General features: G+C 37.5%; 12 protein-coding genes and 1 long non-coding RNA gene across 31 annotated transcripts; 8 read left to right on the top strand and 5 right to left on the bottom strand.

The window, feature by feature from the left end:
- The first annotated feature begins 28459 nt into the window (after positions 1 to 28459).
- LOC129729394 (dorsal root ganglia homeobox protein-like) lies at positions 28460 to 31482 on the top strand. Of its 2 annotated transcripts, none has more exons than XM_055687956.1 (3): positions 28460 to 28838; positions 30885 to 30985; positions 31051 to 31213. In XM_055687956.1, the coding sequence occupies exons 1-3, from the start codon at positions 28632 to 28634 to the stop codon at positions 31076 to 31078; spliced, it is 336 nt and encodes a 111-aa protein (XP_055543931.1). In that variant the 5' UTR covers positions 28460 to 28631; the 3' UTR covers positions 31079 to 31213. The 2 variants fall into 2 exon arrangements, with proteins under 2 accessions (XP_055543931.1, XP_055543922.1); XM_055687947.1 differs by having other exon boundaries at positions 28462 to 28838; positions 30885 to 30996; positions 31051 to 31482.
- A 21356-nt stretch (positions 31483 to 52838) lies between these two features.
- On the top strand, positions 52839 to 55910 carry LOC129718007 (serine/threonine-protein kinase fused). 2 transcript variants are annotated; one of them, XM_055668380.1, is made up of 5 exons: positions 52839 to 52959; positions 53018 to 53151; positions 53428 to 55502; positions 55556 to 55685; positions 55746 to 55910. In XM_055668380.1, exons 2-5 carry the CDS (start codon positions 53041 to 53043, stop codon positions 55809 to 55811), a joined length of 2382 nt encoding a protein of 793 aa, XP_055524355.1. In that variant the 5' UTR covers positions 52839 to 52959; positions 53018 to 53040; the 3' UTR covers positions 55812 to 55910. The 2 variants fall into 2 exon arrangements, with proteins under 2 accessions (XP_055524355.1, XP_055524354.1); XM_055668379.1 differs by having other exon boundaries at positions 52948 to 53151.
- A 43451-nt stretch (positions 55911 to 99361) lies between these two features.
- On the top strand, positions 99362 to 121540 carry LOC129733914 (cytochrome P450 306a1). The gene is made up of 6 exons (XM_055695527.1): positions 99362 to 99564; positions 114498 to 114807; positions 119916 to 120061; positions 120191 to 120396; positions 120466 to 120946; positions 121015 to 121540. Exons 2-6 carry the CDS (start codon positions 114498 to 114500, stop codon positions 121375 to 121377), a joined length of 1506 nt encoding a protein of 501 aa, XP_055551502.1. The 5' UTR covers positions 99362 to 99564; the 3' UTR covers positions 121378 to 121540.
- LOC129733913 (cytochrome P450 18a1) lies at positions 121019 to 128082 on the bottom strand. Of its 2 annotated transcripts, XM_055695526.1 has the most exons (6): positions 127884 to 128082; positions 127448 to 127715; positions 125125 to 125246; positions 124556 to 124985; positions 124201 to 124465; positions 121020 to 123337 (listed from the first exon to the last, which is right to left on the bottom strand). In XM_055695526.1, exons 2-6 carry the CDS (start codon positions 127605 to 127607, stop codon positions 122938 to 122940), a joined length of 1377 nt encoding a protein of 458 aa, XP_055551501.1. In that variant the 5' UTR covers positions 127608 to 127715; positions 127884 to 128082; the 3' UTR covers positions 121020 to 122937. The 2 variants fall into 2 exon arrangements, with proteins under 2 accessions (XP_055551500.1, XP_055551501.1); XM_055695525.1 differs by having other exon boundaries at positions 121019 to 123337; positions 127448 to 128082.
- A 39986-nt stretch (positions 128083 to 168068) lies between these two features.
- LOC129722241 (transmembrane protein 132E) lies at positions 168069 to 190417 on the bottom strand. The gene is made up of 14 exons (XM_055675543.1): positions 189175 to 190417; positions 178711 to 179575; positions 178481 to 178654; positions 178197 to 178422; positions 177993 to 178136; positions 177578 to 177780; positions 177205 to 177517; positions 176896 to 177143; positions 176640 to 176832; positions 175053 to 175611; positions 174338 to 174518; positions 174166 to 174277; positions 173268 to 174101; positions 168069 to 173201 (listed from the first exon to the last, which is right to left on the bottom strand). The coding sequence occupies exons 1-14, from the start codon at positions 189206 to 189208 to the stop codon at positions 173187 to 173189; spliced, it is 4101 nt and encodes a 1366-aa protein (XP_055531518.1). The 5' UTR covers positions 189209 to 190417; the 3' UTR covers positions 168069 to 173186.
- Positions 190418 to 191191: 774 nt separating this feature from the next.
- On the bottom strand, positions 191192 to 194035 carry LOC129722890 (zinc finger protein 271-like). Of its 2 annotated transcripts, XM_055676730.1 has the most exons (4): positions 193958 to 194035; positions 193834 to 193904; positions 191871 to 193771; positions 191192 to 191815 (listed from the first exon to the last, which is right to left on the bottom strand). In XM_055676730.1, exons 2-4 carry the CDS (start codon positions 193842 to 193844, stop codon positions 191295 to 191297), a joined length of 2433 nt encoding a protein of 810 aa, XP_055532705.1. In that variant the 5' UTR covers positions 193845 to 193904; positions 193958 to 194035; the 3' UTR covers positions 191192 to 191294. The 2 variants fall into 2 exon arrangements, with proteins under 2 accessions (XP_055532705.1, XP_055532697.1); XM_055676722.1 differs by having other exon boundaries at positions 193834 to 194026.
- Positions 194036 to 196679: 2644 nt separating this feature from the next.
- LOC129727384 (spindle assembly abnormal protein 6 homolog) lies at positions 196680 to 198445 on the top strand. 2 transcript variants are annotated; one of them, XM_055685204.1, is made up of 4 exons: positions 196680 to 196951; positions 197324 to 197622; positions 197683 to 198233; positions 198289 to 198445. In XM_055685204.1, exons 1-4 carry the CDS (start codon positions 196799 to 196801, stop codon positions 198399 to 198401), a joined length of 1116 nt encoding a protein of 371 aa, XP_055541179.1. In that variant the 5' UTR covers positions 196680 to 196798; the 3' UTR covers positions 198402 to 198445. The 2 variants fall into 2 exon arrangements, with proteins under 2 accessions (XP_055541179.1, XP_055541170.1); XM_055685195.1 differs by having other exon boundaries at positions 197006 to 197622.
- Positions 198382 to 199077, bottom strand: LOC129727394 (coiled-coil domain-containing protein 12). The gene is made up of 2 exons (XM_055685218.1): positions 198860 to 199077; positions 198382 to 198799 (listed from the first exon to the last, which is right to left on the bottom strand). The coding sequence occupies exons 1-2, from the start codon at positions 198982 to 198984 to the stop codon at positions 198457 to 198459; spliced, it is 468 nt and encodes a 155-aa protein (XP_055541193.1). The 5' UTR covers positions 198985 to 199077; the 3' UTR covers positions 198382 to 198456.
- Positions 199078 to 205722: 6645 nt separating this feature from the next.
- On the bottom strand, positions 205723 to 208169 carry LOC129727040 (zinc finger protein ZFP2-like). 2 transcript variants are annotated; one of them, XM_055684431.1, is made up of 4 exons: positions 208023 to 208169; positions 206756 to 207964; positions 206135 to 206489; positions 205723 to 206078 (listed from the first exon to the last, which is right to left on the bottom strand). In XM_055684431.1, the coding sequence occupies exons 1-4, from the start codon at positions 208031 to 208033 to the stop codon at positions 205851 to 205853; spliced, it is 1803 nt and encodes a 600-aa protein (XP_055540406.1). In that variant the 5' UTR covers positions 208034 to 208169; the 3' UTR covers positions 205723 to 205850. The 2 variants fall into 2 exon arrangements, with proteins under 2 accessions (XP_055540406.1, XP_055540415.1); XM_055684440.1 differs by lacking the exon at positions 205723 to 206078 and having other exon boundaries at positions 206283 to 206489; positions 207030 to 207964.
- A 1238-nt stretch (positions 208170 to 209407) lies between these two features.
- LOC129723402 (zinc finger protein 271-like) lies at positions 209408 to 212861 on the top strand. The gene is made up of 4 exons (XM_055677603.1): positions 209408 to 209626; positions 209691 to 211810; positions 211870 to 212112; positions 212166 to 212861. Exons 1-4 carry the CDS (start codon positions 209616 to 209618, stop codon positions 212426 to 212428), a joined length of 2637 nt encoding a protein of 878 aa, XP_055533578.1. The 5' UTR covers positions 209408 to 209615; the 3' UTR covers positions 212429 to 212861.
- Positions 212862 to 236387: 23526 nt separating this feature from the next.
- On the top strand, positions 236388 to 281229 carry LOC129718119 (homeobox protein abdominal-B). Of its 3 annotated transcripts, none has more exons than XM_055668546.1 (9): positions 236388 to 237358; positions 252035 to 252076; positions 269135 to 269190; positions 270372 to 270423; positions 274173 to 274535; positions 274775 to 274965; positions 275632 to 275785; positions 278666 to 278880; positions 278943 to 281229. In XM_055668546.1, exons 1-9 carry the CDS (start codon positions 237343 to 237345, stop codon positions 279129 to 279131), a joined length of 1278 nt encoding a protein of 425 aa, XP_055524521.1. In that variant the 5' UTR covers positions 236388 to 237342; the 3' UTR covers positions 279132 to 281229. The 3 variants fall into 3 exon arrangements, with proteins under 3 accessions (XP_055524521.1, XP_055524523.1, XP_055524522.1); XM_055668547.1 differs by having other exon boundaries at positions 236390 to 237358; positions 274793 to 274965; XM_055668548.1 differs by lacking the exon at positions 252035 to 252076.
- A 10240-nt stretch (positions 281230 to 291469) lies between these two features.
- On the top strand, positions 291470 to 446960 carry LOC129733950 (uncharacterized). The gene is made up of 4 exons (XR_008729745.1): positions 291470 to 292620; positions 339901 to 339956; positions 393497 to 393565; positions 445800 to 446960. It is a non-coding gene; the product is annotated as an uncharacterized LOC129733950 (long non-coding RNA).
- Positions 446961 to 447091: 131 nt separating this feature from the next.
- On the top strand, positions 447092 to 482093 carry LOC129733884 (homeobox protein abdominal-A homolog). 11 transcript variants are annotated; one of them, XM_055695553.1, is made up of 10 exons: positions 447092 to 447961; positions 448532 to 448990; positions 450572 to 450740; positions 450856 to 451088; positions 454521 to 454556; positions 459079 to 459126; positions 478774 to 478997; positions 479065 to 479355; positions 479970 to 479989; positions 480225 to 482093. In XM_055695553.1, the coding sequence occupies exons 3-10, from the start codon at positions 450652 to 450654 to the stop codon at positions 480262 to 480264; spliced, it is 981 nt and encodes a 326-aa protein (XP_055551528.1). In that variant the 5' UTR covers positions 447092 to 447961; positions 448532 to 448990; positions 450572 to 450651; the 3' UTR covers positions 480265 to 482093. The 11 variants fall into 11 exon arrangements, with proteins under 11 accessions (XP_055551528.1, XP_055551520.1, XP_055551513.1 ...); XM_055695545.1 differs by lacking the exons at positions 447092 to 447961; positions 448532 to 448990 and adding an exon at positions 449032 to 450278 and having other exon boundaries at positions 450868 to 451088; XM_055695538.1 differs by lacking the exons at positions 447092 to 447961; positions 448532 to 448990 and adding an exon at positions 449032 to 450278.
- The last annotated feature ends 94623 nt before the right edge of the window (positions 482094 to 576716 follow it).

Here is a 576716-nt window from a genome sequence, read left to right as displayed (position 1 = left end):
CTCCTATTTGCGAAGGCTCTGGCAACACCGTGTTGTATCATTTTCCGCCTACTGGGGATTCGAGTTTTGATCGAGAAGTAGGTACATGTTGTTTTATCGTAATTCTGTTTTTCCTTTAACAAACATAAATAAACGTTAATTAGGAGACATGACGACAACAAGTTGTGCACATTAGTGATGGGAAAATTATCTATATTTATCGTTAAAATCAATCAACGCAGGCGACAGCTCAGGTGGCACAAAACATGCGAATTATTTCTTGCACTTGCAAAATATCACATAGTAGTTATCCAAAATAGCCAATTATTGTTTCCAATTCTCTACTGGCCGAATAGACTTCGGTAAAATTCACAAGTAAATAGACATTATCGTTGCTTTTGCGACCTCGCGCCCCCCTGCAGGAATTATCGATAATTCATCGATAGTATCGAAAAGACATAGGAAACTATCGATGTTATCGTTAACGATTTTGCTCGATATTTCCCATCACTAGTGCACATAGCGGAGCTCAATACGGCGCGATTGCGTCTTCCGTGTAGATTAGTGGTAGGTGATAGCTGCTAGAAGACACATTGCATGGTTTCAAGAAGGTAGGCTAACAATTTTCGTCAGAAAGGTGTTGTTACACCGCGTATGCATTCGGGACGTTTGTCAGTCTTATATCATTTTGGACCTTTTCAGGCAGTAGAGACGTTCTTAATCTTCACCACGCTACGCCAGAGCAAAGTATTATTAGGTCCCTACAACTTCTCCTTAGACAGTTTTTCAATATAAGCCAAAGTTCAAATGAAGCTTATGCTAAAATACTACGTTCTTTTGGAAAAAATAATCTGCAGTCTAAACAATAAGTTTTGTTGTAAATTCTCAAATTGACATTTAGTAGAGCAACACGCTTTGAGCGAAGCCAATTGAATAAATTTCGAATTAACGCCCTGCTACAACTTAGTGAAGCACAGAAACACTTTCTGAACGAAGCATTAAAAACTGATTTTTCAAATTTTATTCTTGGCTACTACCGGGCGAATGTTTTTACGGGTTTTTTATTGTTAAAATACTTTGACCAACCTGTCTACGAAGTTTAGTTTAAACTGTTTAATTGTCTAATAGTTCATCAATTTGAATTTTTGTATTGCAAAGTAGAGATCGTTAATTTTTATCATCATATAATTTAATTGCAAGGTGTATTAATTCTCAAGGGTATTTTCATGATATTGGTGTCCAACAGATTACACAGTGCAACAAAATTTTTTTTTTTTGCCTTGGTTTCTATATAATTTATTGTGTATTTTGATGCAAAACCAAATATCCCCGTGCTTGAACATAGTTAAACTTAAGGGGCAACAACAGTGCCATTTTGAATTTTTGAGAAATCGAAAATTTTTGAGGTTTTTTAGACGCCATTTTGTTTTGAAACCAAATATCAAAATTCCATGAGTTTGTCTACATATAAGCATCTTCTTACCCATCTTTTAAAAAAACAGATCTTAAATCGGACAAAAGCTTAGCTCAAAACGGTAATTCTACGAAACCGGTTTTGGCATGGTTTTAGTATATTTCACAGAGCAAAATAATATCGAGTATGTATGAGCATTAATGGTAATGCGCAAATATCTAAAAGTAGTATTCAAATTATACCTCATATTGAGTAAAAAAGTCTCCGAAATCGATTGGCAGGTGTCCAATCTACGTAAAATGTCAGCAACATGTCGATTTTGCCCAATTCCCCTGCAATATGGAATTAGGTTTATCTCGATGTTGAATTAACCTATTTAAAATTTTTTTTCAATGTAATTTCAAAAGTGTAAGCGATACTCAAGAATACAATAACAATTCGGCATCACATGATCCTTCCCCTCTTGCGGGGAGGGGGTTGTATTTTTGGCCAGGACCGGTCAAAACATGAAAATCTCACTTCAGCTATGAGACGGAATTATCGCGTCTTCGATAAAGTCAAATCGAAAAAATCGTCCAAATCGTCGAAAAAACATCGAAAATTTCCGATTTCTAAAAAATTCAAAATGGCGCCATTATTGCCACTTAAGTTGAAATATGTTCAAACTCGGGGAAATTTGTTTTCGCATCAAACTTCATCAAAAAATCATACAAAGAAGCCAAGGCAAAAAATTGTTGCACTGTGTTATCTTCGTTTTCGCAACAGTGGATTGGGAAATTACCTACGCCTCCATCAATATGCGGTAAAATTGTAATGTTATGACAGGAACTATTGAACTTTTAAAAATGTAGAGACATGTTTTGTACTCAGATTTCGACCAATTAGAACTGAAGAAAGGGTATTTTCGAAACCGAGGTAATATCTAGAGGCCGGAAATCGACTTGAGATGTCAAGATGACATTCTCCGGTTTCTGGAAAACGTTCCAAAATGGTCCAATACTACCCAATTATATTTCTTAAACCAGAACAGTGCCGAGACTGCAAATCAAATCTAGACGCCATTGTGAAATCCAAGATGGCGACATCCGGTTTCAGAAAATTATCGAACACCGAATATTATGGTTTGTCATGAAACCAAAATTATAGCCAGAGACCGAAACGGCTACAGACACCATTTTGAAATTCGTAGAGTCGATTTCCAGTTTACAAAAAACAGCCGGAAATAACAGAATACCACCCAACAGGTGAAGGTAGTTAGCGGGGGCCTAGTGTGGTTGGTAACGACTCCGCCAACCACGCTCGACGCCTGGGTTCGAATCCCACCGCCGACATAGGTGTCGATGGTTGTGGGGTGGCGTGATCCACTCACAACCAACCCAACTGGTCTAGATTAAATCCTAGCCGACACCGGGAGATTTTCTGAGGCGAAAAATCTTTGGGATCACGCCTTCCATCGCATGAGGAAGTAAAGCCGTTGGCGCCGGTCCGTTAATAAACGGGTCGTGAGTTAGGGACCTGGGTGTGGAGTCGCCTCCCTGGGCGTCGGTAATTGGCCACAACAGTGGCGGAAATAGACCGACGGAAAATAAGCGAGAATAAAAAAAAAAAAAGGTGAAGGTAGTTATTAAAATGAGTGGATACCTTTTTTATTTGTAAAACAAAAACACCTCTTGAATTATTTTGAATCGAAAAAATCGATTTCTATTTATTTACATTTATTTACACCTTAATCCTTTTCACGTGCTGCTCGAATAAAGATTAAGACAATGCCTCTATTACAAATGAAAGCACATAATGGTTTCTACCACATAATAATTTTGGTTTTCAACAAAAACTTTTTTTCAAAGAGCACATTGAGAGTATACAAGCCAAGTGCATCAAATATACGAGATGTTTATATCCTTTCATTAACAGGAATTCTAAATTTTGTTTAAAGAACAAACTTTTGATTTACAAACAAATTTTTAGACCAGCAATGCTTTATGCTGTACCGATCTGGTCAAGTTGCTGTTCAACAAGGAAGAAAAAGCTCCAAAGGTTTCAGAATAAAATTCTGAAAATGATTTTGAAGCGTCCTCCTTGGTTTGGTACACTCGAATTACATAGACTTACTGGTGTTGGACCATTAGAAGCTATGTCAAATAAACTTATTAACAATTTTCGACAAAAATCGTTGCAATCCTCAATTGCTACGATAAGCTCTCTTTATAGCCAATAGGTTTGCAATTAAGTTAGTTGTAAGTTTACTTCCCCTTTTTTGAGTAGGTTTAAATCCCTACGAACGATAAGTCCTAATTGCGAAAGCAAACAAATCCTAACAATTAAAATAACAAATTTTTAACGGTGTTGAGAAGTCACCATTTGTGATTGGACACACATACTCATTACTTACTTATATTTATCATAAATACTTAAGCTACTAACAAATCCCCCTCTTTGAAAAATCCCCTCATTGAAAAATTGGTTTTCAATGTTCTCTTTATGTGCATGTAAAGAAACGTAAAATTACACGCGTTTTTTACTGCATTATAATGTTATTATATGTTTGAAATTATAGCACATTTGAGATATATAAATTGTCGTCATAGGCTAAGAAGCGCAGCAACGCGGGCTTCTGCTAGTTAGAAAATAATAATGGGTTCTAAAACGTGCAAGTCTACTCAGCTTTGCGGCGAAAAGTTTATTCATTCCAATTTTACTAAAACGGCAGACCGTGAAGAGAGCAAAAAAGAGCTGGCTGAGAAGAATGAATTTCTGACTTTATAATGTTAAAACATTGTTTATGTACACATATATATATTTCTATAAATACGAAACATATTTCATCATCACTCCTCGTGTTTGATTGGATAACATTTTCTCATTTTCATTCCTGCAGGCAGCCTTTACTCGAAGACGAAGGAATAATGGAATGACTACAGAAAAAAGTAACAATACTAACTGTATTGAAATGACGAGGCGTTCCGCTCTTTCCTTCGCACTGACATCATGGTGGATTTCAAACAGGGTTTATAATCGTAACATAATCTCAACAGTCTCGTTGGATACAGCGGTAGCAACAGCAGCCAATGGGAAATCACGACAGTCAGCGGAAATTCAACATAGCTAACGAACAAGCGCGTTCTACCCCAAAGAGAGATAAGGTTGAGCCGAGCAGATTTATGACTGGCTGTGCATATTCCATTCTTTTATTTCATTTGTTCAACAGCCGTTTTGCTCCCCTTTGTCGTTGCATGAAGTAATTTTAATTATTTTGCGAAACAATAACAAACCCATGCGAGAATTATGATTATGCTTCAATTCTCCGACTACTGCGTTTCTAATGTATAGAATGTGGTAATTGCAGTGAAGATAAAGTAATTTTCTCAGTAGAGGTGCAAAAATATTCAATTTTTCTTATAGACCTAACTAATAGCGCTAACTCTTAGTTCTTAGTTATAGTTCTAATCTTGGTTTATGCTGTGTATTCTATGCTTATGCTTATATATATATATATATATATATATATATATATATATATATATATATATATATATATATATATATATATATATATATATATATATATATATATATATATATATATATATATATATATATATATATATATATTTATATATATATATATATATATATATATATATATATATATATATATATATATATATATATATATATATATATATATATATATATATATATATATACAGCTTCTAGTGCTTCCATACCTTACTGCTGCAATTTGCACGCTAGCCATAAGCGTAAAATACACACCATGCCTTTCAATGGAAATTGAATTCTTTTTGTTTTTGTGCCGGTATAGCAGGATCTCATTCAACTTTTCCTGACTACATCAGTCCTAGCTCTCTCTTCTCATCATAGAACAAAACCCCGATTTTGAGTTCTCATTTTCTTTTTTTCATTTCCACACATCTGCTTGCAGTATCGGGTTGCGAAAAAAGATGATTAAAATTAAAAACCCCAAGAGTTCTCTTTATAATTAAATGCACAAAGCTGTGAAATTTTTTCGGTCACCTCCCACGAGCAGAAACCAAACAATTAGAATAGCATTGTGCAACGAATAGGAAGCGATAGTTGGTTTGTTATTAACCTCAGAGCAGTTGTTTGTCTCTGACTCAGAAGTATAACACATTAAATTTTCACAACATAAACGTTATTCAATTCAATGCTTTTTCTAATTAAAAACCAGTGTCATAATTTGTGCAGACTCAACAAAACTGCAACCAACATGAAACACCAGCTGCTCCGAAAAATCGCATTATAAATTAAAAAGCGCACAAGGCAAACCAAACTCAATCAAAAGAAACTGCTGAATGATACTGCCGGTGGGGAGGAACTGAGTGGGCGTAATTTTATTGTATTCGGATTCACGCTGAGAATGTTTTGACTAGAAACTCCTTGTTCCACAAGTGTTATGAATAGGAACGAGGGATCCTGGATGATGAGAGTAAATACCCTCAAAACCCTATTTATTATTTGGGACGTTTGATGACAAAATGATTGATTACTTTTTCTTAATTCGTCTGAAACAGATCACGGATTCGTAAAGAATTATAATATGCAAATGTCATGTCGTGATTCAACTGAATAATGAAACATATGAAGTTGTAATTAGCTAGTCAGGCTCTTGATTTTCTGCCTAATTTAAACATATAGAAATGCAGCTGTCTGTCTGTCTGATTCATATAGGCTTGGAAACTACTGAGCCGATCGGCGTGAAATTTTGTATATAGGGGTTTTAAGAGCCGAGAAAGGTGACTTAGATAGTTCGAGACCCCTCCCTCTTCTGGAAGGGAGGGGTCTCATACAAATGAAACACAAATTCATGCACATCTCGAAGGCTAACCATACAAATGGAACCAAATTTGGCATGTGGATGTATTTAGGAGTGACAAATAAGTCCATATTGGTTCGACACCCCTCCCTTTTCTATTAGGAAGGGGTACCATACAAATGAAACTCAAATTTCGCACAGCTCGAGAACCAATTAACCAAATAGAACCAAATTTGGCATGTAAATGTTTTTAGGGGTAACAAATCTGTCCATAATGACGCCCCTCCCTCTTATGTGAGGGAGAGGTTCCAAACAAATGAAACACAAATTTCTGCACATCTCGAGAACTAACCAAAAAAATGGAACCAAAATCGGCAGGAGAATATTTTAGGGATAACAAACATGTCCATAATGTTTCAACACCCTTCTTTCCAATGGAAGGGAGGGGTTCCACACAAATTTCTGCACATCTCGATAAATAATCAAGTTAATGAAACTAAATTTGATATGTAGAGGTTTTTGAGAGCAAGAAAAATTTTCGACTCCAGACGCCATTGTTAAATTTAAGATGGAATCTTCCGGTTTCTATCCGGAAAATGTCCTCAAATACTATTTTGAAATCCAAGATGGCGATTTCCGGTTTCTGGAAAACATCCGAATATAATCAAATACAAAACTCACTTTCAATATTTCATGGCCTATCCTTTGTTTTGTAAAACCATATTTATTCTTCGTGGTATGTTTACCACTAAGTTTTCACGAGTAGAAGCTGGGCTAGCATTTCACGCTGCATTTGCGACGTTCCATTGGTCTGTTCCATTCTTTAGATGATGCTTTGCAACGTTGGACTCAATAATCTTCCATAGATTTTTGATACGGTTTAAGTTAGGAGACTATGCTGGCCAATCCATCAATTTTATATTTTCCTCTGAAAATCATTTTCAAGTTTTCAATGCTGTATTTTTGAAATCGTTACCCTCAAACGAAGAGGCATGTTTTCTTTGGCATACGGGAGCATCACTGCCTATAATCGCATATCAGTCCCATTTGGAAAATCATCAAGTTGAGAAAACAGCGCTTAAAGATATATTTCTTGTTTTGGATATTCCACTTGTTTGGGGTGGGTTATTCTAATTTTTTCGTCATGATGTAATGAAATAGACCTCAATCATAACTTCTTCATTGAAGAATTGCCTTTGTCGTGAAAATTGCAATGAAAAATAAGGAAGAGACTCATATGCGATTATTTAGGCCATAGAGTAGCAAAATCGCATACTAGTCTCACTTTCAACCAGTCGGTGTACTACTCCATATTTTTCTCAAGTATTTTGAATATGGGCAGACGTTTATGGCCGCAGACAGCGCTAAATATTCTGCATGGAGAATGGCGGAAACATCGACTCATAACTTACCCCGACTTTAAGGTCGTTGTTGAAAAAGCAAAATATAAGGTTGAAGTCTTGGATATGCTACTCAATAATATCCTTTCTTATGTCTTAAGTGTTTCGCAATACTTGCTGAATAGAATTATTTCGCATTAACCCGTGCATTTAGCATATTGAAAAAGTGGTATTGAGAAAGGGAAGTTTCCAATTTCATTACAACAGTGACTTGACAGAAGACGATGGCGATGAAAAGAGGTACAAGCTGTTTTTAGCTAAGCAACTAATACTTTTGAGTCCTGACAATTTAAACTTGAATAATTATTTGAAGTAAGTAGATCATCCACAGGAAATTAACCTCTTGCAGAAGGCAGCATTGCTCAAGGCTATTATCCCTCTGATTGACGAAACCAATAACCTTTCGGGAACGAACTTTCAGAAAAGTTGCAGTTTCAGTGGCTACTTAAAATTATCTTTCGTGTGGAATTTATTTGAAATTACCTTGCAATTATTAATTATGTGATGATTTTTTAACAGTAAAAAACTTGAAAAACAACACCAAGTATTTATTATATGGATTGTAAAAACAATATGGCCATACTCAAGAAAAACATTTGGTGGGACTGATATGCGATTATTTTCAAGATGGGACGATTTGACCTCACTTTTTTTTCTGACTTTTTTCAAATAAAACATACTTTTTTGTTTCCTTAATCGATAGTAGAGCAAGAAATAGGCGGAATCTGATAAAAAACAAAGCCTTGGTGCTACATTCCGATTCGGAACTTGACCTTCTGTTTATTCTACACAGACTTCGCAGCAAACTGTTTAGTGTACAGGACAATTGCGGGGCTAGCGCTACGATTATACTGACACTAACAGTCTCTCCCGAGTCAAGACTCGAACCTACGACGACTGGCTTGTTAGGCCATCATCGTACCTTGAGACCAACTGAGAGAACTTGCGGAATCTGATATTTGACTTAAAAACGACGAAAATCCATATGGGACTGGTATGCGATTATAAGCAGATCACGCTACGTAAAATATCTACATAGTCGTTAGTATTCATAGTTTATGTTATAAAATGAATGGGTTCCACACCAGCAGCAGAAAACTGCACCACACCATTTTGTGGTCACTTCCAAATTTTACTACTTTCATGGTTAATTGTGCGTTGCAAGCAGTATTTACCGGTCTTCTCACCAGCTGGTGACCGTTTGGACCAAGAAGGTTAAATTTCGACTCATCCGACCAAAACAAAACACGATATGCCATTTAGTTGCACCCTAGTCTAAGAACTTTTTAGAAAATTCAGTTCTTGCCAAAATGTGTCGCTTTTGAAGTAGAATAAAGTTTCCTGTTCACCTAGGTGGTCGATTTTGCTTCCGTATACCAAAGAAAACATGCCACTTTGCTGGATCTTCAAGCAGTATAACGATCCTAAACATACAGTATTGGAAACACGAAGATGATTTTCAAACGAAAATAAAAAAATATTAGTGTGGCCAGCGCAGTCTCCCAATTTAAATCCTTTAGAAATTTTATGGAAGATTGTGAAATTGTGTGTGAACACTGACTCACGCAAAAACTTTCGGAATCACCGAAACGGAAAAATTCTTCTTTGAAAGAGAGTGTCTGCACATCATGATGACGTAACACAACACCATATAACAACTTAAATCAGTGCGCAAATATGGGAAATTAACCAAAACTGCAAGTGTATTTATTATTTTCTCCATGACTGTATTCCCGAAATCGTGATGATGACCTGAACACACGAATCGACCTCAGACAACATTTTGAATTGAAGGATGGCGGCTTTCGGTGTCTGGAACACAGCCCAAAATGACCAAATACCACCCAATATAGATGTATCTTTAACCAGAATAACACTCAGAGGCAAGAAATCGTCTCCAAATACCATTTTGAAATCCCAGATGGCGACTTCCGGTCACTGGAAAACATCCGAATATGATCAAATATCACCCAATATGGGTATTTCCGAAATCGTGATGATGCACTGAAACCACAAATCGACCTCAGACAGCTTCTTGAATTGTAGGATAGCGACTTCCGGTTCTTGGAAAACAACCCAAAATGACCAAATACCACCCAATATAGGTGTTTCTTTAGCCAGAATGACTCTCAGAGGCCAGAAATTGTCTTCAAATACCATTTTGAAATTCAAGATGGCGACTTCCGGTTTCTGGGAAATAGCGGAAAATGACCATATACCATCCAATATGAGTGTTTTTTTCTTAACCAGAATGACGCTCATAGGCCAGAAATTGTCTCCAAATGCCATTTTGAAATCCAAGATGGCAACTTCCGGTTTCTGGAAAACATCCGAATATGACCAAATACCACCCAATATGAGTATCTCCGGAGCCAGAATGTTGCAAGAAGCTAAAAATGGACCTCAGATACCATTATGAATTGCAGGATGGCAACTTCTGGTTGCTGGAAAACAGCCAAAAATGGCCGATTTCCGTTCGATTGAGTATCTCCGAATCTAGAATGATACACAGCAGTTAAAATCGACCACAGACCCCATTTTGGATACTAGGTTGGCGACTTCCGGTTCCTGGGAAACTGCCGAAAATGATCGAATAACACTCAATATGGGTGTTTCTTCAACCAGATTGACGCTCAGAGGCCAGAAATTATCTTAAATACCATTTTGAAATCCAAGATGGCGACTTCCGGTTTGTGAAAAACAGTTTAAAATAACCAAATACCATCCAATATGAGTATCTCTAGAACCAGAATGATGCAATGAGCTAACAATTGACCTCAGGCACCATTTTGAATTGCTAAATGGCAACTTCTAGGAAACAGTCGAAAATGTCCGAATAATACTCAATATGGATATTTCCATAATCGAGATGATGCATAGAAACCAAACATTGACCATGGACACCATTTTGAATTTAAAGACGACCACTTTTAGTTTCTGAAAAACACTTAAAATAACTAAATACCTTTCAATATGGGTATTTCCGGTGTCAAATTGATGCCAGAAATCTGCTGAAAATGACCGAATACCACCAAATATAAATATATTCAGAATAAAGACGATGTTCAGAAGCCAAAAGTCGAAGATGTTGTCCTTTCGATAAAACCAATCATTTCAAACGATTTGTTATTTGACTTTGATCATATCCTATGGCCGATTCGTCGTGCATCTGCAGACTTTAAACAAATCGCAAGAAATCAATGAATTTGGAACGTTCAAATAGTACGATACCACATTTAAATCATGTTGAGGCCACATATATCGATCAAAGCAGGTATAGTTTTAAATAGTCTTTGAATTTCTTTTCTTTCCATAACTTTTGAGCCACATATCAAATTGTTATGAAGTTTGTTATTTGTATGTTTTAAAGATGACTCGGTTGTATGACACTAGTAATGTTTAAATATGTCATGTAATCTTTGAGATAACAGACTTTCGTTGTTTTATTAATAATTTAATACATAACGGTTGCTTAAGCTCGATTATAATCACATGAAATGGGAACGTATAGGGCAGCAAAACTTTGAAACCACGTGTTCAATCATAATTCATCAGTTAACTTGATAGGCAGCGTTCAAAACTTTTTGACAAATCTAAATAAACATTCATTGGCGCGCTAACCATATTCTAGCGGTAGAGAAAATGCTTCGCCAACCTGAGCGTCTGTTCACCAATATGTTGCGGCTCAAAACAGCGTCTGTTCTCCATGTTAGAAGCGGCTGATCGACGTCCTGGTGTCAACGTGGGACTCTAAACAGTGCTGAAACGATGGTTCTCCGGCGACACAGGGGGTTGGCGCAGGCCTCACAAGCCAGCCGTAAAAATTTAAAATCATCAGTACAGGAAGCACGGACTAACGATTGCAAACTCGGATCATGGAAATGCAAGTCCCTTAATTTTTTGGGAAGTACCCGCATTCTTTCCGACTTATTGAGGGTCCACAAGTTCGACATTGTAGCGCTGCAGGAAAAATGCTGGAAGGGAGTGTCGGTACATACGTACAAAGGTGGGTATACCATCTATCAGAGCTGCGGCAACACACACGAGCTGGGCAGAGCTTTTATTGTGATGGGTGAAACGCAGAAGCGCGTGATTGGGTGATGCCCAATCGACAACAGAATGTGCAAGTTGAGGATTAGAGGCCGTTTCTTCAACGTGAGCATAATCAACGTGCACAGCCCTCACCTAGGAAGTAACGACGACGATAAGAACGCCTTGTACGCGCAGCTGGAGCGTGAATAAGATAGCTACCCAAAACATGACATCAAAATCGTTATCGGAGATTTTAACGCTCAGGTAGCCCAGAAGGAGAAATTTAGACCGGTTATTGGAAAGTTCAGCGCTCACCGGCTAACGAACGAAAACGGCCTTCGACTAATTGATTTCGCCGCCTCCAAGAACATGGCCATACGTAGTACCTACTTTCAGCATACCCTCCCATATCGGTACACCTGGAGATCACCACAACAGACCGAATCGCAAATCGATCACGTTTTGATTGATGGAAGGCACTTCTCGGATATTATCGACGTCCGAACCTACCGAGGCGCAAACGTCGATTCTGACCACTATCTTCTGATGGTCAAAAGACTTTTGATTGTCAACAACATCCGTTACCGTCACCCGCCACGGCATGACCTGGAACGACTAAAATTCCCCGAAGTCGTTACTTATTACGTGCAAAGCCTTGAGGCAGCAGTGCCGGAAGAGGGTGAACTCATCGAAGCCCTAGAGGACTGCTGGAGTAATGTAAAACCAGCCATTAACAGCGCAGCGGAAGGTGCCATAGGGTTCGTCGAGAGGAATCGCCGTAACGGCTGGTGCGACGAGAAGTGTCAGGCGATTCTAGATGAGAAGCGCGGGCATTGATGCTACAGCAAGGGACCCGTCGAAACGTGATGCGATATAAACTGAAGCAAAGACAGCAGACCCGTTTGTTCCGGGACAAAAAGCGCCGACTTGAAGAGATGGAGTGTGAGGAAATGGAGCAGCTGTATCGTTCCCAAGAAACACGTTCTACAAGAAACTGAACGTTCTACAAGAAAAAACTCAAACTATCGAGAGGAAGCAGATACAAGTTGGATTCAAATCTGGAAAAGTGTTACTCAGTTCAACTTTGCACGAGTTCATGCCATCACTGATTACAATGAATACCTGAATGGCGCAGAGGCAGAGGACCTAGACGGCAGGAGGAACGACTTCGTCAGCACAGCGGATGAGGAAGACATTCCAACCCCTACGATAGGTGAAGTTAAAGATGCCATCAAGCACTGCCGTGAGATGACAAAGTGACGTAAAAGCCATTTTTTCGAATATGAGTTTTTCATGCCAAGTTGTTATTATTCGAAGACCTATCTTTTTGTACCTTCTTTTTCGTTGTTACTCATTCATACGTTGTATAAAATAAAAAAAAAGTGTGCTCCCAGATGCTCTCCCAGATCGTCTTTCACTGTCTCTCGCCGCTAGCAGGGAGGTTTGTTGGAAGTTATCAAGCCGGTTTTGTGGCTGGGCGATCGACAACGGACCAAATCTTCACGCTGCGGCAGATCCTCAATAAGAGTCGCGAATACCAAGTCCCCACGCACCACCTATTCATCGATTTCAAGGCCGCCTACGATACCATCGACCGTGTAGAGCTATGGAAAATCATGGACGAAAATGGTTTCCCTGCGAAACTAACAAGACTGATCAATGCCACGATGGATGGTGTACAGTGCTGTGTGAAGATTTCGGGTGCCCGTTTGAAACACGCAAGGGACTTCGACAAGGCGACGGTCTTTCCTGCCTCCTGTTCAACATTGCTTGAAGGTGTGATGAAACGTGCGGCCTTTAACATGCGGGGCACGATCTTCAATGAATTCAGCCAGTTCATCTGCTTCGCTGACGACGTGGACCTTGTCGGAAGGACGTCCCAGGTGGTTGCTGAACAGTACACCAAACTGAAACGTGAAGCAGAAAAGGTTGGATTGAAAGTGAATACGTCAAAGACTAAGTATCTGTTAGCAGGAGGAACCGAGCGGGATAGGGCTCGCATAGGCAGTAGCGTAATAATTGACGGAGACGAATTCAAGGTGGTTGACGAATTTGTATACCTCGGATTTTTGGTAACGTCAGAATACAACTGCAGTAGAGAAATCCGCAGACGTATTGTAGCTGGAAGTCGTGCCTACAACGGACTCCACAAGACGTTGAGGTCTGGTAAATTCCGCCCCCGTACCAAGTGCACCATGTACAAAACGCTCGTAAGACCAGTCCTCTACGGGCACGGCACATGGACAATGCTCGAGGAGGACTTGCAAGCACTGGCCGTTTTCGAACGACGTGTGCTTAGGACTATCTTCGGCGGAGTATGTGAGGATGGCGTATGGAGGTGAAGAATGAATCCCGAGCTGGCGCAACTCTACGGCGAACCCAGTATCCAGAAAATCGCGAAAGCTGGAAGGGTACAATGCACGGGACAATGTAAGAATGCCGGACAACAATCCCGCAAAAATGATGTTCGTATCGAATCCGGCCGGTACAAGACGTAGAGGTGCACAACCAGCTAGGTGGTTAGACCAAGTGGAGCAAGATCTTGGAAGTGTGGGACTGTCAAGAAACTGGAGACAAGCTGCTATGGACCGAGAACGTTGGCGTAACATCGTGACGCAGGTGAAACCCTGAGGGATGTTTCGCCAGGAAACACAAACACAGACAAACATTTCAAAAGGTCCTATCTGCTTTCATCGTTTTTCCGGAGCGTCTTTTCATTTTGGTAATGGTTCAGCTTTAGTACCTATCCCAAGCGTGGTTTTCGTTCAGAAGGCTAGAGTGATCCCTCCGCTATCAACTTGTGTAAATAACCTGTCATAACAGGTGTTTAATGAGTTGTGGTGGTTGAATGAAAGTGATCGATTAAAAAATCGATCAAAGCAGATAGCAAAATGGCATATTACAAAGGAGTGGCAGATATGTTCTCGATATGCGATCAGAAGTGACGTGTTAGTAGTTGTGACGTAACAACAATAGTTTACGTTTGGCGTTCAGTGCGGATTTTCGACAAATTGTTCTTTTTTCGAATTTCTAACATTCTACGGTTACGAAAAAACGCGAATGCAATCGTGTGGAGTTAAATCATGTGGTATAACGGTTTATCAAACCTAATAGTTAGGCGTAAGCATACATGCTTCTCTCAAAAATCCCGATGTTGAGAAACGCTGGTGTTTGTTCTGTCGGGTACCAGATCTTCCCGCAATGTTTTATGTTTGTTCACAACATTTCAACGCGGAGGATTTCGAGCAGGTTCCAGGCCGATTCCTGGTGCATTTTAGCATTGGAAGGTAACTTTTCAATTTACCATTCGTAGCTATCCAAAAGTAATTGTTTACGTTTAACCCGTTCCAACAATTTTCACACTTCCTTTGGTGAATCCATCATCACGCACGGAACAGAGTTTTTAAGGCAACACGAGACAGATTCATCAGCTGAAAAATACGCTTCTTCGGCCGGACATTAAAATACATGGTCCGGACTCGCGGAATAACTCACCCTAAGTGATGAAGAGGACGACACGTGGACCTACAAGCCAGCGACCTTTTGAGAAATCAGATGAAGTATAGTACGCCGTGAATTATATCGCTCGGTCTATTTTGAAAAGTAACTCCCAAATGGGCATTTATATCTATAAAATTAAAAGCCCTTCGGAAGATGATTGCCATAAAAAAATCATTTTGAAGATCTCTCTAACGGTGGACTAGTTCGACCTTTTTCAGACTGAATGGGGACTGCTAATCAGATGTTTTAAACCATATGCATAAAACTGCTACCGATTCTTCAGTAATTCAAACAGGGTACAAACAGGGGTTTGAACAGCACACAAATTTCAAGTCACGTACAATTAGGAAGCAGAAAGCCAAGTTTCCTCACGTTCCGGATGATGTGCCAAAATCAAATCGAAGAACTGAAAGTAAAATATAAGTATGACTTAACAAGAAAACGAAAAAATAAGCCTAACGGTCAGATTTTCGATCAAAGCAAGCAAAAAAAGCAGTGGCGAGAAAAAATAGAAAAAAAAAAATCTCGAACATTTTAGAAATTAAAAATTATTTTAAAATAAAGCCTTGAAAACTAAATGAAACCTAACTTTTATCGTTTTTTGTTTTATTCCTAGATTTGAGAATTCCCAAAATTTTGAAACGGTATTTATCTTCTACCTCTGATTTGCTCAGATCTCTTTTATTAGAGTACATCTATTGATTGTGTCACACACAAAACCTGGTAGGAGGTTTAGAACATTGCAATATATGGGAAGGCCAAAATGAGAAAATCGGGAATAAGTGATCAAAATATTCTATGGAAACTGTACCATATTTAAACTCTCCCCAAAATAGAAACGTAATCCATGACAATACCTGGGAGACACATGCTGTTCCTGATATTATCATAGTACAACAATATAATGCATTTCATATGACTTCCAACAAAATCCATACATTTTCCTATGCCAAACTGTGTTCAATTGGTTGTTGTGACGTCACGATCTCAGTACGCGAGAAATGTTGAATGGAAGATCAGGCATTGGGAACCTCAGAACACCCGTCCAAGGTAACTTCGTTACCGGAACCTGTCTCGCGAAGATCTTTTAGACCACGCTAACGGTAAGCAGCATTCAGAACCGTGATTGCACGGTAGTTGCAACAATCCAACTTGTCGCCCTTTTTGTAGATGGGGCATACTGTACCCTCTTTCCACTCCTCCGGTACTAACTCCTCCTACACAATCTAGGCAATAACTCAGTGCAGCGCCTTAGCCAGTGACTCGCCACCGTGTTCCAACAGCTCGCTCAGGAATTGGTCAGCTCAAGCTGCTTTGTTGTTTTTCACCCTGCCGATCTTCTTTTTAACCTCCTGGAGGTCAGGCTGGAATTATGTCGTCATCTGCGCGTACACCGAGATCTACTACCACTTCGTCGTCGTCCTCTGCTACATCGTTGTTAGGATACTCGTCGTAGTACTGATTTCACCCTTCAATCGCCTCACACTTGTTTGTGAGAAGGTTGCCGTCCAGGTCCCTGCACATGTGGCATACAGCCTTTGCGAGAACTGTTCAGCTTCTCGTAAAACTTTCGTGTGTCATTTGCACGGTGTAGTTTCTCCAATGCCTCGCGATTTCGATCTTCCTGCTGGCGCTTCTTGGTCCGTAAGACCGAGTTTACCTGTTCCGTGCGCGTCGGTAGCGCTCCACGTTCGCTCACGTTTGGTGTTGCAGGGTTCTCGCTCGTGCTGCATTCTTCTCTACCACTAAATGTTGCACATGTCTGCACTCGTCGTCAAACCAGTCGTTTCACCTGCTCGAGGCCATTGAACCAAGAGCCGCAACAGCAGTACTACCTTTGGCTGATCAAATGTACCTCCAGTCATCTTCAAGAGTAGCTGCACCAAGCTGCATATTGCCTCCCGTCCTACCTGAGTGTTTATTAGGATGGGACAAAAAATAAATATCAGCTCCAATGCACTTTTCGTTTTCCTTATGGGTCCTGTAACAACTGTGTAACTTTTCAAATCGATCGGTGGAGCGCCTGATTTGCGCCCGATTTTTAAAGTTTCCATACGATTTTATATAGGAAAATCCACTTTTTCAAAACTTATCCTCTAGAAATTTCCAGTTGGCTCCTAAAAATATACCAATACATGATATTTGTAGGAAATTTTTCTGAGAATAATTCTTCTTAAGACTGTAAGGCGCTACAAAATTTGTAGAAAAAGTTAGTCACCTTAAACTGATCGAATGTCTGACGAACGGCTCAACATTGAATTTTTCCAGAAACACTGCTGCAGCATGCTGCTGTTGCAAACTCAACAACGTGATGAGAAACAGTTTCGCGTAGAATTAAGCTTGAAAGCGTGATTTTTTGCTCATAGTATCTTCGGAGAAAATACAGCTCAAGCTGCTTTGTTGTTTTTCACCCTGCCGATCTTCTTTTTAACCTCCTGGAGGTCAGGCTGGAATTATGTCGTCATCTGCGCGTACACCGAGATCTACTACCACTTCGTCGTCGTCCTCTGCTACATCGTTGTTAGGATACTCGTCGTAGTACTGATTTCACCCTTCAATCGCCTCACACTTGTTTGTGAGAAGGTTGCCGTCCAGGTCCCTGCACATGTGGCAAACAGCCTTTGCGAGAACTGTTCAGCTTCTCGTAAAACTTTCGTGTGTCATTTGCACGGTGTAGTTTCTCCAATGCCTCGCGATTCGATCTTCCTGCTGGCGCTTCTTGGTCCGTAAGACCGAGTTTACCTGTTCCGTGCGCGTCGGTAGCGCTCCACGTTCGCTCACGTTTGGTGTTGCAGGGTTCTCGCTCGTGCTGCATTCTTCTCTACCACTAAATGTTGCACATGTTTGCACTCGTCGTCAAACCAGTCGTTTCACCTGCTCGAGGCCATTGAACCAAGAGCCGCAACAGCAGTACTACCTTTGGCTGATCAAATGTACCTCCAGTCATCTTCAAGAGTAGCTGCACCAAGCTGCATATTGCCTCCCGTCCTACCTGAGTGTTTATTGGGATGGGACAAAAAATAAATATCAGCTCCAATGCACTTTTCGTTTTCCTTATGGGTCCTGTAACAACTGTGTAACTTTTCAAATCGATCGGTGGAGCGCCTGATTTGCGCCCGATTTTTAAAGTTTCCATACGATTTTATATAGGAAAATCCACTTTTTCAAAACTTATCCTCTAGAAATTTCCAGTTGGCTCCTAAAAATATACCAATACATGATATTTGTAGGAAATTTTTCTGAGAATAATTCTTCTTAAGACTGTAAGGCGCTACAAAATTTGTAGAAAAAGTTAGTCACCTTAAACTGATCGAATGTCTGACGAACGGCTCAACATTGAATTTTTCCAGAAACACTGCTGCAGCATGCTGCTGTTGCAAACTCAACAACGTGATGAGAAACAGTTTCGCGTAGAATTAAGCTTGAAAGCGTGATTTTTTGCTCATAGTATCTTCGGAGAAAATACTTAGAATATCAATCCCTAAATTTTGAAAGTATTCGTTGTGTGATTTATACCCCTAAAAGTGAGAAATCAGCTTTCTAAACACACCTAAGTAGTGAAAAACATGTTCGTGTAGGATTAAGCTTGGAGGTATGATATTTTGCTCTCGTTATCTTCATCATCGGAGAGCTTGCTTAAAATATTAACTATCAAGTTTTAATGTAGATTGATTACTCCCCCTAAAAGAGGGAAATAAGTGAGACAACTTGCCAATTTAATAGATAATACCCAGGTGTCTTTCAGAAAGGAGTTTGGTAGATACATAGCTACAATTTGCGCAGATACATGGCCAGCAGGTCACTACGAACCAATGAGGTATACACAGGTGAGGAAAAAGAAGACATTCGTCTGTTCTAGTAGCGAAAAAAGGTAAACAGAAGCAGGTGTTTGGATTGTGATGTAGATCTAGGTCAACAAGCAAATGCCATTTGGAACCAGGTATGTCCAAACCCACCACACCACTGCGTGTGTGTTTTAAGCGGTGCCACGGAGGGTATTTTCATTGCCCTTCAGTGCTTATACAAAACGGAAACCCACAGGAAACCACAGCTTCGGCTAACACAGGCCCGAGTGTTCCCGACTTCGGGAGCCCACTTTCTGACACGTGTTTTTTCAAACGCTTCATTTTTACAAAAGTAAATATGAAAAAAATATTGCAGGTGGTTGTATGCGATGACTACCGTCAAGCTATCCATTATTATATCATTGTCGATCTCGTCATGGCGACCAATGCTTGTGTGTTCCCCGAAACTGCAAGCCCTCGATTGCTTCATGTGCCGAAGTTAAAAAAGTTAAAAAACGAATGGCGCTCCGGTGTTTTGTCTTTAGCTAGCGACGGAGGGTAAGGCTACAGTCATACTGAGGCGTCAAACGAAGCGAAGCGTTGAGCGTTTGAGAAGCGGAATAAACAGAAGCGTTGGGTGAAGCTTCCTATGACATACTGGAGCGAGCGTCGCAAATGCGTTGTGTTGTCATATTCCTAGATCCCAGTAGCGGTTTTGTTTGAAGGAAATATAATTCGTCCAATGAAGATTTTTTTGCTTCTTCAAGCACGGAAAATTACGTTTTAGTGTACATAGAGATTTTTTCATGAAATGAAATAATATTACTGAAGTGAGTTGCGCTACAGACGTAGTAAAAAATATAAGAAATTATTCTGAATTTTAAACCCGTTGACCCCGAGCAACGTTCAACTAGTTTATAATATCTGTTAGGATTTCAATAACCCATGTGAGCACAGCTAGTTACTCAGCGGCTTGCATTTTCGCGACCAAAGAAGTTCAGCATGCTAAATTTCTGGCCATTCAAATCAAAACTCAACAATATCAATCAATAAGATTTAAGACCAAAATGAAGCAAATATTAAGTACCTGGCGATATCAGGTTTAGTCTGAACATGGATTTACTGCACAACCCTCTTCTAAACATTTTAACATTTTCTAAACGAAAATGTATTTTATTTGCTTTTTTCAATTACCAAACCAAAACAAAGCAAATATAAAGCATCTGGCGATAAAAGATTTAGTCTGAATATGGTATTACCGCGTACATATACGCGCGTCAAAACACTACTCGTTCTGTTTCGCCGCCTCTATCGACGCGTCTTTGCCGCTCCAGTATGACCGGTTTGAGCGTTTCATATAGACGTTCGAAGAAGTAGCTCGGACGCTTTTGCGACGCTTCTTGCTTCGCTTCATTTGACGCCTCAGTATGTCAGTAGCCTAATACGAATAGCCCTGCGTGGTGTGTTTGTTAGCAGAATTATCAGTAAAAAAAATAAGTTTGAGCCAAAGATGTTTATATTTTCAACAGACAGCGGTTTGCAATCAACACGGGGAGCTAAAGAAAAACTTCGAAAACCTACCCTTTTTCAGTTGTTTCGGATCTTTCAGCGGCCCACCTTGATACCCGCTCAACCAACATCCCGTCAAAAGATCAATACTCTCTTTTTCTCTTTTTCAATAGACTTCATTTACGGTGGTTCGTAGTGACCTGCTGGCCATGTATCTGCACAAATTGTAGCTATGTATCTACCAAACTCCTTTCTGAAAGATACCTGGGTATGATCTATTAAATTGGCACCAAAACCCAAATTGTCATCCGACGTGGGTGTATAGAAAGCTTATTTCCCTCTTTTAGGGGAAGTAATCAATCTACATTAAAACTTGATAGTTAATCTTTTAAGCAAGCTCTCCGATAATGAAGATAACGTGAGCAAATTATCATACCTCCAAGCTTAAACCTACACGAAAATGTTTTTCACTACGTAGGGGTGTTTAGAAAGCTGATTTCTTTCTTTTAGGGGTATAAATCACACAACGAATACTTTCAAAATATATGGATTGATATTCTAAGCATTTTCTCCGAAGATACTATGAGCAAAAAATCACGCTTTCAAGCTTAATTCTACGCGAAACTGTTTCTCATCACGTTGTTGAGTTTGCAACAGCAGCATGCTGCACGAGTGTTGCTGGAAAAATTCAATGTTGAGCCGTTCGTCAGACATTCGATCAGTTTAAGGTGAATAACTTTTTCTACAAATTTCGTAGCGCCTGACAGCCTTCAGAAGAATTATCATCAGAAAAATTTCCTACAAATATCATATATTGGTATATTTTTAGGAGCCAACTGGAAATTTCTAGAGGATAAGTTTTGAAAAAGTGGATTTTCCCATATAAAATCGTATGGAAACTTTAAAAATCGGGCGCAAATCAGGGGTTCCACCGATCGATCTGAAAAGTTACACAATTGTTACAGGACCCATAAGGAACACGAAAAGTGCATGGGAGCGAAAAAATTACACCAACGCTTTTTTCCCATACAACTGTGTCCCAGTCTAGTGTTTATATTACCGATGACGATCTTGACGTCCCGTTGCGGACAGCATTCATACACCTATTCATCTGCGCATAGAACGCTCCTTTTTCGTCGTCGGGTCTTCCTTATGTGGGCAGTGAACGTTGATGATGCTGTAATTGGAGAACGGGCCGTTAATTCTCAACTCACATATCCTCGCACTGATCGGCTGTCAGTGATCCCGCGTTGGCGCATCCTACCCCTAAAGCCAGTCTCCAGCTCTGGAAAAAAGAAGCCTTCTCGATGGCCACTTTTCCATACCTTCTGTCTCAACCAGCAAAGTTCCTGCAGTGCTACGATTTTGAAGATGCGTGGATTGAGTTTATCATATATTATCTTGTCGCTGTTGCGAAAGCATAACAATCTGCAGTTACATGTACCTAGTTTTCGATCGTAGTCTTTATTTCGACGCCGAGGTCTGTGCCGATTGTTCCGATCCGTATTCATTTTTTCGATATTTGTAACGTTTGGTGTTTTGAGGGTGGCTTGTTGGACCTTCCACAACCGCCTGTCTCGCCGGAGGACCATCGAGTCAGTTCTATTTAGAGTCCCAAGCTGACACCAGGACGTTGATCAACCGCTCCTAACATGGAAATCAGACCTTGTTTTGAGCCGCACCATCTTGGTGAAGAGACGCTCGGTTAGCAAAGCATTTTCTCTACCACCGAGATATGGTTAACGCGTCAATGATCCGGTCGCTCGTTCTCATTGAGCTATTGTCAAATGACAACATTTCCCAGGCAACGCCAACCAGTTGTGTTCATGTTTCAGCTGGCAGTCTATTGTATCATATGACTTGTGGAGGCGTGAAATACGAACTTGTGAGGGCACCGGGATGAGCTAGATAATGATGACTCTAAACACTGATAAATGACTCTAAACACTGGCTTCGATGTTTTCCACGTACATTTTAACGCTTCCTACTTCCGTGTACGTTGCAGAACTCGCTGCCATTCAGTACTCTCTTGGGATCATTGAAACCATGCCCATAGACCACAACTTCATCTTCATAGGCAGTCTCAGTGCCATTGAGGATCTGCCATCGATGGAGTCGGTAAGGCATTCCCCGTATTCCCTGGGGAAAATACAGGGGTTTTTAGTGCTCTAACAGATAAAAATTATCAGGTTACGTTAGCATGGGTACCTTCTCATTGTTTCATTCCGGGCAATGGAAAGGCTGAATGTTTAGTTAAGGTGGGCATAATTGATGGCGAAATTTATGATAGACCAATTGCTTATGACGAATTTCATAATATTTTGCGACAGAGAACACTCAATAGTTGTCAATTATCATGGAGCTCAGATGAACTGGGATAGTGGCTTTTTCTTAAAGTATCGATGGCAGGACTACTATAATTATTAGTATTATTATTAAAATCCTCGATTTGATCTTGAATCGAACCCGATATCTCAACTGTGTAGGAGAGCTAGCCGATTGACATCGCTAACCACAGAGCTACGAGGACCACAGCTCGTAGATTAGGCAAGCTTGGATTACCAACAGAAATTCTAGAGTTTGTTTCAAGAATAAACTCTTAATTTACAAACAAATATTTAGACCATCAATGTTATATGCAATGTTATCTGGACAAGTTGTTGTACAACCAGAAAGAAGATGTATCAAAGGATTCAGAATAAACTTCTGAAAATGATATTGAAGCGTCCTCGCTGGTTTAGTACGAATGAACTACACAAGCTTACTAATGTGGAAACATTAGAGAATTTGTCAAACAAAATTATCAATGAGTTCCGAAAAAATAGTTAAAACCTTCAATTACAACGTTTAGCTCACCTTATGGTCAGTAAGATAGATGTAATATTAGATTGAGGTTCAATTAAATATTCTTTTTTTTTCTTGACATGCAAGTTTACAATTTTCCTACAATTATATTCACTTAACTGCGGAAGCAATTACAATCTTTTAATGAAATAAAATTTAAAATATATGTAATAGTGTTGATATGTCGCCGTTTGTGGCACACACAAAATAAATTCTGAATATTAGTACATAAATAAATTAATCATAAAACACCCCCCTTCCCTATTAAAAAAAGGCAAGCTTGGATTGTTTCAAAGTGTGTAGTGTTTTTTTAGTGTAATTTGAAAAATAAATTATTAGTGTTATTTGGAAAATGAAGAGGTATTATAATATAATTTATTTATTAAAACGTTGATTCATTTAGAAAATACTAAAATTGCAGATGTAGAGAAAACATGAAATTGTAAAGCAGCTTGCGTTGATAAATTTGTTGATATTAAGTTAATAGCCGAAATTGTTCTTATAATCGAGTGCCACGATATTTTAGACGCACAGGTAGTTTGAACTAAGGAAAAAAACCCTGTAGGAAAAAGTTGGCAGCAAAGTCCGCAGGAAAACGCGTTACAGGAACGGTAGGAGTGAAACGCAGAGACGGCGTTACTCAATAAACCGGATAGCACAGATTGGGAGGAAGTCGAAGTTGCTGCAGGAAACGGAGCCCCGTAGGAGAATCCAGAAGTGATAAAGAAGGTTAGATAGATTAAGAAAGTGGGAGAACGTGAACGTGAAATAACGGATTGTATACGTAGTACAACGCGGTCTTTTCATCGACAATTCCGAGCATTTCCTTGAATCCGTGGAAAATCTAGATAAGTGTGCCGACCCTGCGGATTTTGGTGTAGGGAGTCCATACAGCGCTCACTGCTGTGGCTGGTCGATACTTACACTTTGACGTCAGTGAAACATTTTTTCAATCGTAGACCTACGTCTTCGACCCAATTTCGGAAGAAAAGTTTATTGGTTATTTCATATAGTTATGTTATCAATTGAAAAAAAAACATAAATTCTACGAATGCTCCCAGGTCTATAACAAGCCGCTATTTGTGACTTTTGTTTTGATGTCCTATTTTACAATCTAATAACAAAGATTCCAGAACACGCAACTGGAATCCACAATTCTCTCAATGATGTGCTTCAATTATATACGAATCAAATCGAATGAACCGTTGTTGAAGTTTCACTTTTAATTTTTGTGTATCATACTCTGAACAAACTATAATTTTGGCTCTATTTTTGTGGATCGTTCCACCAATCGTCACCATCTCATCAATCAATCAGGATAAAGGATTATTTGACAATAGATTATCTAATTATGATACTAGTCCTTCCGCTTCGGCTAGAGAAACCAAATAAACTTATTTTAATGAATCTTACATAGGAGTTATTTTGAACTTAAATGATCTCTGTGGGTGAGTTATGAAAAAAGTCTGTGCTAAATCATTTCATCGATTTTTCTCCCAGTTTTCAAGGAAATAGGAAAAAAATGGCCAGCGACCATATGTTTTCGGGACAAATGCAGTAATGACAATTTTTCAAATAAACGTTCTTCGAACAAAGTAATATCAAAAGCTGATTCAATGTTTCATTTTCAAGGGAATTCATATGTGTAGGATTTTTCTCCAAAGAGCAATGGTTATTGCAAAAATAATGTTTTTTTTATAAAACTATATTAAAATACAGATTTGCTCTAAGCCCCTAAACGTTTGATACAGCTTGAACAAATTTCAACTTTAGTTCTATTAATTTTATTTTTTTTTCAGTTTTAAACATTTTCATTTTTGGCAAATATTTACAAAATGTTACCAGAAACAGACTTTTTGTAACATATCTAATAAGGTTGCACAAGTTTTTTTTTTTTCAAATCTATCCATACTCAACCCGATCATTTAAAAAATATCAGGATTATAACAAATATTGTTATTTTGTTACGAAGTTTTTTATCAACTTGTGCTCTGAACTAGTGCTGGGACTTTTAACCGGATATATTCGTGATCCGGGTCTCCGAAGCTCGGATCACGGATGTGTAAACGAATACTATTCGGATGACCGGATATCCGGATACGGATAATCGAATAGTCGGATATCCGGATATACTATCCGGATATCCGGATTTTTTTTCTGTCTCTCAGGCCCGTTAAAATGAAATGTAACGCGAAAAATGACTTTTTCCACAATCCCTCATCCCCTCGTAAGTATTTATTTACATAACTCTCATTAAACTATGTTCGAATACAATATCCGGATATCCGGATATCCGACTATCCGAAAATCCGGATATCCTGTCGGATAATATCCGGATATCCGGTTGATCTGGATTTTGGATATTTATCGGATATCCGAGGTTGGATATCCGGATATTTTAATCCGGATAGTCCCAGCACTACTCTGAACTTGGGCTCGTTATTAGTTAAAATATCAAAATTTCTATCAAAATTATTTACTAATTATTACAAATAATAGCAAGTTTTGTAAGATTTCTGGCAGAAAAAGATCAGAATTAGTTAGAATGTACAATATTTTGTCAATTGAATAACAAATTTTGTTATAAATATGCTTTAAAAACACACTTTTGAATATTCAAGTGTACGATAACAGAATTTGATATAAATGTGGAGTCTTCATGTATTCTTTATTTCCAATTTTAAAAATATTATGAGAAGATATAAAAAACTGATAATTTTATCTAATTTGAATTTAATGATTCTAAAACTTGAAATTCATTTATTATCTGAAAATACTGCAATTATATTATTCATATCTGGAAATTCTGTAATTCAATTATTAAGTAGTCAAGCTGGAAAATATATCACGTTACAAGGTACCTGGCAGAAATTGAGCCCAGGTTCTGATCCGACTCTTTTATTATCTGGCGTAGAAACAGCCAAAAATGTTGTTGTATAATGTTTTGGAGTAAGTTCAAAAGTGAAGTGAAGTAAGTTCAGATCGTTATTTCTGTTCAAGTAATCAGTTCCATTATTAATAGTTATGGTACAACACTTATAATCGACGTATTTGAGTGTTAGTGATACTCTTATCGCAAAAAGTTAGTGAAGTGAAATTCAGGGTGTTTGGAAAAAATTATGTTTTTCTAGATCGCGCTCGAAATATTTTCTAGAAGTTTTAATTTCAATATAAAACATAGTGATTTTATTCTTATTTTTACTCGTGAGATATCTGCTATTGGTGGTTTGACATAGTTCTGGAGTATTGATATCCTTCATATAGGTGAAAAATTTGTTAGTTCAATAGAACACAAAAAACAATCGTTGAAATTGTACATTTGATCAATTTCATCCAGAAGATCAATGTACGGCCTCACTAAAAGTTAAACTACTAGTTCTATTATATTGGATAATTGTTCTTTATTAAATGTGTCGGTCGACTCACTCTTTTTTAATCTGTTTTAAAAAGAAAAAACAAAAGATAAAGCTACGAAAGCTACTGGTCCTGCAAACCGAAAAAAAAAACAAAAAGAGTAATAAAAAGAGTTTGAGTGCATTATTTTGGTATTTTGAATCGTAGCACATACTGGACTATATTTTACGATTGTTTATGTATGATTTTCGTTCTTTATTTTATAAATTGTTGCCACCAACTTCTTTCCCTTTCTGTTACTCTATTTTTTTTCTTCCACCTTCTCTTCATCTTTCTTTTTCTCTTAACTTGATTTTTTATATTCTCTTTCCTTTACCTTACTCCCCCCTCTGTCTTTCTTTTTCTTTGATTGTTGTGTCCTCCTTTTGTAAAGCTTTGGCATCATCATTTCAACTTATTTTCTTTAATCCGCTTGAATCTTAAAATTGTAGTACATTCAAAGTCGGACTGAATGTTAATGGGAATAACTATCCTCCTAAATAAATCGATCCTCTGCATCATTTTTTTGTGAACAGTAATGGTGAATAAAATAATAAATCTTTGCACACATTATGTGGGTGGTGCATTCTGAAACGCAAACACAATCCACCGCGTTTTGCATTGTTAAAAACAGTTTTGTTACTTTTCTATTCTGACATCGTTGCAAGAAAATTCATTAATCAAAATATCCTAATTTGCATCCTGTTTTGTATCTGTCTGGATAAGAAACATCAGCACTAATGCTCCTTGTTTTTGCTTCGTTCTTATGGTCGTATATTGCTATATCGTATTATGATTGGCCTCAATTTGCCCCGCCTTTTTAATAACGACGGAAGGACGAAAACATGATAATAAACAGGCACGTTGACTGTGAAATGTTTGTTGCATACGGTTTTGCCACCCTTCATGGGTACCCAGCAGCCGCACGTCAGCCTAACAAAGCATGATTCATTTTTCCTTTTCATTCTACCACAAGAACACAAGTCGACTGATATCCGGGTAGAAATGAAAAAGAGGAAAAGGATTAGCAACAATAACAATAGGAGCGCAAGCGCTAAATATAATTATGTTATAGAGATTACTATGCAAAAGTGGGTGGAAATATAATTCAATTAACTATGCAATCTGTACACTTCTCCTGCTCGTGTATTGATGTAAATAATGATGTACATTTTCAGAGAAAAAAATGGCGTTGAAAAGCTGTGCCGCTTAACCTTATATATATATATATATATATATATATATATATATATATATATATATATATATATATCATTTTTGGATTATCAAAGTGTCGATATTACAGGCCATCATTTGAAGAACATTTGGTGCTGAACTGGTTTTGCTCTCAATCAGTTCAATTCATTTTATAATCTAGTTGCCACTAAAAGTTCTTTATACAATTATTTTCATGTAAATATTTAAAAAATCGAAAATGCATTGAACTACAAAATTGTGATATTTATACAGGCAACGTGTAAATTCAGACTGCTTGTCAAGCAATGAAAAAACAAATGGAAATGTGCCCCTGCATCCTGGGATATATCGTTCTCTTCCTCTCTTGATGTTTTTAGTGAAGCTGGAAGCTATACATATACACTTGTATAGTTATAGATATACATATATATATATATATATATATATATATATATATATATATATATATATATATATATATATATATATATATATATATATATATATATATATATATATATATATATATATATATATATATATATATCTATGAATATAAATATATACTGCAGGGGATTGCAATGTTGATTTGCATCAATTTTAAGGGATGTTTATGATAAAAATCTTCAGTTCCATTGTGGGCTTCGAGCGAGTCGGTTGTGAAAATCAGAAGATTACTCTTATCAATTTTGTACGCGGGTATGATTTAGACCGAGTGCAACAAAGAACTATTACTGTTAGCCAAAAAAAAAATTGGCATTGATTGTAGTTATTACGTGATAATGGCTGGTCCATTTTTATCCCCGCTACCTGGTGATTTATTAACAGAATATATGTTTGGACGACGCCGTCAGCGACGCAATAGGACTACATTCACACCTCAGCAGCTACAGGAGCTGGAAGCCCTGTTTCAGAAAACTCACTATCCCGATGTATTTCTTCGAGAAGAAGTTGCCCTAAGAATCAGTCTTAGTGAGGCGCGAGTTCAGGTGAAAATATATTTTAAATACTGCTTCGAAAAATGTTAACTATGAGATAAACAATCCGACCGGTGGAGATGTTATCTATATTCAATTATGATAAATTCAACTTTATTTACAAGCTTCAAACAGGTGTTCAATTATTGGGTTCAACGTTAACATGGTTAGTGTTGTTTCGATCATTATGATATCTTAGTATTCCTGAGATCGCTCATAATTCTTGTGCTCCAAATCTAAGTTATAAGTTTAACATAGTTCATCGATTGCTAGTTAATGATTCGAAACTCCAATCGCTTGTTATATCAAACTGGATACCAATTATATCAAACTGGATACCAAATTTCTAAACGACTATCTTTCATTGCAAGCCCTGTCGTCATCTATATGTATTTTTAATATTTTAAACCTAGTTAGTATTTTTTATATAACATGGAAATGTTTTACTGGTTTTCAGTGACTTATTAATCGAAATAGCAGCTCACAAGTCAAAAGTTCTATTTTGTAGAGAGACATAATGTTGAGCATGTCTGTAAAATACTTCAACAGATTTGTTCAAATACCGTAAAATTGGTGTATTTGTTAATATGCAATATGGTTGTATATACAACCTTTTAACAACAGTTATCAGAGCTTGGGAAAAAGCAAGTTCTTACTACTTAAAATTGCATTGTCGAATTCGTTTGATAAACGCGAGATTGCGGTTTTAGGTAAATCAGCGCTTTCATCCTGCTTTATTTACTACGAGAAAATCATAAAAATAATAGTGTTATTGGTAAAATGTAAATAATGAAGGTTTAATTTTTTGTGAATTAAACATGGAGGAAAACGGTAAAAACTACAAATTAAAAATATTATATAACTATATATGTATGAGATTACAATGATAGTCACTGTAGTGGGTCTAGGTAGCAAAAAGAAAAACAAGTACAAAAGAAATATCCTATTTGGCCTCGACATAAAATGCAAATCCGACAATCCAGTCGCAAGATGTTCTGATCTCAGTTGTGATGTGAGTCACTGTTTATTGAAATAATACCCGTACTTTGTCCGTTATACTAACACTTAGCATGGACGACGGTCTTTAGTTCAAATCTTAGTGGAATCAGTGCCGTTCGATTGCAAAAGACTTATGCGAGGGCTTATTTTCAGGCTTTATAATACTGTGACTAACTATTGACAAAACAAATCTCTCTTATGATGAAACGGGCCAGAAGGATACATGGTTAAAACTTCTTCAGGTAATTATAATTGGGTATACTTGGCAGAAAGAACGAGGCTGGTATAGTCGAGCAGTTAGCTTATTAGGAAGAGTAAAAACACACACAGATAAATAATTAGCATATCACCTACTCTCAATAGTGAAATTGCTGATACTAGAAGTGTGGCATACATCAGGCACCTTCCTAGTAACAATATTGGTTTTATCGAAGTTTTATAGCGCTTAATACAGCCAAAGCGCGTTACATTTTCGTCGATGAAATGATGATGAAATCTTCAAAAGACATTTGAATCTGAAAATCATTTTCAAATAGGGAAAAAAATTAAATATCAGCTAGTTTTCTTCTTGGCAGTCACAAATGGTTGTTTGTTTAGCTCGCGATATAAGCTAATCGAAATAATCTTACAACTAACCTGATTGCTAAATAATAACTACATAAAAAGAGTTTCCCGTAGTAATTGAGGATTGCAACGATTTTTATGGAAACCTTGTTATAGTTTAAGAATTCTGCAACACCACTTATGTGTTTGATGCACCTTGCTTGTGTATTTTAAATGTGCTCTTCAAAAATAAATTTTTTCTCATCGCAATTTAGTTCTAAGTGCTTAACCTTGTTAGACTAATCTAAAATAATCCAACTTATCTTAATAACGTGATTTTTGTTGGATTTGTTAGCGTTATGAGAAAAATGATCAATTCAGTTTTAGTTTTAAGTTTTCAGTGTGTAATCCAGCTTCGGGGTTTCTAACAATAAAAAGTAGTTTTTTTCGTTACCCATCAAAGAGTGAAGACTAAAATTGCAATAATGAGTATTTTTATTATAATTTTTATTCCAGGTATGGTTTCAAAATCGTCGCGCGAAATGGAGAAAGCAAGCCAGATTGCAACTATTGCAGGACGCATGGCGAATGCGCTGTTTAGGCATAAGCTCTACGCAGTTAGTAACTGGTATGATTTTTTAGTAACAACAGCGCCCAATTATTCCAACTATTCTTTTTATAGATCCCCAAAATTCCTCTGCTTCAAATAACAATAATGCAACTAGTAAAAAAAACGACGAAAATGAATCCACTTCTAAGGAATCTGAATTTACGTTAATGCATCCAGCATTCCAAGGGCCCAGTAATTACACAAATGACAATTCTGTTGAAGATGTAAAAAGAGCTACTTCAGCTCACTCGTTATTTCAAGCAAACCGAAACCATTCGAATAGTGCTAATATTAACAACCGTGCTTTGTATCATCCGATACATGTTTCCTCTCGTATGTCGTCAAATTCAGAGGATTCAAATGGCAGTGATTTGACTGACGGATCAGAAGAAATTGACTTGACTACAAACAGCGGATGCATTGATTACTCAAACAACAGTTCTATGAAAAATTGAATTGAATCAAGTGATTTTGTAAATAATAAATACAAATGAGTTGAAACAATGTTTCTTTTTCATGAATTGGCAAGCCAATATGTAAAAAAATATACGTAGTATACGGCATTCGTCGCTGCAATTCGATTATTTTAAATTTTTATGTTTTGCTTATGGACATTGAAATATCTTATTCTATTCCAGAGTTGCCAGATGTATTGTAAAAAATTAAAAAAAGAGTGACCAAGTGGCTTGTTCCTTTTTTTTGCTACGACATCTATCCCTTAAGGCCCGAATACACACACGGCGTAATGACGCCTTCTCCATACAGATTAGAAGGCATAATTGCGCCTTCCGTTGGAACGCCTTTCAACCAGAACCTTCTAGCTGTGCCTTCTTGTGAAGAAGGCAGTCGTTCGCCGCCTTCGGCTGCGTACTTGACTGCCTTCCGTGTAGACGCATTGTGCCTTCCATACGGTCTTGTGTCGTCTTCTTTTGGCGGAGGCGCTGGCAACGCCGTGTTGTATCATTTTCCGCCTGCTGGTAATTCTAAAAGTGTGTTGCCTTATTTTTTCTTCCAACAAACTTAAACAAACATGAATTGGGTGGCATGACGACAAGAAGGTTAGCACACGGCGGGGTTCGAGACGGTATGATTGCGCCTTTCGTGTAGACGAGTGGAAGTTGGTAGATGCTAGAAGGCACATTAGAAGGTTTCGAAAAGGTACTGACAATTTTCGTCAGGAAGGCGTTGTCACACCGTGTGTGTATTCGGGCCTTTACATATCTTACCCGAAATCCAGAGTAATCAAAAGAATTTATTTTTGAATGTTTATTTTTGCCTTGACTATAAGTGCTTCAAAGGGTTGAATGACGTATATCGCTCGACTCAGTTCGGCGATCTTGTTGTGTGTGTGTGTGTGTGTGTGTGTGTGTGTGAAGCGGTCTATCAATCACACTCGATTTTCTCAGAGATCGCTTGAACGATTTTCATGAAATTCGATGCAAATGAGAAGTGAAAATCACGAAATTTAATTATCTCAGAAAATACACAACCGATTTGAACAAAATTGGAACCAAATGAACGAGCTGTCTAGAAAGTACTTACCTCAGGACTTTTATAATGGTTGAACATGAACATTTGTCTAGAAAGTTCTTAACTTAGGACTTTTATGATAATTGAACATGTGGTTCAGTTATGAGAAGAAACGTGTTCTGGAGACTATTGAATCTAACTCATGTTTCTCAGGGATGGCTAGACCGATTTTCACAAAACCAGTGTCATATGGAAGGTCTAGTTACTCCATAAAACCCTTTTTTTTTGCAATCGTGCTATTACTTTGCCTGTTTTGTTTAAAAGTGTGGAAACAAGTAACATATTCCGAAGACTACTTAAACTCACTCACTTATTTCAGAGATGGCTGAGCCGATTCTTAAACTTACAACTTACAAGTAAAAAAATTCATAACTATTTGATATGTGGTTCAAACTTATGGAAAAAAAAGAAACTGAAAGACAGTTTAAAACTGGCTGCTTTGACTTAAATTCGATGTTGTACTATTTGAACGTTCTCGGCGTTGCTCGGGATTAAAGTGTTTGAAATTATACCCCGGGCGTAAGTCATAGAAGCCAAATATTCAAGCACGCGAAGCCGAAGTAACAAGATTTTTCAGACAATAAAAATCTTAGACATTAAGTCACTATTTGCTTCAATGTTTATCATTTCGTGCACTCAAGTAAGTTGTCTGTTTGAGTACACATCGTATCGATTTTGAAGACTCGATTAGCAAGTTTCCCGAAGCAAAATGCAGACGACAAAGCCTCGACTTACCCCTTTCCCAAAGTCCTGGTCATAAAGGCCAGAAATTCAACCATGCGAAGCTAAGGTAACAAGGTTTTTAGACACTAATAACCTCAGACGTTAAGTCATTATTTGCTTTATTGTTTATTATTTCGTACACTCAAGTAAGTGGTATGTTTGAGTACTCTTCGCATCGATTTTAAAGACTTGATTAGCAACTTTCCCAAAGCAAAATGCAGACGACAAAGCTTCATGTAGTCTCAAAATTTACTACTTTAACGTATATTGTCATGAACACTGTCAAGAACAGTTTCCAGTAAAGCCGGTAACTTTAACAACTTTTTAAAGTATCACTTGAATATACGATTCTTCAGTGGATTTTCCCGGGTGTCGCATTTTCAAATAAAATGGATATACTAGAATGCATGCACAAGCACAAATTCATCTGTAACCAGTGACTGGTTTTTCGTTTGTGGGTAATTTCGATAATGATGGAAAAATAAAGGCAAATATAAAAAAGGTTTTATTTTTTGACGTCGGACTAACGTCTATATCGAAGTTAGGCACCTGAATTTGAAAATCTAGTAATTCAACCGGGGAAAACCAGGGAAAAGTGGTCAGGTTTTGAGCGCTTATATCTCAGTCATTTCTTCTCAGAATTTCGAGGTTTTGGCATCAACCGATCAGAAATTCTTTTACGGTTGAATTTATGTAACAAAAATAACCTATTGTTCGAGATACACTATTGAAAAATTGATAAATCACATCGATTGTCTAAATCATACCGAGCAACCAATCACCACCTCTCTTCACAAGCACAGTCGACACTAACGGATACAACCGATCTGACTTTGTAAACAGTCTCACAGCTTTCAACCAATAACGAGCTCGCTTTCGGTAGCTGCAACAGGTGTTTCAACACCGTTTTAAAATGCTTCTTTTATCATTACCACTGAACAGATTCTAAACACCAATGGCTTGATTGATAGGGGAAATATTGCGCAAGATTGTCATATAATAATTTAAATATGTTTTCGATACTAAACTAGTTAAAAGTCGTGCACATTCAACCAATCACAAGCTCGCTTCTTGTTTGCTCGCGGATGGATTTTTGTTTTGGGCTATATAATAGCCTGTGTCGTCTCATAGCAGTCATCAGTTAACAAGTGAAAGGCCACCAGGCCGGTCTTGTATAATTAGCAGCGGTGGCTGATTCCAGCGGCCAAACTGAGCTGCAGCAGAACCAGAGCGGTGGTATCAGGCAGCAGCGGCGGAGGTAGTGGGAAGCTGCATTTCTTCATTCAGTTCGGTTCTCCTTCGATCTGAGTTGGACCCCACCAGCGGTAATCGTTGAGTGAAAACAGCCAGAAACTGCACGAGCCAGCACCGCCACTAGGAAAGCTACCGCCATTTAGTGTGTGTGCAGTGTGCACATATAGCGTATGTGCATCTGTATTGCTATGACATTTGCGATGTTGCGTGTGTATGGCTAGCTATTGCGTGTGTAAGACACTAGCATGTGTAGCATATTATGGCTATTGCGTGTATATCTTCAGCGTATGTACGGATAGTTATAGCTTGTGTGTGGATAGCTGCTGCGTGTGTAATGATTAGTTATAGCGTATGTATGGATAGTAATAGCACATGGTTGGATAGCTTATGCGTGTGTATAGATAGTTGTATCGGATGTATGGAAAGGAATAGCGTGTGTATGGATAGCTATAGCTACAGCGTGTGTATGAATAGTTTTAACGCGTGTTTAGATAGTTATAGCATGTGTGTGAATAACTATAGCGGGTGTTTATCGAAGATTATTATTGTCATTGAAAATATTAAAACGTCTTAACGAACACAGTTGTGAATTTGATTTTACAGCAGCGATTTTAACTTCTTCAGCCAGTCTTTATTCATCGAGGAAAAATTACTACCTATGAATGATCAACACTTATTTACTAGAAATTTGATTTAGATCAAAACGGGTTCTTTTGAGTATCATAAATTAATGGTAAAAAGAGTTGCAAGTTTTCTCAATGAGCATTCATTAAGTTTTCGTTTTTGTTTCTCGGTGCGCGGTTTTTATTTTGTTTCTCGCACACAGAGAAAGAAACAAACTTGTCGCTATCGTGAAAAATAACAAAACAATTAGAAATGCTCTAAATCACAACTGAAGAAGTTAAGATATTTTCCTGTCACTCGCCCAAACCTTGATAACAACTACCGAAAAACGTGTGATTGAGCTCTTGCTATATTGAGTTATTGAACTAAACGTTTTTTTTTTTTTTCAAATACATGAAGTTATATGCTGGGCTGGAACTAACCTAGCATGAGTTTTATCGATTAAATGTCAAACAATTTTCAAATTTAAAATTTCCAATTTCAGATAGTTTCGTAAAGTTTGCTTTTTGCTTAGATAGGAAAATTTTATCAATTCGCTCAATTAAATGATTGTCTTGGTAGTGCAGCAAACAAAGGGTTGTTTCGAATATGTATGAAATGACAGCGATTAAATAAAAGATATCCATTCTTTTAGTATATATTATTATTTATAACGTTTTAACGTCTCAGCATTCAGAAATACACTGTTAGATAAAATTGCAGCAAATACTAGAGTTGCAATTCTCTCTATTATTTGTTTTAATGGAATATAAGAATACCGTAGTCCAACGTCATGCGGTCGTGTCTTGAATACCACCCTCCTACTTTTTTCGAGAGAATGAAACTTTTGAACACTACTTCTGAACGGAATTTGAAAATTTGATTTCATTGCCACCCTAAGGATAAAAAATGAATCCAATAGGTTCCGATATCAAGTTCACTTTGTTTCATAAGAGCGTGGTTGCACTCATTACTGCAACTGTTTCGTAGTGTAATGTTCGTTCATAATAACATATACTCTTTTGTCCGGTTATTATAATGAAAATGAAAACATTTTCTGTGTCGTCCTTGAGATCAGATAAATTGCATGAGCTCCAGTCGCTTAGTTGCTTACGATAATTGTTTTTTTTTAGAAAAAATTCACCATATCCCTAGAGGTTTGCAATTGTACATTGCTATACATCTTGATTCGTTTTCAGTCGGTTATTACGGGCTCATTTCTTAGGTGTTGATACGCTTGGTATCCGAAATGTGGGATACCAATAATGTAGAGAAAAAGCTCTCCATTCGTTCCAATGGTGGTGGTTGCGAACCCAAGTGCTTTATCCAAAAATGTATGGGGAGTTGCGTAGACGCAAAGTTATAGTGTCCGTTTTGTCAAGCGAATGTTCGTGGGTTCAAATCTAAATAGAATCAAGCTATTCGATGTCAAAAAGGACTTTAAGCATGGGTTTATTTTCAGGCTCCCCACCAGTTACTCTTCATTTAAGCTGAAATCTACAATACCTTTGCTTGACTTCCTCTTTACAAAAATAAGTCCGTCTCATTAATAAAACTGGCCAGAAGGACGCACGACGAAACTTCTCCAGGGAATTATAATTGGTGATTGGAAGAGTTTGAAATTGAGGAGGAAGTTTGAAAATGAAAATAGTCAAAACATTAACCATTTTTAGTTACAAGATTCTTGAGAAACTTAACGAACACTGCAAATAAAAAATAGTTCACAAAGACGTACACATAAAAAAATTTATTGTGTTTCAATTATGATGAAAAAATATCTTTTCTTTCAGGATCTTCCTTTAAAAAAAAAGTTCTTTTCTTTAACTTATATAATAAAAAATATATTTTTCGATTTGAATAATACTGATATCAGATGAACGGTACTTAAAGGTTAACTGATGAATTTCATAATTATTGAACACGTGGTCCAAAACTTGTGAAAAGTAAGTCATATTTGAAATAGAATAAAAATCCTCAAAAATGATACGTTATCGAAAGTATAATCGAGTCCAACCTGAATATAGTGACGTCACAGACAAACAGACGTGCCTATTCGAACAAAAATCCTGAAAAATCTTCGTTCTTATTCGAAACGTTACACTCATGCGCCACCATGTGAGCTTATTGCCTACTTACTTGTTTTCGTAAAACGGTGTTTGTCTTTGCTAATGGGTGTGCACGCTTACTCAAATCAACACAAGCGGCATTACTGATGGTTTTTGTCTTTGATAATGGAAAGGCATGCTTGCTTATAGTGACGCTAGCGGCGTTATTGCCCACTAAGCAAAATTTCAAAATTATCGTTATTTCTCGGGTCGATGAAATCTTCATCGAGTGGCACCTCACGCTATGTATTCTCATATGCAATGCGCACGACGAAATTTATATAACAAAACTCCCACTGTTTGTTGAAGTTGCTATGGTACGTTATGACGTTGTTATATTTTCTATTTCGTTGCTGCATTCGAAAACTACCTGACCTTCAGAAAACGTCAAAATGAGTTGCGTGCACTAGAGACTGTATTATAAAGAGATACTCAAAGAGTAAAGCAGTAAATATGGCAACCCTTTGCTGATATTCTATTCTAAACTATTCTGGCAACCACATTTGTTTTCGCATGACTTTTCATACGCACTAGAAAGTGTGATGAAACTTCGAAACTTTGTAAGGATATATTGCTGAGTTTCAATGCTTGTTCATACAGTTATATAATTTTCAACGCATTGATAGGATCTTTGTGCAGTGATACGGAAAATTAGAACACGTGGAAATTTAAGGTTAAAGAATAAGAGAACTTTTTTATACGTGTTGGCTCTACAGCGTTTGCGAATAGAAAGAAAGAAAGGTTAGAAAAATCGCACCACCATGCGATCGCTTTTGACAGTTCGATTACTGTGGGGATTCGGTTCCATAGATCGAAACTACAAACATCTGTTGCAGGGTATTGACAATCCTAACACCCCCGCTCAATATCCGGAACGAATCAGTCCCAGGTTGGCTCGATGTTTCTGGAACAAACCTACTTGCAGGCCCTTGGTCATTACGTCTGCGACTTGCTCGCCGGTTGGGATGTATCGCACAGCTTTACGCCCCCGCTGAATCTCTTCACGGACGAATCGATGCCTAACATCAACGTGCTTTAAGCGGCCAGTGTCCCGCTCTTCCTCGACCACCTTGATCGTAGATTGGTTGTCTTCGTAGTAAACCACTGGGCTCTCCGGCTCCTTCGACAGTTCCTTGAGCAGACGAACCAGCCAGATGCCGTTACACACAGCGGTGCTCAAGGCCACGAGCTCAGCTTCCGTAGAAGAGAGCGAAATTGTAGACTGCTTCCTAGTCAACCAGCTTACGGTACCGCCACACACTCGGAAGACTTATCCACTAAGCGAACGCCTGTCCACCGGATCGTTCGCCCAATCTGCATCGGCGAATGCTCCCATAGTCGGTGTTGAATCCTTCACTGAGAACATCAGAGCTAAGTCCAACGTCCCTTTAATATACCGCAGCACCCTTTTGGCGTGCATCCAGTGCACTTCCGTAGGACAGCTTTGAAATTGACTCAGGTAGCTGACCGCAGCACACAGATCCGGTCGTGACGTCAGCGTCACGTACATGAGACACCCGATCAACTCTCGGTACGGTTTCTCAGTACGTTCGGCTTCCACTCCCTTCGTCAGGCGCAGGCGACACTCAATCGGTGTTGATGCTGGATTGCACTCGAGCATGTTGAAACGACGAAGTAAATTTTTGAGAAATCGTCTCTGGCTAATTCGAGTAATCCTCGCCTCCACGTCCCGGTCAATCTTCATGCCGAGAAACGTTCGCACCTCTCCAATGTTCATCATTTCAAATTCACTCGCCAGGCACTGCTTCACTGCTTCAATTGTCCTCAGCTGACGACCAACCACAAGTAGGTCGTCCACGTACAGCACAAGGATAACTTGGTTACTTCCGGATCCCTTTACGTAGACATTGATCGCTCAAACTTCTGGTGCACCCTAGTCGTTCCACGAATGCATGGAACCTCGCATTCCAAGCCCTTGATGCCTGCTTAAGCCCATACAGTGAACGTTTGAGGAGGCATACCAGATCCTTGCCTTGCTCGAAACCCTCCGGCTGTGTCATAAAAATCTCCTCGTCCAACTGCCCGTTAAGGAAGGCAGTCTTCACGTCCATTTGGTGCACTGCCATCCTCTGCTCGTTTGCTACAGCGAGAACAGTACGCACGGTGTCTAGACGCGCCACTGGTGAATAGGTTTCACCGTAGTCGAATCCGGCTTTCTGGCTGAAGCCACGAGCCTAGCCTTGTAGCGCTCCTTCCCATCGGCTTCGTTTTGCTTCACTTTGAATAGCCATTTGCACGTGATTGATACTCGTCCTTCAGGAAGTTTTACTAACACCCACGTTTGATTCCGCTCAAGAACTTGGTAGGTTTTCCACGAAACTCGTTGCATTCATGGCGAAACCATTCATATCGTACTCCGTATGCCAACCCGGAGGCTTACGGTTTCGTCTCGATTTACGATCTATCGTTGTTTCCGGCATCTTCTGTTTCTTCTGCGCCTTCTTCTTGGATTGTTTTATCAGCGCAGCTGCCGAAGGTTTCATCCGCATCTTCGTGAATCGAACCTGCACCTTGCTCGTCCGATTCATCGCCCGGTCCTTCCGGTACTTTACCGTATTCGTCGGAGGTATCTTCAGCATGGCTATCATTGTCGGAATCGCTTTCGGATTCGTCTCGAACTGCACGAACCGGGCTTTTGACTCTTTTCCGAACTTAATTTTCTTTCACTCTCGACGAAGACTACATCTCGAGCTACAACGATCTCCTTGCGCTTAGGGTCCCATACTCGATAACCGCAGTGGGAGTAGCCCACAAAAGTTCCTCTCCAGGATTTCGCGTCTAGCTTCTTTCTTTTCTCCTTGGGGATGTGAACGAAGACGTCTGCTCCAAACGCCCTCAGGCTCCGGACATTTGGTTTCCGTCCTTCCCAAACCTCGTACGGAGTTTTTCGCTGATCGATCGCACTGGCAGGACTGAGATTGGCCAAGTATGCCGCCGTTTGGATAGCAGGACCCCATAACATTTTGCCGACGCCGCTGTCTTCGAGCATGGACCGAACCTTCTCCACAAGTGTCCGATTCATTCGCTCGCTCACGCCATTTTGCTCGGGTGTATAGGGACTGGTCCATTCAATTTGGATTCCCTGCTGCTTGCAAAATTTCTTAAACTCGTGACTGACGTATTCCCCACCGTTGTCGCAGCGAAACCGTGAAATACGCGTACCGCTTCGCTTCGTATTCTTTGAACTTATTTAACACTTCGTCTTTCGAGTACATTAGCTATACCACCGTGAAACGACTCCAGTCGTCGACGAATGTCACAAAATACTTTTCGCCTTCTATGCTCACCGGCGACACTGGGCCACACACGTTCGAATTAATGAGTTCAAGCACTCGTTTCGACTGTCGTCCCTCGCGCGCGGAAAAGAGCTTACGCGATTGCTTGCCTACGAGACACGGTTCACAAACGAACTCGCCACCGGATGGCTTCAATTTACCACTCAGTCCTTCGACCATTTGGTTTGCTATCAACACTTTTAAGTTTTTCGCACTGAGATGCCCGTACCGACGATGCCAGAGTTAAAGTTCCTTGGGCACCCGACCGCACGAATATAACACTGATTTGGATGGTTTTTCCCGATGAAAATCCATCTCGTAGAGTTTCCCGCGGCGTACTCCAACTGCGATCACTTCCGAATTTCGTTTAATATTCACTACACCGTCAGCGAACACAACTTTCAGTCCAGCCATTTCCATTTTACGAACGGACAATAAGTTCACTCGCGCTTCCGGGATGTATAACACGTCTTTAAAAGTAATTCGAATCGGTTTACCACTCGCTATGGCAAACGCATGGATCTCTCCGTACTGTTTGGCGACGATGGATTGCCCTTCCTTCGCCACCGAGATGCGCATCGGTTCCTTCATCGGCAATAGCTTCTCGAACAGCTTCCGATCGTTGGTCAGATGCTCCGATGAACCAGAGTCAATGAACCAGCTCGTTTTCGGTTGTCCATCATGCTCATCGCTGAGAAAGCAAACACCTTTGTCGGCTTATCCCAGATGTGCACTGGTTTTTGCAGATTCTTTCTTCTTCTTTTCTTCTGGACAATCGGCAATCTTGTGCCCTTCCCGTTGGCATCCGAAACACTTCCACTTGAAATACTTCTTCTTATTCTTCTGCTGCTTCACACCGCCAGATTCGCTGAATGCAGCCGCTTCCACTTTGGAGCTACTCGACCTGCTTCTACCTTCACCGCCACGCTTGACTTCCTCGTCAAGCAATCTGCACTTGCAGAACTCCAACGACAGTTTGTCCTCCGGCATTGTTTCCAATGCGGTAACAACGGTGGCGTAGCCTTGCCCCAGCGTTAGTAGCAAATAGCATACGATGTCGATTTCTTCCAGCTTCGCTCCGGTCGACTTATAGTCCCGGATGATTCGTTCGAAAGTTAAGAAGTGATCTTGTAACCTTTCGCCCTCGTGCCGAAGTGTGAGAAGTTTCTTCTGCAGATGAAGACGACTGGCGATACTTTTTCGCTGGAACACACCCTCCAGAGCCATCCAAATGGCCCTCGGGGACTGCTAATCCTGAATATACTCCAACATATTGTCGCCAATCCGAGAAATCAGCAGCGACTTGCAACGCCTATCCTTTTTTATTCGCTTCTCAGCCAACTTATTTTTCGCCTCCCTCACAGCGGCTGGATCATCGTCTTTCATCAGTAATTGCGGATCTTCCACCGCTTCCTGCTCGATGCAGCACTGAAGTTCGTGTTCCTCCAGTAGCACCGAAATCCGGTACTTCCACTGCGGATAATTCGATCCATCGAACTGAGGCACGCGGACATTTTCCACTTCTCTGTCCATATTTTATTTATCACTTTTTCCCGCACTCGCACTAACTGGGCTCAAAACCTGATAGGATCTTTGTGCAGTGATACGGAAAATTAGAACACGTGGAAATTTAAGGTTAAAGAATAAGAGAACTTTTTTATACGTGTTGGCTCTACAGCGTTTGCGAATAGAAAGAAAGAAAGGTTAGAAAAATCGCACCACCATGCGATCGTTTTTTGACAGTTCGATTACTTTGGGGATTCGGTTCCATAGATCGAAACTACAAACATCTGGTGCAGGGTATTGACAATCCTAACACGCATCACTCATAATATGAGAATGACGAACACATTTTTCGTTGAAATCTAAGGAGCGACATCTGGCTTCTTACTATTCTTCCTCATCCACCTCGATGATCCCTGTTGTATTTTTCGTAAGTGATGCCATTCACTCGGAAAATACATGGATATTTTAATGCTTTTTATCACCATTATGCACAATTCCTCCTGTAGGCGATAGTTTTACCGTCTGAGGGTTACCGGAGAATCTGCATCTTTAATATACTTAAAATCGACCGTGTCATCCATCAATGATTATGATTCATTCAATGACCCATCTGAATTTTACTCTCCGCACAAGCAATATGCCTCAACAGGTATGTTCCAAACTTAATCCAGAACGGATTCAAAAGTAGAAATAAGCTTACACTACACTATTTACTCCCGACATTGAGCAGCAGTATGCTGTTCTTATGCTTCACGCAAAACCGTAATGACTCCTTGCGCACTTTTGGATCTTTTGGTAATTGATATTAGTGATGATCCAAGTCGGATCTCTTACTACGGCCCTATTTGTACGCTTTGTACTTTTTTTAATGTTCAGTTAACATTATTTTAGATTGTAACAGGTGACATCATTAAAAAACATAAATCAAAACAACGAACAATGTTGCCCAGCAACACTGCCAGCAAGCCTGATGATAAATTTTAACGCACTCGGGGTTTTCAATTTCAGCCAATCAGCGAGTGGTTCCCAAAGTGGATGCAAATCTATACCCAGTTGTCTCTCCTTAGGTTGAAACCATAATTGCCGTGATTCACAGAATTTATACTGATTGCAACACACATTCTGTACGAAAAGTAACACGCATGAGTTTTAGTGATGGGAAATATCGCCCGAAACAGAATCGATAACAATCGATAATTCCGAGGATTTTATCGATATTATCGATAAGTATCGATAATTTGTCAGCTAACGTTTGCGATAAAATAAATTTTTTTTCAGATGGTGAGAAAAAAACTATTTCAGATGGTGATGAAAAAAAACTATGACAGATAATTGAGTTGGATAAATTTCCCATGGAAGGTTATCATGTTAGCTTCCTCGCAAAAAAAAATATTACGTCCTTGCGTGCAGCCTTTCGGCAGTTAACCGGAACATTCGCCATGGCGGACGAAAACATGCGTGTAGCCATGTTTTTAAGCTCTTTCTTCGTTTTTTTTATTAATTCTCCCTCCGTTTTCGCGACCAAGTTGTTGGAATAGATCTTGCGCTTCAAGTTTGCCCGGAAATTCTCGATGGGAAGCAGGTGGGGGACATTGGGCGGATTCGCCGACTTCGGTACCACATCGATATTCAGCCGCTCCATCTCCTCCAACGATCGCTTCGAGTAGTTGGTCGACGTCAAATCTGGCCAGAACACCGTGTCTTCGCGCTTATGGTATTTCTTGATGAACGACGCAACTTCTGTCAGGCACTTCGTACTATAAATTTCCCCGTTCACGGCCAGCCCGGAGCGAAAGAAGAGCAACTTTGACATCCCTTTCTCGCTGATTGTCAGCCACAGCCGCACCTTCTTGGGGAACTTGGTCTGTGAAATAAACTTTACCTCGATGCTCACTTCCTTCGTGGGGGAGGTAAAATACAAAGAGCCCTGCTAGTCATTGCCATCCAGGGTAAGATAGGTCTAGTCGTCCAATACCACTGCCACGTCGCGATTCGCCGGGAAAATCGACTTGACCATCTTATTCAACCGCTGTCGCTGCGTCATTGCCTGCAGCTCCGAGACCAGTGGACGGGACTGCCGCTTTCTGCATGTATGTCCATGTTCTCCTGATACTTTTTCACTGTTTTAGAGCATGCACCAACCTCTCGGCCAAGTGCACGCAGCGATTTAGCCACTTTTCCCTCGGTCTTCCTCTTAAGCATACTTTGAAGCTTCTTGTCGCTCAGGGTCGTTGGCCATTCGGAAACGGGCTTTCTTTCGATGCTCTGATCGTAGTCCAATAGAGTCAAGATGTTGTAGATGCCAGAACCGGCATACCCGGCGTCCACAAAGTGCCGCACGATGTCCGTTTTTGACGCGGCGGGGTACAGTTCTTTGAACGCGCACACTTCTGAAAGGAGTAGCTTCACTTTTTCCGCCCTCACAGTTAGAGTTTGACTGATAGAGCTGTCAAATTTTTTTTTGCTAACTCATGGGTTACAATGATTGATGATGCATGAGTAGTTTCGTCAGTGCGATTAAAAGGTAAACCCATGAAAAATCGGCGATTTTTATCCATTTTTTTATTCCACTTTTTTTTTTTTTTTTTGGTGACGTCAATCTGACAGTAAATGTATGGGCTAACTGTCGAATTGCCGCAAACGCAGCCGCAACGTATCCATTGTGTTAAGGCCTTAAATGACAAATCTTACGACACTGCGAATTAAAATTCAAACAACCGAACGAGTTGAACAGTTTGTTTTGGAAAGTCTTCGGGTTTTACGCCGGGAGTGTTTTCTACGGAGTAGTTTCAATTAGTGCTGGGACTTTTAACCGGATATATTCGTGATCCGGTTATCCGAAGCTCGCATCACGGATGTGTGAACGAATACTATTCGGATGTCCGGATATCCGGAGATCCGGATACGGGTAATCGAATAGTCGGATATCCGGATATACTATCCGGATATCCGGATTTTTTTTAGCTCTTAGGCCCGTTCGAATGAAATGTCACGCAAAAAATGGCTTTTTCCACAATCTCCCATCCCCTCGTAAGTATTTATTTACATAATTCTCATTAAACTATGTTCGGATACAATATCCGGATATCCGGTTATTCGACTATCTGAAAATCCGGATATCCTGTCGGATAATATCCGGATATCCGATTGATCCGGATTTTGGATATTTGTCCGATATCCGAGGTCGGATATCCGGTTATTTTAATCCGAATAGTCCCAGCACTAGTTTCAATCCGAAGTTCATATTGAAGGTTGTATAATAAGGGAAATAATTGAAGCAGGCAAAATTCTGTCAATTTTAAAATGGCCAAAACTTCACGAAAAATGAATCAATTCTGACAAAACAGGTTTCATTTTACTGGAAAACTGTCCTAGTTTCCTTAAATAACTTGAGAACTGGACGTGACCAAGGGTCACTGGAAATGTTTCGGATTTCCGGAGTGTGTGCCAAAGTGTACATTTTTGCAACGCGTAGAACTTTTTCTGACATTCTGTTTCACTTAGGATTATATGTTGTCAATAAATCAAAATTTATTTCGGGTTCAATGGTAGCCAAAGATTGAAAATTCGCCAAGGAATCAACGAGGTATGAATTTATTAAGTATGGGTATTGACTTTGGTGGTTTTTTTTCCCTGTTGGGTACTAATTTTCTTTGAGCTTGCAGCACTCTAGCAGAATTCAATCGAACATTGTGGGTGTATAGGTCTTATTAAACCAAGCGACTTTGCAAACTTGCGTTTGAAAATTTCACATTTTCATTTTCACGCGGATTTTCTCTAAAAGGTTATTTATGCAGATTTTCAAATTAACGTGGTTTTCTACGCGAATTTTTGAATTAAAGCGGTTTTTCAAGCGGATTTCTGAATTAACATGGTTTTTCACGAGGCATGTATCCCCCGCGCAAGAAAACCTAACTGTATTTGAACCTTTTTCTTATGAATCAATATATCTTACACGCTCGTTCAATTTTACTCTAAATTGGTTAGAAAGTACTCACTTTCGTATTTTGATTCAAAATGTCAAAAAATGAGTAATATTGATTAACGAAACTGAGTAACTTTCACCCAGTTTTCGTATTTTTTTGTTTTGCTCACTTTTGGGTAACCGTTCATTTTATATCAGTTCGCTGTAAACAAAAGCTAGGCATTTAACAGTTCCCTGTTTGTTTCGCTTATTCGTACATGGATTTAGTTTTGAAAGTACTGCAACGAATAGTTTACAATAAAATAATAATCCGCTCTTTGAAATATGAGCCACAAGTCAAATAAGTGTGTGCTGCAGTAGTGAGGGAACGAAACGCGAAGAATGAGTTCATAAAAACATCGGGCACGTCCGCTTGTTCAAATAACTTCTGTTTTTGTTACATTGATTTTGTAACATATTGATCAAGCTATTTGAGTGGTCAGATCCATATTCTTAAATCATGGATGAGACGGTAATGCTTATTCTTTTTGTAATACCAGTTGGTTCCTATATAGCTGGAAGTATACTGTTAATCGTGATGCTGTTGGAGGAAAAACTAAAAATGTGTATATGTTTGGTGCTAGGTTGTTGGTGGGAACGGCCCTTACAGTAATACCAGAAGGAATTCGTTCCTTGTACGATGCAAGCTCGGATGGAAGCAATCTTGAAGTTAAATACGTGGGCACCTCTCTAACACCGGACAATAAACACAGCGCTGATTTATCCACATTTGGGCTCTCCCTAGTACTGGGCTTTGTCTCCATGATACTTGTACCGAGTTGTAGCTTTTTTACGCGAAGCAATCCGAAAGATGGGAATGATATAAAATAATAATAATTAGGTAACTTGATGGGAAATAAATCTACAACATATTAACAATTTTTCTTATGTTGTTTTCAAATTTTAATTTCCGAATTTCCTATTGTTTTATTTTGCGTAGGGAAGTCAAATTAACGAAACTGAGTAACAGTTACTCAATTTGGCTAATTCATGCTTTTTTTTAAGAGTAAATAGTACTCAGTTTTTGACATTTATCCATGCTACTCAAAAATGAGTAACTATATGGTTACTCTGTTTAGGGTAGATTCACTTTTAACGAAATTGAGTCAAAATTTACCCAATTTAGAGTAAAAACGGCCAAGCGTGTAGTAAAAATTATCTGAACTTTCCTTCAAAAATATAAAAAAATGAGTTTAATATCCTACTCTGAAATAAATATAATTTTAAAAACAAAAAATTATTTTAGAAATTATCGGTGATCTCTGATTTTTCCAAATGAAGTATTTTAGATAGACAATTTAGTTGCCTAAAACGTTCTATGCGTTGCAAAAATGTACACTTTGACACACACTCTTGAAATCCGAAACATTTTAGGTGTAGGTTGGTCACACCAAATACCCAAGTAATACTAATATAATACTGTTTTCCAGTGAAACCCGTTATCAAAATTGATTCATTTTTCGTAAAGTTCTGGCCATTTAAAATTCGAGAGAATTTAATTTATCTCAATTATTTTGTCTACCCCCTGTATAAATCAGGATACTTTTCTGGCGCAGCAATTTCGTTGATTTGGATTTTTTTGGAACTAAAAATTGTTTGTTGGGTAACAGATACTTTAAACTTAAACAGTTCCAAGTTAAACTAAACAATTACCAGAGAATTACCAATAGACTGCCGCTATGCATGTCTATCATATTATGAGAGTTGGCAAGCCAAAGAAAATGCATTTTATTACAATTTCGTATCATTGCTTTTTATGAGATGGTGCAAAAAGTTTGGATATTTTTTTGAAGTTCTCCAGTACTAAGCTGTCGAATTCATCTGTTCTTAGGAAACTAAAAACTATAAATACCTTTTTAGTTACCATTATTTCTCAGAAACTCAGTGACACCCGGGGCGAACCTTTACACCACCCCCAACAATGCTAAATCTTGTCGAATAGCAGCAACCAACAAATACCTAGCGGCAAAAGTAACTCCTGGGGTAGGGTAGGTGAGGTCTTCTTCTTTTGGGTCTCCTCCAGTAACCAGCCGCACTAACTTGTGCTCACCCTTATAATATCGATAATTATCGTTAACGTCGAAAAGTTAGCGATAATATCGATGTCCAGCATTTATCGATATTATCGATAAGTTTCCCATCACTGATGAGTTTGTTTACTTTGCACACTTGGAGCCTCGATTTGACGGTTCACTTGGAGTTTTCAATCTCACTCTTTGCGTATCTGTTTTTAACACCGTCTGTAGCGTGCTCCATCCACCATTACGGCTCGTGGAGAGCTGGATAGTATCTAGCTTTCCATGAACGATAATGTTAGACGGTGGACGCAGTCCAATTTGGCCTTTTCGGAAGGTTAGGAAATAAGGCAATCCACGAGACAGTTGCGATAAGCGGATTTTAGTTTGCTTATCACTTTTGACAGCTACTAGCATGTTTGAACGATCGCAACTTGGATACAATACGGGTAGGAGAAGCCTAAAAAACAAACATTGTCCGATCGGTTGCTCTAGTATCGCGAGCAGCAGAGCTTCCCACAATAAAATATCTTTTTGATTTTTTTTGCCCTCAACAAACGTACAAGCCGAGAAACGTTATCCGTAAATTGTCTTATTATCAATCCAGTAACGACGTATAGCAACTTTCACATTCAGTTTTGTTTCTTTAGATCCGCGCATGCGCCTACGAAGTTTAAACTACAAAACGCCTACTGTTTGATAAATTTAGTATGCTACGTTACGACGTTGTTACATTTTTCACTTGGAAAGCTGGATAAGGCCTGGTTTACAAAGAAGCAAAGAATCATGTGCCCTACAAAAGGTTAATGTTGTTTATGAAAACTGTTAACTCACCAACGGCAGAAGTAGAAATGGACCATTTCAAATGGTGTTAGAGCGAACAAAAATAATAACAATGATAGCCATCCAATAAGAAACTTCGGTTCTATCTATTCGAAAATAATTTTCGAATATACGTTACGTTGGGTGCTGTCAATCCTCAGCCAGGCTGCCAGTTAAGGTGAAACTTCGTCAAACAGAAACAGTCATTGATTTTCTTTTCTTTGTCCTCTTTTTTAATCTCTTGATTTCAAGGCTCTAATACACTCAGAGATGCCAGATGTTTTTGAAAAATGTCTGCAACTGCTCGAAAAACCGGAAAAATTGTGCTCGAAATCTGAAAAATATCTTTCCGTGATCCGAAAAAAATTCGATCGCGCAGGCAAGTCTGTAAAAATCTGCACACATTTAAAAAAAATCTGCTCAAATATAAGAAGACTCTGACAAAAATCTGCAGAAACCGTGAAAAAAATGCAAATATCTGCAAATCAATAAAAGTCCGCACACGGACTCCAAAAATCTGCGTTTTGCAGACAAATCTGCACACTTGGTATCCCTGAATACACTCTTTGACCAAGCGTCAAATATTTCTGGAGTACTTTGTGATAAGGTCGTATGTCTAAACGTAAACACAACGAGTGAGTGATGATTTGTACTTGTGAAGTAAAAGGGATATAACGACATACATAAGACATACGTAACACTCAGGAAGAAATATTCCAAAAAAGTTGGTACAAAATGAACTACTCGAATGGTACCACACTCTGAATAAAATCACTGTTTGAGTTGGTTTTGAAGGCAGTGTACCTGCGCAGCCCTGCCTTTGTCTCGTTCCTTCTCGAAAAATGCTGCATTGATTTTGTAAATAACTTTATGACAGTTCCATGTGGGATTTTCTTTGGGGCTTGATGAAACCGAGAAAAAGAAAAATTCATTTTGTTCATTATTTATCGAGCAGTTTAACAGGACGAGGTACGGAGTACTATGGAGCAACGTTAACCAGAAAAAAACGCCAGTGTTACGTATGTCTTATGTATATGGGAGAACTGTTATTCGAGGCATTTCGAGCAGTTTTTTATTCTTCATTAGAAAAGCGAAGGACAACGATAAACATATGTTAAAAATCACGTTGTGCTCAGAAAATTACGCTCTTTCAGCTGATATCTAATAATCAGACAACCGTGTAAAACTTTAGGACCCAATTGGGTCCCATAGTTTTATACGTTTTTCTGATTCTTATGCATCAGCTAAAAGAGTGTAATTTCTTGAGCAAAACGTGATTTTCAAAGAATGTTTGTCGTTGTCCTTTGTTTTTTAAATGAAGAAGACTGCTTGAAATGTTTTAATTGACAGTCCACCCATATACCGTCATAGAGTTCTCCATTTGATTTTGAATTGGTGTGATGCACTAGTGTTAGTTTTTTTTTGTTAGCTGTAAGAATTTTTTGTTAGCTGAAAGAATCTCGAACAAAAAATGAATAAACAGAGGAGAATTCTACGCACACTATCTTAAATTGCAATGGTGTTAATCTGCCGGTACCCGCATAACTGTCCCATACTGATTTTGGTCATTTTTGAGTTATCATCGGGAATCGACTTAATTGTTATCATATTTTCTGGAAAAAAATTAAAATTGATGCTTTTGTATGGAAAAACATGGAAAAAATACCAAGTTGTTTTTGTCCCATATTGAAAGTACCCGCATTACAGTCCCACTGCATAGTGGTTCAAACTGCAAACATATAATTTGGCTCCAGAATAGTGTATATCCGATTATTTTAGGCATATAGAAGTATGTCATTTAATTAACTAGACTAATGTTGTTTTTCTGTAGTACAATCTACGTTGCCAATGATACTGCCGGTTGCTGGTGGAATTTATATGTGATGGGACAAAATATGCGAGTACTTTTGAAATTAACCCGCATATTTTGTCCCATTTTGTCTTTTTTTCAAGTTATATAACGTAAGACCAATTCCATCCATGTTTTTTTGTTCTCAACGATGAACTTGTGCTGCCATGAAACTGTAATGGTCATTGGTTCTGGATGTAATTGCTGGAAATTCGAAAATTCACGGATAATATTAAATCGCCGTTTTCTCAACATGTTGTTTTTCATTATGGGACAGTTATACGGGTACCGGCAGTAATGTTCGTGAGATTTTGCTTGGAGAACTCTATAGGTCAACTGTAATTTAAAATTTATTTAAAAATCGAGGGACAACGATAAACATTCTTTAATAATATAATATTATTGCTCAAGAAACGCATCTTTTTCGAAAGATATATAAAAACTGGTATAGCTCTAGGACCCAATTGAAATGATCAGCTATAGGTAAAAACTAAACTACATCGCCTAAAGGTAAACAAATTTATCAATATCTGTTAAACTCAAATGTATGACATCGTCTTGCGATGGTCTATCAAAATTTTTGATAGTAACATCATCTTTTCGCCGCAAAAACAAGCACACAACGGGTACGAAAGTCGTCTCGTAGCTTGTTCGCACTTATTCGAAATCCTGCAGGGAACTTTCGAGACTCAAGCACTTTGTGTATCGAAAAAGGTAAACAACATCCGTCTCTGTATTTGCTTGCCTCACCAGGGGGCTCTTGTGGCTGTCAAACTCCATACATTTTCCATCTACCACTCATTGATTCTGGTACCAGCGTTTCTGGTACCCACGTTTTGGTTGGTTTGCCCTAAAACAAGTTAAATAGAGTAAACGTCCCATTTTGTCGGTAGGCTTATTCTCGAGTGAATGTCGTTTTAGATGAAAAAATAACAAGAACTCAACATTTGTTTTTAGTACAATGTGCACTTTCAATGAATAAGGTAAGTTTCGTAAGCATTTGAAATGAAATATTAATGCCGTGATGAATTTGTGGTTGGTAGGCAAAATGTTTACGTTTATAGGCCCCTGTGCCTCACAAAAATTCATCTAATATTTTTCGAGTATCAAATGAAAATATATCGATAACCTACACAGAAAAATAAAACTACCCAAATATGTGCATTTTTGACGCAAATCAGCCCTTTTGTACGGGAAGGTACTTTTAAGTAAAAGTGATTTACCTTCTTTTGAGTACCTGCACGTAAGTCATCATTTAGGTAAAATCACAGATAACAGACATCCAAGCTAGAACAAAAAACTCCAGAAATCGTGTGTAAGATTTCAAACTTTTACTCGTTTGGAATGCTAACGACATCTTTCTGTAACTTGCGACTCTAACCAGTTTAGTAATGGCAGCGCTGGATTACAGTCAAAGCTGCCAGACGCATGAACATTATCACAGGTTATAGAATCGCTGTTTTTGCAATGAAATAACACTGTTTTTGTAAGGCGGGTGTTTTTTTTTTTTCAAATCAACATTAAAACAAACATATTTATCGTAAATATAAGCTGGGAAGGAATAAAATTGTCGATTGTGTACAAATTACGATAGCTCGAAATTTCTGCATTAAAAACCGCAACCCTTTTTATTGCGATAATATCGATAAAATCTGTAAAACTATCGATTTTATTAAATCGTTGACTACTAAGTGTTTTTAGCGCCACCATACTGCGTATTGCGACATGCTAAAAAACCGTTGAGTCTTTTTACACATGAAGCGAAACTAGCTTGGATGTCTGTTATCTGTGGTAAAATTGAATACACTCCTTATACTTGCGCAGACACTTTATCAAAGCGTGTGCAGATTTTTGCAGACCTTGTCTGCGAGAGTGAAATTTTTTCGAAAAACGTATAGATTTTTTAGATTTCAAGCAAATGTTTCCTGGTTTTCGAGAAGTTCCAGACATTTTTCAAAAAGATCTGGCATCTCTGGTGTCGATGCCAAATGCTCGATATATCGAAAGGAAAGTATCGATAATATATCGCACATTCCTTATTGACATTAATATCAGGGATACCAGATATGCAGATTTGATTGCAAACGCAGATTTTGAGAGTCCGTTTGCAGATTTTTATTGATTCGTAGATATTTGCAGATTTTTGTCAGAATTTCCTTATTTTTGCAGACTTTTGCCTGCCCGAGCGAAATATGTTCGAATCACGGATGAATATTTTTTCAGATTTCAAACAAATTTTCTTTTCTTTGGGCAGTTGCAAATATTTTTCAAAAACATCTGGCATCTCCGATTAGTATTCAACTGTTATTTGTTTGTATGGAAATGTTATCGGTCGGTATTTTTTTGATTTAATTCAATTTGTTATTTTACAGTTATTCATTGCACTGATAACAAGATGTACAAGTATGCTATCAAGAACCTCGTAGGAGAAGGATCTTTTGGAAAAGTTTACAAAGCTATCAATAAGGACACTGAAACTACAGTAGCTTTAAAAATCATAAGCAAGGTAAACAAAATAGTTTCACATTTTTATTATATCGTTATTAATTTACTCTATGGAAAATGATAATTAGTATGTGATGCTAGCCTGATAAGTCGTCAAATATTCAAATTCCGACTTCCGGAACGCATTTGCTCTGTACTTTACTATTTGTCCGCGGTTTTTTCTGTGTATTTTACATAGAAGGTCCGGTTCGGATAGTGAAATGTATAGCACCAAGGCTTGCTTTCAATGTCTGTCTTTTGTTTTCACACTTTACTTATATTCAACATTTATTTTTAGCGCGGACGATCTGCACGAGAATTGAAAGGTCTTCGCGGAGAATGCGAAATCCAACGGAATCTACAGCATCCTAACATAATTCGTATGTTAGATTCATTCGAAACAGAAAATGAAATAGTTGCAGTTACTGAATTTGCTGGTACTGATCTTCACAGTTTACTTCGACACGGTTCATTAGGCGAACCGGAAACGCAAAGAATTACTCATGATCTAGTGTCTGCTTTATATTACCTTCATTCACATCGGATTCTGCACAGAGACTTGAAACCACAAAACATTCTTCTAGACAACACTAAAAAAGCTAAATTGTGTGATTTTGGGTTTGCTCGTAACATGACTATGGGAACTCACGTCTTAACTTCAATCAAAGGAACTCCTCTCTACATGGCACCAGAGCTACTAGAAGCAAAACCTTATGATCACCACGCAGATCTATGGTCACTTGGTTGCATAATATATGAAATGCTAGCAGGCGAGCCACCCTTTAGCTCATCATCCATGATTCATTTAGTTCGTTTAATTCGAAACCAGTATATAAAGTGGCCAAGCTTTCTCACCGTAAATTGCATTTCTTTTGTACAAGGTTTATTAGAGACAGATCCAGCCAATCGAATGCCATGGGTGAACATAATTACTCATCCATTTGTCAAAGGCCATATTATCATCCTGAAAGAAGATATTCCTGAGTCCCCATTCACGAATCCGCTCACGATTTCACAAACTGATGAGAAAAGGAAGCAAACGAATCGGATTATTTTTGGGGAAACGTACGGCTGTTCCCCTTCTCGCAATCAACGTCATTCCAAAGCTTTCACACATTCCACTGAGGAAGATCTAGCGTCTTCTAAAGACAGTTTGAACGTGATCTTACAAAGTGATATGGAATATATCGAAACAGATGTTGAGGACTCTGCGGTAAGGTCTCTGGAACCTGTATCAACTGTAGAAGAAAGTAAAATTAAAATTAATAAGAAGGAACCGAAAAGATTAAATGAAGAATGCTGTTTAGTAGAATATCATCACTCTCTTGGTGATAATGTGGAGTTCTTGCAAGGAAATGCTAACTTGGTTCTAAATAATTACAATGATAATTTTCCGGTGCTAGATAAGTCTGCTCAAAAGCCTTTTTCCCCAAATGAATTAGCAAATCGATTGAAAAGTATAAACTTAGAAACCCAATCAATGTGGTTCAAATCGCATGAGCTAGAACGTAGAAAACTTAGTCAAAATATTGACAATTTTTCTATTCGTTTAGAATTGGAACGGAAAACGCAAGGTGTCCATGAAAAATCAATTCCAGAGCTACCTGAGAGTGAGGGAAAAGCAGAAAAGATTACTCCAACGCTGTTGCCTGGTTGGGACTCTTGTGATGAATCGCAAAATCCTCCAATAGAAAATGAAGAATGGTTGGTATTTCTTCAAAAATCTATGCAAGAAATTTTAGACGGAGAACTCGATTCTTTGAAACAGCAAAATTTCGTCAGTATAATTGTAGCTCCCCTAAGAAATTGTCGTGCAAGCGCGAAGGTTATTGAAAATGTGGCACACCTTTTAGGTTTACCATTGGCAATAGACGCTCCACCGGCAATAATTCATGGTATAGTGCGAGTGTATGCGGAGCTTAAATTAGTTCCCAATCTGGTATATGCATCAAAACTGCTTTGTACTACAAATTTAAGCTCTTCGAACAGTGAAAGTCAGCTATCTTCAACTCCTGTAAACCAAAAAACTCGGTCGGAAGATTCCATATGGCAATTTACTCTACCAGACAACGAAAAAGTAAAAACATTAACAGCTCTTTACGAATTGATATGTTACCTTATTCATTCAGGAGAAATATTTTTAAATCAGTTTTGTGATGCTATTGAGATTTTAGGCGTGAAAAAACTGTTTGTGAGTTTCATTAATGCAGCTAGAGTTAATGAGATCTACGTGCGACTGAGTTGCTCGATATTAGCTGTACTGAACTGTGCTTTGCGAGAGTTACCGGAAAATGCGGAGATCATTGAGCACATCGTTTTCCACGAGAACGTCTCACTTCTGCATTTACTAAATCATCGCGATTCAGTTCTGAGGTGAGTTAATTTCAATGGTTATAAACATGAGATATTAAGTATACGTTTAACAGGCACAGAACGTGTATGTTACTAAGAATTTTAGCGAGATTCAGTTGTTTAGCGTTACAGAAACATTGGACTAAAGATATAAAAGAATCTCTGGAAATACTCTTGGAGGATCAAAATCAACAAGTGAAAACAGTAATATGTTATGCTTTATGAAGTTGTTCGTTAAATCTAAATATCTATTTACACTTTTAGGAAGCCAAATGTGCCCTCGATGAGTTTAGATATCTTTCTTTTATTGCCGACGAGACTGCCTATTGAATGTTTCTCATAGTTATTAAAAGTATTTTTTTCTGAGTTGTACGCTGATTTTTTTGTAATCTTAAACGAATGAGTAAAAGTTTGATATATTTATGCAAATTGTTGTTCCTATTTTTTCTTACAAGTGACCTGTTCGTAAACCTTGCAACAAACTTTTCGGAACCATTTACCAATTAGACCAGCATCGTACATCGAGTCCATCCTACAATCTAATCAACAACGAGCAGTTACTGTCGGATATGCTGATAGAAAGGTTTGTTATTTTGGAAGGCAGGGTAGATGATCTTTTAAAGATTTTCTTGTGCATTTGACTTCTTACAGGTAGGTTGTTGTGTGGAAAAAATATTCATTTCAGGAGGGAACTATTATACTTTGCTCAATAGATGGCATAAAGTAGTGTACAATACTATTTACGTATGAATGAGAATTACAGCTCTGTAGTCAACCTATTCACGGACTTTACCTTGAACGTTCAACATAGTCATTTAACAACTTTTGTATGCAGAAAACGTCTACGGTGGTAAGGTATGGCGCAAAAACATGCATCTTCTACACTAGACAGCGGAAGATAGTTTTTCTCTCATTTGTTGCTACTACTTACGTGTATTTGCGATTACGGAAAAGAAAACATTCGATTTCCTGCCCCTTGCATACTATCTGAACTTACACGGAGCCAGTCAGTCCGGTTTTCCATATTACGCCGGAGGTTGCCGTGAAATAATACTAATGGTGGTGGTGTTATGGGTGATTACTAGATACAAGTATTAGATTAGTTCGTCTTAAGGGGCTTAAGCATAGTATTCCTTCAAAATATAACAAATTGCCAAAATTGTGTAAATTCTATCTATTAATTTCTAATGAAAATACAGCGCTCAAGTTTGTTGTCATTCCTGTGATTATTTTCTATTTCCTCGACTTAAATTGTGGCACAATTTGTTTCACAAGTCTTTGCGCGCAACAAAACTTTACATACACATATACACATATGCGTACCATCATAAAATTCACAGCGACAAGATTCAGTACGCTAAACTGCATCCATCCTTGCATTGCATTGCTTGCATAATTAAGATGATGTTGATTCAACGGATTTATATTTATATATATATATATATATATATATATATATATATATATATATATATATATATATATATATATATATATATATATATATATATATATATATATATATATATATATATATATATATATATATATATATATATATATATATATATATATATATATATATATATATATATACCCGGCAAACTTTGTCTCGCCCATTTTTATGTTTAATTTAATAATTTAAAACATTCCAAATTCATTGCTTCCTTGCGATTTGTTTATATATAGGTTATGATCAAAGTCAAAAGGCAAATCGTTTGAAATGATTGGTTTTATCGGAATGACGACATCCTCGACTTTTGGCTTCTGTACATCACCTCTATTCTGAAAATATTCACATTGGGTGGTTTTCGGCTCCCAGCTGGTCTCGCATCCATCTGCATCCATCCTTGCATTGCATTGCTTGCATAATTAAGATGATGTTGATTCAACGGATTTATATTATATATATATATATATATATATATATATATATATATATATATATATATATATATATATATATATATATATATATATATATATATATATATATATATATATATATATATATATATATATATATATATATATATATATATATATATATATATATACCCGGCAAACTTTGTCTCGCCCATTTTTATGTTTAATTTAATAATTTAAAACATTCCAAATTCATTGCTTCCTTGCGATTTGTTTATATATAGGTTATGATCAAAGTCAAAAGGCAAATCGTTTGAAATGATTGGTTTTATCGGAATGACGACATCCTCGACTTTTGGCTTCTGTACATCACCTCTATTCTGAAAATATTCACATTGGGTGGTTTTCGGCTCCCAGCTGGTCTCGAGGTACGATGCTGACCTAACAAGCCAGTCGTCGTATGTTCGAGTCTCGGCTCGGGAGAGACTGTTAGTGTCAGTAGGATCGTAGCGCTAGCCCCGCAATTGTCCTGTACACTCAACAGTTGGCTGCGAAGTCTGTCTGTAAATAAACAGAAGGTCGAGTTCCGTCGCCGAATGTAGTACCAAGGCTTTGCTTTACTTTGGTATTCGGTCATTTTCAGTTGTTTTTCTGGCATCAATCTGATTCCTGAAAAAATACTCATATTGGGTGGTATTCAGTAATTTTGTTGTTTTTCAGAAACTGAAAGTGGTCATCTTTGAATTCAAAATAGTGTCCAGGGTCAATTCTTGGCTTCTATGCATCGTCTCGATTACGGAAATATCCATATTGAGTAATATTCGGTCTTTATTCGCGTTTTTCCGAAACCGGAAGTCTCCATCTTGGATATCAAAATGGCATTTGGAGACAATTTCTGGCCCCTGAGCGTCATTCTGATTATAAAAACACCCATATACCCATAGTGTTATTTGGTCATTTTCGACCTGCCTCTCCTTCCAGAGTACGGAGGAGTATCAAACCACCATAGAAATTTATGTTTGATTTGTATAAGAGCCATCCCATCCAGAAGTGGGAGAGGTGTCGCTAAATTAGGTTCCATTTACACAATTAGTTCTGGAGTTGTAAAAAAAATAAGTTAAATTTGTAGGAAACCCCACCCTTCCAGAAGAAGGAGAGGTGTCAAACTATTATGGACATATTTATTACCCCAAAAAATATTCACCTGCTAAATTTGGTTCTATTTGCTTGGTTAATTCTCGAAATGAGCAGATATTTGTGTTAAATTTGTATGGAGCCCCTTCCTCCCAAAAGAGGGAAGGGTGTCGAACCATTATGAACATATTTGTTACATCTAAAAACATTCACATACAAAATTTGGTTGTATTTGCTTGATTGGTTCTCGAGCTGTGCGAAATTTGTGTTTCATTTGTTAGGAACCCCTCCCTCCAGATAAGGGAGGGGTGTCGAACTATCTTAGTCACCTATCTCGGCCCCTAAAACCCCTATATACAGAATTTCACGCCGATCGGTTCAGTAGTTTCCAAGCCTATGTGAATCAGACAGACAGACAGAGCTGCATTTCTATATGTTTAGATAGTTCAAGCGATTACCGTGACGGTAGCCACCAGTCGAGCGTACTTCTAATCGTACTTAATTTTACACAAATGTTTTAGGTTTAAAATTAGTTTATTTGACACGGCACGATACATTTTCTGTTTTACTGAGCCAAGTACAATTCGTATTAATTCTACGTTAGCAGGGAAAAGAGGGAGACCTTTTATTTATTCTCGTGGCCGACTACGAGCTAGTGGGGATTTAAGGTGAGGGGAGGGAAATACAATTCTTGCTTAAAACTAATTAAGATATACGCTCTATTTGTGTTTCGACTGGTGTTCTTATTTGTTTTTTAAACATAGATTTAGGCTCTTCGTGTTCGTGTCTCCAGCGTCGTATACGGGTATTCTGACAAATAGACAAAAGAATATTAAATTTTAATGTCAGTCTTTTTCAAATAACAGTACAGTTGTGTCATGTACTGGAGATCACCGCTACCCAGAATGTCTCTAACGGGTACTCTAGAAAATCTATAACGAGCGTCTTGGCAGAGTGATTGAGATCAATCAAAGAAATAGTTATCGGTTTCCGTTATACTCTACTAAATTTTTTGGAAATAAATTTATGGAAATTAGACGTAGCTGAAAGTTTAGAAATTTATAAACAACACTCATGCACGCTTCTCAATAAAGACGCAGGTAATCACCCCTCATGGCTATTCAATCTGCTTCCCAAAAACCCCAGACAAGGTACGGTAAACAATCGACCGCATAATTCCATACCTAACTCCAATTAAGGGTGCTAAATTTTCATTTTTATCTACTACAAATAAAAAAAAAACCAGTCCTTATAAGCACTGAGGAAGACTGTACGTCACAGTCGAAATATATATTTGCGGACTGAATTTCAATATTTATTTCCAAAAAATTTAGTGGAGTATAACGGAAACCGATAACTATTTCTTTGATTGATCTAACGGGTACGTTCGGTTGTTCTCCTCGGGCCCGGAGGAAACTTATAAGCTCGGACCTAACATCACAGAATTCGACACACGACCAAACAACATGCTCGATGTCATGGTAGCCATCGCCACAAACGAAACGAAAGAGATGCGTGTTTAACGTGTAGTGATTGGACATAAGTCTGGACATCACGCGAATGAAGTCCCGACCTACATCCAACCCCTTGAACCATGCTTTCGTCGATACCTTAGGAAAAATGGAATGTAGCCACCGTCCCAGTTCATCTGAGTTCCATGATGATTGCCAACTGTTGAGTGTTCTCTGACGCAAAATGCTATAAAATTCATCATAAGCAATTGGTCTTTCATAAATATCGCCATCAATAGCACCCACCTTAGCAAAAGAGTCAGCCTTTTCATTACCCGGAATCGAGCAATGAGAAGGGACCCACGCTAAGGTAACCCGGTAATTTTTATCTGTTAAAGCACTTAAAAACCGCCGTATTTTCCCCAGGAAATACGGGGTGTGCTTCACAGGCTTCATCGATCGCAGAGCCTCAATGGCACTGAGACTATCTGTGAAGATGAAGTAGTGGTCTGTGGGTAGGGTTTCGATGATTCCAAGAGAGTACTGAATAGCAGCAAGTTCTGCGACGTACACGGAAGCAGGAGCATCGAGTTTGTAGGAGGCGGTAAAATTTTCGTGGAAAACACCGAAGCCAGTGGACTCATCTAGATTAGATCCGTCAGTGTAAAACCTTTTATCATAACTAACATGTTTAAACTTATTGGAAAAAATCTTAGGGATCTCTTGGGGTCGCAATTGATCCGGGATACCAGAAATGTCTTGTTTCATGGTGGTGTCGAAGAATATAGCATTATTAGAAGTATTTAAACGTGCGACATTGGAGGAATCGTATGAAGAAGGATTAATATCTTGAGCCATATAGTCAAAATATAAAGTCATAAATCTGGATTGAGATTGAAGGTCGACCAACCTCTCGAAATTTTCAATTACTAATGGGTTCATAACTGTGCATCGAATTAGCAACCGGTAAGAGAGATTCCAAAAACGATGTTTCAACGGAAGAATACCCGCTAACACTTCAAGACTCATCGTATGGGTCGACTGCATGCAACCCAAGGCAATACGCAAACAACGATATTGTATTCTTTCTAGTTTCAAAATATGCGTGTTCGCAGCGGAGCGAAAGCAGAAACAACCGTACTCAAGAACTGACAGTATTGTTGTTTGGTATAACCTCAGAAGGTCTCCTGGGTGGGCTCCCCACCAGGTTCCGGTAATCGTACGAAGAAAATTAATCCTCTGTTGGCATTTTCGTGTCAGATACCTAATATGACAAGCCCAGGTGCATTTAGAGTCGAACCAGACCCCGAGATATTTAGCGACTAAAACCTGAGAGATCGTTTTACCCGTTAGTACGAGCTGCAGCTGAGCTGGGTTATGCTTCCTGGAAAAAAACGACCAACTCAGTTTTCTCCGGAGAGAATTCGATACCCAGCTTAAGAGCCCATTCAGACAAATTGTCTAAGGTATCTTGCAATGGTCCTTGCAGATCGCTAGCCTCGCTACCAGTAATGGATACAACGCTATCGTCTGCAAGTTGCCTTAGCGTGCATGAATTTGCAAGACATTCATCGATGTCATTGACGTAAAAGTTATATAAGAGAGGACTTAAACATGAGCTCTGGGGAAGGCCCATGTAACTAATTCGGGAAGTTGTCGAATCGCCATGTGAGAAATACATATGCTTTTCTGACAACAAGTTGAGCAAAAAGTTATTCAAATTTGGTGAAAGTCCCTGCGAATGAAGTTTCGCGCTTAAAACTTCTACAGAGACAGAGTCAAAAGCCCCCTTAATATCCAAGAACGCAGAAGCCATTTGCTCTTTCCGAGCAAATGCGACTTGAATTTCAGTAGAAAGCAACGCTAGGCAATCGTTCGTCCCTTTGCCCCGGCGAAAGCCAAATTGAGTATCTGAAAGTAAACCGTTTGTTTCGACCCATTTGTCTAACCGTAAGAGGATCATTTTCTCCATTAATTTCCGGAGGCAAGAGAGCATCGCAATCGGCCTATATGAATTGTGATCAGAGGCAGGTTTCCCGGGTTTCCCAATAGCAATGACTTTTACCTCCCTCCAGTCATGCGGAACAACATTTAGCTCAAGAAACTTGTTGAACAAATTCAACAAGCGTCTTTTTGCAGAGTCGGGTAGATTCTTCAACAGGTTGAATTTTATTCTATCTAACCCTGGAGCCTTATTGTTGCACGACAGGAGAGCCATTGAAAATTCCAACATCGAAAATGGAGGCTCTTTCGTAGTTACTATAAACGCGTCGCGAAAGGTTTTCTGTTCCGGTACAGAGTCCGGACAGACCTTTTTGGCAAAATCGAGTATCCAGCGATCTGAATACTCCTCACTCTCATTCGAAACGTCACGGTTCCGCATGCGCCTGGCGGTATCCCAAAGAGTGCTCATCGCTGTTTCCCTCGACAACGCGTTTACGAACCGCCGCCAGTACCCGCGTTTTTTCGCCTTTACTAAGCTCTTCATCTGCCTGCCCAGTGCCTCGTACTTTCGAAGCAGGTTGACAGTGCCGTACTCCCGGTAGTCCTAATACGCCGCGGACCTTCGCACGTACAGCTCAGAGCACTCTTTGTCCCACCATTTGTTGGGAGGGTTGCTGTCTAATCGTTATCCCGGGTATCGGTTTCGTCTGAGCTTGAGTCGCGGCGTCGATTATCAAGCCAGCTAAGAACGCGTATTCTTCCTCCGGAGGAAGTTCCTCGTGAGTCTCGATAGATTCCGCTGTAATAGACTCATAACGCTTCCAATCAATATTACGTGTAAGGTCGTAGGAAATATTGATTGGGTTCGGGGGAGTTGAACCATTAGTAATTGATATAACGATTGGAAGATGATCACTACCGTGGGGATCGTTGATTACTTTCCACTGGCAATCTAACGCTAGTGATGTCGAGCAGAGGGATAGGTCAAGCAAGCTTTCACGTGCTGGAGGATTAGGTACACGTGTCGCTTCCCCAGTATTCAAAAGTGTCATATTGAAGTCGTCGATCAAGTTACAAATTAAAGAAGATCGGTTGTCGTCGTACAGCGACCCCCATAGCGAACAGTGAGAGTTAAAATCTCCCAAAATCGTAAAAGGTGCGGAAAGCAATTCTGCTATATCAAGGAGTTGCTTCTGTTCAATCCGCGCGGATGGGGGAATATATAACGAAACAAGGCAAAGGTCTTTTCCATTCAAATTCGTTTGAATGGCAACAACTTCAATATTCGAGATCGAGGGGAGGTCGATTCTGAAAAAAGAATAGCACTTTTTGATCCCTAAAAGTACCCCTCCACCGTGTGAGTCTCGATCTCGACGAATAATGTTAAAATCGTGGAAATTGAGTTGATCCTTCGAATTGAGAAAGGTTTCACAGAGCGCGAATGCGTCACAATTGTATGTATTCATCAAATGAGAAAATAAATCGAATTTGGGGATGGTACTTCTGCAATTCCACTGTAATACAGTGAAAAAATTCCTAACCTCTTTCGCCGTATTAGTCATCGAAAGATATAATAGCTGAAATGAGGGGCCAAGTTGCTGCTAGTTGCTTCAAAAAGGTTTTCACTGTAGGAAGAAGGGCAAGAAGAATATTTTGTAGGGGATCTGGTATGTTGAATGTTTTAAATATCCAGTCCACAATATCAGAAAATTTTATGAACCCTGTTTCTTTTTTATCTTCTGATCGAGAAATGGGTGCACGAGGGGTTTTTGGTGCCCCAGGAAGCGGTGGGTACTCCTGGTTTGATTTGAAATTAAAACCGGGGGGTACTTGCTTCGGTTTTTCTTCACCGCTTCCTTTTTGTGTTGTCTTATTGGTCATTCCGCTAGGGGTTATTACACAAATGTTTTAAATTGCTGTCATATTACTGTTGTTCATTGCGCCTTCTGTGATTTATTCGTCGTATGGAAATTCTATATTCTTCAATTTTACCATTTTCCTTCGAATTTTCCTAGTTTTCTCGCCGTAACAATTTGATCAAATGCACGACGAATCAGCCATAGAATATGATCAAAGTCAAAAGGCAAATCGTTCGAAATGATTGGTTTTTTCGAAAGGATAACATCCTCGACCGCCCATAACTTAAAAACGGAGCGTTTGATTTGAGCTGGCTTTGTTTTGTTGTGTTCGTCTTTGCCCAAGGCTAATTGTTACGGCGAGAAAACAAAAAAAAACAAAGGAAAATTATAGAATTCACAAAAAAAAAAGAATTTCCATACAAACTTACAGAAATGGGATCGCAGAAGGCTCAATGAACAACAATAATATGACAGCAATTAAAAACAGGTGACTGTCGACAGTTATTTTATAATCATCCTTTAAAAGCTATCACCGAAATAGAAATACGCTCGACTGGTGGCTACTGTCACGGTGATCGGTTGAACAATCTTAACATATAAAAATGGGCGGGAAATTTTGTATATAGGGGTTTTAGGGGCCGAGAGAGGTGACTAAGATACTTCGAGACCCCTCCCTCTTCTGGAAGAAAGGGGTTTCATACAAATTAGACACAAATTTCTGCACATTCCAAGAACTTAGCAAGTAAATGGAATTAAATTTGGCAGGTAAATATTTTTAGGGATAACAAATATGTCCATAATAGTTTGACACCCTTCCCTCTTCTGGAAGGGTGGGGTTTCCTACAAATTTCTATGTTGGTTTGATAACTCCTCCGTATTCTGGGAGGGGAAGTAGGTCTCCCATACAAGCTTAACAGATATTTCAACCAGGTTTTCCGGGAAACAGCCCACAATGATTGGGTCGATGCACAGGAGCCAAAGCTCAACTCCAGACGCCATTTTTAAATTTAAGATGGAAACTTCCGGTTTCTAATATGGGTATTTCCGAAATCGTAATGGTGCACTGAAGCCACAAGTCGACCTCAGACAACATTTTAAATTCTAAGATGGCGACTTCCGGTGTCTGGAAAACAGCCGAAAATGACGAAATACCACCCAATATGGGTGTTTCTTTACCCAGAATGACGCTCAAAGGCCAGAAATTTATTTGAATGCTATTTTGAAATCCAAGATGACTCCACTATGAGTATCTCCAGAATCAGAAGCTAAAAATTTACCACAAACTCCATTATGAATTGTAAGATGGCGACTTTTGGTTTCTGGAAAACAGCCGAAAATGACCAAATAACACCCAATATGGGTGTATTTTTAAACTAGAATGACGCTCAGGGGCCAGAAACTGTCTCTAAATGCCATTCTGACATCCAATATGGCGACTTCCGGTTTCGGAAGAACCGCCGAAAAAGACCGAATATTACTTAATATGAATATTTCCGTAATCGAGATGATGCATAGAAGCCAAGCATTGACCCTGGACACTATTTAGAATTCAAAGATAACCACTTTCAGTTTCTGGAAAACAACAAAATTACTGAACACCTCCCAATATTGGTATTTCCGGAATCGGATTGATGCCAGAAAAAACAGCTGAAAATGACCGAATACCACCCAATACGAATATTTTCAGATTAGAGGTGATGTACAGAAACCAAAAGTCGAGGATGTTGTCATTTCGAAAAAACCAATAATTTCGAACGATTTGCCTTTTGACTTTGATCATATTCTATGGCTGATTCGTCGTGCATTTGCAGACTATAAACAAATCGCAAGGAATCACATTCACAATATACATTCGCCTGTTTTTCACGTCACAACCCGTCATTATATCATATCGAAAATATGGGAATAAACCACGCTCAACAGCTGATATAACTTAAGCAAAAAAAAATCCTTCTACGCGCTGTTTTCTCAGCTTAATGAAAATGAAGATGGGACTGATACGCGATTATAGGCAGTCGATACCTCATTGATTTGTGCCAATGTCAGCTGTCAGCTAAAAGAATATGGAAAGTGATGGTGTAGAGAAAATAGAGACTTGTCATTTCTCTTATATATAGTTTTCTCTATGGCAGTGTTATACTATCTCGTTTACATATACGTTGGAATGTAGGGGTGTGACGTTTAAAGAATATCCTGTATCCAATATTCTAAAGCAAGAAGGTGTCAATTATTACCTACTAGTTTTTATATGAGATTTGTCGCACCAAAGACTATATTCTTGAATTCAAATCATTTAGTGTCGCTTTGAAGCGAGAAAAATTCTCGACTACTTTGTGATAAGGTCGTATGTCTGAACGTTAACAAAACTAGTGAGAGATGATTTGTGCTTGGGACGCACTAGAAATATAACTCTCACTCGTTTTGTTTACGTTTAGACATACGACCTTATCATAAAGTAGTCGAGAATTCTAAAGAATTAGATCATACGACAAGAGACCATAAGACACGAGTTGATTAGGAACATGCTAGATACGCGCGTGACCTCTAGAATAGTGGTATGATAAGGAATGTGAAAAACGGTCTCACGCGTAAAGTGTGTACTTTAAGAGTTTTGTTTGGTTAGGACGTTAGGATAAGCCACTCCCATAAGAAGCATTAAAAGTTTACTTACTGTTTTTAACGTTAACATTTGTAATATCTTGAACCCCGTTAGAGCTAAAATGAAAATAAATAAGTTCTAATTTTATTGGAAAGTCTGGCATCTAAGGAGATACTTATAGATAAAAGATTTTGTGAGTAGTTATAAATCGCGTATGTAACGTATAGTCTTAAGATGACTTATTGTAAATTTATTGAATAAAGGAAAGTTTTTCCAGTGTAAGTAGCGTGTTCTTATTAATTTCCTCGCGGCACCAATTTCTAAGTACGACAAAGATCGGATAATTGACTTTGACAAATTTAATATTAACTTCTTGTTCAAAGAAGTTTCATCATTTGAAAAGGCTGCGTTTTCTGAGCAAAACGTGATTTTTAAAAAACCTAATCGTTGTCCTTCGGTTTTCAAATCACGAATTGGGTTGCTTAGCTGTTTACGGATTTCAGATTGTTATATATCAGCTAAAATAGTATAATTTTCGTGATTTTTAAAAATATTATATCATTGTCTTTCGGTTTTTAAATGAAGAATAAAAATTGCTTGAATGACAGTTAGTATATAGGCGAACTGTTATTGAAGCGATTTCGAGCAGTTTTAATCTTGATTTAAAAACCGAAGAATGAAGATATAAAATTTTTTGAAAGTCACGTTTTGCTTAGCAAATGCAACTTTTTCTGATGATAAAAAAAACTGGTATAGCTAAACCCAGGTAAAACTGCTGGAAATCACTTGAAAGACAGTTCGCCCATATACCAATTCATGCGATTTAGAGCGATTTTCATCCTTCATTTAAAAATCGAATGGCAACGATATAAATTTTTCATAAATCACGTTTAGTTCAGAAAAAATTACTCTTTTGGCTGATATATAAATAATTTTCATTAAAATTAGAATATAAATAAACAACCCAATTGTCTTCACTTTCACTTTTTGTCATGTCTTGTTGTGTCAGAGTTGTCAGTGGTACCTGTAATAAAGTTGGTATCGCGACTCGGATTCGGATTTGACGTTTATTGCATGGCTCTATTGAGATGTTACCCAGGAATAAAGAAACCATATTGCGCATTCTGACGCAAGTAATTAAGAGATGCTAGATATTTAGTTGTTTACGAACTAAGCCCATGCGGTATTGTGCTGAAAATGATAAATTTCACGATGCGCCGCATAGGTTCTGTCAGGTTAATACTGGGTCAAAATCAACCAAATAAATGGGATTTTGACTGCAGTTAGGTTTGAACTAGGTGGACACTGGAAATATAGAATTTCGCTTTTATTGATTTTTGTTCATGTTTGTATTTTTTTTCTTGGAACGTGGAACACTTTCTAAAGCTACGCGAATTACAATCTAGGAACTCTTTATCTCATTCAAGTTAGTTCAAACGCTGGCCATTAAATAATTTTCCAAGAATTTAAAAAAAAAACAAATCGCAGGTTATACAAAATTTCAAAGTGATTTCTACAATTTTTGTTATAATTTCGCACAACAAATGTGTGAATTGTACAATGAACACTTTGACATTGATCAAAATAAAAACTCGTGATGTTTCGATAAGCCAAAGCCTTTCTCACTGTTTGGCGCAGAATGTTCGGTTCATATTAAGTCAATATTTCCAATAATCTAGCTTCAACAATAGCAGTCTTCTAAAATATTTTATTTATACCAGTAACAAATCATCATAACGATACTAACACCAGTTGATACTTTATAAGTGTAGTGCTTTTGCCATTTCCGACCAAGCCCGCACAATTTTGTAGGTACAAAGTTACAAACCCTGGATTGAAGTAATTCCTAAATTAATACACTTGTTTGCTCCGGGTTGTAATTATTCGTAGCAGCTGCGATGTTGACACTAGCGTTATGAGCGATAAAACAATAAATTTGACGTTCAAAAAAAAAAAAGAGAGAGAGAGAGAGAGAGAGAAGATTTTGTTTTAGTCACCTTCTACCTACACAATTATATGAACTCGGTCGGAAAGGATTAAAGCCGTCTAATACATTGATCATAGCCTAGATCGTCAATTGCGTTATTGCCAACACACAATCATTGTCCAGGTTTCAACCTAAATTAAAAGTTGCGTTAATTTCGCATAATATTGATGTGCTTTTGCACCCTCCAACTTTCGCATGTAGTTTTTTTTTTGTTTGCAAATCACTTACTGAATAATGTTCGTGCTCGCCTGTGCATTGGAATATAGTCTCTGTATTTAATTAGTCTGGGGAAGTGAATTCCGGGAATCAGTATGAGCTGTCAAAACGAGAACTAGACGATTGCATGCTGATTGTTTTTTTGTTGAAGTATTGTGTTTGCACAGATATAAAATAAATACTAAGTAGGGCTATTGTTTTTAAAAGGATGATTGAAAATATATTGTGTTAACATTGAATTAATATACATGAGTAAAACAAAGAGGAATATTTGCAAAATATCAATATTGTTCCTTAGTATTGTGTTTGCACAGATATAAAATAAATACTAAGTAGGGCTATTGTTTTTAAAAGGATGATTGAAAATATATTTTGTTAACATTGAATTAATATACATGAGTAAAACAAAGAGGAATATTTGCAAAATATCAATATTGTTCCTTAACAAAACCGAAATAAATTATATATTGACATGGTATACTGACTTGGGTCTTTGTTTTACATATTGGAGTACATTCTGTTAAATTAGTAATGCAACTGGCAAATGTTCCATCAGATTTCAAACGATAATAACAGCCGAAACACATGATGGACTTAAACTAATTGATGTCGTTCTCCCATAATAATAACACTGATCAACACAGGTGTGGCGCTAAAGCTCAAACTATAAAACAATGAAAAATGATCGGCTTCTTGCCATTTCGGTGAATTTTGGTACTCCCAGCCACCAATTTTTTTCAGATACTTAAATGAATTTTCTCGTGAACATAACGTTGAGGCGACGAACCCGGTAAGCGACGACACTCCTACGTAAGTTAACACTTTTTTACACTGGCTAGAGGCACCAAATTTCACAGGAATGGTTAAAAGAGTTATAATCTTTCTAAAGCAGCTATTTCGAGCTCTAAGGTAACAGTTTTTCGCTTTTGTCGACCAGCGTAATCATTCTACCTTCGAAAAAACTATGTGCTCTGATTTGGAATTATGTAAAAATAATAAAAATTGGCCATATGACATGAATTTCTGGATATGTTGTAATCGATCAGCACTACGTGTTTGATGTTATCTATCGAAAATCAGATATCGTAATAAAATATAACTAGCTTTCATATTCACATGAGCTGCAAACAAAACTCAGTACTCTGTCCAATTCCAATTTCTGGCATTGTACCAATAACAAACAGGAGAAGCTAAAGATGATTCTATACTACCCGATCAACCACTCTTTATGCATCTTTATGAAACGATAACAACTGAAATCAATCGATATAGGTTCAAAATACCAACAGTAGCGTGTGACTAAAAACCGAAATGTCTTATTAGGTAAAGTTAGTAGAATTTCAATCTCATCGAATTATAAATTTATTTAGCTGTTTACTATAATTTACTGGTAAAATTTGAGCTTGTCAGCTCTCTGAAAATATTTGGATAAATGACTTTATTTTCAAAACCTCGCTCGAGACAAGAAAGACTAGATGACTCCGAAAGGTAGATTGAAATAGGTTTTTATGTTTTCTTATGTACATTTGCTTCCAGTGTCGCCTATTTTCTTACCTGTTATTATCACGCCCGTGTTGCTCTTGATAGTTTTCTTTTTTTCTTTTCTCTTTGATCGTGCTTTTTCATGCTCGTGAGGGCAAAGCTGTCACCTAGTGTTCTACATTTTATGCTGAATATAGGTCATTGGAGGGGGCGAACCTTATAGTTCAATGACCGCTCGTGTAAGAGAGATCCGACAGTCGCGTCATCATAGCCGCTGATCGTCGAAGATTGCGTGTGTCATACGTATGCGCATGGATCACCACCGATCGGACACAGCCGGTTGCCAGACATGTGTTTGTGTGTGGTATCCGCCAGTAGCATTTGGATGGCTATGATGTCTGGACGTTGTTATACAGTTATTTATCTGCAACAAATCGCGACGTGAAGGAGAAGTTGTTCTTAGAGCCTTAATGGGCCCCTTAACTTTGTGTTCCAATAACATTAACGTTATCGGTGTAGTATACTTCCTTAATTTATCAGGATGTTTCAAATCAATATTAAAATAACATATTAAATTACTATCTTCCTCAGTTTTATTAATCTTAATTTTCTATCTTCTTATTTTTTCTAACAGTATTCAGTAGTAGCAGATTTTTCAAATACACACACATATCTCTGCTCAGCAATTCATTGGGCCTGAACCATTTCTATGTAACTCCACATCTGCCATCTAAGGCGAACTAAGTACATGCCCAAGATACAATGTTGGTTTTATCAAAGTTTTATAGTGAATTATACAGCCAAAAAGCGCTATAAAACTTTCATAAAACCACTATTGTTACTTGGGTGGTAAAAGCTAAAAATATCATCTCATTGGCAACATGCGCAGGGTTGCAGGCAAGCTCAACAGTTTATCTACTCCAACCTTGCGGTTACCGAGAGGCTAATTAGTTTAATTCGTAGTGAACTACGCATCATCACGGGACTCCTCACTGGACACTGTCCTGCTCTGTATCATTTAAAGAAAATTGGCAAAGTCACAACCGACAATTGCTACTTTTGCACCGCTGAATCTGAGTACTCAGAGCATCTGCTTTGCTTTTGCTGGACTCTTGTTTCATCGAGGTTGAGTTTCTTCGGAAGTTACCTCTCAACTCCATACCAGGTATGAAGTACGAATCCCAAAACGGCCCCAATTCCATACAACATGGTTTCATCAACCATGTAGTAACGAATTGGGGCATAGGTTTGCAACCAACAAGCTCAACTCCATGAATGAGTTCAAGCATCTTGTAATCTATGTGAAGCAATCGAGGCCAGCCACAACAGACAAATATTTCTGTCGCAGTGGCACTTTTGCCCAATGCCCTTCAGGCATACAAGACTTATAATAATAATGATAATATTAATAATAATATTATATATAATAGTAAAAATAAAAATTATAATAATTATTAATAAAAAAACAATAATAATAACACAAATGATTATCATATAACAATAGCTTTTATAATAACGTACAAACTACTCATTATGATTTGACCTTTTCGTATTTATTCTGCGTGCTTCTCTACATTATAGGGAATGACAATGAAAATAATAAGACTTTCAATCGATATAAAGATGGCTATCAGCATTTACATTGGCGTGTTTTTTCTTTGAAAAAAAGTAAGAATAAAATGTTTTTATGACGAGAAATATATCAGCAAACTTTTTGTTACGTAATTACTGCTATTTTTTTAATTTAAGTGATGGAATCTAGCTTTTTGGCTTTGCTTTTTGTTGCACGGAAATAGATCAATATTACGCAACACAACTGGTTAAATATAAATTAGAAAGATTTAGCTGCGAATTCAACGTCATACATTATTTAATCTTTGTTTCATAATACCGCTTGACCTAATATAAATCGGAAAGTTGAATGTTACGGTGACCGCCATGTTATTAACATCACATTCGAAAATCCATCATACACAAGATGACCAATCAGATCATTGGCCTCTTATGAAAGTTATGTTTTTACCCTTACTGGAGTAGCAAAAACTCGAAATAGTCCCAGACCACCAGATATAATAGTTGATGACACGTCTGTCTGGTCTGGCTTTACGTTCAGCATTGATAGCCATACGTATGTGTGCCACTTGATACACTCAAACTGGCTTCCAAATCTACCGGACCTTTATTTGAATATTGACCAGCTGACTGGAGAAAGTCTGGACAAAATTCGTGAGTTCATTAACCGAACGTTACCTAAAGCAAAAGTCTGCGCCAAGATTCGCCTTGCGTCTTTCAGCTGTGTTTATCCCTTCTTTTTCTTGCTGACTGGCGTTTTTTATTTGGCAGTAAACCTGGTCTGCTTTGGAGTTTGTTTTATTATGCTTTGTTCAGTCTTCCATTTTGCGTCAACGTTTTACTCTCGAAATTCGTCGGTAAAATGTCTCAGTATGTCTGAGTACACAATTTTATGTTTTATATGTACACTGGAGCTCGTTCAGCCGAAAATGATTGAAGAGAAATATAAGAGCCTGAAATTTGAAATAGTTTTGCATGCTCTTTAGGTAACATAGTTTAGTGGAGAGTCTGTACGATTTCTGATAGGGTGAAACGAAGGAGTAACAATGTCTCCTATGAGCTCCTTACCGAGTGGAACACCCGACTTGTCTTCTACATTATTATTTTTTAAATAATTTTAAATATCTCTACAGTTTCATTGGTAATATCTGTACAGTTTTAATCTAATTAGTATCTCTGCTGTGTAATATTGATTATTTATATTGAAAGAAATCCGCGATCGATGATAATTTTTTGAAGTCGTTTCATTTGTAAATTGAAAAAAAAAATGTAAAATGTTAAACTGTAAGCAAACGTTGAAATGTTTTGCTACTTTTTTGTTGAATACTTGAATACTGTAATTCGCAACGTCATAGCAACTTCATGGTTTGTCTACGTGTGGACAGATTATATACTTTAATATCTACAAATTACATACTTTTATAATGTGCAAGCTCGAACCAAATAACGACAGCATGCTTCGGTATTCAAGTAAATTGAACATTGTTTATTAGATTTTTCTTGTACAGATTTTAAATCCAGATGCAAACCGCCACGGAGCTTGAAGGATGAAAAATTGTTCAATAACTGTAGAAATTTTGCGTCGGAAGTCATCACTGAATTCTATGAATTCACTCTTCACTGTCAGAACCAAGTAGCAATCACTTATTTAACGTATCGAACGGGAATATGAACGAATTTATTTAGTGACATCAACGGTGCATCAATATACAAACCCTCGTACATCATTTCGTTACATACACGGCCGCTCATAGAAAATTGTTAACCTTGATGTACGATGCTAGTTGAGCCGTTGCGGAACAGAGCGGTCTAAGGACCATTTTTTTCGAAAATGAGTTTTTTGCTTAAACAGTATCTACTCAAGAAGCTGAAGTTGGGAAATTAAGAAAATTTCGAAAAATCGAACGAAGCTGATTTATACCGCGTTAAAATTTTGTCCGAAACAGAATGGCCATTCCAGTGTATATATATATATATATATATATATATATATATATATATATATATATATATATATATATATATATATATATATATATATATATATATATATATATATATATATATATATATATATATATATATAAATATATATATATATATATATATATATATATATATATATATATATATATATATATATATATATATATATATATATATATATATATATATATATATATATAAATATATATATATATATATATATATATATATATATATATATATATATATATATATATATATATATATATATATATATATATATAAAGTCATAGTGTATTGCAAAGAAACTGTTAATTTTGTGTATTCCCATATTAAACCACCTCATAACCTTTATATTAGAACATTTTGTTTGAAATAATCCGTTGAACAGAATTTTATTCAGAGATTTGGCGAAAATTGCTTCTTCCTGAAAAATGTGCTATACATTGACCACTCTTTTCCGCCACAGCTATAAGAGACCGTTATACTAACTTTGTTCTTTAAAAAATTTTTATAAACATTTAAAAAAGAATGAACCTTCGGAAAATAAATTTTCAGATTTGCCGATATTATGGATTAACAAGCTGCAACTAGCGGCTCTAGTCGATTTCAGCAACACGCCCGAGTATTTTGTGTTGCCAAAATCGAACCGTGTTATAAACAAAGGGTTTTTTCACATATTTTTTACTTTTGAAGTGCCCTATGACGGCCTAAAGACTAGATACGACCAACGAAGAACTAATAACTACTGAAGACCTAGACACTTGGTATGACCACTTATAGACTGGTTCGTAAATCCCGAGTAATTAGAGGTGCTCCACGCATGGTTTGGACCTAATCATTGCTTTGGCCCTGACCATTTTATTACCGGAACATGTTTCGGACATATAATTGGAAACGATTATCATCGGCAACATAAATGTCTATAATATTTTTTTTTTGTGCCTGTTGTTCTTAAATGGGTAAATTGAAACACGAGAAAAATAAAAAATATGATAAAAAACTGAGCGTATTTGGCACACGTGCCAATGGGTCAAAATCGAACGGCATTTGTATATTTTTGAAATCTTGCAGTATCAAAATTGTGATGATACTTTTGACTTAATGTTGTTTAGAGTAACGGTCACTTTTCATTAACGTGATTCAGGTACTATGATCGACTTACACATTGAATAGATTCGAGTTAAATCTACATGCTTAAAATAACCATTTTACTAATAACAACAATCATACTCAGCTTGGTTGGAGTAAACTAGCACTGAAGGTTATTAATTATTAATTGCTTTTTCGTTAATGTGTTACCTACATACGTGCATCTTTACTACTTCACACGAACCATCCAACCCACATTTTGTTCGCAGACACATTTTACATAACTGTCAAAGAAAATTGACTATCTCTAGTCGTGCCCACTCGCAACCTTCATACGGTTCATACGGCCCAAAATTCACCCACCAGAATACAAGTTTTTATGTGCGTATAGGTTTCCCGTGGCGCAGTTGTAAAGGGGATAAACATTCACATACGCAACAGTTTCATTTCGCTGGCAAGAAAACGCAGACGGTACGAGCCCCCGTTAAGTTACGGCTGCTGCCGCTAGTGCTACATTAGCAGCCATACGTTTTCTATGTCTAATCTGTTTCGTCATTACGCATATTTTGCATTTCATCATAATAGATATCTGTTAATCTATTCCACAAAAAATTAGCGATTTATTAATATTGAAATGAAGTTATTAACTGCTTACTTACTGCTTACTTATCTTTACTTATTGAAGAAGTCTTCCCATCAGTCGGAGGTAGTTTTAAGGAACAATTTCTCCAGAGTTATTTAAAAAAAAATTCAATGTTCTTTTTATCAAATTTTAACAAAAGAACATGATATTATACTGAAAATCCTTTCGAATATACAAAAATTTTTGTTAGGCATGTGAAAAGAAAGGCCGAAATCGCCGTCGTAATTTGAATTGGGCTGTTTAGCTATACTAGTTTTTTTTATATTATCTGAAAAAGATGAAAATTCATCTCTTTCAGATAATAGAAAAAAAAACTAGTATAGCTAAACAGCCCAATTCAAATTACGACGGCGAAAACGTCCAAATTTTTTTTATCGCTGCTTGAAATTGCTACAATGACTGCTCGCCCATGTACCGACTGACATTCAAGCGATTTTGGGCGATTTTTATTCTTCATTTAAAAATCGAAGGACAATGAAATAAACTTTTTAAAAATCACTTTTTGCTCAGGAAATTACGTTCTTTTAACTAACATTAAAAAAAAAAGCTTGTGGTTGAATTGAGAAAATCTCTGCTTGAAAGAAAGAAATACACTCAAGATATATTCCAGCTTTGATTTATCTTAATGGTTTTGAATCTAATCATTGACAAATACATAATTTTTATTTTCTTAGACATTTTGATGCATCATCTGTTATGTTATGAAATAATTTCGCTAAACTGGTATGAAATAATTTCGCTTTATACAGGTCGGACACGAATCTTCGGAGTAACCGGATTTAAAATACTGCTACACTGGATGACAAAAGCGAAAAAAATACCCTGAAGCCCAAGCTTATTCGTAGTAATTCATATTCCTAAACCCGAATGCCGTATGTATGCCGAAGCATAAAAAAAAACAACGCTTTGCACAGTGTTTTATTTTGCCGTTTTCGTGCGATTAATTAAATAGCGTTTCAAATGTTGATTATAGACATCCCTTACTAACACACAGAGAATCCATCCCCAGGATACCTATAACTCGGTGACGGAATCGTGAAAGGAATCGCAAACACGATCCGGAGGATTCCCACACCCACTCACGATTCTAATTTCAAGAATTCTAGAGCCATATACTGGGCATTCCTGAGGATTCTTTTTCAGGAATCCTTTTAAGGACGCTCAGGTATCCAATGTAAGGAATCCTAAAGAATCTATGCGAATCGTATGTGTTCGTCCGGGATAATGTATGTTCAGAGAAGTTTCAAGGTATTCAAAAATGCATTTTTCGATGTAGGAAGATGAGTGATCAATCCACCTGATAGTGAGATAGCAAATTTACTTTTTTATCGAATTGAGATGTATGCATGGTGTCTTCGGCAACATTTTATTTAATCTCAAGACAAGAAACTTTGCCGAAAACATCATGTTTGTATCTCTTACATTTTACGAGCAACATAAAGTTTTCTATGAAGAGGCACTGAAATCACATTTATCGTTATAACTTTTTTCTCAGATTTTTCCGAATTTTCAAACCATTTACAAAGTTATCAGCCAACTGAAAATGCATGTTTATGCTGAACATTGTTATTTATTATCTCCCAAAATAAAAAAGTTATTTGACATAATTCGATATTTTTGTGGATACTTTCACCTCAACCATCTCCAAATTACGCAATTTTACGCAAATGGCAGTTCCAATAACTATCTTAAGACTTTCAATTAAAGGTACAAACTTTTGTATGTAAGAGTATGTAAGCAGCCTTTCGCCTGTTTGTCAAAGATATTCGATGCCAATTCTTGTATACAAAAATATGAAAATAAAAAAGTTGTGAGTAAGGTAACATTAAACGATCTTGAGCTAAAATGCATACATGCTTTGGTAAGGTTAGACTCTGTTCGAGTTTTTTCTGGAATTTAGTCTAAGGGAAGGGTCAAGTAGGGAGATAGGTTTGAGCCTAAAAATAAACCCATGCGTAAAAGTCCCTTTCGACACTGAGCGGGCTGATTCTACTAAGATTAGAACTCATGACCATTAGCTTATCAAGTCGGACTTTGCAACCTTGAGGCTAGAGATCCCCTGAAAAAAAAAAGTTACTTGATAGCACAAACTCAGAACCTAGTTTGTTCTGTTCTATTTGGGCCCGAAAAAATTTTAAATTTATGGGAAGTCGATTGGTTTTGTCTTCGCTTGTCTGCTCAGATGACTTTAAAAACCGGTTTTTGTATGCCCAAAAACGTTGCCGAAAACAGTAAAGAGCTAGTCCCTGAAAATGTTATAGCTGTACATGTCGAATTGAATTCTGCAAATAATTTTCTCTGCCAACACTATTAGTGTACCTGCGTCAGTCAAACTCTACTTATGCCTGGAATATTAACCTACATTTGTTTGTTTGATCCAGCTGAGTGTATATTCTTCATACAACAGGTTCCTTCTGATGGAAACCCTTCTGACGCCGGTACACTGGCAGTGTTGGTAGAAACAATGATTTTCAGCATTACTTCGACATACTGAACTTTGAACAGCTATATATTTTTTAAGGACATCCTAGCTTTTTATTGTCTTTGGTTAAGTTGTTAAGTTGTTAAGCATCTAAAATTCTATACTTTAACGTAATATAGAGCATTAATTAAGTTTTACCGTGCTCTCTTGAAAAGGAAATACAAAAATCTAGGTTTTTCCATACAAACATGCATACAAATTTAAAATGCGATGCGCCAAGCGGAGCAAAACCAATGCACACTGGGAAAAAATGAACCCAAATTCCCACTAATTGGAAGTCGCTGGGCTGACAACCTGGAATATAGCATTTCTTATGTAAAATTGGTCAAAAAATCGATATTTTCATTCTGTGCAGGGCACGGGAAAGAGGCTATATTTCGAAAAACACGCGACGATAGGGTGAAAAGGGGCAAAATAGACCATTTTCCGTGCCCTGCCCAAAATGAAACCATCACCAATCGCTTTGTTGGCCAATTTTACATAAGAAATGCTATGTTTCAGATTGTTAGCCCAGCGATTATTTAATGGAAATGTGGGTTCCGGTTTTTCCAATACATAATCGCCGCTTGACTGGTAACCTCAAATATAGCATTTCTTATGTAAAATTGGTCAACAAATCGATTGGTGATGGTTTCATTTAGGCTTAGAATTGTAAAAAAGTTCGAAACATATCACTTCCAATCGGATATCGTATATAAAAACGTATATCAATGAATCGCATACCATTATTCCTCTGTACGTATATCGCCTCAAAAATAGTACGCAAATGTTGTTTTTGCTCGTCAAAAGCTATGAGAAAAAAGCAGTTCGCAACCATATTATTTTCTTCTATATGTTAGACTTGAAAAATATTCAATGTACTCTGCTGCATTGTGTATGTGTTCAAGAAAGAAATTAGTTGGTGAACTTATTATAATTATTACTGGGATGCTTAGTTTGAGAGCTCGACCAACTTAGATAACCTAAGTCGCAAATTGGTACTTTATCTTTGTTAAATGATTTTCCAAAGCTTTTGTGAAGATTTTTTTCAAAATTTATAGAAATTCTCATATAGTTTATTTTCGGCATTATTTATTTCCATATATTGGTTTTCAAGAAATATTCCATGTGTTCTGTTGCATTGGGCAAGTGTTTACAAATATTACGTTTTGTTTCTGGTCTCTTCTAGAAATTCTTTAGTAAAACGATTAGTGTGTTGTGCTATGGATTATGGAATTTCTGTAAAACCATAATACCATAAATAGTTCTAGTCGAGTCAAGCATGTGAATGATAAGAAATAGTAACAAGTAGCTGGTTGAGAGAAACGTGTTTCTTATTTTTTATCATTGTTTCTTGGGTAATAAGATGCGCATTTGGTGAATTTTCGAGAGTTGTTCAGAATAAATATTAGAGTGGCCATATATTTTATGGCCGATTTTGAAGCTATCGATCCTAATGAGCGCCGGGCTGAAAAAGTTTCCTTTTGACCTCCACAATAAGCCACGAAAATTTGAAGTTGATCGGAGTTCATTCAATAGACCTATAAAGCGCCTATATTTTAGAAATCGATTCACATGAAAAATTGTACCGTTTTTTTATTTTTTGAACATATATCTATCGGTAAACGTATTTAAATACACTTATATTTTTATAAAACAATAATGTTATTATCCTAATTCAAGTTCAAAATGATCTATAACTTTTAGTGTTTGTTAAAAAGTGCGGATTTCAAATGACATGGATATTTTTTGGCATAAATCAAAAACATGCAATATAACCTGGAGTTCTCCACCAATATATGTAAAAACACAATAATGAAATTCCATGAATTTAACACCGAGCTCTGTAGCGTCGTTTACATCGAGTATTTGTAGAACATAGTAATGTTATAATTCTGATTATAGTTTAAAATGATTTGCAATATTTTGGTGTTCGTTAATAAATGCCGATTTTGAATGAAATGGATGTTTTTTTCGGGTTCGCCACAGAAGGCAGAATCACGAAAGGCAGAAGCACGAAAGGCAGAATCATGAAAGGCAGAACTCTATGACCGTACACACAAGGCAGAATATTTCAAAAGGCAGAATTTCGAAGGGCACGAAAGGCAGAATCACTGATAGCAGAACCTGACTCACTATAGCCAAGTGCGTGATGGAAAATTGGTGCGAATCCTGGTCACGGTATCAAAGCTGCTACTCTACATTTATTATTTGATATTATTTGGTAACCAGACATAATAACTGGTCACACAGCAATGACCAGTTTTGATGGGAGGTGCAGTTCAAGCCTTATTATCAGATCCGAAACGCGCAAACTGGTTTGGCTCAGGTCCTAAAGACTCTCATGGCATCGCGGAGAGTAATCTTTCGATGTTAGGTATAACTTACACTAGACTCAGCGGCTTGATGGTTATAATTAACTTAAAACAATTCATGCGGCGAAGACGCATAATCGAGGGCAAGGAACCGAGGCGGCACAAAGCCGCCGTGGTTTCCGCGGTCCGAGCCGGCCGCCGACCCGCCGTCGGAAGCGGCGGCATCTCGTATACAAACAACTGATCTATTGGTTTTCTAGGATTATTCAAACAGGTTTTCTTTCCCTTAGTTAAGTCCGAACGAGCGGTAGCGGGTAAATACAGCATACACTTGGACAATAGAGTCGGCCAAAGGCCGCGAGTGTGTGTTGTTTAAAAGAAAATAGACCATTTTTTGATTCTGCCATACGTGCTCTTTGTGATTCTGCCATTCGTTATTCTGCCTTATGAAATATTCTGCCTTTCGTAATTCTGCTTTTCGTGATTCTGCTTTTCGTGATTCTGCCTTTCGATTTTCTGCCTTTCGTAGGAGACCCTTTTTTTCGGTATGACTTAACAACTAGCAATATATATTGAAGTCCGTCTTCATTATCTGTTAAACCACGATTCAAATTTCTAATAAATTAACACCACGCTCTGCAGCGTCGTTTGCAATTAGTAAATTTCCGACTTCAAGAATTTCGGCATATGCGAAAGAACCACGTAGAAAATTCATATTTTGATTGGAGCATTGAATAGCATTCATGCATTCGAAATACACCTAAATTTGAAGTTTGACTATGAAAATTAAAATACCTCAAGCAAGAATATTTATAGGAAAACGAGCAAAAATATTAACAGCCAAAGTTTTTGACATGAATGCTGGTGTGTAAAAAAGAGTTGCTTTACAACCAAGAAATGTGAATGACAACTCCAAGCACTCTTTATAATCGCCACGAACTTGATTGCGTTTGAGCCGATTTGGACAAAATTGCTTGATTTGAGCGCTATCTTCATCGGAAATTTTCGAGCCAATTATTGGATCACTTGCTGACCCGGCAAACTTCATCCCGCCCATTTTGTGTTTTAATTAAATAATTTGAGACATTCCAAATTCATTGATTCTTTGCGATGTGTTTATAGTCTGCAAATGCACGACGAATCGACCATAGGATATGATCAAAGTCAAAAGACAAATCGTTTGAAATGATTGGTTTTATCGGAATGACGACATCCTCGACTTTTGGCTTCTGTACATCACCTTTATTCTGAGTATATTCGTATTGGGTGGTATTCGGTCATTTTCAGCTGTTTTTCTGGCATCAATCCGACACCGGAAATACTCATATTGGGTAGTATTCGATTATTTCGGTTGTTTTCCAGAAACTGCAAGTGGCCATCTTCAAACTCCAGGTGTCCAGGGTCAATGTTTGGTTCCGTGCATCATCTCGATTACTGAAATATCCATATTGAGTATTGTTCGGTCATTTCCGGCTGGTTCCCAGAAGATGCCATCTTACAATTCAAAATGGTGCCTGAGGTCAATTTTCAGCTCATTGCATCATTCTGGTTTCAGAGATACTCATATTGGATGGTATTTGGTTGGATTTCGAAATGGCATTTGGAGAAAATTTCTGGCCCCTGAGTGTCATTCTGGTTGATGAAACACCCATATTTGGTGTTATTTCGTAATTTCCGGCTGTTTCCCATGAACCCATCTTAGAATTCAAAACGGTGTCAGTGGTCGATTTCAGCTACTGTGTATCATTCTGGTTCCTGAGATACTCAGATTGGATGGAAATCGGCCATTTTTGGCTGTTTTCTAGAAAGTGGAAATTGCCATCCTACAATTCATAATGATATCTGAGGTAAATTTTAAGATCCTTGCATTATTTCAGTTCCGGAGATACTCATGTTGGGTGGTATTTGGACATTTTAGGCTGTTTTCCAAAAACCAAAAGTCGTCAACTTGGACTTCAAAATGTAATGTGAAATCAATTTTAATCCTCTGCGCGTCATTCTGGTTCCGGAAATATTTATATTGAGTGGTATTTGGTCATTTTCGGCTGTTTGCCAGACACCGGAAGTTACCATCATACAATTCAAAATATTGTATGAGGTCGATTTGTGGCTCCAGTGCATCATTACGATTCCGAAAATACTCATATTGGGTGGTATTTGGTCAATTTCCGCTGTTTTTCTGAAACCGGAAGTCACCATCTTGGATTTCAAAATGGCATTTGGAGAAAATTTCTGGCCTCTGGGCGTCATCCTGGTTCCAGATACACCAATAGTAGAAACAGGGAGTTTCCATGTGAAATTTAAAAATGGCGTCTTGGCGTCGAGTTTTGGCTCCTGTACATCGACCCGATCATTTTGGGCTGTTTCCCGGAAATCCTGGTTAAAATCTGTTTAATTTGTATGGCCGTATCAAACCACCATAGAAATTCGTGTATGGTTGTATAAGATCCTTTGCATCCAGAAGTAACAGGGGTGTGAACCACCATGAAAATATTTTTTTGCTCTGAAAAACCTCAACATGCTAAATTTGGTTCCATTTACTTGATTAGTTCTTGAGTTGTAAAGAAATTTGATGTTCATTTGTATGAACCTCTTCAGAAAAGGGAGGGGTATCGAACCACTCTGAACTTTTCTTACTCTCAAAAACCTCAACATATAAAATTTGGCTCCATTTACTTGATTATTTCTCGAGATGTGCAAAAATTTGTATTTCACGTGTAGAAATTTCCACCCTTCCATGAGAGGGAGTGGTGTCAAACTATTATGGACATATTTTTTACCCCTAAAAACATTCATTTGCCAAATTTAGTTCCATTTACTTGATTAGTTTGTGAGATTTGCCCTTATATACAACATTTCACGCAGATCGGTTTAGTAGTTTCCAAGTCTATGTAGATCAGGCAGACAGAGCTGCATTTTTATATGTTTAGAAGATTAAGGCTGTAAATGAGATGATTGTCTGTGAATGAATTGATTTAGCCTGTTTTTGCCATATTTCTTTTCAGAAACATTTTTGCATACAAGTTTATAAATATGATGACGACAAGTATGATTGGATTGGTTGGTTTCCGACCGAGCAAATCACTTAAGAAACAGCACTACTATTTTGCCCAAATTATTCCAATCCACTAGTGTGTTGTGAACTCCTTCGGCGATATTTTTTCGCGCACCAAAGAACTTTGCTGTACCATCGTATTGTAGCTCATTGTTATTTACCTTTTTACAGGAAAACTACTGAATTCTCAGTGAAATAATTATCTGCGGTTGGATTCCGCTGAAAAACCGCCTCTTAACTGTGCCGAATCATTCAGTTTATATTACCGAAGGGTCGTTGGACTAGTTTGCCGCCTCTCGGTTAGATTTGCCGAGAGCGCGGTCAATTGCGTGCCGGGATTCTCGGCATAAAATATCATCTGTCAAATGCTGGTTTCCCGAGATTCTCGGCAAAATAGATTCAGCCGGGATGGTTGCCGGACAGTCAGCTGTCCATATCTCAGCACAAATATTTCCGAGATTCGGCGGATTTTTTGAAGTGTGCAAATAATAAATTGTGCCGGTCCACTTTACGGATCATTCATATATTGCGTAACACATTCACGAGAGGAGGGAATTCAGCAAAGCATTCCACCACCCAAGGCCACCTTGCCAAATTGCGTCACCTAGGGGTGGAAGGTACGCAGAAATTGGCAAAATTTAGCGTTACGTAATATGTTAATGTCCCTATTGAAATGCCTTAACAATTAAAAAGTATTTCGACACAAAATATGCAATTATCTTAAGATACAAAGCGAAGAACAAACAAAAACAGCAAATATTATGAGAATTTATTTTATCAAGCGGTTTGTGGCTCCACTTAATGAACTCGGATCAGCTTTAAATGTTCATGGCTAATGTTACAGAGATCTCTCCAATAAATATATTTGACGTAAAATGACTATACTATAATTTAGCTTGCATTTCAAATACGTTCTGGGACAATAGTTTGAAATGTACTGCGAATTTGATTTTTTCAGCATTTTGAGATAATTGGTAACACGTACATACTGTATCATACATATTGTGCAGGCAAACTGGCACTGGTTTAATCGCTGCAACAACGGACGGGTTTATTCCTGCGAGCAACCACCTCCCTCGGATTGTTCAACCCCGCCAAAAGGCGGAGTGTTTGTTGAGAGCGAAGAGAACGAAACATTAAATCCGGTCATTGAACTTTTTGTTGACATAAATTTTAGTGCGAAAATGACTATCAATGATGTTACTGATATCATCATTGTAGCTCTTAAGTAATGATAATCAGGGTTTAACTCGTTTTTTTTCACACATCGCTAGTATTTATGCAATTAAAAGTGTTTCTCGAATTTGTGAATCGTTTAAATAATACTATCGAAATGAAGACTTGCCTCATAAGCTCCTCGATCTCTTGAAAATAATTTTTTTTCAACTCCCACAGGAAGTTATTTTGTGCAGTTTTTCATATTATGCATTATTGTTATAAAAATATCTTAAAGCTATGCAATTTAACTTAACTGTATAGTCTCTCATCATGGTAAGTAGAGTTTGATCACGTTTAAAGTTCCCTCAGCTAAGTTATTACAGTTTTCTTTTAACGATAATTTAAAAAACGTGTCGCATTTAGACGAACATTGAATGAATATTGAACTCGAAATTGATCCCAGAATGTCAACATGTATCTTCAATCCTGTGAGCATATGCTAATGACAATAGTGCTGAATATTACAAAGAAGCTGGTTTACAATTCCTATACAGCTGTTGCCATTACCATTCGTGCAGAGCCGGTTGGAATTGCAATTGCTAAATGAGAACGCATGCTCACAATGCCACATACGAGGTGATAAGTTTGTAATATACACCTTTATCCTCTTGGTTGCACTCATTGATTACTACTAATACTGACATTCATCGAAGGCTGGTTTGTCGGCCGGTTTGTGGCTTCGACTTGCCATATTGGCATAGAGTGGGGTCCTCAGCAGCAGATCGTATACGGCTTTATAAGTATGTAGTGAAAAATTGTAACCGGAGAGTTCATTGACTTGCATGGAATTCAATTTATTTAAATGTCAGCACAGTCAGTTTATTTTGATATTATATAATATAATGTCTATGATAAAAATGTTTATTCTCTCTCTTTTTTCTCTGTATTTTTACTGTCTTTATCAATATACAACATATGGTTCAATTCATTGTTTTCTTAGTACCGGAAGAAAAGGCTTTGTGCGTTTCAAGAATTTATTCTTTTTTTATTTTAATAATAAATTTATTATTCACGGATTTGTTTACTCACCTTTAAAATGGTATAATTAAAATAGCTAAATTTAACTAACTTTGCCATTTTAATGATTGTTCTCTTTCCAGAAGCAACGTTTTGCTACTCAAATTTATTCAAATGTACTCAAATATATATACATACACACATACATACAGTTATACCTCAATATACGGCAACTTTTTTTTCGATACGTTATATCGAAACACGAAAAAAGTTCTTCATTGATGCATGGTTACTCAAAGTTGGACGGAAACTTATTTTTTATCGCCTAGCAGTGTATACTTCTCTATGCCTCTTTGAAGCAATTTGTAACTATTTTCGTGGACAAACATAATCAATCACAAAACATATATGTTATCCCATTTTACGGTAATGATTGGTTCCAAAACTTACTAAAATCATTTTTTCGGAACATATTATACCCCAAGAACAATTGATGTACTTCAATTTCAAGACATTTAAAAAAGTTACGTTATATCGAGGTTACCTTATGTCGAGGTATGACTGTATATAAATACATTCAATGGTAACTCTGAAATTGTAGTTCTCACCATTTTTCATCGGGGCATAACTTTGAGAAAGGCTGCGATGTCATCGTGCCCGCGGGCTCATAACAGACAGGTTTGTTGGGATTGCAAAGGAACTCTAAGTGGAGGCCTATAACCTTCTTTCTGTTTCGCACTCCCAAGCTGTACCTTTGCTTACTAGGTCACTGGTGCCAACAAGTCGTGATCTCCTCTCCAGGGTCTTTCAACTGGGACGTAAGCCTCATTCTCGTTTTAGAGACCGTCTCTGATGATGTTCCGTAAGAGTGGAATTATAGGATACATAACATTTTTGTTTGTGAGTTACCATTACACCATGAAGTAGAGAAAGCCGATAGAAGAAAACATAAAATATGTGTACACTGTTTTTGATCGTAAATGTTTACAACTTATATGGTATGCTAGGTGAGAGTAGGTGACCCAGAAAAGAATCAGTTGATATTAGTTGGCAATAGTTTTTGTATTCTTCAACCGCCCAGAATTTAATTATTCATTATTTTAAAAGGACATGAAGAAGGTAGTTTTTTTTTCTAAAATAAAGACTAATCAACGGTTATTTATTGAACTCTTTGAACGTCTCTTATGAAATACATTACTAATTATATTCTTCACAATATAATTATTTTACTTGAATATGTCGTCTGGATAAATATTCGATTCGAAAGTTGCATAAAGTAGTCACATCGACACTTTTTCGAAATCGTGTGTTTAGGAAGAATGGATGATACATTCTTCTTTAGACAGACTTTTAGTGGATAGCAGAATACGTAGATAATAAATAAAATCTTCTACTTCACGGAAAGGAGGTGTTCTGTTGATTGACCTTTGCTTATTTTCCGTTGTTCTCATTCCGCCCCTATTGTGCCAATTGCTGACGCCTGTGTAGATGACTCCCTATGGAATATTTGAAGATACGGGAATAGTTTGAATCTCAGGTTTAAATGGTTTAATTTTGTTAACAGTGATGACATAGAACTCCAAAACATTGTGTAAAAAAAAATGTTCGGTAGATTTTGTTATTATTTTTATGAGATTTTGTCATTATTTTCATGAGTTTTTAAGCTAAAAATGCCTTCCTGCGCCATTAAACAATGCTAATGGAAACCCGTGGAGTAACACCTAGGGGATCGTAATGACCAACACCAAAGACGTATTAATTGGCGCCTGCAGAGGGATCACCAGCGATGATAGAGCGTATCATCGAGGGACTTTTTCCACGCCATAGGCCGCATTCCTGGTCTTCGGCTGTCTACACTCAAAATATTTTTCACGTTATTGTTACGTGAAATTTCCTATACTTAATCATTTTCTGTCATTTTGCATGATTTATGTGACTATGTTTTATCACGTAGCATCTACGTCAACTTGGCAACGTCAAACAGAATGAAGTATCGCGAGAACTCTTCGTGCGAAAATACACAGAAATCGGCATCGAGATTTCACACAGATTCAGTTCAAAGTGCGAGGAAATTCCTGAACATAAACAGTTGCTGCTAACAGTGATTATCACCAGCGAATGTCGCAATATCATTTTGCCATTTTGTATGTCGCTTAATTCATTTACGAATTGGTGATTTTGCATGCCCGCGCGACTTATCAAGCAACATATTTGGATAATTTCTGAAAACTGTTCCTAGTCTCTCAAGAATTTGGGAAAGCACAGTTATACGTTGTATAAAACGTAGAACCTATCAGACAATCAAATGCTTTTCACTTCACCGGTAGTTAAATTCTACGTGAAACTCACATGAAATGCATATGTCTACTGAATAAGATCACAGGATAAATCATCTCACCAGTTCATGATGAACTCAAATGACAATCACGTAAAATCTACATGAAAATGACAGTGGAAAATATTCACATAACTTTTCCGGTAATTAAAACCTGAAAAATATTTTGAGTGTAGTATCACGTCCAACGGTTTCAGTATCTTAGATACAGACCAGGGATTGTCGGCTAACCTGCCGGACATTCAATTCATGAGCAACAGCAGAATCTGGTGACTCGTCCCGAATAGGTGGAAGCGACAGAAAGTGGTCCTATTGCTGAAGGCCGAGAAACCGCCGGGATCCATCCATCGGCATACAGACCCATCTGGACACTGTTAGTATTCTCAGCAGACTGGTGAAGTACATAGAGGATGTAAACGGTCTGGAAAGAAATCAGTTCAGTTTCCGGAAAGGTAGGTCCACGCTGGATTCTCTCCGCCACGAAGAAGGCGAAGGAGGTATTGTCTAGCTAAAAAGCAGAGGCATTTGCTATTGCGCGATCATCACGCTTGATGTGAAGAATGCATTCAATAGTGCCAGCTGGGATTCCATAGCGTGCTTGCTTAGACGCATCCATCCGGCGCCGTTGTGCAAGATTTTGGAAAATTACTTCTGAAATCCAGTACTTGTTAACAACACGGAGGAGGTTCAAAAGTGTGTCCCAATCACCGCAGTAGTACCGCAAGATTCCATCCTGAGCTCGACTCTTAGGAATGACTTGTACGACGGAGTGTTAATGCTCAAGTTCCCTGTAGGAGTTGTGATCTCGGCTTTGCGGACGACATAACGCTGGAGGTCTACGGCGAGTCGAGCGAAGACGTCGGATTGACTGCCGTGCACTGCAAACGCAAGGTCGAGGACTGGATGTACTTCAGGAAACTTAGCGTACCATAAGACGTAGGTCACGGTTTGTAATAACCGTAGCCTTGGAGGTCATGGTTGACGATGAGCTTACGTTGAAGAGTCACATCATATCGAATGATGTTTCAAATAGCTCAACGGTGTACGATAACAAGCGGAAACATCTTGCTAGTGTGGTTTCGTCTATACTTATGGTGTGCCAGTGTGGTCCAAAGCGCTAGGTACTAGCAGTTATCGTTGTAAATTGGAAAGTACATAAAGGCCCATGTTTCTGAGGGTAGCCTGTACGTATCGTATAATATCAAACGATGTAATCTGCGTCCTGTCTGGGATGATGGTTGTCAGCATTGCCATGAAAGAGGATGTAGAGTGCTGCGTACCTTCAGTTGGTCTCGAGGTACGATGCTGGCCTAACAAGCCAGCAGACAGAATGCAAACAGAAAGTTCCGAACTGGCATGCAGCACCAAGGGTTTGCTTTTTAGAAGGCAGCGATCAACGTGACACAGTGATCAAACAACGTGAATGGTCCATTTCCGTGGAGGGTAGATGGACGCACCGACTTGTTCCGGAGATATCCAAATGGGTCCGGAGGCGCCATGGAGAAGTAAACTTCCACCTGACACAGACTCTGTCACGCCATGGTTACTTCAGGCAATATCTTCACAGGTTTGGGCACGCGGGGTCCCCCATGTGTCACGGCTCACGAGTGCGTGGATGTAAAGGAGACTGCTAAGCATGTCTTCTTCGTATGCACTTGTTTTGTGCGTGCGAGGAGCGACATAATAGTGAGCGGGTCAGACATTACTCCGGATAACTTAGTTCGGAAGATGTGCGGAAACCCGGACATCTGTAGTGCGGTTTGTGCAGCCGCTTCTCAGATAGTCCTGGAGCTGCAACGGCGGGTCAGCCCCCAACACGCCAGCAATAGCTAACTGCCAGTTTCAAGGTATAAGAGTAAAGAGGGTGCATGGAGCACAAAAAGCCACTTCCAGGCGTAATACTTAACTATCGTTCCCGAAAGATAAGGGCTGGAGACTGGAGTTGTTCTAGTGGTGTCTGTAAAGACCTTGCAAAACAGGGTTATGGCTTTTTTGAAATATTCACGTATTTGTTGAATATAGTAACAACATAGCGATTAGATGTTAGTGATATCTCTTTATTTTCATTATCCAGAAATGATTTTTCTTTCAACTAGTAATGATTGGTTTAATTTGAAAGCTTCCCGATCAGAAAGAAAAAACAAAAATGTAACAGAAGCTGTTAGTTTGTTACGGGAAAAACCTTACAGGCTGTGTTTTCAATTTGATCCCGTTAGGTGTTGAAATAACAGAAATTATAACAGAAATGATTCTACTAGTATCAAACACATATCAAAATTTGTTACTTATGTATCAGCTTTCTAACAAAATAAGATACTATATAGAACAATATATTAACAAACATTGGAAGAAACAACAGGTTTTAATAAAAACGAAAAATTACTTAGACTTGCTTCAGAACTACTTCATTTCAGGTTTTGTAATTATAACTCATTCAGATTCAATTTTGCTATCAAAATTATGTGGAAAAATACAAAATTGTATCGAAATATGTTATTTGTATCTCGCGCTGATAGAATTTTGTAATTTTTTAGTTATGCTCTTCTGATCGGGGTAGCCTTTGCTAAGAGTTGTCTCTATTCCACTCGGTCTGCAGTCTCAGTTGCAGTCTGCGTAGGGTCCGTAAGTCGTCTTTCTCATGACCTTGACCGCTATGTAACTACCCGTCTCGTCCCTGATTGGTTTCAAGAACCATCTTTACCGGGCTGTCGTCCAACATTCTCACGACATGCCCATGTGGAAGATAGGCTCCCCAATAGGCTGTCCCAAAAAAAAATCGATGTTGAGAAAGTCAAGGTGCTCAGCCCTAAATTGAAAGATAATGTTGTACTATTTTTTGAATGGATAAAAAATAGTATAAAACTTCTTTATAGTAAATTAAATTCAGTCACTTTAGAGTGCTACTCCCTTCATTTAAAACTGGCCAAAGAGTTTCCCTTTGGGTTCCCAGAATTCCTAACCGAAGTAAAAGTCGCAGAACAGTGTGAGGGGGAAAGAAAACGAAAATTGGGTGCAAAAAAGATTAACCAGTTGTTTTTACGAAATAAGAGTAGTAAAATGACAACTAAGATAAAATATATAGAAAATTTTGTGGTCAATCGATCTTCGTGTGAATTCTCACAACAGCAACAAAATCTTTTGAACAAAGGCCTCAACTTTGCTGTTTCTTCTAAACCAAATGTTGAACAGGCAATCATTGATATTGAATGTGGGATGGGCAGTTGCAATTTTTCCACCGCACAAATTAGTGAAGTGCGCACATCCTTCTTGGATAATTTAAAAAAATGTCCACGTCTTGTAAATAATAGCACAGACTTACAGACAATCAAAGAATTATGTTATAAACCTGTCTTTTATTTAAAAGCTGATAAGGGGAATAAAATTGTTATTTTGAACAAAAATGATTACGATCAACAAATGTTGGAGAAAATTAATAATGGTCCATACAGGCAACAGAGAGTCAACCCCCTTACCGACATGGTGAAAAACTTTGAAAAAACTATCAAAGAATGCCAACCTATTTTTGGTGACGCTTTGAAAAATCTTCGTGTTTCGAACCCTTCTCTTCCTAGAATTAAGGGTCTCCCTAAAGTACATAAACCTGGTAATGAAATGAGAGAAATCGTTTCTGCGGTGGGGGCACCAACAGAAAAATTGGCAAAATGGTTAGTCAAAGAATTTCAATCAATGCCGAAAAAAATTCCTAGTCGATCTGTTAAGAGCACAGGAGTTTTTGTTGAAAATTTAAAATCATCGGGGGGCATCAACACTGGCGAGATAATGGTTTCTTTTGATGTCACAGCACTTTTTCCGAGTGTTCCAGTGAAAGAAGCTATAAATCTTTTGGAAGATTGGCTTCTTTCCCAACAATGTGACAACCCTTGGAAAACTAAAGTACGCAGTTACTTGAAGTTAACTCGACTTTGCATGGAAGACAATTATTTTTCATTTCGTGGGAAATTTTACAAACAAACAAAAGGAGCACCGATGGGGAATCCTCTTTCACCTTTCTTATGTGAGCTTTTTATGGCACATTTGGAAAATAAACTAAATGAAAAAGACAACTTACCAGATCGTTGGTGGAGGTATGTTGATGATATTTCTTTTATTTTACAACAGGGGGACTTGGAAAGTTTTTTGGGAATTTTGAATGGTCTTCATAAAAATATCCAGTTCACTTTGGAAATTGAACAAAACAACAGGCTTCCATTTTTAGATGTAGTCGTTGTTAAAAACTCCAACCACTTTGAATTCGAAATCTTTAGGAAACCCACACATACTAAGCGGGTAATACCTAACACTTCTAACCACTCCTCCCAGCATAAAATGGCTTCTTTCCACCATATGATCCACCGTATGGAATCTTTGCCTCTCAGTAACGAAGGTAAGAAAAACGAAATGGAATATATTTTTGATATTGGTGAGCAGAATGGATATAACAGAAGAACCATACAAGCCATTTATGACAAAAAGAAACGAATCCAACATAGGAAATCTCACACAACACTCACTCCGCTAACAGAAGATCGGAAAAGAGTAGTGGTTGAATATGACCTCAGTTTCACTCGTCAACTTCGTAAAAAATTTAGAAAACTTGGTATCGATATTATCTACAGTAGTAGAAATAATCAAATGAAAACAAAGTTGGGGTCTACTAAAGACACTATTGACAAATTACATAGGGCGGGTGTTTATAAAGTTGCATGTCCACATTGTGATAAAGTTTACATTGGCCAAACAAAAAGAAATTTAGACATTCGGTTTAAGGAACATACTTCAGAACTTGTAAAGGCTAAGAAAGACTCGGAAAAAGGAATAACTCACCATTTCAGATCCGAAATAGCCGAACATATATTTCATGAAGATCACGCTATGACTACCGACAACATTAGTCTAGTTCGATCAGTAACATCCCCTTGGAAATTAGATGTCGCAGAAAGTTTAGAAATTTTCAAACGAAACCCAGCTACCCTCCTTAACAGAGATCAGGGTAATCATTTCTCTTGGCTTTTTAAATTTCTACCGAAAACTCCCCGACAAGGCATGGATCACCAGGCCATTTCTCTACCTAACCCAAGTTGTTTACGTTTTCTGAGTTAAAATTTGCCCCAGTCGTTTACCTAATTAGGTATAAAATTCTTGGGGTTTCGCTATTTTCTCCACAGTCCAAATAAGCACTGACGAAGGCACTATGTCAGTGCCGAAATACGTATTTGCAAGTGAAAAGTGAAAAGTGATTGAATTAAATAGTGAAAGTGAATAAAAAGTGAAAAGTATAGTGAAGATAATGTTATTTATAGCATTTTTGTAGAAAATTTCGACTTTTTAAAAGGTCGTTTTCAGGTTGCCCGGACGTGATTTATGAAAAAATCACTTTTTCAAGCTACAAAACCACTCTTTTGCACTTTTTTCAAATCTGTTCGATTCCGAAATTTTTCCATATATTTTTTTATTTTTGTGGGGTTGTTTTTGAATATTTTGCATGGTTTGGTTCAGCATCGCATTCAATTATTTGACTCACAGAGCCCACTGAACGTCACAAAAAAGTGAATTTTCTTATAATTTTCAGATAAAACCCTTCAAAACACATATAAAAAATTGTTTTGATCAAGAACTGGAATTTTTACTGCAAAGCGGAATTCAAGATGAAAATTTACATGAAAAAATATCCTTGATATCTTATCGGGGAGCTGAGATATCGAAGTTTTTACACTGAACGTCACAAAAAAGTGAATTTTCCTTATAATTTTCAGATAAAATTCTTCAAAACACATACAAAAAAATTGTTTTGATCAAGAACTGAAATTTTTACTGCAAAGCGGAATTCAAGACGAAAATTTACATGAAAAAATATCCTTGATATCTTATCGGGGAAATGAGATATCGGCGTTTTTACATGTGATGGAAAACTATGCATTTTGTCAAAAATGCCACTAAAGCTCAATATCTCCATTGCACAGTGTTTTATTTTGCCGTTTGTGCGTATAATTTCCTTAATAGTGATTCAAATGTTGATTATAGCCATGAGGTATGTTCTGAGAAGTTTCAGGGTATTCAAAAATTCATCTTTAAATGTAGAAAGAAAGGTGATCAATCCACCAATAAGTGAGAATTTCCATACAACGAAGAAATGAGATCGCAGAAAGCGCAATGAACAACAGTAATATGACAGCAATTCAAAACAGGTGAATCTCGACAGTTATTTTATAATCATCCTTTAAGAGCTACCACCGAAAATCAAATACAAATAGAAATACGCCCGACCGGTGGCTACCGTCACGGTAATCGGTTGAGCTATCTAAACATATAAAAATGCAGCTCTGTCTGTCTGTCCGGTCGGCGTGAAATTTTGTTTGTAGGGGTTTCAGGGGCCGAGAAAGGTGACTAAAATAGTTGGACCAATTTTTGCACATCTCGAAAATTGACCAAGCAAATGGAACCAAATTAGGCATATGGATGTCTTAAGGGGTAACAACTATTTCCATATTGGTTCGATCCCCTCCTCCTTCTGGAAGGGAGGGGATCTATACAAATGAAACACAAATTTCTGCACAACTCGGGAACTAACCAAGTAAATGGCGGTAACAAATATGTCCATAATAGTTTGACACCCCTTCTTCTTCTGAAAGGGTGAGGTTTCCTACAAATGAAACTCAAATTTTTTTACAACTCCAGAACTAATCAAGTAAATGAAATTAAATTTAGCATGTGGAGGTTTTTGGGGGTATACAATATTCTAATGATGGTTCAATACCCCTCCCACTTCTGGATAGGAGAGATCTTACACCAATCAAACATAAATTTCTATGGTAGTTCGATACTCCTCCGTACTCTGGAAGGAAAGGCAGGTCTCCCATACAAGCTAAACAGAGATTTCAACTAGGTTTCCCGGAAAACAGCCCGCAATAATCGGGTCGATGCACAGGAGCCAAAATTCGACTCCAGACGTCATTTTTAAATTTTGGATGAAAACATCCGGTTTCTAATATGGGTATTTCCGGAATCGTAATGGTGCACTGAAGCCGCATGTCGACCTCGGACAACATTTTGAATTGTAAGATGGCAACTTCCGGTTTCTGGAAAACGGCCGAAAATGATCGATTTCCATCCAAAATGAGTACCTCCGGAACCAGAATGATGCACAGAAGCTAGAAATCGATCACAGACACCATTTTGAATTCTAAGTTGGCGACTTCCGGTGTCTGGAAAACAGCCGAAACTGACCAAATACCACCCAATATGGGCGTTTCTATAACCAGAATGGCGCTCAGAGGCCAGCAATTGTCTCCAGATGCCATTTTGATATCCTATATGGCGGCTTCCGGTTTCGGATAAACAGCCAAAAAAGACCGAATATTACTTAATATTGATATTTCCGTAATCGAGATGATGCATTGAAGTCAAGCATTGGCTCTGGACACTATTTAGAATTCAAAGACCACTTTCAGTTTCTGGGAAATAACAAAATTACTAAACACCAGCCAATATGGGTATTTCCGGAATCAGATTGATGCCAGAAAAACAGCTGAAACCGATCGAATACCACTCAATATGGATATTTTTAGAATAGAGGTTATATACAGATTTAAAAGTCGAGGATGTTGTCATTCCGATAAAACCAATCATTTCAAACGATTTGCCTTTTGACTTTGATCATATCCTATGGCTGATTCGTCGTGCATTTGCGTCATGACTATAAACAAATCGCAAGGGATCAAAGAATTTGGAATGCTTAAAATTATTAAATTGAACACAAAAATGGGCGAGACGAAGTTTGTCGGGTCAGCTAGTAACTTTATATGAATGATGTTATATATGAATATGAAATTCCTTGACGCAGTTGATCTATTTGCATTATGCATATTATGCATTCGAAGAATTACCAAACAGCATCCAATATGTGAATAGCAATCACTGCAAAAAGCAAAGGTATAAAAGTTCTCCAAAGGGCCGAATATCATATATCACTAGACTCAGTTCGATAAGCTGAGCTGAGTATTTTTTGTATGTGTGTATGCAACGCTCTACCAATCCCATTCGATTTTCATAAAATTAGTTGCAAATGAACGGCCTAGTGGACTAATAAAACCCTATTGAATGTTATTGCAATCGGACTGTAACTTTGTCTGTAATGCATCAAAATGTGAAAATCACGAAACTACAGATCTGGAGTTTACCAGACTTGAATACGGAATTTAAAATGATTCAACATGTGTTTCGAAAGTTACGAAAAGAAAGTGTTCTGAAAACTATTTAATCTTGCTCATTGTTCTCAGAGATGGCAAGACCAATTTTCACTAAATCAGCGTCAAATGGAAGGTCAAGTTTGAGGCCCTATTGATTTTTTTTTGCTATCGGATCATAACACAGGTAAACAAAGGTGCATTCCAAAAGCTCAAATCGGAAAAAATGTATGAAGTTTGAGGCCCTATAGATTTTTTTTGCAATCGGATCATAACACAGGTAAACAAAGGTGCATTCCAAAAGCTCAAATCGGAAAAAATGTATGATTATAGCTATTCAACTATTCCTGTGAATTTTGGTGTCCCTAGCCACTAACTTTTTTCCGAGACTTGAATGAGTTTTCTCGTCAACATAACATTGATGAATCCGATGAGTAATTACTATGCGAACTCTCATGTAAGTAGACCCGTTTTAGTAATGGCTAGGGGCAACAAAAGTCACAGGAATGGTTGAAAAGCTACAATCTTACATTTTATCCTGCTACAGCTTTTGGAATGCGTTTTTTTTTTTTTTTTTTTTCATTTTGTCGACCATGGTATTTTTTCTGTTATGTTTAACTATGTAAAATCAAGCTATGAAAAGAAACATATTCCGAAGACTACACAAACTCACCAACTTTTCTCAGAGATGGCTGGACTGATTTCCGCGGAATTAGTGTCAAATGAAAGGTTTAATTGCCCTTTTAAGACCCTATTGAATTTTATTGCAATCGGACTGTAACTCTGTCTGCTATCTTCTTGTTATCTTAGGAACTACGCAACTGATTTGATCAAAATTGGTATCAAATGACAGCACTTCGAAACTCTTAACTTATAAATTTTATGATGATGAAACATGTGGTTCCAAATTACGAAAAAAGTAGACTACTTAAAAGCATTCACTTTTTTCTCAGAGATGGCTAGACCGTTATTTACGTCAAATGAAAGGTCTAGTTTCCCGATTGCTAATAAATGTTATCGCAATCGGATTTGTGTAGAGTTCGAAATAAAGCCAGAAGTTGATTCTAAGCATCATCCTGTTTCTTGATGAACCCACATTTGGCAAAATTGATCTGTTTAGCTGGCTGTTATAGGGCTGTTTTCAAAATGCCAGAAGCATATAAGGTTGATTTCTGACCTCTGGGTATCATCCGGTTTCCGGAAAACGAGCAGAAATTAATAAATTATTAAATTAAATGTAATTAGATATTCTGTTCTAATAATTGAGCTGTTTGAGAAAATCTGTTTCAACAATTAATAGTTTTGTTCTAAAAATTGTAGTGCTTGTAAAAATTAGTTTTAATAAATAATAGTGTTTGAAAGAGAAAGGCAAAGTCTCAAAGCTGGGTGGATTAATTTGTCTTTTTTGAGTTGACATTCAAAAATATGTTTCAAAACATAACATAAAAAAGCATCTGAAGTTTCTGCACATAAAAAATGAATGAAAAATTCAATTCTTTACTTTTGAAATTTAAAATTAAGAGTTCACTAAAAATAACAACATTTAACACAAACATTTTCAGTTTCCTGCAACTCATTGGTTAGATAGCCTTCCTATACAACCGAAGGGTTCTAAGCTACATTGCTTTAAATATAGTGTATACTGAAATACTTACACCCTGTTACATAATTACTCTTGAATCCAAAAAATCTCAACTCATGGAAAACACTCAGTTCGCTAAGCCATAGACATGTGTAAAGTTTCATATTTGAATATTTGAATTTCGCATCCTATTATGTAATTGTAGCTGTAAACCATCATTATGTTATGCTTCATATAGCATAAGCCTTGTTTTATGTTGTTATTGTAGAGTATTAGATTTGACTCTGGTCAAATTTTGTTTAATTTAATTTTACTGCTCTTGCAACAAATTTTGAGCATTAAACATACAAGGGTTATTACTCGCCCAGTTTATTGCCTTTAAAATGGCAAGAAATGGACAGGAACACGATTTCGCAAAGAGTTCAATGGCCGGCTAGGAACGTTGGTTGCAACCAAAGAGAAGACGATGCCCTTTTTACAACAGACCAGACTCCTGAGATCAGAGGAAAAAGGTCAATGGATTGAGGCACGTCTGATGAGGACAACCTCTTGTTGGATAAATCTACCTACAAGACTACGTTCGAAATAAAAACGATGCATCAATTATATCCAGTTTATAATACGCACTGTTGAGCAGAAAAGGAGATATCATGACTCGTTCTTATGCGCTTTGATAAAGGCATTATTCTTGGTAATATCAAGAAATATATTAAATGTAGCTTTGACTGACTGTTCTCGATTTTGTAGCTGTGAGATGTGAACTAGTATTGGAATTGCTTAGAATGGAACAAAATTAAGCGCAATGGAGAAAAACAATGCAATTATTTTAGTTTTAAAATAAGTATTGTCAATTACAAATTTGATTTTTTTTGTGTTGTATCTAGTGAAATGTACACTGATGTTTGGTTCAATCACACTCGTTAAGCCGTTTTCCTTATTTCGATTTTATTATTGCAGAAGTTCAGCCGCATCTGGTTTGACAACAGAATGAATCTTTCCTTTCTCAGATCAAGTGTACGTATTTTTAAAGCTGGAGAGTATATCTAACATTTTTAGTTGCGTGGTACCAATTTACTGGAGTCTTATTTTATAAATTATGCAACAAATCTAGTTTTCACATTTCCAGTTTATAGTAAAAGAATTTGATTTAAAAAAATGATCAATTACCAACAATGATTTGCTAGTTAAGTTCGGAGATATTTTTACCCAACGTAATTGAATGAGATGACCATACGAATGGGTTGTTTGAAATAAGGCGTGAAAACCTTTGGGCCTGTACGTAACGTTCAAGAACAAAACCGTAACTCATCTTCAGAATTGACATTTTCGACACATGCAAGTAGTTTCTTAAGCAAATGTCGCTGGAACAGCATATATAGGAAGAGGGTCACAGCTCCGGGATCCCCTACACGTTACAATCGATTGTCACATGCAATGGTTGTATATACAGTATCAAATCGCTTCATACCACGTCAGTGAACTCCACTAATGTGCCAAAATATGTACTTTGTCGTACCAACAATACCAATCAAGTTGACGAAAACGAAATGATCTTGAAAAAGGATAAACTATTACATTCCATCCATGCACACAAAGCTAGCCAACACCTTGGATTCACGTTCTGCGAAGAGATTTGAATCAAAAGATTTCTATAACCAAAACGCTTCGCCGCCGCCTATTTGTGTACAGAGCTGAATGTCGGGACTGAAAGCGACTCTTCATACTAAAAGCCACTTTCAGTCAATATTTTGAGTGGCCGAAGAGAATAATTTTATTCTGCTTTTATAAAAGAATAACTAATAAAGTAAATTCTATCAAGCAGTATAACACGAACACATCGCGCTTTAAACTTATTTTCACGAAGTACCCAAAGATGTGTTGATGTGAGCACCAGATTCTAATAAGAATTCAATAGGAAATAAGCAAGAACACTATCAACATGTTTCGAAGATCGAAATGCTACAGAACTGTCAGGCATCGTTTTATTCCGTTCTTTCAATAAAATCAATTTGGTTCTATGATCTGAAAGTATAATAGCTTGATGATTCAAATACGTTAGAAGTGTTTTCAATATATTCTTCCAGTCGATGGTCATTCACGGACTTGTGCACTTTTAAAGTCTGTAGTGTTATCAGTTTATGACAAGGTAAGCGTTTTCTAGTATATCAGAGGTACACGAGTTGTTTGTAATGCTGTTGTTAGTGCTGTTTGCTATTTTCAATTTAATATACTTTTATAGTAATTGTTCTATAGCTCGTAGCATTAATTGGATAAACGAAGATTTTGTGTATTTTATCTCTTTGAAAGTGCCAGTGAGTCTTATGCTTTAAAATAGAGAACTTTCTCAACAATCTTTTCAATTGTTCTAAACACATTTTATGGGTAACTATAGTTATTCAGAACACGATTTTATTCGTCTCGCCATTCTGTGACATAATCATGAAGAGTGAGTCAAAAATGTATATTAATGCATGAAAATGCTATGTAGGAAGAAAGACGCGTTCCTGCGAATGATCTTGATTGGCCTTTTTTAGTTTAGCTTAGTCCATCAGGTTTTCAGCTAGGATATCACAAAAAATATTCGATCATTTCTTATTTGCATGAAACTTTGCACGCGCATTCGACTTATCACACTGAGTAATGTCTATCCGGTTGAAATCATTTTTATCGACTAGCGGCAATAGATTTTCCCCATACCGTACATTATACCTAACGTCGGTAGAATTGCGCTGTAGGAAAAAGAATAAAAGAAACACGAAACTGTTTCCGACTGATGACGATTCAAGCATTTATAATGCATACAAAAATATAAGCAAATGTAAAACGAAGTTCTTTAAAGTTATCCACGCCATCAAAATATATGTAATGGAAAAATGAGCCTTAGACTCAAGATTAACAGCGAAACCTGCCTCTGCTCAGTCTCACAATTCCCGGTTTTCTAAATCTGGATTTTATTGACATATACACGTTACCTTGCGAATTCGTCTCATTTTTACAACCTTCTGATTGAAGGGCTCGCCGATAAGTTACGCATATTCAATTTCAACAGGGCTAGTCTAAAAATGGTTATGTATGCTACATAAAGTGCGCGTAGGATTGGTATTATGCTTTTAGCGATAATTAACAACATTGTACATTGTAATGAGTGAAAATGTCAAAATACTCAAACTCATAACTTCATAACTTCATAACTTTTTTGTTTTGCATTTTAGCTTCATCAAGTTCCGACAGATTTTAATACGTATTGTCATATATTTTTCCAAGAGCCACAACTTTATTACCTACGACTTTGCTGAAGACACCATTTTAATCAAACAAACCATTTTCTGATATAGAAAATTTTATTCATTTTTGGATAGGCCTTTTTAAAAAAGCAGTTCTGGGTCTACATGAAGAACTGATATCATGAAATGACCTCTTTATCAAAAAGTAATAACTGTGCAAAGCCTTACCAACATCAGATATGACCGATGCTGACATCGATTTGTGAAGTAGCGTGGACTGTTTTCTTATCGTCATGTTGTCGAATGGTAAATTAGGTAATATCACAAAATCCAATAAGCCCGTAGTTGTTTCTAGAGAGCCACAAATTACTTGAGATAAAATACCCCATAGCCTTATTTCTTGTGAAGTGTACGTCTTACTGGACACGCTCTGATATATTGTATTTAGTGTCTGAAGAACCATTTTAAAGACCTTATTGGGTCGTAAAGCTATTCCAGTTTCTATACATCCTATGTCCGAACTATCATCCAACAGGTTTAGGGAGATTTCTTTTTTCATTATTTAAAAATCGAAGGATACCGATAAACATTTAAAAAAAATACGTTTTGCTCAGAAAATTGCACTCTTTTAGATGAAATACAAAAATTAGAAAACCGTGTAAAACTTTACAACCCATTCGGTTTTCGGCGAAGGCACTCTAAACCATACTTTTTACGTAACTCCGATAATTCTTAACGTCATTATGAATAATATCTTCGTTTTATTGGCTGCCATTATTTTTGAATGCAAATAGTAATTTTACTATTGGTCTCTCAATATATATTATCAATATAGTACATTTCGTAAATCAAGTTCAAAATACCTTGTATTACACATTTTTCATGATTTTTATCGCTCTCATACTTTTGATAGTAAAAAATAAAGGTATAAAAAAATACACCAAATCCATTAAATACTTGACAGTATTTGATGGATTTATTTATTACTCTAAATAACGAATTTTTGGTAGACAACACATAAACTCTACCAAACACAAACGTAACATTCAAACACATATAAACATACATTAACACATGCAAATAACAGGAAATAATTATGTTTCATATACACGCGAATTTTTTTATCGCGGTATAATCGAAACTGTACTGTACTCATATTGAGGCTGGACTTAATTATATATAAATTTTATATAGATTTGATTATAAATTTCACATTTTGATGCATTACATACGAAGTTACAGTAAAATTCTATACGGTGTTATGAGGCAGCTAGACCTTTCATTGACACTAATTTTGTGGAAATCGGTTCAGCCATTTCTGAGAAAAGTGAGTGAGTTCGAGTAGTTTTCAGAATATGTTTTTCTTTCCAAAGCTGGATTTCACATTTTTGAACATAACAGGCGAAGTAGAATTCTGATTGCAAAACAAATCAATTGGGTCTTATTTTATGAATTTATGGGATTTTATGAAAATCGGTTCAGCCATCTCTGAGCAAAATGAGTAAGATTAAATACTCTTCAGAACACGTTTCTGTCCATAACTTCAGAACCACGTTAAGGTTTTTTAAGGTGGCCCGTTCTTAAAGTCAATTTTGTTCAACTCGCTTGTGTAGTTTCTGAGATAATGAACTTTCGTGATTTTCACATTCCGTTAAATAACATACAAACTTAAAATCCGATTACAATAAAATTTATTGGGGTTTTATGGGGCCACTAGGCCTTTCTAGGAAAAAGGCAAAAACTCAAATGCGAACTTTTACTTAGCATATGGGGCAAAAGTACGCAGTTTTAGGGGCAACAGTTCGCACTGTATGAACAATGTATTTATCACTACCCTCAATGATGTTAGCCATTTCTTTTCTAATTTTGCACCGTTTTATTAGTTGCATTACAGCAGTGCCCCGAAACAATTTTGTTATTCCTGGAAATCCGGTTTTCTGAGGATATGTTCCGAAACTGAGGGGTTTTTTTGATTTTTTCTTTGAACAGAATATTACAATTATTGGTTAAATTGAACTTAGAGTTCAAAAAATTATTTCGACAGGCTGATTCTATGGTTTTGGGTGTTTTGGTGATATGCCCCGAAATAGGGATGGGAAACCTATCGGTAATTATCGATGGTATCGATATTTGCCGGCTATCGATATAATTCTTGAGCCTTCAACGTTATCTATAGTCTAGTTATTGATTTTTCCCTCGCATTCATACTCATACTCAACAATGATGCCAGAACCGAAAAATAAAATTGAACTTGCCATTGTTGAAAGCGACTTCGATGCTTGTTCGCTTACACGAAATCCTCTTTGAAATTGTTAGAAAATTGAGAGAAAATCATTCTCGCTCACTCTAACTCGCACGGACAACGACGAGATTTCGCATAAGTGCGAACTATGTGTGCGTATAAAGTTGTAAATATTGCTCCTGTCCACAACGGAGGCAACATTTTGTTGTTTTTCATTATCTGCCTCCAGCTGTCAAGCTATCGATAATTATCGATAGTATCAGGAAATTATCGATAATTATCGATGGTCTTTTTAGTCAATATTTTCCATCCCTACCCCGAAAACGGACCTTCCGGAATAGATTCTACTGGGACTTCTGGCAGCCATAGAAACAATTAAATTAATCAAGGTCAAATATCATCTAATATGATGCCCCAAGAAGATGATGCCCAGAGACCCAGAAACGACCCTAGACGCAATTTTAGATTTCAAAATGTTGGTTTCCGGTTTCCGAAGAACAATCATAATTAGTCGAATACCACCAAATATGAATATTTCCGGAGTCGGATTGATGCTGAGATCAACAATCAACTCCAGACGCTATTTTCAAATGCAAAATGGTGACTTCCGGTTTGCGGTAAAAATTGGCCAAATACCACCCCATATGAGTACTTACCAGCTGGTCTCGAGGTGCGATGCTGGCCTTACAAGCCAGCCGTTGTATGTTCGAGTCCCGGCTCGGAAGAGACTGTTAGTGTCAGTAAGATCGTAGCACTAGCCTCGCAATTGTCCTGTACACTTAACAGTCAGCTGCGAAGTCTGTGTATAGTAAACAGAAGGTCGAGTTCCGATACGGAATGTAAGCACCAAGGCTTTGCTTTTACCACCCCATATGAATAAATACTTTCGAAATCGGGAAGATGCCCAGGAACTTGAAAACGATACCAGACGCCATTTTGAATTCGAAGATGGTGACTTCCGGTTTCCGGTAAACATCCAAAATTGACCAAATATCACCTCATTTGAGTACTTTCGAAATCGGAATGATGCCAAGAGACCTGAAAATGACTCCAGACAAACCAGAAGTTACCATTTTGAATTTTCATATGGCGTTTGAAGTCGATCTCCGGTCTCAGGGCACCATTTTCATTACAGCAATACGTATATTGGGAGGTACTCGACCATTTTAGGTTGTTTTATAAAAACTGGAAGTCGCCGTCTTTCAACTGGCATCTGGGGCCATTTTATAGTCTGGGCATCATCCCGATTTCGGAAATACTGCCTAATATTTGGCCATTTTTTTGCTTTCCAGACACCGACAGGCGCCTTTTGGAATTCAAAATGGTGTCTGGAGTCGTTTTCTAGTCTCTGGGCATCATCTCGATTACGGAAATACACATATTGAGGAGTATTCGAACATTCTAGGTTGTTTTCTAGAAACCGGAAAACGCAATCTTGGAAATCAAAATGGAGTCCAGGCCGTTTTGCGATCTCTGAGCATCATCTCAAATGCAAATATACCTGTATTTGATGATATTTGACCTTGCTTTTTCATTGTTTCTATGACCACTGGAAGCCCCGGGGAAATCTGTTCCGCAAGGAACATTTTGAAAGTATATTACCAAAATCATTACCTTTTTTTTTTATTCTAATTATTATTAATAAAATAAAGGCCCAATCGCAGAGAGCATAACGGGGCCGGAATTTCTGTTGGAGTAGGGAAAAGCCTGCTTGAGTAGAATCAATAAATATTTCTGCTCAAACAGGCATAAAAACCCTCTCATCTTTTCATATATAACAATACAATTACAAATAAATAACAAATCACAGCACTTAAAACTAGAAAATCTTCAAAAATATGATTCTTGCAGCTTTAAGAGTCCAAAATAATGAATTCAGGAGCATTCACATTCTAGTTGAGCCCGTTGAGCACATAAAATCTGAAAAGAAAACAAAAATGTACTAAATAGGAACATCAATGAATTTAAGAAAGGAATATAGAAGACGCATATAAGGGAAATCTAAATTTGCTAAGACATCACGAACAGGGACATTAGGTTGCTTATTCCGAGCTTTAAGAGAATTTTCTAAATTCGATCTAGCTTCACGATATAACGGACATGACCAAACAACATGTTCAATATCGTGGTAACCCTCGCCACAGGTGCAAAGGTGATCCTCTGTGAGTCCTATACGACGAAGGTGAGCATTGAACCAGTAATGATTGGACATAAGCTGAGACATCACACAAATGAAATCACGACCTACGTCCAATTTCTGGAACCAAGGTCTTAAAGAAACTTTAGGAATAATGGAATGACACCATCTTCCTAGTTCCCCATTGTCCCAAGAATTTTGCCAGTTCATAAGCGACCCTCGACGTATAGAACCAAAAAATTCATTAAATTGAATAGGTTTTCATATATGTCACCATGTACCGTGCCGAACTTAGCTAATGAATCTGCCATCTCATTGCCCTCAATTAAAGAGTGAGAAGGGATCCATACTAATGTAACTTGTGATGCAATTTCGGATAAAGTACTCAAATGGTCGCGTATTCTATTGAAAAAATACGAAGAATTCTTTAAACTTTTTATCGATCGGAGAGCTTCAACAGCACTGAGGCTGTCCGTGAAGATGAAGTAATTGTCCATAGGTAAATTTTCAACAATACTCAATATGTATTGAATAGCAGCCAGTTCTGCGACGTAAACAGAAGCAGGGCTTTCGAGTTTGAAAGCGACGGATAAATTATTGTCATAAACACCGAAACCGGTAGATCCATTAAGAAAAGATCCATCAGTATAAAATGAATTATTACAGTTTATATTTTGATATTTTTCACGAAATAGATGTGGAATCTGTTGTATACGTAGTTGATCTGGGATACTACGAATTTCATTCAACATGGATGTATCAAAAAATAAGTTAGAATCAAAAGTATCTAATGAGTAAATATTATTTGAAGAATGTGATGCAGGGTTAAAATTTTGAGACTTGTAATTGAAATATACAGTCATGAAACGAGTTTGAAATTGAAGTTCCACAAGTCTTTCAAAGTTATTTATTATCATTGGGTTTAAAATTTCACTTTTCACAAGAATGCGATAAGCGATAATTAAGAAACGTTCTTTCAAGGGGAGAACGCCCGCTAATACTTCTAAACTCATTGTATGAGTTGAGTGCATACAACCTAAAGCAATGCGCAAACAGCGATACTGTATTCGTTCCAGTTTTATTATATGAATTTTTGCGACAGAACAAAAACAAAAACATCCGTATTCCAGTGCTGATAGAATTGTAGTTTGATAAAGTTTAATAAGGTCCCCTGGGTGCGCTCCCCACCATGAACCAGTTATTGTGCGCAAAAAGTTAACTCTTTGTTGACATTTTTGAATCAAATATCGAATATGACTTTTCCAAGTGCATTTTGAGTCAAACCAAACACCAAGATATTTGTGAACTAAAACTTGAGCTATGGGTTCTCCCACTAACATAAGTTGGAGCTGAGCTGGTTCATGTTTTCTAGAAAAAACCACGAATTCAGTTTTTTCAACTGAAAATTCTATACCTAATTGTATCGCCCAATTGGTTAAGTTGTTCAAGGTATCTTGTAAAGGTCTTTGTAAATCGGATGCCCTGGGACCTGTGGCAGAAATCACACTATCATCAGCAAATTGTCTAATACTACATGAATTTGCCAAACAGGCATCAATATCATTAACATAAAAATTGTAAAGTAGTGGACTTAAACATGAACCCTGTGGAAGACCCATGTAACTTAATCTAAACGCTGACAAACTACCATGAGAAAAGTGCATATGTTTTTCTGATAATAGATTGTATAAAAAATTATTGAATTTGGGAGGAAGTCCTTTTTGATGAAGTTTATCAGAAAGGACATTTATAGAAACAGAATCAAAGGCTCCTTCAATGTCTAGGAATACAGAAGCCATTTGTTCTTTTTGAGCAAATGCAAGCTGGATTTCTGTTGAAAGTAATGCAAGGCAGTCATTTGTTCCTTTAGTTCTACGAAAGCCAAACTGGGTATGTGATAATAAATTATTAATTTCGACCCAATGGTGTAAACGATATAAAATCATTTTTTCAAATAATTTACGAATACAGGAAAGCATCGCAATCGGACGATATGAATCATGATTAGAAGCAGGTTTTCCAGGTTTTGGATAGCAATTACCTTTACTTGTCTCCAGTCATGTGCAATGATGTTTAATTAAAAAAAAATGTTGTATAAATCTAACAACAGTTTTTTAGCATTGTCAGGTAAATTTTTCAGTAAGTGAAATTTAATTTTATCTAGACCAGGAGCATTATTATTGCAAGTAAGAACGGCAGTAGATAGTTCGGTAATTGAAAATGGTAGTTCCATTACTGATTGTTCAGAAAAAACATCACGAGTAATTTTTTGAGCAGAAACAGTGTCTGGACAAACTTTTTTTGCGAAATTTAATATCCATTGATTTGAATATTCTTCATTTTTATTAGCCACAACTCGATTTCTCATTCTTCTAGCAGTGTTCCAAAGAGTACTCATGGATGTTTCTCTAGAAAGCTCATTAACAAAAGGTCGCCAATAACTACGTTTTTTGGCTTTGATCAAGTTGTTGAACATGGATTCTAGCTTTGTATATCGTACAAAGTCTTTTCCTTTTTTCCGAAAAACCTTATACACCCTAGATTTTTTAATGTAAATTTTTGAGCACTCTTTGTCCCACCAAGGAGTAGGAGGTCGTCTTTTAGTTGAAACGCCAAGATATTGTTTCTTTTGGGCTAGTATTGCGGAATTCAAAATTAAACCCGCAAATAAATCATATTTTTCAAGTAGCGGAAGGTGTTGTACTGCCTCTAGAGCTTCTGTAATTTTTGTTTTATAAATTTCCCAATTAATATTTAATGTAAGGTCATACGGAATGTCAACTGATGGAGTAATTTTTGGCCCTTTGTTAATTGAAATTAAAATTGGTAAATGATCACTACCATGAGGATCGCAAACAACCTTCCAGGTGCAATCTAATCGCAATGACGTTGAACATAATGATAAATCTAATGCGCTTGGACGAGTCGGTGGTTTCGGAACACGTGTCATGTCTCCACTGTTTAAAACAGTCATATTGAAATTGTCACAAAGATTATATAGCAAGGTGGAGCGATTATCGTTGTAAGATGAACCCCAAGCTACACCATGTGAGTTAAAATCTCCCAATATTAAACGCGGTGAGGGTAGAAGTTCAAAAATGTCAGAGAGCATTCGTTGTCTGATTAGTGCTTTAGGAGGGATATATACAGAAGCAATGCAGAGATCTTTGTCATGTATTTTAATTTGACAAGCTACAGACTCGATGCCTTGAATTGAAGGTAAGTTAATTTTATAAAAAGAATAACATTTTTTTATCCCTAAAAGTACACCTCCATAAGGAGCATCTCGGTCTAATCGTATGATATTGTGATTATTGAAATTGAGATTGATATCTGAAGTGAGCCATGTTTCACAAATAGAAAACACATCACATTTCAAATTATTAATCATAGCTTTAAACGAATCTAGTTTTGGTATGATACTCCTGCAATTCCATTGTAAAACATGTATAAAATCATTAGTTTCGGACGATAAGTTAGTCATCGAAGGATATTAATGTTGAAATGAGGGGCCATTGAAAGGTAAGCTGCTTTAAAAATGTTTTGAAAACAGGGAGTAGTGAAAGAATAATTTTTTAAGAGGGTCCGGTATGTTTAATGATTCAAGGATCCAATTTATTACACTAGATATTTCAGAATTCCTGATTTTGTTTGATTAACTGAAGGTGTGAATGAGTTATTACAGTTTTTGGGTGATAGTGGTGGGAATTCTTGTGTTGAATTTAGGTTTAAAATTATAGGAGGAGTTTGATTCAAATTTTCAACATCATGATTGGATTTGGGAATATTAACTTTTTTATTAAGTGTTATTTTAGGACCTTTGTTGGGAAGTTTCGGAGGAGAAAGATTTTTTCTTTTTCTAGACCCACCAGGATTAGAAAAAGAAGGACCAGCAAGAGGAATGTCACAGTCTGTCTCATCAGAGGACAATAAATCATAAATATTTGAAGAAATGAGAGTACTTGCTTCGGATTTTTTGAGGAGATAAGAATAATTACGTTTAGAGTGGTCTTTAAGAGACCGTTTCATTTTATTTTTATGATGAATGTACAATGAACATTTCGTTAGTTCATGTTGATTTTCACCACAATAATAACAATTATTATTCTCTTGATTGCAAGATTCATCAAGATGATTCCCCTCACATTTGCCGCATCGGCTTTTATTGCAACAGTAGGCAGAAGTATGGCCTAGCTGTTTGCAATTGATGCAGTTCATGACTCGTGGAATATATAGGCGAATAGGCACGAGGATATTGTGAATGGAGATGTGAGATGGTAAAGCAGATCCGGCAAAAGTGACACGGAATGAATCTGAAGGGGAATATATTTTCTTTTCTTCTACAAAGGATACGGATCTCAATTGTTGACAATCGAGAATTTTAACCGATGAAATTAAAGAGTTTTTGAAATACCCAAGTCCGTCTTTTAAAAGACATTCACTGGATAAGTTGGAATCGGTTACAACACCGTCAATTTCTACATCTCGTGCGGGAACACAAACATGATATTCCCTGGTAAGAAATTCTGATGTAGCAATTTTATTAGCTTGAATAAGGTCTGTAGCCACAACTCTCAACTTGTTGGGCCTGACCTTAGAAGTTTCAGTGATGGACTTGAAATGAGACTCTAAGTCCTTGTATATCTGAATAATGTTTAAGGGCTTTGATTTAGGCCCTATTTTAGGTCGGAAATAAATAATGAATGAACCAGTCGATCCGTCTGGATAAAGTTTAACGCGCGGGGGAATTGAGGCAACAGAGGATAGAGGGTCAGGAGGTTTTGGAGTGGCGGGAACAGGATCGTTCAAATTTTTCTCATCCACTTCCATTGTGTGTAATACACACTATGGCAGGGCAACAAAATATGGAAATAGATTATAAATAAATGAATGAGGTCTTATACTTAGCTGTTTTAAAGTTACAGAATTCTTGATTTCTATATAGCTTGATGAACTTGAGTTGTTCCTAATCTCTTGTAATCATCAAACCCCTGGAGAACTTTGAACAGGGGATCACTTGAAATATTCAAACTCCTCAAAAACTCTGGTCACGGTATCCTGCAGAACTGCAAATCCTGTTATTTCCGATATTGAATAATACTTTAGATCTGAAATTATAAGAAAATTTAATGACGGTAGCAGCTGTAAATAAATGCGACACTTCCCAAGCGAAGGTTGCTGAGCTTATATGAAAATCATTACCTTCGTATTTTTTTAACTGAAAAATAAATTTACGCAATTTAACTGTAAGCATAAGTTTCTTTAGGGGTATATTTAGTTTTGCAGATCGGCTCATTTTTTTCTGAGTTTGTGTGGTGATGTTTAAAATATATGAATGACTCTCAAGTGGTTTTTAGGTATTTTTTTTTTATAAAAATGAGGAAAAAGTATCGATTCGATTATATACAACATGCTTCAATAATCTGTGTTCTGTCGATTTGTGTCCTAAAGTGGTCCCCGTGGCTCTGTGATTAGCGATGTCGGTCGGCTATCTCTTCCACACGGTTGTGAAATCGGGTTCGATTCCCGATCGAGTCGAGGATCTTTTCGTATTGAAATTTTCTTGACTCAGCACTGGGGCACGGTGTATCGTTGTACTTATCCTACACAAATGTGCCAAAAAACAAAATCGATAACGAATTCCCTCAACCAATCAGTTGATCGAGACCGCTTTTAGCCCCAAGGCTAAGCGTGCGATATTGTTGTGTTGTCGATTTGTGTCCAAATTTCTGATAGTGTTATATGGCATGTTGTCAACTCCAATATCGCAGAACTTTTTTGAATTTTACTATAATGAACGTTTTTTTCCCAACTCAGAAATGTTTGTCATTGTAGTAATATGACATTAAACCAATAAATTACACTAAAGCATTTTTTACGCGGGGGATACGTAACGCGTAACGTAATCTGCGTAAAAAAACGAGTAAATTATAAAATCCGTGTAAAAACCGCAAAAACCCGGAATCTGCCGAAAAACCTAAATTTTTCCACCTAGCGGTCAGACCTAGCCTTTCTCATTCAAACATATTATTTGTAAAAATAGATTCACATGAACGCTTCAATCCAATAAAAGAATATTCACACCTTGAGTTCTAATATATTTATGTTGTAATTGAAGTATAAAATATGAAATTTGACGTAATGTTTTTTTTGTTAGGGAATTAGAATTACGTTGTCTATTGATGTGAACTTTTGTAATAAGACGTAATGTTAGTGCTTAAGAAATAGCAAAATAAAAGAAATGTCTCCTAATTTCGGAAAATTTAATCACCAGTAAAACCAGGAACGTTTAAATAGTACGATACCATATTTGAATAATGTCGAGGCTACATATGTTGATCAAAGCAGATAGTTTTGAATAGTCTCGGAATTTCTTTTCTTTCCATAACTAACTATATTTCCATAACGGACTATATTTAAGTGAATATTAAGCAGTTGACAGCGTTTCTCACGAAACCATGTTTTTTCAGCTGGTGGTAAATTTTTCTCAGCACTGAACCGATTGGGCTGAAATTTTTTTAGTGTGTATAAATGGATTATCTAACTTGTTACATAGCCGCTTTACGATATCTATATTTTTAAACGATTTATGAATTTTTAAATAGTGATTTTTTATGAAATTTTTTTTTACCAAAATATAGCGGCCATTTGGCAATTTTCTGAGTTTTCTAAATCAGCTATGTTACAAGTTAGATAATCCATTTTTACATCCTAAAAATACATTTCATCCATATCGGTTCAGTAGATGCTGAAAGTACGTACCACCAGTTGAAAAACACGATTTCAAGAGAAACGCTGCCAACAGCGTAATACTCACTATATTTGCATCCACGACATGCAAAGTACATCTTCAAATATTCCTTAATCATTAGCTGAAATACCCGAACATATCAAAGCAAAGCAAAACCTTGGTGCTACATTCCGATTCGGAATGTGACCTTCTATTTGTTATACACAGACTTTGAAGGCAACTGTTTAGTGTACATGACAATTGCGGGGCTAGCGAAACGATCCTATGACACTAACAGTCCCTTCCGAACCGAGACTCGAACCTACGACGACTGGCTAGTTAGGCCAGCATCGTACCTCGAGACCATTTGGAGAATTGAACACATCACTTTACTCTAAACATCCGAAAAAAAAATACGAAAATTCTATATTTTTCGGCTTTCCAGAGTAGTGCCCCTTTTAACGAATTTCATCCATAGGTAAAACCTTTTCATATATACAAATTTTACTATCTGGAATATTATAAAACATTCTCTTTCAGTGGAAAAGACAGGGATTTTTTAGAGCAATCGGGAATGTGTTGCCGTTTGAAAATAATTTTGAACTTTACAGTAAAATTTTCCCAACTTGTATATACGGTAATCCATAGTTATTCTTGTCACAAAAACCTGGGTTTTTTGCCTACTGCTACAAACACGAGCTTGTTAGGGATCACCTCGACCAGTGCACAGTGGTCCAATAAGGTAAAAAGTGGAACTTAATTCCATAGTATGAATGACCCGCATAATAGCGAATTGTCAAAAAGTATGAAAAGTTTACTATACTAAAAACAAAAAAAAACTTTTTTGTGTTAAGAGATAGTAGAATAGTTTATTCAGCAAAATTGTAGAAGATTCAAAAATATGAAACTTTGTTTAACAAATGAAAATCATATCTTCTTTCGGTACAAAGTTATAAAGTATATTACATGGAACTTACTTAAAAGTTAGTTTTTTGTACTTAACTTTTGTGAGTTGCATTTTATACGAAAGTATTGTTCGGAGGAATTGTTAGGGCAAACAAAACACACATTTTTGCCAAAGGACATATATCTCCAGGACTTTTCCTTACAATATTATATCATATTCTAGCTTATTTTTTCGATAACTTCAAGAACGTATAGGTTAAAAAGGGGCAAGTGAAATCATGATGTCAATACTTTTCCTTTAAGTTAAGCTGAAGTACTATAAACTCCTTTAGGTTCCGTTTGTCCCAATCCACCCATATTAGAGTAGGGAGAGCATATGTTACAGTAGGTTTTCACATATCAAAAATACTAACTTTTTTGTGTTAAGAGATAGAGGAATGGTTTATTCGGCAGAGTTTTAGAACGTGCAAAAATATGAAACTTTTCTGATCAAACAAAATTCCTATCTTCATTAGGTACAGAGTTACAGAGTATTTTCTGTAAAAGTTACTTAAAAGTTAATTTTTTGCACTTAACTTTTGTTAGCTACATTTTACAAGAGAACGTTGTTCTAAAGAAGCATTTGGGCATACAAAACACACGTTTTTGTTGAAGATCACACATCTCCAGGACTTTTCTTTACAAAGTTATAGCACATTTTAGCATATTTTCATTTTCCGAAGACTTTATTAAGCTAGGATGAAAGTGAAAGGCGCTATGGAATTAAGTTCCACTTTTTGGCTTATTGGACCACTGTACAGTGGTTTTATAGAACTTTTGTCCGTACTTCGTAAGAACCTCATTGTACAACATGAGAGCACATCTTTTGAACACTAAATTCTGCTTCAGTTTTTTGTTTGGTTGCTAACCGACCCAAAAAGATAATATTTTTCACAGACGAATCCTTTGGAAGGTGCCTTAGGTGGCATTGAATTTTTTGGCGATGTGCCTAAAATATACGATTAGATTGTCAAAAAAATGCTTCATTTTTTTTCACTGCGAAATCTCTTGGTGTGAGCATATTAATTGGTTCAGGAGTCAGGGCATGAAGAAGAGGTGGAGGAACAAAAAACAAATTAAATCGAGCAATCAAAAGCTGTTTCAAAGAAAACCCGATTCTAAATTTTAAAACAAACAGTCTTGCGAAGATACTTCAACGAATATCGCAAAGAAAACTTAGCATCACATAACATCACAAATGATTATATCGAATAAAAAACCAGCGTAGAGACTCAAAACCAAATTGAAATAGTTAAATCAACTCTTTTGCAATACTTAATAGTATTGCAAAAGAGTTGATTTAATCGAATAAAAAACTTACGTATCTCCCTGTTGTTACCAAATTGCTTTGAAGAAGTTATGAAACTGTATAAAATCTGAAAATTCGTTCTCGCGAAAACACAGAGGTTACGCTATTCTACACAGGAAGCTAGCGGATTCGACTATACGATAATAAGGTTGTTGGACCAACTTCGTTCATCGAGGCTAACTGGGAGGCCATAAAAAACCAATGTCGCGATTTTCAACAATAATTTTTAGCTATAGCCAAGTTTGACCAATTTCTTTTTTTCTTTTTCATGATTAGGTATTTTGAAAGGGCATCAAATGTATTGTAGTCGAGCCCTCCTGATGAAATGAGATTTTTTTAATTTAAATAAAAACAACATCAGTGCATTTTGTTTTAAAAGGAAAAAAAGTACTTTTAAACGCTCGAAAACAATCATAACTTTAATGTACCCCATCCTACCCCAATGCTAAAGCAATTTTCATTGTTACAATAACGTATGTTTGTATTTTACAGATGTATTTACTATTTATAAGCATATTAGCTGTCGGTTACTTCATCTGGGAACTGATTGATAGACAAGGAAAGCCTCCTGGTCCTCTCGGCTGGCCAGTAGTTGGCTATCTTCCGTTTATTGACTCAAAAAAACCTTATGTGACTCTGACACAGTTAGCCAATAAGTATGGCCCAATCTACAGCCTTCGAATGGGTAAAGTGTATACCGTTGTAATCACCGATCCTAGTCTTCTTCGCGATATTCTGAAACGGGACGAATTCACTGGAAGAGCCCCCCTTTATATAACTCATGGCATTATGGGGGGCTATGGTAAGTTTAATGAACATTAGTTTGATTCCAAAATCGTATACTGTAATCCCGATCAGAAGAGCATAACTCAGAAATTACAAAATTCTATCAACAGGAGATCCAAATAACATATTTTGATACGATTTTGTATTGTCCCATTTGCTTTTGATATCAAAATTGAATCTGAATGAGTTATATTAACAAATCCTGAAATGAAGTTGTTCTGTTGATTCTTACACTGGTTGTTATTATACTGTTCTATATGCTATCTCATTTTGTTTGATCAGATTTACAGCTAATCCATTTGTAATAAAGTTTGACATGGGTTGATACTAGTAGAATCATTTTTATTATAGTTTCTGCTATTTTAACCCCAAAGGTTTGGAAACACAACCTGATGGAACAAACTACAGCTTCTGTTACATTTTTGTTTTGGTTTTCTGATCGGGCTACTATAATATTTTATCCTATTATATTTAAATTAAATAAATAAATAAACATGCATATTCGAATCAAGCAGGATTAATGTTTGCTATACATCAAATGCCATTTTTATTTGCGCTTTTAATTTTGCTGCCATTGTAACATCGTACACAATTGATTTTACTTCAACAGCATGAGATCCCTTATGTAAGGTACCCCGAGCCAAGTCGAAACGGGTTTTTGAAAGTACAACTCTGGAAGTTACTTGAAAAATCCTAAAAACATCGATGTTAAATCTATTGGTTCTAAACGATAACTAAACTTTCTGATTATCGAAAAAAACCAGCGGTATTACTGGCGGTTTTTGGGTTCGTTAAAGAGTGTTAACGTTTGCTTGTAGCATTACAGCCTACTGAACAAAATGTCAAAATAACCGTTATTTTACTGGACGAAGAAATCGTCATCGAGTGCCACCTTTCTTTGTTTGTACTGAAGCTGTAGCCAAAAATTCATGTCAAAAGGAACCTGCCCTTGCCAAAACGGTACATGTGAGAAAACTGTCTATTTTACTTATTGCCACAACAATTTCGGCGGGTGTTCGAGTGTTTGTTGCCCCCATGCCTATTTTGAATATTTATGTAATTCTAACGTAGACTCTGATCATGATGAATTCTAGATGACAATAACCAATTCCGATGTAAAACTAGTCGATTCGAATCGTTGTTTCAACTTGCCCCGTAGGCGGAAATGTAAATGGCAAACTGAAATGCTAAAAATTCTTGCCGAAATAGAGATTTACTGTGTATTTTTTCAAAATAATTAATCTTAATAAACACAAAATTTTCAATTGACAACATTTTTTTTTAAAAATCATGGAAGAATACTTTCCCTAACAAATTTTGTCATCTACACGCAAAATTTTTCCTTATTACTTCGAAAGCAATAACACAAAATTGCTCTTTAGGTGACAAATCTGTTACTTTAAAAGCAATGAAGTTTTTCTCCAGCCAAGTAACAACACATACTGTCATATATTTCGCACATGTTTCGGGAGTACGACTATCTAATAATGGTCGTTTCAACCACATGCCAAATTTTCACTGTCGAAAAATGCTCCCTTTACATCTCCAGTTAAGAAACAACACATACCGTCGTATATGTTGCACATGTTACTAGTTTCTTATCTCCAATTCATCCGGTTTGCGTGTGTTAGTTTGTTCGTTGTACGCATACGGTTTGCGTGTGTTAGTTTGTTCGTTGTACGCATACGGAGTAGGGAAAAATAAGACAAGAGCTGCCAAGCAGCATTTTTTTCCCGTCATACAGTATGCAAACGTTGATGATTTCAACAACTTCATATGCGTCTAGCAATCACATCACGATCTGTAAACTGCGTTAGAGAAAAAACCAACAATTGCTTTCTTGCAAGCTATCTAAAACTCATCGCTCATCGGAACTCATTTGGACCTGTTTGATGATACATAACTCGTGCCCATCTCGCAACTCGCAACTCCGAAAACTCTGGTCCCACGTTAATACATATTTCCATTCCAAGTACACACTGGGGAACGAAACAGTGGTGTTTCTAATTAGACATTTGAGGTTGACGGGTGAGATTCTGCTTATTTGTGAATGAAGGGGACATAAATGAACCTGATCGTTGCCTCAATACAAATGCAGCGAGTGGAGTCTTGATACACATGCATTGTGGATCTTGGTTGTATATCCTTCTGCAGAAACACATACAAGCGTGCTGCCGTCATATATTTTGTTATTTTTCGGTTATTAACTTTTGTGTCTAGTGCGAGGTCATAAACACAAGAAGTAACAAATTGTTGCTCAAAAGTAACAAAATCTTCCCCGTTTGTGTTGGTTGTAGTTGCGCTTTAGATATATCGCAGCACGGATGCATATTGTAATGTATACTTCTTTTTGAAAAACGGTTGGCCACTTGCCCAAAGGAATAGTGGCCTTTATTCCTGGTCCGTATATCCCTAAACCGGTCTGGGATCCGGTTTTTGAGCCATCCGTGTAGAAACGGATGGTTCCCGATTGAAAACTCGGCCTTCCATTGTTCCACGTTGAGCGATCTGTGTCAATCAATTCGTATGGAACGTCCATAATGGGCTTCGCTTCCATCCAGCCAGAGACTGTTGTTACTAAAGGTGTTAGCTTAAACGCCTTCAGAAAGCCTAGGTGACTCGTTCGAGAGAATCGTTGTATTTCTTCGCTGCCCTAGTGCGTGAAGCTCTGCCTTCGTTGATACGCACCGACTCTCGAAAATAATCAGCAGTTTTCTGAGCGCCCCAAAACTGATCGTTTGCCCAAAACCGAAGTCTACCGAAACATCACGATTTTGTGTGTATTATACATATTCTGATTTCGATCTCTGTCAATGTATTCATTTAGCAACTGCCATGGGCGTAGCCAGAATTTCGAATAGGGGCACTAACTAAACTGTGGAGATCGAAGTAAAGCACAAACGCGGACGGGCGCAATTTTTCTACTGCGTCACAATTTTCTCGCTAAATATTTTTAATTTATTGTTTTTGGTTGAAACAGTGTTATATAAAGTTGGTTTTCACCGAAAACCGCCAACGTTGCCTTCCGTATTTGAAGAAACAGCCGATATTAGTCAACACGCAGGTCGCAGTATTAGTCAAAGTGCATGAAGATCAAGCGGATTGAAATGCCTCTTAAAACTTAGGAAGTAATCGAAACCGCCATTAGAAGAAGTTTTCGCTACAGGAGCCAACGAATGTCCTAAGAATTTTTCTCTTTAATTTATCCAAGCTGAGTGATACTCGACAGATGAGTATGATCGATTAAGGACATAAAATAAGGATTGACTGAATAGGATCTGGATCGAATTGTAGATGGTGAGAGCGTTCTTTTTCTAGCTTAGTATTTTTCTATAATTATGTTTAATATTAGGGCAGTACGGCAGGTGGATTTCTGCAGATCTGTATCGCGTTGTTGGTAGAACTTATTAAAAGTAAAAAACGCCCCCCCCCTGCCCCCCCCTGGCTACGCCTATGGCAACTGTTGCGTTATCCTTTTGACACATTTGTTGTGGAAAGCCAGAGCATTTAATGTGCGTTTTGAGAAGACACATTAGTTGATTAAAGCTTTAACTTTTGCGTGTAGTATCAAGCCTTATGTTTAATTTTGACATTTGCTCTTCAGTTATGGAAATGGCGTCGAAGCAAAAGAAGTAACGTATAAAAATTTTGCTCGCACATCACGAATATCCGAACTACTCGCACACCAAGTTGGCAAAATTGTTGAACGTGGCCAAATCAACCGCCTAGGAGTGCCTGTAAGAACGCCAGTTGCCTTTCCTCAAGCAACATAGTTGTTCCGTTCTGTTTTGGCCGGATTCAGCATCTTGCCATTACGAAAAAAGCTATGAAGTGGTATGCTGCGAACATTATCCAGGTGGTGCCATGAACCCTCCCAATGCACCAGAGCTCCGCCCTTTAGAAAAATACTGGGTTATCGTTGAGCGGAACCTCAATAAGACGCAAAAGACAGTTGTCAACGAGATGCAGTTTAAGATTAGCAAGCGTTCTGCGGCGAACAAAGTGAACAGCAAGGCTGTACAACATTTGATGCGAGAAGTCAAGAATCGCTCAAAAGGAAGTTTAAGTTAATAATTTTCCTTTATTCTGTACGCATTGAATATGGCAAAGTGGCATGATTTGATTTTTCAATAAAAAATGATTTACACACATTTTTGTTTGACCAGTTTTTGGCCGTAACACTCTTTACAATAGTCATAGTAAAACAGCGTTTGACATGAAAGTTTAATCGCGAAATTGCTAACTTTCAATTTCTCAATTTTTATGATAAAAATCTATATCCTTTTCAACTGATTGAACTTTATATGGGTTGTTTACCAGAATTCAAAATCTGATAGGTTTCCTGCCGGCGCGGGTGTGCAACAAGGTTCAACCTTGGGTCCAGCCCTGTACAGCGTATTTGCTTCCGAACTTTCTGACTTACCTCTATGATGACAAAAATTGCCGTGAACGGAAAAAGCCTTCATGTCAAATGCAATTAAAGAAAAGTGGAGATATTTCCACTATAAACTTGCTAATGTGAATATTTTCTCTCATATGGTGCTAAACCTCAAATAAACTTTCCTACCAATAAGCCTAGATCTTTTTCCCTCAAACCAAACGATAATCACGTTATCAAAATGAATGGATTTATTATAAGTTGGCATGACTTAATATGAGTAATTTACAATGAAACACTTATTTCCAAAGAGCATACGGAAAGAATACAAGCAAAATATATGGAATATATAAGACATCAATATCCTCTCATTAAAAAAAACTCGTTGCATTAAAAAATAAACTTCTGTTTGAAAATAAATTTATGATTTACAAACAAATTTACATAGTAGCAACACTTTATGCAATACTCGTCAGGTCATGTAGTCAAAATAGAAACGTTAAATATTTACACTCTGCATAAATCTATGAAACCACATTTGATAGGCTAAGCTTCTTGATGACCATTTTAAGCCATCGAGAAATTAAATTCGGAAAAAACATAGTTTGCGATTCTACGTTTCATGTTCTCAACTTCGACAAGCATAACTTTTGAAAATTTGAACTCATTTGGAATTTTGTTTTGAATTACAACACTAGAACTGACCAAATAACTTTGAAATTGATCAAGACACAATTTTCTTCCAGGAATCATCTGCGCAGAAGGGGATTTGTGGCGCGACCAGCGGCGTCTGTCTATTGAATGGCTACGTAAGATGGGCATGACGAAATTCGGTTCGTCGCGTTCGATGCTCGAGGCTCGCATCATGTCTGGTGTGAATGAACTCTTAGAGGTATTTTCAGTCTTTCCCTCCTTCTAATTGTTGCTACCCTACATTATTTGTCGAATTCCTATCGTCTACTTCCAAGAACTATTTCCTCTGAAAATTAACTTTTGCTTTTGATGTGACCTTCGCTGGCAGGATTTGAGAAAAGAATCGAATACACGGGATGCCTTTGATCCTGCACCACTTATTCACCACATTCTAGGAAATCTTATGAATGACCTCGTGTTCGGGCTGACGTATGAACGCGATGATGATATATGGCAATATCTACAAATTCTGCAGGAAGAAGGCGTCAAATATATTGGTGTCTCGATGGCGGTTAACTTTCTTCCATTTTTAAGGTATGTTGTTACTTTTGCATTAACTATTGTATCGAAGGCTGATGATTTTTTTGTGATTATTTGTCGCAGGCATTTACCCTCTAGCAAAAAAATAATAGATTTTTTGGTAAAAGGTAAAAAAAGGACTCATGAAATTTACGATTCAATTATTAACAATCGGCGCAAAATACTTCAGCTCAGTGCAAAAAACAAGGTCAACGAACTACCTAACGAATGTATATTATCAAATTTCGTTAAAGAAACCATTCGCAGGGAAACAGCTAAATGTCCAGAAGTTGTTTTTTGTAGCGATTCTCAGTTGAGGCATCTTTTGGCTGATCTTTTTGGAGCAGGAGTTGACACGACATTTACTACCCTCCGTTGGTTGTTACTTTACGTAGGGCTTCACAAAGACGTTCAGCGGAAATTACGTGAAGAGCTCTACAACCAGCTTCTTGCTGCTCCTACTTTGGACGACGTTGATTCGTTGCCATATCTTAAAGCATGCGTAGCAGAGATTCAGCGCCTGCGGACAGTTGTGCCATTAGGGATTCCTCATGGAGCAAATTCGGTATGTTCCGTAGAATATAAAATATCAAAAACTTCAATATTGTATTTTTTTTTTATTGTTTACAACAGAATACTACCATTGCTGGCTACAAAATACCCAAAAACACAATGATTATACCACTTTTGTGGGCCATCCACATGAATCCAGGGCTTTGGTCTGATCCGGAACATTTCAACCCAGAGCATTTTCTTAATGACTCTGGTCACTACAGTGCTCCTAATTATTTTATGCCTTTTCAAACTGGAAAACGAATGTGTTTGGGTGACGAACTAGCTCGAATGATTCTGTATCTTTACACAGCACACATTTTCTGGTGCTTTGAGTTAGAAGTATTATATAACGATCCACCTGACTTAACGGGCATATGTGGTATTACACTAGCGCCTTCGGAATATAAAATAATCTTCAAGCACGACCCCCTCAGGAAATAAAAAAAATCTGCGTTGTTTATTTAAATACCCGGATTGTTCCATTTATTGGTGTTGATGAATAACTGAGATTCAAAACAGAATACTTTTCATTTAATAGCTGTTCGATATAAATAATTTAATTAGAATACAGATTTCAACTGCAAAATATATTTATACATAAGAACTTTCTTTCGTCATGTTTTATACCATATATTGTCTCATTTCGCGTTTAATCCAATTCTATATTTCATTTGCAGTTTTTGGCACAGGTAATTCGTAACCTAAAATTCGAGCGCGTTTATTCATAAAATTTTGATTTTAGTTGTAAAATTTACTGTAAAATATATGCTGCTCTTAAGCTCAGAAATAAAATGGTGGTTTAACATTCTGTATTAGTTTAATGAGTTTAATTTTGTATTTTTTAAATAATCACAATTATTATTGAAGAAACATTTTTTTTAAATTAACAAAACTCTCTCTGAAGTCCGAATAGATTTGAAATTATTTATTGTCAAAAATAAAAGTGTAGTCGAAATTGTTCTTCCTAATTTTGTCTACCTGAAACTGAAAGGTAAGTAACACTGTGCAGTATATGGGTTTAAACAAACTAGTTGATAGCTCTGATTATTTTAATTAAACGTATGTTGTGCTCAGGGGTCGATAAACACTTTACTGGAAATAACTTCTACTTATTTTAATCTCTCAAAAACAGTGCATTCGAAACAAGTGCGTTCGTTATTTAATCATAAAAACATAATGTTACATTTCACGATGTTAATTCATAACAGTAAACATGTCTGTTTGGAGACAGAAATTTATAAAATTTAATAAAATTCACGTAAATGTAACTTTCCATTCGTTTTCTTTCATACTTTGAACTTCGTATTGGCTTATTACAGTTTTTATGAATAAAATTACGTTGAATGAAAATAACTGGAACCAATTTTGTATCTCTATTTTATTGAACACATAGTATTTTGGGAGGCATCATTTAATTCACTATACTGTTATTACTAAACTATAAAAAATTTAATGAAAAGTCGAATTATACCATAATTACAAAGACCCTTTGCAAAGGAATTTGTCCATCTATGATTATTTTTATGTAAAATTAAAGTGAATTATGAATATTTACATTGTGCTATAAATGTATCATTAAATTTGTGTGACAAAGTTTTGCTTTGTTGCTATGAATTTGTACCGGGTTTACTACGTCTTACTTCTGTATTAAATATTAAGTAAATACATAAATAATTAACTTGCTGATGAAATGCGGATGAAATGCAGTTTTTTTGCTACACATATTTAAAACAAACTCAACATTGTAGAAAAAGCATTTAACAACATTACTCTTCAAACATTAGCATGACTAGTTAGTGTACTTTTGATTTAGACACAGGCACAAAATTTCTATTCATCGTTTCATTACAAAAAAGCCCTCATGTAGTGAGGTTATGCGCATTTCTCATAATGGTAGTTTAGTTATTAGTTAATCAAAGTAGTAAGTGTTTCCATTCTGTCATTTGCGTTAAACGGAGGAACATACCGTGCTCTAAAAAACATTGAAAAGTCGTTCATTGCTCAAAAACATCCAATATTCCGTACTCTATCGAGATCGATGTTGAGTGGTCGGGGAATTAGGTTTACTCTAAATGCTTGTGGACTAATAGTGACACCGATAATACCCTTCAGACTAGGCATCGGTTCATCCTCTGGCAATTCAATAGTAAATGTATGCATTATTGACGCAAAGAACAAAAACAGTTCCATTCTTGCAAGGACATCACCCAAGCATCGGCGACGTCCAACACCGAATGGAATGAAATATTCTGGCTTATGCACTTTACCTTCGGCATCTAGGAAACGATTTGGATTGAATTTTTCAGGATTATCCCAAAGTGTTGGGTCCATATGAACGCTGTTGATCAACGGTACTACGTAGGAGCCAGCAGGAATTGTATATCCATTAATAACCACATCACTGCCAAAAAGAAAAGAAAAGAAAATTAGAACAAATATAGCGTACTAAGTATATTATTGAATGAAAAAACGTGCTTTTCAAACTAAAAAGAATGTTTCCCAACTATCCTTACTAAAAAAACAATGCTGCTATCATCTTTCGTAACACGAACTCATTCCGTTACACATTATATTTATTATATTTTCAAATATAGAGCAATATTTTATTGCGCTCACGTGTTACAAAATTGCAAACCAGGAAGCACATGGATAAACTCTGAGTCAGAACGCAAAGTAAAAACTTTCACTATCTATAACCAGTTCCACTAGCAGCTGTGTTGAGAAAACAGAAGAATAAGCTAACAGCCAGCATCGCCAACTCCCATGGATATTCTTTTCCCTATCTTTTGCATCTTTCTCTCGATAATTTCCCTGCTCGTCAGTGTAGTGATGACGCGCACTGTTAACACAGAAAAACGTTGGATATTTTGTAGTTGTTTTACAAGAATTCCCGTTTTATCATCTCTCCGACTGTGAAGAGTTGTGAGACGATAGTATGAAATACGGTCATTCAGAATCGGACCATGGAAAGTACACTGCCATGAAGACCAAGCATTAGCAGACCAGCAAAGAGTAGTTTCATTCATCACATCGGATAAATGGTGGGTTACCTCGCTGTCTCGTAAAAGTGTGTGGATCGTTCTTAACAAGTTCTCTTGTGGTAGCTCAGAGTGCTGTTTCATTCGTGGCGGGGAAGATCGCTCAATATAATGCAGGAGAGCGTGATTTCTATTTTTTTACACCACACGGATTATGAATGATCAACAACGGAAACTGTGACAACGAGTAACACTTAATCACAAATGCATAGAACACTAGTCTTACCTTTTGGGGGAATGTGTGGTAGCTAATGGAACGATGCTAGAAATGCGCATCACTTCTAGTATGGTAGTCTCCGTTATGGGTAGATATGGAACATCTTCGATTTTCGGCAAACGATTGCGACCTACTACCTGGTCTAGTTCATCCTGAACTCGTTTCATGGCGTCCGGGTGGCGCAGCATAAACACGTTTAGCCATAGAAGAGTTGTCTTGATCGTTTCCATACCTGCTGAGAAAAGATCCGCGATAACCTGCATCATTTGGATTTCTAGTGAGGAAAACAAAATCAAAAGAAGAAAAATAATGAAGGAACTGCAATGAAAGTAGGTTATTTATCATAACAACGTTGAACACTAACCGTGATCTCTGCCTTCGAATAGTTCCATATCGCGTCCCTCTTCTTTTGCTTTTTGGATTTCATCTAAATATGCATCTACTATATCACGAATATTGCCATTGTCAAAGGTTTGTTTATGTTCATCTATCACTTCTCGATAAAAATCAAACATTTCTTGGCGGTTCTTGGCTATCTTATTCTTGGCATTTATGTTACCAGGGAGATATTGAATCTGAGGAATATAATCTATTGTATGTATTTCGCCAAACAATCGCATTCCTTCCTCAATAAGCCAGTTGAAACGTTTAAATTTTGGATCTTCTAGTGAAAACCGTACCGACATGATAATGTTGCAGATTACGTTACTCACGGAAACTGATAAATATTTACTCAGATCAGTCGATTGATTACCTACTTCATTCAATGCTGCTAGCAACTCGGCAACTTCGGTCTGCATTGACATGAAAAAAGATATAAACAATGCTATTAAAACACCACGGTGCAGATAGGATCAGTCTATGATTTGTCTAGAAAATTTAATTTTACGCCAAAAGTACTGAAATAATGGTATCCAATGATCCTGTACCTACCATGATTCTATTTTCCATTAGATGTTTTTTATTTCCCAACACTGTCATGCCAAAATGACGCAGCTTTTCGTGGAGAAATCTACGTTGGTCTTTCCAAAGTTGACCTTCGCTGTTGATAATGCCTGTGGAATGTGAAATATAGTTACAGCTTCGAGTTTATTTCTATCGCTATTTTTCATTAACAGTTCCACTACCTCCTATGAATATTCGCGGTAGTAACTTTTATTTTTATTCAATTCTGATTTAATTATCATGACAGATCAAAATGCTGGTGGGAAGAATTCAATCGAAAAAATAATCCAAAAAACTTATCATTTAGGTTTTAAAATTATCTCGAATAAGCCGTTCGGTTTCTTGCCGAAGTGAATCATTTCTACCATGCTAGGTTGCAATTGTTGCTTGGATGCCAATTGAAAGAAACTTCAAGGCCGAATAGAAATCGATCGTTGGCAAAGTGCAATGACATCCAGCACAGCGTGAATGCAATAACAGTTGAGGACGCTGTCAGAATCTTCTTCACGTTGTCGTAGAGACAAGCTTATCATCATATAAGTCTCTATTCGCTAAACAATCTACATGCAGATTACTCATTTACAGTTTCATATTTATACCTTCAATGAAAAATAATAAATAATCATCTCCAACTTAATACCTGATTAATTCTTGTGCTTTTCAATAACAATTAGAGCTTAATTTGAAGCAATGCAAAACATCAATAGTCTCAATGGGTTTTTTGTCTATCATTTTGTGATAGCGTTGCAACTATGCAATGGACATACCGGTCATGCTAAATTTCTCGATACTGCAAGTGTGAAACAAATGAGTTTTGTTTAAAATTTTCTATTTTTGGTTCAGCATCGAAATCATGCATGACGGTACTATGATAATACCACTCGAAGATTGTTCTACAACATAATTGTCAACGAACACAACTTTACTTAAATTCCAATTGTAATTTCAAAATATAAAATACATGATTTACTGTAGTTGTACTTGATCACGTTCTGCCGTTATAGTGGATTGAGAACAAAGGAATAAAAAATATTGCTGAGAAAAGAAAAAAAGATACCGTAAGGATTAAATTACGATTTGCTAGTACGATTTGAACTGCTATTGTACACATACATGACAACGGAATAGAATTTTTTTTTAAAGCAGCGGTTCCCAACCTGGGGTACGCGTACCCCTGGGAGTACTCGAAAGCCTTCAGGGGGTACGCGAAAGGAAAATCAGTAATGGTGGACAAAGCAATTTTTCTCTATAATACTTCATTTGTTGATCAATCTAGCACCTAAAACATGACTGTAGCAATCAAACAAGCTACAGTTTGATTTGGAACCTTAACTAGACTACCACAATATGATTACCATTACTCTCTCCCACTCGGCAAGAACATTCCAAGCCAGGGGGTACAATCGATATGAAAAATATCGCCAAGGGGTACGCGGACAAAAGAAGGTTGAGAACCGCTGCTTTAAAGGAACTTCCAGTTGATGGAAGTGGCTCAACGTTAAGGACTACACATTTGACAAGTCTGACACAATTGCGTTCTCGGAATGTATACTTATATTGCTTATTACTTATTCTTAACACTTCACAATATTTCTAATTAAACGGAGCATAACCCAAAAGGCTCGTATTACGACTTACTTCAATAAATTATGAAGTGTCACGCGATCGTTTCGGGAGCAGCCGCATTGGATGATTTTAAGAATAATGTTTATATACTATAATTGATTGTAATACTGTATATATAAAATACTGTGGTACTGCAGCGATTGCGATGTAGAAATCATATTATGTGTGTTATTTGAGAGGTTTAGACTGTACTGTTAGAAATCTTCTTGGGCAAGATATCTGAGTCTGATGCTAGTTTGAGTTGTAATAGCAAATGATTATGTAACATTGCACGAAACCCCCAGCAGAAAATTTTGTGGTTTTCATGTTTAGAAACAATGAATTTTCATAATCAAAATTACCATAAAAATACATTATAGCCCTCAGACGAAATTTACGCTCGTGACTACCGCGAAAACGCGCGATTCAGCGATATGGTAATTGGTAATTCAAAAGCTGTGACATAATTGTAAAAAACTTGGCAGAAACCGTAATGATGAATCATCATACTGCAATATAAAATGCGACTTAATTCGCGATTTGGTCATAAGAGATTATGAGCTAATTGAGTAGCCTAATCAAAACAATAATCAAATATTTATGCAGAAACTGGCAAATAAGAGGTTTTATAGAAAAAATAACAAATCAGCTATACAATATGTACTTTATCGATCAGTTTCAAAAATAGTTAACAAAGTGTACTTACCAAAACCACCAAGTGTTTTTAACAGAGGAGAATGTGGTCGACCTGTAAAGTCCTCCGTCTTAAAAGCTTCACGGATAATCTTATAATCACTGATCACCACTGTCAATTGTGCACCTAATTTGGCACTGAATAACGATCCATACTTGCGCGCTAATTTCATATACTGCGTGTGTTTTTCATGACCAATAAACGTAAGATACCCGAAGATCGGTACTCCCCAAGGTCCTGGAGGAAGTTTCTTAATCTGACAAAAAAGCCGGAACAACCACTGTAAGAACACAACACAACTCAGCGTGCAACAGAACACAATGAGAGTACTCCTTGCTCTAGATGCATCCAGAAATTCCTGACGCACTACACTTAATAAATATGTGTCAACGAACATTTTGTTTTAATAGTTGCAGTTATCACAAGAAAGCTTTATATTATGACGAACTTGTTTATTTCATTGACCATTTAATCGCCAGCTTTAACGAAGTTTATCAGTGAGATCGTGACAGACTGCGCACGAGTGTGATTAAGTTGAACAACCATCAGAACACGCAGCACTAGAAACACAAGTTTAGAAAAAAAAAATTAAAAAACGCGTGCCAGTCGTACGAACGTTACGGAACAATTGAAACAGGCGGTGTCGGCGATAAAAAGCACAACTATAGTGAAGTTATATGTCCTTGCTACTTTTATAGGCCCGGCACCTAGAGAAATGCAAAAGTCTTGAGATGTTAAGGTGGGGATGAATGAGAGTAAGCATGAGAAAGAGAAAAAAACAGTATTGACACGACTCTGAGAGTGAGTGAATGCAAAGGGGAAGGTCAAAACATGGTAATTCGTTACCAATACTGTCGAAGGAAGATCGAAGCATTGAAATTAGCCGACAGTGCATGCGCTCTATAACATTAGCATACACGAGCCTGCGAAAGAAGCACGTGGAGTGGCGTCATAGTAAATTATGAGAATGAGTAAATTGCATGCCAACACAGAGCGTGAGAGACGCTCTCTTTTGTTTCAAAGAGAAGAGATGTAGTTAGCAACTTGAAGTTCGTATATTGGCTTCATCGTGTAAATTCAACCGGTATTTATGATAATAAGCTCATTCATTGTCTTACACGCATCCGATAAACTCCTACTATGAACGGATCAAATACGAAGAAGAATCAAATTTTCATTTCTGTGATTCATGTCACTCAACAGGGTTGTAGTAATTGGTTATAAGATATATAAAATGTAAATATACGAAATAAAAACTTTCAATGATCCAAGAAAGTAATCATTTTGAAGGTATGTTCCTTGATGTTGGGCTTTCTACGACATATCGCGAGTTAGCATATAGCACGTGTGTTGCACGCCTATCTTACGATTTTTAATCAAATAGGATATATGTTATTGTTGTGTTCGGTTAATCACTCGTAGTATGTTCGAACCATGTCCTAAGACAGACTATACCAGATACGCATCAATGGACTAGTTTGGGATACCAAAAGTCGTTATAGGCATGGGCGCCCAGTTTAGAGGGGAGGGGGCGTTTCAAAGATCTTTCTGAGGGGCAACGTATCATTTTACACCGCCTTGCCCCTCTCAATATTCTATATTGGTAGCATCCCAATTTGCGTTGCCATAAATTTTTGTATATCCAATCTAAGGAGTTTCACAAACATAATTTTACATATCTATAAGTTCTATAGAATTTGAAAAATTAAATATTTTTAAAATTATCTTATATCTAACAACCATCACCAGTGAAGAAAAAGAAACATCAACCAAGAATAGTTGAATACACCCGAATGAGTGCGCGTTTATAATGACAGTGACCTCGAATTCCGGTGTACTTGAATTGCATAATTGATTTCTTTTTTCCTCCTTCTCTACTTCTCCTCACGAGTAAGTAGGTGCCCAACTTTTGCGCACTTAGCAGATGCTGAGGTGCTAGCTTGTGCTTGCATCAAAGAAAAGTGTACTTGGTCACAGCCGACGGAAAGGACGTGAAGCATACGCATAGGTTGATGAATTATGCTATCGCAAAATAATATCAAAAAGGTTTGAATATTTTATACTCCGACAGAAAAGATTAAAACAATATGGGATTGCACTGTATGTTGGTATGAAATAGTGATCATCTTTACAGATCATTTTTCGTCATTATAATATATACTGATAAATTGAAAAAAAAAACACTGAACAGCTTTTTTGGCTCTAGCTTTGGTCAATGCTGGCTTTCTTCTTTGTTTGTTGATATTGACCAACTTTTTCCAGACACGCGTTCATTTTTTATTCGTCTCCTGTGCTTCGTTTGCGAGTTTAATATAGCGTATGCGGCTGGTGGCCTAGAGGTAGAACAGCGGTACAATCATCTTTTCTTCCGATCGTCTGAGTTAGTGCTCATAGTCTGACCTTATGATTGTGTCTACCGTAAAGTGGGGCATTTTACATTTGAAAAAAAAATTGAAAAAGGGAAAAAGTACGATATACAGTAAAAATCTTTTTACACGATTCTACGTACCGTGCAAAAAAAACGTGTAAAAAAACGCGTTATTCGGAAAAACGTCGTAAAAAACCGCGTTATTTGGAAAAACGTCGTAAAAAAACCGTGTAAAAAAGAAACTATGTAAAAAACAGCCTACTATAGTCTGTTATCGTTACTGTTGCTTACTATAACGATTTTACGCAAAGACGAAAAATCGTTTCACTTATTTTATTATTTCGTTTATCTTGGTACGCTTGTGACATGTGACAACGATATAAGCCGTGAAGTGAAACGACGAGTTGCAGCTGCGAACAGGGCCTTCTACGGACTACGTAACCAGCTAGGGTCCCGTAGTTTGCTAACTCGCACAAAACTAGCGCTGTATACGACGCTGATACTCCGGTGGACGGACAGGAAGCATGGATGTTGAAGGAGGCTGATCGACGAGTGCTCGGAGTTTTTGAGCGTAAAGTTCTGCCATCGATACTTAGCGGTAAATTGGAAGATGGAGTGTGGCTCAGAAGCATGAATCACGCTTTGTACCAGGTATGCAAAGATGCTGATATAGTGAAGGTAATACACCGGGTCAGGCTTCAGTGGGCTGGACATGTAGCCAGAATGCCTGACGAGAGAGCCGCCAAAACTATCTTCAGTAGAGAACCAGGAAGAGGCCGTAGACTCCGTGGTAGGCCTCGCACGTGGTGGATGTGCGAAGTGAAAGAAGATGCACGATCTGCTGGTGTACGAAGAGACTGGAGACCGGCTGCCCAAGACAGAAGAAGCTGGACATCTCTTATTCGTTCGGCCCTAGACCGGTGAACGGTCCGTTAGCCAAAAAAGTAAATAAGTACTAATTAATAGTGGACTGCAAATCATGTGTCCACTGAATAGTATGCAAAATATGTGTCCAATAAATAGACAGCGAAATATTGGTACCTAAGCTTTGCTTTCTAGTTTAGTGAAAACGAAAACAACAACAAAATGCGGCCATTCCGAACAAATTGCAAAAAACCGAATGAATTTTGAAACTGGCGCTTCGCTACATAATAAGTGAACTAGCTGCAAATTATTGAACTAGTTGCATGTTATTGTCTGTTTTCTTGTGATACACTGAATTCTAAAATCCAACTATTGTGTGCATTACAATGGAATATATAATCAAATTGTCGTGCATGACGTGTTGATTACTTCTCTGTGTTTCAATAAACAAGTATTTTTCCTCTGTTTGCATTTTTTTTACAAGATTGTTTATAGTTCGCAGCATGTAACGTATGAAATTCAGAATACATTTAAACTTTTACTTAATTGTCTTTTTTTGACGAAATTGCTATATAGTTTAGAATTATTTAGAATAAGTATTTTATTCTTGGTAATATAAGAAAAAATATAATAATATAGTCAAAACAAATAGAGTTTGAGGAATATAGAAAACTAAATTTTATATATATATATATATATATATATATATATATATATATATATATATATATATATATATATATATATATATATATATATATATATATATATATATATATATATATATATATATATATATATATATATATATATATATATATATATATATATATATATATTTCACACATCGACAGCTTATCTCAGTAGTTTGCCATCCTCCAATTTCATTTTATTCATTTTTCAGTTCGAGCATAGCACTGTACACAACAAGAACCACAACAGCAACCGGATCGTATAAGCGAATTCCATAGGCTAGAAACTATGTCAATGCCAATGCAAAGCTCCGGTTGAATGCCACAAACGATGCGAAGATCACTGGAATGACTCGACATGAATTAACTTTTGAACAAATAAAATGTTGAAACATGTTTTACTGGTGTTTTTTAGTATTGACTTTGTTAGCTTTTTTTTTTGTTAACATAAATGTAGTAATCTAGGACAAAAACATTAACAGCTTACAATCTCCAAAATCGCCACCCTGGATTTGTTGTGGCAGAAGATTCCAACGACGCAGCGTGCGAGGTGGAAGGAACGAGTCTACTGACCCACTTTCTGAGACCAAGTTTTCATAACAATTTCTTCAAGCAATTTCTGTCTTTCTCTTTCCCACAATTACCTTTTCTCCAAGCTGCCATCAAGCAACCGGCGAAGCAGCAGCCGTAATGCAGGATGTGATGCTGGCAAAGCCTAAAAGCGGGAAGAGCTGACGGAAAACGTGACCGGCTTTAAGGCCAGTAAAAGATATTGAAAAAAGCTTTAGTAATAGTGTTATGTATAACTCCGGTGAACACTTTTTTCTCATCCAGAGCTGTTCACTTTGTAATTTCCGTGCATTTTTGTGAATCCTGGCGAGGGAGATTTTGTATATTGTTTAACGTATCATTTCAAAATGAATGTTGATATTATAATATTAGTTTATTTATATCTTAATAAAATTTTTATTAAACCTAAATTTGCATGACCGCTCTATTATACATAACCAATAATTGAGGTAGAGGTACAGAGTCGAGATCCATCATAGATGAATTTTGCCAAAGGTTATTGGTGATCAATCGCAGGCGATGATTCGGAGTTAATATCAATATTACCTACGAATTTTCGTATGTAAAAATGTTCCCGATATCAAAAATTAATTATTATAATACAGTTTAAATACACTCAAATATATTTATTCAATAGCATACTTTGTACAGTCACACGAAGACGAGTTGGAGGTGTATACTCAATTTTCGCAACTCTACTCACCAACACCCTAAACGTTGGTCACTCCGATTACAGTTCAATGAACCCATCAGAAGCGTAGTCGTTGTTCCACATAATCCTGCTGGTTATACAAGAAAGCCTGTAATCGTATTGCTAAATGGAATTAATCAAGCCTGTTTTTTCCTCACATGTGACGTGTTTCATTTTCCCACGGATTACTCCTGAAACCGCAAAGCTTATCGCCATTCAGATCACCTATGGACTGCTTTCATCGACTTTTCGAGGTTATACGAGGCGTTTGTCCCAGTTGTTGCTTTTCTTGTTGTTGCCTTGCATAGTAACGATCATCAAAAAAAATTTCCGCAAAAGAAAGTTTGTCCCAAAAATCGTGGCCGCGGAAAAAAATCACATTTGCGTTCTTCAGTAGATCTTTTTCATACGACGACCAAATCTGGGACGATAGAAAGGCAGTACAGAAGAAATTATTTCACCTTTCTTCCGTCACTCTTTATGGGCCAAAATCATCGGCTTTCTCAGCCAATAGTATTTTTGCGGGTGTCAACGTGGAAAGTCCACACTAAACACAGTTAACATAAAACGTTAGAGTAAGATTTGAATTACTATGTGTTATTATCACTTCTATATAATTGTGTGAAAGTCGATAAAAAATGGTTATTTTCGTTGAAACATGTAAAGTTTGTTCACTTTCACTACACGTTATACTATACCTGGTAATAGATTTCAGTATTATTTATGATTGTCAATTATTTATCTTAAAATCGAACATCTTGAGTGTTACTATATTCATATTTTATGATCTTGGGTAAGGCAACAAAAATTTGAAATGACTATTAAAAATAATGGCAAGGACCGATAAATATGAACGCTTAGACACTGTGGCTCGCCAGTAATAATCATTGCTGACAGAGATTTAATGTAAACAATGAAATGAGGCAATCGGAATGATTTTACAAAGGAATCTGCCTGGCTACCTACCTACAGCAGTCAGCACTTTGAGGTCATTATCACTGTTATCTACACGTCTCGTGTTTTTGTTTACTCTAACAAGTGGCAACAGCTTCTCTTTCACCTCATAACACATACGGGCACTTAGAAAGACTTGCTTTCTACTGTAATTAGAAACGTTCGAGCATTTGAACTTGATTGGCAAATTCTTTGAAAGCACTAACAGCAAAAATGCATAGTCTTGTGTAGAACCCAATGACATAGCCACAATCGAAGACATAACCAAGAATTGAAAAGTAGAACTATTGGACTACTTTACAAACCATCAATATGTTGAACAATCAAAGATTAAAAATGAGCTTCTTCACTTTTGAAAAGCTCCGAATGAATCGTTGAATAACACTGATCGACGAAATGAAAAAAAAGTGCATTTCAAAAGCTCAAACTGGAAAAAATAAATGAAATTTATGTTGCAAATCATTTTTTCTGCCAGCACTGCCAGTGTACCGGCGTCAGTCAGATTTCCATCAGAAGTAACCTCTGAAACACGTTGTAGATTCTTTCTAAGCCTAGAATATTGACCTAAATTTGTTTGCTTGATCCAGCTGAGTGTACAAACTCGTAACGACAGGTTACTTCTGATGGGAATCCTACTTACGCCGGTACATTGGTAATGTTGGCAGAAAACAAGATTTTCTGCATTTAAATCGACATACTCAACTTTGAACAGCTATAGCTCTTCTTAGGGACATTCTAGCTCTTCAGTGTCCTCCGCAAAGTTGTTAGGCATCTCAAATACTATACTTTAACATAATGTAGTGCATTATTAGAGCATTATTGAGCTCTCTAGGAAGGTAAATGCAAAAAAGTAGGTTTTCCCATATAAATTTCCATACAAATTTGAAATGCAATGCGCCAAGCGGAGACAAAACCAATCGACTTCAGGTAACTTTAGGGTTGTTTGGACGAGATCTTCCCAATTTGCCTTGAAGATGAACAAGGTCATTGCTCTGTGAAAACATAAGCATTTCCGTAAGAGAAGAAGGTCTTCGTGTCATATGCAGTCGAGCAGTGACTTTAAAGGAAATGAACTCAAATCAAAACAAACCACGATACTTGTAAACTTTGCTTATCTGTTTAAATTACCAACTTATGCAAATACTTTATACTGTTTTGTTTATAAACAGCAAGGTTATTGCTGCCACTTGTCTACATACAAACGTAGATATAGACACATGAACAGGACACATGAACTATGGGTTTGGGCTGAACCAAATCATGGTTGAGTATTCCAGAATGGAACTGAAACATTGAGTAAATGACAACGAGGTTCTTGATTTTTTATATAGGGAGTGGGAAAGGTTACCATTGAATTTACTTTGTAAACAATCGACATATAATAACACAGTGCAACTTTTTTTGCGATTTCGGCCATTCTGAGCTCGATTTGGGATCATTTTCTTTTTTGGCCTTTTCTTACCTTTAGAAGGCGGTTTCGGCCATTCTGAGCTCAATTTAGGATTAATCTCTTTTTTGGCCTTTTCTGGCCTTTAGAAGGCGATTTCGGCCATTCTGAGCTTAATTTGGGATCATTTCCTTTTTTGGCCATTTCTGGCCTTCAGAAGGTGATTTCAGCCATTCTGAGCTAAATATGGAATCATTTTCTTTTTTGGCCTTTTCTGGCCTTTAGAAGGCGATTTCGGCTATTCTGAGCTCAATTTGGGATCATTTTCTTTTTTGGCCTTTTCTGACCTTTCGAAGGCGATTTCGGCCATTCTGGGTTTAATTTGGAATCATTTTCTTTTTTGGCCTTTTCTGGCCTTTAGAAGGCGATTTCGGCCATTCTGAGCTTAATTTGGGATCATTTTCTTTTTTGGCCTTTTCTGGCCTTTAGAAGGCGATTTCGGCCATTCTGAGCTTAATTTGGGATCATTTTCTTTTTTGGCCTTTTCTGGCCTTTAGAAGGCGATTTTGGCCATTCTGAGCTTAATTTGGGATCATTTTCTTTTTTGGCCTTTTCTGGCCTTTAGAAGGCGATTTCGGCCATTCTGAGCTTAATTTGGGACCATTTTCTTTTTTGGTCTTTTCTGGTCTTTAGAAGGCGATTTCGGCCATTCTGAGCTTAATTGGGGATTATATTCATTTTTGGCCTTTTCTGGCCTTTAGAGGGCGATTTCGGCCATTCTGAGCTTAATTTGGGATCATTTTCTTTTTTGGCCTTTTCTGGCCTTTTCTGGCCTTTTGAAGGCGATTTCGGCCATTCTGGGCTTAATTTGGGATCATTTTCTTTTTTGGCCTTTAGAAGGCGATTTCGGCCATTCTGAGCTTAATTTGGGATCATTTTCTTTTTTGGCCTTTTCTGGTCTTTAGAAGGCGATTTCGGCCATTCTGAGCTTAATTTGGGATCATACTCTTTTTTGGCCTTTTCTGGCCTTTAGGAGGCGATTTCGGCCATTCTGAGCTCATTTTGGGATCATTTTCTTTTTTGGCCTTTTCTGGCCTTTAGAAGGCGATTTCGGCCATTCTGAGCTTAATTTGGGATCATTTTCTTCCTTGGCCTTTTCTGGCCTTTAGAAGGCGATTTCGGCCATTTTGAGCATAATTTGGGATCATATTCTTTCTTGGCCTTTTCTGGCCTTTAGAAGGCGATTTCGGCCATTTTGAGCTAAATTTGGGATCATTTTCTTTTTTGGCCTTCTCTGGCCTTTAGAAGGCGATTTCGGCCATTCTGAGCTTAATTTGGGATCATTTTCTTCTTTGGCCTTAAGAAGGCGATTTCGGCCATTCTGAGCTTAATATGGGATCATTTTCTTTCTTGGCCTTTTCTGGCCTTTAGAAGGCGATTTCGGCCATTCTGAGCTTTAGAAGGCGATTTCGGCCATTCTGAGCTTAATTTGGGATCATTTTCTTTTTTGGCCTTTTCTGGCCTTTTGAAGGCGATTTCGGCCTTTCTGAGCTTAATATGGGATCATTTTCTTTCTTGGCCTTTTCTGGCCTTTAGAAGGCGATTTCGGCCATTCTGAGCTTTATTTGGGATTATTTTCTTTTTTGGCCTTTAGAAGGCGATTCCGGCCATTCTGAGCTTAATTTGGGATCATATTCTTTTTTGGCCTTTAGAAGGCGATTCCGGCCATTCTGAGCTTAATTTTGGATCATTTTCTTTTTTGGCCTTTAGAAGGCGATTTCGGCCATTCTGAGCTTAATTTGGGATCATTTCTTTTTTGGCCTTTTCTGGCCTTTAGAAGGCGATTTCGGCCATTCTGAGCTTAATTTGGGATCATATTCTTTTTTGGCCTTTTCTGGCCTTTAGAAGGCGATTTCGGCCATTCTGAGCTCAATTTGGGATCATTTTCTTTTTTGGCCTTTTCTGGCCTTTAGAAGGCGATTTCGGCCATTCTGAGCTTAATTTGGGATCATTTTCTTTTTTGGCCTTTTCTGGCCTTTAGAAGGCGATTTCGGCCATTCTGAGCTTTATTTGGGATAATTTTTTTTTTTGGCCTTTTCTGGCCTTTAGAAGGCGATTTCGGCCATTCTGAGCTCAATTTGGGATCATTTTCTTTTTTGGCCTTTTCTGGCCTTTAGAAGGCGATTCCGGCCATTTTGAGCTAAATTTGGGATCATTTTCTTTCTTGGCCTTTTCTGGCCTTTAGAAGGCGATTTCGGCCATTCTGAGCTTAATTTGGGATTATTTTCTTTTTTGGCCTTTAGAAGGCGATTCCGGCCATTCTGAGCTTAATTTGGGATCATATTCTTTTTTGGCCTTTAGAAGGCGATTCCGGCCATTCTGAGCTTAATTTTGGATCATTTTCTTTTTTGGCCTTTAGAAGGCGATTTCGGCCATTCTGAGCTTAATTTGGGATCATTTCTTTTTTGGCCTTTTCTGGCCTTTAGAAGGCGATTTCGGCCATTCTGAGCTTAATTTGGGATCATATTCTTTTTTGGCCTTTTCTGGCCTTTAGAAGGCGATTTCGGCCATTCTGAGCTTAATTTGGGATCATTTTCTTTTTTGGCCTTTTCTGGCCTTTAGAAGGCGATTTCGGCCATTCTGAGCTTAATTTGGGATAATTTCCTTTTTTGGCCTTTTCTGGCCTTTAGAAGGCGATTTCGGCCATTCTGAGCTTAATTTGGGATCATTTTCTTTTTCGGCCTTTTCTGGCCTTTAGAAGGCGATTTCGGCCATTCTGAGCTTAATTTGGGATCATTTTCTTCCTTGGCCTTTTCTGGCCTTTAGAAGGCGATTTCGGCCATTTTGAGCATAATTTGGGATCATATTCCTTATTGGCCTTTTCTGGCCTTTAGAAAGCGATTTCGGCCATTCTGAGCTCATTTAGGGATCATTTTCTTTTTTGGCCTTCTCTGGCCTTTAGAAGGCGATTTCGGCCATTCTGAGCTTAATTTGGGATCATTTTCTTCTTTGGCCTTAAGAAGGCGATTTCGGCCATTCTGAGCTTACTATGGGATCATTTTCTTTCTTGGCCTTTTCTGGCCTTTAGAAGGCGATTTCGGCCATTCTGAGCTTTAGAAGGCGATTTCGGCCATTCTGAGCTTAATTTGGGATCATTTTCTTTTTTGGCCTTTTCTGGCCTTTTGAAGGCGATTTCGGCCTTTCTGAGCTTAATTTGGGATCATATTCTTTCTTGGCCTTTAGAAGGCGATTTCGGCCATTCTGAGCTTAATTTGGGATTATTTTCTTTTTTGGCCTTTAGAAGGCGATTCCGGCCATTCTGAGCTTAATTTGGGATCATATTCTTTTTTGGCCTTTAGAAGGCGATTCCGGCCATTCTGAGCTTAATTTTGGATCATTTTCTTTTTTGGCCTTTAGAAGGCGATTTCGGCCATTCTGAGCTTAATTTGGGATCATTTCTTTTTTGGCCTTTTATGGCCTTTAGAAGGCGATTTCGGCCATTCTGAGCTTAATTTGGGATCATATTCTTTTTTGGCCTTTTCTGGCCTTTTGAAGGCGATTTCGGCCATTCTGAGCTTTATTTGGGATAATTTTCTTTTTTGGCCCTTTCTGGCCTTTAGAAGGCGATTTCGGCCATTCTGAGCTCAATTCGGGATCATTTTCTTTTTTGGCCTTTTCTGGCCTTTAGAAGGCGATTTCGGCCATTTTGAGCTAAATTTGGGATCATTTTCTTTCTTGGCCTTTTCTGGCCTTTAGAAGGCGATTTCGGCCATTCTGAGCTTAATTTGGGATCATTTTCTTTTTTGGTCTTTTCTGGTCTTTAGAAGGCGATTTCGGCCATTCTGAGCTTAATTGGGGATTATATTCTTTTTTGGCCTTTTCTGGCCTTTAGAGGGCGATTTCGGCCATTCTGAGCTTAATTTGGGATCATTTTCTTTTTTGGCCTTTTCTGGCCTTTTGAAGGCGATTTCGGCCATTCTGGGCTTAATTTGGGATCATTTTCTTTTTTGGCCTTTAGAAGGCGATTTCGGCCATTCTGAGCTTAATTTGGGATCATTTTCTTTTTTGGCCTTTTCTGGTCTTTAGAAGGCGATTTCGGCCATTCTGAGCTTAATTTGGGATCATACTCTTTTTTGGCCTTTTCTGGCCTTTAGGAGGCGATTTCGGCCATTCTGAGCTCATTTTGGGATCATTTTCTTTTTTGGCCTTTTCTGGCCTTTAGAAGGCGATTTCGGCCATTCTGAGCTTAATTTGGGATCATTTTCTTCCTTGGCCTTTTCTGGCCTTTAGAAGGCGATTTCGGCCATTTTGAGCATAATTTAGGATCATATTCTTTCTTGGCCTTTTCTGGCCTTTAGAAGGCGATTTCGGCCATTTTGAGCTAAATTTGGGATCATTTTCTTTTTTGGCCTTCTCTGGCCTTTAGAAGGCGATTTCGGCCATTCTGAGCTTAATTTGGGATCATTTTCTTTTTTGGTCTTTTCTGGTCTTTAGAAGGCGATTTCGGCCATTCTGAGCTTAATTGGGGATTATATTCTTTTTTGGCCTTTATCTGGCCTTTAGAAGGCGATTTCGGCCATTCTGAGCTCAATTTGAGATCATTTTCTTTTTTGGCCTTTTCTGGCCTTTAGAAGGCGATTTCGGCCATTCTGAGCTTAATTTGGGATCATTTTCTTTCTTGGCCTTTTCTGGCCTTTAGAAGGCGATTTCGGCCATTTTGAGCTAAATTTGGGATCATTTTCTTTCTTGGCCTTTTCTGGCCTTTAGAAGGCGATTTCGGCCATTCTGAGCTTAATTTGGGATCATTTTCTTTTTTGGTCTTTTCTGGTCTTTAGAAGGCGATTTCGGCCATTCTGAGCTTAATTGGGGATTATATTCTTTTTTGGCCTTTATCTGGCCTTTAGAAGGCGATTTCGGCCATTCTGAGCTCAATTTGGGATCATTTTCTTTTTTGGCCTTTTCTGGCCTTTAGAAGGCGATTTCGGCCATTCTGAGCTTAATTTGGGATCATTTTCTTTCTTGGCCTTTTCTGGCCTTTAGAAGGCGATTTCGGCCATTTTGAGCTAAATTTGGGATCATTTTCTTTCTTGGCCTTTTCTGGCCTTTAGAAGGCGATTTCGGCCATTCTGAGCTTAATTTGGGATCATTTTCTTCCTTGGCCTTTTCTGGCCTTTAGAAGGCGATTTCGGCCATTTTGAGCATAATTTAGGATCATATTCTTTCTTGGCCTTTTCTGGCCTTTAGAAGGCGATTTCGGCCATTTTGAGCTAAATTTGGGATCATTTTCTTTCTTGGCCTTTTCTGGCCTTTAGAAGGCGATTTCGGCCATTCTGAGCTTAATTTGGGATCATTTTCTTTTTTGGCCTTTTCTGGTCTTTAGAAGGCGATTTCGGCCATTCTGAGCTTAATTTGGGATCATATTCTTTTTTGGCCTTTATCTGGCCTTTAGAAGGCGATTTCGGCCATTCTGAGCTCAATTTGGGATAATTTTCTTTTTTGGCCTTTTCTGGCCTTTAGAAGGCGATTTCGGCCATTCTGAGCTTAATTTGGGATCATTTTCTTTCTTGGCCTTTTCTGACCTTTAGAAGGCGATTTCGGCCATTTTGAGCTAAATTTGGGATCATTTTCTTTCTTGGCCTTTTCTGGCCTTTAGAAGGCGATTTCGGCCATTCTGAGCTTAATTTGGGATCATTTTCTTTTTTGGTCTTTTCTGGTCTTTAGAAGGCGATTTCGGCCATTCTGAGCTTAATTGGGGATTATATTCTTATTTGGCCTTCTCTGGCCTTTAGAAGGCAATTTCGGCCATTCTGAGCTTAATTTGGGATCATTTTCTTTTTTGGCCTTTTCTGGCCTTTTGAAGGCGATTTCGGCCATTCTGGGCTTAATTTGGGATCATTTTCTTTTTTGGCCTTTAGAAGGCGATTTCGGCCATTCTGAGCTTAATTTGGGATCATTTTCTTTTTTGGCCTTTTCTGGTCTTTAGAAGGCGATTTCGGCCATTCTGAGCTTAATTTGGGATCATACTCTTTTTTGGCCTTTTCTGGCCTTTAGGAGGCGATTTCGGCCATTCTGAGCTCATTTTGGGATCATTTTCTTTTTTGGCCTTTTCTGGCCTTTAGAAGGCGATTTCGGCCATTCTGAGCTTAATTTGGGATCATTTTCTTCCTTGGCCTTTTCTGGCCTTTAGAAGGCGATTTCGGCCATTTTGAGCATAATTTAGGATCATATTCTTTCTTGGCCTTTTCTGGCCTTTAGAAGGCGATTTCGGCCATTTTGAGCTAAATTTGGGATCATTTTCTTTTTTGGCCTTCTCTGGCCTTTAGAAGGCGATTTCGGCCATTCTGAGCTTAATTTGGGATCATTTTCTTTTTTGGTCTTTTCTGGTCTTTAGAAGGCGATTTCGGCCATTCTGAGCTTAATTGGGGATTATATTCTTTTTTGGCCTTTTCTGGCCTTTAGAAGGCGATTTCGGCCATTTTGAGCTAAATTTGGGATCATTTTCTTTCTTGGCCTTTTCTGGCCTTTAGAAGGCGATTTCGGCCATTCTGAGCTTAATTTGGGATCATTTTCTTTTTTGGCCTTTTCTGGTCTTTAGAAGGCGATTTCGGCCATTCTGAGCTTAATTTGGGATCATATTCTTTTTTGGCCTTTATCTGGCCTTTAGAAGGCGATTTCGGCCATTCTGAGCTCAATTTGGGATCATTTTCTTTTTTGGCCTTTTCTGGCCTTTAGAAGGCGATTTCGGCCATTCTGAGCTTAATTTGGGATCATTTTCTTTCTTGGCCTTTTCTGGCCTTTAGAAGGCGATTTCGGCCATTTTGAGCTAAATTTGGGATCATTTTCTTTCTTGGCCTTTTCTGGCCTTTAGAAGGCGATTTCGGCCATTCTGAGCTTAATTTGGGATCATTTTCTTTTTTGGTCTTTTCTGGTCTTTAGAAGACGATTTCGGCCATTCTGAGCTTAATTGGGGATTATATTCTTTTTTGGCCTTCTCTGGCCTTTAGAAGGCGATTTCGGCCATTTTGAGCTAAATTTGGGATCATTTTCTTTTTTGGCCTTCTCTGGCCTTTAGAAGGCGATTTCGGCCATTCTGAGCTTAATTTGGGATCATTTTCTTTTTTGGTCTTTTCTGGTCTTTAGAAGGCGATTTCGGCCATTCTGAGCTTAATTGGGGATTATATTCTTTTTTGGCCTTTTCTGGCCTTTAGAAGGCGATTTCGGCCATTTTGAGCTAAATTTGGGATCATTTTCTTTCTTGGCCTTTTCTGGCCTTTAGAAGGCGATTTCGGCCATTCTAAGCTTAATTTGGGATCATTTTCTTTTTTGGTCTTTTCTGGTCTTTAGAAGGCGATTTCGGCCATTCTGAGCTTAATTGGGGATTATATTCTTTTTTGGCCTTCTCTGGCCTTTAGAAGGCGATTTCGGCCATTCTGAGCTTAATTTGGGATCATTTTCTTTTTTGGCCTTTTCTGGCCTTTTGAAGGCGATTTCGGCCATTCTGGGCTTAATTTGGGATCATTTTCTTTTTTGGCCTTTAGAAGGCGATTTCGGCCATTCTGAGCTTAATTTGGGATCATTTTCTTTTTTGGCCTTTTCTGGTCTTTAGAAGGCGATTTCGGCCATTCTGAGCTTAATTTGGGATCATATTCTATTTTGGCCTTTATCTGGCCTTTAGAAGGCGATTTCGGCCATTCTGAGCTCAATTTGGGATCATTTTCTTTTTTGGCCTTTTCTGGCCTTTAGAAGGCGATTTCGGCCATTCTGAGCTTAATTTGGGATCATTTTCTTTCTTGGCCTTTTCTGGCCTTTAGAAGGCGATTTCGGCCATTTTGAGCTAAATTTGGGATCATTTTCTTTCTTGGCCTTTTCTGGCCTTTAGAAGGCGATTTCGGCCATTCTGAGCTTAATTTGGGATTATTTTCTTTTTTGGCCTTTAGAAGGCGATTCCGGCCATTCTGAGCTTAATTTGTGATCATATTCTTTTTTGGCCTTTAGAAGGCGATTCCGGCCATTCTGAGTTTAATTTTGGATCATTTTCTTTTTTGGCCTTTAGAAGGCGATTTCGGCCATTCTGAGCTTAATTTGGGATCATTTCTTTTTTGGCCTTTTCTGGCCTTTAGAAGGCGATTTCGGCCATTCTGAGCTTAATTTGGGATCATAATCTTTTTTGGCCTTTTCTGGCCTTTAGAAGGCGATTTCGGCCATTCTGAGCTCAATTTGGGATCATTTTCTTTCTTGGCCTTTTCTGGCCTTTAGAAGGCGATTTCGGCCATTCTGAGCTTAATTTGGGATCATTTTCTTTCTTGGCCTTTTCTGGCCTTTAGAAGGCGATTTCGGCCATTTTGAGCTTAATTTGGGATCATATTCTTTATTGGCCTTTTCTGGCCTTTAGAAAGCGATTTCGGCCATTCTGAGCTTAATTTGGGATCATTTTCTTCTTTGGCCTTAAGAAGGCGATTTCGGCCATTCTGAGCTTAATATGGGATCATTTTCTTTCTTGGCCTTTTCTGGCCTTTAGAAGGCGATTTCGGCCATTCTGAGCTTTAGAAGGCGATTTCGGCCATTCTGAGCTTAATTTGGGATCATTTTCTTTTTTGGCCTTTTCTGGCCTTTTGAAAGCGATTTCGGCCTTTCTGAGCTTAATATGGGATCATTTTCTTTCTTGGCCTTTTCTGGCCTTTAGAAGGCGATTTCGGCCATTCTGAGCTTAATTTGGGATTATTTTCTTTTTTGGCCTTTAGAAGGCGATTCCGGCCATTCTGAGCTTAATTTGGGATCATATTCTTTTTTGGCCTTTAGAAGGCGATTCCGGCCATTCTGAGCTTAATTTTGGATCATTTTCTTTTTTGGCCTTTAGAAGGCGATTTCGGCCATTCTGAGCTTAATTTGGGATCATTTCTTTTTTGGCCTTTTCTGGCCTTTAGAAGGCGATTTCGGCCATTCTGAGCTTAATTTGGGATCATATTCTTTTTTGGCCTTTTCTGGCCTTTAGAAGGCGATTTCGGCCATTCTGAGCTCAATTTGGGATCATTTTCTTTTTTGGCCTTTTCTGGCCTTTAGAAGGCGATTTCGGCCATTCTGAGCTTAATTTGGGATCATTTTCTTTTTTGGCCTTTTCTGGCCTTTAGAAGGCGATTTCGGCCATTCTGAGCTTTATTTGGGATAATTTTTTTTTTTGGCCTTTTCTGGCCTTTAGAAGGCGATTTCGGCCATTCTGAGCTCAATTTGGGATCATTTTCTTTTTTGGCCTTTTCTGGCCTTTAGAAGGCGATTCCGGCCATTTTGAGCTAAATTTGGGATCATTTTCTTTCTTGGCCTTTTCTGGCCTTTAGAAGGCGATTCCGGCCATTCTGAGCTTAATTTTGGATCATTTTCTTTTTTGGCCTTTAGAAGGCGATTTCGGCCATTCTGAGCTTAATTTGGGATCATTTCTTTTTTGGCCTTTTCTGGCCTTTAGAAGGCGATTTCGGCCATTCTGAGCTTAATTTGGGATCATATTCTTTTTTGGCCTTTTCTGGCCTTTAGAAGGCGATTTCGGCCATTCTGAGCTTAATTTGGGATCATTTTCTTTTTTGGCCTTTTCTGGCCTTTAGAAGGCGATTTCGGCCATTCTGAGCTTAATTTGGGATAATTTCCTTTTTTGGCCTTTTCTGGCCTTTAGAAGGCGATTTCGGCCATTCTGAGCTTAATTTGGGATCATTTTCTTTTTTGGCCTTTTCTGGCCTTTAGAAGGCGATTTCGGCCATTCTGAGCTTAATTTGGGATCATTTTCTTCCTTGGCCTTTTCTGGCCTTTAGAAGGCGATTTCGGCCATTTTGAGCATAATTTGGGATCATATTCCTTATTGGCCTTTTCTGGCCTTAAGAAAGCGATTTCGGCCATTCTGAGCTCATTTAGGGATCATTTTCTTTTTTGGCCTTCTCTGGCCTTTAGAAGGCGATTTCGGCCATTCTGAGCTTAATTTGGGATCATTTTCTTCTTTGGCCTTAAGAAGGCGATTTCGGCCATTCTGAGCTTACTATGGGATCATTTTCTTTCTTGGCCTTTTCTGGCCTTTAGAAGGCGATTTCGGCCATTCTGAGCTTTAGAAGGCGATTTCGGCCATTCTGAGCTTAATTTGGGATCATTTTCTTTTTTGGCCTTTTCTGGCCTTTTGAAGGCGATTTCGGCCTTTCTGAGCTTAATTTGGAATCATTTTCTTTCTTGGCCTTTAGAAGGCGATTTCGGCCATTCTGAGCTTAATTTGGGATTATTTTCTTTTTTGGCCTTTAGAAGGCGATTCCGGCCATTCTGAGCTTAATTTGGGATCATATTCTTTTTTGGCCTTTAGAAGGCGATTCCGGCCATTCTGAGCTTAATTTTGGATCATTTTCTTTTTTGGCCTTTAGAAGGCGATTTCGGCCATTCTGAGCTTAATTTGGGATCATTTCTTTTTTGGCCTTTTCTGGCCTTTAGAAGGCGATTTCGGCCATTCTGAGCTTAATTTGGGATCATATTCTTTTTTGGCCTTTTCTGGCCTTTAGAAGGCGATTTCGGCCATTCTGAGCTTAATTTGGGATCATTTCTTTTTTGGCCTTTTCTGGCCTTTAGAAGGCGATTTCGGCCATTCTGAGCTTAATTTGGGATCATATTCTTTTTTGGCCTTTTCTGGCCTTTAGAAGGCGATTTCGGCCATTCTGAGCTCAATTTGGGATCATTTTCTTTTTTGGCCTTTTCTGGCCTTTAGAAGGCGATTTCGGCCATTCTGAGCTTAATTTGGGATCATTTTCTTTTTTGGCCTTTTCTGGCCTTTAGAAGGCGATTTCGGCCATTCTGAGCTTTATTTGGGATAATTTTTTTTTTTGGCCTTTTCTGGCCTTTAGAAGGCGATTTCGGCCATTCTGAGCTCAATTTGGGATCATTTTCTTTTTTGGCCTTTTCTGGCCTTTAGAAGGCGATTCCGGCCATTTTGAGCTAAATTTGGGATCATTTTCTTTCTTGGCCTTTTCTGGCCTTTAGAAGGCGATTTCGGCCATTCTGAGCTTAATTTGGGATTATTTTCTTTTTTGGCCTTTAGAAGGCGATTCCGGCCATTCTGAGCTTAATTTGGGATCATATTCTTTTTTGGCCTTTAGAAGGCGATTCCGGCCATTCTGAGCTTAATTTTGGATCATTTTCTTTTTTGGCCTTTAGAAGGCGATTTCGGCCATTCTGAGCTTAATTTGGGATCATTTCTTTTTTGGCCTTTTCTGGCCTTTAGAAGGCGATTTCGGCCATTCTGAGCTTAATTTGGGATCATATTCTTTTTTGGCCTTTTCTGGCCTTTAGAAGGCGATTTCGGCCATTCTGAGCTTAATTTGGGATAATTTTCTTTTTTGGCCTTTTCTGGCCTTTAGAAGGCGATTTCGGCCATTCTGAGCTTAATTTGGGATAATTTCCTTTTTTGGCCTTTTCTGGCCTTTAGAAGGCGATTTCGGCCATTCTGAGCTTAATTTGGGATCATTTTCTTTTTTGGCCTTTTCTGGCCTTTAGAAGGCGATTTCGGCCATTCTGAGCTTAATTTGGGATCATTTTCTTCCTTGGCCTTTTCTGGCCTTTAGAAGGCGATTTCGGCCATTTTGAGCATAATTTGGGATCATATTCCTTATTGGCCTTTTCTGGCCTTTAGAAAGCGATTTCGGCCATTCTGAGCTCATTTAGGGATCATTTTCTTTTTTGGCCTTCTCTGGCCTTTAGAAGGCGATTTCGGCCATTCTGAGCTTAATTTGGGATCATTTTCTTTTTTGGCCTTTAGAAGGCGATTTCGGCCATTCTGAGCTTAATTTGGGATCATTTCTTTTTTGGCCTTTTCTGGCCTTTAGAAGGCGATTTCGGCCATTCTGAGCTTAATTTGGGATCATATTCTTTTTTGGCCTTTTCTGGCCTTTAGAAGGCGATTTCGGCCATTCTGAGCTTAATTTGGGATCATTTTCTTTTTTGGCCTTTTCTGGCCTTTAGAAGGCGATTTCGGCCATTCTGAGCTTAATTTGGGATAATTTCCTTTTTTGGCCTTTTCTGGCCTTTAGAAGGCGATTTCGGCCATTCTGAGCTTAATTTGGGATCATTTTCTTTTTTGGCCTTTTCTGGCCTTTAGAAGGCGATTTCGGCCATTCTGAGCTTAATTTGGGATCATTTTCTTCCTTGGCCTTTTCTGGCCTTTAGAAGGCGATTTCGGCCATTTTGAGCATAATTTGGGATCATATTCCTTATTGGCCTTTTCTGGCCTTAAGAAAGCGATTTCGGCCATTCTGAGCTCATTTAGGGATCATTTTCTTTTTTGGCCTTCTCTGGCCTTTAGAAGGCGATTTCGGCCATTCTGAGCTTAATTTGGGATCATTTTCTTCTTTGGCCTTAAGAAGGCGATTTTGGCCTTTTCTGGCCTTTAGAAGGCGATTTCGGCCATTCTGAGCTCAATTTGGGATCATTTTCTTTTTTGGCCTTTTCTGGCCTTTAGAAGGCGATTCCGGCCATTTTGAGCTAAATTTGGGATCATTTTCTTTCTTGGCCTTTTCTGGCCTTTAGAAGGCGATTTCGGCCATTCTGAGCTTAATTTGGGATCATATTCTTTTTTGACCTTTTCTGGCCTACAGAAGGCGATTTCGGCCATTCTGAGCTCATTTAGGGATCATTTTCTTATTTGGCCTTTTCTGGCCTAATTTGGGATCATTTTCTTATTAGGCCTTTTCTGGTTTTTAGAAGGTGATTTCGGCCATTCTGAGCTCGATTTGGGATCATTTTCTTTTTTGGCCTTTTCTGGCCTTTAGAAGGCGATTTCGGCCATTCTGAGCTTAATTTGGGATCATTTTCTTTTTTGGCCTTTTCTGGCCTTTAGAAGGCGATTTCGGCCATTCTGAGCTCATTTTGGGATCATTTTCTTATTTGGCCTTTTCTGGCCTAATTTGGGATCATTTTCTTATTAGGCCTTTTCTGGTTTTTAGAAGGTGATTTCGGCCATTCTGAGCTCGATTTGGGATCATTTTCTTTTTTGGCCTTTTCTGGCCTTTAGAAGGCGATTTCGGCCATTCTGAGCTTAATTTGGGATCATTTTCTTTTTTGTACTTTTCTGGCCTTTAGAAGGCGATTTCGGCCATTCTGAGCTTAACTTGGGGTCATTTTCTTTTTTGGCCTTTTGTGGCCTTTAGAAGGCGATTTCAGCCCTTCTGAGCTCATTTTGGGATCTTTTGCTTTTTTGGCCTTTTCTGGCCTTCAGAAGGCGATTTCGGCCATTCTGAGCTTAATTTGGATCATTTTCTTTTTTGGCCTTTTCTGGCCTAATTTGGGATCATTTTCTTATTAGGCCTTTTCTGGTTTTTAGAAGGTGATTTCGGCCATTCTGAGCTCGATTTGGGATCATTTTCTTTTTTGGCCTTTTCTGGCCTTTAGTAAGCGATTCCGGCCATTCTAAGCTCATTTTGGGTTCATTTTCTTTTTTGGCCTTTTCTGGCCTTTTTTGTACTTTTCTGGCCTTTAGAAGGCGATATCGGCCATTCTGAGCTTAATTTGGGATCATTTTCTTTTTTGGCCTTTTCTGGCCTTTAGAAGGCGATTTCGGCCATTCTGAGCTCATTTTGGGATCATTTTCTTATTTGGCCTTTTCTGGCCTAATTTGGGATCATTTTCTTATTAGGCCTTTTCTGGTTTTTAGAAGGTGATTTCGGCCATTCTGAGCTCGATTTGGGATCATTTTCTTTTTTGGCCTTTTCTGGCCTTTAGAAGGCGATTTCGGCCATTCTGAGCTTAATTTGGGATCATTTTCTTTTTTGTACTTTTCTGGCCTTTAGAAGGCGATTTCGGCCATTCTGAGCTTAACTTGGGGTCATTTTCTTTTTTGGCCTTTTGTGGCCTTTAGAAGGCGATTTCAGCCCTTCTGAGCTCATTTTGGGATCTTTTGCTTTTTTGACCTTTTCTGGCCTTCAGAAGGCGATTTCGGCCATTCTGAGCTTAATTTGGATCATTTTCTTTTTTGGCCTTTTCTGGCCTAATTTGGGATCATTTTCTTATTAGGCCTTTTCTGGTTTTTAGAAGGTGATTTCGGCCATTCTGAGCTCGATTTGGGATCATTTTCTTTTTTGGCCTTTTCTGGCCTTTAGTAAGCGATTCCGGCCATTCTAAGCTCATTTTGGGTTCATTTTCTTTTTTGGCCTTTTCTGGCCTTTTTTGTACTTTTCTGGCCTTTAGAAGGCGATATCGGCCATTCTGAGCTTAATTTGGGATCATTTTCTTTTTTGGCCTTTTCTGGCCTTTAGAAGGCGATTTCGGCCATTCTGAGCTTAATTTGGGATCATTTTCTTTTTTGGTCTTTTCTGGTCTTTAGAAGGCGATTTCGGCCATTCTGAGCTTAATTGGGGATTATATTCTTTTTTGGCCTTTTCTGGCCTTTAGAGGGCGATTTCGGCCATTCTGAGCTTAATTTGGGATCATTTTCTTTTTTGGCCTTTTCTGGCCTTTTGAAGGCGATTTCGGCCATTCTGGGCTTAATTTGGGATCATTTTCTTTTTTGGCCTTTAGAAGGCGATTTCGGCCATTCTGAGCTTAATTTGGGATCATTTTCTTTTTTGGCCTTTTCTGGTCTTTAGAAGGCGATTTCGGCCATTCTGAGCTTAATTTGGGATCATACTCTTTTTTGGCCTTTTCTGGCCTTTAGGAGGCGATTTCGGCCATTCTGAGCTCATTTTGGGATCATTTTCTTTTTTGGCCTTTTCTGGCCTTTAGAAGGCGATTTCGGCCATTCTGAGCTTAATTTGGGATCATTTTCTTCCTTGGCCTTTTCTGGCCTTTAGAAGGCGATTTCGGCCATTTTGAGCATAATTTAGGATCATATTCTTTCTTGGCCTTTTCTGGCCTTTAGAAGGCGATTTCGGCCATTTTGAGCTAAATTTGGGATCATTTTCTTTTTTGGCCTTCTCTGGCCTTTAGAAGGCGATTTCGGCCATTCTGAGCTTAATTTGGGATCATTTTCTTTTTTGGTCTTTTCTGGTCTTTAGAAGGCGATTTCGGCCATTCTGAGCTTAATTGGGGATTATATTCTTTTTTGGCCTTTATCTGGCCTTTAGAAGGCGATTTCGGCCATTCTGAGCTCAATTTGAGATCATTTTCTTTTTTGGCCTTTTCTGGCCTTTAGAAGGCGATTTCGGCCATTCTGAGCTTAATTTGGGATCATTTTCTTTCTTGGCCTTTTCTGGCCTTTAGAAGGCGATTTCGGCCATTTTGAGCTAAATTTGGGATCATTTTCTTTCTTGGCCTTTTCTGGCCTTTAGAAGGCGATTTCGGCCATTCTGAGCTTAATTTGGGATCATTTTCTTTTTTGGTCTTTTCTGGTCTTTAGAAGGCGATTTCGGCCATTCTGAGCTTAATTGGGGATTATATTCTTTTTTGGCCTTTATCTGGCCTTTAGAAGGCGATTTCGGCCATTCTGAGCTCAATTTGGGATCATTTTCTTTTTTGGCCTTTTCTGGCCTTTAGAAGGCGATTTCGGCCATTCTGAGCTTAATTTGGGATCATTTTCTTTCTTGGCCTTTTCTGGCCTTTAGAAGGCGATTTCGGCCATTTTGAGCTAAATTTGGGATCATTTTCTTTCTTGGCCTTTTCTGGCCTTTAGAAGGCGATTTCGGCCATTCTGAGCTTAATTTGGGATCATTTTCTTCCTTGGCCTTTTCTGGCCTTTAGAAGGCGATTTCGGCCATTTTGAGCATAATTTAGGATCATATTCTTTCTTGGCCTTTTCTGGCCTTTAGAAGGCGATTTCGGCCATTTTGAGCTAAATTTGGGATCATTTTCTTTCTTGGCCTTTTCTGGCCTTTAGAAGGCGATTTCGGCCATTCTGAGCTTAATTTGGGATCATTTTCTTTTTTGGCCTTTTCTGGTCTTTAGAAGGCGATTTCGGCCATTCTGAGCTTAATTTGGGATCATATTCTTTTTTGGCCTTTATCTGGCCTTTAGAAGGCGATTTCGGCCATTCTGAGCTCAATTTGGGATAATTTTCTTTTTTGGCCTTTTCTGGCCTTTAGAAGGCGATTTCGGCCATTCTGAGCTTAATTTGGGATCATTTTCTTTCTTGGCCTTTTCTGACCTTTAGAAGGCGATTTCGGCCATTTTGAGCTAAATTTGGGATCATTTTCTTTCTTGGCCTTTTCTGGCCTTTAGAAGGCGATTTCGGCCATTCTGAGCTTAATTTGGGATCATTTTCTTTTTTGGTCTTTTCTGGTCTTTAGAAGGCGATTTCGGCCATTCTGAGCTTAATTGGGGATTATATTCTTTTTTGGCCTTCTCTGGCCTTTAGAAGGCGATTTCGGCCATTCTGAGCTTAATTTGGGATCATTTTCTTTTTTGGCCTTTTCTGGCCTTTTGAAGGCGATTTCGGCCATTCTGGGCTTAATTTGGGATCATTTTCTTTTTTGGCCTTTAGAAGGCGATTTCGGCCATTCTGAGCTTAATTTGGGATCATTTTCTTTTTTGGCCTTTTCTGGTCTTTAGAAGGCGATTTCGGCCATTCTGAGCTTAATTTGGGATCATACTCTTTTTTGGCCTTTTCTGGCCTTTAGGAGGCGATTTCGGCCATTCTGAGCTCATTTTGGGATCATTTTCTTTTTTGGCCTTTTCTGGCCTTTAGAAGGCGATTTCGGCCATTCTGAGCTTAATTTGGGATCATTTTCTTCCTTGGCCTTTTCTGGCCTTTAGAAGGCGATTTCGGCCATTTTGAGCATAATTTAGGATCATATTCTTTCTTGGCCTTTTCTGGCCTTTAGAAGGCGATTTCGGCCATTTTGAGCTAAATTTGGGATCATTTTCTTTTTTGGCCTTCTCTGGCCTTTAGAAGGCGATTTCGGCCATTCTGAGCTTAATTTGGGATCATTTTCTTTTTTGGTCTTTTCTGGTCTTTAGAAGGCGATTTCGGCCATTCTGAGCTTAATTGGGGATTATATTCTTTTTTGGCCTTTTCTGGCCTTTAGAAGGCGATTTCGGCCATTTTGAGCTAAATTTGGGATCATTTTCTTTCTTGGCCTTTTCTGGCCTTTAGAAGGCGATTTCGGCCATTCTGAGCTTAATTTGGGATCATTTTCTTTTTTGGCCTTTTCTGGTCTTTAGAAGGCGATTTCGGCCATTCTGAGCTTAATTTGGGATCATATTCTTTTTTGGCCTTTATCTGGCCTTTAGAAGGCGATTTCGGCCATTCTGAGCTCAATTTGGGATCATTTTCTTTTTTGGCCTTTTCTGGCCTTTAGAAGGCGATTTCGGCCATTCTGAGCTTAATTTGGGATCATTTTCTTTCTTGGCCTTTTCTGGCCTTTAGAAGGCGATTTCGGCCATTTTGAGCTAAATTTGGGATCATTTTCTTTCTTGGCCTTTTCTGGCCTTTAGAAGGCGATTTCGGCCATTCTGAGCTTAATTTGGGATCATTTTCTTTTTTGGTCTTTTCTGGTCTTTAGAAGACGATTTCGGCCATTCTGAGCTTAATTGGGGATTATATTCTTTTTTGGCCTTCTCTGGCCTTTAGAAGGCGATTTCGGCCATTTTGAGCTAAATTTGGGATCATTTTCTTTTTTGGCCTTCTCTGGCCTTTAGAAGGCGATTTCGGCCATTCTGAGCTTAATTTGGGATCATTTTCTTTTTTGGTCTTTTCTGGTCTTTAGAAGGCGATTTCGGCCATTCTGAGCTTAATTGGGGATTATATTCTTTTTTGGCCTTTTCTGGCCTTTAGAAGGCGATTTCGGCCATTTTGAGCTAAATTTGGGATCATTTTCTTTCTTGGCCTTTTCTGGCCTTTAGAAGGCGATTTCGGCCATTCTGAGCTTAATTTGGGATCATTTTCTTTTTTGGTCTTTTCTGGTCTTTAGAAGGCGATTTCGGCCATTCTGAGCTTAATTGGGGATTATATTCTTTTTTGGCCTTCTCTGGCCTTTAGAAGGCGATTTCGGCCATTCTGAGCTTAATTTGGGATCATTTTCTTTTTTGGCCTTTTCTGGCCTTTTGAAGGCGATTTCGGCCATTCTGGGCTTAATTTGGGATCATTTTCTTTTTTGGCCTTTAGAAGGCGATTTCGGCCATTCTGAGCTTAATTTGGGATCATTTTCTTTTTTGGCCTTTTCTGGTCTTTAGAAGGCGATTTCGGCCATTCTGAGCTTAATTTGGGATCATATTCTATTTTGGCCTTTATCTGGCCTTTAGAAGGCGATTTCGGCCATTCTGAGCTCAATTTGGGATCATTTTCTTTTTTGGCCTTTTCTGGCCTTTAGAAGGCGATTTCGGCCATTCTGAGCTTAATTTGGGATCATTTTCTTTCTTGGCCTTTTCTGGCCTTTAGAAGGCGATTTCGGCCATTTTGAGCTAAATTTGGGATCATTTTCTTTCTTGGCCTTTTCTGGCCTTTAGAAGGCGATTTCGGCCATTCTGAGCTTAATTTGGGATTATTTTCTTTTTTGGCCTTTAGAAGGCGATTCCGGCCATTCTGAGCTTAATTTGTGATCATATTCTTTTTTGGCCTTTAGAAGGCGATTCCGGCCATTCTGAGTTTAATTTTGGATCATTTTCTTTTTTGGCCTTTAGAAGGCGATTTCGGCCATTCTGAGCTTAATTTGGGATCATTTCTTTTTTGGCCTTTTCTGGCCTTTAGAAGGCGATTTCGGCCATTCTGAGCTTAATTTGGGATCATAATCTTTTTTGGCCTTTTCTGGCCTTTAGAAGGCGATTTCGGCCATTCTGAGCTCAATTTGGGATCATTTTCTTTCTTGGCCTTTTCTGGCCTTTAGAAGGCGATTTCGGCCATTCTGAGCTTAATTTGGGATCATTTTCTTTCTTGGCCTTTTCTGGCCTTTAGAAGGCGATTTCGGCCATTTTGAGCTTAATTTGGGATCATATTCTTTATTGGCCTTTTCTGGCCTTTAGAAAGCGATTTCGGCCATTCTGAGCTTAATTTGGGATCATTTTCTTCTTTGGCCTTAAGAAGGCGATTTCGGCCATTCTGAGCTTAATATGGGATCATTTTCTTTCTTGGCCTTTTCTGGCCTTTAGAAGGCGATTTCGGCCATTCTGAGCTTTAGAAGGCGATTTCGGCCATTCTGAGCTTAATTTGGGATCATTTTCTTTTTTGGCCTTTTCTGGCCTTTTGAAAGCGATTTCGGCCTTTCTGAGCTTAATATGGGATCATTTTCTTTCTTGGCCTTTTCTGGCCTTTAGAAGGCGATTTCGGCCATTCTGAGCTTAATTTGGGATTATTTTCTTTTTTGGCCTTTAGAAGGCGATTCCGGCCATTCTGAGCTTAATTTGGGATCATATTCTTTTTTGGCCTTTAGAAGGCGATTCCGGCCATTCTGAGCTTAATTTTGGATCATTTTCTTTTTTGGCCTTTAGAAGGCGATTTCGGCCATTCTGAGCTTAATTTGGGATCATTTCTTTTTTGGCCTTTTCTGGCCTTTAGAAGGCGATTTCGGCCATTCTGAGCTTAATTTGGGATCATATTCTTTTTTGGCCTTTTCTGGCCTTTAGAAGGCGATTTCGGCCATTCTGAGCTCAATTTGGGATCATTTTCTTTTTTGGCCTTTTCTGGCCTTTAGAAGGCGATTTCGGCCATTCTGAGCTTAATTTGGGATCATTTTCTTTTTTGGCCTTTTCTGGCCTTTAGAAGGCGATTTCGGCCATTCTGAGCTTTATTTGGGATAATTTTTTTTTTTGGCCTTTTCTGGCCTTTAGAAGGCGATTTCGGCCATTCTGAGCTCAATTTGGGATCATTTTCTTTTTTGGCCTTTTCTGGCCTTTAGAAGGCGATTCCGGCCATTTTGAGCTAAATTTGGGATCATTTTCTTTCTTGGCCTTTTCTGGCCTTTAGAAGGCGATTCCGGCCATTCTGAGCTTAATTTTGGATCATTTTCTTTTTTGGCCTTTAGAAGGCGATTTCGGCCATTCTGAGCTTAATTTGGGATCATTTCTTTTTTGGCCTTTTCTGGCCTTTAGAAGGCGATTTCGGCCATTCTGAGCTTAATTTGGGATCATATTCTTTTTTGGCCTTTTCTGGCCTTTAGAAGGCGATTTCGGCCATTCTGAGCTTAATTTGGGATCATTTTCTTTTTTGGCCTTTTCTGGCCTTTAGAAGGCGATTTCGGCCATTCTGAGCTTAATTTGGGATAATTTCCTTTTTTGGCCTTTTCTGGCCTTTAGAAGGCGATTTCGGCCATTCTGAGCTTAATTTGGGATCATTTTCTTTTTTGGCCTTTTCTGGCCTTTAGAAGGCGATTTCGGCCATTCTGAGCTTAATTTGGGATCATTTTCTTCCTTGGCCTTTTCTGGCCTTTAGAAGGCGATTTCGGCCATTTTGAGCATAATTTGGGATCATATTCCTTATTGGCCTTTTCTGGCCTTAAGAAAGCGATTTCGGCCATTCTGAGCTCATTTAGGGATCATTTTCTTTTTTGGCCTTCTCTGGCCTTTAGAAGGCGATTTCGGCCATTCTGAGCTTAATTTGGGATCATTTTCTTCTTTGGCCTTAAGAAGGCGATTTCGGCCATTCTGAGCTTACTATGGGATCATTTTCTTTCTTGGCCTTTTCTGGCCTTTAGAAGGCGATTTCGGCCATTCTGAGCTTTAGAAGGCGATTTCGGCCATTCTGAGCTTAATTTGGGATCATTTTCTTTTTTGGCCTTTTCTGGCCTTTTGAAGGCGATTTCGGCCTTTCTGAGCTTAATTTGGAATCATTTTCTTTCTTGGCCTTTAGAAGGCGATTTCGGCCATTCTGAGCTTAATTTGGGATTATTTTCTTTTTTGGCCTTTAGAAGGCGATTCCGGCCATTCTGAGCTTAATTTGGGATCATATTCTTTTTTGGCCTTTAGAAGGCGATTCCGGCCATTCTGAGCTTAATTTTGGATCATTTTCTTTTTTGGCCTTTAGAAGGCGATTTCGGCCATTCTGAGCTTAATTTGGGATCATTTCTTTTTTGGCCTTTTCTGGCCTTTAGAAGGCGATTTCGGCCATTCTGAGCTTAATTTGGGATCATATTCTTTTTTGGCCTTTTCTGGCCTTTAGAAGGCGATTTCGGCCATTCTGAGCTTAATTTGGGATCATTTCTTTTTTGGCCTTTTCTGGCCTTTAGAAGGCGATTTCGGCCATTCTGAGCTTAATTTGGGATCATATTCTTTTTTGGCCTTTTCTGGCCTTTAGAAGGCGATTTCGGCCATTCTGAGCTCAATTTGGGATCATTTTCTTTTTTGGCCTTTTCTGGCCTTTAGAAGGCGATTTCGGCCATTCTGAGCTTAATTTGGGATCATTTTCTTTTTTGGCCTTTTCTGGCCTTTAGAAGGCGATTTCGGCCATTCTGAGCTTTATTTGGGATAATTTTTTTTTTTGGCCTTTTCTGGCCTTTAGAAGGCGATTTCGGCCATTCTGAGCTCAATTTGGGATCATTTTCTTTTTTGGCCTTTTCTGGCCTTTAGAAGGCGATTCCGGCCATTTTGAGCTAAATTTGGGATCATTTTCTTTCTTGGCCTTTTCTGGCCTTTAGAAGGCGATTTCGGCCATTCTGAGCTTAATTTGGGATTATTTTCTTTTTTGGCCTTTAGAAGGCGATTCCGGCCATTCTGAGCTTAATTTGGGATCATATTCTTTTTTGGCCTTTAGAAGGCGATTCCGGCCATTCTGAGCTTAATTTTGGATCATTTTCTTTTTTGGCCTTTAGAAGGCGATTTCGGCCATTCTGAGCTTAATTTGGGATCATTTCTTTTTTGGCCTTTTCTGGCCTTTAGAAGGCGATTTCGGCCATTCTGAGCTTAATTTGGGATCATATTCTTTTTTGGCCTTTTCTGGCCTTTAGAAGGCGATTTCGGCCATTCTGAGCTTAATTTGGGATAATTTTCTTTTTTGGCCTTTTCTGGCCTTTAGAAGGCGATTTCGGCCATTCTGAGCTTAATTTGGGATAATTTCCTTTTTTGGCCTTTTCTGGCCTTTAGAAGGCGATTTCGGCCATTCTGAGCTTAATTTGGGATCATTTTCTTTTTTGGCCTTTTCTGGCCTTTAGAAGGCGATTTCGGCCATTCTGAGCTTAATTTGGGATCATTTTCTTCCTTGGCCTTTTCTGGCCTTTAGAAGGCGATTTCGGCCATTTTGAGCATAATTTGGGATCATATTCCTTATTGGCCTTTTCTGGCCTTTAGAAAGCGATTTCGGCCATTCTGAGCTCATTTAGGGATCATTTTCTTTTTTGGCCTTCTCTGGCCTTTAGAAGGCGATTTCGGCCATTCTGAGCTTAATTTGGGATCATTTTCTTTTTTGGCCTTTAGAAGGCGATTTCGGCCATTCTGAGCTTAATTTGGGATCATTTCTTTTTTGGCCTTTTCTGGCCTTTAGAAGGCGATTTCGGCCATTCTGAGCTTAATTTGGGATCATATTCTTTTTTGGCCTTTTCTGGCCTTTAGAAGGCGATTTCGGCCATTCTGAGCTTAATTTGGGATCATTTTCTTTTTTGGCCTTTTCTGGCCTTTAGAAGGCGATTTCGGCCATTCTGAGCTTAATTTGGGATAATTTCCTTTTTTGGCCTTTTCTGGCCTTTAGAAGGCGATTTCGGCCATTCTGAGCTTAATTTGGGATCATTTTCTTTTTTGGCCTTTTCTGGCCTTTAGAAGGCGATTTCGGCCATTCTGAGCTTAATTTGGGATCATTTTCTTCCTTGGCCTTTTCTGGCCTTTAGAAGGCGATTTCGGCCATTTTGAGCATAATTTGGGATCATATTCCTTATTGGCCTTTTCTGGCCTTAAGAAAGCGATTTCGGCCATTCTGAGCTCATTTAGGGATCATTTTCTTTTTTGGCCTTCTCTGGCCTTTAGAAGGCGATTTCGGCCATTCTGAGCTTAATTTGGGATCATTTTCTTCTTTGGCCTTAAGAAGGCGATTTTGGCCTTTTCTGGCCTTTAGAAGGCGATTTCGGCCATTCTGAGCTCAATTTGGGATCATTTTCTTTTTTGGCCTTTTCTGGCCTTTAGAAGGCGATTCCGGCCATTTTGAGCTAAATTTGGGATCATTTTCTTTCTTGGCCTTTTCTGGCCTTTAGAAGGCGATTTCGGCCATTCTGAGCTTAATTTGGGATCATATTCTTTTTTGACCTTTTCTGGCCTACAGAAGGCGATTTCGGCCATTCTGAGCTCATTTAGGGATCATTTTCTTATTTGGCCTTTTCTGGCCTAATTTGGGATCATTTTCTTATTAGGCCTTTTCTGGTTTTTAGAAGGTGATTTCGGCCATTCTGAGCTCGATTTGGGATCATTTTCTTTTTTGGCCTTTTCTGGCCTTTAGAAGGCGATTTCGGCCATTCTGAGCTTAATTTGGGATCATTTTCTTTTTTGGCCTTTTCTGGCCTTTAGAAGGCGATTTCGGCCATTCTGAGCTCATTTTGGGATCATTTTCTTATTTGGCCTTTTCTGGCCTAATTTGGGATCATTTTCTTATTAGGCCTTTTCTGGTTTTTAGAAGGTGATTTCGGCCATTCTGAGCTCGATTTGGGATCATTTTCTTTTTTGGCCTTTTCTGGCCTTTAGAAGGCGATTTCGGCCATTCTGAGCTTAATTTGGGATCATTTTCTTTTTTGTACTTTTCTGGCCTTTAGAAGGCGATTTCGGCCATTCTGAGCTTAACTTGGGGTCATTTTCTTTTTTGGCCTTTTGTGGCCTTTAGAAGGCGATTTCAGCCCTTCTGAGCTCATTTTGGGATCTTTTGCTTTTTTGGCCTTTTCTGGCCTTCAGAAGGCGATTTCGGCCATTCTGAGCTTAATTTGGATCATTTTCTTTTTTGGCCTTTTCTGGCCTAATTTGGGATCATTTTCTTATTAGGCCTTTTCTGGTTTTTAGAAGGTGATTTCGGCCATTCTGAGCTCGATTTGGGATCATTTTCTTTTTTGGCCTTTTCTGGCCTTTAGTAAGCGATTCCGGCCATTCTAAGCTCATTTTGGGTTCATTTTCTTTTTTGGCCTTTTCTGGCCTTTTTTGTACTTTTCTGGCCTTTAGAAGGCGATATCGGCCATTCTGAGCTTAATTTGGGATCATTTTCTTTTTTGGCCTTTTCTGGCCTTTAGAAGGCGATTTCGGCCATTCTGCGCTTAATTTGGGATCATATTCTTTTTTGGCCTTTTCTGGCCTACAGATGGCGATTTCGGCCATTCTGAGCTCATTTAGGAATCATTTTCTTATTTGGCCTTTTCTGACCTAATTTGGGATCACTTTCTTATTAGGCCTTTTCTGGTTTTTAGAAGGTGATTTCGGCCATTCTGAGCTCGATTTGGGATCATTTTCTTTTTTGGCCTTTTCTGGCCTTCAGAAGGCGATTTCGGCCATTCTGAGCTTAATTTGGGATCATTTTCTTTTTTGGCCTTTAGAAGGCGATTTCGGCCATTCTGAGCTCATTTTGGGATCATTTTTTTTTGTACTTTTCTGGCCTTTAGAAGGCGATTTCGGCCATTCTGAGCTTAACTTGGGGTCATTTTCTTTTTTGGCCTTTTGTGGCCTTTAGAAGGCGATTTCAGCCCTTCTGAGCTCATTTTGGGATCTTTTGCTTTTTTGGCCTTTTCTGGCCTTCAGAAGGCGATTTCGGCCATTCTGAGCTTTATTTGGATCATTTTCTTTTTTGGCCTTTTCTGGCCTAATTTGGGATCATTTTCTTATTAGGCCTTTTCTGGTTTTTAGAAGGTGATTTCGGCCATTCTGAGCTCGATTTGGGATCATTTTCTTTTTTGGCCTTTTCTGGCCTTTAGAAAGCGATTCCGGCCATTCTAAGCTCATTTTGGGTTCATATTCTTTTTTGGCCTTTTCTGGCCTTTAGAAGGCGATTTCGGCCATTCTGAGCTTGATTTGGGATCATTTTCTTTTTTGGCCTTTTCTGGCCTTTAGAAGGCGATTTCGGCCATTCTGAGCTTCATTTGGGATCATTTTCTTTTTTGGCCTTTTCTGGCCTCTGAGTTTATTTCGGCTATTCTGAGCTTAGTGACGTTGATTGAAAAGTCTCTGAGTTTTCAGAAGACGGCCCTATGTGCTTATGTTGATATCGAATGGGCCTTCGATAACACGCCCTTTGCATCAATTAATACGGCTCTCTCCAATAAGGGAATCGACCACACTTCAAGGAGCTGGATACACGCAATGCTCATTGGATACATCGTCCTCATCGTCAGAGGTAAAGACGACGAAACTCTGTCGAGCCGAATGCAAGCGGCTCTGAATGCCACCACGTTATGGTGTCTACAGGAGGGTCTAAACATAAACCCCTTCAAAACAGTCCTAATTCCATTCAGTAGACGAAGGAAGATCGCCATCACTCCTCCAACACTGAATGGAGTCAGACTGGGCTTCAGCAATGAAGTCAAATACCTCGGAATTATTCTGGATAAGAAACTGAACTGGTCTGCACAACTGGATCATGCCGCTAAGAAAGCGGACTTGGCGATCTGGGCCTGCAGAACTCTTCGGTAAGACCTGGGGACTGAAACCAGGCTTGGCACTCTGGTCTTACAAAACCATGGCCCGACCAAGAATCACCTATGCTGCCCTAGTGTGGTGGTCTAAGGTGAACGAAGTGACTGCGCAAGCCAAACTCGAAAAAGTTCAAAGACTTGCATGTCTTTCGGTTACCAGCGCTATGCGAACAACTCCAACTGCAGCCATGGAAGTAATGCTCTGCCTACTGCCTCTACATCTTCATGTGAAAAAGGAAGCCGAGTTTGGCGCTCTAAGGTTTAGGTTTAGGTTTTTTTTAGGTTTAAATTAGTTTATTTGACACGGCACGATACATTTTCTGTTTTACTGAGCCAAGCACAATTCGTATTATTTCTACGTTAGCAGGGAAAAGAGGGAGGCCTTTTCTTTATTCTCGCGGCCGACTACGAGCTAGTGGGGATTTAAGGTGAGAGGAGGGGAGATACAATTTTGACTTAAAACTATTTTGGAACTTTGTTTTTCAACTGGTAGAGCAATTGTATTCTTGTTTGTTGTGGGTTCAAAATATTTGTGTAAGCATAGATGCGGGCTCTTCGTTTCCGTGTCTTCAGCATAGCATATTTGTATCCTTAATCTGACGAATAGACAAAGAAAATTTTAAATTTTAATGTCAGCGTTTTTCAGAAAGCAGTATAGCTGTGTCATGTACTGGAGATCACCGCTTCCCAGAATGTCTCTAACGGGTACGTTCGGTTGTTTTCCTCGGGCCCGAAGGGAATCTATAAGCTCGGACCTAACACCACAGTATTCGGTACACGACCAAACAACATGCTCGATGTCATGGTAGCCATCGCCACAAACGCAGTGATTACTGTCTACAAGCCCTATACGAAAGAGATGCGTGTTTAACGTGTAGTGATTGGACATAAGTCTGGACATCACGCGAATGAAGTCCCGACCTACATCCAACCCCTTGAACCATGCTTTCGTCGATACCTTAGGAAAAATGGAATGTAGCCACCGTCCCAGTTCATCTGAGTTCCATGATGATTGCCAACTGTTGAGTGTTCTCTGACGCAAAATGCTATAAAATTCATCATAAGCAATTGGTCTTTCATAAATATCGCCATCAATAGCACCCACCTTAGCAAAAGAGTCAGCCTTTTCATTACCCGGAATCGAGCAATGAGAAGGGACCCACGCTAGGGTAACCCGGTAATTTTTATCTGTTAAAGCACTTAAAAACCGCCGTATTTTCCCCAGGAAATACGGGGTGTGCTTCACAGGCTTCATCGATCGCAGAGCCTCAATGGCACTGAGACTATCTGTGAAGATGAAGTAGTGGTCTGTGGGTAGGGTTTCGATGATTCCAAGAGAGTACTGAATAGCAGCAAGTTCTGCGACGTACACGGAAGCAGGAGCATCGAGTTTGTAGGAGGCGGTAAAATTTTCGTGGAAAACACCGAAGCCAGTGGACTCATCTAGATTAGATCCGTCAGTGTAAAACCTTTTATCATAACTAACATGTTTAAACTTATTCGAAAAAATCTTAGGGATCTCTTGGGGTCGCAATTGATCCGGGATACCAGAAATGTCTTGTTTCATGGTGGTGTCGAAGAATATAGCATTATTAGAAGTATCTAAAAGTGCGACATTGGAGGAATCGTATGAAGAAGGATTAATATCTTGAGCCATATAGTCAAAATATAAAGTCATAAATCTGGATTGAGATTGAAGGTCGACCAACCTCTCGAAATTTTCAATTACTAATGGGTTCATAACTGTGCATCGAATTAGCAACCGGTAAGAGAGATTCCAAAAACGATGTTTCAACGGAAGAATACCCGCTAACACTTCAAGACTCATCGTATGGGTCGACTGCATGCAACCCAAGGCAATACGTAAACAACGATATTGTATTCTCTCTAATTTTATAATGTGCGTGTTCGCGGCGGAGCGAAAGCAGAAACAGCCGTACTCAAGAACTGACAATATCGTTGTTTGGTAAAGCCTTAGAAGGTCTCCTGGGTGGGCTCCCCACCAGGTTCCGGTAATCGTACGAAGAAAATTAATCCTCTGTTGGCATTTTCGTGTCAGATACCTAATATGACAAGCCCAGGTGCATTTAGAGTCGAACCAGACCCCGAGATATTTATCGACTAAAACCTGAGAGATCGTTTTACCCGTTAGTAGGAGCTGCAGCTGAGCTGGGTTATGCTTCCTAGAAAAAACGACCAACTCAGTTTTCTCCGGAGAGAATTCGATACCCAGCTTAAGAGCCCATTCAGACAAATTGTCTAAGGTATCTTGCAATGGTCCTTGCAGATCGCTAGCCTCGCTACCAGTAATGGATACAACGCTATCGTCTGCAAGTTGCCTTAGCGTGCATGAATTTGCAAGACATTCATCGATGTCATTGACGTAAAAATTATATAAGAGAGGACTTAAACATGAGCCCTGGGGAAGGCCCATGTAACTAATTCGGGAAGTTGTCGAATCGCCATGTGAGAAATACATATGCTTTTCTGACAACAAATTGAGCAAAAAGTTATTCAGATTTAGTGAAAGTCCCTGCGAATGAAGTTTCGCGCTTAAAACTTCTACAGAGATAGAGTCAAAAGCCCCCTTAATATCCAAGAACGCAGAAGCCATTTGCTCTTTTCGAGCAAATGCGAATTGAATTTCAGTAGAAAGCAACGCTAGGCAATCGTTCGTCCCTTTGCCCCGGCGAAAGCCAAATTGAGTATCTGAAAGTAAACCGTTTGTTTCGACCCATTTGTCTAACCGTAAGAGGATCATTTTCTCCATTAATTTCCAGAGGCAAGAGAGCATCGCAATCGGTCTATATGAATTGTGATCAGAGGCTGGTTTCCCGGGTTTCCGAATAGCAATGACGTTTACCTTCTTCCAGTCATGCGGAACAATATTTAGCTCAAGAAACTTGTTGAACAAGTCCAACAAGCGTCTTTTTGCAGAGTCGGGTAGATTCTTCAACAGGTTGAATTTTATTCTATCCAACCCTGGAGCCTTATTGTTGCACGATAGGAGAGCCATTGAAAATTCCAACATCGAAAATGGAGGCTCTTCCGTAGTTACTATAAACGCGTCGCGAAAGGTTTTCTGTTCCGGTACAGAATCCGGACAGACCTTTTTGGCAAAATCGAGTATCCAGCGATCTGAATACTCCTCACTCTCATTCGAAACGTCACGGTTCCGCATGCGCCTGGCGGTATCCCAAAGAGTGCTCATCGCTGTTTCCCTCGACAACGCGTTTACGAACCGCCGCCAGTACCCGCGTTTTTTCGCCTTTACTAAGCTCTTCATCTGCCTGCCCAGTGCCTCGTACTTTCGTAGTAGGTTGACAGTGCCGTACTCCCGGTAGTCCTTATACGCCGCGGACCTTCGCGCGTACAGCTCAGAGCACTCTTTGTCCCACCATTTGTTGGGAGGGCGTTGTCTAATCGTTACCCCGGGTATCGGTTTCGTCTGAGCTTGCGTCGCGGCGTCGATTATCAAGCCAGCTAAGAACGCGTATTCTTCCTCCGGAGGAAGTTCCTCGTGAGTCTCGATAGATTCCGCTGTAATAGACTCATAACGCTTCCAATCAATATTACGTGTAAGGTCGTAGGAAATATTGATTGGGTTCGGGGGAGTTGAGCCATTAGCGATTGATATAACGATTGGAAGATGATCACTACCGTGGGGATCGTTGATTACTTTCCACTGGCAATCTAACGCAAGTGATGTCGAGCAGAGGGATAGGTCAAGCAAGCTTTCACGTGCTGGAGGATTAGGTACACGTGTCGCTTCCCCAGTATTCAAAAGTGTCATATTGAAGTCGTCGATCAAGTTACAAATTAAAGAAGATCGGTTGTCGTCGTACAGCGACCCCCATAGCGAACAGTGAGAGTTAAAATCTCCCAAAATCAAAAAAGGTGCGGGAAGCAATTCTGCTATATCAAGGAGTTGCTTCTGTTCAATCCGCGCGGATGGGGGAATATATAACGAAACAAGGCAAAGGTCTTTTCCATTCATATTCGTTTGAATGGCAACAACTTCAATATTCGAGATCGAGGGGAGGTCGATTCTGAAAAAAGAATAGCACTTTTTGATCCCTAAAAGTACCCCTCCACCGTGTGAGTCTCGATCTCGACGAATGATGTTAAAATCGTGGAAATTAAGTTGGTCATTTGAATTGAGAAAAGTTTCACAAAGCGCGAACACAATTGTATGTGTTTATCAAATGTGAAAATAAATCAAATTTGGGGATGATACTTCTGCAGTTCCACTGTAACACAGTGACAAAATTCCTAACCTCTTTCAACGTATTAGTCATCGAAAGATACGATAGCTGAAATGAGGGGCCAAGTTGCTGTGAGTTGCTTCAAAAAGGTTTTCACTGTTGGGAGAAGGGCAAGAAGAATGTTTTGAAGGGGATCTGGTATGTTGAATGTTTTAAATATCCAGTCCACAAAATCAGAGAATTTTATGAACCCTGTTTCTTTTATGTCTTCTGATCGAGAAATGGGTGCACGAGGGGTTTTTGGTGCCCCAGGAAGCGGTGGGTACTCCTGGTTTGATTTGAAATTAAAACCGGGGGGTACTTGCTTCGGTTTTTCTTCACCGCTTCCTTTTTGTGTTGTCTTATTGGTCATTCCGCTAGGGGTTATCTTACGACCTTCACGAGAAAGATTAGGAGAGTTGAGCATTCTCCTCTTCCTAGATCCCTCTGGCAAGGCATAGGAGCACCCTTCGACGGGATCGTCAGATGTACCCTCATCGGTTGGCAAAAAGGAAAAGATGTTTCCTGTCGAGGGTGGCTCAGCCCTCTTAAGCATTTCTGCAAAAGAGCGCTTTGATCGTTCCTTAAGGGAACGCTTAATTTTTTCCTCGCGCTGTTTGTACGCGGGACATGCCGGAAGGTCATGCCGAGTTCCCTCGCAATAAAGACACTTTTCAGTATCCCCACTGCAAGCGTTCTCAGCATGATTGCCTCCGCACTTGCTACAGCGTGCCTTGTTGCAGCAGTAGGTGGCTGTGTGACCTAACTGCTTACAGTTTTGGCAATGCATGACCCGCGGTACGAACAGGCGTACAGGTAGACGAACCCTGTCCAAGCGGACGTAGTTCGGCAGCGCGGATCCGGCGAATGTTACTCGGAAGGAATCCGAAGGGAGGCATTTCTTCTTCCCTTCTTCGATGGATACTGAATGCAATTGCTTGCAATCCAGTATCTTTACACTTTGCATCAAGGGGTTTTTAAAACAGCCAACTCCATGACGCAAAATGTCATCGACAGTGAGATTCCCCTCGGTAACCACACCGTCGATTTCTACATCCTTGGCAGGGATGTACACGCGATACTCTCTCGTGAAGAGCTCGTAGCCAGCAATTTCGTTTGCTTGCTTCAAGCTACTCACGACAACTCGCAGTTTGTTCGGCCTCACCTTCGTAATCTCGGTTACGGCCGAAAAATGTTTTGCCAGGTCTTTGCCAATTTGAATAATATTCAATGGCTTCTTTATGGGCCGGAAAAAAACAACGTAGGGACCGCCAGCGGCATCTGGGTAAGCTTTTACCCGTACTTCCGGTACTCTTGGTACAGGACTTAGCAAAGGGGAGGGCACAGGGGAAGGTAGGGGTGTGCTGATGGGAGAAATTTCAATTTCTTCCCCGTTTGTTTCCACCTCCAGGAAAAGTTGCACCTGCATGTCGTCCATTTTGCGGGAGCGTTACGCTCTACCGCACACAAACGATAAATATTCGAATATGGGGGGGGGGGGTTCAAGTAGTTGGTGTTAAATTTTAAAAACAATTTTTCAATCTACAATGGATCAAATAAAAAAAAGACAGTAATACTAATTCTAATAACAATAGTAATAATAATATTAATAATAATTATTATAGTAATAATATTAATAATAACAATAATAATATCAATAATAATATTAATAATAATATTATAACATAGTAATAATATTGATAATAATAGTAAAAATTCTAAAGGTAATACGTCACCGAACGTCTAAGTCACGACCTCACGGCTGATAGTAGAATTAATCGAGCGTCTCCGCAGAACAAACAATGATGCTCCAGCTTCGTGTTGAGACGCAGTGGCCGTGTCCTACACGCGACCTTGTAGATGCCACTTGTAGTTGACTTCCACTCGCTCGATCGTATGATGGTCCGTGCTGCTAGCGGGGTAACAGCGGTGCGGGAGAATTATTCTTGCTGATATATCAGCTGCGTATCGAATCACTGGCGGGGTAGCCTGCCCCTACCAGTGTGCAGATGTTTCTGCCGATATATAACAGGCTATTGTTATCGCGCAGCACAAGAACCAATCGACAAAAAAACACCCGCACGATAACTCGTGTATTGTTATTTTGCGAACTCAAACGGAGATAAACAATTTGCGTCTAATCGAGACGAAAGCAAAACAACGAATGGCGCTCTAAGGTTGCAAAGGAGGAAAACTATACTCGAAGGGGACCAAATCGGCCAACTTCGCATACTTAGGGAGTTCAAACTAACTCCGCTATTAACTACAGTCTCCGACAGGATGGACGTTAGGACCAACATGGATATTCCGTATAGGGTGACGGAAACAAACCGCTCTATGTGGAACAATGGAGGGCCTAATCTTCCACCTGGCATCGTCAGTTTTTATACGGATGGGTCGAAAATGGGATCCCTAACGGGATCCGGTATATACGGACCCGGTATCAGGAGAACATTTTCCCTAGGCAAATGGCAGAGGTATATGCCATATATATCTGCGCAAAAATATGTCTGAAACGCAACTACAGATATGCGAAAATCAGTTTATTATCGGACAGTCAAGCAGTACTACTAGCTCTTAAGTCCGTCAAATGCGCTTCCAAACTTGTTTGGGAATGCATTGAAACTCTACGGGAACTCTCCCGGCAGAACTCAGTTTTTCTGTTTTGGGTGCCCGGACATTGCGGAGTCGAGGGTAATGAACACGCTGACTACCTAGCAAGACAGGGATCAGCTCAGCGGTTTATTGGCCCCGAGCCGTTTCTGGGTACGTTTAATTTCGCTATCAAAAGCGAACTACTAACTTGGGAATGGCTTGAAATAGCATCCCGAAGGCAACAGGTACAGGGTTGTAGACAAGCTAGAAAGTTAATCTATCCGAACCCCGGAACCGCCAGAAAGTTACTTAGTCTAAATCGTTTTGAACTACGGATAATCACGGGACTCCTTACCGGACACTGTCCCGCTTTTTATCATTTAAAGAAAATCGATTTAGTGTTGAACGACACCTGCCGATTCTGCAAATCTGAACCAGAGAGTTCAGAGCATTTGCTTTGCTCTTGCGGAGCTCTTGCTTCCTATAGGTACAACTTTTTAGGAAGCTACCTTTTAACTCCATACCAAGTATGGAGCTCTAATCTCAAGCAGGTCATTAGTTTCATCAACTATGTTGTATCTAATTGGGGTACAGGTTTACAACAAAACATTTCTACTCCATCAATGAGTACGAGCAATCCAAAACCTGTGCACAGCAATCGGGGACAGCCACAAAAGACAATCAGGAAGATTGTCGCAGTGGCATTTCAGTAGCCAGTGCCCTTCAGGCATACAGGAATAAAAGGTAAAATTGTGAAATGATAACAAGTTATGACTGGTAATATTTCTTTCTTTTTGTTTGCACGCCAACATCAATATAAGCACTTGTTTATTTATACAGATACAAATAATTTTTCGTCTGTTAGTTTACATTTTAAACTACTTAAATAAAATATTCAAATAATATCTTTTTTTTTTGTATGATTTTGCAGCTTATTTGAATTAAAGAAATCTCGATTTCCATTTACGCCCAATGAACAGAGACCAAATTGTGCTGAACTGTGTATAATTTATTGTTTTTATTACTGCTATAAAACTGTTGGGACTGCTTTTGTATTGTGTCGAATGGTTTTCTAACAATTCGTAGCATAATACCTTCTGCTAAATTTCTTGTTCAACTGATCGGTGGTAACTGTGTCTACTTATTTTTCATGAAAAAAACGTTTTTATTTTTTTACTGCATAACTGTAAGAATATAACTCAAATGACTAACACTTATTGTAAATAACTGAGCAGAAAGATTTATAAGTATGTAAGATACCATGCCACTTTTGAAAAGAACAAAAAGTCAAAAATAAATAAGATGTGTATAATCTAAATAACTATAATTAGTCAACAAAAGGTGCAATGTCAATGTGTTTTCATTTAAGATTTTGTAGCATAGTTTCTATATGAAATCGCTTCAAATCGTTCAACAATATTATCAATTGTGTTCAGATCAATTAGCGGTGTTGGCATTTATTCAAATCTCCTTATCCAATTAGGATGTCGCATATTAGTATCACACACAACGTCAAACATGCCATTTTACAATATCACGTTGATGCAAATATTGCTTTATAAACGTTTAACAGGTGGTCTGATGACCTAATCAGAATTATTTTTTTCAATCAATCTTTCAACGATCAGACATCTTAGGATGTACGCAAATCTTCATATAAAACATAAAAAAACGTTCTTTACATACGTAGTTTCTCGAAAAAAAAACGAGAACAAATCAAAAAATGACACACTCGAGCACAGGGAAGACTTTAAGAAATCTGCATGTGATTGAAAAATTTGGACAAAATAAATTGGCCTCACAGCCCCATTTTGAATTGCTTTGTCGCCCTAGTTTCATATTTAACTAAACTCACTTGCCGCGGAAAGATGTCAGTTTTTTCTCGAAAAACCACTTTCAAATTTTTATTATTCATCAACTACAAGCACAAAGGGCACAAATTGTATTGAATATGAAAGGTCGATCTGTTTTGAAGTTTTTAGTTATCAATTTCGAATTTTGTTGTAAAATTGCAATAAAAGCTTAGATATTTAAAATAACACTAATGATAATGTTGAAATGATTGCAGTAATTACCATTTTAGCATATTTTTTCATTTTGCTCTTTCCAAACGAAGGAAAACAGTTGAATAATGAATGAAGCTTCACTTGTCTGGCTGAATTCACTGTTGACATATTAAATCAAATTAGAAAAAAACTTGACAATAGAACATTTTCTCAAGTAACCGACTGCAAAATAAATAGTATTGATAGGGAAACAAGAAGGTTCTATGAACATAACAGAGGTAACTCTAAAATGTTACAATATGGTTGTTGAGTAAGTTGGAGAGAATCACACTATTTGGTTTCACTGGGTATAGTTGTAGCTTTCTAGTGTTACTATATATGCACGCGCATTTATAGAGGTTACGATTTTTGCGCTCAGTGAGCAAAAACAGCAATATATGCTTATGATAAAGTTATTAGATTGAATTCACGTCTTGATTTTAAGCAGGTTTTGCATTCAGCGATTGAATATATTGTTGTTTAGGTCTGTTTAATTTAACCGTTTTGTTCAGCGAATAGCCCCGCACGGTAAAGAAAGTAACATAATAGCGAAGAGTAACAATAATTTGACATTATAGAGAAGGTTAAATATATGTAATAAAACGTATTATTCTTAGTAGGATTATGAATGCACTTTCAGGCATACAAAGTGGGTCAACCAAAAATTTAGATTCAAATACAAAATATGAAAATACAGACTAAAAATACATTTCCTTGCCATACTGGGCGTTATATTCAATAGAATTGTGAGAGATTAATGTTCTCTTTTCGGCTTGTTTTGTTGTCCTACGACTTTCTAGCTACCAATTAGTATATATGTTTTCCCTGAACTATTCTAAACACGCTTGTTTTTCGGGATCACACATGCATGTGCTATGTTTTTTTGTTTTTCATTACTTTTATAATGCTCTCATTGTGACCGATTTGATGAATGTATAAATAGTTCTAGAAATCATACTTTTGTCGCGTTATATCAGATACAAAATATTTGTATTTTTTCTTATTTTTTAAATTTATCTATATTCGGGTGTTATTTACTTCTTCCATCTGTTGTGTTATTCGTTAGTTTGGTACTTGCGAAATTCGTGTATAATCAAGCTCTTTCATAAACAATATACATTAAGCTGGTCGTGTGTTTTGTTATTGTTATTGCAACAGTGTAATCCCGTGTTTGTATATCCAGAGGCATGCTCAAAAATGTATATCATTGAACATCATTTGCAAAAAAAAAAGTTTTGTTATATTTTTCATTGAAAAACCAGAATGCTAAATGATAATCTGAAATGCGGACATACCAACTCGAACCTTTAAAACTTAGTAAACACCATTCATAGTCGGAAACTCTTATTAAGAAAAAAGGGCATAGAAGCTTTCGAATTTTGTTGAGAATATTAATTTACAATAGTGTGTTTATTTGTTTTTGGTATTGTAAGCAAGTACCTACGTCAATCATTGCATTTAATTGCCTGGATGTCTATACACAACTATTGTAAAAAAACGAACTTATTTTCACAATACTGCCGTTCTGCAGATATTCTTTCTGACTTTTTGAAAGGTTTCTTCAGATTTGGAACACCAAATTGTAGAACGTTTTTATGAACATCTATCTCAATTTAATAATCCTTGGAAATTTGAAATGACTAGAAAATCTAAGCGGAAAAATTTATTTTATGAAATATTTCAAATTCGACATGTGTATAAAGTAAAACGTTTGAAACCATACAACTATGAATTCTTCGAGAAAACCCACACTATTTGGAAATAGTCCATTTTTTGTGTATGCTCTGCATTCAAATTACCATTCAATTGTTACATTTATCAAGCTTGTTTAACATCATAGATTTGAAATAATAATACAAAAATGTCAATTAAAAAGCGAGGAAAAAGCAATGGCACTGACGGAAGATTCATCAAGACATATTTTGTAGAAAAAAATGAGAAGAAAAAATACAGCTATTATTAAAAGTTTATATTATTGATACGTATTGTCTCTTAACGACTTGAGGGGATATAACTTATCTGAAATCGAACTGGATGTAACAGGGAATGTTTAGCGTTTTGGCGATGATAATAACATAATCAATACTTGAAGAGAGCAGTGTTCAATGCATGAATCCGCAACGTCATCAATTAATAGGTACGTGTGTTATTTTTATATTTTTCTCAAATACATAGTTTCACAACTAGTGAACCGTTATTTGCCTGATGCCATACTTTTCTTTTGAGAAATAAATCATGCCTACTGCTGCATGTTAAGCCTAATATATCCTTAGCAAGCTAATTTTTGGTATCATTTTCCATGTAGACAGATTTGAGTTAGTTGTAATCTAACTTCAGTATGGCAGAATTTTACTAAAATGCGCTTTTGAAATCGTCTTAGAATACAGTCAATTTTACGAATACAGCGTCTCGAAATGTACACGTTTCATGCCTTGTGCTAAAATACTATTTACAAAATAAACCATGTTTTACTGATCTGATGTGATATGGATCATTTTTATTTATGTTTGCGATTCGTTTCATACTCAAGTAAGGGTGAAGCAATCTAATAAAAATGGCAATAGATTGATTTAATTTTCTCGGTTTTATATGCCTTGGTTTTAGTTTAAAGCTTCATTCTTTTCGATTTCAATAATATCAATGATAATAATAATAATTAATCATAATATTTACGATGACAATAATAATAATAGTAATAGTAATAATAATATTATTGTAATATTACTAGTCAATAAGGTATAAGCATTCCTTTCATACATTTTATCAACTTATCCTATGTAACCACTTACAATAATATATACTTTTTCTCAATAATATCATATATTTGCTTTATCTTCTTAACTTTATTTAAACAAATGACTAGATTGGTGATTTGATTTACTGATTTGTTTATAAATAAACTATAATACAGTATGATTTGTATTTAGTCCGACAACGAATCGCTCTAAGGACGCTAATAAGTGTTTCATACGATTGCTGATATTCTTATATAAATCGAACATCGAGATTTGAAACATTTCAAGCATGTATCAAATGCGCGGTTCGTAAAGATCGATGCGTGTATGTATGTAACGTGTGTTTTACTTTGAGTGTTATTTTATTTTCTTGTCCGCCAAAGTTTTGTTTTTTCTTAATTTTGAGCAGGCAAATTTGGAAACTGGACGCAAAAAGCATTGTGTTGTCTTTGTATTATTCGCGATACGATCAAGCCAGAGAAATGTGTTTAATATATCTGTATTTGATCATCGTGGTAAACTTGCTTACAGTTATGACGTCACGTAACACAATCATACGAGTATATTTTGCTTTCGCTTGAAGCCTTTTTAGATTATGATAATTGTGGTGTGGGTGCTGTACACATTGGTTTACTGTGGAAGTACTATTATTTTATTGTTTATTTTTCCTGTTTATCTAAATCAGATGTTCATGATATTGTTTGAATTTCAATTTTTGCGATCACTGCAAAGACGCTGTGGTAGTTCTAAACATTTTTCAACGATTTTTGTCACTCAGTATTTATTAGAAAAATGAGATCAATCAATTATATAAAAGTTGCTACTCAAAAAAAAAACTGAAAATATTTTTACACACACATGAAAACTTTCTCAAAAATGGAACAGGTTGATTAACATTGACTTTTGTATGCACTGTTGGTTAATACTTTTTAAAAATTAATGAATATCAGCAAAGTATAAACTTAAGTTGCGCAAGCCGTGTTCGATTTAAGCATAAGATTCACTCAAATGTTCGAAAAAATGTTCAAAGTTAGGATCGTTGATGCCTGGTACACACATTGGGCTGCTGACAGGCGAAACGGCCACATTTCGGTACTGCTGTTGAAATGTGGACAATATCTCGCGAATCTTTGCAATGATCTCCTGCACTCAGGCGTTTGATTCCTGAAAGAATTAAAACAAATCACAATTATTACTGTGCATCTCAGCAAAGTTTACTTCAGTGCATACCTTCAAATTGTCAAAATAATGCATAATTTGTTCATAGTCCATATCTAAGTCATCGAGTCCAAGACTTTCTCCAGGTCCCAACTCACTCTCAGGTGTATTTGCGAACATTGGATTTCCTACTACTGTTGGTTTGTTGTGCTTCAACGGATGTGGAGGCTTTGGTATTATGGACTGATTCTGCTGATGATGCAGTTGATTTTCTGGTTCCTCATTAGGAGGTGTTACAAAGCCTCCGTTACCATCCGAACTGGACTCTAGCGTTTTTATTTCACTGGAACTGTTCTCTTTTTGAGAGCATCTCATGTCACTCGACGCAGGAAGAGCACTAATTTCGGCTGTTGTTTGCACCATAACTGGTGCATCTTCCCTAATACTATTAGCCTCTACTAGGTTATTATTACAAAGAGAGGCGACTTTATTTTTGTTACTTGATGCATTATTAATAGTATCAAATTTGAAAACAGATTTTTGTGAGCATTGCTGTACCAAGCGCTCTGCCATATGAAGTTCTTCTGAATTTCTACCATTGGAAGGGCATACCATAGAAAAATGCTGTGACTGTGGTAAAACAGAAAATCCCATGTTTTCGAATGAATGTGGTGATTTTGTTGATTGTCGGACAACAGGGTGGACTGAGTACTGAGGGATATTATTGTTGAACAGTGCAGCATTAATTTGTTGCTGGGTGAAGGAGAGATTCCGTTGTGATGGAGCACCATGCAGTTGAATCTCAAATGCTGGATTGGTTGTAGAGATACTGCTTCCACCGTTACGGTTATGTCGGGTATGAACACGTTGCCTCGAATTTCTGATTTGTATGACCGGTTGTTGGAGCTAAAATAAAGTTGTAACTAATGCAATTCATATAATTTCTCTGGATCAATAAAAATCATAATACCCTGTTGGCAATCACTCCCATGCTTCTGTGAGGAGGAACTGGTGGACGGTATTCTGTTCCTTTTATTACTGGGATACCATGTGGAGGAAGTGGAGGTGCTTTCTCATTCTCACTGAAAAAAAAATATTTGTTTCTATTAAAAACATGCTTTGAATGTAGACATTGAACCTACTCGTTAATCCGACTCCCTCGTTCTCGTTTATTATAAGTACATGAGTTGATCAGACTGTCTCGGGCACTGGATGGAAGTTGCATTTGGTTTGGATTATTAAAGCTGTTAATCTGTACAATGCTTTCTTCTGCATCTCCATATTTTAGACTCATAGGGTTATTGATAATGTGCATTCGTGAATCTACAAGTGAAACAATATCATAAAGTTACAAAAAATCAAAATTAAATAGTGAAAACAAGGTAATCGGCAGCGATCCCTCTTCGGCAGGTTTTGCATTAGACTTCTGTAGATAACCTGCTGAAGGAAATTGCTGTCGATGTTTCGAAGAGCGCTATCAAACTAGAAATCTTAGGCGGTATCCATAAATTACGTAACACTCACATGGGGAGGTGGTAGCCTTGAGCGTTGCGATTTGTTACATATGGGAGGGCAGGGAGGTAAGATCAGCGTTACATAACAAAAAATCTCTGAAGAGACTTTCTAAAAACTAGCTTTTTAATTAGACAAATTCTTCTACAGCGTTATGTAATTTTTATGGGGGGATTGGTGTTGGTGCTACGTTACGTTACATATGGGGGGTGGGGGTCCAAAAATTATGGTTTTTGCGTTACGTAATTTATGGTTGTCGCCTTAGCGCAAAATTATTTTCTAATTGATCGCGAAAAAATTCCATGTCAATATTTTTGAGACAACTGTATCTAAAAACTTTCTAACCTCTGGTATTTCCACTCAGTTCCTGGCCATTAGATGATCTATCCACCGTTGCGCGACCCAGCCATACCCAGTCGTGAGCATTTGTAGTGGATTCTGTTCCTTTCACACCCAGGATAGACGCATTGCCCATTCCATCACGTACACTTGCCTCACCGGTCACATCGATCGTAACCGGTCGGAATTTGGATGCATATACAACGCAGGAAATAACGAAAACACCAATTGCTAGACAAAAAGCCGCCAACAGCACGTACATTCCAATCTCTAATGATGTGGCATCTGCATAAACTACACTCTTATTATTTGTATATCCTGGTATTCCTCCACGATGCTGTCGAGACGGTTGTAGCGCTGACGGTTGTTGGCTATTATCGTCTTTCAGTGGGATCCCTATCAAAATATCAGCCAAATCACTGAGCTCCCGTCCTGGTTTACGATCGCGACCAGCTGCACCGTCATTTTGCACTGTGTCCGGTCGAGTACCTATCTCAGAAATACTAAAATCTACTTGAACCGAAGCTAGCGCACTAACTAGAGGGCCAACCGAAGATTTTATGCTCTGTAAACAGAAATAGGATGTTCCAGTTTAAATTAACTTTATTCATTTTAATTCTTGATTATTTAGGCAAAAAATCTGCATGATACTAATTTCGTGCTTATTCCAAATTGTCAAGACTAGATAATTGAAAATTTGTAGACTATGTGATCTGTTTCATAAAAACTGATACAGTATCAATAAATAGTTATATTGTCATTTCTCAGTAGCTAACAATTGATGACTCTTGTCAGCTTTTTCTGTTTTCAGAGAATAGTATTCGAGTAAATGAAAATTTTTGGATTTCATGGAACTAATCTCAGCAAGTACAGTAAGTATTAATTTTCAAAATTACCAAACCTTATATTTTGCATGACCTAGCCACTATTTTTTTTTCAGAGACTTAAATGAGTTTTCTCGTAAACATAACGTTAAAGCGACGAATCCGGCGAGCAATTACTATGCGACATTCTCACGTAAGTTGACGCGTTTTGATATTGGCTAGGGGTACCAAAAGTCATAGGAATGGTTGAATAGTTATAACCTTTCATTTTTCTCCAATTTGAGCTTTTGGAATGCACTTCTTTCATTTTGTCGACCAGTGTAATATATCATCGCGTTAACTCGAATCTCTCCTTAATGTTTGCACCCATGCCTTCTCTCAAACTCTTCGAATCCCAGTTGGACCTGAAGCCTGGAGCAAACACTGCTCTTTCTTTAGGTTTCACTGTGCTTAACTGGAATCGAATCCAGTGCATTATTGGAAAACCAAAAATTCTAGAGAAAATCTTTCATTTACACGGGGCTCTTTCCTCAGTGCTAAGGACATGAAGTTTAATTTACAATTATGTGAACATATCGAAAATAAGATTGAAATAGGTATCTCAGTTTTTCACTTTATATTGTCTCTACCTAAAAACGTGTCACTTAGTATACATATTTCATAATTTAAACTGATTTCTAGGATAATGTGCATCCCATTTTTGATCTTAAATATCTGTTTAATTTTTCGTTAAATGATATTTTTTATGAACTCTTTAATAAACACATACCTGTTTTGATACTGGAATGTTTCTTCTTAAACGGCATTCTTCAGATAGCAATAATGTTACTCTGAGCAAATCGCCATTACCTTCTCCAACAGCGATCACTCTTGGATGATGGGATGCTAACATAGGAGCGAATGCAACTACTTCTGTATCCAAGCTTTCCACTAAGAGAAAATAGTCATCAACGGATATGTCTCTGAAGAAAAGAATAAAAAACGATATACAACATGAATTTTTTGGTCACAATTATGAATCCAACCTCAAAGGTGTTTTAGACCCATCGGAGAATTCCAAATCGATATCTAGCAGTCCTTCTTGATATTGAGCGGTTAACTTTCTTGTTACTGGTGTTTCAGCGATATAACCATTTTCAATAGCACTGTCACTGGATATTGATAATTGTAGTCCTGAAACTACTCGTACCAACAGTCTATTGATGCTGACTTTATCGCTTCCAACGCGGACTTCACGGGCTCCAATGACTCGCCCGGTTATTGGAGAAAGAACCTGCGTATGTGAAATGATGTTGTTTAGAATATTCATTGAGGCGTAAAAAGATACGAGGTACCTGGACATCTGTTCTTCCCATTGCGCGTCCTTGCAAAGTTCTTCCTCTCAATGTTGCTATTTTCGGATCTGCTACTCGCAATAATTGTTGTACTAAATCGGTTACCCTTAGTCCGGTTCGTCTTGAAATTAGATAGCTCACCCGACCGGAATCCTGATCCACAGCCAAGAATCGAGCATACACTTCTACGGGACTTTGTTGATAGCGAGCTCGGCAGATATTTCTCTCAGTCGGTACGCCATTAACAAAGTCATCTGCATGGTGGTTCCAACCATAAGCCCGTTTACGTCGACGCATTTTACCATTTAAACTTCTAAAAAAATCATAATTAAAAAATGATGATTATAATAATAGACGGATAATAACTACTAACCCAATATGATCCTCGGGAATTTTCCAACCTTTGATCTGTGACAAACGAAAATCTGCTACAGACACTTCCAGCGGAAATTCTGGCATCCATACTGTAAATTTTGCTAATCCAGAATACGTACCGTATTTGACCAATACAGTTGCGTTGGATGAACCTCTGGCCTCTGAACCATCTACGTATACTGAACTGCAGGATGATGAGACCTGCAAAAACCACACACGCACACACAAATATAATATGTATTACAATAATTCAAATTGTTAAAGTTTTCTACAAGGTTCATTCACATTATCATTCACATTATCATGTCATTATGAATATTTCAATAACATCAAGCAGAAACATAAGACACGTAATACAGAAATTGGCTGTCAAAAATAACAAACGAGAAATGAACAAAAACAAGATTATTTACTTTGACAACGCTCTCATCCTCTGCTTGACATGAAGATTGAAGCGTTACATCTGCCACTTTTCCTCCTTGTGACACAATGAACACCTTCATTGCTTGAGATACTTGTCGTCCAGTTAGAACTGCAGTATTCATCAATTCCCAATTCTGAAAATAAAATAAATTGCAGAACTTCGTATGAACAATATTTATATGAAATCAGCCTACCTTAGCAATTGGTAGCACAGCTTGTATGTCATCCTTCTGTATTTCCAGTTTAGCTACAATTTTCTTTTTGCCTTCCTCGTGCGGTGTATTGGGCGCTTCCGCAGAGAGTTCTTTAATTTTTGGTCCGTCATGTACGTAACTAACAGACCATACAATACGTCCTCCATCCCAATGATCTTTGGTATCATTTGCGACTTCTAGAAGCCAAGAAAATACTTCCTGCACCCTAAAAATATAAAAGATTTCAATTGGCTGTTTGAACAATGCTATGCATTCAATTTTACCTATTAGAACTTATATCTTCAGCTGTAACGACAGGTGAATCCGGGTCCTGATCCTTCCGAAAAGCGGTCACTCTTGCAACAGTATGCTTGGTATTTTCTTTCTCTACAGAGACATTCCAATCTTCAGATGATGCACTCGCACCAAGTATACGCATGCCTGTCTTGACACGGGCTCTGCAGAGAATACATGTATTTCATTTTGTTTTTATGAAAAAGCATTGTATATTTACCTAACGATGAATACTGCAATATTTTGTCCTGCTTCCGAGTGTAGGAATACTGGTACATGAATTTTGGACAAAGGATATAATGGTTGCTGAGGAACCATCATCGTGAGAGTTTCGTCAGCTCGTAGATCTTTGTAGGGCATTTGAGATTGCACAAGAGGAATTTTTGCAAACAGAGTTAATGGCTGAATTTGTACTTTGGGTTCACAGAGTTCTGGACTTCTTGTTGGTGGTTCGAATACACTGTAGGAAACTTGCACCAGTCGCTGTGGAGTCTTCTGAGTAATGAGTGTACGGCCATCCCTTTCTGGAGGGGGTAGTGGAGGCCACCAATTCGAAGGGATGACAACTTCTGCAACACAGACGCCATCTTCTCCCTCTGGCATGCAACGACCCTTCAATGGTGTTTTATTGCCTATTGAAGCATGCAGAAGAACACAAATTTTTTGACGCTGCAAATGTCCACCAGGATCGGCTCCTGCATGGAATAATACGCGTAACACTGGTGCATCGCGTGGAATATTATTCTTGACAAGATGTGCAGATATGTCCAGATGAAGATTGGTTTGTTGTAAATCCATTAATGCCGCAGTTGCATTCTGTGACGAATCGCTAGAAGACTCCATAGCATCTGGTACGATGTACCTGGCAGGGACCGTCTGTTTGGTAGAGAATGGACCATAACTGGCCCGTATCGAGACCGGTTGACTCGTTTGTACTACAGTAAACCTATCTATCGATAAAACTGAATCTGCACTCTGGCGTCCTTTACTAGACGATGTTGAAAGTGAAGTCTGTCGTGGCGAGTGTTTTAGAAAAAAGCCGCTATCTGGCGTCTCAAAATGAACTTCCACTGCAGCCGCTGTCACTGTGTAAAAGAAATAAACAACAAAGAATGTCAACTCTCAAATGAAATAATGATAATATTTTACTATAGATGCAACACAAGCAACAGAAATATACCTACAAATAAATAAACTAGAGTCAGATTTATAGTTATTGAACAAATGTTTCGGTTAGTAGCTGTGCTTTTATCATGTAAACGATTTGGTTCACAAAAGTAATAAAATTCAATTGTGAATAATTATCTTATCTACACATTAGTGATGCAGTACAACAGCTCTGGTAATTTTCGCTTTATTTGTGTTATTAATTACAGCCACTGATAAGCAAATTATCTGGACAGGAAGTTAAGGTTATTCTGATGGAATTTATATACTGCAATGTTGCTCACACAAGTGGCTAGATGTGAGACTAGCATAATGAAATCCTATTGAATGACTTCGCTTTACTGTGCGGAGTATAGCTAAACGGAAAAAGGTTATTATTGTAGCATATGCCTCTTAATTGTTTCATTGTTATCTCTCAATTTTCTTATGCATAATAGACTTTTCATTGAAACAAAATATATTTATCGGTTGATGTTTCCTAATACCGACAGTATTTGGAACCAGTAGTATTCATTACACGAGGACTTAATTTGAACCTATAACGTAAATGACTCTGACTAAAGGCGAGAGCACTGAGAAGCAAACAATAAAGAACATATTGAATTCAATACGTGTTATTATGGATTTTTAAGCATTGCATAAAATATATCAGAGTGGTTCAAACCCACCAATGATAATTTTAACGGAAATACTGTTCATACAAGAATAATATTAGGTGAAATGAACGTTTTGAAACAAAATGAAGGATTCACAAAAAAATGTCTGTAATGCAAGTAATACCTAATCTAACCTAGAGATTATCTTGGAAACTGATTCAAACAGTTAGTACTGACCTTTTTATATAAAATTTACTGTTCAATTTAAATTTAGTGCCTACAAAATGATACTACATAAATGTGGTCGATAAAATTATTTGGGCGGAACAAAAATAAAATCTTACAAAAATACAAATGAAACCAAAAATAAATGAATAAAAGTTATTGAAAATACAACCTATTTAAATATGCACTAACCGTAATAAAAACATAAAAAAAAAACAAAACAAAACAGTGTACTTTTAATTTTTACACTCGAAATGGTTGCCTCCCAAGGATTTTAACAATTAAATGCAAACGCAATAAGCAGTTCATTTCCACATAATTAACGTTCGTTTATATAGTTCGGTGCTCTATAGCTGCGATAGTGGTGAAAAAGCAAACGCCTGCATAGTACCTACTTGACTTTTGATAGTTTTCGATGTGATACGCGCGTATCGTTCAAGAGTTTCTTACAACCATATTTCCATGCCCCATTGCCATATTTGATTCGATTCAGTGTACGAGCGAATACAGTGAAGAGAACAAAACGAAAAATAATCGAATATATTTCATGGAATCAGAAGGGTAATGAAATTGACGTGAGCGCCAAATTAGACCATTTTTTTGTCTTTCAAGTTGGCCCTATTTTTGGATCTCTCGTTCTTCTTTCCCGCATTGCGATATAGCTTTCAACGAAACGTCAACAGACGGATTCAATGTGAGGGAAGTAAAAAAATATATTGAAGTGGGTGTGAAAAACACTTAGAAAAATCAACACTCGAAATGCGTATGTTGCGTTATGCGTATACATGAGGGATAGCACTCAAATTCACGATAATACATTGTAAGCAAAGAGGAAAATTGGCTATATATGAAACTAGTGGAGCTTGTGTGAGTCTATATGTAAAAATTCTCAGCTGCAGCGGATAGATATAAATAATGTTATTATTAAGGCTGTTGAATCTAATCTACATTTAAGAGGTAATCAATCTTTTTGTTTTTAAAAAAATCGAAAAAAATATTGTTCTATCTCAGCGGTTCTCAACCTTTTTTTGTCCACGTACCCCTTGGCAATATTTTCCAAATTAATTGTATTAATTGTGGCTTCTAAAGTTCTTGCAGAGTGGGAGAAAGTAGTGGTAGCTCACGTTGTGGTAGTCTGGTTCAGATTTCAAATTGGACAATAGTTTGTTCTATTACTACAGTCATGTTTTGAGAGCAAGTTTAACAACAATTGAAGGGTATTATAAAAACATTGCTTTGCTCGCCATTAGGCGGCAACCATAAATTACGTAACCCTCATAGGGGGGGGGGGAGAGGTATTCTTGAGCGGTACGATTTGTTACATAGGGGAGGGGGGAGGTAAGATCAGCGTTACGTAACGAAAAATCTCTGGGAGACTGTCCAGAAACTAGCATTTTTGGCAGGCAAATTCTTCTACAGTGTTACGTAATTTTTATGGGGGAAAAAAAAATCCAATTTTTGGACCCCCACCCTCCATATGTAACGAAATGTAACGCCAACGCCTGCGTTACATTTCGTTACATATGGAGGGTGGGGGTCCAAAAATTGGATTTTTTGCGTTATGTAATTTATGGATGTCGCCTTACTGATTTTTCTTTCGCGTACCCCTTGAAGGCTCCCGCGTACCCCTAGGGGTACGTGTACCCCAGGTTGAGAACTGTACGCGTTCCCCAGGTTGAGAACCGCTGCTCTATCTTAAAGTACAACTTTCCCAGATTTTCATGAAGATTCGAACATTAGGGAAACAGAGCGATTTGAAACGCGCCTCGTCACGGTCCCATTAGCTAAACCTGAAACGCGATTACCACGAAACATAAACATGAAATGCGATTATCTTGGGATGGTGTTTTGACTTTGCCGTATTCACGATTGCCGGAAACCTTTCAACCGATTTTCTTCATCCTTTTTAAATGTTCTTTATTAACGTCGTCGGTTCCAAAACGATCTTTTTGAGGTACACAAAGTATAACTTTTCCGAAGAAAAATTTCAATGCAATTTTTAGCACTAAAAGCTGGATTTTTCGAGAATTTTGCAATATAATTTAAATACTTATAGAGATTGTCGTTCACTAACTAGTAAGAAATAAAACAAATTTATCCAATTGCCTCTCACAAATGGGTTCCTGTTACATCAATTTTGCTTCTGCATCTTTTTCATTCAAATAAGACGTCAATTTTAGATAAAAGAAAGATGAAAATGAAATATTAGACTGAAATTAGTATATAGCAGACGCAAGCTTGTTTATAACTTTGGCGTGGTTAGGCCAGGATTTGTTACGGTATCGTTCAACTCTTTGATATTAGTTTATCACATTTTGCATGTTGTATAATATAATAAGCACAAATACAAATATAGCACAAAGTAAACTCAAAGGTGTTTGTATTCCGCCATTATTATGGAAGACCAATAATACAATAATGTGTAAAACAGTTACTTAACCATCGTCATTAATAATGTGTATGGATTATTATATCCTTTAAATTAATGAATGATTCAACGCCAGCTAAGAATATCAGCAGTCGCGTATCATGAACTGTTCCGTCAGATCAACCACAGCGGCTGCTGCTTCGATATTTTACACACCGGCCATTTCCAGTGGAACAGGTTTTACTCTCCATGCTTTGTGTTTCTCTATTATCCACCGCAATTCCTTTGGCCTTCTTTACATATTCATCCGTTCTTGTTACTTTCGTATAAGTTTACTGATCAGTAATGAAAGTTTTCGTGCACATAGTAAGTAAAGAGGGTGCATTTAAAGATAGCAAGTTACGGTAAAATTGGCATATCAAAATCATCGATCACAATATTAAAGTTTTTTTTTCAATTGTGGTAAAGTTAATTCGCTTTTAGTTTTAGTTTATCGTATGTATTGAAATCATGACACAGAAATGTGAAAAAAGAAACTTCGCAAGAGAACGAGGACAGAGTACACCCATGCATGTATAGAAAAAAATCTCGATGTATCTGTATCGTATTTCCCTTAATATGAAACTCCACCAGGTAGTTGATTTTAAAACAAAAACCCAAAACTACTATGCTTTATGTGAACATGATGTAAATTATGTGAACATGATGTAAATTATGTAGAAGAAGAAAATCGAAGATTCCCGCGAATTACGATTAGTTGACACAAAATATGATGTCAGAACTAAATCACTAATGTGATTACTATATTGCTAAAAAAAATTTCTGAAATTGTAGATTATTCGGAATCAACCACTTGCTACTGGCGCTTCCTATCACGTTATATTCATATAAACTTTTGCAAGCATAAATTAAAGCTTCCAATATCGAAACGAGAAAAGATTTATATATATTTGTCTCATATTATCGACGATCATCCTCAGCTATTCACGGTAATAGATTGTGATACATGTTGTTTTTTTTTTTTGTAACTTGAGGTTTTGTTTTATTTATGGATTCAATATACAAAAATGACACGCGAATTGTCAGTTTTCGAAGAAAAAAAACTGGAATCAGATACCTCTAATGAACATTAGCTGAGCCAAAAATTTATTATCCTTGCTTTCGTCTTAAGTCCATGTTAAGGATTCATTTGTAACTTTGAAACTGTCTTCTTTTACATTATGTACAATGAAAAGAGATCAACGACACAAGCTATACACATGCATCAAAATGCCTCCCCAGCTGGTCTCGAGGTACGATGCTGGCCTTACAAGCCAGTTGTCGTAGGTTCGAGTCTCGGATCGGGAGAGACTGTTAGTGTCAGTAGGATCGTAGCGCTAGCCCCGCAATTGTCCTTGTACACTCAACAGTTGGCTGCGAAGTCTGTGTATAGTAAACAGAAGGTCAAGTTCCGAATCGGAATGTAGCACCAAGGCTTTGCTTTGCTTTTTGCTTAGATCAAAACTGGAGGAAAAAAATATCAGGTAGAATATTCCTGCGATGAGAGAAAAAAATAGCAATTCGTTACATAAAGTTGGAGCAGGCGATTTGAAATTCAGTTTTTTTAATAAATTTTATATATTCAGTGGCTCTTATTTTAACAAGACATGGAAATGAATTATTGAATAACACAAAAGTGGATGAAAGTTCATGTAATGGTTAAAGTTTATTAGTGCGTCTTAGCACAATATACCTAGGTAAATCGCAATCTCGAAGAAAATATATGCTGTTCCATTTCACTATTTTTCTTTTGTATTACCTTTCATTTGTATTACCTCTTATAAACGACTACTAAAGACAAGTTAAAAACATTTAAAAAGTTTTGATCTTTGATACATGACCACAAAAGGTGGTAAAATTCTCAACATATAATAAACATTAGAAAAATAATTGAAATTATTAGCAAATGAAACACACAATTCAATACACAATTCAATACACAATTCGAGTTCAAATCCTGATCGAATCGGTAATAAACGAAAGTGGAGGTGATGAAACCGCAATAAGTCTGTATACTAACCAAAATTGATTAGACGGCATCCATAAAGTAGGTCACGCATATAGGGGGGAAGGGGGGTTATGAAAATCGTGACGATTTGTGGCGTAGGGTGGAGATGGGGTATAACGTTGCGTGTCGTCACATGAAAAACAGTGTAAAATAAAAAAGTGACTGGAAAAAATGTTTAGTTTAGTAAAAGGAAGGCCTTTTATTCACAACCTTTTTTCAATAATCAAACTGAAACTAATTATACAAAAACAATAACAGCAAAGAAAATTCTTCCGAAACTGGACGTTTCAGAGCATCAGCAGTAAGTCCTGACTCCCCAAATGGGTCTGATGCAGGGCTGCCACATTTTAATCTGTACTGGGAGTCGCAAAAATCTTGTTCATTTGTACATTTTTCGACAAAAATCTGTACCAAAATCTGTTCCATTGAAACATAGTTGTTCATTTTGTAAACCGGTGAAAAAATAGCTTCAACCTCGTTTATTTATTGTTTTAAGAAAACTGTGACTACATTGACTCTGTTAACCCTGAAAAGATAATCATATTTGATATGCGTAAAAGGATAATCAAATTGACTCCCGACTTTTGAACAATCAAAATTGCAAATATTTCATCATAAATTATCAATTAATGTTGATGACCATTGACGTAGACTATTTTTCCAGGGTTAATATTAGTTACGGACTACTAGCTCTATAATCAGTGAAACTTTCAGATTGCTCATTCGCGTTGGTTGTATCGTTACTGAGTCGGTTATAAAGTTTATTTTAATCTTTTCTAGCCATTGGAAAAATCTGTACTTATCTGTACTTTTTTCACAAAAATCTGTAAACTATACAGTAAAGTGTTTTTTACACGGTTTTATTTTACACGGTTCTTTTTTACGACGATTTTCCAAATAACGCGTTTTTTTTACGTCGTATTCTCAAATAACGCGGTTTTATTTTACACGTTTTTTGCACGATTTTTCGTCTTCGCGTAAATTTGTTACAGTAAGTAACAGTAACGGTAACAGACTATAGTAGGCTGTTTTTTACACAGTTTCATTTTTACACGGTTTTATTTTACACGGTTCTTTTTTACGACGTTTTTCCAAATAACGCGTTTTTTTACGACGTTTTTCCAAATAACGCGGTTTTTTTACACGGTTTTTTTGCACGGTACGTAAAATCGTGTAAAAAAGAACTTTACTGTATACAGTACAGTATCTGTACTGAATAAACGAAAAAATCGGTACGTTTCCAGAAAAAAGTGTACAATTGGCAACAATGGTCTGACGAGCTCGAGCTGACGCATAAAAATTACATGGAAATGTAAGAAGCTTCCATTGACATATCTAAAGCAAAGAGACAAAGACAGAGCAAATATTTGCTAATTTTGGTACGAATTTTATTTGCACAAAATAAAATCCGTACCAAAATTAACAAATATTTGCTTCGTCTAATGCCTGCTTAAGGCTACTGAAACACATTCGATTACAGCAATCGGAGACCATTTCTAGAACCCGTGCAGTTTATCAACGATGAGCGAAATGTTATTTCTTTTTTTTTTTTTTTGCTAATTTTTCTCGGGACATTAGGTAAAGCACTCCGATTCGTAATTTGACCATATGTTTATATGATACAAACTTCGCAGCCAACTGCGTAACATACAAGACAATTGCGGGGCTAGCGTTACGATCCTACTGACACTAACAGTTCCTACTCCCGAGCCGGGTTTCCAACTTACAACGACTGATTTGTTAGGTCAGTATCGAACCTCGAGACCTACTGGCAGGCACTTTGGGGTAGGACACTCATGGTTTAATTTTTGTTTAACAGGAGAGAGGAGTTGCTGTGACGTGACGTTCTCCTGGGGGGGGGTCTTCATTGTGCGACAACGTGTGACAAGGAGGGGAGGGAGAGTAAAATTTAATCAAAATTTGCGTGACGTACTTAATGGATGTCGCCTTACGTAGAATGTTATCGTTTGTGTTTGTATTACGTCACAGTCTTGTCATTGTTGTTGTCACGTTGTCTTAGTTGTTACTTTGTGTAAAATGGCTATGATAAACAATATTAACTCAAATTATTTCGCTTATGGCAAATTTATAAATGTATAAAACATATCGCTGGCGGAATGTCGCAAAGCACGCTATGCTAAATCAATGGTATTATTATATGAGAGTACATAACTAGTACCAACCCAATTTTCAGTATCGCTGCATCATATACAATCTTAAAAGATATAAAGAAAAATATGATGTACAGAACATCCATGCGGTTATAAACGCAAATATTAAGTACGATTTAAAACAGACACCTGCGTCAAAATGACTAATTTCATGCTTTATGTTCACAAAAACACGATGTAACACTTGAAGCACATTATTTTTAATTAAGGACGTTTTGAATCAATGCTTAACTTTCCCTTTGGTCCTTTGGTAAAAAGGAAAATGAAGTCACTGCTATACAAACATATCCCGTTTTTTTGAAACTTTAGTTCGTGAAACCACTGTCTGTATACAGTTTGTATAATAATTACAATTGAACAAGAAAATGACCCATACAGAGCTCTTTCTCAGGTTTGTCGACTAGTCGACAAAGGGCTCTACTTTTCCTAAAGTAGGTCAAGTAACTAGATGATAGTAAAAGTCGATGAATAGAAAAAAATGTCAATAGCGTTTAGAATGTTTATTTTAGTAATTAAATATACCTTCACCACACATACACTGCCTTGTTTTTGTTTATGTGATTTCATATAACAATGGGTTTTGTGTCTAGATAAAGAGAACGGATATAGCGCAAAGTGTTTCGGCCGATCGATGTCACCGGCTCTTCTGTAAAGCCAATGATTGATTGATTGGCCATTGCCGACCTAGTGGCGTCAGTTAAAGAGTACGAGCCTTTAAGTGGGTGTTTACTTTGCGACTCAGCACAAGCAAACCTCGGAATATATACGCTTTCGAAACCAAGTAGATTTTTTATGTGAATGAAAACAGTGGTTAAATCAGCAAAAATAAAACTACTCAAATACTCTGCTCTCGTACCTAAAACTTGCAACAACTTTCGTCCATGAACTAAGATGTTAATTTCTTCATGAATAATCTCTGCTTAGCATATTTCATATTGTAATTGGAAAAGCTTCCGGTTATCCGCGCTGCATTCTGATTTCGAAATTGAAGCTTTAAATCCAGAAGTTAACAACTTTTTTCTAGTGTTTTCTACGAACAGGTATATTGCCGTTCCAAACATGGTTGTCCCATGTCGATTAGTATTTGTGACTCTACACGCTTCAGAACAACACTTCTGTCTAGTTTTCACCCTTTCACTGACGTAGATGCTGCGTTTGAACTAGAAACAAACTATGGATTTAGAGCTGTAATTATTTCCTTATTTTAATAGTTTGGAAGACGCTATTATATTATTATGACATGATGATATGACATTATCTTTCGATCTCCAGAATTTAGCAATATTTTGTATTTAGAGGTAGTTTTACATAGCATAAATACAAAAAATCGTCAAAAAAAACATACTTAATTTCAAACATCAACCAGAATAGTATGTTTTTTTTCCTTGCGTGTTTTATTTTGTTATTATTATTATTTTACGAAATCATTATTTTCCGGGAAAAAAATAATTATGTCTTTGCACACAATTTCGTACACAAGTAGATGTTTTGGAAACAATGCAACTGAAAAAAGGGTTCGGGCTTTATGTCGATTTTTTATCACAATTTGATAAATTTCGGAGTAACAATATTAGGACATCCGTATTGTAACTGCTCTAAACTGATTGGGGAAACTAATGAAAACAGTAAGTAACCACGCAATAGCCCTTAGTTTTCAACTTACATTTCAACTTACAATTTCTGAACAACAAAATGCCGTTTACGCTGCTTAAATTTCAATTACGATCACTTAACAAAAAGTGTGTTTATCTAAGAAATAAAGGGGAATATTTTTCATGGATCGATTCCTTTCAACGAACACTATGAGGAAAATTTAACATATATTTTGATTTAATTAGCAAGTATTTTATAGTTAATTATTCGAATTTAAATCAGAACTATAACATTGAACTAAAACACAACATCAAAACGTTAAATGTATAATTATTCACACTGTTTGCTATTAATATTTTTTAATTAGTTTTATTCACAGTTTTGGAGTATAACCATGCTTGGTAGCATTTATTCTATTCATGATTAATCTGTTGTCGTTGCAGATATTGAGTAATAAACAGCGTTATGTACAACACATAAAAGAAATTTGATATTACAAATAGTATGGAATATTTACCAGTAAATAACATTAGCATAATCCGGAAATCCATTTTCTGCTCCTAATTCATGAGATTCCTCACCAGACGATCATGTAGCTTTTTCACTTGTAGTATTTAGAATCCTCAAAAAAGGCAGTAAGTTTATTTTCAATTTTTAACTAGACTTCGGAAACACCCCTCGAAAGAAATGGTGTTTCTTCTCTTCTTCTATGAAAATGTATTTTTGATGAGAAGCGAATTGTTTTTATTGATTTTTTCCTGGTTTGCTACTCACTTGACACTCGCTCTCATCGCTCTTTTCTGCTATCGGTTCTGTCGCTGGCAAAGTAGGAATTGCTGCGGAATTTGCGCTCATTCATATCTGCTACAGGTTATCGATATTTTTGGTTACCTATAATTTTACTATTGACTTCTTTCTTGACTACCAGTAAGTCATAGAAAAAAATATTACTAGAGTTTCCATCGTTTCTTGTAAGCTTTGTATTAATGGCATGCGGCCACTACAGGACTTCCCACACAGATTGTGTCGCGTGTCAGACGCGCTTCTGCTCCGGCTGACTTACTACAATTGGTTACACTCACTCGTTTTTTCTTTGAACCATCTCTTGATGATCATGAATAGTAACACTTCACTATTGACATTTACGACTATGTGGCGAGATTTTTTTCACATTTTCATGTATTAAAATGACCTCGAGCTGCTTCACTGCACCAAGTTGCGCTACTTCTATAGATTTTTCAGCCTAGAAGCACCCAGGCCAAGCTTCTCTTACTTTTTTCATTTTTCTTTCCTTTTCACATTTAATGCTTTCTTTTCTTACTCGCATTCTCGTTGCAAATACTGGAGCTTATTTTACACTGCCCAACATTTTAACTTTTTATTGCTCCTGGATGGCAATAATTTTACTCCCCAAAACGAACTCCAAAAGCTATGTATTAGTATCGCAACCTTTGAGATGCGTTTCCGTTTAACTCGACAGATAATATTTCTTTTCTGAACATTTTCCAACCTGACACGCACATACTTTTTTGTTCTTCTGCTCTCGTAATGCAAGAATCATTACAGACAAGAGGATTGGGCGTTGAGAGTGGGGTGTTATGTTATTATGCTACCACCCGCCCTGTTCGTAACTCACACTTAGTTGCTACTGCTATTGATATTGTTAGTTACTATGCCTAATAAGGGTATGGATGCACGCGGACCAACGAAAAGTAGCACGTTCACTAGCGACAACGTTTTTAACTCGACTGAGAACAGAAATTTCGCTTCGCTCTCTTATGGTTGTGACCGATGAAGCGAAACCTATAGCTTTGTGTGAACAAATAAAACTGACAGCATGTGCTCAAACGCCATTGCAGAATGCGTTATGACGACTATGTCGGGAAAGCGAGAGCGAACGTCAGCTAAAAGCATAAGCATAACATACACAAGCTCTATGGATGGTGCATGTGGTCGTATGTTGCCTGTATCACAGATTCAGTTGCAGACTTAATGTTTCATATGTTCAAATATGCTCTCCATTGTGGGTTAATCAAGGCACCAGGAAAATGGCTCAAGAGACACAATTTATATTCTGAACTGATTTTAACGAGAATATTTCGCTCATCATTTTACTAGGTTGTTACCTCAAAATGTTTTTAAATTTCTTTTATGTAACAATTTATGTTTTTATTTGCCAATCACAACATGTATATACAAACAATAGTAAATACAATTTCTTATGCGTAGACAAATCAGTTTATGCTTGTTTGCCGAGCGACCACTGTGCCATCGCGTTATTGCGCCCACACAACTTTTGGTAATTAAAATCAAAGAAATTCTCTCACAACATATTATACAATATGGACCATGCTCACCTCTTTGCATGTTACTCCTCAGTCTCTTTTGCAATGAATGTGATGAGAAACATATGTGTATGTTAACAAACAAAACTCACAGCTCGAATAGCTGTATAATTTCAAACATAAGACAACAAACTTAACAATCATCGATATATTGACACACGCGAGTATTAATTTTTAGAATCTTTCAACTGTTCTAATTACGAAATAGAATTTATTCGGAACTTATTAGGAAATTATACAATGAATTTTTTATATAACTCTGCATCATAATCAAAAGACATATTTTTTCCTTCTATCGAATTATATTGAGGCCTGTAGAGTTAGAATCATTTGTGATGCACGCTTGCTCCTGATGTTGTAGTATGGTTTGCGGAATTAACAGCTCCGAACTTAACGCATAGTTGTGTACGCTTTCCGGTTCCGTTGTGCTGCGATTCTCCGTATTTTTAGTGTTTATTTCGAAACTTCCAATCACCATTTTATGATGTGACGAATTACCAGGCACTTGTGATTGAGAAAAACGTTTCTTCTCATTAGTCATAGAAATCGTTGTCGGTGAAAAATCAATCAAATCATTCGATTCTGCCATTCCAAACACTTGGTCGGCAATCATTTGAGAATGATGCATAAGAGCAACAGGTACAGCTTTCGTATCAGTAGGCTTTTTTTCAAGTTGATTAATTGATAATCGGAGTTGGTCGCCAAATAAAAATAACCTGCTCTTGGTTCTATAGTGGGAACGTTTGTGTCTGTTCATAGTGGAACTGTGGTAGAAAGTTTTATCACACAAATCACACTTATAAGGCTTTTCCCCTGCAAAAATGATATATTATTTTATTGTTATATCGTTTGTATTGCATTTTCTTACCTGAATGGATGCGTTTGTGTACTTTGAGGGCTCCACTCTGTGAAAAACTTTTTCCGCATAAATCGCATTGAAAAGGAATAGCGTCATTACTGTGTAAACGTTGATGACGTCGAAGATTCGAAAGCTGTTTAAATATTCTTCCGCAAATGCCACACTTTATTGAATTAGGATTTCGATGGTTATATTCATGCTCCACCAAATGCATAGCACTCTTGAATCGCAAATCACAAAAATCGCATTGCGTCTCTTCGATAATGGCTGGATGGTCTTTTAGAACATGGTCTTGAAAGTCATGATACCCGTCAAAAATGGCATTGCAAAAACGACATTTACATTCCATATTCAATTTTGGCGAATTGCATTGCATGGTATGCTCTTTTAGCAGTGGTTTGATTCGGAAGCTTTGGAAACAAAATTGGCATGCGAACGGGCGCTCTCCACTGTGAATTCGCCGATGCTCAATGAGTCTTATTGTTTCCTTGAATCCACGACCGCAAATTTCACACTTGTAAGGTGCATCCTGCAGATGAGTTCTTTCATGCTGCAGTAAGCAGGATGATTTATTGAAGATTTTACCACAAACCTTGCAAATGTATTGAATCTTTCCAGTGTGAATATTCTCGTGCCTTCGCAAAGTGCTCAACAAAGAATACGAATTTCCACAATAACCACACTCATAGCGTTTCATACCATCTACTATTATTATTTTCGTTGAAATACGCTCACTTTCAATTTTGGCAACAGCAACTTCGTCTGCCTGTTTCTCCTGAGCGTGAGTTCGTTCATGAGCTTGGCAAGCACCCACGGATATAAATCTCTCATTGCAATATACGCATTTGATAGGTTTTTCAGACTCCTCGTGCGAAGCTAAATGCTTATTGAGCAGTCGGATGGACGTGATAATAGAAGTATCTTCACAGAGTTCGCAAGAATAGGGAAGTTTGTCGACATGAATACTTAAATGAGTATGAAGCGCTTCTTTTGTATCACACGGTTTTGAATCACATAAGAAACACTTATTTCTTCTATTCAAGAAGGACTCATCGTTAGTTATTTTCATTTCATGATTTCGTTCATGGCGTTCAAGATTATATTTTGCAGCGAACCGTTTATTGCAATATCGACAAATGAATCGACGGTTCGCATTTCTAATGGTATCGTTTTCCAAATCCTCTTTATGAAAGCGCCTCTGATGAGCTGTCCTATAAATTCGTAATGAAAAACGCGCTTCACAGTAATAACACTTGTGGGGTTTAGTTGAATCATGCATTCCAAAGTGACGGTTCAACGAACAAAGACTTCTGGCCTCACTAGGCACACATTGAGCACAACTAAATGGAAGCATCCCAAAATGATTTTTTTGTAAGTGATGTTTCAAAAGGGTCCTTGTTGTAAAATTTAGAAGACAAATATTGCATTTTAATTCATTACAGTTTGGCTTGCCATTGTCATCAATCTTGTATTCGCCATTGGAATCACTCATATCCGTATCTGCATTTCTTCTACAAGAATCGTTTTTCTGGCGGATTTTGTTCGATTTCCGTTTCCTCATTCGAGCTGCTAATGGAATATCATCTTCATCCTCACTTTTTATCGTATTCAAGATTTGAGTGTCAATTTCGATAGCTTTAACGCCACAATTTTCATCTGAGTTTGTTGCAATTGTTGCGCTCATCTGTACAGACAAATCTGCGATACTACATTGATCATCGTCCGGTTCGCTTTTGATTTCCTCTGTTGCTGTTTGAGTGTTCGCTTTGATCATGGAAGAAACCATTGCCACTGGTACAGCTCCGGTTTCCGGAAGAAGCTGACACACTGGAGGATTGTCTTCGTCACTCTCATCCTCACGTTTCACTATGTAGATCTCTTCGATTGCATTACTAGCGGATATAACTTGTCTATACAGTAAAATACCTCTCGATAACTAGAGAATTAACTTGTGTTAAAAATGTATACATACCTGAGAAGCATTTTTTTCCTGATAATGTTATCATTTATAGCTTACAACTTTTATCATATATAACTAACAATCTGAAGAATTATTTAATCGATAAACAATTATTGCATATTTTTTTATACATTACCAATTGAATAATTCCAAATTCACTATCGAATCAAAATGAACATTATTCTACAATCTATAGGATTTACGATTCTAGACGGAGCCAGAGATGCCAAATATTTTTGAAAAATATTAGCAACTGTTCGAAAATCGACAGATGTCTGCTTGAAATCAGGAAGCAAGTGTATATTACGTAACACGGAATTTGGAATTTCAATAGCCCCCAACCCCAACGCAACCAATTTTGCTTGGTGGCCTCGCGCAATATACCAATTCCTCCCGGTTCGGTATCAATTTTTTGTATGCCAAATGTCTTAGGAACGCATGAAACGTTGAGATCTGGTGTTACCTAAATAAATCGACTGTCCGGTATTTAGAAATTATTGAGCTGTAAAACTAGCTATTGGCCCTGACGACTCTGTTGATATTGGTTTGGTTTTTGCTTGCGAAAGTGAAGGAAGGAAATATTTTCGCTTTTATTTTCACACATAAATTGACAATTGCATATGAGAAATCGCGTAGGTGCGAACAGCCTCAAAAATCTTTTTTACTTGTGTCAGGGCCAATAGAGTGTTTTAGGGGTACGTATATTATTTTTCATTTGATAAGTAATGTCAAAAGAAAAAACATATTCCACTGACTTTTTTTTTGTAAATTTAAACAGTAAAACTATTGAAAAAATCAGCCTGGTCATTCTTCAAATGTCTTTACACTCCACGAAACAATGTTTTCATACATAGAAAATCTGTAAATAGGGTCAACATTGAAATTTAACAAAAATCCCAATAAATACATTAAATCGGATGCGGTTAATCAACCGCCTATTAGGCTTCAAATTCTTCACACTTAATATCTTTATCTGGGCTGAACAAGAACTAATGAAGAATGTATTCCTTATTTTGATGTACGTGAAAGAAAATCATACATTGAATTGAAAATTGAATATGCAAGTTTTGTTTTTAAACTGATAATGTGTGACCATTTCACCCAACGCAAGTTTGACTTTTCAAGTCTTCTACGAAGTTAAATTACAGTAACGACGGTAGATGGCTACACTGTGGAAAATTTTCATTTTCAATAGCGGAAATCAAGTTATATGGCGACACTGAAGTTTTTGCACTTTAAATGTAGATGGCGACACTAAAATAGTGGTTCATGTCGAGGTATAGATGACACTGTGTCTAGTTAATTTAGTGGATAAATTCACCCCAATCTCTTTCAAATTTAGATGACGGTCACGACGGTAGGTGGCTACACTGTTGAAACTTTTCATTTTTAAAACGAGATGGCAGCACCGAAACAGCTTTTGCACTTCAAATGTAAGTAGCGACACTAAAATAGTTGTTCATGTCGATAACTAGGTGGCGCAATATCTACTTAATTTAGTGTAGTTCATGTCGGTAGGTGGCGCAATGTCTAATTAATTTAGTAGATACATTCACCTGAATCTGTTTCGAAATTAGATTACGGTAACGACGGCAGGTGGCTACACTGAGAAATTTTTTTTTAGAATGCCTTTGTGAATCTAGGTGGCGCACCGAAGAAGCTTTTCAAACATGTTAAAACGATTCCAGGTGAAAGCACTCAATATCTTTCCCAATATTTATTGCTATAACGAATTTAGAGTTAGTTTTGAATATAAGTAAGAATTCAAACCTGTTTTTTCACCATTATATATCCATCGATAGAACCATTTTTAGCACTATCAACTATATATAGGAATAGGCGAAAATTCAACAGAAATAAACATCGATATAACAATTTTTTGTATTTTTAAATATATAGGATTGTTTTTACTCAATGGTTTTGATAAATAAACCAACGTTAAGTAGTTTGAATCCAATGTTGAATTAAAATTCAAACTGGTTGAGAAATTCATTACCCCTAGTGATGAAATGGATTTCGTGAAAGTGGCAGAGATTTTTTTTAATATTTATATAATATTGGTTTCAAGTTAGTATTTTCAAGTGACGAACTGGTTTATGTGCATCTATTTTTTAAAATTATAGTCGTCAATTAAAAAAGAAATTAACATTGAAATCGTGGGAAAGAAGTAGGGAGGCGTGAAAAAAAAATATGAGGCCAGTTACACGAAATTTGGAGGTACTTGAGTAATTATTGAGATAGATTTCAAAAATTATCATTCAATTAATCGCAATTTCAAACAATATCAAATCAAATGAATGCAATTGATTGAAATCTACCCATGTGGTAGTTTAAAAGATTGAACTTAACGTTGGTTAACTACTCAAAGTTGGCTTGCTGCAAACAACAACTCTGATGAGTGAAATCGACATGAAATTGGGCACTTTTCGTTTTCTGTGTACGTAATACGGGTAATATTTTTTTTAAGTGTAGGTCATTTTGTCGGAGTACATAACACGGACGATTACCCAATGAAATATGAATAGGTACGGTGGATGTCTTGGATCTGAGGTTTAAAGAGCTTTTTTTTTAACAGTGATGACGTAGAACTCCAAAAACAATGTTCGGCCGATTTTTTTTCACAAGTTTTAAAACTTGTCGGCTGATGCTGATGAAATAATGCGAAATACCAAATGGCATTCACTCGTTGACTGAGATCTACGTCACAAACGAGAAGCACGCGATTTTGCCTATTTTGTGCTTCTAATGAAACAAATGTCTTCTTCTTCCTCACCTATATTTATCTCATTGGATTATACCTGCATTATAAAACTAATTTTACAGTAGATTTTTTTATTGGAGATATAAACAAATAAATCTAAACGGCGAAATCGTCTTGCAAAGTTTATTGTTCGAGGCTTGGAAAAAATACTTGTAAATAGCCAGTGAATTTAAACAACTATAAAAGGTTTCGGTTCGATGGTGTGTATTAGAGAACATGGATAAATATTTTATAGACTTGCACAGACGAAGAGGAGTGAAAGTTCTATTTCCTTGTTATCAGTTACCGTTGAATGCAGACAATCATGGAATACACACTATGCAAAAATACAGTGTTGTTATGGAAAAAATGGATTTGCAAAACTTAATTGTGAGTAATGATGGAATATACAAAGTAAAACCTTCTCTAATTGGTTCATTTTAGCAAATTCGTTTAACTGAATGTACCGATCAATCAAAAATGTTCATTAGTACAATTGACAATAATAGTTATGAGCAAATTCGAACAGAGCAGTCACTGCATGTCACATTCCAAGGTTTCATTGATCATCTCACAAAAATCTTAGAATGTTGTAAAAAGGAAGAGCTTCACATTAGTCTGGTGCAAAACAATAACCTCTATTTGTTGCAGTTTTATGAGAAAAGTTCTTTCAAAAATCTTATGCACCTCTTTCTACGAATAGAACCGGCAACAACAGAAACAGTATTGTTTCACATCAATCTTTCGCTACAATCGTTCCAGGATCAAACAGCCGATTATGCATGTCGAGTTCAACAGTATCAACTTGAACTTGCTTCGCGGGATGATACAATCAATCGATTACAAAACGATGTTCGATCCCTGAATACTAAATTACAGGATCAAGAGAATTTAATTTTCAATCGAAATACGGAAGAGTTAAACCGACTTCAACAAACAATCAAGCATATGAATGATGCAAAAGAAATAGAAGAAAAGCGGTTAAAAGCAATGCTTTCTGCCATGCAAGAAAAAATCGATCAGCAAAATAGGGAGATTTTGGTTGTTAATGAGAGACTACTGTAGGTTGTTAGTAAACAAAATACTTTTCTTTTGTTACTACTGCTTAATTATTTTTTTAGGCAAGATACTAAACTTTGCGAATCTCTACGAGAGGAGAACAATAAGTTAAAATCACATACTGCTCAAGCTCGTAATGAAATCGATCGGTTAAAGGCAGAATTACATTCCTGCCAAAATCGCGATGGAAGAAATGAGGCTGTGATTATGGATTTACGTAAGCAAATGATTGAATTGCAGAGTAAATATAAAATCAATGAAAAGCAAAAATCTGAACTTGAAGCTGAGTTAGAAGCTGAGAAGAAAATTTGTCAAACGAAAAAAAATGCATTGCTTCTTACAACGGATGAGCTATCCAACGCCAACATAATAATAAGTAATTTGAACAAAGAAATTATAAGACTAAAGAATAAGGTTGAACTACGTACAGAGATTGCGATGAGACAAGAAAAACTTATTCAGGATAAAGAAAAGGATTACATTGAATTGCAAGACACCGTCAAGAAAATACAACAGGAACACCTCAAAAATCGCGTATTAAGCGAAGATTATGCACAAAATGTGCGAACAATTAAAGAGACTTCCGAGGCGATTGAAGAAAAGTACCGGAAAAGTGAGATGTGATATATTATCGTATATTACTTTCTAATGAAATAAATTTTTTTCAGAAATCAATGATCTTATATTGAGAGTATCTCAATGTCAAAATATGGAATCAAACTCAATTGTGAATTCTCATCTTGGAAATCAATATCTTAAGCTTCAAAATCGGATAGAGTAACTGTTTTATTGTATAAATAGTTGGTATATTTAAAAAAAAATGAGAATATATACAATCAATTTTCCATTTCTGGCGATCTTTCAATAGTTGCTGCGGCAACATTAACAACCTGAAGAATATCACCCTGGCCTGCTTTTAGGCGATCTCGGATTAACTCTGCTATTGCTTTCTGCGTTCTCCGCTCTAATTTTTCAAGTTTTTTAGAAACATCTCGTTTCAAGTCCCAGTCCGGTTTCCTTGGGGCAAGGTTTGCTATATCAATGTCTTCAATCGCAATAGTTGTTTTCATTAGGTCCAGTTGTGAGCTGATTTCTGAATCTACATCCACAGGCAAAACTTCCTTGGCCGCATTTTCTATTATTTCTTCACTTTCTGAACGGTAGTTACGAAAAATGGGCCTGCCGGAAGAAAACTCTCATCAATCAATTGTGTTATAATGTTGCAAACGATTTACGTACTTTGGAATGCTATCACCAGATTGAACTGTCTCGGTATTATATGCTTCCTGTTTTCGTTTGAGATTTTTAAGCCGCTCTTTTCGCTTGAGAGCTTCTGTTTCGAGTGTACCTACGGTGTCTGTCATACTTTATAAAATACGTAGTTGAAAATTAAATTTTTAATTTACAAGCACAGGCTCTAAAAACATGTAAACAATCGTGCACGTCCTAGGTGCCCATTACTAGCAGAGATGCCAGATGTTTTTGAAAAATGTCAGCAACTGCTCGAAAAACCGGAAAAATGTACTCGAAATCTGAAAAAAATCTACCCGTGATCCGAAAAAATTTCGCTCACGCGGGCAAAGTCTATGGAAATCTGCACACATTTTAAGAATATATGCGCAAATAAAAGGAGACTCCGACAAATATCTGCAAAAATCGTGGAAAAACTGCAAATATCTGCAAATCACTAAAAATCTGCACACGGACTCCAAAAATCTGCGTTTTGCAGACAAATCTGCAAATTTGGTATCCCTGATTACTGGGCAGTAGAGATGCCAGAAGTTTTTGAAAAATGTCAGCAACTGGTCGAAAAACCGGAAAAATCTGCTCGAAATATAAGAAAAAATCTATCCGTGATCCGAAAAATATCACTCGCGCAGGCAGAAGTCTGTAAAATTCTGCAAACATTTTGAGAAAATCTGCGGAAATTTAAGAAGATTCTGACAAAAATCTGCAGAACCTGTGAAAAAACTGCAAATATCTGCGAATCATTAAAAATCAGCGCACGTAGTCTGAAAATTTGCGTTTTGCAGAGAAATCTGCACATTTGGTATCACTGTTTTTAGAGTAGCCAGTAGCAGGGATGCCAGATGTTTTTAAAAATGTGTTCAACTGCTCGAAAAACCGGAAGTTGTTCGAAAAATTTGGGTTGTTAAATAAGCTATCCAGAGTCTATGTTTATAATAAGAGTCCCGCAAAGATGAAACCAAAGGAACCAAATCAGTGTTGAGCAATGTAAATAAACAAGGTGATAATGTTAGGAGTGGATGAAAAGTGTTGTAATTGAGCGTAAAAACATATATTCTTCAGCGTTTTTTCGAAGTTTCACTTACACATTTTAATCCAACATTAAACCTGTACACTGGTTCACTTAAATTTAACAAAACATCACCGGTGTAATCTTTCAAAACTGTGTACCTTGTGAAGAATTTCAAAAAATGATATTTGCATAGTTCTTGGCAACAAACGGCACAAAAACTGTGTTGCCGAAACGATAGATTTTCTCTTCGCGCGACTCTATATACACATGGACTCTGTATTTAACGCACTTCCGCTGATAACGAACCGAAGAGACAAAAAAATACGTTTATGAAATTAAACAAGACGATCGGTTTATTTCATCATACCGTGCAGTATTCTAACCCAGAATATTCACTAGATGAGTGCAAATCTTTTTTGCATCGTTGGCAAATATTCGCAGAAGTCTTCGGAATGCGAATGCCTGACTCACGGGAGCGAAAGCGAATGGCAAACGGAAAGCGCCTTGGTGTACTATCTTGGTGACGACGTCAAGGATAGCAGCGATGAAGTGCCACCCGAGTAGCCCACCGTCGTGAAATTCCTAGATGTTGACGAGGACGTTCAAAATTTGCTACCAGAATTGTTAAAAATCGTGAAGTAATTCGAGGCAACTTGTTGCAGTTTAGTTTTTTGCGTTTCATTTTAAACTGTTTATTTTTTAAGATATTCTATATACAGCCAACCTATGAGTTTGACGAACAAACATACATATTTCTGTTTGAATCAATATCACATATTCTTTCATTTCTTTATTGCATTCCCTCATTTTACAGGTACATACAATAAGTCGTATAAATAAGAGCGCTTGCTTTACTCATCCTGTGCAAATCTTACGGGAGAAGCAGAGTAACTTCTTTCATTCATTACTTTTATCCATACTTGTCTCACAGGTTATAGGTTATTTTACTGGAAGAGTATGATGTAATGGTTTACAAAAACAGTCCATCAATACTATCAATAGCTGATCTGCTCCTGACCTAAAGTAAAAAGTAAAAAATTACACAGCACTAGTGGGTTCTTAATTTTTAACTTTCATAACTTTCTTCGATAAATTCCACTCTTTTAAAATTTGTATTACTTTTCCATTCCATTCCTTGTTTCCTTTTTGTTTCGGAAATAATGTTGCTTATGTTTTTTTTTTTTTTGACAACGATATTCATTTCAAAGCTGTAAACAGCCATTCAAGTATACCCCACTTAGTTCAAAACTACAGAACTTGAAAGCTCTCTACACGGAAGCGCCTGTTGTACCGTCTTGAGCGCCAATCGTGCCGTCTTGAGCTCCGCTGTGAGCACTCTTTCTTGTTGTCACGGCTTCCAATTTAAGTTTATTTATGTTTGTTGGAAAAAAGTTGAAGAGGTTGTTTATAAGATACGACCGCAAGGTTAACGTAGAATTACGACTGCCTGTCTTATGTCAATAAATTGCTTGGTATATTTTTCCGTATACTTTTCGTATATTATTACATGAGTATGAAGGTCGATAACCGCCTTCTTCAAGGCGTTACATCCTTGTTAATGAAGTGTTGTGAATGTTCTAAAACGGACTCAGCATCGTGAGCAGAACGTGCCGAACTTTTCTGTTTGAAGTCGGATTTGTTCGTATATACCGCTTGTTATGCACAGTATCAACAAATCGTAATAAACATCACACTGCTGTGCATTTGCAGCAGCATCAAACCACAGTTGCAGTTTAGTAATAACCATTCATTATGCTCTTCCAAATACATTTAGTAGCCTTGAAAAAGGCCGATGGCTGCAATAGCAATTTTCATTCAATTATCGCATAAATGCTTCATGGTCAGATAGCGCGCGATATTCGCTCTGACATAACAAATTTTTTGAACGTTGTGGAATGGTATAACTGGAAAAAGAGGTGTGACTTAATTATTTCCAGTTATACCATTCTACAACATTCGAAAATGTTTATTTTGTATGTAGTAATACTAATGCATGAAAAATACATCTCATTCATTCTGGCTCAGAGCGATCTTTTGATAAGCCCCGCCTCTATTTTCAGTTCGTACAGATTCTCTCGGTATCGTAACACGGATGTACAAAAATGATTTCTTGTGGATGTTCTGTCGAGCCGGACCGATAGCACTATCATAAAGGCAACAAAATAACATGTATTGTATCGTGTTGCCCGGATTGGAAGAAGAAAATGTTCCCATCCCCGTGTCGCATGGAAGCAGATTGTTGCGTGTTTGATTGCCTATAGTAGACATGAGTATGGAAGTGGAAATTCTGCTGTGATGTCAAACTATAACCGTTTTGTTTTAAAACGCAATAGCGTAAGTGCCGCATTTCTATTATCTGCTGCCATCCAGTACGAGAACAAGTATAAATTACAACCGGCCCTTCTCAGGGCCACCAACACGTTCTTGAGGCAATGTTGAATTTTTCTTGGCTTGCAAATGCTGAAGTTTGCGGTTTTCCGTCTGTTACACATGATGAAAAATCTTAACTACTTCAATCACATAATTGTAGAGCACCAAAAGGTGCTATTATATTTCACAACAGTAACAACACTGGCAAGTTTGTTCAATTAGCATCACTTCGGATAACCATTCTCCGATGATTCTAGTTCTCCCGTTTTCTCCAGTAGAACTGCCTGCCATTTCCAATAATTCTGCAGCTACCGAAAACTCCATAACAGCCACCAAATAGACAGGTGCTTAAGTATCAACACGCCCAGCGCGATCAGCCAGAAATTGAAACCCGGCTTTTCTTTCTTCGTCACGATCAGCAACCAACGTCGGTGTGATATTGGTACAGTCATGGAATGAATTAGGGGCCGTTCAATAATTACGTAAGCAAATAGGGGGGGGAGGGGGTGTGTGCTATTTGCTTACGCTATCTTACAGGGGAGGGAGGGGGGTGAATTGAATATCTTACGTAAGAAAAACATTGTCAATGGAGCTGTTCAAAAAATCATGTTCATGTAAGTGTGGACGGTAAAATTCTTAAAAAAAATTACGGAAGGACGATTAATTCGAATTAAGGACAGAAGAGGAAACGAAGTATTGTGCTTGCTTCAGGATGATAAAACTATAATAAAAATCTATACATAGTATATATAGTAAGATCTTACTAGAGGGAGGGGGGTATCAAAAAATCTTACGATGTCTTACAAGGGGGGGAGGGGGGATTAAAAAAGTGGAAAAATATGCTTACGTAATTATTGAACGGCCCCTTATACATAAAACAAAAAGCGCGCATTCCTAGTCAACTAGGTATATTCTGTCGACCTTGTTAGGGAAAGAAGCATTGAGCGACCAATCAGAGGTCGACATTTGCGTTTCGACAAGGCTTGACAATTTTCAATAGTACAATAGTTCGAACAATCAGATTACAACTCTCTGCATTTGGACGGGTGCTTAGATAATTTTCCAATCGATTGGTGCAAAAATGACGAAAATCGGTTGGAAACTGACTGAGTTTAAAACGTTTGAATTTGGACAATTTTCGTGACGCTCTCGATGTTTTCGGTTTTTGAAATTGGATCCCTGTATTGAAATTAGTCCCTTGTATATGTTGCTGTAAGACGTAATTCTACGTCAAAATAGAACAACATACTTCTCGGTCAAAACTGGAATCACCAGAAGACGAAAAATGTTACAAAAAGTCGTTGCCAGCGCCTTCGCGAGTAGAAGGCGACACAATAAAATGCGCCGTGTGGAAGGCACGATGCGTCTACACGGAAGGCAGTCAAGTGCGCAGTAAAAGGCTGTAGGCGACCACCTTCTTCCCAACAAACAATTTTGTTGAATAACGGCTTGTTAAGCTGTAGTTCAGCCGAAATCCACTCAATAATAGCTTATTAGGCTGTAAAGTTGTTTGTTGGGTTTGCTAGAAGATGAGGTTGGAAGGTTCTGGTTAGAAAGCGTCCCAACGGAAGGCGCGATCAGAGATGCCAGATGTTTTCGAAAAATGTCTGCAACTGCTCGAAAAACCGGAAAAATGTGCTCGAAATCTGAAAAAAATGTATCCGTGATCCAAAAAAATTTCGCTCGCGCAAGCAAAAGTCTATAAAAATCTGCACACATTTTAAGAAAATCTGCGCAAATATAAGGAGACTCTAACACAACTCTGCAGAAACCGTGGAAAAACTGCAAATATCTGCAAATCAATAAATATCTGCACACCGACTCCAAAAAGCTGCGTTTTACAGACAAATCTGCACATTTGGTATCCCTGGGCGCGATCTATGGATGGGCGATACTTGTATCGATACCAACAATATCGATACTTGGAGCCGAAGTATCGAGTATTTTGGCATTGATACTCGTTGCTAGCGATCAGTAGCGGTATCGATACTTTGCCAACGATACTTCGAAACGATACCGATACCACCGATGCCTTCTATTGAAAATAGGCCATATCAGTATCGATAAAAACGGTATCGATACTTCGGCCAAAAGCATCGAGTATTTTTGCATCGATACTTTCTATACCGATACCACGATATTTGGTATCGTTTTGTGCAGAAGTATTCGAGTGCTCAGGTATCGATACTTCAGACAGTATCGCCCATCCCTAGCGCGATCACGTCTCTAATTTGTATGAGGTGTCATTACGCCGTGTGTGTATTTGGACCTTAAAGGACTATCATCTCTGCATGTGTGAACGGGATAGCATATCATCGACACTTTTCATACGTATAACAAAGTTCAACATCTGTCAGTGGGATCCACGAATTGGGGATCCGTAATGATCTTAGCCCTCAACGGAATAATGCAAGTAAGTAGGGATGGGCGATACTGACGAACGTATCGATACTTTGGTATCGCGATAGTTCAATGAGCTTCGATACCAGGTATCAAAGTATCGGTTGAAGGAGTATCGATTATCGATGCTTTGATAGTATCGGTATCAGAACTGTAATATTTTCTCAAAAATCATCATTTATAAAGTATCGATACCGGTACTCATCTCTCGAGGCAGGTATCGATCCAAGTATGATGACAGTTCTACAAGGTATGCTATTCACGTCGATGCATTAGTATTAGTGATCGTTATGAACTTTTTCCAATTTTGTATGAAATTTGAAATGGTTTTGCGTTTTAAATTAAACTTATAAAACATACTTTCCTGAAAAGTTATAGAAATGATGTTGAAACATGTTTTATTTGTGGGGAATACATAAACATGCTGCGGTTTAGGTAAAATATGCTGTTTTTCATCAATTTGCCGGTAACCTTTTTGCACTTTTCGTTTTTTTCTTGTACTCTAATAGCACTTCTAAATAGAGTCGCTTATGTTTCATACAGTAACAAAAGTCATGAGCTATGACAATGACTAAGATTATGCTCCAACTATTAGAAATATAACATTTTTATATATTTTATTTCGACATATTGTCGCAATTTTTCACACTAAATCTAAATTAATATCAATTTCTAGTGTGTTTCAACTGGAGATTCACTCTCCAACCAAAAAAATCAGATATAAAACAACATAAAACGAGAAATTTCCAAAAATGTTCTGAATTCCATACAAAACGCGAAATTTTTCATAACGAGATTTGTTTGTGCGCGTGGATAGACAAAAATGTAGCATACCTTGTAGAACTGTCATCATACTTGGGGTATCCATGCCAAAATACTCGTTACCGCGATCCCTAGTATCGATACCGCTGGTATCGATGCTAGTATCGCCCATCCCTACAAGTAAGATAGAGATGCAAGCTAGCTGGGTAGTGTTCATGCAAAATTATACAAAACTCTCTGGAGCATTTTTTTTTGTATTTCAGTACATAATTACATTTATATCATTTTCCAGATAAACATCAACATAACATGTTATTCATAAAGTTTGTATTTTCATAAAATATCACTTTGACTTAGGTGCGTAACACTCTGTTCGAAAGCAATTTGCTCAATAAGAGGTGCTTCACTCAGCTTTTGATTTTAACTTTTATTAGTTGTTTATTCCTGCTGAGCCAAAGATGGGATGAAATTCTTGCTGCTACCCTTGAAGTGAGTTAAGCGATGGCGTCGCATAGTGTTTGAGCTTAAAAAGCTTTTGGGGCAGAGGTCACACACGGCCGTTCTTTTTGCAGTATGTATTCGTTTATGAATACGCAAGTTTACACTCTGGCTAAAAGTTTTTCCACATATATCGCAAATAAAAGCCTCAGGTTCATTAATATGTGACTGAAAAAGAAAAATATATTAAGTGGAATATTTCAAAAATATTATCATGAACATACTTTTAAGTGTGTATCTAGGTGATTTTCTTGCTTAAAAATACGATTGCACTGATCACATTTTAAAACGTTCGGCATGTTATGACGCTGTTCGTGAATTACCAATTGAACGACATTTTTAAATCTTGACGTACAGTATTGGCATTTAGTATCGGGTGCTTCAAGAGCATGTGACGTTCTCACATGCTCAACCATTTCTAAATAATGTGAGAATGTCTGCTGACAGAAACGACATTCCGTGCTCCTCACGGTTTCCTCTGGAAGGTCACAAATTTGCCTGTGTTCTTTTAATATGTACTTTTTTCGGAATGCCATTCCGCACTGACATTGAAAAGGTTTTTCTCCAGTGTGGATACGCCTGCAAAATTAAAATATGTTAATGACCTTTCCATGACAAAAAAAAAACTAATTGGGATTTGCAATTATAATTTAGTCACATTGCTTATTATGTTTTTAAACACCTGTTAATTATTTTAGTTAATGAACAAAATTAGGTATGCAAAATTAATAAGGGAAAGATATTTAATTTTTAAACTGATATATTTTAATTTCTCATTAGCAATGTGCATACATTTTGTTCAAAAATATGTCTCTAGAGAAAATAATTTTAAAATTGTTATTAACCTGTGCTGAATCAATCTGATTGTTTCCTTGAACCCTTTGCCGCAGGTTTCGCACTTATAAGGTTTAATATCTGAGTGAACCTTCTCATGTAGTGTCAATGAGGATGCTTTATTGAAAATTTTCCCACATATTTTGCACATGTAAACTTTTTCTAGTGTATGTGAATTTGTATGCCTCCTTAAAGTGGCAAGTAAAGAGTAAGATTTACCACAATATTCACATTCATATCGCTTCAATCCGTCAACGATAATAACTTTTACATTGAGACGCTTACTTTCCAGTTCCGCCCTGGCTTCCGCTTCTTTTATGTGTTCTTGTTCAACATGGCCCCTTTCATGTTGTCGACAACCGGACAAGGAATGAAATCTAGCTGAACAATACATACACTTGATGATTCCAGTTTTCATTTCTTTATGCAGTTGGAAGTGTTTATTAAGTAGCCTAACAGATAGTACGTTTACTGGTTTTTCGCATTTTTTACACATGTACGGGAGCATATCTGCGTGAATACAGAGATGATCATGCAATGCATCCTTTGTTTCGTTTTCTTGTTGACAAATGAAGCATAAATTTTTTTTCTTACACTTTTGTTTTTCTGCGTTTGTCTCATGACTCTTTTCGTGACGTTCCATATTAAATAATGTAGAAAATTTTTTTGGACAATAGTGACAAACAAATCGTTTAATAACCTTCCTTCTAATTTGCTTTGATTTATTATTAGTGATTTTTGCATTTTTCTTATACGAGCCTCTGTTTTTGGAAGGCTTTGGAGATTTATCGGAGCTATGATCAGGTAAGTGATTCACAATGATGGTTTTGGTATGTGCACTTTCAAATTGCGTTTGATCGTCTTCAGTTGTTTCGGAATGAGAATATGATAAATCACCAACATCACTATCGGTTTCACTGCTAGTGATTTCGTCCTCAAATATTTTTTGTTTTATACCGTCTTTTTTTAACAATGTGGATTCATTTATAGTTTCTCGTTCAAGTTCTTCCGTCTCTTCTTTAATAATAACATCCAGCATTCCAAAACCAGTCGATATATCACCGTCATCATTATCGCTCATCGGTTCTTGTTTTATCTGATCAACCTCTTGGTCTAATACAGAAGATGCAAGAGCGTCAACACCATCGCGACATTCAGGATCCGTTTCAGATTTGACAATGTAAATTTGTTCTATTCCATTTGTGTCGGGCATCACCTGTCTGCAAAAACAAATAGTTAGTAAAATCAAAATATTTAGAGTGTTTTTGCAATACTGACCGACACAGCATTTTATTTTATTGTGTATATTTTTTAACGTGTCTATGTTAAGAAGTGAATTTATAATAACAATAATCAATGTGTTTCAAAAGTGAATAATTCACAATAATTATTATTGTTGACATCAGAGATGCCAGATGTTTTAGAAAATTGTCTACAACTGCTCGAAAATCCGGGAAAAACTGTACAGTCAGATTTTTTTACGCGGAGGATACGTACCTCGTAAAAGAAAACCGCGTTAATTCGAAAATCCGCGTAAAAAAACCGTGCTTATTCAAAAATCCGCGTAAAAAAACCACGTTAATTCAAAAATCCGCGTAAGAAAAAAACCACGGTTTTTTAAAAATTCGCGTACAGTAGTTCAGCAAGAAGGGCTTTAGAAAAAACCCGAAACGCTCTAGAACCAGTATTTAAAATTGTCCTCTTTGATGGTCATTCCGGATCTTTCGGTGGGCGGAGAGTATTTTTTGGACTAAGTCTTTCACTAGATAAACACTTAAACGTTTCTGGTTCCAAATCCAAATTCGAAAATTCGCGATTTTTTTTTTTGAATTAGCGCGGTATCGCGTAAAAAAAGCGCGTTAATTCAAAAATCCGCGTAAAAAACCGCGTTAATTAAAAAAATCGCGTCAATTCAAAAATCCGCGTAAAAAAAAACCTCGTAAAAATATCCGCGTAAAAAAAACCGCGTAAAAAAACCTGACTGTATTTCATTATCACGAGTTCACATAGCAGGAAACTTGCATGTATGTGGTTCGCCTATATACCAACCACATACATAAGGCATACGTAACACTCAGGAAGAAATCTTCCAAAAAAGTTGGTACAAAATTAACTACTCGAATGGCTCGAAAAAGTCGAAAAAAATGAAAATTCATTTTGTTCATTATTTGTCGATTAGTTGTACAAGACGGAGTACGGGGTACTGTGGGGTAACGTGTACCAAAAAAAAAAATCGCCAGTGTTACGTATGTCTTAAGCCTGTATTACACTCTTTGACCAATGGTCAAATATTTGACCTTCTGACATAATGGTCAAACTTATTTGACATCATGGTTGTTGTTTGCCCCAAAAATTGAAGAGTGACAAACAACTAACTTTGACCAAATTTTTATCTGTCAAAAAGTGACAAATATTTGACGCTTGGTCAAAGAGTGTAATCCAGCCTTATGTATGTGTACCAACTGTCATTGTAGCGATTTAGAGCGATTTTTATTGTTCATTTAAAAATCGAAGGACAATGATAATAATGAAAACGTGTGATAACGACCCGCATTTTTCCAAGGTGGTGACCTTATTTTTGCTCGACAGTTTTCGATTTGCCGGTAATTTTTTTAGCCTTCAGTCGTTTTTAACTCTCAGGTTTTAACGAGCCATCTTGGGTTGGAAGACATGTGAAGACATTTTTTTCGGAACGTGATCACATTTGAACAAATGACCTGGCATCTCTGGCTGGTAGGTATATGAATGCTGTTTTGCAATCTTCAATTTGTACAGTGCATTAAAAAATGGCATTTATGCATGACATGCATCTCACCACTGTCATTAGTCTAGCAGTTCACTACGACGATATTTTGAGACTAGCGAAAAATAATGCTTCTTCGGTAAATAAACGTTTAGTATTGTAATTATCTAGTACAAATAGTAAATATCGTTTCTTCATTACAGCCATGTCATCCCTACTAATAACGATGTGGAAGAAATCTACATTGTTAAGCAAGAGGAAGACCCAAACGAGATAAATGTTAATCCTCTTTCATCTGCTGGGGCCAGCCGACCTGGTGGACTGCTTCCAACAGCTTTACTTGAGAACGAAGATGTTGAAATTAAGGACGAACCATTGAGTGTTCATGGTAGTGATGAAGAATACGATACTGACGAGCAGAAGTTCGATCCTCCGACGCCTATGTTTCATGCACTGCCTGTGGAGGTGAAGCTCGTCGAGGATCTTCCTAAAAAACTAGAAGCTATAAAAAAAGAGCCATTAGAATTATGGAACTTAGCTCAAACATTGCAGTATCATCAAAAATCGCAATCTGCAACGTCGCAATCTGTTTTTAGGTCTGCAGTAAAATCCGAGGAAGAAAATCAGGATTGGGCTCGATTTGACGACATTCCGCTTGCCAGACGTCTTGCAAAAGAAAAGGCTAAACGACGACGTAAGAGGAAATTATCAGCCAAAAATGAAACAAAATCGGAATCCAGTGCAAATGGAGATTTTCAGGACGATTATGACGACGATGATTACAAACCTCCCCAATTAGAAGAGATTAAAGCAGAAAAAAAGGAGAAGAAAAAGCGTCTCAAAAAAGTAAAATCAGAGCTTGAGAAAAATGGAAGTGAAGATACAGATGAAGATGATATACTCAAATGTTTTATTTGTGTTACCGATTATAACGAATCATGGGCGTTAATCAAACATATGAGACGCGAACATAAACAAATGCTTCCTTTCAAATGTAACGTGTGCGTGTCTCGTGAAATCAAGAAATTGAAGGAGTTGAATTTGCACTTCCGTCAACACGATGAAACTCGGAAGCATAAATGCATGTATTGTGCTGCGCGGTTTCCTTCAGCACAGGGCCAGAGTAGTCATATGCGGCGAATGCATAGTGAAAAGTACAATGCGGACATGGAAAGGAATCGTCGCTTTCTTTGTCGGTTTTGCGATAAAAAGTTTACTAAGAAACATGATCTTGAAGTTCATGAGAAACGTCATCTAAAAGCGCAGTCGAACGATGCTCAGTTCCTTAAACGTGAGCTCAAATGCTACATTTGTAATGAATTTGTTGGCAAATCGAGAGATGATCTGAATGCCCATATTGTGCAACATAGCAGAGAGTGGCTTCCGTATTACTGTCAAAAATGCGACAATAAAAAAATTACTACTGTACGTGTACTATGCGAACACTTACGACAGCACGAAGAAGGTTTGGCGGTAAAATGTGTTTATTGTGACGAGCGGTTTGTAACTTTAGCTGATTGTCAAGCACACGAGAGGAGCCACACTGCCGAAAAAGAAGCGGATGAGATTTTAGATGCTAAGATTATAGCTGAAACACACAATGCTAATGTAGCTGTTGTCGATGGTCTGAAACGGTTTCAGTGCGATCGATGTGATAGAACATACACCTTATTTAGTAGCCTTCGAAAACATCAAAATTTGCATACTAAAAGCAACGCTTTCATTTGCACTAAATGTGGCAGAGCGTTTATCAAAGCCTCATCTTTAGCACTTCATGAGCGTAGAAACCATGATGAAAAGGCCAATTTTGGCTGCGAAGGTTGTGGAAAAACCTTTCGAACAATTGGCCATTTATTGGATCATAGAACGCGAACCCAACATTATGCTGGAAGACCTTATATATGTGAAGGTTGCACAAAAACTTTCCGCTTACCAGATGAGCTCAAACAGCATCAGGAAACTTGTTCTGAAACAGAGGCAAACCGTCCATGTTTTTGCGGATTATGCAGTGAAAATTTCGCTTCTTTGGCTATTGCATTAGATCATGTCAAAGCAGATCATGATCCTGAAATTCCCGAAACAAAATGTCGCTATTGTGATTTGACGTTTCGGGATGCTGAGCGTATTGTTGAACATGAATTTCGGCACACATTGCCTGGAATAATGGCTTGTACGATGTGTAATCGGATTTTCAAGCATCTAAAAAATCTGCAATGTCATATGAAAAATCATGGAAAGGTAGCTATTCCCTTCATGTGCGATATATGTGGAAAAACATTCACCCAAAAGGGTACACTCACCATTCATACCCGATTACATACAGGTACTGTATTTATTTTACAGTCTATTGAAAAGAGGTGGAGACGCTTTTCTATATTTCAGGTGAACGCCCGTACACGTGTCAACTTTGTCAAAAAGGATTCGTTGATAAAAATGAAATGCGTCGTCATTACAATATGCATTTTAATCCTCAGAGCAAATTGTTCATACCAAATGCAGAACAAATTGCTGCTCCCGTTGATATCGGAGCTCAGGGCAAAAAATACAAGCAATATACCTGTAAGATTTGTAGTCGTCAACTAACCACTTCTACTGCATTAGCTAAGCACATAACGACACACACAGGTTTGTTAACAGTTATTTTGAATCATCATTTTTTCATTATTAAAACACTTCAGGAGAGAAGAAATATCAATGCGACTTTTGCGATAAACGATTCGCTCAAGGTGGCCAACTAACAGTGCATCGACGTATCCACACTGGAGAGCGTCCATTTGCCTGCGAAATTTGCGGCCAACGATTTGTCGGTGGTAGCAATTATAAGCGACACGTTAAACAAGGACTCTGCAAAACTTCTGCAGTCGATGTAGATTTGGCCATACCAGTACCGGTTGCTGGCGAAATGATGACGGATGAAGAGCAGGTTTTCCCCGTTGACTAGTAGATCGATGTTTATCATTTTTGCAAAAAAAAAATCAAGACCTTTAAAGAAAAAACATTGGAACGCTCCATCATCAGTTAGTGAATCACGACGAATGCTGCAACACAGGACACTTTCGAAAACCTGCATTCGTTTGCAAATCAGGGCTACAGCAACAAAAATGGAACTTGCGCGCATAGTTTTTCTGTCATCCCTGTTGCAATTAAGAACATTAGATTCTTTTTTAATCCTAAGTCTTAATTATTTTAATATATTTGTTTGTTTTCTTTTCTGCGACAGCATGTATCTTAAGCAGAATTAACATAGAATTAATAGCCACATAGGGTTATCTTGAATTCAGAGATATGAACCAACAGTAGTGCAAAACTTTAAAGTGCATTTCTACATTCAAATAAATTTAAAAGTATCAAATGATGGATTTGATCGATAACGAGTGTAACTGTTGTGCTCATCATTTTATCGAAATAAAACGATACTTTGAAGATGACCTATAGTATGATACTAGCGCTATCTATTGGATTTTACATGGCATTAATGCGAGCATCTTGATTGAGCAGTAGGCATCTACATAAATCCTAGTACAGACTCAAACCACTTTAGACTATTTTCGTAATCTAAAGGCAGCGTTGGGAAATGGAGGACACTCGCGTTAGCGTTAAAAGGACTGGGTATGAAATGAGTATTCACTGCTATTATAAAATCATTGCCCACATTGCACCACACACAAAAAAAAAACATGATAGTGTAAAAATACTGTTCGATGCATTTAAAGCATCATCATCGGCATCATGTATATTTGATCACAGCCAGGAAAAAAAAACTGCTCTATTAAATAATTTTATTGAACAAATTTCGTGGGAAAAACGGAGGATGCAATAACTTATTATACAATTTTTATTAGCATTCAGTAGCAGGAGCTCGGTAATATGGATGTGAATGTCATAGCCGTTAATAAATCGATAATTTCGATGCGATTTTATTATTTAATTACTATTTTATTGATAGCAATTTTTTGTATCGAACATAAAATAGGGAATATGGAAAATTTTGTGATGAATCACACAAAGAATTTTAATAGGTGCATTTCTGTTTCACACCAGCTGATGTTGCAAGTTAAATGGAATCGTTTATTTAAAAAAACTTTAGTGACAGTGTCATTCCAAATGAAACATGAATACTTCGGCGGAATGATTTGTTTGTTTGTTTGTTTGTTTGTTTGTTTTTTTTTTTTTTTTAATAAATGGGTTTAAAATTGTAAAATGATGTATTATATTTTTGTTTGGATGGTATATTTTTTGTCTCCTTCTGCGATCAACCGTAAACTTAGGAAACATCATCTGTCTGAATTTGAACATAACTCTAGTGTATAGAATTACTCAATCACTACGAAAATAGCTTGGGATTAAATTATTTATATGCGAACAGTAAACTTTGTTAATAAAAAGCTGTATATATTTTTGAAAGAGTGTTAATTGCTACAGTATACACGTGGCACGTACGTTTGCGTTTGAATGTCCCGAATCCACAACTCGTCAATCCGTACCCGACGGCTGTGACAAATTATCTCAACCCAGGCCAAACATGTCAGGGAATTCAATCGATCAGGGAGATCAGAAAATATCGGGGAAAACTGAAAAACAATAATTGAAATTTATTTTAATGGCTTATTAGCGTCTTAATCAATTACCCCATTTTTCTAAAATTGAAGGCTAATGCGAGACCTCTTCTGTGTGTTTTTTTGTTCACAAAACATTTTTTTGACACGGCTCTCTTCTGTTTGGTTTCATATTCGATCGAATATTTTTTTTATTGAGATTTCAAAGTTGCGTTTTTTTTGCACTTTTTTGTTTTGAATGCTGAAAAATATCAGGAAAATCAGTGTTATGTTTCATGAAATATCAGGAAAAATCAAGGAATATTTTTTTACAAAATTTTTCGCCGCTCTGTTAAAGGTCAGAAAAATCAGGTTTCTTGTTGGATGTTGAAAATGATTCTCGAGCATAGCACTTTGAAAAAAAAAAATTTATCCCGCCGTTCTGCAAAAATTTTTTGTGAGCCCCTTCTTTTTCTAGTCACCAATTCGATTTTTTTACTTTGTATTCTAATTAGAGATTTCTATTCAATTGCTTTTGTGATATTAGCTCCCCCCCGCTTCCGATTTTAACCACGTGATCTTTTCATTTATCAAGTGTCAAAAATGCACTTTCTCCATAATTGGTAAAGTTTCACATTTTTGCTATCAAACTTTTAGTATATTCTATATTTCGGAAAAAATGCAAGAGCTTCATTCTTGACTTGGTTGCAACAATAAATTATAAGTCAGGAAAAAAGACCAGTTGGTCATTTCGTTAACCCCCCACCCAGCAAGTGGAAACCATTGAACCTACGACACCCTGATGAGGCTCACATTTAATCGGTGCCCGCCACAAAGATCAAATCTTTGGTCGCAGTGGAAAATGGAACAACAGGAAAAAAAATCCCCACCCCCGTGCGTGGTCTTTTGACAAACCCCCACGTCCCCCTCTTTATGACCACGTGGTTTAGGAACGGCTCCTTTTATGATTTTTGACGCAGATTGACGTGTTGCGGCAGTATATACAGGGGTACCAATTGAAAAACCGAAAACATTGAGACCGTTACGAAAATTGACCACTTTCAAATGCTATAAACTCAGTCAGTTTTTAACGTATTTCCACAGACAAACAGACGTGCCACTCGATGACGATTTCATCGACCAGAAAAATAACGATAATTTTGAAATTTTGCTAAGTGGGCAATAATGCCGGTGGGGTCGCTATAAGCAAGCGTGCACATTTATTATCAAAGACAAAAACCACCAGTAATGCCGCTTGTGTTGATTTAAGCTAGCGTGCACACCCATTAGCAAAGACAAACACCGTTTTACGAACACAAGTTAGTAGGCTATAAGCTCACATGGTGGCGCATGAGTGTAACATTTCGAATGAGGACGAAGATTTTTCAAGATTTTTGTTCGAAGAGGCACGTCTGTTTGTCTGTGGTATTTCTTTTTCCTAACAGCAATCGATTGAAAAATTATGCGTCCACCAAAATGCGGAAAATCGTGATTTTGTGATGCTAACAATTGTAATATTGAAAAACTTGACCTTCTGTTTATTGTACACAGACTTCGCAGCCAACTAGACCTGTGCGCCGATCATATCATCGGCGGCGGCGTCGTAGAAATTTTTTTACCTCGACGGCGATCGGCGCGCCGGTGTGATGCCGTTGGTATTTATCGGCGGCGGCATGTATCGGCGTGACACTAATTACCACTTCTAAAATATTGCGTATAATATGTTCGGTTTTTTTATTTCAACATAAATAAATGGAAATATGTTCACCCGGGTTGACAGGATGTCAAAAAAAAAAAAACCTAAATTAATCCACCTAGCGGTCAGACCCAGCCTTTCTCATTCAAACTTTTATTTGTAAAAATAGATTTACATTAACGCTTCAACCCAATAAATGTATATTAGCTCTTTAGGTTCTAAAATATTGATGTTGTAATCTATACATATAAATATGCAAGCCGGTCTGTCTGTCTGATCCATATAGGTTCGAGAACTGCCGAACCGATCGGCGTGAAAATTTGTATGTAGGGTTTTTTGGTGCCGATAAAGGTTCCTATGATAGTTTGAGACCCCTCCCTCTTCTGACAGGAAGGGGTCCCATACAAATGAAACATAAATTTCGACACAACTTAAAAACTAACTGAGTAAATGGAACAATATTTAGCATGTGAATGTTTTTAGAGGTAACAAATATGTGCATAATGGTTTGACACCCCTTACTCTTCTATAAGAGAGGGGTTCCATACAAATAAAACACAAATTTCTGCACATCTCGAGAACTAATCAACTGAATGGAACCAAATTTGGCAGGCAAATGTTTTTAGTGGTAAAAAATATGTCCATAATATTTTGACACCCCTCTTTCTTTTGGAAGGGAGGGGTGCCATACAAACAAAACACAAATTTCTGCACATCTCGAGAACTAACCGAGTAAATGGAGGAAAGGAGGGGTTTCATACGAATGATACACAAATTTCTGCACATATCGAGAGCTAACCAACTAAATGGAACCATATTTGGCAGGTAAATGTTTTTGTGGTAAAAAATTTGTTCCATAATCGACCTCAGGCAACATTTTGGATTGTAAGATGGCAACTTCCGGTTTCTGGAAAATAGCCAAAATGGCCGATTTCCACCCAATATAATAATATCCGGATCTAGAATGATACACAGGAGCTAAAATCAATTGAAATTGTCTTCAAATGCCATTAAGAAATCCAAAATGGCGACTTTCGGTTTCGGAAAAACAGCGACAAACGACAAAATACCACCCAATATGGGTATTTCCGTAATGATGCACTGGAGCCACAAATCGACTTCAGACAACATTTTGAATTGTAAGATGGCAACTTCCGGTTTCTGGAAAACAGCCTGGAATGGACGATTCCCATTAAATATGAGTATCTCCGGAACCAGAAAGATGGACAGAAGCTAAAAATTGATCGCAGACACAATCTTGAATTTTAAGATGGTTACTTCCGGTGTCTGGCGAACAGCCGGAAATGACCAAATACCATTCAATATGAATGTTTTCGGAACCAGGATTACGCTTAGATGACAGAAATTGATTTCACAGGCAATTTTAAAGTCCAAAATGACGACTTTCGGCTTCTGAAAAACAGCCCAAAGTGACCAAATACCACCCAATATGAGTATCTCTGGAGCCAGAATGTTGCAAGAAGCTAAAAATTGACCTTAGACACTATTTTGAATTGTAGGATGGCAACTTCTGGTTTCTGGAAAACAGCCAAAAATGGCCGATTCCCGTCTAACATGAGTATCTCCGGATCTAGAATAATACACAGCAGCTGAAATCGACCACAGACCCCATTTTGGATTCTAGGTTGGCGACTTCCGGTTCCTGGGAAACAACCGAAAATGATCGAATAACATCCAATATGGGTGTTTCTTCAACCAGAATGACGTATAGAGGCCAGAAATTATCTTAAATAGGAGCTAACAATTGACGTCAGGCACCATTTAAAATTGATAAATGGCAACTTCTAGGAAACAGTCGAAAATGACCGAATAATACTCAATATGGATATTTCAGTAATCGAGATGATGCATAGAAACCCAACATTGACCCTAGACACCCTTTTGAATTTAAAGACAACCACCTTCAGATTCTGTTAACCTGTGTTGTTCATCAGTTAACCCTCAGTTTCTAAGATAATGAAGTTTCGTGATTTTCACATTTCGGTACATTACAGACGAAGTTACAGTCCGATTACAGTAAAATTCAATAGGGTGTTATGAGGCAGCTTAACTTTAAATTTTACACTAATTTTGTGGAAATCGGGTCAGCTATCTCTGAGAAAAGTGAGTGAGTCCAAGTAGTCTTCGGAATATGTTCCTTTTCATAGTTGGATTTCACATTTTTAAACATAACAGGCAAAGTAACAGTCAGATTGCAAAACAAATCAATAGGGTCTTATGGGGCAACTAGACCTTCCATTTAACACTGATTTTATGAGAACCGGTCCAGCCATCTCTGAGAAACATGAGTGAGATTAAACAGTATTCAAAACACGTTTCTTTTCATAACTTTTGAAACACAAGTTCAATATTCATAAAATTCAAAATTTAAGGGTATTTCAGGTAGCCCGTTCCTTTGAAACTAATTTCGTTCAAATCGGTAGTGTAGTTTTTGAGATAATGATGTTTCATGATTTTTACATTTTGATACATAACCTCTAAACTAAAAATCCGATCACATTGAAATTTAATAGGGTTTTATGGGGCACCAAGACCTTTCACTTGCAATTAATTTCATGAAAATCGGTCCAGCCATCTCTGAGGAAAGTGAGTGAGAATAAAAATCTGCACACACACACACACATACACACACACATATGCACACACACACATACATACAGAAAATGCTCAGCTCGTCGAACTGAGTCGAGTGATATATGCCATTCGGCCCTTTGGAGCACTTTTATACTTTCGGTTTTGCAAGTGATTGCTATACCTTTCTAGGAGAAAGGCAAAAAGGATGGTTGAGAATCAAGTAAACAGACAATTCAACAACCAGCAAAAAAATGACTATCGGCGCGATAAAAATTTCCTCGACTCAAAATCATCGGCGGCGGCGTGCGTAAAAGTGTCGGCGGCCGCGGCGCGGCGTGGCGGCGCACAGGACTACAGCCAACTATTCAATGTACAGGACAATTGCGGGGCTAGCGCCACGATCCTACTGACACTTACAGTTTCTCCGGAGCCGATACTCGAACCTATGACGACTGACTAGTTAAGACAGGTTCGTACCTCGAGACTAGCTAAGAGCTGTTTCGACCAATAAATCAACTATTAAATTTAATTACACTGTTAAACACAGGTTTGCCCTAGACCTCAAACTGGAAAAATTATTAATGATTATAGCTTTTTAACCATTCCTGTGAATTTTGGTGCACCTTGTGAAGATAACTTTTTCGGAGACCTTAATGAGTTTCTTTAAAAACCAGCGTAGAAGAGACGAACCAGACGAGCAATTACTCTACCGCACTTTAACGCACTTTGCATACACGTTGGGCACCAAGATTCATAGGAATGGTTAAAAAGCTATAGCCTTTTTAGGGCAACTATTTATGTTTTAGTAAAAATAAATTCTATATTCATTCCAGGTTCTTACAAATAAATAGAAGATGGTAATATAACACGACTGCATCTTTAACATATAACTACAACGGCTGCTGAAAATAACTAAGTCGCTTTTAGATTGATTTAAACATGATTTCAATTTTTATAATAGTTTTATTAGGACACGATCAGAACTTTCGCAGCATTTTTTCCTTCGAACTAAAATAAAGTCGAAGATAAAGTAGCTTTCACATTACTCACCAACAAAGAACATTCGCTATCAACCGTATCTATAGCCTTCAGTTACTTGAACATTTATTGCATTTTCCATCCATTACCAGAACGCGTCAATTTACATGAGAGTTTGTAATGGAGTGTTAGTAATTGCACACCGATTTCGTCGCTTCAACGTTATGTTTACGAGAAAACTCATTTAAGTCTCTGAAAAAATTAAGGTGGCTGAGGGCAACAAAATTCTCAGGAATGGCTTTAAACCTATAATCTTTTATTTTTTCCTAGTTTGAGCTTTTGAGCTGAGTTGACCAGTGTAATGACTCTACGAGTGTAAACAAACGGTCAATACCGATTCCCAAAAAAAATAATATTGGGTCGAGAAAAACCCCAAATTTGATCCACGGTTAACATAGAAGTCGCCATTTTGAATTTAAAAAATGGTATCTGGATTTGATTGCCTTAATTTGGGCATCTTCCTGATTTCGAAAATACTGGTCCACTGGTCGGACTCGATTATCCGGAGTATGAAAAATATTTCTCTCCGGATAACCAAACTTTTTTTTTATTTTTTTCTCATCGAGAACAGTTTTTTTTTTTTAAACTCTAATATTTATTTAGGCCCAACCGCAAAGCATAACGGGGCCGAATATCTTTTGGAGTAGGGAAAAGCCAGCTTGAGTAGAGCCTGTATCCCGACTGCTCCTCCTCAAACAGGCATAAAAACCCTCTCATCTTTTCTCTTTTATAAATACAATTTAAAAATACATATCATTTAAACCTACGGCTAACAATAACAATAATAAATAAAGTTCTTCTCTGTATGAGTAAATATCAATTCTTAATACTATTCGTTAAGGTGTGATGGTTCCTTATATCTTTAGAAATCAAAACTTATATCTATGTTTGGTGGATCATGTCTCTCAGAAAGAAGCGATGATTCATGTGTCTCTAAAAAGATCAATAAAAGAAAAAAAAAAAAGGAACAGAATTAGTGTGAAACTTTTTAATGGAGGTTGTGTTGGAAAAATAAGAAGAAGAAGCAAGGAGATAATCAAATTCGATACTTGATATCTCTTAAAAAGTCATAAATAGGTATTACAAGCGCTGGGTTGCGGCTAGCAAGCGCATCCCGTACTTGCATTGTAAATGTCACTTTCTGTTTTCGGAGAGAATCAATAAGCTTGGTCCTTGCTCTGTGGTACTTAGGGCATACGAAGACTATATGATCTATATCTTCGTACCCTCCACATTCGCACAGATTACTATCGACTAAGTTTATTCGATAAAGGTGTGCGTTTGCAACATAGTGATTGGACATTAGGCGCGAAATAACTCGAATGAAATCTCGAGTTAAATCTAACCCTTTGAACCAAGCTTTTGTAGACACTTTGGGCGAAATCGAGTGCATCCATCGCCCAAGATCGTCTTTATCCCATTTTTCCTGCCAGTTTGCCAGGGCCAGTTGTCGAGGCAGGTTAAAATACTCGGTATAGATGATCGGTCTATCAAATATATCTCCTTCTATGGCACCCCTTTTCGCTAATAAATCAGCTTCTTCATTGCCTGGGATTGAGCAATGAGAGGGGACCCACACAAAGCAGATAATGAAAGACCGATCAACCAGCACTTCTAATATCCGTCTAATTTCCGGAAGGAAATAGGACGGGTGCTTGACCGGTTTAATCGATCGGAGAGCTTCGATAGAACTGAGGCTGTCCGATAAGATGAAATAATTGCCTGGTGTCTTGAGCTCGATAATTCGCAGCGAATTGTGTATGGCAGCTAATTCAGCTACATATATGGAGCAAGGCTGTGCCAGTTTGCGGGATATGTGATGATCTGTGTTAAAAACGCCATATCCGGATTGTCCATCCATCACAGATCCGTCCGTGAAAAAGGAGTTCTGTACTGGGAGGTGGCCGAATTTTGCCGAAAATATTGATGGCACAGCTGTTGGTTTAAGGTGTTCGGGAATTCCATGGATTTCTTGTTTCATCGTCAAATCAAATACAACAGAAGAATTGTTGAGCGATGTTGAAATCTCACGGGATGGAGCAACAACCCAAGGGTTTATCTCCATGGTCATGAACCGCTGGTATACTGACATACAGGGTTTCTGAACAACTTCCAAACACCTCTCATAGTTCTCGATTATCATTGGGTTTGCTATCTCCGATCTGATGAGGAAACGAAGAGCCAACTCGAATAGTCTCTCTTTGAGTGGTAGTACTCCCGCAATGACCTCTAGGGACATGGTATGTGTCGATTGCATGCAGCCTAGAGCGATACGCAAACAACGGTATTGTATCCTCTCTAGCTTCAGCATGTGTGAGGCTGCGACTCCTCTGAAGCATATGCTGCCGTATATCGAGAACAGTTAGTTTGTTGATAGAAAGTAGGGATGTAACGGATATCCACATCCGCAAATGCGGAACATCCGCATGAAAATTGACATCCGTATCAACATCTGCATTCGTAATCACATATCCGCATCCGCATCCGAATCCGCATCATTCCATGCGGATATTTAAAAAAAATCGCTTCATAGAATATTGTAGAAAAATTTTCCTTGGTGTATTTACTGCTCGCCCAAATAACGTTTGCACTGGGGAGGGGCATGGTTATGTGAAAAAAAGCAAAATATAACACACGGATCTGCAGATGTCTGAAAAATCACATCTGTAACATCCCTGATAAAAAGAACATTGTAATCGGCAAATATGCCGACAAGAAATATCAACATTATTTAGCGACTGTATGTCGATGTTTATCAAATATAGAAAATTTAACCATGATGAGATGAATCAATCGTGTCACCTCTCATTATGCATTGAGTTAACTAGCGTAAAATATTCCATCAAATTTGGCATTTCATGATAGAAAAAGACAAACGTCACGAATGTAAAATAACACGAGATTGAAGATAAAAATGATGACCCCGTATAATCGAACCAGTTTCTGCGCTTAATCGAGTCCCTAATAATCGAGCCTCCGAATGATTGTGCCTACGGATAAACGAGTTCGACCTGTACCAAAACGGAACTTAAAAATGGCGTCTGGCGTAGTTTTCCGGCCTCTGGATATAATACCAGTTCCAAAAATACCCAAATTGGTCAGCCTTGGCCTTGTTTTTAGCTCTGATTTGTGAATTTTGCAATCAAAACAAGGCTTTATATTGTTCAATTGTTTAGCATAACAAAATCTCAGTTTTCCGCATTTTGGTTAACGTTTTGATAATTTTCCAATCGATTGCTGCAAGAACAAAGAAAGTCCATTTGAAACTGATTAAGTTATTAGCATTTGAAATTGGACAATTTCCGTGAAACTCTGACATTGTTTTGGTTTTGCCGACGGTCCCCATTTGAAAGCTGTTTGTCATACCTTTTTAACCCTTACATTTTTCCTTGATGATACTTGGTGATAGAATGGATGGATAGTGCACAAGCAGACATGATTAAAATTTCGATATAGTATAGTAGGATGATTTTTTTTTCGAACCAAAAGTGTAAGAAGAACCTGAATCCAACAGTATATCGACAGACGAGAAAAAGAAAAATAGGTTGTAAATTTAATCAACATTCAGTTATAAACGTTGCTCTGTTGGTCCTCACTATCCGGCTCTGCGCAAGCGCCATTACTTGAATGACTAAAATGAAAAAGGGTTGAAATGGAAAAACCAGATTGCAGTGCTTCAGTTTGAAATGATTTGATATTTTAATTAAAATTGATGTTCAAAGTTTGACTTTTTACGAGTTAGATTTCGAAGAAGTGCTATGAAGTGGCTATGGTAGTTGAGGCTGGTGATGGATTGAGACATTATTATTACTCTACGTCTGTAAATTGGCAGCATGAGGCTTGCTTATTACTGGTTAAGGTTGTTTTGGTGCTAGGTTTGGTATATTTTCTAGATATAAAAGGAAACTGCTACTGCTTGGTTACGTAGAATCTAGGATTCGAAATATATATGTTGCAGGGTATTACGGGGAACCAAATGTGGTTCAAAGTGCAGAGAAAAAGTCAACAACGAAGAAAAGTTTGGAATGTACCGGTGCAAACGTTTTTAAGAGAGCCGTGAGCTGTTTATTGCCACTAAATTTCTTTATCACCTAATAAAAATTTGTATTTAGTACTAATAAAGTGCATGAAGCTGACTGACTTCCACTAAAAAATGTGTCGCTCAACGTAAAGCTTCCTGGTGCTCATTTCGCGCTCTTGCCACGTCATTTTGTTGATATTTGATTTTGATGGCTCGATGATTGTTGACAGACATTTGGAATCTCGTTGCTACAGATTGGTCTTCGAAAAGCAAGAAACGATTAGAGCTGTAGGAGGTAAACTTTATTGGCAATCGAGCTGCACTCGATTCAGGGGACGCAAAACATGCTCAGCTGTTCTTCCAAAAGCTGTTATAGTGAATTGTTACTGAGGCTATTAATTGTTTACGACTTGTTTATGCAATTTCACTTTCAATTGGCTTATTTTACTTACAATTTATTTTACATCACTCACAGAATCCCCAATATCGTAAACTTTGAAACATTATCATGAGGATAATTACTTCAAATTATCTTTAAAGATACGACCAACTTAAACTAGCTTGTAATCGTTTAAAAGACAAATATTTAAAATAAACCTAATACGAAATAATGAAAAATATTAGAAGTGGTGTTCTTCTTCTGTTAGTTATTTTACCGTTTAATTCGACCCAACCGTTTTCGTATTTCGTGAGCACAACGTGGTACCTTTTTGTATGCAAGATTTTTTCACTCCGAGTGTAACGAACTCGTCTCTGAAACAAAGACCAAAAAAATAATTTCCATCGCGTTTCAGGTTTCAAATTTCATCCATTATAAATTACCGCGACATGACAAGCAGCCATTTTGGTACGACTTCGACTCTGCCGTCATCTGCCCGAGAATAAAGGCAAATAAATAAAATAAAATGCGATAAGCCAAAGACCGGTCGAATCATCAAACTTGAACATAATGGCTGGTTGCCATCGTCAAGCGCACAGCATGTTATGGGGCCGTGCAGCATTTTCAACTTGCTTTAATTTGATTCCCTCTTGCTGCCTGCCATCGTGAGGGTTAGTTAGAATCGATTTCCAAGAAAACCACGATTCACTGTGGGAAGACTAATAAAAGAAGCATAATTAATACTATTTTGGGTCATCAAAATGAAGAAGGTTTTTTTTCTGGTGAACATTTGATAAGTCAATTACTATAACACAATAAAGTGAAAAGAGCTTCGGTTAGCTTGCTTATAACAATAAACATTTGAACTTCAAACCTGTTGTCCACTAGTTCGAAGCGTTCCAGCGCGTGTAATATGACCGTTATAAATTTTAGTTTTGTTTCACTATTTTCACTATTTTAAAATACAATTCGCGACATCCGGTTTCTCCGAAGTTTTGTAAAACTAAAAATTGTTCAAATATTCCACGAAATTGATATTTATATGTAGAACAGGAACCATGCCTTGAAACTTAAAAACGGTGTCCGAAGCTATTTTGAAGCTCTAAATGGCGTCTTCCAGTTTGCGGAAAGGTGAAGCAACGGAAAACCGACCTTTTGTTATATATTGTGAAATCAACACAAATGACGATACATTCATTACTTGTTGGAGCACTCATGTTTGCTTTTTGGATTTACAAAAGTGGCAACACAATTTCAAGTCCGTTGATATGTTTCCAACCTGAATCATGATATTTGCACTCCGACTTTTTTTTATTTATATAAATATTAAAGTCATTATTGAAAAGACATCTTGCAGAGTACTAAAGTATAGAGTTTGTCCGCTACAACTTATTGTGATTTTACTCGATGGAAATTTATCAGTTACCAGTCTATGTAATGATGTTTCAAACTGTAGTATTTTCATTCTTTCTTAAAAAAAACTACCAGTTCATAAATTGCGACATTAAGCCATAGTGTACTTTATTATTGAAAAACAACATAGTTTTGACGAGTGCATTTTGTAGAAAATACTAAACGTTCAATAATATACAGCTTCTCTGCTGTACCGACCCTTATAACCTAGTATCGACCTGAAAAGATCAGTAAAAGGTAGAGAAATAATATTTTATAATAAATTCTTGGTCTGTTCGCAGTTTTTACTTTAATGGTAACTGGTCTAATTTCGTCGGTAATCGAAGATTTTTTTCTGTACCTTTCTCTTTTTCAGATCTACAAAAGACTCATCTAAGTAGAATTCAAAAGAAATTCATAATGGAATATATTAAGAACTATGTTTGAACAGACTGTGTAAATTTTCAACAACAGAAAACAGTAAAACGCAAAGTAAAACTACAAGATGAATGGAAAGCCCCTAATGCGATAAAAAGTTTTTCTGTCCCACCCTGAAAAAATAAAAGCAATATATAAAACGAGTTTTACCGATATTTTTCTAGCGATAAGCGAAAACGAGAATGAGTGTATTCAAAATTTACGCTAGCTTTGAGTGAGAATCTGCTGGCTTTATCGCAACCTGAACATCAACGTTAGTAATGCGTTGCTCTAACGTGATCAACCACATTGGCTGAAGTACGATATTAATAATTTTTTTTTCGAGAGAAGATGTATGACATTCTCGTATAAATTAACAAACTTCAGACTATCAATATTGGTTTCTAATTGTGATGATACCAATACCACCACACTGAACAGAAGCCTACCTTAAATTCTTCAATAAAAACCATGTCTTTGAAGAATGGTTGTCTATAAACTACGGTCTGGCTTCATTAGAACGAGAGTAATATAAAGTTCAAATCGTGTCAATTTTATTGCTAGCGCACATTAACTTTCCATTTCAGATCAATATAAACTTTTAAGCCGCCATGCTCAGTCGAAGATAAGCGCCGCCAAACGAATTCGAAAGACAAAGAAAACTATAAATCGTAAACGAAAAAACCGTTTAGCTGGCTAAGGCAATATATCTTTTTATATGAAATAAATCAAAGAACTCCCAAAATTTAACTAATTTTTTATGACAGCGAGATGCACTCTAAAATGTGTTTGATACGGGCGGCCACCATGGTCGATCGGTTCCCACCAGCAGTGTGTTCGGTGTTTTATAGTGTGTAGATTTGCTATCTTCTAAACCCGGTGAGGATATAGAAAAATAACAATACTACAATTAAACGCTATATATCAACTGGAAGTTTGACGTGTTTGAAAAATTCGGCCCATCAGAACAACAGACAAGCACGCTTTCGAGTAACCATAAAATATACAACATCTTTCTAGGCTCGGTGCAATAAAACCATTCATCAGTAGGAAAAAATAAAATAAAAACTTGATCAACTGAAACAGCAATGCTGTTTGAGGCCAAAACTTTAAAACCGGCAAACGTCAAGCTGAAATTTGCAACCTCAATCATAAAAGTCATGCTCCAGCAAATTCCTCGAAACCGCACAAGTTAGCATTTTAGTGTTGGGCTTGTACTGACGAATGAAAGAACAAAGATGTTGTTTGGTTCATAGTTTACGGTGTACGGTTTTATAACCACTTGCATCGCTTTTTGTTTACTATGTGGTTTTCTACCATCCGCTGAATCTTTTATTATTAGGTTGTGATTTATCGATGCATATTTGGGGAAGTGCCTAGAGAAAGAAAATTTCGCTAATATTTCTCATAGTTGCCTTATCTCCGAACTGTCGTGAATTTCGTACGGTTACTAACGGGAGCTTACATTTCGGTTTCCAAGGTGAATCGAATACCCCTCGTTTCCAACGTTAGACGGCATTGTGGCTGGCGTAGGGTGAAGCAATTGCTATTGGCAACCTCACCGAGGATCGATATCACTCAAGGATACCGTTGTACGATAAGATTGAATCCCCTCACAGGAACACGATTCCATGGAAGGCCATGTGCTGTGTTTGTACAGCATGTAAAGAATTTTTATTTCCTTTTGAGTTACAACAGCGAAAATACAGTTCAGGCCCTAAGAAACTGCTCTGCTGTTATTCAGGTATAATGAAATGTCGTATTACACAATACCCGTGCCTTCCTGTATAATACTAACGGTCATATGGGTGAATAAACAATAAACCCAAATTTAAATTAATTGGAACATTCAACTTTTGGAACAGTAAAATTTGCTATTGTTTCTCTCAAAGGTACGAGAGCACAAAACAAAACAAAAATTGAATTACATAAAACCATAGTTTTTACTTGTACAAATTTCTTAAAACACCATTTTTATGTTAATCATAAAATCAATCCTCTTAACCCTTTGCTGATTCGATAATATCAAATCTTCTTCAAATAGTAAATTTAAGGATGAGTCGAAATTATTTTAAACAACTGAAAAACCTGTTTTCTCGCATATAATTCAATGCGGCCATTTTTGGTTCGTTTTTTTCTGTTCGTATAAAACGCAGCTCGTATTTCATTATTCTGCTCCACGGTTCAACATAAAAACGCTCCTAAACAGAAAAGCAGGAAAAGCCATTTCAAAATGTGTTTTTAATCATCGCTGTCGTAAAAAAGTTTCTTCCTTCTTTAATTTGTTTAATATACTTTTTCCTTTTATTCGAGCTTGCTGCTTCTCCTTTCCGCGGTTCGCTCGAGTCACATTCCTCGTTTGGGCGGATCCAATTACAAACGCTTGAAAAGCGGCACCGGAGACTCTACCTTAGATTGAAATTCAACTTGGAATTCCAACAGTGCATTGGCAGACAGGGAGAAACTGGAAAAAAAAATTATCATCAATCAAAGTATCTTCTACATCTTGTGCTGGAAGTTCTCTTCGACTCACAATATCATGGTTAAAATCCAGCTGTCCTCTACTCTTTTGTTGATAAAGCATGGGAAGAAAAATTAACCGCCTGACAATTTGGTCGTCCAAAGCGATAAAATGAAATCGAAATACAGGAAAAAGCTTTTTAGGCATATTCTCACACTTGTCTCAACTGGTGCTGAACAGGCATGAAGATGCTAACTAAACTGGACTGTTCATCCTTTAAGCAGCCATCTTGAGTTCCACGCAGGAGTCTTTTCATTAATGAGAGAAAAACTAAAATGCGAACGCCGTCCATGAAACTGCCATTTGTGAGAAAGAAATCCCTTATTAGTTATTCGAAATGCTGACCTGAGGTCTAACGGCAACAACTAAAACAATCGGAGGAAGGAATAGAATTGTCGGTATACTCTATAATTCGTGATTACACGCAAACTAAAGCAAATAAAACTTTTTATGGTGATTACTCATGTTTCTACTCAGAAAAGTTATGGCTAACTACCATGAGGTTTCTGTGGATTGATAAATTGGATGGTATTTTTTACTATTCAAGCAAACGTGGCACAGAAGTAGGAAGAAGGAAAAAGAAAATAAAAGAATCGTCACGGCATGAGGGATCGGCGTTGAACAATTAATTGAAATTGAATTGGAGTATTCGAAGACCGCATCATGATATTCAGCGTCAACGTAGTAATGATTTTCCACTAGATGGTTTTTTATTATTAGTAGTTTTTATTTGCGAGTGAATTTATCTTGAATTTACTTTTCTATGATGATTAAACTTCCATATGGTGATAAAAGTCTCTGTCAAGTGAGGATGCTCTCTGGGTGGCTCTGAAAATCAAGAGAAAAGCTGAGTACCCGACTCTCAGCGGTCCGGTACTGTTAGTGAAGCTCCCTTAAGCCTTCCTTTTCATTTTTCGTTATATTTACTAATGCAAATTACTTTAAAATGAAAAAGGCAAAAACTTTTTATATTAATGAATGTTATCAACATGTATCAAAGATGTAACTTCAACTTCACTCGAGTTGTGGACAAATCTGATTAAACGGAAATAAAGGATCACATCTTCCGTTTTTTCACATATGCGCGCACAATTCAAACGTAAAAAATTGAGCTCTGCCTGTACGATCCATATAGTCTCAGAAATCACTAAAGGCGTGAAAATTTTTATACATATGTATAGGAGTTTTTGGGGCCGGGGAAAGTTCCCATGATGGTTCGAGACCCCTCCCTTTACTGAAAAGGAGTATTCCCATACAAATGTCACATAAATTTCCGCATAACTCGAGAATTAATGAAGCAAATGAAACCATATTTGGCATGTGGGGGGTTTGGGTTTTTTTTTTCTTCTGAGAAAGAGCTGCCATACAAAAGAAATATAAGTTTCTGCATGACATAAGAATTAATAGAGCAAATGGAACCAAAATTGGAATAAGGGAATTATAGAGTACAAAAAAAGTTTTTATGATGGTTTGACACCCCTCTCTCCTCTAGCAGGGAAGGAGAGTCCTATAAAACTGAAACACATATTACAACCATTTTTCCGGGATACAGCTTAAAATAATAATCGGGATTCGCCGAATACCCCATCCAAATATGGGAATTTTCGAAAACAAAATGAAGCAGAGAGGTTAATCAAATTTACTGATCGCAGTGGGGTCCGTACAAAAAAAAAAAGTGAAGTTTTTAGCTCAATATTTATGTTCTGGACAAAATTTTCGGATTTTTTATAATAAAAACTCGCTGAGTACCCGATCTTGCCTGCAATATTAGCTCTTGTTGTAATGGTGGCTTGGAAGTTACTAAGGACTCGTTAAACTCGAAAATTGATATTTCTTGTCCCTTTTGAATTCCGTTGCTAGATATGCTGAGAATCATTACAGTGAAAAAATGTTACTTTAAAAAAAAATTACACACAACAATCATTTTCCATTTCTCTATTAGTTTCTCTCTTTTTCTCGAAATTAGGTTTTAGCCGTTGCCGTATCAACTTAACACATTATTTTCTTTTCTTTGCATTTTGTGTTTTTTCTTCTCCATTTCCCTTTCTCTTTTTCATTATCTCTCTCTCTCTTTCTTGTTCTCTCGTTTTATTAGTACCATCACCTCTTCTACCACTCTTCGTTTTTTGATTTGATTTCTGCCCATAGTAATGTCGATATTTTCGCAGTGCTGTTTATAATGACGCATCATGCGATTTATTATGCCATTTTTTGAGTAATTAGTTCTGTGAGACTTTTCCGAGAATATTTTACGAGTTCCTAATTGACGAATGGGTGGATAAAAATTAACTTGTGATAATAATTTAGTAGATTGCACGCGTTGAGAAATAATGTCATTGATAAAAGAAAGCATTGAAGGTTCGCGGCGTTCTTCAAGTGCTTGTATGTCTATAAGCATGCAGCGTGCTTCATATAATGATAAGGAAAATGCTGTCCAATTTAGCTTACGAAGTGCGTACAAAAGAAATTGTTTTTGGAGAGGTTCAATGCGTTCTTCATGTGTGACCATATGTGACCATATAGGGATTCCATATAATTCTACAATATTCCAGAATTGGTCGGACGTATGTCATATATGATAGTTTGATTGTACATGGGTCTTGAAAATTATGGTCGAAGCGTTTTATAAAGCCCAACATACTATTTGCTTTGTTTATTATTGTGTTATAATGTTCTATGAATGTGAGTTTGGAGTCTAAGATTAAGTCTAGGTCCCTTACGATTTTGCATTTTTCTACTGGTTGGTTTCCTAAGAAAGCATTTTTCTACTGGTTGGTTTCCTGGTGTTACTGTTTTTCAGCTGAAGGCTATTGAATTACATTTTTTAATGTTGAGTTGTAACAGACTTTTGTTGCACCAAGTGTAGAATACATTAATGTCATTCTAGAATATTTAGAAGTCTTCTGCATTGATTATTTCTATAAAGAGCTTCATGTCGTCAGCATATACAAGCACATGTATTGATTTAAGAAGAAAGTAAATGTCATTCACGTATAATATAAAAAGAAGATGATCCAGGTGAGAACCTTGAGGTGCCCTATAAGATACTTCTAATGGGGTTCGAAAAAAAATTCTAAAAGCGGACTATTTGTATTCGTTTTGTTTTGCTTGTGCAGTCATAACTGCAGCCGTTCCAAAAATTTTGTTTCTATTACGTATTTTTCGAGCTTGAAGAGCAATTAAGGTATGTAGAATCTGTCAAATGCCTTGCTAAAGTCCGTAAAGAGAGCTTCTACGTGGTTGCCGTTGTTCATTACAGTCAAAGTGAAAGTTACGAATTCCAAAAGATTTGTAATAGTTGAGCGGCCTTTGTAAAAGCCGTGCTGTTGAGTTGTAAATTGGTTTTTACTTGCTGAAAGATTTTTTCATTAATTATTGATTCAAATAATTTCGGAATGCTTGAAATAATGGCAATTCAACGATAATTTCGAATGTCAGATTGGGCGACATATTTGAAAATTGGCACCAAATATGAAGTTTTCCAGAGTTCTGGAAAAAATCCATTCTTCAGAGACATATTAAAGAGGTGTAGTAAAAGTGTAGATAGGTCTTCTGCCAATTAAATTTCAAAATCGCGTAGGATTTCAATTTTCTGTTTTCTTAATATCATGTCAGCTCCGAAAATATCTATATAAAGGAGACCTTAAGCATAATCCTCAAATTTACCTAGCTTTCATGAAACCGGAAATCACCATATTGAAATTGAAAATAATGTCGAACATTGATATTTTGTCTTTGATCGTCATTTTGATTCAGAAAATATGCATATAGCAGTAAATAAATCATTTTCGCAGATTCCCAGAAACTGGAAGTCGCCATCTTGATTTTCAAAATGTTGCCGGACACCGATTTCCGGTATCTAAGCGCCACCCTGGTTCCGGAGTTCCACAGTCGAAAGTCGTCATCTTATATTTGCCATCAGACATCTCCGGAAATCAACTTCTGGCCTTCAGATATGATCCGAAAGTCACTTAGTGCTCTCGCACGTTTTCATAATGCATGAAAAATCATGATTTTTGACCCCTCCCTCCTTCATAGGTTGTCCCTTCCCGTTTGAAATAAGTCTATGACCATCTCCTTTGTAAAAGGAACTCGCGTGTCAAGTTTGGTGGAAATCAGTTCAGGAATTCAAGAGTTATGCTGGAACATACATACAAAACTTGTCTTTAAATCTATACCATGGATAAAGTACTTCCAGTGGTAGAATATGTATTCGAAACATGATTTTCACTTGTGCCTTTTGTCCTTGCATAGTTTTATGAACTCAATTTCTCTGTTACAGTTTATTTGTGTCATAATTTTGTGAAAAATGAACCATGAAATACGAATTTCATTGACTTCAGAGCAAAAATTACGTATTATTCGAACAGTTGAAAAGTAAGATCTATCAATAGATCTAAAATGCCCTACAGTGTGGTGCTCATCGACCTCGATTTAAAAATTATGAAATCTAGCGAATCCATAAATTCACATAAACAAACATTAGACTAACTATGCTATGGGCAGTACAAATCATATTGACATTGCATGTATAATTGCCTTGAGAAAGTTCGCGAAAATGCTGGGGAGATAAATATCACAAACTTTTTTTTTTGTTTATTCGATCTTGAACTTGTAGGTATTTCATTAAACTATGCAAGTGCATCATTCACGGTGAAATTTTTTTGACCTCGATAAAACCTAAAAAACACTGTAATACTATACTAGAGAAAAAATCAAGAACATATATTTTGCACTACAATTACTCAAATTCAGAATATAGGATGGAATTTTGGGATTGAATAGGAAAAATATGAGTATAGTCTATCCGTGAAACGGTAGAGGGCCTTCTACCATACTTTGAGGTTTTATTGTTTAATTTGTTTGGGCGTCGTCGATTTAGATCTTTAATCATTTTTCTATAGAGACTGGCGAAAGTGAGACTCGAATTAAAATTGTGACGAAATGGATTGTCGAATGAAACGATAGTATCGTTCTTGAAAGATATAATTTTTTAGCCAAATATGGTCTTAATGGAGACTTGTTGATTTGTAATTAAAATGGTAAAGTCTTGGTGCTACCATTCCGCAATCGGAACTCTGTTCATTTGTATGTACAGACTTTGTAGAGAAAGACTTACAGAATTTGGAAGTACGTACAGTCTTTACAGACCTAAATGAAGTTTTTTTTCGTAAGCAAACGTAAACAAAGCGACGAACCCATTGATCAACTATTCTGCGGTATTTTGACGCACTTCCGAGCTTGCTAAGGAACCAAAATTCACAGAAATTGTTAAAATGCATGTTTTTTCACTTTTCCTTTATAGGTAATGCAATCACTGTCAAAACTAAAGTTCTGAAAGCAATCTAACGAGCTGATGATATGATTTAACTCATCTCGACTGTTGCAATCCTCAATTGCTACGATAAGCTCTCTTTATAGCCAATAAGTTAGCAATTAAGTTAGTTGTAAGTTTACTTCCCTGTTTTGACAAGTAGGTTCAAATCCCTACGAATGATAAGTCCTAATTGCGAAAGCAAACAAATCCTAACAATTAAAATTACAATTTCTCTAACAGTGTTGAGAAGTCACCATTTGTGATTGGACACACATACTCATTATTTACTAAAACTACTAACAACCGCCCCTTTAAAAAAATAAAAACTCATCTCGACTGGCTGGGCATTTTCTGCATGTGTTTTTAAGTGTGTATGTGCGTAATGCTATCCAATCTCATTCATATTTTATCCAGAGATGGCTAGACCGATTTTTACAAACTAAGTGTCAGATAAAAGATCAGGTTGCCATTGAATTTTTAGTTTTACTATTATTAACACATAATTTGAATCTAATAAAATTCTATTATCTCAAAGAATTCGCAAGTAATCTGCATTAAACGCAAATGGTCTTAAATAAATGGGCTGTTATTCATACCTTTGACTAATGAAATCCATCAAAATTGAACATGTGGTTAAAAAAGTGATTAAAACTCGTTTGAAATAATAATTTTCAAAATATATATATTAGGCTATCGAACGTCCTTGGCAGGTTTTCTGCAGCGGTCGTATGCAAAAATCGGTCAAAAAAAAACAACTACACTTTTTTCACAAAGTACTTTCCAAATGCAATTAGGATTATCAAAACTCGACGTTCCCGTCGAATGTTGTTTGCGCTTAAGAATGTAAAAATAAAACACACATCGTCAAAAAAACAAATAACATAATAAAATTGATTTTTGTGTGAACGTTTTTGTATACGTTTAAGTGGAGGTATCAATGCACGTTGGTTTGTATGAGTGTATGTTCGTATGTATGGGTGTATGTTGTTGTGTGTATGTTCGTTTGCGTGAATACATGTTCGTAAACATACGCATACATTTGCTTGTTTACGTGTGTTATCATGCAACATATATTGTAAAAATTAACTCATTTATTTACACTTTGCATATATTTTCAACAGTTTAACGAAGATCTAGGACTTCTGCAACGACCTGAGATGAATGAATATATTATATGAAGAGAAATGTTAAACAGTCGTACAAAGATATTAACATCATAACTTAAGTTATTCTGATTCTTCTGTTTCTAATAAAAACTGCGCCTCCTCCAAAATATTAATGTTTTCAATGGATCATCATGGATTAGAGCCATAACGAACAATGGGAGGAAACGGGCGATTAAATTTTGCATGCTATGCCTACCAGCGTAAACATGAGAATTACATTAAAAATCGCTTTTATTTTTTTGCCATAAAATGTGTATGAAAACGAAAAAGGGGCGGCTGAGATTTGGATGCATGTACATATCTTATCAAATTAGGTAGTGTATATTGACTCTGTCTTTATACGCATCTAAAAGCTCTCGCATTGTAATGAATCATTCATGACGTGAAGTTACAAAGGAAAAATTTAATCACTACTATCGACGTGGAATTGCTCGAATCGCTGTATCTGTAATCTGTCGAACACCCTTGCATTTCATGAAAGCCATATAACCAAAACGTTGCTTGAATAAAATCTCACGCAGGAAATCCTTAGAGATGTAAAACTGCAATCACACTTCGCTACATGTCGCAAATTATGGCGACATGAGTAAACAACAATGTTATAGTTTTTGCGAAAATCGCTGGTACGGACGCTTAGGGTAAAACGACAATGTCAGCAGATTTCTGCCATGGAAACTCTCTTTATATTGCCTTCTTTTTTGCTGATGGTGTTGACTACGATAGATGAAGTTTTTATATGGTTCCACTGGGTCACCGCGTGATGGAAAAGGATAAGGATAATTGAAACCTGTGCGTCAAAAGTTCGTGGAGCAATTAGATAATGAGATTTAGCTTTGTGGCACTGCTATACAAAATATAAACGAAATATGTATATGATATTATTTAAACAAAATTAGTTTGAATCATTTTTTTAGGATGCCTGAATTATTATGAACTTATACGAAGCTTATTGAATTTTGTGAGAAAAAAAAAAACGCAAATTAGATGTATTTAATGTTCAAATGTTTTCTGCGAAAAAATAAGCTTCGCGTACGACACATGATACGGGTTTTCGTTTCAGTCGCTACCAAGTACAATTAATATATAATTGAACTCCAATTTGCCAACATTGGGTGGAAAAAATCGATTCTCATCTAAAAATTACAAAAATTGAATAGGTCCCGAAAGGGAGTTATTTGTTTGACTTCCTGTTCGGGATTTTCTTGGGGTGATTTATGACCCTAGTGAAATTTATATGGATGAAAATGGTTGACTTTGCTTCTGCTTGGTTTCCTGTGTGTACCATTTCAATACGGTAATAATCGAAAAACATAATCAATTTCAGCTGCTGGTCATTTCTTATATCAAGCAACGTGCCGTATCGCTCTCGGTTCCTGCATTGCCCTTTTTGAAAGTCAATATTTGATACCAAGAGTAACAGGGATTGTTTTTCCAGTGCGCATGAGCTGGTATATACGTTGTTAGCTTGAAACTGGAGTATGGTTCAAAGCGATGCACACCAGTATGGAATAGAGCATATTTTGAGCCAAGCACCCATCTTCGTCATCTTCAGGGAGGGTAGCGTTCTACTCAATTCCGAATCTTGAATTCCAACACTAAAAAAACGGCAATGCCGTCTTATTATGTATCTTTGCTGGTGTGCTGTTGATTCGTCACTCCAAAGTACATACATACAGTCGCTGCGCGCACCACAGAGCCAGTAGTTTATTACATTCGTTGTACAGTTTTTATATAAAATTAACATTTAAGCAGTGCCATTGTCGCCATGTCACGACTACAACGACCCACTCATTCTCGCGCAGTACGATTTCACGAGTTGTTTGGTGAACACATGCGTTTAATTTCGATGCTGTTCTTCACGTCCTCGGAACCTTTTTCGAACCTAAACTCGTCATGACTGGTTGATAGAACTGTCTATTCGGTCGGCTTCCAATGGAGTAAAACTAGCTGGTCCGCTACAGAACTCAGCAGTCCACTTATTTATGGAGGAGTGAAAGAGGAAACCAGACAAAGCGATCTGTGGCATTAAGGAAAACCGGCGTGCGGAATAGCAGACAAAAAAAGAAGGAAAATTATTGCTTTACAGTGCTTTCAACGGTTCCCCAACCGAGTAGTCGCGTCCAGGTTTGAACGAGTGTCGGGTTTTTAGGCGTTCAATAAAATTTTATATACTTCATCGTAATCGTTTATCACACTCGGTAGGTGAAGGCAGTGAAAATCGGAAGCAGCAGGGAAAAAATCTACGATCATCCGAAGCTAGCAAAGATACGACACATTTTTTCCAGTTACTAATTTTCAATATGATTTAATTGAATGGTTTTAGTGATTTTGTTTGTCATCAAAATCAGACAGTGCGAAAACCGAGAAAAGTGTGTATAACATAATGATGTACTAAAAAATATTATTGCTTCAGTATTGAAGTAATAAAACAGTTGGAAGGTGCGGAAAGGATGATCAGTTCAATCAGCGTCAACTTAGCACATCATAATAATCATAAACAATTAACGCAAAGCTGATTTCAGTGACCAAGTGTTCAGTGTCAAGAGATTGCCAGATACACTCAAATTAAGACCATATTCCCGTAGTTTCAGTGGCACTCGAGGGGTTGCTTTTTTATTTTATGTTGTGTGATGCTAATTTAGTACCTTGAGATAGAACAAAAACAGTTTCCACATCTCGGCAGTGAATAATGCTATTAGAACTTGCAACTGTTTGCAGTAAAAGTTAAACGAAAGTGTGCACATAGAAACGAAGAAGTGTACTATAACTTGTTAAGTGATGATCATTAAAAAAGGTAAATAATACTTTTGGTAACTTTTAATGTGTTCATTTTCATAAGACATGCATGGGTATGACTATGCATTAAACTTATCATTATAATATTGAATACTTTATAATATACTCAAAGCAAATCGCAGTCATACTTATGGCCGCAATCATTCAATAACACTTTACTGCAACCAGCATATTCAAACGAGATTGCTATCTACTGAGGATGTTTTTACGTCAATTTAATAGGCTGCCCCAACAAAATGATCAACCAAAACTGAAATAAAATTATAATGCCATTATACAATGTAAAGAAAAAATACTTTAAAAAAATATACACCGAATGTACCTCCCCTCCCGCGGGGAGAAATCAGATTTTTCCGTGAAAAATTATCTTCAACTTCGTATTACTCGTCAACTGTCGGCACCAACTATCGATTATTCTCTAACCGTATTCAACAGATTCACAATCCAAAATTTTATTGAATTTAAATCAAAGTTTAGATGTGAGGTGATAAAATATGGCATAACCCGCGGGGGGTTAATGCGGTTGTGTGTTCAATCGAATTGGTTTCCCTCGACGTTCAGATACATAATAGATTTGGTGGAGAACGTTCATACAAGGACATGCGAGGCAAGGTTTGATCTAAAATGGTATTACTTGAGTGAAAACCAAAACAGATATTTTATTTGCTGCTTCGAATTACACTATACATTTTTCTACGGTCAGAGGAATTTCAAACAAAGTTATTTCAATTAGTCCTTATATTAAAAATCTTAGTTGTCACAAGTGAATATTTCCAATTTCCTATCGTTCTGGAAAAATTTCATAGGATGATTTCTCTCCAGCGAGATTTTTCAACTTTTGTTGATTCGCTAACAGCGTAGTTGTTGTGGTCAGCCCTGGAAGATTCAACCGATGGTATTATTGTATCACCTATTCTGAATAAGTCAGCAGTTCATCAATAGGTTTATAAAAGAAAAAGCAACGATTTGAATTTTTCTGTTATGGCTATGTTCCGTATCACGCAGGGAGTTTCGACCTTGGTCTATTTATTGCTGTGAAGATATGCTTGCGTTAAGCTTAGTTTCGTTCCATCAGCTGGCAGCCCTTTGGCGAAAACGTTTTTTTTTTTCACCGGTTCACATCCAACCAAAATCCATTTGGATGAAAAAAAATGGAGCAATAAAATAACCAAGGTCTAATAACCTAATAAATGAGCCAAGACAAAAATGACCTTCACATGTTAAATGGTTTGTCTTCCAGCTTACTACGGGTTTCTTTGCAACATCCTTGAAGCGCTGAAAAAAACTAGATCAACCTTAATGGCGTCCTGCTTATTAGAGGGTGAACAGTATAAAAACCCAAAAAATCGTTTTTATTTTTCCGCTTCTTCTACGTTATGAGGCAAGCATGCCCTCGAAAGTGTTATTTGAACAAAAAAGTATTGAATTTACTTGAGAAACGTCTGGTGTAAACATTGTGTTCCTAGTGATTTTCTTTTCTGTATGACCGTTCCGGCAAGAATTTGGTTATTTGATCAAATATTTTGTTTTTAGAACATGCCGCCCGGCTAACAACTGCGATAGCGGTCCGTTTGAGAATGCCTCTGGAGGCGTTACAACCTCATAGTGCCGCCAGTGCAATGACATGTACGCGTGACGGCACATTAGCGATGAGATATAGCGCCTCCATTGACATATCACAGACGGAAATTTTGTATTTATCAAACTTTTTTTCACTGCGCCGAAGGTTCTCATGACTATGGAGAGCTCGCAATCGAATTCGTGAAATTTATCGTAACTGTCTGGGTTCGTCTCAGTAATAGTTTTGCATACCAAGCATATTCTGGCGCCTTGGAATATGCTCTGATAGTGGGTTAACGTAGAGTAGCACATAAAATATGGATTGCAATAAACATCACATGCCAAACGAAAATCGTAAATAACGTGATTTTTATGTCATCGTAAATATCTAAATGTATCTGCAGATTTGCTTCAAATCACCATCGGAATGCCTTAAAGTCTTGAAAAGCAACACTATTGTCTGCAGGTCGGTCGGCTTGGTCGATAGGAAGTCTGTGACTATACAAACCGAATTTCGGCCTTAGTTTTTAATATAGGTCATGGGTGTGTCGTAAAAGTATGCTTAAAATGCAAAGTTCAGTGACATTTTCCTAATTTGTTTTCGCCGGGTGATTAGCTTTGTTCTACATTTCTCAGTAGCGCATTGTAAAAGGGCAGATAATAAATAATATATTTTGTTTGTGTGTACAAGCAACATACGTAAAAAACCGTTTCAATCTAGTTGTAATGAACTAAACATAGTGAATTCTCCGACGGAAGTAGAGATTCCGTCGACGTTGTGCGTCGAATAAATATTTATTCTACAATTTGTGAAGATTCTTGTTCGACTTCGATCGTGAGATCTCGACGCCTCGTTTGCACCGGCTTGTTAAAGCATCCTTTTTTCGGTTTTGTGAGCATGCTATTCAACTCTTCCGCCGTGTGCGTTCTCATTTTATGATTATTGGCTAGTAAATATTTATTCAACTATTTATGAGTCGGATTGTATGCTTCACACATGCAGTTGTCGTTCTGGTGCAACCAAAGACGGGCAGGCGCGTTGCACAGAGAGTGTGTTGGGTACGAATCGAAAATAATGAGGCAAGGAAAATAACTGTGTTTATTGGTTGCAGTTGGTGTTTTTGTTTTGCTTGTTTCATTAGGAGCTAATGAGCCTAAATTGTTAGTAAGCATAGCATGCATAAAACTGGCAGTAACAACAAACGATTGAACTAGTGTGCAGGTATACATGTGATGTGCGTGAACATGTCCACTAGTGCCGCAACAGAAGCTAGAAGGCCAATTTGTATAATTGATCAAGTATATGTTGAAACTAATTAGAGTACCGACATGAACTCAGATGTTTTGTTAGTTACGTGAACAATAATCCTTTTTCCGGTCAATAAAACCGGTTCTAGGTGATGCAAAGTGTAATATTGAGCCAACTTCTTACTAACTTTTACTAACCTCACTAGAGACGTTGTGATTCTAGCCGTGCCGCAGGTACATTTCCGAAGTATCGAGTCTTGTTTCGAGTATTGTTACTACTTAGGCAGTCTTGTTATGGTCGCGCTGGGGAAAACGGTCTAAGAGCTTTAAGTTTGGTTCACGCAATAGTTCCCTTTTGAGCCGCCAATGGTGTATATTTATCAACAGGATTTTAAATCGCAGGGTATAAATCGCAAGATAGGTTATATCTATACCTATAAAAATGCAGTCCGGTCTGTCTGTCTGTCTGTCTGATCCATATAGACTCTGAAACTACTGAACCGATCGACGTGGAAATTTGAATGTAGGGGTTTTAGAGGCCGAGAAAGGTTCCTATGATGGTTTGAGACCCCTCCCTCGTCTGGAAGGGAGGGCTCCCATACAAACGAAATACAAATTTCTGCACATCTCAAAAACTAACCAAGCAAATGGAACCTAATTTGGCATGTGGATGTTTTTAGGAGTAACAAATATGTCCATATTGGTTCGACTCCCCTCTCTCTTCTGGAAGGGAGGGGTTCCATACAAATGAAACACAAATTCCTCCACATCTCGAAAACTAACCAAGCAAATAGAACCAAATTTGGTAGGTGGATGTTTTTAGGAGTAACAAATATATCCATAATGGTTTGACACCCCTCCCTCTTCTGTGAGGAAGGGGTTCCATACAAATGAAACACAAATTTCTACTTATCTCGAGAACTAACCGACTAAATGGAACCAAATTTGGCAGGTGAATGTTTTTAGGGGTAGCAAATATATCCATAATGGTTTGACAACCCTCCCTCTTCTATAAGGGAGGGGTCCCATACAAATGAAACTCAAATTTCGCACAGCTCGAGAACCAATCAAGCAAATATAACCAAATTTGGCAAGTAAATGTTTTTAGGTGTAACAAACATGTCCATAATGTTTCGACACCCTTCCTTCTTCTGGCATATCTCCAAATGGCATTTTTAAATCCAAGATGGCGACTTCCGTTTTCCGACAAACAGCGGCATATGACCAAATACCACCCAATATGGGTATTTCCGGAATTGTTATGATGCACTGAAGCCACAAATCGACCTATCGACCTCAGATAATATTTTGAATTGTAAGATGGCGACTTCCGGGTGTCTGGAAAACAGCCGAAAATGACCAAATACCATTCAATATGAGCGTTTCTTTAACCAGATTGACGTATTTACGGAATTGTTATGATACACTGAAGCCACAAATCGGCCTATCGACCTCAGACAACATTTTGAATTGTAAGATGGCGAATTCCGGTGTCTGGAAAACAGCCGAAAATGACCAAATACCACCCAATATGAGTGTTTCTTCAACCAGAATGACGCTCAGAGGCCAAAAATTGGCCCCTTATGCCATTTTGAAATTCAAGATGGCGACTTCCGGTTTCTGAAAAACAGTGGCAAATGATCAAATATCACCCAATATGGGTATTTCCGGAATTGTCATGACGCACTGAAGCCACAAATCGACCTCAGATAACATTTTGAATTGTAAGATGGCGACTTCCGGTGTCTGGAAAACAGCCGAAAATGACCAAATACCACCCAATATGAGTGTTTCTTTAACCAAATGATGCTTATAGGCCAAAAATTGTCCCCTTATGCCATTTTGAAATTCAAGATGGCGACTTCCGGTTTCTAAAAAACAGTGGCAAATGATCAAATACCACCCAATATGGGTATTTCCGAAATTGTTATGACGCACTTAAGCAACAAATCGACCTCAAATAACATTTTGAATTGTAAGATGGCGACTTCCGGTGTCTGGAAAACAGCCGAAAATGACCAAATACCACGCAATATGAGTGTTTCTTCAACCAGAATGACGCTCAGAGGCCAAAAATTGTCCCCTAATGCCATTTTGAAATTCAAGATGGAGACTTCCGGTTTCTGAAAACCAGCGGCAAATGACCAAATATTATTCAATATGGATGTTTCCGGGATTGTTATGATGCACTGAAGCCACAAATCGACCTCAGACAACATTTTGAATTATAAGATGGCGACTTCCGGTGTTTGGAAAACAGCCAAATATAAGTGTTTCTTTAACCAAATGACGCTCAGGGGTCAGAAATTGTCTCCAAATGCCATTTTAAATCCAAGATGGCGACTTACGGTTTTTGAAAAATAGCCTGAAGTGACCAAATACCACCCAATATGTGTATCACCGGATCCAGAATGATGCAAGGAGCTAAAAATTGACCTCAGACACCAGTTTGAATTGTAAATGGCAACTTCTGGGAAACAGTCGAAAATAATCGAATACTACTACATATGGATATTTCCGTAATCGAAATTATGTATAGAAGCCAACCATTGACCCTGGACACCATTTTGAATTCGAAGATGACCACTTTCACATTCTAAAAAACAACGAAAATAACTGAAATGCATTCAATATATTTCCAGAATAGAGGTGATGTACAAAAGCCAAAAGTCGAGGATGTTGTCATTCCGATAAAACCAATCAATTCAAATGATATAAACAAATCGCATGAAATCAATGAATTTGAAATGTTTAAAATTATTAAATTGAACACTAAAATAGGCGAGACGAAGTTTACCGGGTCAGCTAGTGTATTATAAATTCATAAAGTTTTCTTTTACCAATTATTTTGAATCTAAGTTAGAACTAATTTGTGGACGAAATACACGTTTAGAGATAGTAGTTTAATTTCCCGAGAAAAAATATTCTTGTTTATCTGTAGTTTTGTTTTACATATTATTTTTACTAGACTTCGTGTAGATTTTCTTGTTATTTCAATACAATAAAATATAAGTAATTTGTTTTGTTTGATAATCACTACCTGTTAGTTACAAAAGTAAGATGTTTGTGAGATAAAAGTTTCTCCTTTATAATATTTTTTTACGTACAAAAGAAGGATTTTCCGCCAAATCAGGGGAAAGGGGGGTTGTTGGTAGTACTTTCTTAGAATTCAATAACACTGTATTTTAGCATTTTTTGACGTGGGACACGTCTTTGTTTACTATACTGGGATGCATTCTGTAAAATTGGAAATGAAACGGGCAAATGTTGCGTCAGATTTCAAACGCTAATAACAGCATAACCACATGATGGATAACAATAACCAATATGTTGTTGGATAGATAAAATGTATAACAATTTTGTAATGTGTTAATTATCACTCTAATTTCATTGCTAAGCGGTAAAATTGATAATAATTTCAATAACAAATTTACGCGAATAATGAACCAATTACATGCGAGCATTCCTAGCACAGACGACGTGAATGGACACCATCCGTTCCCTGTGATATTCCCTGTATCAATTTCGAAATAAAAATTGACAGAGTCTCCCCGTCCCAATAGGTCAATTTATTTTTGCTTCCATGAGCTTAGACTAATATGATGTCTCGAAGGTAAAAGTTTTCCTAAAAGTTTGAAACAATACCCATCCTTGAACAATCTCTAAACCTGCGTGTTAGGTACTATAGAACCTAATAAAAACTGATGTCTTGAAAAAAACATGCCAGTAAAAGCAACAGTACCAGTGGAGTATAGAACCGCAGGTCTCTCGTCGTCTATGATTGCATTGGTACTCTTCTATTCGTACTGCAGCAGTACTATTCGTATTGCAGTGGTACACTTTTGTTCGTACATTTCTATTCGTATGCAATTGAGGAAAAACTACAATGCTGCTGTTGATGGTGATTGAAAGTTTATTTCATAAATATGATTGCCATGAATTACTCAACAAGAATTGTAAATTTTTGCAACGGATATTTTTTAAATTTTATCTTCGATATTCACTAAATAATCGTGACCGGATAGTATCGAAAGAGTAAATTCCTAAATATATACATTTATAGAAGAGTAAGAACCTGCGAATGCTTGTGATTTTTTAGTTTATTTAGTAAGATTCGTACAGAATCTCTTTTTATATTTCAAAATTGTTAGATGATATATTATTATTCTAAGCTTCACCATAATAAACGTATATTTCCTGTCTTCGTAATACAGCGAATGTAGTTGCAGGCAAATGAAAAAATTGTAAAGCAAAAAATAAAAATGTAATTGTGGATTTCTACGATTTTTTGCTGGAACTTGTGAGGAATTTTGTTCAAAATATTTTCTTATGTTTTCCAATTGATGAACCTTTGTAAGGGCTTCCATATTATTTTGAAAGTAATATCCATACTATAGATTTGATTTAGTTAGAGTTAAATATGACAAAACCATTCATTATGATAACGTAAGCATTATTTGATTTGGTTTTTGAGGATATAGAGATAATTCTGACTTTGACGCATTATGAGAAATTCTTGGTGCTTCTTCAACAAGCACGATATGTTTGTGCCTTGTTAAATACATATTTTTTTGCAAAAAAAAATACTAAAGGCATAATATCGCCAAATATAAATGGTATTTCTTCGAGTGTTGTTGAATATATTCCAAAAATTGATTTCCAGGGGAGGCTGAAAATAAACACATTGATTCTGTCTGCAGACTCTGTATATTTTGTAACAAAAAATCCCCTAATTACAGTGTTTAGTCCCACGTCACCATTTCATACAACCCTAGGGCTGTATACCTTGTAGTATTTTTGGAAATGCATCTGTTCTAACATTTATAATTTTTGTTATTAATCTATGATCGTTTAGGAGTCGTTTGATCTGGTCGGTGTGCGACTAGACAGAACCAAGCACCACTTTTTTTTTAAAACTGAGTTATTAACATTGCTCGAAAAAATGTTTTTGGCGTTTGGTTAGGTTTGGCTGCACGCTGAGCATATATCGATTAAAACAAGAACTTAAGTCCTTTCAAGTGTAAGTAAAGATTGATTTAAAAAAAATCAAAGTTGCTTAAGGTAGAGCACATGTATACAGAGTGGCGATACTGTCAAAATTGGAACAAAAATAACACTGGTCGACAAAATGGAAAAAAAGTGTTCCGAAAGCTCAAATCAGAAAAAAATGAAATATTATTATAGCATTACCAAAACGCGTCAACTTACGTGAGAGTGTCGTATAGAAATTGCTCGCCGGATTTGACGTTATGTTTACGAGAAAACTCATTCAAGTCTCTGATAAAATAGCAATGACTAGGGACAGCAAAATTAACCTTTCTTTTTTTGCTGGTTTGAGCCTTTGGAGTGCACCTGTGTTGACCAGTGTTCCCACAATGTTTTATTGAAGTATTTTGCAAGTTTTTTAGGTCCGTTTAGTTTTCTTTGTTTTTCTGAACTAGCTGAGGAATTACCACGGTGCTTTGATTCGTTAATTTGTATTGTTCTTGAAAATTCTAGAATCAAAACTACTTGTTGGTTATTAAATAAAAATGAAACTTGATAGCACAAAACCAGAACCAAGTTATTTTTTTGTTCCAATTGGGACCCCAAACAATCCTAAATTTATTAAATTTCTTAATTTTGTCTTAGCTTGGCGTATTGCGTTTCCAATTTGTATGAAGCTTAGTATAGAAAAACCGGCTTTTTTGCATTTTTTATTCTAGAAAGCTTCAAATGACCTAAACCATACGTTTTTAAACTTCAATAGGCAGGTTTTTTAATTCTTAACAACTTTGCCGAAGATACTAAGAAGCTACGATGTCCATAAAAATGCTATTGCTGTATCAAGCTGAGTATGTCGATGTAAATGCTGAAAATCATGTTTCCTGCCAACACTACCAGTGTACCGCCGTCAATCAGATTTCTAATATAATTAACCTCTGCAACCCTGCGCCCTGAAAATTGAAATTTGTTTGCTTAGTCCAGCTAAGTGTATGAACTCGCTACGACAAGTTACTTCCGATAGAAATCCTACGACGCCGGTGCACAGGTAGTGTTGGCAAGAAAAATGATTTTCAGCATTTAATTCGATATACTCAACTTTGAACAGCTATACATTGTTCCGGGACACTCTAGGTCTGCAGTGTGTTTTGCAAAGTTATAAGCATCTAAAATTCTATACTTTAACGTAATTAAGTGCATGCATAAAGCAACTGAGCTCACTAGAAAGGGAAATGCAAAAAAGTTGGTTTTCCCATACAAATATGAAATGCAATGCGGCAGGCGGAGATGAAACCAATCGACTTCCGAAAAGTTTAGGATTGTTTTGAGCCCCAAAAAGAACCAACAAAACTTGGTTCTGGAAAACCGATCACTCTGCCCCACTCTAGTGTACATTGACAATGCCAACAATTACTGAGCTAGCGCCAAGGCTAGATTCGGGTGTTGGGGGGCCCGGGGCAGACAATTTCGTTGGGCCCTGCTTCCTTCAAATATGTGGAGGTAAGATAATTGCAAATTATAAAATTACTTCATGCTCCGCTGGATGGTGACGGGCAAAAACCAAAAAGTACTAGAATGATTAGACATCTGTTAAATTTATGAATATTGGAATATTGTTCCTGATAATATATTTCCCGAATAATTTCAATTTCAATTATTGACCATTGAGTCAAAAACTTGGCTCTTGCTCAAGATGCGGTTTAATGATATTTTTTTATTTAATAGCAACATGTTGCAGGTACATAAATCATCACCTCGTTCGACTAACCTTAAGAAGGTATTAGACGAAGGAAATATTTGCTATTTTTGGTAAGAATTTTATTATGTGCAAATGAAATATGTACCAAAAATAGCAAATATTTGCTTCGTCTAATGCCTGCTTTAGAGGTGCCAGTGTAGCGCATAAGTTATTTTTTATTTGTTAGTATCTCAATGCAAAAGTTTAAGAGAAAAAAGTGGTTTTCCCTACGCTTTGGCAGAAATTATTTATGTAACAAGATTTGAGGACCTGCCAAAATGCTGAAACCGAACTGTGTTCTGTGCATTTCTCCTGTTTCAAGCCAATCTGCCTGCGCAATACCAATTGCCCCAGAAAGGAGGGGGGGAGGGGGTATCTGGTCCTATCCTCGATACAACTCACTGAACAGCACACGGACGTCTTTTGAAAAATCCTGCCTAATCGGCCAAACTGCAATTCATATTGTTGCAGCTGTATTTGTCCCTTACTAATGTGCTAATACGAAGGTTCGAAATTAAAAATATATAATTACATCAAATAAAGACGGTTACAATACAATACTAACTTTGAGCATTTGTAGGCAGGCACGAAATTTCCGAGATACCAAACAGTATTAAGACATCTTTTTTCAGTCAAATTACAATCAGATTTATGTGAATTAGTTACTTTGAAGTTCGATTAGTATGGTAGTTTTAATGTTTTTTGACGGAATTGTAAAAAAATATATAAACTCATTGAACACATAAAATGTAAATCTAAAATATTTTCAAGAGCATTACCAAATCTTTTTGATGAGGAAAAGGTGCCTTCCCATTATTGTGATTTTGTGTTTGTGATGACTTACCGATTTAATATATTTTATGTGCTGAGTGTTAATCTCAGCTCCAGGAAAAAGAACATATTAGTTTTCAACTTTTATTCAACTGCAATCCTTGTCAAAAATATCTCATTTAAGTTGCCTTATAACATTTTTTTCAAATCCATAGTTTTTTCTGCAATCCATATCACGATAAGATGAACACTGGATCAAAAAGTTTGTTCGCGCGATGCGATCAAAATACAGTCTTCCAAACTGTATCTAACGAATGATTAATGGATATTTAATTGAATTTGCCACATAGAACCGTCTGTCCGGACTAATTTTAAAAGACTGCGAACAACAGTCCAGCATATGTCTGTGGCATGGCATAAAGTAATATTCTAGTGCAATAAAACACAAATATTATAGAAAGAGTTTTATTAAACTTTTATGCGACCCGTTATGGCTTTCTTCTAATTGCTCTGCTTTTGAATTCGCTTCTTAAGTAGACCTTCCTTATCAATAATTTTCTAAATAACTGGCTAGTAAAGCTTCTCAGTTGCAGGGAAAAGTGGTTTCCATTAGCTTGATTAGCATGCCTTCATGGCGGCGCTAAGGGCCATAAAATATGAAAATATGTTCGTTCTGGCAGCGCAGGAATCCATCGTTAAACCGCTGTGGGATGAAAGAATGGAGAAAGAACCAACCGGAGACTGCGCATGTGGTGAAAGTTCATTATCACCGATCGTTACGTCCACCATTTGCTGCACCATCGCTTGAGGAAATTCAATTCGTTCAAGTAGGAGGGAAACGGGTCGAGTTTTGGTTCTCTGGCGGGCGCATGTGTGAAAACAGCATACGGTATACGAGCGAGAGTGTTCCGTTTAGTGTGTAGTGGTAATAGCATGATGGCCGATTTGGATTTGGGGTGTGGCATAGAAACCGGTTGCCTGTGACGACGATCGCCTTGTACAGTGCGTGAAACGGATAGATGGACGAATGAGAAGACAACGAGAGAATGGTTGAACGTGTTCGTGGACGCTCTTGGTCATGTACCAAGCCGCAGCATAGTTGGGCAAAGTTTATGATAGGGTCGCATGGTTTGTAGGAAGCTTTAGAAATGTATCGGGTAAATGTGTTACTCGCTGCTCATGACATTGTTAGAATAAGTTCGTATTTTCCCTTTACCGAATTTTGATTTCTATTTGCGTTTTACTGTTGTAACGGTAATAGTGATGTCCAATTTGATACTACAATGATGATGCCGCAAATCATGGCAGTAAATCGGCTTCATAATAAAATATTCGAATCTGATTTTTTATTTAGCAAATATGTATTAAAACCAGAGTAGGCAGTGTGACTTTGCACTCGTATCCAAGTGAGTTTTTGAACTTGCTTGCACATTTATTTTCGGTTTGCACTTTGCCCTACTAACAGTGCACTACACTTGAGTTGGATTTGAGTTTGAATCCTGCATAACAACAATTGCATAAAAATCGAATTGCGATGAAATTCGCGCCGCGTCTGCTGCAACAGTTTGTTGCATTGTCCTTTGAAAGCATAAATTCGATCTAAAAACAAAACTCATCGCGTTACATTATCGCCTGCATCGCTGGATACATCGTGCACCGCATGCATTGCACGCATTTAAACTCAATCGATCAGAGTGTGCGGTGCAAAAAAACTCAAACTATCGAGAGGAAGTAGATTCAAGTTGGATTCAAATCTGGAAAAGTGTTACTCAGTTCAACTTTGCACGAGTTCATGCCATCACTGATTAAAACGTTCACTCGCTGTTCTCTGTCGAGCTTGGACAAACGTAAAAGTCGTTAGTGAATTTACTTTCAATCATGGATGAACAACCTTGGTGGAAGCTGCAATAAAGGGAGGGTTAAAACTACTCCATCTGACGTTACGTAAGCTGAAAAGGATCTAACTCATTACGGCCAGAAGCTTTTGAGCTATTCATGCGAACCCTAGCCGGCAAGATATGGAAGTAAAAATGCCTCTGAACGTAGTGTACGTTTGTTGCAACTAGATAGCGCCACTTTCTCGGTGAGCTTAACTAGCTTGAGGAATTACGTACAATTTATTACTAGAAGTTATTTAATGCCTGCCAAGGATTATATATTTTATTTTGCGTTGATTAATGGTGTGCTTTGATCTATTTTGTACGTTCGAATTGTTGTTCTTAGTGAGTTAATTGATAAACGTTAAGCTTCAAACAACTAAATGTATATTGATGATTTGAGCAGTAGTAGCAATAATACAGCTTAGGAGGAGTCACTTCTTCAGCAGCATAAGCCATAATCTTAATTTACATGCCAGCCAATGCTGGTTAACTATATCATACGATTTGAGCTATATAATCGATTTTATGAGTATTGACGACTCCTGGTTCTGCTACTGAACAGAATATGTCTTTACGGAAAATAAATATTTTTCCGTGAGAGCAGAATCAGAATGAAGCCATTAACAGCGGTATTATTCAATAAACAAGTCTCGACTCATTTTTATAATTTGTTAACAATTACCTCCTTCCGTAATGTGGTGTTTGTTGGATGCTTCGGAGAATAGACAGCTGATGGTTGGTCCGAGTTCGGGGACTCTTATAAACGACCGTATGAGAGACAACAATGAAATTTTTATGGTTACGAGCTTTGGTCTTGGGTGTGAGTACGAGTAAAATCGCGACCTGGAAGCGTATGGTTCGGTCTGGGCGACATGCACATAAAAGCTCATAATTTTTATTGTTTTACAAAATGTTTCTACCCAAAACAAAAAAGAGTCAAAGACAGGGCAGGGAAAAAGGAACGATCAGACTAAGATTTTCCCTCAGTCCGAGTTCTCATCACTTTTTCCTACTGTTTACTTGGAGTGTGCGTGGTTATGTGGTGTTAGATCGCATAAAGTCATATAAAAAAGCGTCAGCCAAACAAACCATAAACTTTTTGAAACCCTCGTAAAAGAAGCCATTTACGAGGGGTCGATAGGTGGTGACGGGAGCGTGTGTGATTATCAATTTTTGTTTGATTCAATTTTATTACAACACAAATGGTTGTAAAAATTATGGGAAATTATCATAAAGTACTACCGAGGATATATGACTGCAATTAAGAACTAATTAGGGATGAAATTTATTTTTATTGATTCAACAATTGGCACCTTGTCCTGTTCATTTTAGCAGAGAAATTTCCTCAATATGTTTCACTTTGAGGATTATTGCTGATAGCTGTCATTATCGATACATTGAATTTATTAAAATATGACAAGGAGACGGAGAACTGTGAAACAAAAGATGTAATCTGAAAATTTCTGTCAAATTTATATATCTAATACCCGGTTTTCATTAAAATGCTCCGGTCAGCAGGTTTAGGATTAAAAGTTTCAAAGAAGCTATCATTTGACATTTTAACTAGAGGGTCGTAAATCACACCCATTATTGCTACTCATCTGGAAGTCTGGTCTTTGTGATGGTTTCCGATAATGGCGGCATAGTTCTGAAGGCTTTTGATATTATGTGGGCTTTGGATAGCTTTCGTGAAGCTGCGCTTCTGAAGAAAATTAAGATTTCAATTAATTTCGAAGTTAATTATGAAGTCGTAAAAAATCATTCTGCTTCTTTCATCAGTTGATTAATAATTTGCATGTTCTGACCTGGTAGGAGTTGCAGTTCTTAAACACAGAACTGATGATATTATTACTACTGCGACAAGGGAGGAGAAGAACTGTTCACTGAGAATCTATAGAAGTTTAGGAATGAAAAAAGATGTAGCATTAGTTTCGTTCGATAGAATGTCTACTTAGCATGCTGTAGTTTAGTTGATGTTGTAGGAATTATCATATGTAGTATCATAATTTTAAAGTTGCTGGCATTTATCAAAAAAAAAAAAAATATCACATCATTCCCCACATTCGTTCAATACGATGAGTTTCGGTTTTGGTTTTGGCTGGACGACAGAAATGTTTTCAATCATTACTTAAACAATATATTTGTTTGTTGTTGAAAAAGAAGGTAAAAAATAAGAGAAACGAACATAGAGAGAATATCAATCGAAAACAATATTCCCACAGTTCTGCTGTACGAAAAAGGGCCACTTTTTGCGTGTTTGACTCGTTCTTCCTAAATCGACATAAAACAGCAAAACTACGTAGATGACTTCTCAAGTGGCTTCACATCCCGTTGGGTTCCTTCTTTCTTCACTATTCACATTTCAACCGTTGTCTCTCACCGGAGATAGATAGACGAGGGAGTGGTATTCTGCGCTGCCTTGCTTTTTTTTTATTTATTTTTTATCTGTATTTCTGTTTCTTGACATTGGATTTCTCTTTTCTTCTTCTTCTAGACTATAGAGACAACGGGCAGGAAAAAATGAATATGAAAAGAAGTAAGAAAATTACACATGTGTATCAGATATTTAATTTTTTTTTTATTTTTTGTGTGCTTGGTTATCTTTCGTTCCATTTATACCCTCCCATTTTTGTTGAGTGTACTGTTGCATGGCTTCAGTTTCTTACAGTGACTTGTCTGCGGCGGAGACAGCGCTTTCGTGTGTATAGTACTGATATGTTTGCTATCTCTTTCTATATATATCTTTCCTGCTACGAGTAATAAGCTCACGCTTTTCCTGAAGTCAAGTGAAACCCCCGTCGGTTTTTCGTTTGTTGTTTTTTTTAATGAGAATTTATGTGGCAGCTTTAAATAGAATGTTTAATTTAGATCTTTCACTTTTTAATATATAACGCCCGAAAAGCGGCACTTTTTAGAATAGAAGATTCAGTGCGTCTTGAACTGTCCTACAGATCAGACGTTTTTTCGGTTGCTTGTGGACTGGTCTTTGACTGCCTATAGCTTCAAAGTTTGTGTTTTGTCAGTGTGTCTTTTAAAGATTACCTGAAAGTTATTTCCCATCAGTCTTTCTCAAGACTACCTACTTTTGAATTTAACATTTGTTTTAACTTTTTTCGTATCACCTGAAATGGCTGGACGGAAAAAGAAACCTCGCATCGCTGCGGGGAGGAAAAGAGAGGCATCTCTTTCTGACACATCGAGTGTCTGTAGTGACAATCCTTTTGATATTTTGCCTGAGCAAGAAGCTGGTGAAATGGAAGTTACCAATAATGAAACTATACAAAATATAAAATCTTTAAAAAAGGAGAAAGTTCCACCTATTGTGGTAACTATTTCTTCTGAATTTAATATATTCAAAAAGGAACTTTCAACGTTTGTTTCTGACGTTAAAGTTACCTATCAAATTGGCCGTAGAGGTGAATGCCGCTTATTAGCCGACTCAGTAAAGGGTCGTGATCGTCTTGTTCAGTATTTAACTGACAAATGTACAAATTTTTTACATATGACACCAAGAACGCCAAGCCGTTCAAGGTTGTTTTGAAAGGTCTCACCAACGATCAAACCGTTGATGAGATCAAACTTACTTTAACAGAATTACTTGGCATAGCCCCTACCCAAGTAATTCTAATGAAACAAAAATCACGAGGCGAAAACAGTCAGAGAACTGGAATTTCCCTTGTTAACTATTTAATTCATTTTAACCGCAATGAGGTTAACAACTTAAATTTTTTTGAAAAAGCACATGCTTTGTATAATGTGCGTGTAAAGTGGGAAATTTATAGGAAGTATGGCGGAGGTGAAAAGCATATCACCCAATGCCGTACTTGCCAACGTTATGGCCATGGTTCTAAATTCTGTAACATGGACCAAAAATGTCTTAATTGTGGAGACTCTTCTCACAAAAAGGACACATGTCCTGTGAAAGAGAGTAAAAATTTTCGCTGTGCGAATTGTAACGGCAACCATATGTCAAATTTTTATCAATGCCCAGTCCGTTTAGCAATTGTTAAGGCAAGGCAAGGTAAACAAATTTCAATTTCTCAAATAAAACCAACTTCAAAACAAAATTCTCCAAGCGTACCAGTGACGCATAGTTTACCTACTCCTTTGCACACCCGTTTAACTTATGCACAGGTTACAGGTAGTTCGAACATTATACCGCCTAGTGTTGGTAGTTCGAAAATAACCGTTAATATGGGTAAGCAAAACACGCTAGAAAATAATTGTACACCTATCACTCCAGCTAATATTGCTACCGAAAATATTTTTTCTAATGTCAACTGCCTGGGGCCTATTACGGCAGGTAAACTTTCTTTTTTGCAACAGGCAATGTTCGATCTTATGAACGCCATGTTGCAGGCAAAATCAATGTTTGAAGCTATTCAAATAGGCACAAATTTTACTATTAAAATTGTTTCTAATTTAAAATTTAGCAATGATTTTAAATAAAACAATTAAAATATTAAATTGGAATGCTCGCTCATTGAAGGCCAATGAGAATGAGCTTTTTAATTTTTTAACAGTAAATAATGTGCATATTGCAATTATTACTGAAACATTTTTGAAACCTAACATAAAATTAAAATATGATCCCAATTACGTGGTTCATAGATATGATAGGATTCAGGGTTCCGGCGGTGGAGTTGCAATTATTATTCATCGCCGAATTAAACATCGTGCTCTTCCCCATCTTGAGACGAAAGTTATTGAAACTTTGGGAATTGAAGTTCAAACTGAGCTTGGGATTTTATTTATTGCCGCAGCATATTTACCATTTCAATGCACACGCGAGCTCAAAAATTATTTTAAAGGTGATTTACAAAAACTCACCAGAAATCGTTCGAAATTTTTCATAATCGGCGATTTTAACGCTAAACATCGTTCATGGAATAATTCTCAAAGTAATTCCAATGGCAAAATTTTATTCAATGATTGTTCTTCAGGATACTATTCTATTTTGTCTCCGAATAGTCCCACATGCTTTTCTTCTTTAAGAAACCCTTCAACAATTGATTTGGTGCTAACAGATCAAAGTCATGTATGTAGTGATTTGATCACACATGCTGACTTTGATTCTGACCATCTTCCAATAACTTTTTCTTTATCACATGAATCAGTTTTAAACCCTATGAGCTCTGTTTTTAATTATAACAAGGCTAATTGGGAAAGATACAAAACTCATATTGAGAGAAATTTCAATAATGAGCTTGATTTGCAAAACGAAGTGAATATTGATTCCGCTTTGGAAGCATTAAAATGTGCAATTGTTGATGCCAGGAATTATTCTGTTCCAAAGGCTCAAGTGAAATTTGATTCATCAATAATTGACGAAAATCTTCAACTTCTAATTCGTTTGAAAAATGTCCGCAGACGTCAATATCAACGTTCTCGTGACCCTGTTTTTAAAACTATTTATAAAGATTTACAGAAAGAGATTAAGCATAGATTTACTCTTCTGAGAAATCAAAATTTTGAGACTAAAGTTGAAAAATTGAAACCATATTCAAAACCATTTTGGAAGCTGTCGAAGATTCTTAAGAAACCTTCAAAGCCTATTCCAGTTTTAAAAGATGGTGAACGTTTTCTTGTATCCAATGAACAAAAGGCTCAAAGACTTGCTCAGCAGTTTGAGAGTGTTCATAACTCAAATTTGAATTTTGTGAGTCCAATTGAAAATGGAGTCACACGTCAATTTGATTTAATTTCTTCCCAGAATTTTTTACCTGCAGAAATAATTGAAACTAACTTGAATGAGATTAAATCAATTATTAAAAATTTCAAAAATATGAAAGCACCTGGTGACGATGGAATCTTTAATATACTTATCAAACATCTCCCTGAGAGCACAATAGAATTTTTAGTGAAAATTTTCAATTGCTGCTTCAAAATTGCATATTTTCCCAAATTATGGAAAAATGCAAAAATTACTCCCATTTTAAAACCGGATAAGAACCCAGCTGAAGTTTCAAGTTATCGACCAATCAGTTTGCTTTCTTCAATAAGTAAACTGTTTGAGAGAATTATTCTTAACAGAATGATGTCACACATCAACGAAAATTCAATTTTTGCAAATGAACAGTTTGGATTTCGCCATGGGCATTCCACAACTCATCAATTGCTCAGAGTTACAAATATGATACGAGCTAACAAATCTGAAGGTTATTCCACTGGAGCTGCTCTTTTAGACATAGAAAAAGCATTCGACAGTGTTTGGCATAAAGGTTTGATTGCGAAATTGCAAACTTTTAATTTTCCAATTTTCCTAATCAAAATTTTAAAAAATTATCTTACTGATCGAACTCTGCAGGTTGTCTATCAGAATTCAAAATCTGATAGATTTCCTGTCAGAGCAGGTGTACCTCAAGGTTCAGTCTTGGGTCCAGTCCTGTACAACATATTCACTTCAGATCTTCCTGATTTGCCTCCAGGATGCACAAAGTCATTGTTCTGCGATGACACAAGCATTTCCGTAAAAGGAAAAAGCCTTCGTGTCATATGCAGTCGATTGCAGAAAAGTTTAGATATTTTTTCTTCCTACTTGCAAAAGTGGAAAATCTCTCCCAATGCTTCTAAAACTCAAATGATAATTTTTCCGCATAAGCCTAGGGCTTCTTTCCTCAAGCCAAACAATAATCACGTTGTCAAGATGAATGGGGTTATTTTAAGTTGGTCCGACAAGGTTAAGTACTTGGGACTAATTTATGATAAAAAACTTATTTTCAAAGAGCACATTGAGAGTATACAAGCCAAGTGCATCAAATATACGAGATGTTTATATCCTCTCATTAACAGGAATTCTAAACTTTGTTTAAAGAACAAACTTTTGATTTACAAACAAATTTTTAGACCAGCAATGCTTTATGCTGTACCGATCTGGTCAAGTTGCTGTTCAACAAGGAAGAAAACGCTCCAAAGGATTCAGAATAAAATTCTGAAAATGATTTTGAAGCGTCCTCCTTGGTTTGGTTCACTCGAATTACATAGACTTACTGGTGTTGAACCATTAGAAGCTATGTCAAATAAAATTATTAACAATTTTCGACAAAAATCGTTGCAATCCTCAATTGCTACGATAAGCTCTCTTTATAGCCAATAAGTTAGCAATTAAGTTAGTTGTAAGTTTACTTCCCCTTTTCTGACAAGTAGGTTTAAATCCCTACGAATGATAAGTCCTAATTGCGAAAGCAAACAAATCCTAACAATTAAAATTACAAATTTCTAACAGTGTTGAGAAGTCACCATTTGTGATTGGACACACATACTCATTATTTACTAATATTTATCATAAATACTTAAGCTACTAACAAATCCCCCCTTAAAAAAAAAAAAAAAAGAATAGAAGATTCTATTATGTTATTAAAATTTGGGTTTGTTTCCTTCCCGTACTAAAATACTGATGATTTTCGATAGGAGTAAAAATTAAAGTAAATAATAGAAAAAGAATGCTTTTTTGAAATATTCCTATTGTGTTAACTAGATTCTCAACGAGATGGCTTAAAACAAAGGATTGCATAATGTGCACACATACATTTATTCTGCTTTTAAAGAAACGCAACCGTCGTTATTTGAATATGTGACAGTTTTGAATAACAAGTAATTCAGTTTCAATGCATCTTGCTCTCTGTTTATTAGAACAACAACAACCAATAATAACAAATAAGATGTTTGGCGAAAGATCCTCAATTACTTTGATAAACGCCTCTAATACTCAGTATTTTTTAACAAACTGCCGGTAAACATCGAGTAATATGATAATTTGTTATTATACGATCCATGAGATGTAAAAAATACAGCGATTTAACAGACATATCATGAAATTGACACGTTTCATTTTCAACATTTACCTAGTATATGTTATCGGTTTATTAGTTTTTATTTCTTTGCAATTTTATTTCAATTGCAGTGGAACATTTTCGGATGGGTTTCATGCGCACTCAGTTGTTATAATACCTCTGCGGAAGGGCCAAAGGGCGATTTGAATCTCTACACTTTCTGAAATGCTCAATTTTGGGTGTGTATAAGAAGTGTAGTTAACTCCGTTGTTACAAGCCAAATATCTTGACCGACGTAAAAGAATCGGTCTTTCCTCTTGAAACAACGCATAAAGGTTTCATCACGTCATTGAGATCTAAGCGCGGTGTTCCAAATGTATATGAATGTTTGTATTATTCGCTGCTGGCATCATTTTCTACAAATGAGGGGAGCGCTTTACGTGCCAGAGCGAAGCGTATAATGAAAATTTGGTTTTCAACTTACGTTTTCATCCATTAGAAGTAATAAATAAGAAAAATTGTACAACGAAATGAAACATTGTGACAATAACACTTAAACACTTAAACACACACACTTAAAATTTAATGCCGGGTCTCGGTATTTTTTGCCGAGAACGGCACCATTGAGTGCTCGGTTAAAAAAATAATGACCACCGTCACATTTTTTCGTAAATCTCGAATCACCTAACTGAAATTTCGGCACAAAATATTCGTAATCTCGATAGTGATAGCTCGATAATATTTTGTGCCGAAATTTCAGTTAGGTTGTGACAGCTGTCATTACTTTTTAACCCGAGCACTCAGTGGTGCCGTTCTCGGCAAAAATTACTGAGATCCGGTAATTAATTTGAAGTGTGTATATTAGCTAACAAGTATAAACAATACTAAAATAGAATATGATAATAGAACCTAAAGTTGAATGTTATGCGATGGTGCTCATTGAGTGAGTTGCAAGCTCACATTCAACCTGCGGAGTTGTATTTTTTGATATTTATATAACATTCAATATTTTCAGTTCATTCGTTTGCAATCTTTTTAACTGCATCCACCGATTCTAAGAAAAGTAATATGATATAACTTGATTTTGTTTGGTTGAAATCGTGTTGAAATTAGTTACATTTCTAGTGTGTCATATCATACAATTCTAGAATATTATTTTCTACGGACTTCCAGGATACTATTATGGAACTTATTTTTTGCATTATGACAATTGTACAGTATAGATAAGGTTTGACTGCATATGTATAACTTTCAAGAACTATAAACACTCATTGTTTACTGTCGATGTTTCTTGTTTGGGTTAGCACATAAACTTCTGCATAATGTCCATTGAACCTTGTTGATTAGAAAAAACAGAAACATCAACATTCAATAATTAAAGAAATGATGTTTCCTCGGCTCAAATCGCTCTGGTATGAAAAATAGGTATTGCGTCCAATATTCACTCAATCCGACAGCAATTGATTTTTACTGCCGAGTTTTATTATTCCTTTGGCTACCGTCGTTACCAAAGCAGAAGAGAAAGATATCCAGCGACGAGAATAATCACAGAAGCAAACAATCTGATGACGGAAAAACTCGCTTGTGACGTTACGTGCTTAAAAACCTGATCCCCAAGCCTCATTATCAAGACCAATGTCACAGTCAATCGAAAATTTAATAACCGATCATTTATCATTGAGGACGCCGTCCCCTCATGTCGTGTAAAAAAACTGATCGACGGCTGTCGTAAATTAAAGACAAGAGCACCGAAAAAACTTATACGCCAAAAAGCTATAAAGTTGATTTTCTGTCTCCCACCTTTAAGCCTGTATTGAAAGAAGTGTAGGTTTCTTGGTGTTACATATTGAATTTTTTAAGTTTGGAGCCCAGTACCTTTTCAGTGGCAGCATATTTTCTTCTCAGGTAAAGTTCTTGAAACCAGCTTTATGTAATATTCTAATTAGTCAAATTAATGTTCTAAAGGCGGCTATGCACATTTTAATTATTCTCCTGCAAATGCATTATTACTTTTAATGAATGATTATTTTTATAAGGTAATTGAGTAACCAAAGATAAGCTTTTAGCGATAACCAAAATGTGATCTTTCTAAGGTAAATGAATTCATTCCCCGCTTTTATTTATTATCATCACAGCATAAAGCTCTACGATAACATGCTTTCATTTTCTTTTCATCATCTGTCTAATTACATGGTACAATATTTTGTCCTGCTAGGCTTACATCTGCCGAGTGCGGCTGACAGTAATAAATTTGATATGCGACAGGCAGCGATGGCAGCAAGATCTTCGGAAAAGGCCTGGTGCATGTTAATGATGATGTTTCCTTTCGATAGAAACATACTTCAGGTAACAAGGAGCAGTGGAAGCAGATGACCTGATTCGGATGCCTTTCTTTTCGGCCATGCTGTTTGTTTGTTGCTGTACAGGGATATTCATAAAAACTCTTCGAGTGCAGAGAAATGGGATCATGTTTCTCCCAGCTTTGAAGCCTCAAGTCGTAAATTATCCCGGAATGGCTTGATTCTCTACGTCTTCCGATGCTGGACTGTACAAAACTTGGAAACGAGATTCCATTTGCATTGGCCGCGATTCGTTCTGCGTTTCTATGGAATCACATTTCCATATCGGTGATCTGAATTCGACCCGGCGGAAACTCGTTTTAAACGTCGAACATTCCACCAGCACACGTACCGTCGTCTGCTGTGCTCTGTTGGATTCTTATTTGGTAGCAAAATGTTCGCCTTCACTGCGAATGTGGCTCCATGTAATGATGTTAGGAATGAGACGCAGTCTTTACAGAACACAATCCCATCCTTCTAAGTTGCTATTTCAATTGTGATTAGGCATATGCGGCTGATTCTTATTACGTAACTTTTACCAGGTTGGTGTGTATATCGTTCCGATACACAAATGTATGGTATGTTTGGAGTATCACCATACCGAATGGAGACGCATGATAATCTTTCTTCTAATGACAAGTATAGCATTCAACATTGGTTTCGTTGTGACCCAGCACTTTCCAATCAATGCTTTCTGGTTTCAACGGAGATGAGATTAACTCTTGGCTTCTGCTATGCAGCATCATGGGATGGATCCATTTAGATTTGTATAATAAATTCAGATTACAGTTCGTTCACCCTCACACACAAAACTGGTTGCCTGGCTACCATTTTGCTTTCCTCCTTGGATTGCGCTGACCGGTTTCAGTGGTTCTGATGGATCTGGAGCAGTTTTGTGTGGGGAAGGCAAACAAACAAAGGGTACTGTTCAAGTAAAATCTAATCCGATTATAGCATTTTCGTTGGTTCAATAATGTCGCAGCAGGCGTTGTGATGAAACTTTTTTTTTCCTTTATTGTCCAATGTTACAGGGGAGGGTGAATCTGGTAGGAAATAGGGCGCTCAGGCTGACGCTGTCGTTTCTGACTGAAAAATTGAATGTATGATGTTATGTCGTTGCCAAACTGGAAAGACTAATATTTGTTTCCAAGAGTTATTGAATCGGATTCAAACAAACATTGCAAAGCACGTTCTGCTTCTTTAGAATTCATTGCTTGAAAGGAAGGGCAATTGCTTTAGTTTATGTTCATTTTTAAACGAAATAAGTTGACAAATTTTTCATGTGTCGCACATTTTAGACCCCTCTTGAAGGAATTTGAAATTTGATTGGTAGGTACCATAATAAAGATTTGACGAAATCGCGCGATAGTATAGTTTTTACTCGTGCCCATGTGATTCGCTATAAAAAAAATAAACATGCCTTCACTTTTCAAACTGAATGCAGATAGTTCAAGGTTCTTGGGTATATATAGACTTGCACTAAACCGCAAACTCATTTGAAAACGCACATTACACAGAACTTCAATCTTCAAACCGTCTAGCCGTGCGTTGAATGAAGGAAAGGAAATGAGAGCGCCGATGGAATATTTACACTTCTCGCTAGTTTTACGACTGAAAATTATTTGAAGTCATGTTGCACAGTTAACTTTAATAATACTCACGTGGTTTCCTGTATACAGAATAATGCATCGTTGCACGTTTAACGTATCTGAAGTGAAGTTCTGACAAGCAAGTGATAATATTGCCGAAACAATAATTGATTGGAAGCAAAATCAACAATAATATGATGGTGAATCAAGTTATACTCAAAAACTCTCTCGCTTTGAACTTGAAATTTGAAATATAAAAACATTAGTGATATAAAAATTCAAATTTTAGTGAGGTCGAACCCACAACTGTGAGGTCCCGTTCGGACGATCGTCTAGAATATAATCTCTGGTTCTCCCAGTTGGCCTCGAGGCATTGTGTTGGTCAACCAAGCCAGTTGTGGCATGTTTGAATTCTGAATACAAAAAAAAGCATAAGCCACATCTGTTCTCTAGTTCACAATAAAAAAAGAATAACCATATACGATCAGACTGTGATTGAGGCGACCGAGAGATATAGTACATGATCAGTTAACTCAATTATGTATTAGTGGTTAGTAAAAAAGCTGAAAAAGCTACAACAAAGTAAATCGCAGCATAGAATTATATTTTTTATGTATTTGGGTAAACTCAATCTTCACTAAATTTGTAGTTGCAATTGACTCGATGTCTACGATCGAATTTGAAAATTGAGACGAGAAAAAAACTTGTATAACAATGAACACACACACATAGGATAAGAGTGATTCCAAAACGCTATATGTACATATCTCACAGTTTATTCACTTAAAATCATGGGAACATTCACTCGAAAAGCAAGAATTATCAACTGGCGTCTCGCAAGGATACTGAAGCAATAAAGGAGGTTTTTTTTTCGAAATTTAAAAACTTTTGCGATGAAAGTGACCTTGATGTAATAGAAGGGTTTTCTACCAATTAGTAAATGAATGGTAAACTTGTTAAATTCTTAAAGCGTTTTTTTATAAAAAAGTGGACACTTGATTGATTGTTCTAAAAGTTCAAGTGGAAATGATACTTGTGTCGTTCAGTAAGTCCCAGACTGCGGTGATAAAACTACCTCGTTGATTTACTCAGTTTGAAAATTTAACAATACAATACTTGAAACAAAAATACTCATATATAAGCTCTAGAGTATATTTACTTCCACTCGGTTTTGTTTATTTTCATTATTTTTCCCTTACCGCACGATCCACTAACTCCCGTACACTGTGAACGTTGAATGACACACGAATTTTCAGACCTACATTAAAAGAAAAAAAAGAGAGGACATTCTCTTGAAAATAAGAGATTGCGAACTGTCAAAAGAAATACAAGATAAAATAGCGAACTTTTCCAGATAACAAGGGAGTTGCAAAAAACTGTAATTATTAAATTAAGATAAATACCCACTTTTTATATTTCATTTATTTTTTGTCTACATTTTTTATTGCTTTTGTTATTATCAATTATGTTATGAACAACTTTTTTTCATTTCTTATATTTCCCTGTAATTAATTTTTTTTTTGATAATTGGCTCAAGAAACCTTCGGAGTCAATTTGCTACCGTATTTCTGCGAGCTACATGGACTGTCTCATCAGTTAGAAATGACTCTTGAAAGTTCTCTGACTTGCAGACTCGGGTCTGCTGTAGAGCTTCGAACGCTTAACACTTCAAGCTAGTTACCCCATCAAAGAGTAGAAGTATAGAAAAATAAAGTTTTTTCAAATATTAAAAAGCAATAAACTGTTTACCACAATGTGAGAATCTCAAACTTTTCAATTTTAACCTAGATAAATAAAAAAGGACGACAAAACGAAACATCCGGTGTGATTAGGTGTTTCTCATATTATTAGTTAAAACAAATTATCAAATACTTACATATCAATTCCGAAATATCGCGACATATTCATCAACTCTGCGTTATTTATTTTTTGACCAAACAAGCTTTTTAATCGAGTGAAGTATTAAGTTTTTGCAGTTTTTCAAAGCACACAGAATATATTTTGATACCCTACTGAGTAATTGTAATATCATAATGATCACAACTAAATAATCACAACTGATAATCACAACTAAAATACATAGTCGAACAAAAAAAAAACAAACAAATTTAAGTAAAGATTTCTTAAAATGACAAGAGAAACGCATATAGACAAATATGCACACAATTATAAGTATATATAGGTGGTCACAAAATTGTATATATTTTGATTTAGATCTAACTTTGAAGAATCTTTACTTTAAAACCGATTTTCAACGCTCATTAACTTATTATTTAGAGAAATAAAGTGTTGAAAAATAAAAAAAAACATTTAAACTAGTCGTATTTTCATGTTTTTATGGTGCTTAAAACTTGCAGGAAACCTTTATAAAGAAAGTTCCTGTATTCACCAAAGAAATGCAAAAATAATCAAATTTATCTGTTACTAATATTTTTCATGAGTGATTTTATAAAGAAAGTTCCTGTATTTACCAAAGAAATGCAAAAATAAACAAATTTATCTAATACTAATATTTTTCATGAGTGAGGTTGAAAATGACACTAAATGTATTTGATGAAAAAAAATTAGAAAAATTTTGAATCGGAAAATAAAACCAGTGTAATTGTCTAAAAAAATCATAAAAAACGTCTAATTTCAATATTTTCCGGATGTTGTTTTCTACCATAATCTCTAACTTTTGAGGTGCAATACACCCTCTTTGCAACTTACACTCAAACTTTCTAAAAAAATTAATAAAAAAACTGGAATTAATTATTCTTCTCACATCAAAACACTCACACAAAACAAATTAAAATAGAAGAAGAGTTGTATGTAGAGTCACGACCGCAAGGTTGACATAGAACAACATAAGACCGTTTATTACATTACCTACATTTTTGTATTAGAGAGTGATAAATCACAATAACTTTTATCCAACACCAATCAAATAACACTCTGGAAATAATGTTCCTGGAAAGTTTTGCTGGAACCGGGATGATATTATTAAGGCCGTAAATCAACCCCAGTTGCCATTTTAATTTTTTTCAGAGCCATCATATTGATTTCAGATATTTGCGCTTATAGATAGTGTTGGATAATAGTTATCAACATTGACAAGATAGTCCATCGTAATCTTAGTATATCATTTAAAGAATTCGAGATCACTCCCGAATGCAACAATGCAAGTGTTGCAATGAACAGCTCCATGTAGTTCTACGTCAGCCTTGCGGACGTGGCTTTGCACACAACCCTTCTGTTACTTAAACTAAAAATTAGAGGGCAGAGTTTCACTGGATGGATCGTCCATCCCAAAGCTGACACGGAAAGTCTGCCACTGCCGATGCCGCTATTGAAGTGTGATAAATGAACGAAAGGACAATTTGTTGCTCAATTTAATATCATAAGATCAGATATGATGCCGACCGCATCTCTGTGCTATCCCCGGCAGTGAAAATCAGGCACTGGAAAGTTGTTTTCACATCGAAGTTTGACGGCTGCTAGATTTTGATTGCCAACATCCCCGTTTGTGTGTTGCCAAAAAACTGCAAAGCTTTTCACCGCAGGAAGTGCTGGCCAATGCACCTACCACTATCGCACAAAGGCAGCTTTTTAATAGAGGTAGAAGTAGTACCGCTGATGATGCAACCACTACTGCTGCTTTTATCCGCTGCAGGTACCCGCTGCTGCTTAGTTAGAACCGTCCTTGTGGCCATCCACTAGCAAAGTTATTCGTTTGTTTGATTGATTGATTTCTTTTGAGGGACTTCAACCCCAAAAACGGTCATTTTTTCTTGCTTGTTGATTTGAGCAGAAGCAGGCTCTTGTATAGCCCAAAGAATGCATACCCGGTTTACAAGGTATGAAATTCTGTCGACCGTGCTGCGCTTGGGAAAGTAAGCCTAAGCAATCAATCATAGGTCTGCGTATCAACAAGGCCTGACAATTCTCAATAGTACAATAGTTCGAATAATCCAATCGATTGCTGTAAGAACAAAATCCATTGAAAACTAACCGATTTATTAGCATTTGAACTTGGACACTTTTTTCCGTTCTTAGATTTTCGTTTTACATCCCTATGTAGCCGAACTTTTTGAGAGACGTACATATTCGTAAGCCAAAAAAAAAACAAAAAAAGAGTACAATTGTTTATCTTAGAACTTTATTGTTAAACAATTGTATGTCAACAATAAATATTTTCTCAGGTTATCTTACACGCCAGTTATCGTACTGATTCTCGATTCTAGGCTCGGGAGACACTGTTAGTGTTAGTAGAATCATAGCGCTAGCTTCGCAATTGTCATGTGCAGTTCTGTGAAGGTCGAGTTCCGATACGGAACGAAGCACGAGGACTTTGCTTTATGACAACAATAAAACATTTTACGCTTTCAAATTTTGTATATGTTGTGTAGAATATCTTCAGCTTTTCGGAAAAAATCTAAAAGTAGGCTCTTTGTGTATCTTACACCATAAAAATTACCAATTTCGGAACTTAATTTCTTTACAAACTCGTATCTTCAAAACAAAAAATTGATATGGTAAAATTCTCTGCTTTCCACAAAAAATATTTATTTGCAACCCTATTCTTACGTCCTGAGTTGTCTTCTCAGGTACCTAAAAAATTTTTCTATCGTGCAAGCAAAACACAAATTAAGCCACCTTATGGTGTGATCTGTCCTTTCCCAGACGAACTGTATTAGTTATTAAAATATATAAGCATTTCTAGTAACTTAATGTCAAGTTTTTTGATAAGCTTTAGATAACTGTAATATTTTTTATTCGCAGCCATAAGATTGTTTTAAACGGTATACTACTACTTATAGTATACTAGAAGTTGAAGCGTGGCTTTTTTTTCCTATGTGTGGACTCATCACTGCGACCAGAGACATTTTGATCTATTGTGATATTGTCCAGGTGTTTTCTGTTCATATTATTGGCAGTATCATTATTGAAGTGAATGATACGCTTTTTTATATCCGTGCTTGTGTGTGAGAGTTTACCCTTTCATTTCAAGCTTACTGCTCTACTATACCGCCGAGCCTCTTTTCTATCCTACCAATTACAATTCCCTGAACTGAGGCTATACCAAACGTTCCTCTCTGGCCAGGTTTATTCTAAGAGGGACTTTTTATGTCAAGAGGAAGGAGTCTTATCGAAACCTCGTTCCTCCTACGAAAACCGCGTCACAATCATAATTCCCTGAAGAGGCACTCAATGCTACACCTTTGGTCAGGTTTATTATAAGTAGGACTCATATTTTTGTCAAGAGGAAGGAGTCTTATCGAAACCTCGTTCTTCCAGCCAAGACCGCGTCATAATTACAATTTCCTAAAGAGGCTATCAATGCTACACCTCTGGTCAGGTATTATACGTTACTCAGAACAGTTTTATTATAAGAGGGACTTTTTTGTTAGGATGGAAGTCAGCAAGGGTACAATAGAATTCAGCTTGAAGGAAGGGTATGTAGTAGAGAGCCTGAGAATGAACCCATGTTAAAGTCCTTTGACACCCAAATGGCCTGAGTCTACTAAGATTCGAACCCACGACCACTAGCTAATCAAAGCGAACTCTGTAACCTTGCGGCTACGAAGCGTTGCTTAGTATAAAAACTGAACATACTTAAATGACGTAATATTTTTTTCATGATTTTTAAGCACCCCCTCCCCCCTCGTAGCATTTGGTCACAAAAATTAAACCCCCTCCTGAAAAAAACCTTGCATTCGATTAGACCCCCCCCCCTTCGCCGCTTCTGAAAAACGTACAAAAATACAAGTAGTCAGGTTTTTTTACGCGTTTTTTTATACGCGGACTTTTTTACTAGGTTTTTTCTACGCGGATTTTTGAATTACCGCGGTTTTTTACGCGGATATTTGAATTACCGCGGTTTTTTTACGCGATACCGCGCTAATTCAAAAACTTTTTCGCGAATTTTCGAAACAACGTGGGTTTGAAACCAGAAACGTTTAAGTGTTTATCTAGTAGAAGACTTAGTCCAAAAAAAAAAACACCGCCCTCCGAAAGATCCGTAATGATCGTCAAAGAGGACAATTTTAAAAACTGGTTTTAGAGCGTCTCGGGTTTTTTCAAAACACTTCTTGCTACTTAACTTTACGCGAATTTTTGAATTAACGTGATTTTTTTTACGCAGATTCATGAATTAACGCGGTTTTTTTACGAGGATTTTTCAATTAGCGCGTTTTCTTACGCGGATTTTCGAATTAACGTGGTTTTTTTCGTGGTTTTTTTTACGAGGTTTATCCCTCGCGTAATAAAAACCTGACTGTAGCATACATACAAAAATATACTTGAGAATAAAACTGTGTCTAATTCAATTTATTTACAACTTATAGACTCGTGACTTCATCTTCTGCTTCGAAGGGCTTGTGTTTTGGTATAAGGAGTAAAGGTGTTTAAACAACTTACACATTTAACTGCATAATGCTTTCTCGGTAAAGTAAAATACCGAACTACTTGAAAATATTTTAGTTTACCGTTGTTCGGTAAAAAATTTACTGAGGAATCGGAAACTTAACGTATTTACCGCAAAATCGTAAATTTGTTTACCGAAAAAATCCATAAAACCGAAAACTTCCGAGTTCAGTAAATTAAAATACCGAATCTCGGAAACCTGACATTATTTAACCGAGATTTCGTCGAACAAAAACGCTCTTACCAAGATTCCTGAAAACTGAGCTGTCAGAATAACGCGTGTTTCAGGACACACACTAACAGTTTTTCGTGTCCGGGTTTAGAAAGAAAAGGAACAGATTTTGCGACTGATTATTATTATATAAAAAAATCTGCAATGATCTGATTGACTAAAATATTGAGTGAGTATACATTATTTTCTCTCAGAGCTTGTTTTTTGCTGCAAAGAAAATTCGAAGAAAACGATTAATTCTTTCTTCACTCAATTTCGCAGGTTATCAACTCTCTTCGCAGGATGGAAGTTGCAGAGTGATAGATGTTTGTTTGTTTCATGGAAGCAATAAAACTCTCCAGTTTTTAACAATGCTGTATTTAATTGAATCAGTTGACTTAGTAATTAATAAAATAATTTGTATATTTAATCGTTTTAATCATATTCTGAGTTATCTAAAAAAAAATCGCAAAATACGTGCCTCAGAGAATTTCATCGAAGTTCTCGCAATAATTTGACAGTTCGAATCCCAGAGTAGCTCGGCGAAACATTACCGAAAATCTCGTTAAAGTTTGACAGGTTTTTGATTTTTGCTTTTATATAATCTCGGTGTTTTGATGTATTACCGAAATTTTTACCGAGATGTCAGTTGTTGAAAACTCGGTAATTTATTTTACCGTACTCGGTGATAATATCTAAGTGTGTAGTATGATCCATGTCTGCAGAAAGCACAGAAACTATTCCGGAAATGAAACGAGTGTCTCGTAATTTTCACTATTAAAAGCTACAAAAAAGCAACGATCTTTGTATTCAAAACAGTTTGGAAATGTTTGGAAAGCCAAGTGATTGTTTATGTAGAAGAGCTTTTAGAAGATTTCAGTATGGCACAGATAAAAACATTTCGGCAGATCTCGCTGCAATACTTTGTGCAATGTTTTAGTGTATTTTTAGCATACATTTTTACTGCAAAAAAATCAGTCTTTAAAAAAAATGCTACGTCGATGTTACTACAACCCCCCCCTCCCCCTTTGTCACAGGTTGTCACAAAATGATGATATCCCCCCCCCCCATGAATGCTACGTCATTTAAGTATGGTCCCTAATTGCAATTGATGCATGCATAGCGTTACAATGTTTTTGAGTCTTTACGAACAGTTGAAAATAATAAGATGTGAAATCATCGCAATATATAGAAACACACTTCATATTTTATACAAAGATGATGGCAGTATATGTTCTGAAGAGTAATTATCTTGATTATTTTCCTCTTTTTTCGCAGAGAGCAATGACAACTACTATCCATCGCTCAGAGTGAGTGATTTAATCATTCGTAAGGTGAGTGAACTTGGTTTCATATCTTTGGATTGAACCGTTTCGAGGACAGGTTGCCGGGAGCAGTTACTGGAATATGACCTGCGCAATATCCTCAGTTTGCTATCGAACTATCGACGGGATGCAAAATGGAGTGTCGAACATGGTGCAAGTGAAACAGAACATAGCATCCTGTTCAGAGTTTAGCTGTTGCCTCAAAGAAAGATGCTAATGAATCAATTATATCGTTTTACTGCTTTCTGCACCATCTCTTCATCGGTCTACCGGTGATGGTCTGTTCATGGCATTGCATTGATTGTTAATACCGTTATTATTGCGACGGCGCCGTCAGTAATGATGTTCCAACCATTTTGCGAGTGAGAGTGCAAAAAAAAGTATAACAAACTGTGTTTTGGCAGTAAAATTAACCCGAGACGACGTGACAATATGAATTGTGAATAAGTATCGGTTGAGATATGCCGTGCAACATTGTCTTGAGAGGATCAATGAAGATGTATGTCGACTGGGATTGAGACAGTCTGTATAGTTCTACAGCTTTTATTCTGGATTTCTGTGCTCTCAAAGTTTCGACACTAATTTGAAAATTGAGCATCAAGATTAGCTGCTAATGAAAATATTGATGTGTCTGTTTTCAACAGGTTTAACGTATGCCAGATTCGTTCGTGCTGAAACACGTTGCGGTTGAGTATATATACATATTTTAACTATGATTCGAGAGACTGAAAAATAACAGACTTGCTTGAGTAACGACATACAGAAAAGTAGCAAGTTTTAGAAGAAACGTCGCTCGAATGTCGCTGGATTTAATTTATGACCTTACATTGCCTTTGGTTTTACCTCGCCAGTCAACTGCCTGACGCTGACGTCGGATTTTTTGTCGTCGTGAACATGCATACTTCTTCTTTCCGGCACTGGCAGCTATTTGAAGAGTCAGGACGTGTAAAGAATCTCAAAATATTTAATAAAATGTATAAGAACGAATGAGACGGAACCAAGCAACAGCGCGTCGGAGATAAAAGCAAAAATGGCGACGTTGAAAATAAACATGCTACATGTTTTCGGTACAGAAAACATGGCCTCCGACTGAGTAATATTTCTCAAACAATAAATATTGTTACATTGCAAAAAAACTTCTCAGTCAGTTTGTAATGGTTTGTAATGAACACTGTTTTATTTATTTGCAGAACATACCCAACATACTAGGTCGGAACAGCATTCTGGCTAGCGCGGCTTACGGTAAATACTTCTATTCATCATTACATTGCTTAATGTCAGAAAATATTACAATACGTTATTTATTTACTAGCTCAGTTGCATATTGTCTGGACGATTATTGATCGTCGTCACATGATCGCTTGCACCAAAGAACAAATATAATTGTCGAAATTTTTGGATTAATAGTTTGTCTTCACATCACGTTGGCTGCTATTGCATAGCGGTGATTAAATCCCATTGCGATGGCGTTGTCCTTTCGTTTAAACCTGCTGTTTCATGTTTTACTCGTTTCTTCGTTCGCGCAATTGATGCTAATCATCATAATTTATGTCTTTTGTGTTTTTTTTTATCATTTTCTTCTTTCACGTACCGTGTCTCTTCTTTTATTTTCAAGTAATTTGTATTCCTGCTTGCGTATACAAGTTTTTCCATGTTTCTTTTTCCTCTCTTGGAACGCGAGTAACATTTAATACCGTTGCTGCTATTTCAAACCGTCTACCGTACGTACGCCTCACCTCTTCAGCGTCGTTAATTCAATTCAATGGTCCAACCAAGCCGCCATTTTAGTAGTCCCGTCAAGAGCGGATCTTGAAGCGGCATGGCATCAAAAGACGAGTCTCATCAGCAACCAAAAGAAGAAAAAAAATCAATGTAAGAAACAACGCGAAAGGCAACTCAAACGCACACAAAATGCCAATTCCACCAAGTCGAAATTGATGATTGCAATGAATGTGCTTTGTGTGTCTCGACATCATCCTTTTTTTGTGTCCTATCATTCTTCTATGAAACCGGAATTTAACGATTTCAATCACGCTGAAACGCGAACACGCCATTTTGCGCGAGTTTCAGTAGTACCGAGCAACACACGTATTCTTTCGATTCAATGCATAAAACTTGGAGTGATGATTTTAATTTGGCGCGTTGAGATAATGTGAGGCTCGCTTCGTTAGTGCAAGTGTATGACGCAGAAGTGCCGCTAAAAAAATTGGTTAGTTCCGTAACAGACAAAAAAACTCAACTGCAACTAAATGACACAGGTCAGACGGTCAGTAGATAAAGTCCGCCATAAGTGGCCATCAAAACAGCTCAGCTGACAGTGGTGAGTTTTTTTCTTTGGGAGAGATAAACTCGCGGAAAAAAACTACTTTTTATGATGGTTCAAAACAAAATCGAACCTGAATTTTACTAAAAAATATTTTTCCACACATTTTTTTCAGTTATCGTAATTGTTGGAGGTTCCAACGCGGAATTGTTTTTATGATAAAATACCCAAGGCAAAGCTGCTACCGATAATTTGGGTGTCTAAAACGATGTGAACAAAACTTACGCTTTTTCCCTCTTATTTATATCTGATTTATAAATCAGCCTATTAAATCGTAAATATCGTGTTTAGATTCAGGATCTTGCACTTCAACAAAGAACAAGTTTGTCGTCACCTTTCCGCGCTATTTCACACACAGCATGATCGTAAAGAAATTCGTTCAATAATATCTTCTATAAGGCCCTGAACCTATTCAGGAAGAAGGTAAAGAAAGGGCCTTGAGAAAATATGCTCACAGTAATAAATTGATAAATTATGGTTTATACGTGTATGCATGTCCATTAGTGTTTTATACTTTTATGGCATGGTTGATCAGTCAAGGGGACCGTGCTTGAAGGCACATCTATACTTTTATGTACAGAATAAATTGGTTCTTTCGATGCAATAGTTAACTTGCGGAAAATTATCAATCTCAATGTAAATGTCAATGTAAAAAGTATGATATAACTCCGTAAATTTACAGGTTTATTTTTGCACGTGTTTATACAACAGATATCTGTTGTATAAGTAACATTTTAATTGATTCTTTAATGACTTAATTACAAACAAACTTTTTTCGCGCAGAAAAATAAAAAAAGTTTATTCCTCATGGAGTAGCAAATTTTTAGAGTAGCGAGGCGAATTGTGACTTTGCTGATTTAGGATGAGTATCGAGGTATTAACATGTGTCCAGCCTTTGTGTCAGAGGTGTTAGTTAAGTTCCCAGTCGCAAGATGGCTAGCATGGGGAGCAAAAGTTTCCGTGCTTTCCTACAATGAACACAATGTAATGAAGGAATAGCACAAACCGTGTAAATACTATACTGTATGATACAAACCGCAGTTCGCGGTTTTATGTGTGGATCTCGCAGGAGAGCATCGTGAGCGCGCACGCGTAATACGCGAGGAACGTCAAGGCAAGGCTCTCGCGATCGCGCGGCTGACATAGCAGTGGGTTGTATGCTACGTGTGTTCTCTCGCGTGGTCGCCTGCTATGCTAACGTCGCCGCCGTAGAGAGCGATACTCGCATACCCTCTTCCGTGGAAATATTGTACATGCTATAGTGTTGGCATAGCGAAAGAAAAAAAAAGCACAGAGGGATATGCGAGTCGAAAGAGAGTGCAAGCATACGAGTCAGTGTAGTTTACACGGTATAAGTTTTCTTTTCCACTCTGCTCTCCTGCACCGAGACAGTCTTTTGGTTCCCTTTGCCTCATCAGTTGATACGTTCATACGTCCATCCGTGTACAACGCGCGACGTTTGATCACAATGAACAGACACTGAGAGACGGACCGACTGTTGTTCAACACTCGAAGATTTGTTTTTCAGTGTAAGACTGAACCTCTCCAAGTTAAGACACAATCGAAGCATCTCGACGGATCTTTTCACGCTCACGTGAGGAAGTGTGGAGTGTCGTAGTGCATAATCGCTATAAGCTCCACCGTGTGGCGCAGTGTCCGGTGTTTCGAGTTCATAGCTAGAGCAAGCGGTACGTCGCGGAGGTATTCTATCGTTAGTTTATCGAAAGAACGTAAGGGAAAACGTCGTGGACTCTGCTACTCGTCTTGGTTGTATCTGCGTCGCCGTTGTCGTTTCCGTGCCGACTGTGTTTAATGCACACTCCCCTCTTTCCTTGATCTACATAGTGTTGGGGGGCAGACAAAACTTGAAAGGCAGCATTTTTAGGGTTGCTCGTTTTTGTAACGACGAACTGCAGTCGATTGGCCGAAGCTAACGTACAAGTGATTTTTTGAAGCAGCAGTGATCTTCCGAAATTATGCATGTTATTTGATGCAACTTTTTTGATAACTTTCACTCAAAGATAGCAATACAAAGTGCAATGGAAGCAAGTAACTAATAACTGTACCAATCTGAATTGTTACAAAATAGTACGTGAAGAACAAGTTGAGAGTATTTTTTTTCCTTTCCATTTCAACAACTGTTTTGGCGCAATCGAAAAACTTCCCTCGCCAACGAATTGTGATCAACCTGTCGTCCCAACGTCATAATCGCCGTCATCGCATCGTTACATACTGTGAATCATCGCCGTCGTAAAATGATAATAATAAAAATAAAATAAAATCATAAAAATCTATGTTTGGTGTGTGAAACAAAAATAAAATAAATGTGTTTTATATACATTGGTGTTAAATGCTGATCGATTGATTTATGATGATCGAAAATCAATAATAACAATTTGTTGTCATCGCATGAATCGTGAACCCGAACTTGAACTCATCAATTGGTTTGTTGTGATCTGTGCTATTGAACCGAACCTATTTCGGTGAATCAATCCTGATTTGACCACTGAACATCTCACGGCAAAACGCTGATCCCTGCTGGGATATATTTTTTTGTGTAACGGTTCAAAAAAATCTGCAAAAATTACGATCACTTTGTTAAATCATCCACATCACACCTCTGACCTGGCGTGCGCAATATACCACGATCCCCACGATGTCACGGCAGGGTCTCACGCTGCTGCCGGGGCCTGGTGGGGGCAGCACTCCCATTCGGTGCACACGGCCGGTGCTGCCATGTACGAGGACCCTTCCGGGGGTCAAACAAGTGTTGGCGGCCGAAGTCCACCGTCTCTGCAAAATACCACCCATAGCTCAAACCATATCGTACAGCAACAGCAGCAAAGTCAACAGCAGGCTGCAGCACAACAACAGCAAGCACCAGCACAGGTGCCACCTCAAGTTACGTCACAGCAAACAAACTCTTCCTCAACCGGCCAGCAAAATAGCTCTGTGGTGTCCTCCCAAACCCAGATTGTTGCACCCTCAACGGCTAGTGAATCCCCCGCTAGTGTGAGCTCGCAACCTTCAGGTAACTACTTATTTTGTTCATTTTCTATACTCTACAACTCGTTTTTCGTACTCCTTCAGTTGTATCTCTTGATTCTATTTACGTATATTCCGCTCTAACCTTGTTTACGTCGTGTAAAAAAAATGCTAACAAAATTTAGAATGAGCTTTAATTTTACTACTCTCGCAAAATCAATCAACTATTTTTAATTGTCAAATTTTAAAACAACACAATTCCTCGTTATACAACATTAACATCAGGCCCTATTCATATACCAGCAAAACGTCCAGCATTTGAGACCGATTCGTCCCGCCTGCGGCATTCATATCCGTGGGGATACGACTCGGGTGCCGATTCAGCGTATCATCCACAGTATGGACCGTACGGGTTAGGAGCCGACATCAAACCCATGTACTATCCGGGTTATCCAACTGAGGCCAACTTTCAACCAGTGAGTTCATATTATACAGATAAAATTTTTGAAACTTATATTTTTCTGCATGCTAATTTTTTTTTAACGACTCTTGTAATGGCACGTTGGCTTCATTTCAAAAACCGTTGCTCTGTGAAGGCAGATGATTACGAATTTTTTTTTGATCATGCAGTTTCATATATATTTACAAAAAAAAAAAAACGCTTTAAATTCTGTTAGTTAAATTCAATTAATTTTTATACCAAAGTTACTTAAAATAAATTGTTATTAATAATTGTTAATAACAATTATTTTGATTGACATTAGTATTTTTTATTGCCATACAACAGCTAAATGCGTTGAGATGATCGTATATCGCATATATCAATATAGAATATTTTATGCACATTTTGAGGACTAAATCTCGAAAGAGAAATACAGTGGTATAAATAAGATTAAAATTTAAATAAAACTTTACATTTAGTGAAAGGTGAATAATTGTTGTTCTTACCAAACAATAATTAAATGTAACCATTTAACATGAAGTACAGTTTAGAATATCGCTGAACACTTTTTCGTAATAAGGATTTATATATACATGGAATGAATTTTTTTACCAATTTGCCCAGTTTTCGTGCGATCTCTACCACATTAGTTTGCATTTTATTGTAGCCTTTTCTGATTCAGATTTTATGCTTTCCGCAGCATCATTACTACCCAAAGTACGAACCTGATGCGTACATCGCGTCTAGTGAACGTACACGTGCAGTGACGGCGGATGCTCCTTCGATACAGTCTAGTTACGATACGTACAATTCTACAGGCCTGCGACCGTACAGTGACACATATCCTACTCCCGGTAAGTTGCTAGTATTTACAGTGATTAACACAAATGACTGTCCAGAGTATATGCGGATTGAAGTTGGAACACTTCCAAAGAAAAAGTGGAGTTGGAAATAAAGAGTGGAACAAGAAATGCCACTGAAATGAAACTATATAGCTCTGGCTTATTTGATCTTAGTACTTAGTGTAGTTGTAATATGGCAACTGGGCAACTGGGACATCGAAAATTTTTGAAATAGTCAAGTTTAAAATGATAGTTTTTTTTTAAGTTTTATCGCTTGTCGATAGAACTTGTTGATTACAGTAGTCAACACAGGTGTTGCTCTAAAGCTCAAATTGGAAAAAAATGAAAGATTTTAGGGTTTCAACTGCTCCTGTGAGTTTCGGTGCGCTAACCACTAACATTTTTTCAGTTTTCTTGTAAACATAACGTTGAAGAGACGAACCCGGCGAGCAAATACCATGCGACACTTTGAAGTTGACGCATTTTGACAATGGCTAGGGGCAGCAAATTTCACAGGAATGGTTAAAAAGCTAAAATCTTTCAAGGGCAACTATTTTGAGCTTCAGGGCAGACTTTTTTCGCTTTTGTTGACCAGTGTTATGTTCTATTACTTGGGAAAATGACGAAGTCAAATGTGTCTTAAAGGTCAAAGTGTTGCTTTTCAGTTTAGTCCGTCTCTAATAGCAAGCAAGTGTTTACTATCTGAATTATTCATTGCGAACCAGAGTTGATCTTACATTATCATTCTTCGAGAGCAATTTCCCAAATGGCCAACCAATGCCTGGGGAGGTGAATATGGTGTCAATGCTTTCCATATGCGAACAGGAACACGAGATACAGAGCAGCGTTTGCAGTACAGTGTAAAACTGAGAGGTAGAACGAAAAAGGAGAAACGGAGAAAAATTGTGCCTTGCGCAGAATGGTCTGTTTTCTTCTTCGTTGGAAATAACTGGGATTCGGAATTATTATGTTCAATTCTGGTTTGAGTTATGCTCTTCGAATTGGAGTCAGGGGATTTTTTAATAATTTTTAAATTTATTTCAATTTCAGTACCAGAAGAAAAGTTTCTCAATTGAATTTTAATTTTTTCTGAGTTTAACTATAACATTACTGGAATTTGCAATAATGAATTGGATTTGAACGGAAATGTTGTTATTATTTATTGACTCTTTGATTTGGTCTGCTGCATTGTGTACTTGTTCGGTTGTTTGTGTTTATTTTAGCTACTGTAAACTGAAACTGGGTTTGATGCAGACATGTTCTAAAGCCGTTTACTCTGGAAAACTCCATTGATATATCGCACCGCTGTTTACATTTCGGATCGGTGTTTCGATGCCATCGAATGTACTAAATTTCCTGTTTATCTGTTCTGGGGAGGAGCCGACAAGTAAACCAGTTCTCTGTTCAACTTGGTTGTCGGTTGGCTGATTGACTTTGCATGGAAAAATAAACTGAACGATATCTTGATGTACAGCAGTAATAGGATTTATAAACAATAAAGCAAAAGACCTTTTTTCGATTTTTATAACGTTATGTTATCTGGGTAATCAAATGCATTTTTCAATAAGAAAAAGACGTATACTTTCGAAGTCAACTTTATAAACTTCTTGTTCAATTTCTAATTTGTAGATCCATAAGGAAAAGCTATTGTTCCAAATTCTTTGACCGATGACTGAGGGTATAATTAATTGCTATTGGGCTTACTTTCTTTCTACAGGTTATTATTGAATTATAAACAATAACTAAACTTCACGACTTTGCTGATAAAACTGTGCCAATTGCCTAAATTTGTTCAAATTGTGCTTTAGGTAAACACCTGTTGAGTGATTACTACGCTCATAATGTTTAATATCCAATTTACTAACCATAACAAACCTCTTGCCGGTGTTCATCACTTCCTTAGCAGTGTGCTCGTTATTGGGTTTAATTGCTAGCTCGCAAACGATGTAACAACAAACACTTTTTTTATTGAAATTATGGCAATTAATTTAATTTTTATGTTTGGCAATAATTCATAAAAAAGATCGTTTAAGCTCAAGCCACAAAGCAGTAGCAGCAACAAAGCTGTCTCGAGAAAATACACTGAGTTTGCGATGTAAAAACTGGGCAAAAATATTCAAGGTTGTGTATACTAAAAAAGTTGCATTCATAACTGTGTCAAAACATGTACCTACGTATTGGTGTGTTTTGCTATTGGGTGACCGCGGAGGCCGGCAACATTCCGATTCTGCCGTTTTTATGATCAAGCCGAAACATTTATTGTTACAGCCTGTTTATTGTCTGTTCGTTTAGTAGAGTATCCCCTTTCTCGCTTTAACATTGAAACTGTAAGAAAAGGTTTAGCCAGAAAGAAGCTATCAGTATTCGCACTGCGATGACAAATGATAGCAATGAGGGATGCTCAAAGACAGGTGATAATCACCTTTATGAGCTAGCCTTTAATGAATGATTGAATTGTTAAATTAATTTATCGCCCGCTCGCGGATGAGCATGAGATGAGGTTTTCGTGTGCCACTGAATAAGTGGGCTATTCAAGAACCTATATCGTTAAACTGGCCATTAAAGAGAGAAATGGCTTTTTCAAATGACCGTCACTTATAGGTTGCGGAAGCTTTATTGGCTGGGTTATATTGGTCTTGTTTTGACGGCAAAAAGGCGGTATTTTTTCACTCGTTTTTTTTTTTGTTTTGCTCTACTGGTTCGGTTGGTGAATTAGACATACTCATTATTCACGCGACGCTAAAGTGCGCTACTTTGTAGTAAAATTGCACCTTCAACTAAAGCTGTGCTACTGCGAAAAAAAAACAAAAACTTCCGATGGTAATCAGCTCATTAATGGACTGTTTGTTTTTTCTTCATTTTCATGCCGTCGTTTCGGAAAAATCAACTCAGTGGGTTCAAGTCTTTCCGTGGGAGTTAGTGGTGTAGGTTCCTGTACACCTTCAAACCCACTTGAATGGACTGGCAACGTGACGGTGCGGAAGAAGCGAAAACCTTACTCAAAATTCCAGACACTTGAACTGGAGAAGGAGTTCCTATTCAACGCCTATGTTTCCAAACAGAAACGATGGGAGTTGGCTCGCAATTTGAATCTTACAGAACGACAGGTGAGTTTAGTAATCTGCAAGTGATTGTGAATTGATATCAATGACAATATATTTATTTTTAGGTTAAAATATGGTTCCAGAACCGACGGATGAAAAACAAGAAAAACTCTCAGCGTCAGGCGGCACAAGCCAATAGCAGTAGTAGTAGCAGTTCCAGTCATAATCACGCCCAGCAACAGTCACATCACAATCCGCATCACCTAAACCTAGGACTGGGCATGCCTTTGCATGGTTCGAAAATGCATCAGTGACCCTTGGAGCATCATCAGGACGACGCCAATGGACAGCTGAAGATGGAAATGTGTGACGTCCCGACCGCACCAATGTGCAACCATATTCCGCATCCTCATTTGATCAATTATCACCATTAAGATGATTGATTCAGAAGTGAGGATGGAGGCGAATTGTGTTTCACAATGAGCATTAACCGAAGCTCCCCTTGATAATACGTAACAAATGCGCTATTAATAACGTGCAAGCAAGGCCACCAATATACAGCTTCTGCAGAGTGTCGTCTGTGCGTGGAGAACGATTACTAAACCATATATTTAATATGTAGACCATATTGTATGTAAATAGTACAAGAAAGTTGAATTGAGGTAGGACAAGGAAGATTGCGGAGGAAAGCTTTCTTCGAGAATCTTGCAGAGAGAACAAAAGAAACGCAAAGTTAGTGACTAAAAATGACACGGTGAAATTTATTGCTTGAAAATTAAGATAAAGATTAAGACTAGCGGATTATGAATAGGGAAAATTTTCTTTCCTTGCCTATTATCAAACGTACAAGTGAAAAATTTTATGAAGGCAAAATCATGTGATTATAATTTTAATTGAATAATATTGGTCCTTCTGTTTCTTCTTCCTTACGCAGTCAACCAGTGGTAGAGTTTCTTAGCCTAATTTTGTTGCTCAGTTTTTTTTAGTTAAAGCGAAAATAGTTTATAGTCTAGTACTTTTTGTCGTGATTTTTCCGATATCATTACCAAATGTGTAAATCTGTTGAATGAGTTGTGAAACAGTGGGTAACAAAAAGGAGGTTCTTATATTAGTTTTATAATATGAGTTGAGATAGAAGAGTTTAATGTTCCTGTTGTTTCGATCCATAACCGTTCTCGCGAGTAAATACATTGTTCAGTTTATCGTAAGCTATACTTGGCTGGCTGAATGTCGACATCTGGTTTAGTATAGCTTACAGCCGAATAATGGCTACCTCAATAATATTGATTACTGTTTCCCGTATCATGAAGGTGTTATTCAGTTGGTTTTAATTAAATTGTGTTCAGCTTAAACTGTTTTGCTCATTTATATACACCTTGCTGCTCTATCTACAAAACGAAACCAAAATAATCTAAAGTGTGAACATGCTCCCCGCAGTTAAGAGTGTAATCCTTCATGCTGCCTCGTCATCTGTTTGAGTTGGATTGTTAAAAATGGTTTACCTACTGTCCTGTTTAAAATTAAGAAAACTACCGGGATGATTGCAAATTTCTTTTACAGTGAATAAAGTATCTAATTTATGTAATTTTATTTGTACATATACCGTATGGGTAAAATTAGTTTCGATATAATATTAACAAATCTAGTAATAAGTATAATAGTGCTAAAGTAGTGTTATATATTTCCAGGCAGGAAAAAATCTCTAAAGAAATTGAATCAGAGCATAGCATCACATTTCATAGATATAGCCAACAATACAGTTTTGACATTATCAAACGTGCTCAAATTTTCACATAAAACCATGCAAATAATTTTATTAATGATATTAGAAAAATCTTGTCATGTTCGAACTTAACAGAGAAACCGAATCGTACTGTCAAACACCGCTACCTACTTAGAGAAGTTGGTTACATGAATTCCGTTTAAATCCGTACTAAACTCTAACTCCATGCCCAGTAATAATACATTACAGTAGCGAACCTCTCTCAGACGAATTTCAGAAAAGAAATCAAAATTTCTCGCTTCGATTTACGAGTAGAATTGTTCCACCGACACTTATGGATCCATGAAGAAAGTGTTGCTGGAAAAACAACAGTTTAAAAAGTTTCCAAATTTGCAGGCGAAAAATCATGTAAATAGTTCCCTCTCGATTAGAATGAAAATTAATCTTTTGAATATTATAGTAAACGCGGACCGTAACTTTAAAGTTGGAATGCACTACGAGAATGACGCGGTACGATAAAGAAGTACATCCAAACTAAGTCTAGAGAAGTGATTGTAGTGAAAAGTAAATGGAATAAAAATGAAAAAAAAAAACATAACTGATGTAGTAAGAGAACATTTTAACAATTGTAATTTAATTAGTTTTAATGTAATAACTTTAAATAAACGTATTAATATATTATTGCAATATCATTTGTTTGGGGTGGGTCGACAAATTTTCATCTATTCACATTCACAAGTTTTCCTCGATGAATAATAACAGTGGATTTTGAAAACGATTTGACGAGGAAGCACAAAAATCTATTTTTCAACGTTTTTGTGCGTGTCAGAGATTTCATGACTGGGGTTACGGCAAATTCACGAAAATAGCCATGCGTTTCGTTTGTTTCAGTATTTATGGAGACGCCATGTATCCCAGCTGATCTAACAAACCGATCAGTGTGTGTTCAAATATCTACCTACTGTGAGAGTTCTAGTTTCACAGTTATAGCAAGCTGCTTATTATTAGTTTATTGCATGGTATTTTTCATTTGAATGGTACATATCAATGTTTTTTGAGGAAGAGATGATTCAACTTCACATCAGCCGTCAACGATTCTGGCATGACGTAATTTTAAAACTAGTTATTTCGCAATATGCATTTGAGTCATGACGGTGTTTAACCTTGGTAAGTTGTTTCTAATTTTGCTTCTTAAATTGGAAAATATGTGTGGCCCATGGTTCCCTAGAGTTTTGCCATACGAACAACGGAGCATTAGTTGAAATTCTACTGCAGCTGTCTTCGTTTCACATTACCACTGCCAGACAGTGGGAGAGAGATAGGTTCCACACACGCACACGTTCGTTTAAAACAAAATTGTATCTTCCGTTGTAAGTTGAATTACCTAGAGATATAACATGCAGTATGGGCTATAAAACGATATTGCAATTATGTCGTCCTTTATGAACAGAAGTACAATCAGAACTTTATAAGAATCAATTCTAGCACTGGAAGTTGTCATTGACTGTTATAGGTACGAAATAAAAAAAAACTTGGATCTTGTAAGCATGTAATGTCTCAATGTTTGTTGTTTTCAGTTCATAATTTTAAATTATAATAATTAAATTTTATGTACATATTTAGATACGATATTAAAGTGCTCGCGACTGTGAACAAAAAACCATGGGATATGAGTGAAGGAAATCACATGAAGTGCCCTCGCGGCTGGAGGTTTTAATTATATTAAAAAAATAATATACGAATTAAATAACTAAAAGTTTTGTGCTTCTATTGTATGTCTGTCGTCCACCCCACTTTCGAATCATCTCGTACGTTGTAGCAAGCAAAACGTGTTCTATTATTAAAAACTTTACCCTCGTCCTGCGCGTTATCTTGACTGTCGTCGTTTGCCAGTAACATCTTCAACATAGAAGAAAGCAAAAGGGGCTAAAACCTCGTCGTCTTACATAACAGCAGGCAGCATCGCGGTGCTTGTTATCCATTTTAACCCGTGGGTTGGGAAATTGAAATACCGTGTTAACAAATCTTTTTTCGTGTGCCGCCATGACTTTTCAGGCCATGCGACGCCCTCCGGTTCACATGTCGATACCAAGACAAGAGGGATGTGATATCTTCATTAATATTGTTTTTGTTTCTACTCTAAACGACATTCTACTCCAGCCGATTGAGGGAGGGTGCAAAAGGCATGCTGTTGTTATTTTTTTCCGCTGGGTTTCTACTGCTGTTCGTAATTCAACACGACAAGCGAGGGTGCATAATTTGAGTGGGATGCCTCGTGGATAAAGTTTTGGTTAGGGGAATTTATTCCTGGAAAATTTACGCTTCAGCGTTTGTGCACATGCGACGCCAGAATTCTTTTGTATGTACACCAGACGTGTAAATAAGATGGCGACGGAAAATAGGAAGAGAGACAGCCTTAGTTGTTGCAAAGTGTATGTATTGATTTTTGTGCGTTAAATATAGCTGGTGCATAGCATAGTGAAGAATAAAATTACAGCGAAACGAGAAAATAGAACCTAAGGAATTTATTTGAAATTACTTATCGAAATTTTGTAAGTATATTCTTATCAATTCCCTTTAATTTTATTCGTTCAATTCATGCGTGCGTAGCTTACCCGTGTAGACTCCGACAGGACTTGGTATAATTCCGAATTAAACATTAGAGTCCTGTACGCATGGTCATTTGACCATGCGGAACGCTGGACGAAACAAGATTAAATTTATTAAAATAACACAGCTTAATTCTACCCTATCGAAAGAATCGGAGAGAAACAATTCTCTTGTTCAATTCTTCGTCCTGTCCTTGTCTAATTCTAACACTTTTAATTAATTAGCCACTTACTCGCAATCTTCTGTCTCGTTCTATTTGCTCGCGGACTCACGCTCGTTATTTATTTAATCGATTATCACATACATTCGGTTTTGGTCATGTGGCCGTCGTCGTTTCATTCCCAGCGGAAATAGAGCGTCGAATTTCAAATTCGAATGCTATAGAAGAATAACAAGGTAGCGTTCTCATGAAATACGTAAAAATTGCCAAGTGCATTGAAAATGCTTATTAATCATACACGCGCGGCTACTATTTCGGAACCTGTCTGTGAGAACGGAATGTCTTAATTTATTTCTAATTCGGGGAAAGACGCTCGTGCATCAAGTGCATAGACAAGAATATTCATGTTCATGAAATCAAAATGTCTCCTAATTCTTGGAAGGCCTGTTCAATGTCCTTGTATAAGCAAACATGAACTCAACTTTTGTGAAAAGTATTAGAGAGAGCAAAAGAGCCTATGACAATCCGAAAAAAATATCACAATTAATTTCAAAGTGGTTCTTACAGTAGATTTTGTACTTGTTATGATCAAATAGACTGAAAATTTATTTTCAACAGATTTGAAACGCTGCTGTAATGATATTCCCAGTTCGAATACAGGTCGGACTCGATTATCCGGAATATCGGAAAAAAAAATCATTCCGGATAATCGAGTTTTCCGGATAATCGCTATTAACTAACATAAAATAAATATTTCCTTTTTTTTATTTTACTTGTATGATGCAGTGGCGTAACCAGAAATTATTTCTGAGGTGAAAAGGGGTAAAATCTTGAGAAGCAAAAAAAAAAAATAAATTGAACATTGATTATTTTCGCTTATTTCGAACATGTCCCAAACATGCCGGAAGTGACATAAATGGTCACAAATATACCAGAAGGTAAAATTTCGGAATAAAAATTAAAAACGAACACCAAAAAAATAAAATTCCGGATAATCGAGTTTGAAAATCCGGATAATCAAGTTTCCGGATAATCGAGTCTCCGGTTAATCGAGTCCGACCTGTATAGTTAAATGAATATTTTTTGAACTTCCTAATGGATTCGAACAAAAGTGGGAATGATCATTAACGATACTTGCGTACGGGTGTGATTCTAATGAAACGAGACAAGGCTAATCAACTGTACTTATTCCTCTTGCTGAATGTGATTGTTCATTAAAGGAGACATTGTATGCAGTTAGAGAAGCAAAATATAAGCGAACTGAAAAATATGATACAGACTTAGAAAAATATACTGCATTCAGATGGAACTTGTTTTTTTAAATATTCATTTAGGGTGTTTACATTCCATTTAGTAGAGATAAACTACCACTTTACCTAAGTCCTTCCTGTTCAATCCCATTCAATATAATTTTGTATCATTGCTGCTTATGAGATGGGACATTACACTACTATAAAGAAAAATTGAAATTTACGTCGAATCATATGTGAAGAATTATTCCCATCGTGTGGAGTATGATTTTAAGTGTGATTTACAAACTACATGACAAAAACAGTTTTTCGAAGTTCGAATAGTTGAATGTTACGCGTACTCTAAAATTCCAATCGCTCGTTATTTGAAATTATTTTTTTGGTTTTCGATACTAGGTTTTACGAGCGTTCGTCGTTCAATGTGTTTGTTCAAAAAAGTAATTAATTTTAAAATCACACAGCTTCTACCGAGTTGAAAATACAGAATATATCCGTGTATGAAAATTTGCTTGATTTTTGCATTTCAGAATAAATATCCTTCCTCTGAACTACCGATATATTTTAAAAATCAATCTGCAGGAATTTTTAAAAATTGGAACAAGAACCTTTTTTACACGAACGTACAAACGATAATGGCCGCCATAACATTTTTCGTACCGCAGCAAAGTACTGTGCGGTTGGTCAGTTTTACGTGGTGTACGTTGAAGTTTGAAACACATCGAACTTAAAAATACGACAGTTCGTATGAAATTAAGTGAACCAGTTATAAAGCACTTCAGTAAAATTGAGTGAGATGAATTTGAAAGTCCAGTGATGGCTGCTGGACTTCAATGTTTCCTTGTGTAAGGATGGAAACTTATGTTTGATAAAGTATTACGTTTGTTTTCTTCGCGATACATTAAAAGTTACGTTTCCCCTAATATTTTTTTGTTATTGTATTGGTTACGATATTTTTCTATTGTTACGAAATTATAAATGATTAGCAATAATTTCGACTTTCGAAATGGGATGAAATTGCAATGCGCGACAATTAGTTTGCAGTTTCTTCACGGGTGCTCGAAAATAGTAGTTTCTAAAAGTTTTTGATCTGGAAAGATTACAAATAGTCTACAAAGTAAAAAAAATGTGACTCTAAAGCTTGAAATAGTTGCCCTAAAAGGATTATAGGTTTTCAACCATTCCTGCGAAACATTCTGTTTGCAGTGATGAGACCATACATGCAAGATGTTAATCTGAATGTAAACAAATACATTTTGAAAAAGTTTTACAAACAATAAAATGGATAATCCGGAAGTAAAAGAAATACCTTTTTTTCCCATTTTAGCCGATTATCATCCACAAATATTTCTTTCGGGCTTGCCCTAAGATTATTTTGAACGGCAATTGCCATACGTAACATAATCAAGCATGTTGTTATCATTCAAGTGTTATAACTTCTGCTCTAGTATACTCAAGTTGTTCTCGTCTGACCATTATTTTTTACTGTCTATTATAGTATGAAAAAATATGCAAAAAAATTGCACTCTATTCTTTTCTTTCGTTTCAAGTCCCAATTTCAAGGGATGACATCTAGTTACATTCAAGTTGCAGGAATAAAAGGTTGAATAATCCTCTGTTGTCGTGAATCAACAAAATGTTTAGTTCAAACGCACAGTTTTTGTGATTAAGCTCAATACCGTCGGAACATCTATCGTCAGGGGCATTTAAATTTACCCATTGGGGCAAAATTGTTACCATCGTCTTCAACCGATTGAGTTTAGTAGTTAGCGAGTTATTATTAACTTACAAATCGTGCTGATGTCCATGATGTCCATGTGACAAGTGAGTGAGCCAAAGTGAATTAAAATTATTTTTAGGAGATCTGTTTAGCTTAACCCTGGAAAGATAATCTTATTTTGGCGTTAAATTGATGCATGAATTTTAAATCATCTAAAATGCGACTTTTTGTTTGAAATTTAACAATGAGTCATCATTACGGTGTTAACATCGATACATAACAAATACCAGAATTCAGTTTTTTGTAAAACGAGAACGGCTTTACACTATTTTAAAAAGAAGAGGACAATGTCACTGAAAGCGAGGAGTCAAATTGACGCAGACTATCTTTCTAGGGTTAAATTTCACACAATTAGGAATTCATCCAATACTCAAGTAGCAATCATTTTTTTGATCCGCTCTTTAGTTCAATTCTGGTATAGTAACTTGTTGTAGTTGATTTGCTAGACATATGCATATTGTTGAGCAAGTTTCAATTAAAAAGTTAACTTCAAACGTGACATGCTTTCAGGCAGTAATTGCTCGTCATAAATTTTTAAAATCACGAAGCAATTATTTCAGAATTAACTTAGCAGTGTGTGTATCTTGACAGTAATTAACTAAAAGGTAACTCGAAATGTAAGGAATGAATAGATGCGCCACCAATATAAATCAAAAAAACTACACTTTGACAATGTGTGTCGGTTCTCACAGTGTACGTTTGTTCTTAGATACTTTGTCTAGTTTATCCTATTTGGCCATACATTCATTCAGTTTTAAAAATATTCTATAGAGGCTAAACTTTGAAATATTGTTTTTTTTTTTGAAAACTGTCAATATTTTTTGTTGAGAAAATATTTGCTCTTGCTTCACTGTCTGTATTTATATACCGTTGGGTATTTATTAACTTTATATAATATTGTGTTTATTGTAGGCTGACCAGACGTACCTTTTCGAACGGGACAATACCGTTTATTGACTATTTTTAACCGCCCTGTCTTTTCACCACCGTTTTTGGATTCATTCTTTCACACATTTTCCAAAAAACACTTTGCATTTAATTTTTCCACTTTTTTTACTGAGTACATGTTGTGCCTTCTTGGCAGTACCGCGCCATTGCAAAGCACATTCTCTATTGCCGTGGACTGACGAAAACGAGGCCATAAGAGCAATGTTATTTGTTAGCCAAATTGCCTAATTGCCACAAATATAAGCATACAGTTAATGTTGAGCAAGCCACTGAAAGCACTGAATAGCGTCGGTCGATAAAAGCCGAAAATAAAATTACCCACGAGCTTAAACAGAAAAAAATGTAGTTGTTTAACCGTTTCTGTGAATTTCTGGTGCTTCTAGCATGGATAGAAGTTCAAAAGGCCGCAGAGTAATCACTCGCTGGTTCGTCGCTTCTAAGTTTGCTTACGGGAAAACTTTACCGAAGACTCTGAAGACATTACGCACTTCCGGTTCAGCTCAGGGCACCAAAATTCACAGAAACGGTTGCAAAGTTGTAATCTGATGAACCTGATTAGCGATTACTGATTAACCAGGCTAGCAATTACTATGCGGCCTTCAACGCACTTCTATCCATGCTAGGGGCACCAAAAGCTCACTGAAATGTTTAAACAGCTTCGAGCTCGTAGGTAAAACCTGTGCTGACCAATGTAATTGTTTGTATGTTTTGACTAGTAAAAATTTTTGAAAATCAATCTTCCCATGTGTTTCGTTTTCTAAACCTATTTAGGGGGATTAGGGGCATAATGAGCACACGGGGCGAGATGGGCACCCCTCTTTTATGCGAAACTACGCATGTTTTAATACAATATGGTATGTGGAACTCTTCCGTAGTTACTACAGTATCTCTTTATGTAGAACAGAAGTGATTTGTCTGCTTAAAATATGGAAATATATTGAAAAAATCAACTTGGTTCCCGGATGATGGAAAAATTATTATTATTGCGCACTACAAAATAAGCTTCTACGGTCGTTTAAATGGCTCAATTAAGTATGAAGACACATCAATATGACGTATGGGTCGTACCCCAAATTTCACCACCATTGAAGTTTTGATTTTAAGTTATAATTAGTATTAAAATCTCATGTTAACTTTAACTAATTCGATAGGGGCGAAATGTTCACCTTTAGGTGGGGTGAAATGAGCACACCTTGTCACATAAACTTACCTGAAATTCATCTCAGTAGACTTGTGAGTTTGTCTGTTTCCATAGTCAGTGTTTGTTTACAGTGATGGTGCGCACATATATTAGAAAATCTTTGAGACCGAATCGGTCAGAAAAAGGGACTGCAGGCAGCATTGGCCACCATAAGGCGCGACGACGGGACATTCACGAAACAAGCCGCCAAGTATCACGGCATTCCGCGACAAACGTTGGCACATTAGTTGTACTTCGACACAGTTTCAAGATATGTTCTATAAGAGTGCTCATTATACCCCGTGGGTGCTCATTGTGCCCCACACATCGACTGATTGCTAGTTTTTGATGCATGAATCTAATTTGTGTTTTTCACCATTATATGATAAATTTTTCAATTTGTGAATAGTGTACCTTTAATTACAGATAGTTAGTTCAAGTTTTGTCTTCAGAGCTTAAAATTTTTGTCGTTTTCCATGCTTTAATCAGCAACCAAGTTAGGGTGCTCATTATGCCCTCATTCCCCCTACCACGTTTATTCTAAGAGAAAATCTGGTCAGCCTACTTTCATAGAAAGGTTTCCAGCATCCTGGCTCTTTTCTGATGCATTGGAAATGTTGAGATTAATGCTGAAAATTGTGCATTTCGTATTTGGGATAAAAGCAAATGCTCAACAGAATCATGTACTCTGAACTGAGTTCGGAATTCTCGGCTATGTCCAGTTCTTGAGTTCATTTGTTCAACTCTGACAGGTTTACGACGGCATAGCTTGCCTGTGTTAATCATTCCGTAGAGCATGCATGCTGTCATTACTAGCACTCAATCTACAGTCGTCCAACATGGTTGGAACAGGTAATCAGCAAATGGTGAACTTGACCGAACGACAGTTGCCATGCGTCAATTTGGTGACCACCAGCCATCTCACATATGCACACTCATACGCGAAGTCATGATCCACCCGCGTTGCCGAGGTGAGGTTGAGATGAAATGAAGAATACTTGCAGTGCAGCACATTTCTTGCTCACCCCTCTTCGAGCTTTGCAATCATTAAGTTTCATATATAAAATAAAAATTGTAATAAAAGAGTAACATAAAGCTATCCGAAGAGTAAGAGTACTTTTCCTTACTCATACCGTTGTAAAGGAATACTTACACAGCCGAAAAAAGCATTAACTTTTATAAGGGACGTTGTTCGAGCGATTCCGGACGAATGAAGAGAGGGAGAAAAACAACATGGAAACGAACAGCACAACAAGCAGCCGTAGGAGCATTTATATTTTCGTCAGAAATCTAATAAAAAGTTATAATTTACGTTCGGATACCCAATCGGAGTATGCTGCTATCTTTTATGCCTTTGCTGCTTGGCTTGATGCTGCTTCGAGGTGCTTTTTGTAAGCACGGCCATCAGCCACATCGCTGTAGTAGTGTAGAAGCTTGCAGAGATACGCGTACCACGTTACGATGCCTTTCAAACCGAGCGTACGAATGAAACGGACGAATTGTCATACATCATATTTTGGATTATAGGTAACCTTTCCCTGGTCAATGGTCATTGGAATTGGAATTACATTAATCGGTTATTTCTTGCTCTTTAGGAGTTCAAAACCTTTTTACCAATGTAACCTTTTGTGGGAGTGGATTTTAATTGCTTGCGTTTTGAAATAAGCACAGATTTACAAGTAATATACATAAATCTAACACAAATTATTTGAATGTATTTATGTTTGCTTACAATAATAGTTTAATCGCTGGTTAATTTAAATATTTTGAAAATAAAATTTCTTTAGCTAGTTTTAAAACAAAAGTTGTGTTTTTACAGTCAAAAGACACATCTAGACATGTTTTAAAACGATGTTCATGTAAATTTAATTTGAACTCAAGGGTTCTTACAATTACGATTTTAAAGATGTATTCAAGAGATTCAGATTACTTTCTAGTAGATTTCTATGGCAACCTTTCCTATTTTACTCAATGTTCAAGGAATTATTTGTTAATGTTTCGACACCTGATGTCAGAGACTATCCAACTGACAGTGGGTTTTTTTTAAGGTAAACAATCTCTGGGTCAAATTTTTCATCGTTTGAACGTTTAACTCTTAATGAAGTCTTGGGTATATTCGGGCGTCTGGTGCTTGATACAAAGTGGGCTAATGAAAAGTAAGTAAGAATAAGCTAAAATAATAAATTAAATTATGAAAGATTTTGGATTTTTTTTTAGAGATAGATATGTTTTATTAACAGTGCTTCTAGTGTTTCATCAATATCCAATCTAACCTAACATACGTGAGTACAGTATAAATTAGATGTGAATTCAGGAACCAAAACTTTCAAGTAATTATTGGATTATTTTCAGATTTGCCTCACTGTATACGATTAATGTGTTCAATTTTGTCCGTGTCTCATAACACGCATTTGCATATCTGATATTTATAACAACGTCCATATTTTAATCATGTACACAATAATTTAACTTATTGCAGTGCTACTGAAAAAAAAAAAAATAACAAATAGCACATCTGGTTGAAACAATTTTCTGGATGAAAGAGATATATTCCACCGAACCGCTGATCGAAAGAGTTGTTCCATCAAGACACGAGATGACACACATACAGCTGCCACATACAACGGTGTTCGAGCAGTAATTTTATTCCCTGTAATCGTTGCGGGACGTTGCCACCACTAAAATCCACGCTCCCGGTCGTCCATTACAGGCAACGTTGGTAAACCCGACAAACGGCAAATGTTACTTTATTTCTTTCCCGAGGACTCAGGCATCGTGTAACCCTAAGCATTCATTCTACTCACTCCGATCGGAGCTGATGACGAGGACGGTTTGTTCCACGTTGATACACATACAAACTCGAAAGCGAACGTTGAGAGCGGGAAAATACATACGAATTTTTATGTTATGTACCGCCGAACGAGCCGAGGAGGAAACTTTATAGCTTTTTTGTTTTGTAGGAAAGATTGTGTGGTACAAATTTTGGGCAGTTTTCTATCAGAAGTCTTTCATTCTGATAGCATCTTTTTTCAATCTACTTTCAATTCCAAGAACAGCGGTGACGAGCTCGACACACCACCAGTTTTTTCTAGCCGCTCACACTTGTCACACACACTTGACACACGCTGGCAGTTGGCTGGTCCACACTGTTCTGGGGGTGATTGGTGGACACTTGACTGAAAACTCGTTCAAGGATCAAGATGGACCAAAGAGTGCTCCGCGAGTGCTGCACCGCAACGATCGTGAATGATGAACGACTGAATCGAAGATCAACATTTTAAGGTGGAGGATCGAGAAAAAGCGTCGACGAAGATCTTCAAAAAAGGGGAAAATATTTTCTTCGATCTGTTTTGAACCGCAATTCTTCGCTATGGAAGAAACGATCACATTGCTAAGGAGGATGCATCATCGGTTCAGTCAGCCGTTAAGCAAGGCCTTCGGACAAAAAATAAGCGAACTTGTACCGGTGTTGGGCAAACCCGTCAAAGATTGAAATCTGTGCTTTGCATGAAGTAGTTTGTCTAGTGTTCAAACAAATACATTGTAGTAGTACTTGACATTCGCCGCGTGAAGCGTGAAAGCACCGATACCGAAAACATACAAATCTTCGCAGATAGACGGTTAGCGTCGCGCGTGTGGGTCCGGAATATTGTGCAAATTTTCAACCGGTTGCTCAACACAAGGCAGTTATTTGAATAAAGTATGGTGTCAGAGGCAAATTGGTTCCACACAAGGATCCAAGGGGTGCCAAGAGCACGGAGCATGCATAATTTGTGCTACATTGTGGATTTCCCTCTACTCGTTCCGGTTCGCGTGTGTGCATGTGCTCAAGTGCAGTGTGTGAATGCAATTTGCAATTTTACGGCATTTCCATTTTCGGTATTGCGTGTTTCGGAAAAATGTATGAAAAAAGTGACTGCTCTACACTCTACGCCAATAATCCGCTGCAGGAACGGTGAATGATGTACGGATTGCCGGCGAGACTGAATGTTTTTCAAAACATGGATAAATTGAGACGGAGAATGCGTAACATATGAAATGAAATGTTGATTACCATAATGGGTAAATTCACGAACGGAGTTTATCGTTACGGGTAGAATGAACCAGCATCGCGAAAATGTATCTAAACAAATACTGTTTGACTTTTTTGTGTAGGTAAGTCGACTTGGTTTTATTTTGAAATCTAGCTCTACTCAATATGCTTCAGTTTGCATAACCTCACCGCAAAGGTTGCGTGACATACACGTTGAGGTCATCCTGACTCTGTGGTCGCCTAGGTGATGATCACTTTATGATGAAGAACAACCGGTTTCAGAATCCCTTGGCAGAAGTCTAATGGTTTCTCGATGGCTTCGAGATGAAACCGGTTCTCGAGTAATATTTAAAGATTGAACTGCGAGGCCAAGTTTGTGTGAACTGTGACTGCTTAACCGGACATTTCACACCTCCGAGTGTGTTTATTTGTCCGACATAAACATCAATTAAATGTTACTGTTTTCGCATATTAATCGCGTGAAATCTGCGTATCAAGTTCACAAAAAGTTGTTTTGATCTTATTATTCAGTTTGACTTGTTGAAAATCGAGGTGATATGGTACCATAGCTCGAAAAGTTTACAATATTATACAATATTTAGGAGCAATATATTAATATTTTTTGCAGAAAAATACGTATTGCAATTTTTAATTGTTTAAAGCTTGCATCTACATTTTGTGTTGTTTTGAATTTTCTTTATGAGAAGAAGCATATTGTCAACCTTTTTCCACATTCCAGACATACTTTATATATTATGGATGGAATAAGCCCACCTAACAACAACGACTACTGTGTATAAAATATTTGCTGTTCAACCAAACGTTGACTGCACTTATTTATAACGAGGATTTAGATAATTTTATGCAGTCTTGTTATTGTTGTGTATATTTTTCAATAATCTATACGGTGTTCGGTACATTTTATTCATTAGGATAAATTAAGTAAAAAATAGGTTTTCTAAAGCACGAAACATAATGATTTAAAAGTTATCATGATGTTTCGCGGAAAGTATTACAGTTTTCTATCCATTTTTGAAGGATATTACGTACACTTTTGTGTTTTAAGCACCTGAACTTTTCATGCATTACAATTTATTTTCCAATGCGAGCTAGAATGTTCGAATAACTAAAAACGGTGTACTGAAAAATCTTGTAAAAAATCTAAAGTTTCTTATGGAATTAGTAATTTGTCTTTACTTCATATTTAATTTTTTTGCTCACCATTCATACAGTAGTTATATAGTATGTTCCCTTGAAGAAAAATGAGAAACATGGTTTGAAATTCAAGCGAAAAAACTAAGTATTAGTTCTTTTCCTGAAAAAAATATAACGTATCTGTACGTTTATTCGTGACACACAAAATCTACTGGTATCTACATTTTGCGAGGTCATCAATTGAATGTTTCGAATATGTGTTTCCAAAGGAGAATTTGAATGGCCTAAATTAAAGTTGATATCGTGAGAAACGTTGATTTTTCAATATTGTTTATGTTGAAGTGAAACTTTAGAAAAGCCATAACATGCTCAGCTCTGCTAGACTTTATTTGTTTATTACTGGATTAGTTTCGTCACTTTTTCTCAGTTGATCCTCTAAACAAATTTGTTTGTGTTTGATTACAAGTCCTCAAGAAAAAATAATTGTGCTTCATACTCTTTGAGAACCATAGCAGCCGAAAAAGTTGCGATGTGACCTGAAGTAACCATTGATCTGCATTCTTGGCAGGATCTAGAACCGACACAGCTGGAAATCGAACCAAATCGGTAAGGGGTTACCGTTGCATCATTGTTGTTGCCGTCCGTTGTTAGGCCAGCGAAAAAGATTTACGATTCTAAAAGTAGCATAAAATAATAAAAATATTTTCATTCTCCTTCTTGCATCACCCGTCTGCTCGGTTTCGGCACCTATCAACCCTTTTTCTGGCTGCTGTTACCATATCTCAGTTGGAGTTTATGGCCTGGTGAAGAACCGTTTGCCAGAAGACGCTCTATTTTGCATTTTCTTATTTCTGTTTATGTTTCAAATTCATGCCAAATTTAAAAGTTTCGCTCTCGTTTTTCGGGTTATCTGTCATATCGTCGGGTTGTGTAGTTTTTGCTTCAACAATCCATTTGAATACGAAGAAAGTTGTGCACCCTGGGGCCAATTACATTGTTGAGAACACAGTTGTTGAACCATATTTTTTTTTATACATACCCTTATCAGACATCCCTGTAGGTATTTTTTTTTCTTGGCATCACTGAGGCGAAGGTTTGGGAAAGTTACCTAATGCAAATGGGTATACAGAATGTTCCTTTAGTGTGTTTCTATTTCTCAACTGAAGGGTGATATAATCAAATTTCCAAGAATTTTCTACGCACGACCGACCGTCGCAGAAGGGTCGCCGGTTCATGATTTCATGGAAACTCATTTGCATATGAACAGTAGCGTCGCTCGAGCCAGTACAACTGGCGCTTTCTGTCGCGCAACGAATTAATTTGAATACAAATGGAGAAATCCTTTCAACCCGCAATTAACGGTTGCCAAGATAAGGTGGCCACCCAACACGAACCCAGTCGAAATTAGAGAATGTATCAGTTGGATGTGCATTTATTTCGTGTGAAATAATACAACTAAGCTTCATCAGTGGTATCATGAAAGCATTTTAAATTCATTTATAAAAATAGAAACAGATAAAACGAAGGTGTTAGGAAAAGCATTGTAATTTGTACATGTTGCTTATGAAATATGCAGCCATAAATAAATATTGAATAGTGAAAAATATTTGCTATTTTTCCATTTGGAATATTACATTGGAGGACCATCCGTCAGCTTTTGCAATAAAAACTATGTAACATTTAAGAGTACCTAAAGAAGACCACAACCAACGTCAAGTGCTGTTGAGCATACCTATTGCCGGTCGTTTGCTGCCTCTTTTCGTTTTGTTTATTTCGTCCGCTTAGAGTTTCATGGTGTGCATGCAAACATACAAGAGCCATGCTGAAAGAGGCGTGGTCAACCATACGCCCAGCTCTATGAAAATTGTGGCAACGTGGCGCTTGTGCTTTGTTCACTATCGGTGGCATATATAATTTTGCGGAGTCGTGTAATCCGGCGTCCATGATGTCGCTTTTCGTTGGACACTAATACAAGCTAATTGAATTCGTGATGATCTGTAGAATTCCACGCATACAAATAGTACAGTAGCATTCAGATAGTCCGATTTCAACTGCTATTTTCGGAGCCTGTTTTGTTTTCTACTGCATGCAGTTAGGATGTTTAGTAATTTAAATGTTAAAAATAAAAAAATAAAAACTACTTATCTTAACGTGCTGAATTTTGATCGAACTTAGTTGTGTATGCTAATTGTATGTTAATCCTAAAACTTGGTGGCTTAATTAACAAAATCGGTTTCTTTCCGGTTTTCTTTTTGTGTGTGTTGGTTTTAGCGAAAATGGCAGCTGATTCTAGTTTTGAGTTTTTGCTACCAGCAATAATCAAGACAAAGGTTTTCTTATGGTTTTATAATGTTAAGCATCATTTGAAACCCTATGTATAGGATATTTAATCACGGTTTCGTTTATCTGGAATATGACGTAACGTATGTCCTATCACATCTTTTGAATGACTTCTGATGATAGAAGGAAAGGCGATCACCTGTTTGTTGCTTTGCTTAATATATTTATTGTTATTTCATGAAAGTACGGCTGTCAAAATGAGATATACTCTCAAAGAAAGATTTCTGGATATAAATAACAATATATTGAACACCAATTAGTATGATTTAACCGTTGTTGCCTGATAACTAGTGTTTGACATCGGATCGGGTAGGGTCTGGTAAAAGTCCAGTCCGGTCCGGTCCGAAGTCCGATCGGACCGGAACCTTCAAAGTCCGATTTTTTTCCGGACCGGACCGGAACGGAGCCATCCGGACTTCGGAACGGACCTAAATTCGGTGAAAAAAAAATCAATTTAGGTCATAGAACGCAGCAAGTTTTTCATCCTTTTTGATTTTCTTCGCTGCTTTTATTAAAAGTCAACCCATATGGCCTTGCTCGCCTTTTTAACCTGTAATATATGCTTCAATTGATCACATGGTTCTTATAAAATTAGAAAGACATTGGTTGTGTATTTTGTTTGCTATTTCAATTATGCTCCTGCTATCACTTCGAAACTAGTGAACAACTGATAGACTCGCAGTTTACTTGGTCTCGGGGTAAGGTGCTGGAGTAACAAGCCAATCGTCATACGTTAGAATCTCAGCTAAGAGAGAAGACCGTTAGAGTCAATAGGATCCTTGTACTAGCCCCGCAATTGTTCAGTACACTATATGTCCTCCTTCTTGTGTTCCTTCAACAGTAAGTGGTGATCAAACATCAAAACAACCACCACTTTACAGGATCAACGTCTAATGTCATTTATATCTGAGTTTGTTTCAAAGCTATGTGCCGAATCATTCATAATTGATGTAAAAATATTCTTTAAAAAGAAACAAGATTTGAATCTTAGGTTACAAATCGTCAACAAAAACTTACAAAGCCCTGGAAAGGTTAATAATAGTTTAAAGTTCATTGTTTGAGGTAAAAACTGATTTTCCTCCACCGGTAATGAGCTAAGCTTTAATCCGCTTGAGAAAAAGACTTGAGGCCAGAAATTAAAGACAATTTGCGTTTCAAAAACCAGAGGCAACGAAAATAATATAAAATTCAATTCAAAATTTATGAAATAGTATTCTAGGACCTTGAAAATGCAGAGCCTGTCTTTGTTTTTTTTTCTCAAATTGCTTGCATACTCCTCCAAAATCAGAAAGATATATTTTCAAATAAAGAAAAAACAAAACTATAAGGGAAATAGCGGAAGTTATTCGCCTAAAATAAACCTGGAACAATACCACGTAAGGATAACAATGGTATCAAATTAGTCCTTTCTATATTGTCAAAACAACAATTGAGCCTCAAGAGATCCTTAAGAAAACGGAAAAAATATTTTGAACGACAGAAAAACACACAATTGTTCATAATTCAGCTCACAATTGCCATGAAACGTTTACAGAGACTAGAAAAGATAAAAAATATGTTCAAATGTTTCTAAAGTTCTTCGATAAAAGTCAGCAATGAAATTTTAATTTAAAGTCAGAAATTCACCAAAAACATGAAAAAAAATCAATGATATTATAAAAGCAATAAAATAAATTTTTTAAATAGATTTTTGTCGAAAATTTTTCAATCAACAATCTTCTTATTCAGCTCAAAAGGGCAATAAATTGTTTCTAAGTAGCAATAAAATTGTTTTGAAGCCTAAAAGAAACTAATAATATCAATTTAAAATCAATTTCAAAACTGAACTAGAAAAGTGTGTAAACACTAAAAAATGGGTAATAATTAGGTTAAAAATGCAAAAATTATTTCTTTATATTTATATCTTTATATTTATAATTATTCTTGAACAAATTTAAAATTTCCAGAAACGGCTATCATTGCAGATTCAGGCAAGGCGAAAAACTATCTCGGTTCGGGGCCAAAAAAATGTGTTCTAATTATTTCAAAAACTCTGAAAAATAACTATAATGTTTCCTATCATCAACTAAAAATGACTATGAACAAGTTATCAGGAAACAAGAAAAAAAAATATTAATAATTTTTTAAAGTCAATTCAATAAAAAAATTTAAAGTCATTTCAATTTAAAATTAGGTTTTAAAGAGGAAAATGAACTCAGAATTGGGAATTTAGCTAAAAAAATTGCTAAATGTTAGTCAGACGAGAAATCAGAAAAAGAAACCCTAGAACAGATTCCAAATTGAATTCAAAAAAATCTACAATTATATTTGAAATACAATTTAGAATTAGTGGAAAATGAATTTTTATATTTTATTTTTAAATAGGCACTTTGAATAAGGCCAAAATCCGTAACAAAGCTAAAAAAATTAATGAATTTTTCACAAGGCTTGAAATGATAGAAAATTATTTTAAAGATTTGTCGTTTCCGAATCTCAACAGCAGCCAAAACAACTTTGAATTAAATTCCACATTTGTAAAAATATATATTGAAGGTTTGAAAAAGCAGAAACCAGCTCTACAAAACGTCGAAAACCTCAACCAGAAAGTGCAGAAAGTTAAAATATTGCTTTAGGTAAACAGGTTAATCAAACCAGTAGCTAATTTACGTAAGTCTAAAATGACAGAAAATTGTTCCAAAGAACGATTCAAAATGAATTAAAAATTAATGTGAAAATATTCTGAAACATAAAGCACAGATTAATTTTAAATTATATTTTGATTTTTGCTGAGTGAAATAATGAAAATTTTGAGAGAATGATATTTTCTGCACGTTACACGTTTCGAAAAGCCCCAAGTGTGCCCTTTCTACTAGACGCAAGATAATACCAGATAATATCTCGTTTAGGATTTACACAATGGGCCGAGTTGCATTCCTCAGCCATGAAAAGTGGAAAAATCAACAGCAAATAGATGTTGGCCGAAGTAGCCTCTTTTGAGGGTTTTGAAATGAAATAATTATATTAAAAACAAAATTCTCTCACAAATTTGTTTTGTCAATGAATGAACGTGGTTGAATTTATATGTTTATGCGTTTTAAAACCGGAAAAAACATCAATTTCTGACCGGGAAAACCGGGAATTTGAAATTGGAAATCTTCTGGCTACCCTGTTAATTGAATGCCATCGGCCATTTCGAAGCTATCCTGAAAATTTTGAGTTGGTGTTATTTTTTGTTCAAAAGTTATGGGGTTTTAACCTTAATGCTGCAACGCATTTTCAAGCGTAAAACGCCCCTAAACTCAGTCTCTCCCGTTTCCGTACCAAAAAGTGCTCTGTACGTGTTCTGTACGGTGTTCCCTAACTAAATTTTGCATTGTTTTTTTTTTGCAAAGTGTGTAGTTAGACTTGCGAGTTTTTTGGGGCATAGACTTGTGAGTTTTTTGGGGCATTCATCATTAAATCGGTCAAACCTTACAGAGTTTAGCACAAAACTGAACTGGAATTGTCAATAGTAATACCGCTTGCTACTTGCTGCTTCTTGTTTCTTGTTTGAAAATGCCTTGTGGCACCAATTTAAAAAACCCATATCTTTTGAATAAAAAATAACACTAACTCTAAATTTTCAGGAGAGCTTCAAAATTTCATCAAAAATACGTGTGATTTTGTTTAGATTTTTCAGTGCCCCAGAACATAGTTTTTCAACATATTGTTTTAAATAGTTACTATGTATTGGAAAAAATATCTTTTCGCCCAAAAAGAAATATTTTCAGAAACTACACCTTAGGATGCATCTGCTGTGAAAATTTCATCAAAATCGATGCAATATTTTTTAAGATATGTTCATTTAAAAAAATATTGGCCCAAATTTCAAATGACAATAACAACTTAAAAACTACTCAAATTCAGTGAAAATTGGAAAATCATTAAAATTCGTTTCATGAATTCTGACCCATATACATAATTTTTGTTTCATTTATGGTATTATTTATTTTCTTTTCATCATTCAGGACAATTCTGTAAGATTTCCGAACCTGTCGTTAATGGCAAGAGACGTCCTGTGTGTTTCTGCGTCGAGTGTTCCACTCGAAAACAAATTTTCTTCGGGGCGGGACCTCGTCACATCACGCAGAAACAGACTAAATAGGAAAAGAATCCGGCAGCTACTTTTACTAGAATATTGGCTCAAATGAATGTTCCAAAGCTAGCAAAATTGTGGAACCAGCCTTTTTTGTTACTACATTCCAAATTTATCAATTAGAAAAAAAATATATTAAAAAAAATAGAAAAACAAATTGCAAAATTTAGTTTGTATTATTCGGATTTAGTCAAACACTTTTTAACATGCATAAAAGTCTTTATGATAATTTTTTCACTAAAATAACGCTTTCGAAAAAACTGGGAACTTTTGTACCCGGACTTCGGACCAAACTTCGGACCGGAACCGGAACGAAGCCAATCGGACCGGACCCAAATCGGACCGGAACGAGCTAGTTCCGATTTTTTACCGGACCGGAACGCGGACCCAACGTTTTCGTTCCGATGTCGAACACTACTGATAACTATTTTTAATAACTATTCCGAACACTACTGATAACTATTTTTGCTAATCTTTGCATTCTTTATCAAGAATAGGTTATAAATTCTATGAAAATGTGAGCTTTTGAGCAATCCAATCGATACTGTACAAAAGTTTAAAAAAAATTGTCATCGTTTGAAAATTATGTATATCGTAGATATCTATGAGAGCCTGGTTTGACATAATATTGAGATTTTTGTATTGAAATATTTTACTAAAAATATTGAATGTAAAAATATAGGTGTTAACTCTGGAGAGATGATCATATTTTGATCTCCGTAGAAACATAATCATGCGTCAAATTGACTCACGGCTTTTAAATAATTGAAAATGAAAGTTTTTATCGAAAAATTCTTGATGAATCATCACGGTTTTAACACATGAAAAACAACAAACAGCTGCATCGTTTTTGGCAGAACACACAAAATTAAATCTGAATAAATATTAGTAAATACTAACAAAACATCTCCCCCTATAGAAGAAAAAACAACAACAAGAATCAGAATTCGGGTTTCAATATTTCTTTATTGTTTTAGAAAAAAACGAGAAAAACTGACGCACTGTCAAAAAAAAGGGAAATATTACACTGATCGACATAAGTGAAAGAAAATGTAGCCCTAAACCAGTTGCACCAATAAGGTTATAGGTTTTTAACCATTCCTGTGAATTTTGGTGCCCCTAGTGTATGTAGAAGCGCGTCAGGCAGAGTAATCGGGAAAACTTTTACTTTCACTAGCAGCACCAAAATTCACAGGAGTGGTTTAAAACTCTTTAATTTTTTCTAGCATAAGCTTTTTGGCAAAACCAGTGTTCATTAGTGTTTTTAGAAGTGAGGACTCAAATTGACACAGAATATCTTTCTTTCAGGGTTAATATAAACTAATTTTGTATTGACTGTCACAATTTCAGATATAATCGCTTTTTACGTTAATAAATATTGCATTTATATGAATTCAGCTATTTTAAAGTTCACAGGACATAACATGCGACGCATCTCGAGGCAAAACACCTATGGTTCTTACAAATGTTTGTAAGAACCATAAGTATTTTGTTTCGTGACGAGTCGCGTATTATGTCGTCTGTTACTGTTCTTACATTGCACAAATCATGAATAGATCATTGCACGAAGCGGCATAATCCCACTTTTTTGACAGTACAGATAGATTGTGATTGTTGGATTGGTGAAATTTTTTTTTGATTTCACTAAGATTGTGAACGATTCTGTTATAAAGCGCATGAAAACTCAATAATAATGAATAAATTTCAATTGCATTAGCTCAATCCCGAGAAGTATTAGAAAAAAAAATTCGCTTTCGGTTTTATCGAAAATAAACCTAAGTCCGAAAAGTTATTTTCCTGAACTGTCAAAGTCCCGGTGACGGTGGCGACGTCATCGTACAATGATGAAATGATGATGAAAGTTGTAGCCATTTTCTGAGGGCCGAGGAAAACCCCTCTGCGAAACAGATGCAATTTGAGCGGATTGAAGCAGTCTGCCTAATTTGGGAACAAAAACTGATTTTTGTGTAAGTTTGCCAACTTAGTGTCATATCTGAAGATATGTGCTGACAGGGAAAAAGAGAACTTACACATTTTGAGTATTCCTAAATGCATAGGAGGAGGCTGCATACTAGGTTTTCCCAAAAAAAAATTGATGTTGAAAAAGTTATGGTGCTCAGCCCTAAATTGAAAGGTATAGCAATTTTGTAGTACATTTCGAGTTTCTAAAAAATTGTTTCCAGGGTGCCCAAACGTGATTTATTTAAAAATGACTTTTTCATGCTACAAATTGCAATTTTTACACTTTTTGCAATTCTTCCATACATTTTTTTATTTCTGTGGGATTGTTTTTGAATATTTTGCATGGTTCGGTTCAGCATCGCAATTAGAAATTTGACTTACAGAGCTCATTGGAAATCGCAAAAAAGTGAATTTTTCCCATAATTTTTAAATCGCAAAGCGGGACGAAAATTGACATGAAAAATAAAAGATTTTTGATATATTAATGGAGGGCTGAGATATTGGCATTAATACATGTGATAGAAAACTAAGCATTTTCACAAAAATGCCACTAAAAGTCAATACACTAAGGTCGTTTTCCACGCGGTTTTTTTACGCGGATTCCGGAATTTACGCGGTATTCTTTTGCGCGGATTTCAGTTTTCCTTCACTCGGAATGCAAAATTAACGCTGTTTTTTTTAACGCGGATTCCGGAATTTACGGGGTTTTTTTAACGCAGCACGTCTTTAGTGCATAACGATTGCAGCACGGTGCTCCCACAGACCGTTATTCAAAAAAATGCACCAAAGTATCTGAGTGCACCATTCGATTCGTTATAATGTGCTGAATCTCTGGTCAAAAGTTGGAAATCAACAATGAAATACTTATCATAAAGCACGTTTTTCTACCATTTTTTATGAAATAACTTTCAAAATAGTTTCTAAACATTCCAAGTATTACATTGAAGACATACACAATTGGTGAAAAGATTTATTTGAAAATCCCACCTTGCACAGTGGTCTAAACTCGAAAAATCGTAATCGCTTTAGATTTGACTGTGAAAAAGTTCTATATAAACGAACTTTTTCAACCATTAAAATTTATCTTTCAATATAAAACTTATTGTAAAATATTTGTTTCGTTTCTAGGAATAAAAGAATTTCTAAAGATGAAGTGAGTTTGTAAAAAATAAGAAATAAAAAAATTCAAGCCTAGAGTTCGGACTCGATTATTCGGAGACTCGATTATCCGGAAACTCGATTATCCGGAATTCGATTATCCGGAATTTTATTTTTTTGGTGTCCGTTTTCAATTTTTATTCCGAAATTTAATCTTTACCATCCCTTCTGGCATAATTGTTACCATTTAAGTCACTTCCGGCATGTTTCGGACATGTTCGAATGAAGTGAAAATAATCAATGTCCAATTTTTTTTGTTGCTTTTCAAGATTTTACCCTTTTTGTCTCAGAAATAACTTCTGGTTACGCCACTGCAGCATACAAGTAAATAAAGAAGAGAAATATTTATTTTATGTTCGTTAATCGCAAAATTTCAGTATTTTTTGTGTGATTCGATTATCCAGAAAACTCGATTATCCGGAATTAAAATTTTTTGATGTTCCGGATAATCGAGTCCGACCTGTATAACTTGATTTGGTTTTTTAATTCAATAAAAACAGTGGAAACTATATTCATGAAAGTTTCAATAAAACAGAAGATTTTTATGATATTTGGCATCGGCCGTATTCATTTTAAAAATTATAACAGAGGTTTATCTACTGTCTTACGTTTCGAATGACTATATTTAACGTTTTTCCGGGAATGATACATTTCCATAAAATACCGTTTTGATACAAACTTCGAACAATCGCGAAATTCGAACACTTCAGAATAAAAATCAAATTATTATTGGTAGTGTAATTGAAGGTAGTCCTTCCTTTAGGACCACTTCCAGATAATCATCGTTATTCTCATATTCAAATTCATAATTGCAACAAAAATAAAATAATGAACATGCTAAACCTTTGAGATCGACGAGAAAATTCATTTTTCGATGATTCTTCAGTGCAAGAAGTTACATTATAGTTGAGTGTTCGAAATTTGATGCAGTACGGTATATTTTCTCTTTTTGGTGAACACTTATACAGAAACCTATGATTTCTGGAAAAAGCCTAAATATGTTCATCCGAAACGTAGGACAGTAGACGATATTTGCTGAAGCCTGCATGTTGAAATACCAAAAACTCTCAAATAGACGTAAAACATAAAAAAAGTCAATGAAACGAATGACATTATAGAAAATTAATGATGTCATAGATGCATAAATAAATAGATGAGCAAACAAATCTACCAGGGACAAGCTAAAAATTTAGCTTTTTACCTTTGTTATACTAAACAAAGGTTATAAAATCGGTCCAAAAACGCAAAATAGATCCAAGATCCGGAGGGCCGAATCGTATATACCATTCGACTCTGCTCTGAGCAATGTCTGTTCGTGTGTATGTGTGTGTGTGTATGTGTGTGTGTATGTGTGTGTATGTATGTTGTCTGTATGTATGTGCCGCAAAAAACTAACGCACCTTTCTTACAGAACGCAATATCCGATTTCAATGATTTTAAACGCAAACGAAAGCTACTGTTCTCCCCCAGAATGCTACCGAGTGGATTTTTGATTAGTGGCTTAGATTTTGAATTATTGATCAAAGAGTATTTTTTTTATGACACATTTAACTTTTAAGGCAAAATGAATGGCACGGAGGGCCATGTGTTGTATCCCAATCGACTCAGATCGACGAACTGAACAGTTTCTGTATGTATGTGAATGTGTGCCTGTATGTATAGATGTGTAAATATGTTGTTTATATGTGTAGTATATCAAAATCGAACAAAAAAAAAAAAAATAACAAAAAAAACACCCTTTTTACAGTACGCATATTCCGATTTTGATGTTCGCATGCGCAAATGAAAGCCCGGAGCTCATTGAAAATCATACTGAGTGCGATTTTTTATTGGTTGCTTGAACTGTAGAGTTTTGACCAAAGTATATTTTAGACATGGGATATTTTACTTTCTAAAGAATTTATCTCTCTCTCCATGCTTTTCCTTCTTCTCTATCCCTCTTTTTTCGTATCGCTATTTATGTCTCAAAGGAAAGCAACAATCATCGACAACTTTGCATAATTTTTACACTTTTCGTAGTGCGTCTTAACTGGGGTAAGGAAGTTAATTCTAGAGCAAATTGCAATGCTTACTTAGCTTCTTTTCTCGCTTGCGAAGCTTCCGTCCACATTTTCTTTAAAATATATAATCAATTGTACGTTGAACCCAGATTTGCGAAAAATAAGAAGCTTTTACAGCTTTCGAGGAGCATTGAAGCAAAACCTGATCCCACAGTGTGCAAATGTAACTTAATTAGCGATGCAGATATTACAGATGCAGAAAACATAAAAAAATCGCTGTTTTGTTTGCAATGCTACGTTTTGAACAGCTGGAAAATTTTTCAGTTGTACTTTTATTTGATGTTTAATATTAGGTTTTAAATATACTTTTAACTCGTGACCAAGAATTCAAAAAATTGTGAACATCGAGATGCGATTATTTGTAGTTTGGATGGAACTGAAGTAACTTTACATGGCTATACACGTTTACTAGTGTGCGCAGGTGGAAAGTCACTTATTCCTATGATATGATACACTACGCTCATATAAGATATAAATATTCGTTTCTTATTTAAGACAAAGTGCAAATATGTTATTCCATTTCTTGTTATCGCAGGAAGTTTTATAAAGTCTTTGTTTCGGATTTTATCGTACAGCCTAGGCCTTCGAAAAGAATAATGTTCTCATCTACACTCCGAAAATCCAAATCCCTCAAATGTACCTTCATTTTCAGATTAGGGGCCATCCACATACCACGTGGACAGATTTTTAACCCCCCCTCCCTCCCCCTCTGTGGACAACTGTCCATATAAATTCTAAAAAAATTGTATGGACCGTGGACATTAGCCAAACCCCCCCCCCCCTCCTTATACATTTGAGATAGAATTGAATTGACAACTTTCGTCAATAGTTATATTTTTTTCTTTGTAATGCTGATCTGAGGTTATTAGAAGTTGGCTTCAATTCGTAAAAAAGACTTGATACTGATTCATAATTCTAGGTCCTGCGATTTCTGAAAATTTACTGGCCTACTGCCTATAATCGCATACCAGTCCCACGTGCATTCTTGTCGTTCTTATAGAGAAGTTATGGTAAATGTCTATCTCATAATACCATGTCGAAAATATGGGAATAAACCACGCTCAACAGTCGAAATAACTTAAGCACGAAAAATACCTTTACGTGCTGTTTTCTCAACTTGATGAAAATGAAGATGGGTCTGATATGCGATTATAGGCAGCCTAATGAGTATACAATTATAGCTAGTATAACAATGGTTTCTGCACCACTAGGTGGATTAATTTAGGTTTTTCAACTATAGAACCATCAACAGTGCAAATTAATGAAAAAAATAAATGTAGCTTAAGCTGGTAAATGATGCGAGGCTATTATGCGTTTTATGTACATTCTTTCAGTTATGATGCCAGTCGCTAATTTAAGTAAACGTCAAGCAAATTAGTTTTAACTGAAATGAATTCCTTATGTTCGTATTCGTTCCTATAACAGGGGATAAAAATTTCTTGTTCTGCGTTCTTCAGCAGCAATAAAAAGGGTCATCGTACGACTGAAATGACTTTCTGCCTGTTCAGAGGCTGACGTCATCTCGTATATCACTCACTCTACATCATTGGCTTCAAGGCTCGAGACAGAAAATGCATTCCAAGTCTGCAGTGATTGAGTTCAATTTAAAACTGTTTTGATGCAGCGACTTAGTGCCAATTCGAATAGCGGACAGCGTTAATTTTTCGCCACTTCTCATTCCATTCGTGCAAGCCATAGCAAGCGCGCTCGGTTGCGTGCCCAGACTTTCGATATTTTCGCCCCTATATCGAGTACCACCTAGCGTTGAGCGTTGCCAGTTTTGACAGCTGGCTCGATCTATTGGGCGGTGGGTGAAATGGTGGCAAGTGAGGTAGTGTTTGTTTTGATCACTGCTACAGTCGTAATTCCCATTAAAGTAAGGCAGTGTGTAGAAGAAAAACTGGTGGTAGTGGCGGTTCTCTCATGAGAGATGTGCACCCTTTTGCTTGAAACTGAAGCACGAAAGCGCAATTTCAGGTGAGTATTCAAGTTAGAATTCAGGATACTAAAAATTCCTATTGGTTTTTACTTTTCGAACAAATTTTGGAAAATATTACGGCAAATGTTAAAGCAAATCATTGTATCATTTAAATTTTGTTTACAAGCAGTATTTTTAGAATATTTAAAGTCAGTCCCACATTATTGGTGTTAAACTCAACACAAGTAATCTACTTCAAGGCATTCCTGAGTGATTTTGAGCTCACTTTTTCGTTTTGTATTCAGGCTTGCTCTGGAATATTTTAATGATTTTGTTAAGCCTAATTTACCCAAAACTGTTATATATATATATATATATATATATATATATATATATATATATATATATATATATATATATATATATATATATATATATATATATATATATATATATATATATATATATATATATATATATATATATATATATATATATATATATATATATATATATATATATATATATATATATATATATTTGGTTTAGTTTTGACCCGTTTTCCGACGATTTATTTATTCTTTTTCGGCAAGTTTATTAGCTCAAATTGGGATGATTCGTTTAGTATTTGTCCTAAAAATAATTCTATGCGACTTGCGATTACAGTTTTTGACATGTTTAAATTTTTCACGTAGTTTAGGTTGATTCTGACACCATACTGAAGTCGTAGAAATATGCCCGATACTTGTGAATATATATATGAGCCGTTGCGAACCAGAGTGGTCTAAAGACCATTTTTTTCGAAAATGAGTTTTTTGCATATTCCTGAGTGATTTTGAGCTCACTTTTTCGTTTTGTATTCAGGCTTGCTCTGGAATATTTTAATGATTTTGTTAAGCCTAATTTACCCAAAACTGTTATATATATATATATATATATATATATATATATATATATATATATATATATATATATATATATATATATATATATATATATATATATATATATATATATATATATATATATATATATATATATATATATATATATATATATATATATATATATATATATATATATATATATATATATATATATTTGGTTTAGTTTTGACCCGTTTTCCGACGATTTATTTATTCTTTTTCGGCAAGTTTCTTAGCTCAAATTGGGATGATTCGTTTAGTATTTGTCCTAAAAATAATTCTATGCGACTTGCGATTACAGTTTTTGACATGTTTAAATTTTTCACGTAGTTTAGGTTGATTCTGACACCATACTGAAGTCGTAGAAATATGCCCGATACTTGTGAATATATATATGAGCCGTTGCGAACCAGAGTGGTCTAAAGACCATTTTTTTCGAAAATGAGTTTTTTGCATATTCCGCATCTACACAAAAAACTGTACTTGGGAGATCAAAAATATTTCAAAAAATCAAACATTAAAGGTGATTTATACCATGTTGAAATTGCGTCCGAAACAGAATGGCCATTCTGTTTCGGAATAGAGTGGTCTATGTACATAAATCGGTGTAATACTATCATGTAACACGTAACATGTAGCATATTACATGTGATAAGTAACATGTCACTTGTTCTGTACATGTCACACGTAATATGTAACATGTTTCATGTAATGTAACACGAAAAATGTAACATGTTAAATATTATGTAATATGTAACATTTTGTGTGACATGTAATGTTACACGTGACATCTTATATGTGACATGCTATATGTACCATATAACCTGTGACACTAGCCATTTTATACGAGTTACCGTCATTTTCTTTGTCTTTTACCAGGCTTGTGTACATAGACCACTCTGTTCCGAAACGATTCGAGGATTCCAGTGAATGTATATATGAAGTCAGAGTGGTCTATGTAGATTGGTGAGATAAAATCACCGATTTTACAAAGAAACTGTTAATTTTATGTATCCCAATGTTAAACAACTTCATAACCGTTATATTAGAACATTTTGTTCGAAAGAATCCGTTGAACAGAATTTCATTCAGAGATTTTTCGAAAATTGCTTCTCCTGAACAATTTGCTCGATGGCACATAGACCACTCTGGTTCGCAACGGCTCATATAACATTGATGATGAACTCTTCTTAAGTTGTAAAATAATAAGAATGTTGTCTTCTCCTAACTGCCAGAACGGTGTGACATTTTCGGCAAAGTTGCAGATAATAATTTTACTTTGTAGATGATAGAAGAATATTTAGAAATAGATTATAATTTTTTGAATACTACCTTTGCTCTCTGAAAAAAAATACAATTTTACCAAAATATATTCTTTTTTATCTGAGCCAAAACGGTTTGTTGCATTCATGTTATGTTTTCAGTGAAGTCGTTAATGGTATTTTTTTCGTTCCAGAAAAAATACACACCGCACGAAAAAAAAAATTGTGAAAGAAAAAAATATAAATTAAATAGATCAAAAAACACGTTTTTTAAAGAACTGAATATTTTTACAAAAACTACACGTTGTTAGCTAAACAATGATGCTTGTTTGAACTTGGAGAAAAAAAAAGTTAAAAAAGTTATTTTTAAGAAAAAAACATTTTTTTTTCAATTTTTTTTACAGTGAATATATCTTCTGGAGAAACAGAATTATTTTCTACAACTTTGCCGAAGAGATTATACCGATCAAACAAACCGTTTAGATGCTAGAAATATTATTTATCATCATTAGACACAGGTTTGATTTCACGAATTTTGTGCTGAAATAAATCAAACTTAATTAGTATTTCCTGACCTGAGTGTGTGTTGATGATAAAAAACGTTTCTAATGTCAAAACGGTCTGTTTGATCATACCGATTTTCGGCAAAGTTGTAGATAACACTGGTCACTACAAGTGCACTCAAAAAGCTCAAACCGAAAAAAGAAAGATTATAGCTATTCACTCCTTGAATTTTGGTGTCCCTGACTACTAACTTTTTTTGAGAGACTTAAATGAGTTTTCTCGTAAACATTACGTTGAATCGACGAACCCGGCGAGCAATTACTATGCGAACTCTCACGTAAGTTGACGCTTTTTGGTAATGGCTAGGGGCACCAAAATTCATAGGAATGGTTGAATAGCTAAAATCATTATTTTTTTCCAGTTTGAGCTTTTGGGATGCACTTTTTTTCATTTTGTCGACCAGTTTAATGATCTTGTCACAATTTGATCAAAAGCCATTCAGAAGTTACAGTGCGTGAGTGCACTTACTACTCGTAAACTAGGAATAATGACTGTCTACATATGCACACCACAGGATCAGCATATTGCGTTGCTTTGATATTGACCGCATGTTATGCGTTGAACTGTTTGAAGCTCGATTCAAGGTAAACTCATTGCTTACCTTATTTTTTGAATGTATCTTGTAGCATTTTTTCTCAGTTATTAATAGTGGTGTCAAGTTAAAAATCGGTGTTTGCGAACTTGCTTCAAAATACGTTTTTCTGATAAAATTTAAGATGGCGGCCAATTTTTTCTGCTTCAAATTGAAGCTTTATCATTCCTTTTTAAAACGACGTGCTGTTTGTAGAGGGTTTGATTGTAATTCAAGTGAAATATATCAATAAAAAGAAAAAGAAAACAGAATTGTTAGAAATACAACTTGTTAAAAACCCGTTTGACCTCTTGATGCCCCCCTTGATCAATATGATGGAGATAACCAAAGTGTTTTTTTTGTTCATTTTGTTACTACTAACCAGGCCCGGATTTAAGGGGAGGCAAACGGAGCGAATGCCCCGGGCTTCCCGATTCGTGCCCATCCCACCTAGTCCTAAGGCAGTCGTGAAGCCAGAGTGAAGACCTTGTTTTGCTCGTCATCTTCCAGCAAAATGTTACCTTACCGCTTTACAAAAATATCTGTCCCGGGCCACCCTAGCACCTAAATCCGGCCCTGCTACTAACTATCCAGTTCAGCCAGTTTCAGCAAGAATTGCTCAACAGTAAAACAAAACTTTTTTTTTTTTCTAGAAAATTATACCTTTTTCAGTTTTTATTTCTCCAAGTAAGAACAAGCATCAATGTTTAGCTAACAATGTATAGTTTTGGTAGACAAAAATAAAATCAATTTTTTTAAAGTGTGTTAGTATTTAATTTATTGGAAACAACCAACAATGTTTAGCGAACTTTTTGTAATTTCCATAAAAAAAACAAGAAATATGAGCTAATTGTTAATTTTAAAATTTAAAATTTTCATTTTTCAAAAAATAAAAAAAAATTCCGCTGTGTTTTCTTGGAAAGACAAGGTTATTATCTACAACTTCACCGAAAATGTCATTCCAATAAAACAAACCGTTATGGCTAAATATACTTGTAATTTCCAATACCTTTTTCCACGTACTTATTGTATTTCTCCTAGAAAGGTATAGCAATCACTGGCAAAACCCAAGGTATGAAAGTGCTCCAAAGGGCCGAATGGCATATATCACTCAACTCAGCTCGACGAGCTGAGCATTTTCTGTATGTGTGTGTGTGTGCGTGTGTACGTATGCGTGTGTGTGTGTGTGTGTGTGTGTGTGTGTGTGTGTGTGTGTGTGTGTGTGTGTTCATGTGTGTGGCAAATTTTCCATCTCACTCGATTTTCTCAGAGATGGCTGGACCGATTTTCATAAAATCAGTGTCATATGAAAGGTCTAGTTGCCCCATAAGACCCTATTGATTGCAATCGGACTTTTACTTCGCCTGTTATGTTTGAAAATGTGAAATCCAGCTAATAAAAGAAACATATTCCGAAGACTACTCAAGCTCACTCACTTTTCTCAGAGATGGCTGAACCGATTCCCACAAAATTAGAGTCAATTGAAAGGTCTAGTTGCCTCATAACACCGTATTGAAATTTATTGTAAACGGGCTGTAACTTCGTCTGTAATGTATCAAAATGTGAAAATCACGAAACTTCATTATCTCAGAAACTACACAATCGATTTGAATAATATTGATATTAGATGAATTGGCTAGTGGAGGGTTAACTGATGAATTATAATGATTGAACACGTGGTTACAAAGTTTTGCTGCCCTATAGGTTCCCATTTCATTTGATTATAATCGGACTTTCCACCGTTATGTATTAAATTGTGAAAATAACGAAAGTCTATTATCTCAATGATTACACGACTTATTTCAACATAACTAGTGTCATACGAATGAGTAATCTCTCAAAATTACAAATAACAAACTTTATAACAATTTGATATGTTGTTCAATAGTTATGGAAAGAAAAGAAATTGAAAGACTATTTAGAACAATACCTGCTTTGATTAAAAATATATGGTCTCAACATAATTAAAATTTGGCATTGTACTTTTTGAACGTTCCCGGTATTGCTCGTGACTAAAGTGTTCGAAATTAGGAGTCCTTTCTTTTATTTCGATATTTCTTAAGCACTACCATCATGTAAAATTTCATATTTTATACTTCAAATATTACTTCAGTAACAACATCAAAATTTTGGAAGCCAAAGATTAAATATACCTTTATTGGATTGAAGTGTTCATGTAAATCTATTCTAACGAATAATGAGTTTGAATGAGAAAGGCTGGGTCTGACCGCTAGGTGGATTAACTTGAGTTTTCAAAAATAAATCGTGATTAAAAAACAACTAACAGCATAAAATGACACCATTAGCTCATAGGAACATCAGAAGCTAGTTTAGAAAATATCATCTGATCAAAGAGAAAAACTACGCAGAATACATTATACATCGCCTTATTTGTTATGTCATGAATGAAGAATAAGATTTATCCTAACCTTTAAATTAGTAAATTGTAATCATGCTTTGAATAAGATTTTTGTCAAAGCGACAGGAGCTTATTAACCCAGAAAATGATGAATCATTCCGGGGAGATCCTGAAGCTTTAACCAACGATGCGCTTTTGGTTTCAAATTGAAGGAATAACCTTCGACAATTTGTCACACACTATTGTAGATGAAACGTACTCTTAAAGATAATTCCAATCCGTACCCGACGTACGGCACTATGACTATGCTTGTATACATAAATATGCAGCCCCGCAAAGCGCTAGAAACAGACTCACCCATAAAGTAGTCAAATAAAAACATAGTTGCTTGATAATGAAGACATGTGTTGTGATTTGTTTGAATTAACATACGTGCATACAACTGGTTCAAAACATGTGTAGCAACATAAGAGAAACAAAACTGCCCAAACGCTTCACCGGCTGGGTTGTGTGCTATTGCAGTTCAGTCAAATTAGAAAATTTACATTTAATTGCTCCGGCTGTTTACGATCTTTTGTGCGTACTATCGTCGTAAAAAATCGCAGTTACACCGTGGGAAGAACCGCCGATGCATGGGACCTTGCTCAATTAATTTATTATTATAAAATGTTGCTTAGAGCAGTTTCTTCTTGGATTGGAGCAAACTGTACTTTATGAAAGATATTTATTAATTGGTTTGTAATCGCTTACGCCGATGAGGGTGCAGCATTTTCACAAGCGATAGAACGTGGCCGCAATCTTGGGTGGTCTGGGTTTGCGATCCTCACCGCCGACGACGGCGTGAATGTCGCTTTGATTTACGACTTTGATGAGTGGACCTTCATTAGTGGTCCACCCGGTGAAGCAAAAATGCAGTTTTGCTTTGACTCAAAAGAAGAGAAATCTTAACGCGTTCTTAAATTAACGAACGGGGGACGAAAGACTGCACTCTGGACCTCAAACCCTCGCCGAACGAATGAAAACACCGAACATTTATAGTAGAGCATATTTTACGATATCGTTCAGTGGTTTGGTTGTCAATTGTAGCAAATTTATTCGATTATTCAAATTTGTTGACGGTAAATATGTGAACTGGTAGCTGATACGGAATCTGCTTAAGTAATTTGGGTGTGACCTTTTTTTTTGTGTGTACGATTGTATTGAATGGTTGCTATATAATATTCTGCATATATTCTGTTAACAAATAATTACAAGCTAACTTAAGATTAGACATATATTCCTCAATATCATATTTAAAAACATAACAAGAATTGTGTTCTTCGTATTCAAGTTTGTATCTGCCGTAAGGTGATTTGATTAAAACAAATAATAACTTCGATTGCTTTTCCGGCCAATTAATTCATTTTTGCATTCAACTGATATTCCTGTAGGTAAGTTCAGCTTAAATTAATCCTGATGTGCCGCCATGTCTGCAGTTTTGATTAAGTGCAATAAACTATCAATTTTACGGCCCTGGAAAGCAAAGGATCACTTAGTAAGATGTGCTGCCGATCTACCGGAATGTCGTTGTCTTGGTTGGCATGGGATTAATTATGTCGAACTGCAAAAGCTGTTTCAAGGTTATTATTATCAAGTCAGAAGATAGTGCCATAACCGAGGCGGATACACGCGTAAGCTGAGATTTTCGGTGTGGTTGTGCCTTCGATCGACTCGCGCTCACAAGTATTCTGTAAAAACACTGAGTCTACATTGCATTTTCAAAATTAGGTCTATCAACAATCCAGATGGTGTTTTTTTTCGTAAAATTTGCATGTCCTAAAGTCGTTTCTGTCTGGACAGATTTCCGCTGGGTGGCCTTTTGATTGAAGAATTGGTTGTAAAAAATCAGGTAGTTCACTCGCAGGAAACGGAGAACAAGCAGCAGGGCCCGTAAAATTCTCGCAAGTGATGGTTGTGATTAAGAATTATTATTTATATTCACCCAACGCTGGCGGCAAACTGTTTTCTTCTTCGTTTAAAACACTCAGGTGTGCGCGAGCGTTTTTCCTCACCGTTGTTGGAAGGTTGTCAAGGCTGAATATCAAATGAGATTTCATCCACGACTTGGCAAGGAATACATTAAATAAATCATGTTTTAGTGACAGTGCCGGCTGAAGGTACGCGTACCCGTCATGAAATTATGGATGTCTTCACTGAGTTATGTTCTCGACATGAGTAGGATTGAATGGTTCGATAATAGTCTCAAACTTAAAAGTTTCTGTCAAATAATACAATTTCAACAATGATTTTCTCAACCGCAAATGATGAAGTTTATACTTTAATATCAATAGTTTATTTCGTATATATTTGTGTATATACCTGACATGTGCGCGAATCCATATCCCGATTGGATCAATCAGCCATGTTGTACCTCGCCTCCAAAAGCTTCCGACTCGGTCACGATGGGTACGAAAAATACATTCCAGAACCTGTTACGAAAAATTTCATTAGGCTCCAAAATGCTTTTCAGCAATGTAGCAGGTAGTCCGAAAATGAAATAGCAGTACAAAAAAGCCAAAAGCACGGTCTGTTTTTATTGTTATTAACATTTGATGCTGTTGGTGTTGTTCTATGTTAGCGAGACGGCCGTACCGCATCTTGCCTTCTTGCCGAAAATTGCCTGATGCGGAAAGAGCGCCGCCCCCTGAATCAGCGCGCTTTTTGATATCGCTTCCTTCCACATGTAGCCGCCCCTAGGTAGCAGTGCTCGGGAATATTGATCCGTGTCGTTAGGCCGGAGTGTGAAGCTACAATCTTGATAAGCAAAGGAGAAAATTGTATGAATTATTAATCACGAAATAACGACTACAAGCAAACATAAAAAATAGAGAACATGTCTCTATTAACCATTTTACAGTGTGAATTTGAGCCTGACCAGAAAACTTCATACTTTGACATTGTTCTGCGGTTCTGAGGTTTAGTTTGAAAACATGCTATTATCATAATTTTTTCACATTTTTTTAATATCTCCATTTCAACCTAATAGCATGTGAGCCTAATACATGAATTTCAGTTATTAAACTTAAAATATGTTTTTGAGCTAATGCATATCAATTCATTTTTCAATGAAACATATTATTTATTTTAAAGGACAAATTTTTGTCTGTTCTGTTGTATTTTGCTGGGCGGGAAAATAAAAACAGGTGAATAATACATACATAATTTTCCTACTAAATAAGACAAGAGATGTTATGAATAAATCATAATATAAGTTTTTAAAGCATTGCATTTTACAACAAAAAAACATAATTTTTCAATTAAATAGAAAGTTTTATTGCTTTAACATTAGTAAAACGTAATCTAGATAACTAACTATACCACTGAATACGCTATCAATCGACCGAAAAAAATTACCTCCCTTCATTTTTTCCGTGTTCTGTAGCGTCACTCCGGTAAAATCAATTCTGATATTTATTTCTTTCAAACGATTCTATTTTATGTGGTGATATTTCCATTTTAGAATGCTCAAGCAACTAGAGACTTGCGCCCGATAGACTTCGAGGCGACAGGCGCGTCTTTGGCGATGAAGCAGAGGGAAATCGATCGGAAAATGAATCAACTCTGACTAACAACGGTTTCCTTCAGAGACTGGAACCACCTTGGATTTTTCGAAACAGGGGGAGCACCATCATCATAAATTCAAGTGAAGTCAATAAAAATGATTCGTTTCTTTTTGCGTCCATGATAACGTCGTCGCCCAAGTCAATGCTTATTCAAATTGTATTACTGATGGCGGCAGCACGAACGCAGAGAATTCACATAAATTACAAGCGGTTTTTGGAATGAAACGAAAATATTGTTATGTTTGCTTTTTATTTTTATTGATTTTAAGTGCAGTCAGTCAACGCTTCTGTCCGCGGATATCAGTTGGAACTGTATTCGATCTTGAGCGCGGAGAAGAAATTGGAGCGACAAAATAAGTTTACATTAGAAATATCGAACAAAGGCAATCGGTGGAATTGTTTTGGAATATTTTGTTGAGTTATTACGTCGTACAATGATATCGCAAGTTACAAAGATTCGATTCGCTATTCCTTGGGTTGATAGGAAAATTGTTGGATGTAGAAACTGGAAGAAATAGAATACAAATTAACTAGAATTTCCTCAAACACGTCGATGCCAAAAGTTTGATAAAGTCGTACAGAAATGTGAGTTGGGTATCTTGGAACAAACGATTCTATTCGTAGCTTTTATACAGTACACAGAGAACTAAACATTGATTTAGGAGACTTCACCATGCCATAAAAATATTGATAAACAATCAAGCAATAATGGCTTAATGGCGGTAGCCCGATCCGTTTGAACATAAACAAATACGCTCCTACCGTGTGCCGGCCAAGTTTTCTTACCAAGTTAGTGTTCTTCAGTTGAGTTAATGTTTGCCAGATCGAAGTAAAGTCGAAGTCGAGTTTTGGATATGCAGGCTGTTTCTGGTTTTACGCCCTTACACCTTTTTGTCTTCAACCGATACAATTATATAAAACATTTATTGTTATGATTATGTACATAACTGTGGAATGAAATCGACTGTTTCTGAAGTACATTTTACGTCCTTCTCTTCAAACTTGCCACTCCGGAAGACAGCACTAATAAGACAAGTTTATAGACTAGACATTATTTCTCTCCAGACTGGATAGCCGGATATCCGATTTGTTTGAAAATTACACTACCAGTACCTACCAGCCCAACTCAAGTGCAAATTGAATGTCCAGTGGAGAATTATACCTTTCAACTAAACTGAATTTTTGGTTACAAAAAAATGTTGCTTATCGCACATCAGGTTCCCAAAAATCACGACAATCACATTAGTTTCATCCTTCATTAAAATAACATAATAAATTCCATTTCACGATATTAGTCATGATTGCCTCCGTAATTTATCTAGCAACCAGCGTTTATTGCGGCGATGTATCCGAGTTTCCTCCGAAAATTTCCATTTTTTTTATGTCGCAGCACGTCTTGCCTTTATGATTCATTAAGAATTCCGTCATCTTTCTGATTCCTCGCCGTTGGCGCCAGCACCAGCGGCGTTACCTCGAGCTTGTCAGTTTCATTATCTAAAATATAGGAAACATTTTGCTGATGGTGTGCTTGTTCTCTTGAAAACTCTAGATCGTGAGCTTAACCAACATGTTCCATTTTGTTTTTGTTATCTTTGTTTACCGCAGGTCGCATGCAAGCAAATTGACAGTTCGCAATACTACTAACGAATGTGAACTTTCATTTGGTTTATGATGAGCATACCAATGGAGCACAAAATGCCTCCTCTTTCAGTAGATGTCTACAATAGATAGAGGGTACATCATGTAAAAAATTCAATACAGAATACTGAAACTTAATTCAAATACAAATGTGATGTACATATTTGTAGAATACCGAGCGTCCCCATCAGCCTTCGATACCTTCATACAGACTGCAGCAATATTCTATCTATCAATTCAATTTTAAAGTTGCTTTTGTGCATCTTGTGCTGGCTGAGATAATTTTCCACGTTGAATGCGAGAGACAAAAAACTCATAAATGATTGCTCTGGTTAAAATCCTATTAGAACCTCACCAAACAAATTAAACCCCTGCACCTTATAAGTGGCCTCCATCTTAGTCAGACATACTCGAGCAGAACGAGACTGTGTACTAGCAGCTTACCACTAGTGGCGTTGTTTTTCGCCAGATTCCCCTTTCGAAATATCCATAAATAACATTGCATTTACCCGTAAAGATAATCTGTTTATCAAGTCATAAATCCAACACTAGATAATCGCGGCAAACATGCGATGAAATGTTTGCTTGCTGTATCGCAGACCTTTTCCGGCTAACGGCGAAAATCAATAAAGCTAGTATGTACCTATTTGTTGTTTTTACAATAATATTTAAACATACTATATTTTAAAACAATATACAACTTTGCTACTTGTTTGTTCTTTAGTCTTTGCAGTTTATTTCTCTTTATAGTTCGACGTTTTGAAACAAGACACGTTTTTCACAACACTTGAAATCGAGTTTAGTGATTCATTCAGCATTATAATGTCTATTCGCACCATAAAAAATGAAAATACAGGTGAAAAATCGTGAACATTTATTAGCCAGATTATGGGTAGGATTCCTACAGATCCACGCGTACACGCGTACGCTAAATGCATAATATATGCTAGACATCGTGAGCTGATAAGGTCGCTAAGGGTGTATAAGAAATTAACATCAGAAATTGAGACGGATTGGTGCGAGCGGGGTCAGATTTCTCAACGGAATACAATAACAGGCGGAGGATTTCAGCGGAGGTATCGATATCTTGTGAATTATATGAAGAAAATGTTAATTTTAGTTAGTTACATAACGGAATAGGATTTGTCTCATTAAAGAAATATTTTGTAGGCAGAAGAATGCTGTTTGTATGACAGTAAGACAGTTTGCTGTCATCTATAAGAAAAAAAAAGGAAAATGCTAATGACACAGCCAGTGTGCCTCCTTAGTTTTATGACCCTTTGAAACAGAGGGTGTCCGGCGTTCTGCAGCATCTCTTGTCAGCAGATGGGAGCGTGTCTTCTGTGGTTTTCGGCAAAAGGCACGTACTCACAATCTACTCCAATTCCAGTCATTTAAAGGCGTGTGTGGGGTTCACATTTTTGAATAATTCATCTGGCGCTGTTTGCGTGATGTATTCTGTGGGGAAGTGTATTTTAGTGTGTCACAAATTGTATTCCTGAACGAGTTCACTCAACATTTCTCTGCATGCGAACGATGGATGTTGTTCTGACATCTCTTCCGGAATAAACGGGCAAGAGTTGCAAACTTTTTTATCGTTCCATTGAGATAAGACGTCCTTTGTCGTGGGTCATGAAAGCGGGTACAAATATGCTCCATTTCGTATGCTCAAACGAGAATGTGTTCGGTGATAGCAAAACTTTGTGTTTAGTTGGCACCCAAATGGAATTAACCGGTAGCCAAGCAATGCCGAACGAGCCGAACTCCAATGGACTAAAAGGAAAATCTAAAATATCACTCTGCGCATTCTTGAAAGTTATCACACATAAGGTCACATTTTATTCACGCTCAGCTTAACCGAAACAGCTTCGCAAGTTGAGGACCATAAAACATGCACGAAACGTGCTTGGATCGAAACTGTTTCGCCGAAATGAGAAAACTTTTATGTTCCTAGCTTTTTCGGAATGGATGTGATGGTGCAGCATCTATATCCCACGAGTAATGAGAAACCGGGATTATGGTCGGATGGTGCTCATATTCACCCCACAAAAATATATACAGTCTGTCCGCCGGAGTGACAATCCCACATCCATCTACGGTACTTCACAGCACTCTCATTGCCTACTGCTTTTGACTTGTGATGAAAGTAAAGAAATAGTTCAGTACGTATCTGCTTGCTATACGAAAACACGTCCCGGACATTTCTTCCAGCGAAAGCACACTATGGATGGCAGCTCATGACATGACGAAGGGTCAGGCACTGCACAGCATAAAGTGGAAATGATGAAGATGAAACATCCAATGCTGTGAGGGAATGCCACGCCCTTAGACATGATGGCTGCTATTTTCTCTTCTCCATGGAATGGAATTTATCATGCAAGCTCTCGGTTTGTTTTTCTTATGACAACAAGCAAAGCTTGGGCTATTCCTAGCTCGTATCTGTGCCGTTTTACTTATTTCGTACGTATTGAAACCTTCTAAAAAAATTTCATCGATTTTTTTAAATGCACATCAGAAACTATTTAAGCAGAGCCGATGTGATTCTACTATCATTTTGAGGTATCCTGGTTGAATTTGCTGTAGTTCCTCTTTTTCATTTCGATAATGTGTGCCTGACGTCTGAAACAACAACAAGTAAACCGGGCATTCTGATTTTTATAGTAGACAAATGGACAGTGCGTGAGTTCAGTAGATTACGTCAAAAATGCCAATATGGACTAAGATGGTGGTTTAGGGTTGTAGTAATTGGGGCGAACACCATTCCAAAACTTCATTATTTGTTTACCCGGACTTTCTCCTGTGCTCTCAGTCGCCCTTGCTCGCACAAAGTTCGACGACGTAAGTTGCGTGGGGTCGTAAAATTGCTTCATTTATCTTATTGCTGAATATTATTACAGTAATTGAAGTTGGGTAAAGATGACTAGAACCTAAAATATTTTCCTTTGGCATGCACTGAGTAAATTGAGCAGCCTGTGACCGAAACGAAATGACTGTTGGAAATATTTTACGCGTATAATGAAAAAATGTTTACGTACAAGCATAATTTGTATGTTCATAGTTTAGATGTGTCGATACTACGTTATGTTTTGACTAAATAATGTTTCTCGATGGACAGATGGATGCAACTGAGTTTATTTTGATAAGTGGGCTACCAGCTGAGCGCAAAATTCACCATAAAATAGTTGGTAAGATTGTGCTCGTATTAGGTTTTTGTTACATCGAAATAAATGATTCGAAAATTTAGTAGGAAGAGAGAAACATCGATTACTTCTGATTGATTGAATTAAATTTGGTTCTCTTCTGTGAGACAAAAACTGTTTTATGAATGCCGATAAAATCTTGATTGAGCCGTACGTCTTAATGAAGAAACAGATGGAAAGGATTTTCTGCGCTGCTAGTTCCAATCAGTACTCCGAGCACCTTCGTTTCGGATCGTTTGGGTGCGTTATGCCGGGTTTTTATTATCTAGGGGCTTCGCGAAAATGAACACTGACTGGATGTTACTGCTCTGCCCTTCGCTGCAGCTGGAATAGCAGGTTTATGGGGCTCTAGTAAACAGTTGAAAAAAAAAACAAACTTCACCAGGATAGGTTCCAAGCCGGAATAAATGTGTTATTTTATTTCCCGAAGGAAAACTTGAGCAGGCACAGGTGGATCAAAATATTATCAGATTTCCATTACTGTGAACCATAAAAGTCGCAATTGGTGGGAGCCGAAACATATCTTTTTTCTGCTCTATTCCACATTTACTACTTTCCAATAGAGCAGCTGATCCAAGCCATTCTTTACGAGCAATATCGAATATCCAGAGTAAAACCGAAAAAGATCTGGTAGTGCATTTGCTGCTCTATCCATTGATGTTTGGTAGGTGAACAGATTTAATGGTTTCCTCACTGTCGAACGCTTTTGATCGGGATTCCGTAGTAGTTCCGAAGTTTAACTAGGGAAATCATAAAATAAAATAACTGTTTGGATGACTATATTAGAAGGAACTGTATTTCTATTGGTTAAAATATATAGCTTGAGAGTTTCGGGAAATTCAACACAAAAACACTCAGCGAATAACGATTACGTGTTTTCGAGTTATATAATAGTGATAGTGATGCTTGGGCTGCTAATGTAAAATACTCTCCTATCACATTTAATGTCTGCTTTGGACATGTAAATATATCATATATATAGCACCTTTCTTATCGCAATCGTTGATAATACGCAGCTCTACTTCTTCTTCGTAAAGTTTAGTTCCATTAAAAAAAACTCTTATCATGTCATAATTCCTACTTCTAAATCAACAAACAAAGGTTTGTCAAGCAGCGTAGCATGGATTAGGGCGCATTTTTTATTGAGATTTTCAGCTTATAGCTTCAATATATTAATCTCAAGCAGGCAGGGTAGGAGTATCCATCATAAATAGTTCTATGACAATCCGCATGTAGTGTTGCCGAAATTTGACGTAGCGGCTGCACAACCCTGAGTGCTGCTCTGTGATAGGTTCTAATTAAATTTCAAATATAAAAGAATTGACGATAAATTTTCTCAGATAGACGAAAAACGCGAGCCTTGACAATTAAATCTTTAATGAATTTTGTTGAACACAGCGAGCAAAACCGTCAATACCGCTGGCAAGTGCCTGAAGAAACAAAATTCTTGCCTTAATGAAAGCAGCATTCATTTTGGAGGTAGTGATTACCGAGCTGAAACGAATAAATTATTTTTTATGGCTCCAGCCGTGTCCCTAACGTGGAAGCTTCCGTTTCTTTCTCGCTTTCATTGGCGGGAAATTTCATAAATATTAATGCGAAAATTTTTGTTCTTATAAATACTTACATAAATTAATTACCAGATTCTTTTCGGTCTGCATACCCTGATACATTATGCACAACATCGTGGGTTGAGAAGAGTGGAATAAAAATGGTTCTTTGTGCATTTGGGTGGAAAATGGACGCGCACGAATTTCAAGTTCCAACAAAACACATAGGAAAGCTTTATTGCTCCATCGAGTGCACTGACCTAAGTATAGCGTCTGCTCATTCCAATGTAAGTTCAACAAACATTCGTATAATATTTTTTACACGATGGTCACTTTAATATAATACTTCAAACATAAACTGCAGAAGACTCGCGGATAAACCTCCCTGTCAAATGCAATGATGCAAACTAAGCTCGCATGCAGCTTCTTATGTCATACTGGAGTAAAATACAGTGTAATGCATGTACAATATTGCTTTAGAAAAGTGAATCAGTAAATCGGTTCAAGGTCTACGGTTTAGATAGGTTATCCCTTTCGAAAATGACACAGCGAAGAAATGAGTAAAGGATGCTAACTGTCTGCCACGGATATTTATTTTCCATTTATGATTTGAATACCACCATAAACGTGATCCTACCTCGACCAACAAACCAGCCCGTAGGTAGAAGGCTTTTCGTCGAGTGTATCTAACGGATTGAGAAAGTGAAGAGCGACAAAGAGTTCGTCTGTGACCTTCAATGTTGGTCATTAATGTCAATTCATGGTTTATTGCCTTTAACTCTTTTCTTCTGGTTCCCGCTAGACGAGTTTGGTTGCTGTTATGCAATGCTTTTACAGTTACTTCGTCTAGATTTGAATCCTGTCTGCTGTGACCTTGGTGTCTACTTTGTAGTGATGCTCTAAAATATTACGGCACTGCTGTGACACGTAAAACTATATTTTTCTATTGATTAGTTTGTCGGCCTTCAAAGTAATCTGATTCAACTTCGAAACGGGAACGGTTTTCAAGATTGCAGTGTGCAGTCATATTTGAAGGTTAGCTTTTCGAGGTTGGTAAACTAATGTAAAAGGAAACAACATTTGTTCTAAGAAATTTCATCTTCATCAGCGGGGTTAAAGTTATAACAGAAGCAAAAAAATAGTACTACAATGCTAGTTATTATGACTAAAATGTTAAACTGTTTTTTTTTGCTCAAGGATGTACGATTATGTAAAAAAAAACATTGATTACAGCAATGAAAACTTTTTCGCAGCAAATTTTTATGTTATTCACCATTCCGATGAATACGCTCGATTCCAGCAATGTCGCTATGCATGTTTGCCGATTTGAACGGTTGCTTTTTATGCACCGATATGCCTTGGCGCTCTAGGATAAGATTTTTTTTCTGAGCTGCAGTCTGGTTCGAAGTAATTCGGACACCTTATGAATTTATAGTTATTCAATTGTGGAGTTATGTTCGTTTTTGATAAATTTCAAATCTAAGATTTTTGTATGTGCGAGTATGCATGATGCGAGAAATCCTAATGAATTTTTTCCAATTCTACTGAAATCGATTTCAGTACAACAAATTCCCACGAAAACGTGAGCATCCTAAAAAATAATTGAGTTTAAATTGACTTTGTGTTAGGAGAAGATCGAAAACTTTAATCAAAATTTATCCCTAATTAACCTCAAACACTTGAAAAGGTCTCAAAAAAGTAGAAGGTATGCTTTCTACCAAAGTTTATGTTGAAAACCATAGTCAAAATCCATAGGAAGTCGAAGGGAAAATAATCCTAAATATAACTTTAAATGACTAAAAACAGCTAAAAAATTGATGCAAAATTAGTATCTAATAACTTGAAAAAACCAACTACAAACCAGAAAAAATACCAAACTCAAGGAAAATCTATATTGCCACGGTTGGCCACGGCTACGTTTTAAATGGTCCATACGAAAAGTTCAATTTTGGGTAATTTTTTCGAACATTTCGGCTGGTATCTCGCTAATGACGCGTGTAATGTTGTCTTCCAAGGCTGGAATTGTTGTTGGCTTATCCGCATAGACGAGAGACTTAACGTAGCCCCACAAAAAAATAATCTAGCGGTGTTAAATCGCATGATCTAGGCGGCCAATTCACCGGTCCATTTCGTGAGATGAATTGCTCACCGAACTCATTCCGCAATATGTCCATTGATTCGCGCGATGTGTGGCACATTGCTCCGTTTTGCTGAAACCACATGTCAACAAGACCCAGCTTTTGCATTTCCGACAAAAAAATCAGAAATCATCGCGCGATAGCGAGTGCCATTGACCGTAACGTTGCGATTTTGATCATCTTTGAAGAAGTACGGACCAATGATGCCTCCAGCGTGTAAACCGCACCAAACCGTGCATTTTTCTGGGTGCATTGGCGATTCTTGTATTGCCTTTGGTTGCTTTTCGATCCAAATGCGGCAATTTTGCTTATTAACATACCCATTCAACCAGAAATGAGCTTCGTCACTGAACACAATTTTCCTGTAAAAAAGTGGATTTTCGGAAAGTTGTTCTAAGGCGCAACAATTCGATTATTTGTAAGCGTTGTTCAGGAGTAAGTCTGTTCATGGTAAAATGGCAAACCAAACTGAGTACATAAGACTTTGACAGTTGTCAGAATTCCCGCGTGAACTGTCAAATCTGAATACACAAAAAACTAAATAGCAAAAAAATCACCCTTTACTAAGGCAACTACGCCGGTGATACGTAACGCATAAAAACGCGTGAAAAACCACGTAAACTCTGCAATGTACGTAAAAAAATCCGCGTAAATGCCGAAATCCACACCAAAGGAAAACGTGCCAATTCCGAAATCCGAAATGTATAATAATCTACTTTATTGTAGGTTCTTGTAATTTGTGATTCAAAGCAAATTTTCCTTTCTATAATGTAAGAGACATGATTAATTGATTAATGTTGTGCCCCGCCGCCGTCAATGATTTTGAGTCGGTGCACCGCCAAGAATATTTTTTACACGCCGAGAATGATTTTGAAAGCTGTTTTTCTATTTGTGTCGATTTTCCTGTTGGTTTGCAAAAAATACCGAGTACAGATTTACAATAATAAGTATATTTGTATGGCAGGTTCTACTAGATATATTTTTGAATAGTTTCCGCTTATAGCACTCTTCTAGTCTTAGATTTAATAATATTCGTCTTTGATAAGCAATCTAATATTTTTTGAAGTAGAATACTTCTCTCAGGAAGTTCGGCTACATAGGGATGTGAAATGAAAATCTAAAACCGAAAAAAGTGAAAAATATGTCCAATTTCAAATGCTAACAAATCGGTTAGTATTCGATAGATTTCCTTCGTTCTGGCAGAAATAGATTGGAAAATCTTCTAAGATTCTTCCTGAAAGAAGATAATTGTAATTTTACTATTCACACTATTGTACGATTGAAAATAGTCAAGCCTTGTCAAAACGAAAAATTCGACCTCTGATTGGTCGTTATATGATTGCTTCCCAAGCACGGTCGACAGAATCATATACCTTGCAATTTATAACATGCTATTTGGCCTATATAAGAGCCTGTTTCAGCCGAAGCCACTCATATTCTTTCGAATCCTTAACTGGAATGCCCGCTCTGTGGCCAACAAGAAGTTAGAACTTCTACATTTTCTGAACACACACCACATCGATGTCGTTGCAATAACCGAAACACATTTGAAGCCGACATAAACTTCTGCCTGCCGGAACACTCGGTAGTCAGACTGGACCGCACAACCTCAGCTGGGGGCGGGGTTGCAATCGCCATAAGGAGAGGACTTCCATACAAATCACTACCGAGTTTCAACACAACCTTTGTCGAAGCTGTAGGAATCGAAATTACCACCATCAAAAAATTGAATCTCTCACAATGTTCAAAAAACAAATGTATAATGAAAATACCGTAAGAAAAATAAAGAATATTGAATCCAAAAATCGAAGCCACTCATAATAGTTCTAGACAGCGACAACAGCAGTCGTCCTCCCTTAGCAGCAGCACTAGCAGTGCAGTGGATACCAGCGATGGCGGAAAGCGGCCACAGCTGTGACGTAGCAATGGATAGCGCTCTAGTTGCAGCGGATTCAAGCAACGATAGCGGCTGATGCAGTGAGGCACTTTAGTGAAATGCAGTCTCTGTGCGATAAAGGGCACTAGTAAATGCATTAAATGAAAAGTTGACTCATTTTGACAACACGTGAGCCGTCTAGTTTTGAGTGTTATATCAGCATTTCATTGTTTATTTTATCACAAGGAATACTTTATTCGCACTGTCAGTGATAACGCAAAGATGTGATCGGCATCTTATCCGATACTAAAATGAACAAAAAATTGTCCTTTTCAGGATGAAATAAAAACTTGATTGAAGAGTTAATGTTTTCTAATGAGTTAATCCACATTTTTAAATTTGGAAAAGTTATTGATTTTACTTTATCTCCGTGTCTCAGAACGTACTGAAGTATCTTTTCGTTCAGTCATGAACACGACAGCCGAAACTTTCATTATCTGCATAAAAATCAGTTTTCGCATAATCAAAATTTAAAAACAAGCCCCAATCGTGTCAAGCAACTTACTATATTATTGAAAATGGTCAATCCTTGTTGAAGCGCAAAAGTCGATTGATCTGATTGATCGTTAACATGATTGCTTCCCAAGCACAGTCGACAGAAACATAGACCCGGCTGATGCAGTGAGGCATTTTAGTGAAATGCAGTCTCTGTGCGATAAAGGGCACTAGTAAATGCATTTAATGAAAAGTTGACTCATTTTGACAACACGTGAGCCGTCTAGCTTTGAGTGTTATATCAGCATTTCTCTGTTCACTTTATCACAACGAATACTTTGTTCGCAATGTCAGTGATAACGCAAAGATATAATCGGCATCTTATCCGATACTAAATTAAACAACAAATTGTCCTTTTCAGGATGAAATAAAAACCTGATGATTAAAGCGTTAATGTTTTCTCTTGAGTTAATTTACATTTTTAAATTTGTAAAAGTTATAAATTTTACTTTATTTTCGTGTCTCAGCACGTACTGAATTATCTTTTCCTTCAGTCATGAGCACGACATCCGAAAAAATTTCATCTCAAAATTTAAAAATTGTCAAGCCCCAACCATGACAAGCAGCTTACATCAATCCTTGTTGAAGCGTAAAATTCGATTGGTTTGGTTAGTCAACGTTTATTTACTAGAAAAAATGACTGACACGCAAGAAGCCGGGTTATCTTTCTTGTAAAAGTATTCTACTTCAACCTTGCGGTCGTGCCTTTGCACACAACCCTCATGTTATTTATTGCGTGTGCCAGAAAAAAAATCACTTTTCGAATTTCGTTTACCAGTTGGGCACAAAAGTTCCTTCTTCTCGAAAAAAGTCCCAATGCAAAATTTGAGCTCAATGAGACTTTAGCCTTAAAGTGTTGTCCCAGATGGTCTCGAGGTACGATGCTGTCTTCGTATGTTCGTGTCCTGGCTCGGGAGAGACTGTTGGTGTCAGTAGGAACGTAGCGCTAGCCCCGCAATTGTCCTGTACATTTGACAGCTGGCTGCGAAGTCTGTGTATAATAAAACAGAACGTTGATTTCCGCAGCACCAAGGCTTTAGGACTTTGGAAGATAGAGCCTTATAGTGGTCAAAGTTTCCCCTTTTATCCACGAAAAAATGCATAGCAAATCGAATTTTGTGAATGTTAAATATTAGAGAGGCATGAAACGTTGATGTATGGTGTCATATAAAATTCTTTGTGAGAAATTTCGTCTTTCTCTTACATTTCATTGACTACACTCGAAAATTTTCAAAGCAACTGAAAGTCGAACCGATGTTTCATGCATTTCGATTTCGAAAATTGCATTTTATAATCGGTTAAAATGTGAAACTTCACCTTTTTGCATGAGACAAAAATAAAATTCTGCTCTGAGGTTAAAAATATAGTGAGGGGAAGGGACGCTCTTCCCTTGCCCCCCTGGCTACGTCTACGACATGTGCTGAATATGCCTGAAGAGCCTTTCCAAAAAAACTAACAGCCCAGAAAAGAAATGATTCCAAATTTATGTCAAATATAGATGACAACGATACTAAACCAGAACAGTATTTTGATTATAGGTTATTACATTTTTTTAGATTTGTGCTACGAACCGGTTGATATTAACGGTTCGTAAGTTTCTGTTAAAGTAGGTACAGATCGGACTCGATTATCCGGAACATCAAAAAAATCATTCCGGATAATCGAATCACAGAAAAAATATTAAAATTTGCGATTAACACGAACATAAAATTAATATTTCCTTGTTTTTATTTTACTTGTATGATGCAGTGGCGTAACCAGAGACTATTTCTGAGGCGAAAAGGGGTAAAATCTTGAGAAGCAAAAGAAAAAAATAAATTTGACATTGATTATTTTCACGTAATTCGAACATGTCTGGCGTTATGTTATGCGATAGAAAATTTTTAATTCATATGAACTTACTTTACTTTTATGGCGACAGATCATTAAGATCCTATGCCGAATCCAGAATACATCTCCACAAAACTCGGTCTTGGGCTGCTACTCTCCAGTCTCCCCTTACACCCGCTGCTCTGGCATCCTCGTCGACAGCACACATCCAGCGCGTGCGCGGTCTGCCTCGAAGTCGTCGGCCTCTATCCGGTTCTCTGCTAAATATTATTAATTTATATGTATGTGACTCAAAACAACACTCTTAGTCTATCGAGTAGGTGAGACAAGCAATTGAATATTGGAATTGTAACTTCATAATTATGATAAAAATTCAAATATTCATTCATTTTTCTGAACTACTCTGTCAATTTTACTCTTGTTTTTCTTATATGAAAATTGAAGCAATGTTTTTAAATTTCAAAATCGATTAAATTTCAAAACCTAATTGATGTTTTAAATTTTTGTTTAATTCAGGTTCCTACCACATACCCTACCTGCAAGATGTATTCTACCGTACCCCTCTTGACTCTTATCCTAACAAAAATAAGTCACTTTTATAATAAAACTGTGATTCGGCGATATTGGTAGTAGAGAAAGAGGTTCGGTATAGTAGAACAATAAGCTTTAAACGGAAGGGTAATACTCACAAACAAGCACGGCTATAAATAATAAGCGTATCACTTACTTCAATAGTGATACTGCCAGTAATATGAAGTGCGCAGTACAACAAACCTGCAAAAGTCTGATACACTTTTTTAATATTTATTTTATTAATACTTCTTCAGAGTTTTTATTGGGTGTTCGCAACAAAGGGGGCATTTCAACACTTTTATATACATCCATGATTTACGTTATGTTATGCGATAGAAAATTTTCAATTTATATGTATGTGACTCAATACTTTCAAATTTTCTAAATCTATTAAATTTTAAAATCTAAGCGATGTTTTAAATTTTTGTTTCATTGACATTCATTAGTCACATTGGTTCTACAAATACATTTCGACTATTTTTTTTCTGGTAAGCTCTTTTCAGCAAATATTTTCAAAATACAATCCAGATTGGCTAATGGCTCGATAATGGGGATTTGACCTAGGTGAATCTTCAGATTTGTATTATTTATTTTGTCTTTCAGAACAAAAAATGCGAGGTAATTAGGGTACGCGAGTTTTCTATCATTTTTCTTAACACCACTCGTAAGCTTCTGTACAGTACTTTCTTACACCAATTTCACCACTTTCGATCAATCTTTCTTGATTTTTTCAACATTATCTTCTGGTTTCATATTTTCACTTAGCTACGCCTTAGTCAAAGCCCAGAAAAGTTCGATAGTGCGAACTTTGGGGACTTACCTTACCAAACAGCCCCAAGCCGTGTGCGGCCTTTGCTTCTAAAGAGTCGTCTTCATTCCACTTGGTCCATGACTGCAGTTCGCCAGCTCTGCAGTCTGCGTAGGTTCCGTAGATCGTCTTCCACCTGATCGATTTACCTTGCCCGCTGTGCTCCTCTCCGTTTCGCCCCTGACGGATTAGTTTCAAGAACCATCTTTACCGGGTTGTCATTGCAGCACTGCAGCTTGTGGCCCAAATGGTGAGTTGACAACCTGAAAGGATCATTAAATATAGTTCCGACCCTCATATGATTACACTAGACTGCCAGTTGAAACATGGACACAACTGGTTGGTGTAGCATGGGTAATGTTGTCATCCGACAAAAGCTAAGTTAGAATGTGCGACGCTGTCTTTTACGCGTAAACCATACTTCGGTACTAGAGGAAATACTTCGCCAACCCGACCGTCTGTTCACCAAGATGACACAACCCAAAACAGCGTCTGATCTTCAAGTTAGGAGCGGCTGATCAACGGCCTGGTGTCAGCGTAGGACTCTAAGCAGAGTTGACAAAATGGTCCCCTGGCGAGACAGAGGGTTGGGGGAGGCCGCCTTGAAAAACTACATGTTACAAACAACGTAGGAGATGAGGAACGAAATCAGGACTACGAACCGTAGGGGAGTTCGGTGGATTCATCTCCTTTGATACACATGTGACATTGTTCCTGTTTTACCACTCTAATGCCGAATTTTTAGGTGTAAATGGCCTACACTAAATTAGGAACATCCATTGGTAGACAAACTGCGGTCCTCATGGTAGGTAGGTTTAATCATTCATAATAGCAAACCCCGAGTTCTTGGTTACAAGTTTGCCATCGGTTTCACAGATTCAGCCTGTTTTGTGCTTCGTTTTGGCTGCTTCTGCTTACGACGAGTCTGTAGGCCCATCCTTTCCTTGGCACCATAACATTAGTAAAAGAGGTACCTAGTTTTTACCCTGAGCAACAATGCACATTTATTTTTGAAAATTTATCTGTACTAGCATTTGAAAATCATAATAAGCTCTCTTAACGAAAAACAGTTTTTCCGACAAGAACTTTTTCAAACGGCTCCTAAACGACCATGTATGGAGCCGCTAAATTTTGCCAATATTTTTCTTCAAAAGCTTTAACAGTTTTTTAAAAGTCATCCTTTGACAACTTTTTTCTATCTCTTGTCATTGTTCAGATAAATCGATTAATGAAAAAAACTTAAGCCCTTTTCAAATATAAAAATATAATACAGATAAATAAAAAAAAAATGCAAACTTACTTAGGGTAAGGCCTACATAAAAGTGCAACAAATTTATTATGATTCAAAGTTTCAACCTTTTAAGTGTGAAGGATTAACCCGATTTGACTCATATCGCTGATAAAAAATGCTTGCGAATACTTAAGTGTTTGATTCCCAGCAATTTTCATTTTGGTTGATGCGTGAATTTTAGCCTATCTGGATTTTCTTGATGCGCACTGTTTTTTTGTCTTGTTGCGTAATGGAAACTCACTGCGCCGAATCCGACTTGGAGAATCCATTAGTGTGATGAAAGGATGTAGAGCTATGGAACAGACGTTTCTGTCCGAGGTTTTTCAATGAGTTTCAACATCAGTAGCATATCCATCTGACACGTTGTCTACGGTACGTTGCATAGAAAGGGTTTGGAGCATGAATTCTGTACATTTTCTTGGCTGTTTTCTTAGCGTATGAGAAAAACACTTCTGAGGGACTATAAAATTCCTCCCCTTTTAACATGCTACCAATGGAGGCAGCCTGGGTTACATTTCATGGTATCATGAGTTCTTCACATCAAACACCGTGAACAAACTGTGTGAAACGAGAGAAACCCAAAATTTTCGAAGAAAATCCGCACTGCCGTTACAAATTGAGTTGACGTTGCTTTTCATTTAAAGCTTAATTTATTAGGACCGCACCGGGGATTCTTGTATTATGAGCCAAGTGAACCGCAAAATAATTAAAACCGCTGAAGTTCGCTGAAAAAAAAAACACGCACACACAGGGGCGTAATTTAATTATCATTCTTTTTCTTTAATACTTAATTCTTTGCAACGACTTCTGAATCATTGGTTTGGGCTTTGACCATTCAAAACGTGTAAACTTTTATCGTAATTTTCGGACAACCTGTTTAGTTACGGTTGCTGTGAATTTGAAATGCAAGGTAAATAGATTTTTCCTTTCATTTCTTGTGCGATTGGCTGAGTTTTAGAAGCAATGATGCGTTTATGATCCATATAACTTGGGCAGCAAAAAAGGCTATAACTATTTTAGGTGACAGAAACCAACGCGTAGTGTATCGAATCAATTTTTTGCTTTTTTGGTTCCCTTTTCTACTGAAACTGGTTAGTACTTTATAAACGCTGGTTGCTTCCAGACTTGGATCGGCAGCAGAAAAAAAGATCGGCTCGGTGGGGCCAAGGAAAATTTATTTAAACACGCCTTCGGCTGACGGCACAAAACACCACCTAATTTATTTAGCAAACTGTCTGCGCTTGTTGACGAGCTGAGCGGCGGGAACTTTGAATGCAATATCCAAAGCAAAGAACGAATTGAGATTAGTGACACTAAGCGACGTTAAAATAGGAAATTTATTGGACACGAGCAGTTCGTTAAGCAATGCATTCGTAGAGTTGACGTCTACAACAGGCTGTCGTATGAACCATCGACGCAATGAATTCCTAGTCGAGAGTGTAGTATTGATTTTTTATTAATTATTTGCTATTCGTGTAAACATCGATTTCTAATTGAATATGATTGCAATACACAATACAGTATCTATTCTAAAAAAACTTTTGATACGGAATTATCTTTCCGGCAAGCAGTATTTTTGAATTGTAATACTCGCTCTGGTGCGTGATACCGGTTCCTTCATTTTCTGCCACGGCGGACAAGGCAAAGTTACAATCACCTGGCTTTAGTGTCAGAAGTTGATGCCAGCCTATAAAAATGAGGCCCGGAAATGATAGCTGCTTTCGCGACTTGTGAGCGGATGTATAGATAAGCCCAAAAGATGCTGTACAGCTCAGGGGAGAAAAAACTTTGTTTTTAGCATTTTAGTAATGCAGAGTGTACAGACGCGTTCGGGGTCGTAAAAATAAATGAAGGAAACGAGAAAAAGGCATAACCATTCCTTTCGCTAATGCCATGGTGAGTTTTTCCAGCGAAGGAATCGGGCGAGATCAAATCTTCCTTGCAGGGATGCCAACGGAATATTTGATGAGGCTTTTCTTCGCCTGATAAAAGTTGATAGAGATGTGGCATGAAGAAGGAGTTTTCCTTTCGGCGTCGTTTGTTCGTTCTGCTTGAAGTCGGGGTTTTCATGACTGAGATAAATTTTCTGCTTCTTTCCAAAGACATGACGGACATTTCAGTTAATGAGATGGAAAATTGGATTCTATTTTCGATTTTCGTTTTTGGATATTTTCCTGTGAAATTCGACGTTCAATTCGATAAGCTTCATTTGTCGGATTTGTATTTGTCTTTTTCGGCTGAGTAGCACCGCAACGAGCGGAACCATATTTTAGAAGAAGGATGGAAAAGATCCATCGCCATCGTGGAGAACTGTAAAATGCTAATGAATCGTAAAAACTTTAACTTTGTTTAATTATTTTACATTAAAGTCCTTGCATTTGGTGGGTGCTATAGTAATGTTGTTTAGGTCCGAAATTTCGAATATAAAATGCGGTGCTTCAAAATTGCGTAACAACAGTAAAATAATACAGCACTACACGAGAAGCATGCAAATTGCTCTCCCGTCTGTCGTTGTACCTTTTTGACGGTAGATAAAACTGTGTGACACGAATTGGCAATCTGACTGAGCTGGGAGAAATTTTCATGGAACCCGCTGAAAGCATGTGAGTGAGCCAACATAACTTATCAACAAACACATCTCATGAATTTTATGTAGGTGTATGTTGCGTTGTTTAAAAATTTTAAAAACAGATCATCTTACAAACTAGTGTGGTAATAAATACTATTTTAAAATGTTTAAATTGATTAATTTCTTTTATATGTCTTTATTGTCACTTTTCGTAATGTTTACTTACTTCACGTTACGAAATTACGTTTGAAATATTGGAGGGTTGAGGCTGCGAAAGCGAAAGAATATGTTGATTTTCTTTCGAAGGGTCACACAAATATGTGCGAACAAACTAGTAACGTAGAGACGGCGAACAGACTGCTAATAATAGTATCTCGTAAAAACACAGCGAATAATTGATAAAGTTGTCTCCAACCGCCGCTCTGCACTTGAGGAAAAACGTTGAAGCAATTAAGGTTAATGTTACTTGTTTGCGCTCAAAGGCAATAAATGGGAGCTGAGGCAGCTTTCTAGAATTGACTTCACCCTCGAATCATGTTTGTTTCATTGGAGGAATGATCGGCTTGTTGATGACTAGCAAAGCAAGCTTACGCTTGAATAAAATATTCACGGTGGCAAGGCGTGGTAAGTAGTTTAAAGAAGCTTGACAATTATTTGTTTGACTCGAACTCATTCCCCACATTCCCCGTAAATTGTTTGTTAGGTCAGGATTTCATTACAAAAGAGGGTATTGTAGCAAGATGAGGTATTTTTAATTGATCCAAAAAAGGTTTGTCCTAGTTAGAACAGAGTTTTTCATTCTGACTAAGTATTGTTGCTTTTGCTTGTCTGCCACAACTTGCATTCCATTATAACAAATTAAACAACAACGCAAACAACTTGATGGCATTATCGCGTGTCATGGCGAAAAGATGACGAACGGGAAAACAATTCTCAAAGTAGTAGACCATCGTTTCCGTACTATCGACAATCAAGTTATCAACCTCCTTTGGAGCGGGCAACTTCCATCAATCTTCGAGTCGTATTCGGGTGCGCCTTTTTACCCAGTTCGGATAAGAATCACGTGTCAAAAAAGAGTCAGGAACCGTGTTGGGGTATTTACACATCAATGAGTTCATGTCACGACAGCAAACCATACTTACCAAATCATCCGTCGCCTTATAATTGATCGGAGTGTCTTCTTTTTGATTTTGCATCGCCACATTGTTTTGCGACACGATCGAGAGCGCGATCGCTGCAGTAGCCGGGCTACCAAGTAAAAGGTGTGTGTACCGAGAAAATAGTTGATCGCGAAAGTACGAAGGGATTGTGTGTGTTGTGCTTTGTGCTTAAAATTGTGAATTCACTTTGAAATTTCCATTGCGTCAGAAGTCCGTTCCCGGCGGGATCTGGTTCTCTTATTGGAAGCTAGCTGTAGTTCGATATTCAAATGTGGTAAGAGTGAACTGGTATACAACCGACTAACATGATAGTTTATATTTTACGAGCTATTTACGTGTTACCAACGTTGTACAAGCGCATTCAAATCAGATCTGACAAAGTGGGGAAGGAGGAAAATTTCGGATTCCAGTCTTGTAGCCACATTTATTTTATTCATAGCCCCAGAAGTGTTTGTGTACTTACGCTCTCGGTAATGGCGTGAATGAATGATTAAACAGCTTTTCCTCGCAGTTTTGTCATAAAACCGGAAATTGAAGTATTTACGAGTCTTGGGCTTGATTTGCCGCTATCCATATCCTGATTGATTTGCTCTCACTTGAATCGTCTAAAAAGCCGCCACATGGAAGAACATAGAACGGCTGCTTTTTTTTGGTAGCTCACAGTTTCAATGGAGCCGAAAAGAATATTATAAATTTGGGTACTCGAGATAGTATCAAGAGTCCCGGAAAATATTGATCGAATTTTTTTTGTCTAAATTTAGCTGCTGGCATAGATAGAAAAGGCAAAAATCTGTACAGTGGTGCACTGCAATCCAGAAAGCAGAGGAAACACGGCGACGTAGCCGCATATTCTTTTCTACTCACACACACAAACTCGATGGATTATGTACACATAGTAAAATGCTGATCTTGTTGGTTTATGCGAGGGGTAATGGCACCGAGCAGGCGCACAACGTGTTCCTATCGTATCTACGTGCCATCCAACAAGGCAGTAGCTGAAGCAGAACAGCAGATAATGGCTATGCGGTATATGACAACCAGTGCGGTCAGCCATGTTGGTTTCGATTCACGGGTTTGTGTGCGTAAACAAGCTAGGACCGGATAGCTAGTGTCATGGCAACCGGTTTGATGCTGTGGTGGTGGTAGTAGACCTTTTTTTTTTAATCAGCTCATTTCTGTAGCTAAACTGTCCAACCTCACGTATGCTAAAGTGATTTAAATGAGAAAGTAATGTGACAGCTTGAACACGTAAAAATAAACATGGTTTCATATATCACATAGGAACGTGGCTGCTAGAGTGTGGAAATACCTTGACATGTTTGTCTAGTTGGATTTCATTTCTTTTATATTTGGTTGGCAGTTTTTTGAAGAAATTGTATACAGTTTTGTGTAGTGACGTCAACGCCAAATTTGTTATCTATTCGAGTAGTTAAAACCAGAACATTGCTTATCGTTTTTCGAAGTTATAAAAACGGTACAACGACACGCGATATAGTTTATTTTTGCTTCTCGTGGAATTATCTTTTCTGAAAATTTTACTTTTGATATGAGATATTGCATTTCCAAAGGTTCAGCAATTTGTTAGAATGTATAAATCATAAATCGCCCAAAACCAGCCAAAAAATCGTAAAAACATAACACCTTTTATTACTCATAATCGCAAGGGGTCCAACGAAACGTCAAGCTTCCTTCTTTTAAAACCTCAAACTAATTCACCTCAAACTAAATCAAGCTTTGTTTCGATCAATATTGCAGTTACTTGTGAATAATTAAGATTTTGGAAAAAAAATTTGGTACTCACTTATTTAAAATTTTTTAACGTTCCCTGATTTACTGATGGTTTGTGTATTTTATGTATAGTTTATAAATAAAAATGTACATGTATATTTTACATACAATAATAAGAATTAGTTTCAGGTGATTGTTGCGGAAATTTCCAATAAGATTGCGAAATTTCTATAATTAAACGTTCCATTTGCGCCAATGGGAAATTTTTCGATCTTATTGGTTTGGCTTGCTAAAAGTAATGCGAAAAACGAAATGTTAGATTGAATCCATTAGTTAGGGTTGCAGACCTATATTCGACTAATTAGGCGAAAGTTTAGTTTATAAACAGGTTTCTTATTGAGCGCCATAGTATGATAAAATTTAATATTAGGAAAAGCCAACGTTTGCATTTAAGGATAAACGACATTGAATCCACAAATGGCCGACTTCGAATTTTCAGAAGCACAAGACTCTTTAATATTTAAAGCGTCACTTGTGAAAACGCTATTTCATGTTTGCTGTGGTGAAGCAAATATAGAGAAACGCATTATTAATTTCCGAGTCTTGTGTTTCTGAAAATTCGAAGTGGTAGCTCGAAATCGGCCGTCTGTGGTTTCGATACCGTTTCACCTTAATTGTACTACGAAACTTTTTGTAGTAGTATTTAACAGAAACATTGCCAATTCTCTACATCTAGTTTAGTTTATTTTCTACCAGAAACACAAACTTTCAATGTTTTCTAAAGTTTCAAGACTGATTAAGATATGGGTAGAAAAAGTTATATGAATGTGGTACTTAATATCTACAAATATGGGAAAAATTTCTGAATCGCCACAGATGTCATACACTCCAGTAGTTCAGTTTAAAATGTCTAGATACGAAAATTCAATCTTTGGCTGCAATAGGATTTCTTTCTTACGCTAACATTATGTAATTTAATTTATTAATTCCATTCGATCAACCACGTTCTACATAAGATGTAAGTATATTGGAATAATTACTTTCGCAGATTAGTTTATTTTAGCAAATAAAAATAAAAGTTACACTGATCGACACCAGCAGAAAAAACTGCTCTATAACTCAAAAAAGTTGCCATAGAAAAGTCACAGCTTTTTAACCATTACCATACATTTTGGAGCCCCTAGTGCGTGCAGAAGTGCGTCAAAAAGCCGCAAAGTAATTGCTCGCCGGGTTCATCGCTTCTACGTTAGCTTATGGGAAAACTCATTTAAGTCTCTAAAAATTTTTCCTTACTAGGAACATTCAATTTCACAGGAACGGTTAAAAAGCTCTCATCTTTCATTTTTTCTAGTTTGAGCTTTAGGGCAAAACCTATGTGGTAAACATATCTATACTATTATCAATACAGAAATCTTCTACGAAGCAGTTATAAGCCTCACGAAGTAATTATTTGTCTTTTTTCCGATTTTTCCGTGCTCATACTGCTTATCATTGAAATCAGTTGTCAATTCTTGTTTAATTTTGTGCGCGCTTAATAATCAATACTCGATAGTGTAGAAATTTGGTCTGTACTGTACTAAACTAACAACATTATGCACTTTGGAAGACCCTCTTACCACACTTAACATTTCTTTACATTTTTCAATCTACATTTATATGTTTAATTGGAATAAAGTGCCTTTTTATCGTTAGCTTACAATTCCGAAAAATGTTATTTGGCAAGTGTATTCTGACGAAGGGTAAAAACAACATTTTTTAGTGTAATAAAAATTTTATTGAAGTGCGTTTCATTTTATTCAATTATCAGTGCATTTGAAATTGAACAAAACAAGCTCTAGATTAATTCCAGTTTAATTTGAAAGAACAAAAAGAATCTATAACATTCGAGCGCCCCTCGAAGCATTATTCGCAGTTAAGTTTACTCGGTAAAGCTTTCGAGCATACAAACGAAGAAAAAAAGCTTCACACGAGTCTGTGGTGGTACGCGGAAGCCATGATGGTCTACTAATACATCGTCAGGATGGAACCGGGAAAAGAGAGAACAACATTTTGTGAGTATTGGATTCGAGCACGGTTCAACACATTCACGTTGGGGGAAAATATCGATGAAACCATTTAGAGCAACGAGAGAAAACGTTAATCTTAGCAAAAACCACCGTGAATACGTTTGTTCGGTGCTCCGTTTTGGACCTTCTGTTAACGGCTGGTGGTTTGCCTTTGGGGATCACTCACTAGCTGAGGAATTCCATGGCGTTTGCTACTTAAGCTGATTGAATTTTTCTACTCGCGTAGTTTTCCGTTTGCTGATATCTATTTTCGTTTATTTTTTGCATCGAGATAAGACGATTTGCTTGATCTGAAAAATGGATCACGTGTGTGCAGTGTGTTGTATGGAATGGTGACCGTGAGCTTGATAATATCGTTGGATAATGGAGGATTAGGCACAGATCGACGAAAATGTGATTGATTTGTTCTATCGTTTTTTATCGTTTCAGATCATCTCCAGTGATATGTGGATATCGTCATAGGATGCCGTTGTGCTGTGATTAAGGTAGGAATTCGCACGTGTTTGAGTAGGAAGTTTGAGTTATGTTCTAATGTTGAGGGGTAATACTTCCGGCGGCATTTCTAGGTAATTCGCCGACGGTTGTTGTAGTTTATGAGACTGAGTTCAGTAAATTGTCTTCGAGATTAGCGAATGGGTTCATTAATTGCATGTCTATTATATTGTACATAAAATTATTTACTGTTCATGGCAATACTTCTTTTTTTAGCTTTTTGTTCTTTAGAATTATTCAGTATATGTATCATAACAAGTTATTTGACGAAAACTAATGCCTACAAGAATGTAAGTAGATTATTCCTCTCGAATCACGCTCATAGCGAGCCCTATTTCCTCTTTTATGACCAGCGTCATCAGAAACTAAAGTTACATTGCTAGCCAGATTCTTTCATTGCGCACAAATTTCCACTGGTTGTCAACGGCGCAGGGTATGCTCTAAATTTAATTAGTCGATACGTGAGCGATGGAAAATTGATTACCTTGTTAACGCAATCACCCAACAAGCTTGGCTAGAAAACGCCAACAGAATTAGTTACAAAACATTGAATTTTCTACTGAAACAAATCGATTTTACTCAAATTTACTCATGTACGTACGGCGTTGGTTGAAAACCGCGTCCGATCTTGGAACAGGAAAATGGAGTTTCACCTTAGCTAGATCGTGTTCTCCATGATTGGCGATCAGTCCTAGTAACGAAGTTCAAGTAAGTGGCAGCATTTCATTTTTAATGTACCTACTCAAATGAGAAGCAGCTAAATCTTGTCGATCTTCGTCTTAGACGGTAAGTAGAATAGTATTTTTGATATTTTCGGCTTTCTTCTAGATTCTAGGTTTCAATTGTCAAAATAGTAGTTTTTGGTAAATTGTTTTTAACACAAAGCATTTTTTAGAAGAACTATGCTCTTTCTGACAAGAATCATAATACAGTTTTGGTTTGTTATAAATGTTGACACTAACAGTATGTAATATGAATACCTATCATTCTCTTTAAAAAATAATGAAGAGGCTATTTTTAAGCTCAAAACTAAGATCCACCGATGTTCATGTATCTTCCCAAATATCGTTAACGTAGGCTAAAAAGATGTTATATTTTGACTGAATCTCTCCCATTTATACGGTGATGAGAACATCACATAACCGCACGATTGAACGACATTTTCAAGAGTAGGTTTCCCTTTTTGCGTAACAGCTTCTCATGCCCCTTCTGCAGTTCTATTTATTAGGCCACATGCTGCAGCCAAAGTTAGACTAAAAATTCAAATTTCGCCACAGGGAATGCAGTAGTAGCATTCACTGTTGGTTGTGGAAATATAAACGAAGGGAGACGGGCATTTGCACCGACTGAAAAAATGGTCGCTCGCATATTGCCGTACCTCGTAAGCATAGAGGTACGAAATTGTCGAGGAGACATGTGCGTGCTTGTATTGCTGAAAATAGCATGCAGTCTTATCATAATTTAGTGTTCCTCTGGCGTTACAGATTTTGTTATGCTTTGTATGTTTTCATGACTCTCGGTGGGAACTCAAACTGTGTATTTTGTTTTTGCAAAACGTCTGGCGCAAATTTTCATTCCCAGTGTATTCATTAAAATATATACAGAATTCATCTCATCTAGTAGACGTATTATCAACTAGAGAATGTCATGATGCTTCCTAACTAGAGTATAAATTTTTCATTAATAAACCTACTGCATACTGTCCGTTAATTCAAAACGCTGACAAGGCAATCCAAAGAACAGATCACATTTACTAGAAAAAAGTCCCAAAAATGTTGAAGATAGCCTCAGTTTGTTGATGATTTCACTCTATGCTGCACAAGCGCTCAAATGGTATATCAGATATTGTTGGAATAAAAAAAAAAACGGAACATTTGAGCAGAGCGTCTGAGTATGACATGACGATGTCACCAAAAGTCATCATCATTTGTGTGCTTCATGTCGTCGCCCAATCGTGATATAGATGATGAGTACACACCGTATCCTTCTTTGTATAGGTTGCTGTTCATGTGACGCAAAGACTGTTTGTACAAATAATGAAAGTCGTTGTTTTTGGGTTGTGCTCTATCTTCATTCCGGAAAATAGCTCATTTGTAGTATACTAGGACGCAAGACGCAGCCTCGGAATCGTCGCTGATATTCGGGGCCTAACGAGCGTACTTTGCATGCTATAGAAGGATATATTTTCTTTCAAAATTTGTAATCAAATGACGAAAATAAACAATTCTTGAAAAATTGACCGTAAAATGAAAGAAGAATATTCTCAATGAACCATCATTTAATTTTTCCTACTGCTGTGTAAATAGTGAATAGCTGTTAAGGCTAATTTGAAATGTATGCATTGATTGGTACATCAAACTTTTACTTCACTCCACTATCATATTTTAAGATTTTTACACTCCAGAGAACACTGGTGTGTTTGCAGAGTTTACACTTTCTAATGTATTTCCGTGTTTTGCGAGTAGCAAGTGATTAACCCTTAATTTCCATCCTGTTTATGTGGGGTTCGTTAACGCGTTCACTGGATTAAGGCACCCTTTTTGCTTGTAGGCGGTTTCCTGAGCCAAGCGAGGTTCGGTTGTGTGTGGCGGGAAGTTAGTTTGAATTGATTAAAACAATTTCGTACCGAAATGATACCCGATATATTAAATAATAGATCTCACCCGTCCTTTCGGTCCGCGGCGAATACTTTGGCCGTTAATATGCAAGACACACTCTCCAGAAAATAATCATCAGCCGGTACGAGGGTGCGCTCTTTTTGGAATTGCCGACCGTGTTGTCCAAAACTAACGGCAGAGGGAGTTAGAAGAATGGCCTCTCGAAATGTGTTGCTGGATGGGTTACACCTACCTCTGGCGCACTTGATTCTGTTGGCTATTCTGCCCGGCTCGGTTAGTGTTGCATCATTGAGAGGGAAATGGCAGAATAATTTTCCAATTTAGAAGCAGAGCAAGTTCGTGTTCTATTATTGCTACAGACAGGTGCCGCTGCTGTTGAGGCGGTAATTGCCTTCGAACTCTGTAGTCGAGCTTCGTTTCGGTGGATAGAACAATTTATGTACTATGTGCGAAAGAAGGTAAGATGGAAAGTATTAATTCAATTATCAACTATTAGATCTTGGAACAATCCAGCCGGGGAGTAATAAGTTATGTAGCAGTAAAGAAAAAGTCACCAATAATTGATTTTTGTTGTTTGACCGTTACAGGCTACGGAAAATTATGGTCGAACGCAGGAAAATTGAATCAATACGCAATCATAAACTCGTAAAATATTTCTGTCTTTGCTTTATGCGACTGCCATGTTATCATTTGGTGACGTGCGATCAACCTTAGTCGGGGAATAACGACCATGAACGGATGATTTCGGTACGAGTCGATTATTTTCTGCATGAAGATTGTTTTTCACGACGAAGGTGTAACCGAGTGATATTTCTTGTCTGCTCGCAATGCTCTATCCAATCACAAAAATCATCTAGACAAAGGTTGAGCCTTCTTTTAAGTGGATGACCGTAATTACATGCAGTCACCCCTCTGCTGATGCCTTTGGTTTGTTTTCTCCTATTAGTACTTTGTCTAGGTCGAGGGGCTGAGGCAGTCATACATTCAAATTGAAGACATTGTGGTGCGTGCTTCTAATGAAAATTTACTCAGATAGTAAGCTTCCTGGGCCGAACAACGTTATCTTTTGTATCTGATCCGGGTTAGTAGATTGCCGCTCAGCAAAGGTTGGTTTATTTTAATTAGAGCGAAAGATTCATGTGTGGGAAAAGGAAGAAATTTTCCCGTGTAGATTGTCTGAGGGTGTAGTAATTTCCTTTCGTGGTAGTCGGGGGAATAAAACATTTCTTCTCAAGTAGTTTATTACATTCTGTTTGCTATTTTTGTGAATTGACATGAGAATACCGTGCAGATTGACATACACAGTCGAACACGACCAGGTTTTGCACTCTTTGTCAAAAAGCATACGATAATTGAAATTTCTATTGTTTTACTAGGTGCCATTGCTAACGTAACATGACAGAAGGAGTTCGTACATATGAAGGCGACGATGTCACATTGTCGTACATTTCGACATATCTTCATTTATCTATGTTTCGGGCCGGCTCAATGTTATGAAAACGTGATTCTCCTGCAGAAGAATATCAGATCGAACCTGACTTATCAGCCAGTAGATTTGCATATTCAAATGCGCTAATATTTTGTAATTGATGACGCAGAAGCTTGCCACTGTTGGCGATTGGAATGAGGAACAGCATCAGCAGCTAAAACGTAATTATTCCATAAATTTACAATTTATAATAACACAGCTGAACAACAACCCTATCTTTTAAGAAGGAATGATAGCAGGCTTTAGAATAGTTTTCTTTATTTTATATAGCAGTAAAGCATTCTTAGTAGTTTCAAATGCGGATTTCTTGAAACAACATTTCCACAATTTTCGTACAGGTTGTTTTCTCAATATTCAAATCAGATTGAAAAAAAAATGTTGTTCTACGATAAGCTGAGTTCACGCATTCAGCCACCTTAATAAAGTAATAATAAAAAAAAAGTAATTCAGAAGAGCCGTAACGAGAAGGTTCTGGTAGTGACAAAGTATTACTCGGGTTTCTTGGAAACAGCCTGCAATGGCCTAATACCACCCAATATGTGAACTAGGGTGGCACCATGTCCAATTTCGAAAACCGATCATTTACATTTTGTTCATTGACTCAAAAAACATCTTTGCAAAATTTCAGCTCAATCATGACATGAGTGCTCAAAGTTGTGATTTTTTGACCCTCTAAAATCTACCAAGGCAATTCGAAAAAAAATAGGGAAAATCAAAAATTGTTTTTTGATGTAAAATGGATTAAAAATACATAAAACGTCGAGATCTGTTGTTATCTCGAAAAAGAAAAATTTTTGACCGAAAATCGATTTTCTGGGACTTAGAAACTTTTCGGGTAACAGAGAGCCTAATGCGGAATATTTTAGAATTCTTTTTTAAAATGACTCGCAACTTGCTCAAAACCACATGTAAATTATTGTTTATTAGGCATTTTGAACTTGATTTTCGTTTGAGTGGTTCATTTATTTTTACTAGGGGGTCCACAAACAACTAAAATGAAATTTGTAGTGGGTGAGGAAGAAAATGGCTCATGTACTATGATGTACCACAAGGATGGATCTATCAGTTTGCGTTAGTGTGGTAGTAATAACGAAAAACATGAAGTTTTGTCATATTAAAATAAAATTAAATTACAAATATTTTCTTTGGGAAAGTTTTTTTCTTGTTTGGCATATGAAACATGCTATTTTAGTACAATATTTTTCTATAAGGAGGTGCGGAAAGAATGTTTGGACATTTAATTGAAAAGGAGCAATCGAATTGTGAATTTCTCATTCATTTCTAAATGAAAATGTTTGACACAGTTTACATGTATGAAATTGGTTACTATATAGGTTACTAGCTGAACCGGCAAACTTTGTCGTTTTTCTTAATTTGGATAATATCAAACATCCAAAGATTAACCTTCCGATTTGCTCATAGTCTGCAAATGCATGACGAATCAGTTATTGGATACGTTCAAACTCAAAAGACAAATCGTTGGCAATATTTTCCAGAAACCGGAAATTACTATTTTTAGAATTCAAAATGGTGTCCGTTCGATGCATCATCTCGATTACGAAAATACCCATATCGGGTGGTATTCGATTACTTTCGGCTGTTTTGCAGAAACCGGAAATCGTCATTTCAGATATGTGGAGTCAATTCCTGGCCTCTGCGTCATTCTAGGTTTGGATATTGGATGGTATTTAACACCGAAAGTCTCCATTTTAGAATTAAAAATGGTGTCTGTGGTCGATTTTCTACTTTTGTGTATCATTCTGGTTCCAAAATACTTAAATAAGCTGAAAACTGGTCATTTTGGGCTGTTTTTAAAAATCGGAAGTCGCCATCTTAGAATTCAAACTGATGTTTGAGGTGAGGTTAGATTTTTAGCTTCTGTGCACCATTGCGATTCCGGAAATACCCATATTAGGCGGTATTTTAACACTTTTGGATTTCAAAATGGCATGTGGTGTCTATTTCCGGTATCTGGGCATTTTTCTGATTCAAGAAATAACCAGATGTTTCAATCTTGGATTCAAAAATAGCATCTGTACTCGATATTTGGCTACTGTACATCATTTTCGATGTAATTTTTTTTATTCTTGCTTGTTTTCCGTCGGTTTAGTTCCGACACTGTTGCTGTGCCAATAACCGACGCCCGAAGAGGCGACTCCACCCAGGACCCTAACTTACGACCCGTTGATTAACGGACCGGCGCCGCGTTTCATTTGTATGGGCTCTGGGGTGCCAATCACTTATATGGGAAAAAAGTTACCAGAAAATTTAAAGAAAAAACCCTACACAAAATGCTCATCCACCCGAAAAAATACCCTAGCAAAATTTTAGCTCAATCGGACTAAAAACGGGGTGGCGCAAACCGATCGAAGTTCGACCATGAAAAACTCGAAAAATCACCAAAATCGAGAATTATTTCTTCAGATAATACCAGATCTGGACGTTTCATGCATTTTGGAGTCATCTGGAACCAGAAAAAATCTCAAAAACCGAAATTTGATGCACTTCGCTCCGTTGGGTTAATTTTTGGATTTTTAAAGGCCAAAACTCAACCGCTTTGGGTGTTTTTCGGGCAGGTGAACATTTTGTACAGGGTTTCTCAAAATGACCATTTTCATTGGCACTCTAATGGGCCCCTCCCTCCCAGTGGAGAGAAGAGTATCAAACTGCCACAGAATAATTTTTGCTCCTAAAGACATCCACACGCCAATTTCGGTTCTGTTTGTTCGATTAGTTCTCCAGTAGGTATCGCAGAAATTTGTGTTTCATTTGTATGAGAGCCTTCCCTTCCAGAGGAGAGATGGGTGTTAAACTACCACATAAACAGTTCTTGCTGCCAAAACTTTAACGAACTAAATTTGGTTCTATTTGTGTGATACAAGCCAGTCGTCGTAGGTTCGAGTCCCGGCCCGGGAAAGACTGTTGGTGTCAGCAGAATCGTAGCGCTAGCCCCGCAATTGTCCTATATATTAAACAGTTGGCTCCGTGTTAAATAAATAAAAGATCAAGTTCCGATACGGGATGTAGCACCAAGGCTTTGCTTTTACCCTAAAAAAATATCCACATGCCAAATTTGGTTTTATTCACTTGATTATTTCTTGAGTTATGCAGAAATTTGTGTTTCATTTGTATGGTTCCCTCCTTTCCAGAGAAGGGAAGGGTGTCAAATCATCACTAACATAATTTTCTGCTCTAAAAACATTCACACGCCAAATTTGGCTCCATTTGTTTGATTAGTTTTTGAGTTATGCAGAATATTGTGTTTCATTTGTATGGCCCCCTCCTTTCCAGAATAGGAAGGGGTTCTAATTTATCACAGAAATATTTCTTGCTCCCAAAAACCTCCACCTGCCAAATTTGGTTTCATTTACTAAATTATTTCTTAAGTAGTGCGAAATTTTCGTTTCATTTGTATGGGACCTCTCCCTTCCAGATAAGGGAGAGGTCTCAAACCATCATAAGAACCTTTTCGGGCCTCAAAAACCCATACATACAAATTTTCACGTCGATCGGTTTTGTAGTTACCAAGTCTATATGGGTCAGACAGACAGACAGGCTGGACTGCATTTTTATATGTTTGGAATATAGATATTGCTAGTTAAGACGCGAGCAACGAAATGTTAAAGAGATTAGTTTCCTGCCAACATGGTTTTTTCCTGTTCAATAACAAAAAAGTATTTTAATTGCTTTTTGAACTACCCTTGAAAATTTAGTTCGAGATGCCGAATAAACATTAGAATAATTTATATGAGGTTGGGAGTGAGTTGTGAGTCATTTTAAAAGACGATTCTAAAAATCCAATATTAGGCTTTCTGTTCCCCAAAAAACGGTTAAGTCCCAGAAAGTTGATTTTCGGCCAAACATTTGTTTTTTTGAGATAACACCAGATCTCGACGTTTAATGTACTTTTAAGTCATTTGGCAGATTCCGATTTTTGAGAGTCAAAAAATCACAACTTTGTGCGCTTTAAGGCACCCCTAAATCATGTCCGGTCGAGTTGAAATTTTGCACAGGTCATTTTGGGCCAATAAACAAACTGTATACGTTCGGTTTTTCTAATTCGAGAATGTTTTAACAGTTATTGTCACCTTAAAGTGTACTTCTGGAACTGAGATCATACCTAGAGGCCGGCCATTGACCCTAGACGCAATTTTGAAATCTAAGATGGCTACCTGTGCAGCAAAATATAAGAAATGATTTTCAGTTTTGACTTTTTATCCCGAGCAACTATGGGTAAAGTCATAAATAAAAGTACGTTTACAAAAGCATTTGTACACAGATTTTGGGTACAAATCTGCTGTGAAGCAAGCTCAAATATTTGACTGTTCTTCGCGAATTCATAGTATCGACAATAGGAATAAAGTTACTAAAAATAGCTTATGAAAATCTCGTAGGAATAGAAACATCAAAATAATATAGTCAACTAACTGGGTAGAGATTTCCATCTTCATAGATTGAAAACGGTTCTACGTATCAGCTTTCAGGTAATCTTCGGAGGATAAAAACGATAATTTTAAAGCTATGCGTGAACCACTTGGGACAGTTGGAGTATGTGATCTAATTTTCAAATTTCAAGATATCATACAACCATAATTTGGTTAGACATTTTTCCTGGCCACGTCAAAATTCAATGTCTCAGTTTTCATTGGACACATTACTACTCATATATGTTATGTTGTATTATTAAAAATTAAAACATTTCTATTCAAAATTTCGAATTAAAAATTCTACATTGGTACACCTTTAAGTTGCTGTTTCAGTTTGTCAGACACTGTTAAGATTATTTTTGACACATCACGGAGCTTAAATTAACATAAACTAGCTAGCGGAGCTAATGAAGTTCTCGGCATACAGAAGACAATGAAGTACACTGAATGAATTTTGCCTGCGGTGCCTTCGCATTTGAAGTAATGACGGAAAACTTTTAGTGGAAACAAACTAAAGACTCACGCAAGTTTCTTAGGGTGACTACAACAAGCTCTTGTGATAAGCTTCGCTTTTTTTCGTGTAGTAGCAACATCACTTGTGCAGGTTACCCTATTACGTTGAAATATTCAAAACTTCCAAGGTAACTGAAACTAAATCCCTCTCTGCTTCGGTTTCTGGAAATGGTTTTCTTTGCTAGCATGGAACAAGTTTTCTACCACAGAAAGAAAATTAAACTGCACTCACTCCAGCGTAGAATATAATTCTCGGTTATCCTTTTTATATAAACGAATTTTCGCTCCGCTTCTCTTTGCTCATTTAAAGTGTTTCGGTACATTGCTCTGCTTTTCGGCAGGCTCAGCAGGGTAACCGCCAGGTTGGTGTAGATGTCGATGTGACGGGCAAACAACGTATCGCGTTGCCTCAGTAGAGACTCATGAGCCGTTTTTGTTTTGGGACTATAAAAAATTGATGAAACTGCGAATCTTCTCTTCTCCGCAGCGCTCAAACTGCGAAGAAGGATAGTCACCTGATGTTATCGTGCTTTTTCCATCATCTTTTGCGAGTTGGAAACACGTGGGGGTGGCTGATGTAGATGAAGGTTGATCAGCTACAGAGCACAACGGAGTGCGCAGAAAATGATAGTTGCAACATACACTGCGGATGACTTGGGGAAAATTGGTAAAGGTAACTAATCTGAAAAACTGATACCGGGGTTTTCATGCTACTGATAGTGCTTGTCAAATTTCTTTCTGAAGTGACAAAACGTTCCTTAATTAAATTTGTTTTGGTGCAAAGTTGCAAAACACAATAGAATGGGAACGAGGTTTGAAATTGAAAAAAGCGGAAAATATAGTAGCTCTTTGGGGTAAAAATGGTTCCAGCTATGTACAAGACGAAAAGGTTTATCCCAGGAGATTACCACTAGAGAAAATGAAAGATTGCCTGGTGGGGAAAAACAGCAGAGCGCAGATCGATGCTGCCTGGCAAAAGCTTGGCATCAACAAACTATGGGGCGGCGAACGAACGGGTGTTGTTTTTCTCGTTACCAGAAAACATTTCGGGGGCCAATTTACTATTCATATCTTTTTTTTTTCTCTGGCCCTACTTATCCTTTTATTTGAAAATGCAAAATCGGAGCTGCCTTCCTTGGACGCGGATGTGGTATTTTGCTTGAATTATTAAAATTTTCATTTAAGGGTAAATCCGGGTATGCCATCCTAAAGGCTTGTGGGATTTTTGTCCGACCCGGTTGGAACCAGAAAAACCGAAATGTATAAAAAAAACGGAATAGACACGCTCGTCGAGATCATATTGTTACCGAGTTCATATTATGTTGGCGGAAAAATTGGAATGTTTTTGTATTTGTCGAACACATCGTATGTTGAACACGATATCAGTAAACGATAGATTTGTTCTAACTAATTCTAGGGCGTAGCTGATTTAAGCCAATCATATTATTTTCATATCCACCAATCTGTTTGGTTTATTATATATAAACCAGTAAAAGATTTTATTTTATTTTAAATTACCTATCATTAGGCTTTTCTTTTGTCTTGTTTGTGCTGATTTTAAACAAGTTCTATCAAAATAAAAGAAGTCCGGATGTTCACATGTCTCGGGCCATACTTCTGATTGTTGTCCAAACATTTTGTTTGTCAGTTGATTTTCAATGTAAATTTTCTTCGCACATTCGCTAAGAGTTTCGGTCACAGTCAATGTCTGCCTGCTCGCTTCGCTGCCTTTGAAAACGGGCATTTTCATTCGTTTTGGAATTTTAAACAATTTTTTCAACAACATAATTTGGAGGTACCCTAATAAAGAGAATAATTCATACATTTGGTGAAGAATTTTCTCGGCGAACAGCTCTCAAGCAAACAAAAAACTTCTATTCTATTGGAGGAATTAGTTTCGTTAGCTCTAATGGATGTGCACAGTTTCGGCTTCCCTCCATGGCCCTAGCACCGGCAACAGCAGAAGTAGTTTAATGTAATGTCGAAATGCTTTTTGTACCTCGCAGTGTGTTTCGTTTTATTTTTGATGACTGGCCTTTTTGGGGTAAGAAACATTAGCTCAACATGACGCTGGATGGAGTCTTCTTGTAGTAGGTGAGGATTAATTGTTTTCCTGGTATGACGAATAAATGCTTCCATTGTAGGTGCATTTTACGTTACCGAACAATATTTTCAGATAACAGATAACAAAACAAGCTTTGATTTGTTAACACTCCATCAAATAGAAAATTGAATTATAATATGAGATGTCTCGAACAACCGTTATAGTTGTCGGTTATTATTCGGTAATCGGAAACAAACTAAAATGAAATCATTACAAAGATTCGAAAATCGCCCTTCTGATTGCGTCTGATTGTGGAAAATAGAATTCGGTTATTATTCTAAGAGATTGTGTTTAGCAAAATGCTTTTACCATGTTAAAATGTACATCCGAGTTGTACTGTCTCAGGGATTTATTTCAAAATCGTGCAGACTAAACCACCTCAAAATGCAATTTTAAAACAAACATCATCTTTATTAAGGGGGAACCCTACTCTGGAAATTTAAGAAATAATAATTTTTCGTGAATTTTTTTCCGATGTCTAGGGTTAGATGAAGTGTAATGTGAAGTGTTGAAGGTATATTTGATAATGTATTTTACTTGTCGTGGGTACAAATATAGTAAGTATTACGCTAGTAGCAGCGTTTTTTTCGAAACCAAGTTTTTCCCGGCGTCTACTGAACCGATTCGGCTAATTTTTTTAAGATATCAAATCCATATAAAATGTTGCATAGCCGTTTTTCAATATCTAAATTTTTCAATGTTTTATGATTTTTTCAATGGTGATTTCTCATGAGGAAAAAACTGTTTTTTTACTAAAATGGCCGCCATTTTGACATTTTTTGGAATTTTTTAAAACGGCTATGTAACAAGTTAGATAATCTATTCAGGCATACCTGAATAAAATCTCAGCCATATCGGTTCAGTAGATGCTGAGAAATACTTACCACTAGTTAGGTACTCATCTGGAGAGAACATTCACGAGCTGCCAGCGTAATACTCACTATATTTGCATTTACGATAAGCAAAATACATCTTCTATAATACCTTTATCAATAGCCAAAATACCCGAACATTTTACTCCGAACACCCGGAAAAAAATCACGAAAATTAATCATTTTTGACTTTCCAGAGTAGGATCCCCCCTTAAGAATTATAGATGTTTCTTGTTAAAAAAAGAAAAACGGAAAAAAACTTTTATTAGGGAAATAATCCGAAAATGCTGCAATTAAATCGAAGCTCTCGGGGGCCTAGCGTAGTTAGTCCTAGCCGACACCGGAAAATTTCAGGGATTACGCATGAGAAAGTAAAGCCGTCCATTAATCAACGGGTCGTAAGTTAGTGGAGTTGCCTCCCAAGGCCCGTAGCTAAGGGGTTCATAGTTTTTTGATCGTTGTGTAAATGGCTTTATTAAGTGTCATAGAATCATTGTATTCTATCACTCGACCTTGCATTGCTTCGCTTGCTGGTTTGATCATATGTTTAAAGAAAAATGAATCGGTCGAATCGCGGGTTCGTCATTGTAAGGCAGAAATTATAAAGTTTTTATTTCTGATTCCTTTCAACGATACGCACATTCACAGTTTGTTTTATTTTGGAATATATACCCGGCAAACCAGATTTTCGGGAATAAGAAAATTCTTACGGGACACCACTAAAGCTGATTTGAAAAGAGATGAGCTTGTGAATCTTTTGGTGCTAAAACTATCGAAATATGAGGAAAACTGCAAAACTTATAAGAATTTTAATTTGTGAGTACCCGGGCACTCCATTGGACGCGTAAAGATACTTTTTTTCAAGCACATAACGATTTTAAACTGCTTTCTCTCCAAAAAACGTATAAGTACAAAAAATTCTCTGCCCCTCCACGCAAAACGGAGTAGCTACGGCTCTGTGTCCCCCCCCCCACCGGACGTCGGTGATTGGCACAACAACAGCGGCGGAACTAGAACGACAGAAAATAAGAGGAAAAATAAAATCGAAGCTCTCAAGAAGATTATTTAAGTGAAGTTGTGGCATATCCTTGCTGGAAAATTTTACAGTTCATACATATCTGTACCACACTTCAAAAAATACTCAAAAAACCTCAATGAGCTCTCTTCGTTGACCAATTCATACAGCCATCGATTTCAATCGTCACCGTCTCAAGTGAAAGTTGCTGCAATTCACCTAAAGTCTCACTCTGCTATACTTCCTGGCTAATTTCTTCCATTGCATGAACACATTCGTTTTCCATAGAAATCCAGACATATAACGGGATCCCTTCCTTTGAACTCCATATCGAAAGTTGCGCATGCTGACATTTTCCAACGACAAACAAACACATCAGGCTTCTCTTACCGTCAATTTAGGGCGGTGGCATAAATCAATTTCATAAATTTCCTTTGTTCAAAGTCTGGCATGGTCGTCACAGGCACACGAAAATGTATACCCCTTTCTGTTTCGTTTTTTGTCAACTGGATGTATTGGCATGCCGATCTGATTCTCGAAAAAAAAAAGCGTCTGTGGGTTTCCTTTCTGGCACCCGCGGAGTATTCCTGCCAGGGATAAATATGAATTGGTGCAATAAAAAAGGAGTAAAGCTAATATTTGTTGATTTTTTTCCATTGCAAAGCGAACGGTCCAAAAGAAAGCGAACGTAAAAGGGTTTCACTTTCAGTGCCATAAACTGTTTTGTTAGAAATGATCTCCAATGTTCAAGCTTTGGTATGGTTTTCTGTCGAGATGAAGAACTGTGCTCAGCTAAGTCGCTCTTAATACTGTTAAATTTATATTTTGCGTTACCGAGCTGAGAAATCGTAAAAGCAGTCAGTCCGTTTCGTATCCTACAGTTGCTCAACAGAAATTCGAGATACTGTTTACTTTAGTTTCGAATTATACTTCTTAGCAATAAATGCCGATTACCTTGACGTATTTTTCTTCTGAATCGTGTTCGTTTTTTGTGAACCAATTAATCTAGTGTCACGTGAGCAAGCAGACAAATTACAAATTAACAGATCATAAAAATTTTACAATCTATCAGTGTAAGAATGCCACCAAGTGGCCCATCAACCGGCCGATTAAATCGTCATAATTTGTGAATATCGTTTTATTACCGGTCGTATCCCTGACCGGGTCAAGAGCGTTTTTTGTGTACGGAAATATTCACACTTTGACCATCAGCTGCAGTAGTCCTGTAAGAACCGGCAATAACGTTACGGCGGTTGAAGATGGCGAGACACGATGTCATAAAAAGTCGTTTAAAATTATCCTGCAAGTGTCAGTAGTCGTCCACTGGTCGAAAGATTAGGAGTTGATCTTATTTGTATGTGGGGAGACTTTTATGAACTTCTCACGAGCAGACTACAGGGATTGCGATCCGATTTGGTCTGAAAAATAAAGCCCTTTTATAGTGCGATGTAACTCGGTAGGAATGGTAGCACGAGCGGAAGCACGCGACATTTACGTGTGTCTGCTGTCAGTGAAAGAGCCAAAACACATAAAAGTGTACGGAAATGTTGACTGTTGCTTCCTTGTGGCGGGCGCTGAAAACGATATGCACTGAAATGGTAAATTATGCCGTGATGAAGGATCGAACAAATCTCAATCGGTATTTTTAGAATTCACCTTGTAACAATAAAATACATATTATGCGGTGGTTTTTTCTTTCGAACTGCAGAAGATATAAAGATGTGTGAAACTTAGGTTTTGCATTACGTTGCATGCTGCGCCGGTTTCGCAATCCGCTGTTGCGAAACGGATTGTAATATGATAACATATGGCTACCAGGCAACCAACGATTGCACAATGGATAGTCTGTTTAAATTCGTCAGATGGACTCGGTTGATTCCTGACTTCAGTGTGTTCACGTTTTGTTTACAAGCTGCTCAAGTACCACTTCAAATAATTTATTTTATGGTCTAACGATCAGCACTTTTATGGAACATGTAAGCCTGAAACAGTTAGACTATATATTATTATTACTTTGACCACTTGTTTGCATGCCTTCGTTAATAAGCGTTTCATTATTGACACTAGTTTATATTCATCGACAAAAGTCAAATGATTTAAATGATCTGTGGGCTGGGAATTTATAAATTGAATTCAGAATATGTTGAAAAGTGTCTTCAAGCTTTTCATTTTCGGTTCGACCGTACGTCGTCTTTAATTTTTTTGCGACAGAAAGTGGCGGTTTTACTACGCAAGGTAAGAAATTTATTTCGGTCGTTCCTGATGAATTTAACTTTACCTCAACATGCAATGTTTGTTAGTGCTAGCAAAATCTAAGTTTTGAGAATGAAAACAAAACAGGCACGTCGAGAAATTCTTTCCTCGTGTCCATGTTTTAAAATTATTCACAACTGATGACTGAGTTACTTAAAAAATGGTGTACAGTAGGACTCTATATGCACCTAGTGAACATGTCGTCATTTTGCTCTATTCTAGAGTAGATTGGTAAGCGAATGCTTCCCATTCTATTTTGCTCAAGTATCGAATTATATGAAATATTTAATTTTTTATATTCGATCATTGACGCGGAGAAATGTGTATGTGTATTGGTTATTAAAGTGTAAATTGTTGGAGCGTTAGATAAAGGTGAAGCAGCACATTTCATTTAATTTTTAATCCGTAATTTTGGTAGTGTGCTCGATCGACTCAAAAGTAGTTTGAATATTTTTCAAAAAAGCCGTCGCTGTTCAATTCCATCCACTAACTGTGCCAGATCCATCTGTGTTCAATGTGAAGGGTAATGTCTGCATTTTGACTCGTTTTTTCATGTGATTAGTATTTCTATATGACAAAAATTTGAAATTTATTTTTCAATCAAATTATGCCGTCTATGGCCTAAACACTGTATATGTTACAAAATGTAGCCGAAATTGCACCATACACCCTTTATCGCTTCTGTTTGAGCTCCCTCCCGATGCCACCGCTCACTGCCATCTTTAGATCCAGCCGAGAGGACGTATTCCCATTTTCGGATGAAATTCACACGCGACGTTCTCTGCTTTGTGTGTGCGGTTTCGCTATGCGCCGTTCTGTGCATGCCTGATGCTCTCGGGCGTCATTTTACCCACCCAGCCGAAAACCGGGCTAGAATGTACCTATTACGTAAACATGTTGAAACTCTTACGATGTAAACATAACGCTCTATCGGAGCCTAGCTGCCATGGCCGGAGCAATACTGAACAAGGGGAAATTTCTGACGCACACCATCCAGTATTACCAACACCAAAAAGCGCTGCGAACCAGTCTTTTTCGACACTGGGCAACCAAGTGCTACAGCAGAAGGGCAAGTCCATTGCCACGGAGGAAGATGAATGAGAAAAGCAAAAAATGTAATATGGAACGTGAATATTTTCTAAAATGGAACAGAAGGAGGCGGCAGGCGGCTGATGGGTGATCGTGCAGAAGACGTTCGATAGTGATGGCATTAGTTGTTGGTTGTTTCCATCGGAAAAAGGAACCGCATAGAGGAACGTTTGGAGGAATGGGTGGGTGGGTGGCTGCCTACACACAGTATCAAATCAACGACGCAGTGTTCGGTCTGGCATAAATTTGCGCTAAGGTTGACGTTGGTTGGAGTTTGGGTGTAAGAAGGTTGAGCAGCACGAGAGAGGAAATGGGAATGAATGTGGGTCTTTTCATTCTTGTACGGTGTGGTGTTTTCTTATCTTGCACAGTATATTGGATATGATGCCGGTTCAAGAATGGGAGAGAGCTCTATCTTGCCAAATTGCTACTGGAATTTCATAAAAATAGTTTTGGTATGAAAATATTTGCCTAGATTTGGATCTTTTGTTTGGACGATTGTAAACAAACAGAAGGATTCCGGTGAAAAAATGCGCAATCTATAAAACCCGGAGTAAATATTTTAGGTGCTCAAAACCTTACTCGTTCAATGCATCATTTGTATACTCTAACAATTTTGCAAAAGGAGTAACCGTCTTACGTTCAGTATGGCATTTGCTATAAATAAACATCTACACTCTAAAACTCACAAGTATCCTCACGCAGCAGTAGAGAAATTCTCGAAGTTCCAACTAATCGTTTACTGTTCACGTACAAGGGCGGCGGCAAAATTACACTAGCACGAAATGTCAGCAATGCTTCAATCAAGTTAAATCATCTGATGAATTGAAAACGAAAGCAAAAGAGCGGGAAATGAAAATTCATCTATCCACTGGTGTTTGTTCTACACTCCCCGGTCAGCGTAGGGTCGAAGGAAAGAAACTTAATTGGCATCGATTGCAAGTTTCGTATTTTCCATAATTTCGAAATTTATAATCTCAATATGTTTCCGTTCTCATGCTCAAGGGGTTTCAGAACCTGCGCTTAATCGTAATAGAAGTCGACGAAATGTAACAATGCAATGGAAGGGGAAAACTCTTCATGCAAGCTGTCCCATCAATTTAGTTTTCTCTTCTAACTAGCGCCGGTACGTATTAGTCTGCAATATTCATGACTAAGGTTTCACAGAAAAAAAAAAACAAAACAAATTCAATTCGAGTTTCAATTCGTATCACGTTCAGCAGTTGAACTTTCTTTTTCTTTCGATCTACCAATTTTCACTTTTCTACTTCTTGCAGACTTATCCGAGCGCAAAAGTTCTGGATTATCGATCCAGCTATCATGATGCTTGCCAAAGTTTTCTCTTGCGTTCGTTTTTGTTTTCTTGCTAGAATATTGAGCAGCGCTTAGTAACTAGTCGAACCAAGAGTAGCGCAACCGTTAGAGTTCCATCCAAGTCCGAGCCGTATATCATTTCCATTCAATTGGTTTCCAATCAGTGTGGACTTCTCTTCGAATCGACCTTCATTTCGAGTTTATCGCTCGAATTCATTCCGAATGCGCTCGCTTGGCTTGAAACTATTCGAGTCAAACGTTGTAGATCGAGCAAGAGTTTTAACAGTTACTTTTCTGTAAGTCGGATTTAAACTTACGATATTTATTGATAGTTTTCATTGATAGAGTTTTAGTGTCGTGGCTCTTAGTCTATGTTGGTTAGTAGATTTGTTAATCATGTCACATCTCAATGTTACATGTGAGCTTCAACGTATTGAATTTCTATGCATTATGAAATTTATTGTAAGTTCACGTGGAGTTTCCAATTATTTTTGGGAATAGTTTACTACTACTTGAATTACCACAAGTTTCGCTAAAACTGTAATGTTGCACGTAATTTTTTTTCGAAACAGGCGGTTTCTGCGCATGAATTTTTAGAAATGACTAAAACTTTGTAATTTAAATTTTTGTAAATATTTTTTTTCTGGCATAGTTTTGTTATTTGAATTTATCAGTCAAACTATTTCGTTTTCTAATTAGTCTAAAAAAATAAATAAATAAACACACCAAACACAGCGTAACGCAAATCCTTTTTTTTGCTGCTTAATGATTGGCTTGATATGGATGCCCATCCTTAAGCAAAATTGAAAGGATGCCCAGATTATAGCGTTTCCACAGCAAAGGAGATTTCTGCGGGCTTGTGACGAGATACATCGAACGTGAAGCTGAAACGGAAAGGCGGTAAATACTGATGGGATGATAATGATGATTGTATTTTTTTTATCAGAAGGCAACGACGTTGAGCTTGCGATGCAAAAAGGTTTGTGATTTAGGGTAACGAAGGTTATTTTTGACTTAATAATAGTAGTTCGACTTTCGGCTTTGCAATTGTTTAGGCGATTCGGATTCACTTGTTTCATCAAGTTTGAAAATGGGAAGTATACATGAACGAGTTCGATATCCGCGTTGAAGCAAGGATTTCTCTAAAATTTAATTAAATTCTTTCTTATCTTTATCTCATCTGTGCAAAGGGTAAAGTTCAAATATTTCTCAGGCTTAATACTGCTACTGGATTCACGATTCATGAGAAACGTGCATGCTTCTTTCCACCGTTGATCACTTCACATGGGTTTTGTTTTGCGTTTTGATAAACAAATAACTTAATGACGCAGTGTAATTTATGATGTTCGATAAGATAATTTACTTACTTCAGCACTTGAAGGACCTTATGTATTCTCGTAAATATTTCTTTCTTTATTTACCTCCGTAACTTTGATGGTTTCTCATCTTAGCGTGGGTAATATTTTTTCTGGCAAGACTAATCGAGTAGACCCAGTCACTGTGTGCAGCGCTTGGTCGTTCAATGGATGAATTTCGAAGAAAAACAAGTTAATTAGGTGTGCAGCGATGATAATACCGATACGACATTATCACAGAAAATTTTTGTAGTTGTGTGTTTTGCTATTTTCACATGACATAGAACGGTTTTGATCAGCTTCAGAAGCTTGTGACTGTTTATGTTAGCACTCCGGTGGTTTATGGGGTGTCAATAGCTGAATCTACTCCAGATGAGCAACAGTTTCTACTCAACAGCATCAAAATTTCCATGGCTTCGAATCGAAATTCATGAAACTGGCTCAACATATTCTCATGTGAAAGTGTGGACAGCAATCATTAGGCACTCTCTACTATAACATCTCAAAGCGCTTCTGTATATCGCTATGAAGTGCTATTTTCGACTTTCAGCGTCTCGGTGGTCAATCGCCGAAAGTAGAACATGCGGTTGTTTCCGGAATGATTAAAGGAAATGTATATTGGTCTTGAATATGGTTTCTTCCAGCGACGTAACGAACCAATCGTTAGTTTTTTGTTATTCGTAGCGGCCACCTCGGAATGCTTATTATAATATGTGATGATAACTGTTTCGTTGATTCGTCGATAGATACAGAAGGGAAATTGGTTCGACGGAAAATATGTTTTTGACAGAAGCGAAGCCTATAAATAATCGGTTTAATTAAGTAATGCCATCGATTCAGTTCATCGAATTCAAAACATGCCGTACGAAGTGGACTGTGCGTTGAGAACATTTGTAGTAGCAACATCGATATTAATTAAAACAATAAGTGAGACGATCTGGGGAAAATATTATTTAGGAAAAGTTCACAAGTTGTAAACCATTTGCGACCCGCTTCCAGCGATCTTTGTTTATGTTAAATTAGTTCGAACGGCTTGTGAATTTGTAAGAATGGCCGCACTTGACACTCTCTGTAGTGGTTCAAAATAGTATTGAATCATATATTGCATGGAACCTTCGCACGGAAGCTTAAAGATTTTGTTTACATTAAAGCCGTAAAACAGTTTACGATCAAACGTCTGTTGATACGTTTTCGACTGCTTCTCGTCATCATCGTCGGTAGTTTTGCTTCGTGACAAATTAATATATTCGACGTCTGGCCGTCAAGCGTCTGGTTTAGCGAACTCTTCGTTTTTCAACTAATGAACAAAAGTTAAGAACTTTAGTGATAAACATGAACAGCCTTATTAGAGTTTTTAATTCAGTACAGTATTTGTCCTACTAAATACCGAACATTTAAACGAAGACGAAAACCTTTTGTAGCTTCTTCATTGAACTCATAAAGTTATTATACAAAACTTTAACTTAAAAACCAAGTGCAGTTCGACCGGTCGAAAATCTATTATCGTTGAAGCGAATTAAATGCGGCATTACACCTTCAGATTAAACCGCTGAGAGAGCATTCTAGTAACGTTTAACTCAGTCATCTGTTTCTATCGTACGATACCTACATGCAATAAAATTCCCAACAAATGGTAATTCAGGAATGCCCGACGATAAACGTGAGTATTTATGTTTCTATTTATTCTACCTCGGTTGGTTGCCGCCTAGTTGCAGCGCCGTCATTTAAGCGAATCCATTAGAAGAAGTAGACAGTCGGCCGTTCGCAAACGACTGCAGATTTGCGCTGCTGTAGACTTCCATTGATCCCGATATTGCAAACAGATTGCAATTCAAATGCATGCCCGAGATTATTTTACTAATCACTTGAATTGTGCTCCACCATTTCTCTCAAATGCTCTATTCAGTTTATGTTTTTTGGTATAATGGAACAATCCCAGCAAAATGTACCGGACAATTCTACATACGGAGTAATAAATAGGACGATGTTATATTTAGGTAATGAACAGTCGATAGTTTACTCACAGCCAACCCGTACTGTTATATGTACTGATAGGTGAATAACTTTTTTCTCATTCGAATTGGAAGAGAACATTTTGCATGTTAGAGGCAGGCTGAAAAATATGTTCAGTCAATGTGGGGAGCCCGGTTGTCTCAAGGATGGAGCAAACGGGAAAAAAAACTTCACGCTCGATGCAATTCTTTCTACTGCGATGGAGATTTCCTCTCCGAAATTTACGATAAGTGGAATGAGCATAGCCATCGATAATCACAAACTGGATTCTTTCTTCAAATTTTATGCCGAGCTTTTTTCTTCTCCTTCAAACAAACCTGGTCGACGGAATCTTACATGAAATTTCAATCAGAATCCCATCCCTCATTGCCACTCACTGGAAATGAAGACGAACATTCACTTAGAAACTTTGAAGTTAGAGGAATGAAAATGAACCTGTTTATAGAAATGTGTTTCCTTCGAAATTGCATAAAAGGTGAAGAAGACGTCGTAAAAACTGCGAGCATGAGTTGAATGCAATTAACGATTATTGCAAATTGATTTTGACCGGCTTCTTGTATTATTTCCCAATGTACGATGCGTTCTGCCATCGTGAATGGAAATGACCAGTTGTTAATATGTAACCTGTCGATTAAATTTGCCAGTGTTTCAGTTTTAGGCTAGTTTATCATTTTGTTACCCTTCTTGTTCGCTGCTATGCAATGCAGAAACTATGATTCCGAAACCCACCACAACGAGGCAGCACATTCCGGATTGACTATCTTTATGTGTAGTGGTAGGACACACACTATTGTTCGAATGCTGATTGTATGGGTAGAGGGCGTGGCCTACAAACTACCACAGTTAACACTATTTTTTGACAGTATAGATGTGTGTTGAAATTGATAGAGTGTGTTGCGCTCTCGAGAGAGTCTCGCCTGGTGGCAGCACTTGATAATGTTTCCTCCGCCGGTAGAACTAGGTCTTCGCGGGGTTGGGAGTCAACCTCGCCGGCATTCTCGGCACGAACCTGTCACGGTAACTTGAGTCTGAAATTCGGAATGTGTTGATTGATAGCAGCTATAATAAAGCAGCTGTTTTAGAGTTTTTTTCTGTTTTGACCGCGGCGACTGCAGAATTTTAAACTTTTCGCTTGTATGAGAGGTTAAGATAGCCGACCGCATTCATTAGAGTCGTATTAATTGCAGCGAAAAAAAAACTAAACCGGTTTTGATTTTGATGCAACAATCAGACATGGTCACGACGGTTCTGTGCTTGTCACACTTCTATGCTTTATTTTGACATCTCTTTTGCTATCCCACTACCCGTATATTGATCTCATCTGCTTCTTTTTTTAACAAATATGGGTTGTCAATATTTTCAAAACATAAAAAAATATGATTTTTTTTTTTCATTATCAAATTTGATAATATATGCATCAGTAAATCTTGATAAAACATTGCGCAAGACGAGAGGTTTGGTTCATTTGAAGACTGGTTGCTGACTTAAGGATAAAAAGCCGGCTTCCTGTTTTGCTGCTTTATATTCTGTATCAGGGCCAATCATTTTAAAATGGTGCAGCCAACGGTCTGGTAGTCATTTTCTTAAATGACCAAAACACAATGCACATGTGCCCGCCTGTTGAAATCTTTGAACAGTTGGGCAGGGATTAAAATTTGATTAAAAATAATCCAGAATCCGAAGTAGAACCGGACTCGGATAGCGGTGCTGGTTTCCATCACCAACAGCCCCTCAAACAGGCCAATTTTAAAATAATGTCTCTCCCTTTGAACAAAAGGGTTACACAATTGGTCTCTAGTGACACGTGCTCCATTCGGGCGAAGTTTGCTTTTCTTATCAGCTCGATTAATGAATCTTGCCTACCGTGGAGTTGAGTGGAATAACAAGCAAGACCTTCATCCGATCGGCTGCCGTTGGTTTTTACGTTCGTTGATCGTAAGCGTTCGATAAATCGCATTCGTGCAGGACGCGAGAAGAATGTCAATGGCGCTGGTAGTAGAAATACGGTACCTAATACCAATTGTTTGTTTGTACGGGAGGATGTTTTATTGATTTTTTTCAGACATGGTGAATGAAAACTATTATTAGTTTTGTTTATGTTTGTATCTATTTTGGGAATATGGTAATTCATGTAAGTAACCGTGTATCGGTAGTAATAATTACACAATATTCTCGACGTGTACTTAGCGTTCAAAGCTAAATATAAACATGTGGCCAATATCGGTAGGAGAAGTATCGAAAAATCTGCCAAACATTGTGATTCAGATTAGCTTATTGATGAAAAATACATTTGCAAACAACACAGATTGTTTGAAGTTTTTGTCTCGAAATTTATGGTTATGAAATCATTTCCAAACCTACCTACCGTAAGAAAACAGGTAATTGCGAAGAAAATGCAGCTAACGAATTTTCGTTCCGTTACAGTGTACCGTACTCCGGGTGATTCGTTTTTTGTCTCCTAACGCGAAAGCCGAACTCATCATCACCGTCAGGTTTTGCTTTCAATTTGTATGCAAAAACAACAGATTCATCCCTCTTCTGTTGCTTTTGCTTGACATACAACTTTTGGTGTCTATGTCAGCCGCAGAGTCACTGCTACGCAGCAATCATCAGTTTGCTCCTCTGTGGTTGCTAGCTTACCCGTCGTTTGCTCCCCTGTGCCACACTGTTCAATCAGTAATCGAAAACTTATCGCTTTCCAGAGATTCAAAACAACAAGAGAAACGGTTGGGTTGCTGCGATGAAGAATGCACTTGATTGTACGATTTTCCTAATATTGGTTATCATATTCGGATTCGGAAACTTTTCTTATGAATAACAAGTGGGAAAAATAAGTATTCTAATAAAATGAATCAGTCAGCAAATAATTTATCAGAGTAATTAAACAATGTGTACCAGCACACTGCTTGACAACTAAGAACACTGAGGAAGTCATGTATTGCTCGAAACTTTCAGCTCATCTCCTCTCGGTGTGGCCTTCTACGATTCGACCAGCACCAGTTCTCCCCTGTCTGGTTTGAGTTGTCGTCTTCCCCTAGGCGTAGCTTGCACGCTGCCATTGTTGTGTGTTGTCTGCTTAGTAGCCCCGAACCTCAGACCACTTTTTCACCCGGCAGCAAGCGACACATAACCAGTCAGTCGTGGTTTAGGTGACGGAGTAGCAATCAAGAAATTTCGGACTGAAATTCATTTTAACATGAAATAGAAAAAAAAACTCGTTGAATATAACTTTCATTTAAATAAATTCTAAGGAATGAAAATTATTTTATGTAAAGAATACATCTGTAAAATAAATTTTTCGAATACAATTCATCTGATAACAATTTTGCTTTTTTGTTTAAATGCACGGTAAAACTTATCCGTTGGAACAACGTGTCGAAGCCTGTTCTGCTGTTCGTGTGTTCTGTATTTTTGCTCCTCCGTGCTCGCTACAGTGGATGGAATATTCGATCAATCCGGGAGATGCAACTACGATTCTGTCTTAGTTTCCGTTCATATCATCAGATAGCAAGATGACAAAAAACATTCGCTCGAGAGCTGTTCGTACCTCAAAGAAAGTGCGGAAAATAAGATGAATGGAATTTGAATAAAAATTTATCTTGCGATGAGCCAAACCAAATTTCATTCCATGGCTGGCAAGAGATATCGTCTGCTCTACTCATGTGAAACCCTTTCTAGTATGCATTGCGCATACTACACGTGTGATGATAAATAAGTCACCGATATATCGAAGATGGGAGTGAGAAATTGGTAGTGACGGGATAGCTTTTAGAAATAGAAAATAGATTGGATTTCGCCTTTGGTTTTGTTCCAGTAGAACGCTGTTGCATACTCTAACCGAAACAAAAGCTGTGCGTTCAATGTTCGATTCGTCCAGTTAAAAATGGTTCTGATGTTCCCTTTTCTTTTGTTGATTATGGTTTCGAACATTGTACCGTGTTTCCCTTCTCAGAATCTGCATTTTCCTGATAAAATCCATTTGCCACAGTGTCTAAAGGGCCGCTTTTTTCGATAGGGGGAAGCGCTTCAATCTTATTTGCATCTATCCAGCTAGCTTGGCTTGGCAGGACCACGAAATAGCCACAATCATCATCACTGTCACTGTTGTAGACAGCAGATTCGTGTTCTCAAAACAGGAGACGTAAATGGAATTGGTACAAAAGAAAATTATGTTCGACTGATTACGAAAGTTGTCCTCTGAGTGGAGGAAGAGCGAAAGATAAGGATGAGCTGTCAGATACTTTTCTGCTAAATGGTGTTGCTGGGTATGAACATCCAGCGGACGGGACTGGGAAGAAGCAAACTATATTTTACAGATTAGAGCTTTGTTCAGCATAGCAAGGTATTGTGAATTCGAAAAAGTTTAGAACGAAGTAAAATATTTCTTTAAAAATATGGCTGATTGCGTTTGCGCTCAAGGTCAGAAAGCGAATCGTTATTTCCAAAAGATAGTCCCAAATAGTTTAACACTTTCCTATTTTTTATTCTGAAGGAAATGGAAACCGTCCTTGAACGAAAGCGTTTTATTACTCTCACTGCTCGTTCCGTCAAGGTCGTAGCTTTAACTCTTTCGCCTCCCCGGGAGACAATAAAATTATGCAACCCTTTTCCAACATTTTATGCTTCCTATGTGATTACCGGAAACATACAAAGAATCATCGTTATGTCATCTGATGTTGAGTTTCAGTGCAGTATGAAGTGTCAGAGTGAGCTGAGCATATCAATAACCTAGACGGGTAAAAGTAGAAGCTAAACCATAAATCCATCTCACGGGTCAAAACAGTTTCAAACCTCGGATGCCAGCTTGTCTGGCATAAAATCTCTTCTCCTGCAGTGGGATCCAAGGATCCAAACGACGGTTCCTGTCCACTCTGGCATCCGAGCTTGCTGCCTTTCATCTATCAGTGGGAAATTATATTTCTTTTTAATCGCCCATAAATGAATCGTTTTTTAATGAAACGAGATTTTTATATGAGTGTGATCTACTACCGTCATTCAACAATTCTCTCTCCGTGGCGCTTGTGGTCTTCGGGCAGTAAAAGGCATTTTACTACCACTACTACCGCAGCCGGTCCGCCATCGTAAGCCTCCTTGACTGACTGACAGCAACTTCTGGGTTGGAAAGAGGAAGATTACCACCGGTAGTAAAAAAATCAAACTGGCTGACGAGACACGGTCGCAGTCGTCCCGGGAACCACTGGGGCGCGGGTGGATGTTGGAACGGAACTCGCGCGCGTCGTCGTTGTCGCCTCTAACAAAACTGTAGTAATATGTCTCCTTTATGGTGATATGGTGCGAACTCTGGTGACTGAATGCCTTTTTTCGTCGTTTGGTTTGACTCGTGCCTGCATTGAGTAAGTCGCGTGAGCGTGAGAATTCAAGACGGGCACGATCGGGCGGGAGGGTGCTTTATTATTGTTGTCATAAAAATTTAATGTTCACTCGCTCTCTTAAATTTTTATTGAAGTGATAAAGCCATAAAATTCATTGTAAAAATGATAAAATGGACTTGTTGTCACTTGTCTATTCACGTAATCGCTGGCGCGGCTGAGTGGTTCGTTGTTTGCTGCTAATCGGACTGCGAATTAACGTTTAGTAGCGGAACCGCCACTGCGACACTAATTGCCTTATAATTGAAATACAAATAAATAGAAGAGCCGCTCGCGAAACGTAAGCGACGCTTTTTTTGACACAATATTAGTATATCTTTGAATTTGCGAATTTCAAGTTACTGATGCACTATCTTTCTTTTTTTTCTTACAGGTAAGTTGCTAGAAAACAACTCATCTTGGAAGGAGATCTTTTATATCACTCACAAAGCTTGTGAAGCTCCACTCCGGCGAGTCAGCGCATCTAGTTACAAATACCAGTGGAATGAATTAGTCATTTGCATAGCATTGATACAAGCGGAATATTCACCTTCCATTTGTATTCTAAATGGGATCAATTGGGGTGCACTCAAGGAAAGAGAAAAAAATTGAATCAAATTCAGGGAGTGAATCGTCTTCAACCAACCGCAAGCTTACCGGAAAAATGTATTACACGGTTGAAGTGTGTACCTCGGAACCCATGCAAGATTAAATAGAATTTCATTTCCATAATCGGAACATTCTCTACCGGACTCAAGACACTTGATCATCGTCGTTTGTTGGCTATGGCAATGTGTCGGTGAATTCATTATCAGCCAGAATTCTTTTACTTGGATGGATTATTTCGTTGTGATGAGACCTCTCTATATATTTGATTGTATGAAATCTGGGTGCTAGCTTCGCACTATGAAAGTTTTCATTTGCTGCCAGAATTTGAATGAGAAGATTTGGAGTGTCTTTTCTCTAATTAATGACTAACAAACACGTTTGTGCCGTCTTGATTAAGTCACTAATTAAGTTACTGCAAAATACGCTACGCAACGCTGCCTTAGCTGTGGTGGCAGAAACAGGTGAATGACACATACGTTCGTTGTTCTGTCAAACTATTTCTAAATGAAGTGTGAGTCGTTGACATGCTACAAGCTAGAAACACGATTTCTTTCCGTTGACCAGCAGACTCGCAAGCCATTTCCATATACGGATTTTTATGATTCATTTGACGTGATTTCCTGGAACATTATTTACCGTATTGCTTTTTACTTTTTATTCACATTCGATTGATCTGTTTTCTGCCGAAATTCACACCAATGTTATGTGTGTAATATATATTACCTCTTTAAAGGGCATTTGACAGTATCAAGCTTGTATAAACAAGCAATTTTTTTGCTGGCAAACGACTGCAAGGAACTGCACTGGAAGGAAACGAGACTAAATCGTGAGCTGAAGCGGACTCTATACCATTACAGGAAATTTATTCCTATCACAAGCTTAACCAGACATTCGAAATCTTTTGGGAGACCATTTGCAGGTGGATGTATTGTTGATGTATCTTTTCCAGACCGCAGTTCAACAATTGAATTAACAGTCCTTCTGTCTGTCTGTCTGTTTTCGTGCCACCGACCCACTCGTGATAGTCGAAGGCGGTGTCTAATTGAATTAAATTCTATTAGAATTTATAATTTAATCATGGTTATTGTTTTACTTCTCACTCGACCATTGCTGGCTCTAATGTTTGGAAAGATCAAAGCATTCCTAATTGACTGTTGGTTCAAGTTTTGCGCAAAACTATTGGCGTTAATGGAATCTTAAGTGACTACTTCAGTGAATTAACCGTTGGTTTCCTCGACAGGTGCAGTTTTGATTTTTTTTTAGTACAACTCGAGAATATATCAAATTTTACCATAATGCATGCAAGAAACAATTAGCACCGCATAAGAATATATGCCATGATTTCAAGTGATAGACTTGAGATTGCGTTATAATTTTGTATTTTGTCGTTCAACATTTGCGATGATCTTTTTTTCAAAAAATACATTCTAAAATTCCGTTTCAGTTTTGGATTTTTTCTATCGGTTCCGTGAAAGACCTAAAGCCTATCGATTTGTACGTTTTTTATTCCATTGCATGTTTTTTTTTTGATACATTTGTTTATTACTGATTGATTGAGGCAACTCCACAAAAAACAGGCAACCATTTTTGATTTGGCTGAAATTTTGCACGGGTGTTTGAAGCATCAATGTTTAGCTTATATATTATCGTTTTCATAAAAAATAGATATTTATTAATTAGCCTTTTTAGATAACTAATTTTCAATTTGAGCCTGAACCTTTTGTATATTATTATCTACAACTTTGCACAAAACAGCATCTTCAGCCTGTGCGAAGTTTCAGTCAAATCAAATGTGACAATTCAATAATTTATCAAAACTGAGACATTGTTTGTCGAATTGTTCATTACTGATGTTACTGAAAATTCTTACTACATATTTTTGATTAATGACTTACTTCAAAGAAGTTTTGGTTATTCAATTTTATTAGCGACAGCCAATTTTTTTTTTGCTACAACTACGTACGTTGCTCATAATATTTAGTACAATCAACTTAATAATTGATCGTGATAAAAAATCTTATACGAATTCATCATTTAAGGGAATTAAGTTTTTTTTTTAAATATTTCGATACAAATAATGATAATTATTTACACGAAACATTACAAATAAAGAATGTGTGAAAATACTTTCAAACCGATATTCCCGTGACTTATCTAACTAGTGTTTTTTGATAAATAACTCTCAACAACTGCAACCAAACCATCTGTTCAATATCCGGAACTCTACTCTTCACCCCCATCATGCCGAACTATTGTCCACTTGGTATTTTGTTGCGGTGGTGCAAGCTGGTGATTCTACCATCTGATTAATATTCATATTCAACCATTTTCCCTTGAGAGGAGAAAAGACTTAGGGAGCACCAAAAGTAAACAAGCTAAATTGTGTCTGTTATCTTATGGAGTCCTACCGGTTGTTCGCTGGTTTGCCAAATTCTTTTCCATGTCACGTTTTTCTGTTGAATCACAAGCTTATACTCGTTTGGATATTAATAACGTGAATTATGCACTGTGGCTTTCAATTTTCTGCTTTAGCGTCCTCCAGTGGATGCTCGGTTTCACCACTGGAGCTCGCAGCCAACACTTGATTTCCATTCGTCCAAATTTCCCTGTCTTTTTTCACGATGGACAAAGGCTTGAAGGTGAAAATGAATCAACAACCTCTGCTGCGTCTAGAACCATAGCGATGGAGAAGTTGACAAGAGTAAAAGTTTTTTCATTAAAAGTTTTGTCACTAGTAGAGATGGCGAAGTAGGTAAACTAAATAGTCTGCTAGCAGTTGCTATCTCACAAGAGAGGTGCGATGATAGCAGATAGGAGAGGCAAATGTTGCTGCCTTACACTGAATCTGTTTGTTTATGAAGATAACGGAGTCGGCGTGAATCATTGAGCGCCATATTTTTGGTTTCTTCTTTGTGATTTCTGTTGTTAATTTTTTTGTGGGTTTAGCGAAACATATAAGTTGCCCACTTTGAATAATTCTGATAAATCAGTACCATGAACCAAGTGTTTTTTTCAAGTTTTGATTTTGTGATTCTCACATCCATTATAATCACAAGCGTTACTGTACAAGAATGCACGGAGGTAATTAAGAATAATTAGACTGCAATTGAATGAAATTAATAAAATGAGCTACTTCTATAAAATTGCGGTGCAATGGAATATCCACAGTGTTCAGTGGGTTCATCGACTGAACCGGCATTTTTTGCTTATGCGATATGGCAGTTATCGTAAGCTGTCAAAGAAATTCTAAATTACTACCACTTTGAACATTTGAAGATGCGATTCTCATGCTCTGTTTCCACTTGGCGGTGGTTTTCAATATTTGCATACCACATTGTTGCAAAAGTGGCTACGTGATACGATTGAAACATTAACTGAACGGTGCTCCATCATCCAAGGACGGTGTCTTTCATGTTCCGATACAACCTTCCCGTAGAAGGCACTTCTACTGCCATTCGCATTTGCCAGATTCGTGTAATCTTTTCGTTCTCCTCTATTTTGAACTACCATTATCCCTCGAACATGGTCCGTCCTTGCCACTAATGACGTTCAAGCTTGTTTGAGATAGAATAGATCTAACCCTTTCCCTTGCCAATTTTCTTTCGTGTCGCCTTTTGTTTGTCTGCATAATTTATTCATGAATTTTCTTTCCACTAATTAAGGAGCTGAAACCGTTTTGCGTAGTCCGGACTTTCAGGTTCTTTAGTTAGCTTTTCGACACGAATCATCAATTTTTTATTTTTTTCTGCCTAAGTAACAAAAGGGATTGAATTATACTTTTATTTTTTCAGACGTCTTGTATCCCATGTTACACAACTGTCATTCTTGTGTCTATTATAGTGCTTCTTATACTATCCTGTTGGTTAACACTTGCAGTAAATCTAAATATTGTTTAAACATTCACTGATCACTATTTTGAAATATGACTTTACATAGAGCAGAGCACCATATTGAAATGTTTTCATACACATAAAAAGTCTAATTTGACAGTAAATTGACAACTGAAAATACTCACAACACCATCTGATGGAACCGAAGAGAATATTCGTTCGTTTATAGTAGAAACCTTCACCCGCAGAAGCGAAAATTGGGCCCGAACTGCACGGATCGGGACGAATTCATCCCGAACTATGGTTTAATCGGACTGGTTTCGATCTTTTATCAAAGATGGCTGTGTGATGTGATGCCAACATGAGTTGCCTGATTTGGCGAGTATTGAAATCATTATAAAGCAGTTTTTGCTGTAGTGGGAACTTGAAAATTGCGGACATGGAGCTGTTTGTTTAGTTGGTTCTTATGTTTAGCATTCTTAAATCTGTCTATTGAAACTTCATCAAATGTAACATAAAAATTGATAAACTGTTACTTGAATTGATAAACTATTACTTAAATATTATATTAATATAACAATTATGGTTTAAGAAAGACCTTTCGTTGCTTTAGGAAGTTTTTACGCGCTTCACCAATTGCATTGACTAACTTAAAATCAATCAGAGAAGGTATTTTTATATAAATAGTATCTAAACGTCAACTTATACGTGTTGATTACTTTGTATACAACTTATTTCTCGCTGTACATTCGATTTTGCTTACATATTGGAATTTAAATTGAAAATTGTTTCAGTGGCTGATAAACTGCTTCTGCTATTATACAGTACTTCCTCAAATCTTTGCTTAGTGTTTAAAATTTTTGCTAATAATTACTGTCTCTATTTTACAAGTGGAAAACAAGAAAAAATTCGGATTACAATGGTAAAATAGTAGGTTTTATCTAGCTTTCATAGCTTCCGTGACGATGTAGTCGCATGCTTCCCTCTGTAGTCAGCGCCTTGATATGGAATCGAATACGATTCCGAAAGCTGCCGTTGGTAAACAACTTTCTCGACAAAAACTCTAACCCCGAGGAAAGTAAATAGTTCAACTTATTCCGAAAAAGCTTGAGCTTCATACAACAGCTTCGAAATTATTGGACACATTGCAGTGGGATGTCGCTTATTTCCAACGTGCCGACGAAAATGAAACAGAAGCTCTTCTGTCTGTCCTTGTTTAATCAGCAAAAGCCGTGGAATCCGTGTTGAAGCAACGCAACATATTGACTTGCTTCAGTACCTCACGCGAAGAATAAAGACACCAAATACAGCTCGGAACAATGCCTTCCTTCTCTAGCACTTGGCATGGGAGACTTTGAACCGGGGAGGAATTTGACGTGAAAAAACTTCACCATTTTGCTTCTTCCTGAATTCGACCTCTATAGCTGCTCAGCGGCGTTGTTTGCCCACATTATCATCTAATATGTATTCTTTCCCTGGCGATCAGAACAGTCGTTTCATAGCAGGGTAAATATCCGTAAGCGTCAACGAATGACGACGTTCATCTGCGTTTTTGTTTCTAGACCTACGTAGGAGCTAGTTTGGGTGAAATAAGATTATAATGACTGTAGTCACTTTAGTTATAATACTTTTTAATTTGTTTCAGCAGAAGATGTATCATTTTTCTTTATTATTCTAAAAAAGTATTGACGTAAGTTTTTTCGGTACAACAGGACAATAATATTATAACAATCTTGATAAATCATACGGTAAAAACCCTTCAAATTTATGAATAATTCTAGAAAAACATTTTAGTAGCATAGTTAATGTACACTAAAGTCGCTTTTTACGCGGGGGATACATGCCGCGTAAAAAAAACCGTGTAAAAAAACCGCGTAAATTCCGGAATCCGCGTAAATTCCGGAATCCGCGTAAAAAAAGACACGTAAATTCCGGAATCTGCGTAAAAAAAGCCACGTAAAAAGAAACCCGCGTAAAAAGCGACCTTAGTGTATTTAGGTTTTTTTACGAATAACTAAGATGAGATAAGCATATTTCGTTTCCTTTATACGATAGCTGAAAATGTTGTGTACAAAAAATCATACTCCCCAATCCCTCACCTCCCATCTCGTATATTTAGAAAAGCGTTCAACGCAAATGTGTTCACTAACACAATTTTTCAAAGCAATTTTTGAAAACCGAAAAAATTGAAACTATTGCTAAGTAAATATTATAGTAACTAACAGATGACATTGTTTTTGTACCATTCATCAATATTCAAGCATCTAGGTACAGTCCATAAAGGGCTATCTAATAAAACTCGAATGCAAATTTCTTGAAAAAACAACCAAATTACAGCGAAAAAATATTTTTTTAGAATAAGTATAGTATATCCCCGGTCTCCGTGATTTTGTGGTTACCCGATCAGAAGAGCATAACTAAAAAATTACAAAATTCTGTCAACACAAGATACAAATAACATGTTTTGATACGATTATGTATTTTTCCACATAACTTTGTTAACAAAATTGAATCTGAATGAGTAATGTTAACAATTTTAAAAATGAAGTCGTTCTAAACAAATCTAACAAATTTATCTTTACTATCAAAACCTGTTATTTTTATCAATGGTTGTTATTATACTGTTCCATATACTATTTTATTTTGTTAGGAATTTGATACTTGAGTAACAAAGTTTGATACGGGCTTGATACAAGTAGAATCATTTTTGTTATAATTTCTGTTATTTTAATAACCAACGAGATCAAATTCGAAACACAACCTGAAAGAATTTTCCAATAATAAACTAACAGCTTCGTTTACATATCTGTTTTGTCTTTCTGATCGGGTAGCGATGTTGGTCGGCCAGCTCTCCCACCTGATCTAGACCGCTATTAGCCCTCCAGGCTAGCGTTCGATATTGTATTGTATAGTATATCATTTTTAATTGTCCGTGTGTTACCTGCAATAGAATTGGTGACATAATTTCCGAGTTTGGCATGACATTGCTGCATATAAATTGACTGATTTAACATGCCTGATTTTTAACGATTCGAATAGGAACCCGAATTTCAACTAATTAAACAACAAATCGATTGATGATGGTCGCACTCTGTGCAGGGCACGATAAAGGGTCTTTTTGTGCTTTTTCACCTTATATTTGCGTGTTTTTCTTCACTAATCAATTTGTTCAAAAATTTTACATAAGAAATGCAATATTTCAGTTTATTAGCCTAGCGGTGATTTAACAGTGGGAAATCGGGTTCTGTTTTTCCCAGTGTGCAGTGGTCTGTGGCTGGTGAAGGGTTCACGAAACCCACCTAGGGAGGTCACGAAGGCCTGATAAATTTGACAAATATGTAACATTTCTTTTTTTATACAGTTACTCTACAATTATGGGCAGTCACAAGTATAAATCACATTCACGAAAAAAACGACTATTTTCAAGAAATTGAACCAATCCTTTGCATAAAAATACATTCAAACCAAATAGAATAACTTATTTGTATGCTGTTATAGCAATAAAGATACTCTTGTAATGATTTTTGACGATTTTCTAGATCATGCGATATTCCACCATCTTGAATGCCAAAAGTGTGAATATTATTTTAAATTCCAATCGATTTATACATATCAATTGGAGGAAAACTGGAATATAAAAGAAGGAAGGAATTGAATTATTTGTGGTTGCTGGATAAACCCTATAAATCATATGAATCGCGACGTGTGTCACTGTAAAAAAAAAATCAAAATTTTGACTAATCAATTCTGAAACGGAAACGGACTTTACTGTTTGCGATTCCTGATGTTTGTTACAAAAATATCCTACAGATTACACTGGTAAACACAGATTTTACCCTAGAGCTCAAACTAGAAAAAAATGAAAGACTATAGCTTTTAAACCATTCCTGTGAATTTTGGTGCCCCTAGCGAACATAACTTTTTCAGAGACTTTAATGAGTTTTCCCATAAGCGTTGGTAAAAGCGACGAACACACCGAACAATTACTATGCCGTACTTTGACGCACTTTTGCATACACTAGGAGCACTAAAACTCACAGGAGTGTAATTTTTTATTTCTCTTGTCGACCAGTGTTATCTAGGTCGTATTTTTACTTGATTTTGTCAGTCACAATATATTGAGCGTTCAACAACAACTGTTATTTTTTCTAAAATATTATTGTCAATTATTCTACTACGGCTGATATGAAATCTGTTTTGGTTGACGCTCATGACAACAGTGAAAATAATTAACAAACGAATGTAAAAGTTGTTATCAACTGTACATAGCGCATTTTTAGAATAACTAATACAAAGCAAAGCTGTTGAAAACAGAAATTATGAACGAGAACGCCGCTTGCTCGCTTTCTTCGATCTACACAATAAGTTTGTACCTAATCTTCCTTTCGGCTGGGAAAATTATTTAATTAGAATCTTGAATAGCTAGCTATGTTGCTTCATTAGCATGGCAGCAAAAATTTCCAATGGAAATTATTGTCATATGGACGAAGCGGGAGTTCCAGCCAGCGGACGCAGTTCGGTAATTTTGAAGGCTCCACTCCAGGAGTGCGCCATGCTGGGCTACTTAATGGCTTAATTCCGTTTCATTAATTTGAGCAAAAAAAAAAATTGTTTCTGCTGGATTCGGTGGTGATGAGAATCTGTGAAAATCAAGAATCCAATATTACACCTTATTTTTTGAAAAAAAATGAATTCTTTAAGATTCAATTTAATAAAATCGAAGGAAAAATAAATCAAACAAGTAATGGCTTCCATAATATCTTTCGAAAAGAGTGCCCCAGGTATAAAAGATGCTATTGATTTTCAGAGTTGGCCCTCCACTTTGCGTCTGTTTGTGATGACTCGTTGTGTTGGTGGCTCAGAAGGTCACGTGTTCTATTGCCTCGATACTGTAACTACACACGAAACCAACACAACCGGGTAACATATATGAATACGGTGTGTAGTACAATCAAAAATTTACATAACCTGAGCATGCGCTCGACGATTTTGTCTGATGGTAACCATGGATTTATGCTAATGATTCAATTATACGAACAAGCTTCCCTTGGAAAAGATTGTATATATACAAGCGCCATGAGTATAAAGTGGAGTGAGGATGTAGTGTTATCAAAGTAGCGAAGTTTTTACAGCTAAGCTTGTGCTGTGTTGGTGAAGATTCTGTGCAGCATACAACATATTTCGTTCCACACTTAATTCGTTACCAAATTTGTGGTAGTGCTCATGAAGTGACAGTGGCTTCAGTCTATGTTTGATTAGAGTCAGAGCTTGCACATGTATCCACGATGCTTGTGTTCGTGGGTTACAGATCACCGAGGCAGCCACAAAAATATGGCAATCTGTAAATAAGATCTTTCCCAGACCTCAATGAAAAAAAGGTTTTTGCTTCCATACATATTTGGAAAGCAAACAACGCTCTGGTTCCTATCGTACAAGGAAAATAAATTACCCCCAAATGTGTAATTTATTTTTTCGCATTTCTGTACTGCGAGCGAAATGGGCCGGAAAATACCCCAGCTTTCCCCATTACCAGAGGAGATGCTGACTGAAGCGCCCTCCTATATCATTACGTAATTCTTTCAGACACCTCTACTAGGTGAGGTGGATATTTTTCTATGGAAGAGCGAAAAAAAAACGGGTAATGGAAAAGTTTTCCTTCATTTAATTCTGAAACATTTTCTCATATGTTGAAGAGCTAGGCACTCTCTGGGTTTGCTGTTTCTATGGGCAATTTGAGTCATTCATTGAAATTTACGACCGAGAAGATTACACTGTTTTCCTCTTAACTTTCTACTTGGCTGACCGTATCGATCGATATTTCTCTTATTTCGGTTGATACTTTCGATGGTTGCGTCAAATTATCTAGAAAGCACAGGGATTTCGGTCAATTTTGGTGAAGCTCTTAGGTTAAGTCCATAGAAAATGATGCGCCTAAGTTAATCAAAGAGAACATTCAATTTTTCTTCTAGAAACTGCAGCTGATTGAAAATGTACACAACACAAGTGCAAATCCAAACTAATTACATCAAAGTGTAAATAAAAGGCTGTGATATGCATGCTATTCACGCTCTACTCAACCAACCAACAAAATGAGCATCCGGATTTTGCCGGCTGGTTTATGGTTTGTTTATTCTACTACTGATTACCAAAACCGAAAATCGTCATGCTACCGTTAGTTTCTGCTGAGCTCCAAGCTCGAAGCACAGCTTGCAACTGCACGCACCGACAATATTGGCAAATTTACGGCTTGGCAAAGGGTAACAAAACACCTCCATCGTGAGAGAAATACGACGTAATAAATACATTATAAAACTATTCAACATTTTTACAACTTTCCGAGACGAAAACGAGCCCTGTCGAAGGTCATAAAACACGAGCAGAGAATAGCCTTCGGGAGAAAGAGGTAGACAAGGCCACCAGACTACAATTGCATGTGCCGTCGTCGTCGTTGTTTCATTGCTGCCGTCCCAACTGCATTCGACTGCCTTTATCCCATAAACCCACTAGACTGGAGTATGTCTAAAATGGCGCATAAAATTACCAGCGCTTTCGTCATCTCAAGGCCCAACTTCTAGACGGTACGCTTTTGGCATTCCACAGTGCATTGGGACGGGATGCCGTCTGCAATGCAGTCCGCAGTCCGCAGTTGAAGCCAGATGGCAGACGGTTTGTGGCAGACCTAAGCATCCATCAATCAGCCGGTTTGGTAGGATTTACAGCTGAGCGGCTCACCAGTCACCGTAAGAAAGCAACGCCTATTGCTTCCTCCTCACATTTGTTGATTTGATAGCATCGGGTTACGCTGAACTTGTGGTTTTTATAGCAGCAGCGAGGACTGACTTTTGTGGTGGGTTGTTAAAATTTTTACGGCATTTTTGTAAATAAATACTTTGGCATGCCAGTCAACCTTTGCCACCGTGGCGTGAGCATCTTTGGAGTACTGCATAATTTATTTGTTCACGCATTGAATAGACAATTTTAGAATTATGTTCACTTTCTGGTCAATTTCCACTCATTAGAGCGTTGCTTCATAAACCGTTTGCTGACACACTTATCTAATTTGGAGCAAAGCTAATGTGGAAGTTTGAAATAAATCTGTACAAACTAGTACTTGCTTCGCACAAAAGAATGGAAACGGGCAAATAATTAATTAATATTTAGTAGCCATGTGGCAACGATGATGAAAGAGTGAATTCTATTACATAATTTTAAAACACTGCCTTTTGGCAAATTGATTGTTTTTGGCGTATAAAAACATTTACATGCGACGTCGGTACGAGGAGCTAAAAACGACTGACATGTTGCTTTGAATAGAAAACTCAACTGTGTTAATATATCATCATAGGAAGGAAAAAAATCAAATGTTTAAACAAATAATATGCTAATCACGATTTTATTACTAATTGCACGAGCAAAAAGGATTTTTCTATGTAAACAACATTGAATTTAACAATGCTCTAGCGAGTACGCGTGTTGAATACGATTCCGCTGAAGTAGCTAGCATTGTTTCGGTGCAGAACAGAGTGTCACAGCAATAAAAATCGATTTTCTTTGATTCCCTCGACGAGAATTGTCGGTTCACTCGCTCGACTGACGCGTTTTGTTTGCATCGACTGTTTTTCGTATCATCGATGAATTAAGGTCGTAAAAATGAATTTACGACCATTTCGAGACAACTTGCGCTTTCCCACAAACACTCAAGCAATGCGAACGGAGCAAAGTTCGTGGACAACGACTTGAGATTTTCCGCCTTCATGGCCGTGTTTTTCCGGCGAAGCGTTGACGCAAATTAGGTTGCTCGTAAAATTGTGTCCGTTTATGACTTCATGATAGGCTCACTACTAGCAGCGCGAGTGTTGCTACTTTAGGGTACGATTAAAGCTACGCTCTTGTGTAACTAACAAACGTTAGCTCACAGCTTCATTTGTCTTTTGGATGAAATATGAAATAACGGAAACATTCAATTAACTTACCTGTTTCAGCTGCCACCAACTTCAATTCAAACGAATTGTTGAACTGTTTGTTCCAAATATTTCTATCATTAGCAAGCATCACAAATGGTGACTGCACCATACCTGCTTTGCAAAGTGTTCATCATACTGAAAAAGCGACGCGCTGTTTTGCTGTTATGTAATAAATATTCAAATTTTAATCAATATTATATTTTGGAAAACACCGGCAGTGAATGAGGCAGTGGATTCTTTATTAGAAGCAGTGGGTGAAGTGGAACGGAAATGATCCTATTTCTTGTGTAGGAGCTTTGCGCTCAGCAAGGGCTGCGGTACAGGAAAAATTTTGAGCAAATCATCTAGCACCCAAGAAAACACTTTTCATAAGTTATAACCCTCTCCGACCGGGCCCATATAATTGCGTAGGTAGAAGGTGACTTGAACAAAACCTTCTTTCTCGCTTTTAGAACGTCCTATTCATTGTTTTATTGCTCACAACCCTAGTGTCAACATCGCAGCTGCTACGAAAAATAAAAAACCGGAGCATGTTTTTTTGTTTTTATATAGGAATTTTGTTTTTATATTGGAATTTTGTTTTTATATAGGAATTGTTCCTATTTAGGTTTTGTTATCCGTCATGTTTTACCTACACAATTGTGTGGGCTCGGTCGAAAAGGGATAAAGTAGGCAATGTACCTTTGTGATTTTTTCGAATATGCTAATCATGAACACAGGCTGAGAATGTGATTTACATTTAGAAAAAGCTTCCCTCGTCCAGACGGGATCCGAACCCGCAATTTCCAATGTCTCCGGCATGTTTTGGCCAACTCAAACTTTTAATAGGGTCAGATTCAATTTATTGTCACGAATTTTTCTGGATGTTTCACACGCTGTGGAACTCGCATCTGTTATAGTCGACCTTTCTTAACTGGAACGAAACTGTGTAAATTCGATAGAAAGGTCAAAGTGTATTTACTATTACTTGTTATTGTTGGTTACAAACTACAAATAACCAATAGAAAGACTACAAACTACAAATAACCAATAGATAGAAAGCTTTAATCTTTCATTTTTTTTTAGTTTGAGCCCTGGAACATTTTTTTTAAATTTTGCCGACCCCTAGAGCGAGCTCAAATCGAAAAAAAGAGAAATAATATCTTTTTAACCGTATGTATCATATTGATTGATATTTTTCGGTGAACAACTAATAAAAAACTGATACCTGATCGTGTGGTGCGGAAAGAAGAGGGAAGAAAGCTGCGGCGATAGAATTGCGTCTGAGGTGGCTAAAAGGTAGTAGTAGGCCGAAACGTCACGCAAAATCAAAGTTTTTTATTAGTTGTTCATCAAAAAATATCATTCAATATGATACATAACGAGTAACGGTGATTATACCAACAAATATAATGCTTTTTAACCGTTCCTGTGAGTGCTCTTAATCAGCTCGGAAATACGTCAAATGTTCAGAGACTTAAAGGAAGTTTTCCCGTAAGCAAACGTAGAAGCGACGAACCCAGCGAGCAATTACTCTACGGTTTTTTAACGCACTTTATTTTGCTAGGACATTGAAATTCACAGAATGGTTGGAAAGCTATAATCTTTCATTTTTTTTCTATTTAAGCTCTAGGGCTAAAGGAAGTTTTCCCGTAAGCTAACGTAGAAGCGACGAACCCAGCGAGCAATTACTCTACGGTTTTTTAACGCACTTTATTTTGCTAGGACATTGAAATTCACAGAATGGTTGGAAAGCTATAATCTTTCATTTTTTTTCTATTTAAGCTCTAGGGCTAAACCTGTGTTGACCTGTGAAAAACTTTGGTGGATTTTTTTATGAAATACGGCCAGGATCAGGATATTATTATGTCCGAAATAAAACGAATAAAAAGTGTAGTTACACATTCAAAATCTAGCTCTAATTTTGCTTTTTTACCACTGAAAATATTTTTTCGTTATTCTCTGCATGCACATTTCGTAAACATGGAATTCGTAAATTGTACAGTGCTTTTGTTGATTATATAGAACATTCGTATTGCAAGTTATCTAATAGAATTGCAACATTACGCATAATTTGTACAATTCACGAATGTACTTTTGTACGAACGTGGATAACAACGAACAAAAAACAGAAGCACGAGTATTTACTTGAACGAAATTTTTGTGCTCTGTTATTTTAAGTTATCTAATAGAATTGCAACATTACGCATAATTTGTACAATTCACGAATGTACTTTTGTACGAACGTGGATAACAACGAACAAAAAACAGAAGCACGAGTATTTACTTGAACGAAATTTTTGTGCTCTTGTTATTTTTTCGTATAATGTAGATGTTATTGTGTAAGCTTACTAATGTTTCGTTCTATTTACATTATGCAGCGTTTGTTTGTACGATGGATTGCGTTCATTTTTAAAACCTTTCGTTACGTATACGAATAGAAATCTGTAACAAAATAATAAAAGGTTTTGTATGTAAAACAAACGTTTTAAATTAAAATATATTGTTAGTGAAACTATACAAAACGTTTAAGGAAATTATTAGATGTACATGCTTTTTTACTCAGTGTTTACAATGCTTCCTATTTTCCTTATAATTCATTGTTTGACTGCCTTTCTAAAACACCGAAAGTTTAAAGCCTTTTTGAGTAGAAAATATTCATTTATTTATTTATTATAGAAAAACAAGTATTATTTTTACAATATCGAAACGTTTCCAGTGCAGGCAACCGTAACGAGGAGGCCTATCTTCTGCCACTGTGTTTCTTGATTTCCGCACGTTTGTCGTTCGCTAGAAAGCAAACATTTTACATTCACCATCGAACTCATTTTCACTGTAGGCTGCAAGATGTGTACTTTGGAGGGTGGCATATTTTCCATTGTGTTGTCAACGGGCGTCTTCCATTGGGGTAGTTTTTCGTCGAATATGAAACGTGCTGTAAGGCAGCGCACGTCGATTCTCCATGCTTTGAGTAGGTATCTATAATTAAAGGCTCAAATTGCTGTTTGTGTTCACATTTCCATTTCCATTTTCATTTCTGCTCAGGTTACTGTTATTATCCCTGCTCCGTCCTACGGATTCTCAATTGCCAGAGTTGCTGATGGAGAGTAATTTTCCTGTATTCGTAACTCTCGGGGATAGAGGAAAAAAAGCTTACCAGGTTTCTTGCTGACAATGAGGGGCTCCAAGAGGGAGGAAACTTTTTCTGATGAAAGCAAACATCATTTTCTTGTTTGGTATGAGCGGTAAGGGAAAACTTTTGTGATGAAAAATTCGTATATAAATATTTGAGCATGCGTCTTCTCAAATATTTACCAGCTGGTTAGCGAAAAGTTTTCCGTTGCCTTTGCTGATGGTCGCAGTTTTCGAGCAAGGGGAGGAGATGATAAGCGTGGGAGCAACCATTGTGGAAATAGAAGCAAACCGGGGTACGTAAATTGCGAAATCAGCAGCCACAAGAGATGGGGTGTTGAAAAAAGGGAAAATTTCAGAAAAATGCCGGAATCCAGAGTAAGTTCAATTTACCGGCTTTCACGCTTCAGCGATCGTTGCTACTGGAGCTCGAAAGAGAACAGCAAACCAAAAAGTTACCGAATTCTACTTATTCGGGCTTGTGATATGCTGGCTGCCGTCATGAATTTTTGAAAATACAATCAAGAAACAAACGTTTTTGCGCTTCATTTACTAAAAGCGTTTTGTTGGATGTAGGCTGAGGGGGGTTTGCCACTGAAAATTGTTTGAGAGTAGAAAAATCTCCGTCAGCCGTATTTTCACCACAAAGCAATTTGCTGTTTTCTCCCTGTTCCATTACACACCAGTTGAATCATCTGCACGATTGACGCTTATTTATGCTAAAGAATGAGTCTTGCATGTAATGTCTGTGCGAAAATGTTACCTGCTTTTATAACGTACGATACAGTTCCACTATACGGTAAGTATGATGTAATATTGCTGATTCTAGAGGAATGATGATTACATGGGATAAATTACCTTTGTGTTATCTGGTTTTTGTGTACCCGAAATGACCAATTTGAATTTCTGCCACCACAACTAAATACATTTAAATACTATAGAATAAAACATCTTAATACTGACAGAATTTACTGCTGTATTATCAAAAAAAAAAAAGATTTAAAAATACATATATATTTCCAGTGTATACAAGAAAGCGGTGCATATTTAAAGCAGTATTAATTAATATAATTAGCTCCAGTAAAAAATATGCCTTCAAGTGGCCGATAAGACCAATTGAAATACAAGATTGGTCGAAGGCGGTATGCTTTTAATTTTCACAACTAGACCGAAACTGATAATTTCATTTAATATGAGCCAAACTTGATTGGAAGTATATTTCAAATGCACTCGTATGAGCCTCGTTGGATTTGGAGTACCCTTAAGCCCAAGAAGGCGGCTTATAAAGTCGTAAAATAGTAATCGTAAATTATGACTTCTTTACCATTCAGTTCTGTAGCACTCCCAAAGACTTGTCCAGTGTATCGAATCAACACACCCTCAGACTAGGAATGGAGCTTCGATCTCGCGGCATCGCGTTCAGGCTCAATCGATACGAGATACATTAGGCATTCCTTTTTTATGACGGTCAACCCGTCGTTTCACAATGGTGCTCACCTTTATGCGTACATTCAATGGTCCGTGCGAGCTTCTTGGCAGCGAGCAATTCATGCAGAGCAGTTAATATCTACAGTTTATGTGACAGCTGTCGGATCGCATTAAGAGCTGTAATAAGTGAAAGGGGAAGATAATTGTGGCAAACCACCGGGGGTTGGTGAGTTTTAGTGTACAGTAAAGTTGAGTACTACTTACTGTCATCACAATTCACAAGAATATTGAACTTACGATAAGTAGAGTAAATTAAATTGTCTGTGAATGATACTTGAGTGTAGGAAGAAATTGCACGGTTGTGTAAGAATCGACATCACTTTCGTTATTTTCAAAGGATGTACTTATGTACACATCGAAAAAACTTGAGCTTTAAAAGGGTTTTGAAATGGTTATAAATCAAACATGCAGTCAGTATCTGTACTGTATTTTTTTCTTTAGTACCTGTACTGTGTTTTTGATTTGCTCGACATAATCCGCATCTTTGCTGCACTTCATATATTCAAAACATCGTTTCAAAAGTTCAGAATTATTCTGTTTTTTGTTTTTATTTGATACTTTTTGTAGAGTAAACCGAAATATTGTTTGTCCACAATTAACTACGCTGTTCTCAAAAGTTTACGTTTGGTGGAGACGCCTCTTATTTTGTATTTTTAGAAATTGATCAAAAATATCATCTAAGTCAGATGAATTCTACGTGACTTTTCGATAAATTCGAGCACGTAAACATTTTATGAGCATCATGCGATCAGCCGAAGTATTGCAACTGAAATTCAAGTATATAGTATTGAATACTCCCAATAGCTTGAGGATTGATGACGTGTCATTAAAATCTAAATGCTAGGTCGTTAGTAATATTTCGTAAAATCGAGTTCTGGCGTTAAAATAACTAGTAAAATTAGGTTATGTTAATGTTGATGATGTTAATAAAAATTCTAAACTTTTAGAATAAATAACGAATCTACATAAAACTCTTCAACTTTTACTGTAAAACTCTTCAACTTTTACTGTTTTTGAACAAATATATTCGTGGTTTTTTTTATTGATATTTTTTTATTTTTCTTTCACAATGGATATTTTCGCCAGGATTAGACATCAAGGTTATATGAATTTAACGAATTTAACGGTGAAGTTATTTGCAGCGCGATAAAAAAAACTTTTTCTCGCATATAAACCCTTGAAATGATTTTTGTGTCGAATGACTTAATATACAGATCGAATATGTGATTCGTAAAAAAGTATTATTATGTTATAGTTAACCATATTATAAGTTTTACTTGATCTAACAAATTCGATAACAAAAGAAAATAATATATAATTTGCCATATTTTACCAGAGCTGAAATATAACTTATCGATACGGATTATACAACAAACTCTAACAAACACCTTTGATGTATAACAATTTTTATGCGTTGATTCAACCAAAATATGCCTAATAGCAGTATAACAAGCTATACACCAATAAATTATAGTTTATGTCAATTCCCTTTCTAAATTATTTTAATCTAATGCCGGCGGAAAGAAATCTGTATTATTTTATAACTATAGCAGATAACAAAACATATAATTTTTCGTATGTAATAGTTTTGAAACTCCATTGATTGTAGTTATTGATCGATACCAAGACCATTATGCAATCGTTTATAATCATCAGAAAACAAAAACCGATGGCTTGATATGATCAGTCGCCTGTGGTGTCGCACTAAAATTTATGAAAAGCTAGAAATCAGCTATTCTCATACACCTTGATTAGTAGCCCTAACGGAAACAGAAAGGAATTTTAAATAACGAATCTAACATTTCTCCTTCTCATGAGAATAAAATTTATGCTAATTAGGTTAATAAAATTAATTTCCTTTTGGATCAACTCAGAAAATGATACGAACACAATGACAACACTGACTGGGCTTCTACGCAGTATAAGCACTATTTTGAATATCTACCGGGTCGAATCGATATCACCACTGACGCTGCGCATGGCTTTCAGTTCCAGATTGGGTTCTGTTCAGTAGATACAAGACACCAACACTGCGTATCGGTAAGATCAATAATTAATGCGGATTTTTCCTCCTCTGCCACCATACGAACAAAAAATACTGCTACAGTGTACATAGCATAATTGAGTCCGGTTTCCCTGGAGGAAAACCGTGTTGGTAGTAGTGGGCTGATTTCCATTTGTGTACGCCTCTTCCATTATGGTTGTTCGTCGTCGCTTAATAAAGTAGTCACGAGGCAGGCAGCATAAGCGAGGCACACTGCGACGATGTCAGGCGGGCGAGAACCAATCGCTCTAGGCAGGCTGGGCCTGCTGTGGAATGGCTGACATAGCGTACAGCGGGATGGCAGCAAGCGTGCGATCCGACACGAATACAGCTTCGCACGGGGTTCTTCAATCTGGCGGCGGTGAATATTGTGTAACGAAAGACACAACGATAGGACACTGGTGCTGGGTGCAGATGTAGCCATGTTTGAAATGATTGGAACCTTCGTTAAAGGTTTGTGTATTGTCTACCGATAGTTTTCGTCGTTTGCCGTTGGGTGGCAGATGATGAACGTGTATATGCAGCGGGTACATCCATAAATTTATCTACAAATAATTATTACACGTTATTGACAGCGTATGTTTAAGTTATGAAACAAAGACGTTCAGGTTTTTTTTAGCCGAACGGAAATTGAGTTTTTCAATTTGTGTCGGAGATCATGGATTCTCCAATAATCGACTATATACTATTATTTTACTTCGCAATAAATCATTGATTATTACGAATCAAATTGATGTTTTGAAGGTGTTTCGCTCTCCCGTAATATCTAGCAGTAATGACAATAAATAATATGAGCTAAATTATTACTTTTAAAGTTTACAAACTTGACAAATCGAAATGCGGACTGTTATGTATTGAACTAGTGTTGAGCTACTTTTATAAATGACAAAAGAATCCACTATTTCGTGCGTATTATATATTAGTTCAAGTGCTAACAATTCAAACGTAGTCACGCAACTTAACCGTATCCACAAACGGTGGATCACTGCAAATGAAAAGAATCCCATACTGTAGATGGTTATCGCAATTGTGCTTAATGAAACATCGCAATAAAACGCAAACATAAATTAAGGCATATACGAAACACAAATTAAATTTATGCTAAAAAATAATGTGACAAATTCATCGCCATTTATTTCAAATTTGGTGATAATTGAATTATACCATAACGATCAATAAAAAAATTTAATATTAGAACTCCCTGCTTTGGTCGAAAAAATGCGTTCCTACTCAATACTAGCCGGATATGCCATTTTCAACGGGTAATTTTGCGATTTTTTATTTGGAATTTGGTGATGATGTCAATTAACACCATTAACGATTATCGTTTGAAAATCGAATCAGAAATAAATTTTCCAATTTCTACCCTGGCTGACAAAAATGTAACCCTCTTCATTTGTAGTCTGAAAAATAATTTCGAATGATCAATCAGGGCATTTCAGGACTTACCTCAAACTGATGTATGAAATGTCATTCAGTTTTGAAGATGATAAAAAATAAAAAAAACCATTAAAAATTGGAACAAAACAACGGTTTACCATAATATAGAACTTTTATCAGAGTTTGGTATAGAAGAATAGCACGATTGGTCAATTGAGTCGTTTGTACTACTAAGAAAGAAAAATAATTTGGTAACGCATATGTTAAATATGCATTCCAACTGTTCCGGAAAGCTATGTGTTGGTTACCGCACAATACATAAAGTGTACAAGCAACTGCGAATCCTAAACTATGGCATGATGTGAGTCCACCGGGTAACATTTTTTATAGCATCAAGCGGGTGGCACTGATGCTTATTAACGGTACACTTCGATGCCTGTCACGTTTATGTTAGTTTTAAAACGCTTCGAAACTGGCGTTTGAATTATATGTTTAATTGCTTATGACTTCACAGTTGTCCGTACATTGTTTCGCCACACCGCAGAAGTTGGTTTATTTTTTGGTGATAAATTTATACGAACGAAGAATCGCCGAATTAGTTTTTATCATTGTTATTGAACTCAAATTGCAGAAATTTTCAAATAATAATTTTTACTCCATTCGTTTTCAAAACAGATCTGCGCTGAAAGTCAATATAGATATTGACAGTTTTCATTCCTACCATTCCATTACAGTTGTTGGTTTCGATGCTCTCGAATGGAGCACCACTCGAATTTTAGAGAAGATTCCACCAAAAAATTAATAATGTTAAAACAAGTTTGAATTGCCATTTGCTCGGTCGAAAGCATAAACACAACACTGTACATATATAAAAGGCCACTCTGCTCGCCCATGGGATCGATCCGGCAAGAGCGTGTAGGAGAAATTTAATCTATATATCCAGCGGACGCTTGACGCAAATAGCAGCAGCCCACCCAACACTACCGGGATGAAAGGGCCACGCGGATTAGGCTAAAGGGCGAGAGGAAAAGGACTCTTATATAAAAGTTTATACGCATCAGCTATCTCTCTGGTCTCTGCTGTGTGCTATAGCGAGCAGTGGGTAAAAGTTTTTCTCCGCTTTTCCAATTATATTTTCCCATGCGCGGTTGCAGACTCGTCCCATGCCGCATCGAGGAGCTTAAGTTTTGGAATGAAATTTCATAACCTAATATCAAAAACATCTTTGTTTCGCTCGTCACCATTCCACCTCGCATTCCGCTATCCGGTTCCGGTTCGTTTTTGCGGTGGAATCTATGTGAAAAGTATCCGAAAACTAATATTGGGAAGCTCAGTTTTTCGCTTTTTCGTTTTGCGGTGAACGTGACCGATTGGCAAAGAAGTCAAACAGCATTGGCAAAGCGGCGAAAAGGCCGTCGGGTGGGAATGATTTTCAGTTTGTAACAGTTGCAAGAAAGGAGGCAGGCACGTGGAAAATGGAAAAGATGAACCGGTGGAATTTCTTTTACATATCAAATTTAATATTGGATTAAAGTTTGTTCTTCTCTTCGAAAATGCTTGCCAATTTACCGGGGTGTCTACACTGTTGATGATTGTTGTCTAATGGCTTATTCTTTGGTTACCGGTTTCTGATTCTTTTTTTTTCGTATAAATAAATGTTTAAATAAATGTTTCGCTTCATCATGAGATAATTTTTTAGGCAGACCATAAACTGATTGATAAGATTATAAACATTGCCGAGTTCTTCTGCAAGAGTTTATGAAAGTATGTTGAAAGTATTGTTTTAACTACCCTTTAACGAATTGTTGGATATACCAATAAAATATCAAACTACAGCTATATTTCCGGCTCTGCGAAATCGATCCGATCAAGTTCGAGGGCACAGGCATCCGATCGTGGTGAAATACGACCGAAACAAGTTTTCTTACTCACTTTCCAGACCGGATTTTGATTTGATCCGATTGTTCTTCCCCGCTGAGTATAGTAGTTTTGCAATCCCTGTCATTTTGAATCCATTTTGCTCGAACAAACTGGCCTAATGAGATCTTTTTTTTTCTGTCTTTCCCATTGAGCTTAAAAGACGGTCCGAACGGTATGGATCTTCCGCTGGTGAATATTCCAAAACAGTTTAAATTCAAAGTCATTGTTTCGCGCCGGATGCTATTAACTATAGAAGTGTTTCCTATACCTGGCAGTTTCTTGATGATTGTTATCTGTTCATGTGAACAAATCATGATTTCACCCTTTAATGGTGAAGCAATTATTGACTATAAAAATATTTGACAGCGTTTCTAAAGTGGTTCTAAAATGGATGTCGCAGGATATCGTAGATCGCATACAGATCGAAATCTATGAAATATTTTAACATTTGTCGTCTATATTGCTGTTTTATATTACAGTAACATTTTGCTTTGCACTTTGCGAACACCTTAGTCCATTTCTTTTCGCTTTCCGAAAGGACTGGTGTACCTTCATGCTGTTCAAACCTCCGGACTTAAGAAGAAACTTTGGTGCATTTATTTTAAATCGTAAAATATCATATTAAAATCCAATAAAATAAAAAAATTCTCCGTAGGACCGGTTTTGGCAACGTCTCGCATCCACATGTTTATATTTACTTGACCTAACCTGACCAACCTATTAGTTCCCCGCTGCAACACCAATGGTCTTTCACCTAACACAGCTCCAGGCCTCGAAGGAGAAAGGGGAAAACGGTCCGCCATTCAGTTGTTTATAAAAATCACATAAAATGGAAATTATTATTGCTTGCCGAATCAATTTATGCTGTCGTTTGCGGGTCTCGCAGCAGCGGCAAATCCACGTCGATGAAGCTTTTTTTGGGGAGATTTTAGATTAAATTAAAATTTATGTATAAAATATGTCGTTAAATTCTCAATCGCTGGGGCTCGGTGCAACAGTTCTCGAAGCGGAGGATCTGGAGGTGACAGATATATAGCAATGTAAAATTGATCCCACTAGTGTTCCACAAAGCTTTTTTTCCCCGACCGAATTCGAGCAGCTAAAGGGTTTTGAATGTTCGTGGTGTACTAAAAAGTATTATTTATGCTGTAGTTCGATATTCAGTATCTGATGCGTCAGCTTAAAGGATTTGCAATAGATTTTTTTAGTAAGCATGTAGTGATTTTTCACATTATCATTACCATTCCACATAAATTACAAGAAATGTTTGCGATCTTGTAGATTGTGTTTTCACAAGATATGGATTATAGTAGGAAAATTAATAAAGCGCAGTGAGTTTAAAAAAAACTTGATTATAATATGAAGATAAAACACATTAACGAGATTGTATGACAAACGTTACATTGTTGCACCGTTGGTTGAAATTCCCTAGAAAACTAGAAGCGTGTCTGTTTCATGCAGAAACGTTCACCACATGCAAGAGCACATCATATTTTCAACTTTTTATCACTCGACTCTCAAGTAATATTAATTCATGAATTTATGAGTGGATGGATAATTTTACGGTAGAGACGGTAGTAATAAAATTAATCTTTCAAACCTTTACTACAACAAAAAAATAACAAATGAAAACTATTTTTTTCTCTTTACTAAATGCCTTATCCAAGGCCAAACTATTATTTGGGACTTAGGAGTGGACAATGGTATGTTGATACCAGAAACATTACACGTCATGTTATCGTTTGTCTTGTCAACTGGAAAGTTGTATCACCGTACGCAGCTCACGTTTCCTTACTTCGTGGCGTTCTCAAATATCGTTTCGGATGCAAACGGTTTATCGCTCCTATAAATATTTACCTACCTACCGCCCAATTCTGCTTTTCGTTATGATTCACTGGCGTCATATGTGAGTTTCCATTTCTCTAGCGGATTTCGAGCTGAGCATAGGGGGTTCAGAATTTTTCGGTTTAACAGAATATTGGAAAAAATGGAATACATATTCGATATCTTTCTCCATTTGAAACGAGAGAAAAATGTTTATTTTTTCTTTTGGAACTTACACATTTTGTTCATTTTCTACGGATCTGCCTCATTTGCAAAAAAAATATATAGCGTGTAAAAGCTTAGTTGTATTGTCGCTAAGAACATGCTAGGTGAATTACTCACAATAGGTTCTGCCCGCTTCGAACGGTACTTGGTGGAATCTGTTTCGCTACAACACGGTTGATGGGTTTGAACAAAACGACCTTCTGCCAATGTATCGAAATAGGTCTATTTTTCTAAAGCACCTAGCTATATTCCATCCCCCAAAACTTTATACCCAGCCTGCGGCGTTTGTCTGTCACATATTTTATTCTTTTTAATAGGCCCGTCGTCCTGCCGGATGGCAGCTGGGGCGGTGCTGAGCCAAAAGGAATATATATTCCTATGAATACCACGTGTTCCCACTGCTTGATATCGATATTTTGGCCTCCCGATATTTCCGCTGATGTGAAGAAAATGGAAATGAACACGTGCTCTGCATCAACGTTATTTTTGCGAAGGAAGCGAAAACTTCTTTGCGACTGGAAATCTTCCGGTTTTTCGCCTGCAATATTCTTAATGGTAAATGGGATTAACCGTCAAGCTTTTACATAATCCAACTAATTACAGACTTTCTTACCTTATGGAGCAAAAAGTCAAACTTTGAACGACAAACAATCTTTCTCATTCTCTCCACCAGATTAGGTAAAATTCGATTTCCCTCGGGAGGAGATTAGGTCAACCCCTGGCGAAACACCAAAATAATCTTGGAGTACATTTGACAGGCTTGTTTATTCCACAGTTTTAAATTAGCATATTAAAATTATAATATTTTCTTGATGGCGTTGCGTTTTTCAGAGGTCGTTCACTCTCTCGCAGATTCAATTTCCACCACCACGTCAGAAGAAAAGCCCCGCTAGCTGTCGGAATGTCTTTCGCAAACTGGTTTTCTCTGTCTCTGAGCGAATTCCATTAATATTTTTACCGTTCTGTGGCACGGTGCTCGGCAAACTAGGCCTTTATTTGGGGTTCTTTTAATAACAAGGACTGCAGACTTGGCACTTGATTTGGCCGGGAAAAAGGAGAAACGAGTCACCTTGCTTGGGACTGCTAAGGACGAAAATCGCCAAACCAACAAGCTTTTTCTTCTAATTGCGCCTTTTTGCTTTAATCTCGTTTTTGGTTACATTTTGTTTCACTTTTTTTCGACCAGATTAGTATTTAATAAGACTGCTGAAAAATTAAATTTAGAAAATAGGTAAACTAGCGAGTGAGTAACAAACATTGTGCATGAAAAGTTATCATACTTAAGCGTTTTTATTTGGTTGTTTTCCGCTGATGCTAGAAAAATAATTAAATATTTCATCCCAACACTACATTCTCGTTGCAATTCCTGTAGTATATCGATTGAGCGTGAAACGATTAGACATCCTCTGACTTACTGGTTTCGTCACTAACCTATCCAAACATGCTTCGGCTGGACCCGCTTTCTGCCTTCTGACGGAATGAAAAAAGGGCCGCACCAACGATGCACTCCAGTGCAATAAAGATGAAACTGAGTACATTTGCTGACAGGCTTGTTCGTCAAATGCTTTCTTTATTCTGTACTTTCTCTGGTACAGCCTGTGCCTTGATTCAACGATTTTTTGTGGGTGCTATAAAGTTAACGATTATATCGTAAAGCGGAAAGAAACTTTGTTTGTGTTTTACGGTAGGATTGTCGATGCACCTCCTAGCCGTGTTCCTAGGAAATCAACTCTTTACCTCTGACACCTTTGAGCCAGCAGAATTTTGTGTTTTAGGTTTAGGAGAATCCTTTCCTTCAGAAAACTGCGTCAACCGAATGACACAACGGGTTGTAAATCAAAGTTGTTTTGGTTATCGCGAGTACCTGAGAATAGACCTGAACGAAATTGCACATTTTCTATCAGGCAGCGACCGATTTTCGTCTCTGCACTAGAGGCAATTCTATTGAGTTCGAACAGGGAACACACCCTGCGTGGCTGCACAGCGTAGAAGGGAAAGTGTTCACTTTACGCATATTTAACCCTTTCTTTGCTTTTTTATGCAAGAGAATAAAAGGACCTTGGAAAGAGAAAGTTTTCAGTAAGTTACGTGTTTGGAATATTTGGCAAATGTGAATCGGAACAAAATACTGGTGAAGCTGATCATTCGAGCCTAGAAAAAATGAGACTTTCAGCAGCACAACAAAAAATCCGTTCCAGTGCCTGTATTTCCACGCCCGGTGTGTGCTTTAAAATTTAATTTACAAAATTATGTTTATTTTATACTGAATGATAAGGCCAGCAAAAATTCCACTACGAACTGGGTCCTATCAAGATAACGCCGCAGAGAAGCACTGAAAAACGGTACGAAAGAAACAAGGCTTTCCCGTCTTTCGGAGCACAGAAGGCAAACGAAGTTCGATACCACGAGATGGCTGCTTCGTATATTTCGGTCTATTTTAACAAAGGGGATTTTTATAGAAAGGACAAAATTGATTTCTTTTATCGAGTAATGTTTATCTTGAATCAAATTCGAACATGCTCATACAAAGACTAAAAAAGCGTTGCAAAAAAACCTTTCACATGGGTCTTGAAATATAACAGCCCTCTTGGTTTTCCAATTTATTTTTCATTGCTGTGGATAGTTTTTTATTTCGTTTTAACTATGAGTTGATTAGAAAACTGCTTAGTGAAAATTATGAATACTAATTAAATTTTTGTATTTTCAGATTCGTTCACATGCGCAAGCTGTGAAAGTGCTCTCGTGCAAATCGTACATTCCTTTTGTGGATTACTAGGTAAGTGATTCGGGAACCTATCAAACTATATTGATATGAAATAAGCTATTAACTGAAAATATTACTTGGAGACCATTTGTTTTATGATAAAAAAATCTCTTCTTCCCCTGTAATTCACTCAGTCGGTGTCGACAGGACGGCATTTTTTCCAGCTTCCAAGATCTTGGTGCTAATCATGCCGTCGACATCTGCAACACAATGTTCGTCACGTTGATATGTGTTTGCCTAGTGTGGGCGTCGAATGTCGTTGTATAATCAAACGTGCCACCGAAATATTCGATACGTGCTTCACCGTTCTATGAGGCCCCCGATTCACTCACCGAAAGGCGACGCGACGTACCGACGACATACTGGACATGCGTCCAGGATCCCTTCCTGTGCAAATAAAATCTTTCCCACTTTATTGCTTGATAGACCTGTGGTCATTCCGTTCATTTACCAAAGTGGCACGTTTCATCCACGTACGCCGTTGGAGAAGATTTATATTAAAACATTTTGTTTTTCTTCTTCAAGACACAATGGCGATTACTTCGGGGTCATATGTCCTGAATCCTGCTTTCGATTCGTTGTCCGTAATCTAATAAAAACTGGACACGGGTTGGTGCTTCGTTCAGGTTGAAATTTTATTAAATTTCTCAGCATATTGTCCGGTGATGCTAATCCACTTAATTTCGATTGGTCTCATTTCTAATTCATTCATCTGAACGCTGCTCCACGAAAACATCTTTGTCAAAATCACGGCCCCTGGTTCGTTCGATCGATCGATACCCGAAAGCCATTTGCAAAGCTTGGATGTGAGTGTGAAGGTTTGGTGTCCCCATCTGCAGTTCGTGTGGAATTAGTTTAATCGTGCAGAAGTTTTTGCCGTTATTCTTGGGTTAGGGTGGTATTCCATTTTGATTTTGTTTTCTTAAAAACCTTAGTGCTTTAGGCGACGCAAATAGTTCAGAGGAAGTTGAGCATGTACGTAAACGGCAGTTGCTGGCACCATTAACGCCACCCTAATTGACACGTGGAGTGTGAAAAGGTAAGCATGCATTGCCATCATCAAACCAGATGCGACACTCATTAGAATATACCTTGAGCAAAAACTCATTTCTTGTGTCGCATATTTTGGGGCTCAGTAGTAACCAGAAAAAGAGGAAAAGATAATTATAGCGGCGGATGTCAGGATTATTTGGCCAAAAATCGATTCCATTAAAAGCACCGCCAATTAGAATAAATAAAAATTAGATATTCTTTGTCACTCTTGAAGCGACAACTCCCCTTGGAAATTGCTTTCCACGGATTTCAAGGGCATTAGGATTACATTCTCCAAATTACCTAGTTTCAACTAGAATGGGGAAAAATTTCGGTTTCGCTCTACAGTTTTTTTTGAAGTAGAATACTTCTCTCAGGAAGTTCGGCTACATAGGGATGTGAAATGAAAATCTAAAACCGAAAAAAGTGAAAAATATGTCCAATTTCAAATGCTAATAAATCGGTTAGTATTCAATGGATTTCCTTCGTTCTTGCAGCAATAGATTGGAAAATCTTCTAAGATTCTTCCCAAAATAAGATAATTGTAATTTTATTATTCGAACTATTGTACTATTGAAAATCCTTAAGCCTTGTCAAAACACAAAATTCGACCTATGATTGGTGGTTATACGATTGCTTTCCCAAGCACGGTCGGCAGAGTTATGGACCTAGTAAATTGGGATTGCATAATTTTGCCTATACAACAGGGGCGACTCGTGGCTGTTGAACCTACCTGTTCAACTGAAACTCTGGGAAATAACTACAATTTTATCCGCGAAAAAAAGCAAGTAATTCCCAACAAAAAAAAAACAAATTCCCTTTGTTACTATTTAAGAATAAACTGAAAAATAAGAAAATAATACCATGAATTTGGATTTAAGATTCATTTTTTTGCCTGACGTCCCCATGTGCATTGCACAGGTTGCACCTATGGACGAGTCGCCCCTGCTATATAAGAACTTCATCAGATAATAAACAGACATTTCATCGGATATTAAATTGAACAACAAAAATTTGAAGAACAAAAATGAATATTTGAAGAGTTAATATTTTCTCGTTTTGCGCTATAATCCAAAGTTAATTATCTTCATCTACATGCATACTCTGATTATTATTACGTGTTACGTGCGTCGCTTAGTGTTTGGCTACGGTTATGCAGAACGCAAATAACGGCGCGATGCGATTCGTCAAGAGGAAATGTATTGAAATGTATAGCTCTACTTCGCCTTAAAAGAGCTGTACATTTCACCACGGTAAGGCGAATCGCATCGCGCCATCATTCGCGTTCTGCATAACCGTAGCCTTCGTTCCGTTCCCGTTTAATGATGTCGTATTAAATGTGCATATTACAATTCGGCAGCACTTCAACTTCTCATTTGCACAAAATTTCAAAATATTCAATGAACTTCATTCAAAATATCAAACAAAAAGAAACTACAATACTGCCAATGAACGGTCAACGTTTATTTACTAGAAAAAATGACTGACACGCAAGCAGCCGAGTTATCTTCCTTGTAAAAGTATTCTACTTCAACCTTGCGGTCGTGGCTTTGCATACAACCTTCCTGTGATTTTTCTAACGAAAACTTGAATAATCTATTAATATGCAAACAAGATTTTTGTCATTTGCTGAATATTTGATACGTTCGTGCGATAGAGAAAATGTAACGATGGTTGGGGCACAGGAGTGCAATTGTGTCTGTATGTGTGTGTGTATGTAAACGATTGAACCCAAGTTTCGATTTTCGAGGCTGCGAGCTGTAAGTTAGGAAGTGGTGACATAATGGCGCAGCTGATGGTGCGGTGCGGCACGGAAGGCGACATTTGGTATCTGAAATTGAGTCTGAAATTCCATCAAAAAAGGTTTTTTGTTCGTTGTGTGTCCCCGATTCTATGAATCGGGGGAAAATTTCTCCACCAACGTAAGCTAAGGAACCACGGCAATCATAATCATTGGGGATGATAACATATTCAAACCCTTGCCAGGTCCTTTTATAAAACCCAACCATAGCCGAAAGCCGAACAAACAAAGAAATAGAAAGCATAAAATTTGTAATTCTAATTTCGTTCTGAGAGTAGGATCGCAGCCTTTCGTTGTAGATGGGCATCGATTTTGGGGATCTCAGGGCAGCAAACTAAATGAAAAAAGATTCGCAGGAATTGAATTGGATAATGGCTCCCAGTGGCAATCAAAAATGGAAACGTTAGCGTTGCTTTAGAAAATTGCTTTTTTCAAGTTTGCTGAACCTACCTTCTGTTGTGGACCATTCCGTGGAACGCCCACAATAGTTAAAGCATTCCGAACGAGAACTAAAGCTTGTGGCGCTTCTAACGATGATGGATGGATGAGTCCTTCAGTGAGCATTTATGAACCACAAAGAAGTTGTGTTGTTTTTTTGCATGAGAAACAACAGATGGTCCGCTACCATGGAATATGTTAATGCTTTTTTATTTAAATGAACCACTTTGAGTTGGCTCCTGTATTCTGATACCGCTACACGGCTGTAGCTGGTTGAAAATCAGACAAAAATAATTTATTAATTCTACTGCTTTGTGCTGAAATTGGGATTCATAAATAAATTTCCAGCCGTTCTTGGGTTCCGCCTGGGCATTGATTCTGATAATGAAAATGCACTAAGATGGCTGGAATAAATTTCACGGACCGGTGAAATTCTTACAAATTGCTTCAACAACATTAAGTTTTCAGTAATGTGCAGATATGTTTGCACCTTCTAGTAAAGCATTGAGAAGAAAAGGGAGAAATAAAAATCAAACTATATGTGAACCATTAATAATAATACGGTGGCATTCTAAAATTAAAAGAAAATTGTAAACCTACACCTCACAACCATTAGAGCGAAAATAAGTGTAAATGTTGTTTGCAAATAGTAAAATATATCATCTGGAATTTCTACGCAGTTTGCTGAAACATGAAAACACTCTATTCACGTTCGATATTGACTCTACGTGATTTCATTTCTTATTTTCTGCACTCCGATGATAGGTCGAGTCGCACATTGCACCACACCATCATCATTCTTCATCCAAGAGCAGCGTAACGCTAATGCAACGTGGTAGGAGGAAAACGAAAATAATACAATCAGAATTGCTCTCGAGGGTGTAATCTGAGACATCTGACATTATCGAATAGTAATTTAAGCTAACATTCAATAACAGTTTATTTTGGGAACGAAGGCTCATGTATCTCAGCTGGAGTAGGTGCTTACAGATTGCTGCCCCTGGCAAAACGACGAAACTAGTTTAGGTAGAGTCCGTTAGTTTTTAATCCATGTTTAAACCTTTTCAAGCATACAAATCATTTAAACTGTTGACAAACATTAACCGTAATTGTTGAAAAATTGCGTCGGTTATAATTCTCCCAAGAAAAATGAGTAAACTCCTCTTTTTCAACCTACCTAAATGCGATGGGTTATAACCGGCAAAACCTCAAGCGAAGATAAAACATATGCAATAACTGTCAACCATAATTTGAATGGCATAACGTAAACATCTTCGGAGGTCCCACCACAAATATGTACGTGTGCTCTGCCCTTTTTGCTTTGTGCACTTTCCCGATTAGCTGTTGATACCGTATTGACAAATAGCAGTGATTGTTACTATAAACATCTTGCATCCTTTGTGTGAAATTTTCTTGAGGAAAGTAAATTATCCGGCTCGTTGATATTGCATTGCAGGCAACAAACGAAAAAAGTTATATAAAATTACATGTTTATGACATCCAAAAGTACACTGTGACAGTTACTAAATCGAGGAAAAACTCTTCTGCCTGCCTTATATTCCCGCCGTTCTGCAGCTGACAATCCTGGTTTGTATCTGGGGAATGTCTATAGCGCACTTTTCCAGGGGACAACACAAAATATTTCATGAGCAGCTCAAGTTTCGTTTTTCTTGACTTTGATATATGCACCGCTATATGACTTGCGGTGAAGGGAAACTGTTCAATTGGTGTGAAAAGGGCACAGTTTGTTTCGATCGAAAATTTGTCAAAATTGATATATGACTTATGACCAATTTAAAGCTGCCTTTCACACGCAATATCGTGATGCTACGTAAAAAAATAGTTGCCATCTGTTGCGTTTGATCTGTCTTAGAGACGATTTTGATCATCATTGCTTTTGCGGTGAAAAAAACTTATTTACAAACTTCACAACAACTGCTTAGTTTTATAGCAGTATTCAAATAAGGCGTGTTACCAAACACATTTCGAAGCAAGAATATAATCTTTGCCAACGCTGTTCACTGTTCTCTTTCTAAGTAATGTCGTGGCGAAGTGGAACGAGTTTGAAGTTATTAAATTTATAAAATAATCATAACTGATATGGAAGTGGAGTGTTTCCACCGAACATAAATGAGGGGAAAGGATATGCGACGGGGATTAGACAGTGAAATGGGCTCTAATACAACGGAGGAAAAACACAGTTGCTCTGTGGTACGTGGATAGATTACAATTTGTCCCAACACAAACTTTTAGAAGTTCATAGTAATTCCTATTCGTTTTTTTTAGATTCAAGATTAGAGGAATTGTTTAAAATTAAACAATATGCCAATGTATTGCAGGTAGTGTGATTCTTACTGTGTCATAATTTCATAATTTGCCATACTATCTGCAAGTTCTTAATATATTAGCTTCAACAGAGAACGGCAAAAACATTTATAATTTAGCCTATCCAGCATATCGATATTTCTGGCCGGCCGAGCGACGGCAGTTCACAAAACCACCGTCTTCGTCATCCATGTTCTCGTTTTGTTCACCGGTCGGTCGGCTACCATGGCGACTGTTCTGCTCTAAATCCATATTTTTTTTTGCTTTTCTCATTTTGCGGCACCCTTGGTTAGCTTTCTCTTCCGCAGACTCAAACGCAACCCCTCGCAGTAAGCGTCTGCTCGTTTCGATCGCCCTCTAGAACGTCGCCTATTTTCTCTTCTCTGCTTCTTGGACTGTTACGTTGGCAATTTGACGGCGCAATCTCTCTCTCTCTCTCTCTCTTTCTTCTGTGTTCTTTTTCTACTCTATGGAAACGATGACGGCCATGTTTAAAATTATTGCATTTTTCGTTTTACTGGTTGGCTTTTCCTGTTTTGAAATAAAATGATATAGGCAATATAATTGTTTCGATTTTTGTTTCCGATTGTGATCATTATGAAATGTTGTCTGGTTGATGACCAAAAACTCACGCACGAATCTCACAAAATATTCAGCACCAGTTGCTGTAGTTCATTCACATGAATCGTGTACAATTACACTTCAGACACATCATTCGAAGCAATGTATAAAAAAGCAAACGCTTTGTCTATCATTGTATACAAGCAATTAAGTATTGCTTGCTTATCGGCTAGGAAACACGTTAATTTAATGTTACTTTTTCTTTCCTCAATCATTATCTTTTTCTTTACTTGCCCGCGAATTTTCAAATATGCCAATAAATTATTTCAATAATAATTTGTTCAAACTTGTTCAGGATGTAATAGGTAAGGCGTTTATTTCCAACAAGAATCGAACAAATTTTGGTTGCGAGTGGCTTTTTGGTGCAAACAATTCAACCAAGCTAATTTGGAGCACAACCGCAAACACAATTAGCAGCGGCCACGAATCTGAGAATGGTTTTCAAACGGAAAAGCTTGTTAATTTCATTATATCAGGTCGAGAAAACTTTTATGTTTCTATTTCACGTGGGTTTCGTTAGCTACGTTACAAAGTTAGTTACTTTTCGTTGCGAGATTTTCGTTTAATTTGCTTCGTTTTCTTTCTGATGCATGATGTTCTTATGATATCAAATGGTTTCCTGCATTTGAATTTGAAATTCGAGATTGTCTAGCCTATCCGCTGGAAACAGGTTGCCCATTTTGTTTTGACTGGTTGTCCGTGCCCGTTGGTATGTTCTGCATTCTCAAGGGTAAGTAATCAACAGAAATATACGAACATCAAGTGTCTAGTAGCCAGTCAGACAATTACCATTAATTTGATAAATGATAAACTTGGTTTCTTCGGGCTGCCAGCTTTTATCCTCATTTGTTGCGTTGCCTCGGGGGTCGGTTGGTGGCAAACGAATGATGAACAACCTATCAGACGTTCGCCGAGCGAGGAAGAAGCTATTTAGTAGAGAAGGAAGAAAAAGTAAATTCTGAAACTTAGAGATTATACAGTCGTTGCGTGCAGTTTTGGGCTGAGCAGCTGATTTGAAATATATAATTGATGGTTTGAATTATGTGAATCACTCATTCAAGTCAATTCACGGAAATAATCAGTTGAGCTTTCAACTGAATAGACTCATTTCTATGGATTTTCCTTCATTAATTTGAAACTGAACATAGTATGTACTCTGCAGTCCAAAAGCGAAATTAATTTGCCGTTCATTTCAGTGTTTGTTTTCGACTTGTCGCCCAAGCTACTTTCCAGAATAAAAACTTACATTTTCCAGCTGTTTATTATAGTATGACGGTTCTAATTATTTTCGTTAATTGACTTTAAATTGACAAAGCCAAATTGAATCTTATAAATGATGTTTTTACTTTGTGGCTTCATTAACCGAAACGAACTTGACTTAATAGACAAGAGTACACAGAATCGAGTTATTATTAGGAGAGACATTATCATAAAAATCATCATACTGCGAACCACACTATTGATATTTATAATTAAGAAAGATTGTGATTCACAACATTATTGCAAATTGAAACTAGTTTTCGTTATTCTGTAAAATATCATGGAATTCATTTTAAGCCTCGTGCATTACGCAATATGTGAACCGGTTACAAAATGGTGTTAAAACGCCATCGTTATCAAAAGTAGTTGACGCATTCGGACCTTCAATATATCGTTACAATAGTTATTCCTAATCCTCAGGGTAAGCTCTGATTTTAAATTACGAACATTTATTATGATGAATATATAAATATTCAATGCGGAAAGAATAATCAGTAGGTACCAGCTTTGCAAAATAAATTCAGCAGTGTGTGTGTCTTTTGTAGCATTGATTAATTAATCAAGATGAAATATTCTCTCGAAGCCGATGGCTACAATATTCAAAATTGCAAATCCCTACCGTATGACACAAGACTGATAAAATTGAATTTATACAAAAACACAAAACTATTTTATTGTTTCCTGTTCGAAGTTTAGGTGAGAAACCAAAGCTGGTGTCACTTGAGAAGTTGAAAATTTTTACTCCATTTCGATTGATACTCGATCATTTTTAATCATTCTTTAATTTCCAATTTTCATCATCAACGTCGATCTGTCCAAACTAGCTCTCCCACGGAATCAGATATAGCTTATTATAATAGAGCTATTCGTTGTGAGAATGATAAATGAACAAATATAGAATGAACAAAAAATTAAATGGTCGTCGCGTTAACCGACGGCAACATCGAAGTAGAATTCATCCTACCTGAAATTTTCAACTCGAAAACTGCAACATATTTTATACACAAAATTTTAAAGCAAAAATGTGCTCTATTTTGCTGGTCACGTACCAAAATTACAGCAAAAGTAAGACACTCGATGGATACTTTATGATAGGTAGATTGTCATGGACATTGTTGCTACCAACATCTACTATATAAAAATGGAATTCCGTAACGCTTGATCTTATTGATATTATTCCCTCAGTCTCTGAGATGTATAGTACTCATCATCATTTTAAATCGTTCTAAATCAAAACTAATAAGCGGTGACATGTAGGTTTTTTAACATGAAAATGTTCGCTGATGTTCAGGAAAGACATTTGAGAAAAAATAATAGGTATCTAATTACTAAAACTTGATATATTATTCACAAAACTACGTAAAACATGCAAAATTATGACTTTCTGTGTTAAATTTGCCTCTAAATCAAAATTCAGAGCGATGACATATTATTCTTTTTTCACTAAAATGTTTGTTAATGTTCAGGGAAGACATGTGAGGAAAAATAATTAGTATCTGATTACTAAAACTTGAGATATTATTCACAAAACTACGTAAAACATGCAAAGTTATGACTTTTTATACTTAATTCGTCTCCAAATCAAAATTCAAAGCGATGACATGTGATTCTTTTTTCATTAAAATGTTCGTTGATGTTTAAGAAAGACATTTGATGAAAAATAACAGGTATCTAATTACTAAAACTTGAGATATTATTCACGAAACTATGTAAAACAAGCAAAATTATGACTTTCTGTGCTAAATTTGCCTCTAAATCAAAATTCAAAGCGATTACATATGATTCTTTTTCACTTAAATGTTTGTTAATGTTCAGGAGAGCCATTTGAGGAAAAACAATTAGTATCCGATCACTAAAACTTGAGATATTATTCACAAAACTACGTAAAACATGCGAAATTACGACTTTTTATACTTAATTCGTCTGCATATCAAAATTCAAAGCGATGATATGTGATTCTTTTTACATCAAAGTGTTCGTTGATATTTAAGAAAGACATTTGAGAAAAAATAACAAGTATCTGTTTGGTAATCAAACTCGAGATATTCTTCACAAAACTACGTGAAACATGCAAAATCATGACTTTAATGCTGAATTTGCCTCTAAATCAATCGAAGCAGTGATCTGTGATTTTTACTATAATAAAATGTTCATTGTGTTGAGGAAACATATTTTAGGAAAAAATAAAAGGTATCTGATTATTTGAAATTTAAATATTTTCCACAAAACCACATGAAAAATGCAAAACCATATTTTTTTAGGCTCAATTTGTCTCTAAATCAGAATTCGAAGCGATGACATGTCATTTTTTTCAATAAAATGTTCGTTGATATTCAGGAATGACATTCGAGAAGAAATAATAGTTATCTGATAACCGAAAGTAGAGATATTATTCACAAAACTAAGTAAAACATGCAATATCAAGAATATTTTGGCTCAATTTGTCTTTAAATCCAAATTCAAAGCTATGATGTATGATTTTTTTCCATTAAAATGTTTGTTTATGTTCAGGAAAGACTTTTGAGTAAATATAACAGATTTTTGATTACTGAAAATTGAGATATTATTCACAACACTACGTTGAACGAGCAAATTCATGAATATTTAAACTCAATTTGCCTCTAAATCGAAATTCAAAGCTATAATATGTGATTGTTCTTCATTGAAATGTTTGTTAATGTTCAGGAAAGACATTTGAGGAAAAGACATTTGAGGTATCTTATTGCTAAATATTAAGATATTACTTTAAAACCTACGTATGTTTGAAGATGATTTTCTGCATAAAAAAAAAACACTTTAAATTACTCTTTATGAAATTTATATATATTATACGTATAATACATACAAAATTTTGACTTTTTGAGCATGAGCTTAGTTCGCTTGTAATTTTTTTTTTCAATAAAATGTTCCTTCAACATCTGCTAATATTTTCTTGCAGAAGAATTTAGGGTTTAATTTGGTGCGAGTCGAGCAGAAAAAAATTACATTTCTGATGTTTTCGTAGTTTTGTGAATAGTATCACATTACGGGATTCGGAATATTTTTTTACTTTTTCTAAAACTTGGTTTTGGGATATTTGTCTTGAAGAAAGGCCCAATTTCATTGGTTTATTCTTTTTTTTTAAATTCTACGTAGTTAAGTGAATTAAAACGTTAACTTCTTCTCAGACGTGTTCCTTCTTACTTTGTTTTCTTTCTTCTGAAAGTTACATAAAAAGAGGTTTTACTGTGAATAATTGACGAATATCCGGTTATCACCCGAGTGTGGTATATTCGGAACTGTGATGACCCCACACAACATTTTCCAAAATAACGATTTCAGGTTTCAGGAAAATAATCTAAAGTGGTATTTGGCCAACCTTTTCAATACTTCCGAAACTTCCGAACTCCAAATGTCATTTTGAAACCCGAAACGGCGACTTACAGTTCCTGTAGAACATCCCAAAATCACAAAATGCAATCCAATATGGGTATTTCCGTTCTGTGTGTTCTCGGAATGTTAAAGTACTTAAAGTGATGATGGACGTATAAGATGTGAAATATTTTTGAAGTGAGTTGTACTAATAATACAATGAATTATAAAAAATGATTTCTAATTTTGAAACTTTTGATCCCGTGCATCGCCGGGAACGTTCAGCTAGTATTAGATAAGTGATCTTGTTGGTCAGAATGATAGATCAACTGGGAAGTTGTTTGTGTGAATCAGTTTGAAAGTGCTAGTTAAATTTCACATACATGAGGTTGGGCTGGTCCTTTAAGCATAAGGAAATTGTAATAAAATGAATCCGTTGCAGTTTTCGAAAATCGATTGTTTTGTTGTATTGAAGTCCAACTTCTTGAGAAGCTTTTTCCAAATTTCTTAGGAGATTTGAGCAACGGGGAAAAAGTTAGAGCGATTCGAAGCGCGCCTAGTCATGGCTTCGCTGAAACTTTTACGCGATTATCCCGGGATGGTGTTTTTCGAACACTTTTGACTTTACCGTATTCACGATTGTCGAAAAATAACTGAATCGATTTTCTTTTAAATGTTCGTCGGCCCTTGAAATATAATCTTTTTTCTGCACAGTGTACAACTTTGCCGAAAAAAAATGTTAGTACAATTTTCTTTCGTCTGTTAGAACGACTATTAGAAAATTGTATCATTGATGTTATAAAAATTGCTAACCATTGAAAAAATATTTAAATTTTCCGAATTTAACTCAAGCTAAAAGGTGTGTAGCCCATTAAAAAAGTGTTTTTAATATTTCAGTTACTAGTTGTTTCTCTCATTAGTCACCTGATTTACGCTTGACTTAAACAAAATAATTAGGATTTTCTATTTTCAAAACGTCATGATTTTAACGTAAATCATTGTCTCTCATAATGAAGTGTAATAGTTTTTGAATAATTCGCTCGTGTGCGAAGAAATTTTAGTCCCCAAAGATATATGTGATTTTGCGAGAGAAAAGGATCATTCAAAAATAAATTATGCTCAACTTTTTAAGTAAGTTTCTTCTTGAGCGTCTTAGTAGAATGGAATTGAATATTGAGAATAGGTTTGCATTTAATTCTACTACCAAATTTTTGTTTTATCTAATACTCTGATCTTTTGAGAAGCTAATAAGCAATGTTGATTTGTCTGGTCGATAACAAAATTGAAAACCTTCCGTTATTTGTTCGGATTCTTTTCACCTGACCCTTTCCGCTCACAGTGACTCTAAAGCAAGAATTGCAATGACCATATTTTGTCTGAAACAATTTGTTTTGAGTTTTTTATCTAATAAAAGGTTGCGTTTATAATACATTTTCGACCAGGCATACCATATGATACCTAGCTTAAACAATAAAACGTGCACCTGCTTTAGATATCCGTTACAATGAAATATCATATTGGCCAGCATTTGGAGACACACGGAGATGTTTCGAATGTAAACTCTAGATGTTCGAAGTGCAAGGTTCCTCTCTGCATAATAAATGAGAGAAATCGTGTTTCTATATTCAATCAGAAATTAACCTTTTCTTTTTTACTAATGTTTAAAATAGCACTTCATATAGGGTATCTGTTCCATTTTCATTAGGCTTGTCCTACTATCGCCGGGAGAGTTATGAAGCCATAAAGAACTAATCCTTTGCAGGAAGATCTGATAATAGAACAGACGATAATGGAACAGATACCCTAGTTAAATATTTGCGAAATTTGTTCGATTCTTGACAACAAAAAAGTCCCTGCTGTGCTTAGAAGTGCTATGAACACCCTATTTCAAATTGGTATTTCAATTTTTTTCTTCAAAGTTCAAAATTCTCATCGCGGTATTAAACTGCTGCATTTTTTTTTTCTTGTACGTAGATAACACACTTTGAATATTTCTTAGTTTTAGAATAAGGTCTCCAATAAAAATATACTGGATATAAAATCGATAAACGTACACTAAGGCAACTAGAAGTGTGTAAATCGGTTTGTTTGTGGTTGAGAAACTAGTTAAAAAACACCTAAGGGCACCAGTCATTGCCAGTTACAATCGCTGTTGGAAAAATTGGTCTAGTTTATTATTCGTTTATGTAGATATTTGATTACTTCTCGAAATAACAAAGCCTTACGCTTATTCAAAAAGTTTTCCTTCTGAAAAATTGTTTGAAAAACTAACGAAATATCTTTTGTTTCTTATAAGACGAAGCAATTGACTTTTTTCAGATAAGTTTCCATAATAAAGCATAATATTCAAATAAAATTTGCAACAGCTTCGTAATCTTGACAATTGATGGTCTTCGTCAAACACGTGTATTTCAAAAGCTATAAAAAATATTTAAAAAAAAAGACATTCAAGGGACCAGACACAAAAACTTAATCCTACTGATGAGTTTTCGAGCCCTAATTTTCAGCTGTCATTTTCAAATAGAAGTAAGAGTGATAAGTGTTTACTTCTGATACAGAAAATTTTGTTGTATGCTCAAGCATACAAGTAAAACATAGAAAATTTAATAGCAGTATATCATTGTTATAGCACTGCAGGATAAAAACATTTTACTATTGTGCTGTAGATATTGGAAAATGGTTTTTAAGATCCATTTTATGACATAGCCGAAAACGCTGGCAGCAGAAAAAGTAAACGTAAACAAATTTCCAGAACTTTTATAAAGCTAAATTGATGGAATTGAAAGTACAAAAAGATGCCCAATTTATAAATTATTCAAGATTAAAACCAAACCTTTTGATTCGGGGCGAATTATATTAATGGATTAGACGTATTACACATTTTATTAATGCTCACGATGAAATCTATTTTTTATACTGCTCGAATTCAAGTTATTTAACCCTGGAAAGATAGTCTGCGTCAATTTGACTCCTCGCTTCAAGCAATGTTGCGCTATGTTCGTCTAACAGTCCGTCAGTTTTTTCTCTTTTTCTCTTAATCAATGAAGAAATATTAAAACATGATGCTAGTTTATGTTATTTATTGATGTATTAACACCATAATGACCGTTCATCGATAATTTATAAAGAAAAAGTTGCCTTTTTATCCATTTGAAAGTAGGGAGTCAATTTAACGCATGATTATCTTTTTACGCATATCAAAATATGATTATCTTTTCAGGGTTAACAATTTCCAACTCACGTTAACTTCTTCACGAGGATGAAGAATCTCTGTCGCAGCAAAACACTGATGAAAGATGATTTAAAAGTGACTTCCAGTATGACAGCGATCAACGAAACTCCTAAGTCAAACATGCATCGGTAGTAACCAGTGAAAGGTGTTCTTTCAATTAAGCTTCGCCTACATGTTCAGTCGCATGACGAACAATATGCCAAGACGTAAACAACAAACAATTTCATGTTCAGTTTTATGTACCATTCGAGATTTATTGTCGGCACCACTTTCATCGTGTTACTGTGTCGCCTCGGTTGCAGTAAGAAGCTGGTTGCACATGTGAGTTGTTGGACCTTTACATGGAAACGTTGCCTCTTTCAGAGTCGGTTCGTTGCAATCCATCACATTATGTAGCACACACTGAAACATTGGGTTCATCTGCGTATGTTTTTTATAGAACTTTAATTAGAATTAAACATTTTAAAAGAACTTTCTCTCCATTATCGGAATAAACTAATGTGAATAAATAACAGTGCGTCTCCATTGGAATTCCTCAGCAGTTTAATTCGACTATTTATTTGCACTAGCATAAAAAAATAATTTACAAATGCGACCAAATTGAAGCATAACATGAAAACGTCAATTTCACGACAATATTTATATCAGTTTTCGATCTCCAATCGTTAAACTAGAGATTATGTTGATCGAAATATCTTTCAAATACTGCCTACTCTTGTGGCACGACATGCGCTACAATGTTAGAAATTTTCAGCTTGTACACGAGTTTCGAATCAAGGCTGATCAAAGCGCAAACCCCGAACTGTGGTTAGTGCGTGTCAGGAACAAGTTTACTTCCGAATTTATGGCCTCTCGACAGATGAGAGCTGCGGTACGGATTATGTTTTCGCTGTTTGATCGTTCTTGACGTCAATCAGTTGGTATTAAATTGCGCTCTCTGTGTGAGTGTGTATTACCGATGGAATTTTAAACTAAATTTATAGTAGCTTGTAGAGGAAAAGGTTGGTTGCCGTTGAGTTAGTACAGAACAAAAAAAAACAATTTCGGAGCATAGTAACGAGTCGTTTGTGATCCGCTTGGAAATGTTCAAGTTAGAAAGTCATTTAGAAATTCCTATAGGAATGTGGTCTAAGTTTGCGGGGAAATCCGCTGGCACTAAATGGCGCTGTAATCAACTAAGAGGGGGTACATACATTTGATAAAACTCACGATTCGAATTTTGGTAGTTACTTTATTTAACCTTTGACGCAAAGTTTTGCAATCATTTCACAGTTTTTTTAATCGATTCCAAAATCCACCAAACGTCTAATAATATTTCACACATCCGAGAGTTTCGCTGGAACGACACTAAAATGCTTCTCAGGGGACCAATAACCGAAGTGTTAATACGAAGACATAGCATCATTTCATCCATTGCTGTTTCGCAACTTCAATCGAAACTGGAGCATGCGCTTTAAGACCGATTGAAAATACAGCGGTATTCCCTCCCCAACTTAGTGGTGTTCCCACTTGTAAGGTCACGACTCCAACATGCAACTAGGCCGTAAATTCTCGTTCTCCTGATTTAGGCTGTTTTGACGAATGCACATCTCGTTGCTCCATTCATTTCCCCTATAGCACACTTTGCCAGAACTGACGTGTCTTAGTTATTTGTTGTGCATCTTGTGCGCCCCGTTGACATATGAGATTGATGGCAGATTGACGGTTCCGCATGGCTGTGTGAGTGACTGCTCTGAAAAATGATGAAAACCGGAAATCTATAGATTATTGCCTAGGTCGAGGTATATACTACATTGAAGTGCTTCAGACGTCTGGGAGTGTATGATTATTACGGTTTCCAGAATGTTTGGACTACTTATGCAACTTTTAGGTGACCTGTTGAAACAGATGGAAATAAATTGTTAACAGTTAAGCCGTCCATCAATTACTCACTGTTGATAAGTGGAGATCCGGAAAGTATTCTAATAAATGATGCGTATTTTGTTTTGCACAATTTTCAAACCAGTTAAAGTGTTTCAGCTCGGATGTTGCCTGATTAGAGATGAATGTACCGCCTCCTGTTACGTATACTGAAGGTATACCGGATAGATAGCACTCAGGATACATTCAGTATACGTTCATGAAGCAGTACGAAAGCAACGAGAGATAACCACTTCCACACACGTTCACCACTTCGAAATCTCGGATCCAATTCTGTAAGTATAATTTAATCAGCAAAATTAGATTCCTGTTCTTTTAAGCACTTTTACAAATTAAACTCTGAATGAAAACATTCTCTCACTTCCATTGCGCCTTAGCCTAGTAGGAGCGATTGTTTCCCTTTTATTTTCAGATTATGTGTTTTCTTATCTTCTAACAATTTATCGAATTATTTTCAAAGAAGAATCTCGTTTTCATCCACTTTAAAGCTGTTTTCTGTAGACACACCAGCATTAAGCGACGAATTTGTAAGTTCCCAAATGTAAGTAAGCACTAACCTCAGAAAATTATGTTCAATTCCCAAAAACTGCTTTTACCTACAAAACGGATCTCCGAGCACTGTGACCGTAATTCGGTGTCGGTCTGCTCGTGGTTGAACTGTAAGTGTACTGGTGCGCCTAAAGTATTCAAGGAACCCCGAAAAACAACTTTTATCAGCGGTACGAACCGTCGAACGTGAGAGAGGGAGAGTGAGCGAGAGAACATATCGCTGAAACTCGAATGCAAGCTGCGACGACGGTGCGCAAGCCCCCTCGCGAACGTAAGGACGTCGAAAAAATGGTAGCGAGTTTCCACCTCATATCAAAAGGGGGAGTGAGTGCGCGTTGTGGAAGGGGACAACGCGAAACCTCAGCCACACTTACACGTGCATTTTGCGCTTCCGAGAAGGGTGATCTCCCTCACACACACGCGAGATCAAAGCCGCGTGTGTGCTCCTTTGTAGTCTAGGTTCGGTTCATGTCATCACTACCCTAGCACATACGACAGCTTCACTGCGCTGCTGAAAATGCTAAGCTCTCGAAACATGTATATATGCAAAACATTGACGCACAGCATGCGCCACAAGTTTGTGAACATTCTGTGATAAGGTTTAAAAAAGGTGAGCTCTTTCTAAAAGTGTACAATTCTCTCTTACTCAATTTCATCGTTAAAGTTAAAAACAGTTCAAAATATGCGTTTTATACTAACTGTCATATTTTACATCAATCATTTATAGTTTCACATTAAAGCATCTTTCGATTCGAAACGAAATACGTCCAAATATGAGCAAAAGTATCGAGAATCTACAATTTCCTGAGTGAAAACACTCACACAACTAGTGGAAATCTCGGCCGTTTCTCAGTGTAGCACTATCTCAGTATTTCCAACCTGCACTGTAGGCGATCATCTTTGGGCTACTATTCGTGGGTCTGTTGGCTGAGCGTTTTTATGTACAATTTTTATATCGTTACTCCTGCTACCACTTTTTTTCGGTTCTGTGTTCGCCTCTCCCTCAACACACACACAAACACACCTTGTCCGGCTTTCCACGCGACGACGGTTTGCTCGTTGAGGGCTATCGATTATCGATTGGGGATGTTTGTTGCAGACTCATGAAACTCACGCTTTTCTCTCCTCAGGTATCGTCTCCTCTCTTTAGGCCCTGCATCTTTTGTTGTTATTGTGTTGTAAAATTTCAAACGTGTGCAAACTTCAAATATTGATAGCAGTTCGTTGTTAGCGAATTCTGTTGCCCGAGGAAAAAAAGTTGATTCCTTTGAAACGAAATCGTTTCTTATCTTTAACGGTTGTCCAGATGCGCCTTACCTTCCTTCCTGGCTTGATAACTAGTTCCTTTCGAGCTTACATACCGGCTGCGGAAGGTGGCATGAACGGGGTGCGCTGGGAAAGTTTCGGCTTCCCATAATCTTGTGGAGGTGGGTGGGTTGACCAGGATACGCGCCAAAAGGCATACGGGTGGCCGGATGGCAGAGGCAGATGAAAGCAGAAGAGATTTCTTTTTATTAGATCGTCTATTTTTATCGGTCTCTTTTTCCTTTCGGAACCCTTCTCGTGTGTGTAATAATATTAGATTTTATATATGAGAAAATCAAAGAAAAAGCTACGGTTAGGATTTCACAAAGCGTCTCTCTATGTTAGTTTTTTTCCTCCTTCTTCTCAGTACGATCATAGATATGTACGAGTATGCAATTTGAATACATGGAAAATAGAATTTCCATTCTCATGAAAATACACTGGCAAGTTTGGGAAGACACTTCAAACCGAATCCAGACAGAATTTCCATCGAGATCGATACTGCTTTTATCCGCAGGGTGAATCTTTAATGTAATTATTTAAATAGTCAGAAATAGTATTCCATTGGAGTGTCATTCTTAACAGGCAAAGCTAATTATGATAATATTATTTTCCCTGCATTGTAAGGACAAAGATTTGTTCATTATCGACAGATTTTGAGCAACACACGATGTGCTGGAGCGCAGGACTCGTGCTATCGATGAGAAGAGCCGGTTCGTTTGAAACTAAATGACTGAATTATCCATTTTTACCAATCAACGTTTTCTGGTTTTCAAGTACAAGACACAACCCAGAATATTGTTGTGGAGTTCTGGATGAACACGAGGGTAGTCCGAGCAGAAATTTAAATGCAGTCTCAACCTTTACTATCGGGTGTTTTTGGCCACCCTGACTAACTAGATGTTATTAAGAGAAGTCGATAGCTTGCTTGCTGCGTTTTCGTAAAATTTTCCAATTTTGCCACCCACTCCCAAACGGTCTTATGAGAGACCATTCTACCGGATCCTATCAGTTGAACTATAACACCCTCTTCAACCGAAGCGAGCACATCTAGACTAATACCGAGCGTTCTGAGTCAGTAATCTTCGCTTACCCTCGATAGCAACGCTGCTTGTAATAAAATCCAGAGCAAGAGACATCGAGATATGAAAAGTATTGCGAAACATGCGAAAAAATGGTTGTTATGCAAATCGTACACTCCTGCTAGGGAAGCCAGCCAAAAAGCAATTTTACCGAATGTGTCTAGTGGTACGCTCGTTTCAAAACTAAAAGCAATCTCACCGACAAAATACCCAAGAGTGTAACTGCAACGGAAAGAGTTTTGAAAAAAAGAAAAGAACTTCAATTGGCAGAGAAAAATTGGATTTGTTCCACACCACATCGTTCTCTGAGCGAGCAAACCGTTGCCCCTGTTTGTTTTGCGGGAGCTAATTTAAAGTTTGATTTTTATTACGCCAAGTAATCAAATGTCCTCTTCTCTCAAGCTTCGTTTTAATCGGTTCTATTCTTGGCTATGGCGTGCTTGGATGCGGACCGACCGGGAAGGAACTAAAAACACTCTGAAATTGATAACAAACAGCTCGGGAGGCGATCTGAGAGGACTGCACTATAAATTATCAAAAAGTCGTAAAAAAGCCGTTTTTATTGAGGTCCTTTGCAACCAGAACGAGATATAGCTTTAACGAAGGCGCTTTCCCCCTTTAAAGTTAGACGAAAGCAGCTAGCCAGAAAGTGGTTGGTACGAAGAAAAAAATGAGAGAAAGACTAGCAAAGCTGCTACTTCTATCATAAAATGATCATAAGATTTATGATGTTTGCAGATACAAAATACACTACTGTGTTTCATGCTACTGTGTGTGTGTGTTATTCCAAGCAAATCTATTCTTTAAACTATGATCTGTGAGATCAACATATTTTTGTTTACTACACTAGTAATGACTTGCAAATCTCAAATCAGTGTTGGCACCTTACCATTCAGAATTATAAAATTTGGCTTCTGCAACGTTACATGTGAGAAAACTAGTCGCAAGCGGAAGCCGACAGGGAGTTGTGGGTGAACTGTGCCGCATGAGGAGAAGAGTAAAGATAGACAGATGATTGACTAGCATGTAAACATCAGTCACTCAGTCGCTCAGTCGGCATTGTGTAGCCGCGCAATTGTGTAGTGCAGGAACATTCAGAAGATTCTCAATCAGCACCATCTGTTTCCTTTTGATAGTGTTATACTAAGCTTTGAACGCCGTAAAAATTTTAATAATTCATTTTTGTTTTGTTAAAAAATTTCATACTCACGTGTGAAAAGACGCTTTAGCAGAATAGACCACTTGGTTTGAGTAAAATTCGGATTTCAATATGCACTTTGTTTTTTTTTATGATTTTTGATTTTCAGGAATCGAAAGAAATCAAAACAATAAAAAATATATTTCAAAGAAAATAGTAACCTAAAATTTGCAGAAATCTGTGAAAGACATAAATAGAAGTGGGAGCTCATTCATATTAACACAAAAATTCCAAACAAATATTAGACGAAATAAAAGAACCGATACATGTAATAATATTTAACAACTTTTATTATGTTTATCGGATTTATGCTAGTTTGTAACAACTTCTCACACAATACTTTAAACTAGAAAACTATAGGCAATGCAGAATGATCACCATTTTCTATGTTTTATTTATACTCAAGACGGTCAGGTCCGGCTTTTTCGCAGCGTGACAATAAAATCAAGCCTGTAGATTTGTTTTTGTAACTATAGCACAAGGTATTTCCTCTTGTTTAATGCCAATCAAATTATTAACTTATCTCCTGAGTTCTGCTCCTAAGAAGCAGCGGAAGAACTAGGAAAACGATGCTTTCCTTTCAACGTGTGGCAACGCTTTGATGAAAAATCAGCAAACGTCGAGACGCTTTCATTCGAAAATGCAAAATCTCCGATTTTCCTTCAGACCACGAACACACCTTCAAACCAGGAGGTCCCCCACAACCCAATAACGCACACTGCATCAGTGCAATACACACAAACCTTTTTCGCAGCATGCGGTGAATCACCGACATTTAGAAGAACTTTTCTCAACTCACGGGGCAACAAGCTTCGAAGTGGGCAAAAGATACACTGAAGAAGGCTGGCAGTCTGTGCAAGCAAACGCGGATGCCGGGAAATTGCCATTGTGGTGGTTACAGTTCTTACGCGTATGTTTAGCAGACAGCCGCGGCTTTGTGTGGGTAGTCTCCAATACAAGCGAATTGTTCGTCATGGAAATTTCGATGAAAATGAAGCGGTCTATTGTGTATTAGTGACCCCCCTCAGTTCAATGGTATATGTAACGTTTACCACAGAAAAACGAGACTGGCATGGAACCTCATGGTATTATATTCGTTTTGAAATAAAATCGGCACCATGAACAGTACGAAGGCTTCCTCACTCTATTCTTATTTTGGTTTTATTTTTCTACGTCTCTCACACCCCTTTCTCTTCGACTGGAAACTTGGTCCAGCCAAAGGAAGCTGGGATGAAATCAAATTACATTTCTGTCTTTCTTGGCCACGTTCGTCCTTCGTCATCAGCCGGAATCGCCGGAACAGCATTTTTATCCATTCCGTAACATGTGTCCCCCGGTTATCCTGATCGAGTCTCATAGGGTGGTATTATTTACCCTTGCTGTACACTGTACGATAAATGTTAAGCAACATTTTTGGTCCAATAGATTCTCACCAAACACTGTTTGTATGTGATATTGTTAGTCCCATTTCTGCTGCCAAAGCAACATTTAAGAACAACCCTAGCAACCTGTCATTCAGCAACGAGGAAAAGCTGCCAAAACGTCCATCTGGGACAATACAACGATATTGGCCAAGTGTGCCAGTTAGTCTAGAATTGTTTCAAGGGAAATAAACTCTTGTCAGTGATGCACTTATTTTACTTTTCCTCTAATGCTGTTCTTTACACCGCATCATTCATTTAATATTGCGTTTGTAAATATGAGGTAATTTTTGTTTTTCGAAAAAAAAAAATGTATTAAATTTTATGTTTAAGTTCTTAAGTTAAGAGTATGAAAAATATGGATTAAAAAAATACAACGAATTTTGAAACCTTTCGTGAAAATTAACGTCAAAAGTTACTATATTGTGCTGCCGGCAGCAGCAACGTCGCTCGGTTGTTGAAAACCGAATGAAACCACACTGCAACGGCTGAAGATTGTTTCGATGTTATTAAAAATTCAAAATAAGGGTAATTTGACTTTACCCCACCAATACTGTTGTTGCGCCGATGAAAATCCCTCCGGGTCATCGGGGGCACGGTCTAAACGGAGCAATTTTGTTTATTCATATTTTCTAATTAATTTTTTCACCGTACGTTGTTGTACAATGGTTAGTGTTTCTAGAACAAAAGTTTCCTATCACGTTGCAACAGTTTTCCAGCATGAAACACCATCGTAACTCCCACCGTGAGGCTAGGGACGGTGGTCTCGAGCTCAATATGGCTTTAAGAAGCGCAGTTTGCTGATAGGATTCATTCTAGCAACGGCGAGATAAAATTAAATGAGAGTATTTTCATTCCAGCTCCCAGTACTGTGGCTACTGACAGTTCGTTTGGAATAAATTGTGGGTGTTTTGGGTGGCGCACAACTTTCCCGTTCACGTCGGAAGATATGGCGAGAAGCAGTAGAGCAAAAGAAATGGTCGGAAAGTGACTGATAAAGACGATGAAGGTGTTTTACCGTACTCGTATCCCTCGCCTGTTGTTCGAGGTGTGAAAATGACCGAGTATTGTTATTTGCACAAATAGTTGAACATGAAAGGAGTGGGTTCTTGCCTATTTTTCTCGAAGTTTTCTAAATATGATAAATATTTTGGAAAAATCATGTACATGCTTCAGCGCAAATAAAGGCTGCTACTATCTAGAACCAGTAGAAGCAAGATCAAATAGAGCGAGGGTATGTCGATCGATTAATGGAAATAATTTCTAGTTTCCTGCTCTTTTTCACTACTCTAGAAACCATAATATGTCTTAAGGAAAATTTATAATTTGGAGCAAAAAATGAAATTCAGGGAGTTGAAATCTATATTTATCTACTCTTTTGGCCTCAGGTTCAAGCTTTGTGTTGAGTAGTTTTGTTTCTGTCTACTATCGTTTCCTTTCTCTTGTGGAATAAAGATCACAGTTGTAGTTTTCCACTCCATGTTTAGCCGAGGGAATGCCAATTCAACATTTGTGAGAAGCGAAACCGTTTGCATCGTTTACGATTATGATGAGAAAGCAGCCTGATGCTGCACCGGCATTCGTTGTCTTATGGAAAATCTACTTCAAGGGAAGGCTTTTTTTTGCGTTGCAAAACTCAAATGAGTATTCATTTCAGGATGTGGATACCTACGAGCTTCGATAAAAATGATTGTAGAAGAGTCTTGTTTTATCGTAGCTACCCTTATCTAGTTATTTGACCTACACAGCTTAATTTGATATTTTGCCACTTATGACACTTTTCATCAAAGTCTTAAACCACAATGCGATCATCTGTTGTTTCGGTGTACGATTTTGAAATTTCTAAAGAATTCTCGATATAGACATATTTAAATGATTTCATTTCGGTTTCATAACTCAGATCAGCATCAAAAATTGTTTCCAAAACTGATGTTTCTGAGATCTCATGAGAAATAAATTAAAACTGTTCAGCCATACATAATTAAATACGATTTTAAAATACGAACTGTTTTCCAAATAACGGCCCCGTCGGCATTAAAAATGGAACACTAGGTTGTGATCTATGACAAGTACAGGCGGTGAGAGCGGTGAGCTTGTTTAAAGGAATAGTTAGTGGAGTGCATAGCATAAAACAAAAAAAAAAAAAACTCTCCCATTTTGAACCAACATTTTCGTGTATAACAATCTAAACTGTCCAATTAGTAGTCGATCAGGCAAGCGAAACGTTGATTTTAATTGATGTTACCCCAATTATTCAGCTCGTATTCAAAACAACCCAAAACTCCGACCACGGCAATCACTCCAATTAGTGTTGCTGGAAGCACACAAAACAATTGCGTAAATTACCGCCCGGAGCTCATTTAATCTATCGTACTTGACAAGCACGTGCCTCCGAAGTGCGCGAGCTTGCCGGTTCAGAGGATAATATTCCACGTGGTACCGATTCCGGTCGTGACGTCAGATATGCTTAGAGCCAAAATACAATGATGACGTAGCACTTCGTCATCGTTTGTCTGGGCCGTTCGTCAATCAATCTCGACAGAGCAACAGTTTTCCTGTGCACGTCCTCACAGTTAGATAGTGTTGGAGTGAGCAGGCAGGAAATAATTCACACGAAATCCCTCTCCGGAAAATTCGCTGAATTTTCGTGATAGCGAAGGCACAAACCACCTTAATCAGAGAAAATTTAAATCACAAATTTACCACGCAAACGCCACCACGCAAACACAGGACTTTTCCATCGTTGATGGATGGAAAACTGACTTGTACTAAATTGCATTTAGTATGAGCAGATCGCTCGTGAGCATACATTTTCTTCCTTCTCTACCTCTCTGCAATGTTGAAGTACAGCAGAAGCAGGACAGCGACTGAAAACAAGGGCGGGTTTTACGAGCTTTTTATGTACGGCTTTCTTCAACAGAGCATAATGTTTAGTACACATCATAGCCCTTTCTTTTTCCCTCGGTTCCCGCTGCGCATGTCGTCAACCATGTTTAGGATAGCATTTTTTTTACTGCAACTAAAACGAGAAGGTGCACGTAGAAAGAAGCGAAAGTGGGACCAATGCAGTTACGCAGCATCACAATAATGGTTGCCAGCGCTGCATCCTTCTCGAACTACCTGAGCGGCGTGACTCACTATCTCGTTCCAATCGAATCATCGAAACAGATGATGTTTGCTGTTTCACGCGATAATCATTTTGCATGCAGCAGTACCTTTAGCTCGTGTAGGCTTAGTGAAAAATTTGAATATGAATGATGATGGATGTATTTATGATGTTTTAACGTATGTAAACGAGGTAAACAAATAATTATACATAAATTCAATGTACATTTGCCATATTCAAGTAAGCGTAGAACAATTTGCTGAATGGTATTTTTGACGCTTTCCCGTACCGTGGTTTTATGCGTGATGGAATGTGATTTCACGCGAATTTATATAATGCGTTTTACGATATTCTGTTGAGATTTTCGTCACTCAGTCCTTAGGCATAAGTTCTTAACATTTTTCAATATGCATCACAGTTGAAAAAGAGTGAAAAAATGATGTTATTAAAAACTTGAAAGCTTTTGTAACATTTTGTCATAATTTACATGAACAAGTTACTAGCCATGATCAAACTGCCACAGAGAATAGATAGCACGTAAAAAAATATATTCGGAATAGAGCGAAATTTTTTGTTGAAATTCGCAGCGATAAAAAAGGTAATTTCGCTTATCAGCAGGCTGGAAAATTTCGTTTTTTTTTTTAACGAAACGAATGGAAAAACAACACGAACACGACACGCATATGATTGTTCTCTCCATCAGGCTGAGCAGAGCAGCGGAGGTTTTTTTGTGCCGAGTACGTTTCGAAGCATCCACTGTCGAGATAAGAATTCAATTAAATTTTCCGAACGAATTTTGAAGAGAACTCAGATGAGGCAATCATTTTACTGTTACGCACGGCGGTATTCCTTACCTGACGCTTTAAAAATAGCGATTGAATGCGATCAAATTTGGCGGTAAGCGACGTTTCAGCCCAAATTTAACTTCCTGGCTTCATTTGCCGTTCATTTGTTCGAGCACGTAGCGAATTTGAGCTGCTTGTTGCAGAAATTGTCACCAAGGCGGTAGATCCCCGGGGAGCTTGAAAGGAAACGAAAGTTTAATCGACAGAATTTCCTAACTTTATGCAAGGTTACCGTGCAAAAGAAATCAGAGAACGGAAAAATTAATACACAAATATATGTATATCTGATAACGTTATTTATGGGCAGCAATTGTCGTAAAAAGTTTTATTTTACGATAATCTGGAACATCCTCACTGGAGCATACCCGTTCGACGTCCATTTGTTTCTAAGCGTTTTTCGTACACGATTTACTGCTAATTTGAGCTTGTTGATTTGTGGTATGTAATGAACTTTTCCAAATTTTTCAAGTAACATTCTACAAAAATAGATTTTTTACGTACCTATGATTCTGACTGGAATAGCAACTTTTTAGGCGAAATAAAAAAAGCCGGTGGCGTTACTATGTTAAAGCCACTAAGCTTAGTTTTAGTTATCAAGCTCTCTGTTTTTGTTCAGTTTATTAAATCGCTTTCAAAAACCGCCATGTTCAATTGGCTTCGTTAGTTGAAATAGGTTATAATATCTGTTATTAGAAAACTGGTAAAAACCTGTAGAAATGAAGCGATCTCAATAACCGTCGGTGCTACATTTTTATAGTCCTGTTGTAAGCAAGATAAATATTTTAAGGTATCTCTTGATACACAGTTTGAAGGTGTTACGTTGAAAAGGTAATATTATAGATGTAAGGTTAAGATTATCGTTAATATATATAAAAAAGAAAAAAAAAAACACTGAAAATGGAAGTTAAAAATGGATTTACTTTCGAATAATAATTTAAATCAAAAATGCAAACTTACGATGGCATTCAAAAGAAGAAAAAAAAAACAAATGGATTACTAAATAGATAGATTTTTATTTTATGAAATGATTCTGAAATTTCAATTCTTTTAATTTACAATTTCATTTTTCATATATAATTTTTATTATTTAAAATTTGCTTCAAGATATGATAAAAAATTCTTTTGTATCATTTTTTTCATATTTTGTTTATAAAATTGTACACCATGACCTGATGATTAAAATTCAAAATCGCTATCCTAGTTCGAACATTAATTTGAAACGTTCGTTGAATCCAGAAAAAAATACGATACAATATTTTTTTTACTGACTCATTCGGATTATGCCTCTGGCATAATTTTCGCGCAGTGGATACTTTCTAACACTGTTCAAGGTTTCGCTTATTTTACGATTTCAATCCCATGACATTGAATCGATAGTGTTCCGTTCCTATTTAACAGTCGTTGCTTGAAAATAAACGCATGCGTCATCCCCATCCCCTGTTCCTTCCGATTCGCAGCACCAGCAAACATTCAGAAAAATGTCACCATTCGTACTCAATTTACTCCTTATTTTACGACATTTCATGCGAACACGGATAAAATGCGACTGTAAAAATGCCATATTTATCGTCAGTTTGATATTGTTTTCTCTTCAGCAGAAAATGGTACATATCGTGGTCGGCCAGAAAGTTCAACTTTACGTTCCGCACCCACCCACGGATCGCATTGTGAGTGTACTAACACAGCCCACGACATCTCATGCATGATCTTGGAGAAAATCCAACGAGCCACGACGTTCTTTGTCGATTAAGCGTAGTTTTTATAACGCTTTCTGGTTCCATACGTGATATTTTCAAGTTTTTGAAAGCATCAATAAATGATCATGATAAGAGTAAACGCTACTCAACAGAATGAATAACAAACACTTAAATCGATAAAGAAATTATCATTTCGGTATTATTTATTATACATTCTCAATACCACACCTTGAGCAAAAATCATTCAGATTTTAGAAATCTCTTCTATTTTCAGAGCTTGCCAAAATCAGTTCTAGTTCAATCATATTCTGTTGTGCATCTTCTTTCGAAGAAGGCGAAGTCAGTTTGATACTTTCTAGAAAGCACTCGCATTAAAAGCATAATTAATTGATTGTTGTGAACATAAATAGCAGTCATTGATTAGAGTTGGTTTGGGCAGGATGTGGAAAAAAGCGGCATTTGGCTAATGCGAAGTCTCTACACACATCGACCGTCGATCGACCTGCTGATGAAGGCCCGATACAGAGAGTATCATCTTGCCGCAAGTGCGGCCGTCGGAAGATTCGCTTCATTTTTGAACATAAATTACCGAAAAGCCTTTCCAGCACGCAACAAACGATTCCGGAACACCGCCCCCGAACCACGGGGGATGGAAAGGAAACTTGCTAGATCGTTGTAAGGATATAATTTATCATTGTTTAATACCTTAATCTAGCTTTTATATTTATATCCCTACCTCTTACATTCTCCCGGTTGGAGAAAAGACAGAAAACTTTGAGGTTTTGCGCTCTACTGTGTGTCGTTTGGGTGGCTCCAGTGAAATGGTTTTGCGCATAAATTGTGATTGTTATGAGCTTAATATTTTTCAAGGACCACTCTATGAACTGTTATTCTCACCCACAGCCTAAGTGCTTCAGAATTGCTAGTACGATAAATTATGTTAACCTGGAAAAGGTTTGGAGAGCTCACCCTCACACTTGGTCTGCGCTAGGTAGCCGCTGATCTAGTGATTGATGCATTCGATTACAAAACTCTACAAATGCATCAAGCTGCGATAAAAACGTACACCCGATGTAGGACGTATATTTTAACCTACAGTTTAACGTTCGCGTATTTCGTTCAAACAGCTGAATTTTTTTTGTTATTGTGAAAATGTTTTCAAAATAAAAGTATGTTTCTATATGATATCATATTTTGCGAAAAAAAACATCTTAACAAAAAATACTGGCTGGCTGCTTGTTGCCTCTTTATCACCCAACGACGGATTAAACTGATCGTGTACTTTTTCTACTGTCAAGTTCAGTTGATATGTAAATACAATTATTACTTTGAATAAAGTAGTAACATCAACAGCTTCGAAATGACCCGACAATCGCGCTGGAAACGGCCAGTTTTCCAGTGTGTAAACGAAACAGAAAAAAAACCTTAACTCCATTAATTCCACCCGATCCAAACACGTTCACCGTTCAGGTCCATATTTTCAGATTCATAATGGCCGATAATACTCACTGCACTCACCCTTACCGCGCACCACCGGAAGATTTCAGTATCGTCAGCGTGGTTCCATCAGTGAGATACCACCAAGTGAGCCCGAGAAGATGGCTGGCGATGCTTTTGCACGACGGTCTTTGCGGCACTTTAAATTTTATCGGAGCAAAATAAGTTAGGCAGTATTATTACAACATAAGGCTTTTGGTCTTATCGGAACCATAATTTGCATCGCACTTTGTTAGGTCACTCAAATCCACCTTCCCCTCCCCTTCATTGTGCTTCCGCACAGTTTCTAATTGATATTATTATGCCCTGTTTGAAGGCACATTCCGATGAGACTAGTACTTGAAATAGTTTCTGGAGATTTGTCCGGGCAGAAGTCTTATCTAAATTCACTTCCACATGAAACGCTATCATCGCAAGAGTGGCATAATCCAAAACCATGAAAAACTCAAGCCAGATGGCCCGGAGACTAATGCAATTATCGACATCGTCGAGGAACAGCTTCTCCCGGAATGAGATCCTTCAATTTCACTGTAGCACAAACTTGTCTTGACTGAATTTTAGGCAATACTAAATGTTGTATTTTGAGAAGCTGGCGACAAACAGGTTCATTGCTGTGCTGTCAGGGTCATGCAGATCGTTAAGCCGTTTACCTCTTTTCCCAGCTCATTAAAAAGTAAGGATTGCCCAATTGCACCTTCGCATGCTACCAGGCAGCGTGACAAAGGGAAACGAAATCGTATCGTCCTGGTCTTGCATCCAAAGGCGGCAGAAAATAATCAATCTGTCGAGGCCATTCAGCGTAATTGTTTGCCTTCGGAATGCCAAGCCTGAGTGACGATGGAACAAGTCTACGGGGGAAGCGATTGGAAAATCTAGAAATTAACCCACCTAGCAGCGGAGCTGGATGTCGTCATATTTGAATTCACATACTTTGTTCAAGCGTGTGTTTTTTTTTTATTCTCGCTTATTTTCCGTCGGTCTAGTTCCGCCACTGTTGTTGTGCCAATCACCGACGCCCAGAGAGGCGACTCCACCCAGGGCCCTAGCTTACGACCCGTTTATTAACGGACCGGCGCCAACGGCTTTACTTCCTCATGCGATGGAAGGCGTGATCCCAGAGATTTTTCGCCTCAGAAAATCTCCCGGTGTCGGCTAGGATTGAATCTAGACCAGTTGGGTTGGTTGTGAGTGGATCACGCCACCTCACAACCATCGACACCTATGTCGACGGTGGGATTTGAACCCAGGCGTCGAGCGTGGTTGGCGGAGACGTTACCAACCACACTAGGCCCCCGCAAAGCGTGTGTTGTTTATTTTAAAAAAATCGGCTGCTAGTATAACATGTGTAATTATAAAATGTCTAACTAAACTTTGGTGAATTCGCAAATTGTTTTGTTCACTGCAAGCTTTGAAAAGGCTGGGTTGATTGCAGATTATTATTTGTTTAGTTGAAAGTGTTTCCATGCCAAATAACCTATCGCCGTCATCATTAGATTAGATTTTCTTTTCTTTTTCTTTTATAAGGCTCGGACACAGTTAATGCGTGAAAACGCTATGCTGTGGTGATGCAAAGCTTAAATAGCGTTTTCACAAGGAGCGCATTATCTATTTCCGTGTCTCGTGTTTCTGAAAACTCGAAGTGGTGGCTCGAAGTCGGCCATTTTTCGGTTTCAGAACTATCTTGATTCTTTTTCTCTTCACTCTCAGTCAGTGCTGATAAAAGTCATTTTCCCCAGCAAAATTCTTCGAAAATTACAGCCAATCATTTTCAATTTTCACTTCCAATAATCGCAGCACTCTTTCAGATACACTAGATTTTCGTCCTAGTAACGTGCTGTTATACTCAGATGAAATAGATTGCGCGCATCGTTCACGGTTACGGAATAAAATTTGACGACAAATCCAACCAAATGATCTTCACTTCAAAGCGAAAAAGAAAAACAAACAGTCCACTCAGCAAAATAAACACTTTTTCACTGACACTGACCGTTGCCTTGACATCTTCGTTAACTGATAAACTGATTTTGTTGTCTTGCTTCCAACGCATGAGATATAATGAGGTGTTTTTACAGTTCACTTCCATGCAAAAAGCGGGGAAGGAGAACTCTGAAAGGATTATAAAAAAAAACCTTTATGGATGCTTTTTTTTCACTTTCACTCAAGAGTGTCAACAAATATCAACTCTGCTCTCGGTATAAAAAGTTCCGTTATTCTTGACTTGTGCTAAAAAAATGTGACCACACAAGCAATCATACTAAATGAGCAAATCTCGGTCTAATAATTTTCCTCGTAATTGAATGCATACTATTTATTTGATTTTAATGCACAAAAATCCTTACTTTCACAATATTATAGCACATCTTCTAAAATATTTTTCAAAGTAAATTATCACTATTTCCAGTCGAAAACATGTCTACTGCAAGTAGAAAATAAAATGAGGCATGAAAACTGAATTTTGTTTGTTTTTTGAGTTTTGTCGCGACTTTTCTGGGTTTTGCCCCACAGTACGTGGCTAATACTTCCAGTGTACAATAAATTCAGTACCTTCTGCTTTGTATAGATCGGCTACATTCTTACGGTCGGTTAGGGAAGGAAGTATTACAATCATTGTTTCCAGACACCTAGTTCACTATTGCATCTCCAACAACTGTGATGGAAAAAGGTACTTTGTCACCGCGACAAGGGACGGAGTTTTATACCTCTACCCTTCTTTCTAACGCTTAAATCTACTGCTGCTTTTCGTTACCAAGCCTAAGTAGTTACTCCTGGAATTTAGCCTAGGAATAAACCCTCCTGACATCGAGCGGTCTGATTATACTAAGATTCCAATTCAGCTTGTCAATGCGTATTCTGTAACCTTGAGACTACGAGTTCCCCAAGAAAGGACAGAAAAAAGAGAACGTGAAAAAAAAAACATGAAGAATAGAAGATACAAAAAGGTAAAGAAGAAGACTAAAAATAGAAGACACGATGGACATGAAGAACATACAAAGAAAAAAAAAAAAAGAGCTAGAGCTGTCGAAAAGAGGCTTCACCGCCGCAAGAAACGATACGATCGCGTCCTCGTTCAGGCTGAGAACTGCTTCCCCAGGAACGACATGAGGAGCTAGGAAAAGTAATGACAGGTCCTGATAACCGATAAGTCGGAGGTGGCTAGGCGTTGAAAACAACACTTTGAATGCAGAACGGTGAGTCGTCTAGGGGAACAGGAGATAAATTGGGAAGGATGGAGAAGCTGTGGATCCGCCAATCTTGGTTAAAACATCATCTGTGTATGGAATTCAAAGTGGCGTACGACTTAGTGAAACGCAACGAGTTGTGGCAGATTATGCTTGAACAGTCGCGCGGCTCCTGACGGTGGTGCATCCAGGGCTAGGGCAGCGGGTGAAAATTCGGAGGCGTTTTTGACACTGAATGGGGTGAAGCGAGGGGACGGGCTCTCGATCTTGCTGTTCAACCTAGCCTTGAAAGGTGCTGTACGAAGGGCAGGTGTGCAAAGGAGTGGCATCGTCATCACAAAATCTCACATGGTTCTAGGATTTGCGGACGATATTGATATCATCGGTTTGAATCATAAAACTGCGGAGGAGGCTTTTACGGCTCTCAGAATGGAGGCTGCAAGAATTGCACTTATCAAAAACAATGCCAAAATGGAGTACATGGTGGTTGGTAGAGAGCGTGGTAGTCCTTCAGGGGTTGATGCTGCGTTGGTGATGCATGAGGTTATTTTTGAACCGGTTAATGCATTTTTCTATTTTGGTACGCTCGTAACGTATGATAACGAAGTGAGCCGCGAGGTGAAGAGTCGAATTATAGCAGCGAACAGGGCTTATTATTGATTGCGTAGCGAAGTATACGAATATGCTATATTGTCAAGCTGATGAAACACCAGTGCACCAGTGTGACCTACCAGTGTGCTGGCTACGTAGCATCACGTATGGCGGGTGAGCGACCGGCAAAGATAATATTCAGTAGAGACCTGGGTAGACGCCACAAAGCAGACCCTGTACCCTAGCGGGTGCTAGGGACCACTGGAAGAGATCGAGTTTTAAAGAGGTGTATTTTGGATTCGGGATGGGATCTCTATGATCCGTCGCCATTAAAGTGAAATAAGAAAAGTAAATGAGAAAGAAAGTAAACAATGGAAGAAAGAGGTGGCAGTGAACTTGACACAAACAAACCAAAACGAGAAGAAATGGAAAACTGATGAAGAGGACATAGAGAGAAATGAATGAAAACAACGATAGATAGAACAAATCCAATAGACTTGAAATTGAAAACGGATAAAATAAAAAAATTTAAAAAGTTTACAGATATTTGAAATAAACATAGAAAAATTAAAATGAAAATGATCTAAAACTTTCGCGACAGAAGAAATATATGATAAAAAAAACAATCAATTACTAAAAAGAACCTATTTTTGAAAATTTATTAGCTTGAAAAACAGAAGGTAATATTGGACCTGCAACGAATTCTGAGGTATCGAATTAAATTCATTGCTTGTCATGAAAAAAATGCCTAAGTAACTTAATAATTCACAAAAAAAAAGTTTGAACACCATCTTTCAACGCTGCAAAGTATGTTGTTGTACATTTCTACCTCTTAAAAGTGCACCTCAATTAACCACCTGATCACACATGGTTTACCGATGGCTCGGATTCTAATACTCTTCTATATAAAAGAAAAAGCAACAACCACCAGGAAACCTGTTTGTAGCCATTTAGCCGCTGGTTTAGCCTTTTCCCTACGCAAGAAACGATTCGCCTCGCTATTCCGGTGCCTCCAGATTAACCTCGGGAGCCGCCATCGAAGAAACGAAGAAAGAACGAAATCGACAGTACAGCAACAAAATTGCATATTTTACGAGGCAATAAATTGTATTTCTTTATGTATTTTTATTTGGTTACGAATATTTGTTGTTTTTCTGTGGAAAAAAAATCAGAAAGAAAGGCTTTTGTTCGTGTAGCAATTTTTTTTTTTGGAAGTATCATGCAAACGAGTGGGAACAAGGTTCAAAGGGTTTTCAACTGCAGTTAATGGCGTGTGTAACTTTTCGGTCGCAACTGTTGTCAACCCTTCCTAAGATGGAATGGCAAAGGGCCATATATCAATCAAAGCTGCAGATAGCACTGCGGGTTCTAGACGGTGTGTTTCGTCAAAGATTGCACTGTCGAGCGTCGTTACAGCATGCTGCTGAAAGGATTATTGGCAAACTAAAAGGCAAAAGTGGCCTTATGGCAGCAATGACCTTGAAGAATGAATCTGTTCAAGTCAGAGTCGGTGACGTAAAATTGAATAACTTGAAAGGAAAACAAACTTAGAAGGATTGTTTTATTACAGTCTTTCCCTTATGCACTGTCCTTGAGCCAGGTTCTGTAATCATTTCGAGTTAGTTTGAGACAGGTACGACGAATGTTTCTTGAAGTAACCGATACCGAATAAATTCAGTTTAACTTAATATCGGTAGCAAGTGCTTGAGTCTTCCATAACGCCTCCTCACACTGAAAATGGTAATAATACGCATTCAAAAAACTTCGAGATTACTATTTGAGCTGACTAACTGTTTTGAATTTAAATTGCTTTTTGCAGCAGTCTCAGTCTAAGCTTGCTGGCGAATAAATAATTCATCCAACGCAATGGCGGAAAAAAAATTACATTCAAAAAATCTACCCCCACTAGGTCGTGCTTGCTGGTGGCTAAGTCGGTGTCCGAATATGGTAATTTGCCTCGGGATGCTTCGACCTCCAAGAAACCAAAAGTGCTGCTTTGTATTGTAAATTAGAATAGGCGCAAATATAGTGAAGCCTGATAACCGAGTAGAAGTGTAAAAATTAAAATAATTTTTTGGTCGTTTCGTTGAGTCTGAATAATGCATGAATAAGATCAGTGAAACCTAATAACAGCTACCAGGTCTTTCCCGGTAAACGTTAGACTTCTTCGTATACTCTCGGTAGGAGGTTACTTTCTGTTGGACATGTAATTAATGTAATAATTATCATTTGAATTTCGAATCCATCCATACGTGCGGCTATATAGAACACAGCCAGAGTATAATATGTGTAACAGTTGTAGAGGTAAGGGAAGTGAGTTCAGATTTTTTTCGACACAGGTTAGCTCTCTTCCAGCCGAGACTATGGCGGATTAAGTCTGCAAGTTGCTTGTAACAGCAGCGAAGTGGCTTGATTATTTATGAACACGGTTATTGTTACCATTAGTGGAGCCTGACATGCACCTGCTTTTTTGGCTTGGCGGTTTGTTTAAGCCACTTCTTTTCGGAGTTCTGGCAGCTCTCCAAAGACCGACGCTTTAATTATGTTGTTAAGGTATGGCAGGTAATTGGTAAAAATAAATGCTTTAACAACGTGATATTGCATTGTATAAAATAGTCATTGACTTTGACTAGCAAAATGTGTATGAGAGCTTTGTGTTTGCAATTTAAAAAAAAAGATGGTTGAACATCCATGGGAATGTAAACGAAAAGTGTTGCTTGGCAAAACCTAAGTCAGTTGGTAAAAATATCAACATAAATAATCGGTAAAAATTTGAGAAGATTTCAGTCACTGGATTTGATACCTTAGAGCTAACAAATTGTAAACGTTTGTTTTGACCTTCCTCGTTGTCAAAGTTAAAAAAGATTACCGAAATATTAACTCATTACGTCACTCTGAACTGATTTTTATGTACTAAAGTATTTAAGTTGATTCCGTAATACAGATGATTCATAAATATCATAGCACGCCTTCCAGAAACTTGGTTAAAGGAGATAGACATTTTATTCGAGCAATCTCAGGGGCATTTCTAATTGCTAGATTTCATTAACGAACCTACGATACAACGCAAAGTGTCCCGAATGACGCCAGGCACTGAACGTAACACATTTCTTTCATTACCGATACGATTAAAAATAATCTAACTTCCATCGGTAAAATCGGGGGCAAATATGGAAAACAGAAGGGCCATTCCTGCCCGAAGCTGGCGTGATGAAGCGAAAGTTTTGTTCTGGAGAAAGTTTGCTAATCACCCCATTTTCCGTTATTAAAGCAAAGTGTTGCTTCGGAAAAACAGAAGTCGTGACCGAAACCGAGCCTGCTTGTGTAATATTTCCGAAAATCGCTACGGAGCTCTCTGCTTAAAATTTGCTTTGCTGTGGCAGCCACTGGCAAGATGGAGGAACGTTGGACTCGCTGTCGTTGTGTCTCGTTAGGTTACTGCAGGAGGGTATAAATTCTCAATATTTATGATATTAATACAGTTTCCTGCACCTTTTTTGCCCGAACCTTTTCGCCTAAAAGGAATTTTTTGGTGGAAGCGGCGAGGGCTCTTGCTTCACATTGAAACGGACTTGCAGTATTGGGAATAAACGGTAATAGGCATAAAAGGGAGTTTATATTACACATGTATTAATTATCGATTTTTGGCAGGTTGATCGCTATCTAAAATCTATAATTTGGTGAATGGAACATTATTAATTTGCTGTTGCTACTTGCAGGAATGCAGTTTGAATAATCTATTTGTCTAGAGTTCAGCACGAGCAACAGCCAATTGGATACGGCAGGTGATTTCGTCGTACAATTTAAAGTATAAATTATTGTAGATTTCATATATAAGTCAAACCTTTTTAATACAAAAAAAGATACTAATAACACAGCAGCAGTTTTTAGCAACTCTTGGTAAAAATCAATAATTTTTTTCATATTGAATTCAACATAATTAAATTTCGGATGGCGGATATGTAGTTTTATCCGACCTATAGAAACATTTCAGTTTTTGCAATTGTGATTTATCTAGCAAGAAAAATGCAACCAACGAAATTAATGTAATATTTCACCTGTGATAGGAGCGTATCCAGCACCAGAATGTCGCCTCGGACGCTAGTTGTATTCCGAACGTGGCATTTCCCGAAACGATAAAAACGTTCGTTGAATGAAAATGAATGTGTGCTTTGGAGCAAAAAAGGTCCGTTCCTACTTTTGGCATGCTCTATTGATTCTGCGCCAACAAAAGAACGAAATGACGGCACCGATGACGACAAGCTAGCAATCTAGCACGATAAGCAATGGAACGTAGCTCATGCAGCCCCGCTTCTAGACCCCATTGGCCAGGACGGAAACGGTTTTCTTTTTGCCCTGTCTAGCAGATACGACCGCTAAGCGATGGTTGTAAAATATTTGGCTTGCTATCGATGGAATAAGTTTAGGGAAACTTTTGACAAACGAGTTTTTCTTCTAACGAGGTTTGCTGATATGATGATGGGGCACAACGGCTCATCAGAACAAGAATGCTATTGTTATTCGCATAGCTAGCGGGAGCCTCACACCATTCGATTCCGCCGTTTCTTTTCATAAATTCAATACGCTTGCATGAAAAGTTACAACTTTTGAAAAAATATTTTATAGCAACGTTGGTTGCATACTGATGGTTATTTTATGTGCCAGTATACTCACCATTTCGAAGACCATTTCCTAATATGTAAAGAAATTAACCGTTTGGTGAAGAGTTTTTTTTTAAAATTTTCTCTTAAAGGATTCTTACAGGTTTCGTAATAGGTTTTTGAAAGATATGATTGGTTTGCTAGAATCTATGCTTGTATGCTAAAGTTTATGTTGTGAAAACTGTTTCAAACGCTCTTTGACTGATTTACATTAACAAAAAGCTGCAAATGAAAGAGTAATTGGAATAGAAAAAAACAGTGTATCGCTAAAAATTCTTTCAAGCTGTTTACAGATAGTTTTAAGTTGTAGTGCTATTGGTTAAATGATCGGCATCCCGGTTGGTATTACGAGGTGATAGAAGTTCGGCATCCTAAGTTCTATTATATAGAATTGCATTGTGCACTTTTTACAGATATTTGCTATCCATATTGCAGTTTTGATTATTTGTTATGTTTTCACAGCAAAGATGTTTACAAGCTTGAGGCCAAACGTAAAGTTACAACAAAGTTCTAACATATTTTATTTAAGAACCAAAAATCGTATGTAATCTACATCGGTTCGTCTGAACTGGAAACATTATCTGATCTGATGGCTTTTCTGCTCGCAATTACTGAAACCTTCATCACTTGAGCAGACTTCGCAGCCAACTGTTTGATGTGCAGGACAATTGCGGGGCTAGCGCTACGATCCAACTGACACTAATAGTCTCTCCCAAACCGAGACTCGAACCTACGACTGGCTTGTTAGGACAGCATCGTACCTCGAGACCATCTGGGAGATCCTATACCTACAGGTGTAACTATTATAAACAACCGAAAAGATCCCATCCTACCTCCTTTATTAGCGTACGATAACACTAATCACCACAGGTTTTGCCCTAGAATTCAAACTGGAAAAATATGAAAGATTATAGCTTTTTAACAATTTTTGTGAATGTTGGTGCCTCTAGCCAGCTCGGAAGTGCGTCGAAAAGCCGCATAGCAACAGCTCGCTGGGTTCGTCGCATTAACGTTTGCTTACGCGAAAACTTCATTCAGGTCTCTGAATACTTTACACATTTCCGAGCTGGTTAAGGGCACCAAAATTCACAAGAAAGATTGAAAAGCTAAAATCCTTCATTTATTTACAACTTGAATCAAACCTGTGTTGGCGAAATCCTTGGAAGGCAAAAATATGAAAGATTATAGTTGTTCAACTGTTCCTGTGATTCTGGTGCCCCCAACCAGGTCCGAAATGCGAAAAGTATTTAGAGACTTAAATAAAGTTTTCCCGTAAGTAAACAATAAAGCGACGAGCCTGGTGAGCAATTACTCTGCGGCCTTTTGACGCACTTTCGAGCTCGCTAGATGTACCAAAATTCACAGGAATAGTTAAAAAGCTTTAATCTTTTATATTTTTCCAGTTTGAGCTATAGGGCGAAATTATTTTTCATTTTTGTCTACCAATGTAATTCATGGATGTTGCCTCAGAACGACATAAATGTATCTCAAACTTACGCTTTATTTGACGAAGATAAAAATTTTGAAAAAATGAATTTGCGAAATTTTAAGCAACAACTTTTGTCGTTAATGGTATAAAGACAAGAAAATGTTCGAAAACAAGCGAATTAGTTGTAAACGAACAACACTAATTATAACACTTCGCGTAGTAGTTTTCAAATTTTATTCATCAAGACGGTTTGTGGCAAATGAATTAACAATAAATAACAAATAATAAAAATGAAAATTATTCCCTTATATCTATAGTTTTTTCGGTTCACGTAGAAATTCAATCTAAATACGTGCTTACTTAATACCTGGTCCCATACAGAAACATTGCTCGTTATTTGGTTTCCGTGAGTCCATATCAAATATTAAATCATGTTTCTTTGTCAAGTTTAATTCGTACAGAATAAAGAAAAATTTTGACACAAGCTTTCGGACCTTTCTCTCGACTCCTTGCATCAAATTTTGTACAATCTTGTTGGACACTTTGTTCGCCGCAAGCGCCAGCCTTGAACTGCGTCTCGTTGACAATTTTTTGACCGGAGCACCCTTTAAATGAGTGTACTGACTATCAATTCATATTGTAGATAAGCCAAAGGATTGAAATCATTGCAGAATTTGCTGCAAATATGACAGAAATAGCGAAGACAATCCATAAACTTTTAAGTACCGTTTCGATGGTCCCAAATCACGAACAATGGTCTCAAACTAATGAACAAATAAGACGAATGATGGCTTCGCCAGCATTTTTACTTCAGTATGTCTATATTACTCTGAATACTGTAAGTTACACCAAGAGAAAATAAATCTTGTATCGCTTCGCGCAAAAAAAAACTCCTTTTAAGCGAGAAAATGAAAAGCTTTTTGCCAAAAGATTTTATACATAAATAAAATGACGAAGTGATCACCTTACGAAGCTGTCATCGACCCTTCATAAAGTCAATGGTTTTTTTTTATCAAGTGGAATTGGTTTTGAAGAGTATTAGTTTATGATTTCTTATGCAGAAATGAGCCTCAAAGACTTAATAAAATTGATAAATGTCTTCAGGTTTAAGGCAAAATAATACCATTGTTATTTAGTAAAAAAATCATTTTTAATGACACTCTCAAAAATCTAAAATAGTTTTCTGTATTTTATGTCGCAGTAGGGTACTCTATTGATCCTTTCGCTGGTTCCGTATGAGTCATCTCTATACTCTATCACGAACTTCAATATCGTTAGATGCGTTTTCCTCGAAATAACACTTTTCCAGTCGGGGTGCAGGATTCCTCTCTTAATTTTCATAAGATTAATACTAAATTTTGTTTAAACTTCGTTGTTACATATTAGTAAATTTAAAAGCCGATATCAGTAAATTAAAAGTTAAGTAAATTCAAAGGCCGATTATCTTCTGATTATGGAGTTTGGTAGCCGCAAGCCGGTTCAAGTCTTATTAGAATCAGGCCACAGACTTTTCTTTTCTACTTAGAGAACTACTAGCGTGTATGATAATATCATTCACTGCGAAAACAACTGCTCTCACACCGGTGGATTAAGCGACGCACTTGTTTGAAAAGAGCAGCGAATCGAGTGTGTCTAAGGAGCATGCAAAAAGACACCGCGTGAGGTGATGAATTGGTGTGAGCTTTCCCACACGAAAATGACATTACGTTCAATAACTACACAACAGAGCTCACTGCAGTGCTTTTACTGTGTGTCTCAAAGCATTTATCAAATGAGGAAAGTATCAAGGTAGGAAAGCAGATTAGCGTTGTTTTGCATCTCAGAAATGAAAACAAATCTAGTCCTCCATTACGCATGATTCACCACTCTTGTTTCGCCCAGCTGTGATGTGAGCAGCAAGTGTATCAATTTGTCTGCGAGCAGCAGAAACACAGCACAAAGCAGAAGTGAAAAGTGTGGTGCAAAAATTTGCTACACGCAGCGCTCATGCTGGGCAAAAGTGAGCGGTAAATATTCACTCTGCTCTTTTCACATATTGAGGAGAATAATAAGTCTGTAATAGGCCATTCGATTTCGCAGGAGTCAAAAGATGGGTTTTTTTTCAGGCTCTTCCACACCAAAACTTCTCTTCAGACCAAAAAACTCTGATCGAAACTTCGGAAATTTCATCGAACTTTAGAATGTAATACACTGCCGAAGCTTACTTAAGACGATAAAAGGTCGATAAAGAATATGAGAGAATTGTAAGTCTGGAGAAAGACAAGTATCACAACACTTAGCAGCTTTTGTCTCAATAAGTAATACTGTAAAAAGAAGAAAAAGTGCAGAGAGCAAAAGCGTACGGACATTGCCACAATAGATCAAAACGGACTGGTCGCAATGGCATGCATACAACCAAAAAATAACCTGAAAATGACGATTTTCGAAAAAAAACTTACGTACAAGCATAGAATACGTTCTTACAAGAAGCAAAAAAAGTTGTTTCGGGAGAGACAGTTAGTGTCAGTCATAATAATCGGAAGGTCGTGTTTCGGTAGCACAGAATCTAGCACCAAAGCATTGTTGTTTGTTTGGGGCTAACTTATCTTTTAACTATAGTATTTACTTTAGCATTAAGAGAATGAACTTTCAATAAAATCAGCAATATTGCTTTGAAAGCTACAAATTCAATGTGCCCACAGCGGCAGGCATCGATATTGTCAATCCAGTCAAGCAGCCTCTTAATTGTTGAGTCTTAAACCTGGTGACCAACAGGTTGCAGTCTTCTTCAAATGATTGGTAAATTTAAATTACGATATTATATTTATTGAATAGCAGCAGTGCATCCCCTCTAGAGGCCGACTTTTGCACACTTGCCGAAACATCTCTGCTGCTGAGTTAAAGTTCTTAGCACCGCGAAAGCCGTATAATGATGTTTTATGGGCCCGTTCACTCGTATAGATTTTACGTGCCATTTTAATGCCTTCTTTCGCATCAGATCGACACTTTTTATGAACTATGATCGCCCATCGTCGCCGACATCAACGACAACGTGCAGCCATTTCACAATTTTAGCTCTCCCCACTATGGCCAATTACTGCAGGAATAACAAAGTAACACCACACGCCACAAAAAGGTTGCTCGCTGATGCTTGTGGAATGCGTGTGACGTGATTATCCGTAGATTCATCTTGTATGCACGAATGTCAGTTGATTTAATTTGCTGCGATGATTTTGTATTAAAGTATGCTTATTTATCTAATATTTTTTCTTGTGGAGGATTACAAGATATGAATCAAAGATAATGACCATGGAGAATCGGAATTCCTTTTAATATATTTTATTGAAATTGGCAAAGTAATTGTAGACTTCAGAGCATATTCTTCCGAAAAACATTCCTTCAGCCGTATTGGCCAACACCAAACCATGACCTACGTTAACAATTGTTGGCAGCCCCGGTACTAGTAGCCAGCTGGCCCGCCAATGTGACAAACCAAAAGCAACAGAACAATAATGGCCACTTCACATTTATCTGAACAATGAACATAACAAAATATCGCTGCTGGTTTGACTTGACGGTTTACGCGGAACGATAGATGAATTGACGGTGCTCGTGCCTGATGCCGTAAAACGTTCTTCCTTGGTATAGAATCGAGAGCTGACCAGGTAGGAAGCATGTAGAGCGTGCTTAATCGTAATAATGTTTTCTATGCTGCCATCAAAGTTATGGTAACAGATCGAAATAAACCTTTATTTTAACTTTCAGTCACTAAGATAAAAACTCCGTAAATGGCGTATCATTTGTTTACGTTTGAATTACATGACAATTAATTTCAATAGAAATGTGTTCTACTGTTTGGTCTAGTAACTTATTATGGTAGGTTCCTATTAAGGTCATCAAACTTTTGATAATATAGTTTTCGCAATAGGGTAAAATTCATTATTATAAACCGTCGAGCATTTTATTTAAGAGTCAGAACCATCACACTTTCGCATATTGAAAACGTTACAAAACGGTGCAGCTACCCTTATTCCAAGCGGCTGTTTCAATGGAATGCTTCTGCACTCTGTAGTTGACTCTAGAGCAGTGTTTTCATCTCATCCGCTCAGTTTGTCTTCGCATGCAATGTTGCCAGAAAGAGACAGCAGCGTGGTTCAAGTCCATCGATATTTCCAATTACATGACACGACAGCCATTACACTGGAGCAATTTATGCTCTTGTTATGCTTCGCCGGAGTGTTCGTGTCGCTCGCCTTTTTTTCTCTCATTCACGCACACATTTCCACGATTACCGCTGAAACCGGTTTGATTCTGGAAAAAGGGAGAGGCACGCGTTCGATCGATGATGGCAAAGGTGTTTCGAGGGGAAACATAAAATAGATGCCATGTTAGTAGCGAAACATTATAAATGCTGTTATAGCAATAACCCGCTAAGAGCTGATATGAATGTGATATAAATCACAGAGTATTATTTTTATATTACGGTAGCATCCGAGCCAGGAGAGCCATTCATGTCAGGATAGACACACAATGCAGCTGAATTATCAGCGATAGTAATTCTATTAATAATAAAACAATTACTCATAACTGCTGATCAGATGTGATATCTTTCCTTTCCGTTTTCGTTTCTATCCACAGACAAAAAGTTGGCCAATACGCCGGGAAAAAGCGTGATAATATGGGCAATAATAATAAAAAGTCGTAAACGTTGAACGTTATATGACTTTTTAATTACCTCTACCGCCAAATGCGGCGAGTGAGACCTGCCCAGATGGGTGACTAAACGGTATCGGTGGCCAACACTCTTCTGTTTATTAAGGTCTTGCTTGAATACAATCGTGCGGAGGTGCAATCTCATATAAAAGTAGGGCTAATTTTTGCTCCGTAGAAGTTTTTCGAAGGTCATAAAACCAAGCGTTACAACATAGTTTAGAAAGACATAAAATGGTTCTCGCGTTTATCAACTAGCATCACATTTTACACAGTTTTTTTTTCTATCTTGTAAAATTGTATGCGGTCGTAAAAATTGAAATTTAAACATTGTTAGCGCAGGAATTTCATCGCTCCATTCAGCCTTTTTTATATTTGAATAGGTAGGAAAGGAGAATAGGTTTGTCTCGTTGACTTTGCTATATATTTTTATACTTTAACGCTTGGAATACGTACGAACAATAAATTGAATCTTAAGTAAAACGCATGTAGGATGTTAATGAATATTGGATTGGTTTTTGCAGTGTACCTACACCAGGGCTACACTTTTGTTCTGTGTGTGTTTTTATTTTGCTTTCTGAACTACACGGGAACTACACTTTTTTGTTTCGGGCAGCTCTCGAAGGAAACACAGTGTAGTTTAGAAGACACCAGCACACAATTGTGTCAAAATTGATTCGTTTTAGTTCTCGTTCCACGTGTCAAAGTGCCAGGTATATTTTATTTTAGTACATTTGCGACATGAGATGCAAACGAGATGGAAGGCTATAGTGACCAACTACACTGAAGGTTTTTTTTTTTAACTGCACAGTGTATTTGGAACGGTGTTGCGCCGCCGTTAAAACAAATCCAATATTAATAAATGTGTCTGAAATGACGTATAATGAACCGCTTCCATCATTAATCATCAACAGTGCTTGAAAAAAGCTCTCTAGCAATAGTGCGAGACTGTATGACGGGCGATTTCTTACGTTCAACTGGCTTTGTTAGTTCGCAGTTCATCGTGACAAATACCAGCAAATTGATATCAGTTGGCTGCACATTACTTCCTCTATCAATTAACTCACCGACAGAAAAGTACCTATGTTTGTTTGAGCGAGTTTCTTACGTTTGCGTGCTGTGTTGTCTACCGATCCAACTGCATTGAATCGAAACATTTCGGAGGGACTCTAAGTTTTCGGTTTTGAAGGATGACTACGCTTATGGCATGGTTTATCCACCCCGTGCGATATGTCGATTGTAAATAATTATATTTGTGTATATAAATTGACTACTTTGTAGTGCAAAAGCACAGTAGATTGCCTCTGTACAGTAATCGCTATTTTTAAATCCTTCAGTTTTTTGAGATAATCATACCGTGGTTGCAAATTTGGTTTGGAATGTTAGGGTTAAGGTAGGGTTACGTCCTTTCATCCAACTTTGGGGATAAATACTACCTTCGCCTTCAGCCAGTTATCCGGAATATGATCCAGGATAAAGCTGACTCTGAAGAGGTTGATGAGTTCGGACATAATAGCTGCGTCTGATTTTTGTAGAAAGATGGGTAGTATGCCGTCTGGACCTGGAGACTTCATAGGGTCGAATGAGCTTAGAGCCCAACCTATTAAAGCTTCCGTGAACAGTCGACGGGCCAGCAGGACTTTTCCCGTTAGTAAGCTTTATAAAGTAATGAATTTTTCTTGTATTTTATCGTATCATATTTAGCTCTGTCTATCTTATATATATTTTTTTTAAATTTTACTCTAGTTGGTCTCGAGATTCAACAGTGCCTTTCCAACTGTCCTGTGCACTAATAGTTTGTTGTCTAAAGCTAGTCGGTATCTTGTTCCTGGTTGTTGACAATTAAGTATATAAATGAGTCAAAATTGGATCAGAAAACCATTCCTGGACCCATTCAGATCTAATGCGCAGCTGTATATTTTTCAAAATTTTTGTTCGTTTCATCTTGACCCACAGATATTTGCATGGAATTTCCTGATGACTCAACTGTGTAAAAAAAGCAAAGCCTTGGTGCTACATTCCGATTCGGAACTTGACCTTCTGTTTACTATACACAGACTTCGCAGCCAACCGTTAAGTGTACCGGACAATAGGGCATTCGTACAGTGCTTATGTATTAGTCATCTGTTGGGCAGGAAAAAGTGACAGCTCCACATGATAACATGGACCGGCAAAAGCAATTTAATTCAATTAATTATTATAGAATATTCAACAAGAAAATCACGCAATAAAAACTTATTTCCACAAGCCAACATGTTCGCCTATAACATAGGAAATTTATTTCAAGTATTTAAATTTGATATGCGGTGAAACTGGGAAATTTTGATGTTGTGACCCAGGCTAACCGAAGAGGCGCGAATTTAAAACAATACATTTATCTAATATTATAACATTTTCCGTTGTTGCAGAGTATATTGCTATAAGAGACGTACCATGTAAATTGTATGAAGATTTTTAAAAGTTTAGATGAATTTGAAAAATACTGGTTGTGTTCGGATTTTGTTTTTCTATCTTTCGGATAAAATATTGATCAATATCGATTGTTTTACGCTTAAAAAGTAGTAAATCTTGTTAATTTGTAATTCGCTTGCTAACTTATTAGTTGATAATATCTAGAAAATAGATTAAAGACTTTTTTCGCTAGACTCGGCAGATTCATGATCGCCAAAAAGTGCATACGTTCTAGGGATTTTTTTACAAAATAAAATTTAAAAAGGATAATTATCACTAATTATAGATATTCGAAATTTTTTGCCGTATAAAAAGATAGAAATCCGTCAAGTAATTGATGATTTAAACTTAAATCGCCACAACGAAAACAAATGGTTAATCTGCAATGTGTGCCCAACAGATGCTATGCATGTATGTGTAGCAAAAGCCCTATTCCTACTGACACTAACAGTCTCTCCCGAGTCAAGACTCGAACCTACGACGACTGGCTTGTTAGGACAGCATCGTACCTCGAGACCAGCTGGGGAGGCTTGTTGACAAATTGTGATGATTGTTTTGAATTTTGTGCGGGACAAGTTCGAAGAATGATTACACGTGAACTTCGAAAACAAAAATACCGAGTACGTCTTGAGAATAGGGTGTTGTATCACGATTAGAACAATTTTTCATATGCATGGTTGCTCCACTATTCAACAATAAGTTATTTTAAATATATACCGGTATTTCCAAACAACTTTTTCCGATGATGTTAAGATAGTTTCATTGAGATTTTTTAAGTAATAGTAGGGTAAGGAACGGCTTAAGCAGTAGCGCCTATTTTAATCAGTCGAAGAAAACAGGCCTACAACTCCTGTATTTTGATCAATATCGACAATTTCAATGATGAAAACAAAAACTTTGATCGTCTAGCTGTCTTACGAATATAAGGAATACCGTTAATCACTAAGAAATTTCGGTCGGACATCGGTTGAAATAATTCGACCTATATTGCAGCCATTCAGGAGCCACTTCGGGTGCTGAAAAAAAAAAACGCATACAAAACAGATGGAAACTGCTTAAAATAGGTTCGGGGTGATTGAAATAGTGTCCCTCGATTGGTAACTTTAATTGATGATTGTTAAAGTTTGCTATCTTAGTTTTACAATCTGAAAACCAGTTCTGACAGAGAAAACGATAGAGAACAGTTTAATATACTACTGTTTGAGTTTCACTCAACACATTTCGAGTATTTTGTCTGAATACACAAGCGGTTCCTAAAGCTGCTTAGAATATGTTTCCTACCCTATTAGTAAAAAAGTTTTGAAATGAACCATTTTCGAGCACAATTGACAATCACGATTGCTACCATGCCATGTTTTCAAGCAGTGATACTGGAATTCAAAATTCGAAAAACACAGTATATTCTTCAGTAAAATGCTTCTATAACTTATAAATTGCATGTAGAAACACAGCGAAATATTTACTTTAAAGTTGGAATTATTGGTGGACGGCCTTTCTTGTATCATGATCGGAATAGCTTACTTCTGAGAATTCACCGCTTCCCTTTGCCTGTGTAAGTATAGTTAATGGAAACGTTTTTATTAGTAGACCTTCTTTCCCTTTGTTTTCTAAGAAAAGTTTTAGGCAAATAAATTATCTATCAAAATACATGAATTCAAATGGATTTGGATAATATTGCAGTTCCGATTATTCTACAGTTTATGTTCGGATTATGATTCACCCTGTTCCGATTATGATACAAATTCTATAACCAGATAAAAAAATAAATTAGAATAAATTCAGGTCGGATTTGCTATCAAATGTTGTTTGTGTAAACTTGACAGTCAGATTGTTTCGATAAACGTTATGCGATATCAATGGTGAAAATGTAAAATGAAAATCCCATGAAGATAGTCTAAATTATTCCTATTATAATACATTATTTTGTGTCTGTCATATTTTTATGAATTGTAAATAAGTGTTTATCGTATACCCGATATATCAGAACTATAACATATCTTGATATTTTGTTATGAATTGTTTTGTATAAACTTGTGTTCTAAACTTGGCATCGTTATTAGTTAAATTATCCAAAATCCTATCAAGTATACTTACTTTTTTTCACTTATAAGTTTATTTACTGATTATTACGTATTATAGCAAGTTTTGTTAGGTTTTCGGTAGAAAGAGAAAAAATTAATTTGACTGTATCTTACAAATTTTGTTATAAATATCCTACAATACTATGACAAAATTTGATTCAGTCCTGCTATTTAAAATTATTTCCTCTATTTGCTTTAAAATATATATTAGTTTATGTCTGAGCGATCTTTTTCCCTAAATGCGTAAACTACATTTTCACAATTTAGAACACGTACTCATAGACTGCATCGGTAACATTTAGGTAGTGACAATGAAGCTTCACACAAACAATTGTTTAGTAATTTGTTCGTTTGTAACCACTCAGGAAGTTTTCATTTATTGTGGCTGAATAACAGTTTACGACAATACGTAAGCGTAGTAATCAACACAGTTGACAATGTATTTATCAAAAATAGATCCGTATGTAAAATGTCAACACAGGTAAAATAAATTATATTGACTAAGAATTCCAAAATGTCTATTGAAAAAATTGCGAGATATTAGAAATTTTCTATTCGATAAGATATCGAGGAATATCGCTCAAAACAGCTCAGTATCTTTTTTGCATGAAATAACGTATTTGATTTCATACTCTTGAATACTACCTAAAAAAATATATAAACTTAAAAAATATTTAAATGTATGATAACATAATTTGATATAATTCTGTACTTATGATTATTCTGGTATATCAAAAATATACCAGGCATTGTTATTCCTATCAAAATTAGATATACTTTTGTGACCCGTTTGTTATAATCGTTTGACCGGATAGGTAGGTACATAGTTTCTTTTATGAAAAGACGTTACTTTCTTAGATTAGATTCTGCGTTCCATTTTTCGAAATCCCGCCTTCCGTTTAACCTTGACATACTTCACAGCCAACGTGAATATACAGAACAAATGTTTGCGCCACGTTTCTGCAAGTTCGTCAGTTTCTACCAGTCGAGATTTAAATATACAATTCGCTTCGTAGAACGTAGGTTACCATGCGACTCCATTATGCCAAAAGCAATGGAGGTTCTACATACTTCTAACCAATTACAAAAAGAAATATCAGCGAATTCGACAATTAAGCACCATCAATAGATTGTATTGGTTTAAATCAGCGAGTTCGACAATTAAGCACAATCGATAGATTTAAATGGTTTAAATCATACAGTTTATCTTTTCTATGCTGATTAAATTATAAGAGAAGCGTAAATTATATTTCTTAACTTAAACAAGTAATAGTTAGTTCGATAATTTTGAGTCTGATTTGGAATCAATTGCAGGTTCTGGTCGTAAGGTTTTTGTGTTAAACCATCAATTGAAATTATTTTCCGTTTTAGAATTTTTGGAGTTTTTTTTCGGATGTGTGAAGAATGAACATAATTTATTTAGATTAATTTCTTGATTTAAGGGGAAAACACACAGTAAGAAAACTTTATGTCGAATCGCATGTAAAGAAAGGCTTGTGAACGGTCACCATTTTCATTTGATCTCGCTTCCTTAGCGTGCGTCACAGTCGGCTTGCGCTCGTAAATGTAAAACAACCAAACCATCGCCGCTCAGCTCACAGAAAGAAAAGGATAGTCAAATGACACTCGCGTATCAAAGAGATGCACACTGTCAATCGTTTAGCGATATTATTTCGGCCTATTTCTATCTACTTCGTTCATTTATGTTGAGAAATATTATTACAAGATCAATGGTATAAATAATTTCCAGAAAACACGCACTCAACGTGCGTAATTCTCATTTCTAGAAAAAATTTGTTTGTTTAAGAATGTATTCAGACAGCGAGCGTTGGTAGCGTCAGAGGAAGAAAAAGACGATTATCGCAGTGAAAACTGGTTCTACCGTGACCATTTCGAAGCCTGTAAAATGCCTCCATTGCCTATGATAAAATATTCCATAATATTTCACGCAAATTTAAATGATATTGCACATAATTTTCAAACGAAATTGTGGTTTACGCCAGAAGCAACTGAAATTGGGAATATTTTACGTGACGTGTAACATTCAGAATTTTTTATTGTACAGCCTTTGAAGCAGAATAAAAACTGTCTCCTAACTAAGGAAGTCTTAGGTTTCCCGCTCAGTATACTTTGTGTGCTACCAACTAGATGACTCGCAAACCCGTACACATTACTACTAAAGAAAATGCTAAACTGAACTAAACAGTTCAAATGCTTGCCTTCAGCATAGTTAGTGTCGAGGAAATCGAGACATCATTGTGAAATTGTGTTTCCTTTACTGTACGATGGTAATAGCTAGCGCGACGACGGATGAAAAAGGGTGGTCTAATGCAATTGCAGTTTGCATACATATTTGCATCCCGGAGGGACTAGTGCGTATGTTTCTCCGCCAATTGATTTATGATTCAATCGAAGGAATTGCATATAACCCATTACCCGTTCATTTAAATAATTGTATAATTTATATGTCGTGTCATCACGTTTCGCCTTCACGCCTCGTTGTTTGCTTCGCAAAGAGAAAAAAAAATAATAATAATAAAGGCATACCGGTGCAGGCTTCTCTTGGGATTGGCCACTTCAGCTATTGCGCCTGGCCTCTCGGATTGGATGTGTGTGCATGAATGTACGTAAGCCCAACTGATAGTCATCTAGTATCCCAAGTGTTCAGAGGTAAGCCGTTCAGATGGCCGACAATATCGATTAAATATATTGTTATTAGCTAATGCAATGTACGTCATTGGCCGTCTGAACGTGATGGACGTTGAAGAGAAACATGTGCTCGTTTTTTCTGCATTTGGAAAAGCTCTGTGATCATGTAAGAGCACGAGATGGCTTGAGAGAAATTTCTTTAGGAATTCCACGGTGGGTATTCCAGTGCTAGTATGAACAAGTTGTTCACAACACTGCAGCCACTCTTGATACAAAGTTGCAATTGAAATATATGTCCGTTCTAAACTGCTAATGGACACTCCTCTCATAGTGTTCTTTGAATTTTAATTAGAGTAAATGACTAGAGAAAAAAAAATAAAAAGTTGCAAAGGATCCGGTTAGAAATAATCATTGTATGATAGCATGATAGTTAAGAATCAAGTTTGCTCAGAGCCCATCTTGAAACGTGCGTAAAACTCATCGCACTTTGATTTACAGTCCTTGGATGTGCCCTTGTCAGTGAAAAGCTTTTCCCAAAGACTAGATAATCGTTCGGTGGCAACCCTCGAAAACCAACGCTGTTAGTTTCGCCAGACAGAAAGACACGAAACCAAAACAAAATCGCCGGTAAGGAGGCGCTTCAACAGATGTATGTCATTGTGTTTATTTATTCTCAATTTTTACGGCTTACGGGGACCAACCATTTTATGACGACCATAAAAAATTATACGTCGCAATAAAATTATCCATTGAAGCCCGCGTGAAAGTTTCCTAAAAGAACGGCGTGACAGCAGTGAGGGAATTGGGGTGACATTTGCGACTGGCGGGAGAGATTGAAAGGTGAAGTCTGCGGCGTTCGTTCTACTTACGTATGTCTACACATGTACTGGGAAAAGGAAGACAATCGGGTGAATCGAAAGGATAATCTTGCATGCTTCGCAAAATTCCGTTTCACATTATATATTTTTCAATCGAACCCCAGGTATTTTCTAGGCTTCAAAAGAAAAGTTAAGTAAAAGATTCGATTAGGAAATGATCCAAGATTTTTTAAATTGGTTTAACGTGAAGGAAAGATTATGTTTTTCAAACTATCGGAACAATTCAGTCTTCAAGTTTCAAAAAAAAAAAAAACAGAGCTACACAGAAAAAAGAACAATAATGCGTTGAATGCGTGCAAGTAAATTTTAATTCGACTTGAAATTTTTAAAAGTCAATGTTACAACTCGCAGGGGACAAGCCATTAATGCGAAATGGTCCCGAAAAATCGTCCTGTGTGGGAGAAACAACGATTCATACCTGAGACGTATGGAGTGAAATGTATTCCTATTGGATATTATGCACATGCGCGTTTCTGCGACAATAGCCATACAACATAGCATAGCGTACCAAAGCAAACGGCTGCTAACATCCTGATTGGAAAGAAGGTACCTTCATTATCGACCTTTAGTACTGTTGAAGCAACGCCAGATGTCAGGACTATGCCTTCTTATCTGGTGTGATGTTTTTAATTCGAATATGAACCGCGTATAAACTCTCTTACTGTTCACGTTCCAGGCAATCGGCATAAAATTTGCTGGGTCTAATAAAATGATTGAATTAAGGAAAGCTGAAAATGACGCTAATGGCACATGCTGACTTTAATTTTATCCAAAACTTTTACCAAAAGTCACCTTCTTCTCGAATTACAAACCGATAGTGCAATTTGGGGAACCGTCCCGACAATGATCGAAATTGAATCATTTATGCATTTGCCTTAATATTTATAGCCTCATATTCATTAATAGCCCATCTCATGAAGTTTTCTCATTTTCCATTATTCTCTCGGTTCATTTTCAGGTACCCGTCGCAGTACAGCAGTGTTCACATTCCGTCGTTAAAGTTTCATTTTGTTTTGTGTACCGTTTTTGTGCTGAGGTAATTTTCATTATTACGTTTAACCATTACTTCGCCTCTGCGTTCAAATACTGCTTTTGTGCAGTTCGTTCGTAATGCAAAATGTAAAATGCAAAAAGTAAAAGCAGCGACGATTGGTAACGTGAAGAGCATAACTGTGAAAAAGTGATGCGACTTTTATTTGCTAAATGATGGAATTGTATTTGTTTATCAATTTCAAAGCGCTCAAAAGTCATACGTGATCGTGCAAGTGTATAATTATGTTGTCGTATTTATCATTTCGATATAAAAATGAGAAAAAAGGTGTATCATTGTATCAGCATGAAATGCAGTAGCAGTGAAGTTCAAAGTGCCGAAGGTTGAAGAAGGAAGCGTCAAACAACAAGTTTTATTGGCCCGAAACAGTAAAAATATTTTTATTGCAAGGCGTGGAATTGGAATTAGACGACATAATGTCGCGTGGTGTTTTACGAGGATGAGCCGCCGTCATAGTTATGAATCGTTGACTGACTACAAGATTAATAATGGAGGGCTCGGCGCGATCCTGAGATTTGCCGCCTAGCATGGATCCCACTACCTTCAAGCGTAGTGCAGCTGAAAGTAGGTAACATTAAAAAAACGCTTTTTTTCGTTGAATACTCATGAAGAATTTTTATCTCCTATTTGATTGTAACATGCAATTCAGTGTGAAAATAAAACGGAACATACTTTTAAAGGGATTGGTTTATTGCTAAAGGTTCTTAACCCAGTTGAGTCACGGTGTTATCACTCCTCCATATGAATTTCCCATTCGATTCCATTTCGCGGCAATTATCCTCCCGTTTTCGCACTCTTTGGATATTTAATTGTTATTAAATTTTGTTACTATCTGTTTACCTTCACACAGGTTTCCGTTTCCTTACAAATTATACTTTCCTCAGGCTCTCTCTCTGTGTTCAGCTTGTGTTGCCTCAGCCTCGCGTGGAGTGCAGTTTACGACTGATATAAAGTTTTTAACAGTTTTTAAATTGTTTTACGAGCCTATAAATAGTTACTTGGCGGCAACTTTTTGCTTTCCACAAATTGATAAAAATGACCTGTGCTGGTGGATCCAAATTTTGTTTTTCTTCTCTTTTTGATTTATGGTAAGGTTAATGATGGATTTATATGGATGATGTCTTCTGCTTGGTTGGGTTTATTTTTCACCATGGAAGCTCAATCAATCAGTATGCATCATAACTTCTTTTTAGTGCTGGTAAGATGGTTATTGTTGAAATAGTTATATATTGTATAATTTATACTGTATGCTTTTTTCAAAGGAATTGTTGGATTCATTCTGATTTTTACCTAAATAATTTCGAGAATGCTTCGGATCGACACGAGATGAAGCAATTAAAATGGGGGAAGAATCTTATTTCCTGCTGCAGAAGAAGTTCCCCATATCAGCATAAGGCTCTAATGCTGAACACATAGGAACGAAGCATTTAAAAACTGCATCTCTCATTTACCTCCTGCGCACGACTGCTGAGTAAGTATATAAAGTGAAATCGTTACGAGCTGCAATAAGTGTGAATGAAATGATTATATCTTCGCCATAAAAAGAAGTGCTCATTCAGCTTTGCACGATGGCTCTTGGGGAGCGAAATGCCTGCCGTGATATCTGGGAGAAACGAGTTTTTCTAGCTCGACTGCCACGAGCTGAAAATGAGAACGCAGAACATGAAATAGCATTGGTAATAGAAAAGAGAAAACTATAGCTTTTCTGGTGAGCCCCAGCATTCCAGAAGCGTTTTCTTTCCTCACCACTGAATTACGTGGTGTCTGGAAGACACACTTTTCCCGAAAAATAACTGCAAATAAAATCCACTTTGATATGGTTTGTTTTTCTTTTCCTGCATGGCACCCCTGTATTTCGTGTTGTGAAGATACTGGCAGGTATGTCGGATTTGGGAGAAACAACCTGGGATGAAACATAAGTCAATCACTTTTATGCAAAATCCAGCTATTACCCATTTTACACACGTAAGCAAAAACAAAAATGCTGCCAATTTGTTTGCTACACGATAATGTCTCGTATTTGCTGGATCAGGATGGAGAAACCGGCAGGAAGCTATCGCTGCAACAATGTAAGTCCACACCGAAAGCGGATATGTTTGCTTAATTGGCTAAATATTAATAGATTGCAAAACGACAAAGTTGTCTGCGCGGAAATGTGCAAACGCAAAGGCCTGAAAACAACTAAGAAGCAGTGGATTTATACGGTGGTTTGCTGCCCATGCGGTTTGAAAAAACAAGGTTTAGACGTTTTGTTCGGCCAGTCCAGCTGAATCATCTAAAACAATGTAATTATAACACTGTGAAGGTCTATATAAGCTAATGTACCAAGCGTCTCCACTGAATAGTATTGAGATGAGAAGAAATCATGTTACGGTTAGTGTATAAACATATGCTGTAATGTGATCAAAACCTACGCATTTTTTAATAGTAAATAGTTTTTGATATATAAAATATCCGCTGGGTTAGTTTTAATGCAAGATGCATTCGGCAGTGTGTAATTCTAATATGAATGCACGAATTGAGTAATATAATGCATTCCACTGGGTAAAATAGTTTCGCATAAGATTAGGCGCAAGTCTGCAAAGATGACAAGAAAACCACGCATAAATGCTCAGAAAATATTCTTCTTATCTTCGCAGGCATTTAGAAACAGCAGAAGTCTTCTTCCTACACTCCCGGCAGCAGTGACTTTTCCAATTTCGTTCACTAAATGCTCTCGCCGGGCAGCCTTTCGCATCTAAGACGATTTCTTATGAGAATGCGGTCTCGAAGCGTGCAACAGCACACCGTCAGCAAAGATCAGGAACTTGCAACCGAGAGGAAAAATCAGCTCCCTGCTGATTTCGTTCTGCCTCTTGATGCTTGAGGCAGGAACAAAGCAGAAGCGCTGACCGTCGGTGAGACTGAGAGCATAGGCCATGTCGAATGATAGCTTTTGGTCTTGCTCTGGTCCGGCTTGAGATTCCTCTGCAGGTTCCAAGTGGGACGAGATCGACAGATATGCTTCCAATGAAAGCCAGCCCTCGGCAAGGAAGTCACGCTGAGTCGAGCGAGACGAATAGTTTTTCACCATTTGGTTGGCTCCCTGAACAAGTAAGGTGAGTTTTTCATCGCTCTTGGGTTTACTGATGGTATTTCGTGTCGACAGTTCGCAGTGTGTGCGAAGAAGAGGTACCGACACTATCACGGTCGTAACCGCGCTCGTGGCAATCTCGAGTTGTACGAAAATATCGAAACATTTACGGACTCGAATAAAAAAATAATAACACGTCGGTAAAATTTGCATTGCACAAATTTTTCTAAGCTTATCTGGATTTTTAAAATTATTTCAATAATAACAAGTAGCATTTTGTTCTGCTTCGTGCTACCGGTGAAAATAAAAATAAAATGTACAAAAACCAGAACGAATTTTGAGCAGTCCATGTGAAGGTTTGAAGACCGCGCATACTTCACGTTGAGATTCACGACGCTCGCGGGAGAGCATGAGGAATCCGCGAGTGAACGAGAGAACGCCAACGACCGAAACGGAAGATAGCGAATGCTAGGTAATGGCGAAGCGGGACAGCGATAGTGCGCAATACAGATAGCTCCGGGGCTTTAATGTATATAAAATATAAAATAAACACACAAGGAATATCATTTTTCCTCTTGTATTGCTTGTTATATGCGAAACTTTTGTATTGTGTCATAAACGAACTACTTGTCATAACGTAAACAACTTCGGACTTCTACGATCGAATTTTTATTATTATAATATTAATAACAGTAAAAATAAAAACCCAAGACAAGAAAATTCAAAATAATAACTATAAAAATAAAACAGTAATAAAAATCAACATTAGTTCTAAAGATAAAAAAATGAATAAAACCATCTGACGAAGACCTGGAAGCGCTGTACGAAAACCAGCAAACAGTAAAGACCACGACCGATGTTTTGTTTTTCGTGGTGACTTTTTTTTGCCTAACGTGCAGCTGGTGACCGGAGGAACCGTCCGGTGAACCGTGAGCAGCTAAAAACCTGGCCGTGTTCAATGTACGTGATAAGTGTTGCGATGATAAATTGTGAGCTAGGGAAGACGATGTTTCAGTGCTACTGAGCAATTAAAATCTGCTAAAGTGGCGAGTGGAAATAAACAACTGTGTTGAAACGAAAAAAAAAAAATATATATTGAAAGCAAAGTTCAACTTGCAAGTGATTTCAGATTGTGATCAGAAAGCGATAAGCGAAAATAAAATATAAATTTGCCAGTGGCTAGTGATAGTAGAGAAAGCTGTGAATTATGGCTTTTCAACAGTTGTAGAAACGGTGTACACTTAAAATACGTTGGTTTGCTCAAATGAACCGTTGAGTAGGCAAATTTTGAGACAGTGGCATTAAACAGTAAAGTGAGTACCCAGTAGAGTTAAGCTGTGTCCCTCCAACTAACCCCTGCTAGACAAGAAATTGCTACATGCAAGAGATTCTTCAAAATAATCAAGAGCCAGAAAGCTGTGCGAAAAAGCCTTGCCATTGAAAAATTACAAGATCCTGTGAAGATACTAACAACCTAATCCGGCAGCCTGTAATGCGGCCATGTCCAAATTTATAATCGATAGTATGCTACCTAAATACGCACAGTTTCAGCCGTTCATTAGCTCACAGATCTCATCACAATCAATTTCCAATTCGAATTCGACAGTGTCACAGACCCCAAACTCCGAAGGTAGTCCATTAACAACAGGCAGTGAAGGTAGTCCCAATTCGCCACCAACTAGCAAAATGTATCCTTTCGTATCCAATCACCCGACGACGCACACCAGCTACTCGACGATGCCAGGTTTTTCAGGATTGGACGACAAATCGTGCAGGTAATTTAAGCTGCAAGCTCCTGTTTTTTTCTAGCAAGCAGCAGTCTTCCCGTTTGTGACCAACTATCATACAATGTACTTGTTTTCGTGTTTCCCCACCTTTTTATCAACTCTGCTGGTACCCCAGTAGTAGATACACGGAGAGTGTAATGAACAGCTATCCACCGATGGGAGTCCCGGGAAGTGCCAGCATTGCGCAGTTCTACCAGCAAGCGGCCGCCGTATCCGCGGCTTCCGCCGGCGTTGGCGTGGATTCGCTGGGCTCGGCATGTTCACAGCTATCATCGTCCGTCGGCGGGGGCCAGTCTGGTCTCCCCGATATCACCCGTCATCCGTGGCTAGTGACCGGTAAGTACCATCCGTCGGATTTTGGAGTATATTTGTGTATGTAGAGTTGCTTGAAGTAGAGTACATTTTCTCCTGGTTTGTTTCGTTTTGTTCTTCAAATCTAGAAATCGTAAGAAATTGTAGGAAAGGCCTGTATTTTTATGAATTAGAACGACATATTCATCAAATTTATCTGAATGGATGAAGTTCCATGAAAACTACATCGAAAAAACTTACATTCAAAGCTCAAGAAATTCCTATCTATTGGCTTATTTCTACAGGGTGTTTCTCGTTGTACATCGTTAAAACTAGTAATTGATTACAATTTAAAGTCAAATTCGGGATTTGTAAAAGTTATGTTTTGCTTGTTCTCTTCGAAAAACTGCTTAGCCAATGTGCTAGTCGATGTTGACTTCCTGGTTCTGAATGTAACTTGATTAAGATCAGTGGACGGTTAAACGATTCTAATGATCTATAACTGTAACATATGCAATCGTCTGCGGAACTTTATTCGCGGGTGTTCAAGAAGTAACGTAACTTCATTATTTTTTGAGACGAACACTTTAAGAACTACAAGTAGTACTAGTGGAATGAAAAGTTTTAATTGAACAGATTGAATGGTAATCAAAAAAACCCTCATTTCTAAGAGATCAAGTGCATAGTATTAGTTCTGCATAAGAGTTGTCTGGTTTTCCGTTAACCACAAACACAACTGGAACAACTGCGCTTCAAATGGAAGATGGATCAAGCGTTTCTCACAGTTGACCGGTTGAACATTTCTTTTGTAATTATAAAAGTGGGATCAAAGTTTAGTTATTCGGCATTACCTGTGTGAAACGAGTTGAAATATACCATATGTAGTTTTAGCAAGAAAAAAACACTAGAATTTTGATAGGAAAACGAAAGAAATTGTTAAACTTGATACAATGCTAACCGAATTTGAAGCCATTGAGTATTCACAGCAGTGGTAAGTTTGTTTTATCATCAAACTTATTCATTCCCGGTAATTTAAGTTTTAATGACTTACCACGTCATAGCTATGTCAGATGTGTTTTTTCTGTAAACGTAATCTAAAATAACTTGTTCTGAAAGAAGAAAATAGAATTACTTCATGAACTACTTACATTCTTTATCTTTTGATCATTGAAAATGGCTTGCTACTCCTAGGCACCATTTTGGCGGTTCTTTGTGCAATTTCAGCTGATTCTGGTCAATCGTGGGCAACACACGGGCGATCAAATATGCTATGCTATGCTAATTCCATTCATTGTCTTTTGACAAACATTTGAGGTTTTAGTAAAGTTGGCAACGTATATATGTTTTTTCGACGATGCGTTCATTACAAGGGCAGAAAATGTGACTTAAGCTTAGAAAAAATTTACCTCATCCAGACGGGACGATTACGAGTTTTTTAAGATTCGATTTTCGCACTCCTTGTTAGTGTGTAGCTGAAGATATGCAAGCTAAAATGATACGTAACTAAGTCCCATGGTAATTTAGTTTATATATCACAATTTCCAAGGTGTTCTCGCGATATATTCTCGAAATATATATAGACCGAAGAAATTTGAAAGTTTTTTGGAGAAATTCCAATGCATTCGAATTAGGTTTGAATTAAGTAGATAAACCAATTTAACCGGAAAAAAATTAACTTTTGCAAACTATCTTTTTAAGTGATAACATTTGATAAAACTACTTACTTTTTAGCTATGAATATCTCCACACCAGATAAAGTGCTAGGACGGAAGTATTGTATTTAAAATCATTCTCAACATAGTTTACTGTTGAAAAACTGATTTTTAATGTATTTGACGATTTGCATTGTTTATAATTTTAATTGATACAATGATAGCAACACGAAAACAACAAATAGTTAACTCGGGGACATTAAACAATTTTTTGTAGCATTTTATGCTCCTCGCAGTAAAGTATTTTAACTTGACGGTTTTCAAAAAAATCAAAATTTGCATTGCTACCCTTCTCTGTAAAACATTTTTAAATGCGATATTACTATCGAGAAAATAAAAATTACTTTTTTGATTAAATACCCCGTAATGCTGTTTGCTTTGGTTCTTGTTTATAGAAATATCATAATGATATTTTTATTAAAACAAGTTGCAAAAAATTTCACCTGTGATCAAGGTAACATCTAAAATCCCGTCTTCGCTGATAGAGATGAAATTTACCACAAATCAATCGAAGTTTTATGAAAATGAAATACAATCAAAAAGACTATAGTTGAAATATACACTGTTTCAAACGTTGTGACAGTCAAAGATACATGTTTTTTCGATTCTCTCCATGATGAATATCCAGAAAAAAATGTGCCAGCTTCCGTCTTTCGCACTTCTCAAACTGATTGCTAGAAAATGTTGTACCTCGCTGAGGTAGGATTAATGCTTCAGAAGAACTGAGAGCGCTTGCTATGCGTGAAATTCATGCTAACAAAGACCATGCGTGGGCAGCGTTATCCGCATATAAGAGAGTTTTCTGATCTATTAATAAGTTATACTGAAGTGAGCCGAGCTGATTGGCAAAGCAAATTATCTTTAGGCCTCAGCACGGCGTAGTAGTGGTTGAAATTTATTAATGATAAAATAATGTGCATAATTTACGAAACAATTATTGCACTCTTCACACATTACATATAATAGAAAATTTAGTCAAATTAATTATAAACAAACCCATCTAGAGAAATCGTAAATAAGATATATTAAAATCCAAATTTAATACTTTCTGGTCTGTAGCTTCTCGTTTCTCAATAGTTTTTCTTTGTCAAAGCGCATTGCTGTACAAGCATTGTTGGCATGTTGCAATCAAATTTTGCGAATTTGGTTTAAATTCCCACCCAAATCAGCACATTATAACATGCGATGTGCCAATATTATTGATTGTAGCGTCACGTGTGAAGTTAATTAAATATTCTTTGAGTCAACCTATTTCTCTGCTTGAACCAAGTTGAGTATCAACTAGTGTTATGAAACGTTTCAATAATTTGATTTCGATCAGTTTATCAGTTTTGATAATTGCCTAACATTTTCGAATAATCGATTTTTTCGTGAGTGGTAGTAGCATTTTTTGTTGTTGTAGGGTTTTCAGTCGGTGGCTGGTTCGCCCCAAAGTTTTATCGTGAGTTCGTTGCGCAAGCAAAATTTGTCCACACGTTTACGCTGTGAGATATTGAATTTTTAAGCTAATGAGGGTGTGATCTCTGTTGTGTATTATCAAGTGTCAGTAATTCATTGTAGCTATACGGAAGTTGTTAGTCAGATAACGGAACGTTTTATCAATCTTTTTATTGCATGGTATTTTTTGCTACCCTATCTTATAGTATTTATATTGTGAAGTTTGACATTTTTTCTTTATCCGAATGTAGTTAATAGGGCACACATGTTCTAAACGAATTTTCTGTCTCTTCCCCCTACATGCCATATGCACCTGTTTTGTCTGCAGCATCCCAGTCCGCGTTACAGAAATTTGCCAGTACAGGTTAGTGTTTCGTACTTCACTACAGCTTTTTTGTTCTTATATAAAAACATCTAATTTGGTATAAGGTGCTTTGGTTTCTAACATACATTTTTCCTGTATTAAAATTTTAAAATCTATTGTAACACAAAATGGTGAATTGTGATCCCCGCCGAGAAGGGCGAGTTAGAGCAATAAATTATGCGCATTTCTAATTTCTGTACAACGCCAACGCCGTCCACGTCGAAGGGTGAGGTCGTTTGCACCCCAGATGGGGTGATAACGACTGCAAAGTGAGAGCTCCGCATTCGTTCGTAAACGCAGGGGTGGCTACATTATCATATTGTGTATTAGCTTCTAGAGGGATGTGTTGAATATTACATGCGCTCTTGGTACCTTTGATCATGTTTTATTCCATTCACGTATCCGCGGCAAGCGATTTTTCCCGAGTGTGTTACAACTTTGGTCCCTTCGCAGAATCTGAATTTGGTACTCAGTTTGGGCATGTTGAAGAAATGGGCGCCGCGCCAAGAGATTGAAAGTTAAGTCCAATTTATTCAAATTTATTGTCTGCAGAATAGCTACATTGCAATCGTAGAGAGAGAGATAGAAAAGGCAATTTCACCCGTATTCATGCTATCTGGATTTTAATTAGCGGAACAAAATTGTGCGATTCAAAATCCATCCAAGTGGGAGCCAATATTAGAAGATCATCCATTGTACATGGACTTGTTTAATTTCGTAAACGGGCGATACTTTAATTTTCATCATTTTTGTTCTTCATCCTAAAACCTTTTCGAAAACTGAAATTATAGCGGACATGAAAGGCGTAGAAACCGTACCATCCCAAGTTACCAGAGCATTCTTACAATGGCTAAAATCACCCTTCCAAACACTCCGGGAAGAAATAAACCAAACACCATCGGAGATAGCACGAACTTAGCGAGTAGATAAGAGCTTTTCCGGCCTGCCATTGACTAAGGGGTTGAACTTTTTCCGGACACAGTTCTATTGCGTATCTGTGCGTAGTGAAAAGGGTAGATTCGTATTCAAATGAGTGGCCTCGTAAATGGCCCTGACTGTATCAAATTCTTAACCGCATTTATGTTGTTTTTTATGACGATATACCTACCATGGTGTCAAAATGTGCGGTTTGTGTGTTTGTGTGAGTGCGTGTCCATTTTCACCAACATTTCTGTAGACTAGTTGCTTTGAATGACTGTCTAGATTACGGTCTGTCCATAAATAGTGCCATACAGACATGGTAAATGTTGGAAGCCTAAATAGAGCAATTTCATTAAAGTGACGAACATTTTTTAAAAATTTTTCTGTCGAAAAAATATTTCTTTGTTTAAGATTTGCTTATATTTTAACGGTAGCTTAACAGTAATACCGTGCTCCATGTTCAACCGCCCCTCGACTGTAAACAAAAAAAAATTATGTTAAGTCAAAATTATCTGGTTTCACGGGGGCGCAGGAAAAATCATATACTCATATGTTACCACATTTTTCATCGCGCGTAGAGTCAGTGCGCTGCAAATGGTAATGGCAAGAAGCGCTAGCTGGCAAAATTACAATATTTATCATTTTAATTAGTCGTAGAATCGTTTCAAATGAGATTATAAAAATAGACCATTTTATTGAACAATAAAAACTAATGGGACTTGGACACTTGGAGGGTATACGCTACTAATGTACAGTAGGCCTATATTCGCTCTCTCACACTCCGTCTCTCTGTGCGAACGGTGAATAAGGTTTGCTGGAAACTGCTGGGTGTATATAAAGATTCGATTATTTCCCATTTCGACTTGATGGGCCCAACCGATTATGTCTCACTCATTTTCACTAAGAATGCTTTCAAACACACCGCTGCCAGATTGGAATCTAACATTTGTTCATTACCCGGTAGGTTAGCGCTCAGCTCAACAATGGCAGAACTCATAACCGCGACGCGCGAGTCCCGCCGTGACACATTTTAATAACACATTTCAGTCGAATAGAATGGGGCCATTCAAACATTTGAACGACGGCTTTAAGTGGCCATTTGCAAGCATTTAAAATGGTGCAGATTTTGCCGTGCTTGTCTGTCGCTACACAGAGAGTCAAATGTGAATATCCTTTCGCCCAGTAGACGAACTGAGCTGAGACGACGCTGCACAAAACAAAACGGAGTGGTTAATATGAAAATTAATGGTGAATCGGCGATTGTTGATAGCCGCTCGTGTTTGCGAGAATTGTGATCGATTCAAATTTCAAATCTCCCAACTGCGAGCGGGTGCAGTAAAAAGCAAAAAATTCGGTAAACAGCGCGTTAAACTTATCGCCTTAAATTTGTTATTATTGCGTTTACAATGTGTCTAGCTGACGGTCGACTGAATGCAATAACAATTATTTTGATGACGGCTAATGGCAGAGCGCGACCAACTACCGCAACGAGGGAAATAGCGGCTAGTGGGTAATATACCTGCCATCAGGTTTGCTGTTGGTAGCTGTTAAAACGATAAAGCGCATCATTCAACGAGCTTCTCAGTCCGCAAGAACGCATGTGCATTGTAGTTGCAATTATGACCATCATAAAAATATTATAAAGCCCGCTACCCGCTGTATCTCTGCTGGCTTGGAATTTTACAACGTGAAAGGAAGGATAAGAAAAGTCCTACTTGTCTGCAGTTCAATCTGTCAAACTAAAATAAACGGCAACGAGAGCATATTGTTGCTGTTGTTTATCATTTAGGGTACTTATGTTTTCTGTTTGAAAACTCATTCGTGCCTGACTTATGTAATGATTATTGGATGATCACATTCGTGCAATTTGCATAAATGTTCTGACTAACCAAGCTCAACCAAACCACTGAATGTTTTATTGCGGTTATGACTGGATCGTGTTACATATCATAACTATCCGCTCCGCATGTGCCTGCAAACAGCAAACCAGCTGCAAACAGCCATCAGCATTCAATCGTGAAACCTACCAGACCTGGTTGCTACCCTAAAGTGTGCAAAATTACAAACTGACTACCTGGTTATAATGCTCAAATTGTCGCTCGTTCAAATTATGCACAACTTGTGGGATTTCTATCAATAGTTGATTTGAAATTGTTTACTGTTATTGTTCCTTAGCGATATGAGCTGAAATGGTGTTAGTAAATATTGTGATATTTGACGCTTGTTTCGCACTAAAACATACAATCTGTACAGTTGGAATGGGCAGTTTGATGCTACTTCATGGAACTGGTATTAAATTGCGAAACACTAGATTCCAATATAGATTGTGTGCAAAGAACCGTTATTCAATAGCATCATTCCGCAAACATTTGTTAATTTTTCTAACCGTTTCTGAAACCTTGCTGGATCTAATTTGCAAATTCGCTAAAATATTTAAATTATCTCTGGACAGCTGAATGGCGGCCAGAAAGCGCAAAATAGTGCTCTTCATTCGTTGCACGTTAGCCGCTGATCGTTTCCGTTAGGTTCTTTGAACGGACCTTGAAATCTTCAGCGAAGCTAACAAAATTTAACTGCATCGAACAAGATTTCACCGGATTGAACCCTTTAGAAGATGCCTGGTAGCTTTCTCTTGGCCAAGGTCAGCCGACTGCAAAATAAATTAGAAAGTGCCCACCAGGATATTTACGAATCCGCTCGATGAGGCCAAATAGGTCTAAAACTGCAACCCTTCGATTGGGTAACCACCAGCTGTGCTGACTTTTCATGCTGTTTTTTTTTCCTATCTGGTTGTACCACTACGGAATTGCATAACGCATCTTATGGCAGTGCCGTGACGTGCGTAGAGCCAGAAAAGGTGTATAAAGGGTTCTTCTCAGCGGGAGCTTCGTAGGTAAAACTGATGTTGTTTGCTGTCATTGCTTCAGGCTCTATCAAGTAAGTTTATTTTACTTAGCAGCGTTTTTCGCTGTGAACATCGAAAAATCATTCGAAAATGTAATACCAAAGAAATCAGTCGCAGTTTCATTAGGCTGATTGAAATAACTTGAATTTTATTGGTAATTCTTTTTCTGTTCCTTTCTCATTCTGGTGCGGTTGCTGTGCCTTTCAGGCATCAACGGAATGTACAGTGTGAAAGGTTTGTTTTGAAAAAAAGAAGAAAAATTTAAATTGAAATCGAACTTGCTTCGTTCGCTGATCGTTATTGCAATGATTAAGGCGATTGCCAATGACGATAATGGCTTGGGAAAGACAACCAAGAGTGCAGACACTGAACCGCCGCCTGGATAGCTTTAATCCACTTAAGTTGCCGGGTACAGCATTGGGTTGCTTTCAACTTAACCTGGTAGCGGAATGAGGATTATTCATCTGTCGATGAAATAGTTTGTTGCACTCGGAAGGGCATTTCAACATAAATCACTCACAGTAACGTTTCATATAAGTAATCTAAGGTGAAACGTATTACATAACTAAGGTTAGGTTATTTTTGACATGAATTATTTTTAGAAATTATGTATTATTTAGATTTTACTAATAAACAACCAGAATGATGCGTACCTTATAATTCGTTCTCTAACCTCAGTATCTTTATTCTCTACAGATTGGATGAGTAATCCCTTCGATCGAGTGGTGTGTGGTGATTTTGCAGGTAAGTCCTTTCACAAATAACCTTTGCAACCGAAACCAAAGAGACGCGTCATATTGCAACCGCTGACCGGACAGCTTCGAGATATATCGGCCACAAAACCATACCCTCTGTGGAAGACAATAAAAAGTGTACCGTGCTATAAATTTCCATCCCGAGCATACACGATTAAACAAAAGCCAATTTACCGCCATATTTTTTCCTGTCTCGTGAGCCACCATGGCCAGTTTTTCTTCTTCATAGTCACCGGCCTGAAAAAGAGCAGCCGGCTCTTACAAAAGGAAGGAAAACTCGTTTCGCACACCAACATTGTAGACTTTTTTTTTTCTTGCTTTGACACATGCACTGATTTATGTTGCTATGCGCCCCTTTGCGAGAGGCCATTGCGTCCAGAAGGGGAAAGGCTATGCTCTTAATTCGATAATGGAATGAATGGAAAAATGCTCTCTTTATTCAGAAAATACCAACATATGGTGCCTCCGCCAGCTTGTTCTGGTTTCGAGCATGGTCACCGGAAAAGAAAATTTATGCTGATTGTGATGGGGAAGAATCTGACGGAGCATCCAACGAGAATTGCTAGTGTCTGTGTTTGGCGGAAGATTTGAATTCCAAATGAAATGGAGGAACAGGATTTTTTCCTTTGCTTCTTGGAAACCACAGCTTGCGGATCTTGAGCCTCAAGACACCTTTGCGGAGAGCGATTGTGTCGCATCTTCTATTTTACGACCACGCGCACACTTGGAAACAGGCTGGTAGATGCAATCTTACCAACCAGGCCAGGGTTCAGGTTAGCAGCATGGTCGGTCGGTTGCATTTGAATGCAGGAGAATATATTTTTCTACTCGCCGGCTTCCAGAGTTTTGTGACATGAGTTATGCGATTCCGCGTGGTTTTGTTCTTGCTTTGCTGGTTCTCGAGAGTCAGCCCAATGACAGTTGATATTTACTTTTGAGTCACGTCTTCTAGAGAACTAGATACGGAAAAAAAGGAACCAGAAACGGCTTGAGAAAAAAAAACAATTTCATTAAACTTTATTTCAACGCATCGCAACGTTTTTTGAATTCCTTCTGCTACACGAAGGAACCGCGTGTAGAATAAATTAAGGCCTCTCCAGTCAGGGTTAAAATACTCGACGTCGCCCGTGGCTTTCCATTTCCATGAGAATTATTTTCTTTATCAGTACGTCTATGGCGGTCGCGTACTTGCGGTACATTATGCTTGCTTCATGCTTTTTTTCTCGTTCGAAATGAAATTACTTCTGCGGGACGAGACAATGAATACACATATCTATTCTCAAAAAATATTTATCCGGTTACCGTACTTCTCTTGTCAGCACCAACAAAAATTTTCGTTTTAAATAAAATCTACAGTCAATCCAATCGCAGACTTACCAACTAATTGACTGACTGTCTAATTAAAAGGCTTGATTTATTCGTTGAACATGCCACAACCGCCACCGGGCAAAGATGTTGCACACATACGCTTGCGATGACGATCCAAGAAGTTCATTAATTCGATTGAAGAAATTGTTTCGTGGTCCAGCATCCGTACCACGTTGCGCACTTCAGCCCATTTGCCGGTGCTAATCAATTCAATTATTTCTCCTAGTTTATGGCCGCATACTCGGCAGACCGGGCTGCGTGATTATCTTGGAAGTCGTCGCTTTGGATGCTGCCACAACCCAAAGATTCATGGTCAGCGTTCTTCTGTGTCGGTGGTACTTTTTTGCTTTCGCTTACAGTTACACATTTTATTGCCTAATTAAAGCGAAACCTGCGCGGGTGCTGGGATTTCGCCAGGATGGAGGATACGAGCTAAAATGGCTCAATTTTTGCTACGGCCTTCCGGGCAGACATCTAGTTTGATTAGTTCCTCTTGAGAGAAGAAAGAAAAAATCTCGCTATAGCGCACGGAATGTGATTGACCTTCCACATTGATTATGATGAAGCGAGGCGTGGCTAATGATCAATTCCAAATTGTTTGCGCTAACTCTATTACACAAAACAACCTACACGGAAGCATACGAGTTCCGTTACTATTCACTGCCAACAGCAGTCAAATGAGCGTGCATTAAAAGAATATAGTCAACTCCATTAAACATGGCCACAACCGAGCTCGCTTCACTAGTCCTGAAGTCACGCCGAAACTAAATCGATCAATTGTGGTTCATTGGAATGGTGAGTGGAGCAACGAGTATTTATTGGCCATATTATTTCACCATTTAAATGTCAAACCGACGATAAACTTTATTGCCAAACAAATCATTATTCCAAATTTTATGAGCACGAGCCTATTTTTTTTCTTCTTCTGGTATTTCCGACGATTGATCTACGATTAATCGAGTCGAAATCGAACTATTTTACTATCGCGATTCGTATGTATTTTATGCACACTAATAACAGCTCGATACTCGCCTCGTAAATCATCTGCCCTAGAGTGCTTGAGTCCGGCTTAAATAGTGATTCTCGAGTCTGTCACGATACCGGTCTGGAAAATTTATTGTTGTCGGGTTTCCTCATTTACTCCTTTTTGCGGAAAAGTCGTAAACAGTCGCTGCCTTAAATATTATTTAAAAGCCATAAAGTTATGTTCACTTTTACGACCGGAGAAAGAACTTTTCTCCTCTACCCTGGAAGTACGCGACGCGTGAAGGCGCATACTTTTTTGGGGTCTCATCTGAAGTCTGCTGCCGACTTCTATCCATGAAGCTGGCCCAAGCAACAACAGTATAGCTCATTGTATAGTTTTGCTGTGCAATTTTTACTGCCGCTTATGCTCAAAAGCTCTATTTAACCATGAACACTAGTGGATTTGTCGGCTCAAATGGTCGTAAAGATACGATTTATGTCTGTTGGAGCGACGCTGAAGCCCTCCTTGACACGATAGAAAATACGATAAATCAATTGCACTAACAACCCGCCATCACCGTAGAGACTAGTAGAAACTCTTAAATGAGTTCACGACTTTCTTGTGGATAATAGGACATTAAAATTTATTTAATATTCTATGCACACCAGAGTCCAAAAGGTCAGTGTGATTCGGTTTTCAGAGTAAACTTTTTACATTGTCCGGATCGAACATAATCATTCCGGTTGCCTTCCCATTCCGATTTGACGAATCCCTCCAGGGAAATATCTTTCCTGAATTCTAAATAAGTGCTTGCCAATATCGAACGCCAGCCGAGTGCTGAGAGTCGTTGACTATCGAGACGGGGTAAAATTGCTTTCCGTATGCAGTTATCGGGGAAAATTTTCGCTGACGGTCGTAAAGGGAAACCCATCAGAAGCACACTTTTCCATCGTCCGGGGCTTTCCGACAAGGATTTTTTGATTAAAAAGCAACCGTCCGAATACTACGTGAACTGGTATAAAGTTGGGTCGTCAGATGGGCGATATCAGCGTAAGAAAAAAAGTGAAGTATCAAACGCAATGAATCGTTTCGCTCGGCCATACTGCTGTGGGCGGCGATTCTTTTGTTGTTGTTGTCGCTACCCTTCATCGTTTAAAACTGGCTCAATGCGATTTTGAAAGTTTTCTAAAACATTGTTTTTTATTTATTCTACCTGAACTCCGCGGTTCTTTTGACTTATGAGCAAGAATAAAGCAAGAATATATCCCATAACGTATGGTGCGTTTCTTATATCGTACTGTAATCTTGGTAAATTATTATCTTCTAAGCTGAGAAAAAAACCTGTCTAACAGAGGATACCTTTCTCTGGGCGAATGGCAGTATGGATGGAGTTGAATCTGAGGAAGTAAAATGGAGATCGTGTCACAGATGGTGTGTCCTAAAGAAAGAAAAGTTTTAGATGCGGAGAGAAAATCAATAAATTATCTATCACATCTGACCACATTTCGATAGGTATTTTTTCAGTTTTTTCCCCTGTATACTCTGTTGCTCCCAAGCGTAAGAAAATGGTACAAACTTTCTTCTTGCCGTCCAGCTCTGCTTTGTTTTCCGACATAGCATGTTGCTTGGACAGAGATAAATTCTCACTGGGCCGTGAAGAATAATAAAAACTCGTTCTACTGCTTACGGTCAATGGATCAATATTTATTGTCGGAGAGGTCTTCCTATGAGTGGTACCTTGTCCAGCGCGCTACGTCTCATGTTCACCTTCAGTGATCCGTTTTGCTGGCCGCCGATGTCGAAACATATATTTACGACTTTTATTCGCTCATTTGACACTTCTTTCATTTGTTTGGGCGGTGGACGGGAAAAATGTTCCGATACGAAGGGCGACGGGGAATGGTGACTGTCGGTGGTTTCTCGTATGTTTATCTATTTTAAATATTTTTATGTAAATTAACACTCGCATTTTGGATCAATATAAAGTACAGGTTTATGCTGGACAGGTTCTTAATTTTAGTGCTTTTATATGCTCTGATTTGATATATGTACTTTATTCAAAATTAATTATCACACAGCAAAAGATTGTACAGAATTTGCGTATTATGCGAGCTGAAATAAAATAAGTTTGGTTTTCGTATGAGTACAAGCAAAAGTTGGAGGGTGCGAAACTACATCAATTTTGGGTGAAATCATTGAAACTTTTGAATAAGTTTGAAACCTTAATGACAAAAACCTCAAATATAATAATAGTCATTACAATTGTTCTGATGAAAGATTTGAAAAAGAAAAATGACTCAATAATTGCTGAGGCTTTGCGTGTATACGAAGTACCTTATTGAAATTAAATGATTACTTAAAACAATGATTCACAATGTCCCTTATGTAGCATATCATCTGATACCAGAAATAACGTTGCTTTTATCAATATTATGGTTTGAAGCAGTGAATTTAAGTAATAAATCTCTTTTTTTTTTAAATGATTGGTAACCCTAAAAAGCATCATTGTTGAATTGGTTTGCAGTTATTCGAATATAATTTTCAAGGTTACTGAAGTAGCTGGTTGCTGGTAGATTTTTTACCGTCAAAAGAACAAACGAAGGTTGTGTGCAACGCCATGACCGCGAGATCTGTTTGAATATTTTTTTAAATACCAAGATTACGATACATCAATAACTTTTATCCAAAAACAATTTGGAAACAATGTGGGGGCCCTGAATGGATTCTTTATGAAACCTGAGGTTGATTCCAGACCTCTGGATATCATCTTGGTTCCGGAAATACTAGATGATGATGATATTCGGCCATTTTGGACTGTTTTTCAGAAACCGAAAGTCACCATCTTGATCTTCAAAATGGCGTATAGGGTTGATTTCTGATCTCTAGATGTCATATCGATTCCGGAAACTCCCATAGTGGATGATTTGGTCATGTCACTTAGATGTTTAACTCAGATTGGTAGACATCTGCATTCGAAACAAGAGTTTGCATTTTTCAATAGTAATACAGTTATCATCTTAAAATCAAAAGTTTTCGCAATTTCGGTACATGCATAGCTAACTTTTAAATCGTTAGCTGCAAAAATGAAGGAAATCCGCTAAAACCTGATTGATTTATAAGCATTTAAAATTGGACAATTTTCGCGACGCTGATGATGTTTCCAGTATTTCAATTGCACCCCATCCCAGAATGTTGCCATAAGACGTTATTCTACGTCAAAATTAAAGATCATAGCTGTTTAACCGTTCCTGTAAATTTCTGGTGCTCCTAGCGTGGATAAAAGTGCGTGAACAGGACGCAGAGTTGCTGCCTGCCGGGTTCGTCGCTTCTACGTTTCCCTATGAATTTTTTTTTCGCTTTTATCGATTAGCTGTCAACACAGGTTTGTCCAAGAGCTCAAATTGAAAATAAATGAAAGATCATAGCTTCCTGACTATTCACGTGAATTTTGGTCCCCTTAGCTAGACCGGAAGTGCAAAAAGGCTTCAGAGACTGAAATGAAGTTTTCCCATAAACCAACGTAGAAGCGACGAACCTTTTTACTCGTAGAAGCGACGAAAGCAATTACTCTGCGACCTTCGATACACTTTCATATATGGTAGGGGCACTATAAATTGACAGCAATGATAAAAAAGCTATCATCTTTAATTCTTCCAGTTTAAGCTCGTGAGAAAACGGCGTTGACCAGTGTTATCGTACTGATCGTATATAGCATTATCGAGCTGTATTATCATATTTTGGCACATTCTTGTGTTCATACCAAAAAATTGATCGAAAGCAATGTTTATTGTCACTTTATTGTCATTTTTTATGATTTTTTCAAGCAAAGAAAGGTGACAAAAATTGGCTCTGCCCTCAATGAATTTTAAATCAATAAAAGTCTGAAATTTTTCTTACCTCAAGCGCTTTCGTTTTAACTGAAAACGATGATAATTTCTGTTAGTCGCTTTAACGCTACGCTCATGTCTATTAGAAAGTTACGTTAATGCCTCGGAAATCGTCAGCAGACTCATAGGTATAACATAGAGTAGGGGTTTTACAGGAGCACTATTAAATTTCGTTCACGAAGTTGTTCATATTCATCCTTAGAATGGATTTGTGATATGAGAGGTGTGATTTGTATAAGAAATGTTTTTGCTTTTTTATCCAGTGGTTTATTGTAAAGGGTTTCTAAAATAGATTTCTTTTAAATTTAGTATTCGAGCAAACAAAGAATGCGATTCAAAGGCATGTTAATGCATTTCGATATTTTAGTAAAGCTGCAGTAGTTTTCGAATTAATTCTGAACCTGATAACGACAGCGAAACATTTAAAATTTTAATGTTCGCAAATAACTAAACAGACGATTTAAACTATTACACGACTTTTGATTCTTCCCCCTAATAGTTCTTGTTTATCATATCTTTCTCTAATTTACGAAAAATGCAATTTTTCTGCAAAGTACTCTGCATGAAAATGCCAATTGTCTCATCCACGTACAGACAAAGTGCAATTCGGAAACCCAAATCGGTTTATTTTTCTTCCTACCCACCAACGCTTTCGCCATTGTCGGCACAAACGGTGCTTCACGTCTGCCGGAATAAGGCGAATTTTATTTAATCGCATGCGCATAAAATGCAATCAATAAAGCCTCATTCCACGCTTCATTTGAAAAACTCCCGCTAGCAATCGCGCGTTGTTAGGTGTGATGCTGTGGGATGCTAGATCACTGATGTTGGCTGTGCCAGCGCGAGAAGAATCTGAACGAACAAAGCTAACAGTACTGGTAGAAAGAATGTAAACGTAATTTATCCTGTTACTATATTACGAGTATTTATCGAAACATGAAATCAAACATGAACCAAGCAAATATTTGAAATTAAACGTTTTTCACGGAAAACAAAGACCTTCAACATCGGTCCATTTCCGGGCAACCCAGTTGCGAAAGTACGGATTAATCTGTCCATGAATACTCGCCAGTCGCTTGCAACAATGTCGATCAATATACGAATACATTTGCACTCGCTCACTGGGGACTTGAACTGGATGAGATACCCACCGGTTGCGATTACTACTGCCGCCGCTCTGGTCGTAAAATTTTGCTATTGCGCATAAACAGCGTAGAAATGAATTTCTCTTCTTCTGGTTGACGTTTTTCCGCGTTTTCTCAAAATCGATTTCTCTTCCAGTGATGCCATAAGTCGTGGCCCGGAATTTGTCGTTCAACCACGCCCAGCACGGAGTAGATATACCGTCGGAGTGCTTTTTTTAAACGGAAGAGGAAAGACGTTTCCGATCGATAACGTGAGATTCCATTTTTCAAGAAAATTAGTCTAAAATGGCTCTAATTCGCATTTCTCCCACCGAAGTTTGGTTCTTATTAAAAATGCATCTCGCTTAGCATTTAGAGATAGCATTTGTAGCATTCGGAGTGAAATGTGACTATGATTAATTAGCAACTCCTTGGAACAAGAGTATGAGCCCTCGATAGCTAAACAGCTAAACAGAATAACAAAGAGAATTTTCATTTGTTTAATTACTTTGTTTTATAGCTATTTTGTTTCTCTTTCTGCGCGATTCACCTGCCTTCGGCTGTAGTCATGGTGGAGCCGTTCGTGATCTGTTCGTCTCTGGAACGTCTTGCTAGTACCGGAACTCTTCTTCGTTACCAAGGCCTCCCCGCGGTATCCAGTGCAGGTGAACGAGACTCGTAAAAACATCTAGGAGTGATTATTTATACAATTATGCTGTTTTTTATTCCTGCTTAGTACCACTAGAACGGGAGAAAAGTATGTGTTAGAAATAAAATTTATGCCCCTTCACCTCTGCATGTCCGCTGGTTGGAGGCGGTACCAGGGCCAATTGTTTAAGAATCAATGCTGGATGAGAAAAAACACAAGGTTTCCTGTGGGTGATGAGTAAATAAATAAATAGTGAAGGCAGAGTTTTCAGAGGCTGATGGAAAAAATCGTCGGCACTCTGTCTGTGCCGCGTATAGGAAACCTTAAGCATGTGTAGAAAAATCTCATAAATATTTAGATTCCCATTTCAGAATCAGATTTCTACCAGACTAAATGGCTCTTCTTGGGCAAAAATATCGAAGCACATTCTTGATGTTTATCCAAATTAATCAAAACTTAATTTCACTTCATAGTTGCCCATTAACGACACTCCCGTGTTTCTGTCCTTACCGTGGAATGAGCCGTTTCTTGTACCGGACATAAAACTGGCAAGAATTTTATGATAGATTTAATTAATTTTAATTCTTTGTCGACTCGTGTGCTAGGTCTACGCTGCCAGGCTAAGGCTGTGACTAGATGGCGATTTGGCACACCGTGGATTGGGTAAAAGTGTGGCGCTGGTCACTATAATTACCGTCCATTTAATGTGGCAATTTATGGTCGTCTTTCCTCTTGGTGAAACAGTTTGCATTCTGCGGCGCTGAAGTGTCACTTGATTGTGATTTATATAGTTAGTGGGCGAGTTTTAATGACTACTGAGTCACAATTGAATTGTCAACCTAAAACGTCCCATTTTGTTTGACCTTATCTTGTGTTGCTTGGCATTTCAATCATGAAGAAAGCACCGGAGTTTTTTTCAATGGCCACCGGTGATAATCCTATGTACGCATAATTATCAAATGGCTTAACGACAATGAATGCAAGAGTGCACATTTAATTAAGGTTTTAATTGAAATTCAGGTTTCCTCTTCGATCGACAGGGTCTACTGCAGACTACTGCTGGCTGCGCGGCAGAAAGCATAAATGTCGTAAGCATGAAGAAATAACTTAATTCCGTAAATTAAAATGCAAATTGAACTCATTTACGACAAGTTTAAGCTCGACGGGAGCTGATTTAAATGGTCTTATTAACCTGCATATAATAATATTGCAACAAAATTTTAGTACTAAAACACCTCTGCTGAATATTTGCTGCACGGTGTTTCAAATTTTTCCGAATAGATCCAAAATGCCCTTTCAATGTTGCGGCAAAAATGTTCACAAAGTAACGAGACAAGGAGAGCACAAGATGAGAGCGATGGCAACATAAAACAAATTGAACAGGATTCCTAGCGTTGCGATCGGTGACAACGACGACCGCAGTCGTGAAGGAAAATTCATTGGGTGTGGAAAAGTCAGTAGCAAACGAAAAGCCTAGGCTGCTGAAAAGAGGTAAAACACGAAATGTCTGTTTCCGTATTCTTGCCACGTTTTTCTTCCTTTCTTCCCTGTCAGGCGCAGTGCGCAAGAGGAAACGGGAGATGGTTTATGTTTAATAAAATGAAAGGTTTTCCTCAATACTGATGGCACATTTGGCTCGGCTTGTGTAGGGGGAAATGGTGAAAGTAGTTTCATAACGTTCAACACCACGTGCTGGTGACATTTATTTATTGTGATGTTTCTGCCGAATATTCTCCTCTTCTCAGTCGTGTTTATTACGAGATACGTTCGCCATGACTTCTGGTGTCATTTTAAAAACATTTGGAGGTTTCACAGAATCGGAACGTTGCCGGGTCTCGCTGCAGCTTTCCCTATTCGCGATCAGCTGGACCTGTCTACTCGTGCGTGTGCGTCTGTGTTTTTCCTTACGATAGTGAATTAATCGATTCATGAATAGTGAATCTTGTCTGTAGTATTTCTTAAGCCATACATGGTCGGAGTAAGGCCGACTGGTGAGAAGTCTCCGTTGTATTTATGTATGAAATGAAATATGAAAATTTATTGCCACGTTTGCTCTTTTAGCTCAGCTCTTCGTAGTTTCTCTAGAGATTTATCCGAAGCTGTTTACAGCGTTCCGGGAGGATTAGAATTGAACTACAAAATAGCATCCCCTTTCGAAGGGATCGAAGCTTTATTTTCATTGTCATCTGTAGTAGATCCGTCGAAATTTATGATTTGTTTGCCAATTTCCACTCAGCTTTTGTTCGAATCGGCAAGGGGTAGAACGAAGTTTGAAGTTTTATCTCTGTATCGGCGACTGTAGGGAACATTAAAACGGTTGTTTATTTTCTTCAAATCGAGTTACTATGTCACATATTGAATATATCAGCCAATTACTGTCTGTTATACACGTGAGTTCAAATCGTTTACCCCTTCACGGACATATTGGCCCAGTAGCGTTGCAATCCTGTCGCGAAAAAGTGAACAAAATTCGATGCTAACCCCCTTTAGCTTGAAAAGTTATGATAAATTTTAAATAGCTGTAGCGTTTAAATAGCAGCATGTCAATTTCAATCGAAAATTTATCGGAAATAAATTGTGTTGCTAAGAGAATCAACTATTGTACTACAACACAAAAACGTTTTTATCCCCAGGGGTTTATTATTTTTATCAATTCGAAATATGTCGCCGGCCATTTATTGGATATGTCAAAATTCTACATATATTGTTATTAGGTACAACCTGCAAATCTCTATAAATGTGATAAGGCTCTGACGAGCCAAAATACATGCCGAGTTTCACAATCAGTAAGGCTGCGTGCGTGGGTGAGTACGGAGACCATTTAAGAACTATTTGTAGAAACTTTCGAACTGAATCGAAGTAAATCAACTTCCAATCTTCTCAAAGTTTATAATACTGGTATTACAATTCGCCTTCCTTCTGTCGTTCTTCGAACGATTAGAAATGGAGTTTCGCTAGAATTATATACTGTATTATATTTTGTACGAATTCCTGAAAAAAACATTTAAGTTTATCAGGAAAAATACGTGATCTTTTTACGTCCAAAGTTTTATTTGCTACGTAATTCGGCTCCGCTTTCGTTTTATTTGTGAAATTCTAAACTACATATGTTTAACGGAGTAGATGAATATCTAAGATAGGGCTATTAATATTTTTTAAGAACAGCTATTTATCTTGGTAAAATAAAGCTACTCGGAGATTTTCGTGAAACTGCAGCGGGATATAATTAAATTAAAGATTTTAAGAGTTTCTGCTAGACACAACGTTAATGCGAGAAGACTTTTTTTTTGTAATCAAGTACGGTCGGCGCTCCTATATTCACCTCAACACTTATATTGTTCTCATCATTCTTGTTTATCAAATCGACCGTTTTTATATTGCCTAAGTAAAACATTCGATTACTCGATTAAAGCGAGTGGTAAAAACATTTAACTTTGGGATTTTTTTTCGTTCAAATGAATAAATGAGAGTGATGAGTAGGGGTGGACGATACGGCTCTTTTGCAAGAGCGGCTCTGAACCGCTTATTCACGGTTCTGAACCGGCTCATATGAACGGCTCATGGTTCACAATGATTCACGAGTGTTGGCAGTTCGTGTTGTCTCGGTAAATTTCGGGTCCGCGCGAACCAAACAGTTTTGGTGCGCTCAAAGAACCGTGGTTCTTTTTCGTGAGCCGTTCGTTCTTTCGCTCTTTTTTAAGAACCGGTTCATATGAACGGCTCGTGAGCCGTTCGCCCATCTCTAGTGATGAGTCGAACATAGGTGTTGGGATGAATTTAGGAGCGATTACCCTACTCTTATAATGCCCCTGTGCTGAAAGACACTTTAAAACTTGCTTTATTAGAATTGGAACTTACTTTTGATCATATTGTGGCGCTCTTGATGGACGGATTTGGTCGGGAATTTTGTTAGCCTCACCTGTTTAAACACTCTGCAAAACGACTGTCTTTTTTGTTTCAACATGGATGCCGAAAAAAGGGATAAAATGTGCACAATTATTTGGAAAATCCATTGTGATCTGCAACTAGGGTAGCAAAACCGCTGAAACTGCTCAGTAATATCGTATGGCGCGTTATCAACAACATGAGGGAACATTGACGACGATTGGGAAGCCTCAAGCCAATCATTGGAGTGGAACTGTCGATTTTGAAGACCATCAAAAGAGAATCCCAATCTGTCAGACTGTGGTTTGGCTAGAAAATTCAGTGTACAGTGCAGTGTAGTACTGTGAGGAGAATTCGATTCTGGGAAGGACTCAAGCCGTATCGAGACAGTAAACAACCAAACCGGACCATAAAAAAGTGTGGCCAAAATTCGTGCTCGAAAGCTATACGACAAAATGCTGAAGTTTGACGTGTGTTTTCTGATGGACGAGGAAATCTATGTAAAGGTTGATTTTGGGCAAATATCAGGTCGAAAATTTTAGTTGGTAATGGTTCGGGGAGATTTTCCAGTCAAATTTATGATTTGGCAGGGCATTTGCAGCTGTGGCAGGAAAACGAAAGTTTTCGTTACAAATAAAATAATGACGTGGGAACTGTACCAAAAAGAGTGGCTCCAAAAACTTATTCGATCCCACGACCATCCCATGATGTTTTGACAAGCTGTCATTACAACAAAGTTGTTCAAGAATGGTTTGCAGAGAAAGGGGTCCAGTTTGTCCCGAAATATCTTAACCCAACCAATTGCCCTCAGTTTCGTCCTACTGAGAAATACTGGGCAATTATGAAGAGAAGACTCAAGGTAAAGGAAAAAGTTGTCAAAGAGATCAATCAGATGCAGACTTGGTGGAATATAATAGCCAAAACGATGGATTCAGAAGGTGCGTCATCTAATGAGCCGCATTACAGGAAAAGCTCGAGTATTCTTTCGAAACCGTGACGAATAATTTTATCTGTATTTACTCTTGATAGTATGAATAAAATGCTCCACTACACGCAATTGTTTTCGTTCTAATATTATTTGAAGCAAGCTTTAATGTTTGGTATTACTTTCCTTAGACAAATTAATTCCATTGTACACAGCAACTGATTTAAATTATCTTTCCATTGAATGAAGGGCTAAAATGTGTTGAAATAGTCCAATCGTAGAAGTAAGTTAATCATGAAAGTATATTAGAGTATTGTTATATCTAGCAATAGTCATACTACACACTGGTATACAATATGCGTAATTTCGGAACCAGCATGGTGTCCAGCAACCGGGAATCAACTTTAGACGTCATTGCAAGATGCAAATTCCGGTTTCTGAAAATCAATTTAATATAGATAAATATTTTCCAATATGGGTATTGCCGACACCTAGAGGCCGAAAGTCGATTCCAGATGTCATTTTGAAATTTAAGATGGCCACTTCTGGTTTCTAGAAAAGATCTCAACATTACTACATACCACTCAATATGCTTTGTGCGTTTTAAGAATATTGGTATTGTATGGATTATTGTAATACATTGATTACACCACTGATAAACACTGGTTTTTCCCTAGAGCTCAAAAGGGAAAAAACGAAAGATTATAGTTTATAATCATTCCGTTAAATTGCGGTACTCCTAGCAAAGACAACTTTTTCAGAGATTTAAATGAGTTTTCCTGTAAGCAAACGTATTAGTGACGAACCCGGCGAGCAATTACTCTGTGGCCTTTCGACGCTCTTCCGCATTCACTAGAGGCACCAAAATTCACAGGAATCTTTCGCTTAAGGTTTGTTCCACTAAGTATTTGGCCGTTTCCTTTTATTTACTGCAGCGCCTCTAGTTTTCGTACAGAGAATTACAGAATTTGATCTGGAAGCTTTGTTTGCTTAGTGTGGAAAAAATCGTCAGGATTGGTACACCCGTAGAAAAGTTATCCAAAATGGAACGCGAGAGACGAGAAAAAAATGTGCACACCTACGTTGAAAACCCAACATGGTCAGGTGGAATGATTGCCAAGGCTCTCAAACTACCGAAATCGACTGTGAATACCGTGCTCAAACGTTACCGGGACACCTTGACGGTGGATCGCGCTAAACAAAGTAAACAATGAAGTGGAACATTGAACCGGAAACTATGAGGTCATCAGGGCAGTTCGGAATCCTGGGGTCTCCCTCCGTGATTTGACTAAAAGGTTCAATGCAGCCAGCGTTGCAAAGCGAGCTAGAGGCAAAACCTCTCTTCTCCTTTCTGCTTGAGAACGAGACATATGCTACGCTTCTCAGGTCTTTCGCACACACGCTTTCGAGATACTCGTTATTCTTCATGCATTACCCTGAGTAGCAGCTAGCGCGCACCGACACGCAAAAACTCTTTTGTATCGCTACTCAGCAACTGCAAAAGAGTACGCGAGTTCCTATTAGCGAGTAGGAGTACTCGACTAAAATTGCTCAACTAGGAGGAGTGTTTGAAGAACTGTGCTAGAAAACGAAAATGTTTTCTACATCCCCCCTGTTTTGCTAAATGCCGACAACCGACAGTGGGGCGAAGAGGGTATCAAATTGCTTTGGTGAGTTTTTTTTTACAGCAGTCTAATTCAAAACCAACTGAAGCAAACCACTGCTGAAGTCGCCCGACACCTTATTAATTTTATGTCCCTTCGCAACCATTGCAAAGCATCTTGGAACAATTGTTTTCGGCTGATCATTTTGCGAGTAGGGCAGTAGGTACACACGAGGAGAGTAGATGGGAGTGTGTGCATATAATCTCGGGAGTGAATGCGAGCAAGAAAGAAAGCGAAAAAGAATGAGAAATAGATTGAATGGACAATTCTTCAGTGAGTGGTAGCGGTCGCAACGAGAACCTCACATGAGGTGTTGCATGCCGCTCACGAGCGGGACTAACAACACTGAATTCAGTATATAGTACAGTTCGTCGAATCTGTATGCGTGAAGGATTATGATCGTATCATGCCAGCAAATAACCCAACAGAACGTGGTTGCCAAAACCCTAGCAAGAAAGTTATACGAGCAAGCCCTGACAGAGTGCAACGGCTGTATTTCTATGAACGATGAAACATACAATCGACTTTGGACAAATCGCTGGTCGAAAATTTTACCTTGCTAAACGAAGAATGCTCCAGATAGGTCAAATTAGTTTTCGCGGCTGAATTCGCGCGCAAGTTGATGATTTTGCAAGCCATCTGCAGCTGTGGAAAGAAGACAAAAGTTTTTATCACTGGAGCAACCATGAATGAACAAGTTTACAAGGAGAAGTGTCTTCAGGAGATAGTTCTGTCTTTCTTCCAGTCACATGAAGGCCCCGTGAAGTTTTGGCGATCTAGCTAGCTGCCACTACGCCCGGGATGTATTGGAGTGGTACAAGCAGAATAATATGGAAGTCAACCGTGAATTGAAGAAGTGTGGCAAATCAATCAAAACATCATCTGATATGGTGAAGTGGTGGAAAAAAATGGCCTATACTGTTAATGTTGCCACTGAGCTGAAATTGGTGGAAGGTATTCGACGAAAAGTTTGAGAGTTGATCGGAACAGCAGACAAATTATGTTTCTTGTATTTTTCTTTGAAGTTCAATCTCTGCAAAAACACATTTTACCAATTTTGTACGTTATTTCCTCATATTGAAATCGGAAATTGTATTCGGCCAAATTCTAAATGAAACAAAACTTATGTCGACTAGTGTTATTTGGAGTGATATTCAAGTTATAAATGTAACAGTAATATTCAAGCGGTGAGTTGAGTTGAGAGCAGTCGATTTTTTCGATTTTTTCGATTTTTTTTAGATAACACCAAATGTGATATGTAATTCTAAGACATTTGGTATCAAACAAAAATTTCGATGTCGGCAATCTCGAAAAAGCGAAATTTTGACCGCTTTGAGGCACCATTTTCCGATTGAACTGAAATTTTGTAAGAGGATATTTATCGAGAAGAAGAAATTTTTGAGTCCTACCGCTAAACGTAACGAAAAAGGTTAGCAGGAGAATTTCTAATCCCAGAAAATTGTTTTTTTTTTCAAATAAAAAGTCACAGTTACTTTTGAGGTATCTTGCATAATTCGAAAAATAGGCTTGAAACCAGTTTTCTACCACGTTTCTTTTTGTTACATTCGAAGCACAAGTTTATAAATTTCATTTGTTAAGGATATGAGAGGCAGTCTAAGCTTTTGGGATTGTAGTACCCATTATTATAATTTCTTTCAAATCGGTTAAGTAATTTCTGTGATAAAAGAATTTCATGAGTTTCACATTTTGATACATCCGATTATGATGAAATTCAACAGCAATCTATGGGGCAACTAGATTCTTCATTTAACACTAGGATTGTGAGAATTGGTTCAATCATCTCCTAGAAAAGTGACTGAGATTACAAAGTGGTACATACACAATGTACAGAAGAGGCCTAGCTCATCTAACTGGCTCGGCTAAATCTTTATAGAAGAAAGGCAAACAGTAGGAAAGTTTTTTGAATTTTGATCTTTGATCGCCTTATGGAACTAATAAAAAATCTTTGGTTGATTTGTATCACCAGAGCAAACATAAGGGAATGTTTTGATACACTAACTATTTTCGAATCTTGTGCCTTTTAAAATTCGAAGTAGACATTTCTTGGTTTCTACAAAGTTTCACCTCAAAATTAATTCAAATTTTGTTCTTCAAGTCATTCGACTATTAAAACAGGTACCAAAAAAATTAAATGCCGAAGTTACTACCGCGTAAAATGTTTGCCAATTTATGTGGGTTCACATAACATTGTTTAAAAAAACTAAAGAAATGAAAATTGACCTGTTGACCTGTAAAATCGTTAGTCATAAAACCTATCGGTAAGAGTAATTACTTTCTCCCAAAATCTGCTAATGTTACAACATTCAGTCAACAGTTCACTGGTACTCCATAAACTCAGAGGCCTCACCGTCGATGGCGTCATTTCTACCACACTGACCTAACCTCTACAGTGCATCAATCAGTTTATCCGTCCGGCGGTGGAATCAGAACGAGAAATAGTTGTTGCTACTTTTTGATTGCGACTGTCGGCGGCAGAGAGAATTATGTCCCCTCCCGTGCGCCGTCTGGTTGTGTACCTTAAAATAATGAAAAAAAAGATTGTTAAACCCATCATCTGTAAAATATGGCTTCAGAAGCGTTGCTTGGAATTTGCAGTTATGAGCAGGGTTTATTATGCACTTGCTGAAACGACAAAACGCCTGCACTGTTGATTGTCCAGCCAATTCATGGTCAGTGGCAGTGCGATCTTTATAACGCATTGTCCAAGTCCCACGTCGCCAAGCGCGCACGACGCACTCCCTACGAAGCGGTGACCGCAAAAGTTATCTCCATAAATAGAAAGTGGTAAAACGGCTATAAAAGTGTGTGTTCACAATGTATTTTTATTATCAACTTGCCTAGTAAAACTACTAATAAAAGCGATTATATCCACTGTTATTTTGCTGGCTGCCTTGTGGTCGTTAACATATGAATTCACTGCAGGACGCTACGCACATTCAAATGGCCTTCCTCTTAACCGTTGTTGCATTTGCTGCTGTACGTTAAACTCACACCATTACTACAAGAGCACTCCATTCGAACAATCGGTTTATTCGTGGCTAAGTTGCATCTGCACCAGTGTAAAGTGCAAGCATGGAATGCATTTCCACCCAATGTCACTCGGAGGTGGCAATCAACTTTTCAATTGAATTCCATTTGAAATTATTCCAATTTGCAACCAATTTCTCCCCTGCCGGTAGCACCGAATGAAGTATCTGGGCCATGATTGGCCAAACCGGTCTGCCCAGCGGGATGAGGCGCTAAGGGATACTAAACGATAAATTATCACGCTGCTGGACTTGAACCATATGGAAACCATCAATAATGTCTCGCACCGAAAGCTAGCTGCCTGGTTGGCTGAGGGTGCGAACAGTCGACCAGTTTCTTCTTCACCTGTTGGAAGTGTGAAGGAAATTTGTTTTCCACTAACAAATCGTAAACCGGCTCATTGAACAAACAAATCCAAAACCTCTGCTGCGGGCACGGATGTTCCTAGTACGAGACGATTAATCAAAGCCATCGTTAAGCACGGAAATTAGAGTCGATTTCGAAAATGGTAGCCTACATAGGCTATTACAGTCAATTTCATATCATGTTCGATTCCCTGAGGTCGTAGTCTTCTCGGTTTACAACTGCCTCTTTGTTTGAGTATAATCATGGAACATTACCGTACTAAGCATACACGATATTAGTATTGTTATTGCGTTTAATGTGCGTTTACAGCTTATTATTATTACAACTTTGTATTTGCATTTTCCTGACTCCCACTTGCTTCGAATGGGGGCATAAGGGTCTGGCTAGAGACACGGCACTAACTGTAATTACGAGTACACATACAACGCCATAACAGCAAATAATAAATACACATTTAGTATGTACCGCTGCTTGCTCACTCGCTCCATTGGCAGCGCTCCTGCATACCGACGATGCGTTCGAGATGAAACTTTGTGCTTCAGTTTGCTTGCTGTTTGACCTGCCGGGAAGAGATGTGTGGATTGGCAGAAAAAAAAGCCCGATGAAAATAAATAAACACCGACGTCGTTCGTGGTCTCGAATTGCTAATTTGTTTAATTATTTGAACGATGCAAGCATTCATTACGCATAGCAGACCATTTTTGATCCGTCGAAAAACGATACGGTGGTTAATATGTAAGAAGTTTCGAATCATTTGTATCCTGGATTAGACACTTATGTAATAAATATGGGCTTATCAGCGTGACATATTTTATTAAAACGCGCTCTTCGAACGAATATGGGAGTAGCTAAGAAGCATCTGTCTGCTAGAGCAATACGCTTTCCCGACGGTGCGATGACTAGAAAATTATCTCCAGCCAAACATTCCTCACTGCTGACGTCAATTAGTACGTTCAACCCCTAAAGATAGTAGCAAGACCCCCTTGGGATGGTTTGTTTCGGAACATTGCTCGACTCTACCACTACGAAGACAATGGCTTCATTACGTACATCTTCACCATGGTGGCGGCACGAGCAAATAGGAAGGATCAACATGGCTCTAGAATTTAATATCGAGCCACATAAATAAACGTCTTTCACCCTTCGCATTTTCGCCCCAGCAAAGCAGGAGAAAGTTTCCAGAACTTGATATCGGCGGACGGAGATAGGGAATCTAACATAAGTAATTTTCCATTCTTCTCGCGCAGCGGAATCGAAAATTTACGAGCGTCATATTTTATCATCAATGCCGTCCCCATGCGGCGTAGCTGCAGTATACATACACATACACACCCAGAAAAGGGTGTGAAAGCGGCCATCTTAAGTCAATTAACTGATCGTTAGGTGCATTCTCCCTTAACTCCCATGAAAACGTGGAGACTTTTTGATTTAAAACTTTCGACGCCAGCTGAAGTTAAACAAGAAACAAGTTTCCAACTTCAACTCTCTAAATTTTATTACCCTTTTCATTGTTTGAAAAGAAACAACCTTTTTTTCTGTTCCGAAAACTTTCTCTCGATATCCTGTGGATCCTTTTTTTTATCTAGCTTGCTTACCTTTACCCGGTAACAGTTGCGTCCGTCACAGCCGAACGCGCCGCAAACTCTTTGGGAATAATATCGACACGCTCTCTTCTACCCTTTCCTTTGTGTTACACCTTCTGAACGCTAAACAATTTCCTTTCTTTTTGCAACTTTTACCTTCTTCCTGCCAGGCCCGAACGGATGTCCCCGTCGACGAGGCCGCCAGACATACACCCGCTTCCAGACACTGGAACTGGAGAAAGAATTTCACTTCAATCACTATCTCACCCGCCGACGAAGAATTGAAATCGCACATGCCCTGTGTCTGACTGAGAGGCAAATTAAGATTTGGTTTCAAAACCGTCGAATGAAATTGAAGAAGGAACTGCGAGCGGTGAAGGAAATTAACGAGCAGGTGAGTATCAAACTTTAATAAAAACGACAGAATAGAACTGATTTTCACCTTGCCGTTTCGATTGCAGGCACGGCGCGAGCGTGAAGAACAAGACAAGATGAAGAACGAATCTTTGAAATCCGCCCAGCAGCACCACAGTCACAAGCAGCAGGAACAGACGATCGTCGGTTCCCAGCAGTCCAGCGGAGGCGGAGGCGGTGGAGGTAGTACTAGCCTTGGCAGCCATCTACACCATCCGTCGATAGTGGCACAAAACGATCTGAAGCTGGGCCTCGGCAGCATGGGCGTTGGCGTCGGAGGGAATCTCAGTATGATGGGAGGTCTGGATAATAAAACCAATCAGGATATACTAAAAGCAGTTAGTAAAGTTCATTCTTAAAGCATAGTTTTCATTTTCCCGATTCTCTCACTTTCTTGTTTTCCCTCTTGTTTTGTTTCTTTTCTTTCTCGAGTAATTGGAGACATTTCATTTTAAATGAAACGAAGGTCACATCACTATTGAGTGATAGACCGTTTTCCACTAAAAAGTTATTTTTTTTTTTTGATTTTATGTTTGTTTCGATAGTAGTACTCCAGCGTACTGTTAAAGTGGAGTGCTAATTGCTGCAATACAGTTCAGTTGCGTGATTATCGGAAAACAAGAGAATGCGTTATTGTTGCTTATTTCTCTCCTCTATCGCGATGAGTCTAGCTTTAAACATTTATTGCATGCATAATTGCATGTTATCCTCATTTTAGTTCACTGACAAATATGAAGCATCGTTCATTCTTGTTTCTGCGTAAATTAAATTTATCTCGTTGGAACAAGGACTATTTCTTCGTTGACTTGCTCGATGCATACGTGAACACCTCCACGTTCTTTTCCCCAGAGTGACTCGAGTTTAGTTTCTACTCCGTGTTGATCTAGCAGATGAAATTCTAAACCAAAAACATCTCTTTTCTCTCCTTTCCTTCTTACGACTGATTTTACAGGTGATGCAACATAACAAAAGGTGGGAATGAATTGAAAATATTCGAAAAACTACGCTTTAGACTGAACTGGATTGAAATAGAACATCCCATCTGGAATATCCTTTCATACGAGCAAAATTCCCTTGCATTCCATATATTTTGACGACTGCTGCTCCCGATCCTGTAGTGCGATTCCCCAATTAATTCTTATGTTTCTTTTTTTTTCTCTTTCGTCATGCTATTTTTATGTCAACTACAAACCAAAAAATACTACAGCGCAAACCTGAGTACTAGAGACGTCGTCGGTTCAATTTAACCGAGCACGTAAATAAGCCACAACACACAAAAACACACCGACATACGTAATGCACACAAAAAATCTGAATAGTAGATGTATTCAATTATAAACAAAATCGAAGACGGAAAGCCAGCAAATAATAATAGGATGAAGCCCCCAGGACCCGATAGTGGATCATAATCTGAGGATGCATTGTGACTGAGAGTGAGCAACAACAATCGAACAGGCAGCATCAGCAGCTTACCGATAACCTGTATGAATGGGAAAATTGTCTAGAAATATATCTCCTATTGCTAAGATGAAAATCAGAGAAAAAGTAAAAGTAATAACAAATATACGTACTAGTGCTAAGAATCTATTTTTTTTTCTACAAAACCGCAGTATGATTTGTAATCATATATATGAGAATTATACACTTAAATGGACGCGTAACGTTTTAATCGATTAACAACAATAGAAACACTGAAACTCCTCGGTTCAACACTATCGCGTTTCGCTTCGTTGAAAGAGAGAGCGAGAGCGCTAGCGGAAACAAACAACTGTGTTAGGTAAAATTTAGTTATGTAAAGTGGACGTACTCATTAACTCTAGCGTTTGATTCTGTAAGGATTCGATGTAAAGGTACAATTTCGTCAGTCAAGTGTGCAGTTTTTCACCCCTTGCCGACTGCAACTAGGACTGGGTAACATACGTAATTAAACTATGAATAACTCATTAAATTATAATTAAAGAAAAAAAAACAAAAGCAGTAATCGAAAATCTGTCCAGTGGCTAGAATTAATATTAGCGTGAAAAGTTGCTACAAAAAAAAAAGGAAAAAAAAGAAAAACAAACAATCTATAATCATGATATTTTCGTCATTTTTTTCTCAAAAGTGTCGGACTGAACCCTAGAAACAGTTTTAAATTCCTTTTGTTGATTTTCTCTTGTGTAAATTTGTTACTATTTTATATTGTCAAACTTAGAGAGCCGTACGTTTAGTTAGCGTGATGACGAGATCTATGAATAAATTTCTAATGATTAACGCAAATATTTCGTTTTTATTATTTGAGACTTTTAGGCGATTTGAGGAACAACTTTAACGCTCGTTTGTTCGGTCTTCCAGTGCACTGCCCGGTTTCATGTCTCGGTTCTCCGTACCATCAATTCATAGCAGCAGTGTTGTGTACGTCGCTAGATGCACTCAAAGTGCACTTCGGCACTAGTTCGTTTCGCATATCAATCAAATCAGTTTCGTTCGTCAGATAACAGAACGCATCTTTTACGTTTTCCTCAAATCAATTACGTTTTCTCAATTTGTTAATAGTTTTTTTCTCACACCGTTTCGCGTACAGCAACAAACGTGAAATATTCATTCGAACATGAAAATCTATACCATTACCTCCAGCCAGCGAAAAATATATAGGGAAACAGTTTTCTTTATTGTAAACAGAGCTCAGTTTCAGATATTTTTCCCAAGGAAGCTGTATATAGTACATGAATATTGTCACCAGATAATGGAAATGAAATACGTAAAAATAGTCAGGGTAGAATAGACAGCAAATATAATATACTCAACTGCAAAATTCATTCCAAACGACTAAATCAATCCTTCACTTTATTCTTGAAAATCTCGCCATAGAAAAAAAAATGCAAAATCATTGTCTTGATCTTATCGAAATTGAAGTAAGTCTCTCCAGTCATAGTTTTGAGCAATTGTCAATAGCTGTTCTTGAAAAAACAAAACGTAAATTATTTGCTGTAATATGCTGAACCATATAATACGTAATATTTGGTGAATCCACAGAAGCATTTTAAAAAACTAGTAATAAACAAGAAGAAAACATGTAAATTATAATAATTACTAACGATATTGTTTTAATAGTATAATAAAAATATAAGAAATACGCCCCCGTACATGTTAAATTGAACAGTGTCAGAAAACCTGCGATAAATAATGAAACCAGCCAGCCATATTAACTGGATCTAGGTGATACAAGAAGTTGACTTTGACTTGCCTATATATTCACCGTTCAAGTGCAGTACTGTTGTGAGGTCAATGTGTCATGCATCAAACAATATATGTGAACAAACGGAAATGGCGTAATTAAAAATTTGTTTCAGCTTGTCGGGAACGTAGCACACTGATTGACAGTAACACAAAAAAGGGCAATATGCAAATAGATTGACAATTTTGAGCCAGTTAAACGGTGTATAAATTGGTAATACTATTGAAGAAAACTGAACGAAAAAGCATATTTATTTAGTTCGTTGTGGTAAGAAAACGGAAAAGATAACGGCGATAACAACAACAACAACAACAAACAAGTCAAATGCAAACGTACATTGAATTGAAGGAGCAAAATGACATTGATATGTATTATGAAAACAATAAAAAAGTGAGTAAAACACAGCCCTGGTTTTATTTTCCAGTCGATGCTCGACTGCAGCCCAAGATAGACCGGCATCGCAACTGGTTTGGTGGAACGTCATGAACTAAGATAAGAACTCTGCTAGTATGTTACTTTGTTTGCCACAGCTGATCACTGGTTCAAGCCAAGAGCCAGCCGAACTGTGTCCAATAAACAAATCAGTCTGGGTAGTGTTTACGCTGAATAATTAATTTTTGACTCGATTTTTGAATTAATTTTTGACTCGATGTTTACGTTATAAATTCGCGAAAAGCCAACAGGAACTGCATTCGTTTACTCCTTCATTCAAATTAGGCTGAACATTTGAAGCCAAATTGAGACTATTTTGTATTGTATGGGTTATTACCGTTCCCGAGAGACTGCAGTTCGTAATCTGACACAAATGGTTTGCAGTTTTGAGTGGGGTTGGAAACGAAAATCGTACCTTCCAACCAATCAGCTGTACGAGTGTGACTGAGGGCAAATGTTTGTTTATGTTGTGAATTTGTTTCCGAAAAACCTTATCTGTTAGGAGTTCATTTAGTTGTACGAAAGTTTTTCGACAATCTGTGACCGTGGGGAAATGCAAATTTTAAAAGCTCTGAAAACTATTAGAACATTAAACCTTAGATGTTTTTCGAGTGAAACTTATTTTCTGTATGAAACAACAAATTGAAATGTCATCTCGGTAATGAAATTTCGAGATATAAATTTTAAGCTCTCATTTTCGAGTCAAGGACGATAGTTACACACTAAACTCAGGGCAGAGCAATCAAATCTATAATCGTTCTTAATGGTTGAATGGTTTAATATTATCTGTACCGTCAAACTAAGTCAGGGTAGAGCTAAACCACGTGAAACTCCACATTCAGATTTACTTAGAATGATTGTTTGGAAATGTTCGTCTTGGGGCGTGTAGCAGAATATAAGTGAGTTTTAAATTTCACATAGGTGCTCAATTTTAGGGTATAAACCCCTCGAGGGCCCAAAAGTCGATTGAAGATAAAAAAATAGAGACAACATCAAATCTCGACGATTAATGCATTTCTAAGACATTTAGCATAAAAAAATGTCTGTGTTATAAACTACATGCTTTTTTTTCACTTACCTGATCGCTTTGAGGTAGAATATTAGTCCCGCAGTTAATGAAGTTTTCGATATCGAATATTTTTATGAAACGAAATGTCTGAGAAATGCATGAAAGGTCGAGATCCGGTTATATGAATAGAAATGTGACTTAAATTTTTTTTCTAAAATTAAGATATGTTTGAGCTGAGGGCAATGGAGTTTACGGGCTCAAAAGCTTCGTCTTCTCAAAAAACAAGCCTATGTAAAATTTCAGCTTAATCGGACTCAGGATTCGAGGCTCCACTTAAAGAGGTAAAAGTTTCATTGTTTTACCGATGAAAATATGCACAGATATTACTCCAATTTTTCGGGATTGATTTTTTAACTCTTAGAAGCGCATAAAGCTTTGAGACTTGAGCGATATTTTATCGCTCGGAAACTTTGTGATTCCCAAAAAGTCGAGAAGATCTCGACGATTCATGCATTTCTAAAACATTTGTCTTCTAAAAGAAAATTTAATGACCTTTTTTCATTAGAAAAACTAGGAAAAAGGCAATAAGTGAATCTCTGACCGCTTTGAGGTACCACTTCCGGAAGTCGGATTGCAATGGCTAAGCTAATCTTTTAGACGTTTGCAGACCGCCTGGAATCACGTATGTTGCATGATTGACTTCATTGAACAAATTCTACTTAATAAAATCCCGGGGAAAAATAATTTTCTTTTCCGATTTTTCTCCCTGCCCTTTTTAATCTTTTTAATTTTTGGCTTTGTCCTTATAATTCGTTGTCTGCCACAGGAATCAAGGTGTCTAGTATCACTTCTTTATTCCGGCGGATGGATATCGGAAAAAATATACTGTTTCAGACTGTGAAGGTTGCATGGAGTTTTTGACTATTCCTGGTTCTGGGAACGGCGCAAAGGAGCTGAGATTTTGGGGCTTTTTCCAAGAAGACAAAACTTTTGCGACCTACCGCTTAACGAAATTCGAAACTCGGTTCTCTACTATTTCTAATTTGTTCTCGAATTGATTTTTGTCTGAACTACGCGATGGTTTTTTTTTAAACAGCATGTGCGTTGCACGGTAAACGCTATTGCTAATGATAGTAGGAAAACACTTCATCTTTTACGTTGTTCTCCCTTATTCTTTCTCTTCAATATTCTCCCGCACTCATATCCCAACTACAATGCAACCAGTATTGGAAGTGAGAAACGTGAGCGCCGCTAACCATCGTTTAAAATCCCGTTTTGTTACATGGTAATCACCAAATTTCGTTCCTAATTTGCTTCTCTCATCAATATTCACAAAACTAACATTTTCTGAAAACAGTAGTAATGCAGACTTATTTTAACAGAATTAGTGGAGATTACGGCAAATCTCAAGCACTATTAGCGTTATTTCTAAAAAATTAAAAAAAGAAGTATAATGATCATAAATAACGCTGGTTGACGGTAACACTGGTTCACTCCAAAAGCTTAAACCGGAAATTAATGAAAGATTATAGCTTTTCACCCATTCCTGTGAATTTTGTTGTCATCAACCATTACCGGTTTTTATTTCAGAGACTTAAATCAGTTTACTCGTAAACATAACGTTGAAGCGACGAACCCGGCGAGCAATTTCTATACGACACTCTCACGTAAGTTGCCGCGTTTTGATAATGGCTAGGGGCACCAAAACGCATAGGAATGGTTGAATAGTTATAATCTTATTTTTTTCTGGTTTGAATTTTTGGAATGCACTTTTTTCGTTTTGTCGACCAGTAATAATCAATTTTTGTAGTGACAGAATGTCGTAAAAGTGTCATATGAAATTACTAACTCTAAAAAACCGCCTTAACTTTAGAATAGCTTTACTGAGTATTGCAACACCTAGTTTGAGTTTTGCTGCACTTATTAAAATGCTTCCAGAAGGTGGACAAATCAGTGCGGGATTCAATTTTTTGTTGTATTTTGATCTTAAATTGTCCGACGATTCCGACCTCCTAGAAAGTTGTGGCCTTCAGCAAATTCATTGGGAAGGTCAAAGGCTTAGAGCAGGTCTGGAGAGCAGTAATTAAGAAACTGGGGAGTATTTTAAGGCATCGAAAATTGAATTATAGACTACACAATCACAATCAACACTCATTTTATGACAACTTGTTTTTAAATTATCTTGTTCACATATTATTTTGTTATCAAGTTATCAGCCAAAATTTTAGACCAATCGTTAACAAGTATTTGAAAACACAATAAATAAAATTGCACAAAATCTCTTGAGGATCGTTGCAGGATACTGCAACTTTCTAAGTAGCTGGATTCGAGATAAATTTGGTTCATAACTTCTAAATGCACACTATCGTCACATAGTGGATTTTTCGCCAACTAAACTGGCCATGAACCAATAACCCTTGATTCCCAGAACTTTGATGAAGACCGCAACGTTCTAAGCGGTTGAATTTACGACGGACAGTATGAAAAAAATACTACAAAAACTCATGCACACTAGCACCATGTTATGATAGAATTCTGAACTAACTTAGTAATCAACCAGATGCCCTTGACGTTTTGAACAACTTTCTTGAAGACCGTAGCTCTTTAAGTGGTTGGATTCAGGTCATGCACACTAGCGCCACCTTGCGACTGAATTCCATACACAAATTTATAGCAACCTTTGTCCCAAACAACTTTGCTGAAATCCACAACTTGGAAAGTGGTTCATTAACGAGATGAATTAGATATGTTTGTTTAACATAGATTTCGCCCTAGAGCTCAAACTGGAAAAAAGAAGAATTATAGCTTTTTAACCAACCCTGTGAACTCTGGTGCCCCTAGCAAAGATAACTTTTTCAGAGACTAAAATGAGTTTTTTCGTAAGCAACCATAGAAACGACGAGCGCTTACTGTGCGGCACTTTGACGCACTTTTGCATACACTAAGGGCTCCAAAATTCACATGAATGGTTACAAAAACTATAATCTTTCTAGGTCAAATTCGAGCTTTAGGGCAACATTTTTTTCGCTTTTGTCGACTAGTGTTATGTTCAAAATTCTTCAAACTATATGAACACTAGTGACGCACAGCAGCTGAATTTTTAAATAAATATACATCAAACAAGAGCCCTTTTGACTAGCCATTGACTGTTTTATTTTCTATTATCTAAGTGATTTCTATAAAAAATATGTTGCAATTTGTTGAATATATGACAGAGCTTTCAATACATATTATAATAATATTTGATTAGAAGACTCAGAATTGATATAGGATAGGGAATGCTCCACCAGGTGTTAACTTCAGGGGTCATTTACAATCTACGTTGGGGTTTAGGGTAGAGAAGGGTTTTGATATTTTTTTACGAATGCTTACGGGGTTTCCAGATAAACCTATGTAAAACTAAAAGTTAATTAAATGCGATGCTTAGCTTGTATTAGGTTTTCATTGGCAAAAGTTGGAGTTACGATTAGTTGAACGGTAAGGTATATTTGCGTTTTTTGGTACAGCTCTAAAACGTTTTTAGAACTCAACATTCTCTTTTCGATGGAGTAATAAATTCAATGCAATTAAATTTCTGAACAGTCTACCTTTCAAACGCTAACAATTAAAGGATATTAAAAAAGTGTCAGTGGCATCAAAATTAGTAATTTATTTTTATTCCAAATTAGGTGCTGTATTTTTCCTGTTTCCGATTCAATTATTAAACACGAAGTAGCGTCTGTTGCTTATCTCACTAACTTGCATATTTCGAAGGCATTGAAACCATCATTGATTGTAAACAATTCGAAAGAATAAATAGATAATTAATTAGATTATGCAAAATACCAGTCCACCATTTCCAGCAGGCTCTTCAAATAGCCAAACGAATAGAGCGTGAAATTAAATTTCTCTAGAACATGAAGCAAAAAAACCCATAACTTCATTTCCTCAATATCTTGGCTTGAAAAATGATCCTATTAGGAGCAGTCCCCGTTTAGATCGTCCCTGCTAGATGCAATTAAACCAAGCTCCATGGTAATGAAATACATTGTCCGCGACTGCTGCGAATTCACTATCGGATGTCCGATTAGAAATCTACACACCTTTCTCCGCTGCTGCCTCGAAGGTGTCTTTTATTTTTGCCCACCGGATTTATGCACAGCACGATTAGATTTGAAACCCCGGCTTCCGCAGTCGTACACGGAATCTACCACGAGGTGGTATGGGTGCGATGAGCTAGCGATTGTGAACGAAATTTGCCAAACGACCCTCCCTTCCGATCGCTGCTAATCTTGCCCTCGTGGAAGTACGTGTTAGCCTTATAGGCATTCGGTGAAATCCCTTGAAATTTGTTTGAGTAATAAATTGATCTAGAAAATTACTATTTACATCTCGTGCGCCCCGACGAGGGAGGCCTGAGTACATAGGTGCCTTTCGCAACCCACAAATACGTAGGAGGCAAATCGAGGGTTGCGTAGTTTTGCAAAAGGTAGCCCTACTCACTCTTGCATTCGAGCGAATCGACCGCGTCGTCCCTGCTGCTATCGCTGTCTCATGGTTGCGTGTGCCTTCACTAGATAATTTTCTGTCCAAGAGGGGGAAAATCAGGTGCCGAGGCTGGTGTGGGTTAGCGGCGGCAAGTGTAATTTATATCAATGATTATGACTTTTTATCAAAAAGTGTACGGACGAGCAAACACAATGTCGAGAAAGAAAAAAAGAAAAGGTTGCAGCCGGTTCAAGAGCGAGTGCAGGAGGAAAACCAGAGCTCTTTTGCTGAGCTGTTCGGGTGTATCTCTCCTTTTCCTTCAGCCCCTTTACCGACGGACCGAGCGGTGGTTTCTGATGGTTGTGGTGTAGCAGATTCTAAAGTGTGCTGCCGCTCTCTTTCCACACATCGATTGGTGCTGGCCACAGAGTCACGGCTGAAGCCCATCGGAGTCAGTGCCTGGAGGACGATAGTAGGGAAGGAAAGGCGAAACGAGGTTGACACTGGTGTGGTTCACATTTGGTTTTGCAGCCAGCACAGTCAGCAGCGGCATATACGATACGCCAACGACGACTCTAAGCTCTCTGGAACAAACAAGCACCGTTCCAGCTCTATGTTTTGCCTCGGTCGGTTCTGCTTACTTGCTTCCATTTCACTACAAATTTTTGACAACCTCAAAGGCTCTTCAGTCAACGCGCGGTAGTCCCTTAGTTCTTGTTGTGTCACGACTTATTCCGCGAGTGTGACCATTGAGGTCTGTACCTGTTATCCGGCTCGGTGTGTAATGTTTCCTCATCGCAAGTATTCGCGTGTGTTTTTAATGGGAAAGTATTTTCCATGCAATGACCGGGTTTTGGTAGCTATCACGTACCGAAATGTGAAAAATCAATATCGCAGTTCAAGTTGTTACCATCCAGTGTGAATGATAGTGTGTGTATGTATGTGTTTGTGTCTGAATCAGTTCTGAAAAGTGTATGATGTCTTAAGAAAAATCAACCACCGCTCATCGTATGCCGAGGTAAATTGATCTTCTGGTACAAACAGCTCAAACAGTCCAGCATTAGAAAGTTTTCAGTTGCTGCTTTTTCCGTTGAACCTTCCGGAATGGCATGCAAGAGATGGAAGGATGTCCATAAAAAAGAAACTTCAAGTCGTAAAAAACGAACGGGAAATTCTTCAAAACGCAGCAAGCAAGAAAAAAAAAAACGCGTGATGAAAGTTTTGCACTCTTTTATTATTTTATGACTTATTTTTACCGGAATACCCTTTTTTGCCTTACGTGTCCTTTTTTGCAATACTTTGCGCTGAGCGAAATAATGGCAGGATGAGTAATTTGTTTCTAGCACAGCTGACGATCGATTCGGGCTGTCATCCTGGGATCGTAAAGACGATCCTCTGTCGGGTTAAAATGATGCGTTTAATTTCTTGCCCAAGGACCTTGTACTAACGAAGGGGTTCTGTCGAGGTCATTTAGATTGCGCAGGCATCATGTGCTTGTGCGGAACAGTCGAGTTTAGTTTGGGAAAAACATGCGCATGTCTGGTGACATTTAACTTAGGGTTACCAGAGAATGATGTACATATATTCTGCTGCATGTAACAGTATAAACTGTTTTGTCAATAAGTAGCGTACTTATGCATTTTTTCTTTCATTTTCTTTAATTGCAGGTAAGGAACTGTCACCAAAAGATTGTTAATAACGTGAGTAGGTATAACATTACAAGAAAAAGGAGCTAATTGAATTATAGACACAGTTTTCACAAAATCTACGTGCACAAACTTTAGGTTGTAAAACAACTTTTTAATTGCATGAAATCATCGGCTTTACTAATTATTGAGAATTCAATATTAATATAAACAATTAAACATAGCGGAGCAGAGTTAACTTCTCTTTCGTTGTCTATTGCTGACTAATTAAAAACCTGGATTCAACGTCATCAGTAAAATGTAATTCACTAAGGATTCTTTTTACGCGTCTTCATTCACTAAAATTTCGGATTTTTACGTGGATTTCAGAATTTCTGCGGTTTTTTACATGGATTCTGGAATTTACGTAGTGTTTAGGTTTTAGTATATAAATCTTTTTTGAAAAAAAAAAAAATCTAATGGTTTCAAAACAGCAGCAAACTTGCATACAAGTTTTTGGTTAGACCTACAATATAGATAATATATGCCAATCGCAATCTGTGAAATTAAATCTACATATAATTTTAATACATTAACCATTAACAAACAAACACGAGATTAGGATTGTAGTAGATGTGAATAAAATATCGCGAAAATGCAAACAATTATTTAAAAAATATTCATGATATTTTTATATTCAAATTTCTCGAAAACAAGCTGGTCTCAGGTCAGGGTACCATGCTGGTCTAACAAGGGTTTCACAAAAATATCGTCGGTTTCGTGCAACACTGGCACAACTCAAAAAACATAGTTTCGAGAAAAACGCGTTTGAAAATTTATTTTTCGATTTTCAAGAAAACTTTGAAGTTTAAGATTACCAATCGTTATGTAACACCTTTAGGTCTATTATGCACATATTTTGAGCATGTTGTCCAAGTTAAAACATTATTTTTACTAACTTTATGGAGAAATTTCGATTTGTGCAGCAAAGGCACTTCTACTCATAACTCTGGATTTTTTGGGAATTTTGAAACGGGGTTTCGTGAGTTGAAACTTAACTAGATTTCACATCGTTTGCCATCAAAAACCCAAATTGCAAAATTGTGAGTTGTGCCAGTGTTGCACGAAGCCGACGATATGTTTTTGGAAGGATGGCATGAGTATCAAGTTTGTGAACAAATTATACTGAAAAAATAAACTCGGAAAAAGCTTTAGGTTCTCTCAAAATGAATAGACAATAAGGAAAACGTTAAAGTTGCATCAGTTTCTTAGACAGTTTTTTTTAAGTTTTTAACATTCTCATACCGAAGGAAGGATAACAATTTAAAATTGATTTTGAATGTTTTCAACGTACTCTGAATAAAATATTAGAAATATTTATAAATTTTAAAGGAGAAATTTTTTTTTTCAATTGTAAACGTTTTTTTTTTAATTAATGGTTTGAAAATTTAATCTAACATATACATCATCTTCTTCAATTTAGACTTACCATGAGATGATAATTTCTATTTGTAGTCAATAGTCAATTTGTTTTAGTTTTCGTACTAAATTCCAGATTTTTTGAAATGGAATGATGAAAAAATCGTTCAATTGCATGTTGGCACATTGGAAATTCAATTCGGAATACGTGCCAGTAACGTTTTAAAGGCCGCGCACCATTACTTAAATATTCTTCAACTTTAAAACCAACAAAACATAAATAAACAATTTTAACGTTTTCCGTTATCAGCCTAATCGTGTTTCATGGTTATGAGCGGGTATTTTTTTAACTTTTTAAACACAAAATATAATAGTTTTACAACCTATCAAAAACCATGCTTTGAATTGAAAAATTATTTTTGAATCCGACTTAGTCGGAGCAAAAATGCTTCCCGTCGGTGATTGGATCGATCTCTGTTTCGGCTTCGCGGGAACAGTGTACATTTTTTCCGAACGTTTCGCAGCCTGGAAACAAAACTTGAAATGAAACGTACCACGCAAGAGCCAGCTAACCGGCTTCCATCATACTCCGACTTTGGTGGTGAAAGTAAGTCAGCGCATGTATTCACACCACTAGTGTTATCTCACTTGCATTGATGGCGTTGCTCTATTCCACCATAGCCGTAAAAACATGGCCGTCGTAAAACCGTGTTATTATCACACCCATAAAGGGCGGATTTTACGACCGGCGCTCTCATATTGGAGCTATGCTCACGCTCGCGTTTGCAGCTCTCTCAGTAGTCTATCGCTGATTGTCCCTTTCCTGCACATGCAGCGACTGCACTTTGCCAGAAAGTGACTTCCTGCGTGCGAGCGAGAAAGGATGAAAACAAAACGTTTCGTTGCCGTAAAACAGAGATAAACATACCATAAACTGTTCGGGAGATAAATTTTTGTTAGGCGAGATTTTTTATGCGAAATCGCAGTCTATATTGCGTCTAGAGCATATAAAAATCTGTCACTTCTCCCTTCCTCAGCAGACAATGGAGGGTCGTTCTCTGTCTCGCTCTCACCGAAGTGCAACAGTACGAGAGAATCTTGAAGCTTAAAGCATTTTTTGTGTGATTTTATCCCAAGTATATAAGCTTTTAGTTGGATTCGATTAAGGAAGCGATTTCTCTCAGGTTTCCTACAAGGACTGTAGCGTAAGCGTCTGATTATAGGTTATAAAACGGAACCGTACGTGCCATTGCTACTTCATACCGCTGAAGGCGGGAGCACCACTCGAGACTATTTTTGGGGTTTAGTTTGAATGCGAAAAGTTTTACGATAATCTTATTGGAATTTCATTAATCCCGTGTTAGTCTGCCTAACAGTTTACCTTACAGTGTAGATTTTTGTATTTAAGTCAAAATATTTCACGGAAATAATACTGCTACGGGAAATTCATCCTACTGTAGTAATATGTTATTTATATTGTTAAACATTATTCGATCATAAATTTTACCGAAGTCCTTAGCATGCAGCATAACTTCATCCACACTTTGGTAGCTGAGAGGCATTTGATTAGATTTTAAAAAAAAGCTCTTCCAGGTAACAATCTTTACGAGCCACCTGCTTGTGAGTAGCAGAAGCTATAAAACTTTTCGCCTTTTCGTATATCGATGTGGATGGTGTTAGTGATATCTCCGGTAAATGAGTGATGCTGGCAGAAGTCAGATAAGAGAAAGAAAGAGAGAGAGAGAGAGAAGATGATGATCTCGAATGGTGAGAGAATTGTTCGCTACCGCCGCCGGTTGCTAGCATGACAATCAAAAGACCATAAAATACAATTTTATGGACCTCCTTAGGATTGATTGTACCACTTTTAGTTTTCGGCAAATAGTTTCAGCTTTACGATCTGTTTACAGCAATCAAAAAAAATTAACGAGTTTACGGCACCTGCCAGAGGGGTACTTAAATTCCAATAAAATGAAAATTGTCGGCAGCTCTGCTCTTTCAAGCTTTATTTCGCCCGATATACTATTTTTTCCATTATGCGCACGATGGCACTGTCTCGTTATGCTGTTTTTATGCTTGAAGTTCTACACGAATAAGAGCATTTCCACACATTGAAACTGAGAGGGCTCTGAGTGCTGCTATACTTTGGCAGAATGAAATGAGTTTTAATTGCTTCGATAAAAAAAGAAAATTTCTCGGCATAAATTGAATGCTCGCTTCACTTCAGTTGATCCGCAATCAACATCCTTTGCTCTCAATAAACTGCTAGTCACTAGATAAAGGGACACAGAGAAATAATAAACTGTGCAAACATATGAACCCAACTGTATTAGTTAATTGAATTTCACAGTAACAGCATTTCGTTTCGAGCAATTTATACATTTTTGCAGAAGAGAATGTTTTAATTTGTTTTTTCAACTTACAGAAAATAATTATTTAAATAAATTTACAGCTAAAAGCATTATTTACTTGCTCATAAACCGTGTTTGATTTTAGAACCTCGTCGTGGAAATAGTTTCCCGGCTGCAACAAAAACCATGCTGTGGGAATGTAGAAACGCTCAGCTATAACACGATAAACAGTTGCCTTATCAATAGAACAGAATATACCATATCTTTTTTTTTACCCTTGGAGAATTATTTAGAATAGATATTCATCCAATTTCTTTGTTCGGAACGTTAATCTCCAGTTTCTTGAAGTCATAAAATAAAATATACCAATCCGTAGATCATCGATAAATCTCTGCCTTGCTAACCAAATACCAGCAATATTATATTATTCTCTTTGCCGCGCACGACGACGAATCGATTAAAATGTGGCCCCCAAGAGTGAATCTAGTACAGAAACGGAACTATCCCCCGCCCAAGACAGCATTTCAAAAGTCAATCAATTCACCACCATAGCTCAGCATTCGCGGCATGAATTATAAACACAAACTGTAGGAAATCTCCGGCAATCGGCGACTCGAGCGCCACATGTGCCTTATCTTTGTTCCCTCCAATAACAATGAAAATACGCATATTTTGCTACCACCGGCAGTCGCGCTATCAGAAATTCGCAATATGTGCTGTGATGCCTTCGCCGCGCGCCGCATGCCAACGCAAGCCTCCTTCCTCTGACGGTACGCATTCTACGCCATCAAAGCCTCATGAAGCCCGTCGAAAGCGCCATGTCGGAGCACTCTAACATGTACCACGTACACACAGGAAATTCCGTTCCGAAGCGAAGGAAGCTGAAATATTTATCCTCATTAAAAGACTTCCCCATTTCAAAGATTTATAATAGCAATTTCCTCGGAGCGAGAATAAACTTTATTATTCAGCAGAGCATGCAAACGGACCCCGAGAGCTTCTTAAGATGAAGCAGCCACCAGCCAGCAGCCAGTTGCTAGGGTGAATGTATTTGTCCTGTCATGCTGAGTGCGGGAGGAATTTTCTCCATTGCAAACATTCGCCCTGATGACGAGAATTCGTGGGGGTAGCAAGCGAGTCTTTGTTGGATTTCTTCTTGCGAGCGGGTGGAACAAAGTTAAGCAAACACAGCACTCGGCGTGGGTTTATAAGCATAAATTTTCACTCATCCCCCCTGATACTGCGCAAGTGGAAAAGATCGCCACGGAATCTGGCACAGTAAAGTTAGCACAAAGGAAGTGCCTTCATGCGAGCTTCAGTTATGGCAAGCAAAGCGGAAAAAAATCTGATTCGTCTACATTTTCTCTTGAAAGGGTGAACCTAGTAAGTTGAAAATCCAAGTTTTTTTTGTCTTTCAACTGTGCAAAACTTATATAGACTGAAAGGCGAATGCGAAAATAGTTTCGATGATTTCCGCTTGAATTGCAATAGTTTGAGAACGGAATGCAGCAAACAAACAAATCGCACGTAAGTTTCTGTTGTCTGGTAGTTATTAAACTATCAGTTTTTGCACTCACCCTGTGCTGCCAACCGTCTCTTATCTCCGGAAAAGTTCATCCTCTGGTGCTGTGGACACAACGGTTTTACTCCGCAGCTTTTGGGTTTTTTTTTTGTGTTGGCTGATGATGGTATATCAATAGGTAGCCAACTCCGGAAGGGATAAGAATGATAAGCTTTTGCAGTTCATTCGAAGCTTGCGACGAAAATCGACTTAATTCTAAATACTATCTCAATGTTGGAAATATTGCCTCGTATGTGTGCAGGTTCTTCAACGGATTGACTCAAAATCCTTTAAAAATACAGGGTGTTAGGAAGCTGACTTCAAATCCTAGAAAGGGTAATAGAGCAACCTATTTGATGAAAAATATCCTTCCAGGCATATGATCAAAATTTAACTACCTACTGCAGAGTTATTCACTTTTCTAGATTTCGGTTATGTTTGCCTTTAATGAGCTCTAGCACAAGAAGTAAATAGCTAGCTCAACTATATTGGTTTCGATGGAAAGCTAAGCTAAGAATCGAGCAGAAAATTGTAAATATTACTTCACTAAATGAAGGCGCATTGCTTTTCAAGTGAAATACAGCTAAACTAAAAGAGTTGGAGGCTTGGTGTCAAAGAATAACTTTCTAACGACCAACAGAATGAAGCTAGCTATCACACTTCTTCTGCTAAAGCTCGTTAAAGGCAAACATAACTGAAAACTGGAAAAGGTGAATAACTCTGCAGTAGTTAAATTTTGGCCATTTCGTAGAAGGTTTTTTTTCCATGAAATAGGGTCCTCTATCACCCCTTGGAGGATTTTAAGTGAGCTCTCTAACACCCTGTATTTAAAGGAACGAGAAAGAGTAAAAACAAGGACGAGAATAACGCGAAGCAAGAGATAAAGACAGTTTTCGGATATAATAAAATAAGAAATCATCTTGCAATTTGTTTATTATATTACTTTTTATTTTTGAATCATAACATTAGTCGAATTCATTGGGCAGGGAACAGTTTGGTCACTGTTAAATAAATTTTCTATTAGTTTTTGTACAAATCTGTTAAACTGAAATTTCCATAAGCTCGATTCTAATACAGAACAAAAAATAGATCACCATGAGCTTTTTGACTGGAAATAACTATTAGAATCCTTAACATTACAAATACAATTTTGCAATTAATTTTTAAAGCTGAAAAAATAATTAAAAATATTGATATTTATATATTCTAATAACTATTAGATGACATGATATTTGTATTTAGCCTTACAACCCATGCGCCCCTTGATCGGAAATAAATGTTCGTTTGACCGAGCAGTGATGCGTTACATGTTCACTAGAGTATGAATAGAATTTCGTTTAGCGGTTGGGCTCAAAAGGTTCATCTTCCATGTAGTTTCAGCACAGTTTTCATGCAAAATTTCGGCTCAATCGAAGTTTGGGAAGTTGAACCACAAAGCGGTTATTGACCGTAGCTTCGATATCTAATTTTTTTTATACCAAATGGTATAAAAATTTTTTTTTCAATTTTTTCCGAAATTTTCTAGCAGAGTGAGTTTCCCAGTTTTCTCATCAGTCGAAAAAGTGAAACGTTAAAGGCTTCCCGAAGTCCGATTGAAATGAAATTTTGTATGAAGACATAGTTCTAGTACCCATTTTCCTCGAACCCTGATTCCCCTGGTACCGCCGTTAGGCATTGCTTCAGGGAGAAGGGCGAGTGTGCTTTTAATGCACCCCACAACAATTCGTTAATATATTGACTATACTGCTTGAGTGAAGGCAAGGCCAGCCTTCACTGGCATCTCGAAGGCTGTTCCGTCGATTGGTGCCTTGCAGCGTAAGAACAATCTGGGAAGCAGCCGTGATTACTGCTTCCCAGGTACCTTCGTCTTCGCACATCCTTCTCACTATGTTTTCCGGAGTAGTACCCGGCCCGCTTACTTCCAACATTTCGCACCTTACCTGTGCGAAACGTGGACAAACAAATAGCAAATGCTCAGCGGTTTCTTCCGCGCCCGCACATTGTGGGCACATAGGTGACTCCGCGTGCCCGAACTTGTGCAGGTACTGCCTAAAGCAGCCATGGCCTGACAGTATCTGTGTCAGGTGAAAGTTAACTTTGGTAGAATTGGACCTTTGCCGCTGCCACCTTATCATCGAAGTTGACCTCCTGGCGGTTCGTATACCTCTGGTGTCACGTTGGTCGAAGCACTCTATTACATCCTCTTTGACAATGAGACTGATGGGCATCATGCAAGCCAGGACACATATTGCCTCGTATAAAACGGTTCGATACGCGCAAGCGACCCTCAGGAACATGAGCCTGTAGGTGCTTTCCAGTTTACCGCGGTAATTGGAAGTACCTAACGCTTTCGACCACAAGGGTCCGCCATACCGGAGTGTGAACGTTGCCACGCTAGCTAGCAGCTCTCGCTTGCTGCAAAATACCGCTGAGCCGACATCATGCGTGATAATGCCGCTATAGTCGTGGAAGCATTCTTACAGGCATAATCAACGTGGCCCATTACCCCCAAGAGCTTCAGGGATCGTTTTGAGGCGATAGTGCACCCATTCCAATTTACGATGACTTCTGTTTTGCGGTGCGCCAACTCCAGTTTTCTGAAGTGCATCCAATTTTCAACTACGCGTATGGATAGCGCGGCTTTCAACTCGACCTCGCTGACTGACTCGCCGTAGACCTCTATAGTTATATCGTCCACAAAGCCCACAACCACCGCTCCTGACCTTCATGTGTGTTGTAGATCAGTATTCGATTTTGAAAGTAGCTTTCCAGAACTTTGTACAGTGGCACCGGCACTCCGAGACTATTTAGCGCGTAGAATCCCACCTGGCGCAATTGAACGCGTTTTTCACGTCTTGTGCATAAGCGAATGCCCCTTCTTGTACGCTAGAGTGCTACCTCAGCCGTCTTAGTGACGGAGAGAATAGCATCTACCGTGGACTTTCCTTTGCGGAAGCCGAACTGGATGCTTGACACACCGGTTTTTCTTTCGGCGAATCTCACAAGTCTGTTGAGGATTACCCTCTCAAGCACCTTGCCTGCTGTGTCTAGTAGACAGATCTGTACATGCCGATGAGTCACCTGATGCGTTCCCCGCCTTCGGCAGTAAGACCAGTCTTTGTCGCTTCTACTTATCCGGGAAGAGGCAGATTTCTAAGCATTTCTGCATGACCGTCCTGAACAACCCTGGGGCAACCTTTATGGCCGTCTTGATAGCACGGTTCGGGATTTCGTCTGGTTCCGGTGTCTTGCTCACCTTCAGGGAGTTTGCAATCTAAATGAGTTCACCGTTCGTCACCCTTACCGCCTCCTCGAGCTCTACGCGGCCGCCATCACTCGCTATTTGCGGTGGCTCAGCAGCCGGAGGCCAGGGTATCAGCTCGTGGTATGAATGACATCGCTGGTGATTGCTCTGCAGGGGTTTCTAAGACATGCTCGTTGTCCAGGTTTCAAAGCTATTCAAATTATTTTTTAATTTCGCACAGAATTATTGTGGTTTCGCATCATGCAACTTCACAATCCCCACGAAATTAGATATCAGGAAAATTGATTTTTCGATTGGGGAAATCAGGGGACATAAGGGAAAACATAAAAACAATCACAAAAAAGCGTAACTTATTTAACCCATTCTCCGCGGGTGATGCCATATGGCATCACCTGACATATACACTTTGATAACAGTTTATCAACTATACTTGAACTAAACTTCTAACAAACCTTTCCGGAAACTGCATTTATTCAAGATACCTTTCCCAGTAGTTTAATTGGCCAAAACACCTTGCCGGAGACAACGGAGATTGCGGGTTCGAGTCCCGTCTGGACGAGGGAAAATTTTTTGGAGAGATCGAAGCAAACTGCGACCGCGAGTGGATGTCAAAAAATTTCCGCTTACATGTTTTTGCAAAAATTAAAATAATAGGTATACGAACATTTTCTAGTTTATCGTACCAAAGTGCAAAGAACCGGATGAAGTTCGTTTATTCACGCGTGGAAGATTTGAAGTTGTTTAACATAAAGTGAAAATCAAGTGAAAAAATGACTCAGAAAATGACGCTACTGAGTGCATTATCATTTTCTGCTAGGGCTATGCCTTCTACACGATGCAGTGTTTGTGTTAGTTTAAGGAAAACAGGAATCGGTGGAAAAAGGACTAGATGCAAAGTGCTGTGAGGATGATTGGTTACGAGTTTTTTCTTCATTATTGCATTATGTCTCGAGTTTTGCACTGATTTCAATGTGGTGTTAGTGGTGTTTAGTATGCAGATTGCTGATTCAACACCGCCGTTCCGCAAACAGCGCGGCTTCGGAACAATTTGGATAAGTATTTGTTATTTTGCAATGCGTGTAGGGTGTCATTAGTGAGACTGTGTATTGGAGGGCTGGCGGGGCGTTCGCGGTTGGGGCAGCTGTCAACATCAAGACGGGCGAACTGTATGATTTTGCATTGCCGTTATTCGTTTTGGACAGTTGCTTTAAGCAGTGGGTGCCTTGTAATTTTTCTAATATACAGTTTCTCTAGGTGCTCAAAAACCAGATAAGCAGATTTTCCCGCGGAACGCCGACGTTTGCAGTCCGTCTACGGACTTTTATCGCAGCGCCAATGTTTACATTTTGACAGGTTCTGAGCAGATTTATGCCCGACCATCTAAATAACATATTGAGATTTACAACATTGTTGGTTTTTAAATATTAGTGAACTGCTCATCATTTCGTGAAGCTTTTGTTCTGTTTATAATGATTTCTCTGGCTTTTGAGCAAGTGTTGTTATGCATGAGCAACTTTTTGAATGAACATCTTTTTGTCTTTGTGTGCATGGAGCTTTGCCAATATTTTGTATTCAAATTCGTCGCACTGACAGCGTTTTGAAGTGTTGACTGCAATATTGCGATGTTTTCTAGTGTTCATATTTTTCTATTAATATCATTGAGCGTTTAATACTATTATTATTATTTCTTATGCGTTCGTTCATAGAGTTAAGTGATAGAGCGCAGCGTAATGAACGACAGCGGGGCACGTCGACGTTGCTATACTGCGAGCAAGAAGAGCAATCATAGTGGATTGCTTGAAAAATATATGGTCACTCAGATGAGTAGGTACCAGATTGAATAATACATTGATATCAATATTGTTTTGTGTAGGAAAAAGGGCAGTTTTTGATGCATTTGCGTGGAGTGTAGAGAGGCTAGATTTATCTGTGAAGAGGTCGGTGCGGTAGTTACTCGGCGGTGGTATGTGTGTTGGCGCGAATGAAGTGGTAAAACGAATATATTGAACGCTTGTTTCCGTGCCTTTGGCGCGTGGCCCGTTCGCGTTGACAATGGGCTACGTTCATACAGTAGGCATCGCGTTGCCATCTAAGATTGTTTGAGATATTGGCCTTTTTTTTGTTCACACGACATTTTTTTGACACGAGAGATATTGGCCTTGACACAAGTAGAAGAGATTTTAAGGGCTGTTCGCACCTATGCGAATTCTCAGATGCAATTGTCAATTTATGTGTGAAAACAAAAATAGAAATATTTCTATCCTTCGCTTTCATAAGAAAAAACCAAGTCAATATCAACATAGTCGTATACCTAAAACCCGTCCCGGTTTTGCACGGTCAGTGCTTCAAGCAGGGTTTAATCAGCAAAATATGTTCTCACCCAAAAAGCATTGATGTGGTTTGTGGAAGCTGCTTATGCTTCACTTTTTCGATTGTTCTAGCTTTTGGGCAGATGTTTTATTTACTATGTTCTAATTATGACTAGTTCGGCATTTTGTTACCAAACCTAAGACTAAATATTGCTTAATGTGGATATCTGCATTTTTAAAATTTTTGAAGCTTTGTATGCATGAAACTTTGCCAATTTTTTTATTTAATAGGCAACATTCGCATTGACAACTAAGAGAAAATCGGCGTGAAATGTCGTGTCCCCGAAAGTAAATAGAGCAGTCGTGCATAATGCATCGGTATAAACCGCGGTCCCGGCTTGGGAGAGTTTTGCTCGTATGAACGTTTACGGAATGTAGTGATTTTGCGGGGTATACCCAGATAGTTGTTCATGTCTCACTGTGTCCGTTTAGCCGAAGATTTCGTTCGATCGACAAATATCGTAATTAACGAAAACGCGATGTATACCTTTAAAAGAATTGCGTTGGTCAACGTGCATTTGCTTTCTCGATAGTACGATAGTATGTTTGCTTTCCCGGGATTGACAACTGGCTGATTGCTACGAGTGGCAAAGGCTACAACAACGCGCAATAGTTTTCGGTATAAAGAGGATCACCTACGAGAAGATATCCGATCGTTTGAGTTGTTTCAAATTAGTTAAAGTTCTAGTATCCTTGCGTACAATTTGTTGTTGCGGTGTTACATGGTCAAACTGAATAAGTTCGAATCCCATTATGAATATCGTGGCGGATGTATTGAACATATAGGCGCGACATTTGTTCTAAAGAACGCGACACTCGAAATCGACGAATCGTTTACCAAAACGAAACCTGCTGCAAACCCTACCCTTTTCTCCGAAATCCTAGTGATTTCTCGTGGAAGTGCAGAGGTGTTCTCGGCTTCCAATAAAGCGAGTATCACGTCAACATTTTCCTATACAAACTCCTTCTTTGACCTGCATTCGGATGCGGCCGGCGCTGGTATTGCCTAACTTAAAGATTAAGGTCACCAGTTTTTACACATTGAGGATGCATGTTGGTCCCAAGCATCATCTGTTGGTTCTCTGTGTAATTACAGCTGATTTGGCAATAACGGAGTAGCAACCGCGGGCGGTCAATCATGCTCATGCTCATGCTCATATACTTGAACTAAACTTCTAACAATGGAAATATTCTAAGCAGTTAGAGAACAGATTGATCTTCAACATGTAATATAGTTTGTGCCAATTATGCATGCGGTTGCTGAGTACTAAGAGTTTAAATGTCATTTTCTGATGTAAAACTGATTTCTCTTCGCGGGGATAGGGTTAAATGGGTTTTTAGCATGAAAGGCCAATGCGGGACCTTAACCATTTGATTTAGTGTCCGATCGAAAAATTTTCCACTAGAATTCCAGAGTTGCGTTCATCTACTTTGTACTTTTTTTGTGCTGAATGCTGAAAAATATCAGGGATTAGTTTTGTATTTCAGGGAATATCAGAGAACACCTGGTAAAACAAACCCCATTTCTCACGTGTATAAGCAGTTATTTAATTTTTTTAATTTTATTTCTCTAGTTTCGTAGCATTTGATCAACCCTAGTTGATGATCGTTGAGCTCATAACAATGGAGAGTAGGGCGACTCCTTGTAAAGAAACGCTGGATATTATGGAAACATGTCATCGTTATGCTATCAATAATCAGAAAATATTGCATTTAATATCTCCTACAGAGACTTACCAATGTGAGTTATAAAGCAAAGTAAGCCTAAGTGCTAAGACTTTCCGTCGGAATTTGGCCTTTCTGATTTATGGACACATAAGCTAAGGACCGGATTAATCAAAGGTCTACTGTTTTAATCGCTTCTATAATCTGAAAATATAATAAGTGCTGATAGAGAAAAAGATAGCGAATAAATTAACCGTGCAAAGAAAATCCTATTTTAATGTGCGTAAAAGGATAGTCTTGCGTCAAATTGAATCCCGCCTGTCAAATAATTGGAAATGTGATTCTCCTTTTATATTACACTGGTCGACAAAATGAAAAAGAAGTGCATTTCAAATCGAAAAAATAAAAGATTTTTGCTATCCAACTATTCCTATGAATTATGGTGCCCCTAGCCATTACCAAAACGCGTCAACATACGTGAGGGTACCGTATAGAAATTGCTCGACGGGTTCGTCGCTTTAACGTAATGTTTACGAGGAAACTCATTTAAGTCTCTGGAAAAAGGTAATGGTTAGGGACACCAAAAACGAGAAACAATCAACAAAAACATGGGCAATATTGCTGAAAATGTGAATATTCTGATACTTTGTGCGTAAGCAACTCAGCGTATTTAGTTCACCTAGGTAGAGACCGTACATAAATCCTATTTTTCAACCATATTGTCAAAGCATCTATCGTACTTGCCTACCGGCGCCAGTACGATGAAGGAAATACTTGGTTTGTTATATTTTTACTAATTTTATTTTCATCATTACGCAGTTATGGAAAATACAAATCACCATAAATATTTGTCGATTTCATGAAAATACATTCCTTCAAAATATAACACATACCTTCACACACATATTCAGCGTTCGAGAGGACACATTTTAAGTTGTTTAAGGAAAATGAAAAGATTGATTAGATTTTATTAAATCCAATGGTTTTGATCGGAATGCAAGTAAAGTTCAAAGTATAAACATTAAAAATACTCAAGTTTCGCGCTCAATGTGACTACAACATACACTAATGAAGCGACATGTCTCTAGTACGACGAAAATTCAATCCACAAATCTACTTATGTTTGTATTTTACCTTACACATTTCGAATATTTTAACACGAATACACTATCAACTGATTGGAGCTGAATTTTTTAATATATTTCTTATTTTTAATGACTATAATGCAAGTCAACCTATTTTTATTTCTATTTCAAGCAGTAAATGTGGAGCTGACGATTGAAAAATGTACTAACTGGGGAAATAGTTAATTAGAAATTTACGAAAAATGACGTGAGAGTTACGAAACAACAGACAGCCACCAAACAATACTTTCTACTGAGAAAATAATGACGTGCGATAAAGTGTGCAAGCGATTCAAAATAGCTATTCAGCAAGATCGACTTATACGTCTTGCGGTGGTGTAATCGGGAACCTTGCTAGACTATATTTTTCGTAAATTTCTAATTTACTATTTCCCCAGTTAGTACAGTTTTTATATTTAGCTCGTTCGTTGAAAATTGAAATTCGAAGATTGCAATTTCATTTGAAAATTCTTTTAAGACAGTAAAAGTTTGCAGCGATAATCTCAATGCACAGGAGGGTGCATAAGCTGCTTGAAATTGATTCCTTATCCTACTTTGCAGCTAACTTTTAGCTTACAGGACAATTGCGAAGCTAGCGCTATGACACTAACAGGTGGCCGCGTCAAGTTCTGATAGCAAAATGTAGCACCAAGGCTTTGCTTTGCATGTAGGTTACTCAGTAACGCTGGAATAAACAAAATTTAACAATCTACAGCAGCGGTTCTCAACTGGAGGTACGCATACCCCAAGCCTTCAAGGGTACGCGAAAGAAAAATCAGTAATGGCGGACAAAGCATCTTTTCTTTAAAATACTTCATTTGTTGTTCAAACTTGCTCTTAAAACATAGGTAATCATAGTTCAAACCTGAACTAGACTACCACAACAAGGTCTACCACCACTTCATCACACATGGAAACCATAGTCACTCGATAAAAAAGAATGCACTGTACGTGCAACTCATGTTCCGGATAGCCAGAAAATCTCATCGGCAAATTGTTTAACAATTAGGAACAACATTTGATTACGACTGTAGTTAATTGTCCGGCTTGAGCCATCAACACCGAAGGATGCGTGTCTTACTGCTGGACATACCGACGAGTGTGTGTGACTAGTGTAGAGCTATGGTTCTAAGCGGTCATTGTCTGTGCCGTGTACACGTTTGCACGTAAACGGTGCTGCACACAGTAATTTGCATAAACAACTATGCGCACTAAACTTTAATACGAATCTATGGCACCGTTTGCCAGCGGACTGCAGAAGCTATGTGTTTACCCAATCCTTCCCCGGTGACAAATTTGCTACGGAGCTGCCGGTCGTACACACTTATGAATACTAAAATCATTAAAATTGTTAAAAGGTATTAATAGCATGTTGTAAATAAATTACCTCTAACTGTCCCTTCTGTTCAGTTCCTGGCTCTGGTCAATCTTTTGGCCGTTCGGACTAGCCCAATACAAAGATGACGGTTCCTCCTCTGTCCGTCCGGTTGGTACGATTCAATTCGAAAAGTGTTTGTTTTGGGGCGGCCCCGTTAAAACGATGATCCTGCTAGGTGTACACCACGGCTAGAACACTTCCGGATGCGATGACAAAAAGTGACGATGGCAAACAGTGTCATAATGCATACTGCATCGTTGGCTCAAAACTATGTTGCTTGCAGTTCGAAAAAGGGGCATCGTTGTATAGTGCAGAAGGAAGAAGCAGTAAGGACAACAGCATAGGATAGAGAAAAAGCAATCAGAAAAAGGTGGAGTCTAGTGCGAGAAATCCTAGCCCTGCTGGCTAAGGGCTGGAATGCGGATGATAATATAACATTTGCAAAGGATCATAAAAGTCACTTGAACGAGTGTATGAATATATGTACGGAAGGGTATGCGAAGTCAGCGGTGCCGCATAGTCCATTCAGGTTATTTTCATACTTTGGCGGCCAACAGCAAACGGGCTCGTTATACACAAACCACGCCGTACAGGGAGAAAGGTGAAATGGGCAGGAAAGGGTGTGGCGTAACCGAGGAATGCTAATGGCAGATGGGAAATTCCTGTTTCGCGATTCCGAAGGCTCTTATTGGAATTAGAAGCCGGTCTCATCCATGAATATGGTTGCACTTTGTTGGGTAAACTGTGGTATTTTTATGACGTCACGGCACTGAGGAGAAAGGGGTTGTTATGTTCGGCTGTTAATTACGCATACTTGCGGATGAATGCCTGGCCCGGGTGACAATGTGTTACAGCGTGAAAGATGAGTCACGTTTTCGGAGAATCTATTTAATTGGATAGCTCGTACATCAGCAAGGGTTAATTGGACATCAAAAGCCAAATGAGACATGCGTCGACTGTTGTCAACGGCTTACCAGTTTATGATTATTTTCAGATACTTGTGAATGCATACTTCGTAATTATCTGTAAATTAAGATGAAATTGTGTAAATTAAGATGATCGAATCAGTGTTGTAGTACTCTGATTTTCGAAATTAAATAACAACTTGTTGTACTATTTGGCACTGGCCAGTATATTAAAATCAACCGTTCGTGAAATGTGAAATTCAATTCTCTCTCAACAATTCCACCAGAGGCAACACTTTCGGGTATCACAAACCTAGTTGCAAAATTCGACCATTTCGGAAAGTGTTTTCAAATTATCAGAAAGGGAAACCCCAGATTAATGCCAACGATAAAATCGTAGAATGGAAATAGCTTGTTTTTTTGCTGTTGTTCACAAGAAGAATAGCGGCATCTGTCCCACGGGGAATTTCCAGGTCCCAATTTTTCCTGGTGGCTGTTTTTTAGGCAATCTTCCGACGCTTGTATGGAAATAAGAAAACTCTCTTCGAAATAACTTTTCCTCGGAATGGCTTTTCTCACTCCAGCAGTCGCTCCAGTCAAGCGGAAAGGGAAATCCCTCGGAAAGCTCGTTTTTCGTTTTTAATGTTTTCCATTCTCAAGGAATTTGGTACATAAAAGTGATGTATATACACTTCGTGGCCCAGCATGCAGATCGTGCTCATGTGGGGCTCAGCCTTTGATACTGGTAGTAGTGGTACAGCAGTCATCTTAAGATGATGCTGCGGATGCAGGAAAAGGAGCGCTAGAAAAATACGCGAAAGAAAAAGCGAAATCGCTCGATTTTTATTATGCAAACTTCGGCATCGAAGCGAGCTTGGTTTGGTTTGAATATAGTATATACTGCCAACTGCATACCATGGTGAGGTCGCTACTTTTTAGATAAGAAATTTCCGCTCCGGGTTCTCCTTTTCCCCGAAGATGCTCCGTGCCGTTGAAACTGCTAACGACCAATAAGAAGCAGTTTCGACAATAACTTGTTTAGACTCTGGAATCGTTTATATTGTTCCATTTATGGTGTCTTTATCATTCCACTAATCCATTTATAGAACCTCGGGAAGAAGCAAGGAGTAGCGCGTAACCCACGCGCGCATTGGGTGTATTTTTTTCAGTTTTTCTTGCAGCTGCTCTAAGTTTGTATACATAATGGTTTGATAGTTGTTCACCGTCGCCGCGCCGTTAAGGATCACTTAAGAAGAGCCTAAAGCACAATGATGGCATTTTTATCGGGCAGATCTCAAACACTTGAACTGCTACTGCTTCATGTCGATGATTTTCATAAGAAAAAAGAGGGATTCCGTAGGGCTTTCTTTTCTGCTCTTGTAATTAATGGAAACGCATCGTGGAATATGGCTCAATTGTTTCACACTGAATTTTAATTAATTTTTGTTTGTAATGATAGAAACAAAGCATTAGCTAAGATTTTCGGAAACCGCTTGGTGTAGCCATTTCATTATGAGATTTTTTTTTTCTGCGCCTGTTGGTTTCATTTCCTATGTTTTAATTATGTTAATGGCCTATAAATGCTAGGCGTTTAATTGAATTTTCCTCACATACACTGGTGTATCTGTCGATAAAGTCCACTATCAGATGCTACTGTATTGCTTCCAAAAGATGCGAACGTTATTCGTGCTGTTAGGGAATTAAGTTAGGTTCTCTTGGTGAGAGGTTCAAGCAATTCACAATTTCACACTCTGGAAATCACATAATTCCTATTATGACCTGGAAATACTCTTAATTATTTTAGATAAATTTTTCCACTTAACTTTTAAACATAAAACATACTTCAATAAAAATTGCTTAATTACAGTCATAATCGAGCATTTTACTTTTGATAAGTGATTGATACGGATCGGGTAGGGTGGCATTTGGGCAAATTTGGCTAATTCTCCAGAAACCGGAAGTCACCATTTTGGATTTGAAACTAGTTCATGGAGTCGATTCCGGCTTCTGGGTATTATTCTCCTCAAGGCATCATTCCGGTTCCAGAAACACCCAGAAGATTTCATGTGAAGATGCACGAGTAGTATTATAGTAGATGCATTGAGTAGTATTCAACCATTTTAAACTGTTTTCCGGAAACCGTGAGTCGCCATCTCAGATTTCAAAATGATGTATAAATATAATTTTTGGCCCGTATATATCATCTAGATCACGATAATGCATGCCATTCTGGTCTCCTAGGGTTTATAAGTCGCTGTTATGGATTTCAAAATGGGGTCTGAAGTCGATACTATGTACATTATTTTCGTTCTGGAAATACTCATATTGGATGGTATTTGGCTATTTTTGGCTGTTTTCGGGCAACCGGAAGTCATACCATATTGGCTTTCAAAATGGCGTCCGGACTTAATTTCCGAACTCTGGACATCATCCCGATTTCGAGAATCATATTGGATAGTATTCGGCCATTTTGGACTGTGGTTCAGAAAGCGGGAGACGCCATCTTGGAATTCAATATGGCATCTGGGTTTTATACGTACCCATATTGGATGGTATTTGACCTTGTTTTCAGCTCTGAATAGTTGAAATCCGCGTTCAAAACGTGTCTCGACATTTTTCAATAGTACAATTGTTTACGTCATAGAATTACAATGTTGCGTCATGTTGATGGACACGTAACTTATTTTCTAATCGATTGTTGCAAAAAACGAAGGAAATTCGTTGACACTAATATCTTAGAAACATGCCCGATACACGAAAACCCCAGAATATAAGTTTTCAGAATAAACTATTCTACGCAGAGCCGGATTTACGATTGTGGGGGCCCGGGGCCCAGTTTACAGTGGGGGCCCCAGAATAAAACAAACCCGTTTTTTTATCGTACGAGTTTAAAAAACACTTATTTCTCATTGAAAAGTTACCAAAAAATTGCTAGAATTTTTTCTTACGAGTTTTTTTTTGCAGAGAACTTATTGATTGAATAATCAACATTCAGCTCCTTCGAAATATTGTACTCTCAACTTAACAATGCTAAGTTTGACAGCCTTTCACTCTTCATAGTCGTACGCAACCTATTTTCAATCAGTTTCATCTTCGATAAAGACCTTTCTCCAGTTGCGTTCGAGATCATTAGGCTCAAATAAATAAATGTATGCAACTGCTCGAAATCCGGAATTTTTGCACTCGAAAAAATTTGCACACAATTTGAGAAAGACTGCGCAAATATAAGGCTACGCTGGCAATAATCTACAGAACCTAGGAAAAAACAAGGGGTAAGCGGGGTAAGACCGCCCCCTTCAGCAATTCTGTTTATAGAAAAAAAAAAAGTTGCGGCTGCAATTTCATTTTTTCTTCGCTAAGAGGTTCTTCTATTCAATACCCGCATTTAAACAATAAGAACTGAAATATTTTTGTTTATTTTCCAGTTTTTTTTTTCAATTTTTAAAAATTCATTGAAAATGTGCAGATCTTTTTCATGCGGGGTAAGCCCGCCCACCAGCGGGGTAAGATCGCCCACCATTTTTTGAGGATAAACAATATTTTTAGGGCCGAAACGGTTGATTTTATCGGTATAGTGTCTCTGACAAAGTTGTGGATGGTATTTTTTTTTTCTTTTTAAAAAAAATACACACTGTGAAAAATCTGAAAAAAAAATTCCTAAGTTTCAACTTATTCTATTTTCTGATTATTCAAGTTCAGATCAATGTTTAGGTAACTTTTTTGGTTTTCAAAATAAATTGATTTTTCAGAATTGGGGGTTTTCAAGATATTGAACTCATAATATACCTATCTTTAAGCTAAAAATTAAAACTCATTAAACCTGTCTGTATGATTATTTTGAAGACTTATGATGTATAGAAAAATACTAATAATGATTCTTTCGTTTATTTTATTTACAATTTTCTATGTTTTTTTTTTTTTTTTGAAGAACAAAATTATCAACGACTCTATACACCAAACAAACCGTCAAAAAAAAAAATTTCTTCACAAAAATTTAGCTATTAATATTTCTATTACTCCATGATCCAACAACCATAAAATTTTAGCTTACCTTTTGTAGATTTTACAGGCAAAAACATATTTTTTCATATAAATTTGAAAAAAAATATATTTTTAATTCTATTTTTATATCTTTTCTTTAAATTTTTTTAGAGTGTGTATTTTTTTCGGAAGTAAAAAACTACTATTTTCAATTCTGCCGGAGACGTCATACCAATCAAACAAACCGTCAAGGCTCTAAAATTATTTTGGTTCATTAACACCATTTTCACACAGGTTTACTTCTTTCAAAAATAAGTCTTGTTAAATTATATTACTAGAAAAGCTTCAACCAAATCGAAAATGGTCGATTAACATCGATGTCTTATGTGGCTTGAAGTTGCTTTACTGATCCTGTAAATATTCCCTTTGTAGTGTCGAGGCATTTGGGTCTTGAAGTAAAACAACAAGCAGTTTTGGCGGTTTTACCCCTTGTATAGTGGGCGACTCTACCCCCAATGGAACATTTTCATATTTGACCGAAAAAGTAGTCAAAATTACAAGATTACTCACGGCCTTCGATATTTTCGAAAGAAGATAGTTTCAGGCAAGCCATTAAACGTATATTCACGAACAAAACAATAGATTTTTAGACTGAAAAACCTTAAGTCCCGTTGCCGCAAGACAATAGCGCATTGACTGGTTGCCAGCTGAAAGGTTGTTTTTGATTATTTCTGCGACCGTTTGTGCACTATCAAAACAGAAAAACGTGCAAAATGTTATGTAATTATACTGTAATAGACACGTTAAAGAAATTTTTCAATTATTTTATAACTTGGTAGTAAACTACAGTGGGCGGTCTTACCCCGCAGGGCGGTCCTACCCTGTTTACCCCTACACACTTCTGCAGGTCAAAATCTGCACACGGACTCTGAAAATCTGCATTTTGCAACGCAAATCTAGTATCCCTGATTCGGATAGGTAAACTGATTTTCGGAATCAACAGCAATGTATTAAAAAAAACTTGTGGATTATCGTCTTTCCTGCTTGATTTCCCATGCGCGCTGGTTCGATTCAAATGGTGTGTTAATGTGTGTCATTCCAAGAGAATCGAAGGTGAAATCTTATGGATGGGGTTGTGATATTGGCACTCGCGAAAAAATAACACTGTAGGAAAGTTTCAGATTGAAATGGTCTGTTCAAATTTTCTTACTGTAAATTGAACTTTTGATTGAATCCCATTTTTGATAGAGAAAAGAACTTTTTCTCGTTTTGTGGGGGCCCCAAAAATGTGGGGGCCCGGGCCCCCTGGGCCCCCCTTAAATCCGGCTCTGATTATACGATTTAAAAATAATGAAGGGTAATGTAACTCCTGCTAGATAGAAAAAAAAGATTTTGAAATTTTTCCTCGTTCGATTGTAATCTTGATTTTGATAATAGTTCAGCTTCAGCATCTTTTCTTAACGTATGTTGGATTCTTGTAGCGGTTAAAAGAAAATGATCTAGCAAAAAATCTCTTCTCTGATGAATATTTGCAAGAAATTCAAAAATCGCTGAAATTGCATCATTGCCAACTTTAAGCATTCCTTAAAAATCTTAAAGCCAAACAGTCAATAGCTATCGATCTTTAATTTTGTGTAAAAAAAACGTAAAAAGCCGATTTACCTACTTCGAATAGAATTGTTTTCTTAAAAGTATTTGGCACAAGTGGCCCTACCTTTATCAATCTCTTAGGCATAATTTACCAGCCTCTGTTACTCTGCTTAACCGTCTTCCCGCGCAATGTGATCCAAAAATGAAAAAAGTTGTCGAAGGCATTTTCTCGACAACGTTACATTTCAAAGCAATGGTGTCTTCGGAAAAGTTTCAGAGTGAAAAAAGACCTTTCTTTTGATCTTGAACAGAAAAAGAAAACAAAAAAATATTTTTTTCGAAAAATCAATTTTTTTGACCACCGTCTTCGGTAAAATAACATAATAAAAACCTGAAGACTGAATACACTAGGCAACGATTTTTTCGTACTATCGTACTGAGCTATTTAATTTTTTTTCAACTATATTTTTCCAAAAAAGTTTTTTACTTTTGGTATTTTTATTTTATATCACATACCGTTAACATTTTCACTGAACATTTGAATCACTATTATACTTTAATTTGATGTCCTAAAAAGGCCAGTTTGTTGTTCAATTTTAAATCGAAAATGATGTTGATTGCACCTCTGTACTATCTCGACTGCAAGAACTTTGTTGAATTTGCGTAAGACGAAGGCATCGCGCCATCTGTTTAATGGGAGAGTGCATAATATTTCAAATTCTTGTAAACATTTTAATCAAATAATATTACCAAATCTCAATGAGGCACTCTAATAACAAAGTGTAAAGTTGTTTTCAAACTGTAAATCAGACAGCCGGCAGAAATTTTGACTGCCAGCATTCAGAATGCTTGTGTTATCCAAACGAAACAGTGCTTCACCGGCCGAAACCCTCAACCGGAAAGGATCCCAAAAACGAGTGTGTGTGTGTTGCCAAAATATGGCAGAGAGTTTCACTGAGGGAAGTTACTGGCCAATGCACCTACCGCTGATGCTGCCGCTGCCTTACAAAGATAACTTTTTAGTATAGGAAGAAGAAGTGCCGGTGCAATTGCCGCTGACGCTGCTACCACTTCCTCTGCTAGTACCCGTTGCCGCTGCTGCTATCCGCTGCCACTGCTTCTGCTACCCCCATTTTAATCACCATCTACTAGCAAAATAATTGACCGTGCTGTAGAAAGCAAGCATTAAGTGATCAATCATAGGCCGAAATTTGCGTTTCAACAAGGCTTGACAATTTTGAACAGTACAATAGTTTGTATAATTAAATCACAATTTTCTGTATTTGAGTGGATGCATAGATGATGAAACTTACTACGAACGTTTTTTTGAAGCCAATTTATACCAAACAGTTGCTGTATCATTTATTTTCAATTCCAATCCTTTTTTAAAAGTTACGTTATATCGAGGTAAAAGTTACGTTATATCGAGTTACGTTATATCGACAATATCGCAAGCTAGCCTGGGGGCTAATGCGGTCTCGATCAACTAGATTATTTGAGAGAATTCGTTACCGATATTGTTTTCGGCACATTTTGCATGTTGTAGGATAAGTACAACGATACACCGTGCGCTGAGTCGAGAAAATTTCCAGCTCGAAAAGTTCCTCGACCTGGTCGGGAATCGAACCCGATATCACAACCGTGTGGGAGAGCTAGCCGACCGACATTGCTAACCACAGAACCACGGGGACTTATATCGAGGTTGCCTTATATCGAGGTATGACTGTACGGCATTTGAAATTTCTTGCAGAAATCTGCAGAAACTGGAATAAAATTAGTTAAAAGTTCTTGCAACTTGAATGTTGTGTGTTGAAATTTGTTTAATTGAATTGTTTTGAAATGCCACTGAAGATCGATCTAGGTTCTCCTTATTCTTAAGTTTCCTGTATTTCTCTATTAAGTACAGTACTTGGCTCCAAAACAGATAATTTCTGGGACACTTGTCTCACCCCACCATTATCTCTAGTAGGTAACAATATTAGTTGGCTAAAAATAGTAGAAGTATTAGCAGAGCCGTAGCTACTCCGTTTTGCGTGGGGGGGCAGAGATTTTTTTTTAACTAAACGTTTTTTTTTTAGGGGAAACCCATAAACTGGTATGTGCTCGACAAAAAAGTACCTTTACACGTCCAACGGAGTACAAATCAAAATTCTCATAAGTTTTGCAGTTTTCCTCCTATGTCGGTAGTTTTAGCACCAAAAGATTTAGAGCTCATCTATTTATTTTCAAATAAGCATTAGTGGTGTCCCGTAAGAATTGTCTAATTTTCGAAAATCTGGTTCTTCGGGTATATATTCCGAAAAAAAAACAAACTGCGAATATGCGTATCGTTGAAGCAGGGGTGAAAACTTTATAATTTCTGCCTTACAATGACGTACCCGCTATTCGACCATTTAAATATTCATTAAACAAATGATCATATCAGCAAGAGAAGCAATGCAAGGATGAGTGATGGAATACAACGATTCTATGACACTTATTAGAGACATTTACACAATGTTCGAAAAACTAAGAACAGAAGAGAGTTCTAAAAAGTTGTAATCTGAAGCAACAAATGCATTGAACAGCGTTAGAAACTCATCTTCGAGGGTCACCTCATTCAAAATCGACGATACTGAGAGATTCTATTCGCGAAGAAACACTGAGAGAATGGAGCGATTCAACCGTTAGCCTAAATTCTAAATTTCACGATTCGCATTGTTCGATCAATGTTTATGTCCGATTTTATTTCAAACCAAACTGTAACATAGTTGTCCGGGCTAGGTAACGGACTGGGTTATGCTTCCGGGGTGTGAAAAAGTCCGGCCAAAATAAATTGAACTGAACATAAACGTGAATCACAAGACGCACACTGTAGGAAGTTTAGATACTGGCTGAATATTTAATATTTGAAAAAAAAAAGTCATGTGTGTCATTTTTGAAGTAGAATACTTCTCTCAGGAAGTTCGGCTACATAGGGATGTGAAATGAAAATCTAAAACCGAAAAATGTGAAAAATATGTCCAATTTCAAATGCTAATAAATCGGTTAGTATTCGATGGATTTCCTTCGTTTTTGCAGCAATAGATTGGAAAATCTTCTAAGATTCTTCCCAAATGAAGATAATTGTAATTTTATTATTCACACTATTGTACTATTGAAAATAGTCAAGCCTTGTCAAAACGAAAAATTCGACCTCTGATTGGTCGTTATATGCTTGCTTCCCAAGCACGGTCGACAGGATCATATACCTTGCAATTGAAAACATGCTATTTGGCCTATATAAGAGCCTGTTTCAGCCGGAGCCGCTCATAATAGTTCTAGACAGCGACAACAGCAGTCGTCCTTCCTTAGCAGCAGCACTAGCCCTGTGGTTGGTCACCACGTCTCAGGAGCAGCGCGGTTTTTCTCAGCCTGTGTCGCCAGACAGCCTTTATTCCCCCCGTGTTGGGGCAGCATGATGATTGCCATCAGGAAATCCAATTTCGGAAATCAAAATGCCTTTTTTAAGGCAAATAAACAAGTCATTGAAAGTTTATAATTTTTGTCAACGCAAGCAAGCATTCTGTGTTGCATCCTGGCAATTCAAATTTGTCGCACCCGTCTAATTTGTGAAATAGCTTCCACAGTGCATGTTGCCCGTGTATCTTAATTCCCCCAATGTTAGGGCAGCTCAAAGGTTGTAATTAGCAACCGATTTTAACCGCAACATGCTTTTTTCAAGGCAAATAAAAAAATAATTGAATGTTAATAATTTTCTAGCATCAACACAAGCAGACATTCTGTGCGGGATGCAATCAAATTCTGTTGTAGTTGTCTAATTTTCACTTCATTTAGTAAACCCCCCACTGTAGGGGCAGCGCAAAGTCTGCGATCAGCATAACCGACATTGAATAATTAACTGCCCTGTTAGTACGCATTCACAAAAGCAGTTAGCTCGACTATGCAGAGCTAATATGAAGTCGATTCAATCAATCAGCATAAACAGAATTTCGTCGTCTCCCAGCTGCCAAGTTGCAACATGATGCAACACGCAACGGCAAGCAAACGAAATCGCTTGATGTTACAAACCGCAATAAGATACGGGTTAAAACCGTTGCGTGTGTGAGAGCACCATCGGTGTTTATTCGCTGTATACACTATCTACTGTTTACTGAACGTAATAATCTGCTTACATGCGACACGGGGACGGGAACATTTTCTTCAACCAAGCTGCACAACACAACGCAAAACATGTTATTTTGTTGCTTCAATGAGAGTGCTATCGGTCCGGCTCGACAAGAAATCATTTTTGTGCATCCGTGCTACGAAACTGAGGAAAAACTTTAGAAACTGAAAAAAGAGGTGGAGCTTATCTAATGATCGCTCTGAGCCGGAATGAAGTCACACATATTTTTCGCAGCAGCGGGAGCGAGCAGTGGGTACCATCGATAGCGGATAGCGGCCACAACTGTGGCATAACTGCGGATAAGCGTAGCAGTTTCAGCGGATCTCACCATCGATAGCAGCAGGGCCAGCAGATGCAGGTACAGCGGATACCAATGGCGGCCACAACTGTGGCATGGCTACGGATAGCGTTGCAGTTGCTCAGCAGTTGGGCCAGCGTATAGCGGCCACAAGTGTGGCATGGCTATGCATAGCGTAGCTGTTGCAACGGGTATATCAGCATCGATAGTAGCAGGGTCAGCTGATGCAACGACACTCCCTTCACTAATGCTGTTTCAGTGTGGTAGCGGGAAGCATCAGCAGCAGGCTTGCATGAAGTGAATACATCAGCCAGCAACTTTCTCTAAGGCCTCTGCCATAGTAGACGCGAAAAGCGGCGCGAACCGATTCGCTCGGCCGTAGGTTAATGTACAGCTTTACTGATGGCTGTACATTAACCTACAGACGAGCGAATCGGTTCGCATCGCTTTTCGCGTCTATTATGGCAGAGGCCTAATAGGAAAGTTGTATCATTTTGTTCAGAAGAATATTATTGTCGGTAATATTACAGAGATGCGATTGCGTAAATCCGCTTTTGAATTGAACAATTGTTCTTTCGAGAACAAATAAAACACTTATTTGAAGAGTTTATAGCTTTTGGTACCAATAGCAGTATAGTGACAGCCTCAGCGGTAGATGCAGATGCAGCCGGTACTTCCCTGAGGCCGATGTAAAGGTAAATGGGAGCAGCACGGTGAAACAGTTCGGGTTATGCTTAGACGCGCGTCATTTTTCGTTGTTGATATTCCCCACATGGAAAGACGCGCTTTCGTATGATAGCGGTGGTATTAGCGGTAGATGCATTTGCCAACACTTCCTCCAGTAAAGCCGTGTCTAGTTTTCAATGTGAAAACACCTTTCTAATTGTGTTGACCGTGCGCCTTAGTCCTCACTATCAAGGTAACACAGAGATGTAAGAGAAACACTACATCCTATGATAAATTGAACAATTGTCCTTACAAGGACAACAAATGAATTGTAAAGATTTAATTTTGAAGTAGAATACTTCTCTCAGGAAGTTCGGCTACATAGGGATGTGAAATGAAAATCTAAAACTGAAAAAAGTGAGAAAAATTTCAAATGCTAATAAATCGGTTAGTTTTCGATGGATTTCCTTCGTTTTTGCAGCAATCGATTAGAAAATCTTCTAAGATTCCTACCTAATGCATGAAATTGCAATTTTATCATTCGAACTCTTGTACTATTGAAAACTCTTAAGCCTTGTCAAAACACAAAATTCGACCTCTGATTGATCGTTATACCGCGCTTTCCCAAGCACGGTCGGCAGAGTTATGGACCTAGTAAACTGGGAATGCATCATTTGGCCTATATAAGAGCTTCATCAGATAATAAACAGACATTTCATCGGATATTAAATTGAACAACTGAAATTTGAGGAACACAAATGAATATTTGAAAAGTTAATATTTTCCCGTTTTGCGCTATAATCCAAAGTTAATTATCTTCATCTACATGCATACTCTGACTTTTATTACGTGTTTGCGTTGCTTAGTGTTTGGCTACGGTCATGCAGAACGCAAATAACGGCGCGATGCGATTCGGCAAGACGAAATCTGTTGAAATGTATAGCTCTACTTCGCCTTAAAAAGAGCTGTACATTTCACCACGTTAAGGCGAATCGCATCGCGCCGGCATTCGCGTTCTGCATAACCGTAGCCTTTGTTCCGTTCCCGTTTAATGATGTCGTATTAAATGTGCATATTACAATTCGGCAATTCTCATCTGCACAAAATTTAAAAATATTCAATGAACTTCATTCAAAATATCAGACAAAAAGAAATTACAATACTGCCAATGAACGGTCAACGTTTATTTACTAGAAGAAAAGACTGACACGCAAGCAGCCAGGTTATCTTTCTTGTAGAAGTATTCTACTTCAACCTTGCGGTCGTGGCTTTGCATACAACCTTCTTGTGATTTTTTGCCCGCGATTTGTTCAATCCAAGAAATCAAAAAGTGGGAAATGAAAACTTCTGGAAAAACTGGTCAAATTTTGCAGCAAAACTTGTGTTTCATTTTTTTCTAAATCCAAACATAAAACTGTGTTTGGTTCTTTCGCTAAAATGACACATTTAAAAAAAACTGACATTTTCACTCCCAGACGCTGGTCCGGACATCCGAAACGCAAGTATGCGGATCGTCAGTTTCAACTTCGCCGCCAATCAAGCGGGCTCACAAAAAGATTGAGTAATTTAATCTTTTTGTCATGTGAGCTCGACCGCTTTGATTGTTCGGACTTGAACATGGTTCTTTTGAGATTTAATGAACTACTACTGGAGACTATTCAATAATGCTTATTGCTCATATTTCAGGTTTTTCATTTGGTTTTTTGTACCTAGTATCAATCAAATATATGAGAAAATTGCGTGGTGGGGCAATGCAAACGCGTGGGTGGGCTAAGCCCCCCTCAGCTCCCCCGGTAGCTACGGGCTAATACTCAGGCCCGTAGAACATTTTGGATATTCACCAGAAAATAATGAAATTTTGTATCGAATCTGCCGAATATCAAAACTTGAATAACTATGTTCATTCCCTGAAGAAACGCGATCCAAAACATAGTTTTTTCTGAGGATATCTCCCGCGTAACTTCGAGAAAATTCCGTCGCATTAGGAAAAGTTTCGTCAGTTTATAACAAGCGTGATTGGTATCATTTTCTATGTATATATAAACTTTATAACAAACCTGATGATTTCACACTAGAGAGGAACTATTCGGGAACTATCAAACTGAAATTTCGAATTTTCAAAAACCACGTGTTCACATGCAACGGTAAACCTTAAAAGATGCAACAGAATTTGATAATGCGAAGCTTGATATGTTCGTTACAACATAAATTCGTTTTTGATCATAATGTCATAATTAAATTCATGCTTTTTTAATACTGTGTATGTAAAACACTTGAACGATTCAATTAGTGGTATTATTGCCGTTAGGTGTGATGGAGAACGGTAGAAAATTTGTGCAGAAGTTCAGCAGGATTATTAAAACTATATCGGTATAAAATAAAAAGAAGAGAAATAGAAATGGACAGAAACCATTTTTGAAAAGAATTATTTGAAAACAATTAGATAGCTCAGTGTGATTAAAATAAGGATCCTAGTTTCTTCAGCAAAGCTTTTGTTATGTTAGTTTGGGGATCTTTGCTAAAGACGGTGATTGAAAATATATTTTCATGTCTGTCTTGTAGGGTGCATAATCACGGTTCTGTTCATACCAAGAGAAGGGTCTCTTATCACTCTGAAACTTTCCCGATACATTACTGCTTTAAAATGTAACGTTCGCGAGAAAATGCCGACAAAATTTAGCAGAGGACTGTCGTTTTGGTTTCAGTTCCTTCTTTTAATTTTATTATTGGTTTGACAAACGTTGAAATCAAACTAGGTTTACAATCTCACAAAGGACCTAAAAATCTCGATACGCAACAGAAAAAACAGGTTGCAAATTTCTGTTAGTCCTCAAAAGCAAACAACAAACGTCCTTCGACATTTTTTAGTTCAGTTAACCTTGAGTAACATTCGGGATATGTTTTTTTACACGCTGTACCTGTCAACCAGCAAACCTGCATCGTCCTTCGGATTCATATTTTGCAAGTTGATCATAACTTTAATGAGTATTTATGAGAAGCATAAAGGTCACTGGGCATACGTGAGTGGGATACTTGTTGCCGATCGTGTACCTGCCGGCAGCTAATTAGCTTCCTTGAGGGTCACAGTGAATACCAGCGATAAAAAAAGACTAAATATCTTCGATGTTGCTTTTTGCATGCATTCCAGGAATTTACGACACTGTCACAGTTTGCAGTCTTTTTTGTACTCACTCAACCAACTGCACAGCAAAGTTATGTTTTTTATCCGATGGCAGTTGATCTGTGATGGGTTGCAACAGATTTTTAGTTCCAGTAAAAAGGGATACGGACAGTACCTACTGAGCTGAACAGCGTGATGTTAAACAGGCAACCAGTTTATTAATATCGCAATGTATTCATTTGAATTCAATTGAGTTTTAACGTCGTTTAATGCACCAAAGGTTTAAATTTTAACGATAGATAAAATAACTATAGCTATCATCTTCTTGTTCACAAATTAATTCGTGACAAATTCATATGCCCACAGAAATCAATAGGCACGAACTGAACAAATAAATAATTTTACTCTGGAGCACATGGTTTCCTATACTTATTCTTATAGTGTAACTCCTTTAACGATTTCAAGTTGACCACAAAGAAAGCAATAAATAACATAATTTAACTGCCCACGTTTAATTGACCACTCGCATTTATAAAATTAAATGCACACCACCAGTAGAACCGCAGTCGTCGGCCATAAATTGCGTGCGCCATTTTGGTACGGCCGGGCGACACAAGTGAGGGAAACCCAGTTCTTGCCTTTTCCAGCGGCAGCCGCACAAAACTTTGTTAATTAAGGCTCGCCGGCAAACTCCTACCGAGCGGGAATGGGCTGGGACGGGAAGATTGAAGTGCAAAGATAAGGCCCTCCGCTTCTTTATGCTGAGTGTGAGCGCGTTTTTCGCAAATGGCCATCTTGCGCCGAAGGGAAAGAGATATGAAAACGATTGCTTTGGGGGTCATAAATCGCCACAAAATTCGTTTCGAAACAAAGCCTACATCCAGGTTCGAGCCGAATGGGGCTCGGGGCAACGGAAGGCTATTCGAGCGTGCTCGCAGCAATGGAGCGTGAAATAGGTATTGGGCATGAGAATCGAAATATGGCGGTCGTTAAAGGAAGCTCTTGCGTGCTCTCTACGACGGCTGGCAAGTGACTCGCTCGAAGTTAGTTTCGATATGTACCGGCTAGGAGAGAAACTTCTTTCAAGCCGAAAAAGGAAAAGTCAGCTTCCTCCGAAAAATAAGTTTTCAAAGTAAATTTATGAAAATTTTATTTTATTTCTTTACTTTAGTTTCGTTCGAGTCCCAGATCGCTGGCCCCGGCGTGAACTTTTCAGGACTTGGGGTGCCATTAAGCCAATAAATCTCATCGGTTCTCCTCGTTTCCATTCGGCTCCAATGGCTACTTGGTATCCCTCGTATTCTAGGGATAACAGAATAAAAACTTGTTTGGCCATCATGCAGTGGAGTAAGTTTAGCCAGAAGAAGAGAAAAAAAAAACAACTGCCAAGAAATAATCTCGACGGTACGCCAATGGGGGCGAGCTACAAGAAAAACGAGCACATTATTAAGATGTACAGCGGTTACGTGCTTTTTGCAGGAAAGGAATCAGTTTTAGCCATAGCAGAAACTGTTGGGAAAAATGTTCATCCATAAGTCTGTCACGCAGAAGACGCTGGCGGTCATATTTTGGGATTATTCTGAGTGACGGTGAAATAGATGTTTGTTTGGGCAGCCGCTACAATGTCATTAAGCGAACTAAATTCGCAAGCTCGATCTGAACGATTTGGATTATATTGACCAGCGAGCGTCTGATATAAAGATCAAATATGGCAAGGCAAAAGCTTGCCGCTACTTGTTGAAAGTCTATGGTTTTAAAAGTGTTCTTGACAAACTGTTGTAAAATTTAATAGTAGTTCAAAAGTAAGCAACGAATTGATTGCATGGATTTATTGGAATGACAACTATTGGGCTGTATCGTGTTTTTAATCAACTTCCCTAAAATTTACAGACATTTAAAATGCGCCAATCAAGTTTAAAAATAAAAAACCTACATTCTGTGGCATTAGGAGCAAAGTATATTTTTAATTTGCTTGAGTAGGGTCAGGAAACATAAATTTAAGAAAAATATGCTGCTAATATATGTTTTTAATGATTTTATTACATTCTAGATTTAGCTTTTAGTTTTGATTGACTGCTTGTGTTACTTACAACGGATTGATAATTTTTTTTCTTTCAATTTAATCCTTCAAACTGACATAATTATGGTTTCGAACAAAATAGGACTACTTTTGTTAAAATGTCCACATGTTTCGTTTTGAATGAAAGTTTACAAAAGTCAAAACTTCTTTCAGTTGTACATCGCATGAGCAACCCACCGGCAGCAACCTGAAGCAGCTGAATCTTGCCCGAATCGTCGCAACTTTGCTGTGCTGCGAAGACGCCCGTTCTGCCCTTTTTTCGCCGGCAGGAGTATGAGGTCAAGGATTTATCGCTTTAATGGCTTGCCGTATCTCTTTTTTATGTTTATAAGAAAAAGAAACATTTTAATGGGCAAAAACTCCTTCCCCTAGCTTGGCCGCACTGTCTCGTTCTTGGAAAGCGGAAAAAAGCTGCTCCAGTGCGGGGAAAATTGTGCCAGGGCAAGTAGCATCTTCATGGCGCACATGTTGTCAGCATCTTCGGAGAATGGGTTTCCCCATTGTCTTCTCGCGAGAGCCTTTGCCCTTCCCGTTTCCGTTCGAAAGTTATGTGGAACGTGCTTCGCTTCTCGAAAGTGAATTAAAAATTGTCTGCGCTTTGCTGTACGCAGCTCGGAAAATGGCGAATTGGCCCGTTCCTCCTAATTATGCGCTTAATTGAAGAAAATGAAATTGGAAAATTATTTAAATTTTTCTCCCGCATTTCACAAGCGAACGAACGCTAGTTCAGTTGAGGTATGCAACAGATGCAGCATCTCCTGTTCGTCCAGAAAAAAATCAGGATACATGTTTTCCATGGCCGTTATCTTTTTCCTTTCAATAATGCCAGAGGCGAGAATGTCTTACGATGATATCACGTGCTGCAGACTGAGACAACTGACACAGTGGAGCTGGAAAATTGCTATATTTTCTCATTAAAATGACACAAATATTTCATCACAGTGGCATAACGGTAGCTGAAACGTCACATTCCTGGTTCGTGACCGTAGCGGCGGAGAATGTGAGAACTGCTTGCGATTTAATATTTGATACGAGTTGAAGTGTCGCTAGAACCGTGGTTCTACTAAACACCGCCTAGTAAGCAATGTCTTCTTCCCAACCGAGCCGGGCGGACAGCACATTGCATAATAATCATATTTTCCAATTCCTCCAATGTTCCGAGGGAAGCGCACTCTGGCTGTCGTGCCTCCCTAAGGTTTTGTTTGCCGGAAGCGCTTGTACAACACGGTTTTCTGTCATATCCCATGATGGTTGTGTTTCTTGATGTAATGTGATATTTATGTTACGACGTGTTATGAGAAAAGTAATTGATATTTTATCTGCGGGGTGAGTGTTGAATTTGCTGACAGTTTACTAGCTGTTATGAAGTCTTATACAATTGTGTTGAGTAGTCAAATGAAAAACGAACAAACAAATTATTAGATATTATTACTAAAATATTATTAAGTGAAATTGTTCCATGTAGGCACTAATTTTCAGAGCGGAAAAACTGTTCAACTAACAATCAACACCATTTATGCGAGAACATTTCTGCGTTTTTGTTATTTTAGCCCAAAAAATATGGAGAGACAATTCCTACTAAATCGTCTATCAATTTTTTGAAGATTAATGTTAATCGAAGAATTTATGGATTTCACGGTTCTATCCATGTTAGTTTAGTTGAAAAAAATCGCTACACCAGTTTATGTGAATAAACATGCATTTTTCTTGCAGATTGTTTGCAAATCTTGAAGTAAAAACCCGGGTAAAGTCATACCTCGATATAAGGCAGCTTAATTTTGTTTCGTTACGTTATACCGAAGCACAAAAAAAATTATTCATTGATGCAAAATTCTTGATGGTTACTCAAAAGTGTGCAAAAACTTATTTCTCTTCACCTAGCAGTATATATAAACTTGTTTTTTGGCCCTTTAAGATAATTTTCGTAGACAAACATGACCAGTCACAAAAAATTGAAAAAGAAAATGTCAATTTGACCCCATTTTACGGTACTTATTTGTTTCAAAACTTACTGAAACCGTTTATTCGGAATATTTTACCCCCCCAAAAAAATTGTTGTACTCTAATTTTAAGTTTTTTAAAAAAGTAACGTTATATCGAGGTAGAAGTTACGTTATATCGAGGTTGCCTTATATCAGATTCAGTATCATTAATCGTGTATCGGTCAAACATTGGTTTCCCTTTATCGGCAGATTCAAATATGCATAAAAATGAATACACAAACACGCAATAAGATTCACAAATACACTAGGGTGGGTAAAAATACTTTTCAAATTACAGCTATTCCTTTCGAATTCGTTAGATAAATCCCCCTTTCTAATTTGTTCTACAAATGCAACACAAATTTCTGCATAACTCGGAAACTAATCAAACAAATGGAGCAAGTTTGGCATATGAGGGTTTTCGGGTACGAAAATTATTTCCATCAGTTTGCCATACATCTCTTCTCTCTAGAAGGACTTGTACACAAACAAAACATGAATTGATAACTCGAGAACCAATAAAGCAAATGGAGCCTTAATTGGAATATGAGGATTGTAGCGTACAAGCAATGTTTCTATTATAATTTGACAGCCTCCTTTCCTTGGAAGAGGGGGAAGCGGCCCACTTCCGAAATGGTCGAATAACCCCCAATATGAATATTTCCGGAAACAGAATTATGCCAAGAGGTCGAAAATTGACTCCAGGCGCCAGTTTTGACATCCAAGATGGCACCCTCTAGGGACCCGTGACATGACACTCCATCCTGTTGTGAAATAACATATAAGTTGGCTTTTACCCAGAGAAGCACTTGGTTCTTTAAAAAGGCGAGATACACTTCGGTATCAATGAAAACAAGCAGCATATTTTGGACACCACCACTAAAAACATCTTGGGACCCGCGGGATGTTCGATTTGGAACTTAAATATCAATTTTTTCAGAGTATCCACAAATTTCTTCAGCAGCTCTGTGCTGCTGTAGGACTCAGCTTTTCGTCGAAGAACAGGATTGTCATTTTTATCTTTGTCAACAAAAATGAAATCTCTTCGAAAGAGTCACTCGTAGCTTCTTTACCCTCTCCGTAATCAAATGGTGTTTCGTTCTAGCTTTGGAAGATTCGTGATGTCTTCTATGATGATTCTTCGCATCGATTTTATAGAAATGTTAGCTTGCTTGGAACGTGCAAACCGTGGAAATTTGTACAAATTTGCAATAGAAAAAACTCCTATGTTCTGATGCGCTACTTAAAAGTAAACATTACCAAATACACCGTTGACAAAAATAAGTCTATAGTTACATTAATTACCTCAATATTTGAGCTTAAGAGTTTTCGCATATTTTACTGCTGCATCGGATGAAAAAAGTAGTAGAATATCTTTGCATTCCTATGTTTACTGAGATGATTTTTTTTGGATCAGCATTGATCCATTGCCAGATCAGCTGAAATTACACAAAGAACCAACGGATGATGCTTGAGACTAACTTTCATCCTCAATGTGTAAAAACTGACGACCTTGATCTTTTTATCAGGCAATACCAGTACCAGCTGCATCCGAATACAAGGAGTGTGTATAGGAATATGTTGACGTGGTACTTCCTCAATTGGACTCAGAGAACACCTTCGCACTTCTACGAGAAATCAGTGGGATAACTCGTACCATTTATATCTCCCAAGGAAATCATGCGGCTATCCGAATTCATTCTGTTTTAAAAGTTTTCTTTTACTGGATAATAACGCGAAACCTAATAAAAATTTACATTTTTAAAATTTTAGAAAAGATTTGAAAAGTGCATGAAGAAAAAAAAGCCGTGAAAAATGGTCGTCGAAAAAAAACGTGTGAAGCAAAGGACGATTGAAATAACTGAGTTATTGATTCTTAATACCCCAATATTTGGTATTTTAGATGAAATTTGGTGTTTAAAAGAAATCCATTGGTAAATTAATTTTATTAGAAAGTATGAGTTTTTTTCTTGTTTAAATTGAGCTTCAATGTTCTATGAGATGAATATAAAATATGATTAATACAACTATCAGTGACTCTAAAAGGTACAGAGTTAATAATGAGCTCGAATACACTTCAAAAATGTATTAAAAATGCAAAAACAAGATACTGTTTTCTGAAGGCAATGTTTAATGAGAACCGTTACGACATATTAGCTGGGAGCACCTCCCTGATCGTGCTGCATGACTAGCTTAAGACGTTTCTCCAAAGAATCGCACGCGGCGCACATCTGGTTCATCGGCATCTCAGGAAATGAGCTTCTTGTATTGGTCCATAGTGCTCACTTTGTGTTCGCTATGCTTGACAGCATGTACGACCATGCATTGGATTGTAACATAACAATCGAGAGGATTAAGATCCGGAGAGTTGAGGGGTCACAAGGGGGAAAATCAGACAACGCTTGGACGTCATTCACCATGTGGGCCGGTGCGCCGTTCTATTGAAAAACGTAATGATCCTTTTCGTAGAGGTCCCGAAGTGCCAGGACCACAGCTTCCTCCAGAATCTCGGTCTTATAGTACGTGGCGTTGATTTTCACGTTTTCCGCGATAAACAACACTTGTGGGAGCTTTCCATGCCTGAATACGGCCCTCCAAACCAACGCCAACGCTGTGCTCTGGAACCGCGGCTGTTGTAAGACAAAGAACTCTTCATCAGAAAACACGAACTCCTGACCTACGTGCGGCCTGTTTTTCGTTGTAGGCTCGTTACCCCGAGAACCTGGCGTTTTTCGTTGATTTCTACGTGGCATGTTTTCAATGATTCCTATATATTTTTGTATAGATTTTCAAAATAAAATGGCTAAAAACGCTTGGGTTTTTCGCGTTCTTGGCTTTTATCATGATTTGCAAGTAGAAGGATATTTCACTTTTTTATCTGTTTTGCAGTGGGGTTTTCTTCAGCACCCAGGAAATGTTTACCATTTTGGTTGATTTTTTTCGAATTGATGTTTATTCAAAGAACTTTCAGTGATGAATTATTCTTCGACTGCTGAAAGTATTCCACCCTGCATTCCTATATGGACTTCTTCACTGCGTCCAGAATCGTAGATCTAAATCTGCGTCCAGAATCGTAGTTAAAAAGGGGGGGGGGGTCAATGTTGTGGAGATTCAGCAGTGCCTCAAAGAACTTTCTCATTGCCGGAAATCCGGTTTTTCGGGGATATGTTCCGAAACTTAGAAATTTCATGAATATTTCAGCAGAATCTACAATTATTAGTCCAAAGTCCATAAAACTACTTCCATAGGGCATTTTTATGGTTTTGAGTGTTAGAGGCCATCCACATACCACGTGGACAGATTTTAAACGATTTTGACCCCCCCCCCCCCCGTGGACAACTGCTCATATAAATTCTAAAAAAAATGTATGGACCGTGGACATTACACATACCCCCCCCCCCCTCCTTTAAAGCTGTCCACGTGGTATGTGGATGGCCCCTTATAATTATGTGCCCTCAAAATGGTCCTTCCGGAACAGATTCCACTGGGGCTTTTAGTGGCCATAGGAAAAAGTTAAATAATACAACGTCACATACTATCCAATATGGTATTTTCAAAACCGGGATGGTATCTAGAAATCGGAAAAGGACCTTCGACGCGGACGACCACATTCCAAAATGGCGACTTACGGTTTTTGGAAAAGATCCAATATTGACCGAATGCTATAGGATATGGGTATTTCCGGAAACGAGATGATGCCCAGAGTTCGGAAATCAACTCCAGACGCTATTTTGAAATTTGAGGTGGTGACTTCCGGTTTCTGGAAAAGATTGAAAAATAGCTGAACACCACCCAAGATGGGGTTTTCGTAATCGGGATGCTACCCAGAGACCCCAAAACGAGACCAGACGAACCGGAAGTCACCATCATAAATTTCGAAATGGCGTTTGAAATTGATTTCCGGTCTATAGGAATCATCCCGATCCCGGAAATATTTATTTTGGGTGTTTTTTTTTGGGTTGGGCATTTTTTTATTTTTTCCAGAAACCGGAAGTAACTATTTTGTAATCCAAAATGGTCGATAGGGTCGTTCTCAGGTCGCTGTATATCACCCCGATTCCGAAAGTACTCATATAAGATAATACAGGTCGGACTGAATTATTCGGAATTCGATTATCCGGAATTTAATTTTTTTGGTGTCCGTGTTAAAATTTTCATTCCGAAATTTTACCTTTATCATCCCTTCTGGCATATTTGTTACCATTTAAGTCACTTCCGGTATGTTTGGGACATGTTCGAATTAAGAGAAAATAACCAATGTCCAATTTATTTTTTTGCTTCTCAAGATTTTACCCCTTTTCGCTCCAGAAATAACTTCTGGTTACGCCACTGCCTCATACAAGTAAAATGAAAAAGAAATATTTATTTTATGTTCATTAGTCGCAAAATTTCGGTAGTTTTGGTGTGATTTGATTATTCGGAAAACTCGATTATCCGGAATGAATTTCCTTTTGATGTTCCGGATAATCGAGTCCGACCTGTATTTAGTCAATTCGTGCTGTTTTCCAGAAACCGGAAGTCACCATCTCGAAGTTTAAAATGGCACCTGCAGTTGGTTTTGGTCTCTCGGTATCATTCTGATCCCGTAAATACCCATATTGGGTGGTATTTGGTTATATTTTGGTTCATTTTTAGAAACCGGAAGTTGTTATTTTTCAAATTCAAAATGGCCTCTGGGGTCGTTTTGTGGTCTCTGGACATCATTTTGATTCCGGAATTAGTCATATTAGGTGCTATTTCGTCAATTTCAGCTGTTTTCCAAAAAACGGATAAGTTGTTTAATCTTTTAGTACTAAACTATTAAAAACGGATGAAAATTGTCCAAGTTACGATAGTTTCAATTTGTGGGTACCCGGGTACCCCGTCGGGCATGTTTCCTGTTCTACTATACCGAGCCTCGTTCCCCCTGCAAATATCACCAACTATAATTCCCGGGAGAAGTATCGTCGTAGTCCTTCTGGCCAGTTTAATTGATGAGAGAGTTTTTTTTGTTTAGAAGAAGTCACGCAAAGGTATTATGGATTTCAGCGTAAAGAAGGGTAAGTGGTGGGGGAGCCTGAGAATAAACCCATACTTAAGTCCAGTTTTGATATCGGATGACCTGATTCTACTAAGATTCGAACTCACGACCATTCGCTTGACAAAGCGGACCCTGTAACCTTGCGGCTTCGTAGCTCCTATGATAAGGGTGCTTCTTACCCTACTAATGGAATTGTTCGTTTATCTGGGCTGTCCGTAGATTGCACTAATCAACACAGTTTTGACCTAAACAATTTTTTTGGCCTTTGTCGACCAGTTTTTGGAACAGGTTTGCCCTAGAGCTCAAGCAGGTGAAAAATAAAAGATTAAGCTTTTTAACCGTTTCTGTGCGTGGTGGTGCTCCAAACCAGGTTGGAGGTGAGTAAAATCTTCAAGAACTTAAATAAAGTTTCCCGCGAGGAAACGTGAAAGCGACGCCTTTTTGACGCACTCCCGAGCTTGCTAGTAGCACCAAAACTCACAGGAATGGTTAAAAAGCTACAATCTTTCATTGTTTTCCAATTTGAGCTCTAGGGCATTTATTTCGCTCCGATAAACCAGTGTTATTCTTGAGTATATTTGTTAAAAGCATAACGATGGATCAGTCATTGAAGGCTTCAATAAATGAAAGTTTGTGATTTTTTTGGATAAATTACCTGGGGTATCGAACGTCTTCGGCAGTGGTTCTCTGCGGCAGGCTTATGCCAAAACCTGCCGAAGAAAACCACTGCCGAAGACGTTTGATACCCTATATATCTATATCTGTAACTATCAATGAATTATGAACTTAATTTTAAAGTTTTTACTACACCTAGTAAAATTATACTTCAAACTATAAGGCTCTCCAGTTGTGCCTTTCAAATAACTGTAAGTAATAAAACACAAAAAATACCTTTGTTCATTGTAAAAAAACTATGGTCGTAGCAATATACACAAAATCTCAATTCATATGTACGAAGGTTTAGTCTAATTTTTTTCTATTTATTACAAAACGTTCAATTTTGTTTATTACTCCACTTGTATGGCTTGTGAAAATCTGCGCCAGAAATTATATTTCCAAAACTCCATGGAAGTTGGGGTGGCTGCTAGCAGCCACTGGTTTACGGAATCAAGAAAAACAAAACCAAAAAACGACAGCAAAATTAACCGCAAGGACGCGACACGGAGGCCAACGGGAAACCACTTAAGATCACCCACGAATAATCTCGTTTTGCCGACCGAAAGAATTCCACCGAACCGGCCTGCGCTGAAGTGAAGTCGACAACGCAGTTGCAAAGACACCGTCGGTCGGTCGGCCAACGTTATATGCCGAGATAGATTGTTTATTTATGACTTCATTAATGATTTCTTTTTCCTAATACCATAAATAGCAGCTTAAGTGCAATAAATTCACGACAAGATAGTTTAATTGCAACCATATTTTGAATTTGCCGTATTATGCGCTGCCTAGTGTGGGTATGGTTCCTGTGGCTGACCGCGTGGTTGGACTGGAGAATTTGGAGGACATCCAGCGATGATCAGAATGTTCACCAGACTGGAAAATTAAACTCCCATTCTCGGCTAGAAGGGAGAACGTGATAGGAACATGGGAGGTGAGCTCTGGTTAATTAAGCATCGCTTTCTCATTTTGTTAGACCGTACCGGTAACAGTGTTGGCAATGAAGTAACAAAAAAATGGTACAAAGCAAAAGAAACAATCATGGTGGCTTTTCAAGATGAAGATTAAAAATATTAAATCCAATAAATATCACTAGTGTATAAATTTGGAAATTTCCCTTCCACGCGAACTGCCATCATACTACTAGTGAGTCTGGCCTTAATGGACCGTGAAAGTTTCGACTATTATGGAGGTCTAATTTTATCCACCCAAGTAGGAACCGAACTGAAGCTAGTAGAACCCTCGAACGCCAGAACGCCAAGCACACTCGACACATAAACCACAGTTTCCTTTCTTCACGCTTCAATTGGGGTTTCCGAATTCCGCGACGAATTCCGAACGCGCTAAAATGGAGTGTTACTCTACAGATATGACTAGTTCGTGTCATCACGTTATTATTTCATTTGCTTGCAACATATGGAAAGCGTGCTTACCGGAGAAATCGTGTTTTCTCCTACCCAGGGATATGAAAACGACGTGGTTCTCGGCTCGTTTGATAATCGATAAATTCAAACCATTGGGTTTTAATTATTGCTTAATTCCAAGGGTCGAAGTCAACCAACGCTATCTGGAACTTGAAGTGGGCGAGTAGAGAATGTAGAAAACCGGTTCGGAGAAAAAATATTGTCTTATTTGAAATCGGAAAACCATAGCCGCCACAAACTTTATTTTGAGGTGGGGGCATTTGACCTTTGACGAGAGATAGACGTAAAGAAGCAAATTCCTAGGATTCGAATTCAAAATAATCATCATGATGGCATTTCCTCTAGGTTATTACAGATTCTGAACCTGATCGCATGATTTCGCGTTCGAAATGTACGAAAAATGGTTTGTTCCCGAATTGAAAGCTGATACGAGTGCTTTTTGGCTCGTAAATTTTTACAGTTTTCGAGTCGTCTGTTCTACGGCTGTAGCCGCCACCGTCGCTTCGAGGGCTAACACCGAATGGCGGCCCCATTCGCTAGAATGTAGGTAAAAAGGCTCCACTTGCAGTTATTGATGGTTTCTCGCTACGTGGAAGCAAGAGGAGACATTTGCCTCGCTATCGCTACTTTCCGGTAGATGGCGTTAAAGGTTAATTTAGTGGAATTAATGGCAATGGATTTCATGGTATGGAAACGTTAATGGATTAAAGATATTTATTGGAAGCATATCCTTCGCCGACGGTTAGAAAATGCCCAACCGTCTGTTGTGCAGCATGAAACAGTGAAGTACTTAAGTGAAGGAATATTTGGAATGCTGCAGTACGCGGTCTGTTTTCGGACGGCTCATTAGTAATCGAGAAAGGAAGCAAACAATTAATTATTCATAACCTTTCCGCAGAGCATTTGTACGAGATTGTCTCATTAAAATCAGACACTCCCCCGAGGACCGAGGAGTCGATTTGTTGCAAAGCTCTCGCCTTCGCACATTTGTGTCATTCAGATTGTGAGAAACGCTAACGAAGCCGGTTTCTAGATTTTATGCAAGTTCATTGTAGAACACCCGCCCCCCTTTCCGAAGCTCAAACTTACTTCATAATTTGTAATATTAAAAGTAGCTATGGCTAATGGCAATAAAAATACAGTAGCGGACTGTGCTTTGCTCATTTGTTTAATTGTAATTAATTACTGATGTAATGACAGCAACATACGTTTTTACTGAAGTGCTTATTAATTTGTGTTTATTTATTTAGAAATCGTTCCCCGGTTGTATGCGCTGTATTTCAAGTTTGCGCGAATCTCGTTAGCGTACCCGTTTAGATTGTGAGCTCCATGCTATTTAGTGTGCGCCTGCGTATGTGCGATTATTATCATCATCGTATTTTTATAGTGACCGGCTTTTCTTCCACACCGACACGTCTCAGGCTTCGGTCATGATTTCTTCAATGTTTTGAATACATCCTACGGCAACGTTGTTGGTTGGTGAATAATTTATGAGCAAAATTCGCCACCGTTGAAGAGCCGCTGACGGGCAAAACGATTAATTAAACTGATATCTTGACGAGATGCTACCCCAAAGGGGCTGTCATTGTTGAACAGCGAATTTATTGCTCAATTACGGAATCAGTCCTGCAGGCAGCTCAGAACGACGCAGCCGATGATGCTGCCTTTTGTGCATATCCAATTCTCCAAACGAATGTCCAGCAACGCTATGACAGAGTGATGCTATCGTTTATTTTTTGCCTGATGCATGCAGGACGCAAAAAAAAACAAAGCCTCTGACCTCACATCGTGGGGTTGAGAATGCAAAAAAGTGCATTCAAATGAGTCCCATTCGTTGCTGGTTTGGCCGCCGAAAGATAAAAAAATATATTCCAAGCAGGACAGAAGCAAAAATATGTGCACGAATGCACATGGGATAGAATAAGCCATCAACTCTTTTTATTGTAATGGTAACTAAAAATTGAACAATAACAATAAAAATACATCTAGATATGCCGTATGAGTGCAGTTTGGAGGACAGGAATGTTAGTTTGTGGCGAATCGAAACAGGTGCTGGGAGTGACTTTGGTATCATCTCTTGGCGAAAAGTTATTAGAGAATGTTTTAATATTCTAATCATTGAAAATTTTAACTTTATATTGACTTTATTCGAGATTTTTTCGTGTCTGTATCTTTTTGTCATAAATTTTCAACCACTGTTTCATAGAATTTAAGTATTCAGAGCATTACTGAAATGTCATCATCTTCAAAAAAAAAAAAAACAGTGGAATATTGAAAAAAAAAAATGTAATAATACTAATAACTTCGTTCATTTTGTGTTTTTTTTTTTTATAGGGGGGGAGTTTGTAATGATTTATTTATGTACTAAAATATCTATTCAGAATTAGTATTGTGTGCTCTGCCACAAATGGTGACATTTCAACACTATTATATATATTTGTACGCTTTTTAGTATTATTGAATGTTATTAGCTTTCGCAGTTAACATAATGTAATTGTAGGAAAATTATTAAACCTACTTGTCAAGAAAAATAAAAGGAATAAAACGAAACTTAAAATAAACTTAAAATAAACTTAAAACTATCTTACTGACTATAAAGTGAGCTAATCGTGCAATTGAGGATTGCAACGATTTTTGTCGGAATTTGTTGATAATTTGGCTTGACATATTTTCTAATGTTTCTACATTAGTGAGCCTATGTAGCTCGTTCGTGCTAAACCAGGGAGGACGCTTCAAAATCATTTTCAAAAGTTTATTCTGAATCCTTTGAAGTGTCTTCTTCCTGGTTGCACAACAACTTGTCCAGATGGGAACTGCATATAACATTGCTGGTCTAAATATTTGTTTGTAAATTAACAGTTTATTCTTGAGACAAAGTCTAGAATTCCTGTTGATAAGAGGATATAAACATTTGATATACTTATTGCACTTTGACTGGATATTTTCAATGTGCTCCTTGAAAGTAAGATTCTTATCATAAATTAGCCCTAAGTATTTAACTTGATCAGACCAATTTAAGACCACGCCGTTCATCTTAATAACGTGGTTATGGGTGGGTTTGAGAAATGAAACTCTTGGTTTTTGAGGAAAAATAATTAACTGTGTTTTTGAAGCATAAGGGGAAATCTTCCATTTTTTTAAGTATGAAGAAAATATATCTAACCCTTTTTGAAGCCGACTGCATTTAACACGAAGGCTTTTTCCTTTTGCGGAAATGCTTGTATCGTCACAAAACAGAGATTTCTCACAACCTGGTGGTGAATCAGGAAGATCAGAAGTAAAAATGTTATATAAGATTGGGCCCAAGATACTCCCCTGAGGCACACCAGCTCTAACAGGCAATCTATTAGATTTACCATTTAGATAGTTAACCTGGAGAGTGCGGTCAGTTAAATAACTTTGTATCATTTTTGTGAGGTAAAGCGGAAAACTGAAATTTGACATTTTAGCTATTAAACCTTTATGCCAAACACTGTCGAATGCCTTTTCTATATCTAGAAGAGCAGCTCCAGTCGAATAGCCTTCAGATTTATTAGTTCGAATCATTTTTGTTACTCTAAGTAACTAATGAGTAGTGGAATGCCCATGGCGAAAACCAAACTGCTCATTTGCAAAAATTGAGTTCTCATTAATATGTGTTAACATTCTATTGAAGAATTATTCTTTCAAAAAGTTTGCCAATAGAGGAAAGTAAACTAATTGGTCGATAACTTGATGCCTCAGCTGGATTCTTTTCGGGTTTTAAAAACACTACCAAGCCAGTGTCGTCATTTACTATCTCGGCATCGTTCAGGGTATTTTTTTTTTTGTTTCTTACTGATTTTTTTTTTTTAGATTTGTAGTTTCAGGTTACGTTTTTACAACAATAAATCATAAAATTTTCAAAAAATTACTATTGAAAATTTATTTTCGATTAAGTTTTATTTGAATCGGAAACCATCGCATCCAACCGGTTTTTACTACTTAGTGTGGAAGTGCTCTATTCTAAAATAGTGCGTTTCTGCATTATGAAAGCTCAAATCTTAAAGCCACCCTTCATCACAGTGCTCGCGGGTCGAAAGAGATCAGTTCGGTGGTGGCAAAGCGAAACCGAATTTCCAATAATTTATAGCACAAACCCATTAAAGCGATCAGATAATAAAATTTAAATACTCTAACATGTGAAAATAACCGTATGTGCGATAGAGAGGCACACCAGACGTGTTGTGGTGGTAAAGGGGAAACATAAGCCTCACGGGACAATCAAGAGGAGTGAAAAATATCATCCAACATAAAAAAATCGATACCGACAGCAGAGCGGAAAGAGGGCGATTGCAAAGTGATCCACATATCGCTTCGATGTTGGGTTGGAAATGGGAGGTCTGATGAATACCGCTAATGAACCAAAATCAAATGTCCGGCACCAATAAAATATGCTGTAATTTATGGGACACAGCTAGTTCGGTGTTTTCCCTCGCGGACTTTCGACCGAAACCGCAAATTTACATTACAATCTGTCGCCAGTTGCGGCTCTTTAATATTTTTTTATCCTGGTTGTCGTGGTCAAAACCATCATTATTGTATCGCTGCTAGTGTTGAAAGTGTTAAATTCATATATTTATGGGAGCAATGCAAAGTCTAACTGGGCGATAGTGATTATCTTAGCTGGCGTTTATCTCCGTTCGCTAGCTCGGATTCACAAATATTTGTTTTCCTACTCAACGACAGCAAATAGTTGGCTAGATTGCTTAACAGACACATAAACATCAGTTACAAGCACTTTATTTGATTTATTGCGTGAATTTCGTTCCTATTCAACTGCGTTCCTTGCCGTTCTTCCAGCGAAAATAATTCACAAAATTGGTTGTATTGTTATGTTTATGGTCTCGGCATGTTTCAGAGAGCTTGTGTTATTCACGACGAACGAAACGATATTGGAAAACAAATCTATATTTTACGACCGCCGACACTTATTCCTGTTTGGCTCAAAGCTATTTCTCATACCTTCAAGAGGGGCGAAGCAACGCCGCGACGCAAAAATGGCTGATGGCTATGCGTACGTAGGCAAAAGGCAGACACAAAACAACGGACCAACCAATAACTAGTCGCACCTACGAAGTCTTGCGTCGACCGTCCCAGGCGGAAGAACAATGTCAATATATCAATGACACGTTTATATCTCCGGGCCATTAAAATGTCTCATTATCAGTGTATTATTTTCATAGAAGCACACACGCCATATACTCTCACCGGGGAGTTTGCACGGTCCAGTCCAGGTGGCTTAGCAAGGCTTTTCCCTTTATACACGGACTAACGATTGCAGATAGTCGCCCTGAAATGGGAGACCAGGAAAATCCGATCCCCTCGGCTGCTGCCGTACATGAGTGGCAAAAGGATTTACGGGAGGATTTAATGAAAAGTTATACAAACATATTAAAGTTCGTCCCATTAAAAGTGTACATCATCAGCATACATCAAGCCACCCACCCGTGGATTAAAATGGCTTTCGCTATACAGCATGTCGGGTTTGCGGATGAGGGTTGATTTAAGTGCTCTCTATTGCGGGGATTTGGTCAGCTCGCAGCCAATGTGATTTCGAGCTCAGAAGGACCAGAAGTTCACTCCAACCGGAAGCAGTAGATTCTATTGTGAATGCGATCTTTGCAAGTGACAAGCCTGGTCAGCGGAGAATTTCGTTTGGCTACGTTCCAAACCCGTTGCGAACGATGTATGTCCCTGAGTTGCCGCAGGAAGTATGTCATATTGAATTGAGTTGGAATACTTTAAGCTTAATACACTGTAGAATGATTTTCCTTTCGAACATTTTTTTATCGTCTTTATCATCAACACACGAATAGTGCGAATTTATTTTGCTTCCGAATTTTCCCCCCCCCGTTTTGCAGAATAAAATTCGAACCGAAAACCAATGAAGATGTCTGCCGATAAAAAAAGGGTTGTTTTTGCGTGTTCTAATTGTTATCTATGCGTGGTGATGATTCTCCGGACCCCGAAAGTCTCCATCGTCTACAGTGTATTGTTTGCTGTTTCGGACTCGAAAAGCGATGAAGCCTTTCGGCAAAACTGCTGCAGACTAACGGAAGCGTGTTATCTGGATCAGGATTTACGAGTCAATTGAGAGTCATTTTAAAATGAGTGTTCATACCGTCATCGCCCCAGCAGGATTGAAAGAGCACTTCGTTGTCCGCCATATTTCAGCCGGAATGGGCAAGAAGGGAGATCTAATATTTTCCAATCAAATATTCATGGCTTTTGGAGCAGTACTACTGGCCACTGCGGGGAATTGCTGCTCGTTGGATCACCACCATAGAGACGGAGTTTGTAGATTGAATTGTCTACGGAGCGAAAATTGAGCGATTATCATAAAAAGCCGTCTCGTAGCTACGATTTTGTAGTTTGACCATTTAGAATCGAATTGAACGCCGCTTGTTCTGAGCATCCTCTGTACGCACAACAACAACATGACTTGACAGAAATATGGCACTGCAGGCCCGATTAAATTTCAAATAATTCTCCCACAATTTACCGAACGAATGTAAATTATAAATTTGACTACCACTGCAGGAGAAGAACATTGAAAAATGTACAACTGGCGCACAGCTTGGCATCGAAACCGCAAGCCAAACATGCAATCAATGATTTAGTACCATTATGCACTCATGCGCCAGAAAGTATGCAAATGGTCGCTGTAAATTATGCACTGTGGCCAATAAACCGCTCCAGCCTGGGGGACAATATGGTGTGGCCCACAATGGACACTGCGCGTTGTGACCGTATGCAAATGTCCGACCGCAAAGGATATTTATCGGTTGAATATGCGAAACGGTATCGGAAGCTCGCTTTTTTCCGCTGCCCTCACACATTCAATGCGATCTTATCCGGGTAGATTAAACAAACATGTGCCGATGAGCTTTTTTTTTATTTTCAATAAATTGAATTAATCTGCTCATTAAGCCAGTTTCCATAATTTTTCGATTAACTTCTCGGCTGATAGTGTGGCCCGCAAAATTATCTTGATTGATCGCTGGTGGCCAGCGATTCTATTTTGTGTGCAATTCTGCAGCTGATAGCATATGTGTGGTTGATGTTTATCAGTGAAATTTGGCTAATTATTTGTTTTCTTTTTATTTTTCAGGATAATGGATTACCAGTGATTATTCATTTTGGATTACTATGGATTACATGTTCAACTTAGTGTTGCACGCTCGATTCTATGGTCATAAGGTAATTATTTTATTCCATATTCTTTTGTCGCTTTTAGAAGAACAACACAACAAGTGCATTCGTCTACTCGGACCCCTCTTTAATTTCACTTGAATATTTGATAGTTATCTAAAATTTGATTTAAAATGCTCAAGCACAATGCACTTTTGACTAATGAGGTTATCGTCCATTAAACCAGGCGGCTTGTTAGTTTTTTGTTCCTTATTTTGACTCCACCTCTTTTCACGTCTTCGCTTAGACTTGATACTCATCCAAAATGGTCCGACTATTATTCAGTTTTATCAGTTGATTTATTACCGAAACTGCGTTTGAAAAACGCAATGCTTTCAAACTTATCCTTTGGTGTGCCGAAATGAGTATTAAATAAAACTGACATGTCTAGGTTGGGGGAAAGTGTGTCTAGTAAAAAGTTCGTTGGTGTAAAGTCCTATCGAGCATAGGAAAGTATTTCTATTTCTTCTGCAAGAACGTTTTCTTCGTCGATCGTGTGTGTTCTGCTGATAGAAGCTCTCATTCGCAGCTGCGCGTTATACATACGTGCGAAAATTTCGACATACTCGATCAAACGTCGAAAAATTTTGCATACAAATGGCACTTCTTGCTTTTTCGTTTTCCATCATGCTCTAACGATTATGGTTATTTACGCAGATAATTATGTAGTGAGTACGCCCTCTTTTCAAACCTCGAATCTTCCCCGTTGGTGTTGCAGCGAACGTGAAAAGTTGCACAATCACGCAAGGCATGTTCCAGGAGCTCATCAGACCGATGAAAAGATGGCTTCTTGAACGGCTCATTGCTCGCGACAGCGTCGAGTGCGTGTTGAAGTTTCCCAAGGATCTGGCAGCTCGTGTTTTCCATTGTCTTAGAACGGAACAATCATGATGGTAACGATGATGGCGATGATTAAGGCCAGCGTCGTCATGGGGAAAATGCGCGATGAAAACGGTAGCAACGTGTGCCTAATTGTCTGTACTGCCGTGAGGAACATGCGAGCCATGCCCAATAACGCCTCAAGGCACACTTTTTGCGGTTGGTGTAATGAAAAGAAACCACATTAAATTTTACGATACTCGAAAAAGAGTGTTGAGAACTAATTGCCAGCGATAATTATGGGTCAGGCTTGTTTCGGCAAAACATCGACACTGTTATTAAAATTAATTCTCATTCATTATGAAATAAAATCGCGAACGAAAACCAGCGCTCCTTTCTTTCGGGATGTTTATTCAATTATTTGAAATAATTCTCAAACAGTTTGATTATTTGCATGTAAACATCTCGCCCTCGTGAAAACTTTCAAGTTGCCTTATTTTCGATTGGACATATCTTATTCTTACCGAACATGTTTCACGATGAAGCAACTACCGTTTTTTGTTTGTTGTTAACGCTTCAGCTCGCTTTGGGAAGAATTAATTCCTATCGAGTTTGTTTGTCGCTTAACCTTCAATCTACACAAAGTCCCCAAGCACTATTTAATACCACCGTCACATCCGCGCGCAGGGTGAACAAGTCTGAAAAAATATATCCTGAACCATCTAATAAATATTAATCAGACAACAATAATTTAAGTAAAATTTGAAAATAACTCATTCTCACCGCGCCATACTTATGTAGATACGAGCCACGTTGCGTTGTGTTCTTCTCCCATTCCAATTCCAGCAACAACGGTTAGGTTTCCATACCATCGCACAACCTGGAGACACAGTATTTATACAAGAAAATGCTCATAAGACATGAATTTATGGTCATCCGGCGAGGCTCAGGTGGGGCATGGAATTGTGAGTTTTGTCCGAAAACGAACGTAATTTAGACATTTGCAGCCATTGCACACATTGGTTTGCTGTTCCCCATCTTCTTTTGTGACCTGCTGGCCGAGCCGGATTGGAAATATATTGACCTCTGTCACGAAGCTCGAGTTTCCTCTGCTCGTGTGTCACACGAAGAGGGTGGATAACATATTCCTCCATGCTGCAATCTCACGTACATGAGACCAGAATACAGGGATACGTGCAAGGTTTATTTCGTTCGATAACGAGATTCTAATTCGAAACGCTTGGCAATTCAGTACGATGCCTGAACATGCAATTCCACCTCGAGCGGTGTAGTCGTATTTTTCCTTTCCGCGAGGACCACGTTCGATTGCTTAATTTGTTGGAGAGCTTCCACTTGCATCTATGTGTATGCATGCGTCCCGGGTACCCACCAAGTGAAACAAAAAATGCCTGTGCAGTGCGGGGTCCGATTTGCCTTGGACATGATCAGAAAGTCAACCAATAAAAAAAAAACATTTTGCATACGACATCCACCGCCAGTCGTGCTGGCCGGGCCAGACCGCTTAGTCTGATGTACAAAATCTGTAGGAATGCGAAATAAGCTAGATTTGACGAATTAATTGAATGTGTGGCTTTCAGTAATGGCTAAGTGAATCATTAAAATGGCCGCCTTGTATTTGGATCTAGCTAGAGAACAGAACCTGAATAAATTTCTTGTGTAGATTTTGATATTAGAATTGTTATTTCGTTATATTTATTAGCACTCATAATTGTAGTACATATTTGCATAAGCTACTGGTAACAACTAACAATATTTTTATTACTTTGTTTATTTGACCATGCGTGATGGAAATCTTATGAGTTCTTTGTTTGGCATCAATAACAATTCACGTAGATATTTAAAATAAAGATAAAACAGTTTTTCATTCTACACTCTTTTGTAAAAGTTTTGGAGTAATAACACTAGTCGATAAAAATGAAAAAAGCTGCACTCCCAAAACTCAAACCGGAAAAAGGGACCACAAAATGCACAGGAATGGTTGAATAGCTATAATCTTTCGATTGTTTTTTTTTTGGTTTGAGCTTTTGGAGTGCATCTGTGTTGACCAGTGTAATATAAGTATCAACATACAAATATTCGGATAAATTCAATTGTCTTGCTTCAATTTTGAATTTGGTGTTCATTCTATAGCTTTTGAAAACCTGAATTTAAAGTTTTTTGAGAACGGATGCATTTAGGAAGTTAAGCGCAATAAACTTCTTTATTAACTGCTAAAATCATTCAACATCATTAAAATACAATTACTTTTAGAAATGTGCAAAATCAAAAATTGCTCTAGAATTACCTTTGAACAAATTTCTTGCATAAGGATTTTTTTCCAAAAATTTTGTTAAAATTTCAAGTTTTCATGAAAAAAAATAAAAGAAAAATTCAATTTTTTTTAACTCAATATCAAATGTTCATCCTACTTTTTTTCCTAAGAATATATAGTATGGAATATTTATGCCAATGAATGTGTCATTCCATCTCAACTGTCCACATTTCATATCAACGACCGTCTTTGATTCGGCCCAAACTTTCCTTACTTACTTTTGCAGCGACAGACCGATTATCGATCCAGCGCCGAATGCAGAATCCAGACGGCCTCTATCGGGTTTTTGCCAATCGTTCCTCCGATATTCTAACTACATGCCCATACAACTAATGCCTGCCGTACGCTTGATGTGGACCCATCAAGGGTGGCATGAATAAGCCTAATTAGTTTTGTTGGAAAACCGCGCTCGTCAACTATCTGCCTTAATCCACTTCACTTAACTTAATCGCACGCTGTTCTAAAGTCTATAAGCAGATGGTGAGTCTGCAAATTATTCTCGCCAACAAAGGTTTCCTGCAACGGCCTCAGTAGATAGAACATGATCCGTGAATTTTGTACACTACATTACTACAGTCCAGGTGGTGGCCTCTCATGTAGATCGGGTATATGAGACCCTCCAACCACTTTTAGGGCAATTGTTCATCGGCCCACACTTTCAGCATGATTTGATAAATGACACACATACAACTATTCGCTCCCGACTTTGAAAAGTTCGACGGGAATGCTTTCCCAGCTGCCTTGCAGTTCTTCAGATTTTTCTTCACTTCGTCCATGGTTGGTGGGTCCACAGCTTGTCCATCATCTTCTGTATCAATCCTGCTTCTTCCGACGCCTCTGTCAATAAATCAAAGAAAATCTGACTCATTTTCTTGGAAATGCTTTTAGTTTTGCTTATAATACCTCTGAGTTGGAGGTGTATTTTATGTAAAACCAGTACAAATGTTGGTGAGTGTTCGACTGTTGAAATGTTATGTATGTTGATTGTACATTCGGCTGAGCATTCACAAAACTAATCCAAACTAACCTCACACAAGAGGCTGGCAAACGCGACATAACACTTCCAAAAGCCTTTAGACCAAATAGTCTAACCTCCATTATGTTAAAGATAATGGAAAAACTAATTGACTACCACGTCAAATCCACGTACCTAAAAACCTTTACGCTGAGTAGGTATCAGTTCGCATATCGTAGCAACATGTCAACAATGGATGTAATACATATGCTAACGACAAAAATAGCGAAATCTGTAGATGCAAAAGAAATAGCACTAGCTGCGTTCGTAGACATAAACGAAGCTTTTGATAATGTATCCCATCACTCAATGCTGAACGCAATGAGGTGCTATGAATTTAATGCATATTTGAGGTATATGGATCCAAACAATGCTAAATAGCCGTGAGCTAACTCACAAGGAACACAACTAAGGGATGTCCGCAAGGTGGAGTTCTATCGCCTTTGCTGTGGTTTTTGGTTGTAGACTAGCTGCTTAGAAACCAATCTGAGCTAGGTTTCGGAGTGGTCGGATTCCCCGATGATGTTGTGATTCTTGTGAGGGGAAACTCGACAGTGCATTATCGGAGAGAATGCAATTAGCTCTAAACTATACTTTAAAATGGTGTAGACAAGAGGGGCTATCAGTTAACTCCTCTGAAATAACCATTATTCCCTTCACCCGGAAAATTAGGTACAACTTGAAAAGGATGAAACTGGGTGAGACTATACTGCAGTTTTCCACTGAGACTAAACATCTTGGAGTAGTTTTAGATCAGAAACTCAGCTGGAATGCACATATTGAATATGTCATCGGTAAAGCTACAACTGCCCTCTGGGTGTGTAGCAAAGCTATTGGCAGAAAATGGGGTCTTAGGCCAAGTATGATTTATTGGTTGTGCCAGGCAATAATAAGACCATGAATAACGTATGACTCGCTAGTGTGGTGGCCTGAAACGAAAAAACGGTCAACGCAGAACAAGCTTGGCAAGTTGCAAAGGCTAATTTGTACTGCAATTACAGGAGTAATGAATAGTGCTCCGTCAAAAGCCTTAGATGCAATTCTGCATCTATTACTACTTCATCAAGTAGTGCAACTAGAGGCGGAAAAAGAGCGTTGAAATTAACACGCCACAAAATAAAACCTGATGGATATCAGAGGGACCAACTGGCAATCCTGAAAGATTTTCAGCTGAGCAAACATACACCAGGTATCGAAGATTTGATGAATACAAAAGCTAATTTCGAAATACCTATCAAAATCATAAAGGCCGAACGGGAAGTCTGGAAACAAGGTGCAATTTATGAATGTGCGCAAGTTTGTTTGGCTAGGAAATACAGGCATGCTAACATATGCATTTTTTTCTGATAGTCAGCAGCATTTAACTCACCAATAGCCTTCACATGTACCTCTAAGCTAGTATGGAATGCATCCTGTCACTGATACAACTGACAGAAAGAAATCAAGTAAGGTTATCCTGGTCACTGCGGAGTGGAAGGCAATGAACCGTTCAGTGGGGTGTCATCAAGCGCCTTGAAAGCAGAATTGAAAACCTGGGAATATTGGACAATACATTTTTTTTTTTTTAAGGGGGGATTTGTTAGTAGCTTAAGTATTTATGATAAATATTAGTAAATAATGAGTATGTGTGTCCAATCACAAATGGTGACTTCTCAACACTGTTAGAAATTTGTAATTTTAATTGTTAGGATTTGTTTGCTTTCGCAATTAGGACTTATCATTCGTAGGGATTTAAACCTACTTGTCAGAAAAGGGGAAGTAAACTTACAACTAACTTAATTGCTAACTTATTGGCTATAAAGAGAGCTTATCGTAGCAATTGAGGATTGCAACGATTTTTGTCGAAAATTGTTAATAATTTTATTTGACATAGCTTCTAATGGTTCAACACCAGTAAGTCTATGTAATTCGAGTGTACCAAACCAAGGAGGACGCTTCAAAATCATTTTCAGAATTTTATTCTGAATCCTTTGGAGCGTTTTCTTCCTTGTTGAACAGCAACTTGACCAGATCGGTACAGCATAAAGCATTGCTGGTCTAAAAATTTGTTTGTAAATCAAAAGTTTGTTCTTTAAACAAAGTTTAGAATTCCTGTTAATGAGAGGATATAAACATCTCGTATATTTGATGCACTTGTCTTGTATACTCTCAATGTGCTCTTTGAAAATAAGTTTTTTATCATAAATTAGTCCCAAGTACTTAACCTTGTCGGACCAACTTAAAATAACCCCATTCATCTTGACAACGTGATTATTGTTTGGCTTGAGGAAAGAAGCCCTAGGCTTATGCGGAAAAATTATCATTTGAGTTTTAGAAGCATTGGGAGAGATTTTCCACTTTTGCAAGTAGGAAGAAAAAATATCTAAACTTTTCTGCAATCGACTGCATATGACACGAAGACTTTTTCCTTTTACGGAAATGCTTGTGTCATCGCAGAACAATGACTTTGTGCATCCTGGAGGCAAATCAGGAAGATCTGAAGTGAATATGTTGTACAGGACTGGACCCAAGACTGAACCTTGAGGTACACCTGCTCTGACAGGAAATCTATCAGATTTTGAATTCTGATAGACAACCTGCAGAGTTCGATCAGTAAGATAATTTTTTAAAATTTTGATTAGGAAAATTGGAAAATTAAAAGTTTGCAATTTCGCAATCAAACCTTTATGCCAAACACTGTCGAATGCTTTTTCTATGTCTAAAAGAGCAGCTCCAGTGGAATAACCTTCAGATTTGTTAGCTCGTATCATATTAGTAACTCTGAGCAATTGATGAGTTGTGGAATGCCCATGGCGAAATCCAAACTGTTCATTTGCAAAAATTGAATTTTCGTTGATGTGTGACATCATTCTGTTAAGAATAATTCTCTCAAACAGTTTACTTATTGAAGAAAGCAAACTGATTGGTCGATAACTTGAAACTTCAGCTGGGTTCTTATCCGGTTTTAAAATGGGAGTAATTTTTGCATTTTTCCATAATTTGGGAAAATATGCAATTTTGAAGCAGCAATTGAAAATTTTCACTAAAAATTCCATTGTGCTCTCAGGGAGATGTTTGATTAGTATATTAAAGATTCCATCGTCACCAGGTGCTTTCATATTTTTTAAATTTTTAATAATTGATTTAATCTCAATCAAGTTAGTTTCAATTATTTCTGCAGGTAAAAAATTCTGGGAAGAAATTAAATCAAATTGACGTGTGACTTCATTTTCAATTGGACTCACAAAATTCAAATTTGAGTTATGAACACTCTCAAACTGCTGAGCAAGTCTTTGAGCCTTTTGTTCATTGGATACAAGAAAACGTTCACCATCTTTTAAAACTGGAATAGGCTTTAAAGGTTTCTTAAGAATCTTCGACAGCTTCCAAAATGGTTTTGAATATGGTTTTAATTTTTCAACTTTAGTCTCAAAATTTTGATTTCTCAGAAGAGTAAATCTATGTTTAATCTCTTTCTGTAAATCTTTATAAATAGTTTTAAAAACAGGGTCACGAGAACGTTGATATTGACGTCTGCGGACATTTTTCAAACGAATTAGAAGTTGAAGATTTTCGTCAATTATTGATGAATCAAATTTCACTTGAGCCTTTGGAACAGAATAATTCCTGGCATCAACAATTGCACATTTTAATGCTTCCAAAGCGGAATCAATATTCACTTCGTTTTGCAAATCAAGCTCATTATTGAAATTTCTCTCAATATGAGTTTTGTATCTTTCCCAATTAGCCTTGTTATAATTAAAAACAGAGCTCATAGGGTTTAAAACTGATTCATGTGATAAAGAAAAAGTTATTGGAAGATGGTCAGAATCAAAGTCAGCATGTGTGATCAAATCACTACATACATGACTTTGATCTGTTAGCACCAAATCAATTGTTGAAGGGTTTCTTACAGAAGAAAAGCATGTAGGACTATTCGGAGACAAAATAGAATAGTATCCTGAAGAACAATCGTTGAATAAAATTTTGCCATTGGAATTACTTTGAGAATTATTCCATGAACGATGTTTAGCGTTAAAATCGCCGATTATGAAAAATTTCGAACGATTTCTGGTGAGTTTTTGTAAATCACCTTTAAAATAATTTTTGAGCTCGCGTGTGCATTGAAATGGTAAATATGCTGCGGCAATAAATAAAATCCCAAGTTCAGTTTGAACTTCAATTCCCAAAGTTTCAATAACTTTCGTCTCAAGATGGGGAAGATCACGATGTTTGATTCGGCGATGAATAACAATTGCAACTCCACCGCCGGAACCCTGAATCCTATCATATCTATGAACCACGTAATTGGGATCATATTTTAATTTTATGTTAGGTTTCAAAAATGTTTCAGTAATAATTGCAATATGCACATTATTTACTGTTAAAAAATTAAAAAGCTCATTCTCATTGGCCTTCAATGAGCGAGCATTCCAATTTAATATTTTAATTGTTTTATTTAAAATCATTGCTAAATTTTAAATTAGAAACAATTTTAATAGTAAAATTTGTGCCTATTTGAATGGCTTCAAACATTGATTTTGCCTGCAACATGGCGTTCATAAGATCGAACATTGCCTGTTGCAAAAAAGAAAGTTTACCTGCCGTAATAGGCCCCAGGCAGTTGACATTAGAAAAAATATTTTCGGCAGCAATATTAGCTGGAGTAATAGGTGTACAATTATTTTCTAGCGTGTTTTGCTTACCCATATTAACGGTCATTTTCGAACTACCAACACTAGGCGGTATAATGTTCGAACTACCTGTAACCTGTGCATAAGTTAATCGGGTATGCAAAGGAGTAGGTAAACTATGCGTCACTGGTACGCTTGGAGAATTTTGTTTTGAAGTTGGTTTTAATTGAGAAATTGAATTTTGTTTACCTTGCCTTGCCTTAACAATTGCTAAACGGACTGGGCATTGATAAAAATTCGACATATGGTTGCCGTTACAATTCGCACAGCGAAAATTTTTACTCTCTTTCACAGGACATGTGTCCTTTTTGTGAGAAGAGTCTCCACAATTAAGACATTTTTGGTCCATGTTACAGAATTTGGAACCATGGCCATAACGTTGGCAAGTACGGCATTGGGTGATATGCTTTTCACCTCCGCCATACTTCCTATAAATTTCCCACTTTACACGCACATTATACAAAGCATGTGCTTTTTCAAAAAAATTTAAGTTGTTAACCTCATTGCGGTTAAAATGAATTAAATAATTAACAAGGGAAATTCCAGTTCTCTGACTGTTTTCGCCTCGTGATTTTTGTTTCATTAGAATTACTTGGGTAGGGGCTATGCCAAGTAATTCTGTTAAAGTAAGTTTGATCTCATCAACGGTTTGATCGTTGGTGAGACCTTTCAAGACAACCTTGAACGGCTTGGCGTTCTTGGTGTCATATGTAAAAAATTTGTACATCTTGTCAGTTAAATACTGAACAAGACGATCACGACCCTTTACTGAGTCGGCTAATAAGCGACATTCACCTCTACGGCCAATTTGATAGGTAACTTTAACGTCAGAAACAAACGTTGAAAGTTCCTTTTTGAATATATTAAATTCAGAAGAAATAGTTACCACAATAGGTGGAACTTTCTCCTTTTTTAAAAATTTTATATTTTGTATAGTTTCATTATTGGTAACTTCCATTTCACCAGCTTCATGCTCAAGCAAAATATCAAAAGGATTGTCACTACAGACACTCGAAGTGTCAGAAAGAGATGCCTCTCTTTTCCTCCCCGCAGCGATGCGAGGTTTCTTTTTCCGTCCAGCCATTTCAGGTGATACGAAAAAAGTTAAAACAAATGTTAAATTCAAAAGTTGGTAGTCTTGAGAAAGACTGATGGGAAATAACTTTCAGGTAGTCTTTAAAAGACACACTGACAAAACACAAATTTTGAAGCTATAGGCAGTCAAAGACCAGTCCACAAGCAACCGAAAAAACGTCTGATCTGTAGGACAGTTCAAGACGCACTGACAATACATACGAACTGTATATGCTCAGTAGGCCTACGCTAGTCGAAACGGTTTATAAAACCAAGCGTGACGAAAAGCCAGCAATTGCTTAGTTCAAATAAAAGGGAACTAAGAACAATTACCGGACTGTTTACAGGACACTGTCCATGTAAGTATTAACTAAGACAAATCTGTCAGTTAAATGACGAAATTTGTTGCCTCTGCGGGTTCGAATATGAAACCGCAGAACATTTACTCTGCCACTGCAGTGCACTAATACAGCGCAGAATAAGAGCCTTTGGAACTTTAGAATTTCTCCAAAAAAATGTCAAAAGCTCTCTGAATACTTCGCTTTACTTCTGAGTTTTTCGGCAATTATGTGCGTAGGACTCGAAACAAGTTGTCCAAATTTATAAAATATGCCGTTTCCAAAGCGAGTTGAAAATAATTTCGCTGGCTCAGAGAAATTGTACTTTTACCCGGAGACCTGGAAACGACCTCCAAGCTCCAGAGAGGTGGCAACCATAATGCGAACCTACTCATAAACACGTTATGCTGATAAAATTCAAGATGGTGGCTTATTGATTCCTGCTCCAAATGAAATCTCTATTATTCTTCTTTAAAACGACATGCTGTTTGTAGAGGGTTCAATGATAAATTCAAGAGAAATAGATCAATAAAAAGAGCAAGTATTTCTCAAAATACAACTTTTCTCAACACCGTTTAACTCCCTGGTACCCGAGGGGTCATCAATATGAATTAACCAGGTGGTTTCTCATTTTTTCACTACTTTCAATCATTAAGATACAAAAATATCCCCTTTTGAAGACCTCTTATTGTCAGTGGGACGGTTTCAGGACCTTATATGAACAATTCCTCCAAGTTTGAGTCTAATCTGAGAAAGTCGTTGACATACTTGAGATGGAATGTGCAATTTATGAAGTTTTTCTTGGTCTATATTATCAATTCCTTAGAAAGTTATTTCTAAACCTATATCTAACGTACTACTTGAAAAAAAAAAAAAACTAAACAAGCTCTCAGCGATAGTCAAGATTATTTCCAGTTAATTCGTGATAAGTATAGTGTAACAATGGTCTTTGATGTTAATACAGGAATAGAAATTTATCCATATTTTTTTACATTAAAAGCAATGTATCGAGATTTCATTTTATTTCAATACAGTCAGGATATGCATAATAAGAAATATTCAAATGAACACAGGACCACATATCGGATCAACCATCAACATTTTAATATTATAGTATTTAGTATAATTAGTAGGGTCGTCATAATTTTACTTCATTTTAGTGCAAACTAGATGACGTAAAAAACTCCTTCCTGTCTAGTTTTTCACAGCAACTTAAATAAATCCGTTATTATATAAATGTCATGGTAGATGCAGCAAATATAGATATATCGCATAACTGTACAGTAAAGTCTTTTTGATACTGTTTTTTTTACACGGTTTTTTTTTCACACGATTCTCTTTTACGACGATTTTCCAAATGATGGATTTTTTTACGTCGTGCGGTGACAGACTATAGTAGGCTGTTTATTACACAGTTTCATTTTTACACGATTTTTTTACGACGTTTTTCCAAATAACGCGGTTTCTTACGACGTTTTCTCAAATAACGCAATTTTTTTAACACGGTTTTTTTTGCACGTGCAAAAAAGAAATTAACTGTATTAAAAATCGATTAACTTGGTTGTTGCCTTAGTTGGTACATTCTTTAGCTATTGCCATGACTATCGATATTTGTTACAACAAGATTAAAACCTGCGTTTTCTCTATTATACGAGATCAAAAAATGATCGTCGGAGACGCAAACACAATATGACCTCTCAGTTTATTTCCAAAGCAAAACTGTATAAAATTGTGTACACCTAAAAACAATTGTTCTTCTGTATATTCTTACCTTAACAAAATGTAAACGCATTAGAGATATTTAGGTAGAACATACGAAAACCACCAATGCACCGTAGACCATAAATGGTGTCTTCAAGGTTGCAATATCATACCTGAAAAATATGACAAACTGCCATCATAACGCAATGAAAAGAGCTCATTAGAAATCCCATTTGGCACCGAGTTAAGGTGAAATTCTTACGTAACTGCTGTGACTGTCGTCTGCTCGTTCGGCAGGGCAGCTCAAGGTCAACCTTAACCCACTACAAACTAGCAGCACCAGCATCAGCCTCGTACCACCGGGAAGCCGAGGAAGGGTTTCCCGGAGTGCCGTAGGAAGTTTGTCGGCTTCCATGCCCCGTTAGTGGTGTCCTTGGGATTTATTGCGATGGAACAGATTTACGACTTCTTGACTCCTGCAGAGGCATACCAGCGAAATACAATGCTCGAGGAAAAAATAGCAAAGGATGCAATTTTTCCAAACGTTTCTCTCCCATTTCGAAGGGTTATGCCAGGAGGTTCTCTTTTGAGTTTCGTTTTTTAACATTTTTTATGGTTTTATTGCAGCAGCCGATTTTCGTTTCTTCCTTCTATGCATAATAATTTAATTGTTTTCAGGGTAAATATTGTTGCTTCGTTTTTGGCATATTTGGGTCTCTCGGCCACCAAAAATCTGTAGAATCTTTTATGCTATTTTGGTTCGGCTTGCCCAGTGCTGAGGAATCACTTCTTTTGGCTGGCCGCGTTTTTGATCGTCGTTTTTTATTCTGTTGACGGTGTTTTTTTCTCGGTTTGAATAAAGTGTCGCTGATTTCTAGGAAATGGACAAAACAGGAGGAAAAAGTACAATTTATCAAGCAAATTTTGATAAGCATCTCTTGTTTTCGCTGTTGTTTACTTGGAAGACAAATCACTAACCGGGGGCAATTCGGCGGTGCAAGCAGCGGCCATTATAGATACAAGATAAAAGTGTGTACCTTATGTGAGTGCTATACCGGTGGTGAAAAGTGACGAGCATTGTTAACCTTTTTGCTCCGAGTGACTTAAAGGACGGCCATCAGCGGCAGGCATCGACTATCAAACGTCATTATCGCTCGGCTGATCTTATCTTCCGCATGTTTTAGCCGATGTGCTGACAAGATGGCGTCGCTTGATGGCCAATAATTGGTCTTTGCTGCAATTCGATTCCATCGGTACTTTTTGCGCATCGAAAACTTGTTAAGGCGAGGATCAGGTTAGACACTTCTGGTTTTTGTTTCGCAACTGAAATTGCACAATTATGCGCAATTTTCTTTCGTAAGATAGGCGCGTTTTGTTCACCTGGTTGCTATCAAAAGCAGAACTCAATTTGAAACGTAAGTATTATGTTCGATTATTTGTAGTTATCTGAAAGTGATGCCTGAGTAAAATTCAATCAACACTTTACTGGCCGTTGGCCCCCGTAGCCCAGCTGGAATCAATTATTTTCGATCGATGCAAAAGTATGATTATACGAGCGAAATGAGTTCTTATCGCACCTCGCTCCACTTGTTGGTCAGGTATAATTTTGAAACTGTTTTATCTGATACCATAGTGAATGGTTTGATATGAATCCACTTTCAACATACCGCCTCGGAGCCGTTGAACTTTTTCACAAACGTGTGACCAGAGGAATTCGATACGATCCCGAAACAATCATTCTTTCATCGTCGCTAGGCTGTTAATTTGAGCAACCCGTACAGTAATTACCCAACATGCTGACGGAATAATGGTTCTACAGAGACTGAATAATTCAAAATCTGTCAGTGTTTGTGTCAGTGGGAAGCAGGAAGAAACACTATTGCACGGGGGTGTTGTTATAAACATTAACATCATCATAATTACCGCCATCCATAAAAACGTAACACGCCTGCAAAGCGGGTTTGAAAAAGCGAAGAAATACACTTAATTAGAGCTTCGAAACCAGTATATAGGAGCCGCAAAGGCGATGCTAGCTCCGGTTGAGTTGTACGTAGGAATTTTGGCAGCGGGTCTTGGTACTGAAGCAACAAGCCATACCACTGAAGATAAGGAGAGTGGGGTAAATTTATCGTTTGATGAACAAATTATTGTATGTTATAAATGCTTTATTTTGTGAAATTTAGTAGACCGGGTTAAGAATGTGAAATTGAGCAATGAACAAAACTGTTCAACTACGAGTGGATAACTCTGATGTATTTGACCACTGATGTCACCGTTAACTGGAGACCACTTTGTCCATCGAACCCCTACTTTCCCCTTCTGAAATGTTTGAGAAAGGGCCTTTATTATTTCGTTTTCAGATTTTATTTTCAGCAATACTACCTTCTACTTCGCTGTTATTTTCTGACGGAAATCAACAACCATTTTCAGATTCAGAGTGGATATAGTTTTCTTTCCTTCCATTTCATCGCCAGCTCCATGCCCACGGTCAAGTTAGTGCCGGTGGATTTCTTCTCCTCCAACCACTGCATTTTGATTTCGTGAGGCCAAAAGCTGTATAGCCACTTACTTTTTTTCGTTATGTTAATTTTAGGGCCAATAAAAGTCAATTTAATTGATAATAATATATAATTTTCGGCACTTTTTATTGCTCATATTCGTTACATTTGGATGGTCACTAAAACGCTTATTGCTGTTGTTTTATAACTCATTGTTCGCATTTTGACTCCGTTCACTCGTTTAGCTAGCTGCCGACTTCCCTGCGTTGGCTTGTTTTTTTTTTCTCGAGGAGCCTAAAAGAAAAATGTTGCTATCAAAGATTACTTCTCATAGGTAATAAGATAGGTGGTGGAACATTATTTTGAATTGTGTTGAAAAACATGCATATTAAAATATTGCGAAGTATTCTACTCGATATAATACAGTGAATACATAACTTTTTCAAAGTAATACAAAAGGTAACAGCAATCGAAAAAGCTTGGCAAAATTACTTTTCGTAGCGTCTGAGTTGAATTTCTAATGAAGCAAATGCGTTGTGGAAACAACATAAAGAGCTGTTCGTGATTTTTTTTTTTAATCTCGCTTATTTTCCGTCGGTCTAGTTCCGCCACTGTTGTTGTGCCAATCACCGACGCCCGGGGAGGCGACTCCACCCAGGACCCTAACTCACGACCCGTTGATTAACGGACCGGCGCCAACGGCTTTACTTCCTCATGCGATGGAAGGCGTGATCCCAGAGATTTTTCGCCTCAGAAAATCTCCCGGTGTCGGCTAGGATTGAATCTAGACCAGTTGGGTTGGTTGTGAGTGGATCACGCCACCTCACGACCATCGACACCTATGTCGGCGGTGGGATTCGAACCCAGGCGACGAGCGTGATTGGCGGAGACGTTACCAACCACGCTAGGCCCCCGCTCATATTCGTGATTTCTTAGCATTTAAATGGCAGTTTTCAAGAACGAATGGTCGAGAAACATTGGCATCTGTTTGATAATGCTGAATCTCGCTTTAAGTTCTGATGTATTTGCAAAATTTTGAATTTAATTTTTTTTTTGAGTTTTGTAATCGCTAAATATTACTTGTTTCTACTTATTTACCATTTCGATCTGCATTTTCACTCAATCCAAGGTAGAAAGCTGTTCCGTTTAGTGTAAACAACATTACTGCTCTAATTTAATAATCGTAAAGCGCGGTTGACAACTCGGCTGTATAGCCGTAAGCAGACGCACTAAAGGGTTCCGAAAGCATTAATCCGTTATAAATTCTCGCGAATAAACAAAATAAAACTTAGGCAAAATTTATTGCAATGCTGCTGGAAATGGGAGTGCGGAGGGTTTTAAGGGCAATTTCCCTTTCCCCTGAAATGGACCAATCCGATGGCTGCCTGGCTGCTTCAGCTGAACACACAATCACAATCGGTGACGACGGAAACAGCCCGAGACAGCGGGAAAGTTACGCAGTTTCCAATAAATAAAGCGCGCAGCCCCCGCAGATTTTCTGCAAACAGCAATAATGATAATTCAACACCGGATACAGCACCGGAAAGGCGAAACAGCCGGAAAAGCCGGCTCGGAATGGCAGCGTCAGCCGGGTGAAAGTGTGGAAACCCATTTCCCATAAGCATAACTGTAAATCCTCGGCTCGTGGTTCCTGCAGGGGCTCCTGGCGTTGAACGTTCTACCAAGATTGAGGGTGAAGTTTCTTACACTAAGCAAGTAGCAAGCCTTGCAACCCTCTTCCAAAAGTGAGCTTCCTTTCCGTTGGTGCAGATTTACGATTATAGTTAATCAAGCTCTTCTGCAGGGCAGAAATGCGAATAATGCTCGGCAAGCGGAACTTCAGAGACGCCACAAATCTGCCGGGTTTTCAAAATTTTTAGTTTGTTATTTGTGAACCGAGGGGCCACGGAAGTATGTAACGCTAGAAAGTCACTGAGTTTTCTCGCGATTTTTTGTTTTTATGGACCCCTAGTTTACCCCAACCGACAGTTATGCAAATCGAGCCTATGCTGATTTTCCGTTTTCCTGGCTATATGCCATCGCTATCATTACTTTCGCATAGAATCGTATCGCACTGGAACGAAACAGTGCCCGCTAGCACTGGCAGTGGTGTGACCGTGCTCGCTGAGACACAATCCACAAGTCCTTGGGCGATATGGTGGTGGGAAAATTATTTCAACTGTTGAGGGAGCGCGCAATTTATAGAAATTATCCTATAAAGCACATAAATAAATCGTAAATCTAATTACACTTTTTCATCTTTTTTTGCCATTATTGCGACGGGTGTTGTATCACTCACCGAAGCACATTATCAGCAGCCGACTTCGGAAAGCGTGTGATAAGCATGCCCGGCTGAGTGGGTGGCAGCGATAAAAACGATTTGAAACGTTTCGTATCATTGAATATTGCACACTGTTCGCTGCGTTTTCAAAATTTTAATACAATTGTTGGAACATAACTATGAATCATGGTCATATTTTACTTCGCGGGCAGATTGACACTGTTCTTGTTGGAATATTTTACAACATAGAACAAATGGAATCGAGCCTCGTTTGTGTAACTCAATAGTCTTAATCTCATAAAATGTGTAGAAAATTTCCATTTTAAACTAGCTGAAAAGATGGCGGCGGCGCGTGTTAGAAAATGTTGTAGAAAAGAAACTAAAGCATATTGAGCAATCGAATCTGGAAACGAATTTAAAATTCAAATTTAAGATTATCTACCGCAAGAAGTTTGGTTATTTAAATTTCCATTCTACTAGTCTCCGGCCGCTGCAGCCGAGAAGTACGGAATCTACTCTGGATGTTGACCGGGTCGCGAAGATTTATCCTCTTCCTAATAAAAAATGACTACTTTTCGATTGTGATAGTAAACTTCGTAGTGAAAATGGAGTGTGGTGTAGTTTATGTTGTGCTCCATGATTCAAAGCTAAATGGAAGCTGGCTGCGAACGACCGATAAACTATACTGAAAGAAACAAGACCTCAGTAAGAGGGGTTTCTAGTGCTCTCGCAGGCAACACAACGCAACGTAAAATGGAAATGAAGAAAATTTAAATATTTCTTCTCCGAAGCAAGCAACGAACGGTGTCAGAGATGCTTTTAAGAAATCGAAAGAAACCAGATACATTTCCATGATTTACACTTACCTGCCTGACTCGGTTGGAAATTATGGCTGTGGCCGGGGCATGCTGGGTGAATAATCGAGTCTCTTCCTGGCGGTCACTCGAGTTAGCCTGAGTTCGAATTATAACACGTAGCCATAACAGTTTCGATTCCACTAGGATTGGAACCCCGAGGGTTTTATGGTTTAATTTTGAATATTTTTTCTGTAACGAAATAACGGAAGCCATCCAAAATACCTTTCTTTGTGGTCAAAAGAAAATGGCTCTATTTATGAAGTCCAATTTATTTCGTTGTGTTGCATGAAAAAAAAATCGCAAATTATGAATTTCCGAACACAAGTATTGACACAATAGTAGCATGAACTAAACGTCGCTCAAGCGCCACTTTGAGCTTAGCTTTATGGCTTGTTTATTAAGCGTCAAGCAATTAAATGCTCGTAAAATGGCAGTAAAAATGTCCCACCGAAGCAGCCAGCCTGCACACACACAGGAAGGCATACGACGAAAAAGGGGAAGTAAAGAAATCCTCTACTTTTCTCGTTTGGAAATTTCGTACCCCCCTAGACCGCACTGGTTCACCGACACGAACGGCAATAATTGGCCATTCTCAGTGACGCTAGCTATTGCGCCTGCCGGAGGAATTTTTGTTACTTTCGGGTCCGTTCGGGGCAGCTGACCCGTTCTGTCTGGTTGGCTGGCTGACTGGCTGGTTGCCTTCCCAAAGCAGTAAATTTTGTAAATAATATCAAGAAACATAAAAATAGCATAAAAGTCATATAAAAATGCACATAAAATCATGAAAATTAGGTAGCGAGTTGGCTCTATTGAAGTGTCGTACAGAGTCACCGAGTTCAGCACCTTGATTGAAGGGTGTAAAATTACGACCTGCGTTACATGATTTTTTTACGATTTCTTTCCGTAACTTCCAATTAGTTCGGTCAGTAATAAAAGGTAATAAATGAGAGGGGCAGAAGGAGTCAGTGGTTTTTATTGTTTTTTTTTTCGTAATTTGCTAGCACGGATGTTTATCGTTTAGCATCAAAATCTGCTAGCTCCATGACATGTGAATTTGACTATCAACATTTAATAACAAACGCTGTACCAAACAACTACTAAATTTCTCATCTATCGAGGAGGGCGCCCAATTTCCATCCCTTAAAGCTGTTTGAAAAATCGATACCCTAAAAACATACATTTTGCACGCCATGGATGCTCGCATGGACGGCACGAAACGGTTTTCGACTGCTGCAAAAGCAAATTACCAAGGGTGGCGTTATGAATATTCTATACCCACCATTCCGGTAGTGGCGTGGAAGCATCCTGATGAAAAGGGTGAAATACGTTTGTTCTGCGGTACGCAAATTTTCATAGACAAAACAAAGAAAATATACTATAAGCAAACTAAATCAAAATCAAAACACAAAGATTTCACTCCCGATCAAGGTGCAATTCGCGATGCTGTATTGTTTAAAATATTGCTGTTATTATTACTTTTCATAATACCATCGCCGCAATAAAACCGATTATGGGAATGTTCAATAAAGCTACCAGAAGGCAATCGTTCGAGCCGTTTGAGAGAAATAAAATTATACGAATTGAAACGCCGATGGGGCTCAATAAATGCGCAAGCAAATGAGGCACCAAAAAGATCATTTCTCGCGAACTTTACTTTGGGTCCTCCAGCGATCCGCAGGAGTGAAAAAGAAGAATTCACTGTTCATAATACAATCGTTTTATTATGTTAAATTTATATATTCCTACGGAATTTGATTCGCGGCCAAACAGGTTTTTGCTGACTAAACCGATTCGGGTTCGGAATTCGAAACCGCCTATGAGATGAGGCACCGCGGTACTGGGGCTTAATATCGGACGGGTGCGGCTGTATAAATAAAGAAAAAAAAAATGAGATAGACACAGCCAATTCATGCCCATAAAAACGAAGATACGTCTCTGTCCAACTGCCCTTGTTTGTCCCGCTAAATTTATCTTATTTGCAGTCACGGGAACGAGCGACCGAGCGTCTCCATTACCCGAAGACCACGAATTTCGCAGCGAATCAAATTTTCCAATTAAATCAGCAAACACCCATCAAATCGCCTTTTAAAGTAATGCGAATGAACAGGAAATCAAGTAAAGTGTGCTGGATAGGCGGCAACGGTGCATGCTGTTCATTGAAGATATCAGAATTCGAGTTCGGCGGCGACGATAATCATCTGAAAACACCTTGAAACAGCACTTTCATAGGTACACACCGAAGCTTCGAAAGACGCCCAGTGCGAGGTATACAACGCTAAGAAAACAACCCCTGAAATGACTCAATAAAATTAAACGACTATGATGCTCATTCCGTGCAAATGCCGGCCCCCGCCCAGTGCCACCAAGTAGCGGGAAGGCGAGAAAACTACCGGTGCTTAATGTACATCCTAAGGATGTAGTTCGAAATGCAGACGAGTTTGCTCTTTCGCTTTAAACTCAATCACCAAGCGTGTGAACTATTGATAAGCCAAATTGAAAACTGCTCCGTTGATGAGAAAAGACATCAGCTGCGTTAGCGATAGCAGCCGAAGAATGGCGTTTTTCTGTGCCCCACATGGTCTCGTTTTCATTAATTTTTCGACACTAGGGTTTCAACGGGAGAGACAAAAAAACAATAACAAAATAAACTGCGAAACTGTTCTAGCAGAAGTGAAAGGATGAAGGTTTTTTTTAACCAATTGGAGTGAGTTCGTTTTCATGTTCACGGTTGAAAAATGGGTTGTTATTACTTTTTTGTTTAAGTAAAATCGTACTAGAAATCATTCGAGACCGAGTTATAGCCTTAACTTAACTTCATCTAGAACTTTGAAAATACTTCATGGAATATAACCAGATGTGAAAAAGTAACCACCATGTTTAAGGTGCTCGGACTCAGTAGAAGTTTGAACACAGATTTTTCTCAGTATATACTACCCAAAATACAATTCATATATTCTGCTGGATTAATTGATGATAACGATTACTCATTGCGATATAGCTTGGATCAAATAAAAAAGAGAAAATTTTACTGTAACCAATAAGACGAAGTTTTAGAAAAATACATTTTTGATATATATTGTTCAAAGTTGTTATAAAGTGAAGTCTGTTATAAAAACAAACGCTCTATGCACTAAAAAATATTTTTTTGTAATGCTGATTCGTCTACTTTTGACCATCTATTATGATATTATGTGATGACAGGTTTTGCTCAAGAGCTTAAGCTTGGAAAATATGAAAGATTACAGCTTTTCAACCATTTCTGTGAGTTTTGGTGTCCATAGCAAGCTCGGAAGTGCGTAAAACGGCCGCAGAGTGATTTTTCGCCGTGTTCGTCGCTTCTACGTTTACTTACGGGAAATTTTTATTGAAGTTTCTTAAGACTTGACGCAACTCCGACGCAGTTATTGATATGAATTGTGTTCTCAGGTGCTTTACTGTCGATTTATTGGAAATGGAACTGAAAAGTTATTTGTGAAAACTTGGATTGTTAAAAAAGAATGGCTACTAGTAAAATGGGAAATGGGTGAAACTTTTTGGATGGGTAAAAAAACACATAAAAAAATAATAAGTTAATGAAAAAATGGTCGCAGTGACGGAACCAAAGCCTTCCCGTGCTGAATGATGCAGAAAAATTACACACAATGAACAAAATAATATATCTAATAAAAAAACGCTTTATATACACCAAATTTTATTTATCAAAAAAAAATGCATTTGTAAAATCTTTTTTAAAGGAAACATGAAGTTATAATGTAACTTCTGATGAAAAGCCCGGGATGGACAAATAAAGAATAATTTTTTTATGAAAGATTGAGATTTATAAAAAAAATTAAATTCGGTAATATTTGTATCGTAATGATTTTGAAAATTTTCAATAACATTTTAAATCGAAAAGCACATAATAATTAAGTTCGTAAATGCATCCGTTTGCAAGTTATTTTGGATTAAATTTAAGAAAATCAGAAAGTAAACCATAAATTATGCAAGAAATCAAATTAATTTTTTTATTAAAACTTGACATTATTCCGAAACGTGTGGCAAAAAGTAAAGTTTCAAGGATATTTTTCAATTTCAAAATGTTTGAGAATATTTTTATATCTAATGATACAATCTGATTTTTATAACTGTTACGAATCAGAGAGCTTTTGGCAACTAACATTTTATATGCATCCGTTTTTCGATATTTCAATATAAAGTTCGAAAAGTTTCAGTTTTTTCATGAAAATGCGCTTTTTCGTGAATTGTTTGTGGTTCTCCAGCAACAAACATAGATTTATTGAAATATATGATCAATATAACACAATGCATTTTTTGACATCCTACTATAGGTCATTTGGCATGGAAACGCTCAATTTAGCCTTTGAAAAATGGATGGCACACATTCTCTAACGATAGGAAAATTTTCCGCTTGTGTATAGTTGTTATATTATTTTATCTCTACAATTAAAAGAATATCATCTCAAATGCTTTATGAAACATTTGAAAACATTATGGAACCAGCTCTGAACCTCCGAATGAATATAGTGAGGTTTTTTTTTTGTGGTACGAGGGATGTAATGACAGCTTTTTTTTTGTCCCAGTTCTTGCAGATTTTCAAGGCGTTTTAAAACAACAAACATCGATACTATTTTTTGCTTCTGCTGGGCTTAATGAAATTAGATTCAATATACATAGAATACAGAAGATTCATGCTCCTTTGGAGAGATTACAAATCAACAGAGACGAAGATTTTATACTGTTTTAGAAGAAATTTCGGGAACCAAGCATTGTCGAATGGAAATTTCATAAGCTAATTTCAAGCATCTTTGTGTAGTCATTTTAAGTGTTTTCGAACCTATTTCTTCATTTAGCTTTGATACTGGTTTATTCAATGTACTATAGTAAAAATTTGTATCTACGGCTTTATTGGAAAAGTTAAAATCAGATATAAAAGGACTAGTTTTCCATCAAATTCCAAATATGTCTGTATAAATGAGGATTTTAGAATTCATACTGTTCTCAAATGCTATTGTCATAGTATCAAATCTAACCAAAAAAATTTTAGTGACTTGAACAAGTTGACTTCTGCTAGGTAATGTAATGATAATAAAATACTTGACTTCTAATAATTAATGTAATAACATAAGGAAGGCATACAGTCATCGCATTGATGTATTTAAAATTTATTCAATCAAAAATGTACTGATGTCTTGCAACCGTTTTCCACTCGACTACGTTTCGAAGAGAACTGTTCCGAAACCAAACAGAAATTTCGTTTCAAAATTGGAAACTTAAACGAATTATTTGATCATTCGTTATCTTTATTTAATCTTTTTAGCGATGACTTCATGCTCCACAGGAGTGTAAAATTATGTTTGATCCACTTTACAGATAAGTCTCCGTACCACTTTGATTATTCACTGTTACCCTACTCCACGGCGCTCTAAACTCAGGCAGCCAGCTCAAATCCTCCAAATAAAAACAATTAACAAGCTAATCATACCCAAGAGCAAGCCGACCGACAGTCCGGTGAACAGAAAACCCGTCGCAAAATCGCTACCGGGTGGGCTATCCTTGCCGACGCTATTTTTGCGGCATGCCTTTCTACGTTACGGCTCACATTTTGCGTCTCCTGCGAATGGCCGTCCGAGCGCTCGAGCCGACATTCTCGTGCGTCTGCCACTGCCGGGAGTAGTTTAGCGATTTTCCCTTTTACGATCACGGTTGTAGTGGTAGAGTTTGAATGACCCGCCCATTTTCTGCCTTTAATAGTCAGCCATGATTGTGAACAGTGTAATTTATTTCGTCGCACTACTACACAGCCCATTCCGACGGATTACACGGTGGCTGTGGGCGAGCGAATGAGACAGGGAGTCGGAAAACGAAAGCAGCCGACATGTGTGCTGCTGCGCGCGTAAAATTGTCTATTTATAGCCATAATCTTGTTATAAAAATTATATAAACGACTATGATACCAGCGTTTTGGGAGGCTTCGGACGCGTAAACACGACTTCGGACGAACATAGAAGAGTCTCAACTGCTCGAATTGCCCGGAAGTCTCTAGGCAAGAAAGAAAGCAATGGATACTGCACGAGCGAGATGGGTAGCTGGATTCTTGACAACCTTGTTGCTTGCCTTGGTCGATGTGTGCGTGAGCATTCGCCGCAACGAAGCGATAGAACGAGAGGCATGGATTTGATGCCGCCAATTGAATGGCTTTTATAGCTCCATTTATGTAAGTATAAATGGGATAGTTATAGCGATTGTTATTATCATTATATCGCTCGGCTGCTTTTGTCGGTTTACGGCAGTTTTATGTGAGTTAGAATGGGACATAAAATCTCGGAGTTGACAGGAGAGGCTTCGTTGGAGGCTCCTTGCCTCCTCCTGGCTGGGCGCTCAAATCAGCGCTAACCAACACAGTGAGCATACGAAAGGTGCGAAAGCGTGCACACATATATGAACCATCCTCACTCAACCGTGCAATGGGAAGCAGCCCATTCGACGTGGTTTTATTGAGTGTGAAAGAGTCGAGAATTACCTTTGGACGATAAAGATGATGATCGCATGCTTCTGCTCTTTTGCTCGCGTGTTTGCTTAGGTTTAGGCATAAATTCCTTTACCAGACTGAAAATAGCGACGGTTGTTGTTTCCGCACGAGTAAAAGTGACTAGAACCGAATGCCTTACAAATCCTACAAGAACGACTAAGTTTGAGATAAATTTTATTGCACTATTAAAACAATATAAAATGTATGTTTTCCATTGCGGAAATCAAAACAAACAGTGTAGCTAATAAAACACAATTCTAGTCGTACTGCTGCAGCACTGGCGTCAGGTATGAGACAATTTCATTTTCAAAACCGTTGCTGTTCGGGCAATGATTAATCATCAGTCTAATGGATAAATCATTACGTTCCATTGATGGCGCTAGTCGTGACCATTAGCGAAATGTCCACAGTAACTAATTTATTCAAATGTCAGCAGCGTTTAATTGAAATGAGTTTATTATATGCAGATAGAGAAAAATGTTCTGCGGCGATTAGAATTTCTATAAGGTGAAGGTGTTACAATAAGAAAATTGCGAATAATTAAACCGAAAACTTCAACAATTGATTAGTAACATCCATGGAGAAGACACTCTCCGGTCTACCATCTGCGTTCGCTCTTGCACGATCGTTATCAAATTTAGGTTAGTCATGCAGTTTGCATAAATTAATATGCAAACATCGTTACTCAAATCCATATTTCTCTGAGCAAACTGCAGAACGTGCTTATACAGCATCACCCCGAAAAAGTGTTTCGCACACAACTGTGCACCAGCCAGCAAGCCAGGAAAATATGTTTCGAAACGACGATGAGTCTTTTGGCTCAGTAAACTTTTTCGCTTCCTTGTGAGTCGGAACGTAATTCGAAGCACGATTGCTGCTCTTTGAATCGCGTCTGTAATTAGCCTCGATAACATTGCGAAGTCGTGTTTCAGGGTCGAAAGTCTGCATCCAAAATTTTTATTTGCTAAAACAAATCAAATCAACACCGCAAAACAAAACTATCGTCAATTTATTTTTTGCCGAATTGTTGAGCACACATGTTACACTGCTTTAGAAACTATCGCAATCATCAATGAAACACTCTAACACTGGCCTATTAAAAGGACAACAGTTGGACAAGGCCGATGTCAAGGTTCCCATCAATAAGCGCATATCGAAACCAGTAGCCGCCGTCGTGACTACAAGCGTCATCTTATTTTACTGTTATATTTATTTTTATTATAACACACATAACGATGACGATAATTACTATTGCCTTTTGCTTGTGTCTTAAAAGTGTGGAAATCACATGACATGACCTATCTGTCTGGCTAGCCAGGCTTCGTCGGGCTTCGCTGTGTAGATAGATATATCGCCGTAATCGATTGTTGGTTTTGGACTATCGTCGATCACGATCTGAAATTTACCAGATAAATTGTTCGCCGTGGATGAATATCTGCAATAACTTTGTTGCATCGGAATGAACTAACATATTAGATTTTATGCACCCAACCTGACAGTTTGTACGGGTTCGCAACACGCGTTTTATAATTTATTGATTGACGTATGAGCTCACAGTGCTCGGTCGACGGCCGGACAAGCAATTTCCCCTTTTACGCCAGCAAATGCGCCACACGGAATTGCAATAAAGTGCAGGGAAAATATGCGTTTCTGTGCCAAAAGTTGCTCCACTGACTAGAAGTCGAGAGCCGTCTGTCTGTGGGGCACGTGAAGTGGCGGGACCAGTAAATTATGCATGATATCATGTCATAAATAATAACTAGAACTGTCTCAAATTTATTCAAAACAATGTAGCACAAACGAGGTGGTGCCCGGTCCAGTCCGCCGTAATGCGTGTATCTGTTTACGTAGAGGAATGTACGTGATCGGAACACCGAGAGGACGAGCTGTCGGGATATTCGGCCGGAATAGGAAAGGCAGCATATTAGGATGTTTTTTTTTCGTATTTTGTGATTCGAAAAGTCCTGCTTTCCGCTGCGGATATGTAAGCGCATGTTTTATTCAAAATAGCCGGCAAAGTTTTTGTTTCCACGGTCAGTCGTTATCTGATGGAAAGTTTTTTTATGTTGACCAGCGTTTCGATAAGGTTTATTTCTCTGAGCAAGTTGTGCCGATAATCTAAGCTGTTTGTTAGTACAACAGAAAAGAGATCTCTAGTTTTGATACACATAAACCTATAGTAACGAGAAATAGCTTAAAAAAAACTACCTATGTATTTTTTTGGACTCCACTGCGATCAGTAATTTTGATCTTTCATGACATTGCCCGAAAGTTTCTTGTTATTCGCACATTTGTTTTTTTTTCCTTTTGCAGTGACACTTATTGAGAAATTACCAGCTATATTTTATTGTGTTTGTATTCCCGCAGACTTACTATTCTCTTATCTTTTTTATCGACCTCATCACTGCCCAAAGCAAGTTATTGAGAGGTATTCTACTGATTCTACTAAGATTCGACCCATGACCACCTCTACTTGTCTAAGTGAACTCTGTAACCTTGCGGCTACGAAGCTCCGAATATATCCTTGAAAACAACGTTGCAATCAATATTTACAAACCAATAGCTATAAACCCGTCTCAATTGATGCAGTTTGAAATTTACCTTCTCTTTATCACAGCACTGTGTGACTCCTCAGCTCAAGCTAGAGGAAAAAAATTCCAATTTTTTAACCATTCCTGTAAATTTTGGTGCCCTTATCCACCAACATTATTTCAGAGACTTAAATGAGTTTTTTCGTAAACATAACGTTGAAGCGATTACTATGCGACACTTTTTCGTAAGTTGACGCATTTCTACGCTGGCTAGAGGCACCAAATTTCACAGGAATCCAATCTTTCTAGAACAGCTATTTTAAATTTTAGGGCAGTGCACAATGACACGCTCAAGTATAACGCTCGGTAGTCACGTATAAAAGCTAGTATGCATAAATTTAGTCCTCATTGTCTATCCGATCACTGTTGCAAGAGGATGATTTACTGGAGAGTGAAACGACCAGCAGCTAGCAGAGCTGCGGCAGGTACAGCGTAACAAGCGGCGATTTCAAATATAATATGTTTGTATGATTTTTGATATAACACCCGCTCATTCGACTGCTATTTTTCATTGCGTACGAACAAGCGGAGAAAACCAGCACTGATTGCACTAGTAATCTGAGATCACCGCTTCCACAGCGCTATATTTTGAATCCCTCTGTGTGGGAAACACGAACTCGGTGAGCAATTATTATGTGACACTTTGACTCACTTTTGCATACACTAGGGGCCCCAAAATTCGCAGGAATGGTTAAAAAGCTATAATCTTTTCAGAACAATTTCTTTTAAGTTTTAGGACCAATATTTTGTCTCTTCTGTCGACCAGTTTTTTTTTTTCCTTTTCCAAAGCAGAATTCAGCTCCACCCGCGCTGTTTAAAAAGTAAAAATAAATGAGAACGGGGTGCTAAGAAGTGCAATTGGTCTTGTCACAATAGTGGCACAGAGGTGAACCTGGTTGGAACCTAGTGGCTATAAACCTCTTTAATAAAGACAATAAAAAAACAATAGTGGCACCCGGCAAGTCTGTTAATTTTCTGGTCATTGCGAGTTTCATTTGCATATGATGCGAGATGATTCTCGTTTTCTTGTTATTTCTGGCAGTTCTTCTTGGTCAAAACGTGTTTGTCGCTTCTTCTCGCTTCCATCCTAACGGTTAAAGATTATGTTGTTCAAAAACCAAATGTACTTCATGCAAAATGTTCGTCTGTATACCTACAAACAGTAGTCCATTCCTTTTTTTTACATTTGTTCATTCCATCACCTACGCCGCTCCGTCTGGTTTTTACGTTAGTCCTCTCCTAGGTATTTGAGACTATCACTCGGGTTTTTCATCAAAAAGGTGAACCACTTACTCACTTTTGCAAACCGACTTATAATAACGGCTCGTGGTTTACTAAGATTTATGTGCAAGGTTGCCTGAGTGTAATTTAAATATGGTTTATTTGACACGGCACGATACAATTTTAAGTTTAACTGAGCCAAGTACACTTTTTATTAATTCTAGATTAGCGGGAAAAGGAGGGAGGCACTTTTTTATTTCTCGCGGCCGACTACGAGCTAGTGGGGGTTAAAGGTGAGAGGAAGGAAGATACAATTCTTGCTTAAAACTAATTAAGATATACGATCTGCTTGTGTTTCGACTGGTGTTCTTTTTTGTTTTTCAAACATAGATGTAGGCTCTTCGTGTTCGTGTCTCCAGCGTCGAATACGGGTATTCTGACAAAAAGACAAAAGAATACTAAATTTTAATGTCAGTCTTTTTTAACTGAGTGTGTTATATCGCTAAACTACGATTTCGGGCGAATTATTTTTGTGATCATTTTTTTGTTCGTTGTTTTTTCTATGAAACGGTTCATATGAACGGCCTGAGAGCCTTTCGCTTATCTCTATTTCATCGAACAGGAAGTTTTTTTTTCATCGTCACATCGCTATCCGCGTCCATGCTTCATGTCCGTAAAGGGCCACCGGGAGTTTCAGCGTCCTCCACAGCGCTAGTTTTGTGCGAGTTTGCAAACTACGGGACCTAAGCCGGTTACGTAGTCCGTAGAAGGCCCTGTTCGCAGCTGCAACTCGTCGTTTCACTTCACGGCCTCATATCGTTGTCACATGTCACAAGCGTCCCAAGATAAACGGATTCATCAACCACTTCAAATCGTTCCCCATCTATCTCCACCTCCAGCGCCAACACCACGGGGACTCCCACGCTCTCTGCCAGCTACCATGTACTTCATTTTGGCAGAGTTAATGACAAGTCACAATCTCGCTGCTTCCCTTTTAAAAGGTACGAAGGCCTCCTCCACGGCCTTACGGTTGATACCGAAGATATCAATGTCGTCCGCAAAACCAAGAAGCATGTGAGATTTCGTGATGATCGTAACGTTTCTCTCCACGTTTGCTCTTCGTACTGCACCTTCAAGAGCGATGTTGAACAGTAAGTTTGAGAGCGCATCCCCCTGCTTCAGTCCATCCAACGTTACGAACGCGGCTGATGTCTCGCCAGCTATCCGCACGCACGATTTTGATCCCTCCAGTGTCATACGACTCAGCTTTATTAGTTCCGTAGGTGAACCGTGTTCCAGCATGATCTGCCACAGCTCGTTCCTTTTCACTGAGTCGTATGCCGCCCTGAAATCCACAAACAGATGGTGAGTCGGTAAGTTGTACTCCCGGAACTTATCGAGGATCTGTCGCAGGGTGAAGATTTGAATCGTCAGCCTGGTATTCGCCAACAAAGGACTCCGTTAACGGTCTCAAAAAGTAACCTAAATGACACTTCGATGAGTTTTCATTTTTATTTTTATTATTTCCACATTAATTATGTTTATATATGAATTACTATTGCACAACATCCAGATATCAGATTTATCCGGATATCTTTTATGTGTTTTGCACATAAATTACGTGTTATACATGAAAATAAGGAACAGATGTACGATACATTGCTGCGTAATGGAAAATAAGCGTGTTGGTGCTGGAGTACCTGGTAACTGTAATGGAGTACCTTGCTGTAGAAATGTTGAAGGCTTTTACTCGACGGCACTGTAATCAAGGGAGGTGTTCTGTCGAATATACAAGCTGTTCTGCTCCCGAAGAAAATGGGAAAGAAAGCATAATTCGATAAATTTCCAGCTTTGTGAAAAGTAGAACCAACTGTCCTTTTGAGGGCGACTACATGTTTTAAATTAAAGCAATATGAGTTTTTGTCTCATTTTTACAGCTATGTTCCAGTAACCTTATTCCTCTAGTGCCCAAGTTAATTTTCAGACGGACTTCGAAAAAATCTCTATGAAACTTTGTAAACATTTTATAAGTATTGATTGAAGCTTTTTAGAGGTTTGACTGAAGACCGTTTAACCGTGGGCACTAGAGGGTTAAACATTATTTTCGAATGACTTCAAGTCAAATTAACAACGCTTCTTTTCAAGGTAAAAAGAATTATTGCTGAAATATACTGCTTCAAACCATCATTTGCAATATATATTGCAATAAATACATTGATGTAAACATGCTGTCTTTGAAGAGGTTGTTTATAAGACACGACCGACAGGTCAACGAAGTAATTATACGGTCGAATGAACAACTATTTCAACTATTTCTAAAACAGCAATTAAACTTTTAGTTTTATTTTTCCAATGATTATTACCTTCACTAATTTATTATATCGATAACCTATACTCATATCATATCGATTACTCATGAGCCTCTCTACAAATCAAATATATTTTACTAACCTTGATTGTTATCTTCCGTTTTATTTTATTTGACTACACGAAGTACATATTCGTTTCAAACTCAGGTGGTAATACTGATCACTTAAGAGTACTTAATACAAAGAAATGAAAAATAGGAAAAAATGATTCTTGTCCATGATTTAACGTATTTTGCGCCATCTTGAGTAAGGCAGCCATGTTGAATTTTGTCAAAAAAAGTCGTTCACAAGCCCGCAAAATGCGTTGAAAACGTGAAATGCGGTGAAATAACGGGTGTATAGGTATATTCATCACATCATTTTAAAGTCCTGTAATTATTCTTTATAATAAAGTGCTGTTCGTATGAGTTTTTATAGTAAATTTCAGAGAGATTCAACTCGATTAGAATATCAAGAATAGTCAAGGAAGCAACTCCTTCTAGAAACTGATTCATCCCACAGTAGCCTAAGGGGTTGAAACTTAAAATGTGTAAACATACTTTCAATATTTTCGATCAATTGGTTTTGAATTTTAAAGATTTCGTGCAAGTAGTGGCCTAGTTTCTGTGAGAATTGCTTCAATTTCGGTTAAGCTTGTTGCTCTAAATTTGTTTAAGCTTGTAGATAATCAAGGTCGTGGCTCCTTGGTGTGTTTGTAAAAAAATTGTGAATGAAAGACGTTTGATAGTAGCTTAAGTATTTACATATGATAAATATTAGTATATAATTAGTTTGTGTGGCCAATCAGGAATGGTGACTTCTCAACACTGTTTGTAGAAAACGATTATAATTAAATTTAATTCGCTTATTTTTCAAAACAGACGAGGACTTAAGTTGCTTTAGTTGGAACTTCAGTTGAGGTTCTAATAAAACAGCAGCAGGTCCTTAATCTCTGAGTTTTAAGAAAATATAAAACGAATCAGTTGCACAAGTAACTTATCTTGCATTTTTTTTCCAAAATACTAAAATATTATATTATCTCTTTAAATGTATACTGTTCAGTTGGTAATATGCAAGTTTTTGGCAAAGGGAAATATTTTTTTTTTTATTTTTTTATTAAAAGCGTTTTTCGAAAGTTTGTTTAGCTTAAAAGCAATTTAAAATTTCACAATTTTACTGTGATTTCCGCAGAACAGAAGTATACCGTAGAATATTTTGTTTATGTTTTTCTGTGTAAAGCTTAGCTTTAGAAAATTCTTCGTTTAGGATTTTTTTCATATTAAATGTATCATACTACAAAACAATTACAAAAAAAAAAATCATTCGAGAATCACACATCGCCATCATGGATTTTCCTCGCGATAACGCCATAATTGGAAAATAATTGGTCGCAGTTTGATGAACACGCCACACCGTATTTGTCGCTTCACTCGAATATGTTTTTCCCCGCGGTTTTTTTTTTCTCGCAGCAGTAACCTTGCGTTGCAAAAAAAAGTTGATCAACTTCCAAGGCTATAAATATTAGCGCCGACCGGGGCAATGAATCGAAAATTGATTTTCCCTTCCAACGCTGTGCACTTATACGCGTCTGCTAGTATAGTAATCAGTTGCCACACGATGACCAGCCAGTTAACTTCTCCCTGTCACCGCTGCATGCCTCGCTGGAAAAGATAAATTATTTGCCAGCAATTTAAAAGCGATTTGCCATTTATCGTGCCAAGATGAGGTACTGTTTGCTAGTTTTTATTTTGATAGCATCAAATATCTGAACAGCCATTGAAAGAAGTCTAATTTTTGTGTCTGTTCCCGACGTCGAATTGTAATTGTTACTGCAATGCCATGTTTCAACAGTTTTTATTTCTTCTGACCATTAGCAATTCATCACATTCTGGGTAAAATGATGAAGATAATAAATATGATATAGCGCCTGTTTGGATAGATACTAATGCGAATTTTCGAAACTAAAGTAAAGTCAGGAATATACCCAAATACATTTCTAGCTACTGAAAATTTTCGCCAATTTCAGAATGCTAAGGGCAATTTACTAATTTTTTAAAGAAATAATATTTCCAGGGAGGCGCGCGAGTCAATATTCGGCCCGGAAAGAACTTTTCAGCTGACGGCATGTAGCAGTCTTCAATCATCGTGCCTGGTGGCGGTTGGGAGTAGCATCTCTTTTAACTGTGCACACCGGCTAAAATAACATCGTATTTTTTAACGAAGGTATCGTCGTCGGAAAATATCTTGAATCCAAACAGCTGCAATTTTAAACAATTTTCTTTAACAGCTTCTGCTCACCGTTGGTTTGATTTCTTCCCTGTGGCGGTGTTTTACAGAGGTTGCAGGACAGCGGAGTGTTTCATAAAGGCTTGCTGGGAAAAATTCGAATGGCATAAATTTTTCGACTGCACTTTCTTAACAATTCTCGAGTTCAGTGGGCTTTGCGAAATTGAGGTATCTTCCTGAAACTGCTCAGTCGGGTTTGAAATTATGCGGCTTCTTTTGCTACTTGACTTCGTATTTGCTAGAACTGTAATCTTCCTTTTCACAGATTGCACTGAATAAATCAATAGTGTGAATGAAGTAACCGGGTACTTGATCAAAAGCTCTAGGGTTGATGAACAGTTTCTCTCGTCGTGTAATCGTCTGTCTACTACCAGACGATTTCCATCCTCGAAGTGAGATTCCAACTCATCGAATTCATTGACCTGAAAAATAAAATGATCTCAGCTCAGATGGGCCGAGAGACTTTCACTGTAGCCGGGGCTCAAGTGCGGTTCGTTGGCGCGTTCTGCTCTTTTAATTAAATCAATAAATAACCCCTAACGAAAACACGGTACATCGCTGCCAAGTCGTACGGATGTTTCGTAGAAGAAGCAACAAAAAAATTCGAACTGAGATCTCGGTCGACCTAAGAAGAAAAAGAAACAGAGAGGGTTTTGTGGAGTACAGCACTTCAGAAAATATGTCCGCTCACTTAATATATGTTTATTCAGCCGAACTTGGGCAACGCAATGAATCTTAGCATAAGTTGTTGAGCGATAAAAGAAGCACAACATCTTCAATGAAAAAAAAAAAAACTTCTAGCATTTCGTGCAAATTACATCCAATTTTCACTGGTTACCAAACGCCTCCATTGAGCTTCGATAGAAATCTTAATTCTAATTTGATTGGCGCGTGCATCTCTTTTCATAGCTTTAAGCGCAAAAATAACACTTCCCCGTGCAATGTTGTTGTTTATTTTAATCACGGAAACACGTGCAACCGTTGCTGTGCTTTGCAGCCTGATAACGATCTCGTTACCGACGCTATCCTTCACGGGACAAGTTAAATAGCAAGGCGAAACCTAGCTCAGCCGTGAGGAATCACCACTCCGGGACCTTGAATAAATAACGCACTTAGTAACGACTGGACGGCGGCCAGAAGGGCTCGTTTTTGGGAGTGGTACTGCCTTCGGTTATATATGAAATTAAACATTAATGGATTCCCGCGCATTTCATGTGTCCCTTGGTGAATTCATATTCTGCTCATTGGTACGAGTTTAACACTCACGATGGACCGATTGGAAAGGGTTTCTGCAACCCATTCGCACTGAAGCGAGATAATTTTTCTTTTTCTACCAGCAAGTAGGAGGAAAGGTACAAGCTCTTGTGATGCGTAATTTATTAAATTGAATGGATCGAAGCTCTAGTCAGTGTGTGCATGCTGTGCTGAGCTGGGGTTTTCTTCGTCGTATGAATTATAACGCTAGGGATTGACCACGCTGTGTGTGACGGTGTGAGGCTGCTCATGAAAATAAAAATACTTTTATCTAGATTTATCGCGCCTTGTTGTGGCACACAGTGAACTGTCAAAAATTGATTTTGTAAAAGTAGAATTTTATCTTAATAAAAAAAAGCAAAATATATTCCCCGTAGTGGTGGCAAACTTCATTGGAATAATTTTAATTAAAACATATTTCCACTGTTTTCTTCCAATATCTGTGACGCGTGTGTGTGAGTGCTGGAAGCAAAATTAAAAGACGATGAGCCGTTGACCTCCTGACGCTTTTATTGACTCTGCACTCAATCAGCAATAATTCACTGTAATGGCTGTCCGCAAGAAAACATCGAGCTGTGTTGCTTTCTCGTTCGGTTTGGAAAGGAATCGCATTTACTTTCGATGGTGGACGGTTTCTTTGTTCTCGTAAGACCGTGGGATGGACCGTTTCGCTTATCAGCCAGCAAAAACCGGGATAATACAAAGACACTGTCTTCTTTTTCGAAGTAAATCTTCTCTATCGAAATTTTGATCTCCCGGGCGATCGAGAACGCTTAGCAGGAAGCGTTTTCTCGTAATAATACCCGGTGTTTTTTCGATAAGGACAGCAGGACGTAACGTTTCTAATTTAATGTCTCAATTGTTCACCGAAACTATGGAAAAGATGAGATGAGAATACTACACAAAAGGTTATCGCAAGAGAATGCAACTTACTTCTTTTTACTGTTGAACATTGCGGCGACCGAAACTACCCTCTTCATTTCCAATGGGTTAATAAATCATTCCAGGCGAACGGAAAAGCAGGTCAGCCATGTTGGTTTTGTCCCACCCATCTCTTTCTCCTGCTCTATCTTCGAATAAAAGAACAACCATTTCGAATCCCTTTCCGCACAGATGAAGTCTCGAGAATTTGGGTTAGGGGTGAAGAAAGACATTTATTTGATTTATTCTGGATCGCCTTTCCCTGCGTGGATTTTTTTTGTGTTTTCTTCGATGCAGACATGCTTGATTTAGCGTTAGGGGAAAACACGAAAGGAAAAGGATCTAGGTCTTTTATTTTCCACACTTTCTTCGCCAGCGCTTCTTAAAACTTTCTTGCCGCCGTTCAACCCGGCTTAAAGAACCCATAAATAGTGCGCACAAAAGAAATTCTCACACAAAATTGCACAAATAATTACTTCAACCAAGTCTAATGGTATTGTTAGCTTATATCTTAAATTTCCCGATGTAATATATTTGCGGGTCTCAGCAGAAGGATTCGCTCCTACTTTCGAATGGTTTCTTTTATGAAGGATTCGGTTGAATAATGGTACAATATTCGATTCCAATTCCATCTAAAAGCCTGATAATCCGCCAAAAAATGGCAACGTTCGCATAAAGCATTCGCTCAAGTGAGAGAAAAAAAAAGTTCCTCCAATTGCTATCCTTTTGTCGTCATTTCGGTTCAAAATAATTCAACTCGACTTAACGTCGCACTGCTTCGTCACATGTAATAAACAAGGTTGTAAATTAGCATAAATTCGCTCTCGCTGCCTGACTTGCTTGCCTGACTTCAGTTATCTTGCGTGCACCGCCATAGCCTCGAGAACAAACAAAAAATATTCAACGAACATCGCCGCTTCCAAGAGCCAGTGGTATTTGTTATTCAAATCAATTTAAATTATGTCGTTTATTCCCGGCTACTCTCCATGGCAGCTAAATTTCGTATCGGCCGTTTCGTGGTCGTTCCTTGCGCTATGATATCGGATAGAGAAAGGGGATTATTAGGGATTCAAAATTTCACAGTCCGGAGCCATCTTGGGGTTTCGGGAATGGGTTCTAGCTTATTTTTTTACGAAACGAGGTAATTCAAACGATTAGATAAATTAAACGCGAACAAAAGAGCGGCTCGAGGCACACCATCACCGGTTTGTTCCGCCATTTGAACTTTTTTTCCCTAATCGCTTACTGCGTGTAACCGTTCGAGAGATAAATAAAAGATTATGCCAACTTTCAAGCTATTCAGTCCCAAAATGGATAATGTTTTGATGAGTTTAGCCGGCTTTAAGGTAGTTAGTAAGTGGTAAGCTACTTTGGACTGTGCAGCTGTTTGTTGACGATCGTGGCCATTACGTTTATTGGTGCAATGTTTAGAAAATCTAATGACGCAAAACATTTGAAAACTGGAGGATTCTGCCGGTTAAAACGTTAGAGCACGTTTAGTTGCATAACAGTTTCCTTGTTTCTATTTTATGGTGTTTCATAAATACCTACGTGCTGGTTTGATTATATAATGTTGCTTTTTCTTCACATATAATGTTGCTTAATGTCTGTAAATTTGTAATAGTTATTGAAATGCGAACAAAATCTCGGTAAACCTAAAGGAATTTTAGAATTTTTTGTTGGCCTTTTCGGGCCTTTAGAAGGGGTTTTTGGCGATTCAGAGCCAAATCTGGGATTATTTTCTTTTTTAGCCTTTAGAAGGGGTTTTCGAAGATTCTTAGATCAATTTGGGATCATTTTCTTTTTTGGCCTTAGAAGAGGTTTTCGACCGTCCTGAGCTTAATTTGGGATCATCTTCTTTTTTGCCCTTTCCTGGCCATTCTGAGCCTTATTTGGGATCATTTTTTTTTGGCCTTTTCTAGCCTTAAAAAAGAGTTTTCGAGCATTCTGTACATATTTTGTGATCATTTCCTTGTTTGGATTTTTCTAGCCTTTAAAAGGGGTTTTTCGGTCATTTTGAGCTTAATTTGGGATCATTTTCATTTTTGGCTTTTTCCGGTATTATTTTTTTTCGGTCTTTTCTAGCCTTTAAAAGAGGGTTTTGGCCAATCTGAGCTTTATTTGGGATCATTTTCTTTTTTGGCCTTTTCTAGCCTTCAAAAGGGGTTTTCGGCCATTCATAATATGGAATCATTTTCTATTTTGGCCTTTTCCGGCATTATTTTATTGTTCGGTCTTTTCGGTTTTTAAAAGAGGTTTCCGGCAATTCTGAGCTTAATTTGGGATCATTTACTTGTTTGGATTTTTCTAGCCTTTAGAAGGGGGTTTTGGTCATTCTGAGCTTAATTTGGGATCATTTTCTTTATTGGCCTTTTCTGGCCTTCAGCAGGAGTTTTCGGTCTCGTAGAGCTTAATTTATAATCATTTTCTTTCGCGACTTTTTTTGGCTTTTGGAAAAGGTTTTCGGCCATTCTGAGCTCAATTTAGAATAATTTTATTTTTTGACCTCAAAAAGGGGTTTTCGGCCATTCTGAGCATAATTTTGGATCATTCTTTTAATAGGCCTTTTCTGGCCTTTAGAAGGTTTTTTCTCGCTCACTCTAAACTTAATTTGGGATCATTTCCTTTTTGACCTTTTCTGGCCTATAAAAAAGGTTTTCGGTCATTCTGAGCTTTGCTTGGGATCATTTCATTTTGTGACCTTTTCTAGCTTTCAAGAATGGTTTTCGACCATTCTGAGCTTAATTTGGGATCATTTACTTATTGACCTTTTCTGGCCATTAGAAGGGGGTTTTGGCGATTCTGAGCTTAATTTGGGATCATTTTATTTTTCGGCCTTTTCTTGTCTTTAAAGGGGTTAGAAGGGATTTTCAGGTATTCTGAGCTTAATTTGGGATCATTTTCTTCTTCAGCCTTTTCTAGCCCTTAAAAGGAGTTTTCGAGCATGGTGAACATATTTTGGGATCATTTCCTAGTTTGGATTTTTCTGGCCTTTAAAAGGGGTTTTTGGTCAATCTGAGCTAAACTTGAGATAATTTTCTATTTTCGCCTTCACTAGACTTTAAGAGGGGTTACTCTAAACTACAGTTACTCTAAAAATATAGAGCTTGAAAATTGAAGAGCTAAGTTGAAACCCACCATGGGAGACAGAGAAAATCAGGTTTTCATAAAAATACGTACTTTAATGAGTTTTAACTCGTTTTTCTCAAAATGTTTGCATGCTAAAATAAATATTTCATCACGTACGGACTCAGGATACCTTACCGCAAAAATGTAGAGTTTAAAATTTTAAGAACGGTTTTATTGTTTGATTTTTTCTAAAAATACGTAGTTTTGTGATTTTGTACTGAAATAATTTGAAAACTCCACAATTCACTCTTACATACCATATTTCATCCACCTGACATGATTTGATACATGGAGCAATTGAAAAATTTGAAAAAAAATCACAGACATATTTGCGTCTCACAAAAACTAGGAGGGGTCCAGAGGGGTGGCACCATTACCAAAACTTAGAGCAACTATTCCCCTTGAATAAAATTTCAAGCTTTCCCAAATCGGCCGTTCCAGTGCTGAGCACGAGCATTTTCAAAAAACAAGTTTCGTCCCGGGTCTTTACGGGTTAAAAGTGGTTTTAGGCCATCCTGAGCTTAATTTGAGATCATATTTTTTTTTTGGTTTTTTCCAGCCTTTAGAAGGCGTTTTCGGCTATTCTGAGCAAAATTTGAGATCATTTTCTTTTTATTTAGCCTTCAAACATTTGTTTTGGTATACATTTCGATTGATAGCCAAACCACTAGGCTTGAACCATGATTTAGACAAAAGAAGTCCTTTTCTGTCCAGTACTCTGGCCACTACCTTCGTGGCGGATTATGTTGAGGTTTACAGGAAATCATACCCCGAAAGATTTTCGCTTTCAAAATGGTTTACCGTGAACTTTTTGCCAAAATTGTTGTGCAGTTCATAGCGAACTGTACTTTGCGCTTGCGGAATGCT

This window comes from Wyeomyia smithii, chromosome 1, assembly GCF_029784165.1.
Source record: "Wyeomyia smithii strain HCP4-BCI-WySm-NY-G18 chromosome 1, ASM2978416v1, whole genome shotgun sequence".
Lineage (NCBI taxonomy): Eukaryota > Metazoa > Arthropoda > Insecta > Diptera > Culicidae > Wyeomyia > Wyeomyia smithii.
This window is presented reverse-complemented; position numbering and strand designations above follow the sequence as displayed.

What these genes read in the sequence shown, in the direction of transcription:
- LOC129729394 (XM_055687947.1), top strand. Translation starts at nt 28,632, where the DNA reads ATGGCTGGTCCATTTTTATCCCCGCTACCTGGTGATTTATTAACAGAA. An exon ending in TTAGTGAGGCGCGAGTTCAG is followed by an intron (nt 28,839 to 30,884) that starts GTGAAAATATAT and finishes TTTTTATTCCAG; the next exon opens with GTATGGTTTCAAAATCGTCG. An exon ending in CTCTACGCAGTTAGTAACTG is followed by an intron (nt 30,997 to 31,050) that starts GTATGATTTTTT and finishes TTCTTTTTATAG; the next exon opens with ATCCCCAAAATTCCTCTGCT.
- LOC129718007 (XM_055668380.1), top strand. Translation starts at nt 53,041, where the DNA reads ATGTACAAGTATGCTATCAAGAACCTCGTAGGAGAAGGATCTTTTGGA. An exon ending in CTTTAAAAATCATAAGCAAG is followed by an intron (nt 53,152 to 53,427) that starts GTAAACAAAATA and finishes ATTTATTTTTAG; the next exon opens with CGCGGACGATCTGCACGAGA. An exon ending in CATCGCGATTCAGTTCTGAG is followed by an intron (nt 55,503 to 55,555) that starts GTGAGTTAATTT and finishes TACGTTTAACAG; the next exon opens with GCACAGAACGTGTATGTTAC.
- LOC129733914 (XM_055695527.1), top strand. Translation starts at nt 114,498, where the DNA reads ATGTATTTACTATTTATAAGCATATTAGCTGTCGGTTACTTCATCTGG. An exon ending in TGGCATTATGGGGGGCTATG is followed by an intron (nt 114,808 to 119,915) that starts GTAAGTTTAATG and finishes ATTTTCTTCCAG; the next exon opens with GAATCATCTGCGCAGAAGGG. An exon ending in AACTTTCTTCCATTTTTAAG is followed by an intron (nt 120,397 to 120,465) that starts GTATGTTGTTAC and finishes TATTTGTCGCAG; the next exon opens with GCATTTACCCTCTAGCAAAA.
- LOC129733913 (XM_055695525.1), bottom strand. Translation starts at nt 127,832, where the DNA reads ATGTTCGTTGACACATATTTATTAAGTGTAGTGCGTCAGGAATTTCTG. An exon ending in ATTCGAAGGCAGAGATCACG is followed by an intron (nt 124,466 to 124,555) that starts GTTAGTGTTCAA and finishes TTTCCTCACTAG; the next exon opens with AAATCCAAATGATGCAGGTT. An exon ending in ACCACACATTCCCCCAAAAG is followed by an intron (nt 123,338 to 124,200) that starts GTAAGACTAGTG and finishes TCTTTTTGGCAG; the next exon opens with TGATGTGGTTATTAATGGAT.
- LOC129722241 (XM_055675543.1), bottom strand. Translation starts at nt 189,208, where the DNA reads ATGGATTTCCGGATTATGCTAATGTTATTTACTG. An exon ending in TATGCTAATGTTATTTACTG is followed by an intron (nt 179,576 to 189,174) that starts GTAAATATTCCA and finishes TCTTTTACACAG; the next exon opens with TGACAGCGGCTGCAGTGGAA. An exon ending in GGGTCTAAAACACCTTTGAG is followed by an intron (nt 176,833 to 176,895) that starts GTTGGATTCATA and finishes TCTTTTCTTCAG; the next exon opens with AGACATATCCGTTGATGACT.
- LOC129722890 (XM_055676730.1), bottom strand. An exon ending in ACACAAACGCATCCATTCAG is followed by an intron (nt 191,816 to 191,870) that starts GTAAGAAAATGC and finishes TCATTTTTGCAG; the next exon opens with GGGAAAAGCCTTATAAGTGT.
- LOC129727384 (XM_055685195.1), top strand. Translation starts at nt 196,799, where the DNA reads ATGGATAAATATTTTATAGACTTGCACAGACGAAGAGGAGTGAAAGTT. An exon ending in GTTGTTAATGAGAGACTACT is followed by an intron (nt 197,623 to 197,682) that starts GTAGGTTGTTAG and finishes TTATTTTTTTAG; the next exon opens with GCAAGATACTAAACTTTGCG. An exon ending in TGAAGAAAAGTACCGGAAAA is followed by an intron (nt 198,234 to 198,288) that starts GTGAGATGTGAT and finishes AATTTTTTTCAG; the next exon opens with AAATCAATGATCTTATATTG.
- LOC129727394 (XM_055685218.1), bottom strand. Translation starts at nt 198,984, where the DNA reads ATGACAGACACCGTAGGTACACTCGAAACAGAAGCTCTCAAGCGAAAA. An exon ending in TCTGGTGATAGCATTCCAAA is followed by an intron (nt 198,800 to 198,859) that starts GTACGTAAATCG and finishes TTCTTCCGGCAG; the next exon opens with GCCCATTTTTCGTAACTACC.
- LOC129727040 (XM_055684431.1), bottom strand. An exon ending in ATCAGATTGATTCAGCACAG is followed by an intron (nt 206,490 to 206,755) that starts GTTAATAACAAT and finishes TTAATTTTGCAG; the next exon opens with GCGTATCCACACTGGAGAAA. An exon ending in ACCTAGATACACACTTAAAA is followed by an intron (nt 206,079 to 206,134) that starts GTATGTTCATGA and finishes TTTCTTTTTCAG; the next exon opens with TCACATATTAATGAACCTGA.
- LOC129723402 (XM_055677603.1), top strand. An exon ending in TCATACCCGATTACATACAG is followed by an intron (nt 211,811 to 211,869) that starts GTACTGTATTTA and finishes TCTATATTTCAG; the next exon opens with GTGAACGCCCGTACACGTGT. An exon ending in GCACATAACGACACACACAG is followed by an intron (nt 212,113 to 212,165) that starts GTTTGTTAACAG and finishes AAAACACTTCAG; the next exon opens with GAGAGAAGAAATATCAATGC.
- LOC129718119 (XM_055668546.1), top strand. An exon ending in AAAAATGAATATGAAAAGAA is followed by an intron (nt 252,077 to 269,134) that starts GTAAGAAAATTA and finishes CTTTTTTCGCAG; the next exon opens with AGAGCAATGACAACTACTAT. An exon ending in TCTGGCTAGCGCGGCTTACG is followed by an intron (nt 270,424 to 274,172) that starts GTAAATACTTCT and finishes ATGTCACGGCAG; the next exon opens with GGTCTCACGCTGCTGCCGGG.
- LOC129733884 (XM_055695468.1), top strand. Translation starts at nt 450,466, where the DNA reads ATGTCCAAATTTATAATCGATAGTATGCTACCTAAATACGCACAGTTT. An exon ending in TCATCCGTGGCTAGTGACCG is followed by an intron (nt 451,089 to 454,520) that starts GTAAGTACCATC and finishes TTTTGTCTGCAG; the next exon opens with CATCCCAGTCCGCGTTACAG. An exon ending in TGAAGGAAATTAACGAGCAG is followed by an intron (nt 478,998 to 479,064) that starts GTGAGTATCAAA and finishes TTTCGATTGCAG; the next exon opens with GCACGGCGCGAGCGTGAAGA.